Source organism: Megalobrama amblycephala, linkage group LG18 (genome assembly GCF_018812025.1).
Source record: "Megalobrama amblycephala isolate DHTTF-2021 linkage group LG18, ASM1881202v1, whole genome shotgun sequence".
Lineage (NCBI taxonomy): Eukaryota > Metazoa > Chordata > Actinopteri > Cypriniformes > Xenocyprididae > Megalobrama > Megalobrama amblycephala.
Genome location: NC_063061.1, coordinates 36,014,366 through 36,524,365, shown reverse-complemented (window position 1 = coordinate 36,524,365; position 510,000 = coordinate 36,014,366). Strand labels below are relative to the sequence as shown.

The following is a 510,000-nucleotide window of genomic DNA, read 5'->3' as shown; positions in this document are numbered from 1 at the left end:
GACGCTCAAAGTTCAATGCAAAGGGAGATATTTTCTTTTACAGAAATTACTTTATAAGGACGACAACAAACTGCTGGTAGAGACTACAACGAGCTTCTTCCCGGGTTAGTGACATCACAAACCCTAAAATTTACATAAACCCCGCCCCTGAGAACACACAACAAAGGGGGCGGGGCCATGTTGGGCTGCTTTAGAGAAGAGGAAGAGTTGTTGTAGTAGAGTGTTGTTGTCATGCCGTCATTTTACGCCGGACTGCTTCACAAACGAGGGTCAATTCAACACAAAAGATGAACATGACGGCACATGCTAGTCGATGAGTTGAATCAACTCCACAGCAACTACATCAATTTATCCACTAACCATTCAGAAATGTCTAAAAGTTGTAACTTCTTCCTGAGTCTCTCCATCAGTGTCGACTCCGGTTTGAACAATGTAAGGCTGAACACCGTTACTGACAATCCTCATTTTGGCTGCGTGAGATTCTCCAGCTTTGTTGTTGTTGAGCTGTTAAAGCTCCGCCCTTTTCTGGAAAGCGGCAGCTCATTTGCATTGAAAGGGACACACAAAAACGGCGTGTTTTTGCTCACACCCAAATTGGGGCAAATTTGACAAGCTATAATAAATGATCTGTGGGGTATTTTGAGCTGAAACTTCACAGACACATTCTAGGGACACCAGAGACTTATATTACATCTTGTAAAAGAGACATTACAGGTCCCCTATCATTAAAATAACATCACAGGTTTGAGTCAGGGCTGTACTAATGTCTTTTTTGAAGAGTTGAAAATGAACAACCCCATTCCTTTTTAAGCAATAATGCATGTCTTTGCATTAAAAGGAGCAAGAACTGATGTAAATCAGTCGACCTGTTGGCCTTAACAGGAAATCTGTTATACTGTATTTCCATATCAGAACACACAGTGACCCCAAAAAGTTTGGAGCCTTAAGCTGCACTGCATGGAGCACATATTGATTGCATAAATAACAAAATTCCAAATCAAGTGGCTGTATCAAATGCTGTGGAATCTTTTTACTTTGATTTCTTCATCATTTTTTCTCAATGTCTTTCAGGCAGCTGGTGTTTTGGTGATTTTTAGTGAATGTATGAAGTCAGTTCACACAGGTGTCCTATAGAAGAACTACAGGTGAAGTTCATCACATGAAATTATCAACTTGTTCCACTAACAACAAACAACCCAAAATGTCCAACATTGTATATAGCGTTTTATCATGTCAAACCCACAACCCTTTCTGTTGCTTGAACTTCTGCTATCTTTTTAAAAAAAAATAAAAGCCACTTGGTTTGATATTTTTATATATAATGCAGTGGCATCGACATGTTTCCTAAGTGTACGTTTTGGGGAACTGTAACTGTACAGTTACACACAGTATGTATTGGAAATTCAAACTCTGTGATCAATACAGCAAAGTTTCTTCAATAGTTCTTTGCAGCATTTTAGATACACTCTTAAAAAGAATGGTTCCAAAAGGGTATTTTTTGCAGCGATGCCACAGAATAACCATTTTTGGGTTTTCCAAAGATCATTTCTTAAAATAACTATTGTTTTCTTAGTGTAAAGAACATTTAAAAAATCTAAACATTCTTTTTTAAACTATAAAGAACCTTTTGTGGAATGGAAAGATTCCATTGATGTTAAAGGTTCTTAATGGAACCATCAATACCAATAAAGAACCTTCATTTTTAAAAGTGTTTAAAAAACACGTGACTATAAAGGGTATTTAAGTTTCTATGTGGTTCTTTGGAGAGATTTTTTTAAGTTGCTGTAACCTACCAACCCTGAGAAATAAACGGCAAATATTGCACTGAGTTGCTCTATCAGCATTTCTGAATGAAAGTCCAAGGAAAGATTATCCATTTAAAAAAAAAAGGATACAATTGTGAACTGTCAGAGGCTTCCCCAAGCAAGGAGGTCTGGAGTGTGTAAAAATGCCGATTCCCTTGTGCCTCAAGAGTGGGGCGGTTTAGTTTCAGCCCCTCAGAAGACAGTAGAACAGCCGGGCCAGCCTGACTCAAACCCGCAGATAGTGATTGAGAGTGATGGTTAAATGGATTAGAGAGAGAGGGAGGGAGAGGGAGAGAGAGGGGAGGGAGATTTGCCATGAAGCTTTCTGCCCTTGAACACACAGGGCAAATCTGATCCAGTAAAGTAGACAGCACGCGCACTACAAGTTCATATTCTCACTTTTGGATACTTCGCGCACACGCACACACACCCTCCTCCAGTAATTCAGCATCTCCTGCAGAAGTAGGGCACCGTCCTCCCGTGACGAACCGACAGAGTGTGCATTAAAAAAACTCTCCGGCAGGGAGGAATAATAATAATAAAAAAAAAAAAAACAAACACGGAAGAACCGCATCCTCGCTGCGGGAGGCGATGCCGTTTCGAGCGCTCGGTGAGTCCATCTCAACTACTTCAGCAACCCGGATGAACGCAGCTCCCGTTTCAGAAACGAGCCTGTCAGAGCGTCTCACTTTTGATTAATGTTTTGAAACCCCAAAAAGTTGTTTCTGCTCGAGTTTAAACGTAAAAGCAGCTCTCTTACCGAGTTGTACCGCGGAATGTGTTTTATCCGTCACGCAGTTCCTCATCTTTACAGGCGGGACGCGCGCACGACACACCCCGTGCGTTGCCGTCCGCTCTGCAGAGGGAAGACGATTTAAAACTGTTATCTGATGCTAAACTACCACAGTTATCAACTTTAGTCACGTTTTGTGTCACATTACGGATGTTGGATTACCTCCAGGGTGTGTACGAGGAATATCGATGCTTGTTTGAGATGTTTTACAGTACAGTATGGAGGAGTATTCCTGTTCTGTCAGCCAGTGGAACTTACGTGAGGCAAAACGAAAATATAATATCTAGCAGTTTTAATTACTTTTATATACAAAATTAAGCTCTGAAATGATCAGACTGCTGGTGAATGAAGAATTAAAAACAACAGGAATGAGATTTTGCCGTTACGCACTACTCTGCACTGTAAATATGTTAAATTTGAGGTAAAAACTGGTACTGTAGTTGTGGTTACCACGGTGACGATATTGCAATCATTACGGTAAGACTAAATATTGTGTATATATATATTTAATATTATATATATATATATATATATATACATTAGCATACAGTATTTGTAAAATACTAAATGAATCTAAAACATTAACTAGTCAACATTAAATAAAAACACATATAAACTTTTAAAATAAAACCTTAACAAATGTAATGCTTTGTGCAGGGAATTTATTTAAACAATATTTTACCTTAAAAAAATGCATTACGGAGTTGAATATAATATAAAAATATGAGATAAAAAACAAGTTTGCATGATTTGTCTGTTAAAATATGATGTTTTCTAGGCTCTGACTTAAAAATTGTATACTTGACAATATTTTACCTAAAAAAAAATACATGCATTACAGAGTTGAATATAATATAAAAATATGAAATATATAAAAAAGTTGTTTACAGTAAAATTGCATGAAATATCTGTTAAAATATGATGTTTTCTAGGATCTGACTTAAAAATGCCATAATGTAATCAGGTTGATTCAGTCTTATCAAATACTTTTTACTTTAATAAAACCAGTTTATTCAGTGGTTATATTGCCTGCATTGCATTTGCAAAATTTGAAACTGATCACTGTGTGCGTATCTGCACATGTGAGATCCTTCCTCACTCCTCCCTTTTCCCAATTGAAATGAAACGTGGATCATTCAGGAAACTATTTAACATACAATATCAGTATCTGCATGATATATCATGCACATCCACTTCTTTGCCGTTCCTTGAAGTCCTGCCTTATATAATTTCTGTCTGTTAAATGTGTGTGTGCATGTACCACGCATGTTCCTCACTCCAGACTCGTGTTGTATGCGAGATCAGCCATCTGTCCGGACTGGTGGCGGTTCACAGGATGACATGCAACGTCTGTTTAGGGGGAGGGTTGGCAAATTAGACCATCAGCAGAAAGCATTGCTAGAAAAAACAGGCTGACATCCAGTGCTTGTGTGCGAGTGAAGAAAACAGCAGTGAAGTAAAGCACTAAACTGTGTGGTGTTTGTTTTCAGGACCACGGACAGCAGCTGCTGAAGTCTGAAAGATGAGGTCGGGCGGATATTTCTGAGTTTGGAAAGGGGGATACACACACTTCATGTGTGGGACACGGACCTACAGCACACAAATATGCTCCGTGGTGACGCAGTCCAGGAGCTGCTATGGATGTAAGTCCAAGCATCAGCACCTTTGACCCAACACATCAGGACAGTGTCCAAACACACAGAAGTAAGACTTGTCCTCTCAGTGCAAACAACACACACACCAATAAACTTGCTTTCCGAGAATTTCCCTCAACCTCATAACAACAGAACGCTTTTTTTTTTTTCTATTGATCTGACTTTTTCCTCTTGGAGTAAATGAAAGCATGCCTGTGGCGAAGTTATGGGATGTTTTAACCTGACCACCGGTGCTGCTGTTTAATGTTAACACGTCCCACCTCTGAACCCACGGTGGTCCCTTTCCCATTTCTCCGGACCTTCGGAAATCCCCTCTCGGTCACGCGCCTGTCATGCGGGCACGCGCGGGACTCCTCTACCTGCTGGTGCACGTGCTGGCGAGAGCTCGAGGCCAGTACGACCTGTGCAAGTCCCTCGTGAGCACGGACGAAGGCGCCGTGTGGGAGCATTACGCGTGCCAACCCAAAGCCCAGTTCATGAAGGAGTACATGCGCATCCTCGTCGAGCCGCCGGGCATCACCTGTGGGAACCCGCCGGAGAGATTCTGCACTCTGGTGAGTCCTCACAAAATATAATGCTGTTAATAATGTGAAGTTAACTATGCTGAAAAATGTGTGAAGTTTCAGCTCAAAATCCCCCACAGATCATTTATTATAGCTTGTCAAATTTGCCCTTATTTGGGTGTGAGCAAAAACACGCCGTTTTTGTGTGTGTCCCTTTAAATGCAAATGAGCTGCTGTTCCCGCCCCCTTTCCAGAAGAGGGCGGAGCTTTAACAGCTCAACAACAACAAAGCTGGAGAATCTCACTCCCTTTGTTGTGTGTTCTCAGTCCTTAAAAAGCGATTTCTGTAAAAGAAAATATCTCCCTTTGCATTGAACTTTGAGCGTCGTAACTTTGCAGATGTTATTTATGCTCAAACAGCAACATTACACACTAACTAAAGTTAAAAAAGTGAAATCCCCTTTAAGAAAACAGCCCATACATTATATCAATATTACCCCCCAAAAATGTCAGATTCACATGTTGAAAACAACCACAAATAGTACACCGCCCGGGCAACTTTGGCCTGCTTTTGTCAACATGCCATGATCGTGGACATACTAATTCTAATCTTGCATACTATTTAGGACAGATAGTGTGTGAAATAGGGAAGTAGGGTGTGATATAAATATACAGGATGCTAATTCCTGCTTCTCACAACCAGAAGTTCAAAGTTTATGTGTGACGTGGTCAGCAGGCTTGACAGTGATGTGTTTCTTCCTGCTCATTAGCCTGACAAAGACAATTAAGTGACGTAACATTTTCCCAGTAGCCGTGAATGACTTTCCTTTAAGCTAGTAAGTGGGCACTCACCATGTTAAGATTACTGCTTACCAGTTGCACTGATTCATTTGATTAACTGCTAATGCATTGAGTTTGCATACACTTAAAAAAAAATGGTGTAAAAAAAAAAAATTCAATCAGAAATTGCTAAATTTCACTATTAATGACCAAGAAACTACAAGTAACTCATTGAATTAAACATGAACATTTGAAGTAGAAAGACTGAAATAGTATTTTCTTGTAAAACATACTCCAATAATCTGCTTTATTAACAAATTTGAAAAAACAAGTGTTGGCTTCTGCTTAGACTAAAATAAAACTCTTTAAATATAATGATTATTGCCCAGAAATTGTGTGGGGTTGACTAACTGATTACTAAATCTATACATAAAGAAGTAGTACACTAATCAAAGTGTCAATTAGGCCGCATGTACACCGCAGGTCTTGATACCCAATTCCCATTTGTTAACTATATCCAACCAGCTTACATCTTATATTAAAAGTGACCCATATCTGATATCTGCATTTACACTATACACTTGGCGAAACAAACCAAGGCAAACGTACTGACTCGGAAAAGCTTAGACCGAAAAGGAAGTAAAAATGGTGCGATTTGCAATGGGCACTATCAAAATGATAATACAAGCTTTTGCTTTACGCACCATCTTTAAAGGTCAGAAAAACATTGGTCTCTTAATGTGAAATAAGAAGACAGCCCTTGTTACAGCCTGGGCACTGAAAAGAGTCATGTGATCACGGTTGGAGTTGACGTCATTCACCATCGTCACTTTTTCAATGACATACGACTCACATTGACAGGCGAATATCCGATCTGTGTGCTTACATGCAGACGCAAATGCACGTATCCGATTCATATAAGATTTATTTCCACATACACTCTAAACAATGTTGGGTTAAAAATGGACAAACCCAGTGATTGGGTTGTTTTATTTAACTCAACTACTGTTTAACCCTCTGGTGCTCTTTGGTCATTTTTTGACCAAAAAATTTGACTTTTTTTTTTTTTACTTCATCAGAATGATATGAAACTTGGTAAAGGTTTTGGCACTTGCTGTGCGAAATTCATTCATTCATTGAAAATTAATGGGTGTCGAATTTCATCTAGTGGAAACTTTTGGTACTGCAGCCAAACAAAATCTTACTGAAAGCTAATTTTTTGAAATATCAAGCTCAAATTTGAAACACAACTTGTTTAGATTTATGGCTTTGATTTTCTTGCAGTTTTAGAGCAAAATGTGTTTTTGAAAATATATATTTCATCTAAAAATTGAAAATTGTATTTTTGTGCATTTTTCATAACAATAAACATAAAATTGTGTAACTTTTTTTAAGTTAACTTTTTTAGCCATGTGTTGTCTTTGAAAAGAGATCAGAATTAAGTCTGTGCTCTAAAGCATTCAAAATTTATGAGTTTAAGTTGGAAATTTCATTTTCAGGTCTATGCCCAAAAAGTTAATATATAGATTATAACTACAGCGTAAATTTAATTTAGTACTATAAATCTCCTAAAAATACAAAATATTAAATAAAAAACATTATCAAACTAAAATATAGTACATTCATTCAGTCAGTCATTTCATTGAAATTTTTGTTTTTGACCAACACACGAAGAGCAACAGAGATGAACCAAAATAGGCTAGAAATTAACATTTATTAATATGTTTACTAAATTAACATTTATTAATACGTATAATAGATAATAATTAAATAATAAACATTTATTAAATTGCTTAATAATAAATGTACACCTTTTGATTATTACTGTTGCCTCTAGTAATTATATGTCTGATTTTTAATTTCCAACCTATTTTGGGTTCATTTTAAGCCTGACATATACACATTTTTTATCAAAAGTTGAGGTGGTCAAACATTTAACCCAACCGCTGGGTTAAAACAACCCAATCACTTGGTTTGTCCATATTTAACCCAACTTGAGTTGTTTTTACACATTTACATGTGTTTTACACGTTTGTGGGTCACATCCGATCTGTGCCATATGGGAGGAAAAAATTGGCTGACTTTAACCATGTAATGTAAATGTGGCCTCAGTACCTGGGATGGGACGGACCTCAGGCAGATGTTTCCGGTTTGTTCCCCTATCCATTTTTGACCACCAGCCACGTGGCCCGTGCAGACTAAGCAGGGCTCGCAGAACGGTGCCAACCTGCGCCCATCATGGGGGCGGAGGTTTTGAAGCAGCGTTAATTTGAGCAGGATCTGCCATGCAGGTCACCGACCACAGCAGAAAAGAATGCAGCTGAGGTCAGCATGCGTGGAGAGCAGAAAGCCGAGGTGTTGTTTACCCACGTGGGTTAGTTGGCAGAGTTAGGCTCACAGGAACAGAAGACTGGGGGGGGTGTCGAATTTTCCTTCCCTAACAGCAGGGTCAGCAGGTTATTCTCAAGGGCAGAAGGTCACGTGGTGCACCTTGGGTAATATAAATTGAGATGATGATGAAAACATACAGAATCAAAAGATATTCCATCAGTCAATGAGTTCTTTTTTTGTAGAAGAAAATGTGATTGGTGTTTGCCTGTGCAGTGCTGTATATTACAGGTGGTTGCCAAGGTGTTGCTATGCAGTTGTTCTGGGTGGTTTCTAGTGCCAGATAGGAAGAAACAAGCATAAACAAATACTAGTGTCAAGGGAAAAGACGTAATACAACACTCATTAAATTATCCAGACACCGCAATGTCGTACACAGACACACAGACTTTGTTCACGACAGATGATTACAAAGAATTTGAGACTTTTCTGAATGAAGCTGCTGATGGGACTCAGAGTTATTGGTCTCGCATGAGAGCCGGAAATGGACGAAGCTCTCACACACTTAACAGTTAATGATCTGTTTAATGTTAGGTTAAAGGAGACCCATTTTCTCATACTGACTCTCTCACACACACACAACTTAAAGGAATAGTTCACTTAAAAATCACAATTCTGTCATCATTTACTCACCCTTGGAATATGGTGCTCAAATTGTATGAATGAAATTTTAGGGTGCTTTTTAAGTTTTTTTTTGGGTCATTTTTTAAAGCTTGACAGAATCTCTCTTTCATTGCATGGAGAAGAACAGTGTGAACATTTTGCAAAACATTTTGTGTAAATCATGACAGAATCATGATTTTTGGGTGAACTACCCCTTTAAACCCCCTAGATGAATTAGTTTGAATCTTGTGGCATGCAAGATGCATGGATTCTTACTTAAACCAGGACTGGAAAAGCTAAAACACACACTCACACATTTACACAAACACAAGTTAAAGGGATAGTTCACCCAAAAATCATAATTCTGTCATCATCTACTGACCCCCATACTGTTTGAAACTCGCATGAGTTGAAATCTGGTGCTCTAATTGTATGTATGACTACTTTTATGATGCTTTTTGTTAATAATAATAAAAAAAAAAAACTGATAGCATTTGTCCCAATTTACTGTCATTGCATGGAAAAGAACAGTGTAAACATTCTGCAAAACATCTTCTTTTGTGTTTTTGGTATGTAAATCATGACAGAATTATCATTTTTGGGTGAACTATCCCTTTAAACCCTAGATGGATTTTTTTTGTTTTGTTTTTTGTTTTTTTTAAATATTGTGATATGCAAACTTTGAAAATTTGGATTCTTACTTAAACCTGGGCTGAAAATGCTAACACACACACAGTCACACATACACAAACACAATTTAAAGGGATAGCCCATTTTGTCGTCATTTACTGACCATCATATTGTTCCAAATTTGCACGACTTGGAATAAAATGCTCAAACTCTTTTATGACTATGGACTAAGCTTGACATCATATGTCCACATTTACTGTCATTGCATGGAAAAGAACAGTGTGAACATTCTGGAAAACATCTCCTTTTGTGTTCTATTGTATGTAAATCATTACAGAATACTGTGGCATGCAAAGTTACTCTGAAAATTCAGATTCTTACTTAAACCTGGACTGGAAAAGCTAACACATACACTCTCACACATTTACACAAACCTCTGAGCCTCGAATTGTTGTGCTGGAGTGGTCCGTTAATGGACCGGCCTCTGGAATGTTCCTCGGGTCGTCCCAACCTCTTTAATATTGATGGAGGCCTTAATGGTCCCGCAAGCAGACATCCACAACGCGCCCGAACATTTTCCTTTTACATTCTAGACATGACGAGGTCGGGCAGGCTGGCACAGTCAGCACTTTACAACAGACGGGATCCTCCTTAGCATCTCTCCTTCCAAGAAAATGACAAACGCAGATAACAGAGAAAAGCGGGGTGGAAACTGTTAACCGACAGTCTGGTTAAAATTACTGCATTAAACTTTACAGTTTGTGTTATGAAACATACATTAAGTTTCAGCACTCACAACTTGTCCAGTCTAAAAAAAAAGCATCTTTTAAAACTAAAACTAAAAAAGTCTTGTTCTAAACTTTCAAAACTTTCTGACTTTCTGACATGACTGACTGTCCACGTTTGCATATTAACACCGTGTCACGCAATGCGACCATAGACTGTAAAAAATATGGATGTAGTGTCCATGACGTCACCTGTAGATTTCTGAAGAGCATTTTTGAAGCGAAAATGCGGCCGTTGCCATCTTGGCAGCGCGTCATCGTGCATCACTCCCGGATAACTGAAAATGGGCAAAGAGGTGGGATGTGGTTGGAACTGAGGTGCCTGGTTGCTGAAACCACGCCCACCTAGCTCGACATGATCATGTTAGCAGGCTAAGAAGATATCTATCTATCTATCTTAGACACTATCTAAAATATTAACAAAGATAACAAGTTATATCATTAGAAAGTGCTAAAGGTTACAGTGTCTGTTTTACGATATAGATGCTCCAGCACCAGTAATATTGTAATTTGTGTCAACATGCAAATTCAAAATGGGATTTCATACCTTAATAATGAAATGGCGATTGTGAGATGAATCCAATCTGTCGCACTTGGGTAAAATGTCTTTGAGCATCCACTGAAAAACAAACAACAAGCATTAAATCCATGAAATATTGATATATTATCCATTGTTTGCATCACATTTCTTCTGAATGATCTGCTCTCGATCATCGTTCTTCAAGAAATTATGCAATCTGAGCAGCGTTTATGTTGTAAAACTGTATATGATTGTATACATTGGATTCTCACAAACAAATGAGCCCACATTCAAAGTATAAATTTTCAAATTAGTGCAGCAGTTTTAGTTATAATATCCAAGCAGTGCTGTTGGAGTTTATGGTGTCTTGAGAGGCATATTCTCTATTGTCACTGTAATAAATCTGGTGGACAAAACTTTTAGCCAATGTCAAGACGATCCAACAAGTGTGTTCTGTTTATCTTCTGCATGCGTGCACATATACACAGACGCACATCTGTCTCGACCATAAGCACAGCAAGCCATATTATTTGATAATTGTATTAAATAATCCTGAAAAAACGCAGAAAACACGGCAGAGATGCCAAATTCAGCGGCTGGAATTAGCTGAGGTGACGGCTCACAGACAGCAGCGCGATCCACCTGTCACTCAAGTGACCACGCCCTTAATTACGCAGAACTTTAAGGCTTAATATAATTTAAACCGATGAAAAAAATTCACCCCCCTCAAGGCCTTTGCACACTGAGTCCGAAATTTTCGTATGCGTTTTTTTCGTATTCGTAATCCTAAAAATTCGTCATGCACAGAGACCTTGCACACTGAGTCCGATGCGTATTAATGAATGCAAAACGCAAAACAATACAAAATGAACTCTTCAAGCAGTGAGCACGATTTAGTTGTCCTCTCTCTCCTTAAAAAGAGGAAATATTGGGTCCACCCAATTTCGAGATTGCATAGAGAGAAAGGAGAATTCACCTCATCAAGGAGCTGCGGGATTATCCCGAGCGTTTCAAAGTTTACTTCAGGATGTCAGTGGCTCAGTTTGATGCTTTGCTACTGGCACAATCTGTCTTTATATTCGGTCTCTGTATTCCTCACGTTGTTTGTCATTCAGTGCTGCTGTTTTGTGCTGTAGAAGACGTGGATCAACTTGTCAGATGGCATTCGGGATTTTTGCGTTCGCGTACGGTGGCTCTGAATTGTCAAAACGTCTCTCAAAATGCGTGCCACGGATGCGAAAAACGCAGAAAATCGAACCTGATCCGAATATTTTTTTGACGGACGAAAGTTTCGGAGGCAGTGTGCAAACGTGATTGACATAACATGAGTTCGAATTTATTTTTTAACCTGCGAAAATTTCACATGCGAATTTCGGACTCAGTGTGCAAAGGCCTTCAGAGTTGTCATGAAGGGCAAAATTAGCTGTATAGACCAAAACCACAATTTGTACCAGCCTGTAAGCATGTTTTTTTTTCTGCTGTAAAGTTGAGCATTTTAACATGGGACTCAATGAGATTCTGCTCTCTTTTGGAGCCTGTCCCTAGCGGCCAGTCGATGAATTGCAGTTTAAGTCACTTCCGTATTGGCTTCAAGAGAAACTGGGTGAGGTTTCCGCTTGGATCAAAATTTTTTCCACGTTATGCCGCGGTCACACTATACTTTGAACATGAGAAATTTCATTGGATGTTGCAGCAGTCATGATATGATGTCACGGCGTCTACAGCGTCTTTTTTATAAACATGAATTCGACATATAACATATAGTAATACACTCAAAATGTAAAAATATGCAGCCTACTCGAATTTATTGCAAAAATATCATTCTTTTAATTCAGCCAAGAGGTCATGCCGTGACAAATCAATCTTCTACTAATCAGAGTTTTTGTCCGCGAGATGGTTCTATTTTAGCAACGGTTTCTATTTTTCTACGACGTCACTGCTGGAACAACAACACAAAGTATGGTAATGATAATCTCAGGTACTGTTTATGTGCTTTATTTATGTTAAAATCATTTAATTTCAGTTTGAATATCATTTTGTGTTCTCAGCTTTGTAGCCGTACTGAAAGTAGTTGTGGATAATTCACCTCAGATCGTGAAATTAAGTAAATGGGCACAAGGATGTTCAAACTGTTTGTGAATAAACAAGTGTATTCTATGACAAAGATTGTTTCAGTCACTCAGTATGTACTTTAAATAATGTTTAAATTGAGTAATATTTATGAATTTGATTATGTACTCATCCATTTCATTGTGATCGCAGCGTGCTTCCCAAGAGAACCTGCCCTTGCGCTCTTCTAATTGGCTGCGGTTTTTGATCGATTTGTGTTGCGTCTCATAGTCGCGTCGCGTCTGGTGTAGAATCTTATCACATCGCGTGTAGTTGACACGTATGAAGGCTATTTATTGTTCAGAGATCTGGCCCACACACCCACAAGGAGGATGTAGGACTATAAAAACACTATTATTAGAGTAAAATAAAGAAAAGTCATGAAAAGAGGGAGTGTAAAAATGTTGAGTGACCATCCATTTAGTTCCCATTGATTAGAAGTCCTGCCCTACATTTTTTCTCTTGACACAGCATATCCAGTTCACTCAGAAATATGTCAGATTACACAAATGAGTTGCAAATGTTATTTCATGCTGATTGCAATAATATTTCACATCTCACAACAGCTAATCTTTTTCTAGTCTGTGTGAGTTAGTGTGTGTTTTGTGTCCATTGCTGTGGTTGCATGCTTGATGTGTGTGTGTGTGTGAGAGAGAGAGAGAGAGAGAGAGTGAGTGTCCCAGTTTGTGCATTTTCTGACCAGGGTCCAAAATTAACACTCACTGAGCTGCATATGTGAGTAAAAATGTCCTTTTCAGGGTTTCTCCTCAGTTGACTGGTAACTTAAACTGCAATATAATGCACACAAATCAATCTGTCATGACTCAAAACACTTTTACCAGTGGAAATATAAATATATAAATCATATATTTTTTTATTTAGAACTCCATGTGGTGACAAATACATGAAGCCATCAAAATCAAAACAAGGGAAAAAATCAAAATGTCCCTTCATGTTAACGTGACATCTGGCTTGTTTTATAGAGTATATAATGCTGCAAATGAGATAATAACAATAATGCATGGAAAACAGCTAAATAAGTACATTGTCATAGGTACAGAATTGTATTATTTGTAATAAAATAATGCAAAATACAGTTTAATGGCAAGTAATACAAATTTATCGCTAAAAACTCTCAAATCACCCACCATTAACTGATGTGACAAAAGTTTAAATTTGGCCCCTGTGGCACAGATTGTTTTCAAGTGGTTTCTAAGTTGGTTCATATTATCTGGAAAGAAAAAAGGAGAGAGAGAGAACAAGAGAACAAGAGAGAAATCCCTAATGATGGGGGAATCACAGCTTAGTTCAGCGGAAAAAGGGAGCGCGCACACACGCACACACGCACACACACACACACACACACACACACACACACTAAATAAGCATGTGTTGTTCATGCATACACCTCTCTGAAAGTGCACAACCACAATGCACATGAAACAATGAGACGTGTTAATGTGCGAACATATGTTGTGTGTATGAAAGTAAAAAACCCTCGTGCTACCCAACAGCACTCTCTGATTTAGAGGCACAAATGAGCCAATGCTATAAATAGAAATAAGAGACAGACAGAGAAGCGGGAAGTGAAGAAGAAAGAGGGGGAGGAAACAGGAAGAAGGGAGAAGAGAAATGACAGAAAGTAGAAAACAATGAAACACTGCTTGTTTAGAATAGAATACTAATTTATTACTTTCTGAACATACTGTATACTGCCTACTTTTTAAAAATAGTAAATGAAACAGTATGCAATATCTCATTTCATGAAGTAGCATGCTTCACGTAATCTCACTGTTGCATGTTTAATTCAGTGTCCAGTTTTCAGCTATTTTCTACAATTAAATAATGTACAAAAAGTCATAGTCGAGCACATTGCATTATGCAATACACTATCGCTGAGTCCGAAATCAAATACTTCCCTATAGTATGCAAAAAACAGTACACCAAACAGAGCAGAATTTCCAAATACATAGTATTCAGTAGGTGAAAATGTAGCCGGATGACCTACTACTTCCGCCGAGATTTGCGCATTCAATGGATACTTTACTATCCCATAAAGCCACGGGAGAGTTAAAGGGGCTCTATGTAAGATTTTTACTTTAATAAAGCATAAAAATACCCCGATATTTTTGCAGATATTTAGGAAACATGCTAAGTTCACCTACTTGTTCCTCAGAAAATCAATGCTACAGCCAGATATTCTACTTTGAAAATGTGCGTTCCGTGTCGGAATGTCTGTCTTTGTTTTGGTCTGTGGCAAACCGTGTGCTGCCAGTTTATCCAATAGTATTTCGACATCACAGGTTGCCAGTTGGCGGAAAATGCAGCGTATTGCAGCCATGGAAACCAACAAACAAACTGGGTCAGAGAATCGCAGATTCTACTTGACCTAAAAAGCCTCTGAATCCATCTAAATATCTCTATGAACAACAGCATGTTAAAACAGATAAATCAACTCCTCAGCTTTCATTGTGAATTGCGCTCCCTATTGTTGCTGGCAACCCGCGTCTTTGAACGAGGGGACGGGCCAAACAATATTTTGAATTTGGACTGCAGTACCTATTTTGAACATTGGGTGTCATTCCTACATAGAGCCCCTTTAAGTAATGCAATTTATGCCGTAGGTCACATGACAGTAACAACATGGAATTTCATTCATACTATCATATTCATACTACACTGTAAAATCCAATTAGTTAGACTTACTTTTAAAAAAGCATTCAAACCGACTGCCTTAAAAAAACTAAATGGAATAACAATAGTATGTTGTACTGACAAATGCTTAGTTAGTATAGTTCACTTACACAAGAGTTCTAGTACCTAAAAAGAACTGTAGAGTGTACTTGATCATTTACTTTACATGTACTCTTGACTTAGTATAACTACCATTGTTGTTACCATTGTTGTGTTTTGCATGCTGAATGTTGATGTCTGTGTGTGACTCAAGCATTGTCAATTGCATGACATTGTCACAAATATAGAGGGATTATATCAAATCGATTAAAGGTTTCAAAAGATGTTTGACAAGTGTTAGCAGCAATTTTTTTAAAAGATCATTATTTGACATAGTTATATTATATAAAATTCATATACAAAATGTATACTTCCCTTCCTTTAAAATCAAATAACTGTGATTTCTTGTTGCATAGTTGAATCAATAGGAAGATAATTACAATGTATGAAGTTCCAAGTGCCCGACCAAAGGGAACACTGATCACCATAATGGTGAGTTAAAACAAAAACGTTTAGGAAAATCACTATCAATTTATTAAGGGAACACTGATCACCATAATGGTGAGTTAAAACAATTTTTTAGGAAAATCAGCATCAATTTATGAAGTCAGCTTATGTGATGTTCTCTTAAATTTTTCAGAGGTATTGACAATTGAACATTTAAGACGACTTTGGGAGATCAGTGAATGCAAACAGAGAAAGATAACTGCAGAATTGGAGGAAATTAGTAAAAAGTCTATTAAGAATTGCCCCAACTCAAAAACTTTTTTTTTGCTTGACAAAATGGTACTCAAACCAATTAATTGGTTAATTAATCAATTAATCTTAACTTGGGTTTTCTGAGTTAAAAAAGGTATAGTATGTGAATAGTACAGATTACTATTTTTTCAGTTAAGTACAATAGTACTTAAAGACATTAAGTAAAGTTAACTAAAAGTGTTAGTTAGAATCACTGTTAATTTTTACAGTGTATAGAACGTTTTTAACAGTCGTGAAGTAAGTTCAAATTTAAATGTAGTACCTACTCAGACAGTATGCAATTGCGGACACACCACATGTCACTCATAGAAAAAAAAGGTTCTATAGAACCTTAAAGGTTTCTTTCAGGCGCTTCATATAACCTTTTAGGGGTTCCCATCATGGGACCATTTTATGGATTTAGTTTCAATTTATTTACTTTTGTTTTTTAATTTTAATTAAATTGTATGAATTAAACAGCTCATTACATAATTTATCACTAGAAAAAGTCATTTATTCTTAATATAGAATCTTTTTGACATAAAGGGTTCTTAAAAATTGAGCCAAGAACCCCATTGAACCTTTTTTTCTAAGAGTGTATGCTGTTGTATACTGCATATTTGAGCAAAAGTAGTCATTTGGGTATTCTGTGCACATAGAAAATGTGCTTACTGTGCATAGTAAACATACTACATACTGTAGAAAGAGAGTAGTACAGAAACAAAGGGAAAGATAAAAAGAACTGAGTGAAAACAGCTTGAGATGGACAGAGAAAGACAATAGACAGCTGGCGACTGGTGTACTACTTTAATAGGATGAATCTGTCGCCTCAGCCTGATCTCACTGATGTCAGTGCACAGCCATAAACTTTGACCCAATATATCTTTCTAAAAACTAAACAAGAAAGCAAAGAGAACTTTTTTAAGAGTTCTGGAGATCTAGAAAAAAGAGACATTATTACATGCTTTCATAGAGAACTTGATATAGAAAATATGGAAATGTATTCTATGCAATACATTTTCCATATTCTTTGTTCTAAACTAATGCAGTTTAATGCAATAAGCAACTAAAAGGAAGCAATACAGAGATTTACCCCTTAACCATGGTAAATAAAAATCTATGCAACACACTGCCTCAACTGCAACATGATACAAACACCAATGTTCAATAAATAAATGTATTAAAAATAATCATCATAATAAACATTTAATTCATAGCATAAAACAGCTTTCTCTGGACTGCAGAAATGGTCCAATCACATATTCATCCCTGAATTTCATAATATCTATAACAAAAAAAAAAAAAAAGATTTATTACATGTTAGGTTGTACGAGAATACTAGTACTGTTCATCTTAATACCCACATAACTTGAAGAACTTATAAAGAAAGTTACCAAAGCTTTGACCTCATAGTTTTTCATTTTCGAGAAGACGAATGTGTTTGCAAGCCCTTTCCGACGCTCCAGAACTTTTATTAAAAAACAGCCTTTCTAGGTTTTGCCATCTTGTGGATTTTGTCATGAAATGTAGTTGCAGTGGATTTTCTTTTGGCTAAATTTACACTTAATCACGACACGCACCTGTGCCGAAACACCAGGTGAGGGCCGCTGTTAGCAGTTCTGTTTGCTTCTTCGTTACTTTTATTATTTGATGTGCTCTTTATTTAAATCAGATACCTGTACATATTTCTATACTTCATACAAAACAACACTGCAAAAATAATAGTCCTGCTTCACACTCACATCATCACATCAATAAAGAAATTAAATATAAAAATAATTTTTATATATATATATATATATATATATATATATATATATATATATATATATATATATATATATATTCAGCAACTTCTATGAGTCTGTGAGTCTTTATAAATGATTCATTAAAAGAATCAGCTCAAAAGAATCATTTGTTCATGAAGATAGAAAGACAATACAATGCTTTCAAACAGCACACTCACATTTAACTTGAGTATTTCTTTTTTAATAATTTTAATAATTGTGAAGATTCAGCAGTGCAGGAAACATTACACAAGTTTTAACATTACACACATCACCTTTAAGATTTGTTAGAAATCCTAGTGAGCTGCCTAACTAGACAACATTTTAAGAAATCATAACTGTGCTCTTAGCATACAGGTTGCTCTAAATATTAAGCAAAAAATGATTCTGCCTTCTAAGATACTGTTATGTGATATTTATGCAAGTTTACATCCCGCACCCCTTGCATATTTATTAAACATTTTGTCTAATGTAATAATTTCATTATGCTTTCAGCCATCAATAAGACTGCAGTGCTGTCAGCTCCATTTAACACATTTTATCTCCCCGAAAAGCACAGAAAATACAAAAAAAGTCCATCTGGGGATCTTATGACGTTCCAATTCAGTCAGGATGCTGCCTTAGAAGGAAGCTGCCTATGCTCACTATAGTCATGGAGAACAGACTAGGCTTCGGAACAGACGTACACTTCCGAGTGTATTCCTCAGAGTGTTGTATTCTTAGTGATGTTCTCGTAAACCAAATGGGGCTCACATTGTGTTCTCAGTTTCTTAAAGACCACTATAACTCACTCTCTCACACACACACACTTACAATAAGAAAGTCTAAAGGTATATAAATCCACAGAGACAACAAAGAGAGAGACAGATTAAGCGATTTTACAATACAGATGTTGCACTCTAACTGATTGCGTGCAATGTGTTTGGTGCTAGGTAAACTTCCAGTTTAACGGTGATGTAATGTCCCAGTTGGTTGGTTTAACAGGCTGCTATATGGACGCTGTGACAGGGATCTAGCTCCATGCTGATTGTTGTCGCAGCGACGGGATTCCAGCGCGGATAATTGCTCTAGGAGCTTAGTGATGTGGGCCACCTGCCGGAACAGTTGGCCGTGTATGTGTGTGTGTTTATATGGGGCAGGAGGATGGGATTGTCTGGAAAGCATATACATGCTAGTTTTGCATCTTTGCCACATGCATTATTGGGCCAAGGTCATGGCAAAGACATGGACAAAATTCATTAGTGAGAAAACCTGATCTTCTATTACAATATTAAAGCTGTGTCTCTTAAAAGTGTTTAGACGGCAGAAACATGCATGCATTCATGCACACATGCACATTTGCAAGCATGCAAATATACACGCACACACAAATGCAAATATACATATGCACGAAAGCACATGCATGCATACTGTACAGGCACACTCAAGCAATCAAAAACAACAATACAAGCATGTTAATACATGCACATATACACACAAGCATTGCCAATACATGCAGACAAGCATGCAAAAACCCAAACATGCACATACTGATAAAAAATATACATGCACGCACATGCATGCAAGCACACACTCACACATCATTTACTGTAATTTGCACTCAAACTATCCTTGTTCACATTACTTAAAAAACTTAATTTAACTGAGTTGTTTCTAAAATGAGTATTGTCAGCTTTACTTAATAATGGTTTGTACAGTCAACTTAATATTGAAACGCACAAATTAATGTTGACATAACCAACTGGGTAATGGATCCTTATTTCTCAGCACGCATTAGGAGAGTAAATTTAGGGATTAAAGTGTTATTTTATGTGTTTTTATGTTGTTCAATGATTCATTTTTTGATTGCATAGCAAATAGTCAATTTAATTAGGTAAATTAAGTCAATAAATGTGTTCGCCAAAAAATTAAGTACACTGCACATATAAATATAATGTAATGAATGATTTGTATTTACTCAAAGTCATTTTGTCAGCTCTACTTGAATTTTCTTTGTTCATACAACTAAATTGTTATATGTACAAAGCTGTGTGGAACCACTTGACACTGCTTTTTTATGCAAATCCTACAATTTCATAAAAATAGTACTAATGAAATATGAGCTAATGATATTTTTATACCCTACTCTAAACTAAACGTTCTACGTTTTTACATTTTCATTATTTAGCATGTTAATTAAGCCGTTTCCCTCATGGGAGCCGTTGGCTGATCCTCAGAATGTAGGTGATTTGGAGTTTTACTATCATTCTGGGGACATTTGGTCCCTACAATATAAACAAAAGCTGAGCCACACACACACACAGCAGATACACACATCATGCTGTCAGTCGCACAATACACACCGTAAGCCCGCTAACGCTCCACTAAGTGTGTCAGAGGGTTGGGTTTCAGTGGATTTGGGGGTTGAAGGTTTCTGTGTAACATTCTCTTCCTTAATCCAACTATAGTTTTAGCGTGTCAGGGGTCAGAATGTGTTTGCTTGCTTGAATGTGTGCATGCATGTGTGCAGATGTTGCAGTCAGGTCAGATGATGGTGTCTGATCCTGTCTGTCTCCAGAGGTTTTCGCTCTAATATCATTATCAGAGAAAAGAAGAGGAGAGAGAAGAACAATGGATTGAAGGGGAGATAGAGGGGTGCGTCTTGAGGAAATAGAATTATGTTGAGCAGAAATGAGTGGCAGTAAGAATAGAGGTGTAATGTGATCTTTGGGAAGAGGGTAACATTAAACCCCTTTACTGGAGGGAGCAAATAGAGCCAGACGATCCGTCAGAACGGAATTAGTGTACTGTAGAATGTGTGTCTGAAGGGATTAAGATGTGCAATTTGACCTGTACAAGTTCAGAGGAATAACTATTCACTGAATTTTCCAAACTGCACGAGGTCTGTGACATCAGTTTTGTTGTAGACACTAGCAACTTAATGGGATAATGCAATATACAGTAGCTGCAGAACTATACTCAGTGCCAAGCATTGCACATGACATTTTGGAACTGGTCAAGCAGAAGCTGCTAGACTGTAAATTCCAGACTCATGCGTGTTGCATGAAAAAGGGTAACAACAGTTCTGATTCAATTGGATGCTGCACAACTCCAAACGCACAGGTTTTTACCTGTCCAACAGGAAAGTTGAGGTACCAGGTTGCTAAAATGAGAGCTTTCGAGGAACTAGTCGTCACTGGACTTCCCAAAATTTACATAAAATCTTTGAAAAATATTCAAGAGGATATTAGCAGCAAGTCAATGAGATATCAGATAATAATAATAATAATATAAAAATTAATTTACTACCAGATAAATTGCAAAAAAAAGTTTGGGGTCGTGAGATTTTTGAAAGATGTCTCTTCTGCTCACCAAGGCTGCATTTATTTGATTAAAATACAGTAATATATTACAATTGAAATTTAATCTTTAATATGCTGATTTGGTAATCAAGAAACATTTCTTATTATTATTAATGTTGGAAACAGTTGTGCTGCCTAATATGTTTGATGTATACTAAGCTGAAAAGATTTTTTTTATTTCAGTATTTATTAGAAATATAAATCTTTTGTAACATTATGAATGTTTTTACTGTCACTTTTTATTAATTTGTGTCCTTGCTAAATAAAAATCAGAATTTCTTAAAAAAAAAAAAAAAAAAAAAGAAAACTTGACCTGGAACAGTATGACATAAATAATAAAATATTTATAATTATATGATTATTATAAATTGTGTAATTGTGAATAATATTGTGATTGTAATTTTGATAAATATTACATAATAATAATATTGTATCTATATCTATACAGTATATATATATATATATATATAAAGATATAGATAGCTTAACTATTATTATAATTTATTATGTTTATGTCATATTTGTGTAATCTTTTGCAAAGTTATTATTTATGCAACAGCATTTTGTTATAAATTAATAAACTCTCTAGTTAAGCTATATTGTATATTTCTTACTTGAGAACGAATGGCTGTTGTGTAAAAAGTTGAATAATTATCCAAACGATACATTAATCATCACTTTACCTGTGAATCCTGTTGTTGGTCCTGTTTTTTAGGGACCTTTTAAATGCTACCAATTATCTGCAAACTCAATATGAAAAGGATGAATAACAGTTAAAGTCCCCCTGTAGTCAATAATCTTAAAACTCATCTTTGATGACCAAAATGACATTTAAACAATTTTTCCTGTAAAAAAAAAAAAACAATTTCATGCCTGAAAATAGTTTGAATGTAACTTGTAAAACACCTTGAATGCACAACATTGCTTCGTTTAGAATACATGGATCTATATGCTAATTAGCCCCGCCTCCACTCAGTCTGGCGAGCTCAGAGATCCACTCGGTCAACTTACTGAGGTAAACGCTGCACAGTACTATCACTTTTTACAACATCGGACACATAAACATAATTAATATGATTAGCCTTTTGCATAAGTTTATAGTTTGCATATAGAAAAAGGCATATAGTTTATCATAACATTGTAATATAAATCATATACCCGCTATATTGCTAAATCTACAAGTGATTGGTTACAAGGTAGTTGTAGCGATTTCAAAGCGCGTTTTTGAGACTGTCCTTAGATCACTGCAGTTTTTAAAGACAAAATACTCAGCAATGACTTATGAATTTGCACATTAAAAACACCACATAGACATATAAACAACATTAAAACTTCACCACAGGGGGACTTTGAAAAAAAACATTAGTCAAACTGATTATCGGTCCATCTGCAATTCTAGTTTATACAGACAAACTGTGAGTTCGAGTAAACCTAGATTCAGAGACGCTTTATCATTTTACAGCCCCTCTTTATTCTCTCTCTGTCTTTCTCTTACATACACGCACTTTGTTTTATCTCCCCTTTAATTTATTTTTTATTCTCCGCGTGCCTGACTTCATAAATCAGATGATGTATTTCCCAAGATGCACTGCGCCGTACAAGCTTCTCTTATGAGCGTGTATTTCTCTGTCGAGGTGTGCTTGTGATATATCAACACACAGATCCTGAATACATGCTCAATAGACAGATTCAAAGCCATCATACCTGAACGCAGCTGTCTGAGCAGGCACTATAGTTAGATGATCATCTACTGTGTGATGCTATAAAGAAAGCTGATAGAAATGACCCAGATTTTTAATGATGTGCTTGTGTATGAGTGTGTACAGCAGGAGTTTGTGCTCACAGATCAACACTCCCTGCAGTCTTTGCTTTTAATAAAAGCCCACGAGTTCTTCACTGTAGTTTTACCATGACAAGTGTGTGTGTGAGTTTACAATCTGTCTCACTCACAATATCTACCACTCCCTTTTCTGTGTATCACACACACACACACACACACACACACACTTTTTACCCGTCTCTATCTCTTTGTGTCTATCAATCACTATCATACCTCCTTGATGAACAATCACTGTTTGCCTTTGTCAAAAATAAGTGTGCTTAAATGTACACTTGTAGTTTACTTAAAAACGTGTATATTTTTAAGAATCTGAACTTCTATAATATACATAAAATACAATACTAAAGCACATGTAAGGTACTTGAATATAATTTTAACTGTAGTGTGTTATTGCAATATTGCATCTTCAGAACACAAATTAAGATATTTTTGATGAAATCCGAGAGGTTTATGACTCATCCATGGACAGCAATTTAACCGACACTTTCAAGGCACTATTGCTCAAACACAAATTATTTTAAAAACATAAAAATGTCAAGAGCCCAACTAAAACAAACCCTGACCACCACAATGGTGGCATAATTTATTGACCAATAAAACACCAACATCTAAACCTATGTTAATTCTCAAAAAGAAATTATTTAGACATGTGACAGAAATAAAGTCAATATGGTTAGTAATAAGTAAATCATATCTTGAGAGATTTAATGTCTTTTACCTTCAGTTGATTTCAATTAAATGGTTTTGGCTGAAGTCACTTGTAGTTCTTGTGTTTCTCTTTCCTTCAGTTATTCTGCTTGTTAACAGCAGGTGTTCATCATTAATGTTCAATCATCCCTGAATTAATTGCTTAATTATCTCATTAACTTTAACTCTGCTTCAGTGTTATTTTAACACTATTCAGAGAGGGACCAAATGTTATCTGAGCAGAGTTGATTTAACTCTGTGGATTTTACTGTGAAGGTACTTAAGACATTGTTAAAACATGTTTTGCCCTCCAGGTGGGTGTTCCTATAAGGCAGTGGTTCCCAAACTGGGGTACGTGAGGTGACAAAAGGGGGTAATTGCATATTTCTCTATTGAATATTTTTTATTTAAAACATTATTTATTTTATAAAGTTATTCACAAAGGTTAAAATTTGCACTGGAAAATCAATTTAGGGGCAAATATTGTCCCTTAAAGGTAAAGGTGTGACTGCAGTCGAAGTGGAAGAGAGGGGGTATGCAGAAGGATGGTAATGCCTTCAGGGGGTACTCCACACTAAAAAGTTTGGGAACCACTGCTATAAGGGTATGACGTCACATGCAAATTAACTGCATTTGATATACATTTAACTATAATACATATTAATTTAATTGCAATTAGCATGCAATTAAGTGTACTCTGCGTTATTATGCAATTGACATATCAGTAAGATTTCAGTACAATAAACATTCAGATTTGAGTTTTTCTAAGAAAATGTTTGTTTGTTTATTTATCCATGTCTTTTTAGATAACTGGTATCAATCTCAGACAAAATAATTTGCCAGGTCTATGGAAACCCTACTTGTTCCACATTATTAAGCAAGTCACAGTTCTCATGCAATATGGAGAGGAAGAAAAATCTTTCTGAACATGAAAAGCACGAATTGGTGCAATGTTGTGCAAAAGGCATGAAAACAACTAATATTTTGTGAAAACTGAATGGAGATTATCAAATTATCATAAGATCTGTGAGTGATTAGAGCACAGCAGAACATAGCTGCCCTTTTAATACAATTAATTTTTTTGACAGGAACTTTCATTAAAAAGCCTTTATCTGACCGAGTTCTGCTGTGCCCTAATTCACTCACAAATCTTATGATAATTTAATAATCTCCATTCAGTTTCACAAAATATTAGTTGTTTTCATGACTTTTGCACAACATTGGACCATTTCATGCTTTTCATCTTCAGAAAGATCTTTCTTCCTCTCCATATTGCATGAGAACTGTGACTTGCTTAATAATGTGGAACAACCTCTAAGTAGGGTTTCCATAGACCTGGCAAATTATTTTGTCTGAGATTGATACCAGTTATCTAAAAAGACATGGATAAATAAACAAACATACATTTTCTTAGAAAAACTAAAATCTTAATGTTTATTCTACTGAAATCTTACTGATATGTCACTTGCATAATAATTTGGAAAGCGGTGTATGAACATATTACATTCATTTTGCACCTAAGTATGTCTTTCAAAGTTGATTATTTCCATTAAAAGCCTGCTAAAGTGTACTGACTGTTTCTGTGTCTCTCACTCTCGGTCTGCAGGAGAATCCATACCTCTGCAGTGATGAATGTGACGCGTCTAACCCTGACCTAGCTCACCCGCCGCAGCTGATGCAGGATCGAGAGCGCAGCGGCCTGATCACCTACTGGCAGACGGTCACATGGCGGCGGTATCCACAGCCTCTACAGGCCAACATCACCCTGTCCTGGAACAAGACCCTCGAACTCACGGACGACATTCAAATCACCTTCGAGTACGGCCGACCCACTATCATGGTGCTGGAGAAGTCAATGAATTTCGGCCGCACGTGGCAGCCCTACCAGTACTACGCCGACGACTGCATGGACACGTTCAACATGCCGCCGAGACGCGTGCGCGACCTGAACGCGGCCAACGCCACGCGCGTCATCTGCACGGAGCAGTACTCCCGCTGGGTCGGCTCGAAGAACGAGAAGGTGGTGCGGTTCGATGTGCGCTCGCGCTTCGCCATCTTCGCCGGCCCGAGGCTGCTGAACATGGAGGGCCTGTACACGCGGATGGAGAGCATGAAGGGTTTACGAGATTTCTTCACGTTCACCAATCTCAGGCTTCGTCTCCTCAAGCCCGCTCTCGGAGGAACCTACGTCCAGAGAGACAACCTGCTCAAATACTTCTACGCCATTTCTAACGTGGAGGTGCTAGCCAGGTAAGAACACACAAACTACAGCAGCAAACTACCAGTGTTATATATGGAGGCCCAAACCTTGACTCTTTGTGTCATTTGCGTGTTATTGAAGAGTCACAATTTTCTCCACGATTACAAAATAAACACAGGCATTAGATTAGAAACCTAGAAGTACATACTTCAATTACATACTTCACCTTTACATGAACATGTTACATTATTTGAAAAAGTAACCCAGTTTTTCTATACCTATTACATATCTAATGTATATAAAAATATATATTAAACAACCTGGACAATTCCGAACCATCACGGTACGGACGCCACGCTTCGTTTCATGCAGTCAGACGACGAATACAGTCAGTCACAGGTGACTCACACTCCAATCCAGAAGGGGGCGCACACGGTAATGCAACACTGTTTGCTACAACAGAAAAAAGTGCAGAAGAAGAAATGATTTATGCATAGATATGTTTACATGTAACCTCTTAACCAGTGTTTCAACCACAGAAAGGCATCACAGCTTGAGAATAACATCTCACATAGCATTACATTTACCTCATGCAAGTCATTTAGTGTCCACAGCGTGTGAACTCTAGAGGAGCATTTCTCTAAATATATGCACTATATTAGCTTATATATTCATTATATTTACTTTACCTGTTACTAATATCTTAATTAGTTAAATATGGTTAAATAAATTTGCCATGAAAAAAAAAAATATAATTAGATTTAGAATTTAATGCAAAACCTGCCTTATGTGCAATTTACATGGTTTTCTTTTTTGTTGTTGTTGTTTTGTTTTTTTTTTTGAAAAAGTGTTGATTATTATATCTAAAAAAAATAAATAGCAACTGAATTTAATAGTTTGGACTCTGTTGTTAATTGTAACCTTTAATATTATAGTAATGTGCAAGAAATGGCTCCCAATATATAGATAGGTTTTTTTTATATATCCTAAAGAAAATAATAATAATTGAATTTATTTAAAGATAGAGACACAATTTGTTCAATAAACCACTGTTTAATAAAAAAGAAGAAAAAGGAACTGTGATTTAAATACTGCGGCACATACCGAACCGTCATGTTTGTGTACCATTACACCTCTTATATATACTGTATACATTTTTTATTAAATAATTATATAATTATTATTCGAAATATCTTGATGCATCCCACTATCCCCAACAACTTTGCACAGAAATAATTGCTGTTTGTTCACTTACTCGGTATTAGATGATGGCTAATCTACCCCATGCTATCATTGTCAGTAAAGCGACTCTACTGAGTCAGGCCAATTATTATCCATAAACCATTTGGAGCAACTCATCTAATCAGATTGTGCTGTGTATAATTATAGAGGCAAACAGATGCTTGTTATCATAATGCACGTTATCATTACCAATAACTATTATAACTATCAGGAGGCGCGCAAATGATCTGCAATAATGCTCGAGTCATTACTTGTACAGATATTGACTGTCATAATGGAATAAATGAGACACTGGAGTCTATCACAGCTCTGGTCTATAACTGCAGTGACTGACAGCCTGTTAACAATAACCTTTTCTTTCCTAACCAATCATGACATGACAGCTACTGCGTTAAAGGAATAGTTCACCTCGAAAACATAAAATTCTGTCATCGTTTACTCAAAATAATTGCTTGTCTGCACAAAGATTTTTCAATAAATATATATACATATATTCATGAAATATTCGCCCACCACAACAGAGGTCATTATCTGAAGTTTTAAGGGCTGGAAAATGTTAATGCAAAACTAAATTATGATTGATTGCAAAAAGTCTCAACTAATTATAAGTGGACTTCAGGCCATAAAATGCTACAACAAAACTGTAGAAATACATCCCTTACGTCTGACGTATAAGATATGAAACTTCATCACAGACAGACAATAGTGAACATAATGACTGTAGAAAGTGAGCTGAAGAAAGGAGTGAAGCTTGAACGAGAACATGTGTCAGAGATCACAGAGGCACAGAGAGATGCCTATGGGCAGCCCAGATGGAAACCGCACGCTTTTTCGGTTTCCTGCACTGATGTTGGGGTAAAATCTGTGGATTGGGTTTAATTATGGTAAAAATGTATAAATCAGAACTGAGAGTACTGGCGCTTTCCGTTAATAGGGCACAACAGGGTGTCCTGTTACGCTTATAAAGCATGATTAGAGGCTCAATTCACACATCAAATCGAATTTTTGTTGTATTTGATATGTTTGTTAATTGCAACATAAATGTAACATACTGTAGGATGACAAATGACTCATTTTAAACACATATGTCTGTATCCCCTTGTCAGTGCAGATTGTGGCCTGTCCAACCATAATCATAATTTACATATTCTGTTGAACTGGTGTTCAGTTGACCGTTTTTAACCAATTTTAATTACCACAAAACACAACACTGACATAATGTGGACCCTTTCGTGACAGAAAAACAAATAATCTCATTTAATTTTTCTTTATTTTTATACAAACTGTTGACTGATTTAATCAGTCTTAGGCATTCAACCCTGTTACCCAAGTTTTTGTAAAAAAAAAAAAAAAAAAAGTTTAAAATAATAATAAAATGTATATGATTATATATTATAAGAATATTAATATAAATAATATTACATAATAATAATAGATATTATTATTAACCCTGTTACATGTATAAATAAATAAATAAGCTGAAAATGTATTCATATATTAGCCAAAATATTTCATAAATGAACATGTCAGAAGATGTAAAACTTTGTGCATGATTATTATTACATGTAAAATATGTTTATCATTAATTACCAGCAGAAAACAATACTCATACAGAATAATATGACCATTTTCTGAAACTTAAGCATCTCCTGTCAGTTATGATGTTGTTTTAAAGGAAAACTATCATAATTGTAACCTGTTCATTGTAGGTGCCAACATTAATCTCATTAGTAACTGAAAACATAAAATATTTAACATGAAAGCGTCCATGTGGGCCGTCTATATACGTCATTTTTATTATATTACAATCTCGGTATATATGATGAGTACATGAATACTGAGAGAACGTGTTTATTGTAAGATTTATGGATTGTCATTTACGCTCTGAGAGAGGATTTAGACATCTGTATTAAGATACACTTCAGTGCACTTTTACTCATATTATCAAGCGTGACCACGCACATACACACACTCATCGTCTGCTATGACGTACAGTACCTGTTTCTGTATGGACGGCTGCTGAGGTTGCAGTGCGCTGTGATTAATTTGACATACAGTTGCATTTAAAGACACACACATACAGCTGAATTTATAAAGTTTAATCCTGACATGTGCAGTTCTCGTGACAGTTATGATGACATGTATGTGTGTCATTTCCTGTAGTATTTAGTCATAAATAGCAGTGTTTAAACACACCGATATGCACACACACACACCCTTGGTAACACAATCTGATGATCAATAAGTTATTCTTAGGCTGAGACGGGGTAAGATACAGCTGATGGCTCTCGATCGATCACAACAAGTGTGTGTGAGTGTGTGTTGTGTTTCCTGAAGCAGACCACAGTGAATGTGTGTATAAGAGTGAGTGTATTTTGTGCTAGAGAGTAGATGTTATACACTGAAAAAAAAAATTGGTGTAGGAACAATTTTCTCTCAGAAATTGCTAGTAAATTTTACAAACAATTACGAAGAAACGGCAAGTAACACACTGTTGGAGCCAGGCTTTTCACACTTACTTGAGTGTAGGAGCCAGATTTGGATTTTTTTCCTCAGGGTTTTCCTGGTTTTCCATTTTGGTCTCATGCTGATTAAAGGAATAATTTACCCAGAAATTCAAATTCTGTCATCATTTACTCACCCTCATTTCGTTCCAAACCTGTATGATTTTTCCTTTCTTCTGAATGTTTGAAAAATATCCTGGTCTTTTCCACATACAGTATATAATGGAAGTGAATGAGGACAAATGTCAAAAATAAACTTCTGAAGGTATACAGTTACTTTATGTGAAGAGTTGAAACAGACTGAAATTGTTATTCACTGACGTCCTCCTACACTGAAAGCATTTAAAACAAATTTCACTCAGAAATTGCTAGTAAATTTCACAAATAATTACAAGCAACATATTCAACACACAATGATTGAACATTTTTTGGTCCCAAGACTTCCACAGAATATATATCTACCTTATTCCTACACCCCATGACACTTTGTGTGAATTATAACTTTGTTTAAGCTGTAAAAGACTCGCTCTATGAACGCAATGATAATTTTTTTTAAACTGGGCACATTGAGATGACATTATTCTACTCACCCTTCAACCATCAAACATTAAAAAGGCATTTAAAAGTGTAAAAGCATCAACAGGGTACTTTCAACAGTCCATGAATAACCCCAAAAGCACGATTCTTTCCACAGCAATAACGGACGGGTTAAATATCACTGTATATATATACAGTGGGTACAGAAAGTATTCAGACGCCCTTAAATTTTTCACTCTTTGTTATATTGCAGCCATTTGCTAAAATCATTTAAGTTCATTTTTTTTCCTCATTAATGTACACACAGCACCCCATATTGACAGAAAAACACAGAATTGTTGACATTTTTGCAGATTTATTAAAAAAGAAAAACTGAAATATCACATGGTCCTAAGTATTCAGACCCTTTGCTGTGACACTCATATATTTAACTCAGGTGCTGTCCGTTTCTTCTGATCATCCTTGAGATGGTTCTACACCTTCATTTGAGTCCAGCTGTGTTTGATTATACTGATTGGACTTGATTAGGAAAGCCACACACCTGTCTATATAAGACCTTATAGCTCACAGTGCATGTCAGAGCAAGTGAGAATCATGAGGTCAAAGGAACTGCCTGAAGAGCTCAGAGACAGAATTGTGGCAAGGCACAGATCTGGCCAAGGTTTCAAAAACATTTCTGCTGCACTTAAGGTTCCTAAGAGCACAGTGGCCTCCATAATCCTTAAATGGAAGACGTTTGGGATGACCAGAACCCTTCCTAGAGCTGGCCATCCGGCCAAACTGAGCTATCAGGGGAGAAGAGCCTTGGTGAGAGAGGTAAAGAAGAACCCAAAGATCACTGTGGCTGAGCTCCAGAGATGCAGTCGAGAGATGGGAGAAAGTTGTAGAAAGTCAACCATCACTGCAGCCCTCCACCAGTCGGGGCTTTATGGCAGAGTGGCCCGACGGAAGCCTCTCCTCAGTGCAAGACACATGAAAGCCCGCATGGAGTTTGCCAAGATGGTGAGAAATAAGATTCTCTGGTCTGATGAGACCAAGATAGAACTGTTTGGCCTTAATTCTAAGCGGTATGTGTGGAGAAAACCAGGCACTGCTCATCACCTGTCCAATACAGTCCCAACAGTGAAGCATGGTGGTGGCAGCATCATGCTGTGGGGGTGTTTTTCAGCTGCAGGGACAGGACGACTGGTTGCAATCGAGGGAATGATGAATGCGGCCAAGTACAGGGATATCCTGGATGAAAACCTTCTCCAGAGTGCTCAGGACCTCAGACTGGGCCGAAGGTTTACCTTCCAACAAGACAATGACCCTAAGCACACAGCTAAAATAATGAAGGAGTGGCTTCACAACAACTCTGTGACTGTTCTTGAATGGCCCAGCCAGAGCCCTGACTTAAACCCAATTGAGCATCTCTGGAGAGACCTAAAAATGGCTGTCCACCAACGTTTACCTTCCAACCGGACAGAACTGGAGAGGATCTGCAAGGAGGAATGGCAGAGGATCCCCAAATCCAGGTGTGAAAAACTTGTTGCATCTTTCCCAAAAAGACTCATGGCTGTATTAGATCAAAAGGGTGCTTCTACTAAATACTGAGCAAAGGGTCTGAATACTTAGGACCATGTGATATTTCAGTTTTTCTTTTTTAATAAATCTGCAAAAATGTCAACAATTCTGTGTTTTTCTGTCAATATGGGGTGCTGTGTGTACATTAATGAGGAAAAAAATGAACTTAAATGATTTTAGCAAATGGCTGCAATATAACAAAGAGTAAAAAATTTAAGGGGGTATGAATACTTTCCGTATTATGTAACATATGTTGCCTTAATCAAAAATGTTCATTCACTTCAGTATTGTGTGATACTATTTCAAAGTGATTTCCATCATTTTGACAGATAATAAATTGTATTTACCTGTGAAAAACAAACCTGGAAAGAGACATGAGGATTTGAGGAGAAAAACAAGAGATTTTTCGTGCATTTCAGTGAATTATTAATGGGATATATATCAGAATTTAAGAAGAACAGACCACAAATGTGCAGTATATGTTGTCCTTTTTCATACTATTACAGCGGAACGCAAAGGGAAGAATGCAGCGACTGAAAAGAGCTCTTGCCATAGATATTCTTGTTATAACATGTTACGTTAAAATACCAAGCGATATGTTATTCTCATGATGTCTGAAAATAAAACATGAAGGAAAATTAACAGTTCATTCAGTTAAACGGACATAAGCTTTATTTGTAGGGCAACCTTATTATTTGAAATGATTAATTTCAGTCTTTTTGAATGGAAGTTTCCCAAACCGGAAGTGCCTCCCATAATTCAAAACACAACTCGTCAGGAATAAGGTGGATACATTTTTAATATTTACACAACTTCTATTATTGATTGCTATGAGGATGTGAAGAGAGTTTCAACCAGTATAGCAAAAAGTGTTTATGAAAAACATCACCTACCCTAGCTTTAACTGTGTTTTTTGGGTTTTTGTGGTCATTTTGGAGCCTCAGCCCCCAATCATTTTATGAGAAAATAAGCAGTCAGGATTTTTTTAAAAAACAGGTTTTGTTTTACCGAAGAAATTCAAGCTGGTTTTGAACAACATGAGGGAGAATAAATGATGACAGAGTTTCCGTTGGGTGAGTTTTTGCTTTAAATTCAGAGTTTGTGTGTTTGACACCACAATTAAAGCTCTAGAGTAACAGACTGGATGAGATATGATCTCACACAGACAGAAATCCAGTAGGGATGCATGTGAATACAAAGATTTGTATTTGGCATTTGCGTTTTGATCTAGACATTTTAAGAGATTTTTAATCCCTTTTTTAATAATCTCAGACATCCTTTTTTGCTTCCTGAAACACATATTTATTAACATCTGGAAGAATGACCCTTTCATGACCATACAGTGTTATTATCGTTTACTAAAACTATATATAACAAAATAAAAGTTACAAGGTTTGTTAGATGGCTGCTTATCAAATAAATACAGATAAATGCACTTGAAATATTGATTTGAGTTTAAAAGATTTTATTATGCAAGATTAAAGAGTGGATGAAACAATAGAGATATGAAACTACCACAGCTGTGTAGGAAATCAGTTCAATTATACCGTTTAGCGTAAATTAACATTAACATTTGGCAGCAGAATGCTATGATTGGCCAATCAGAATTCCGTATTCCAGAGCTTTGTGTAATAAAAATCACAATAGCAAAAAAAAAATTACAACAATAACATATTTTTTTTAACGTAATTTTTCTACAGAGAACTGTCAGAAATTTGTGAATATCTGTAATGAGGAGGAGAGCAGAGGATTTAGATGAAGCTGCAGTGACCTTCAAACGCTTGTGATGGAATATAAGAGTGCAAATATTATCTTAAAGTGACATATCTTACACTTTTCCCTGAAATATTGTCTTACACAGCATTTTTGTCCCCTGAAGTCTACTTACTGTATGTCACTCAAAGTTTCTAGCACCAGAATCACATTTTAGTTTGTCATGATTTCCCTTTTACCCTTAGAATTAAACAGGCTATTTTGCTGCTGTACCTTTAAGACGTCTAACCTCTGCGTTACCAGTGTAGTTGACACAGTTAATCATCACAGTGAGTAAATTCAGAATGTAAATGTGAGATATTAATATGTTAATGGAGGTGGTCATATTGGGATGCCATAATTATGAAAATTTCAGAATGGGTTTAGCTTTAATAAATCATCTGGATGGACTATAGATGGAGTTTTTCACATAGCATGTCATATAGTGCATCAAACTTTTATTAAACAAAAATCAGAAATACTACATTTAAAATGCTAGTGATGCACCAAAACTAATCATGTTTTCTTGATTTTCCGTGAGTACCATGATTTAGCATGTCTCAGAGAAAACACTATTTTGTCAAGTGGCTAACAGCAGAATCAGATGCAGCTTTATTTAACAGTAATACAGCATTTTTTTCCAACATGTTCTCCAACCAATACGCCTATATAGGTCGGCTGTCACTTCCCTGAAATACGACCCATAGGAGCGTTTACTAAAGTTGTGCCCCTATCGACAACAGGACACTTTCATTTTAATTCAATGTTGCATTTTAATGCACTTTCATTTGAATGCATTTTAATGATTATCCGCGTCATATTTCGGGTTTCGTGTAGCTCAATTGGCAGAGCATTGCAATATCAATATGCAATCATGTGATTATGCGATCGTGGGTTCGATCCCAGGGAACGCATGTGCTCATAAACTGTATATGCACTATAAATCACTTAAGGGTAGGTTTAGAGAAGGGGTGGGTGTAGTCGTTAATAAAAACAATGCTAAATGGAAATAGGAGAAATGGTGTAAAAAGTCCACACATTGCATTTAAATGGACGGTCATACGTCATTTCATGACGACAGTGTCATTATTTTTACGCCAGCTAGAGGGCGCATGACTTTAAAATGTAAATACAGGTCGTAATAAGGTGCTTGAAAAATGACCTATAGGGTCGTTTTTTTGGAGTACAGTCTGATTTTTTTCTGTCATACAAAATGATTTCAAATTAATTGCATGCCATTTAGCAACACAAGCTCTCCAGTGTTTATTAATATGATATTCTAATAATGATTTAGCTTACTGCAGTGTGCAACAAGTGTCTCATAGCAGCCACCGAGTGAATGCACAGAGTAATATTATAATATCATTATATCTAATATAATAAACAGCGATGTGTTACCCAGAGGTCACGTTAGACTTTCACACTTTCACAATAGTAAAAATTTCGTCATAATCAGTTATTACCCGTCATTTTAATTTTTAGATATTAATGATAATAAGATGTTTAATAGTTTATTTTTTCGTCCACATTTTCATTTTTTTTTCACGAGCTATGGGCCTAGGCTATGCATTTATTTATATTATGAAAAGAAAGTTGAACAAAGACCGTACGTCACATTTCAGTTTTCATCTTGAACACTTGTTGAGGATCGTGAGTGAACACGATCATCCCTTCCTCTTTACTATTTTACAGAACGAAATAAACATGAATGAACATCAGAAAATGTGTTGCAACATACAGTAGCTTACCGAAATCTGCATCACGTCTCAATCAGTGTTAGAAACAATTTCACGTAACATTATACCTCAGAAAAGCCATTCGTTGACCATAAACTTGATAGTGAGCAAGAAAAATAACAAAACAAACTGGATTAGTAACTAAATGATGTAATTATAAGTAGGGTTGCAAAGGGCCAGAAAGTTTCCGGTAAATTTCCGGAAACTTTCCACGGGAACTTAACAGGAATTTACGGGAATTTATGGCAATTAATTGGAAATTTTGGGAAATTTATATAAATGTATAATATTTACATAAAAAGTATCATATAAAAACAAATATAAACATTTTCTTTGGTCATACCATAAAATAACAGTTATTTATTTTTCGCATTCAATTAATTCTAATTTAGAAAATATGTAAAATAAATATATTTTTATTGCAACAATTGTTATGTGTTATTTATTTCAGTGTCACATGATCATTCTAATATGCTGATTTGATACTTAGTTATTATCATTGTTGAAAACAGTTGTGCTGCTGAATATTTTTTGTAACTTGTAATACTATTTTCAGGATTCATTGATGAATAAAAAGTTAAAAAGATTAGAATTTATTCAAAATAGAAATCTTTTCTAACAATATCACTTTAATATCACATTTATTTAACAATTTCACACATCCTTGCTGAATAAAAATATTAATTTCTTTGAAAAAACAAAGAAAAAAAAATTACTGACCCCAAATTTTGAACGGTAGTGTATATTGTTACAAAAGATTTCTATTTTAAATAAATGATGTTCTTTAAATTTTTATGCACAACTGTTTCCAACATTGATAACGGAGTATCAAATTAGCATATTAGAATGATTTCTGAAGTATCAAGACTGGAAAAATGATGCTGAAAATTCAGCCTTGCATCACAGAAATAAATTATATTTTTATGTATATCAAAATAGAAAGCCGTTATTTTAAAAATTGTAGTAATGTTTCACAATATTACTGCTTTTTTCTGTATTTTTGATCAAATGTGCATGTTATGGACTGGGGGAGTGCACAGTTCATGCAGGGTGTGTGTCCTCAATATCCCTGCAGTAAGTGTGCTGTGTGAGTGTCAGGGTAAAAATTCAACTAAAATTGCATTAAATATGGTTGTTTTAACCAAAATTATACTGCAAGATGTTCTTTTCAACTACATTGAAGTACCCTGTCATAGGCTAACCTGTAATTTTGCAAATTCCCTGTTTATTCCCATTAATTCCCGTTAATTCCCATATATTCCCGTTAATTCCCATGAAAAGTTTCCAGCTTTGAAAATTGCCGGAATTTTGCAACCCTAATTATAAGTATTATAATATATAATAAAATGGACAAACTGTGTGCGTGTAATCAAACGCATGATTTTCATTTTACTCTGGAGACTGAACTCGCGCTCTGCAGACACACTGGAGCGCACTCACCACCTGCTGGACAGGGGTGGGAATTACAGTTACAAGTTACATCAGCCTCAGTGTAATCTGTCAAAATGACAGACGGCCTTCAGATTTTTCCGTCATTGCAAAAAAAATTCCATCAGTGACGGAAAATATTCGGTTAACACGACCTCTGGTGTTACCCCACATACGCTTGACCAGGAGAAGCATAAGCGGCGACTGCGGCATAATAAAAGCTCAGCTGCTCTAGAGACGTGTGTCGCACTCGTCTCTCATTAGCAATCGCTCCAGCTCCTCGTTCAGCTCCACAACACTTCATACTACAGTAACGTTAATAATCGCATCCATGAACATGAGTTGATCTCGGCGTCATCAAGCGACACCTTTGTTTTGAATAGGTGACCTCTAGTGGTGAAAAATTACATATTGTGACTTTAATCTAATTGAGAATTTCATACTCTCAAAAGGGAAACATCTGGACACATTAAGTTAGATTTCAGGGGAAATGTGTTTAATTAATAATTCCTAATTTTTTACCTGGATTTTGGAGTGAAGTTGACCTGGACATGCTGAAATGTGTCATGGTTGTTTGCCGCAGTCTTTGTAAAACTCTGTAAAGTCGTGATGTTTGAGTTTCCTTTACAACTCTATCAATCCCTGTCTATTGGAATCCGCAGTGGATCCTGAGAGAATTCTTAATACAGCCTCTCCAGGGGTCGACCACACACAGTTAACACAATCTCAACACGCTCCCTCTTCTCATGCCCTTCGGGGGGAGGAGGACACAGAGCTATAGTTATAACTCAGAGAGACAGACATCCTGGCTTTTCACAAAGTCACACCGCGTTACGCCTGTAGCAGCTTCAGTGTGTGTGTGTGTGTGTGTGTGTGAGATCTCTCATGTACTGACACCAGTCAGCCCTCCAGAGCTTTGAGAGTGCAGATTATTCATTGGCGACCTGTAGCTGTCACACTCCGCTCTTATATACATTGTAGTTGCGACTGCATCAAGTGTTGGGCCTTGAAATATTTAGCAGAACTTCTGCATTGTAAACTATAATTCAACTGGATCTTGAACTTTTTTGTCAGTTCACTTGAATCTCCATTTCAATCCTTTCACAAACTTTTCATTATTTACTGATGCACTGAAAAATATTCAGCCGAAAATGCATTTTCAGTTTTGGCTGAAACCGTTTTGGAGGGCTGAAATCATTGAGAGAAACGGTGATGTTTACTTAGCGCTTCTCCGATGCCGTGTTTTGACTGTGTCAGTGTCTGTTTCGTAAGATGTCAGCTATGTGGACGCTAGGGCTGGGCTATCGATTTCTCGTTTTTAAGTGATCTTTGTTTCGATGAACTGATCTTTCAGTCACTGCTGTATTCAGTTGACGTGTGAACAAAGCTTTACTAGCATTATAATCACAGTAATCTTTGTGCTTTATTACTTTTGAAATGAAACAAAGGTCTCAGATTTCATAATCTGTCTATAATGAAATTCAAACAATAGACGTCATTTTGACGCACTTTAAATGTGACGTCAGATCGATGAAGCCGTATCGTTACATTTACCTCAGGAAAGCCATAAACTCATTAGCCAAATAGAAAAATGATCAAAAGAGGAGCATTTTGATAAATAAATGCAGTGTATTACATATTCATTATAATTCTGCTTAACCTGTTGTGTTCTTTATTTAATGTATGTTTGAATAAATCTGCCTTGGAGACAATTTTATATTAAAACAAATTCATATATCATTAAAACGTTTTTCTCTGGATTTAATCTGGATTTCACAAGTCAACAAAATCTATCACTGTTCTAGTGTTTTTTTGTATATTTTAATCCAAGAATCTTACATATTGTGCCTTTAATAGATTTTTATTACTGCAGTAGAATTAATTCAAATTAAAATAGTATAATTAAAATATAATACAGTAATAGGAAATAATTAAATAAAATTATATAAAATATTCCAAATTAGTATATAATAGTAAAACATTATATATACAGTACAGTCCAAAAGTTTGGAACCACTAAGATTTTTAATGTTTTTAAAAGAAGTTTCGTCTGCTCACCAAGGCTACATTTATTTAATTAAAAATACAGTAAAAACAGTAATATTGTGAAATATTATTACAATTTAAAATAACTGTTTTCTATTTGAATATATTTGACAAAGTAATTTATTCCTGTGATCAAAGCTGAATTTTCAGCATCATTACTCCAGTCTTCAGTGTCACATGATCCTTCAGAAATCATTCTAATATGCTGATCTGCTGCTCAAGAAACATTTAATGTGTACAATTGTACAAAATATTTGTGTACAATATTTTTTTTCAGGATTATTTGATGAATAGAAAGTTCAAAAGAACAGTGTTTATCTGAAATCTAATCTTTTGTAACATTATAAATGTCTTTACTGCCACTTTTGATTGATTTAATGCATCCTTGCTGAATAAAAGTATTCATTTCTTTAATTTCTTTTCAAAAAAATAAAAATAAACTTACTTACTGACCCCAAACTTTTGAACGGTAGTGTATAATGCTACAGAAGCTTTGTATTTCAGATAAATGCTGTTCTTTTGAACTTTCTATTCATCAATGAATCCTGAAAAAAAAGTACACAACTGTTTTCAACATTGAAAATAATCCTAAATGTTTATTGAGCAGCAAATCAGCATATTAGAATGATTTCTGAAGGATCATGTGACACTGAAGACTGGAGTAATGATGCTGAAAATTCAGCTTTGCATCACAGGAATAAATTACTTTGTGAAATATATTTAAATAGTACACAGTTATTTTAAATTGTAATAATATTTCACAATATTACTGTTTTTTACTGTATTTTGAATTAAATAAATGTAGCCTTGGTGAGCAGACGAAACTTCTTTTAAAAACATTAAAAATCTTAGTGGTTCCAAACTTTTGGACTGTACTGTATATAAATATATATATATATATATATATATATATATATATATATATATATATAAAATACAAATAATAATAAAATATTTAAATGTAATGCTTATTACTGTAATGCGATTAAATGTATATATTATTGTATACATATATAAATAAAATATATATAGTAAAAACACATTACATTACAGTAATGAGAAATTGGGGTGGGGGGGTAAATATGCTTAATTGTCATGAAAATAATGTCAAAATACAAAAAAATTGATTAATTTTCTTTATGCAAATTTTAATTTTCTCAGACCCACATCTTTATAAGTTTAACATGTGTTTTGGTTTCATTTTCATTCTGTTCCCTATTCTGCTTTGCCTGACTTCTGTTCTCTAAGTCTCCATGGTTTTTGATTGAGTTTTGCACATGTTTATCTTTGCATATGTTAATTATCTGTGTGTATTTAAACCCTCTGTTCATTCAGTTTCTTCATCGTCCGGTATCATCAATGTTGTTCATCAATGCTTGTTCCCATTAAAGACTGTTTTTGTTTTTGTTCCCGTGACAATTATCAGCAGTTGCAGGATTGCTCTCACTCCTCTCATTCAAAATGTTCTGTGCCCTTGGCTTGCGAGTAACTTTTTCTGAGCATCTAGCTGTGCTATAGTTCCCGTCGGCTGCCCCATGCCACTTCTGCTATCTGTCAGATGATGCATGTCTTCATCTGCTACTGCTGTAAGTCACTGATACTGGAGGATAGATGTTATGTTAGCGGCATCATTCAGTACAGCTCAAGTGAGTAAAAAATCACAAAATAAGCACCGCTGCTTCATACTTTCCTGAACAAACAAAGTAAGCTCCCCTGAGCTGTGACTCCCCTGGGTCTCCGGGATTTTATTGCATGTCTTTTGCCTCGTAACCTTCCAAGTGTTTAGCAATCTTGAAGATTTTTTGCTGATTGTGTGTATTTAATTGTGCTGCATTTGTGATACAAAAATGACATAAGCATATTTCTGATTTATTAAAGTATACTGAATATAAAGCAGGTAATATTTTGCATTACTATATATGCATATATCAGGCATTCTGGGGTTATTATCATTTACTAAAACAAAACAATGGGTTACACTTTAATTATTATTCTTAACTAATTTATTTAATTTAGTAATGATTTTAGTAATTTTTGCAATAGTATATTATTATTTAAAAATAATTTTAAATAATAATTATATATATATATATATATATATATATATATATATATATATATATATATATAATTTTTATATTTATATAATCAATAAATATTTTATATTTTTTAATATTTAATTAATTTAATGTAATAATTAAATTAATTAAATGATTAAATTAATTTATATAACATTAATATTTATTGTTTTTTTAATTTAATTTAATTTAATTTACTAGTTATTTAAATAATCACACAATGCAAAAATTTAATTTTGATTACTGTAATTTGAAAAAATTAAAAATGCATATATTATTTTTAGCGCTGTCAAATGATTAATTGCATCCAAAATAAAAGTTTGTGATTATGTATGTGTGTGTACTGTGTACATTTATGTGTATGTAAGTACACACACATGCATGTATATATTTAACAAAAATACATTATATTTATATATAAAATATTTAAGTAATAATCTTATAATATATATATATATATATATATATATATATATATATATATATATATATATATATATATATTAAGGAAGTGTAATACATACATATATATAAATAAATAAATAAATATATATATATATATTACAGCTATCAGAATGAGATTTTTTCACATTACTTTAATATTTTTATTATTATTAATTATTATTATTATTATTATTATTTAATTACTATATATATATATATATATATATATATATATATAAACTAAAAATATAAAAGCTATATAAAAATATAAAAACATAATAAAAATGCAGCAATGCATTTTTTTAATTTTATTATTAAATAAAATAACAGCGATGCATACGCTGAAGTCCCTGGACTGTTTTTTACTCCCAGCCCATCGCTGGACTAGACCTTTTAATATCTAACAACTTCAGAGAGACTGCAGTGTGTTTAAATCAGTGATAATTCAGATAGAGCAGCACATCTTCACTTCTTCAAAGGTGCTTCAAAGGAGGAAAAAAGTGAGGAGAGAGGAGAGAGGTGTCAGTGCAGACGGAGTGATTTATGCTCCCACATAGACGGCTGATTTGATAATCAGTGTATTCTGCCTCCGCTGCCTCCAAACTCACTGTCAGCATTTTCCTCATCCTCCCTGTTTCTTTTTTTAATGCAGTTATTTTCCTGAGGAGAACTCCTTCAATGTTTAAATGAACAAACAAAGTAAAACAAACAAATGAGCTTTGAGTCTCATGTCTCATTTTCCATCTCTACATCTCTGCATGCCTCCTTCTCTTTAGCAATCCCCATATTTACTGTTTATTTCTCCAGAGAACCACTCAGAGAGAGTGAAAGAGAGAGGGAAGGAAGGTGTGAGGATGTCCTTGGAAAGAGTCTATTTTCACAGATGCTAAAACATTAGCATACTCAAAGCTTTCACACTCCTCAGCAGTGTATTTCTAAAGCGCTGGCACTATACAGCCTGTTACTATAAACACAGTTACTAAATATCACAAGGATGTGCAAATAATAGAATAACTGAACAGAAACAGAAAAATTGTATCATGTTCACCACAGAGGAAGTGTAATTTGAATTGGAATGGCATTGGAAAGACCTATCTGTCTGTCTGTCTATCTATCTATCTACACTGAAGGTATAGTACTATATATATATATATATATATATATATATATATATATATATATATATATATATATATATATATGTAACTAGAGTGAAATTACAGTCTTATATTTGAAGACAAAAAAATAATACATTTTAGCAAACAGAAAGCGGATGATAAAGAGAAATAAATGTTAGATGTAGGTATTGAATATTGAATTATTAGGTCTCTCCCTCTGAATTTAATGCCTGTGTACTTAAGCTGTAATATAAAAAGTGTGTATGTGTGTGTCCTAAATGTATGTATGAGTTACTTTTAATGCAATGACTGGGAAATAGACATAGTGAGGAAGAGTCCTGAATTTAATAATCTTTTATTGCATTGTATATGCTATGAAAAAAGCAGTAAACAGTGTGCATGTGTGAAAGAAATGAGAGAACTACTGAACAATGCTAAGATCTTCATCTTTATCAGCCCTAAACAATCAAGCCCAGTATCTATCCATCCATCCATCCATCTCTCTCTCTCTCTCTCTCTCTCTCTCTCTCTCTCTCTATTGATCATTAGATATGATGTTATAGTTCCTTAGAAAGGATGTTCACTCCAAAAATCAATATTCTGTCATCATTTACTCACCATCATATCGCTCTCATGTCGGTATTACATCTTTCTTCCGTGAAACACTCTTCAGGCAGAATGTCCAAGCTGCTCTTTTCCATTCAACAAAAGTAGATAGTGAGCTTCATAAAAGACAAAAAAGCACCATTAAAGTAGTCTATATTATATGGAAGCATTTTCCGCCATGAAATAAAAATAAATAAAAAAGGTAATTGTGACTTTTTATCTCACAATTCTGACTTTTTTCTCAGAATTGTGAGATTTAAACTCACAACTGTGAGTTATAAAGTCAGAAATGCGAGATATAAAGTCAGAATTGCAAAATATAAAGTCAGAACTGTTATAAAGTCAGAATTGAGTGATATAAAGTCAGAATTGCATTATAAAGTCAGAATTGCGAGATATAAAGTCAGAATTGTGAGATATAAAGTCAGAATTGTTATAAAGTCAGAATTGCAAGTTATAAAGTCAGAATTGCGTTATAAAGTCAGAATTGCGTTATAAAGTCAGAATTACGTAATAAAGTCAGAATTGAGTGATATAAAGTCAGAATTGTTATAAAGTCAGAATTGCGAGATATAAAGTCAGAATTGTTATTAAGTCAGAATTGCGAGATATAAAGTCATAATTGCGTTATAAAGTCAGAATTGCATTATAAAGTCAGAATTGCGAGTTATAAAGTCAGAATTACGTTATAAAGTCAGAATTGAGTAATATAAAGTCAGAATTGTTATAAAGTCAGAATTGCGAGTTATAAAGTCAGAATTGCGTTATAAAGTCAGAATTGCAAGTTATAAAGTCAGAATTACGTTATAAAGTCAGAATTGAGTGATATAAAGTCAGAATTGTTATAAAGTCAGAATTGCGAGTTATAAAGTCAGAATTGTTATAAAGTCAGAATTGCGAGATATAAAATCAGAATTGTTATAAAGTCAGAATTGCGAGATATAAAGTCAGAATTGCGTTATAAAGTCAGAATTGCGAGATATAAAGTGAGAATTGTTATAAAGTCCGAATTGCGTGATATAAAGTCAGAATTGTTATAAAGTCAGAATTGCGAGTTATAAAGTCAGAATTGCGTTATAAAGTCAGAATTGCGAGATATAAAGTGAGAATTGTTATACAGTCAGAATTGAGTGATATAAAGTCAGAGTTGCGAGATATAAAGTCAGAATTGTTATAAAGTCAGAATTACGTTATAAAGTCAGAATTGAGTGATATAAAGTCAGAATTGAGTGATATAAAGTCAGAATTGCGAGTTATAAAGTCAGAATTGCGAGTTATAAAGTCAGAATTGCGAGATATAAAGTCAGAATTGCGAGTTATAAAGTCAGAATTGCGTTATAAAGTCAGAATTGCGAGTTATAAAGTCAGAATTGCGTTATAAAGTCAGAATTGCGAGTTATAAAGTCAGAATTACGTTATAAAGTCAGAATTGAGTGATATAAAGTCAGAATTGTTATAAAGTCAGAATTGCGAGTTATAAAGTCAGAATTACGTTATAAAGTCAGAATTGAGTGATATAAAGTCAGAATTGTTATAAAGTCAGAATTGCGAGTTATAAAGTCAGAATTGTTATAAAGTCAGAATTGCGTTATAAAGTCAGAATTGAGTGATATAAAGTCAGAATTGTTATAAAGTGAGAATTGCGAGATATAAAGTCAGAATTGCGTTATAAAGTCGGAATTGCGAGATATAAAGTGAGAATTGTTATAAAGTCCGAATTGAGTGATATAAAGTCAGAGTTGCGAGATATAAAGTCAGAATTGTTATAAAGTCAGAATTACGTTATAAAGTCAGAATTGAGTGATATAAAGTCAGAATTGTTATAAAGTCAGAATTGCGAGTTATAAAGTCAGAATTGTTATAAAGTCAGAATTGCGAGTTATAAAGTCAGAATTGTTATAAAGTCAGAATTGCGAGATATAAAGTCAGAATTGCGTTATAAAGTCGGAATTGCGAGTTATAAAGTCAGAATTGTTATAAAGTCAGAATTGCGAGTTATAAAGTCAGAATTGTTATAAAGTCAGAATTGCGAGATATAAAGTCAGAATTGCGTTATAAAGTCGGAATTGCGAGATATAAAGTCAGAATTGCGTTATAAAGTCGGAATTGCGAGATATAAAGTGAGAATTGTTATAAAGTCCGAATTGAGTGATATAAAGTCAGAGTTGCGAGATATAAAGTCAGAATTGTTATAAAGTCAGAATTGAGAGAAAAAAAGTTTTTCTGACTTTATATCTCACAATTGCGAGTTTAAATCTCACCATTCTGAGAAAAAAAGTCAGAATTGTGAGATAAAAAGACACAAAAACCTTTCTTTTTTTTAATTTAGTGGTGGAAACAAGCTTCCATAATATTAAAAGTGTTCAATGTATTCTGACATAAATTATGGTGATAATATAAATGTAAAAGAAATTTAAGCCTGGTAGTTCACAAACCTTATTCGCACTTGTATTCCTTTTAAAAATGACATAATTGAAAGCAAATGGCATCGGTTCTCACATGTCATGTGACCAATTATTTAGCAAAATTTGACAATGTCATGAGTGTCTCAAAAGTGTCTCTCACAACAAGCTTTTGTATGTAAAATATTGCCTACAAGTTGTATGGACAGCTTTTTACAGCACTTTTTTTGTATGGAAAATACAAAATATAAATAATCCATCTGTGCTTATTGGAAGAAAGAAAATTATGTCACGAGAGTGAGGAAATAATCATATTTGTGTCATTTGTGAGTGAACACTTCCAAAGCAGTGGACAGCCAGAAATACTGAAGAAAGCATCACTTACTACACTCTTAAAAGGAAAGGTTTTCACAGCATAGAAGAACCACTTTTGGTTCCCCAAAGAAACGCTCAGTGAACAGTTCACTGAAAAAAAAAACTTTTTTCTTAGTGTGAAGAACATTTTATTCATCTAAAGAACCTTTTTCCACTATAAAGAACCTTCTGAGCAATGGAAAGATTCCACTGAACCATCAATGCCAATGAGGAGCCTTTATTTTTAAGAGTGTAAACTTCAGTCTGATCCCTGCATCTCCTGCTGCATTTCTCCCCTTCACCTCCCTCCATCTCGCTCTCAGTCTTTGCATGTTGAAGAAGCTTTGAGGAGACATTCTCTCTGTGTGTATGTGTGTGTGTACAAGGCTGTGTTTTCTCTGTTTGTAATCTATTTTCCTCTACACGCACTTAAAAACCTAGTCTCTGCACTGAATTCCTAGCTTGGATCTCTGGCGTACACAAACACACACAGATACACATGCTTTTTTGCTGCAGTCTACGTAAATTATTCACTTTCTGCTGTGCGGTGAGACGCCCCACAGAAACCACACACTGCGACATGCAGAACACATGCAGAAATACTACATATAGTATTCACAAATTCCCACTGCAGCCAATACATCATTACCGGTTACAGGTAAATATATATATAAAGATTAAAAAAAAGGAAAAAAAAGCAGAACACTTTTAACCTTTTAACACACATACACACACACTCAGTTGTGTTCAGTTGAAGGTCATCTCTAAAAGCTCTGTCTGAACTCCTCTGGGGTCTGAGCATGCCCAGTGACCCTGTGACCTTAATGCTTTTATCGTGTGGCATTATGGGTAATGACTGGGTCTTAGGTGGGGGTTAGTTTATATATACACACACACAAATACAGTAGTCAAGGGAAACTAGCTAGAAACTAGTCTGCTAAGCTACTCAAACTTGTAGTCATTGTTACATTACATTTAAGCCCTTTAGGTAGCCACAAATAAAAAGCAAACAGTAAAAAGTATGAAATGCTGTTTAAAGCACACTTTGATTTCAAAATATGACATTTTGGAGTTAAACAGGATATTTCAATAATACAATTTGGGTGAGACTGGATTTTGGGTGATGAAAAGTGGTCTCTGTATGATGTTAGTGAGAGGGGGTGTTATGTGACCTGGAAAAAGAAGAAAAATTGATTAAAATGTAATGAAAGTAAAAAAAATTCATGATGAAACCAGAAACGTTTATTTAAAATGTATATGTTTAATTTTGACTTCATTTTAAAATGCATATGTACACTATACTGTTCAAAAGTTTGGGGTCAGTCAGATTTTTGTTTTGACAGAAATGAATCCCTTTATTCAGCAATGATGCATGAAATTGATCAAAAGTGACAGTAAAAACATTAAAGATTTCTATTTCAAACAAATATTATTCTTTTGAACTTTCTATTCACGGTTTCCACAAAATTTTGAAGCAGCACAACTGTTTTCAACATTTATAATAATCAGAAATGTTTCTTGAGCATCAAATCATCATATTAGAATGATTTCTGAAGGATCATGTGACACTGAAGACTGGAGTAATGATGCTGAAAATTCAGCTTTGATCACTGGAATAAATTACTTTTTACAATATATTAAATTAGAAAATAGTTCTTTCACAATATTACTGTTTTTACTGTATTTTTGATCAAATAAATGATGAACAAAAAAGCATATATGAAAACCAGCAATGCAGTATTTTATTAGTCTCGAAACATATGCTGTGCACCATACGCTCTTTGAATGCAAATGCATCTTGCTAAACATGCTCGCTTTTGTGCGTTATTGCTTTCTGAAACACAACAAAAGCATTTGCATAAACTCTTTTACATTCTGTTTCTCTTTCAGTTCAACTACTCACAACTATTTGAGGAGAATCCACAATTAGTTACAGTCGACATGTTCATTGCAGTTAGCTGAAAAAGAACACATCCGGTTTAATAACGCAGGCATTTGAGAGACACTCAATCACCCCCTTGAGTACCGACTGTGTTAGCGCCACACTAACACAAGACCACGTGTCATGTGCTGAATACACACTACTGAAAAATGTACTCAAGTTAGTAACAGTGTGTAACTATGCTGAATGGGAAAAATGTGTGGATAGACAGATGGAAAGATGGGAATGAGTGTGGCTTGAGGAGGAGAAGAACGAGCCAGAGTTTGAATGAGTGGGAGTTGGAAGGAATCGCGGAGGGAATACCGCTCTCGCTGAAGCGTGACTGAAGAGCAAAGCAGATAGACCGACTGAGAGAGAGAAAGAGAGAGTTTAGAGTGTGAAAAGCAGTGCTAACACTGAGAATACTATTGATTTTTGTAGAATGAAACAAAAAGTAACGATTACATCAAAACGTGATTATGATGATTGAGATGAATGAATGTTTTAGTCTGTTAGTGAAACTAGTGTTGTTACTGTAATTTCAAACTAAAACTTAAATAAAAAGGTTATTGAAACACTGCTGAAAATAAAATACAAATATTAGATTAAATATGTAAACTAAAAAAAAAAAAAAGAAATACATGAATTAAGATTAATCTGAAGTACTAAAATGATGAAATGCTATATATAGAACGTAAATTCCAGCGGGAAGCCTCAGTTTAACGTTGAAAGAGAGTGAGGTAAGATAAATAGCGAAACATCTAACATGTCAACTGTTTTGCATAGAAATGTTAAACGACTGACAATAACATCCAGTAATGCAAACAATTTTTTTTGCAAATATGGCCATTTTGAATTGAAAATATGCATTTACGTGATTCATGTAATTCCTATGACGAGACCTTATTACCTCAAATCATTTAAGTAAACTAACTCATTTTTTAAAGCTGGTAGAACTTAAAATATTTGTGACAAGTGGGGCGGGGCTGAGAGCCATGGAAGCGGATCAAGGCCAGTGTGGTGCATCATATTAAGTTAAGCTTACTACAATGAAATTTTGAGTTCATGCAACTTTTTTCTATTAAGTACAATGAACTTTCATTATTATTTGAGTGAAACAAACTCATTTAATTTAATTAATTTCACTGTTCGGTTTTACAGTGTACATGTGTGCATATTCTAATGCAAATTAATGCAGCTATTATTTTCACATAGTTTAAAATGATTATTTCTCAACTAGATTTAGACCTAGAATTTCCTTCACTGTTCTGTCTTTATGATTTATAAAAAATGAAACAAGATTAAGTATGGAAGACTGAAGAGAAAGACACAGAAGAGCATGTGTAGGCTATTTAGTCAGTTTAGATAAATACATTTATAATACTCAAATTAAACTTAATCATGTCCAGTTATAGAAAACACAGATAGGATGTGACCCGTACACGTGCTGTACTAGTGTGAACATATCACAGACTATTATTTTGAAATAAAGCTAATTATATTTGCAATAAATGTCCTTGAACTCAAACCCTACCTCTAACAGAGAACTTGAAGAACACTGACATGATTTATGAATCATTTTTATCTTTGAAGACATCCCCAGAAAGGTTATGTGAGATTTAAAGCTTCAGCTTTAACCAGTGGGGGCAGAGCTTAGCAAAGAGTCAATTGAATCTAATAGAAATTTTTTGTAAAGCTAACGATGTGCTACACAACAATCACATACTGTAACAAACGAATGATTTTTTTATTATTATTTCTGAACAGAGCACAAGAAAAGGGTCAGTTTACTTTATTAGATTTCACCAACTGCTCTTTATATACCTTCTTCTCTTTCTGCTCTGGAGTGTCTCAGAGGGAATGAATCGCTCATAATAAATTGCAGGAAAAGTGTGCGAGTGAGAAACAGAGCGATCTGGTGGCACTCTGTCATCTAATGAACAGAGGAGGAAAAAGAAGAGACAGAAGACAGACACAGAAAATCAGAGAATGAGAGAGTTCCTGGCTTCTGCGGAGTCTCAGTGTGGATTCATGTTTGTTTTGTTTGTTTGATTTGCTCATCGTAAAACCGCTCACATAATCCATAACTCACAGAGAAAGACAGTCAGAGCGACAGTTCCGATTAGAATTCTGATTCCAATTAGATTCTAAAAGGCTTTTACGTTGTGATGTCATAGTAGAACCTTTTCAAATCTAAAAAGAACTTTTGATTCTCTAGCTCTTAAGAAAACCTAAATATACACTTGAAGAACCTATAAAGAAACTTCATGAACTTTTTTTTTTTTATCCAATTAACTGTATAGCAAGAATATATTATAATATATTATATACTATATGGCCAAAAATGTTTTTTTTTTTTTTAAGAATAATGTATCTGTTCTGTATGGAAGCTTGTTTCCGCCGTGAAATAAAAAGTAAAAAAGGTAATTGCGACTTTTTATCTCACAATTCTGAATTTTTCTCTCACAATTGCATGATATAAAGTCAGAATTGCATGATAAAAACTGCGAGAAAAATGTCAGAATTGTGACTTTATAACTCACAATTCTGACTTTATATCTCGCAATTCTGACTTTATATCTCACAATTCTGACTTTATATCTCAATTCTGACTTTATATCGCAATTCTGACTTTATAACTCACAATTCTGACTTTATATCTCGCAATTCTGACTTTATATCTCAATTCTGACTTTATATCTCGCAATTCTGACTTTATATCTCGCAATTCTGACTTTATATCTCGCAATTCTGACTTTATATCGCAATTCTGACTTTATATCTCGCAATTCTGACTTTATATCTCACAATTCTGACTTTATATCTCAATTCTGACTTTATATCTCACAATTCTGACTTTATATCGCAATTCTGACTTTATATCTCACAATTCTGACTTTATATCTCACAATTCTGACTTTATATCGCAATTCTGACTATATCTCAATTCTGACTTTATAACTCGCAATTCTGACTTTATATCGCAATTCTGACTATATCTCAATTCTGACTTTATAACTCGCAATTCTGACTTTATATCTCGCAATTCTGACTTTATATCGCAATTCTGACTTTATATCTCGCAATTCTGACTTTATATCTCGCAATTCTGACTTTATATCTCGCAATTCTGAATTTATATCTCGCAATTCTGACTTTATATCTCGCAATTCTGACTTTACATCTCGCAATTCTGACTTTATATCTAAATTCTGACTTTATATCTCAATTCTGACTTTATATCTCGCAATTCTGACTTTATATCTCTCAATTCTGACTTTATATCTCAATTCTGACTTTTTATCTCACAATTCTGAATTTTTCTCTCACAATTGCATGATATAAAGTCAGAATTGCATGATAAAAACTGCGAGAAAAATGTCAGAATTGTGACTTTATAACTCACAATTCTGACTTTATATCTCGCAATTCTGACTTTATATCTCGCAATTCTGACTTTATATCTCGCAATTCTGACTTTATATCTCGCAATTCTGACTTTATATCTCAATTCTGACTTTATATCTCGCAATTCTGACTTTATATCTCAATTCTGACTTTATATCTCGCAATTCTGACTTTATATCTCGCAATTCTGAATTTATATCTCGCAATTCTGACTTTATATCTCGCAATTCTGACTTTACATCTCGCAATTCTGACTTTATATCTAAATTCTGACTTTATATCTCAATTCTGACTTTATATCTCGCAATTCTGAATTTATATCTCGCAATTCTGACTTTATATCTCTCAATTCTGACTTTATATCTCGCAATTCTGACTTTATATCTCGCAATTCTGACTTTATATCTCGCAATTCTGAATTTATATCTCGCAATTCTGACTTTATATCTCGCAATTCTGACTTTACATCTCGCAATTCTGACTTTATATCTCAATTCTGACTTTATATCTCAATTCTGACTTTACATCTCGCAATTCTGACTTTATATCTCAATTCTGACTTTATATCTCAATTCTGACTTTATATCTCGCAATTCTGACTTTATATCGCAATACTGACTTTATAACTCGCAATACTGACTTTATAACTCACAAATTGGACTTTATAACTCGCAATTCTGACTTTATATCACAATTGTGAGTTTAAATTTCACAATGCTGAGAAAAAAAAAATTCAGAATTGTGAGAAAAAGTTGCAATGACCTTTTTTATTTGGCAGAAACAAGCTTCCATAGTTCTGAACTTAAGAACTAAGAAACTTTATTTTTCCAAACACAAGTCATTTTACAAAATATTAATTGAGAAAAATGTAATGGGGACTGTAAATGGGGACACCATGTGCAGAATAACTAGGCAAGTTGATTTTCTGATTATATTTTTTTTTCCAAGCACTTTTTACAAATTCCAAACCACATCAATCTTAATAAATACTTTTAATTTTGTATTTAATCATATATAAGTGATATATAATTGTTCATGAAGGCTGGAAATGAAAAACGCTTTATATTCAGGTGTGCAGAATTATTAGGTATGTTTTCTTTTACAGGTAAAATGAGATTTAACTCAGACTGAAAAGTCAAAATTATTAAATGCCCATGAAAAGAATACTAATGAAAAAAGTTAAGGCATGACCAGTGGACAGCAAAATGCTCGTTTGGTCAGCGGGGTCAGACAAAAACAGGTGGAGAAGAAAAGACTAGAGACCAGAAGAGAGTCGTACATGAATGCAGTTGATTGTAGGGAAGATGAAAACGTTGTCTAGGGAATCAGGCCATAATTAATTAACAGGGTTCTCATGGTCATGGAAAACAAAGAAATGCTAGGGAATTTTAATATTGCAATTTGCAGACCTGAAAAAAAATTTGTAAGAAATAATAAAATATTGAAAAGGCATGGGAATTTCTGTAGTGAATTTCAGTTTTTCTAGTTACACTCTGCTATAAAATATTCAGTTGGCTAGAAATGCTCTTTGTGAGTGCAATTTATTCTAAAAAAAAATACTTATCCTGTAATCACAAAGGACAAAAAACTTGGAAAAGTAATGGAATTTTAAAGGCGTGGGAAATCTGTGCTTGAGCTTGGAGCCAGGAAAGTGACCAAGTTGTGGAGACTGAAGGTCAAGTTCATCCTCCAGAGCATCTGCACGTATCCCAATGGAAACATTTTTACTTACTGTTATTGAAGGAACCATTCAATTAAATTACTGCATTAACTAGTGGCTACATTTCAAAAAGGCTGCATTTTATTTGAACAGTTTATTGAACCTTTAGACAAAATGTGTTTTTGTTGAGTATCATATTTGATACATCAAGGCTTTTATGGCTCATATAGTATTATATAGTGAGAGCTCATACTTGAGGAGGAAAAAAATATTTCAGTTTTATTTAGAGGCTGAGTAAAAATTTGCAATTTGATGCAGATGCTGATATTTATATGGTCAAAAGGTAAGATGAAATTCTGATGCTTGTAATGTAAATCACTGAGATCTTTATAACTGTATAACAGACTACTTGCGTAAAATGCATATAAATGTCAGTATTATATCATATTATACTAAAAGGCCTGTAGAAGGCATGTAGATTGTGTGCAACAGGAAGTTTGATCATTTAGTGGCCTTAGAAACTTGCTCATCAAGTATGATACAGTAGGCTTTATAGGGTTAAAGTGCACTGGAGTGTGTTTTGCATTCTGAGCTGATATGAACAAAAATCTGTGAATATGAGCGCAGCATTTGTATACATATGTGAGAGGTGAGGGGCAGCAGATGGTGGGAGTAATTCTGCTGTCCCAGCTGCTCGTACAGGGCACTTCAGAAGCATTCTTATCCCAGAAGGACCCCTGCGCTCAGGGGAACTGCCTCTCAGAGGAGACAACCGCACATTAGACCCACACACAACACACCAAACTCCTGGAGTTCACAGTGCAAATCCCAGGGAAACTCCTAGTTAGTTCAGAATGACTCTATTATGAAAGCTTGTTTCCGCTACTAAATAAAAAAATAAAAAAGGTAATTGTGATTTTTTTATCTCACAATTCTGACTTTTTCTTGCAATTAATGAGCTATAAAGTCAGAATTGCATGTTATAAAGATAGAGTTGCGATATAAACTCGCAATTCTGACTTTTTTTCAGAATTGTGATATGGGTAAGTGATGTGACTTGTAATTTTTTTTGTCCAAAGGCCTTAATAATAATAAAAAACAAAGATATGACATCCAAAGTATGTGAGGTAGTACAACTAGATTTCTTTCATTGAATCCAAAAGGTTTTAATTATATTTTGTATTATAATTTGTTATTATATTTAATTTATAAAAGGCCATTACAGCCATTTCATTTGTGATTAAAACATCTTAAAATGTAATAAATGTATTATATTTTTTATTTTGGAATGATTTTATAACATCATAAATCAACATAGTGCAAAACGGTATTAAAATTACGTGTAGAAGTCATTGCTTTGTTACGAGAAAGAATGTCCGGAAAAATGAATTTCATTGATGTCATTCTGAGTAACCGATATAGAGGTTCCATTCTGGATCAAGTCATGCGCTCAATATCATGTGACAGGATGCGACATCATTCAGACACCTGCAAAGGACCACATGGTCGTGAAGTAAAGTAACTAATGCTCTCTTAACTTTTTGAAAAATTCATGTTTTCACTCACTCATACGCATGTCCCGAAACATCACGTCATTCGGTACAACCGCTATAAAACATGGAAAATGTTGTAATATTTTAAAAACTTGTACTAAATATAAAATGTTTGATTGTCCTTTTGCCAGCTAGCCAGATATCAGCCTGTTAGCATTGTTTGAAAATATCGTTATTCGGTATGACCAAAAGTGTCATTCGGTAAAACCGAAATTTTGGTTAAACCGAATGACTTTTTTGGTGACAAATTTTGTCCATCTTGTAAAAAATGGCCAAAAGCAGCGTTAATTGATTATAAAAACTACATAATCTCATTGTTAACACTTAATAAAACTTCAAAATTAATTATATCTCCATTATGTTTTTTTACACTTATCCGTCAATGACCCAGATATAAATTCTGAGAAAAAGTGTCAGTATTTTTTTTCCCTCACAACTGCACATTATAAAATGTAATTGCAAGTTTATATCTCACAATTCTGACTTTATAACTAACAATTCTTTTTTATTTTTTATTTCATGGCGGAAAAAACAATCTTCTATACTCTCTAGATGCTTAAAGAGGTCATAACATGGACAATAGGATTGTTCTTGCTCATTAATAACTTGCTGAATTATTTATGACATCACAATCACATTAACATATGACCCGCCTACATTTACATATCACATATGTGCATTCATTTATCATTGTTTTGGTTTCTGGGTTCTTTAAAACATCCTAAAAAAGTCCTTTGTAAAGCTTTTGGAAGGTTCAAATGTATGGCATTAGACTATAAACCCCTTTTTTTTGGCTAAACACTAATTGGAGCTTTTATTTTTTTTAAAGTACACATTGACGCACACAGAAAGGTCTGATAAATCAAGTAACACTTCACACTACAGACCGCCAGACAGGTTCAGTCAGACCACTTCAGTACACACTAAACCGCATCTTGGAAGAGCAATGGTGTCAGAGAACGAGGTTAAAGGAGATGGAGGGAAGGAGAAAGAGGGGGAAAAAAATGTTCACAGGCAATGGAAAAGAAAAAGCAAGAAAAAAAGAGTGTGAGAGAGATAGATGAGGGTTGGCTCAAGGTACAGGATGATGTTGTGAATATTTGATGCTGATGGATCCTTGTTCACTCCAGCGGAACAAACTGGATTGAAGCTCAACACACACACACACACACACACACACACACTGTGCTGCTCAGGTGGAAAAGTCTCATTTAGGATCAGGGCCATTTGGTCTTACACAAACGCTCATTTCTGCTTTACTGGGCCCAATCTACAGCAGCACACCTGTGTTCATTCCTCTTGATGCATTTCCACCTGCCAACACACACTCACACCTGTAATTTATATCTCTGAAAGCACTCGGCCCTGCTTGAGTGCAACTTATAGAGGAGGTTTGAAATGCTTTACTGGCCTTCATACCATATTCATTCATTTATTTGGCACATTAAATCATTAAAAACCACAATGTCAAACTGTCTCAAAAACTTCTATCCAGCCTTTTTCCTTGAAAGAAAAAATGGTGTGGAAAAATAAGCTATTCAGAATCAAATTCAGATGCAAATTTAGATATAAAATTTCAGATATAAAAATTTACATTTATTGTATGTTCACATTCAAATTCAAAATTTTGACATTAGAATTTAAATCAATTTTCACATTAACATTAACCAGTGTCATTATTGTTAAATAAAACTAAAATATCATATATTGTTTACCCACAAACGAGGGTCAATTCAATGCTGGATTCAAGTCGATGAAAATAAATTTATCCACTAACCATTCAGAAACGTCCAGTTTCATTCTAAAAGTTGTAACTTCTTCCTGAGTCTCTCCATCAGTGTCGACTCCGGTTTGAACAATGTAAGGCTGAACACCGTTACTGACAATCCTCATTTTGTCTGCGTGAGATTCTCCAGCTTTGTTGTTGTTGAGCTGTTAAAGCTCCGCCCTCTTCTGGAAAGGGGGCGGGGAGCAGCAGCTCATTTGCATTTAAAGGGACACACACAAAAACAGTGTGTTTTTGCTCACACCCAAATAGGGGCAAATTTGACAAGCTATAATAAATGATCTGTGAGGTATTTTGAGCTGAAACTTCACAGACACATTCTGGAGACACCAGAGACTTATATTACATCTTGTAAAGGGGCATAATAGGTGCACTTTAAAATTTAAATTCACATTCAAATGCACATGAAATTCATCAGATTTGCTGTATTGGCAGTTCTGTAATGCAGTACAGCTAAAGCAATGGCATGTAAAAAGCACGAAAAAAATGCAATAAATGTCTAATAATGTCTATCCATCTTTCTGTCATTCAGGTGTAAGTGTAATCTCCACGCATCTCAGTGTGTATTTGTGGACGGCAACTTACAGTGTCAATGTGAACACAACACGACCGGACAGGACTGCCAGCGCTGCAAAAAAGGATACAAAGCCAAGACCTGGAAATCAGGATCTTATTTACCAACGCCGAACGGATCCCCCAACACGTGTGAGTAAAATACACACCCTGCCAAATGCAACAAAATATAGATACTGTTCCTAACCACAGAGACAAACTTACAATTAAAGACAAAACACTCGTTAAAGATTGTTCCTGGTTGCTAGTTTCTGTTGTGAATAAAAATTTCTTGAAAATCAATATCAGGCACTCACAATAATCAGATTTGAGCCAGATCAGTCCATTTTATAATATTCTATTCTACTATAAAAGGGAATTAATTATCTCCAAAATCATCCTACACCACAGGTCTCGCATATCTAAGCCCATCAAACTGAAATTTGCTCATTATTTTCTGGGTTCAGAATTCCTCGACCAGAATTCCTCTGAGCTTCAGAGATCTTTACACTCCGACACACACAGAGAAACCAGACGGACGGTTATCCACCGGCCTGGATCTGATTTATCCCAGAAAATGTGGACAAAACGATCAGTAGGGACTGAAATGAGAGATAAAACAAAAGCAAGAAAAAGAAAAAAGGAAAAAAAGGACACAGCGATAAGAGATAAAGCGAAAATTAACACAAATTTTATTTTTCCTCCCTCTGTACAGTATCCAAAGGGAGATCCTTTGAAACACAACATCCTTCCATTTTACCAGCAGCACGCATGATAAAATAATAATCTAGGGCATCGCACACACACACACACACACACACAGACACAGATGAATTCAGCAGACTGCAGATCTCAACTCACTTCCCTTACACACCCTAGCGCTGCAGAGCCTTTTAGACTTCACAGACCTGTCAGCTCACAGTAAGATCAAGACTGCTGGTGTGGCGGCCCAATTCCCAGAGAACAGAGAAGAGAAGAGCGCAGACGCACACCGCCATACTGCCTTCCCAGCCTACAAAATGTTCCCAAATGCGCTCCATGACAAACACACACGCACAGGTTCCTCTGTGGAGAAAGCGTCCCAAATCTGCACTAATCACCGTCTGAACAAGAAACACTAGCTCTGTTCCAAATCCTAGTGAGCTGCCTGCCTAGATAGTATTAAAGTCTTAATTATGCAGCATTTGTCCACATTTTTTGGTTGCACTTTTTTTTACAGTATGTGCACTTACGTGTACTTACAATGTACTTACCTAAGAAAGTACTGGGTAATATATGGTAACTACATGGGTACTTTACGCCATGAAATAAAATATAAAAAAGGTAACTGTGACTTTGTATCTCACAATTCTGACTTTTTTCTCGCAATTGCAAGATATAAACTCGCAATTACGAGTTATAAAGTCAGAATTGCGACTTAAAGTTATAATTGCGAGATATAAAGTCAGAATTGCAAGATATAAAGTCAGAATTGCGAGATATAAAGTCACAATTGCGAGATATAAAGTCAGAATTGCGTTATAAAGTCAGAAGTGGAAGTTATAAAGTCAGAATTGCGAGATATAAAGTCAGAATTGCGAGATATAAAGTCGGAATTTGCGAGATATAAAGTAAGAATGGCATTATAAAGTCAGAATTGTGTTATAAAGTCAGAATTGCGTGTTATAAAGTCAGAATTGCGAGATATAAAGCCAGAATTGCGTGTTATAAAGTCAGAATTGCGAGATATAAAGTCAGAATTGTGTGATATAAAGCCAGAATTGCGTTATAAAGCCAGAATTGCGTTATAAAGTCAGAATTGCGAGATATAAAGTCGGAATTGCATTATAAAGTCAGAATTGTGTGATATAAAGCCAGAATTGCGTTATAAAGTCAGAATTGTGAGATATAAAGTCAGAATTGCGTTATAAAGTCAGAATTGCGAGATATAAAGCCAGAATTGCATTATAAAGTCAGAATTGTGTTATAAAGTCAGAATTGCGAGATATAAAGCCAGAATTGCATTATAAAGTCAGAATTGTGTTATAAAGTCAGAATTGCGAGTTATAAAGTCAGAATTGCGAGATATAAAGCCAGAATGGCATTATAAAGTCAGAATTGTGTTATAAAGTCAGAATTGCGTGTTATAAAGTCAGAATTGCGAGATATAAAGTCAGAATTGCGAGATATAAAGCCAGAATTGCATTATAAAGTCAGAATTGTGTTATAAAGTCAGAATTGTGTGATATAAAGCCAGAATTGCATTATAAAGTCAGAATTGTGTTATAAAGTCAGAATTGCGAGATATAAAGCCAGAATTGCATTATAAAGTCAGAATTGTGTTATAAAGTCAGAATTGCGAGTTATAAAGTCAGAATTGCGAGATATAAAGCCAGAATGGCGTTATAAAGTCAGAATTGCGTTATAAAGTCAGAATTGCGAGATATAAAGTCGGAATTGCGAGATATAAAGTCAGAATTGCGAGATATAAAGCCAGAATTGCATTATAAAGTCAGAATTGTGTTATAAAGTCAGAATTGCGAGTTATAAAGCCAGAATTGCATTATAAAGTCAGAATTGTGTTATAAAGTCAGAATTGCGAATTATAAAGTCAGAATTGCGAGATATAAAGCCAGAATGGCATTATAAAGTCAGAATTGTGTTATAAAGTCAGAGTTGCGTGTTATAAAGTCAGAATTGCGAGATATAAAGTCAGAATTGCGAGATATAAAGCCAGAATTGCGTTATAAAGTCAGAATTGTGTTATAAAGTCAGAATTGCGAGATATAAAGTCGGAATTGCGAGATATAAAGTCGGAATTGCGAGATATAAAACCAGAATTGCATTATAAAGTCAGAATTGTGTTATAAAGTCAGAATTGCGAGATATAAAGTTGGAATTGCGAGATATAAAGTCAGAATTGCGAGATATAAAGTCAGAATTCCGAGATATAAAGCCAGAATTGCATTATAAAGTCAGAATTGTGTTATAAAGTCAGAATTGCGAGATATAAAGTCAGAATTGCATTATAAAGTCAGAATTGTGTGATATAAAGCCAGAATTGCATTATAAAGTCAGAATTGCGAGTTATAAAGTCAGAATTGCGAGATATAAAGTCAGAATTGCGAGATATAAAGCCAGAATGGCGCTATAAAGTCAGAATTGTGTTATAAAGTCAGAATTGCGTGTTATAAAGTCAGAATTGTGAGATATAAAGTCAGAATTGCGAGATATAAAGCCAGAATTGCGTTATAAAGTCAGAATTGCGTTATAAAGTCAGAATTGCGAGATATAAAGTCGGAATTGCGAGATATAAAGTCAGAATTGCGAGATATAAAGCCAGAATTGCATTATAAAGTCAGAATTGTGTTATAAAGTCAGAATTGCGAGATATAAAGTCGGACTTGCGTTATAAAGTCAGAATCGCGAGATATAAAGTCAGAATTGCGAGACATAAAGTCAGAATTGTGTGTTATAAAGCCAGAATTGCATTATAAAGTCAGAATTGCATTATAAAGTCAGAATTGCGAGACATAAAGTCGGAATTGTGAGATATAAAGTCAGAATTGTGAGTTATAAAGTCAGAATTGTATTATAAAGTCAGAATTGCGAATTATAAAGTCAGGACAAAATCATTCTGAAAGTGATTCCAGCGATATCGTTCCTCTGTGCCGTTATTGTTATAGTTGTGTTGTGGATTCTGCTATTCTTTTACATTTAGATAATAAACTAAGCTTGGAAGTTATTTACGTCTCACAGTGTCTCTGATGCAGAATGTTCCAAATCAGTCACTCATGATGTTCCATTTCAGTTCGGATGTTGTCTTAGAAGGCAGCTGTCTATGTAGAAAGCAACTCACTAGATTTTGGAACAAAGCTACTGACACACACTTTCTCTCTCTCTCTCTCTTTCAGGTTCTCAGGCTCTGGCTGGCTCTTCTTCTGGTTCCAGTAAGTACAGAACCCTCAAGAAATGAGGGGACGGGTCTTTCATCCTCTCTCTCTCTCTCTCTCTCTCTCTCTCTCTCTCTCTCTCTCTGTGATATGTCAGTCATCCCTCTCTCTCTCTTTCTTCATTGTCTCTGTGCTCCATCCCTCGTTATGTCTTCTTCATTTTTCATGGGCCGCCCATCCCGTGGCTTTCATCATCGTCAAACCACCGAATCTAGCCGCAATTCAGCCTAACATCAGAGAGCAGGAGAAAGAAAGATAAAGGGAGATGCAGAGGAAGGAACATAGGGAAGCAGGAAAGATGACGCGATTCCTTGAGGGTTCAAAGAGAATATGAGAAACTAAAGATTCACTCAGAGGACACGCCTACATCATAACATGAACTAAACACACACACACACCCACACACACACACACACACACACACACACACACACACACACACACTCAACTACAGAATCTCAGCCAACATCTAAAAAGGGATTTCCCAGAAAACAACAGTACAGCTGGTGGTTCGCTCCCAGACACACCCCTGCAGAAATTCACCATGGTAACCATAGTTCCCACCAAATCACCATAGTTACTGGAATTATTGTTACAACAATAAAGCTGTGGTAAGTTGGTGTTGTTGTAGTTAACTAAATCTATTAGTAAATCATCAATCAAAAAATAAATTGTTAACTGAAATAAAAATGAAATCAAATAAAAAATTAGTTGAAAAACTTCTGCTTACACTTTTTTTATTTCAGTTAAAAAAAAAAAAAAATAAAGCTAAACAGAAATAAATAAAACTAATAAAAATGACAAAAGCACAACAAAATTACTAAAACTAAAATCAGAATGAAAACTGAAAATATAAAAATAAAAGCTAATTCAAAATATTAAAAAAATACCATAAAATATATAAATAATTCTATAAAAACAGAAGAAAATCATATTATATTATAATAATTATCTATTATTTATATTCTATTAATTTTTAAAGCTTAATTATACATATTAACTATATTATAATAGTTTAATATTTAAAAGCTTAATGATAATTTTATTATATATATATATATATATATAATATATTCTTTACAGTAAAAAAAATAAGCACGAACAAGATTTTTGTCATGCATTAAGAGGTAAAAAAAAGGACATTTACAGAAAATTACAGAAAACAAAAAGAAAATGTGTTCATTTATAGTGGTTTTACAGTAGTAGCAATAACTATATTAAATATGATATTTTCACAGAAACTATGGTTACCATGGGAAATGTTTCTAAGGGATTCCTCTATAATTGATTTCCTCCATGAATTTAACATTTCAGCAGTTATCTTTTAGACTAGACAACCACTGTTATTTCACAAAAAAAGAGGTTAACGAACTATCCCTTTATCAGCCGAAGCAACTCATCCCATGCCAATCTTAAAAATAGTGATTAACTGGTCAGTTGCTCACTAAAGTCGCGTAACGAGTGTTAATTGTGGACCCTGGGTGTAGCTGCATGAAGGTGGAGGCAGATAAAGGTTTGTATGTGTGTGAAAGTATCTCTATGCACTTCTAACTGAAGGACAGTTTACAAAACACATGTGGTCAGAAACTTTTCTCAAACTCGCTTTACTTTATGCGTTGTGGCGGAGCATGTTTAAATGAATGCTGAGTAGATCCTGTCGCCACAGTCTAATTTTAAAACTGCCTGTGTTCCTGTGGGAAAGCACTTAGTGGAAGTGGAGCCCGGGACTCTGTGATGTCAGGAATTTAAGAGCAATTGTGTAACGTCGTAAAGCTTTAAACTGCCTTCCAGTGACACGGTGCTGGTGCATCTGAGCGGCCATTCAGGAAAATTAACTGTGGGAATCAACAGGAAATGATGTCACTGGAGTCACATTAGAATTTAGAATGCAGTCCTGACGTTTTTAAAGGGATAGTTCACCCAAAGCTTGAAAAAGCCAGGATATTTTTTAAATATAATTCTGATTGTGTTCATCTAAAAGATACTCATATACACCTAGGATGGTTTGAGGGTGAGTAAATCGTGGGATAATTTTCATTTTTGGGTGAACTATCCCTTTAAATTGACTGTGAAGTCACGGGAGTGTTTGTGTGTAAGGCAAACTACACATGGCTCTTTTTGGGGTTGTGTGTGTGTGTGTGTAGCATATGGTCTAGAGAAATCAAACTCATAGATCATGTCCGTGTTTTCTCTCCCCTGTAGTCTAAAGGTCTACAGGTCTCCCACACAGGGGGAACAACACACACACACAAGCACACAACATGCACACACCACACTAACACAAACACACACGCTCATATGTGCAAGAAGAGGGGAGATGACATGTAGGCCAGTGTGTGTGTGTGTGTTCATATTAATGTGTGTGGGATGAATGTCCTGCACACACACAGACAGGGATTATACGGTCAGTGTAAGTGTGTTCAGACAGGGATTACGAGGTCAGAGCGGCGAGTCTGATCCTCTGGGTGCTGGTTGGTCAGTTGAGCAAATAGCCACAAGAGGAAGAACAAACCAATACACACAAACACCACAGGATAAACATTCTCTTTCATTTAGGAAAATTAGCATAATTCAAATAAATGTTAATTTAAGTGAATGAAATGCATTAAGGAGTTAAAGTTCCAACATGACATCTTGGAAATAAATCGGTCAGTGTTTGTTTTGTATGCTATATTGTTCAAAGGTTTGGGGTCAGTATTATTTTTTCGAAAGAAATTAATACTTTAATTCAGCAAGGATGGATAAAATTAATCAAAAATGACATTTATAATGTTTCAAAATGTTTAAATAAATTTTAAATAAATATCTGCACTTTTAAACGTTGTATTCATCCTGAAAAATATGAAGCAGTTTTCAACATTGATAATAAGCAAATTGCATATCAGAATGATTTCTGAAGGATCATGTGACACTGAAGACTGGAGTAATGATGCTGAAAATTCAACTTTGATCACTTAAATAAATAAAATTTTTAAATGTATTCAAACAGAAAACAGTTCATTTAAATTGTAAAAATATTTCACACTCTTACTGTTTTTACTGTATTTTTGATCAAATAAATGCAACCTTAGTGAGCAGAAGAGACTTCAAAAACATAAAAAATCTTACCCACCCCAAACTTTTGAACAGTAGTGTATGTGATCGGAAGACAGAGATATCAAGAAGGAATAATCCACATTTGACTTTGAATGGAACGCAGCATAAACTCAGAGTCTGTCTGTGGTTCTCCTGTTGCTGTAGTTTCAGTTAAAGGCCTGCAGGTGTTGTTTTTAAGTGCTTATTAATTTGCTGTTGTTCATCTTTAATGCCAACAGTGACTGACACTTCAGCTGAAGATTTCACTACAGCTATAACAGAATTGCCAGATTTGAAAACAGGTGGGACAGAGTGACCCTCAAAGGCTCCCATAGTTATAGCAATACAGTAGTAACCTGGCTTAAAGGGGAAAAAAGCTAGAAATTATAAATCGGCAATAAATCGGCAATAGACTGTAGAGATTCAGATCTAGAAACCTGGTTATATAACCTGAGAGTACAAATAATAATTTTGCTAAAACATACTGATTAGGTGAACTTTACAGCTCAGCCACCTTGCCTTCATGTGCATATGTGCCATAACATTTAAAACACATTTAAAACAAATGCTTCTTCTACTTTTCACAGTGCAATGCAAATGACTCAATTATTACTCTAGATTGTTTTATGAAACATATATATGAGGTGGGAGATCTGATTAAAAAAAGGGGCTGCCTGGACACAGTAAGTCCTGAATATTACATATCTAGAGTAATATACATAGACTATACTAGTTGCTGCCTTACAAGCAGAGATTAATGATGATGTAATGCGCCTTAATCCAACAGAGCGCCATCTGCAACTCCATGAGCGCACACGCGCACAAACACACATGCACAAACACATGCATACTGACAATCTGCATTAAACCGCAGCTTCACAATCTAACAGCATCTCACTTAAGACCTTACTATTACAAACGTGCTCCAGTCAGATAAACTGATGACGCACTGGATTCGGCAGTATGCACAAGCAATATCAACCACAAGTTCATCTCTTTCTTGACTTGTTGCATTGGACTGGCAAATGTGAAGATATTTTTATCTGAAATAAATCACTGTATTTATTAGGGTTGGGGCAATAAATCCCACAATAAAGGACAATAAAGGTGCAAGTACATTCTCAGACTCAGCCGAATGCACGAGCGCTCGTCTTCTTGAGCATTTGAGTGTGCGGTTAAAAAATAGCCTAGACGTCATCTGCTGTTAAAAACTAAGCTCGACATCGATTCAAAAGAGAATCACAATGCATTTGTAAAATCTCAGAATCGATCCACAAATCGAGACTAATCTATTTATTGTCCCAGCCCTAGTATTTATGAGAATTAAATGGCAGGTGTTGATTCAACACAATAACAAATTGATTGTTTTAAAATTTTGTTACATACTGTATCACATTTAAACAAAAATTAGTTGGCAATATCAGGGTTGTGCGCCATTCAGGACTGAACTAAAAATTACTTTTAAATTCCAATTCAGTTCTTGAATTTGAATTGATGTAGCAAACAGAATGAATTGCAATTCAAATTTGAAATCAAAGACAAATTTGGAATGTTTTTAAAAAATGTTTAAAAGAGGTTAAAAAGGTTTATTTGCCTTATGGATTGACAGACAATAAATGTAAATGGAGCAAATGCACTTCATTTAGCAGATTGAACATGTCTTGAATTACTGTTAATGTAATGCAGTTTAGCTTCCTGTAGGGTGTGACCAATTCAACTGAAATCCATACACTGTTAAACCCAATAATTTACAGTAACTCAAACCATTTGAGGAAACTGATTGCCTTAAACCATTTAAAGGAGACCTACAGTATTATCCCCTTTTACAAGATTACATGTTTCTGGTCCCCTCAGAATGTGTCTGTGAAGTTTCAGCTCAAAATACTCCACAGATCATTTATTATAGCTTGTCAAATTTGCCCCTATTTGGGTTTGAGCAAAAACACACAGTTTTCGTGTGTGTCCCTTTAAATGCAAATGAGCTGCTGCTCCCGGCCCCCTTTCCAGAAGAGGGCGGAGCTTTAACAGCTCAACAACAACAAAGCTGGAGAATCTCACGCAGACAAAATGAGGATTGTCAGTAACGGTGTTCAGCCTTACATTGTTCAAACCGGAGTCGACACTGATGGAAAGAGTTACAACTTTTAAAATGCATCTGGAAGTTTCTGAATGGTTATTAGATAAATTGATGTAGTTGCTGTGGAGTTGATTCAACTCATCCACTAGCATGTGCCGTCATGTTAATCTTTTGTGCAAATCCAGCGTTGAGTTGACCCTCGTTTGTGAAGCAGTGGTAACAACACACAACAACAACTCTTCCTCTTCTCTAAAGCAGCCCAACATGGCCACACCCCCTTTTGCTCATTGTAGTCCCTCCCAGCTGTTTGTAAAAAGAGATTTGAAGTACTATAAACTCATATACATTAAGTTAAATTCACTTATATATTAGTGTTGGTTTAGTCAATCATTAGAGCAAACTCAATTTAAAGATTTTGTTTATTCCTCTCATTCAGTTTGTCTTAACTACTATAAAGCTACTTAAATGGTTTGAGGAAACCGACTGCCTTAAATGGTTTAAGTTCATCAAACTCAAAGTACTAAAGTTACATAAGACTAAGCAAAAAACAACACTGGTACAAAGCAATGATGACAGAACAGGAGCACTGTAAAACTCAATAAGCTTATAAAGTCAAATTGAGTTCACGCAACTTTTTTCTATTAAGTACAATTTGAGTGAAAGGAACTCATTTCATTTAATTAATTTCACTCTTTGGTTTTACAGTCGATTATTCAATTCTGAATTTTTGCACAACCCTGGTCAGTATACACTGCAGAGTAAGCAGTATACTATTTATTCCATTCTGAATATTTTAATACACAGATTGAACATGGAATGAATTCATAACTGCCTCTGCAGTGCAGAATGGGATTCCACTTGACACTAGCGCCCCCCATGTGCATTGAAAGCAACTGCAAGAACCAAACTACAAGATTTAAAATGCAAGAGGTTTTGTTAAGCTCAGCACTTTGTATTTGTGCGCATATTCCATGCTGACTCTGATTTCTCTAACCCGTTTCTATTACACTCCCCCTCAAATCTCATTAGATGCTCCTCCAGTGCACGTAGATACTGCAAACCACATCCCACCAGCTAAAATAGACCCTAATTCCCCCACAGAAGCCCTGCCCCCTGCCACACCACCCCCTTCTCATATTCTCACACAGGACACACCCCACAAAGCCACACCCCTGGAGGAGGGGCCTGTTCACAGACATATAGAGAGCAGAGGTAAGGGCACTAGTTTAGTGTGTGTGTGTGCTAGTGTTACTAGTATGCTATAGAAGCATCTTTCAAAGACTTGTTTTGGCAGTCAAAGCATTGTAGCCAAGCCAAGAGCTCAGTGACTTTGCTGCCAGTAAGTCATCTACTCAAACGTACCCCTAGAGGATTGTGGGTAACGGCTCCAAAGCATGTGCACTGTGGGAAATCAATGCTCAATTAGACAGTGTTTTCCTCTGTCAAAATATAGAGTGACTTTGCATCTTTCAGCACAAAGCGGATTAGGGCAGCCTGTGAATATATAAAACAAAGAACCACCGCACACATCCACACTCATTGATCGAAGCGCACATACGCACCCGAGGAATGAATACTGCATGACGTTTAACGAGTGAACGAGAACTCCAGCTTGAGCTCAGATCAGAAAACGTCAAGCTGGCATGAAAAAAGAGAGGGAAGAATAAACCGCTCAGCTGAGACGCGAGACGGAGCAGCTCCTCGGATGGATTTAATAAAGGTGGAGAACTTTGAGATTCCCAGTAGCATAACGCGTACGTGTGTGGATGAAATTACAGCATGGTCGTTGTGTACACGCAGGAGCGTTTGTGTACCTCAAACAACACCGATCTGTCGTTCGAGATTAATTGCAGTTTGGTTTGTCTGTTTAACGTCATATGCCACTTTTCATGTATTAAAGTAGTACACACACCCTTGCAACCACATAGCAAACCACATTGGGCAGTCACTTTAGTTCAACTACATTCAAATTAAGAATCACATCAATAAAGCTCAGACACAACAAGCAAAACCAATTGAACAGAAACTGTAGTTGCACTCCATTGCACAGCTGATTCATTCTATCATATGGTATCGGAATACGGTATTATCACGATATTGAAATAATTCGCCAAAAAAAGTGTTGTCATATTATAAAAGGTTTAATAACTGTTTTTTCATGTTAGCTCAGCTCCATTAAATAATACAGTTACAACTTTTGATCTTAATAATGTTAATGATTGATAAATGCTTTAGAAGTATTATTCATCGTCAGTTTTTGTTAACTATTGCATTAACTAATGTTAACTAATGAAGCTAGATTGTAAAGTGTAAATGAACAGAGTCAGAACATATGCAAACAAAACATAGGGCATGTTGTAGTCCAAGTTAAAATATAAAAATGTGTAAAGTTGAAAATAAATGTCCTTTAAATATTTGGTGCTGTGATGAACACCATTGCAAATACAAAAATCTGAATGGCTGTTTGAAACATTTAAAGCAGAACTAAGTAACTTTTTTTACCGTAAGTCCTTACGATGGTTAATTGACTTGTATTGGTGTGTTTGAGGCGTGCACTAACCCCCTCTGGCACGTCTACGCCAGAAAACAGCACTTGCAAGTTGAGCTGCGCCGACCCGACACAATCTCGCCTCATGTTCACGTTCACGCGAGAGTGACAAAATGCTTTACGGTAATTCAAAAACAATGTATATATTATGACTTTATAAGACAATTTCGAAAATTACCCACCTCCATCGAGATTTCTTGTACTGTATTTGCAAAACTACTGCGCTGGTGAGCGTTGTAGTTGTTGTAGTCCAGAGCTGCACTTGGAGTATTTACAACAGTGTGATTCACTGAAGGAACCTGTAGGGGGAGCTTCGCAAATCTTACTGAGTTCTGCTTTAAATACTAAAAGCTAAAAGGTAGTGCAGCTGCTTTGTTTACGGGTGTTACCGGGGTAACCGCTGCATTTCTGCTGTTCCATCAGCGCCCTCTGCTGTCAGAGAGTGAATATGCATTTATTCAATGCAGCACATCTCCTTCACTCGTTCCGTCATGCGCTGCTCATGCGTGTTGAGCTTGTTTACATATGAGTGCGTGTGTCCCTGTGACGCAGCATACAGTGGTTTTGTGCATTTTAAACGGTTGATGGGTAAAGTATTCTTAAAACGCATTCTAAAAATCTGAATAATTCATAATAAATAATTATTCACGGTAAGTGCCCAGGACAACAATATCGGGCATGTTCATTATCATGATATATCATATTACTGTATACCGGCACATGTCTAATGAATACATACAAAAAGAAGGTAATATGTAATTTAAATTATTTCATTGAGCTTAATATTTGCTATTGATTAATATTTTGTCATTCAGTGTTTTAGACATATTTTCAAAGCCCTGAAAGGCCAAAATGACATTTCCCTCTTTTTGATAAACTGCAGTATCTCACAGACATAATCCCCAAACCAAGCATCCAAGACAAAACATGATTCCTGTTGAAAAAGAGAGGACACACCACAGAGAAACTGAGAAAGAGATTGTGGAAGGTATTGTTAGGTGTCCAACAAGAGCTACAGTAGTATCATGGTAGATGTGGTTTTAGTGACATTTCCCTAATCTGTGGTTGACAGATGAAAAGTGTACCACAGAGGGGTTTGTGGTCTGTGGTCACTATAGATTGAATGTATAGTGTGAAACTCTTATGATTGATGTACAGGTTGTTATTTCTGGCTAGTGTGCAGGCCGTTCAGTGGCTGTTTATAGAGCACAACACGGTGTATGTGTTTGTGTGTATGAACCAACATTGTGATTATCCGAATGATTGCAACCAAGCAATCCCTACAGCACCACGAGTGGAGGATTCTGGGAAGGGTGAGGAGATTTCTGAGAAGAAAGAGAAGACTTCTGGGAAACATGAAGTAATTGAAGAAGAAGTAAAGAGAGTGGAAAGTGTTCTGGAGCATAGCAGACACAGAGAAGAAACTGGTATGAAGTGTCTCAATGTGTTTTTTATTCCACTGTTTATCTGCTGTATTTTTTAATCTCTGAATCATCTTATTAGTCACCAGTGCACCTGAACCTGCTGAATCAGAGCCAGAGTCTGTCGAGTCAATGCCGGAATCTGCAGAGTCAATTCCAGAGCCTGTCAAGCCAATATCGGAATTACATGAGCCAATGTATAAACCTCATGTTCATGAGTCAATGCCAGAATCTCATGAACCAATACAGAAATCACACGAGTCAATACAGGAAAATAAAGAGCCATTACCAGAATCTCATGAGCTAATAGTAAAACCTCATCAACCAATGCATAAACCTCATGGGCCAATAGTGAATCCTCACGAGTCAATGCATAAACCTCATGGGCCAATAGTGAATCTTCACGAGTCAATGCATAAACCTCATGAGCCAATAGTGAATCCTCATGAGTCAATGCATAAACCTCATGAGCCAATAGTGAATCCACATGAGCTAATAGTGAATCCTCACGAGTCAATGCATAAACCTCATGAGCCAATAGTGAATCCTCATGAGTCAATGCATAAACCTCATGAGCCAATAGTGAATCCACATGAGTCAATGCATAAACCTCATGAGCCAATAGTGAATCCTCATGAGTCAATGCATAAACCTCATCAGCCAGTAGTGAATCCACATGAGCCAATAGTGAATCCTCATGAGTCAATGCATAAACCTCATCAGCCAGTAGTGAATCCACATGAGCCAATAGTGAATCCTCATGAGTCAATGCATAAGCCTCATCAGCCAGTAGTGAATCCTCATGAGTTAATAGTGAATCCTCATGAGTCAATGCATAAACCTCATGAGCCAATAGTGAATCCTCACGAGTCAATGCATAAACCTCATGAGCCAATAGTGAATCCACATGAGCTAATAGTGAATCCTCATGAGTCAATGCATAAACCTCATGAGCCAATAGTGAATCCACATGAGCTAATAGTGAATCCTCATGAGTCAATGCATAAACCTCATGAGCCAATAGTGAATCCACATGAGCTAATAGTGAATCCTCATGAGTCAATGCATAAACCTCATGAGCCAATAGTGAATCCTCATGAGTCAATGCATAAACCTCATCAGCCAGTAGTGAATCCTCATGAGCTAATAGTGAATCCTCATGAGTCAATGCATAAACCTCATGAGGCAATAGTGAATCCTCATGAGTCAATGCATAAACCTCATGAGCCAGTAGTGATTCCACATGAGTCAATGCATAAACCTCATCAGCTGATAGTGAATCCTCATGAGTCAATGCATAATTCTCATGAGCCAATAGTGAATCCTCATGAGTCAATGCATAAACCTCATGAGCCAATAGTGAATCCTCATGAGTCAATGCATAAACCTCATGAGTCAGTAGCGAATCCTCATGAGTCAATGCATAAACCTCATCAGCCAATAGTGAATCCTCATGAGTCAATGCATAAACCTCATGAGCCAGTAGCGAATCCTCATGAGTCAATGCATAATCCTCATCAGCCAATAGTGAATCCTCATGAGTCAATGCATAAACCTCATGAGTCAGTAGCGAATCCTCATGAGTCAATGCATAAACCTCATCAGCCAATAGTGAATCCTCATGAGTCAATGCATAAACCTCATGAGCCAGTAGCGAATCCTCATGAGTCAATGCATAAACCTCATCAGCCAATAGTGAATCCTCATGAGTCAATGCATAAACCTCATGAGCCAATAGCGAATCCTCATGAGTCAATGCATAAACCTCATCAGCCAATAGTGAATCCTCATGAGTCAATGCATAATCCTCATCAGCCAATAGTGAATCCTCATGAGTCAATGCATAAACCTCATCAGCCAATAGTGAATCCTCATGAGTCAATGCATAAACCTCATCAGCCAATAGTGAATCCTCATGAGTCAATGCATAACCTCATCAGCCAATAGTGAATCCTCATGAGTCAATGCATAAACCTCATGAGCCAGTAGCGAATCCTCATGAGTCAATGCATAATCCTCATCAGCCAATAGTGAATCCTCATGAGTCAATGCATAAACCTCATCAGCCAATAGTGAATCCTCATGAGTCAATGCATAAACCTCATGAGCCAATAGTGAATCCTCATGAGTCAATGCATAAACCTCATGAGCCAATAGTGAATCCTCATGAGTCAATGCATAATCCTCATCAGCCAATAGTGAATCCTCATGAGTCAATGCATAAACCTCATGAGCCAATAGTGAATTCTCATGAGTCAATGCATAAACCTCATGAGCCAATAGTGAATCCTCATGAGTCAATGCATAATCCTCATCAGCCAATAGTGAATCCTCATGAGTCAATGCATAAACCTCATGAGCCAGTAGCGAATCCTCATGAGTCAATGCATAATCCTCATCAGCCAATAGTGAATCCTCATGAGTCAATGCATAAACCTCATGAGCCAATAGTGAATACTCACGAGTCAATGCATAATCCTCATCAGCCAATAGTGAATCCTCATGAGTCAATGCATAAACCTCATGAGCCAATAGTGAATCCTTATGAGTCAATGCATAGACCTCATGAGCCAGTAGTGAATCCACATGAGTCAATGCATAGACCTCATGAGCCAGTAGCGAATCCACATGAGTCAATGCATAGACCTCATGAGGCAATAGTGAATCCTCATGAGTCAATGCATAAACCTCATCAGCCAATAGTGAATCCTCATGAGTCAATGCATAATCCTCATCAGCCAATAGTGAATCCTCATGAGTCAATGCATAAACCTCATGAGCCAATAGTGAATACTCACGAGTCAATGCATAATCCTATTCAGCCAATAGTGAATCCTCATGAGTCAATGCATAAACCTCATGAGCCAATAGTGAATCCTCATGAGTCAATGCATAATCCTCATCAGCTAATAGTGAATCCTCATGAGTCAATGCATAAACCTCATGAGCCAATAGTGAATCCTCATGAGTCAATGCATAGACCTCATGAGCCAGTAGTGAATCCACATGAGTCAATGCATAGACCTCATGAGCCAGTAGCGAATCCACATGAGTCAATGCATAGACCTCATGAGGCAATAGTGAATCCTCATGAGTCAATGCATAAACCTCATGAGGCAATAGTAAGTCCACATGAGTCAATGCATAAACCTCATGAGCCAGTAGTGAATCCACATGAGTCAATGCATAAACCTCATCAGCCAATGGTGAATCCTCATGAGTCAATGCATAAACCTCATGAGCCAATAGCGAATCCTCATGAGTCAATGCATAAACCTCATCAGCCAATAGTGAATCCTCATGAGTCAATGCATAAACCTCATCAGCCAGTAGTGAATCCTCATGAGTCAATGCATAAACCTCATGAGCCAATAGTAAATCCACATAAGCCAATAGTGAATCCTCATGAGCCAGTAGTGAAACATCATGAGCCTATGCATAAACCTCATGGGCCAATAGTGAATCCTCATGAGTCAATACATAAACAACATCATGGACACATACCCACTGAGCCAAAAGTAGAGTCTCATGAGCCAATACCAGAGTCTGTTAAGACGACGCATGAATCTGTGCTGCCAAACCTAGAGTCTAAGCCAAAACCAGAATCTATCCCACCAATGCTGCACTCTGTCAGGATTTCATCAATACATGTGCCACATGAAGAGGAGGAGGAAGGGTCTCATAAACACACCAATGTTGAAGGTATGGCTCAGATGTTAGTCTCAAACAGCCTGTAGTATAAATGTAGAATTGATTTAGAACTCGCATCTGGTTGGAAATGGCAAGTGGTTTTTAGTCTCTTGAGTGATAAATTACATCTTTGACATTTGTAGACTTCATTAAAGCTCATTTCATTTTATACATTTTGTAGATGCCTATTACCAGTTTGACAAGTAAAAATGGCACTGTCTGATAAATTCATAAGTGGTCATTTTCTTCGTGGTGGCCTTGTGAGTGATTCAGACATTATTATTTGATCTGTGGATTGCTCAGTCCTTATCTTTGCTCATCTAGAGCCACACAAACACTCAAAAGAGGGTGAAGGAAAGCCCACCCATAAGTGGGAGAGAGAAGAAAAAATGGAGGACAAAGATGAAGAGAATAAAAAAGGTATCCTTATTGTGAGGTAGAGTAGGAGTGCACTGTAAGTAGTGAAGTCTATAACTCTGTATGCATAGTCATTAGAACCCACATTTACAATAAACTGCGTTAGCTTCTGTAGTCTGACACTTTTTAGGTTGTATATATTGTAGTACACATGCTTGGTAGAGAATCTTTGGGCCACAATGATTCGGTTCTGCATTAGACAAGCAACCCCTCCCGTAACCGGACTGATAGCTGCAGATTTGCTTGCCGTAGACTCGATCGCAGTGTTACTAGATGAACATGTAAAATAAGACTTTTCATTCTCCAAAGCTCTTCTGAAGTTCTTACTATCTGGAGGGAAACAGACCGTCCAGCTAAAAGGCATCATATATGACGATTTTCAAGGTGAGAATGTCACGATAGTGAGATGAGAAAATGAAAACAGAGATCTCAAAGTACAACATCACAGTATTTACAAGAATGAGGGAATGTTCTAAAACACATTACAGTGTTTATAAGTGGAAGGGAAGATTAAGGTTGAAGATTCTAGAACCTTCAGCTGTTCCCTTCTACTTATAAACACTAATGTGTTCTAGAACTCACAACTCATAAACACTGTAACATGTTCTAGATTCTAGAACCTCCAACTGTTCCCTTGTACTCAAACACTGAATCTAGAGTTGAAGAACACATGAGTGCTTTTGAACAGTCAGTGCCATATATCATTTTTGACAAGAATGAAAACACGGCTGTCATCGATAGAAGTACAGTGATTTAAGTTAATTGTACTGTTCTTCAACAGCATACCAATTGTTTAGCTGACCAAACATCTTTCCAAAAGCTCCCCACAGTTTGGAAACACATGTGATCTAGGACCTTTACAACACATGCCATTGTAAAGACATTTTCAATTGTGTAAAATTCAATATGGCGTCTACCCTGACTTGGGCTTTAGATCAATAGAGGCACAGGTAACTGTGAAGAGTTCTAGAACATGTTACAGTAGTGATGTGAATTAATGGCTAGTACTGTATAGAGTTCAAGAACACGCCACGTTGAGAGTTCAAAAGCTGAAGTCTTGCTAAGTTTGATGATGTTTCTCTACATGTCACTTCCTGTCTTCTTTCTAACTCTCATCAATCCCTTCATCCCTGCTTTTCTCTATTATTTGTGATATGTAAGGTAAGTGTGTTCTGTGTAATGTGTGACTCATTTATATTTAATTGATTTGCCTGTTCCTATGTGCTGAGACAGGCTCTGTACTGAGTTCTCGCTCTCTGTCCCTTTTAAAGTGTGCATAAATATTTGAAAGAAACTTCTGAGGTGAAATAAAAATTCTGTTTACTGTAGTTTACTATAATTACAGCTGTGCCTTTGAATCTACAAACAGACATATACAGCAGGTGCAACATTAGATTAAGCTATACAGTTCTAATTATTTGCCATGTTTAAATGTCTGACTATCATATTCATGATCCAAACACATTATAATCTTACTTAGATTCCTATTTGGAGTTGACAAAAGTTCTTTCACATGATTCACATCAGTGTTGCCCAATACACTAAACTCTGTGAAGCAAAGCATCAAGCTACAGCATTATCCCTAGCTCAAGCATTGTAATGCAACACTTATGCAAATTATTTGAACTTTCACATTGATTGCCACTCATCTTTAAAGTGTAGCCAATCGAAATCAAATCAAAAAACAAGATGGAAGAAATACTGACCCAGTAACATTGAAGATATAACCTGATATTCAAAAAAAATACTTTCTATGATATATAACCCTAATTACATAGTAAGTACATGTAGTTGATTACTATTACGCAGTACTTAATTGTATAATTACACTGTAACAAGGACACCTTAAAATAAAGTGTAACCGAAGTCTCTTCTGCTCACCAAGGCTGCATTTATCTGATCAAAAATACAGTAAAAACAGTAATACTGTGATTTTATTACAATTTAAAATAGCTGTTTTCTATGTGAACATACAGTAATTTGAAATGTAATTTATTCCTGTGATCAAAGCTGAATTTTCAGCATCATTACTCCAGTCTTCAGGGTCACATGATCCTTCAGAAATCATTCTGATATGCTGATTTGCTGCTCAATATATATTTATTATCAGTGTTGAAAACAGTTGTGCTGCTTTATATTCTTTTGGAAACAGTGATAGATTTTTTTCAGGATTCTTTGATGAATAGAAAGTTTAAAAGAACAGCATTTAATTGAAATAGAATCTTTTGTAACATTATGATTGTCTTTACTGTCACTTGTGATCAATTTGATGCATCCTTGCTGAATAAAAGTGTACACCACTATGCACTTTCTTTTTACCTAGAACCTCGTACCTGTCAGATGGAGGTCAAAGTGTTGCTTGTGTTTAGAGTACACTCTGATGCAAATCAAGTGAAAGGCACTGATTCAAGTTCCAAAAATGGGCGACACTAAACGTGGTTCATTAACGCAGTACACACTGATTCTCTGTGAGTGACAGCAAGAAACAGACCTGAGAGAGAGATACAGGACAGGTGTGAATGGGAACTGGGAAAAGCCCAGCAGTTTGAGAAAAAGATCTGCTTCAGAAGACGAAGAAACAGCTGTTTTAGAGAAAACATCTGTCATCAGATTTCCCAACATCCCTAGAGCACACACACACACACACTCTCTCAAACACCACACTCATGTGCATGAGGGGTGGGCAAGACTCCCGTAAGAGTGTGTGAGATATCGCCCTGTCAGCAACACACACACGCACACAAATCTTCATTTCAGCTGTCAGTACTGTGGGTGGGTGCAGCAGGAAAGACACAAAGTGACGCAAAAAAAAAAAAAAAAGAGTCAATAGCTCTTTATTGATACAGTTTGTAGACGTTCTTAGTCCACCCAGAACATTTATTTAAACTAAACTGCAAAAAATTGAAATAATTTTTGGAATCATCTTATGATGTCATGAGCTCATTAACATATAATCGCCCACATTTACATTTCAACACCTTGGACTTGAACAACATCAAAGACTTTTTATACGGAAAGATGGTACACTCGTATTTTTATGAATGGGAGAAAGTTCAACGCGCAACATGGCGGAATAAGTCCCGCCTTCTAAATAAAAGAGCCAATCGCAGATTGGTAAAGTCATTGCGTCACTGCACCTGCCGGTTTGGTGAGAAATCGAGTCCCCCCAGGATTAAACCAGTGATCCTATCGGTTTAATGGGAAGTCTTTTTAGCGCCTGATTATAGTTCCTGCAAAATCACGTGAATGAAAAAATCAAATGAGTTATAATGACCATTAATGTCTTTTAAATTACATGGTTCATATACTAGCATATAACTGAAGCTATAGGTTTTTTATTTAGTTACCCGATTAGCCTGCTAGCTTAGGTATGTTTTTTGCTTCCATTATCGGTTTCCAGTTTGTTTTATTATGCAATACATAGGCATTCATTTTATATTTCAAGCACATTTTTTGTGCATGTAATAAACATCATACAATAGTGAAATAGGTTATAATTAGTCAAGACCTCATGATAACAACTTTTGATCAGGCATTACCACCTGGTTCCTAAAGGAGACCCAATTCCTGGGGGGGGGGGCCCGATTTCTCATGACACTGTTACAAGCTCCGGTTCCTATAGAAACCGTCAGTATACTGAGACGCGCTTAGGACTGCGCATGTGCATTAGCTCGGTCCAGCCTGAAAAATGCGTTGTTGTTTTTTTGTTTTTTATGGTTTGAGCATTTAGAAGCTAAATTTATGAGACAGTTGTTGTCAGATGTCATTGGTAATTTTAAATATTTTATTTAATCGTAAGCTTGGCAAACAGTTTTGGAAAATTTGGTGTTTCCCCATTCAAAGAGATAGGAGCAGCATTTGCATGCCCAAGAGGCATTTCAAAGATGAGTTTGAATGAAATGACTTGTCTTAAAGGGACTTTGATGACATTCTGCATCCCATTCCATCACATACTGAAAAAAAAAATGTGTAGAAACAGTTTTCTACAATAAATTGCTAGTAAAATGACAAAGAAAATGACAGGTAACACATTTAATTAAATGTGAAATTGTGAAGTTCACAGCAAAATCACCAGAGAGTGGGCCCTCTCTAAATAGTGTTAAAATAACACTGAAGCAGAGTTAACGTTAATGAGATAATTAAGCGATGAATGAGCATTAGGTGATGAACATCTGCTGTTAACAAGCAGAATAACTGAAGAAAAGATAATCCTCTGCTGAGATCTTGAAAGATATAATGTCTTTTATCTTCAGGTGATTTCATCTAAGACTGTGGCTGAAGTCAGTTGTAGTTCTTGTTTCTCTTTTCTTCATTGATTCTGCTTGTTAACAGCAGGTGTTCATCACTAACGTTCAATCATCACTTAATCGCTTAATTATCTCATTAACTAACTCTGCTTCAGTGTTACTTTAACACTATTTAGAGAGGGACCATATGCACTCTGAGCAGAGGTGATTTAGTAATAGTAATAAAAATAGTGTTTTCTTGGAAAACGTAGCCTACTCCAGTACGGTTTTTTTTTTTTACAACTTTGAAAAATCACTTAATACACTTTTTACAGTGTATTATCTGTGATCTATCATTATCTTAAAAAGCAGGAACATCTTTCTTTACTCTTCTCTCTCTTTTAACCGCTGATTTTGCCTTTTTTTTCTCTCTCGCTCTCAGATTGTGAATGTAACGGACACTCGAATCGCTGCAGTTACATCGACTTCCTGAACATAGTCACGTGCGTGAGCTGCAAACACAACACGCGTGGTCAGAACTGCGAGCACTGCCGCATGGGCTTCTTCAAAAACACCTCTGCGGAGCCCGACGATGAGAATGTGTGTATCGGTGAGTAACAGTGCATGGTTTTTTATATCTTGAATACTATGCATGCATTTTGCCCAAGGCAAAATAGATGATTAGATGATGTCACTGGCTCAAACAGTAGAGCATGGCGCTGGCAACACCAAGGTCATGGGTTCGATTCCCAGAAAATGCATGAAATGATAAAATGTATATTTTGAATGCACTATATTTTTGTCTCAAATACACAAATCCTCAAACCAAAACACACACAATGGACAACCTGACAAAACCTGAGACGAGCATAATTGAATACACTTATATAACTTTTATATAAACTATATGATTTATACTTGACATCTCACCAATAATTGATGAATTTGAATTAAGCAACCCAGAAAGTGCAATTAATTAGATTTACATTAGCTGACTATAATAGGGTCCTGTGATTTTCACAATGCTGAAAATGTAGACGGAATCACGGCATCCAATCATAAAAATGGAATTATAAGGCGGAATGTCATGGAATTCAGCACATTTTGGATGAATAAATAAAGTGGGACTGTACAATTATCAAATCGCGACGTGGACTAGTGTCTGTTAATATTAAAGTGCAAAAAGAGCATGATTTCAATGAATTAGACATGCTTTTTGATTACTAAAATTTTATTTAACCATTTAAAAAAAAACATTAAAAAAAAAGAAGAAGAAGAAGTCTAGAAAAATTAAAACAGAATTTGGGAAAAATTTAACTGATTTCATTAGGCCCTGCTATAAGCTATAAACATCACCTTAATATACAGTAGTCAACATTTGAAGAGGATCAAATCCTTTCATCAAAGTTGTCCTTCTTCTTAGGACAACTTTGATTAACTTTTTTGATCCACTTCAAATGTTCACTACTGTATTTGCAATGCAGCAGTCATTGTCATCTACTGCGGAGTCAGCAAAAATGGAAGAAATTACAATATTTCCATTTGCAATGCACAAAATTACAATATTTATGACTCTGCTAAGGCTGTAAAACTGAGGAGGGCAGTCTTTGGTGTTTGACTAAGTTTTAGGGCCAGATTTACTAAAAGCTTGCGCCAGTGCTAACCCAGGATATACTAAAGGCACGCAGTGAAAAATTTGCACTGAAAAGGCGTAGACAGGGTTATTTTTGTGGCCGACCTTATTGCATATGCATTCGAAGGAGTTTCCCTTTCAGATGCAAAATTTATAAGAGGAGATTATTTAAATTAATCATGCAAGGTGATTTACCAAGGTTTGCGCTAGTCAATTTACTAGCATTTGCAGCATTATTTACCACCCAAAGAAGCATGTCTTAACCAGACGCTAATTTGCGCTCCTATTGGTAGATTGCGGATTTAAACTTTGTCAGCTGAAGACTCAAGTTTGGTTTGACGACAAAAGCATACCAAACACAATTTTCTCTCACCATTCCTAATATATAACACACACTCACAGCATTCGGCTTGGTCTTACGACTGTCAGAGCAGAAACGAAAGCTTTTCAGTCATCTCTGGTCATGTTCATATGTAAATTGCGCAAGCTTATTTCGTCCATTAGATTGAACGATCTGAAAAAAACATACATTTACACTCCCATAGACGCTCTCCTCCAAGAAATAAGGAAAGAAGAGGTTGAAAGTGGACAAAAGAGACGGATTAAAACACCAGGTGTAAAGGGGAATGTCTCCATCGTCTACTTGGGATCCGATCGACCAAAACGCATCTTAATATCAGGTGGAAACAGGACCTAGGAGTAAATCTTTTAAGAGTCCCAGCAGTGTGGACTTCACTTAAGTGTGCATCAGGGAAATCCAACAGTCAGGAATTTGCATCAAAAAATCTTCCAGCAAACAGAGCCAGGAAATCCTCATAATTGAAACCAAAATTATATTGTTGGAGAAAATACTATGATATTATCAGGAGAAATTAATAAAAAGACAATTGAATGAGGGAAGAAAGAAAGATAAACCCACAGTCAACAAAGTTAAACTGCAACATTATCTTCCTGGGAGCATCATATTAGAGATTCCCAGCGGTCCTCAAATAAACTTCCAGAAATAAACCCGGATGTCGCAGCTCTTAAATCAGCGGCTGCTTCCAACCCGACGCTGAGAGTACCAGGATGTAGAAGGGAGTCCATCTGCCGCACGAGGAGGCAGGGCGCGGGGTAAATGAAAGCGTGCTGTGAAGTCAGCACAAATAAGCTTGCCCTCATCAGGCATGTGCCAGGTGCCAACATGGCACAGGGTCAACACCAGGATCTCCATGAGGAGAACATTTACCTCATCCTGAGCTCACAATAGTCTATAGAGTCTATTTTCAGGATTTCTCACAGAAGTGCAGCAATTTGTTCTAATACAGTTGGCTGCAGCCCAATGCAATAAACTGATGTGTATAAATATATCAGAGGAGAGTTTCTAAAAATATTAAAGCAACTCTTTCAGTTTTTATTTAAAAAACATTTTCCCTGAAAGTTTGAGTTTGCAAGAGTGCGATTATAAACACAACAAGGCTGTGAAAGCATATTATAGTCAGCAGATGAGTTTACGTGATGATGTTTAATATCCGACAACCTCTAACGTCCCATTTAGACACTTGACAACAACCGCCTTTTTCAAGACAAGAAAAAGTTGATGTATTTTATGTATCAACATGAACATATCTTGAGCTTGTGTTCAAAAATACAGCATCCCTACAGCACTCTACCCTACAGCGCCAGTTATTGGAGATAACCAAAGAGAATGATGGGAAATGCAGTTTGATCAAGTCTGTCTCCTCATAAACCAGCTAAACGAGTGATTTCTTGCATACTTTGTCACTGTTAAATGTTCACAAAATGCATACAACCTAAACTGTACCATCAACAAAACTCAGAAGCAAATTGGTATTAATTGTTATAAGAAATTTCTTACTGGTAATTTTGACATTATGCGTCAATCACGTGTATTAAAATAACCAACAAATTCAATCTTATTGACATATTATTGCTCAAAAAACAATTACATGCTTATTCTTATTTCTAACTACAAAAAAACAAACAAAGCTTAAGTATGCACAAAGATTAGATTCTTATGAATGAATATAATAACCACAAAATGCATGCAAGATAATTTCATGTCATATGCATGAAAATATTTATGCAGAACAAACAAACTTGGGTGGTGAACTGAATTAAAACTGCCAATCAACTAGAAAAACTATCAAGCCATTTTGACACTCAACACTTAAATGTTCAGAAATAAGCTGTACAAGTTCAATCCTTTTCCTGTGACTAATTCTCTCTCTTTCTTTTCAGAGTGTAACTGTAATACGATGGGTTCGCTGCACGACCGCTGTAACGGTACCGGCTTCTGTCAGTGTAAAGAGGGCACAACCGGAGTCAAATGTGATGAATGTCTCCCCGGTTACTATTGGAAACAGGGCTGTTTCCGTAAGTACCTTCCCAATCAGACTTCATTCAACCCTCCCATCTAATTAACAAATCAATGTCAAAGTGTGCAGTCGCCTTTCCATGCTCCTCAGCCGATTTCAGGTTTAAATCAGATATTAATTGGCACAGACCTTTACAAGTCTTTAGTTTCCTGAAGCCATCAGAAATAAAAGTAACAGGGTAAGTAATTACTAGCTCTAGCTTGCAGTCATTCGTCTTCACACAGTGGAGTTAAAGCAGAGTTAATTCAACTTCTGAATGGCTGAGAAATGAGATGCTTTAATGGTGTAGTTAACGCCAACTACCAGCAGGGGTTAACCAGTCAAGCTACTAGTATTCACTGATGAGCCAAAACATTATGACCAATCACATGTGAAGCGAATATCGTTGATCATTTCCCTAACAAGGCCACATATTAAAGGGTTAGTTCACCCAAAATGAAAATTCTGTCATTAATCACTCACCCTCATGTCGTTTCACACCCCTAAGACCTTCGTTCATCTTCAGAACACAAATTAAGATATTTTTGATAAAATCCAATGGATCAATGAGGCCTCCATTGCCAGCAAGATAATTAACACTTCCAGATGCTCAGAAAGCTACTGAAGACATATTTAAATCAGTTCATGTGATTACAGTAGTTCAACCTTAATATTATAAAGCGACGGGAATACTTTTTGTGCGCCAAAAAAACAAAACAAAGTAGTGACTTTATTCCACAATATCTAGTGATGGGCGATTTCAAAACACTGCTTCATGAGGCTTCGAAGCTTTACGAATCTTTTGTTTCGAATCAGTGGTTTGGAGCGTGTATCAAACTTCCAACTGTCTTTAGTAGCTTTCCGGGCACTGAAAAGGGAAATGATCTTGCTGTCAATGGAGGCCTCACTGAGCCATCGGATTTTATAAAAAATATCTTAATTTGTGTTCTGAAGATGAATGAAGGTCTTACGGGTGTGGAACGACATGAGGGTGAGTAATTAATGACAGAAATTTCATTTTTGGGTGAACCAAAGCAAACAAGCAGTTCTTGTAATCAGCATGTTGGATGCTGCAGAAATGGGCTGGAATAAAGATCTGAGCAGCTTTGACAAGGACCAAATTGTTATGGCAAGGCGACTGGGTCAGAGTATCTCTGAAACGTTGCTCCCGGTCAGCAGTGGTGAGAATTAATCAACAGTGGTCTAAGGAGGGACAAACCAAAAATAGGCGACAGGGTGTTGGGCGCCCAAGGCTCATCGATGCACGAGGGCAATGAAGGCTATCCCGAGCCAAAAGAATGACTACTGTGGCGCAAGTCACACAAAATTTTAATGATGGTTATAGGAGAAAAGTGTCTCGACACACAGTGCACCACACTCTGCTGCGTATGGGGCTGCAGAACAATTAGAGTGTCTATGATGAACCCAGTCCACCATTGAAAGCGCCTACAGTGGGTACGTGAGTGTCAGAACTGGACCTTGGAGCAGTGGAAGAAGTTCACCTGGTCTGATGGACTCCGTGGATGGCCGTGTACATGTGCGCTGTTTACCTGGGGAACTGATGGCACAAGGAAACACTATGGGATGACAACAAGCCGGTGGAGGGAGTGTGATGCTCTGGGCAATGGTATACTGGGAAACCCTGGGTCCGGCCATTCATATGGACATAAATTTGACACATGCCACCTACCTGAAAATTGTTGCAGACCAGGACCAAGTGTCCTCTTTCATTCTTTCGCATCTTGCCACACTGCACACATTGTTCAGGAATGGATTTAGGAGCATGATGAAGAGCTCAAGGTGTCGCCCTGGCCTCCAAATTCCCCAGATCTCAATCCAGTTGAGCATATGTGGGATGTGCAGGACCAACATGTTCAATCCATGGTGGCTCCACCTAACAACCTGCAGGACTTGAAGGATGCACTGCTAATGTCTTGGTGCCAGATACCACAGGACACCTTCAGGGTTCTTGTAGAGGGTTTTCTCAGCAATGCCATAGAAGAACCATTTTGCTCCCCAAAGAACTTAGTGTGAAACACATTTTTTTCCCCAATATAAAGAGCCATTTTTGTGTAATAGAAAGGTTCCATGGATGTTAAAGATTCTTTGTGGTAACTTTGCAACTACAACTATGTTCTTGCAAAGTTATTTATAGTCAGTAGAATGTCTGTTAGGGAGCATCAGAAGCCGCAAATTATCTGGAACAATTTGTCCTTGGAACGTTTTTTTCCCCCAAGACCTGTTGATGTCTGCATTTCCATCGCGGTCTAAAGTACCATGAAGTTGAGTCCGGTGACGTAGGACTGCGTGTGACTTTCCAGTTCCCGCTGGATTTCATCCTCTGCATATGAGCTTAATAAAGGCCCTGATATACTTCAAGCGAAGTTCTTTTTCATTCTTCGTTTAGGGGTAAAACAAAGTTCGAAATACGTGAGCAGCGATATACTGTAGTCGAACATCTGATGCCGCCCACACTGCTGAGCCCCACGGTTAGAGGAATATGTAAAAATGTTGCGCGCTTTCCTCTCAGTAACAAAATAAACACAACAAATTTGAGAAACTAGCAAGGATTTTTTAATAAAGCATAAGAAAGGCATCTGATGGCAACGTGGATATGTTTGTTTGTATGAGCTCTGTAATTCGGCACTCTAGTAAAGTCACGTCGCGTTTATAATATTATAACACTTTATAAAATAGATTGCTGAAAATCAAGTAGCTTTACTGTATTAAACATGCAAAACCGTCAAAGTCTCTCACTTCATCAGAAGTACAACTTCGTTTTCTACTGTAAAGCAGCTCTCTAGTGTTTATGTTTTCACTCTCGGATGTCTGACTTCTACAGACTCGAGATGAGAAATGAACTGGAAAAGATTTTCCGAGTGAAAGAAGGCGGAGCCTCAGCGCACACCTACCTTATGAAATGGCCACGGACCAATGGTAGTCCGAAGGTGTTTACCAGCCGAAGCGAACTTTTCCTGAGAGTTCATTTTGGCAAGCTGTTTCGAACTTCCAAAACAAACTCCAAACAAACTTTGTTTCGGCCTGATTTTGTTCGAAATTACGTCACATCAGTTCGTTCTTTGATTTCGTTTGAAGTATATCGGGGCCTTAAAGCCTGAACCTCAGGCTTTAAGGCCCCAACAATGGAGTTTCGTTTGTAAACTCCATTGTTGATTTGAATAGCAAACAACTCTTACTGTATGCAATCCTACCCCTGAACTTTGAAAAAGTACTACCTCATGAGCAGGGACTTTCTGAGGGGGAAAATTTACCTGGAACTTTATTTAGACCCTGGTCCCTGCGGTCGAAACACACCGAGTACCACTCCAAAGTCCCTGACATGAAAAAGCGGTTAAAATAAAGTGTTAGCAGATATTAAGCAGACAGTCTACTAATACTCTGACTGGTAGTTTACATGTAGTTGCAAAGTTACTCATGATTAGTAGAATGTCTAGAGAGGACCATCGAAATAAAGTGTTATTATAAAGTGTATTTTTAAGAGTGTAGTGACAAAAAAGTTGTATGGCTTATGATTCAAACATTGGAATTGGTACCAAGTTGTGTTGCACAAAAAAGGGGTGTGGTCTCATAATGAAGAGGGCGGGATTCATTTCATTTGACAGCAGGCTGAGTCACAATGCATTAGACATCACCAGACATCAAAACAGCATATTACTGGTGTATAATGGCTTTGGCTTGTATTCCTGCTATCTGCACATTCTAAGCAGCCCTTGTTCATTGGAAACTGGTTTGTGGGGTAATGATCACATTTGTACCTGGATTCCCATGGTGATTTTAGAACCCCTGCGCACAGCGTTTTCCCTGTGATCCATCTTTAAGATGAAACAGGCCCACGGCCAGAACCGCCAGCTCTGCGAGGAGAGAGAACAGGGGAGAATCCATTAGGGACACACTTCCGGAGCTGGATTAGTCATTTTCTTGAAATAGATTTGTTTTGTTCTAGGGTTAAGTGGATCTGCACACAGCCAGTATTTATTGGTTCTAGTAAATGCACTGGATGAGCCGTTTGGTTAATGGTATAAGTTTTTTGTATTACATTTATAAAATATCATGCACTCCAAAAACTTATTTGTAAATAAAACAAAGGCTATTAGAGTATGATTTACAAGAAAATACTATTTCAGGTTTTCTACTTAAACATTTCATGTTGATTTCAATGCATTTCTTGCTGTTTTCTTTGTAATTAATAGTAAAATTTACTATCAATTTCTGAGTGGAAATTAATTCTACACCAAATTTTATTTAGTGTGACCGTTTCAGCATTGCAAAAAATTTTAACCCTTCACATATACAGTCTTTTTTATAGGATATGTTCAGAATGCATACTTGTGCCGTATACACTATACACTGCGTACTATTTCTTTAAAAACTGCGTGAAACAGAATGCATCATGTAATGACTTCAAGTAGTATAAATGCACTCTATCATTAGTGGCCTCCCACTTTTTCAGCGGCCTTGCATCCGGAAGTATTTTTCCCAATCATTTTTCCCATAGGATTTTTTAAAAAGTCTTCATTAGGGAGTTTTAAGCCATGAACCAAACCAACCAGCTACGAGGTGAATCATATCATTACAATTATTAAAAAGTATTTGAAATATACATGAAGCATTGTGAATTACATAAATTAAAAATAAAAACTTAAACTAATGATATCATCTCACATTATATATATATATATATATATATATACCTTGCAGTGCTTCATGGGAGTAGCCGTGTGCTTCTTTTTATGCAATTTGCTTGTTTTGATTGTCTGATTGGTGGAGATTTTTTTTTGTAGAATCATGGGTAATGTAGTTTTTCACCCGGAATTCCACTGTTAAACTAAACATGATTATTTAAAAAAAGCTCACAGTATGTTTGTCTTTAAAAGTGTATAAGGTATCATTCAGAATCAATTCCCCTGTGGAGAAAATGAATAGGATTTTTACTTCCAGAATCCAACTATTGTGCTCTATATTCTACATTGTTGTCACATGTCCTGATCACGTGCATGTTTAATTCCAAGTCATCTTTTTTTAAGTTTTTTTTTTTTATTTCATGCAAAATGAGTCTAGAGATAAAAACTACAACTGATATTACTCACCCTCAACTTAACCTTTCAATTCCAGTGTGACAAATTAATTGTGTTGCATTCTGGGAAACAGTGTAGTATGCTCTGGTCGTATTGTAGTAGTAGAATATATGGCATTAGGCTATTCTGAACATAGCAATAGTCATGCTCCTCTTTATCATTTTCTGTCCTTTCTTTCTCCCTTACACACACACACACTCATTGTTCACTGCAGAGACAGTTTGGGGTCAGGTGTGTAGCACCTGGTCTCATTAGTACCCAGACTCCTGTGACCCGCTGTGGCTTTTTAATGACACCAGACGCCCATGTTGAATATGACACAGATACAAGCCACCAAGCAAATGATCATGGCTGTGTGTGTGTGTGTGTGAGAGAGTTAGAGAAAGCAAAGGCTGCATTTATTTGATCAAAAATACAGTAAAAACAATTGTGAAATATTATTACAATTTCTATGTGAATATAAATTAAAATGTAATTTATTCTTGTGATCAAAGCTGAATTTTCAGCCTCATTCCTCCAGTCTTCAGTGTCACATGATCCTTCAGAAATCATTCTGAATGAATATTTTCGATTGTAATAATATTTTACAGTATTACTGTTTTTACAGTGTATATTTGCGTAATTATGTTAATATTTTTAAAGCAAAGATTGGCAAAATTGTACATTAACCTTTTCCCTGTGTTCTCCACAGCGAACGTGTGTGACGAGGAGTTACTCTTGTGCCAGAACGGGGGGACGTGCGTTCAGAATCAGCGCTGTAGCTGTCCGCCTGACTTTAAGGGTGTTTTGTGCCAACAGTCGCGCTGCGAAGGAGGCAAAAAGTGCAACCATGCCAGCGCGCTCACTCTGAGCCTGGCACTTCTGCTCTGCCCGCTCCTCGCCACCCTGCTGAGCTCCGCTGCCTCCTGAGATACTCCTGCTTCACCAGCAGCGGGCACCGAGAGGGCCAGATGCTCACCATCGCCCTCAGCAGGGTGCAGAACGTCGAGAACAAGAAGCAAAAAGACTCTGTTAGAGCTGGAAATCAATGGAACTCAAAATGTGCGCCTCACGTATACGCGGAGGACGAATAATACCAAAAACACACACACACACATACAAAATCAACAAGAAGTGAGTTTCTTGTGCAATAGCTGCGAAATTCAATACTGACCACACTTCCTTCACTCTGATTGGCTCAATGTAGGGGCGTGTCCTCACAGCGATCGGAGACCGTAGGTCGTTTTCACAGAAAGACAGGAAAGGCCCAGCTTCATGTTTTTTTACACTCCCTCGCTGCAGTTTTTAATATTCAGATGTATGTATCGAGCGCTCACTGTTATTCGCTAAAAGCAAAGAGTATGAATATTATTGTGATATTTGTTATATCATGACTATTAATATTTTAGGCACTGTACCGCTGGTTGTTATAGGAATGTTTGTCGCCACAGTTAGAGATCATTGATATTTACGAAGTATTCAGGACACAAACACGCTATCCAACTTGTAAGAGAAGATATCTAATCAAATGGAATTATTATAAACCCACACTATTTGACTATTTTTGGTAGAGAATATTTTTGTTTTGGATCTAGCCTACTGAAGAGGCAAAAAGGATTTATTACACTGTAAACTTTACAGCACACGAGCTATTATAGTACAAGAGGAATCTATAACGTAGAGTTTACACTGTACACTTTACAGTCAGGTATTACCGAGGATGAATTTACGCACTAAATGTACCAAGCAGAATTTATTAAATGGCAAACTGTACTGAAATGTATGGGATGGGCTTTATTTACAAAACTAAAAGAACTGAATGGAATTTTATGACACTGTAAACATTACAGTAAATGTGACTGTTACTTGGCCATGTTTGAGTTGTTTGTGTGTCGGTCATTTCTTCAGCACCACATAAAAATCACAATTTGTAATAATATCTTAAACACACACACACACACACTCCTTTTGAACTGTAACTGTTAAAACACAAATATGCTGGTGTTAAAGGGGACCTATAATTCCCCTTTCACAAGATGTAATAGTCTCTGGTGTTCCCAGAATGTGTCTGAAGTTTCAGCTCAAAATATCCCACAGATAATTTATTATAGCTTGTCAAATTTGCCCCTATTTGAGTGTGAGCAAAAACACGCCGTTTTTGTGTGTGTCCCTTTAAATGCAAATGAGCTGCTGCTCCCGCCCCCTTTCCAGAAGAGGGCGGAGCTTTAACAGCTCAACAACAACAAAGCTGGAGAATCTCACGCAGCCAAAATGAGGATTGTCAGTAACGGTGTTCAGCCTTACATTGTTCAAACCGGAGTCGACACTGATGGAGAGACTTTGGAGATGATGGAGAGAAGAAGTTACAACTTTTACAATGAAACTGGACGTTTCTGAATGGTTAGTGGATAAATTGACGTAGTTGCTGTGGAGTTGATTCAACTCATCCACTAGCATGTGCCGTCATGTTCATCTTTTGTGCAAATCCAGTGTTAAAGGTGCCCTAGAATTAAAAATTGAATTTATCTTGGCATAGTTGAATAACAAGAGTTCAGTACATGGAAATGACATACAGTGAGTCTCAAACACTGTTGTTTTCTCCTTCTTATATAAACCTCCAAAGAACAGGTGAATCTCAACATAACACAGACTGTTATGTAACAGTCGGGATCATTTATATGTACGGCCCCATTATTTGCATATGCCAGCCATGTTCAAGGCATTACACAAGGGCAGCCAGTATTAACGTCTGGATCTGTGCACAGCTGAATCATCAGACTAGGTAAGCAAGCAAGGACAATAGCGAAAAATGGCAGATGGAGCAATAATAACTGACATGATCCATGATATCATGATATTTTTAGTGATATTTGTGAATTGTCTTTCTAAATGTTTCGTTAGCATGTTGCTAATGTACTGTTAAATGTGGTTAAAGTTACCATCGTTTATTACTGTATTCACAGAGACAAGAGCCGTCGCTATTTTCATTATTAAACACTTGCAGTCTGTATAATTCATAAACACAACTTCATTCTTTATAAATCTCTCCAACAGTGTAGCATTAGCCGTTAGCCACGGAGCACTATCAAACTCATTCAGAATCAAATGTAAACATCCAAATAAATACCGTACTTACGTGATTAGACATGCTGCATGACGAACACTTTGTAAAGATCCATTTTGAGGGTTATATTAGCTGTGTAAACATTGTTTATGCTGTTTAAGGCAAGCACGAGCTCCGTGGGTGGGGAGAGTGAGCATTTAAAGGGGCCGCAGCCTGAATCGGCTCATATTTAATGATGCCCCAAAATAGGCAGTTAAAAAAATTTATTAAAAAAAAATCTACGGAGTATTTTGAGCTGAAACTTTACAGACACATTCAGGGGACACCTTAGACTTATATTACATCTTTTAAAAAGACATTCTACGGCACCTTTAAATTGGCCATCTTTGGTGAAGCAGTCCAGCGTAAAATGACCCCCTTTGTTGTGTGTTCTCAGGGGCGGGGTTTATGTAAATTTTAGGGTTTGTGGTGTCACCAACCCGGGAAGAATCTCGTTGTAGTCCCTACCAGCCGTTTGTTGTCGTCCTTAAAAAGTGATTTCTGTAAAAGAAAATATCTCCCTTTGCATTGAACTTTGAGCGTCGTAACTTTGCAGATGTTTATGATCAAACAGCAACATTACACACTAACTAAAGTTAAAAAAGTCAAATCATAATCAACCACCCCTATATAAATATTTCTATATAAAATATTTACTTTGGGTTTTTTTTCACTGTTCTTGACCAATGACCTCATTTACAGGTTTTTGCCACTTCATCTTCAAACAGTCAATGCAAAAACACACAGTTGGGTACCTTCCAACTCTTTAATTAGCTACAGTTTTTATCAAAACTTTTAGCTTCTCCCTAATAGTGGCATGGCCTGTTTGAAACATTTATCTAATGTTGAAGGCCAAAGAACAGATTACTATTATACAGGTTCAAGTTCAGCTAGGGTGAAGCCTACAGTGTTATAGAGCAGGCTTTGTTACCCTTATCTTGAAGGCCAAAAGAAGAGGTTACTATCATTATTGCAAGTGCAAGAGCATGTCAAGTTCAGGGAGACATATGGTGTAAATCACAGTGTAAATATATCTGAAATGTCTTATAAAAAAAATATACTAGAACATAACTTACATGACGGTGTAAGTAACTGAGTACACCTGAAAAAAGAAATTGGTGTAGAAACAATTTTCACTCAGAAATTGCTGGTAAATTTCAGTAAATAAATGATTACAAAGAATCAGTAAGTAGCATCATGAATTAAATGTTACATTTTGAAGTAGAAAGACTGAAATAGTCTGTTTTATTTCAGACTTGAAAAATATTTTTTTACAGTGTACAAATTTCTCTGATTTCATCAAATAGGATGTTTTAAAGTGAGCCAAACCAACTAATACCACAAAACACCAAAAGAATCCATCAAATCTATTATTAATACTGGTGTTTGCTCTGTAGTTTTCCCTCTAAAATGATGTCACTTCCTGTAGGATGTCATTTAGGAAATAGCATTTGCATAATAGTATTATGGAAAGTGATATTGAGGAAAAAGTAAACACCTATAACTCATTACAATTAAAACAACATTTTCAAGAAAATGTTTTGTTTGCATTGTAATAATTTGATTTAAAAAAGGAAGAAAAAAAAACCCCCAATATATCTTAATTGTCAGTTTATCATTTTACAGATTAGCGCTGCACCTGGGACATGACAAACATTTCAACATGCACTTAAACCAAAAAAATTAATGATTTAAAGTTCACTTCATTATAATAGTATGACTACATAAACTGTAGTATGTAATGATATTTTTAACTTTAAAAATTGTGAGTTTATTATTGCATCCAGTATATTAAGACATAATAACAGTGACCCAATCAAATCTTCTACTGAGTCTTATATAACAGTCGTACAGGAACCCAGAGAGTTTTTTATATTTGGTCTGTGCGGTCATCGGACTTTATGAAATATCTGAAAATGACACCCGAGCCAGTGAGACAACAAACAGGATGCTGCTCCAATAACGTAAAATTACAACAAAAGCAAGATTCCAGAGGCCCTGCTGACCCGGCATCTTTCTGATGAGCGAAAAGTGCTGCGTCACGTCACAGTAGCAAAGTGTCCTGCACCTGAGAGGATCCAGCTTTCACCTTAGTCAGCAAGCATTGATTACCTTCCTCAGAAGATCAATACGGCACACAGGAAGAACACGTCAAAATGGCTCCTTATGAATCCAAAGCTTCCTCCTTCAGGTAGAAACATGATTAAAAAGATGATGCACATACAAACAGGCGCACAAATAGGTGTTAAAGGGAATGAGCGTGGGTCATCTACAGGTTTGAGCTTTTCAGAATTGTTTGCAGTATAAGTCACATCATAAACCTCCAGCTATTCTAAACACAAGTGGTACTTTACAATGATTCAGGTTATCTTTGAACAATAGCAAATACATTTCTGTATCATGATTCCACCATAAAACACTAATGCAACAAAACTCCACAAGGCTGAACACAAATGAAGTGTTCTACAAAAGTTTGGGTTGTAAAATCTGCTGCAGAAATCTGTGAAGCTTTCTACTGAGGTTTATGAGCAGAGATTATGTGGGCCTGCACAGACCTTTAGAGAGTATAATGTTGCTTGGACTTAAAACTGGGGCATGACAAACTGGTATAAACCTAGAAGTCTTACGCCACCTAGTGGTGAAAGAGACACTCGCACGTTTTACCGCTGCCACCTTCAATTTAAAAATGTAAAAAAAAGTAGCTTTTTTTGTTCCACAGGGTTCAAATCTACGCAAGCTAAGAAATATTAGTATTTCAAAATGTAAAATATAAAACGTCTGCAAAAATAAAGGACATCTCATTGAGGAGCACATATGAAAAGCCTTTTACCATAGTAAAATAAAAGCATAGGCTCGAGCGGCTTATTGCTTCAGTAAAGCATAGGTTACATGGACAAACAAAATGCATATTAAGAGACCTGAGGGGAGGGAGAATGAGGTCGATATATTGATTGATCAACGTTCATATACACAAAAGTATTCATTCATTTCAGTGCATTTAAAAAAATATGGATTCCCAGTGGGAAAAATAGACTACCATGATATGATTTAGTGGATCACTCAAGATCACTAACATGAACAGTTGCACGGCTTCAAGAATCAATTGGTGCAGTGATTCTCATAATACAAAAGTAGAAAAAAAAAAAAAAAAAAGGGAAACTTTTTAATTTCCTGTCTACAAAAAGTGCATTGGTACAAAACAAAGGCTGTCGTACACTTTTGTAAAACTGGTCACACAAAAGATAAAACTCAAGAAAAACACCACAGTAGTCGATTTCTCAATCTCCAGGTGTCTGGCTGATATATGCTTCCACTGTACAAATGTTAAACTTAACTCTCATTTACAACTCAAACACATGACATCTTATGTTTGAAATTAAAATGTTAAGGAAGATTTCCCCTGGTTCCGTTCTTGGCCTTCTTCAACTCCTCCTGAATAATGGCTGTAATCAAAATTACCTGTACAATCTATTCTAACAGTTGGCTCAATCAAATATAAATCCAATTTAACAGAAAACACCTCATCACCACATCCTGTATGTTAAAAGTCAGTATAAAACAACCAAACACAAACGGCCCTGCATTCATGCACAACACACTCGCACAGCAAACCCTTCCCTGCAACAAACCTTAAAGCAAAGCGACATTCAAATAAGTGACAAACTATACAGACCAAAAATTGGATATTTTTGAACAAGTCCAACAGCTCAAGAAAGTGCAGTTATTGCATTAATACTTTTCCTTTTTTTCTTTTTTTTTGGGGGGGGGAGATGAGCACAAGGTCCAAAAAACTAAATCTGTTGCATCCCTCTTCATGAATAAAATAGTTATTCACTGCATGTTTAGCAGCAGAGGATGATTAGGAGGAAGCATTGCCATCAAACGAATTCATCAAGCTAATTGCCTTTGCCTGAGAAAGAGTTAATACAGACTCTTTGTGCATGGTGGGCTTTCAAAACAGAACATGACATGAGGAAGAAACATCTCTCTTAATGCATTGCCGTGAAGCTTTAATGACAAATAAAAACATGGATAATGAATTTATCTCCTGTGTCGTCTTGGCGGCGAGAAACCGCGGTGTTTTGAAGAGTATCTGGAAGATTGGCCGGTACTTTGAGAGTCAGCATCGTACGAATTAGCTCTGTGTGTTGGGAGGCGTGGCGCCGGTAAGCCCCGCCTGTCCTGTGCCTGTTCTCTGATTGGCCGCCGCTCTGTAAACCGTGGATCTGTGGGCCTGTCGCTGTTCCGTGGGTCTTTAGGGCATTCCAATGGTATCAGACGTGGCATAGGCTGCTGTGCCTGACCGCTGCTCATGTCACGGTGGGAGTGTGGCGCGGGGCCGGGCTCGATTTCCATAGGAGAATGCGGAACAGGTGCGGTCACGGTGCTTGATCTCGCAAGAGGGGGATGAGAGAGACTGCGAGTCGGCGGATCTCGTTTAAGAATCTTCTTGACGTTGCTTTCAAAATCTCTTTGCGTCGTTTTGATTATAGCTTCCCGTCTCCCAGCATCCTCAATCAACGCTCCCCAATCACTTTGTTCCTGCAGAAATGTGTCGATTTCATTAAAACAGCATTAAAAGCTCTTAAGCCCCGTTCACAAGAACGAGAACTATATTTGCGTCCACACCAACGAACGATAACGGTCTGTTTATTCTAAGCCCACTTGCTGTGTTTCAAAGGGTGTATAACAGGTTTTTGCAGTTCCTGTTGCATTTACACCAGCAGATGTCCTCAGCATGCTATGTCTTGAATGAATAGCTAGTGTAATCGATCTAATCTAACGGTGAATTTGGCTGACAAAGTCAATATAGTGCAATAATAACACCTAGGGCATATTCTTCGTACGTCGCTAACTCACTTAGCTGGATTTGACTGATGGCGATTTGGCATGATCTTGGATTGTTCGGTTCTTCGACGCTCATCCTGGACTTGCTGTCATAGCGACAGGTCCGTAAACTCAAACCTGCTCAGGAGCAGGCTTATTTCATGTAAACAGGATTAGATTGCATCTTTTTAAGCGGAGGTGATGCTTAAAGTCTGTCCCAACCACTGCTACTTTCCCACAAGAGTACCCTAATGTAAACCAGGGACAATAATAATGATTTAAAAACAAATTTGCAAATAATATTATAATGCCGTGTAGTGTCATAATATAGACACCGACAGTTTTACTCTTTGAGAGATTCATTCGTGAGGGAATAATTACGTAATTTTTATTGGAGTCTTACACTTATGATGTACAGATGTCTATGCCGTACATGCATTTGTGCATTTGAACCGCGACAGATATTATGGGAGTGGCTTGATGAAGCGCAGGAGATGCAGATAACTTGATCTTGACCCTTAAGAAACTTTAATTAATGCTGTCAAATATGCTTCAAAGGTTGATTAGTTACTAATTACAACATTGAAATAAAAAAAAATTGCCTGTACAAATACTAGAAATTGTGAATATAGCCTAAATAATTGGGTAATCATGTATAAAAAAAAAAAAAAAAAAAAAAAATATTGCACATTTCATTTATCTATTATAACATTTATGTCGTTCTTCTGTCATTTATTCGCATGGCTGTTTCCTTATAAATGTCTAGAAATTTGTCAAGTTTTTCGTCAGGTGTCTTTTCTCATTCTATGATGTCATTACGTTGCAGTCTTGACTCCAGCCAATCGCTGCATTGCTGATCGTGGTTTCGTGTATCGATACATCTGCCCTTTTCATGGAACACGAGAACATCTTAGACAACTTAATCCAGATATTTTAATCCAATCTGCAAATTCGTTTGAAGAACCAAATCAGCCAGAGTTCAGTTATCACGATTAGAAGATCTGGCATCTGTCAAATCATCTCAGATGTATTAAGCGAGGTATGAAGAATATGCCCCTAGTCTTTTTCAATGCAACTTCTAAGCATTCAATATATCCATTTTCTTTAAAGTATTTTTGAAAAGGGGGTTTGTTTTGTCAAACAGCGGTGGCTTTTTCTGGACCTCGGCGATTAACTTCTCTGCAATGTCATTTTAAATGCATGAGCCCTTAAATTAGAATGGATTCTGATTGGCTGTCAGTGTTTTATCATTCAACAGCTGGAAAGAAATCATTCTGAAAGTGATCCCAACAATATCGTTTCTCTATATCATTATAGCTGTGGTGTGGACAGTGCTGTTCTTTTATATTTAGAGCGATTTTTAAAACTATATCTTTATTGTTTTCGTTGAATGGGCCTTTAGAAGTATGCAACAGCACCTCTTCTGGTGGGTCAAGACAAGCGAGTGTATAAATCTGCACATTACCCTGAGTGTGCGTAGATGTCCCAGTATGAAGAGACTAAATCTGGCTCTGGTAATGGTTACATTCATCCTCTGCCGATTTCCAACAAACCTTAAAAAGAAAGAAATACTGTAATGTTTGAACCAGAAACATGAACATTTCATTAGGTCACAATGATGTTACACACACTTACCCAATGGAACCCATTTCACTGCTAGCTCTTACACAAGACACAATGATGCAGTCCATTTCTCTGCCCTGAAAGCCATCGACAGTATCTATTTCCACCCTAAAACACAGGTACACGTGTTATAATACAACTGCATTAAAATTAAAGTATATATTTTCAAGAGTGCATTTAAAACATTTTATTGTACAAAAATGCAAGACTATATTATTTATTGTGGCATGCTGCAGTAAAATGGGAGAAAGTTACACTTTGATGAAAGACTATGAAAAACTTTCTTTGTAAGAAAATCTGCACTCACTGAAGTTGTTTGTTGATGCCTGAACCCCTAATGGACTCCAGTATGAGTTGTTTCTGGGCATTGTAGGGTGTGATGACACCCACTCGCACTGACTGCTTCTCGCCCAGCAGTTTCAACAGCAGCAAGACCAAACTGACCTCTTTTGGGTTCACAAATGAACTGACCAATAGAGAAACACAATAAGTTAAGTGTTCAGACACAAGAGGCAGTAAAGTCCCACCCACAATCCTCCATTTCTTACTCTCTTTCCTTCATCTCTCTCCCATCCGTCACGTCAAACACTTTGTAAGGCTTGAAGGGCCAGGTGAAGGAACAGCGTTTCTGAGCGGTCTCACTGTTGGATAAAAGTACACAAATCAGAAGCCCTCATTTCTACTTGATGACCTTTGCGTGCAGACGTTACTTTTTGTCACACCTTGCAATGCAGATTAACTTTGGGGGAGGATGCAACTTGGGATTTAATAAAGAAATGGGTAAATAAATTCTACCCAGTAATGGCATTAAGATGTTTTTGGCACAACTAAAGTGTCCCTTTGTGATTGTAAATAATTAATATGGTTAATAAAGCTGCAAAAATTGTAAAATTCAAGGCCTTGTCACACTGAGATTTATGTGTGCATTAATTCCATTAATAGAAGATGCATTAATTCCAGGAATGAAAAGATAAACCTATTATTGACATTGTCAAACTGAATAATCCTATAATCACACCATCACTAAATAATAGTGGTAGGTTTCACCAGCAACTTCACAATATGGGTTGCATCACAATATCACAGTTCAATCGATATTGAAACTGTGTCAAATGTGCGAGAGACACACTACGCATCCACAAAATAGAGCGAGTCTACAGGATTGGTTTCAATTTTTGTGCCGCACACATCACCTTTGATAAAGCATGTGAATTATTGTATTGTATTCATGTGGCTCTTGGTAAAATAGACCTTTCTTCATTGTATTCTCGGTATGAATAGGCCTTCACAGCAAAGTGGGAGTAGAGCACAAATAAGTTGGCAACATCCATATCACTGGAACACGTCTTGAGGTCTGCAGTGTCCCGGTTTAGCGTGCAGTTAGCTGCTCATTGTGTTGAGCACTCACCACATGCACGGTCCTCTCAATGACCTTAGGAGTCTTAATTCAGACTTGGTTATAGTCCACTGCTCCTGATCATACTCCCTGCACTGCCCCTGCCTACACATCATAAACATGGTGAGTAGTCTGATTTCAAAGCATTCTCATCTCTCTCCCTCCCTACAATATGCTTTGAGGGTAAAATTCCCAGACAAAGACGTGTGTGCGTACCAGTCGTTCTGAAGAGCACTGTTGTAGATGTACTTTGAGGGGAATTCACAGATGTCCGGGTGCATGCGATACTGCACGCTGAGGAGGAGGATGGGCGAGAGTTGTGGGTTTGATGGATGAAGATTCTTGCATAACCTTGCCATAAGAGATTGGTCATAGCCAAACTCCTTTGCTTTCTGTTCAAACACACATACACATTGAAAAAAAAAAAAAAAAAAAAAAAAAAAACACATCACATTTTCATATCTTGCACAAAATAATACAGTAAATTAAATGTGCAGTAAAACTTTGTCATTTATATTTAATGTCATAATTTACAACAAGGCAAAGCAAAAAAGAATTTTACGAATAAATGTATGGGTTTATATGCTGGTAATTCAAATGCTTTATTGCTAATAATGGTGGGTTACCTGGGAGACAACGGTTGGTGGAAGCTGGTTGGGATCACCAACAAGGATTATGGAAGGACTTCTGTAAAGCATGGGAATCAGCGTCTCAGTTTCTTTGGCCTGACTAGCCTACAAATGTGCAAAGACAAAGTGGCTATTGGTTGGGAACATTAGTATGTTTAGAATGTTAATTTACCAAATATAATGGTTTATATCAATGCTAAATGTGCACTATGACAAAAGCCAAATAAAGTGTATGATATTATAAACAATTAGTCTTGATTGTGTTTTCTTAAAGGGTTAGTTCACCCAAAAATGAAAATTATGTCATTAATGACTCACCCTCATGTCGTTCCAAACCCGCAAGACCTCCGTTCATCTTCGAAACACAGTTTAAGATATTTTAGATTTAGTCTGAGAGCTTTCTGTCCCTCCATTGAAAACGTATGTATGGTATACTGTCCATGTCCAGAAAGGTAATAAAACATCATCAAAGTAGTCCATGTGACATCAGTGGGTTAGTTAGAAGTTTTTGAAGCAACGAAAATACATTTTGGTCCAAAAATAACAAAAACTACGACTTTATTCAGCATTGTATTCTCTTCCGGAATCCTTTCCATTGAATTGATTCCATTGAATTGATTCCCCTCAGACTGTAAACGAAGCTCGGGCGCACCAGATAACACGTCAGCAGCGTCTTGCATCAGCAGCGTCACTGCGGAGTCGTGAACCACACTCCAGAGCAGAAGGGGGCGGTAATGCACCAATAAGCTGGATGCCAACCACCGTAAAACAGGAAAGAAGAAGAGGCGGAGTCGTGAACGCGAATTGACAACAGACCCGGAAGAGAATACAATGCTGAATAAAGTCGTAGTTTTTGTTATTTTTGGACCAAAATGTATTTTCGATGCTTCAAAATGTCACGGATGTCCTAATCGCCAAAAACAACCACGGCGACGTAAAAGTGCATTACCAACGCCGACAGATGAAAGGATTCAATGGAATCAGTTCAATGGAATGGATTCCGGAAAAGAAGACAATGCTGAATAAAGTCGTAGTTTTTGTTATTTTTGGACCAAAATGTATTTTCGATGCTTCAACAAATTCTAACTGACCCTCTGATGTCACATGGACTACTTTGATGATGTTTTTATTACCTTTCTGGACATGGACAGTATACCGTACATAAATTTTCAATGGAGGGACAGAAAGCTCTCGGACTAAATCTAAAATATCTTCATTTGTGTTCCGAAGATTAACGAAGGTCTTACGAGTTTGGAACGACATGAGGGTGAGTCAATAATGCCAATTTTCATTTTTGGGTGAACTAACCCTTTAACTGTTGTACTAGCGGTAAGGGATTCACTTCATTGGAGATGTCAATAAATGGTAAGAGTATTTATAATCTTACTACTTTAGTATTTGTTTAAATAAAAAAAACAAACAAACAACAAATCAACAACTGGGGAAAAAAAACAAAACAAAAAAAAAACATTTAAATGGAACCACAACTAATAAAAGATTTTAGCACCTCATCGATGATAACACAGCTAAATGGTTCATGTCCCAGTCGACGGAATGCATTCTCGAGGACAATACTTCCACTGGTGCTGAGAGTGCAGCAGATCACATGGGCGTTCTGCAGCACAAATGCTTGACTCTCTTGACGCCTACTACGACACTAAGAAAAATACAAGATATATGCTTGTTTATAGCAAAATAATAAGTATTGTGGAACATGAATGTTAAATAACGTGCTTGTTTACCTCTTTACTCTGCCGACTCAGTCCTTCTCTCTCTTTCAGAAGCTCCCTCTTCTGCTCCATCAACCTCTTGAACTGTCATCCAACCCATGAGATTACAAAATTTAATACAACATTAAAATAATATAATTGTATATTAATAAATCACATTTATTGTTTAAGTAGTAGGATATATTCAGCATGTATGAATCAGTACACTAGCATTTCATTTGGAACATAGTCTTACATTCTTTGTCTTTTAGAAACTCTATAAATTGCTTTGTGGAGGATGCATTACATCAGTAGAATCCTTTGGTGTCTTTGCACATCGCTGGGAGATATTGTCAATATTCTGGTCCAGTTGCTCCTTCCGCCTTTGTACGTCAGCTTCTACAACTTGCTGGGCTCGCTCTATATAGAAACACACACACACACACAGAGCTTATACATTTACAAGTCATGAAATTATGCATATAGAGGTGGTGTTAATGCATGAATTTGTTTCTCACGTGCTCTAGCTTTAGTCTGCTGGTCGAGGCTGAAAAGTTTTAGCGATTTCGAGATGGTCCTTTCACTTCCCAGTCTTACCAAGTTTATGTCACCGCAGTTACCTGTACACAAAAGTGTTGTGTCAGGTGCTTTAATGTGACAATATATGGCAATATATTTTTCAGCTGTTAATGCATGTGCAAGCTTGGAAACCTTGAGGAGCGTTTCTGTTTTTGCATTTTTCTTTGAAAATCACAATGACTTTCTTCATCAGACTGTCAATGGCAGCGTTAGAGGGTGCACAGAGAAGAACGCGTGTCCTTCGAGTCTTGGAGTGAAGGTTCCCCGCAGAACCAGCACTGTTATTACCCTAAGCAGATCAACACACAAAACACACTCAGCAAAACTGGATCTTAAAAGTTCCAGTATGATAAATGTGTCCCTGTGAACATGCACAGTATCCAGGCATAAAGATAAATACCGAAGACAGTAGTTTGTACAACAGACCACCAATGGTTTTACTCTTCCCAGTTCCTGGAGGACCATGAATAAGGAGAAATTTTGGGGTCTTCTCCTTTCTCTGTATCATGGCAAGACCACAGGATATTGCTCTTGCCTGGTCCCTGTTGTACTCCTGGAATACGAAGAGAAAGAGAGAGCGAGATAAGTCAGAACCCATTATAAAAGGAATAATACAAAAGCAACAGATTAGATTTTACCTATTGAACATGCATCACTCTAAAGGTACTAAAGCTCAAACATAAATTGAACCCTAGACAACTGTTCTTGTTTTGGCCAAAGACACTCTAGGAGTATGAGAATTTGGAAGAAAATGCTTATAACTACTTTGAGACACCCAGGTCAGTTCATGATTTGAATCAGGTGTATTAAATGGAGACATACAAAATGTGCAATGCTGTAAGTCCTGGGATCAAGATTAGAAACCACTGTTTCAGATAAACCCAAACTCACTGGTACATCCAGATCCGGTGGGCTATGCAGATTGTGTGTGAAATAAGACACATGTGGAGCAAGAACAGGACGCAACATTGATCCATTTCGCAGCGAACACAGTGCACGGAACTCCCGGAATATGCTGATCAAAGATCCAATAACTTCACAGAGCACAGGTTGGGCATTCACCGAAGATACATTACCATGGGTCTGAATTGTCAAGTTTAGGGTTGACATGGAATCTGAGGAAAGATATAAGCAATGAGACTGTGCACATAAATGTGCTATATTATTAATTAGGACTGTGTACAAGTCACACACCTGGACCTCTGGAAACATTGGACCGGGATACATAACCAAAATGAGGATGTGCTTCATGGAAATTTGGTTCATCATGGGCATATGCCCCAGTGTTGTCTGGCAGCCAAAGCAGCACAAGGTCATCTTCTTTTGGGTACCGTTGCTTCATATCACTTTCCTGAGAAATGTTCGCTACAAACATAAGTACAACATTATGAAAATGTGTATACTTTCAAGTATCAAATCGCTAACTAACATTTAATTGACCTTGTATTAGAATACACTTTAACTGAACATCAGAAGATGATCTGCCCTACATAGCTGGACGTACCTGTGAAGCTGGCGCTAGCTGTGCGATTACTGTATTCTATTCCCTGGACCTTTAGGTTAAGCTTGACCCTGCCCTCTTTGAGCCATTCATTAGCCATCTATTGAAAACGGAATCGATTAACACCATTAACACTGACACATGGTCCAAATCTTATGCTTGGAATAGAATGCTATGCAGCAAACCATTACATCTAAAGATTTAGGCATTACAGAACTAGGATGTAGACCCACCTCTTCAAATGCATTATTTAGCAGCAGGGGGTACAAGGTGTTGAAGTACTCCAGGTAGCTAGGGAACTTAACTGGCACCTCCTTCAGCGGCAGCTGGCATAGATCATTTGGACTCCCAAATGATTTGTAATTGTCAAGCATTCCATAATCCCATTTAAGGATTGCTTGGGTCAAGATTGAAAGGTCAAACTTTGGACTTTGATCCATCGTGGGTGCTGGTTTATGAACTGGAGCCTCAGGTCTTTGGTATACCTTGTAAGATGGTGGCTCTGAAGTAGAGCTTATTTTAGTACTAGTGACCAACTTGGGGCCCAGAGGCAGAGGAGTTTGTTGTGAAGGAAATGGCTTTTGGAATTGTGGAGGAGGCACAGGCTTGAATGTTTTAGGGGGTGGCATAGCTGGGGGTGGTCGGGGAATCTTCGCTTTAGCAACATTAGCAGCAGGAGGAGGCTTAGCTCCTTTTTCCATTTCGAGGACTAGTGAGGCACTGCGGGAACTGGGGTTGTATATTTTTGTGGTAGAAGGTTTGGCCTTTTTCTGAGACATTGGTGGCATGCCAGGCTTCAAGAACAAATGATCAGCAACTTTTTCATCATTACACATGGTAATCGAAAGAGGGGCATGAGGAGGTTTATGCGTCAACACTGGTTGACCTGGGATATCCGACTCACTATCTGTATCAAGGTCCATGTCAACAGGATCTCTCTGGGTAAGAAAGAGTTCTTCATTGTCATCCTCAATCTGCTCCATTTGAGAACACATTTCCATGTCGGTGGGTTCCATCTGAGTGAGGAACATCCATTCGTCATCAACCTCCTCATTTGAAGCATGGGTGGCTTTTTCTTCTATGTTGACATCAGCAGGCTCACTGGCTTGAAAGTACTTGGATTCTATTATTGTCCTATTACTTCCAACCCCATCACCTCTAGAATTACTGGATTCTGATACGGTCTTTTCATTATCCTGCTGCTGGTCAGGATCTGGTTGAAAGCGAGTAAAGAGATCACCATCCCCATTGCATGCAACTGTAGGTTTTGATGAGGGTACTTCACCTGGCTGATTTGTCTTTGTTGGTTTGGGAGCTAATGTTGTGATCGCTCCTGTTGCTGGCCTCTGATGCTTCTCACGACTTTGCCTGAAAAACTGAATATCTTGAGATCCCAGAAGTTTCTTGTTGCCTTTTACTATACGTTTCTGTGGAGAGGTCTTAGTGGGTCGACACACTCGCTTTGCCTTCTGTTGTGGTTTCACCTGCACTTTCTGGCCATGGCACCTCAGTTTAGCCACACAATCCAGGGAACGCTGAGAAAGATCAAAGGCTTTTCTTTCCTTCTTTTTTAATCCCAAACGCTCTGCTGTTGATTCTGGCTCAGCAAGTTTACGCACCTTCTTTGGAGGAACAATGGCAGGGGTGCCACGTGAGGTGGAAGCAGAAAAATAAGGAGAGGAAACGGAGCTGGAGGATGGAGAGGAAGATTGCATATCAGATGAGGATGGAGTAGTTGACGAGGAAGGTTGTTCTATGTCCATAACTGTGGAGCTGCGTTTCCATGGGTTGCGCCTGACTTTTTGGGCAAGGGCATCAATTATCAATGGCTTTTTAGGCTGTAAAAGGTCTCTCTTCTCAGATGGAATTGTTTTTGTGCTTTTAACCTGCACAGGTTTTGGTTTGACAAATTTGTCCCAGCTTTCTGCAGTACTGGATTCTTTGGACAATGCACACGAATCTGCTGGCTCTTGTGGCTGCGGTCGTTGTCTGATCTTCTCTTCTGCTTGCCGACAGGCCCTCTCAATGTCCTCATCTGGAATCATTTCAGTATCTGAACTACCTGAGGGAGACGCTTCATGAGGAGCTTTTTCCACCTGTGGTTTGAGTGTTTGGTCTGATTTCTTTGATAAGACTGCTGCCTCAAATTCTGAATAATCCCAGGCAGATGCCACATATTGCTGGGTCTCAAACTCAAACACTTGTGATTCACTGAGATCATCATAATCACGCCCTGGACTCTCAGGCAAAACAGGATGTTCTAGAGATTTATTTTTCATTGTACATTCCTTGTCAATAGACCTCAGGATGTCATTTGGCCTTTCATCATTATCAGAATCTTCATCATCAGAGATAACAATGGTACTGGACTCTACATTTTCCTTAGAGTTGCCTGTGGACCTGGCATGCGTTTTTCCAACATCACTAGAGTCAACTTCAGAGTCACTAGATTCAATCTTGTAGCTAGAGGATTTCATCAATCGGGCTCGTCTGACATTGAGGGGTTCATCATCCTCATCATCATCATCCCCCTCAACAGCTCTAAAACCAAGATCCTCCTTAGCTGATGCCAAGTGAACAGGTTTTAAGGACTCACTCTGCCTTCTTTTGGTAATGGCTTCGATCTTTGACAAATTCTGGTTATTTAATTTGGATCGAATTTCCTGCAGCTTATCCAGATCTGGTTTAATTTGTGCCAACTCAACAGCCGGTCTCAGCTCTGAAATTAACATGGGGGCAGGAGGTTCCTTTTTAGCCTTCATGATGTTCTCAAGACCGCTGCATAACTCTTTATCAAAGAAGCAATTTTCATCATTCCAAAGTGGCTCCTCTTTAATAAAAGAGGAGCCACAGGCTCTGCTTGGACCTGCCTTCTGGTCCTCATGTTGTGGTTTCAGGGTTGGCATTGATTTTCTGGAAATAACTGTGTTTGTCGCTGCCTCTAATGATGATGTAGATGGGGATGGAACAACAGAGGATGCAGAAGCAGGTTTTTCTTGCATCGACCGGACTACACTTTTTAAACACCTTTGAAGCTCAATAGACTCAGAATGTGTTAGATTCCATCGTTTGTTTGTAGCTCCACGCAGCTGCTTGTTAAGCAAATTCAAAAAATGGGTAGCACGTGGGACAGATCCCGTCTTTATACCTTCTTTCAGCAGCAGTCGAATCAGTGTCATACAGCCTAGAATTATGGCACCAATACCACCTCCAGATGTAGGCAGTCTCCCTACTATCCCAAGATTGTATGAGGTTGAACTGACGCTGTGAATCCCACCCATCTTGTCTGGTGGTCCATGTGGTTCATCCGATAGGACGATGCACATGACAATCACTTCCACCCACTTGGGGGCACAGCGAGAAAGTATTCCCATCCGTCCTTCTGTAGAGTGTAGCTCAACAATTTGAATGAGGATACGGGTGAAGAACTCGGTCACTTTATCGCAAGCACTTGTCTGTCCAGTCAGTACGTGTCGATTAGCTAGTATCTTATCACATAGAAAGTGAATGACTTCACTAATATATGAGGCGTTGAGCTCTGGAAGTTCCATTATGGAACGCACAAATGGAATAAACCACAGAAAAGTGCTTCCATATACACGCATACTCCGGCCCATTTCAGAATCAAGCACTTTAACCAAGGACTGCATATCCTCATAGATCACATAGTTACTGCAAATACCACTGTTGGATGTTGAACCAGATGCCTACAGGACGAACAGAAGGAAAAAAAAAAGAATATTCCGATTTTTCCTATCAGCATTAAAGCAAAGACTACCGATAGTGTAGTAAAGGTTTGTTACATAAAGTAATTATGCTGTGGTGCAGAAGAGCAATAAAAGATAAATCTTACTTGGTTCGGTTTTTCTGAGGCATAACAGTCGTACACCATCTGACTGCAAGTCACCACATTGTCATCATATTCTGGCTCTTCTTTAACCATCCTGCGTTTAATTAAAAAAAATATTTAATAACCCAACGCTACTTTCTGCCAACAATGCTTCCACCAAACATGGCATTTCAAAAATAACCATTTACTGTGCAAAAGGCACTACTTGAACCATTTGCTTTATCAAATATTGGGCAGGTTCAGTAAAGCAGAAATTAAAGAGTACTGTTTTTAACAGTATCTGTTGATGTTCCCTGTTAACGTCTCACATTTAGCAGCAATTAATCATCTCATTTTGAAACCCTGGGGCAAGGCAATGGAGGAGAACTGATGCCACAATGAAATTGAATCATTACACTTATTTTTTTTAGTATGTTTTTGACTGGCAGATTTTTAATTTAAGATGCAAGAAATGCATTGCATTTAAAATGCTTACAATGCAATGACTGCATGAATTCTCTTCAATAGATGCCAGACTTTCTTACCCTATGGTTTTTTGCTGGATGCTTCTTATTTCTGCATCATAGCTGGCTGCTCCAGTGATAGTCTGGAAAGCCATACTAGGGTCAACCTGACCCCAGATCTTAGAACCAAGTCGGTCCAGAATTACCATAAAACAGTGGAGGGCTGGCCAGAATGGGTCAGAAGCTGGGTTATCCTCTGAAAAATAAAAAGACACCTTTTAAGTGGATCAGTTTTAATACAAGCCAAATCTACTGTATCCCATCACATTAAAAACATAGAAGAAAATAACATGACATACCATTTTTCAACCTATCCATTGTGTTGAGTATGCAAAGTGGGATGTTAAACTCTCCCATGAACAGAGAGTCCATTGCCTCAGCGCTGAGCTGCGTTAGCAACATACAGATGCCTATAGGGCACAAAAGAGAATGATTTCAAAGAGATGATATTACACTTACCAAGACATGAGCGATAAAAACCATTTGCCAATTCCAGGTCAACCTGACACCATGTCCTATTCAAGCACGACACATGAACGTGTATCTGGTTAGGACACGGTGCCACGCTTATTATACTGTAGGTACACAGTAGACACCAGAGAAATCCATCCCCTGAATTTTTGATCCCCACCCTTTTCTTCTAAAGATCCAGTTTCTATACTAACTACAGGATGGTGAAATCTTTGTCAAACTTAATTTTTTACTTAAATAATTTAACAAGTTTAGTAACAGAAGTAAGTAAGTATGGAAAGGACATTAAGAAAAGAAGATTTCTAGAAAACTAAAAAAAAAAAAAAAAAAAAAAAAAAAAACAGACCTAGCCAATAGTTCTTCTTATTTTGTGAATCATAGAGGTGAGACGGCAGCATTTTTACAGTGCCCCCTGCATAAGCCTCAGGATCCAAGTCTGGAAAATCCAAAGATATTCCAAGCTCAATGACATAAAACATGCAAGTGAAAATCTCTTGAAGGTCATAGAAGCTGTCCCTGTCCACACTCTTCAATGTCTTTGCAGCATCGATTGCCCAACGGCGCACCTGGAATGGAAAGTTGAGTAAGAACAAGGAAAACGATCAAAATGTAAAGAGCAGAGGACCGGAAGAGGACCAGTCTATTCTCTTACATGGCTTTTTGACTGAATTACCTGTTCGTTGGGATGAACAAGAAGCAGATATGTTCCTTGATACTTCTCAAACACAATTAAAGAGCTATTCAAATCCTGCAGCTTGCACAAGGCCTTTACCACCAAATCACCTGTAGAGAAAGAAGAGAATATGTTGAAAAGCGGCAAACACATTCCTTGCACATCAGATCAGCCATGCTTTTTTGTTTGATTTCTGGTTGTGATGACACATATCCAGTTATTAAAGTGCCCCATTCTGCTTTTTCAAATGTTACCTTTCATGCAGTGCATAATATAGCCGTTTGTGGATGTAAAACGTCTACAAAGTTTTAAAGATCTTAAATTCAGATATGGTAATAGGTGCTTCATTTTCGATACGCACTGCAAGCGATCGACCAAATCACAACAGACTGGGCAGTCTGACCAATCAGTAGAGTAGGCTCACAGAAAGGAAGGGATTAGGAAGACTGATCTTCAGATAAACTGTTTGTTTAAACCTGGTATTAAGATGTGTTTTGGTCAATCGGATCACAAGTGGATGAGGGAGAAGCATTCCCGTTTACACCTGGTGTTTCAATCCGTCTCTTTTGACCACTGTCAACCACTTCTGTCCTGATTTCTTTGGGCGGGTAAGTGCATTTTATTTTTATTTTTTCAGATCTTTTGATCTAATGGACAAAATTAAGCTCACGCAATTTACATATGAACGTGCCCGGAGACGGTGGAAAAACCTAAAGAGAGCAGCAGCTTTCGTTTCTGCTCTGACAGCCAAAAGACCACACCAAACATGGTGAGTGTGTGTTACACTAGTGATCCGATCGACCAAAACGCATCTTAATACCAGGTATAAGCAGTGCTTTGAGGTGATGTGCAACGCATATTATAAGAAAATTAAAGTGTTGTGTTTTTTTGTTTTTTTTGGATGCATGTCAACCTATTGTCCAACACAAAATTAGGGACCTTTAAAATAGCATAATGGGACATTTAGCATTGTAAATCACGCAATTTTTAAATTTTATACACTAGGAAAAGATCAAACCACATGGTTAGAATTGTGGGTAACCTGGTTTGCAGGAAATCACACCTGCAACCTTCCAGTTTTCAGTCCTTATTTTTAATCTCTACAAGGGATGATGTTGGTTATGGGAGTATGACTTACACAGATCACGGTAGCAAAGCAGGTACGGATACTTCAAAACTTCAAACAGTGGGCAGCGGAGACGGTCATGGAATTCCGCAGGAGAGATCATTGACACCGGCTTTTCGTGATCGTCTTCAATGATAAATAGATCATCTTCTTCAAGCTCCTTGTCCAGATAGTATCCCAAAATATGCAGGAGTCGAGCCTTTTCTTTTTCCCACAAATGCTGTAAGAGATTGAGAATTTGACTCTCTATGTGGACATGCAAGATGAAACGGTACAACGTGGCAGTAGCAACAGCATAGTTTTCAATAAAATCCTCAGGGACTGCATGAACTGTTAAAATGTACAGTATACCATGAATGAAATGCAAGTTGCTTTGGTAAATGCATAATGTGAGAGATGAGATTTCTAGGTGTTAAATGGATCGTAGTTGATCTATGATCAGTACAGACCAGTCCCCACGGTGATTTGCCGATTGCAAAGTTTAACCATCATAGAGTGAAATATTACCAATTTACACATTCAAGTGATTTTAAACCATTCCAGCACAAGAGGCGGCAAAAGAGAACTCAATTCAGTATTCGCACTGCACACATCCGTAGTGCGCGCAGACACGCACACAGGCGCGCGAACACTGAACTGATTCCTCTTTCGCATCTCCTTGCTCTTGAATGTACACATACACACAAAATTATGTCAAAATACCTGTCTTGGCAAGCACAGTCAGTTATGAACGTAACCAACAAGTGGTTTCGGTCTTCTACTCTGGACTATCCTATTCAATCTCTCTTGAATGTGTATCATGATTGTGCATGCAAATAAGAATAAGTTAAACAAATGGTCTTGGTTATATTGTATAGTATTGGGGATACTTTTTTGGAGAAACAGCTAGGAATCTAGTCATTCATGAAAACAAAGCAAACAGACAAATGCATTAATTCTTTGTAGAATTTATAAAAAATAACTGTTACATGAACAACTTTTTTTTTTTTCCCCCCTCGGTTTAGTCAAGGTTTAATTTAATTGGTTACACTCACTTAGGAAAATTTCTGATCACTTCCAAAAGTCTAGACTACTTAAAAATAGAGACAGAATTAGTTACAGCATGCACAATTTTCATTTCCTTCCATGGCTGTTGTTACTTGCACTTGTGACCTTCCTGGTGTATGCACTTTACACTTCTGCATTTTGATTAACAAAAAGACTTCAACATTTATTATATTATATTATATTATATTATATTATATTATATTATATTATATTATATTATATTATATTATATTATATTATATTATATTATATTATATTATATTATATTATATTATATTATATTATATTATATTATATTATATTATATTATACCACCTTTATTTAACCAGGAAATAAAACTTGAGATTTAAAATCTTTTACAAGAGGGTCCTGGCCAAGACAGGAAACACATTTAGTTGAACATATAACAAAATACATTAATTTACATCTACAGAAATAAAAACAATTGAAGTCAAATGACTCAGAAACTAGATCTTTTAAAATACCCTTAAAATCATTTAGTGATACCAACTCTTTAAATATAGAGTGCACCGTGCCTCACTTCAGTAGCTCTGAGCAAAACAACTAGCAGGCTGTACTGGTCACCAAATATTTGGTTCAACATCAAAAGCATTTCCTTATCATTGTGGTGTTTCATGTGCAAGTGTAGGAGTGTTCATGCAAAAAAAAAAAAAAGAAAAAAGATAAGCCCCAGCTATCTTTCTCTGCTTTAAGAGTGGATAACCCAACGAATGACCATTGGTTGAGCAAAGTGTAAATAAGTTGGAAGAGTGAGAACGGAAAATGGTTTGAGTTTCAGGGCTGTGAAAATATAGTAATGTAACCAGGGCCGTCCTTGGGGGTTGGGGGGGGTAGGTTGGCCCTTACTGGGAAGTAAACATTGTTAACCTCTCACCCCCTGATTTGTTTCTCCACTAAAAGTAAGTAATGTATGCACAATTTCATCCAGCCAATTTGTCATTTAGGGTATGCTCAAAGCATGCATCTTTTTAATCAACAGATACTTGATATCTGATTGGTGATATTAGTGAAGGTTTCATTCACTGTTAAAATTGACCATTTCTGATATCAGATGGCCACTTTGCATAACCAGGATGAAGTGTACTTGCTTGAAAGCAAGAAGTCTTTATCACCAATTTTCCGTGGGGGTAGTCATGGGCTAATGGTTAGCATGTCCAACAGGTAACCCAAAGGTTGTTGGTTCGATTCCAGCATGGGCAGGAAATAATTTAGGTTATTTACCAAAGCACCCAACCCCCAATCGCTCCCCAAGTGCCACAGCATAATGGATGCCTACTGCTCCTTGTGTGTGCGTGTGTTGTGTAGTCCACGGTTTGCAGCGAGTAGTGAACACACACACTGCAAACCTAAAGTGTGTGCACTAACTTGGATAGGTTAAATACAGAGGACAAATTCCAAGTATGAGTTACCATACTTGGCCTTCACAGGCCACTTTCCCCTTTCATTGTCAATGTTCTTCACCGAATGGGACAAATAAAAAAAAATTAAAAAAATTAAAAAAGGTATAGTGAAGCATGAAGCAGCATGCAGACCATTTCAGCACGCTGTGAAGAAGTTCGAAGTAGGAAAATGGGAGGCCTTGAAGAAATCAAGGGGCGAAGGAGTGAAACACACCAGAAAAACAAAGAAGAATGTTGGATGGATCATCATAAATATCTAGATCAGATCTCAATTTTGTTCTAATTTCACTTTAACAGTACAGTAATTTCAGAATTAATAAATTCAGAATGCACCTAAAATGCACTATAACCTTTAAAAGGTGAACTTAATTTGACCTAATGATGTCCAACTGTTCAATGTTTCAGTACTTTTTGCATAACATGCTGTTCTCCAACAAGGTGATTATCTGCAAAAATCACAACAAAATGTCTGATCAACCACTAAATGTTCTGGTTTTATGAAAATTTGCATTTAAACAGTTATCATCATGCTGCTGTTCACATTTTGACATCATTAGATCAAGATGACACCTAACAATTGATCAACAGTATCTGGCCATTGCGAGGCTTCAAGTGGGATGTTCTCAGAGGGAAGTTGCCCCTGAGCTTAGAGTGTCACAGAGTGTCATCAGCAGGTTGCAACAGAGACACAAAGAGACTAGAAGAGTCACATTAAGGTGTAGACGTGGGCGTCCTTTGGGAAAACCTACGGGATCAGTGGAGTTGTCGTGTAGAGGGTCATAACCCTGCACCCCAGAACCTCAATGACCTGAGGGCAGCTCTTCAAGACTGGAATGCCATGCCTCAGGAGTCAAGAAGTCAACTTGTGAACAGCATGAGATGTCGTCAAGCTGTAATTGATGCTCAAGGGCACATGACATATTATTGAGACATTGACATTTTTGGTTCTGGTATATCCACTACTGTTGTTAGCTTTTGTTTCAATAAATTGAGATGAAGAAATTACCATTGCATACTTCAAATTAAATGGCTTACTTTCATGGTATAATATTAACCAGTACTAGCCATTCGGCTTCTAAATTAATGTACAAATTGCTATTGTACGTATTGATGTAAATTCTACATTAAATTGTTACAGGGTTTCCAGCACAACACCAGTTTAATGTTTTAGAGCGCGCCTACATGCAAACAGTTATTAACAAAGAAAGCTTGTTCCTTGCAAATGGTTGAACTAGTTGTCATACGGACAAGCATATTATATTTTTTTTTTGTAAAAAAACAAAAATGTCCTGAATTGATTAATTTCTGAGGTGAATTTTGAATTCCACACACATAACATAACATAACATTCAAGTTGAGAATAGCCCTAATACCCTCAAGGAAGTGGCTTATTCACAAAGATAGTTTCACAGAGGCTGCAAGTTTCACAAAGGCTATTCATAGTTTTCAGTCACGTGACTATCACGGAGCCCTTAAGGGCAAAACAGCCATGTAACTGCAGCACAAGCCTGTCAATTTTCCCATCTTAAAAACAAAAATATGTTAACAAGATGCAAGTTTTGGGCACTTGCGATGCATATACAGTGATTTCAATCACTAAAAACAGCGGGACGATTTTTAAAAAAAGCTAACGTGAAAAACACTAAGGTGGGTTGCACCAATAAGGATTAAATTAAGCAAAGTTTATCACAAATCAAGGATTTGTTGATCTGAGTTTTATTTAAATCAAGTTGTGTTGCACCACTTACATTTTAAATAGATTAACTATGCAGAAAGACCGTTAGAATTAAAGGGCTGATCAAGCAGCAAAGGCGGAGTGTGAACCGACGCCAGGCTAAAAAAAAAAATCCTTAGTGCAACAAACTCTTAAAGTGCCTTAATGTATGAAAACAGTGATATTAAAAGATCAAATTCAGTTTAACCCTTTTTGATGATGCATACTATATACAGGTAAGCAGATGAGCCCAGAATATGAATGCAACGCTTTTTCATGGAAAAAACGAGAAACCTCATGTTGCATTAATATTCTGTGTTCATTTGTCTGCCTGTACAAAGTATGCATAATCAATAAGATGCATATTGAATTTGGTCTTTTAATATCACCGTCTTACTACAAACCTGGTAAAAATAACTGGCAGGCAATGGAGGAAAGCCTTGTTTTGCCCTCCAGGTGGGCGCTCCTTTAAGGGTGTGACGTCACGTGAAACTATGAATATTATCATTTTCATTTGAGAAATAGTACAATAGCCTGGAAGCATTATGAACAAAACCAGGGAATTTTGGGCATTTAGGCTTCTGCAGTCCTCAATTAGACTTTGTCCAAACATACTTTGTAGGAAAACAATTTTTGTTTCTCCATTTTGGCCTTCCATCCACACAGAGACGGCATTTTTGCCCTGTGAAAATGAAGCTTTTTAAAAACACCCTCCCAAGGGGATAAATTTGAAAACATTCACACTGTTGCTAAAGATGTGTTACTTTGTACACTCTTCATACCACAGTGGCGCAAAGATGAGAAAATGTACTCGCAATCACCGTTCTGCAACAAAACATGAGGGCAGTTGCGTTTTAAGCCAATTCTCACTGCACAAATGGCAACAACACCAACAAACATGTTGACTGTTGGATTTAGCACACACAAAAAAAAAGAAAAATATTGGATGATCAACTACTTCCAGCGAGATTCTGAAGTGAGCATTCCATGGATACTTCACTATCCCATGAGGCCACGGGGGAGAATTTATGAACGGCAGTGAAGAGATGCAACTGGCAAAGCCCACATTCTTAACTAAGCGGCTATGTTTTACAACTGACCCCAGAGTATACTCTTTTTTTTAGGGTCACATCTTATGACATCAATCCTTGTTTTGGTTTTTTTAGATGTCTGTGTTGCATTTAAACTCCAGTTGAACCACACCAGACACTGAGATCCCCTGAAAACAAATATGTCGGTCTGTTTATTTGGTGCACACCAGAGTTCAGATGGCAACGCGGATTCAAATGATACACACTAACAGAGCAATTGCACCTGAGTTCATTTTAATTTAACCAAATTTGCAAAGTCTAAGCATGCCATAAATTATGCCTGCGCTGACCCACCTCAGCTCCTAGTGTGAAAGTATAGAGTTCTAACTGCTGTGCAATTGCATTCATGCAAAGTGCAAATAAACAAGTAAATAAAATAAATACCTGTGCCACCTTTGCATTGTAAATTTGGTGTTATTTGCATACCTTGTGCAGTTCAGGGACCTTGTCTCTGGCTCGATGATACTCCATCACACACTCCATGCAGTAGTTGAGATCATCATTCAGAGAGGCCATCATCTCCTCAGACAGCTGCCCTGAACTGTAGCGATGCAAGATGGCAACGATCGCCACATCTCCCTCCGCCTTTAGGGCCTTGGTACACCACAGGCACTTATCCATGATCACCTGTGCATACACAGACACATCGATAGCTTAGTACGTTCTTGAAGTCTTCTCTGCGTGTTTTGATGTCAAAAGACAAACTTTATCATCAAAGTCAAGTTGATTCACGGAGAATCTCCAGTTACACCTCTAAAATCTCTTAATTACTTCCTCCCGAGTATCAGACTTCTCACCTACTACATCTGATCTTACTTCCATTAATAATTTGAAAATTGTGTACTCTTGCTTTGCACCAAACCATCAAATTTTAAAACTTTTAATTGCTTTTGAACGCTCAAATGTGTAACAGATCACTGCAACACTGATATATGTGCTACACAATACTAGAAATGCAATATAGCTAGTCTAAAAACTTGTATCCACTGTTTTCTGCTACTTCTGCACTGCTGCCGAGGGTTGTTTTTAAATGTCTGCAGGTTGAATCGACCCAAAATAACATGACTTTTAGTCCCTGGAATGCGAATTTTATCAGGGGAACCCTGCCAAAAATGCAAATTACACTCCCTGGGATGCAATTTTATCCCTGGGACCCTCCCTGAAGTGCCTTTGAGCTAGTTTTGAGGAGCAATTGGGCAGGTTATGTTGTGAAAACCTGGCAACCCTGCTTGTATCATCATTTTATATAGTCATATCTCCCAGCCCTATAGTAAAAACGCATTCTTCTCTCCCATTTCTCCAAAGCCCATCTTTTTAGCAACAGTATGAACATTATACAAGTTGATTACACAAACAGTCTTCATATCGGACTAATACATTCCTGACCATGGCCTTCAGAAATAACAGTGGATTAACCTTTTCGGTGATGACAGTACAATCATAACAGATGTGTTTTATCTGAACCAGTTAATTAATATCAGGTGAACCTTTCTGTACAACCATTTAAACTTTTTCTGCAACACCATTAATCCAATAGACACCGTTTCATGAGCAAAAACGGCACACAAACTAAGAGAAATCAGATTGTAAATATAATTTATCAAATCAAAAAGTTCTCAAATCACAAACAATGATGTAATGGCCGATAAAGTGTGAACAGACATAACATTCAGCAGATAAGATGAAACACTTGAGTGGACTAATATGTACACAAATCAAGGTTAACACACCCACTTCTGCAGCATCCATTTTATGTTGTACAATGATTGTAATCATACAATAAAATAAGGGTGTGTTAACTATGCAGCTGCAGGTACATTTTCTGTTCAATGCAAATATGTGAATATAGTTTCTAATTTAATCATTTATATTTCTGATGGTCAGATTAGTGGATATAAATGTCCTTATTTGAATTAACCTAAAATAAGGTAAACAAATTAGCAGATTATTAAGAAACGAAACTTATCAGACAGTGTGGGTGTTTCCTGCTTTGATTTAACGTTCACAAAAAAACAAAACCACCATTGAGTCAAGAGCCTGCAAACACTCAATGACCAACAATGGGGAGGAGAAAACAAAATATTTTGGATTAACACGAAGGTTTACAGTATCCACAAAAAGTAAGAGAAAGCATAAGCTAAACTTTTCTCAAATTTACACTAACAAAAGACGTGCTACAGTTGAATACACATAAAACGGAGCATTTACTTTTTAACATAAAGCATGTCAGAGGCATAAACCATGAGGTCTCTGCAGGAAAAAGACTAAATCACACTAAATCAAATGTAAACACGAGGAATAACGTTACATACAAAATCAGCTTACCCACAAAGCTCCAACGGAGGAAACTTTGAGTCTTTCAGGGTTGTTTCATCTCTTCCCCACACTGACACGGTTGTAAATACCTTATGTCCACTCAGTAGTATGTTTTACATGGTCTCTATTTTGCGCTCGATTTTGCTCTCCACTGAAAACACGCCTGCTGTAACAGAGTCGCGCTGCGGTGACGTAAGGGATCGGACTGTGAGGCCCATTGCGCCTGCGCAGCTCCATAACGCGCGCTTCGCGAATATAAAGGGCTTGTGTTATTGAAATGGCCTTCTGGACAATTAGTAAAACGCTTGATTAAAGTTGTGAAATAAACATGCACAAGGAAGATAATTATGTAAGAATTGTTCAAGGAGTAGGTTAGGTTTACATTATGATTGTTTTTTTGTGTAAAACTACTAAAAAATATTAAAATACTAATTTCAGTGTATACCGAAACTATAGTTTTATATTTAAAAATATATATTACATAGATTTGCTATAAATATATACAGCTAGTGAAATGTAAAAAATAATGCATAAATCAGAAGTTGATAATAACAAATTCATTAAGTAAAAATTATAGAGAAACAAATTAAGTAATTAATAGTTGATAATAAAATCTAGAGTATTGTATCTATTAGATGAAGATCAGAATGTAGAGAAAGAAGGAACAAAATTAAGACATTTGCAGAATGAAATGAGAAGTAGAAGAGAAGAAACAGAAGTAGAAGATGCAGAAGAGATGCGAGAAGCAAAATGAGCAAAGAAAAGCTAAACTATCAAAGATCCAGTCCGTTTTATACCATAAGCATAGGAAAACTTACATCCCACTCAAACTTATGTTTTGGTCTAATAAGAAAAGGTCAAACGGATTTATCCATTATGTCATAGTTGGTGTAACGGCTAGGTCAGAGTGACTGGTCAAATGTCAAAGATAGATGGAAATAGATACAAAAGGTGTTGTTTTGATTGAATTTGAATTTTGCAGATCTTGCATTATCACATGTCTGAAGAAATGGAAACATATTTTGATATAAAGGTACGTCAAGATCAAATGAGCAACTAATTCTGAAAACATCATCGCTTCTGCAGTAGGCAGGCGTCCAATATCTAACCACAAACGTGTCGACATGACCCGTCACTTGAAGAACAATTGAATATTGCAAGCAAGCATACTCTTAAAGATAAAAGAAGAATAACCATAAAGGAGTACATTAAAGAGTAAATACTTGAAAATATGATGAGGATTAATTTATGGAGTAAGAGTACATGAATATATGAAATCAAAAGTAATATTGATAAATCATAAGCCATAACTTATTAACATGAAATATGAATAAAATGCATGAATATGAATATTGACCATCATGGATCCACCAGAAGTGTACCTCTACTTTAATAATTTAAAAATATTAAAATATTAATTTCAATGTATACCAAAACTATAGTTTTGATTAGTTAATTAAAAAAACAGTACATAGATTTGCTAATAATTCAGTTAAACTGAAGCCTTGGAGTCAATCATGACACTGAATCAGCCATTTGGTCTGACAAACAAACACAGGTAAGTTAATACAATTCACCATTTGCAAAGACCCGCCCCCTTTAGTTACTGTTGCTACGTCCAACAAGCCATGCCGATCTCTCGCCACACATCATGTTCTCATGCCGTGAATAATACATTGCAGTGCAAAGAGGACTGAACTGACAACATGTCGACAGACTAGACAGAGCAGGTTACTTTTGATATGAAACAAATTTAAAATTTTGTCATTTTTAAAGAAATTTAAACAATAAATACCATTTTGTGGCTCTTTATTGTGTCGTGACAGATCACTGTAGCGCCTCAGTTCAAGCGGCTCGTGAACCGATCATCTATTCTTACTTGTTAATTTAAAGCATCAAATAAACATGAATGAACATCAGAAGGTATGTTGTTTCAATCGCAGAAAGACGTCAGTACACACAATTTTTCAAGTTCAAGTTCACCGATGTCAATCTGCTAACTCCCCTGACTGCTTTGTCGGACAAAATGGCAGATTCGCCATTATACTTGGTTAGATCGCCTGTCAATCAATCTCCTGGCGAAGGGTCGATTAACGTTGGTGGACTTGAACTTAAAACATGGTGTGTATTGATGTATTTCTGCAGTTGTAACAACATATAGTCTACCTTCTAATGTTAATTCATGTTTATTACTAGCAGGAAGAGATGATTCACATGCCGCTTGAACTGAGACATTACAGCGATTTGTCGTAACACATTAAAGAGCCACAAAACGGTTGAATATCTTTAAAAAAAGGCAAAATTTAAAAGACAGAATTACGATTCTGACTTTATATCACGCAATTCTAGGTTTATAACACACAATTCTGACTTTATAACAGGCAATTCTAGGTTTATAACACACAATTCTGACTTTATAACAGGCAATTGCAAGATATAAAGTTAGAATTGTGAAACGTAAACTCGCAACTCTGAGAAAAAAAAGTCAGTCGCTGCGTCCGAAATCGAATTAATTCTCTACTATATAGTACGCGAAAAATAGTATGCGAAAAGTACCCGGATGAATTATGATGGACACTTTACTATCCCATGTTGAAGGGACGTAACTGACGCTGGTAGGTCATGTGACAGTAACATGGTGGATGTAGTACATCCAAATTCATCCATACTACATGCTTTCATACTATATAGAATGTACTTTTTAAACGGTCGTTAAGTACATTTTAATTCAAATGTAGTATCTACTCAACAGTACGCGAATTCGGACGGAGTTAGTCTCTTTTAATCAGAATTGGACTTTATAACTTGCGAGTTTATATCTCACAGTTCTGAGAAAAGAAGTCAGAATTGCGAGATATAAACTCGCAATTGCGAAAAAAAACTAAACTAAGAATTGCGAGTTATATCTAGTTTATAACTTGCTACTCTGACTTTATTTCTCGCACTTGTGTTGTCTCGCAATTCTGACATTATAACTCGCAATGGCGTTTCTTCTCAGAATTGCGAGATAAAAGGTTGCAATCGTCTTTTTTTATTCAGCGTTGGAAACAAGCTTCCATAATCTTGTCTGTCGGGCCATCTATGGAAGCTTGTCTCCGTCACTTAATTAAAAAAAAGAAAGAAGGTAATTGAATTTAAATCTTGCAATTCTGAGAAAAAGTCAGAATTGTGAGATGCAAACTCGCACTTGTGAGAAAGTCTTTTTCCCCCCTCACAATTGGACATTATAACACGAGTAAAGTCAGAATTGCAAGATACAAACTCGCAATTCTGACTTTTTTTACTTGCAATTTTGAGTTTATATCTTTCAATTCTGAGAAAGAAGTCAGAATTGTGAGATAAAAAGTTGCAATTACCTTTTTTATTTTTTATTTCATGGAGGAAACAAGCTTCCATAGTTATCAGTGTCCTCTTTGCTCCACAACATATTTTTCACTCTGTGAGGGAGGGGTCTTTGCAAAGGGTCAAACGAATGCTGGAAATGAATGGGAATTATGATAAATAAATACTGAGAATGAATAAAGATTAAATCAGTTTCTCAACCAGGGGTCTGTGGACCCCTAGTGGTCCTTGACGAAATGCCAAAGCATCCTTATAAAATATCTGAATATGAATATTTGTATAGTTTGACATATGACATGTCCAATATTAAGTCCTATTATACATACATTATCATCTTTTATGGGAACAAGTCAACTAACATAGTAGTAAATTATACTTATTTGCATTTGTTTGTCACAAAGACATTAATGATACCAATGAGCCAGTATTATTCTGGGGTCCTTGAGAACGGTTCTAAATATGACAGGGGTCCATTACTCAAAAAAGGTTGAGATTCACTGGATTAAATAACTAGTATGCATGTTTGTAGACGTTAGGACCTTATGATACACATTAAATAAATAAATCTTTTGCTATTACACAAGAAATCAGCATGCACATTTGCTCAGACCAGCACTAATAACTGCAACAGTTCATACATAAACATATTTTGTTTTTTATTCAGCCTGATATGAATTACACATGATAAAAGAGAGGATCATCTTAGAGTTATGCAATAATAACCTCCCTTCCCTTTATATAAACACCCCGTCACAGACAGTTTCTACATCATCCTAAAAGAACAGAGGCCTCGGTACATGCTAGAGTTCACCTGAGGATTGGGTTCAGATTTTTATTATGTCCTTTTTCATATTTCCATTTGACATGTAATCTTTTCCTGTTGTAGCAGTTGCAAAGCCGTCCTTAAATACTCAAAAGTGGTATTATGGGAATGTTTTAAGCGGAAATTAGAGCAGAGATGTCAGGTGAGAAAATGGCCCACATCAGGGGAAAAATGGGTCAGAAATAGAAAAAAAAAAAAAAGTGTTAATATTAAAAAGCTGAGAATTATTTTCTGCACTGTCAAAATGCATCCTTTGAGATGTTCATTGCATTAATAAAAAAGGAATGACAATTCAAATATTATTAAATATTACTGCATATCATCTGCACACTGAAACAAACATGATGCAATGGAGCCATCTGCTGAATTAAGGCCCAATAAATCTGGAAAAGGCGATATGTGATGTTGCAGAATGAAACGCCTTTTGCAAGTACAACACAAGATAACGTGAATAGGGTTGAAACAGAAGTACTACATTATTCTGACCAAACACAGGCACTAATTTTGTTCCCATGACCTAATTTTGTTCCCAGCACCACTTGAAATAAATCTGGAACTAGTTGTAACATCTCCATGTTCTGAAATGCCTTTATGCACAAAACATTTAGCAAATCCTGCTCACGGACATCTGGAGGAAAAATCGAAAGCAAAAGGGCTGCTTGGGTGACCATCTGTCAGTGGACAAACTTTAAAACAAAAAGGACTGGCAAAGAGCAGAAATACAAGAATCCTTGCCTCTACAAAAAACTAGTGTTAATATGACTTTTTTTAAAGTCTTTCGAATTGACAAAGTGCAAATTATTTCAGTTTACATTACACTTTTTGACAGGAATCCAAGGTGAATTTCGCAAAGCCTGTCGAGAACGTGTTGCGTTTCACCCCAAAATCAAAAGAAAGAAATGTATTTTGCTTAAAGAAAACAAAGCCTGTTTTTGGACCATTATGACAACAATTTTCATGACAAGAAAGCACATTCTGTAATGCAATATGCAGTAAAAATAACAGTAATGAGAATAAAAAATGCAAAAAAATTATTTTGGGGTAAAACATGACCTTTATGCGATATTCACCTGGAAGATTTCTTTCTTTTAGGATATACAAACGAGCAAAAGCTATTTTCTTTCCCCCACCCCCCTCGTCTGTTTTCAATATGGCATTTGTTTCTGCATTCCTCCCCTCCTCCTCCTCTCCTGTTTTTACTACCCAGCCTTAAATTCTCACTTTCCTTTCCCTGGTCCTTTAACGTGTCGTTTAAATAAAAATAATGCCATGCTGATAGGTTTGCCACGTTGTAAAACTCTCTTTCACTCACTTCCACCTCACTCCACGTCACCGTTAAGATCGTCCCTGTGAACGTTAATGAATAAAATATATATTACATTTGTCATTAAATAGCTTTGTCTCTTGCACGGTCTGCATGCATTAGGAACGCAGGGGCAGCCTAAGGACGGGGGGAGGAGAAGGCCATGTTGTCGTGCGAACGGTTGGGTCATGTGATAATAACGGTCACGTCTGCGATTCAAACTCGCTCCTTTGGTCCACAAGTACACTGTTCTGCGCTTTCACATCAACAAGAACAGTCCAGACTATGAAACTCCAGTGTGTTTGAGAGTGTGTGTGTGTGTGTGCATGTGTGTGTATGGTCAGTTTTCACTGGGGTTTTGCAGCAAATCACTGAAGCTTCGTTCCCAGCTTTCGTTGTCTGTTTCTGTATGAGAAGACGACAAAATAAAAATATAAGTCAAAGGTTTATAAGGCACTTTCCACAAATAGTATAAAGTGATAAAGGCGTAAAACTACTAATGCAAGTTAGTTTTACACAACTCATTATAAATACTAAAATGTAAAATGTATCTATCTTACAAATGTTTCATGCAAACCTGTTAATAAAATCCCGCTAATAAAGAAATTGAACTTTCCGTTAAAATTGTGATACATAGGAAGTGACATCATTTGGACCTTTTCTGCAGTATAGCATGATAAGTAGCATCATCTCATTTTTTTTACACACATTGTAGTGTTGACTGCATTCATCAAGCTCAACCAGTCTGTTACCAAATTTATTTTGCAAAAATTATCCTATATTTCCTGACAATTTACTCACTCCCATGTCATCCAAGATGTTCATGTCTTTCTTTCTTCAGTAGAAAAGTAATGAAGGTTTTTGATGAAAACATTCCGGGATTTTTCTGCATATAGTGGACTTCACTGGGGTTCAACAGTTTGAAGGTCCAAATGTCAGTTTCAGTGCAGCTTCAAAGAGCTCTACATGATCCCAGACGAGGAATAAGAGTCTTATCTAGAGAAACCATCGCTCACTTTCTAAAAAAACAATGAAAATTATATAATTTTTATCCACAAATGCTCATCTTGCACTGCTCTGCGATGCGCCACACATTACGTAATCATATTGGAAAGGTCACGCGTGATTGTAGGCCTTAGTACTGCGGTTAACTTTTTTTGTAAAGGGTGTTTGACTTAGTCTTTGTATGTTCACTTTGTAAACATTTGCGGTCTTGGCCACTTGAGAGCGCGTGCACATGACAGGAAGTAAGTGCGCAAGACTGTCCCATGTTTTAAAAATGCCCAAGTGCAGTGCACTTAATGCACACTAAACCCACACTATCTTGAATAACGCTTTGGAACAGTATTCGAGGCTAAGCGTATCCCATCATGCATTCTGTTCAGGAACTCAAATGCCCTGAAATCACGAGATGTCAAGGAAAACATTTGACTAAGTTAAATTAATTATATATTACATATAATTTGGTAGTAAAATATAATGTGTTGCACATTTTATTGAATGAAAAGATGAGTAGACTATGTATTTTGTACATCATTTGCAACTGATTATCATCACTTAAAGAAACACCACAATTTTAAAATTGTGTCTTCTGTTAGTTACATAGCGACCACTGAACAGCCATTTAGAAGTGTATTTTAAAATGCATTTTTTGCAAGACTGTAAGTGCATCCCATTGGGCAATCAAAAGTTCTACACACAGTTGCAGTCTTCACGCCCACTTGAACACTTGGGCCAAATACAGAAAATACATCATGTAAGTAGACAAGTGGTCAAGTGCAAAGACCGCAAGTGTGGGTATTTGGACAGGGCACTGACCTTTCTAACTTGATTACATAATGCGTGACACACATGGTTTTTTTTTTTTTTTTTTTTTTAGAAAATGACCGATGGTTTCTCTAGATAAGACTCTTATTCCTCGTCTGGGATCATGTAGAGCTCTTTGAAGCTGCATTCAAACTGACATTTGGACCTTCAACCCGTTGAACCCCAGTGAAGTCCACTATATGGAGAAAAATCCTGGAATGTTTTCCTCAAAAACCTTCATTTCTTTTCAACTGAAGAAAGAAAGACAGAAACATCTTGAGTGACATGGGGGTGAGTAAATTATCAGCAAATTTTAATTATGAAGTCCCAAACTAGATAGACCCTATTAACATCACTTAAATTGGCATCTTAAATTGGCACCCAATTGTTACCCATTTTGCAGTTTTTTAAATTTTATTTTATAAATTACAATACTGTTTAAAAGATTTTTAATGAAGTCTCTTATGATCATTAAGGCTCTATTTATTTGATCAAAAATACAATAAAAACAGTAATGTTGTGAAATATTATTACAATTTAAAATAGCTGTTTTTATTTCATTATATTTTAAAATGTAATTTATTCCTGTAATCACATTACTCCAGTCTTCAGTGTCACATGATCCTTCAGAAATCATTCTAATATGCTGATTTGCAGCTCAAGAAACATTTCTGATTATCAATGTTAAAAACACTGAATTCATTTTTTTAGACTTTTAAGTCTTCGTTCATGCAAAAAGTGTCAGAAAGGCCCTTGATCTGATATTTGGTGGTGCTGCAGGTGAGTTTACCTGGCTTCTGATCTGGTTACTGTGTATTCAAACCACAGGATGTTGGGAATGAGACTTGTATCTCTCACCAGAAAAAACTCTGAGATGGGCCTGAGAAGAGAAAGAGAAACACATCATGATGGTGAAACAGAGCTCAGTGTGTATAAGTGGGTTTGATTTATTCAGGATAATGATTGGTGAACATCTGTGTGTGTGCCTGCATCATTACCAGGCTGCTATCTTGGGAAAGAGTGGCGTAAGCACCTCTTGGGTGATAAAAAACCAAACCACTCCCATCACCATACCAGCCACACCCCCATAAATCACCTGACTCCAGGTGTGGTACAGGAGGTAGACTCTATGAACAAACAGCACAACATTTGCAATGCATCAATAATAATCCAACACTATAAAGAATAATGATCCTGCACTCACTTTAAAAACAAACACACATTAGGCAAAGCAAGGCGAGTTTATTTATATAGCACATTTCACACACAGTGGTTATTCAAATGGCTTTACACAAAAGTCAGAAATACATAAGAATTAAAAGATTGATATAAAACACATTAAAACAGTTAAGTAGAGAATACAAATTGATATAAAATGTATTAAAACAGTTTACCTGCTGTATGAAACGGACAGAGCCACGGACAGTAGAATGATGGACAGTATATGCCGCCATAACAATTCAACACACCTGGCATTGTTCGTCTGATGCATTCTGGGAAAAAGACAAGCCAAACAAGACACATTCTTTTATTTTGATTTGATTACAATTTCAAGAGATTCAGCTGTGTGTTACACTGTGGTAAAATGCACATTAAAAAAAAAAAATACTGCTACCATCGTTGCAATCAAAAATATCTCAAAAATTTCACATGAAGCAAAAAAAAAAAATATCAAAAAAAATATCTCAAATTTTTTTTTTACTAGGAGCACCGTAGCCCCTTACTGAAAATTTTAGGAAAACCATAAATCGACCTGCAATTATTCACATTTAGAGCTCTGAAGCACTTGAAAGTCCTTAAAAAGTGCTTGAATTTCACTCTCAAAATGTATGAACTCACGAACATTCGACGACTATTGCCACAATACCATGATTACAGTTAGCATTACATTAAATCCATGGTGAATGTTGGTGATTTGTGGACTGAAAAGCCTTCTATAGCTTGTTCGTTCATGGCACAAGAGCTGTTTGATCTGATATGGTTTATAACAGAGAATTGTGTGTCGAATTTGAATGCTTCTCACTAGATCTCCCAACGCTTTATAGTAACAATGTCATGTGATCAAAGATCGGCCCGTGAGTAAACCTGTTCTGAGCTCGCACTGCACTGTCAATTATTGGTCTGAGCTGATAAACTTTCCGATTTTGATTTGTTTGCAATTTTTTTTATATGCAACAGAAATGCCAGCTCTAATCGGTTTGGCAATGTTAACAAAATTTAGTTGCACCGGCAGGAAAAAAAGGTCACAAAATGGGACCATTTGGTTGCAGTCTGGAGCCCTGCCATTTACAAGCAACACTCCCCAACACTGAGCTGAACAAAGAAAGTGTTCAGTGTGTTATCTTTGGTGCAAATTTTTCTTTAGTTATTCAAAGCTGGCTGCATATACTAATAACTTCAGATATACATACACATATACATACAATGATTTCTGAAGGATCATGTGACACTGAAGACTGGAGTAATGATGCTGAAAATTCAGCTTTGATCACAGGAATAAATTACATTTTACTATATATTCACATAGAAAACAGTTATTTTGAACCGCAATAATACTTCACAACATTACAGTTTTACTGTATTTTTGATCAAATAAATAAAGCCTTGAGGAGCAAAATGTTTTAGTAAAATGTTATGAATAAATAATTGAATTTCTTACCTTAAATAAAGAAAAAGAAAAAAGTATACAACAAAAAACCAGATGAACTGAGAGTGACTGGAAGGCATCCCATACTCTGTCGTGACTGAGCTGTGACCTCCTGTTAATAAGACAGGACAGAGAATTCAGTAACTCACAAAACATTGGGCATGTGCACAAGCAATCGACTAGCTGGGTACTAGTTATGTACCAACCTGTCAAGTAATGAAGACAAATAAGACAAAAATGAGAATAGCTATAAGAATCTCAGTCACAAACCAGGGTTAATATCATTAGCTAAGACTAAAACCATTAAAAATAAATGTTAATTGAAACAAAATGAACACTAACTGAAATATTAAAACATAGCATTCCACAGGAAAAGTGTTAAAAAGCAGTGCATTGACCACAAATATATTCTACTTAAATTCATAAATATTTCCTAGTGTTTGACTCCATTAATGGGAGTGAAATTTAGTATAAATGTGTATAAAATAGAAAACAGAGTTTAAAATCATTTTGTTTACGTCATTATTCACTCGCAACAGTGAACTTGGTGCATTTTAATGTCTATTTTGTGCGCACACAACGTTTACACATCAGGCCCCTCCACTGGTAACTAATAGGTTGCAGGTCAAACCCAAGGGTTGGCCCATGAACTACCCATTGCATCTTTGAGCACGCTCTCATATAATCTTATTTCAATTGGTATAAATTCTGGTCCAGTTTTTCAGACTATTCTGGCCAAGAACGCCTACTCAGACCGTCTGGCCGACATGTAAATCAATAAAGCACCGTTGGTTTTGTTTTTACATGCCGTTTTGTGGTGAAAAAACCCACATGGCAGTCTACATACAGAAAACACAGCCACAAACTAAACTCTTATTGGGTTTCAAAAAACTCCAGGTGGATTGTGACTGTTCTGCGGATAACTTTGCATTAAAATCACCAGATCTTTATATATATATTAAGTATTAACACTGTGTAAAGCCTGACATATAAAACAATAGTCAGAAAAATCTAATTTTTCACAAGTGGTACACTTTATTTAACCTTTTGACAAAATATGGAAAAATATGGTGTTTCTTGTTGAGCCATAAAAGCCTATTGATTAGTATATAGTAATATATATATATATATATATATATATATATATATATTATATATTCGTTTGACATTTGGGAATATAGCTATATCGAAGCGCAAAAAAAATGCAATTTGGTGCAGTTGCTGGCTAAAAAGATGAAATTCTGTTAGCTTGTAATGTAATCTTTATAAGCGTATAACAAACTACTTGCATAAAATGCATATAAATATCATTCGTCACGCTATATCTGCCAATAATACGTCTTAGTAAGATATTTAAATGCTTAGTTTTATGATCAAAGCTCTGTAGTTTAAAACATATAATGCAATGCAATACACTGATGATTGAAAGATGAACAAATAAACCTACCTCAAAAGCCTAATGATCATATTTGATGATCAAATTGGATTTTTATAATAAATGATTTATGGATATTCAAGTAAACCTAAGTTGCTTCAGTCCAGTAAATGTTCACCCTGAAATATTACTAACAATATAAAAGTTATTCTTAGGTTTACTTTATAAAAATCAGTAAAGATTTCACAGCAAAAAGACACATGTGAATCATCAGCTGAAGGTGGACGTTTTTACAATTATACTAAAAGGTATTTTACTTGTCTAAACTATCAGTCAGACAACAGAAGACATGTAGTAGATTGTGTGCAACATGTTTTTCAGCAAAGTTTTCATCATCTTGTTAATTTTTAGGCCTTAGAATCTTGCATATCAAAAATGATACAGCAGACTTTATAGGGTTAACATTCAGTTTTCATGGTACCAGATGCTAAGATCTAAGTGTCAAGTGATCGTGTTCTGTATGACCATTAACCTAAACAAACGACACACTGACATTACTCACCTCCACACGGTCGAGGCTCCTGTAGAATGTGTTTGAGAAGCCAGTTTAGCCCCTCATTCATGATCAAACCCCCAAAAAAAGAGATCTGAGAGAGAGAGAGAGAGAGAAAGACGCACAATGATGAAAAGTGTAATGGAGAAAACGGTGGTATTTGCCGTATTTTGGGATTTGACCCAATACCCTGCTGGTTTTTGACATCATGTGACTCACCGTATGTAGTTCTCTCTTAAAGACGATCAGAGTGACAAATCCGACGAGGATCGCTATGGGCAGCAGACTCATGCAGGCCAATACCTGCCCCGTCAGATCACCTGGACAAACAAAACAGATTTGCACACTGAGCCAGTCAAAACAAACTGTTCAGAATAGCGTACTGCCTTACTACTCTGTAGTATGCCCAAAGACGTATGACATCTCTATATAGGCACATTAAACGAAAGGTTAGACATACAAAAGTCAACATTTCTTCTTCTTAGGACAACTTTGAATAACTTTTTTTGATCCTCTTCAAATGTTGACTACTGTATTTACACCAACTTGAATTAAAATGTTTTTTCGAGATGATAAAATGAGAAATGGACACTACTCAATTGTAGTGTTGTCAAAAGTACCGACTTTGAATTATGTGACAATACCAGCATTTCCCCTTAGCCTTTTGAGGGGATTCTTAATCACCTCTGATTGGCCCTTGTGTTCACGCGCGCAACAGATCTGTCTGTGATTGGCTAAAATGTTCTCTAACTGAACTAAATGATTTTTATTACCATAAAAAAAAAATCAAAACGATGGTGGAAGCAGTGGACAAGTGATGTAATCGGTGTTGCGGCTGAACATTGCGTAACATCGACTATCACTGCAAGCCTACTACTCAATGAAACTAAAAACTTAACACTAAGTAGTTCATATCATTAGACTGCACATGATTTATGTGTTATAATAGCTGTAACACTATGAAAGTCGACATGAAATGAAATTTCACCCTACTAAATGCATGTGAACAATTCATCCATGCATATGTTTCTTTTCTTTTTTTCATTTTGACCTCAATGTATAAACAAAACATCATAACTGGATTTTCCCATGAAAACGACAGACTTCTTTCCAGTGACATATGCAGGACTTTTGTAATCTTTAGAGACTGGTCACGTCACAACTTTTGCACACTCAAGTTTGTTATTTTAAATGCAGATGCACAAGTGCGCTCACAATACAGGGTGACGCCGTCATTTTTTCCAGTCTGCACCGCAGATCATGTGACAAGAACCAACCAATCAGCTTCACCCTTTCCGTTACAACATTGAAATCTCAGCCAGCATTTTTTTTAATTCTCAATCACCATAAATAAATTTAGTAGCAGAGCTACTGCTAGGGATTTTTGGAGCTCCTGCATTCTTCAATACGCCAATCAGAAGTTACACTTCTGCCGTAACTCGAGGTGTACGACTGTTTGCTGGAAGCTAGTTATTATAGTTTATAAAGTTTTAAATATGGATATTTTTCTTACAATAAAAATGAATAGGGAAGGCGGTCTGGTGGAAGCTCGATATTCGACTTCATAACTTGTTTAAATATGGTTTTTTTTTTTTTACACAAACGCATCTTATTAATCCCTTGGAGCCGTGTGGAGTACGTTTATGATGGATGGATGTGGATGAAAGCACTGTTCTTCTCCGACACACAGTAGTCAACATTTGAAGTGGATCAAAACCTTTTTATCAAAGTTGTCCTAAAATGAAATTTTAAAAATGTGATGTTTTGAGCACTGTTGAGCAGATTGGTAAACACCATCTGACTGGCCATTGTGTTCACACGACATATATGTCTGTGATTGGCTACAATGAGCGTTTGAAAGCACACGGAAGTGTTTGAATTTGAAAAGTTTTGAAAGCTGCTTTCAAACGCACCCATGTGTATCTGTGTAAGCGCTCGGTGAAGAGCGTCATTGATGACTACGTACAACATGTTTTTGAAGCGTTGATCATTGAAGCCAATCACAGACATATCTGTTGAGCGCGTGAACACAGTGGCCAATCAGAAGTGTTTACAAATCCACTCAACAGCGCTCAAAGAGTCACATTTTTTACATTTCAGTACAGACTTGGTACCGAAGTCAGTGCTTTTGACAACTTTAGTTCACGTCACAACTTTTGACGCAACACGCAACAACACTTAAGTTCGTTATTTTAAATGCAGATGTGCAACAATTGCACTGGGCAAAGCCATAGTTTCATCAAAACGCCATTCGTTGCATTTTAAATATGGATATATTTCTTACAAAAACACATCGCTTCGCTTCAGAAGGCATTTATTAACCCCCTGGAGTTGTATGGATTATTTTATGATGGATGGATGTGCTTTTTTGGGCTCGTGAGTGCCATTCACTCCCATTATAAAGCTAGGAAGAACCAGGATATTTTTAAATATAACTCTGATTGTGTTCGTCTGAAAGAAGACATATACAGTCATATACACCTAGGATGGCTTGAGGGTGAGTAAATCATGGAAACATTTTAATTTTGGGGTGAACTATCCCTTTAAGAATTAATGGCTTAACATTTTAAATGTTAATGCATGACAAGTCAAAGCTCTGGGGGTTGTAATTAAGAGTTCAACGATGACGTGAATGCTTTTTAAAAGTTGGAATCTCATAATTACAGTAATCCCGACATGCCGTGAACTCATTCAAAAATTATTATGACATCGCAACCATGAGCTAATGGACATTTCTAATGACCTATACTAAAGATTATTCCATGCATGGCAAAGAATTAATATTTAAAAACAAATTCCTGTGCATAAAGCACTATAAGTGGGCAATTTCAAAACTGAGATAAAGCAAGCATAAATGTGCAGTTTGGCAAATGCAATGTTTTATATATATATATATATATATATATATATATATATATATATATCAATCATAGTATTTGCCAAATTGCACATTTATGCTTGCTTTATCTCAGTTTTGAAATTGCCCACTTATAGTGATGTAAAACGTGCAAACATAAGTATGTTTCACGAGATAAAGAAAGAGCAGTTTGGCAAATGCATATATATATATATATATATATATATATATATATATATATATATATATATATATATATATATATATATATATATATATATATATATATAAATCATATAAGTATTTGCCAAACTGTACTTTCAGTCTTGCTTTATCTCGTGCATACTTATGTTTGCACGTTTTACATCTCCTGATGCACCATGCATGACCATTTCATATGCAAACACATCAAACTATCTGACAGGAGTTTAAAACACGGAAGATGTTCGTGGTTTTCTTCATGTTCCGCATCATTTCTCTGTGTTTGGCATTAGCAATAGTACATTTTCGACTTGCTTTGACATGTTCCAGCGATTTTGGGTCAGTTGACATATTTCCAAACCCAGGGAGACCCTCACAAACGACAGGACCCAGAAAGGGTGTGATGCAACCGGGAATGAACTGGATTAACCCAACTGAGCCACGAGTCTTTCATGAAACTTACAGGAGCAGTTGGCTCTTATGTGCTTCCATTAGACGCAGCCTATAATGCTAGTATTGATCACTAAATTATCGATTCAATACTGAATTAGATGCATGTTTAACTAATAAGCCGTCAATATTGCTGAGAAACTGAATAAGGGTCTTCCAGTGTGGTGTACTAGTGAGCGTACAGCGCATGCGCACTAAACAAGCGCACTATTTGGCAGCAGGCGTTCCGTTCTCTGCGGAGCGAGCGCAGTATTTGGCAACCCAGCCCTGGCCGTGTCCATTCAGCTGCGCGATGTTTCACAGAAGCCGCTGCTCGAATAAAGTGGCGTATGATGATACGAACTGCTTTGCGGGGAAAACAAGAGTTTAAAAATGCTCTTACCAGCCGGATACTCTACGTGGGTTAAGGATATCGACCGCCATCGAGGTGGTGCCGAGCACTGCTCTTCCGACGCCATCTTACCCGGACACCGGGCATCAGTCGTCGACCAATCAGAATGAAACGCCCCGACGCGTTCGACCAATCAGATTCACCGGACGCTTCCACGACGCGCGGCCATTCACCAAGCGCGTTTTCAAAGGAAAAAAATCTGCACGGGAACAGCCGTCCAATCCGGCTGGACAAATGAAAATTGGATTTATTCAAATGAAAGAAGAAAAATTAAGTGAATGGGGAGATCCTCTTCAATTGATATCAACTATGTGAAGGCAACCAGCGCCACACACTCACTCTGGCCGAATGCATGTTGAAAAACTTCAAAAAAATATAATAAATGCATGAAAATTCTTCATTTTAACATGGAAATAAACTAAATTTGTTTAGTCAAGTCTCTGGTGTTTTTAATTAGAATATTGTTTTTGCATTTGAGTAATTACTTGAAGACACTTTCACATTTTATCCTAAATCAATGAAATTACACCTAGTCATAACTCAAATGTACATTTTTATACCACAAAGATGTGAATTTACCACATTCCAGTCCTTTCAGGCACAAATAATATAATTAAAGGTACTAAAATGGGTCAAAATAATCATATTCAGTAGGTTTCAGCGGTTCAATGGATAAATAGGATATGAATTGTCAATAATGACACGTTTTAAAGACAGATAGAAAAAAAGAAAGACTTTATGTTGGCTAGGGAAGGCAAAATGATTGTTTTGATTCGGTTATTATTAGGGTTGCAAAATTCCGGGAATTTTCAAAGCTGGAAACTTTCCATGGGAATTAACGGGAATTAATGGAACAGGGAATTTGCAAAATTGCAGGATAGCCTATAACAGGGTACTTAAATGTAGTAGAAAAAAACATTTTGCAGCATAATTTTTGTTAAAACAACCAGATTCAATGCAATTTCAGTTGATTTTTTGTTTCCTCAATCACATTCACACAGCACACTGCTTAATGCAGGGATATTGAGGACACACACCCTGCATGCACTGTGCATTCCCCCAGTCCATAACATGCACATTTGATCAAAAATACAGAAAAAACTGTAATATTGTGAAATATAACTACTACAATAATGTTTTTCTATTTTAATATACATTAAAATATAATTTATTTCTGTGATGCAAATTTTCAGCATCATTACTCCAGTCTTCAGTGTCACATGATCCTTCAGAAATCATTCTAATATGCTGATTTGATACTCAATTATCAATGTTGGAAACTGCTTAATAACCTGTGCTACTTTTTTCAGGATTCTTCGAGGAATAAAAAGTTAAAGAGCAGCATTTATTTAAAATAGAACACTTTGTAACAATATACCACCATTCAAAATTTCTTTTTTGAAAGAAATTAATACTTTTATTCAGTAAGGATGTGTGAAATTGATAAAAAGTGATATTAAAGTGATATTGTTAGAAAAGATTTATATTTTGAATAAATTCTGTTCTTTTTAACTTTTTATTTATCAATGAATCATAAAGTATTACAGGTTCCAAAAAATATTAAGCAGCAACATTGATAATAACTGAGTATCAAATCAGCATATTAGAATGAGAATCATGTGACACTGAAATAAATAACACATAACAATTGCTGCAATAAAAATATATTTATTTTACATATTTACTAAAATAGAATTAATTGAATGCGAAAAATAAACAACTGGAATTTCATGTTATGACCAAACAAATTGTTTATATTTATGTTCTTATGTGATATATTTTATATAAATATTGGAAATTTCACAACATTTCCAATTAATTCCCATAAATTCTCATAAATTCCCGTAAATTCCCATAAATTCCTGTTAAGTTTCCAAATTGGAATATTTCCAAAATTCCCCAGGTTAAGTTCCCGTCGAAAGTTTCCGGAAACTTTCCACCCCTTTGCAACCCTAATTACACCTAGTCATAACTCAAATGTACATTTTACCCATGTCACTCAAAATGTTCATGTCTTTCTTTCTTCAGTCGAAAAGAAATGAAGGTTTTTGAGGAAAACATTCCAGGATTTTTCTATAAGAATATAATTAAAGGTACTAAAATGGGTCAAAATAATCATATTCAGTAGGTTTCTTCTGTTCCAGAAGCGGTTCAATAGATAAATAGGATATGAATTGTCAATAATGACACGTTTTAAAGGCAGATAGAAAAAAAGAAAGACTTTATGTTGGCTAGGGAAGGCAAAATGACACAGTTTTCAATAATAAACAAATACAATGATTGAAACGTCATTAATTTGTAAGAACAAAAAGGCATTTGAAGAACACAAATACACACACCAAAAAGTTTCAAAGAAATAAAGACTTTCAAAGTTGTTTCCATCACGCCGGTTCGTCCTCTTTGGCCATCATTAGACACATTTCTAACATTTTAGACAGTGATTTATGTGGCTACAGCAGCTGTGGAGTGAAATAAACATTCCCATATAGACACCTTCATCTTTCTTCTACTTGGTGCTTTGTTTTGATTCGGTTATTATATGAGAAACGACACATCGATTAATATAAAAATCTGTTACTGTCAGTCAGTAACTCTTTTAGCACATTGGTGAATCTTTAATAATCACATCAAATATCAATAATCTTTAAAATGCTTCCAAAATAGGACACAGACATGAGTGACTGCTTCAGAGCTTTAACAAGTAAAAGAATAGCAGGTCAAAACATTATTTCATGATGTCTTCTCCCAAAGCTCATGCAGCAGATTAAACCGTGTGTTCGAAAGTTTATTCATTGAAACCCCTTGGAATGATATGAAATCAAACATTTATACCTTCAGTCTGGCCTGTCTATTTCAAACACTGAATATAAGAATTAATCTTCAGTTTTTGTAGAAAAACCAATTTAAGTAAAATTTCAGTGCACAATCTCAGTTATCCAATTAACAATAATTAAAGGGTTAGTTCACCCAAAAATGAAAATAATGTCATTTATTACTCACCCTCATGCCGTTCCACACCCGTAATACCTTCGTTAATCTTCAGAACACAAATTAAGATATTTTTGATGAAATCCGATGGCTTTGTGAGGCCTCCATAGGGAACAATGACATTTCCTCTCTCAAGATCCATTAATGTACTACAAACATATTTAAATCAGTTCATCTGAGTACAGTGGCTCAATATTAATATTATAAAGCAACGAGAATATTTTTGGTGCGCCAAAAAAACAAAATAACGACTTATTTAGTGATGGCCGATTTCAAAACACTGCTTCAGGAAGCTTCGGAGCATAAATGAATCAGCGTATCAAATCAGCTGTTCGGAGCGCCAAAGTCACGTGATTTCAGCCGTTGGCTGTTTGACATGTGATCCAAATCATAATTCAACACAAAAGATTCATAATGCTCCGAAGCTTCCTGAAGCAGTGTTTTGAAATCGGCCATCACTAAATAAGTTGTTATTTTGTTTTTTTGGCGCACCAAAAATATTCTCATCACTTTATAATATTAATATTGAGCCACTGTACTCACATGAACTGATTTAAATATGTTTTTAGTACCTTTATGGATCTTGAGAGAGGAAGTGTCATTGCTCCCTATGCAGGCCTCACGGAGCCATCGGATTTCATCAAAAATATCTTAATTTGTGTTCTGAAGATGAACGAAGGTCTTAAGGGTGTAAAATGACATGAGGGTGAGAAATAAATGACAGAATTTTCATTTTTGAGTGAACTAACCCTTTAATATCAATCAGAGGCATAAAAATGTGTTTGGCAAGTTTATTAAGAATTATATCTTTGCATCTAAGTTGGTGCAAATGGTTTTGGGTCACAAAAAAGTATGATTTTAATTTAAGCAGTGCAGAGATCTAAAAGTGTGTATTTCATAAAGACAAAGAAGAATATATAAATTAAAACACAGGCACAAGACAACACTCATAACCCTGATTCGGACTGTTGCTCAAGCTCAAGTATGTCATTCAATGTCTTCTTTTATACTATATAGAAACAAGGTCTTCTCCCACATTTTTAAATGAGAAAAACTCATTTCAGTTTTCATATAAATTATACATCTGTCCAACAAGATTAAATTCAATAGCAAAACAGAAAAAAACAAATTAAAAATTCACTACATATAAGGTAGTTAACCACTGTATATTTTGATAAAAATAGAGAAAATTAACATCTGTATCTCTCTTTTTTTTTAACAAATAAAGTGCAATACACCCAACACTGGCAGAGCCAGTTTTAAATAGTCAATACGAGGACAAAAGAAACACTATAAATGATTCTAATATCTAATTTCTCAAATGCCTCATGTGCACAATTAAAGCATTAGTTCACTTCAGAATTCAAATTTCCTGATAATTTACTCACCCCCATGTCATCCAAGATGTTCATGTCTTTCTTTCTTCAGTCGAAAAGAAATGAAGGTTTTTGAGGAAAACATTCCAGGATTTTTCTCCATATAGTGGAATTCACTGGGGTTCAACGGGTTGAAGGTTCAAATGTCAGTTTCAGTGCAGCTTCAAAGAGCCCTACATGATCCCAGACGAGGAATAAGAGTCTCATCTAGCGAAGCAATTGGTCATTTTCTAAAAAAGATAAAAATTTATATACTTTTTAACTACAAATGCTCGTCTTGCACTGCGCCACGCATTACGTAATCAGGTTGGAAAGGTCATGTGTGACGTAGTTGAAAGTTCCGATCCAAAGCGAACGTGCAAAGACTTAGTCAAACACCTTTTACAAAAAAAGGTAAAACAATGATATTGGACGATTTGGAAGTTGTTTTTCACCCTACTGCGGTACTTCCTCCTATGTCACACATGACCTTTCCAATGTGATTACGTAATGCGCGGCGCATCTCAGAGCAGTGCAAGACGAGCATTTGTAGTTAAAAAGACAAAATTTTATTTTTTATTAGAAAATGACCGATCATTTTTCTAGATAAGACCCTTATTCCTCGTCTGGGATCATGTAGGGCTCTTTGAAGCTGCACTGAAACTGACATTTGGACCTTCAACCCGTTGAACCCCAGTGAAGTCCACTATATGGAGAAAAATCCTGGAATGTTTTCCTCAAAAACCTTCATTTCTTTTCGACTGAAGAAAGAAAGACATGAACATCTTGAATGACATGGGGGTGAGTAAATTATCAGGAAATTTGAATTCTGAAATTAACTAATCCTTTAAGGAACATGGTCAAGTTTTGTCAAGGCTCAGTGACTTTGAGGATTGTTTTAGACATTTCATGAGCATTCTGTTTAAAATGACCAGAATTGGCCTTATTTTCTAAAATTATTAGAACTTTAATTAGCACGTTTTATACGTTATTGCAGGTAAAATTTATTACCATATGACAGACCAATCAAAAGACGCTAGCAAATGTGTTTTGTTGTTTGTTTTTGAACTAATCGACAGCATCTGTGCCATTGTTTATTATATATATATATCATAGTATATGTCCCTCAAAAACAAACAAAAAATCCACTTTAGCATATATTTCAACTGTAAACGCATCTTTTTGTTTGTATTCACAAAATCAAGTAGTCGCTGAAATTATCGTAATGGCACAGATGCAGTTCATAGTGTTTAAGATCCAGAGCTTGAAGGTTTGAACTCACTAAAATAAAGCACATTTATTTGCCACATATATGAAGCTGATCATTCCTACTCCTCTAATAGTGACGGCTCTACATATGTAACCCAATACCACTGATGTATTAAATTTATAATACATAATGAATATCTATATAATAGAATAGTAGATAATCAGCCATTTTAGTCCATGAGCAAGCCTGAATATTGATAAACAAAACAAGGTGTATAAATCAAGTATGACATATGATGACAGAAAATATAACGCACCGACAACTACATTTCGTTGACTTAAATATCCGAGGATTACGCTCTGATGAACACTGTGACTGATATATCGTGAGGGTGAGAATAAACCACAAGGGATACAGCAACTCTCAAAGGACACAATTGAGCTCAGCTAATGTGATCTGGACCGCTACATCCTGTTTTAATGACGCACTTCCTGTATGAGTCTCTCAAACTGCCTTGACATCTAAAACGTGCTGATAGATTTACACTAAAGTTCATAAATCTGTCTTGATTCTCCCTCTTCATTGTGTTCAGTGCAAGACTTTATTTGGCCATTGGCACAAAAATAAACGCTCAACAACACACTAACGGCCTGTAAAACAAACAAAAGCTAGTCTTTCGACGAAAGAGGCATGTGGGTTCGATTCAGAAGAGCTGCGACTCAAAACGAGGCTGAACGTTTGGCTAAAACCAAGTTTGGTTTTTATTCAGTTCCTTCAGATCGTGGCGAGTTCCTCAAAGTTTCAGAAAGAATCCATTTCCAAAGAATTCGTCAATCTGGGCGAATCCCGGTTCATAAAATTCAGGTGTCTAGATAGCAGCACTGGATTTTTTCGGGTGGCAAAGAAGCCGATCAAGAAAAGAGTCAGTCTCTCTAAATATCGGATGAAGTGGGACTGTAGCTGTAACGCCATTTAAGCGAATGCAGTTCTGTGAACTCTTTACAGTCATGCTGATTGGTCGGCGGTGACGAATAGCTAAATGAGGTCTGGGCTCTTTCAAAACTAGATAAGGTCATCAGGCATTCTGCACCTCAGTCTTGCTGTCCACTGACGTCCGGATGCCCACTGTTGTCTTGGCAAGGGCTCTTGGGTAGAGCTCCATTGGTCTCGGGTACACTGTCAATGCCCAGGTAACCCACTAGGATATCCGCCCGTCTGTGGGACAGACTGAGGATGTCTTCGGCCAGAGACGGGACGGACGTGAAACGCACCTTATCATGGTCAAACATGTCCTTCAGATACTGCACGATCTGTTGCTGTGGAGATCAAAGGAGAATGAATTTAGAAATAACTTGACCTCATCGTGTTTGAAGGGCCAGTGTGCATTAAATCGACTGGTGCTTTGGTGATTTTCAATGGATATATGAAGTCAGTTCTCCTCGAAGGTGTCCAGACTTCACTAATGACAAACAAACACATTACTGACTGTATTCATGTTCAAAACTAATGTTATAAAACAGTTAGTTCCTGTCCTTGATTCTGATTGGTCAATAGCTGTGTTTTATTCTCGATAATACACAGCACGATAAAACACTTTTAGCAACATAAACTTTATGTTCTCAATTGATATTGTTCATTGCATATTACCTGCATTCAGATTTAGCACTTTCCTTCAGGTCAGTCCTATGTTCATAATAAAAAATCAGTTTGAATTTACGCTGCGATCTTGTCCTTTTAAGAGTTAATGGGTTTTCCCGTGTCCTGCTGACACTGACAGCGCTAGTCAAAGCATTTGTCCTTTTGCATCTTGTTTAGCGACTGAGTGACTTGCTCATAAAGACTATCTTTGCCGCCATCTAATGGCGTAATAATGTAACTTCTGTTACTGTTCATGGTCAGGGACTATTTTTTCCAGCGGAAGGAAGGCTTTTAGTTATTTTACTTCATGAAAGATGCATTGATACATATTTTTTGGCTTTAATATTTGTATTGTGTGATAACTGTTTTATAAAAGCAATAAGCCCCGTGAAGCCGTGGTTTACAGTGAATTTATCACAGCTAAGGGGCATGTTAGGCATGGTGCAGAGCACTTATTGCTTTATTTTAACATTTCTAATCAGACATTTCTAACTTATTTTTGAGAAATGTTTTGCATGTAAGATGTGTTTGTGCATCTTTAGGTACAATAAATGACACTTGTTTTGATCATTTCTTATCTAATGCAGTTGTGTGAGATAGATATCGAGTGAGCGAGTGTATTACCTGCATTCAGATTTAGCACTTTCCTTCAGGTTAGTCCTATGTTCATAATAAAAAATCAGTTTGAATTTACGCTGCGATCTTGTCCTTTTAAGAGTTAATGGGTTTTCCCGTATCCTGCTGACACTGAAAGCGCTAGTTAAAGCATTTGTCCTTTTGCATCTTGTTTAGCGACTGATTGACTTGCTCATGAAGACAGTCTTTGCCGCCATCTAATGGCGTAATAATGTAACTTCTGTTGCTGTTCACGGTCGGGGACTATTTTTTCCGGCGGAAGGAAGGCTTTTAGTGAAAGTTTACTTCATGAAAGTTGCATTGATACATATTTTTTGGCTTTAATATTTGTATTGTGTGATAACTGTTTTATAAAAGCAATAAACCCTGTGAAGCCGTGGTTTACAGTGAATTTATCACAGCTAAGGGGCATGTTAGGCATGGTGCAGAGCGCTTATTGCTTTATTTTAACATTTCTAATCAGACATTTCTAACTTATTTTTGTGAATGTTTTGCATGTAAGATGTGTTTGTGCATCTTTATGTACAATAAATGACACTTGTTTTGATCATTTCTTATCTAATGCAATTGTGAGAGAGATATCAAGTTTCGAGATATCGAGTTTATTACCTGCATTAAGATTTAGCATTTTCCTTCAGGTCAGTCCTATGTTCATAATAAAAATCAGTTTGAATTTACACTGCGATCTTGTCATTTTAACATTTAAAGGTGCTAAAGAGGATCTTTTCGTCGACTGAGAAACCAAAGACTGTTAGTGAGTTTTTGAAATGAGCGCATGCGTAAGAACAACCCCCCCTCCTTCACAGCTCATTTTGAGTGAACGCCTCCCAAAACTCGTGCATGAGTATTGGAACACGAGTGTTTACCACCGGCATTAGCGTGTTAGTGGATTCATCATGTCGGACTCACCGCAGGTAACTCATAATCTGCAGTTGTTACTCCTGTCTCCTGACAAAAACATTGCATGCGGCGCCTGTGGAGTGTGGAAAGTTACTGGAGCGCGCAGCCGCGCACGTCTCGCACAAGGAACGTCACGGCAGTGATTGACAAGCCAGAGGGCCAATCGTTTACGCGATGATCGTGTAAACGATTGGCTGATGTTTTTAAGGCCCTACCTCATGCACAGATGATGTATATTAATATTATTACTTTCAGTGCACCCAATAAATAGTCTTTTATCAGTTAGTAAAGACAGTTTCAATTAATATTGCAAAAATGTATAAAACAAAACATCCTCTTTAGCACCTTTAATGGGTTTTCCCGTGTCCTGTTGACATTGACAGCGCTAGACAAAGCATTTGTCATTTGCGTCTTGCTCCGTGTTTACAACAAATTTCAATATAAAAGTCTTTGCGACTGAGTGACTCGCTCATAAAGGCAGTCTTTGCCACCATCTAATGGCGTAATAATGTAACTTCTGTTGCTGTTCACAGTCAGGGACTATTTTTTATTTTAACATTTCTAATCAGACATTTCTAACTTATTTTTGTCAAATGTTTTGCATGTAAGATGTGTTCCTTATGTACAATAAATGACACTTGTTTTGATCGTTTCTTATCTAATGCAATGACATTAGATTTTGTTTAAATTAACACAAAAAATTCTCTCTCTCTCTCTCTCTCATACACATGTACATATATATATATATATATATATATATATATATATATTTTTTTTTTTTTAGGAAATTAATACTTTTGTTCAGAGAGAGAAATATTATTTCTTATGTGTATTCAATCAATGTTGTAGCTTTTACATGATCAATTTTGTTAATCTTACTTTACATAGATTTCCTTATATAATATATAACATAATATATAATCTTTATATAATCTATAATATATAACATAACATAACATAAAAGTTAATCTACAGTTTCTGTGAAAAATGACTCTTTCTGCAGTCAAGCTCAGTTATCTGTGAAGAAGTTTAGGGAGTTAGATAAGATGTTTCCAATTAAAAATATTTACACACGTCAGGTGGGCACAACTATCATGGGATGTCGAATGAAATGGAAAATGTACTTATATGATAAAAGGAAGCAGGAGGCCTTATGAGAGTTAACTTTTGTTTATCCAATCGATTTTTAAAGTCTTTGTTTGCTGAAAAATTAATAGGTGTGATTTGACTGAATAAATACTCTGTTTTGTTTGGAGCTCACTTGGTAGCTCTCTGAGGTGTGTTTTGGTTGTAAGAGAGACTACCCTGATTTAAATATGATTTAATTAATTTTACTGTTAAACAAATATATATACACACACACACACAGACAGGGTTTATGATCTGATCGCAGACATCAGTGTGTCACAGAGATCAGATTAGCATCAGATTATGTGCTGATCTGGATTACACTTCCTTCTGGATTACTAGAAGGTTTGTCTCACGTGTGATGGAGGAGCGTGGAGAATACTGAGAACGTCTTACCTTGAATATGGTGCACACCTCACTGAGGTGCTGTCGGGGGCCCAGAAACCCAAAAGCCAAAACTGGACTCACATGTTCGGAGATGGCATAGAAATGGGCAATGAAACCGTCAGGAACCTGAGCAACAAACACAAAACAAGAGATACTATTACAATAAGAGTCGATGAAACACCTAACAAACGTAACTCATCCAACCCTCACCGTTTGTGCTACAGATATGATTCTTCAAATCAAGCAATGTAGATAAGATGTGTTTACAGATCTGAACACAGACCGGATGTTTTTCACACTCACCATTAGCAGTCTCCTTTTGGCTTTTAAGACAGACCAACAGGCTGTAGCCAATGCCTTATTTAAACAGAGAGAGACACAGAAAGATAAAACAAAAACAAAGACATAGATATGATAGAATTTATCAATATTTGATCTTCAAAATAAAGGCTTCTCATTGCTTCTTAGTTTTAGCAAATAACCCCTTTCTTATCGAGAACCAGTGTTTGACTTTTTAGGATTCTTGGGTTGCTATATGGTTCTTTTTAGGTTGTTCAGATCAGGGTTTTTTTGGGGGGGTTCTGCAAAACACCAGAACATAGATGGTTCCTGAAGAACTAGAAAAATAAATATTAAATAAAATATAATATAAATATTTTTTAACTAGAGAACACTCTCTGTGACACTTAAGAATTTATCCCACGCTCCTTTTTGGTTCTAAACGAAACCTTTATTTTCAATTGTGTAGATCCGATACATTTGGACTCAAGCACGTTTTATTACCGTCTCCTTGAAACTGTCCGAGAGCCATCGGTTCCTCAGAACCGCGACCACTGAAGACGGAGGACTTTCCAGATCTTCAAACGCATCCATCAGGATAAAGTCCAGCACAATGTCAAAGAAGTTCATACAGACCACCTATAGCACAATCAAAGGTCAAAAGGAAGTCATGTTTTTTTTTAATATTATTTATATACTATTGTAGTATTTATTAATATTCAGAATTAGCTTTTATTTTTATATTATAGTTTGTTTTGGTAATTTGATTAGTTAGTTTAGATATTTTATTTCATGTAATCTTTATTTAAATAATGAAAATGCTTTTTAATAGTTTTGGTTTTAGTTAAAGGTGCCGTAGAACGTTCTTTCACAAGATGTAATATAAGTCTAAGGTGTCCCCTGAATGTGTCTGTGAAGTTTCAGCTCAAAATACCCCATAGATTTTTATTAATTAATTTTTTAACTGCCTATTTTGGGGCATCATTAACTATGCACCGATTCAGGCTGCGGTCCCTTTAAATCGCGCACTCCCCGCCCCCGAGCTCTCGACTATAATACAGCGCATTTACAAAGTTCACACAGCTAATATAACCCTCAAAATGGATCTTTACAAGATGTTCGTCATGCATGCTACATGCATGTGTCGGATCATGTGAGTATAGTATTTATTTGGATGTTTACATTTGATTCTGAATGAGTTTGATAGTGTTCCGTGGCTAAAGCTAACATTACACACTGTTGGAGAGATTTATAAAGAATGAAGTTGTGTTTATGAATTATACAAACTGCAAGTGTTTAAAAATGAAAATAACGACGGCTCTTGTCTCCGTGAATACAGTAAGAAACGATGGTAACTTTAACCACATTTAACAGTACATTAGCAACATGCTAACGAAACATTTAGAAAGACAATTTACAAATATCACTAAAAATATCATGTAATCATGGATCATGTCAGTTATTATTGCTCCATCTGCCATTTTTCACTGTTTTACTTGCTTGCTTACCTAGTCTGATGATTCAGCTGTGCACATCCAGACGTGCTGCCCTTGTCTAATGCCTTGAACATGAGCTGGCATATGCAAATATTGGGGTCATACATATTAATGATCCCGACTGTTACGTAACGTGTTATGTTGAGATTCGCCTGTTTTTCAGAGGTCTTTTAAACAAATGAGATTTACACAAGAAGGAGGAAGCAATGGAGTTTGAGACTCACTGTATGTCATTTCCATGTACTGAACTCTTGTTATTCAACTATGCCAAGGTAAAATCAATTTTTGATTCTAGGGCACCTTTAACAATATCAACAATGGGACAGTCAAGAATAGCTGCTTGAAATCCAACGTGAACACAAAGAATATTGTTTAGGAACTAAAGAGACAGATAAATAGGACAAAATAGGACACACCCCTCGTCCTTCCAGCTCCATCTTGGTGACCGGCCACGTCTCTTCTCTCTTCGTGTACTGCAACATGTCATCATAACTCTCCAGAAACGCCTTTGGACTCTAAACATTCACACACACATTCAAAAACCATCAAAAAAATCCAGACATAAAATTTTAAAATGACTGTTTTTACTTTATTATTTACAGTCTCAGGTTTTATTAAGCACAATTCATTAATGCATGTTATTTTATGGGGAAAAAATATATATAATATAAATTTGTATATAATTTTTCATCAAAATGTAGCAACTTTCTCCACCTCTGAAACAACATTCCTTCCTGTTAAATGGTTAATAACAATAACACTCATCAATAATTCTCATGAATAATACAGTACTGCACACATTATTAACCACTGTATATTCAGAAATGTCACATTACACTTAAATAGGACCTGTTATGCCCTTTTACAGAGTCTTGATATTGTTTTTGGGTTGACAAGGACAGATTTTCATGCTTGATTGTTCAAAAATGCATTATTTTTCTCATATTTGTCATTGTTGCAGCTCCTCTCTTCCCAGTCTGTCAGTAACGCTCTGTTTAGTTCCTGTCTCTATGAAGCCCCTCCTTCTGAAAAGCACAATGTGCTCTGATTGGTCGGCTGGATCACTGTGTTGTGATTGGTCAACCGCTTCGAGCGTGTTTAGCCGCAAGTTTCAACAAACTAACTCAACTCAACCAGGCCCCGCCCCTTTATTTTACATATGCCTTGGGCGGGAATTATTTAAACGAGGAATATTGTGACGTGTTCAAGCAGAATAGGTCCTCTTTAAGTTAAGGAGTTGAATCTGTATTTGTAAATCATTTTTAAAGCACCTTGTTGGCTTTGGCCAGGAGTCCAGATATCATCCGCTTCCCTGTTTCCATGAAGAACATTCTGTGTCTCTCATCCAGCAGCAGCACCTACAGATACAACAAACACATACAGATTTTACCAACAGCCCTGTTCCCATGTGTGTGTGTGTGTAATCATGTGTGAGAGTGTGCTGACCTGGAAGGCCTGTCGAACGCAGTGCAGTTTGGCAAGGAAGTCCTGATCGCTGTAACACTCCAGGAGTTCAGTTCTGTAAAACAGAGGCACAAAAATGACACTGAGTGTGTGTTCCCATCAGCCCTTGCTCCCTGACCTAATATGGAAATCCTTAAATCCCAGAGGAGAATGCGTGAGGGGAACATCTGTACAGTATGTGCAGTCGTACACATGGTCTCATGTCATCTTAGAAACAGTGCTAATGGAGTGGAGTGTAGGGTTTATGATATTAATATTCATTGTTTTATTCATTCATTAGCATGTATTGTGTAGGACAGCAGTTCTCAAACTTTTTGACTCAAAGGCCCCTGTTACAGGCTGTTTCTGGTGCAATTTTCAATTTTTTTAATTAGAGGGATGCAAACAGGTACGGGGAGAAAAAAGGGTGAGAACATTGTGTATTATTTTTTTTAAAGATATTTGCTTTACATGCTCATTTGTAGTTACTTTAAGGGAATTTTTTATTATTATTATTACTACATTATATGTCCAAAACTGTAATGTTTCACAAAAAAAAAAAAAAAACAGCATTTTGTTGCAACAGTTTCAAGATTGAATACATTTGGTCAAAATCTCATGTTATGAAAGACGAAGTGCTATGCAAGCTATTTAAAACAATATTGGCCGATTAGATGGCAATACTGAGCTAAACTGCAAACTGTTTGCCCTCTCAACCTTCTCCGTTCCCACATCTCAGTCCTCACATACATAAAATATTACCCTTTTAAGACATAGTTTTTAAAGTAAAGAGTAAAGGAAGCATGTACAGTACTTTCTGAAACAAACAGTTCTTTACTTACTCTTGTAAGTTCACAAGTACTTAATCACTTCATAGCCTAAGCAGATTAAAGTTGGGCAATAATATAGTTTTGTGAGGATACAAGCAATTAAAATTTGATTTACAGTAAATATATATATATATATATATATATATATATTATATATTATATATATATATATATATATATATATATATATATATATATATATATATATATATATATATATATATATATATATATATATATATATTATATATATAAATATATATATATATATATATATAATATATATATATCTCGCTTTATGTGAGTATATTGTATGTATGCGGATAAATTTGAACATATATACAGCTATATAAAGAGCTGGCGATGACGCAGTTACATTTTGCAATAAAAGTCAAGCAGTTGATATTTGTTATATAGTTTATATCGCTTTACATAAAAAAGGTAACTGCAACTTTTTATCTAACAATTCTGACTTTTTTCTCAGAATTGCATGATATAAACTCGCAATTGCGTCTTATAAAGTCAGAATTGTGAGATATAAAGTCAGAATTAAAAAAAAAAGTCAGAATTTCAAGATATAAAGTCAGAATTGCGAGAAAAAGTCAGAATTTCGAGTTAAAGTCAGAATTTTGAAAAAAAAGGTCAGAATTGCAAGTTATAAAGTCAGAATTGCATAATATAAAGTCAGAATTGTCAGAATTGTGAGTTATAAAGTCAGAATTGCGAGAAAAAGTCAGAATTGTGTTATAAAGCCAGAATTGTGAGAAAAAGTCAGAATTGCATGACATAAAGTCAGAATTGCATGACATAAAGTCAGAATTGCATGATATAAAGTCAGAATTGCATGATATAAAGTCAGAATTGTGAGATATAAAGTTAGAATTGCGAGTTATAAAGTCAGAATTGCATGACAAAGTCAGAATTGTGAGATATAAAGTCAGAATTGCGAGTTATAAAGTCAGAACTGCATGATATAAAGTCAGAATTGCGAGTTATAAAGTCAGAATTGCATGACATAAAGTCAGAATTGCGAGTTATAAAGTCAGAATTGCATGACATAAAGTCAGAATTGCATGACAAAGTCAGAATTGCATGATATAAAGTCAGAATTGTGAGATATAAAGTCAGAATTGCGAGTTATAAAGTCAGAATTGCATGATATAAAGTCAGAATTGCGAGATATAAAGTCAGAATTGCGTGATATAAAGTCGGAATTGCGAGATATAAAGTCGGAATTGCGAGTTATAAAGTCAGAATTGCGAGTTATAAAGTCAGAATTGCGAGTTATAAAGTCAGAATTGCGAGATATAAAGTCAGAATTGCGTGATATAAAGTCAGAATTGCGAGTTATAAAGTCAGAATTGCGTGACAAAGTCAGAATTGCGAGTTATAAAGTCAGAATTGCGAGATATAAAGTCAGAATTGCGAGATATAAAGTCAGAATTGCGAGATATAAAGTCAGAATTGCGAGTTATAAAGTCAGAATTGCGAGATATAAAGTCAGAATTGAGAGATATAAAGTCAGAATTGCGAGTTATAAAGTCAGAATTGCGTGACAAAGTCAGAATTGCGAGTTATAAAGTCAGAATTGCGAGATATAAAGTCAGAATTGCGAGATATAAAGTCAGAATTGAGAGATATAAAGTCAGAATTGAGAGATATAAAGTCAGAATTAAGATATAAAAATTCGCAATTACCTTTTTTATTTTTTTATTTCATGGCGGAAACAAGCTTCCATAGTATGCAGATAAAGTGGGATATAATATTTATCCAAATGTATGTATTTTAGGGATAAGGGTCCCAGTATATAATACTTAGGGTGTCAGTATGCAGTGTGTAGTATTCACTACCTCAGTGATCTGCAGGCCACGTCTCCATCTCTCACTAAACTCAGGGCTTCTTCGTACAGAGCTGCCGGCTTCAGCGGATGATACGTGTCCTCTAGTGAGAACGTCTCAAACAACTATAGAGACAAAGTGGGAAGTGACATCATATATATGCAGGAGAAGTTGCACGTGTCTGTTGACACAATGTGTATGTGTGTGTGTGTGTCCTGACCTCAGCGGCGGAGAAAAACGAGTCGTCCGACGTGACTGTCGTGGCATCGTCGTCTTGGATCGGATGGGAGCTTCCCACTGTGGGCAGAATCAGCGTTCCTTCACTCTCTGCACACAAACTACTTCGTTAAGGAAGTTACAGACAACACACTGGTGACATAACTTTGGTTGCCTGGCTGGAGTGAGATTTTGATGCCTGAATTGATCACATTATGATCCAATAATTTAATTTTTAATTGGGGGATAAAAATATCTTAATTTGTGTTGATGAACTGAACGGTTGGTATGGCGCTTCATATGATTAAAAAATGTTTTAAACAAATCAAAAAAACAATTCTATTTTAAGCTGTCTTTTTATTTGGTGTAAGAGCATGAGACAGAGCCTCAAAAAACATTTGGCAACCCCGCATAAGCATGTGTTTGAGCGCATCTGACCCAGATCAGCGAGCAGGCTGTCAGGTGGGATGGTGCTGCCGAAGTCTTCCTGTAGATGGTAGGCTCGGTGCAGCAGAGATTCCAGCTTCTCCGCAAACTGATGATTCTGAAGTTCAGGCTGAAAATCACATTGCAGTTGAACAGAAATCACACAGAGAAAAAAGAGTGAGATGAACACATGACTGTTGGTATTTTTACTGTAGTGATGCTTACGAATAAGAGATATTTACCGAATGACGCTCAACGAGTTCTGATCCTTGCGGGGCGAGACTGCTAGAGCCGGATGCACCGGAGTGAGCTCGGTGTCTGATGTTTAAAGCCAGTTCCCACTTCCGAAGAGCTTCCTCAAAAAGCTCCATACCTGCAGGAGGAAAAGACCTCCATCAGCTGCACACACTTATGCTCACAAGGCTGCATTAATTTTATAAAAAATACAGTAATATTGTGAAATATTATTACAATTTAAAATAACTGTTTTCTATTGTAATATATGTGACCCGTGTCGGCATTACGAGCTACAGGCAAAACAAGTCAAAAATGTCAATCTGAGGTTTTCACAAAAATTTGTTCATTAAGCCTTCATCTAACGATCCAAATGCTTCAAATCGCAATTAAACATCTAAATATATCTGTTTGTATGCTTCCTGAGAGGAGTACCTTTCCTTTGTCCATGAAAAATGCCGTTTTTCTCTGCTTTTTAAAGCGCATAGTAAATTGTAGTATACTGTATATATTATAGTATTTACAACACTATGTTAATAAATGCTATACTGTATTGACTATAGTGAACTGATAAACTATAATGCTGTAGTATACTTTAGTTTTTACTACAGTAAACTGTATTGATTGTAGTGTATATAGCCTTTAGTTGTAGAAAACGTAGTACAGTATTGGGTAAAGTAATTTGTTTATATTACTAAAGTTGTTATATAACCAAAGCAACTATAGAATGACCACAACAAATTAACTGAAGTACTTTACTATAGTATTTTTGACTTTGCTGACTTCAAACAGGTGTCGTTTTTTGTTGGATTCCAACAAATCATTCATCATTTAATAGAGATTGTGAAAATAACAATATCGAATTTTTGACAATTTGCTCAGCACGGGTCACATATATTAAAATGTAATTTATTCCTGTGATCAAAGCTGAATTTTCAGCATCATTACTCCAGTCTTCAGTGTCACATGATCCTTCAGAAATCATTCTAATATGCTGATTTGCTGCTCAGAAAACATTTCTTATTATTATCAGTGTTGAAAACAGTTGTGCTGCGGGATATTTTTGTGCAAACCGTGAACAGAAAGTTCAAAAGAACAGCATTTATATGAAATAGAAATCTTTTGTAGTATTATAAATGTCTTTCCTTTCACTTTTGATCAATTTAATGCAAAAGTATTAATTTCTTTAAAAAAAAAAATCTTACTGACCCATGCAGGAGAAATATTATTTCTTATGTGTATTCAATCAGTTTTGTAGCTTTTACATGATCAATTTTGTTAATCTTATATGAGTTACACATATTTCCTTATATAATCCAACATAACTTTTAAATCATGAGAAAATGTCATTTGTTTTTTGACATCTAGATATATGTGTATGAACATTGCATGTATTGAAAATTGTTTAAATTGTTTAAGATATGTTGTTTCTGAAGAGTGCTGACCGTTTAAGAATGTAAGGGGACGAACCGAAGGTTTCTGAGGTTATGCTGAACATGTAAGGGTTAGATTTTGATTGATGAGATATACATAAATTAGCTTTTTATTTTCAGGTCTAAGCATTGAGTCACTTTTCTGTCATACATTTAGTGATATATTGTTTTTAATGTTTTTCTCTCTCTGATGTGTCAAAGCTAATCTACAGTTTCTGTGAAAAATGACTCTTTCTGCAGTCAAGCTCAGTTATCTGTGAAGAAGTTTAGGGAGTTAGATAAAATGTTTCCAATTAAAAATATTTACACACGTCAGGTGGGCACAACTATCATGGGATGTCGAATGAATCGGAAAATGTACTTATATGATAAAAGGAAGCAGGAGGCCTTATGAGAGTTAACTTTTGTTTATCCAATCGATTTTTAAAGTCTTTGTTTGCTGAAAAATTATGTATGATTTGACTGAATAAATACTCTGTTTTGTTTGGAGCTCTCTTGGTAGCTCTCTGAGGTGTGTTTTTGGTTGTAAGAGAGACTACCCTGATTATCAGAAATAAATATGTTTTAATAATTTTGCTGTTGAATGGCCTGACTTTAATCTCATAGATGAATGGCAGTATATTTATTAAACGTCTCTGAATGTCATTATATTAGATAAGAATGACAAGTGTCATTTATTGTAGAGAAAGATGCACAAACACATTTTACAAGCAAAACATTAACATAGTATTTTTGTGGAAACAAGATTTTTTGATGAATAAAAAAAGTTCAAAAGAACAGCGTTTATGTGAAAAATTATTTTTTGCATCCTTTTTTGCACCCTAAATCAAGCATTTAATGCATCCTTGCTGAATTTTTTTTACTTCAAACTGTTGAACAGTAGTGTAGCATGTAACAAAGTATGTAGTATGGAAGACAATACAAAAATCACATGACTAAACTACATTACCCATGAGATACAGGTTCTCAGCATTGGCATCCTCTCCGACTCCTGCCTCCTCCGCCACTGGCTCCGCCTCCCACGGCATCCCAGTGTTCACTGATTGGTTGGGAGAGGAGGGGACTCGCATCTGAGGCAGATCCAAACAAAACGGTTAAAAACTGCCAGTTAAACCTTTTTGTTACCAAATAAACAGGTAGACAATGTGAGATTTACGCACAGAGGCGATGCTGTGTGAAGAGCTGGAGTGTTTGCTTTGTGCGAGAGACGAGACGCCGCTGAGCGTGTCATTACTGCGGGTGCTGGGACTCATCATCTGCCGCCCTGGAACCGGACCTGAACGCAGACAAATGAACAAGCAAAGGGAAAATGAGATCCATGTTCTTTTGTATATAGCATTTACAGGTGACATATCATGAAAAACTGGATATATTTTTTTTTCTTATATATTCTATTACATGATGTGCCGATTAATTCATCGCAAATTAACTGCACATTAAATTTGGCTGAGAAATTACCCCCAAAAGTCATTATTGTGTTAAATGAGAAAGTTATGTTATAATATAAAATGATAAACATACAAAAAAATGTAAATACTATAAAATTGTATAACATGAAAGCAAAATACATGGACATCCTCACCTCTCTTGAGCGAAGCCGGCCGGCTGGTTCGGAGCAGCTGTTCTGGGATGCCCACAGGTTTCTGCGCTTCTTTACTGGCCACCTGCTTCCTCTTCCTGCCCCGCCTCTTTAACTGATGTGCGGTCAGTGCCAGAGCGACGCTGCCCAGTGCCGTGGCGAACAGCACCTTCTTCAGACTAGGACTCAACTTCAGCTGAGAGAATATAGACTGAGAGAGAAACAGAGAGATTGAGTCAGAAATGAGGGATGCCAGAAAGGAAATGCATTCATTATTACAAAAAAAAAAAAAAAAGCTAAACAAATTGCTGAAAACATCAACAAAATGCAAGAGTTTTATTTGCATCTAAATCAGATTAATGATTAATCCATTGAGTCCAGAAGTTTCTGAACAAAACGTATTATATATATATATATATATATATAAATGTTTTGATATATATATTTACATTGAAAATATATTTTAAAAATGGACAAAAAATTTGAGAGTAAATATAAGCAAGAAAACTAATTAAAACATTTTATATAAATATATTTTAACAACTATATTAGCATTTTTGTGTATTTGAAATATATATATTTTTGCTGGATGGAATTTCTGTATACATCTTAAAAATACATTTTTGGTGAATGAAAAAAAAATGTTCAAATATTTTGGGAAATATAAATATATTTACATTGAAAATATTTTTTTAAAAATTAGAAAAAATATATACTTATATTAGAGGGAATATAAGTAAAATTATTGAAACATTTTTATATACATTTTTATATTTTCCAATATTAAAATACAAATTAAAAAATAAATAAATAAATAGGGGGAAGGGAATGATAATCCAAGAATAATTGCAAAATTGCATAAATTCATCTTTTTATTTTTTAACAGTGTTAAAATGACAAAAGCACATAACACAAATGCTAAAAAGTAAACTAAAAAGAAAACTGAAAATATTATTAAAATTAAAAGATAATTCAAAATATTAACAAATAAATAATACTAAAAAAACACAATCAATCAGCAGCTGATTATTCAAAATGGAGATTTTTTTATTTTTAAAATGGTAGTTTCAATATTATTACGTTTTACATGCTTAATTTTATTCTTTATCAAAATTCATCAAAGCAGCAAAACTTTCATTTATAGTTGACAGCTCTGCGTAAAATATATATCAATTCTTTTTAGACCCTTCAAAATCTGATTTTTGGTCAAATTCTGTTAGAAAAAAATATAGTTAAATTTTTTTTGAAGAAGATAGCATTGTTACAACTATACCTGGGCTGTAGTAATGCCTTCGCAAACTCCCTCAGACATATTATCGTTTTTATTTGATAGCAGACAATGTAAAGTCCAAGACTACTCTGGTATATAGTAGTTGTGTATGTATCGAGCAGTTGTGTGGCGTATGATCAGATATAGACATGCGTACCTGTCCAAAGGTGGAATACAGGAACACAGGGATCTCAGCCACAGTCATGGCTAAGGCCTGCATGATGGACATGCCCTCTGCACTTCTGAATGACATCTCAGCTCCGCCCCTCCCTCCTGCAGATGCTTTCACATCCGAGTCGCTCCAAACGGATCCCGGAGCTCAGTTCTGGCCTCTAGGCTGGACGTGACACTGACTGGAGATCGGCAGGACTCATCCACAAACAGAGCTTCCAGGTCTCCGCATTTTCATTGCCTTGGAGGACAAAAAACATTTCATATCATTTTAGTGGTTTAGATTAGAAGCTTTGCTTATATAAACAGATTCAAACAGTCCATATTCAAAATATGTGTCACAATGACATGTAGTTAGATGGAAAACTCATAATCTCACGCAACAATAAAAGCTTAATTTGACCTAATATAATAATCCGCCTCTATATAATAGGGTGAATCTCACAAAACTATACACAAGGAAGGAATAAATTATATTTTGCATGAAGAAAATTAAGCCTATTTCTAATATTTAAATAAAATGGGGGGATAGATAGATTTAAGCAAATCACACGCCCCTTCTTCAGTCATATCTGACCGTTCAAGACATAATTTTATGAATTATAACATAATTGCACAGTAAAAGTGGTTCTTGAGGAGTCAATTTTCTCAGAAATATAAAGGTTTATGTTGAGAATTCATCATATTTACCTGCAGCTACATTATACATGAATATCAGAAGTCACTGGCAACTACAAAAATCATATTTATTTTATTATTACTTATAGTATTTATATTGATTCATAAATAAACTGAGCTTCCATGTGTCCATGCCCTTAGCTTAGCTCAACACACACACACCAGGCTTCAGGATAGAGTCCCAGTCATATAAACAGGAATATATGCTTAAAGCGGAGATCAGATCAGACACCAATAGCAGATTGAACTGCAATATTAAAAGTGAAATACTGAAAAGCAGCACACACTCACTTTCTCCTGGCTTGGAAGGACATTTTCATTCCGCATTCACACACTAACCTGTGATTTCCTGGTGGGCGGGGCAGAGTTTTGAGCGACAGGTGGAAAAACGTATAACGGCTTTAGATGGCTCGGCAGTAACCAATCGGGAAAGAGGAGGGAGATACGTAGAGTGTTGATTATCCAATGACATCAACAGTCGCGATGCGACTCTTGGCTCTCCATGAACTGACGTCTGACTGTATCGAGCACATAATAATAATAATAATAATAATAATAATAATAATAATAATAATAATAATTAATTATTATTATTAATATAATAATGATTACTTAATTATAATAAAAAAATATTGACTACATAAAAATATTACGATTGCGTTTAATGTACATTGTATGATAAAATATGAAAAACTTGGTCCACAGTCGTAAAAAGTGGAAATAACACAAAATAATAAAGCGATATTTTATTAATTTTAAAAATGCCCGTAGTAATATAGTATTTTTGCAGTTACCATGAAAAAAGGGGTATGATGATGATAAATTGATAACGGTGATTTTTTTAATCTCTAACATTTGAGATAGTTATTTAAAATTTTAAGATAAATTTAAAAAAATTAACGTTATTTAAACGTATTAATGTCTCGTTTCTATTCTCGTTAAAAAGTTTCTATATATATGTATAAGTTTCTATATTTATATATCTTTCAAATAAAGTGTAATTTTTCCCATTTTTCCCAAGTAATCTACGCTGTATTTATTTAATCTAAAATTTTAGATAGTTATTTCGAATTTTAAGATAAATTAAAAAAACATTTAAGTTATTTAAACGTATTAAAGGGTTAGTTCACCCCAAAAATTAAAATTCTGTCATTTATTACTCACCTTCATGCCGTTCCACACCCGTAAGTCCTTCGTTAATCTTCGGAATACAAATTAAGATATTTTTGTTGAAATCCGATGGCTCAGTGAGGCCTGCATAGCCAGCAATGACATTTCCTCTCTCAAGATCCATTAATGTACTAAAAACATATTTAAATCAGTTCATGTGAGTACAGTGGTTCGATATTAATATTATAAAGCGATGAGAATATTTTTGGTGCGCCAAAAATAAACAAAATAACGACTTATGTAGTGATGGCCGATTTCAAAACACTGCTTCAGGAAGATTCGGAGCGTTATGGATCTTTTGTGTCGAATCAGCAGTTCGGAGTGCCGAAGTCACATGATTTCAGCAGTTTGGCGGATTGACACGCAAGTGACGCAGTCCTAATCATGATTCGACACAAAAGATTCATAACGGTCTGATGCTTCCTGAAGCATCAGACCGTTTCCATCTCGAGAGAGGAAATGTCATTGCTCCCTATGCAGGTCTCACGAAGCCATCGGATTTCAACAAAAATATCTTAATTTGTGTTCCGAAGATGAACGAAGGTCTTACGGGTGTGGAATGACATGAGAGTGAGTAATTAATGACATTATTTCATTATTTTCATTTTTGGGTGAACTAATCCTTTAATGTCTCATTACTATTCTCGTTAAAAAGTTTATATATATAAACTTATATATATATATATATATATATATATCTTTCAAATAAAATGTATTCTAATCTTTTCCATTTTTCCCAAGTTAAGTAATCTACGCTTTATTTATTTATTCAGTCCTCCATATATAATATATTATTATTATTCCAGCGTCACGCTCAGAAGCGGAACTAAAGTTACAGCAGCGTTTCCCTGTCGGAACGTAAATATCAGCGTGCCAAGGAAAAATGTGAGAAGGCTAATCTTACAGCTAATTATGTGGTTATCTATTGTTTTTCACACTCTCCATATATTGATTACCGATTACATTTAAGGTAAATAAAATCAATATATAAAGGGCTGTATGTGATTATTGATGTTTATTGTCGTTCCGCTGTTATAAGTTTCTCATGGTGTCAGCAGGTTTCTTACAGTAGATAATAATAAACTGTTATTGATCTAATCAAGTTATTACAGTACAGAGTGTGTGTATATATATATATATATATATAAAGTATGTGCTAGTGTTTTTATTTGCACACTGTCATTGAATGATTGATTGAATTAGAGTATTTTTTCTTCCATATTTTCCCAGGAAAATGAGTGTTTCCTCCCCAGTTGAGCACCTGGGTTGGAGCTTCAGCCTCAATAGGACATGAAATCCCTGGTATTGCTTTCATATCCCATAGTATGACTGTGAAATGTGTCAGAAAATAGTGTATTATTGACTCTCTCATGTCCTTCATCCCTCAGAGTATTCACTGGATCTGCCTCCTCTTCCTCTCTGTGTGTCTGTTGCTATGGTACAATCATGTGATGAGGACTGGACTTGCCAGGAAAACAGGTCTCCATGGTTACGTGAGGGTTCATCCCAAGACTCGCTCAAGTTTGTATGTAAGTTGCATTCCACCTTTGAACCGAAATACAATTCAGTTTAAAACTGTGCACTCTTACTTTTGTTCATATAATGTATTTTATTTACACTTCAGTTGCTGGACGTCCGCTGCGGCCGCTGTGCCGTGGTGTCCAGTTCCGGGCAGATGCTGGGCGGTGGACGGGGTCACGAGATCGACCAGCAGGACTGTGTGATCCGGATGAACGCTGCGCCCACCGTGGGATACGAGGCTGATGTGGGGAACAGGACCAGCCTGCGTGTCGTCTCTCACACCAGCGTGCCACACCTGATACGCCAGCAGGAATACTTCTTCGGACGAGAGGCGGGAACTAGATATGTCGTTTGGGGCCCTGAGAAGAACATGAGGCAGGATGGAAAGGGGAAAATCTTCAATGCACTAGTGACGCTGGCCAAGAAGTACCCGCATACACACATCTACACCGTCACCAGAGAAAAGGTTCAGTACTGTGACAGTGTGTTTCAAAACGAAACAGGCAAAAACAGGTCATTTTTTTCTCTAGTACATCATGTAAAAAAATTAATTGGATTTTCAGATTATTAAATGACGGGATTTCTTTGTCTCTGTCAGGATGAAATCCGGGGCTTTTCTCAGTACAGGGTTTTTTACTATGATTTTGGCTCTGGAGTTGTGTGACAGTGTTCTGGTTTACGGAATGATTGACGGCTCTTACTGCAGGTGAGATCTCGTGAGTTTCATTGTAGGGAAATGCACAATTCATTCAAGATTATACATATATATATATATATATATATATATATATATATATATATATATATATATATATATATAAAATTGCATCTCACCTGTACAGAAACCAGTTTACAGAATTGCTGCACTGTAGAATTTTTAAACTAGTTTGCAGTTTTTTTTTTAATACTTGTGCATTTAAAGCTCAATATATTATGTAATCGATAGGTTTATAGTGAATATAAATTAAATTATGATATATATATATATATATATATATATATATATATATATATATATATAATGCACTGCAGTCCACTAAGTTCTCTGCTTTGGCTTGATTACAGTCTCTCTAACCACTCGTTCGTGCCGTACCACTACTACGAGCCGTCCCGTCTGGATGAGTGCCGGATGTACCGCGTTCATGAACACGCGAAGAGGGGCGGCCATCGCTTCATCACTGAGAAACTCATTTACAGCCGCTGGGCCTCTCAGGGGAAACTACGGTTTGTTTACCCACCCTGGTCACCATAGTAACATCAGCAGGTGTAGGTCGGTCTTCAGCAAACATCTCTCCTCGCAATGTACATACTCGTATCAAAAAACACTGTGGTGCTTTTAGTGTGTAAATCAGTTTGGCTTTTAAATCATGCTGCTTTTGTTTTTGTTTTATATGGTACTATTTTATTTCTTCTTATTTCATAGTATTCATAATGAGCCTTTTGCATTTTAATAATGTTTATCATTTTATTGAGACTGAGAGTGTCACAAATGTGAATGTCAGTTTGTCTTTTGTATGTTAGTCTGATCTTTGATAAACTGAACTAGCTAAACTCATCTGTGTGAGAGGATCTGGATTCATAGTGTGAATTCAGGATCAGGAATATTCATGATGGCAGTCAAATGACATTTAATTCACAGTTCACATAATACCTCTTCTATCAAACGTAAATAATCGAATTATTTCTACATTGCATTGATCATACATGCAGAATCATGTCTGAATGAATCCATGCATTGATCTGCTTGAACAAGAATACTAGGTAGACTACTGAAGCTCGGTTAACAGTAGTTAGGATAACTAAATCCTTCATGCTAGTCATTTATACATTTGTATTAAGTATTATTAAGTTATCTATTTATTAGTAAGAATCTTGCACAACACTGACACCAATGTTTTTGTCATTAACACTGTGATTTCCTAATATTTCAGTCCTTTTCAAATCAACCAAATTTCAGAAACTTCCCTAGCTCAAATTTTTGATGCTGTTCATATTTGTTCTGAAGAAAGAGTGATGAAAGGCAAAATTTTAAATGCCATGGATTAATATTTGTAATATGAGTAATCCGATATTTTGTGGAGGGGGGTCAAAATGACAATTTTCACCTGAGTTTTGGAGCCAAATTACAGGGGGGGAAAATTATTTTAGAGTGATGGCAGCATCATGATTTTATTTTTACACATAGATTGGAATTATTAGTAAAATCTGTTGTCTTTTATTTCATTTTATGAAAAAAGCAGTTTTTAATTTTTTTTTCTCAAGTTTGCATGCGTTTAACTCAAGAAGTTGGAATTGTGTGATATAAAGTCGGAATTGTGAGTTATAAAGTCAGAATTGTGAGTTATAAAGTCAGAATTGCGAGTTATAAAGTCGGAATTGTGAATTATAAAGTCGGAATTGTGAGATATAAAGTCGGAATTGCGAGTTATAAAGTCAGAATTGCGAGTTATAAAGTCGGAATTGCGAGTTATAAAGTCAGAATTGTGAGATATCAAGTCAAAATTGAGAGTTATAAAGTCAGAATTGCGAGTTATAAAGTCGGAATTGCGAGATATCAAGTCAAAATTGAGAGTTATAAAGTCAGAATTGTGAGTTATAAAGTCGGAATTGCGAGTTATAAAGTCGGAATTGTGAATTATAAAGTCGGAATTGTGAGTTATAAAGTCGGAATTGCCAGATATAAAGTCAGAATTGCATGTTATAAAGTCAGAATTGCGAGTTATAAAGTCGGAATTGCGAGTTATAAAGTCAGAATTGCGAGTTATAAAGTCAGAATTGCGAGTTATAAAGTCAGAATTGCGAGTTATAAAGTCAGAATTGCGAGTTATAAAGTCAGAATTGCGAGTTATAAAGTCGGAATTGCAAGATATAAAGTCAGAATTGAACTCCTTCTAAACTTGACATTCTGAGAAAAAACGTCAGTCTTTTTTCCCTCACAATTGGACACGAAATTGCGAATTTATATCTCACAATTCTGACTTTATAACTTACCATTGTGACTTCATATCGCAATTCTGAGAAGAAAAGTCAGAACTGTGTGATAAAAACTCATTACTGTGAGATAAAAAGTCGCAATTACCTTTTTTATTTTTTATTTTTTATTTCAAGGCGAAAACAAGGTAGGTTGGCACAGAAAACATAGGTTTAGGAGTAGGGTTAGTGTAAGGGAATAGAATATACAGTTTGTACAGAAAAACCATTATGCCTATGGAGTGTCCCCATAAACCACATATACAAGTGTGTGTGTGTGTGTGTGTGTGTGTGTGTGTGTTCATAGAGAATGTGCTTGTTCAGCCACTAATGTTGATTTTTCCTGAACATCAGCTGTTATGGCGACTGTATGTACAGATAGGTTCATCTCTGTGTGCATAAATACTGTCTGCAAGTCATTTCCACTGTTTTAGCATTTGCCACGATCACAACCCCAACCCAATTGTGTTTATCTCATTTTTTATTTGAGGATTTTTCTGTAAAGCTGAAAGAAAAGGTTACCATGCTTTTATGATTATATAAGTTTATTTTTGTATTTAGTCAAAGTTGAAAGGTGCAAAATGTTACTGCGGATCATATGGTACTATTTTCAGTATTCCAGTACTGCATGCATTCGTTCTCTGAAGACTGTCCTTAGTGCTTGTCTTATCAATGTTTATCTATTTCATGTATTAACCACAGAGAATGTAACTGTATGATTTGTAAATTATTATATAACAAGGTCATATTATGAATTAATATCATAAGATGATATTGAGTTTACTGTTTTTTTTTTTGTTTTTTTTACGTTTTGTCATATTTTTTCTACTTCTGTACTCTGTGTTTAATGCATAGCCTAATATGAGTTGTGCTTAAAGTGAACATCTAAAATGACTTAAAAATAATCAATTTGTTTTCAAAAAGTGTTTTTAAATTTAAGAGATTTTTGCTTCAGCTGTCTATATGTGATTCAGCTGAAGTCATTCTGTGATGAATCAGGCTAAAATTTAGGTTTGTCTTGATATATATCTGACATTTACATTTGCAGTTATTAAACTAAGCAGTATTGAGATCTAATGTGTATCTGGTTTGTATTGCCTTATATATTTTAATTGTTCAAGCCATTAATAGTATAAAAATATTAATAAATTAATGTATTATATCTATAATATTAGTGATGCACCGATATATCGGACAATAATCGGTATCGGACGATAAAAGCAAATTTTCACACTATCGGCCGATAGTTTAAAAACAGCCGATTGGGCCGATATATCCTGTCAATCAAAATGCACTGAATTTGTGCTTTGTGTAAAGAAAATGCTAAGAAACCAGTATGATGTTCAATATTAATAGTAATTATATGAATTAATAACATTCAGAAAGTCAAGAAATATTAATTTAATCTTCAGAATTTAGTTAACGTGTGTTAATATTAATTTGAGTAATGTGTTTATGAAATGGAGATAATAAAGTTTTTATATGCATTTCGTTCAAAATATAATAATTTAAAATATAATGATTAATTATAATGAAATTATCATTAATTGAAAAGAAGGTATAATAGGCAGAGCCCCCAAACTATCAGTATCAGCAGATATCACTCTGAATAATCAGTATCTGTGGAGATAATTAATTAATTTTATTTTAATTTATTAATTTTTCAAAATTTTTATTAAGTGTTAACAATGAGATTATGTGTTTTTTATAATCAATTAACACTGCTTTTGTCATTTTTTACAAGATGGACAAAATTTGTCTCCAAAAAAATCATTCAGTTTAACCAAAATTTCGGTTTTACCAAATGACACTTTTGGTTATACCGAATGATGATATTTTCAAACAATGCTAACAGGCTGATATCAAGCTATCTAGCAAAAGGACAATCAAACATTTTATATATAGTACAAGTTTTTAAAATATTACAACATTTTCCATGTTGTACCGAATGACGTGATGTTTCAGGACATGCATATGAAGAAGTGAAAACAGGAGAGTTAGTTACTTTGCTTCATGACCATGTGGTCCTTTGCAGGTGTCTGAATGATGTCACATCCTGTCACATGATATTAAGCGCATGACTTGATCCAGAATGATCCCTTTATATCAGTTACTCCAAATGACATCAATGAAATTACTTTTTCTGGACATTCTTTCTCATAACAAAGCAATGACTTCTACACATAATTGTAATACCGTTTGTTGATATATGATGTTATAAAATCATGGCAGAATAAAAAAAATATACATTTATTACATTTTAAGATGTTTTAATCACAAATGAAGTGGCTGTATTGGCCTTTGGACGGTTAAACCGAATGACCTTTTGACACTTCAAAATCTTTAAAATACCTTTATATGTAGCAAAATATAATTAAAACCTTTTAGATTCAATAAAAGAGATCTAGTTGCACTACATCACATACTTTGGATGTCATATCTTTGTTTTTTTATTATTATTAAGGCCTTTGGACAATAAAATGACCATTCACGTCATTGATCCTATTATAAATAGAATATATTTCTCACATAATACGGGAACACACAGTAGAAAACGCATTAACGCGTCTGTTTCTCATCGGTTTCACACTATGGTTTCACACAAGAGCATTTTCATTGGTGGATTTGATGCTGACGTTTGAGGGTTCTGGCTCGGGTGTGCGGCGCATGCGCACTAGCTCCTTCGGCGGAGATGAGCCTGAGCCAGCGGTAGGAATGATAATGATGGTGATGATGCTGCTGCGCGGATACAACAACATCCAGAATAAACCCCTGACGCATCGGTAAGAATCGCGTTCAAACATCATCGCCGAGTCTCTATAAGCGCACAGGTGTGACGAGCCGTGAATCGGTTTATTCTGCAGATCAGACGCTTTATCCTGATGGTCAAATCAGATTATACAGGGGCTCGTGCGGTGGAAACACACGGCTTTCATCAATGCATGAACATCATCTTGATAATAATACTGTAATTGTGTAGTGTTTATTTCTGCTAAATGGCTATTACGGGTTTATAGAGGACCTTGGAGGTATGACAGATTTTAAAATTTGATTGCATAATAATATTCAGAACAAAATTAGATTTTTGCTCTTATACTATTATAGTCTTATCCATATATTTAAATTAACAGGTAAAGGATAATGCAATTTAATGAGTGTGTCTCCTGTCAGATTAAATCATCATGGCTTGTGTCTTTCTCTGTTTTTATTATAGGAAATGTGTTATGAAAATACCTCTGCATCAGCAGTGCATGTTATTTCTGTACATACTTTTGAATTGAATTGGCATTTGTTTACACACAGGCTTGGTGGTGTATAATATGTCAGGGCACAAGAAACTGATTTTTCTGATTTCACATTTCTCTCTCTCTCTCTCTCTCTCTCTCTCTCTAGGCATGATAACTGAAACCTAATAGAAGGGAAGCAGGAGAATGAGGCCTGTAGATAAAGTGAGTAGAAAAACCCTTAAAAGTTCAGAGATGTAGTGATTTTAGTGAGGGGAAGGGCATACTGGTTATTGCATTGTCAAGAGAAAACAATATGATAAAGATTTAAATCATGAGGAAAGATAAAACAAAAAAGCAGAAAATTGTTTATCTTGGAAAATCTATAGGTTGAAGTTTACATAAGGTGATATACTGTAATCACACACACACATGCTGTGCACGCAATACCACATCCTGTTAAGATGGCAGTCTTTGCATTATTTGGGGACAAGACAGGAAATAAATGTCTAGCAAGTTAGAAATCTGAAAAAATGTACAATAAAAAATGTGTGTATTGCTAAAGCCATTGATGCAAACGTAATGTAAATGTATTGATGCAAGTAAATAAGATGATAGACGCAAGTAACATAGCAATCGATGCATGCAGGTAATATGTTAACGCAAGTACACCGTAAAAAAGAATTGTTGGTTTAACTTAAAAAAGTAAGTTAACTTGCCTTAAAATTTTGAGTCCATTGGAATTAAAAATGAAGGCGATCAGCAGAAACTCAAAATATTGTGTTATCTGAACCACATTGATTAAGTTGAAAGGTCAGACAGTCATACAGAGTGTAAGACAAAGAATGAAAGCTTCCCCTCACTTTTACATCTCTAACCTCCAAGGCTGAAGCCTCTGTCCCTTTACCGTGTTTACCACTTCAGTGTTTTTCCACTTGTCACCCAAAGAATGCATACTTGTGCACTTCTGACAAAAACAAAATCATTTAACCATAAGCATATGGAAATTATACAGAAACTCAAATATTCTTCCACAAGAGATAATGTGTGTCAAAAGTGAATATAAAAACTGGGGCTCTGTGGTGAAGGGTCTCTTTTGGAGCATACAAGCAGAGAACATATACTGAGTAGAGAAGGGGGTACGCTTTGTAGGAACCGTGGATGAACCAGACAAATCCCACTAAACATTGGACGTCGGATAGACGTGCAGATCATGTCTATATTAGGACCGTCGGTCCATGACCATTTCTGAACATCTGACGTCATCTTGACGTTCAACATTTGACCTTGAACTGGGTAATTTTTTTGGACGTCTATAACAGGTGCAGGAAATTTACATGATTAATATGTAATATTTGTTTTATAGGGCCTATCAACATGATTAAAGGTGCCCAAGAACGCTTTTTCACAAGATGTAATATAAGTCTAAGGTGTCCCCTGAATGTGTCTGTGAAGTTTCAGCTCAAAATACCCCATAGATTTTTTTTTATTAATTTTTTAACTGCCTATTTTGGGGCATCATTAACTATGCACCGATTTTTTTCAGCGCGCCGCCCCTTTAATTCGCCTGCTCCCTGCCACACGAGCTCTCGATTATATTACAGCACATTTACAAAGTTCACACAGCTTATATAACCCTCAAATGGATCTTTACAAGATGCTCGTCATGCATGCTGTATGCATGCTTCGAATTATGTGAGTAAAGTATTTATTTTGATGTTTATATTTGATTCTCTATGAGTTTGAGGCTGTGCTCCGTGGCTAACGGCTAATGCTACACTGTTGGAGAGATTTATAAAGAATGAAATTGTGTTTATGAATTATACAGACTGCAAGTGTTTAAAAATGAAAATAGCAACGGCTCTTGTCTCCGTGAATACAGTAAGAAACGATGGTAACTTTAACCACATTTAACAGTACATTAGCAACATGCTAACGAAACATTTAGAAAGACAATTTACAAATATCACTAAAAATATCATGCTATCATGTCAGTTATTATTGCTCCATCTGCCATTTTCGCTGTTGTTCTTGCTTGCTTACCTAGTCTGATGATTCAGCTGTGCACAGATCCAGACGTTAATACTGGCTGCCCTTGTCTAATGCCTTTCATAATGTTGGGAACATGGGCTGGCATATGCAAATATTGGGGGCGTACATATTAATGATCCCGACTGTTACGTAACAGTCGGTGTTATGTTGAGATTCGCCTGTTCTTCGGAGGTCTTTTAAACAAATGAGATTTATATAAGAAGGAGGAAACAATGGAGTTTGAGACTCACTGTATGTCATTTCCATGTACTGAAATCTTGTTATTCAACTATGCCAAGATAAATTCAATTTTTGAATCTAGGGCACCTTTAATACATGAAGAGTTCAGATGCAAAAGCCTCTAAGTGCCATCTGAAATTTTCTTCTAGAATGATCTTTTTTATCAAGCTTGTATATTTAAGTTCAATAATTTCACTTAAATGGCAATGCAAATTACCTATTAATTGTCATTTAAGTGAAAGTACTTAACTATACAAAAATGATCATTCTAGAAGAATTTCAGATGGCACTTAGAGGCTTTTGCGTCTGAACTCTTCACACACAGATTATTTAGAAACAAACATGATTTATTATGTGAATGCCTATTTATTTATTCAGGCCATGTTTTTTCTTTAACTGGTTTATTTAAAGTAGCCTAATCAAGTTATTTCTTTATGCATACATGTATTTTTGCACGTATCTGTTTATTTATTTGGAAATGCAATTTGTGGGAAATTATAGTTCAGAAAATAATTTCATGGTAGCATATATTAGGCCTATCCTCCTTATTTCTAATTTAAAAAGAACCAACGGCAGCTAAAGGACAGGTGAGGGCTTTGGACTTCAACCAAAGAGACAAAAACCAGTCAACATCACTCTGATTGGTCGAGGCAGCACATCATCATAACCCAACCAGTAAACGCCACTCTGATTGGCCGAGGCAACACGACAGGCATTTCGCGCGAGTGTTCAACCATTGCAAAATGACGGCACAGCTTTTCAGCCTGCATCGCTGGCATCGCTGCATTTATTTTTGAATAAAGATGAAAATGGTGATATTGAATTGTGATTTATTTGTATAACTGTAGTGTTGTATGTAGTCCCATGTTTCCAGAGGGTGGAGGACATGTTTTCTGTGCCAGTTAATCTTCCTCTAGCTTTGTTTGGCTCAACAGCTAGATTCAACAGGAAGAGAGATGCATACCAAGGTGTAATGCATTTCCTGTTGAAACTAGAAGTTGAGCCAAACAAAGCTAGAGGAAAATTAACTGGCACAGAAAGCATGTCCTCCACCCTCTGGAAACATGGGACCACAGTTATAGAAGTTATAAAAACGACGTCCAAAATAAGTCTAAATTTGATGTTGAAAAGACGTCCACAAACGACCACATTTGGACTATAAATAGCCCTTACACGGAGGTCCCACGGACGTTAACATTAGACGTGAAGGAAGACGTCGAAAAAAGACGTCGCCTGGCGTTACAAAACAACCCCTTCAATGGACTGAATTTGGACGTCCAAAAATGACATGAATAAGACGTCACTCCGACGTCACATTGCGCAGTGGGATGAATCATTCAGATGATTCTTTCAAAACATAATTCCAGAAACCCAAGCTCAGAGAACCTAATTTTCGGCTCCAGTCTGTCTACAGAATAACCCTTTTATGGCACCCATGCTTCCTGACTGAAGGAGACGTGACAAACTTAAGCTATTTGTAGCAACCAAATGGTCACCAGAAGATAAAGAGTGTTTGATCTCCAGATCAAAAGAGACAGAGAAACAATGCAGGCCTCTGAGTGACCTAACTTTACAGAAAAAACAACTAAAACAAAGTTTCCACAACTAAAACTGTTCCAAACCATTTGAAATGGACTGATCAAACATCTTTCAACTGCATCAATTTTATATCATGTCCACACATACTACCTGTAACCAGTTATGCTTTCCCAGGTAAAAAAAAAAAAAAAAAAAAGTACATTTCTATAATGTACTTCAAGTGCTCTATTTTCATGCACTAATTTTGTACTTAATATACTAAAAATTCTTCTTTAGTACTTCTTAAGATAATCTTAAGAACATCTACAACTGTGCTATCTTGAGACACCATGAAATATGAACTAAAATGTGCTTTTAATATACTATCTCTATATTTAAAAAATGTATTTAGATGCCACTTATAGTACATTTGAACCCATAGTGTACTACAAGTGGTAACTAAATATATTTTTTAAATATAGAGATAGTGTATTAAAAGCACATTTTAGTTCATATTTCATGGTGTCTCAAGATAGCACAGTTGAGTACACTTAGATGTTCGTAAGATGATCTTAAGAAGTACTAAATAAGAATTTTTAGTATATTAAGTACAAAATTAGTGTTCGAAAATAAAGCACTTTAAAGGGTTAGTTCACCCAGATATGAAAATTATGTCATTAATGACTCACCCTCATGTCGTTCCAAACCCGTAAGACCTCCGTTCATCTTCGGAACACAGTTTAAGATATTTTAGATTTAGTCCGAGAACTTTCTGTCCCTCCATTGAAAATGTATGTACGGTAGACTGTCCATGTCCAGAAAGGTAATAAAAACATCATCAAAGTAGTCCATGTGACATCAGAGGGTCAGTTAGAATTTGTTGAAGCATCGAAAATACATTTTGGTCCAAAAATAACAAAAACTACGACTTTATTCAGCATTGTCTTCTCTTCCGGAATCCTTTCCATTGAATCGATTCCATTGAATTGATTCCATTGAATCCTTTCATCTGTCGGTGTTGGTAATGCACTTTTACGTTGTTGTTTTTGGCGATTAGGACATCCGTGACATGCACACTTATGCACCATTTTAAAAAATATAGCAATACCAAAATACAATGTAGAATAGCTTGAATACAGCGTGCGTCTCCCTCAGACTGTCATCGAAGCTCGGGCGCACCAGATAGCGTCACTGCGGAGTCATGAACCACACTCCAGAGCAGAAGGGGGCGGTAATGCACCAATAAGCTGGATGCCAGCTGCCGTAAAACAGGAAAGCAGAAGAAGCGGAGTCGTGAACGTGAATTGACAACAGACCCGGAAGAGAAGACAATGCTGAATAAAGTCGTAGTTTTTGTTATTTTTGGACCAAAATGTATTTTCGATGCTTCAAAATGCCGCGGATGTCCTAATCGCCAAAAACAACCACGGCGACGTAAAAGTGCATTACCAACACCGACAGATGAAAAGATTCAATGGAAACAATTCAATGGAATCAATTCAAGGGAATCAGTTCAATGGAAAGGATTCCGGAAGAGAAGACAATGCTGAATAAAGTCGTAGTTTTTGTTATTTTTGGACCAAAATGTATTTTCGATGCTTCAACAAATTCTAACTAACCCTCTGATGTCACATGGACTACTTTGATGATGTTTTATTACCTTTCTGGACATGGACAGTCTACCGTACGTACATTTTCAATGGAGGGACAGAAAGTTCTCGGACTAAATCTAAAATATCTTAAACTTTGTTCCAAAGATGAACGGAGGTCTTACGGGTTTGGAACGACATGAGGGTGAGTCATTAATGACAGAATTTTCATTTTTGGGTGAACTAACCCTTTAAGTACATTATTGAAATGTACTTTTTTTCACCTGGGTTAGAACACCCACAATTCATGTAAATGTGATAACTTTTGAATTGTTGAATGAAGGTATTTTGTGTTTGGAATGCATTTAAATCTCTAATTTATGTCTAAATAATGGCTTGAATGAAATCTGTGTAAAATGTATCATATTCCATTTAATAGAAATTGTCTAAATGGTACTCTCTGCCAAAGCTGGCAATTCCAGAGACCGGAGATAACGCTTATTTTATGATTGGGGCAGAGAAAAGCCACCTTTTGAAACAAGACGATATCTGATTGACTATTGCTAAGAAAATATTCCATTTTTACTTCGTGAAATAGCCGACTTGGTTAAATATTCACATTCTTCATTTCTTCATTCTTTCGTTTGCCGGGAAGAGAAGATATTTTGTCCCATTGCATGATCATTTGGTGTTTTCACTCAAGTTTTGAAGAATTCCATTCACAATGTTGATCTGGTTAATGTCTTTTTAAATATTCACTTTCCCATATGGCCAAGGAGGAGAATTGGTGGCTCACATTCAGCGGACGGACACGATACACTGTATTTTTTGTATTTATTTCAACATTTAACAATTAGGAGATCCAAGGTCAGGTGATTACATTTATTTTTATTGCTTGTCAAAATATAATCAGAAAATAAATGATAAACAAATGAATTTGGAATTATAAAAATGTAAATTTAAAAAATGAAATTGATCATGACAGAATAATACAAAGAGTTATCAATCAACTTCCAATATTATCAAAGAAAAATGTTAGTAAGATCTTAACCCAATCTAAATATAATCTTAATCAAAAATCTAAGTATAATCTATAAGTCTGAGTGAAATGATCTTGCCTATGAAGAATAAAGTTTGACGAGATCTCGTTGGTGCAAAGAGCAAGAAATTGAGTCACGACTGAGAAGATGTCAGAACGAGACTAAGACATACACGAGAAAAGAGACCTTCTTATACCTTAAAGCTAGACATCAGCGAGTTCCTCTTTTGGGCGTAACCAACACCAGTAAACCACTGGTAAAGAGCCATTAAAGCGAATCAAAAATAATACACTTGAATGAGTCACAGCAGGTCCAAAGTAGAGTCTGACAGTGGTACTAGACATGAGATGGACAAATAAGGTATTGGTTCCCCTTATCGTGGAAATAAGATACATCTGTGAAAACAAAGACCTATAATGTACTCTTTGACCCATGCACACGTCTACTTCTGCAGACAAGGCCTTTTAAAAATATATGCACTTTATCACCCTTGTATGTACATATGCCAATGGAAACTTAAGACACTGTGCATATGCGGCTGCAGAAAAACACACTGGAACCCTTAAAAGGCTTTTCATGAGAGAGACAGTGTACATTTGCCATAAAAACATAAAACAATAAATGATTAAAATATAACTGATTAAATGATTGATTATAATCAAGAAAAACATCTGCATTTTCAATCTTCACTCAAAAGTATATGATTTCTATAAAAATATAATTAAGAAGTTAAAGGTGCAATATGTAAAATGTTTGCAGTTTTGTTCACTTGAGTACTTACAATATCCCAAATGTTTGCAACTATTTGTAAATCGTGAGAAAATTGCAATTTTAACCAAGGCTCCGGGACGTGTGAGGAGTCGCCTGTCAATCGCGTCATACCCGTTTTACCCTCGGTTTCCGGTTTGATTTTGTAGAAACCACGGAAACACCAAAGACGCTTTAATATTTACATGTTTAATATTTACAACGAATTGTTGTATAGTTTAACACGTTTAGTCTTAAAGGTGCTAAAGAGGATCTTTTCGTCGACTGAGAATCCAAAGACTGTTAGTGAGTTTTTGAAATGAGCGCATGCGTAAGAATTTCGAGGGAACGGCTCGCACGTCTCTCACAAGGAACGTCACGGCAGTGATTGACAAGCCAGAGGGCCAATCGTTTACGCAATGATCGCGTAAACAATTGGCTGATGTTTTTAAGGCCCTACCTCGTGCACAGATGATGTATATTAATATTATTCCTTTCAGTGCACCTAATAAATAGTCTTTTATCAGTTAGTAAAGACAGTTTCAAGTAATATTGCAAAAATGTATAAAACAAAACATCCTCTTTAGCACCTTTAAATCAATTTTTTTTTTCGTGAGTACCATGCTTTACCATGCCTCAGAGAAAAACACTATTTTGTGAAGTAGCTAACATAGCATCATCAGATGCAGCTTTATTTTTAGTAACAGTAATACAGCATTTTCTCCATCATATAATACGTTTTAAAATTAATTGCCATTTATCAACACAAGCCATCCAGCATTTAATATGATATTCTAAAATCGATCTAGCTTAATGCATTGTGCAACAAGTGTCTCACAGCAGCCGCCGAGCGAGTGTTTGAGAGAACAGCCTAGGGCAGTGTTTCTCAACCCTGGTCCTGGAGGACCCCCAACACTGCACATTTTGAAAGTCTCCTCTGTCTGACATCTTCTAATGAGCTGATGAGTTGAATCAGGTGTGTTTAATTAGGGAGAATGACAAAACCTGCAGTGTTGGGGGTCCTTCAGGACCAGGGTTGAGAAACACTGGCCTAGGGGATGGATGCCTAAGTTGTTCTCCCGCTGTAGAAATGCAACCGCCATGCGACCACAAAGGGCACTTTCACTTTCGCGTTCAAAGGTGCAGGGGCTCAAGCCCCAACGCCCACCCAACACTGCAAAAAGAGATTACTGTCAAGCTGTTATATATTTATTGTCCAACATTCCCAATTTTTCTGATGCATCCTGACTGGGTTTCTAGAGAGCAAAGTTTTTATGAAAAAAAGTGGAAGACTTAAACACAAAGTCTAAAATAAACTGTTAAAAGGATTTGATGATCACTAGTGATTGTATGTTATTCTGTGTTCTGATAATTCAGGTTGGATTTCAGCTTTAATGTACGTTTTTTTTAACAAAGCAGCTGCTATTGCCATAGAAACTAGCGGACTGCCGAGTCACTTTCACCCCAAAATGGCGGAAATGCAGGGCCGCGCCGGTGTTTCTATGGAACTTTCTATTGAGTTTCACTTCTTGTCAGTATTTGTTCTTTGCAAATACTCATGACCAGAAGAAGCAGAAGCGGCGACTGAGGCATAATAAAAGTTCGTCTCAGCTCCACAACACTCGGTCCTGCTCTGCTCCATACTACAGTAATGTTAACAATCGCATCCATGAACATGATTTCTTCCCGAGTCCTATCCCAATTTATTCCACCGGCTGTGAGGTGAAGACCACATGTCCCAAGATTCCGCTCTCAAACTTGGCGTCATCAAGCTACGCCTTTGTTTTGAATAGGCGCCCCCTAGCGGATGGAAAAACTACATAGTGCACTGTGACGAGCAGGGCGGGCGAGAGCCGTGAGGGAACGGAGCGAGGCCGGTGACGCGAGTGATAATGAGCGTCACCTGCGAGGCGTGCCGGCCTCGAGTCTCTCACGGAGGAGCTCCGGAGGCATAAAAGGAGGAGCGACATCAGCGAAGGACGAGAGAGGACCAGGCCTGGACTTTATGTTATGTTTTATTATGTTTGTGTGGCCGGCAGACGTCCGCGAGGGTCTGCCGGCATTACTTTCATTTTGTTCTTTGTTTATTTCTAATTAAAGTTTTGTTGAATGTTCGCCGGTTCCCGCCTCCTTCTTCCCGTATTGACGAACTTCGTTACATGCACCTTTAAAACATAAACATTAATCTTCTCTTCACCTTCATCATTCAACAAATGACAACCAAAATCAAACCCATAGAAGCTCGTGAACAGTTTTAAAGTGGCTACGTGCAAGTTATACACATTCACAAGCCGAGTGAGAGTCATACTCGCAAATGCAATGTTAATTATTAAACCAAACAAAATACAAAACTTTCAAAAACACTTAGCAATGAGAATATTTCATTGAGTGATAGGCAGTGGTTCAGTCAGTTGTATTAAACCGTCCAGTTTTTTCCCTGAACACTGATGTGAGTTCCTATTGCAGTTCTCGATTCAGACCTACAATGGTGACATTTTTCACAATCATGACAACAAAATACTGCCCTGAACTCATTTGCAGAAAGGAAGCACGATATAAACAAACCAGACTGGAACTCAACCAAAGACTACAGAATAACACGTCACTCGTATTGTTTGGAATGGGAAAAAGTGCAACAGGCAATAGGTTGTTTGAAATCACGTGGTTCTGGTGACGCGCGAAATACCGGTGGAGAGCAAGCAGTGAAAATTAGAATGGAAGAGATGGAGAAAAGTATTTTCTGTGCTGGTTTAGAAAGGTATAAACAGAAAATCACAACATATGTTGGACGTGATCTTTATGTTATGAAGATGAGTGACTTGAAATTGAAAGACTTTCCTGCCATCAAGGAGGTAGATATAGAGAATGTAAGCTGCGGTCACGCCACGTTCAGTTCTAGTCTGGGTTTGTTTTCATTGTGCTGTCTTTCTACTAGTTAAGTTAGGACAGTAGAAAAGGTTAAAATTGTATTACACTGTCCAGTTTTTTCTTTGAACGATGACGTGAGCTCCTGTTGCAATTCTCGATTCAGCATAAATGACCTACAATGGCGACATTTTTCACAATCGCGACAGAAAATCAAAAATGTCACTGATTTAACCCACTCCCTATCACTCAATAAAATAATCACATTTTGAAAGTGTTGTCTTTGTTGTTGAATCGACTTCTGTCAGCTCGTTAAACATTTATTTATTTGGACATTTTCTACCATATGACGGCTGAAGCAGCAGCGCGTGACACTGTTCTCATGGTAACCAGATCAACATTGTGAAGGGAATACTACAAAACTGAAGTGAAAACACCAAATTATCATTCAATGGGATAAAATATCTTCTCTTCCCTGCAAACGATACCATGAAGAATGTGAATATTTAACCAAGTCAAAAACAAATAAGGTAAGCAGGTAACCATATTCATTTCAGTATCAGCAGACGCAAAACACTATTAAAGGCGACAACTTTTAAAGTTAAAAAACGATATAAGTTATAAAAAACGGTATAAGATATGTAAACGATATAAACACCTTCTGGGTTCTCGATTTTAACGATTTGAGCAACCATAAACGACGCAAAACATACGAATTTTGAGTTTTTGATAGGATCATATTAATGTTGTCTTACTTTTTAGTGCTCGCGCTAGCTAAAAATCAGCTCTGTGGGTTATTTACCTCAACGAAACCATCTTTATGAGAATAATCAGATATAGCTACTTAATAAAATTATTCAAGTTTTACCTGCACAAAATGACGCGAATGCACAAGTGAAGTTTGAACAAGTTATGTAATCAATGTTTAACTCAGTCGACGCGCTCTTACCACAACAACACGTGAAACAACAACACAGAGAATTCACAACATTTTATTAAGTCGTGTTTTCAACAAGTCCCGCCTTCTATATAAGAGCCAATCGCTGATCGGTAAAGTCATCGCGTCGCTGCAGCGGCCGTTAGAAGCTCCGGTTCCTATAGAAGCAGTCAGAGATAGGAGCTGAACTTGAATGCCCGAGAGGCATTTCAAAGATGGCCGCCAAGTAGGCATGTGACGGTATCAAATTTTCATGTTGCGATAATTGCTTAAGCTTTTATCACGGTATTATCACGGTATTGACATAAGTTGCAAAAAAGTGTTGTCATAGTATAACAGGTTTAAGAACTTTTTTTCTTTTACATTTAAATACATTAACGCAGTACACAAATTATAAAGTAAAATGTTTCAAACAGATTAAAGTGCAAAAGAATTATAAAGGACAACAGGTAACACTGTATAAGGTCTCATTATTTAACGTTAGTTAATGCATTAACTAAGATTAAGAATGAGCAATAGCTACATTTGTTACAGAAGGTAATTTTTTGTTGTTAATATTAGTTAAAAATTATAACTGATCATTGTTAGTTTTAGGTCAATTAAGTAATAATTACAACTTTTGACTTTAGTAATGTTAATAAACATTAACTAGAAATGAACTAAAATTAATAAATGCTATTACATGCTAATAAATGCTATAATAAAAGTATTTTTTCATTGTCAGTTTGGTAATAATGAATTAACATGTTAACTAACGAAGCCTTAAGTCATCAAGTGTTACTGAACAATAACAAATAATCAGAACATTGGCATGTTGTAGTCCATATTAAAATATAAAAATGTTTAAGTTTGAAAATAAATAGCCTATTAAGTCTTTAAATATTAAAGGTCCTGTTTTTCGTGGTTTTTTGAAGCTTTGATTGTGTTTATAGTGTGCAATATAACATGTGTTCATGTTTCGCGTGTAAAAAAACACAGTATTTTTCACATAATTTACTTATCTGTATACCGCTGTTTCCACTGTCATAAAAACGGGCTGATGACTTCCTTGTTCTATGAAGTCCCTCCTTCAGAAATACGTAACGAGTTCTGATTGTGCCAGCGGTTCCTGTGTTGTGATTTGACAGCAGCTCTGAGCGCATCTTGCCCGGAAAGGTCACGCCTCTTACCATAACGTGGAGATGCACGCGCTCAGTGTTATTGTAAACATGTCTTTAATTTTACCCTATCAATTTGAGCCGGAATCAGACCCGGTGATTGGACTGCGGGATGAAAATAACAGCGTTTCGACGACATGGCGACAAACACACTCTACAAACGCAACTCTTGTGTATTCCTGTGGGCAGAGGTTAGTCAAAAAACTGTTTTAGTGACGTCATTAAAGAAGGAAGTAGAGGGATGTAGTCCAAACTGGCCGTTCGATGTAGGCGACTTCTGTTAAATAAAATATCTCGCTTGGCATTGAACTTTGAGCTTTAAAATTTTACAGATTTTATTTATACTCTAACAACAACATTACACACTAACTAAAGTTTGAAACATGGGATCACGAAGAACGGGACCTTTAAGTATTTGGTGCTGTGACGAACAACATTGCGAATACAAAAAAAAAAAAAAAGAATGGCTGTTTGAAGCATTTTAAATACTGTAGTACCGCAGCTTTGTTAATGGGGTTTCCGGGGTAACCGCTGCACTTCTGCTGTTCCATCAGTGCCCTCTGCTGTCAGAGAGTGAACGTGCACTTTCATTCAGCGCATCTTCACTCGTTCTGGGTTTGTTTACATAGTGTGCGTGCCTCTTTGACGCCACATACAGCGGTGTTGTGGATTTTATACGGTATTCTTAAAATGTAATATAAAAATTAGAATAATTCATAACAAATAATTATTCACTGTATTTTGAGGTGCCCACGGTAACAGTATTGTGTATATTCGTTATTGTGATATATCGTATTACCGAATATCGCCATATGTCTACCGCCGAGTGAAATGACTTGTCTTAAAGGAATTTTGTGCATCATCAGAACCACGTTATTGCAAACAAGCTATTGTTTATTCTGGCCCATGGAGTGGTGTATTTAGCTTTTGCCTTTACAAGAAGTAATAAAATGAGAATGAGAGAAACTGAGAATATTGTCTGTCTGTTTATTGCTGTAGAGTGAGAATCCATTTGCGGTATCAGAAGTTTGTCTGAAAAAGATAGATTTTTAGAAAGATATCCCAACAGACGCAAACAGAGCGGGCCGTGGGAGTGCATAAGCAGAGCGAAGAGCCAGCTGTGGTGCACTGAAGGGAAGTGGCTCGTTGTGACCAAGATTAGGGCTCTCAAGTTTAATCAACAGTTTGGAGTGAGATTACATCTGTTAGGGGAGGAGCCACTCAAATATTTGCAGCAGCAGCCCCTCGGCCCCACCCAATTCTCTCAAGCTTTTGCTAGCAGTTCAATTTTACCTATTGTTCATAATTGACCAGCACAAATAGAAATGATGCTGCTTGTTGACTGAAGTGCATGTTCTTTGGCCTGATGCCACATCTGAGTCCTCCTGTTTGCAAACTGAATACCAGTAGTAGGAGCTGGTGGTGCCTATGGTAATGAATGGCCATTTGGTTGACCACTCACTTTTAAAAGTACACCTGGTGGCTGCTTCACTGAATGCTTTCTTCTTCTTCTTCTTCTTCCCTGTCTTGTCCACTGTCTCCTCTATGTTCTCTTCTACTTTCTCCCCAACTGTCTCCCTTACTGTCTTCTCCACCGTCTCCTCCTCTGATCTGGCAACCTTTTTAGGGGATTGACCCTTTGGTGCCCAGAATGAAATAATACTCTTTTGCTTTTTCCCTGACATAAACAAATGCAATGATTAATGTATGCATTGCCAGGATAACAATCTCTAGTACTTTCCTCAGTTTCAGGTAGCCAAACTAAGCTAAAGCAGTTAGGAGAGTTTTTGACTGCATCAATGATAATTTAGCATGAATTTGGCTATGTTCCCCAACATCAGCTCTCACTATCTTTGATCACAGGCAAGTGATTTCGTGCAGGAATCATAAAATCAGAATGCTAAAAAAAATTAAAAAGGGTTGGGTGTAGATTTGGGGTCACAGGACATGCTCCCTCATGAGATTCATTTGTGCGCAAAATGGTCTTTTGTGGTTTCATTCACATGCAAAGTTGGTTAATAACATAACTGCCTGTATTTTATATTATTATAGCATCTAAAATCTTGAAAATCTTTGACAGAATTTTACTTAATATTACTTCAATAGAATATTACTTAAACTGTTCTCATATTGAAAATGTTAATTTCCTGTCATCTGCTAGGTTTTTCCCTAATATCTTTCATTATTAGCAGAACACATTATACACATGGAGAAAACCAATTGTTTAGTCAATAGTTCAAGAAGGTTCAGACTTTAAAGCTCTTGTCTTGATTCTAACCTGTCTTGTGATATATTTATAGCATTTGTTACAATAAGGATATAATTACAGGTAATAGCACCCTACATGCCACATTTGTAATATAAATCTTTAGTGGAAAAACTGTTCCCTTAACAGATAATCTATTATAAATTCTACAAGTTAGTCAATTTACCACAGTAAATCCAATAGAGTGTGATAAATTGTAGAAAAGGAGGTCTTTCTAATTTCTATTGGTGCAGGAGGATGTTTTCTCAGCGCCGCGACAGGAACAGCTCGCACAAATCTTATCAAGGAGTGGCGTGTGAGTGTGTGAACTGGTTGAAATGCGTGTCTCACGGTGAATGCATGAGACTCGAGAGTCCTGCAAGATAGTGTTAGGTGGTCGTGGTAGAAACCACTCAGGGTGACGTGGTGCAGCGTGTAGTCATGTAATCATTATGAAACATTCAATGGTATAGTTGGAGTTCAGAGAACTTTACATGCATACATATACATATGGAAAATTCTATAATAATGTCGAGTTTGTATGTCTGTGTTTTATTCAGCAATGGCAGCAGGGGCAGCGGATGGTGATTTACGGGACGATCTTCCTCATCATGACCCTCCTCATCCTCTACAGCTCGAACAGCTCAGCTGATATTTACAGCTCCTTTAAAGTCAGTGAGTTTCATCACACGGTCAAAAACACCAACCTCAAGAAATGGGCTGGGAAGGAGGGATATCTTCCTGTTTACGGCAACAAGGTGTGAAATTCCTGTTTATATGGCATAAAATTGTGTGTTTTTCAGGCTAAAATAAATGTATGCTGAAAAAGAAATTGGTGTAGCGAGAATTTTCACTCAGAAATTGCTAGAAAATTTTGACAAACAATTACAAAGAAACTGCAATTTACATTGTATTTATGAAGTAGAAGAACTGAAATCATAAACCTTTAAAAAACTTAAATCTTCAAGTGCCAAAATATGCTGCGAAAAGATAAGAAAATACATTTCTAATCTTAAAATACATTTGCATTTTATATATATGCAAATGTATTTTAAGATACATTTGCATATATATAAAGTATATATTTATTATATACTTATATAAAATATATATAAATATATATTTATATATAAATATATAATATATTATATTATATATTTATAATATAATATATTATATTATATAAATATATATAAATATATTATATTATATATTTAATATAAAATATATATAATGCAAATATATATATTTTATATTAAATAAATAAAATATATTTTGGAGAAAATAAATATATTTACAATGAAAGTATAAAAAAACGGCCAAAAATATGTGAGTAAATATAAGCAAGTAAACTAATTAAAACATTTTATATAAATATATTTTACATCTATATTAGCATTTTTGTATATTTTGAAATTTATATTTTTTGTTGGATGGACTTTTTGTAGCATTTTTGTATATATCTTAAGATACATTTTGGATGAATGAAAAATGTATTTATTTTTTTCAAATATTTTAGACAATATAAATATTTACATCAAAAATATATGAAAAATTTAAGAAAATATATGAGGGAATATAAGGGAATATACATTTTTATATAAATATATTTGACCATGTATATTAGCATGTTTTATATTTTCAAATGTTAAAATACAATGAATATATATATATATATATATATATATATATATATATATATATATATATATATATATATATATATATATATAATTTTTTTTTTTTTTTTTTGCTGGATGGAATTTTAGTTGCATTTTTATATATTTTCACCATTTTGGGTGAATGCAAAATGTATTTTATATATATATAAAAATATAAATATATTTACATTGAAAATATATATAAAAAATGGACAAAACATATATGAGAAAATGCGTAAATAAATAAGTAAATAAATAAATAAACAAAGAATAAAATAAATAAATAAGTAAACTTATAACACTTTTGTATGAAATATGTTTTAACATCTATATCAGCATTTTATATATTTTGAAATATATTTATTTTTTGCTGGATGAAAAAGAAATGCACTAGAATTCTTGCTGAAATAAATGAGTTGTTCAGTGTGGTGAATTGTTGTTTCAGAGCATGAACCTGCACTGCCATCAGTGTGCATTAGTGACCAGCTCTAGTCACGTGTTGGGGACTCACGCCGGAGACGAGATCGACCGTACGGAGTGCGTCATCCGCATGAACGACGCTCCGACCTCTGGGTACGCATCAGACGTGGGGAACCGGACCAGCGTGCGCGTCGTGGCTCATTCCAGCATATTCCGGGTCGTCCGCAAACCTGCGGAGTTCCTCAATCGCTCGGACATCTCCGCCATCATATTCTGGGGCCCGTCGTCAAAGATCGGACGCGACTCGAAGGGAACTCTGTACCGGCTGATCCAGAGAGTCAGTATGACCTACACTAACCTGTCCTTCTTCGTCATCGCGCCCAGCAAAATGCAGAAGTTTGACACACTCTTTCAGAAAGAGACCGGCAGAGACAGGTGAACACCTTCACTTCCAGATATGTACTGCACTTTAACATGCTTTTTTCAGTGTTTTAATGTAACTGTTACAAAAATTATATATTATGTAAAATATTAAATATTATATTATTTTTTTCCATATATTTTGTTTTCAAAATTTACCACAATATTCCTTTCACACCCTTTACATTAAATGGGGAGGATTTTATTTTTACATTTTCTTGTTCTCATTATAATTTTAAAGTTTTAGTAATTTTGTTGTGTTTTTGTCATTTTTACTATTATTATTTTAAAGGTGCTAAAGAGGATGTTTTTTTTAATACATTTTTGCAATATTACTTGAAACTGTCTTTACTAACTGATAAAAGACTATTTATTAGGTGCACTGAAAGTAATAATATTAATATACATCATCTGTGCACGAGGTAGGGCCTTAAAAACATCAGCCAATCGTTTACGTTTACTATTTAATCGTTTATACTATTATTAAGAGGATGTTTTTTTTAATACATTTTTGCAATATTACTTGAAACTGTCTTTACTAACTGATAAAAGACTATTTATTAGGTGCACTGAAAGTAATAATATTAATATACATCATCTGTGCACGAGGTAGGGCCTTAAAAACATCAGCCAATCGTTTACACGATCATCGCGTAAACGATTGGCCCTCTGGCTTGTCAATCACTGCCGTGACGTTCCTTGTGCGAGACGTGCGCGGCTGCGCGCTCCAGTAACTTTCCACACTTCACAGGCGCCGCATGCAATGTTTTTGTCAGGAGACAGGAGTAACAACTGCAGATTATGAGTTACCTGCGGTGAGTCCGACATAATGAATCCACTAACACAACACAGCGAATGCCGGTGGTAAACACTCGTGTTCCAATACTCGTGCACGGGTTTTGGGAGGCGTTCCCTCGAAATTCTTACGCATGCGCTCATTTCAAAAACTCACTAACAGTCTTTGGTTTCTCAGTCGACGAAAAGATCCTCTTTAGCACCTTTAATATGTCTATATAGTTTTTGTTTTTAGTTTATTATAGTTTTAGTTATGTTAGTACTTCATAGACTAAAGCAAGAACACCATGGCAACCGCCTAGAAACCACAAAAATCACCCTGGCAACATCCTAGCAACCAGCCCGAGTACCCTAGCAACCACCCAGAAATCCTTAGCAACTGCATAGCAACACCTTAGCAACCACCCAGAGTACCCTAGCAACCACATAGCAATCACCCTGAGTACCCTAGCAACCGCATAGCAACACCTTAGCAACCACCCCAAGTACCCTAGCAACACCCTAGCAACCACCCAGAATACCTTAGCAACCACCCAGAATACCTCAAGCAACCACATAGCAACACCTTAGCAAACACCCCAAGTACCCTAGCAACCACCCAGAATACCTCAAGCAACCACCTGAGTACCCTAGCAACACCTTAGCAACCATCCAGAGTACCATAGCAACCGCATAGCAACATCTTAGCAACCACCCCGGGTAAACTAGCAACCGTATAGCACCGCCCTAGCAATCACCCCGAGCACCCTAGCAACTGCATAGCAACACTTTAGCAACCACCCCAAGTACCTTAGCAACTGCATAGAAAAACCCTAGCAACTACATAAAACCCTTGCAACCACTCAGAGTACCCTAGCAACCACATAACATCAACCTAGCAACCACCTTGATTACCCTGACTCACTCTATCTATCTATCTATCTATCTATCTATCTATCTATCTATCTATCTATCTATCTATCTATCTATCTGCGTTGGCTGAACATTGTTTTGATTGTCGTTTCCTGTTTTCACAGAAAAAAGTCTCAGTCCTGGTTAAGCACGGGCTGGTTTACCATGGTGATTGCCATAGAGATGTGTGATAGCATCAAGGTTTATGGGATGGTGCCGCCAAACCATTGTGGGTAAGATGAAAGTTTCACTCCAGTGTTGAGTTGGGCAAGAGCAAATTTCATTGTATCACTGGGGAAAATATTTATTATTAAAAAAAACGTAACGTAAAATAATTGTGTTTAACAGCAGAATCTGTGGTGAAAAACTACATTACCCACGATGCTGTACAGAAAATTCCACCGGTCAGAGAGCCATGAAAGTAATCAGTTACAAAAAAAAAATTTCCAAAAAAATCAAAGCTTGTAATGTGATTCACCTCGTAGCTGATTGGCCTGCTTCATGGCTTATGAAAAAGTGGGTGGGCACTGTTGCTCTCTATAAAGGCAAAAACAATAATAAATGTTAATCTAAGAATACTAAATCAATAAAATCTATTTTCCTGAATTGTTTTTCCTCTAGGAAACGCCCTCAGCCCAAACGAATGCCCTATCACTATTACAAACCCAGAGGTCCAGACGAGTGTGTAACGTACCTGCAGAACGAGAGGGGGCGCTGGGGATCACACCATCGCTTCATCACTGAGAAACAGGTGTTCGCGCACTGGGCCAAGCAGTACAACATCAGCTACGCCCACCCAACGTGGTGAACAACACGTGAGAAAACGATCCAACACATCCAGCCTGGTGAGTTGGATCCAACATGGTGACCTTCTGATCCAAAATGGCTACCATTTCAAACACATTGCCTGCTCAGAAACATTATCCAGTATGGCTGCTGGTTTCTCTTTAATCTGGAATAGAAACTGAGCCAAAATGGAGGCTATTCAGGGATCCAAGAACAAGGAAGGGATCTTTGTTTTCCTTTGGAAAATGAACAGATGGAACTTTAATTGTCTTGAGCATGACATCTACCTATTACTGCCATAAAGTACACCACCTCTTACACCCATAATCCATCATTTCTCAGAGAATGGATGCCTTTTGGAATGAGAAATGCTTTGTATCAGTTGCCAAGTGAAAGATTCAGTTACATCTTGTGGTACAATCAGCACATCTGAGTGTTAGTCATGTGAAAATATCAGAGTATCCGAATGAGAACTGAAACAACTTTACAAGATTGTTTTATTTTGTAAATAAGAACTATGTAAATTATTCCAAAACAAACAGAACATATTTTTACAACTTTATATGGTTTTAAAATGCCCTAAACCAAACAATATTACAATAAACTATTAAAAACACTTTTTAAACAACCAAGTAAAAGGTTATTTTAAATCATAGTGTTTTTGGGAAGCTGTTGGAATGGAGTTGTTTATGCCTTTATTATCTAAAAACAATAAATATAGTAATGATAATAATTAAAACATCCACTACAAAGACATGTCCGGGTCATTTTTCACCACAAAATTAAAAGAAAAAATAAGAAAATCTATTAATCCCGGGTGTACAGGATCTAGAAGCATTCATGTTTTGCATTATGATAATTTTAATGATCCAGTTCTCAATACTGAAATGTTGAAATTGATTTCAATTGTACAGTATGTGTACATGTTGTAAAGTATTGTCATATTTGTTGCACTGAATGTAATATATGCTGATTTAAAAAACATTGTGTCCATATATTATGATTTTCATTACTGTATTATTATACTGGAGTGTTAATATCAACTAAAACTATTAAAAATTATCATTAATTGAAATAAAGCTGAAATAAAATAAAAGTATTAAAGTATTAAATGAGATCTGTAGATTAAAAAATAAAATAAGCTGAAGTACTAAAATGACTAAAACTGAAATAAACTAAACCCAAATAATTTAAAAAAACAATAATATTGACAAAAGCACATATTGACAATATTGAATACATTGTCATATTTGTTGCGCTGAATGTAATATATGCTGATTTAAAAAAAAAAAACATTGGTGTCCATATATTATGATTTTAACTAAAACTATTAAAAATCATTTTCATTGATTGAAATAAAGCTGAAATAAAATAAAAGTATTAAATGAGAAATGTAGATTTAAAAAAATAAATAAAATAAAAAAATAAGTTGAAGTACTAAAATTACTAAAACTAAAATAAATTAAACCCAAATTATTTTTTTAAACTAAAATTGAGTCACATAAAATTATTAAAACAAAAAGTTACTAAAACTAAATTAAATTAAACCCAAAGATTTTTTAAACTAAAATTGACAAAATCACACAAAATTACTAAAACAAATATATATATAAAAATATACATCATTGTCATTTCCATTAATTGAAATAAAGCTGAAATAAAAGTATTAATAAAATAATAAAATATTATTTATAAATAAAATAAGTTGAAGTACTAAAATTAATAAAACTAAAACTAAACCCAAATAATTTTTAAAATAAAATTGACAAAAGCACATACATAAAATTACTAAAAAAAAAAAAAAAGAATACATTGTCATATTTGTTGCATTGAATGTAATATATGCTGATTAAAAAAAAACATTGGTGTTCATATATTATGATTTTCATTACTGTATTATTATGCTGGAGTGATATCAACTAAAACTATTAAAAGTCATTTCCATTAATTGAAATAAAGCTGAAATAAAAGTACTAGATGAAATGTTAATTTAAAAAATAAATAAATAAATAAAATAAAGTTGATGTATTAAAATTACTAAAACTAAAATAATATTAAACTAAAATTATTTATATTTAAAATTTTAAATATTTAAACTAAAATTGACAAAAGCACATAACATTAATAAAACAAAATCTTAAACTGAAAATATAAAAATATAAGCTAATTTGGAATACTATAATAGTATATAAATAATACTAAAATAACAATGTTGGGATTTTTTTGCAATGCAAATGACATAATTACGTACATATTTTAATTTTAAATGTGTCAAAAAACATCTTACTGGACCTAAAACTCATGTAAAATATAATTTCATTTTTTCTTTTGATTGTGGGTGAAATATGACCTGGACATATCTTTGTGAAGTTCAACCAACAAGAAGAAAAATATATACTCATCAACACCAACAATCACAAACATACTGTGTCGCGTTTAAAGTGATGTCAGCGGTGTGTAGAGGCCTTTCGGTTTATGACGACCTTTTTAACAAGTAGTTCTGATGTTATTGATCAGTTGTACAGTTTGAATTTTTCTGGCTACAGCTGTTAGTGTAAAAACACACACGCGTTTAAAATATCACGCTGAATCGCTTCTATTTCTAAATGAGTATTTTCATATGACTGTTGTAAATGCTCTGCTCTCATTGGACGATGCCTTTTCTGGCACTGCGCTTTCATTGGAGAACTCAAGTTGTTGTTGGTAACAGGTAGTTTCGTGCTGCTTTGAATGTCTTGCCTTTGGTTTGTACAAGAACCACAAATAACAGCTGATCAGCTGACAAATCTGCTCGGGTTCATACAGAATCCAGTTGATCTTGAAAATAATCAACAAGCATGAGAAGAACGGAATGACAAATTTCACTGTAAACATCTGAAACATTACATTTTTAAATTTAATTTTCAAGTCCTGCTCGAAATGACCTCAGTTATCACCCTTAATGTTGAATCAACCATCTGCCCAAGCACAAGAGCAGAGGGATTGTGGGTAATGGGCATTGTATTGAGATGAACTGATCTGGACAGGGTTTCAGACTGAAATCAGTATGTACCTTTATGATAATGATGATTATTACTCATGGTTGCAGTATTCTGACAGTATATGAGCGGACTGTTTTGCTCATTATGAATGTTCTTTACATGCCTGTCTTGAAAAAATAAATGTATATGTTTGAAAACAGAGTTTCATGATTTGTTCGTTTATGGTTCTAACTTTGACAGTTCACTGATACAAAGTAATATTTCAATAAAGAGTCAATACAAAATGATTCACAAAATGTACATTGATAAAGAATGCAAAAGTTGTATACACTTTAAATTCATAAGGTCAAGGCTTTTGATTTTACAGATATGAGTGGACACGGTCAGCTCATCCAGTTGCTGCACTTCCTGCTGCAGACAGTTATAGTCCTTTAAATGCACTTCCTGTGGTCATCCTTTGGACAGGTCAGGAAATACAGCTGCGATTTTCTGCCTGAGTCCTGATAAACTGATCAGTATGGCCTCCTGCATGAAAGATAAAAACATTTAATGAACTGCAACAGTTAAACAAGAACATGAACTTTGCTCAAAACACTTTTTTATGGGGAAAAAATATTATTTTCTAGGGCTGGGTTCATTTGGATATATCTGGTCAGTAAACTATACAGGAAACCCTGTTAGTTGGTACATTACTGTAATATTAAAGGTTAAAATTAACAGTTGATTTGTATAAAAACATTTAAATTGCACATAAGGCAGTTTTTATAATAACTGCTTCTACTCCATTTAAGGATTTATTCAAACATACATTAAATATTGAAGAACAGATTGTTCTCCATATAGTGGACTTCACTGGGGTTCAACGGGTTCAGTGCAGCTTCAAAGAGCTCTACATGATCCCAGACGAGGAATAAGAGTCTCATCTAGAGAAACCATCGGTCATTTTCTAAAAAAATATGCTTTTTAACCCCAAATGCTCGTCTTGCACTGCTCTGTGATGCGCCACGCATCACGTTGGAAAGGTCATGTAGGTGGAAGTACCGCGGTAGGGCGAAAAACTTTAACTTCAAAAACGGTCCAACTTTTACCTTTTTTTTAAGTGCTTTTGACTTAATCTTTGCACATTCGCTTTGTAAACACTTGCTCGGTACTTCCTCCTACGTCACGCATGACCTTTCCAATGTGACTACGTCACATGTGGCACATCACAGAGCAGTGCAAGATGAGCATTTGTGGTTAAAATGTATATAAATTTTATTTTTTTTAGAAAATGGCCGATGGTTTCTCTAGATGAGACTCTTATTCCTCGTCTGGGATCATGTAGAGCTCTTTGAAGCTGCACTGAAACTGACATTTGGACCTTCAACCCAATGAACCCCAGTGAAGTCCACTATATGGAGAAAAATCCTGGAATGTTTTCCTCAAAAACCTTCATTTTTTTCGACTCAAGAAAGAAAGACATGAACATCTTGGATGTCGTGGTGAGTAAATTATCAGAAAATTTTAATCTCCCCTATGGAGCCCTTTACAAAAATGCATGTTCTCTCTCACCTCGGTGCGGATGGTGCGACTGCCCTGCCCAGGGCAGGTGTTGAGGTAAAGGTCAAAGAGCACGCTGGGTTCAGTGATGTTCAGATTCTCATCGGCATCAACACTGGCCTCCAGCCCCTGAAGACCACCAAACACCACCAGCATGTGCCTGACAGAGAACGAAGTTGAGTTTTATTTCTCAGAAAATCAAAACATCATATTTAAAACGTGTAAACTGTCAGTTCAACATTTTTAACCTTTTATCCAACTTAAATTGCCATAATTACAGATGCAAGTTTAGTCTCTTTTGAAAGCAGACACATAGCAGATTATAAGTGATTATAGTTATTAAAGTATATATTTTATAAAACATGTTTTATGCTAAAACTGCTAGAAAATCTAAGCCATAAATCTAAACAAGCTGTTCCAAATTTGAGGTTGATATCTCAAAAAATGAGCTTTTAGTAAGATTTAGTTTGGGCGCAGTACCAAACATTCCCAGTAGTTGACCTCCAAGCAATCTTTTGGACACTTGGCATGAAAACTTGCACATGACATGTGGACAAAAATATAAATATCATGGTCACAAATTAAGAAATTGTTCCCTCGTTTTAATAAACTGTGGCCATGATTACTAATTTGTTCCCTATTTTTAGTAAAATCGAGGCCACTTATTAATTCATTTGTTAATTGTGGCCATGTTGTACTAATTCATTAGCTCGTTTTGATTTAGTAAAACAAGGAACAAATTCTTAATTCATGGCCACCATTTCCTAATTCATTCACTTGTTTGAGTTAAACCATGAATTAAAAATTCATTCCCTTGAAACGAATTAATAAAAATGAGGGAGCTAATTCTTAATTCATGGCCCAATATATGTATATTTTTTCCTGCATGTCATGTGCGGGGCTTGGTAAAACTTAACCATGATTTTACATGTACATCGCTATTTCAAAATAAAGGTCTGAACTCGACTCAAGACTGTGATGAGTTATCTTGTCTCAAATTAATCATTTAAAATTAAAAAACTAGCTTTCAAATGATATATAGTTTGTCAAGATTACTTTAGTTTTAGAATAGGATATTATTTTTAAAAATACGTCCCAGTGGGACAGTGACATCTCTGAATACATGTATCATCAGCCATAAAATAAGACAGTGGCAGAAACCCATGAGAAACTCACTTGAATGGAGATAAAGTGACGTGATCTGCGTTCTTTCCCTTCTCTGATGTGCCAATGGTCAGATCATACCCGCCTTTATACGGACACTCTGTGAACACGGCGCCTACAGAAACACACATAAGAGGAACTCAGTTTCAGTGCTACTAGCTTCTGGGGAATAAAGGATGAAATAGATGAATAAATGGGAAGAACTCACTGAGACAGGAAGCCAGTCGGACGCTGTAGCCCCAGTACAGCCCACCTTCTGTCCTCGGGACGTGAGGAGCCACAACTGCACCTTTATACACTCTACCCTCTGAAACACAGGGTTCAAATCAATGTCACAGATTTACAATCTATGTTAGCTCTATCCACCTTATTTTTCAACACAGAACTTAAAGGGATAGTTCACCCAAAGATGAAAATGATCCCATGATTCACTCACCGTCAAGCCATCATAGGTGTATATGACTATCTTCTTTCAGTTAAACACAATCGGAGTTATATTAAAAAATATCCTGGTTCTTCCAAGCTTTATAATGGGAGTGAATAGTAACTGAGAATTTGAAGCCCAAAAAAGCACATCAATCCATCATAAAAGTAATCCATACGACTCCAGGGGCCTTCTGAAGCAAAGCAATGTGTTTTTGTAAGAAAAATATCCATATTAAAAACTTTCATAAACTGTAATCACTAACTTCCAGTAACGTCTGTCCGCGTGTTCACGAGAGAGTTGAGCTGCGGCATATGATTCAGGATGTAGGAGTATCGTAAGCTTAAAGGCCTCTCATGGTTCAAACTAATTCTGTGCAACACACTCAAGCTTCACTTCTCTTATTGAAATCATCCAACATTTCTATTTAAAAATTCTCATTTTAGACTTTTAATTCATGACCGGTGTTTTGTTTTGGTCTATCCTCTGTGCTTCAGCATTTGTCAATAGATCATGCGTCGGGTCAGAGGTCACTCTTCTGCCAGAATCGAGTGATTCTAGTATATAAGATATAATTATAGATATTTTTTCTTACAAGAACACATCACTTCGCTTCAGAAGGTCTTTATTAACCCCCTGAAGTCGTATGGATTATTTTATGATGGATGGATGCACTTTTTTTGGGCTTCAAAATCACAACCATTATAAAGACTTAAAGCTTTAATATTACTCAGATTGTGTTCATCTGATAGAAGATAGTTATATACACCTAGGATGGTTTGAGGGTGAGTAAAACCATAATATCATTTATTTTTGGGTGAACTATCCCTTTAACAGCTTTAGTGAGGGAAAGAACTACAATCCGCATTGCGACCAGCATAATCGAATTAAAATTGATGGAGAAATATATATATATATATATATATATTTGTGTAGTATTTTAAGAGTGTAGAGAGATTAACTCAATAACATCATTCGCAGTGCTTCATGGTAGTAGGCGGAGCTAAAGAGAACTTTTGGAGCGTTTTGCTTGTTTTGACTTTGTAAAGTAAAGACTTTGTTTGTAAAGCATATACAGATGTATATTTTTTGAAAATGACCGATCGTTTCACTAGATAAGACTCTTATTCTTCGTCTGGTATCGTTTAAAGCCCTTTGAAGCTGCACTGAAACTGTAATTTGGACCTTCAACCTGCTGGTAGACGTTGAAGTCCACTATATGGAGAAAAATCCTAAAATGTTTTCCTCAAAAAAATTAATTTCTTTTCGACTGACGAAAGAAAGACATGAACATCTTGGATGACATGGGTGTGAGTAAATTATCAGGAAAAGTTTATTTAAAAGTGGACTAATCCTTTAATGGTGATCCACCTGGTGATCAATTTTAAAAAATAAAAATTTTACCTCTACCCAACAGGGAAAACCTTCAACTAGTGTTGTCAAAAGTACCGGTACTTTGGTACCAAGTCGGTACGGAAATTTTGAAAATGTGACGATACCAGCATTTCTGTAGTACTGGTAGTACCGAGAATCCGGGTATATTCGGTACCCACTGATAGGACTGTGCCAGTATTTACGTGAATATGACACGAGTGAAGCACAAAGCTTTGTTTACAGAAGAAATAATAGGTTAGCAATTAAATGTGACATCGCAGCCATGGAAACATTTTGGTTAATGCCGAATAAGAGAGGTGCGTGAGTCCATACATTTAAGCTTTGTATTCTGTTTTCCGAATCGCGATCTGGTCACCTGATTAGCAGAGAATTTAACAATATTCCATTAGTTATTCCACTGAACATGGAATCTGATCCTTTTTCCAAATCTTCACTCACGCAGGGGATTATAACGTTTCTTTCGTTCGCATTTAGGCCTATTATAGGCTATTCGCATTATTTACTGTGGTAAAGTAGAAGAAACACCGTAGGACAGAAACCTTTTTGCTTGCACGTCAGTTTCTATTTAACAGTTTGTGCTCGTTATTAGACTTTAAGGCGCGTCAAGTTTATTTGTATAGCGCGTTTCACACACCAGTGATTTTTACTTTCGTTTTCTCTGGCAGCGCTAAATCAAACATAGCCTGAATGTCTTGCCCCTGCGGAGGATAAAACTTGCTCTTCAGACCTTTTACAACAAGTGTCAGTTGTTTGTAACATCAGGAGATAACGAAGATATTATTAAAGAGAAATGGTCTCTTTCCTGCTCGTGTCCCACATCCCTCTCAAAGCGCAAAGCGGCTATATCAAAGTAATAACGGGACTTTGGCTATATATGACGCGTCTTTGTGTGGAAATAAAAAACGAATGCTTTTTGAAATGATATTTAACTTTCTTATTATTTAGGTTACCATTATTTACTGATATTTATTTCATAGTTTTACAGGCTGTAGTGTGTTGTTTCTCTGACGGAATAGCTAAAATAAACACGCACGTCTGTTACCCCTGTTGAAAAAACGAGCATATGCTGGTAAAGTAGGTTTTGAAGCTGGTATGCTGGTTTGAGCTGGTTTATGCTGGTCCAGGACCAGCTTAGGACTAGTATGGACCAGCAGGACCAGTTTAGGACCAGCATTTGACCAGCATACAGCTTCAAAACCTACCTTACCAGCATATGCTGGTTTTTCTCAACAGTACACAATGGATGTTTGAGCATTTAATTATTTATTTATTTATTTTTATATTTCAAAATTTATTTCATTGAGGTAGCCTATATATACACACACAAACACACACACTCCAAATCATATTAATGTTTTTAAAATAGGCTATATAAAATAGTAAAATAATTCCAATAGATTTTACTGTGGTACCGAAATTGGTACCGAGAACCATAAAATTTTCATGGTATCGGTACCGAATACTGGAATTTTGGTACCGTGACAACACTACCATCAACAATCAAGAATGCATGATTATATGGCGTCATGGCTTTGCAATCAAAAAATGTCGTTATAATGGAAGTCAATGGGGCAAAAACAGCCACGAACAGTAAATGAGGGAGAAAAAATTTAAATCTGATGCTGCACAAAAACTAACAATGCATCAAAACCAATGTTGTTACTAATCTTTGACATGTCCAAGACTGTGATAAAAGGTAAAAAATATCCAGTCCACAGTCACTTTTTATATTGAAAATAAGCCATTTTTTGTGGGGGTTTCAGTGACATCATTTATGAACTTGGCAATTAAAGGATTTTTTTTAAACATTTAGTAGTTTTGATCAGGACTGAGGTTGATTAACAGATTTATGCAAAAGTAGTTTAATTTACTGGATGTTTTCATTTCAAAAAATAAATAATATATGAACTAAAAGTATAAAAAAGCTTGAACTAAATGAAAATTTGGAAACTAAATTAAATGAGTTTAAGTACTTAAGTACTAAAATTACTAACTGAAATAAAACTAAAACAAACGCTATCTCGCGGAAATTCGTACATATTTTACAACGTGGCTAATTTGTACAAATTCGTAAGACCTCACTGGTACAAATTCGTACAATTTGTCTAAAACCCAGTGATGGGTAGGTTTGGGGCGGGGTTAGGGATAGGTCATTCATACAAATTTATACGAATTTGGCAACTCGTAAAATATGTACGATTTAGTAAAAATCATACGAATGAGGTCATACGAATTAGCCAACTTATAAAATATGTACGAATTGCAGTAAGATACTAGTCAACTGAAAGTCATTTACTATTTAGCCTTTTATACAATACAGATGGTTTCAAAGCAGTTTTACTGAAATAAACAGGAAAATAACTGTGCTAATGTTGCAAAATTCATATTGATAAGATAAGCAGCTCTACAGAAGACAACAGTGTCATTATTCAGCTCAAATCAGTTCAATATTGATTCAATTAATTTCAATAACTGTCAATGTTGCAAAGTTCATCAATATAATAAAAGTAAAATTAAAATGAAACTGAAAAATAAAAAATATAAGCCATTTCAAAATATGAATAGTGTGAGCAGTGTGTTTACCTTTGTTTTGGTTCTTGTTAAGCTGTACAGTCACTCTCAGTCCCGTTTTTAGCTGTTTATCGATCTGAACTTCCTGTAGACAGAATAAACAGTCTGAGGTCATTTCCTGTTCAATGAAAGATCACTCTGCATGTCTTCAAACACTCACCTTCCTCATCCCGCAGTTGACGAAGGACCCTTTCCCCGGTTTGCTGGGCCGGTCGAGCACGACCCCCTCTCGAAACTCCGCCTCCTCATCCATGCGCATGTGATGCGGGCTGTCCAGAGGATTCAACAGACCTGAAACACATTGAAACTGCTTAAGCAAACATTCAGATCTAAAACAGGGTCAGTATTAGATTATGTGAAACTCACCAGCAAACTGCAGGTCTGGATGCCTCGGGAAGAAAGATTTCCGCAGATATCTGCACGCAACACAGATATGATGCCTCAACGTCTACATGCACATTCATATGACATAAATCTGACTGCGACAGCACTCACTGTGGACACTCGAGGTATTGCAAGATGCGTGCGAGCTGGACGCAGGCCTGGCCTTTCTTTCCAATGCCTCTGAACTCTCCCTCAACGCTCCTGAAATATTAAGAGAACATTTTGAAGCTTGGACTATGCATTCAAAAAGCAAAACTGCATATCTATGCATTTAAATTGTCAGCACTGCATCATACATAATGATATCCAATACTTGTTTGTAACTAATTTTGGGGTGCTGATTCCAAAAATAGAGCCTGTTTTGCTGTAGCACATCACATTTTATCACAAAAAATGGTGTGCAGTTCATAGCATTTTTGCTGTTGACGATTATTTGTAAGGTGAAGAAGTCTCATATTCTCAGCAGAAAACTGCCACAATCACATGATTCCTCTCTTCCTCTAAACCAGGTTACAACCATTTGCTCAATTTTTGCTCATACATTACATTATAATCCATAATTTTAAGGTTAGAATTATATGCCAGTGACAGAAGAAAATGCAAACATGACCCAGATGTTTTTGGCTGCATCTGTTGGGGTTTTAGAATGAAACTGGACGTTTCTGAATGGTTAGTGGATAAATTTATGTAGTTGTCCAGTGTTCTGCTGAATAACGCTACCTATCAGATTGTGCTACCAACACCATACTTGCATTGTGTGCTACCTACTGTTTTAATGGGAGGTAGCAAAATCTGAGCAGGTAGCACAAATCGTCACACCGGTGTAAAATGATTTGCGCAAATATATAACACTTTACAGACTTTCTTAGGCACATTTCATTTATAAATGAAATTCAACCATGGTGTCCTCAGCGACTCAGATGCAGAGAGTCTGTATGCACTGTATGTAATGACTTTTGTTGATATTTTTGGACTCAGCATCATCAAATTAGGTACATTTAGGCCAAATCACAGAATTTGTTGTCTGGATGTAGTGCTATGTAATCAATGACAAAAAAAAAAAAAAAAAAAAAAATCAAAGTAGCGACTCACTTCGCGTTCTCGCCCAGCTCGTCAAATATGACCACCTCATCCACGCAGAACACACCACACGCCCGGGCGATCTGACCCGCCAGGTACGTCCGCAGCTCTGGTGACTGAGCGTTATCCATCACTGAGCCTGGCAGAGCCACGCTCAAAGTATACGCACGACCTGACAAGACAAATAAGGACGGTTTTACTCTGGTATAGTACTATATAGTACACGGGTTTTCAAACTGGGGTCAGGGAAAAGTTTAGAGCAAAACAGTGAAAAAAAGAACAAATACTGTAAATAAATAATCAAAAATAAGATAAATAAAATTGAAATAAATAAACAAACAGTGCATTTTATAGTACTATAGTAAATAGAGATCGACCGATATATCAATTTACTGATATTTTCCCCGATATTTAAGCATTTTACTATAATCGGATATCGGTTTTGTAATATCGGATTTACAGATAATGCCGCCATCTTGTGGGTGTTTTGAGATTTGTGCGCATGATCGCCATTACAGCGCATCTGAGGGGAAACGAGGCAACGGCATGCACATGTAAAGTATACCTTACCTGCTTCGCTGTAGTAAACTTTATTTAATATAACAGCTATTAATGCACAAATTAGATGTGTTACATAAATGCCTGTAATGTAGCTAGTTTATGCAGCTTGTCTCTAAGAAATAGAGACAAGCTCACGGAGTCACGTAAAATAACCCGTCATGTCCTGTCCAAATAAAGATGTAACTTTGCATGAATTAAATAATACAGCCATGAAGGAGCACATGTTGGAAATAAAAGCGTTGAATTTTATCTCTGCGACCGATCTCAGTTTGAGTATAGTTCTGTGTAAATGCATAGATAAACAGCGCTTTGTCAGCAGATATTTCATAATCTAGAATGACAAAAGCATTATTAATAATTCTGATATAACATTACCATTTGAGAAATGCAATAAAATACGATGTTTTATTTGTTATATTCCAATATTCCAGAGATTATTATTCAGTTACTTAACATTATCCAGCGAAATCTTCTTCACTCTTTAGCCTATTAAACAGCTTATAAATCTACTGTAGTTTAAAATGAAGTATTACATTTCTGCAAAGTTGATATGACTCCTGTCTTTAATTTATTTTCTCCTTTTGAAAACATCAGACATTCTACAATTATTTTGCTTATTGTTCACATTAGTGTTGCTGCTGATGCATTTTATAAATACAATTATTTTTGTAATATGAAGATTAAAATTAACACGAAAGACTACTAATTTTAGTAACAGTGCACTTTTTCATTTTTTGCACTTTCATTTATTAGTGTTTAAATAAGATTTGTCTTGTTTTCTATGCAAAGAAGGAGTGATTGTTATAAATGAAAAGGTTTATTCAGATCAGTGGTGTTGTAATCGTGTCAAAAACAGAAGTATAACAGTAAATAAATATCGGTTCTGCATATCGGTTATCGGGCACATAAACGCACAAATTATCGGTATCAGTATCGGTTCTAAAAAAATCAATATCGGTCGATCACTAATTACAACAGAAACTAAATCATTTCCAAATATTATTTAGACATTTATTATTCATTCAAAGTTTAAAGCTGCTATTTAAATTTTAGCGCGGGGTCCTTTGCACGAGGATGATCATGTCTGAGAGTCAGTATGGCATCTAAAAGATTGAATATCCCTGGTTTAGTACACATTATAGTGGGATGTACACAATGTAGTAGTGGTAGTATGCAATTTCTAACATACCAAAGCTCTGCAGTGTTGCTCACCTTTACTTTCCTTCTCTTCCTGCTGAACCTGCTGCTTGTTTTCCTCCTCTTTCTTCTGCTTCTGCTCCTGTTTCTCCAGCTGCTGGATGAGTTTGCTCTCTTTCCTCCGTCTCTTCTCCTCTTTCTCTGGGGATGAAGACAGATTCAGCACACATCATGTGTAATATGATCGTGAGAGTTCAAGGTGAACACTGTTGAAATATGATCATCAGGCTTATTTGTTAATCTCTCAGTCATCATTGTTTTGCATTGCTTTATATGTTTTAAAACAGCAGAGCTTTGATCATAAAACTAACAATTAAATATAATCTTACTAAGACATATTATTGGCAGATATGGAGTGATGACTGATATTTATATGCATTTTATGTATGTTATAAAGATCTCATTGAATTACATAGAATTTCATCTTATTTTTTGTAAATATAAATATCAGCAACTGCAACAAATTGATTTTTTTTTTGCTCAACTGTGTTTTATTCCTCCTTGAATATGAGTTCCATATTCTCACTATATCGTACACATATGCAAACATTTTTAGATTTTCTTTTATATTTAGTCTAAAGGTTTGATAAACAGATTTATTTAAAAAAAATAGTTTTTTTCTGACTATTATTAATGCGTCTAGCGCTTTTTTATACGAAATATAAATCCCAGCTTTGAGCTTGATGTCAAAAACTGTTTTTTAAATGTAGAATATTTTCAAGCTTTCACTTACTTTGTTCTTTCCGTTTCCTCCAGTTTATTCTCTCTTCACCCTACAAATGGAAATATAAATATTATAAACACGTGACATTAAACTGACATAAACCGAGTATTTGCTAGTTTTCAATAATTAAATGTGACACAAAACATCATGATAATGAACTTCATTTTTATAGCTTCAAATATATAACGAGCACTATAATGTTAAAAAAACAAATTAAGTTTAAACCTCTTCATTTGAGGGTTTATTTTGTTTAATTTTCTTCTCTGGAGGTTCATCAGCCATGCTGTCCTGTGTGTGTTACATCTACAATGATCCTCGAGAGAACAAATACTCAAATATTTGGTTCCTAACGTTTCTTAAGTATTTTTTTAGCACCACGGATATTAACTGAAACATATATTTAATATATCTCTTTTCAAAATATATATTAAGAATGGTTAATACTCAAAACAGGCGTAGGTTTGCAGACATTATTAGAGTGTTGTGACCGGAAGCTTTTTACAGACGCGCTTCCTCTACAGAACAGACTCTTGAGTGAAGAACATCGCGAACTCGAGTCTTAAATAAAACCATCAAAATATCAGAGATAGACACCAAACAGCGGATTAAACAACGCCTGACAGCTCTATAAACACTTCAACAGCACAGATCACATCATGGTGAGAAGAAAAACTCTGTCAGTGTCGTGTAAATGTGTTTGTTTAGTGCGAGTCTGGCTGACATGTGGCTGTGTGTGTGTTTATGTTTAGTATGAGTCGTTTCTGTGAGTAATATTTAACATTTATATTTTTTATACGTAACTACATACTATACAAACTACATAACAGCATATTGTTATTAACCTTTATGTTATGTTGGGGATGTTTCAGCAAATGGAATGATTTTTGGTGACAAATCTTATTTTGATACATATTTTGGGGAAATTTTAAAAAAACTCAACAATACACTGTGGGCAAATTCACTACTCTTTCGTTATGTTCGGAATGTAAACATCCACTAAATTAAACTGCTGTAAAAATGTATCAGATAAATATATATATATATATATATATATATATATATATATATATATATAATGTATATAATTTTTTTTGCATTAATCTATTAATCAACCTCAGTCCTGATCAAAACTACTAAATGTTTTTTTAAAAATCCAGGATTTTTACTCCTTAATTGCGAAGTTCATATTTTGCATATTTTGATTTTCTCAGATAAATCATGGTAAGTTGGCGTAAGGTCTCTCTCACACACACACACACACACACACTATAATATGCTGTTATACTCCATATAACTCGATATAAATGTCAGAAACTACGCTTTTTTTGCACAGGCCTATCTTAAGGGTTAAAGGATTAGTCTACTTTTGAATAAACTTTTCCTGATATTTTACTCACCCCCATGTCATCCAAGATGTTCATGTCTTTCTTTCATCAGTCGAAAAGAAATTAAGGTTTTTGAGGAAAACATTCCAGGATTTTTCTCCTTATAGTGGACTTCAATGGCTACCAACAGGTTGAAGGTCCAAATTACAGTTTCAGTGCAGCTTCAAATGGCTTTAAACAATACCAGACGAGGAATAAGGGTCTTATCTAGCGAAACGATTGGTCATTTTCGGAAAAAATACAACCGTTTATGTTTTCTAAACACAAAATATCGCCTTGAACGTACTTCCCGTTTCCGCATTCTTCAAAACGCTTACGCTGTATGTCCTACGCCTTCCCTATTCTACTTACGGAACGAATGCGGCGCCAGTTTCGTTTTTTCCATAGGTTGAATAGGGAAGGCGTAGGACATTCAGCCTAAGTGTTTGTCCTAAAGCATAAATGGTTGTATTTTTTTCGAAAATGACTGATCGTTTTGCTAGATAAGCCCTTTCCTCAAAAACCTTAATTTCTTTTCGACTGACGAAAGAAAGACATGAACATCTTGGATGACATGAGGGTGAGTAAATTATCAGGAAAAGTTCATTTAAAAGTGAATTAATCCTTTAATGGTGCCACCTGGTGATCAACTGTAAAAAAAATACAAATTTTACCTCTACCCAACAGGGAAAACCATCAACAATCAAGAATGCATGATTATATGCCGTCAATGCTTTGCAATCAAAAAATGTTGTTATAATGGAAGTCAATGGGGCAAAAACAGCCACGAACAGTAAATGAGGGAGAAAAAAATTAAAATCTGATGCTGCACAAAAACTAACAATGCATCAAAACCAATGTTGTTACTAATCTTTCACATGTCCAAGACTGTGATAAAAGGTAAAAAATATCCAGTCCACAATCACTTTTTATATTGAAAATAAGCCATTTTTTGTGTTTCTTTTCCCAAATCAGTGACATCATTTATGAACTTGGCAATTAAAAAGTAAAAATTCTGGATTTTCTTTAAACATTTAGTAGTTTTGATCAGGACTGAGGTTGATTAACAGATTTATGCAAAAAAAAATTGCAAAAAATATTTATCTGATACATTTTTAAAGCAGTTTAATTTAGTGGATGTTTTCATCCCGAACATAACGAAAGGGTAGTGAATTTGAACAATACACAAGAGTTAAAAATATGGGTTTTTTTTTCGCTATATGTGATTAGGGCTGGGCGATATATCGCATGCAATTGTCACGCGCATTTCGTCAGTAAAGCCGGTTCCCTGATTACCGCTAAATCGCCATCACCTGCTTTCAAACGGAGCGGCATTTAATAAACAGAGCCGTAGTTCACTGATAAGCTACGCAATATCGCGTTCATTATCGCAGATGAATCGCCTTTGATAATGAACGCGATATTGTGTAGCTTATCAGTGAACTACGGCTCTGTTTATTAAATGCCGCTCCATTTGAAAGCAGGTGATGGCAATTTAGCGGTAATCAGGGTAACGTTACCGGCTTTACTGATGAAATGCGCGTGACAATCGCATGCGATATATCGCCCAGCCCTATATGTGATTGCATTTTTATATATATATATATATATATATATATATATATATATATATATATATATATATATATATATATATATATATATATATATATATATATATATATATATATATTATATAGCAAAATCCATAAATTGTTATATGGTCTAGCTATTTTTCCCTCTGTTTATATGATAATACCATAGTACTTTACATTATGCAAGATATTGCATTGAAATTGTTATTACAACCCCCAGTGAGTCACGGCATTGAACAGCTCAGTTGATTTGTATCATGTTATCTTTGTGTTTATATCTGTCTGTTTGCTTGCACTTTGATTTGTGATGCGTAATACTTGTCACATACAGTCATAAATTTACCTGTATATTCAATATGGATGGAGAAAAGTGGAATCAGTAAGTTATGATCACATGGATGTAGATTAATATTTGGGAAAACATTTAATAGTCAGTGTTATAACCCTACAGACAAAATGTAGTTGAACTCCCTGTGTTTGTCTACAGCCGCAGAACGAGCACATTGAGTTACATCGCAAGCGTCATGGCTACCGCCTGGACCACCATGAGAGGAAGAGGAAGAAGGAAAGCCGTGAGGCGCACGAGCGCTCACACAAAGCCAGAAAGATGATCGGCCTCAAAGCCAAACTCTACCACAAACAGAGACACGCTGAGAAGATCCAGATGAAGAAGACGTAAGCTTTACTTGCCATCAGATATAGATATAGGCTAAATATCAAGGAGTTTTGATGACCTGTGGCATGTTTATTTGCATTACAGCATTAAGATGCACGAGCAGAGGAAGAGCAAACAGAAGGATGATGACAAGACACCAGAAGGGGCGGTGCCAGCTTACCTGCTGGACAGAGAGGGCCAATCACGTGCCAAAGTTCTCTCAAATATGATCAAACAGAAGAGGAAAGAGAAGGCTGTAAGTATCCAATCAGACATTGCTGAGTATTTTCTCCTTAAAACTTCAGTGAGAGTCTAAAAAAACGTGGTTTGAAAACCATACCTTTTTTCTGCCGTCACAAACATGTTGTAACCAATCCTGTCACAAGCGGGGCGGAGCTTTTCTTCACTTACTTTCTATGATGTTCAAAGAGTTTCTAAGGATGCTGATTTTCAGAAGGCAGCTGTCATGGTTTGTGTGACATTAGCAACACATTATTAGCTGTTTGATAACATAGTCAAGCCAAAAGCTAATCATGTGAATTGACGTTATGTGTCCAGCGTTGTAGAGAGCGATACATAAAACACATTACCATTCTGATACATCGACTTGTAGATGAGCCTGTATAATTCACTCTTCCTATTCTTCTTCTGAATCAGCTTATGGTTCAAACATATATGGCTGAATTAAACCAACATTTCCACTTGCTATTGTGCAGCGTTTATACAGTTGACAGAGTGGATCAGGTATTCTGAGCTTGTGCTTTATACTAAATGAAGCAAGGGTGTAGAGTTACATTCAAGCTGTTAAAAGGCATGAATAAATTATTTTCACTGGAAAAAAACATTTAAATATGCCATTTTGATTATTAAATTTGGGTTTTAAGGGATAAAATTATTGACTGCTGGGGGCTTTAAAAGTTGGTCCTGTTGTACCCAGTGTTATTTTAGTTTTTATTTTAGATTTATTCCAGTTTTATTAATATTTTGAATTATCTTTTATTTTTAGATTTTTAGTTTCATGTTAATTTTTTTTTTTTTTTTTTTTTTTTTTATATTGCTAATTAGTTTTAATTCAGTTTTAGTTATAGTTTTATTTATTTCCAGTTAATTTTTTGCCAAGGCAACATATATTTATATTTTATTTAATTTATAGTTTATAGTTTATTTATAGTTTTATTTCAATTAACAGAAATGTTGTTAATAGTTTTAGTTAACAATAATAACCAACTTGCACCTGAGCAAAAAGCTTTGGAGCAAATATATGAAACTATTAAGTGAAAGCTAGAAGGTTCTGCTTTATCTTTTGATGATGTTCAAAGGAACTTGCAAGAGAAAAATATAAATTAAAATAGACATAAGTTTAGACCAATCCAGTCAGTTGTAAGTCATGTCCTTCATTTTTTTTCTCTCTCCTTTTACATCCTGGTTTGTTTAGAAGTGTGTCATATCACAGAAGTTTAACTGCCATTTCATGTTTTTTTTCCCTTTCTGTGAGGTGTCCATGCTAAGTATAAGGTTTGTTTGATGTGTTTCTTTAGGGAAAGTGGGAGGTTCCTTTACCGAAGGTCCGAGCCCAGGGTGAAACCGAGGTTCTGAAAGTCATCCGCACAGGAAAAAGACAGAAAAAGGCCTGGAAGAGAATGGTGACCAAAGTCTGTTTCGTAGGAGACGGTTTCACACGAAAACCACCCAAATATGAGCGCTTCATCAGACCTATGGTAAAATATCACACATGCAAAATATATATATATATATATATATATATATATATATATATATATATATATATATATATATATATTTATTAATACATTATTTATTAATCTTTAACATTAGTTATTAAAATACATATGTTCAGTGTTTCCTCACATCCATTAAATATTAACAGATGCAACATTTGATTTGAAGTAAATGTTGAATTAAACTAAGACTATTAAACACATCAGAACAAATGGAACCTTATTGTAAAGTTTTAAAGTTTATGTAAATATTTTGTGAATTGTAAATGTCTCCAGGGTCTGAGGTTTAAGAAGGCACACGTCACTCATCCCGAACTGAAGGCCACGTTCTGTTTGCCCATCCTGGGGGTGAAGAAGAACCCTTCCTCCTCCCTGTACACTACGCTGGGCGTCATCACCAAGGGAACGGTCATTGAGGTCAATGTCAGTGAGCTCGGATTGGTCACGCAGGGCGGGAAGGTCATCTGGGGTCAGTCTGATTGGCTCTTTACTTTTTGGCTATGCAATACTTAAAAATGTTTCACAGAATGATAAATGAACTGTGATGTTGTGTTTCAGGTAAATTCGCCCAGGTGACGAATAACCCAGAAAATGATGGCTGTATTAATGCCGTGTTGCTCGTATAATGGAAACCTGAAGCGTTTAACATGGACCTGTGACTCTGAGCCGGGAACGGCTCTTGCGTGGATACTGTTGTCATTGCCAGCGTACCGGAGATCTTGAAATCACAAGACAGGATGATTTGCAGACAGTTGGATTTTGTCTTCTCATATGGACCCAATGCTCACAAAAACACGTGGATCAGAAATAAAGTGCTGTTCATTTTCAAATAAAATTTTCAGCTGTTTCTCTTTGCATTTATTATTTTTTCATGAAAGTTTCTTCATTCTGTGTTAAGAGAGCAGATATTTAATTGTGTTATATTTTATTATGGTGGTACCATGAAACTGATGTAATCAGACAGTAATACAGCTGTATTCATGTGGATTCCTGGAGCACTTCTCACCTGCCATTTAGATCATTCACCTGCCATAAACATATTAAGAAGCGAAGTAATCATTTACAGACCTGTGGCATTTAAGAGAGGGGGAGGGAGAAAAATTGGTTCTTAAAGGGATAGTTCACCCAAAAATTCATGAGTTTATTTGTTCTTTTGAACACAAAGAAGATATTTTAAAGAATGTTGGCAATCAAACAGCTGACGGTACCATTGACTTCCATAGTAGGGAAAAAAAATACTATGGAAGTCATTGGCTAATGTCTGGTTACCAACAATCTTTGTCAACTTATACAGATTTGGAACAACATGAGGGTGAGTAAATGATGACAGAATTTTCATTTTGGGTGAATTAACACTTTAAGGCCTTGTGCATGTGTGAGTTTTGACAGTTAAAGGCACAATATGTAAGTTTTCACCGCTAGAGGTCGCTTATTCAAAACAAAGGCGAAAATCCCGCTGGATTTAGAGATGATTGTGCAAAATCAAGGCACCATCGAGCTAATCATCTCTATATCCAGCGGGATTGAAATATTACACCATGATCACACAGATCTGCTGAGTTTGGTGGAGATGCACGAAACGAGTCATTGCTAGAAAAAGTTTTCGCACCCTGAATGTAAGTATTTTGTAGTTTAGACCTGTCACTGCCAAGTTTGGTGGTTGTAGCTTGAAAGCTCTATGAAGAGTTACATTGAGAAGATGTTCAGAACGATTAGTTTAAATAGTATGTTGGCCTTCTCAAACCAACATAATTACACATCAGATTGTGGAAACCGGGTTAATTGTACATATATCATCTTTTATAGCTTTGATCTCTAAGGATTTTATTGGCTTTTGGCATTCAAGTATTTATTTATTTTTGTTTGCATTTTTCATGTGCAGACGACATTATCAAATGATCTACGAAAATTATTAAAAATGCTGTATTATGCATGTCAGGGGCATCGCCGTTTTCACGAATTCCCGTTTTTGTAGTTTACATGGAGACAATAACTATCGTTTTCAAAAACGTACACTTTGGGTACGTTTACACAACAATTATGTACTAAAAATGGAACCGTTTTTTCTTTCTAGGCCCTACATATGACAACGTTATCAAAACTATCCCGTTCACACGGATCCGCCAAAATGAAAACGCTGCATTACGCATGCCAGACAATTAGTTGGCGCTGTCACTTTGTAAAGAAAGACTATGCGGTTGCGCACAACATACACATTCTTTTACAGAATACTAGCACCAAACGCGCATGCCACCTTATTTTTACAGTTTACTGCACTTTGATATTCCTCTCCTTATTTTCCTATAGCGGCTAATAAATAGGAAGTCTCGCACATTCACAGAAAACACGTTGAAAAATAAGGTGGACAGACTAACAACGAAATACGCATGTGCATAACGTAACCGTTTTCACAGATTTGCGTTTTTGCAGTTTGCACGGAGATGACAATGGTATTGTTTTCAAAAACTTTGAAACCCGTTTTCAGGCCACCAAAATGCTGTTGTCGTGTAAATGAACGGCCAAAACGAATAAAAAAGCTTTGTTTGGCCTTCTGTGGAAACCCTGTTAATTTGACAAATATCAGGGAATTTTGAAATTGTGATTTTTATAAATACATTTTTATAGCTTTGATCTGCTCTAATTACTTTATTGGCAGGAATTTGTAGTGAAAACGTAGGGTAACGTACGTTTAAGTATTTTCTTTTGCATTTTTCGCGTGCAGACAACAACGTTATCAAAACGATCCCCGTTCACACGTCAAAAACGTACACTTTTATACTCGTTTTCAAATGTTTGTATTTCCAGGCCCCCAAAATGCTGCTGTCGAGTAAATGAACGGCCAAAACGCATCAAGTTTTTCGTTTTTAGTTGAAAATGGCCCCTTAGAGCAGGGTTGCAAAGTTTTCACAACAAAACCCGCCCAATTGCTTCTCAAAACTAGCCAAAAACTAGCCCAATCGTGTTTCAGGGGAGTCCCACGGTAAAAATCGCGTTCCCGGGGGTAAAATCCACATTTTTTTGCGGGGTTCCTTGGTAAAATGCACATTCCAGGAGCTAAATATCATGTTATTTGGGGTCGCTTCAACCCGCGGATATTAAAAGCAACCCGCGAATCTTATTAGAGTCTAGTTTCCTGGAGACGTTGTTTCACTCCGTTCATTTCCAGGATTGTGATTATCTGATCCATAAAAATTAAATCCCAGCAATGCCTGCGACTGTGTAATGATGTTAAAACTTATTATCCAGTTATCATGGACCACAGAGAGACTCAATAAAAAAGTAATAGAAATTAACTTACCAACATGCACAGAAATAAAATTCTCAAGACCAGTCGAGTAAGTTTGGGTCATAAAGCTTTATCAAAATCAATATGTAGATTGAATCTTTCAAGTATTTTTCCCTATTTTATCTTGGTGCATCTCAAAAATAAATTTCATAGTCAAATTATGTTCAAACCAGATAATCAAATAATGACCAGTGCCTATAATAGATAAAATAATAATAATAACTGTATTCTTGTAAAATAAACAGGCACTGTGATTTACTCAACAAAACCTTCAATCAGAACCAATGGCATTAGAGACTTTGTGACATTGCAAGTTAAAATCGACAACACAAATCTGAATCCTGACAATGACAAATTGGAAAAGCAAATGATCATTAAGTTTCAAAGGCCAAAATGAGATTTGGGTTAAGCTACACATATCTCCTAGCTAAAGATCGTCTTCATCCCAAACATTTCAACCCATTGTTTATATTATAAAATGGCATTAATAAACGTGTGTGATATTTCAAGATAAAGGCAATTTTTTTCTCTCATGATAACAATTAATACAGATCAACACATAAAATCGCCGACAGCCAGTGTTTTCTTTTTTTGTAGCTCCACAATGTGCAAAGTCTTTTAAAAAAGTTCCTCTGCTACTTCATTTCAACAGAAACGCCCTTGAAAACAAGGACTTAAAGCAGCTGCTCCGACAACAATAAAAGTCCATTAGTGTATAAAACACTTGTGACTGAATAAAAAACATCCCTCTTTAGAGAGAGCATGGCATCATGTAATGTCTGAGGAGCAATTCTGCTCCAGTTCTTTCTCTCGCAGAAGAACAGAAGGGATTTCTGTGAAAAAAGCACACAGACGATAACCAGTTTGCTGTTTTTGAGTCTCTTTGTTCCCTCTCGTTCAAACATAGAAGTCCAGCCTGCTGGGGATGACCTTGCAGCCCTGCATGGAGAAGACGCGCTCCTCTTTAGGGAAGTAGTTCAGTTCGCGGGCCATCTCTTCAACCACTTCTTTATCTGGGGCATGACCCTTGGTGACCATCTCGGCCAAACCGCATTGAATGATGTGCTTGTACTCCAGAGGAAGGAACGGCACGAAGAAATCCACCAGGTTCTTATCGATTAAACTAGTATGCCAGAACCCACCTGCGGATGGAGAGAAGAAAAACAAATGTTTAAAGTGCCCCATTGTGCTATTTTAAAGGTTCCTAATATTGTTTTGGAGTCTCCTACAGTAGATTTACATGCATTCAAGGTCAAAAAACACTTGAATTTTCTCATAATACACATTGTAGCATCAGCTCTTTTCTCAAAGAGTCTGAAAATGGTTCGTTCAAATATTCAATCTCTATAAACCCCTCCTTTCTGAGAACCTACTCTGCTCTGATTGGTCACACGGCCCAGTCTGTTGTGATTGGTCTACCACTTACAGCGCATGTTGGAAACAAAACCACAGTTAGCATATCTGAATTTCAGCTCCAGATCATCTTCAGCTCTTTTTTCCGTATCAATCTCATCCTTTAGAAATGCATCAAAGTGGATTCGCATCGCTGAAAACCGTCTTCTCAACATGTCGACACAACACCAACCAAACTCTTCCAGGCTTCAACTACAACTGCAGTGTTTGAGGGCGGGGCAAAGTAGATGCTGTTCGCTGGCAGCCAATGAAGACCATAGGTGGGAATTATGCAAATGTGTTACATTGTTATGTAGATTTGAAACAGGAAGTGAGAATGGAATTGCTGGCGACTCATTTCAGCTGTTCAGAATCTATTCTTTCTTTTAGGAGACAATATGTTTATTTGTCGTTTTATATTCATAAACAGTATTCGAAAAAAGCATAATGGAGGCAATTAATGAAAATGAGATCTTCATTACATTGGAAACCGTAAAACTACAGTGAAACTAATTAACAAAATGACTTAAATGATTAGTCCACTTTCAAATCAAATTTTCCTCAATTTGCTCACCTCCATGTCATTCAAGATGTTTATGTCTTTCTTTCTTCAGTCGAAAAGAAATCAAGGTTGAGGAAAACATTCCAGGATTTTTCTCCTTATAGTGGACTTCACTGGAGCCCAGATGGTTGAAGGTCCAAATGTCAGTTTCAGTGCAGCTTCAAAGGGCTTTAAACGATACCAGACGAGGAATAACAGTCTTATCTAAAGAAACCATCACTCATTTTCTACAAAAATACAACTGTATATGCTTTATAAACACAAAATATCACCTTGCACATGCTTCCGCTTTCCGTATTCTTCAAAACGCTTACGCTGTATGTCCTATTCTATTTACGGAAAAAATGGAACTGACGCTGCGTTTGTTCCGTAAGTAGAATAGGGAAGGTGTAGGACATACAGCCTAAGCTTTTTGAAGAATACGGAAAGTGGAAGCACTTGGAAGGTGATCATTTGTTTATATAAAGCATACACATTTGTATTTTTTTTTTTCGAAAATGACCGATCATTTCTCTAGATAAGACTCTTATTTCTCGTCTGGTATCGTTTAAAGCCCTTGAAGCTGCACTGAAACTGTAATTTTGACCTTCAACCGTCTGGAGGCCATTGAAGTCCACTATAAGGAGAATAATCCTGGAATGTTTTCATCAAAAACCTTAATTTCTTTTCGACTGACGAAAGAAAGACATGAACATCTTGGATGACATGGGGGTGACTAAATTAATCAGGAGAAGTTTATTTAAAACTGGACTAATCCTTTAAAATGCACTCTGTTTAATGCAAATGATCCATAAAGACTTTCTGCTCCATATTTTAGCAGATGTGAAAAAGATAAGAGGCATGTGACGTACTGTTTTTGTTGTTGAAGACGGACAGTGACAGTGCCGTCTCTAGATCCTTCAGCTGGATCTCCTCTCGTTCTCTGCCGTCCTTCCAGAAATCCAGAGCGACCTGAACGATGTTCTCGCCGCCGGCATTACTATAAAAACAGAAACAACTGGGTATAAAAGGGTCCTCTGATTCAAAAAAAAAAAAAAGAGGCCTTTATGCCATTTCAGAGCAACTACATACCGGTCAAAAGTTTGGAATAATTGCTTTTTTAAATGTCTCTTCTACTCACCAATGCTGCTTTTATTTGATCAGAAATACTTGAAAATATTATTATAATTTTGTTTCTATTTAAATATATTGTATAAAATGTAATTTCTTCCTGTGATCAAAGCTGAATTTTCAGCATCATTACTCCAGTCTTCAGTGTCACATGATCCTTCAGAAATCATTCTAATGTGATGATGTGCTCAATTATTATTGGTGCTCATTATTAATAATGGTTCTTATTATCATCATCAATGTTGAAAACAGTTTTTCTGCTTAAAACTGATAGAGAACAGTTCTTATAACTGATAATATTCCTGTTTTTACTGTATTTTTGATCAAATAATTACATATCTATATAAATATAATAGTTTTTTTTGTCCGTTTAGTGTGCTTGATGGGCAGTACAATGATGAATAGTGACCAACTGCATTAAAGGATTAGTTCACTTCTGAATTAAACTTTCCTGATAATTTACTCACCTCCATGTCATCCAACATGTTCATGTCTTTCTTTCTTCAGTCAAAAAGTAATGAAGGTTTTTGAGGAAAACATTCCAGGATTTTTCTCCATATAATGGACTTCACTGGGGTTCAACGGGTTGAAGGTCCAAATGTCAGTTTGAATGCAGCTTCAAAGAGCTCTACATGATCCCAGATGAGGAATAAGAGTCTTATCTAGAGAAATGATCGGTCATTTTCTAAAAAAATAAATAAAAATTATATTCTTTTTAACCACAAATGCTCATCTTGCACTGCGCCACGCATTACGTAATCATGTTGGAAAGGTCTCGCATGACGTAGGAGGAAGTACCGCAGATTTAATTTCCTCCTCCAACTTCAAAATCATCCAATATCGTCGTTTAACCTTTCTTTGTAAAGGGCGTTTAGTCTGTGCACGTTCGCTTTTTAAACACTGGATTGGTATTTCCACCTACGTCACACGTGACTTTTCCAACGTGATTACTAGGGCTGGGTAAACAATATCGATTTCTCGATTTTAATCGATTCTCATTTTTACGAACCGATATCGATTCTTAAGTCCCAAGAATCGATTAGTCTAGTCTGTTTTCAGTTGATGAATAAGCAGAATATGTAGCACCTCCCATCCAATAAATCGCAATAATCTTTGTGCTTTGTTAGTTCTGATAAGAAGAAAAGTCTCAGATTTCAAATGACGTTCATCTTATTATGAGATTCAAAAAATAATACAGTTTTGGCGCCGTTTAATGTGGCGTGACAGATCGCTGTAGCCAGCCCTAATGATTATGCAATGTGTGGCGCATCTCAGAGCAGTGCAAGATGAGCATTTGTGGTTAAAAAGTATATAATATTTTTTTTTTTTTTAGAAAATGACCGATGGTTTCTCTAGATAAGACTCTCATTCCTCGTCTGGGATCATGTAGAGCTCTTTGAAGCTGCACTGAAACTGACATTTGGACCTTCAACCCGTTGAACCCCATTGAAGTCCACTATATGGAGAAAAATCCTGGAATGTTTTCCTCAAAAACCTTCATTTCTTTTCGACTGAAGAAAGAAAGACATGAACATGTTGGATGACATGGGAGTGAGTAAATTATCATTCAGAAGTGAACTAATCTTTCAATTACTGATTTACAGATTGAAATTTTCTGTGTTTACTTAAGTACGTGATAACACTGACCTGAGGAAAATGAAGATGGCCTGTCTGTACGACACTCCGTTCAGATTGTCATAGAAGTCCAGGTAAGGTTTTATACTGTCGATCAGCCCCGGATGCATTTTATCCATTTCATCAAAGATGAACATGGAACGTGGGCAGTTGGAAACATTCCCCCTCACCCACTCCTGTAACTGGGACTAAACAATTGCAAACATACAATTTGTACAGATGTGCCATTTTGTTGGTGAAGTAAACACATAATATAATTTCCATGCATTTGCATATATAAACAAACACATTACCTTGTATGTGTCAATGTGAATCTCGTGAGGAAAGTGTGCCGTTGCTGTAAACAGATGAACAAAACTGCTCGACATTCCTTTCACGTATATATTTTCAGCTATGAGCTGACTCACGAAGTTCTTCCCAGTCCCGGTCCAGCCATGGAGGGACAGAACCAGCGGTTTCTTTGGGTTTTCATTTTTCATGAAGCCCGTGACGGCTTTCAGGATGACCTGAGCAGCAACGTGCTGACCGTACAGCTTGGTGTCGAGGTCATACTTCAGACCTAAGGGCGAGAGGACAGATTCACAGTCAACTATAGCAAGCCGTTTTGACTTTTATTCATTCTCAGGATATGAATTCGTGATATCAACAATTCAGTTTTTGATATCAACAATTAAATTCTTGATATCAGGAATTACATTTCCATTAGTAACAATGGCAATTCTTGATATCAACAATTAAATTTTCACTAGCTAAAACTAGAATTCTTGATATCTGTAGGCCTAATTGTTTTTTCACTAGCGAAATGTCACCATAGGCTGCCATTCAAATTCAATTGTTGATATCAAGAATTGATTTCTTACTAAATTCCAATTTCACATATCAGAAATGCAATTCTTACTAGTAAAAATCATAATTTTTGATATCATTAATTGCTAGTGTTACTAGTGCAAAATATCTATTCTTGATATCAACAATTGAATTGCTACTAGTAACAATGATAATTTTTGATATTAATAATTCGATTGTCACTAGTGACATTAAGTTTCTGATATCATGCATATGATTGTTACTAGTAAGAAAGCCATTTTAGACATCTAAAATTATATTGATATCAAAAATACATGTTCAGATATCAAAAATGAACATTTTTACTATTAACAATGCAATTATTGATATCAAAAATGAGCATTTTAACTAGTGAAAACTGACTTGTTGGTTTCAAGAATTAATGTTGTTACTAGTGAAAACTGAATTGTTATCAAAACGGCTTGCCATAGTCACCATATGCTTCATATGCGACATCTGCAACATGCATCCAGTTTCTATGTTTACAATGATAGTTTAAAAATAAACATACAATTTAGCTGCAATATTTTAAAAACAATAATTATTCGTAGCATTCAAAAAAAAAACATTATAATAGAATCATAATAAACGAGATAAGTGGCTTTTTTAGTGTTTTTACGAGACACAATGAACTAAACCATGATCAAATCAAACCATAATACACATTTTGATCACATTTTCACCTGTTGCATTAAAGTTGACCCAGTTCTCATGACAGGTTTCATACACATAGCGATAGAGTTTTCTGCCCAGATAAGCAGCTCCTGTCCCGACCAGCAGTGAGGTGGACACGGGCTCGATGGCCTCCACGATCAGCCCTGAGATCAGGATGCAGTGCAATAAGGTTGTCCATGCGCGAGGCGGCCGAGCTTTCATTTTACTACATCAATCATCGATGCTTTTAATTGGAAACGGGGGAAAAAACAAAACGAAGGCTCCAACTCACTCACAGCCCGCACTTCCTACTTGGGAAAAGTGACGCCGATTGCGTGCGACGAATCGCGCATGCGCGCAGCGTCCGGTTCGATAATACACATTCTGCGTGTTCTGGCTGCTTATTTGTTTTGCATTCAAGCGCTGGGAATTGATTAATGTAAATAAAAATAAATGTTGATTTAATTCATTTTAATATAATGTGGGTTTATAGGTTACCATATGACTAGCATGCGCACTAGCAGTGAAGACAAAGCTTCCCGTACACACCTGTTTTGTTGTAAGAGATCCACTCCGGTCTGCAGCACTCGTGAAAGTAATAGAGCACGTTCTGATAACTGGCCAGAAACCCGGTGAGAGCCGCGGCCATCCCGACCGCGATGCTGGTGCTGATCGGCTCTATCGCCGCCGTGATCGAGACACAGCCAGCGAACACAGCCAACATGTCAACCGCATTCTGCAGTGTGACACTGGAGAGGAGCAGTCGATCTAAATCAACAGCAGATCGATATATGGTCCTAATGCGGTTTAGTAAATAATGTGAGCAGCTTCCGTGTCAAGAGTCAAAGCAGTCCGATGAGATCAAGCTCGCGCTGGAGGAGTTCCACACTGTGGCGTCACTGTATCCAGATGAAGGCTGATTATGATACAAAACTATTACGTTTGAAATATAAGAAAGCTAATAGGTTATTTACACATCTGTATTTTGGTTGCGCTATATTTCAGTTACACACTCTTTCAGTTTGAAATACATTATTTTTTATTATTAATTAGCTAAATAGAGAGTGTGTGTGTGTGTGTATATATATATATATATATATATATATATATATATATATATATATATATATACTTGAAGTTTTGTCTGCTCACCAAGGCTTATTTTATTTAATTAAAAATACAGTAAAAACAGTAATATTGTGAAAAATTATTACAATTTAAAATAACTGTTTTCTATTTGAATATATTTTACGAAGTAATTTATTCTCGTGTTGGCAAAGCTGAATTTTCAGCATCGTTACTCCAGTCTTCAGTGTCACATGATCCTTCAGAAATCATTCTAATATGCTGATTGCTGCTCAAGAAATATTTGTTATTATAATCAATGTTGAAAACAGTTGTGTACTTTTTTTCAGGATTCCTTGATGAATAGAAAGTTCAAAAGAACAGCATTTATCTGAAATACAAAGCTTTTGTAACATTTTACACTACCGTTCAAAAGTTTGGGGTCAGTAAAGAATTTTTATTTTTATTTTTTTGAAAAGAAATTAAAGAAATGAATACTTTTATTCAGCAAGGATGCATTAAATCAATCAAAAGTGACAGTAAAGACATTTATAATGTTACAAAAGATTATATTTCAAATAAACACTGTTCTTTTGAACTTTCTATTCATCAAAGAATCCTAAAAAAATATTGTACACAAATATTTTGTACAATTGTAAACAATAAATGTTTCTTGAGCAGCAAATTGACATATTAGAATGATTTCTGAAGGATCATGTGACACTGAAGACTGGAGTAATGATGCTGAAAATTCAGCTTTGCATCACAGGAATAAATTACTTTGTGAAATATATTCAAATAGAAAACAGTCATTTTAAATTGTAATAATATTTCACAATATTAGTGTTTTTACTGTATTTTTAATTAAGTAGGCTAAATGCACCCTTGGTGAGCAGACGAAACTTCTTTTAGAAACATTAAAAATCTTACCGATCCCAAACTTTTGAGCGTTAGTATATATATATATATATATATACATACACTACACTTACACTCTAAAAAATGCTGGGTTAAAAACAACCCATGTTGGGTTGAAAATGGACAAACCCAGCAATTGGGTTGTTTTAACCCAGCGGTTGGGTTAAATGTTTGCCCAACCTGCTGAGTAGTTTTATTTAACTCAACTATTGTTTAAAAATTACTGTATTGCTTAATTAAAATTAACCCAAAGTATGTTGGAAATGAACATTTATTAATGTTCAATGAATAATTATTAAACAATAAACATTTATTAAATTGCTTATTAATAAATTTATATTAATAAACTATTAAACTATTACATTTATATTAATAAAATATTAAAGATTATTAATAAACATTCACCTTTTGTCTATTATTGTTGCCTCTAATTGCATCTGGTTTTTAATTTCCCAACTATTTTGGGTTCATTTTAAGCTAGCCATATAGCAATTTTTAAACAATAGTTGGTTTAAATAAAACTACCCAGCAGGTTGGGCAAACATTTAACCCAACCGCTGGGTTTGTCCATTTTCCACCCAACTTGGGTTGTTTTTAACCCAGCATTTTTTAGAGTGTACCAGTCAAAAGTTTGGAAGCATTACTATTTTTAATGTTTTTGAATGAAGTCTCTTATGCTCATTAAGGCTGCATTTATTTCATAATAAATACAGAAAAAAAAAACAATATTGTGAAATATTATTACAATTTAAAATTATGGTTTTCTATTTTAATATACTTTAAAATGTAATTTATTCCTGTGGTCAAAGCTGAATTTTCAGCATAGATAATCCAGTGTTCAATGATCCTTCAGAAATCATTCTAATATAATAATCATGTGACACTGACTGGAGTAATGATGCTGAAAATTCAGCTTTGATCACAGGAATAAATTACATTTTAAAGTATATTAAAATAGAAAACCATCATTTTAAACTAATAATATTTCACAATTTTACTGTTTTTTTCTGAATTTATTATGAAATAAATGCAGCCTTAATGAGCATAAGAGACTTTGTTCAAAAACATTAGAAATGTTTCCAAACTTTTGACCAGTAGTATATATATATATATATATATATATATATATATATATATATATATATATATATATATATATAAGTTTGCAAATGCCTATTCCATCCTATCCCCAAGAAGAAAAAAACAAAACAAGATTTCTTAAATATTATGACAAAAAATAGGCTATTTAAAGAAAATCCATGTATTTAGAAGCTTTTATAGTGTATCAGTGTCTTTGTATGTTGTTGTATTAATACAATTGTAGCGTCTGTGTTCATGTCATTTCGCAACTTATGTTTTGGTTATATTTTATAGCTTTTAGATTTTTATTTTTTATTTATTTTTTTATTAAATTTTAATTATTTTCGATTTGTTGTAAGATGTGTGTGTGGGTATTAATTATGTAGAATTAATTAATTAATTTATTTATTGTCAATGTTATGTTATTGTTATTCAAGCATTAATTAAAAAAAAAAAATCAAACCAAAAAAAAGTTTTTCAGTTAAAAAACGTTGTTTACATTTATTTTTAAAATATTTGTTTTTATATAACTTTTTATGTTTATTTCTCTCATTTGATTTAATTTATTATTATTATTATTTATCCGAATGTATTCCCTGTCTGTGTTTGTAAATCTTTAAAACAAAAATACTATTATGATAATAGGCTAAATTAAAAATAATCCATGTGTAGTAGAAAAATATCCAGTACTCAGTCTCAAAGAAATAGTTTATTATAATAACACTCAATATACTTACACTTAATATAAATATCTTGTCAAATAAATGTTTGTATATTTTCCACTACCATTAAATAATTAAAATAATTAAAATGTCATCATGAGACCTATAAAGGGGGAAAACAAACAAACAACAACAACAAAAAACGGTTTTGGCATTTATATCATGTTTGGTGCATAAGAAGCATATTACAAGTTTATTTTGATTATTTATGAAAAATATTTTAGTTATATTTTATCATTACATCATGTCAAATTAAGATTATTATATTATTATAGGCCTATACTTATTTTGTATTACAGAAACACCCAAAGGTATCCAAAATATCCACAATTTTTCTTAAAAACTAGTAGTTTAAAAGATTTAAAAGGCATGTATTCGGCATAAATAATCACCATTATTTGTGCGGTCCTTTCTTTAATGCCATATATGAAAGATTAAATTGACATCTATACTGAAAATATATCACCAGACAGCAACTGGATTTCATCAATAGTTGCACAATCATTCAGAAGACAGGAACACCCATGGGACCCTGAAGGCCGAGACAGATTCAATTATGTCTAAAAATAAAGATATTTTTGATGCTAACTATTGTTGACACCTGTCACTCAAACACCTGCTACTCTGACTGATACTGGAGTCTGACAGATACAGCTGTGTTTAGCAGATGTGCCAAAATATCAATATCCTTAAGAATTTAACTGAGAGTCCCAGATAATATTTTACATCTTATATTTTGATAGGTAAATCAAATCGGATTTCAACAAAAATATATTAATTTGTGTTCCGGAGATTAACGAAGGTTTTACGGGTGTGGAACGGCATGAGGGTGAGTAATAAATTATATTATTTTCATTTTTGGGTGAACTAACCCTTTAAGAATGGATGGATGAATAGATGTAATGATTATGTATGCACTCTAGGTGGCAGAAATGTCAATCTATTGTGAAATGAACGTCTGTTCTGCATTTTTGACTATCCGATGACTTGAAAAAAGATATATAATAAGATAAAGGTGTACAACTACAACATGACGAAAGAGATATTAATAATAATAATAATAATAATAATACGGAAACAAATTATATGAAGGGTAATTAAGATTTAATTTATGTAATAAAGTAAAGTAAAGCAATACAATAATTATAAAAGCTTAAAATAATATTGAAAATAATTTTAATCATGTGTTTAATCACACTGAATTATGAGACATGCCGCTGACACGTGACGTCATTTCCGGTTCTGCCATTTTGCGGTTGCGGATCAGTCTTGAGCTGCTGGTGCGTTTCTTACCGAATACCGTTAATTTACTCTAACATTACAGCCCAAATCAACCGGAAAAATGTCAGATTTTGACAGCAACCCCTTCGCGGACCCGGACTTCAGCAACCCGTTTCAGGTAACATCACAACACTGCTGCTTTTATTATTGTGATTCGGTGTCCAGGTTTTTACATATAAAGTCAATACATTTTCGAGACATTTCGATTACCTTTATGCAAAATAAAGTAATTTAATCCTTATATCTTCGGTGGAAAGACCGAACCTGTTGTTCAGCAGTCGGTTGTGTAAAAATATGCCATTATTGGCGTCTTTGGTTTTGTTTTTTAGCTTTTATTATTATCAAAGTACCTTTGTTATTATTACTAACGTTACCGGGTTTCTGATTCGGATTATGAGCTCAATTCAGTCCAAAACAAGCCGTTAATAAACTCTGAATTACATTTAACTATATCAGCATTTCATCGCTTACGGCTTTATTTTTATTATTAATATATTAAGATGACAGAAGCTAGGTTTAGTTTCTAACCTGGGCTTTATTTGGCATGTTTTGGGCTTTCTGTTATATTTTGTAGTGTCTGTTTACTAGTGAATGATCTGTTGTTATTGAAGCTGTCAGTGTCTGAAATGAATATGGTCCCTTTAAAGTCTGTAAATGGTTGTGAATAATGATGTTTAGGGTCAATAAAGGATGATGTGTGTGTGTTTGCGCTGCTGGGATAGATGGATGGATGTAGGCCGCCCTGTTTTGATCAGTGATATGACTGTGTGTTTGCGGCTCTGGTCAGCTGAGGGAATTAGATCCCTGCAGCCTGTTTTATTTTTCATTTTGTGCAGCTGCATTGATCCAAACATGGAAGCATTTGTCGTCTCTGCACCTTACTGCATCAAAGCTGGTGAATTTTGTAGAAATAACAGTACTTTCTAAAATTTGTTAACCCTATCAAGCCTGCTGTGACACATTAATTTCTACATTATTGCATATTAACATGATCAAAAGTTTGCTGAAAAACCTGTTGCACACAATCTATGACATGCCTTCAGTCCTCTGATTGATAGTTTACACCTTTTTTTTTTGGCAAGTAAAAGCCTTTTAGTGTAGTTGTAAAAATGTCCACCCTCAGGTTATGGTTTACATGTCTATTTACTGTGAAATCTTTACTGATTTTGATGAAGTAAATGTAAGAATAACTTAGTATATTTTAATATGAACACTTATTGTACTGAAGCAACTTAGGTTTCATGTTGAAAAATGTATCAAATATGATCATCAGGCTTTTGAGGAAGGTTTAGTTGTTATCTCTCAATCATCCATTGTATTGCGTTATATGTTTTAAAACTATTAAAACTAAGCATTAAATATCATCTTACTAAAACATTATTGGCATATATAGAGTGGCTACTGATATTTATATGCATTTTATGTAAGTATCTGCTATAATGTTATAAAGATCTCATTGATTTACATTATAAGCATCAAAATTTCATCTTAATTTTTGTACATATAAATTTCAACATCTGCACCAAATTGTATATTTTTGCTCAGTTTGGACCTTTTGGTATGATATTCTCACTATATGAACCATAAAATTGATCAAATATTAATCAATTAAAAAAACGAACAAAAAAAAAACACACACGCATGTTACCCTGGACAACAAAACCAGTCATAAGTTGCACAGGTTTATTTGTAGCAATAGCCAACAATACATTGTATTGGTCAAAGTTATCAATTTTTCTTTTATGCCAAAAATCATTAGGATATTAGGTAAAGATCATGTTCCATGAAGATATTTTGTAAATTTCCTACAATAAATATATCAAAAATGTATTTTTGTGAATGGATATGCATTGCTAAGGACTTCATTTGGACATCTTTAAAGGTGATTTTCTCAATATTTCGATTTTTTTGCACCCTCAGATTTTCTAATAGTTGTATTTCAGCCAAATATTGTCCTATCTTAACAAACCATACATCAATAGAAAGATTATTTATTCAGCTTTTAGATGATGTCTAAATCTCTAATCTACCCTTATGACTGTCTTTGTGGTCCAGGGTCACTTATGCAAACTTTAAGATTTTCTTTTACATTTTGTCTGAAGGTTCAATAGATTGTTTCATTTAAAGAAATTAGACTATTATTTCATATGCCAGGCTTTTATACACATTTTATACCATCTGTCTGGAGTTTGTCCTCCGTTGTTTTCCTTTCCCTTGTAGTCTCCGGGGAGAATCTGTATGTTTGACATTACAGGTGTTATAGACTCACAGGTGGGATCGGACCTGTCCTGGAGGTGCATGGGGACAAATGCAAATTCATGCACAGCAGATTGTGGCTTTTGTTCGGCCGGATAGGACATGATCATTTAGACCTCTTTTGGTCACCCAGGTCTCTCTCTTTCTCATTTCTGATACCAAACCACCCACACAAACGTTTGCACACACACACACACACCAGTAGCAGCAGCAGTTTTGCCTCCTCAGAAGTGTTTCTATTAAAGCATACCTCTTAAGTCGTCATTAAACTCAGCTGGTCAGACGTGATATTTCGTTAAGTGATCAGCAGTAATGGTATGCAGTCTGTCATGGGGTTGCCGTGGTAACTCAACACCAGTAGTCGACTGACTGTAGCGGCACATGTCTGAATAATTCATGCGTCTTTCTGATTGCATTGTGTTTCTGACTCACGTCTTCAGTGCATATAGACTGTCTTGCTAGAAATGAGCTTGTAGATTTTGATTAATTTGCTGGTTTTTGCTTCGAGAACTCATGTTTAATTGACAGGAAACCTATTGGATGTTTGCTCCATCTCAGCCAATCATCATGCAGATAGTGGAACCTTCATTTAAGTATAGAACAAAGTCCCTTTAAGACAAGTCATTTCACTCGGCGGCCATCTTTGAAACACCTCTCGGGCATTCAAGTGCAGCTCCTATCTCTTTGAATGGGGAAACATCAAATTCTCTAGATCTGTTTGCCACGTTTTCGATTAAATTTCCTATTTGAAATCACCAATGAAATATAACAACAACTGTCTCATAAATTTTGTTTCTAAACACTCAAATCATGACAAAAAATGCTATTTTTCAGGCTGGATCAAGCTAATGCGCATGCGCAGTCCTGAATGCGCGTCTTTTGCCTCATTTCGGAGGCGCGCGTCTGACTGTTTCTATAGGAACCGGAGCTTCTAACGGCCGCTGCAGTGATGCGATGACTTTACCAATCGGCGATTGACTCTTATTTAGAAGGCGGGACTTATTCCGCCATGTTACACGTTGCACTTTCTTCCATTCAAATCAATACGAGTGACGCAGCTTGTGTTATTCTACAGTCTTTGGTATAGAAGCTTGGTTGAATCCTGCTGTGATGATACCAGATGTTGGTGGAATTAGTTCAGAACATTTATGTGCAGCTTCTGTCTGTATGAATGTTCATGTGTCACAATGCATCAGCGCAGTAGCTCAATATGATACACATCCGATGGTCTAAAATCGCCTAAATGTCCAAACTGGCAAGCCTTAAAATACCTACAACTGACAAAGTTTAGTTAAGATGCAAGTGAAAGTGATCTCACTTTGGGGCTCGCCACTCGTGCGCTGTCTGTGTGTGTTGATTCGCCTTTTGAGTTCACCGTTGTGTTGCTTCCATGCCGCTGACTGGACAGGGTGGAGTCACGCGACTACACACACATTAGTATGTTTAAGGGGAAAGTATTAGATTAAAAAGCCGAAATAATCGACTTGGGAAAATTACGTAGGTTAGAGGTTCTGTATTTCAGTTCCGATTACTTTTCTATTAAACGTCCAGCCCTAACGTGAGGTACGCCCACTTTCTTCTTACAGCCAAACACAATCAGAGTTATATATTAAAAAATATCCTGGCTCGTTCAAGCTTTATAATGGGAGTGATTGGAGGATGAGTCCAAAAAAGTGCATTGAACATAAAATGTACTCCACGCGGCTACGGGGGGTTAATAAAGGCCTTCTGAAGCGAATTGATGCATTTGTGTGAGACAAATAAACTTATTTAAAGATGCCATAAAAAGGTGCTTTTTACAAGATGTAATATAAGTCTAAGGTGTCCCCTGAATGTGTCTGTGAAGTTTCAGCTCAAAATACCCCATAGGTTTTTTTAAATAAATTTTTTAACTGCCTATTTTGGGGCATAATTAGAAATGCACCGATTCAGGCTGCGGCCCCTTTAATTCCTCACGCTCTCTCCGCCCCAGGAGCTCGCGCTTGCCTTAAACAGCATAAACAAAGTTCACACAGCTAATATCACCCTCAAAATGGATCTTTACAAAGTGTTCGTCATGCATACTGCATGCATACATCAGATCATGTGAGTATAGTATTTATTTGGATGTTTATATTTGATTCTGAACTAGTTTGATAGTGCTCCGTGGCTAATGGGCTAAAGCTAACATTACACATTGTTGGAGAGATTTATAAAGAATGAAGTTGTGTTTATGAATTATACAGACTGCAAGTGTTTAAAAATGAAAATAACGACGGCTCTTGTCTCCGCGAATACAGTAATAAACGATGGTAACTTTAACCACATTTAACAGTACATTAGCAACATGCTAACGAAACATTTAGAAAGACAATTTACAAATATCACTAAAAATATCATGATATCATGGATCATGTCAGTTATTATCGCTCCATCTGCCATTTTTTGCTGTTGTTCTTGCTTGCTTACCTAGTCTGATGATTCAGCTGTGCACAGATCCAGACGTTAATACTGGCTGCCCTTGTCTAATGCCTTGAACATGAGCTGGCATATGCAAATATTGGGGTCATACATATTAATGATATATGATGTTACGTAACAGTCGGTGTTATGTTGAGATTCGCCTGTTCTTCGGAGGTCTTTTAAACAAATGAGATTTATATAAGAAGGAGGAAACAATGGAGTTTGAGACTCACTGTATGTCATTTCCATGTACTGAACTCTTGTTATTCAACTATGCCAAGATAAATTCAATTTTTAATTCTAGGGCACCTTTAAAATTTTATAAAGTAAAATAATGAGCTACCGGTGTGACAGCCATACGCATTAATCGACGTACGTCCAAAATTGTTAACTTCCATGATGTAGTACACAATGACATGACGTACTACGCGTTATAACGTAGGACATTGCGTAGTATGTCATGGCATTGTGCACTAGATCTCGGCCTCGACAGCAAACGTACTGCTGTTCTTTCTTTACTAATGTAGCATCTAGTCAACAAATTAATTACTATAATGATATGTAATGTAGTGTACTGTATATACACTCCGTTTCATTGTCTGTTTTAAATCCGTATCTGAATTGTCCTGCTCTGTGCAGCGTACAGTCTCCCGTGTCAAAACAAACTCCACGAGGCGTCAGTTGTTTCACATCTAGAGGCCGATCTCGTACTGTGACAGTGGACCTTTCTTATCCACTCCAACAATGGACGCAACCCGGAAAAACTATAAGTATCGATTTTTGCCGATAACCAAGTGTTATCGGTGCTGATTAATCAGCAAAACCGATCAATCGGTCGACCTCTACTGAAAATTACCCAACACTACTGCACAAGCACCATGATATCATAAAGTAATGATTTTGTAATACAACAGCTTTGTGTGAGAAACACAATTTAATTTAATCAAAACATGCACCTTAGCTCTCCTCTGCATGCAAATGAAGACAGTTTTTATTTGTTCTTCAGAAAACACAAACTCTTTGGAGGATGAAGCATTCTTCACCAGAGTTTGCTGTTTGGTAACCATTAAGTTAAACATTTGTGACTATGAAGGCAATTTAAATTAAACCACAGAGTAAATAGTCTTTATCCTGGATGAGATCCTTGTAGAAACAAGTCTCACTTCATGCCTAAACAGTCTGAAATGATGCAGCCTCAACAAGTAGGCGTGCTGCAGGATGTTGCAGAACTGGTGCACGGGGTGTGTGCTTGAGACAAACTGAACACATGCATGCATGTGGCTCTGACGGAGCAGATTTTACCTTATTATAGTGGTTTCATAATGCAGCAACTGTCAGACTCGTAAAATGAGTCAGCTGTGTGTGTACAGTGCCACTATGGTAAGGATGTAGACTATCCGAATGAGGTCCGTCTGATTCTGTCCGTCACTCAGTGGTCGTAATGAGAACACGAGAAGAGAGAGAGAAAACTCTAATGATCTGATTAGATGGATGTTTCTGGAGATCTGGGCCGCTCTGCAGATGCAGGGGAACCTATTACAGTGAGCCACTGTCACTGTGTGTGTGTGTGTGTGTGTGTGTGTGTGTGTGTGTGTGTGTGTGTGTGTGTTTGCCTTCATTCACAGTGTTTGCTGAGGGAGTGGTGACTAAGAAGTCGTTTTATTTTAGTTTCTTAGTCACTCACGTCATCACTGGTGGAATGTTATTGTCACGGGACACAGAGGTGGTTTCACTGAATGAGAGTTTCAGAGCTTATATTTATATAATAGATGCAGGTTTACATAATGCCTCATGTTGTTCAGGACAGGTAAGCAGCTCACTAAGTTTCGGTCAGGAGCCCTTGTGTCTCAGCATCAAGATGTCTTGTCACTTTCTTGTCCGATAGAGTGGGCGGATGGATTTGTCTCTGCAATTTGCTTTCAGCGATACTTGGACACAGGTTTTCTGAAATATATTTTACTAAACCATAACCTGTGAGATAGATAGGAGAACAAGAATACGGCATACTAATCTGTAGGGCTGGGTATTGACACAATTTTCACGATTCAATTCGATTTCTATTCACATGCTTTCGATTCCGATTTCAATTCGATTCAGTATTGATACTGGTTGGTACTACTATAATAATATTAAAGGTTAAAATTAACTTATTTATATACAAACACTTAAATTACATGATGTTTTTAAAATAAATAAAATCAATTTTTTAAATATAAACATTTAAATTGCGGCTATCATAACTGATTTATTCAAACATGCATTAAATATTGAAGAACATTACAAATTATAATGAATATGTAACGGTGCATATATTTATCAGAATGCTGCTCTCAAGAGTTCATTTTTCTAGCTGACTAACGAGTTTATGGTCACTGAATATAGTTTTTCTGAGGAAATGTGACGTTACGTGACATTGTTTACAAGCTGTTTTATTGACATCTTTCCGAGGTTGAAACACTGATTAAGCGATTACAAGAGACATGATACGGATTTCGGTAAGATATACTGTATCTTTTAACATACCTTCAGATGTTCATGCATGTTTATTTTGCGCTGTAACTGCTATTAAAGCGGAGGAGAGGATGATCACATGCTTCTCTTTAACTGAGGCGCTAAAGCGATCTGTCACGCCACATTAAACAGCGCCAAAACTGTATTTATTTTTTGAATCTCATAATAAGATGGACGTCATTTGAAATCTGAGACTTTTCTTCATATCAAAAGTAACAAAGCACAAAGATTATTGCGATTTATTGGATGGGAGGCGCTACATATTCTGTAGCACATCTGCTCATTCATCAACTAAAAACAGACTAGACTGATGATTCTTGGGATTTAAGAATCAATATTGGTTTGTAAAAATGAGAATCGATTAAAATCGAGAAATTGATATTTTTACCCAGCCCTCATGGTTCATGGTTATTACTTAGTCATTTTTTAAAAATTTTATACTACAGTTTATATATTGTTTGTTTTGTTTGTTTGTTTTTTTTGTAAATCACATTGTCACATTATTTTCACGTACTTGCGGTTTTGTAGCTTTTACTTGTGCAAATCCGTAAGGTGACATTTCACATGTCTTATAACCCACGCAAGCCTGCTTTCTTTTGTCTGTCCTTTCCAAAACAACATTTGACCTTAAGAGTGAACATCCTCAATACAGTCAGTGCTCAGATGGCCTTTACAACACAAATAAATTCTTGTTTAGACAATCTTCTCCACAGAAACCACAGTTGTGTCAAACCAGCCTAACACCTTGGGTTTGTTCTGCATCTGCTCAGGAAAGTTTGCAGCAGTTATGTTTGCATTAATCTGATTTGCACCATTTTCATCTCGGCTATATTCAACACTAATCTTGTTACTGTCTAAAATAAGCTTTCATTTGTGTGAATACTTGATTGCTTTGCGTGTCGAGCCCCCGCATACATCCTGAAATCATCTGTAGTCCTGAAAGAACGCAGCACTGAAGGAGGTCAAACCCAAACGCACTGCTGGGGTTGAGTTTCCCGCTTTAGAATCGGGTTGGTGATTGTGAGCAGCCGCATATTGAGTGATGCGACATAAACGTTCAGTTTCAATAGTTTATCTTCACAGTTTGGGGTACAGGTTAAAGTGCATCATCAAAAGATTAATGTGTTATACAATCAGGTAAACAAAACAAGTGGCTCAAACTTAACTTTGGCTCCGTCCCAATTTACCTACTTTTGTGATGCACTAAAAGTATGTGCTTCGCTAGTGATGGTGAAAGTGTATACGTTAGACTACACCATGCATACATCATAAAATTGATAAATGACACCACAGACCCCTTTGACGTCAACATGAGCTTAATTGATTACCAAAAAATCTTTTCTGTTAGGTCCATATATTTAAAAGACATTTTTATTCAACATTTTATTGCCTACTATTTATAGTTTTGTGTTATATTTTATTTTAATATTATATACTGCATCTTGAGTATGCAAAGCATTAGTGTGTTGCTTATCTAGATAGTATTCCTGTGTGCGTCTGAATGTTCAGACACACTTAAAACGCTATCTAGGTAGGCAGCTCACTAGGTTTTGAGAGACAGCCACAGAGGGGGAACATGCCAGATTCATGTCAGGTGATCGTGTTTCCCATACATTGACTAGACTGTGGCGGCCCGCCACGTTCTAATTTGTCCCGCCACAGTCTCAAAATGAAACGGAAATTAGGTTTGTCGCGATATTTAAATAAGCGTCTGATAATTGCGCTCTTTTTGGCAAAAGTGGGAGTCATAGAGCAAAATAAGTAGATTAGCACCAATTAAGTTTTCGTGCACTATATTCAAAGCCATCTGAAGCCATTCCATAGCCTCATGCGAGGGATAGAAGAATATATGCATCGTTAACTTTAAGTTCACGGTCAGAAACTCGTCTTCCCTCCGCTCCAGCTGTCAATCATTCACTGTTCATCAGCACTCAAACAGCGCGTCACGTTCGGTAACGACAGTCAGCACGGTAAAACTCTTCAATATGATATATTCCGATTATAATACTTGATATGTAGTCGATAAAGGGCTGTGGATTTGCATAAAATGACTTTATCTTGCTGGAGTTTATTGCTGTTTCTGAACGATGTCACCATCATACTGGATACGGGATGTCTGTTAGATCGCACAACACAAGGACTATGAATTTGCGTCATACGCACAATATCTGGAATTTAAAAAAGTGAGAAGAAACATGATTAATAAAGTTGCAGATATACCGTGAACTTTTCAACGCGCTGCGCAACTGCGCTGTGACTCCATATTGTTTCAAGCGCATCATTCTGCACCCGGGATGCGCATAAGCGGTTTGTGCTGCTGTTTTGAAGCGTTTCATATTATCATGGTTTTGCACACTGAAAGATTATCAATAGCCTATTTTGTTCTGTCGTATCTATCATATCTTGTTGCCCCATTAAAAAGCTGCACAATACATTTAAAATAAGCGTCTTTTAATTACATTTTAATTACATTTATACAATTACATTAATATAAATGCATATAATTATTTACATATAAATCTAATATAAATCGTTTTTTTTTTTCATTTCATAAGAATACAAATAGTAATTTTAAACTTTTTATTAACATTTGGATTGATAAAATTACTGCGCAAAGTTTTTTTTTTTTTTTCTTCAAGAATTAGGCTAGAATACTTGTTGCTGCTGAATTATATAGGCTACTCACCTACTTTACTTATTTATTGGTCAGCTAATAATTATATATTTTTATTCATTTGTTATTTTTCTCTATAATGAAATAGTGTGTTTAGTGCATTCTGGATTGTTTAACAAATCAAAGAGTGACCATTAGTTCCATAAATACAGATGTATAGATACAGGCTCTCACTAATAAATTAATTCAACAAAGGTAACCTCATTTGCTACATTTTAAATGGTTTAAATGTATACCTACATGTTTGACCACTTATGAACTATCATTTAGCCTACTATATGTTGTGTACGTGACTAATGTGCCCAACCATCACCAATAAATCAATTACTTTTAGAGCACAAATTGTTTACAAGAGAACAAATTTCTTCATCGATCTAGTCACTTAATTTTGCTCTCAGAATGCACCAGATGTATGCATTTAAATTTAAAATGTAAAAAATTTTCCTCCGGGGGGGCATGCCCCCGGACCCCCCTAGAGTGACCGGTGTCCACCCACCACAGTCTTACAAAATCCTGTGGGAAACACTGAAGAGTGTGACATCACTGTCTCACAGTGTGTGTGTGTATGATAGATTACTGAAGAGACAGATACAGTGTTATCCTGCTACTACAAATGTGTATTTGTGTGCATGACTATCCCATTAAACATTTATCATTAAACAGACTGAAATATTCATGGCTCTGGAGTCCTGACAGTTCACCAGCCGTATGAAACGGATCCGCCTCAGGACCTGAGCGCTGCATACTGGGGCTGCTATGGAAACAAGGGGCTGTTTTAGTGTGTGTGTGTGTGGTATTGTAGTTAACGCTCTTTGGACCTTGTGCTTTAAATGAATCTCTGGTTTAGTTAGTGGGGAAATAGTGAACTCTTTATAGAGAAACACAGGAGTTTAATAAGGTCTCTTCTCTGCTGTGTTTGGAATTAAAGGGTTAGTTCACCCAAATATGAAATTTCTGTCATTAAATACTCACCCTCTTGTCGTCCCAAACCCGTAAGACCTTCGTTTATCTTTGGAACACAAATTAAGATATTTTTGATGAAATCCAAGTGTTTCTGAACCACACATAGGCAGCATGTGCTTTTGGATGAACTGCCAAACCACATAGAGAAAGCTACGGTTTTGAAAATACCCATGTTCTACGTCATCTACGTCAGAAGGCCAACTGAGTATTGGCCAATGCTGTACACGCGAGCAGCACGATGCATGTGATGCTGACGCAGGAGCTGGCCATTCATGAGTGCATCAGGGAGCTTGCATTTTACTTTGGCTTTTAAATTCACGATCGCACTTACTCTGTGTATAGAGAGCGGCAGTGCTGAGCATGCATTTTACAAGATAAGACATCAGACGCTTAGGCGAATTCTCCGGCATGGTCTTGTCAGTCATCTCGCCTTACTCTCATTACGCTGCATTCACACGGGGCACCGGCGTTAACGCTTCTCATTTACTTTCAATGGGTGATGTCATGCATTGCCGAACTGAATTGTGGGTGCCGACTAGGGCTGCACGATATATCGCAGGATATGAAAAATAACATTGAACTTGAATGCAATTATCGCTTAAACACAATTCTTAGTGCGATTATGAAATCGCAAAGGCTGCGATTACTTTTTTTATGCGCAGCTTGTCAATGAAGTATGGCTCCAAATGCTAATCCATCTGAAAGCTGAGTCGCTTATAATGTACATTTGAAAAAGCAACACGCGTCAAACTTCTTTTCAGACACGAGAAGCATTTATTAACATCTTGTGCAACAAAAGACAACATTTAATAACATGTTTTTACTCCAAACTCACTTCATAAAGACAGTTGAGCGTCCTTCTGTGAGATGATGTGGCTTCTTACACGGAATAAGGCAGTCGTGTGTTTATTAGTCATGTTTAATCAAAGTGTTTCAATCTTCTGTTTATTCAGCTACAGCGATATGATGCGTGTTATCTTCTGCTGCAGGGCAAATTTTGAGTTTCTGCGCTAGATCGCCCTCTGGCTTTCAGATGGAGAAGCATTTACTACTGATCACAGAGCCGTAAAGCTCTGACAAGCCGCGCATTAAATAATCCCAGCCTTTGCCATATCGCGTGCGATTTTATCGCGATAAATCGTGCAGCCCTAGTGCTGACGCATCACTGCCGTCGCGTTGCAAGCGGCAGTAGTTGAAGATTTCTCAACTTTTCAAGCACCAACGCAGGCGTCAGCCAATCAGATCGCTTTATGCAAACACCCTAGAGCAGTCGCTAGCCAATTTCCTTCGAGCAACACTGAAAAGTAATGCGATTGGCTGTTATCATTATAACAGTCACGTCAACACAAGCTTCAGACACGCCCTCTGTCAAGCGTTAACGCCGAAGCCCCGTGTGAATGCAGCGTTATGTGATCCGTGAACTGTGATTCCTGCTGCACTGTGTGCGCGACTCTGCAGCTCATGCTGGATGAGCAGAGCAGATGTTTAGAATAGTTTACAATTGAAGCGACCGTAATGCAATTGAATTAAATGTTTATTTCTATAAAAAAAAAGCAAAACGACAGTGGAGGCGGTGCCGCGGTGGACACGGTAATGTAATGTGATTGTAGCGGTGGCATATTCTATACTAATTTTACCTTCACACTCATGATGGCAATATTGCGAGACAGCTTTTCACTCAACGAGAAATCTCATCACATTTTAATATTGCGACAAGACCCCCTAGTTGTCAGATATTTAAAAATAATTGGTATCGTATCGGTCATAGAGAAGCAATATTGGTTGATCTCTCGTAATCTTTGCTCTGAACCAGGGTTGGTCTCTCCCACTCATCTATTTATAGCTTTTTGCTCTGTGTAAATTACTGGAATCAGGCAGGAGAAAATTACAGGTTCCGTCTGATATTCCTGATGTTCTGGGCTGTGGAAACGGAGGACAGAATGTGTAGTATTTCCTCTGTGAAGCGTGACATAATGAGTTTCTCAGCTCATGTGTTTGCTTTCTCTCTGTTGTTCTGTGCTTTAATCTGATGCAGACTCAGCACTGGGTGTCAGGATTAGTTTGGCTCGCTCTGGAGTTCTCCGAGGTTCTCCAACATCTGTGTGATATTAGTCAAGATAATCGTGCCCTTATCAGCATCACGTGATGGCAAAGTTTGAGTTTGTGTAGTGCCAGTTATTTAGATCTAAGTTTTATGGTTGTTTTACAGCAGCAGTTAAGCTGTTTGTTGTAGAACCTTGTTGCAAAGTTGAATAGTGTTTATGTAGGTGGTCATATGTTGTGAAGTCATAATCATAATGGTTTCTGAAAGAGTTGGCCTTGCTTTGAAGTTCTTTTACCCTGCAGCTGATGTGTGTAAATAAGATGAGCCAAACAACCGTACAGCTACCATGGAATTTTATCTACTGTAACACACTGTTCAGTTTTGTAAAGCCAAACCAAATATCAGAAAGTGCTTTATTTGCTAAATGCGATCTCACACACAAAGAATTTGTTTTGGTTTACAGGAGCTCTGAGCACTTGCATAAATATGCAGGAAGATGCATAACAAGTAGTCTCACAAAGCCTCGTCTGAGCCTCAGACGGCAAACCCATGGACCGCCCACAGTCTGTGCACTAAACATCTGATGCATTTTGCATGCAGAACAGGAGAGTGCTTTCTCAATCTAGTAAGCGCTGATCTGATTGGCCGAATTTACTCAGGTTTATTTTATCAGTCCGTTTGGAAACAAAGTCATGTTTACAAAGTACCAGGCTGATGAGCGGTCCTGAGGAAGAAACTATCATCAGAGCTGGTCAGGTTTCTGTTTAGAAAAAGGAAGATGCATATAGTCAGACAATCAGATTTAAAGGTTACTAGTAAATCAACAAGAATTAACAAAAACCTTTACAAGTGTGTGCATATCAGTTTAAAATAATGTTACTTGAAGTAATCCGATTACATAACTCAAGTTACTTGTAATGCGTTACCCCCAACACTGGTGCATATTGATTAAAAAATAATATCCTAGTAAAAATTTCTTCTTTTTGTACAGACAAATACTTAAAGGCTGTTTCCTCTTTGTTTTCTTCAGGATCCATCGGTGACACAAGTAACGCGGACTGCCCCACCTGGCTTGGAGGAGTATAACCCTTTCACAGACTCGAAGCCGGTGAGATGCCCAGTACACAGACAAACTGACACTTATGAGATGCTGTAAATTTTGTCTTCAGATTATTGTGTGCAAGTTTCCTAAGGACAGTAATAATTAGAACAGGTCGAAAATCCCATCTGCCAATGCACTCTGGCTCGCCATCTGCATCTGTGTTTAGAAGTGTTTGTTTTGTACATACTGCACAGTATATACTACTTCTTTTTTTCTTTTTTTTTTGAAAATAGTGTGTGAAAGTCTGCATAATGCAGCGATAAAGATTTCAAACCGTATAATGCTTATTGTAGCCAATCACAGACATATCTGATGAGCATGTGAACACAATGACCAATCAGAGGTGTTTACGAATCCGCTCAACAGCGCTCAAAGCGTCACGTTTAAAATTTCAGTACTGACTTTGTATCGCTGTCAGTACTTTTGACAAAACTAGTACAGATAATGTGGCTGATGTTCATTTCTTTCATCATGCTGGTAATGGAAGGTCAGTTCAAACACATTGCATTGTGGGATATAGTATTCCATGCGGTGTGCTCGGTTTTATAAGTGTTGTAGGTCATCCAAATGTGTGTATATGGTGTGCTTTGTACATATTGCGTATTTCAAAATTAGTATGATATTAGTATATAGTAGTGTATTTTTTCTGAACATAGCCAGAAACAAAAAGAGAGAGATGCAGACAAGGAAACAAACAAGCATACATACAGTACCAACAATAAACATCATTCACAGTGTGGTATAACTAGTGAAGCTGTACCAGTGTAGGGCTCGCTGCCCAGAACAGCCCACACTCACACAAACCCGTCAGTCGACTGAAGGTATTTATATTACATTTTCTTTCTCTTTCCTTAATTGTGCACAGAAATTGCTTCATTTCTGAATGATCCAGAACATTCAAAACGCCGGCAAACACATTCAGTCAGTCCGGATTTATGAATGAAAGGAAATGTTAAGTTGAAAGGATGTTAAGTTGTTATTGTGTGTGTTGTGATTGAGTTGAAATTGTGTGGTGTTTTGTAAGACGTTTTGTGTCTCACATTTTATTTTGTGGCATTGTAGGTCCCGCCAGGCTCCGCCCCTAAATCAGTCCCGCCCACAGCCAACACACAGCCGGCCATCATGAAACCCACTGAAGAACCGCCAGCTTACACTCAACCTCAGCAGACACAGGTACATGCAACTCATTTTATTTTCTATTTCATTAACTTAACACACTCAAAATGGAAGTGTAGCAGCTAAGAGGGTGTAAAAGTAGAAATGTGAAGTTTAAATCATTCGTTTGAGATGGCACTAATGTCCTCGGGGGATGAACAGTGCTTTATAGAAAGTTGCATCATGTCCCTTCCTGATATTGCTATTTTAAGGCTGTATGATTTGGGGGAAAATCTAATTGTGATTTTAAATGTATTTTTTTCCTGGTTTGCACTGCTTGTTTTGCTCATTATAAGCAACTCAAATGCAGAGATTGTTGCATATATTGAAAATCAGGCCACTGTGGAAGACTGAGCAGCTTGCGTGTAAAAGAACACGCTTCACTTTGAAACATGCAGTGCATGTGTTTAATTAAATCACAATCTTTGTGATTTCATGATCTCACTAAGCCATTTTGCAGCTTATTTCCATTGATCATGCAGCCCTAGTTGTAGGGCTGGGTAAAAATATAGATTTCCCATCCAAATAAATCGCAATAATCTTTGCGCTTTGTTACTTTTGAAATGAAACAATGTCTCAGATTTCAAATTATGCCAGTTTTATTACGAAATTCAAAAAATAAAGTTTTGCCGCTGTTTAATGTGGCGTGAAAGATCGCTGTAGCACCTCAGTTCAAAAGAAGTGGCACTTGAACTGATTATCTTCTGCTTTACTAGTTACAACACAAAATAAACATGAATGAACATCAGAAGGTATGTTAAAAGATAGAGTACAACTTACCGAAATCAGTATCGTCTCATGTCATCGTTCAAAGACATCAATAAAACAGCTTGTAAACAATGTCACGTAATGTCACATTTACATGAAAATGGAAACAGACCATCTTCAGACTAAAACTTATGGAATTCAAGTCGATTCGTCATACCATTCTTTAATAACGGGGGAATTCATTTTACGCTTTGCAAAAATAGATGTAAGGCTGTATCTCCGCAATGCTTTATCATATTCAGACTAAACTTGGTCCATGTCATCATAAGCATGACCTGAGGTTACATGCTGCGTTTCGGCGCAGCACTACTGGTCTGGAGATATGAAAAATGGCTATTTTTGCTTCTGAACTTCTGAACGATTTGGCCAAAAATCACAAAACTGGTCTCTTTAGATTCGGTGCAGCATGCCGAGTCAAACAATTCCCAATTTTCCGATATCAGCCATTTTGAATTTGGTTGTGAAATGCTATATTTTACGAACACATTGGTGTATCATTATTATGGCATATCATGTTGGCATGACTTATCGTGCCTTCTATGTGCTTGGCCCCTTAATGGCTGCTTGCAGCTATATTTTTATACTGTAATTGACTGCATAAAGTTGAGTATTCCTTCAGCATTGTCTTAGAGCAGTGGTTCTCAACCTTTATTCCCAGTGGGCCACACTGTGCAAAATCAACAAATACTACAAGAAATTCTTCTTTGTTTCACAGTGTGTTTTTGTTTCACAGTGTGTTGAAATGGCTGGCAGTGTGACTTCTTCATATCAAAATGAAACTCTTGTTCAGTAAACTCACGTTACACAATCCCCTGATGTACAGTGTGTCACAGAAAATGAGAACAATGTATTCCACCAAATAAAAACTAATTTACTGACATTAGCATTACAGTAATCAGATAATAATGCTCAATGAACATACACAAAATAAATACAAGCACTTTACTATTTAACTCTGGATGTAAATTCTCTTCAGCAGCATCTTAACAGTCACCAAACAATGACAGAATGTTTTATTGGCCACAGACGAACCTAATAAGCAAATGTTACTCAACTTTTTTTTACAAACAAAGTTGAGTGCATTGTAATTACAATCTCTGACGATATCAAGCATTCTGTCACGTCGGAATCCCTCGCGCAGCAGCCGTGGGTGAGTCAATGCGGTTATTTTATCAATTTAAAATACAAGTACATCAAACAAACACATCGAATTCACATGTCTTTTGACATTGTAGGTTTTGCATATGCCAAGTACTTTACTACAGAGCAAACAAAGGCTGCCCATCTCGCTCATTGACAACAAACTGATTCTTCCATTCTTCTTACTTTCGCTGCTGATGCTACGACTCTTCTTGTTTGCAATGTGTTCCTTCATTGGTATGTTCCTCATTTCGTTTTTCTACTCTAATAGCAAATTTGTCCATTTTGATCCCTAAATTTGCAAAAATAATGGCTACTATTGGAATTCTGCCAAATCAAGCGCTTGCAAGTGTTTGTTCATCAGTATATACACTGCGTTCCAAATTATTATGCAATTGACATATCAGTAAGATTTCAGTACAATAAACATTCAGATTTGAGTTTTTCTAAGAAAATGTTTGTTTGTTTATTTATCCATGTCTTTTTAGATAACTGGTATCAATCTCAGACAAAATAATTTGCCAGATCTATGGAAACCCTACTTAGAGGCTTTTCCACATTATTAAGCAAGTCACAGTTCTCATGCAATATGGAGAGGAAGAAAGATCTTTCTGAAGATGAAAAGCATGAAATGGTGCAATGTTGTGCAAAAGGCATGAAAACAATTAATATTGTGTGAAACTGAATGGAGATTATCAAATTATCATAAGATTTGTGAGTGATTCAGAGCACAGCAGAACTCGGTCAGATAAAGGCTTATTAATGAAAGTTCTGTCAAAAAAAAAAAATTGTATTAAAAGGGCAGCTATAAAAAAAAGCCAGCGTTGAGCAGCAAACAGGTATTTGAAGCTGCTGGTGTCTCTGGAGTCTTGAGAACCTCACCATGCAGGCTGGCAGTTGTGCGTAAAGATGCATTTTAGACACCACTAACCAAACCTAACAAAGAGAAACATTTACAGTGGGTGTAGAAATACATTTTCAAACAGTTTTATTGCTGTGGTGTTTTTTTGCAGCATGGGATAGTGCATAGTGCATTGTACAAAAGTGCATTGTACTATGCGCTATCCTCCTTTTTATACCATAGCTGAAAATGGCCAGTTATGAACTCCACATATCTTGCAAAAGTCATTTAAATACTCTCCATCTCACTTCCCAATAATCCAGCCCAAATCATCACCCGCCAGCTCCTTGCTGACGTCACAGTCTTGTTGGAACATGGTGGCCATTCACCAACCATCCAGAAATCCATCCATTTAGACCATCCATTGTAGTACGGCATTACTCAGTGAATAAATCTATTTAAAAATGAGTCTTCATGTATTTCTAAACCCACTGTAAATGTTTCTCTTTGTGAGGTTTGGTTTGGAGTGGCTAAAATGCATCTTTACACACAACTGCCAGCCTGAATGGAGAGCTTATTGAGACTCCAGAGACACCAGCAGCTTCAAATACCTGTTTGCTGCTCAACACTGGCTTTTTTTTATAGCTGCCCTTTTAATGCAGTTAATTTTTTATTAGTCAATTTTATTAGTCAATAAGACTTTATCTGACTGAGTTCTGCTGTGCTCTAAATCACTCACAAATCTTATGATAATTCGATAATCTCCATTCAGTTTCACACAATATTAGTTGTTTTCATGCCTTTTGCACAACATTGCACCATTTCATGCTTTTCATCTTCAGAAAGATCTTTTTCCTCCCATATTGCATGAGAACTGTGACTTGCTTAATAATGTGGAAAAGCCTCTAAGTAGGGTTTCCATAGATCTGGCAAATTATTTTGTCTGAGATTGATACCAGTTATCTAAAAAGACATGGATAAATAAACAAACAAACATTTTCTTAGAAAAACAAAAATCTGTATGTTTATTGTACAGAAATCTTACTGATTTGTCTCTTGCATAATAATTTGGAATGCAGTGTATTAGGTCTGCGCATGTCTGAAAATAATATATGATCACCAAAATGATTTTATATGACAAAAAAACATTATAGTTCAAACAAATATTAATTTACTCCATTTTAATTTAATTTAAAAACAAAAATAAATTGTAAAACTGGAATTTATTTTTTAAATGTGGTCGGCATATTGTGGGCCGCATTTGAGTTTGGGTCCATATGAAGCAGAACCCCTGATGCAAACATCGCTGTCAGAGGGTATTCACCATTGAAAATCCTTCATGATTTTTACAAATTTTGACTCAAATGCTCAGTAGGACAACAGAAGCTTCCAGCAGGCAAGAGCTCGGAGCCGGTCTGCTCACGAGTGCAGTCATGCTGTATAATTCAGCACGCCTGAGGGAGAGGGAATGCCACGCTCCAGACATATGGACGCACAGACACAGTTTGGGTGTGCATCAGATGACTCACTTGCTCCTGCTCTGTGTGGTGACGTCACATGCTTCGAGTTAGGAAACATCAAGGTGATCCAGAAGGCGAATCAGAACCTGCTGTTATTGGGCTCAGTGTCTGTCACTGTAGTTTTTAGTGTGCAGTACGCAGCAAAGACGAGTTCAGCCTCAGGGTGACAACAGAAGGCTTGTTAAAGAACTTGTTGCCCACTGGCTTGATTAAGCCATGCGTGTCACGTGATGCTGCCTTCAGGGAGAGCTGGGGATTTCTGAGCCCTTAAAATGACCCAGAAACAAGGACAGTATGCATCAACAGATTGGCTTAGAGTGATTCTTAAAATTATAATCTGGGACGCTGCTGTAATGAGTGCAGAGTGTGTTGCCGCTACAAGGCCCATGTGTGGTTGGGTCTCTGTTTTTGGTTAAAACATACCTGACTGTCTCAGTCATTTCAGCACAAACTTTACATGCCGAATGTTTTGGGATTTTAAAAACGGTCTGTTAATAAAAAAGAACAATTTCCAAAGTCTACAGTGTGTACTTGGTAAACAGTATAAAGTGCAAACAAAAACTCTCACACCCCATGTAATATTTAGCCTACACCACAACCACCTCCGTTTACGGAAGTAGAAGTTTTGACATTTTCAGTCAGGCTTCATATTCATATTTATAACCAGCCAGAAGTCACGTAGATCTCACCAGCGGTGTCGTTACCTGTCCTAATTCGACTCTACAGTAACCCTTAAGGTGAGTGGCTGATCATAACATTTCGATTTCATCGCTTTGATTGGCTGCTTCTGATGCTGGGTGGTTTTATATTGTGACTCACTGGTGGTTTTATTTGGTAATCTGATGTACTGTTTCTGATGATGATAATAGTGATTGTGATCTTGTATTGTGTTACTGTATTGACAAGATATGCATTAAATACCTGTATTAATATTACATTAATTTGTTTATTTTATATTAATATTTAATACTTTGTAAAGATTAAAATAAACTAAACTAAACTAAAACAATGGCATGAAGCTTTTAAGTATCTCACAATTAAGCAAACATTGCATTTAAGTAATTATTAATAGCATATAAAGTAAGTAATAAAGAGCTTTTTCCCGAAACTTTCATCGTCTGCATGCTTGAGTACAATATTGTTAGTAAGATTCTTTTTTTTTTTTTTTTTTTTTTTTATCAAAAGTGACAGTAAAGACAATTATAAAGTTACAAAAGATTTCTATTTCAAATAATTGCTGTTTTTTTTTTTCATTTTCTATTCACAGAATCCTTTAAATGATCAGTTTCCACACAAATATTGTGCAGCGCAACTGTTTTCAACACTGATAATAATCAGAAATGTTTCTTGAGCATCAAATCAGCATATTAGAATGATTTCTGAAGGATCATGTGACACTGAAGACTGGAGTAATGATGCTGAAAATTCAGCTTTGATCACAGGAATAAATTACATTTTAACCTATATTTAAATGAAACAATTATTTTAAATTGTAATTATGTCATAATATTACTGTTCGTACTGTATTTTTATCATATAAATGTAGCCTTGGTGAACACTATAGACTTTCAGAAACATTCAAAAGTCTTACCAGCCCCAGACTTTTGAACGGTGTTATAGCTTTACACACTTTGCTTGAGGTCAGATGTCCTGGCGTAATCAGTTACGATATGGGTTGACATATTCAAATTTACAGTGTGTTACAACTCATCAGATAAGATATACCATAGACTTGCATTGTCAGACAGACACGGGCCCTCACGGTTTGTGATGGCTTCTGGCAGCTGTGTCTTCTGTAAACAGTCTGAGAAAATGCCTTTGGAATCAGTTGTGTTTTGTGATGTTAACTGAAGTTATGTTCTGCTGCGCCTATAAGCAGTATTTGTGTTCATAACCGCCTTTTGTCTGTGTGCATGTAGGATCAGGCACGAGCCCAGGCAGAGTTATTGAGGAGACAGGAGGAGCTGGAGAGAAAAGCCGCCGAGCTGGACCGCAGGGAGAGAGAGATGCAGTCTCTCAGCGCATCAGGAGGTGAGTTTTTGGCCTTGTGTCAAGCCTGGTCCATGCTGTACAGCTTATTCTGCTCAGAAACTGCTCACACAGGAAGCTACTGACTTAGAAACCTTACAAATACCACACTGACCAACCGTCACATCTCTTCGTGCAAATCTAGTGCCAGTCCAGAGCAAGTACGTTACATTGTGTCAACAAACAAACTATTTGCAAAATCAGATACTACAATGCTGGGTTAAAAACAACCCAGCGCTGGGTCAAAATTGGACAAACCCAGCGTTGGGTTGTTTTTACCTGGCTGGTTGGGTTAAATATTTGACCCAGCATGCTGGATTGCTTTATTAAACTCAACTATTGATTTAAAATCACTATATTAAAATCACAAAATAATGTGTACATGTGTATGTGAGTGAAAATGTGCAGAAAAGAATGACAACTCAATTATACAGCTTATACCACTGGATGAAATTGCTTTTTAAAAGTTAAATATTTAATAACAAATTTGACCATATTTCACTTATTTTTTCTCACGTCAACGAACAAAAAGCACAAAGTCCAAAACTCGCTACAGCCAAAAAAAGTTCTCTTTCCTCTCTGCTTCGATTAGTTTCCTTCTGTTTTTCACATATATTAGAGTACAGAGTTCTAAAAACATCTTTTAACATCCAAATTAATAATATTCAGTATTATAATGAATAAAAATCAGTTTATTTATGCGAGATATGCTGACTGACATCTCATCTCTGTATATTGCATTAAATAAAATGATTTACAACACTGTAAAGACTTTACAGACAAAATAAAATGTATATAAACACTTTTTAACAAAGTAAAGCACCAATTCGGTGGCATTGAGATCTGCTCTCTCTTGACGAGGATGCAAAACCTCTGCGCTCTGTGTAACCTATCAGCTGGGTTGCTGTAGTAAACTAAATTCCCCGATATACTTAAAACGAAATTGAAGAACGAAACTGATGTGACATCATTTCGAACAAAATCAGGCCGAAACTAAACTCAGTTGGAGTTTGTTTTGGAAGTTCGAAACAGCTTGCTAAAGTGAACTTTCTGGAAAAGTTGGCTGGTCCTTTAACCGTCACTCTCAGCAGTGTGGGCGGCGACAGATGTTCAACTACAGTATATCGCTGCTCGCGTATTTCGAACTTCGTTTTACCCCTAAAAGAAGAACGAAAAAGAACTTCGCTTCAAGTATATCGGGGCCTTAAGCCACTGCTGGGTTGTTGCATCGGACAGCGCGTGGAGGAGGGGTGTATTGTTCAGTGAGATTGACCAGCATCTAACCCAGTGGCTGAGTTACACAAAAACTACCCAACCATGGGAAAAATAACCCAACAAAATGACCCAACAGGCTCAACGCAGCAACTGGGTGGAAAAAACAACCCAGTGTCTATTAGAATGTAGTAACCAGGGTTGCCAGGTTTTCACAACAAAACCCGCCGAATTGTCCCTTCGCCTGCAGTTTGATTGACAGGCGATCTAACCAATCATAACGCCGAATCTGCCATTTTGTCCGACAGAGCCGTCAGGGGAGTTAGTAGATCAATGTTGGTGGATTTGAACTTGAAAAATGATGTGTACTAATGTCTTTCTGTGGTTGAAATGTGGTTCATTCATGTTATTTGATGATATAAATGAACTAGTAAGAAGAGATGATCGGTTCATGAGCCGCTTGAACTGAGGCACTACAGCGATCTGTCCTGACACATTAAAGAGCCACAAAACGGTATTTATTGTTTAAATTTCTTTAAAAATTACAAAATTTGAGGTTTGAGACTTTAATTTCAAAAGTAACCTGCTCTGTCTTGTCTGTCGATACGTTTTCAGTGTCCTCTTTGCTCCGTGTATTTTTTACTGTGTAAGAACTTGATTTGTGGCGTGAGAGCGGCATGGCTTGTCGGACATAGCAACAGTAACTAAAGGAGGCGGGTCTTTGCGAATGGTCAATTGCTTCTCAAAAATAGCCCAAAACTACCCCAATCGTGTTTCAGGGGGGTAAAATCTGCGTAAAAATTCGCAGGTGCTAAATATCATGTTATTTTGGGTCACTTCAACCCGTGGACATGAAAAACAGCCTGCGGCAACAGTGTTAAAGTAGCCCAATTCTGTGGGAAAACGCGGGAAAACTTGGTTGTAGCAGTTCCATAGATATTCTGTATCATCATAGCACATATAGCGTCTGAACTGAAGCGCTCTCAAGTGCCCACGCTACTGTTCAAAAGTTTGAAGTTTTTGTCTTTAATTGATCAAAAGTGACAGTAAAGACATTTATAATATTACAAAAGATTTTTTTTTCAAATTAATGCTGTTCTTTTGAACTTCATATTCTTCAAAGAATCCTTAAAAACAAAAATATGAAACGGCACATCTGTTTTCAACACTGATAATAATAAGAAAAGTTTCTTGAGCAGCAAATCAGCTGAAAATTCAGCTTTGCCAGCACAGTTATTTTTACACAACATATGGGGCAGGTTAGATTTATATATCCACAATTCAGCATAAAATCTGATTGAGGATGTGTTCAGGTTTGGTTCGGGTCAAACGAACTCTGGTGCATTTGCTTTTTTAATGTGGTTCATTTGAATACGTGTAAACACTGCCATCTGAACCCTGGTGTGCACCAAACAAGCGGACCGAGACCCCTGAAAAGGTGGGTCTCGATCCACTTCCAAACGAAATCTGGTGCGGTTCGACTGAAATAATAATGCAGCATGGAACAAAGACATCTAAACGAACCTAAAACAGGATGTGATGTCACACGATGCAACCACTAACAAGCACAGAATACTCAAGCATATCTGGTGATTTAGATTCGGTCTTAAACTGGCAGTGTGAATGCCAAGCTAACCAGGACTAAATTTATCTTTTCTTTTTGGTTCAGAACTAAAGAACCAAGAGAACCGAACTGCAAGTTTGCGGCTTATTCTAACCAAAAATTGCATGAAAGTCGCCATGAGTTACAAGTTACATTATCATTCTGTTGCAGTTGTACCCCAGTTAACCACCTCTTTTCATTGTGCTCATGTTGCATCATCCTCCTCTTTCTTTCTATTTTTAATTCTTTTTTTCCTGTTTGGTTCCCGTTTCTAAGGCAGGAAAAACAACTGGCCGCCTCTTCCAGAGAAGTTTCCGGTGGGTCCGTGTTTCTATCATGACATATCGGTGGACATACCTGTGGAGTTCCAGAAAACCGTCAAGATCATGTACTATCTCTGGATGTGTGAGTGTCCCTCGACCAATCCCATAATGCCAGCAGTCCAAAAAAAGCTGCCAAACTGAAACCAAACATTAAGCCTATGAAGGCCGGACAACAGAGGCCATTTACTTATACAGTAGGAGTCTTAATGGTACAGTAACATAAACTAGGAACATATTTATTAGGAGCTTTGAGTAGCATTATTTTTTTTTAAAGATGATTTTAAAGGATTAGTTCATTTCAGAATTCAAATTTCCTGATAATTTACTCACCCCCATGTCATTTAAGATGTTTTTGTCTTTATTTCTTCAGTCAAAAAGAAATGAAGGTTTTTGAGGAAAACATTCCAGGATTTTTCTCCATATAGTGGACTTCACTGGGGTTCAACGGGTTGAAGGTCCAAATGTCAGTTTCAGTGCAGCTTCAAAGAGCTCTACATGATCCCAGACGAGGAATAAGAGTCTTATCTAGAGAAATCATCTGTCATTTTATAATAAAAATGAAAAATGTATATACTTTAACCATAAATGTACGTCTTGCTCTGCCACGCATTACGTAATCATGTTGGAAAGGTCACGTGGAAGAAACTCATTTTCTCCATTTACTCATTTTTCTTGACTTAGTCTTCACACATTTGCTTTTTAGACACTGGATCGGTACTTCCGCCTCATCACGCGTGACCTTTCCAACGTGATTATGTAATGCGTGGCACATCACAGAGCAGTGCAAGACGTACATTTGTGGTTAAAGAGTACATAATTTTACTTTTTTTTTTCCTTAGAAAATGAACAATCATTTCTCTAGATACAACCCTTATTCCTCGTCTGGGATCATGTAGAGCTCTTTGAAGCTGCTCTGAAACTGACATTTGGACCTTCAACCCGTTGAACCCCAGTGAAGTCCACTATATGGAGAAAAATCCTGGAATGTTTTCCTCAAAAACCTTCATTTCTTTTCAACTGAAGAAAGAAAGACATGAACATCTTTTATGACATGGGGGTGAGTAAATTATCAGGAAATTTGAATACTGAAGTGAACTAATGCTTTAACTGGCTGTTAATTCAGAGGGTGTGCATTAGTGTTTACTCACATGATGAGTTGTGCTGATGAGTTTTATCCGTGTCTGTTTGGGAAGGTTTTTGGTATGAATAATATGGTAATATGGTAATAATAGTGTTAAGACTTCTGGGAAATGAAATGAACTTAATAGACTTCAGGATTGTTTGTGCCTCCCAGAGAATCTGACTTCTATTTGATGAGTTTCATACTGGAGGAGATCAGTCACATGGTATTAGACAAGCAAGGGAGGGGCGGGGCCACCATGCATCATGTGATTTGAGGTATCATGTGACTGGTATCATCAGACTAGACTTTAAGTTTGGCCTGACCTTGTTGTGTAGGAATTTGGGAGGGAATTGGGCAGAGACAGAGAGGGACCGGAGTTATTTGTGCAGTAAATGTGGTGAAAGAACCGTAAGGTATTTTCTCTCTCTGGTATGACACTGCCAAATTCCACACCAAAACTGCAGTTGACTCTGAGACTGAAAGCATTTTCCATGAATAGGGTGCAACTTGAGCTCCGCATCATGTTCTTTACCAATAATCCCATTATTTTTTTTTATTTGCAAACCTCATACAAAAGAAATACAAAATAAAATAGTTTAGATAAATGTTTAGTTTGACCCCCCCCCCCCCCCCCGAGGTTTACAGTCCGTATTTTCTGAAGGTTATACTTCACAAAAAAACAAAACGAATGGTATTGGTGGAAAATGCTTAGATGTGCAATTTGATTCCAGCAGGAGGATTCCCTGTGAATGATGGGTGGTGAATACACTGTGGCTCTGCTTTAGATTATATAAATGATTGAACAGTCTGGTTTTGAGCTCAACTATTAATGGAGCAACTTCTGAGTGACTCTGAAGAGGTTTTGAAATGATTCTGTTAATATAACAGAGATGGTGGATGTTTAGACCACTTGAATTATTAACAGGTTCTTGGATAAAACATTCATAAAAATTATAAATGAATTGAGCAGTTAAAGGGTTAGTTCACCCAAAAATGAAAATAATGTCATTAATTACTCGCCCTCATGTTGTTCCACACCTGTAAGACCTTCGTTCATCTTCAGAACACAAATTAAAGGTGCCCTAGAATTAAAAATTGAATTTACCTTGGCATAGTTGAATAACAAGAATTCAGTACATGTAAATGACATACAGTGAGTCTCAAACACCATTGTTTCCTCCTTCTTGTGTAAATCTCATTTGTTTAAAAGACCTCCAAAGAACAGGTGGATCTCAACATAACACCGACTGTTACGTAACTGTCGGGATCATTAATATGTACGCCCCCATTATTTCCATATTCCAGCCCATGTTCAAGGCATTAGACAAGGGCAGCCAGTATTAACGTCTGGATCTGTGCACAGGTGAATCATCAGACTAGGTAAGCAAGCAAGGACAATAGCGAAAAATAGCAGATGGACCAATAATAACTGACATGATCCATGATATCATGATATTTTTAGTGATGTTTGTAAATTGTCTTTCTAAATGTTTCGTTAACATGTTGCTAATGTACTGTTAAATGTGGTTAAAGTTACCATCGTTTATTACTGTATTCACGGTCAAAATAGAGTCGTCGCTATTTTCATTTTTAAACACTTGCAGTCTGTATAATGCATAAACACAACTTCATTCTTTATAAATCTCTTCAACAGTGTGTAATGTTAGCTTTAGCCACAGAGCACTATCAAACTCGTTCAGAATCAAATATAAACATCCAAATAAATACCATACTTACGTGATTAGACATGCTGCATGACAAACACTTTGTAAAGATCCATTTGGAGGGTTATATTAGCTGTGTGAACTGTGTTTATGCTGTTTAAGGCAAGCGCGAGCTCCGGGGGCGGCGAGCACGATAATTTAAAGGGGCCGCAGCCTGAATCGGCGCATATTTAATGATGCCCCAAAATAGGCAGTTAAAAAAATGAATTAAAAAAAATCTATGGGGTATTTTGAGCTGAAACTTCACAGACACATTCAGGGGACACCTTAGACTTATATTACATCTTTTGAAAACACGTTCTACGGCACCTTTAAGATATTTTGATGAAATCTGAGAGATTTCTGTCCCTCCAGTGACCGCTATTCGACTACCACTCTGACGCTTCAAAGAGTTGATAAGGAGAGCGTAAAACTAATCCATGTGAATCAAGCGGTTTAGTCCAAATTTTCTGAAGAGACTCGATCACTTTATATGATAAACAGATTGAATTTAGACTTCCACTCCCCTCATTTGTGAAGGCTGATTATGGAGGGACAGAAATATATCAGATTTCATCAAAAATATCTTAATTTGTGTTTTCAAGATGAACGAATCTCTTACGGGCATGAGGGTGAGCAATAAATGACAGAATTTTAATTTTTGGGTGAACTAACACTTTAATTTTTTTCACTCTAGTTTGTTTATTTTATTTTAAACATTGTTTAAGGTTGCTAAATTGTCATTATGTTTTTTAGAATTTATTTTTTTATCAATTTAGTCAGTTTTAATCACTTTTTTATTTTTATTTTTTTTAAACAAGAAACAAAACAGAGCTTTATAGTGAGTTTTTTTTTTTCTCCTACACTATGGGTGATGTTTCCTTCATGGTCTCTTCTCTCATGTTACTCTCTTCCAGTCCACACGGGGACGCTGTTTGCAAATATATTCGGCTGTTTGTCGTGGTTCTGTGTGGATGCATCGAGGGGAGTGGATTTTGGTCTGGCTATGCTCTGGTTTATGCTGTTTACACCCTGTTCATTTGTCTGCTGGTACAGACCCCTGTATGGAGCATTCAGGTACACACACACACACACACACACACACACACACTGTACCTTTTTACGGAGAATTCAGATTGTAACCGTTTTCTCTTTCTCCCTCTGAAGGAGTGACAGCTCTTTTAGGTTCTTTGTGTTCTTCTTCGTCTATATCTGCCAGTTTGGTGTCCATGTGCTGCAAGCCATTGGCATTGCAGGCTGGGGAGCCAGGTGAGAAAACACATTAGACTGCAAATAGATTCCAGTCTATTTTTTAAATGCTTTCTAAACCCCCAAAATTAACAATTTTAAAACTTCTAACAGTGAATACATAAAAACCTACTGTGACCACAGACTGTATAGAGCTATTTCTTCAAACATAGTGACTGAATCGGATTGTTTACAGCTACACTTGAATTTATACTTGGTCATAATTCTTCACTTGATAATTTGTCATTTACTTTGTTCAGATGACATGCGTGACATAAATGGATGACATGCCGATTTTAATGAAAAAAAAAAAAAATCCCCCATAAATGGGAAAAATGCCTTTGAAAATATGCAAATGTTTATCGTTACTAAAAAAAATGTTAATTTCAGACACAGGCACTTTCTTTATATGGTTTCATCATAGACTATGTGATATAATGACTGATTCTTTGTGTGTGTGTGTGTAGTGGCTGGATCTCTGCGCTGACCGGGCTGAACACGAGTATTCCCGTCGGCATCATCATGATCCTGATCGCTGCCCTCTTCACCGCGTCGGCTGTCATGTCTCTCATCATGTTTAAAAAGGTGATTCACCTTAAACACAAAATTCATGTCATATAAATATATTTGCTTCACCTCAAATGCACCCATTAACAGTGTTGTTATTGTTCACTAAGTTTATACTTAAACTTACACAAAAATAAACTAAAATAATATAAAATAAGTTGAAGTACCAAAAGTGAGACTGAAATTAAATTAAATAAGTTTAATTGAAATTAAAAAACCAATATAAAATCACAAACTTAAACTAAATGGAAATAAAATTAATAAATAAAATTAAGATATATAAAAATAAAAGCTGAATATATAAAAATAAAACATTTAAAAATGTTAAATTAAAATGAAAACTGTAAATGATAAATAAAAGCTAATACAAAATGTTAAAATAAAATGCAAATTAAAATGAAAACTAAACATATAAAAATAAAATCTAATTCAAAATGTTAGTTAAATAGAAATTAAACCAATATAAAATCTCTAAAACTAAACTAAATGGAGATTAAATGAATGCATAAATAAAATTAATAAAAAAAAAACTAATTCAAAATGTTAAATCAAAATGAAAAATGAAAATAATGAATAAAAGCTAATTCAAAATGTTAAAATAAAATGCTAATTAAAATGAGAACTTAAGTTAAATAGAAATTAAACCAATATAAAATCACAAAAACTAAATTGAAATAAAATGAATAAATAAATGAATGAATAAAATGAAGATATAAAAAATGAAAGCTGAAAATACAAAATAAAACTAATTCAAAATGTTAAATCAAAATGAAAACTGAAAATAATAAAAAGCAAAATGTTAATAAAATGCAAAATAAAAATGAACTTAAGTTAAATAGAAATTAAACCAATATAATATCACTAAAACTAAACTAAATTGAAATAAAATTAATAAATAAAATAAAGATATAAAAATTCAAAAATGTTAAATTAAAATGAAAACTGAAAATAATAAATAAAATCTAATTCAAAATGTTAAAATAAAATGCAAATTAAAATAAAACTGAACGTATAAAAATGAAATCTAATTCAAAAAGTTAAATTAAAATGAAAACAAAAAAATAACTATAAAATCTAATTCAAAATGTTAAAATAAAATGAAAACAAAAAATATATAAATAAAATCTAATTCAAAATGTTAATAAATAGAATAATAACACAACCATAACCAAAGTGAACATCAGTCAAATTGTAGGAGTTGTTATTGGTTTTCCAGTTCAGTCCTTCATTTCTCTTCATTTTTAGCCAGGTTAGTTGTTTCAAGTATAATATAGACGTATATAGATACAACTGTATATATATTATAAGTATACAGACGTTATTTCCAGTAGAATCAAACGTCTGTGTGTTTATTTGCAGGTCCATGCGCTGTACCGAACCACCGGCGCCAGTTTCGAGAAGGCGCAGCAGGAGTTCGCCACCGGCGTCATGGCCAACAAGACAGTTCAGACCGCCGCCGCTAACGCCGCCTCCACTGCTGCCCGGGGAGCCTTCAAAGAGCAGATCTGATTGGTTCAGAGAACTTCAAGTCCACCCACGCTACTCCGACCCCGCCCTCCTCATTCCTCCTAATGTCCTTACAGCCATTCGTCAGCGCTGACTGGCTGTTCAAGACCACACCCACTCTCATTGACTTAATGCACTCCTGTGACTGACTGAGACCCCGCCCACAGCTCCTCCCCTCCTGTCAATCGGCAGGTGTGCTGACCTGTTCTTTAGTTGGAGTGTGTGTGTGGAGCGCCTGTGTGTGTTAAACAGCCTAAAGAGTCACTTTATATGTTCACATCACTGTTGGGTGTTTGTCCTTGTTAAACAACAGGAAGTGATGTCATCAAATGTCCTTTTATGGGATCCAAGGAAAAAAGAATGGTTATGCCCTCACAGGTCTGTCTTACCGATCATCTCCGCTTAAACAAACACTCGTAAGATGAGCGATCTCACACAGTTACGCAAGTCCAGGTCACATTTAATCTCAAATTCAAAATTCACTCCATTTTGGTGACAATTAAGCATTTAAATCCATTTCTTCGCATTACTGAAACTGGATTTTGGGGTATAATATGACCTTTTCTTAGCGAGATTCACCCAACTATCCTGCAAATGAGCCATCAGTACATGAAGACGCCCATCAGATGTGACCGTAAACGCTCCACACGCAACTCAGAGGGTCTCTTCACCTGTAAATATATAAATATATATATACAAACCTGTATGATGACATAAAGTATTGACTGATTTTAAACATATGAATGATTCTGAGGCTTTCTGGTTTCTTTTGTCTTTCTAATAGAGTTGTTTTGGAATGGAAACTAATTCTTAAAAGTGTGAACCACTCAGGATACGTTCCTGCACATGCATGGGAAGCTTGCCGGGCCGTGGATCATCATCTCTCCCAGTCTAAACTGGAAAACACTTTTAAAATCACAATTAAAATCTTTGCATCACGCCCCAAAACCGCATATCGCTAACGACAAGTCTAATTTATCCTGCGGATGTGTGTAAGACTGTGCCGTGCTGGGCCGTCCCGAGGTTGGATCCTTAATCGTGTTCTGAATCATTGTCTGTGTAGTTTGTTTTCCTCTATTTTTATTGACTGGAGCAGAGAACCTTGTAGCCTTGGTTACTGTCGCCAAGAGACAGCCAAGTTTTGCGATTATGGGATATGTATCAAGATGCAAATTGATCTTGATCTTAACCTTTCAGCAACACTCTCGGTGTGTGTGTGTATGTGTGTGAGAACAAACTGTGTGTTCATCACCTGTTTTCAGTATTGAGTTTGCATCAGCTTTGGTTTGAAGTCCGACACATTTTGCTTTAAAGGAATAGTCCAACAAAAATGATTCTTAGGTGAGCTATTCCTTTTATTTCAATATGTTCCTTATTAGTGTTGTCAATTTTAAAGGATTAGTCCACTTTTAAATAAACTTTTCCTTATAATTTACTCACCCCCATGTCATCCAAGATATTAATCTCTCTTTTTTTCGTCAGTTGAAAAGAAATTAAGGTTTTTGATGAAAACATTCCAGGATTTTTCTCCTTATAGTGGACTTCAATGGACTCCAAACGGTCAAAAATACAGTTTCAGTGCAGCTTCAAAGGGCTTTAAACGATACCAGACGAGGAATAAGAGTCTAATCTAGCGAAACGATCGGTCATTTTCGAAAAAAATACAACTGTATATACTTTATGAACACAAAATATCGCCTTGAACGTACTTCCGGTTTCTGCATTCTTCAAAACGCTTATGCTTAATGTTCTTCCCTATTTAACTTACGGAAAAAAACTAAACTGGTGCCGCATTCGTTCCATAAGTAGAATAGGGAAGGCATAGGACATACAGCGTAAGCTTTTTGAAGAATGCGGAAACCGGAAGTACGTTCAAGGCGATATTTTGTGTTTGTAAAGCATATACAGTTTTATTTTCTTTCGAAAATGGCTGATGGTTTCTCTAGATAAGACCCTTATTTCTCGTCTGGTATCGTTTAAAGCCCTTTGAAGCTGCACTGAAACTGTAATTTGGACTTTCAACTGTCTGGAGTCCATTGAAGTCCACTATATGGAGAAAAATCCTGGAATGTTTTCATCAAAAACCTTAATTTCTTTTCGACTGATGAAAGAAAGACATGAACATCTTGGATGACATGGGGGTGAGTAAATTATCAGGAAACGTTTTTTTTTTTAAAAGTGGACTAATCCTTTAAAAAATATGACGGTTTGAGGGCTTCTGAGCTGATTCATAAACACCTTTGATTGGCCATTTTGTTCACGCGCTCATCTGGTATGTCTGTGATTGGCTACAATGATCAACGCTTCACAAATATGTTGTAAATAGTCATCAGTGACGCTCTTCACGGAGCGCTTGGACCGATATACACGGAAGCGTTTGAAAGCGAGCTTCTCTCAGCGGACCGTTACTGCTTTCAAATTCAAACGATCCCGCTTTCTAAACGCTTTCAAATTCAAACGCTCCCGCGCGTTGATCATTGTAGCCAATCACAGATATACTTGATGAGCGCGTGAATACAAAGGCCAATCAGAGGTGTTTACGAATCAGCTCAACAACAGCACTCAAACCGTCAATTTTCAGTATCTACTTGTTATCGCGGTCGGTACTTTTGACAACACTATTCCTTATTTTGTTTAAAATCTTATGGAGTGTCATTTTCATTCATGTACGGTTCTCTGAATGTGTGTGAGTTACAGCAAGTCGTTCTTCCTTTTATAAATAAATTTCAACAAATGGCACCTGAATGTTCCTCTATTTTGTTTTTGAAATGCTTTCATTTAAAACCGAAAAAAAAACCCCACAAGAATCTGTTGGGAGCGCGAGACGACAGATACTGACGTGACCTCTTGTGTGTGATGCAATGGATCGTGGCTTTAAGCTGTCTTTTTTAAATTAGTGATGTTAGCTAACTTAGTTGAAACACTGATACGTGAGAAATGAATTGAAGAAAATCCATCACTGGTTGTACTACTACTACTCTGACATTATTTAAAACAGACTCGAGGGATGTTTGTATATTTTGTATAACTAAAGGAACGGTGGCCTGTCGTCCTGAATTTCATTGTACTGTACAAATGCACTCCTGTCTCGCTCCTTTAGTCGCATGTTGAGTAGTTTGAGTTTTGTATATTTATTGTATTAACACAAAAATAAAATAAAAAAACTACATAACCCATGTGTCTCATTTATTATGTATTAGTTTTCATTTCTGTTGCATGGCTGGTGCTCTTGGATGTCTTCAGTAATACTTTTGTATATCTGAAACAATGGAAGGAGGTTGATTATTCATTAAAGAGCGCTGATTTATGACCTGGAGAAAAAATTAAATGATACATAAATCTTTCAGTTTGTAACTTTAGCTTTAAATGATTGTTAATAATAATACTAATAGTAATGGTATTAAAATACATATTTTTTCAGATGATTAGGCAGGTTATACACATCAATAGACATTTTTATTTAGGCTATCCATTTAACTCAATCACATACTAAACTATGAATTGTTAAGTCATAAAAAAAATGTGATCTGTTAAAAGGGTCCTTGATCCCTTTTTTAACTTTAGTTAGTGTGTAATGTTGCTGTTTGATCATAAACAACATCTGCAAAGTTATGACGCTCAAAGTTCAATGCAAAGAGAGATATTTTCTTTTACAGAAATCACTTTTTAAGGACGACAACAAATGGCTGGTAGGGATTACAACAAGCTTCTTCCAAACTTATCCACTAACCATTCAGAAACGTCCAGTTTTATTCTAAAAGTTGTAACTTCTTCCTCTCCATCAGTGTCGACTCCGGTTTGAACAATGTAAGGCTGAACACCGTTACTGACAATCCTCATTTTGTCTGCCTGAGACTCTCCAGCTTTGTTGTTGTTGAGCAACCGAAGCGCGAGCTGTTAAAGCTCCGCCCTCTTCTGGAAAGGGGGTGGGAGCAGCAGCTCATTTGCATTTAAAGGGACACACACAAAAACGGTGTGTTTTTGTTCACACCCAAATAGGGGCAAATTTGACAAGCTATAATAATTGATCTGTGGGGGATTTTGAGCTGAAACTTCACAGACACATTCTGGAGACACCAGAGACTTATCTTGTAAAAGGGGCATTATAGGTCCCCTTTATCATTAGAAAAAGAGCATATTTGCAATTTAAAATGCATCTCCTTAGCTTTTGGAACTTGTTGACCTCACATTTCTCTTGAATAAATGGATGTTAATCAATAATAATCTTTCAATGACCCCTGCCCATCCTGAACAATCAATCTAAAGCTATACCTTATATTGTTCTTGCAGTATTCATGCAATACACTCAAAAACTACAGCAAATGTGATCATAAAAACTAAAGACCTGATTTAATATTAGGCAAAGCTTCAAAATCTTCTTTGAGGAGTACAGAAACAAGCATATTTATATTCAAAATATTAGAAATGCTGTTGCACAATCATCTAATTTTGAATGTTTCCTACTTGTTTTTTTATATTGGAATTTTATATAAACACCGTAAAGATTAAAATTCAGTAAAAAAAAAAAAAAAAAAAAAATCAGATAAACTGAGGTTAAAAAAACATTACATGGTCCCTAACTTATCACCGGTTTCGTCCTCCAGAGGGCGCGCGCTCGATGGCTCAGAAAGCAGACGTTTTCTTTGTCTTATTGCAGACATTTGTACACTATAAAGTAGAATCGTTTAGATCTATTAACTCAAAATATTAAAATATCAAAAAGATGTTATAAGTTAAAGTATTCAGTATATGAAAGATATGACTGCACACTCACTTGCAAAAAGTTTTATTCACCAACGTTTCGGCACAAAGCCTTTGTCAAGGTATAATTTCGCTCAGAATCAAGAGAGCATAAATAGCATAAACAATCATTAACAGGTGCATACAATTAATCCCAATTAAATATACAATCAATCAATTAAACATTCTAAAAAAACGTTGTCAAATATACATGACAAGAATAAATACATAACATCATTCAACATTTGTCATATACATAACATCATTCAACGACAGTAGTTCATAAAGCAACGAGAATATTTTTGGTGTGCCAAAAAAAAACAAAATAACGACTTATTTAGTGATGGCCGATTTCAAAACACTGATTCAGGAAGCATCGGAGCACAAATGAATCAGTGTATCGAATCATAATTCGGATCGCGTATCAAATCACGTGACTTTGGCGCTCTGAACAGCTGATTCAACACGCTGATTCATAAATCTTCCTGAAGCAGTTTTTTGAAATTGGCCATCACTATATAAGTCGTTATTTTATTTTTTATTTTTTTTGGCGCACCAAAAAATATTCTCGTCGCTTAATAATATTAATACTGAACCACTGTACTCACATGAACTGATTTAAATATGTTTTAGTACATTAATGGATCTTGAGAGAGGAAATGTCATTGCTCCATATGCAGGCCTCACCGAGCCATCGGATTTCAACAAAAATATCTAAATTTGCGTTCCAAAGATTAATGAAGGTCTTACGGGTGTAGAACGACATGAGGGTGAGTAATTAATGACAGAATTTTAATTTTTGGGTGAACTAACCCTTTAAAATATGTCATTGTTTTGTCTCAAGATGCACACCATGTTTTTTTCTAAGGCATGTTTAGCTACTTAAATTTAATTTAAGACCTAATCCTGGATTAATCTAAACCCTGACAGTGAAACCAGGCCTGAGAAATGTTAATAACCACCGACTTGAAAAATACACAAAGATTATTTAGACATAGGCTATCATAAGTGACCGCTAATACATCAGGACTAAAACAAATACCCCTTTCTCTCAGTAGAGGGCGATACTTCACCAGTATTCAGAATTCAAGAGTATTTAGATCGAAAAAGCTTAATTTTACATTTATATTTACATTTATTCAAATTTTTACACACTCCCAAAGCTGAGAAAAGACATTTTAAAAACTGATTAGAACTTTATTTTTCATATGTATAAGTGTATGTAGACCAAAACAGCCTCATTTTACATTTACATTAAATTTGATCTATTCAGGTTTTACACCCACCCAAAGTTGAGTAGGCCTAAAGCTGAACTAAGAAATTATATTATTAAAATAATTATTATGTTGTATTTTTTAAAAAATGACTTGCTTAGGCATTGAAATGATTCTATTATTATTTAAGTAAACCCCCTCTATATCGATACTAGGACACAGAAATAAAAACAGCAAAAGGGAAAAGTTTTCCCGCAGAATTTGACTGTAAAATGAGTCACACCTTTCTTACCTGCGCGATCACGTGATCGCTGAGGAATGAGTTGCAGTCTTGGAGTGTGTCGGTTCAAAAAGGAAAGGAAGAAAAAAAAAGAAAAGAAAGAAAGAAAGCCTCCATCCCCGTGTGTGTATAATGGGTCTGTAGGAGTAAAGCTTCTCCTCGCCCGACCTGTTTTTCCAGTTTGATTGAGGACACTCACACAGAAGAGCTCTTCCACACTGACACGGAGCGAACATGGAGCAATAAAACACACCAAACACCTTCAGAGGATCCACACAAGTCCATTTGAGATCGGTAAGTCATGTTTGAGTGTTTAAACACGCTTTTAAGGGGTTTGTGTTCTTGTAAACGGTGTTGTTGAAGGTGTGTCACACCTGAGTTCCTCTACCTGTGTGTTTGGATGCACAACAGCAGAGAAACTCATCCTCATATGCCTGTTTGTAAAGATTTATCGGTAGAACACGTGTTTAAACTGTTTAAAGTGTCTTCGATGATTCTTAGGTTTAATAAAGAAGACCTTTGGCTGTAGTTGCGGTAAAGTTTCATTATATGATCGAGGTCAGCATTGGCATCATATGAAGGAGTGAAGTATAGGTTGGTAATATTTTTCTTCTGCATATGAGAATGATTATAAACAAAATGTCGGATTTTGTGTGACATTTGTGCACTAAAAGTACAGTTTGTTTACAATTTACTGTGATTGCTCCATCGATTATGCACTTATCAAACATACTTGTACATACATGTTTAGTCTAAGTGTGAAAGCAATTCATTTTTACATGTTTATTGTACACATTTAAATCTAAACCTAAAAGGCGCCCGCTTACTTTTGTTTGTGTTGGGCTCTGTTGGACCCCAAATGTAAAGAATATGAAGTGAATTTCAGCCTCTGGGAGTAATAACACCCCAAACTGTCCTGTAGTCAGAAATCAGATCTCTTGTTTTTCTCGAAAGGTCTGTGTCTTTCATGGTAGAAGATTTAATTTCATGTGTTTCTGTAAGTCAATTTTTCCGTCATGTCAAGTCAGATGAGCAGGTATCATAGTGTAGATTCGACTGATATGTGTCGATACTGATTTATTGCGGATCAAGTAGACCGATAACCGATATTTTGAACCTATATATATATAATATGTCTGGTGTAAAAATGAAAATTAATTTCAAAATTAAGAATAACAAGGGCTCTGACAAAAACTTTCATTTAAACATATCTTTAAATTTGAGAACTGTTAATAATAACATTAATATTATTAATAATAAGAGCACCCAACAGCATTTCTAAATATTTTGTAAACAACAAGAAGCAACAAATGATTTTTGTCAGAGGCGGCTGCATCAGAGCCAAAAAGCGCATTTCAAAATTGAATTATTTTATCGGCAAACCGGTTTTGAAAGTGACCGATACCGATAACCATAAAAATGCTTAATAGAGGCGCCGATAATCGGTTTACCCCTAGACTAGAGCACAACTAAAATTGGTAAATTAGTGTCGTTTAAAACAATATAATGAGTCCAAATTGACTTTATAATTAAAAAAAAAAAATGGTACATGTGAAATTGTTACATTTTGCGGTAATATTACTGCGCTGCAAAAAATTATTTTCATTATTTGTTATCACAACATTTTTTATTTGTCAAATCAACTTCAATAATTAATCTGGTTCAGAAAACAACATAATATTTTGAGTTTCTGTTGATTAAACCAATCGCCTTCATTGTATTAACTCAAATTTTTAATTTAAATTAATTTAAACTCAATTTTAAGGCAACCAGGAAACTTACTTTCTTTTTTAAGTTAAACCAACAATTCTTTTTTACAGAGGAGTTTGCTGATTATTATACACTATAAAAATGCTGGGTTAAAAAACAACCCAAGTTGGGTTGAAAATGGTGAAACCCAGCGACTGAGTTGTTTTAACCCAGCGGTTGGGTTAAATGTTTGCCCAACCTGCTGGGTAGTTTTATTTAACTCATCTATTGTTTAAAAATGACTGTATTTCTTGCTTAAAATGAATCCAAAATATGTTGGAAATTAACAAGTTAAAAGAATAATAATTAAACAATAAACATTTATTAAATTTCTTATTAATAAATCTTCACCTTTTGATTATTATTGTTGCCTCCAGTAATTATGTGTATGATTTTGGGTTCATTTTAAGCCAGCAATACAGTAATTTTTAAACAATAGATGAGTTAAATAAAACTGCCCAGCACGTTGAGCAAACATTTAACCCAACCGCTGGGTTTGTCCATTTTCAACCCAAATTGGGTTGTTTTTAACCCAGCATTTTTTAGAGTGTAATAATCAGTATTTTCACCATCTTGGATTTCCAGGCCTTAAAAATTCACGTTCAATGCATACAATCTTAATTCATATTTCTCCATATAGCTTATTATGAATGCAGTCTCTCTACAATGTCATTACAAAAGTCTGGCAAAGGTGAGGACATTCATTGGTAAATTCATATTAATGAGAAAGCGCTCATATGTTGTGAACCCAGCAGACAGTAAGTTTGTGGTCCTGAATGAACGGTGGGTGTGAAGCATCACTGGGGGGTTGCAGTGGGTTTCTCTCTCTCTCTCTCTGATGAATGAATGAATCTCCTTTGAGAAAGTCTGGACATGTTTCGACTTGATTGCTGTTCTTTTGAAATGTCTATTATTCTGCTGTATGTGGGTTAAATTTATGTGCCTCATTGCTGTAAAGAGCTGTGTTACTCACAGAACTGGTTTATTCTGTGTCCAGAAGGACTGGAAACACTGAGTGGGTGCGGTTTCTGTTCAATTACAATAACAATATGAACCTTTATTGCGTGCTAGTTTTGGAGATGTAGCAGATAAACGCATAAAAGCAGATTTTTTTGTCATTTTATATGTCAGAATAATAGATATATTAGTAGGTAAACTGTTTTCACATGCATCAAACTATTTATTAAAGGGATAGTTCACCCAAAAATGAAAATTCTGTCATCATTTACTCACCCTCAAGTTGTTCCAAACCTGTATACATTTCTTTATGTTGAACACAAAGGAAGATATTTTGAAGAATGTGGGAAACTGAACTGTTCTGGGGCACCATTGACTTCCATAGTATTTTTTTTTCTACTATGGAAGTCTAAAGCAGCCTGGATACAAACTTTCTTCTAAATATCTTCATTTGTGTTCAACAGAACAAAGAAATTTATACAGGTTTAGAACAGTTTGAGCAAATGATGACACGATTTTCATTTTTGGGTGAACTATCCCTTTAAGTTTTTTTCCCCTGTATGTTGACTCTTAAAGGTCCCGTTCTTTGTGATCCCATGTTTCAAACTTTAGTTAGTGTGTAATGTTGTTGTTAGAGTATAAATAAAATCTGTAAAATTTTAAAGCTCAAAGTTCAATGCCAAGCGAGATATTTTATTTAACAGAAGTCGCCTACATCGAACGGCCAGTTTGGACTACATCCCTCTACTTCCTTCTTTAATGACGTCACTAAACAGTTTTTTGACTAACCTCCGCCCACAGGAATACACAAGAGTTGCGTTTGTAGAGTGTGTTTGTCGCCATGTCGTCGAAACGCTGTTATTTTCATCCCGCAGTCCAATCACCGGGTCTGATTCCGGCTCAAATTGATAGGGTAAAATTAAAGACATGTTTACAATAACACTGAGCGCGTGCATCTCCACGTTATGGTAAGAGGCGTGACCTTTCCGGGCAAGATGCGCTAAGCTGCTGTCGAATCACAACACAGGAACCGCTGGCACAATCAGAACTCGTTATGTATTTCTGAAGGAGGGACTTCATAGAACAAGGAAGTCATCAGCCCGTTTTTATGACAGTGGAAACAGCGGTATACAGATAAGTAAATTATGTGAAAAATACTGTGTTTTTTACACGCGAAACATGAACACATGTTATATTGCACACTATAAACACAATCAAAGCTTCAAAAAACCACGAAAAACGGGACCTTTAAAATAATGATGATGATACTAGAGATGCACGGATTTTGCTGATCATGCAATAATTTTATGGCTGATAACTAGTATGATGCTGATATTATTACAGCATGAAATAGGCTTACTTTAATGTTATTGTATTATATAAATGTTATTTTAGATTTAGCATTAGAATTTAGCATCATTAAATTATAGTTAATTGTTACATTAGCCCATATAATGGTGTATAACAAGTATGTACTACAGTATATCTTTTTACAGTATAATTCTGATCTAATTTTACATGCATCAAGTAAAATCTAGTTTCAAAAACATTAATATATGGTAGAAAAGATGCATAACTCAATATGTTTTATTTTAGTATCATTGATATACTATTATAGTTTTTATTGATATTTTGAATTAGTTTTTATTTTTTCAGTAATTTTCAGTAATTTTGTTGTTTTTGTATTTTTTTATAGTTTTTATTAATTTGTATTTTAGTTTATTTTAGTACGTCAAGTTAAATAAAAATGAGAAGTAGAAGTGTAGCTGAAATAAAATAAGTTAGTTTTTATATTTTATTTAATTTCTTTTAATGTTTTTATATTATATCAACAACTGAAAATGATTATTTAGTTTTAGCTAACTTAAAAAAAGATTTACATAGAACACATGATGGTTAGTTGTGGCATTCTGTGATTTAAATATTTTTGTATAATGATTTCTAAACTTAATTGTGTGTTCATCTTGATGGATTGTTTTGTGTTGTAATGGACTACTTTTCCTAGCAGATGCTTTAAGCTAATCTATCTGTAAGATAATAAACTCAGATCAATATTTATGTGCATTTATATGAGTATTTGGTAATTAGTTGTTTAATAAGTAGGATAATACACAGTTATCCAGTCATTATTGTAAAAAAATCCTTCAGGGTGATATCATGGGCATTAAAGGGATAGTTCACCCAAAAATGAAAATTCTGTCATCATTTACTCACCCTCATGTTGTTCAAATCTGTATAATTTTCTTTGTTCTGTTGAACACAAATGAAGATATTTTGAAGAATGTGGGAAACTGAACAGTTTTGGGGCACCATTGACTTCCATAGTAGTTTTTTCCTAGTATGGAAGTCAATGGTGCCCCAAAGTGGCCTGGATACAAACTTTTTTCAAATTCATATCTTCCTTTGTGTTCAGCAGAACAAAGAAAATTATACATATTTTGAACATGAGGGTGAGTAAATGATTTTTGGGTGAACTATCCCTTTAATGTTTGAAGCTGGTGTCATAACAGATGTCAGTAGACTGGGAAGTTATTAAAATGAGTGGTTCATTCATAAATCCTTAAAATCTTACCTTCATGCTGTGGAAATACAAACGGAAGACAGAATACAATGAGTGCAGCGCTGAAAAGGGGTGGGGCTACATAAGGCCTATATAGAGTGCAACAGTTCCTGACCCCCCTTTTTTAATCATTTTACATTAATTTTCCCCATAGGGATTTTTAAAAAGTCTTTGTTAAAGCATTATAAGCCATGAGCCAAGCCAATCAGATACACAGCACTACAAACTTTGATTTGAAGCAACAAAAAAAAAAAATCAAAAATTGGACTACAAGACTGTGAACTTAACGGTTTTAGTGATGGAAAGAACTACAATCCCATGAAGCATTGCAAGTTAGTGTTCGAAATCAATTTCCAATGGAGAAGTTTTTACTTCTAGAACCCGGCTGCTGAACTCTAGACCCGTGCAGCGCTAAATTAGATCATCAGGCGTGATTCTTGAATTCCGTGTAGTTAATTTGTAGGTTAAATGCATCATTGAAACCACTTCACACAAGTTTAGTTAGTTGTGACTCAAACATCAAGTGCATGGTTTATGCATGCGGCATCTGTCCCGGAAGACCCCCATCCTCACACATCTCCTGTTTCTGTACTCCTCTAGTCTTTCTCTAATGGAGGATACTGTTACCCATACTGCTTTAGCAGGTATGAGAGGCCAAACACATGTAGTGGAGTGTAACATGACTCAATTGTGTTTCTGTAGGAAGACGTGGGAAAAGTTCACAGTTCTCTGTAAAGTGTTGGTAAACAGTGTTCTTTAGCGTTGAAGACTTCATATATATATATATATATATATATATGGAATCAGATTTTACTCTTAATGCATTTTCCGGATCATATTTTCACAAAGAAACAAAAGGTTGTGTTAGTAATTTTCAAGTCAATTTCTGATTGATAACATCAAGTCCCATGCACTGTTTAAAAAAAAAAAAATAAATAAAAGTCCACCTATTTCAACTTAAAAACTTTAGTTTTAAAAAGTTTAGTTACTGCCTCAATTTTTTAACTATCAAATTGGCTTAAATTAAATTTAAAATCGAACTGAATCTCATAGAACTTATAAAAAAAGTTGAAATTGCCTGAATTATTATGAGTTAAAATAATGTAAAAGCATACGTTGCTATGACTTATTTTTCTCTTTCTCCTGAGGGCGTCTGATATCTAATTTGATATGGATTTTTAAATGTTACGCTAATATCAATATCAAGCAACACTGTAAAAAAAATGGCTGTTGCAAATGGTTATCACAACTTAAATTTCAGTATTAGAATAAATAATAATGTGTTGCTTTAACTTAAAGTAAGTGTTTGTGCTGCCTTAAAATTTTATGTTTAGTCAACTTGGATATTTGAGTTATCTCAACAAAAAATGCAAAATTTTTTTTACAGTGAAACAAGCTGAATGATTAGAGTTGCAAAATTCCTAAAAGTAGCTATTTATTTTGCATGCTTTTTCACTCAAAAATGTGGTATATTATATCGATATTGCCGTTGGTAAATGTTTCAGAACTGACCAAATAAAGAGCTCAGTGATCTGATGATGTTAAATACGTCCAGAGAGTAAATAATCATAGTCATATCTACTAATTTAAGACCACTAAATATAGACATTTAGGGCTTAAATCAAAAAAAAATTTTATGTTATGGCCTATAATTGATATGATAGCCAATAAAATATGTTTTATCTCCAAAAACCTCAGGTCTTGTACCTGCTACAAATGAAAGCAGCCATCAAAATGTTGCAACAATCAGCAGAAATTTTGAATAACTAGAAATTGAAAATGAATATTATGGCATATAAAGAGCGAATCCCTGATGATATGCTTCCAGTATCTATTGATTAATGTCTTGTATTTCTGCTCACCTCCTTATGTCGCTTCTTTTCTGAGCGCACATATTTTTACTTTTTTTTACTTTTGTCAAAGTATTTTTTAGTGGACAGTTATTTAAAGAACGACCGCAACTGTCTTAATCTTAATCAAATCAAGTGTCACGTTTCCCCGTTAAGTCACTCAACAGTATAAATTCAGTTTAGTGCATAATAAGGGCTAATATTTGTCTAAGAAAGTAGCAGAGAGTTGTAAACATGCCAAGGGCTCGAACTGATTCAAGATGTTTCCATTGGACTTTCTTGTGGCCACTCTAGTGAAAGGGCTGATGGGTATACTGACAGGATGATGTACTTTAAAAAAATAAAGTTTGTAAGATGCATTGGTGCATGCATGAACCACAATGCAAAGATGTGAGGAGGTTTTGGTGGTGTGTGTTGGACTCCGTCAGGGTGAAATTTATGCTTTAGAAAAGAAATCTTACAAATCAGATCTCTTTAATATTTCCATTGCTTCTTCCAGATTAGTAAATGTTTTAAATTAGCCTCAGATGTTCCTCCCGAGAAAGCTTAATGTGCCTAATAAAAGTCAATCAGACATTTCTAACCAAATTCTCATTTATTTTGGTGAATTCAGCATCTGTTGTGTATTATAATGCACATGATGACACGTTCAGGTTTTTGAGAGTCTCAATCATGTTTCTGTTTAGCTTGTTCTAGTAAAATCGTCTTTCCTCCAACACAACACAAGCAAATCGCTCACCAGAAATGAATGGCCATGACTCCAGGATTTGAATTATCTGACTTGTAAAGCAAATGGGTGAGAATTTGAATCTAGTGAATTGCAAAACTGATTTGCACAAGGCATCTTGGGAAAGTTTCCCTGAGTCACTCTTTCTTAGATCCATGCAGTGTGTGAAATGCTCATTCGAAAGCGTATTAAACAATTATTTACACACATTAATTAACACGGAAATCTATTTCATAACACACAGTCTATAAAACTAAGATCTTTGCTTGGAATATATTCAGGAAGTATTTGCATATTCTGCTGTTTATCAGCATGTTTTTTTTTTTTTTTGTCTTTTAATTAAGTTTTTGTGTGCTTCCTATTGTAACTTCTGCTGTTAAAGTTGTTTGTTGCAAGAAATAAGTTCTAGCAGGTTGGCAAAGAAACCATTGTGATGCTTAAACCTCAATTGAAACTAATTTTTGTGTAAGTAGTTGGTATAATAATTGTTAGTCACATTAAATTCAGTGTGCCTATTTATGTAAGAATGGGTTTTTATCAAATTCCCTTTCAGGAAAGTCGTTTCAATTGGCGGCCACCTTGATAAAACCTCAGGGAAGCTATTTTCTATAATCTACTTAAATACAGAACAAAATCTCCAAAATGTTCAGTATTACATTTAAAGAACATTTTGCATTTTAAAATCCCCAATAAAATCTGCTAACATTAGCTATATGTGCAATTTTGGGATTTTTGCATAAAAATGTTGGAAACTAGGGATGTCAATTTACATAAATTTTTGTTTAAATTAGCGATCAATTAATAGATTAATCTTTAACCTTAAAGGGTTAGTTCACCCAAAAATGAAAATTACTCGCCCTCATGTCGTTCCACACCCGTAAGATCTTCATTCATCTTCAGAACGCAAATTAAGATATTTTTGATGAAATCCGAGAGGTTTATGACTCCATAGACGGCAATATAACCAACACTTTCAAGGTCCAAGAAAGACATCGTTAAAACATCATGTGACTGCAGTGGTTCAACCTTAATGTTATGAAGTGACGAGAATACTTTCTGTGCGCAAAAACAAACCAAAAATAGCGACTTTATTCAACAATCTCTTCTCTTTCCTGTCATTATCCTTGCGCGGGTGACGCAGTGAAGCCTTCCGTGTTTACGTCCGAATACCGGCTCAGTATTGGCCAAAGCTGGTCATGTGACCAGCACGACGCATGCTTGTGATGCTGACGCAGGAGACGGCCAATAATGAGTCGGCGGTCTGACACAGAACCTGGAAGATCTGGATGTAAACAACATATGAGAATGACAGAAGAGAGGATATTGTTGAATAAAGTCATTATTTTTGTTTTGTTTTTGTGCACAGAATGTATTCTCGTCTCTTCATAACATTAAGGTTGAACCACTGCAGTCACATGATGTTTTAACGATGTCTTTCTGGCCCTTGGAAGTGTTGGTTATATTGCTGTCTATAGACTCATATACCTCTCAGATTTCATCAAAAATATCTTAATTTGGGTTATAAAGATGAACGAAGGTCTTGCGGGTTTGAAAAACATGAGGGTGAGTAATTATTAATTACAGAAATTTCATTTTTGGGTGAACTAACCCTTTAACCTCTTAAATCCAAAGTGTGTGTGTGTGTGTGTGTGTGTGTTGGGGTTGCTACTAAGTTATCATGTTACTTAACCACTTGCTTAACTAATGTATGTAAACGCATTGTTTTAGAGGATTATTACAGAAATCTCACTTGTTTAATTTATGTGTGACTGACATTACATTATTAGTTTTCTATGTAAAAGCTGTATAATCCAAATGGCTGGAAATGTTATATGTGATTTCCATCTTCAATGATGTCAGGCATTTAAGTTCACAAATGCATAAATTCAAAATTTAGGCCTAAATATTTTCTGAAATCGGTCCTGATGGCAGTGAGATGTCGGCAGAAGCCGCTTTATCTCTCCTCTCAGCTTGCACAACAGCAGGTGATCGTGATCTCAAAGGGATCCCTGTGTTTTCTCCTTCCCTTTATTTCTCGAGCCCATCCCCCATGTGAAAGAGTTACCATAGCGCGGCCCTGGGCGAGACTTTCAAAACTGTTTCCCGAGACCAGAAGCACCTGGTCGCTCATATATTCACATTACTGCAGACCTACAGAAGGTCTTTGTGGGCGTGGGTGGCGGTTTTGTCTCTTGAATGGGAATCTTTGTTCTCATCATCACGGGATTGTGAGTATGTGATGACGTGTAATCATTCGCGTCGGAGATCAGGATAGTCGTTTTGTCTCATTCACGGAAAAGGAAAGAGTTGTGGATGGAAATAAGGCTCTGGTGAATTTTTTTTTTCTGCAAAATGCAAAACCCTCAACAAACAAACTCATAGATACAAATATTAGATGGTTTCCATATGAAAAACATACCTTTTAAAAGCCAAAAGTCTCTTATTAAAACATTCCAGAGCTACTTGACATTGAAACGTTGGCATGCATTGAGAACTGACATCAGCTATTGTTAACAGAAAAAAACACATTTTTGAAGTGGATGATATAAATAGTCAGGCAGACGGCTGAGGACTTGATTGTGTGTAAGTGGATATCATCTCACTCACCTAACGTGTTGTTCAGGTATTGTCAGACTGAAGGTATGTTAAACAGTGTGCATGCTGCAGCTAATTTACTCTACATGAAGAGTTTTAATGGTTATACACGTCATCTCTAAATCTGTAAGTTCTAGTTTAACTACGGAGCCCCTCGCATGACAAAAATAGTAAATCATGCATATGATTTAGCAAATCGAGGGAACTAAATAGTGGGGCTGGGTACAAAAAATATCAATTTCTCGATTTTAATCGATTCTCATTTTTACGAACCGATATCGATTCTTAAATCCCAAGAATCGATTAGTCTAGTCTGTTTTCAGTTGATGAATGAGCAGAATATGTAGCGCCTCCCATCCAATAAATCGCAATAAACTTTGTGCTTTGTTACTTTTGATATGAAGCAAAGTCTCAGATTTCAAATGACGTCCATCTTATTATGAGATTCAAAAAATGTTTAATGTGGCGTGACAGATCGCTTTAGCGCCTCAGTTCAAGAGAAGCATGTGATCATCCTCTCCTCCGCTTTAATACCAGTTACAGCGCTAAATAAACATGCATGAACATCTGAAGGTATGTTAAAATATACAGTACATCTTACGGAATCCGTATCGTGTCTCGTGTAATCGCTCAATCAGTGTTTCAACCTCAGAAAGACGTCAGTAAAACAGCTTGTAAACAATGTCACGTCACATTTACCTCAGAAAAACATATTCAGTGACCATAAACTCATTAGTCAGCTAGAAAAGTGAACTCTAGAGAGCAAATATAGATATGCACCGTTACATGTTCATTATAATTTTTTATGTTCTTCAATATTTAATGCATTTTTGAATAAATCAGTTGTGACAGCTGCGATTTAAATGTTTATATTTAAAAAAAAAAAAAAAACTAATTGGAGTAGAAATATGATTTAGGGCTGTCAAACGATTAATCGCATACAAAATAAAAGTTTGAGTTTGCCTAATATATGTGGGTGTACTGCACATAATTATTATGTATATTTAAATACAAACACATTCATGTATATATTTGAGAAATATGTACAAATATATGTATTTTTTTTATATTTTATATAATTTTATATTATATATAAATAAAAAATATTTTGTACATTACATATTTCTCTTAAATATATACATTAATTTGTGTGTATTTATATATACATATTCAGGGCTTGACATTAACTTTTTTGCTCACCAGCCACTGTGGCTAGTGGTTTTCCAAAGTTACTAGCCACTCAGCATTTTCACTGGTCACAATTTTGCTGTTGGGAAATTACATTTTATATGATTAAAGTTGACTTTGGCATGCTTAAATTACTAGATTTTGAGTCATTTTACTTGATTTACAAGATTTAAAACCCTTTCAAACTTACAAATGCAGATTGACTACCCAAATCAAGACTATACATTGTATATATCAGGTATGTATAGTTATTTTTGTTAGGCTATATAAAAAGAACAAAGAATGCAAAATTACAAATAGTAATTAAAAAAAAAAAATCTTTTTTCAGATATGTTTATTTAGCATGTATACATTTAAAAAATTTTGATGTTTGATTAACATTAATGACATGCAGGTATTTATTTGGGTGCTGCTGAATGCATGGACGTCATACACATCCAGTTTTTACCCACCTGTTTACGTCCACTTAAGCCATAGCCGACTGTATTCATGCGAGATAGGCTACTTCACACGATGCATTTTGACATCTGTGTGTGCGTGTATTCAGGCGCAATGAGAACTGATCGCGCGCGACATAGAGAACGCGCACGCGAGCGCTTCTGTTGTGTCATTCAGCGTGATTCCGCCTATCCCGCCTTCACTAACTGCAAGTTAATTGATGAACTCTGAGTGAATTGTAATTTTGTGATACGACGAGCTTGGCTACCTTTCATTTGGCTGTAGGCTGAAATTATATTCAACCTGCCAAAGTGGCTAATGGGAGTGGCTGTCTTACCCGCCACAGCGGAAATCTACCCGCATTTGGCGGGTTGGCGGGTGTTAATGTCAAGCCCTGTACATATTAATTACACACTGTACTCGCACATATATCATGCAAACTCAAACTTTTATTTTGTATGTGATTAATCGCGATTAATCGTTTGACAGCCCTAATATGATTATGTAATTCTAAAACTTATTTATAATAAAAACATAATTTTTGTGTTTGTATATAGATATATAAGTTAATTTAACTTTAAATATTATTATAGTAGTACCAACTGACTCCCATGAGTAATTTACAGCATTCTTTGAGAAATTTTGTTTTCCTCTAGAAAATTTGCCATGTACTGAAACTGAAATACTACATCCAAAATAATCGATATCAAATCAAAATTGTAATCGAATGGAATCGAAAGCATGTGAAAAGTAATCGAATCGAATCGTGAAAATTGTCAATACCCTGCCCTACTAAATAGTAAATCGTGCGCATGGTTTAGCAAATCGAGGGAGCGAAATAGTAAATCATGCGCAGAATTTAGCAAATCGAGGGAACGTAAAAGTAAGTTGTGCACACGATTTAGCAAATCAAGGGAACAAAATAGTAAGTCACGCTCAAATTTAAGAAAGCAAATCAAGGGAACGAATTGGTAAATTGTGCACATGATTTATAAATCAAGGGAATTAATTAGTAAATCATGTGCACAATTTAGTGAATCGAGGGAAGGAAATAGCAAATCAAGGAAGATTTTGATACAGTTGATACAGAATTTCTCATATTCTATATTGAAATAATGCGAGTTATTCATTGTTTAGACTGTTGTAACTGAGCAGGATTGGAAATGTGGCAAAACAGACACAGTTATCCGGTGATTCTGATAATCTCAACATGTCATTGTTTTCAATATGTTATTAGGTACATAATGTGTATTTAATGTGACATCAAGATACTTTTATTTTCCATATAGCATCTCCAAAACCTGAAACAACCACAAATGGTTATTGAAGAGGGTTTTGTCAAATTTAGAGCTTAACACCAAATGTAAGATGTGGCTTGTTAAAAAAAACCTTAATGAAATCCTCCTATTCATCCACTTGAATCTTAGAAGGTTTGTTTCTCTCAGACCTCAGCTTTTCATAGCTAAAAATGTCACCTACTATGGCATTGCATCACATACGCAAAGCACGTCGTGGATAAACATGGGTGTGTGTTTTGCATGATGTGTTTCTTTCTCTTTCCGGGTGTGTGCTCTGTTACGCTCTTTACACAGGTTTGCGGCCGCATCCTGGTGGGTTGTGTGTTTACTTCAGCATTGGTATTAATAGCAGTTCTGTTTTATTAGTTCAACTTTATCTCAGACTTTAGGGTTATTTTTATCTAAAATTACATTCACACATCCAGTTTATCGGCACTTCCTGCTATTTTTGTTGTTGGTAAATGTGTTAAACAATACTTCAGTCATCACTCATTCATGTGATGAAAAGAAGGACAGTCAATAAATATTTAAAGAGGGATGCTTCACTGCTGAATTTTTCCAAATTAATCCCTTATCAAAGATTAACCTTAGATGGCTGGCATCATTGAAGATACTTTAGAGATGCTTGAGCGCTCAGCTGGATCGAGAACACCTCATGTTTCCATAAGACCAGAGGAGGATCATCCTGTGATTGTGGCGCCATTTGCATCTGAGAAATGAAACTCATCAGTCATTAAAGTTATCCCTCTGACTATTTACATTCTTAAACCATGTTCCTGGCCTTATTATGCATTACTCATCAATGCATGCTATTATATATTGCGATATGAAAAAATGACCTGAATAGCTCTATTTGGAAAGAATTAATCATTCTAGGATGATTGGGGTGATTTTGTAGACGAGTGAATACGCATAGAAGATAATGAACAAATTACAAACACAGATAAATATAATAGAAATAAATAGTGCTTTATATTTTTCAGGTAAGACTAACAGTATTCAGGTACAGAAATTAAATTTTCAAATGTAAAATAACACTGCATAGTCTTCACTGTATAAATTAAATATAATTAATCTATGTAAAAACTACAAAAGTGATTTGTCTTTTGCTGTTTGATAAACATTCATGACATAGAAAGCAGCAGGAATATTAGGCTGTTGTCACTTTAAGACCAAAAGTGTGGATCCAAAGTACTGTTAAAGGTGCAATATGTAAAATTTGGGAGGATCTACTGATGGAAATGCAATATAATATACATAACTATGTTTTCAGTGGTAAATAAAGACCTTACATAATGAACTGTTATGTTTTTAGTTCCTTAGATTGAGCCATTTCTATCTACATACACCGCGGGTTCCCTTACATGTCAAATCGTCATTTTTGCGCCGCCATGTTTCTACAGCAGCTCTAAATGGACAAACACTCTACAGAGCGCGTTTAGTCACAATGTTGTTCTTCTAAATCGTTCGTGTTTTTAGAGGCAGTTTGCATCGTCGCTATGTTGAATACGCACAAAGTAGTAGTAGTAGTCGTCTGGTTTATTAGAAGCAGAGACCGTTCTTTGTTAGAAGTAAGAAGAAACCTCATTGCTTAATTGGCTACTCTCTTCTGTCTCGGACGACGACATGTTGGCCAGACGGGCACCGATTTTTACGTCACGCGGACCCTAAGGCTTAACCAAGGCTTTACACATCCGGTTTTCTTTCTCGATTGTTTAGTTCACCTAAGCCATTAGCAACTGTGTTTACGAGGATACTCGATGTTTTACTTGCATTTTTTTTTTTTTTTTTTTTACATGTAGGCCTATGTGTCCGTTCAGGCACAAATAGACATGGAAAAGAACAGCATTCAGGTGTTCACATGCGTCTGCGCGGCTCTGTGTGTGCACGCGCATAGAAAACAGCGTGTTCAGAATTGAGTGTCTGTCATGGATGTGCACATTGTTATTACAATGCTAAAGTGATATATCGTGTAGCCCTTCTTGCTTGCATCATGTATGATTGTTTATTAATGAATTACTTATTGATATTTTTTTAACTGCCTATTTTGGGGCATAATTAGAAATGCGCCGATTCATGCTGCGGCCCCTTTAAATCTTGCGCTCTCTGCCCCTGGAGCTCGCGCTTGCCTTAAACAGCATAAACAAAGTTCACACAACTAATATAACCCTCAAAATGGATCTTTACAAAGTGTTCGTCATGCATACTGCATGCATACGTCGGATTATGTGAGTATTGTATTTATTTGGATGTTTACATTTGATGTTTACATCTGAATGAGTTTGATAGTGCTCCGTGGCTAAAGCTAACATTACACACTGTTGGAGAGATTTATAAAGAATGAAGTTGTGTTTATGAATTATACAGACTGCAGGTGTTTAAAAATGAAAATAGCGACGGCTCTTGTCTCCGTGAATACAGTAAGAAACAATGGTAACTTTAACCACATTTAACAGTACATTAGCAACATGCTAACGAAACATTTAGAAAGACAATTTACAAATATCACTAAAAATATCTTGATATCATGGATCATGTCAGTTATTATTGCTCCATCTGCCATTTTTCGCTATTGTTCTTGCTTGCTTACCTAGTCTGATGATTCAGCTGTGCACAGATCCAGAAGTTAATACTGGCTGCCCTTGTCTAATGCCTTGAACATGGGCTGGCATATGCAAATATTGGGGGTGTACATATTAATGATCCCGACTGTTACGTAACAGTCAGTGTTATTTTGAGATTCGCCTGTTTTTTCAAAGGTCTTTTAAACAAATGAGATTTACACAAGAAGGAGGAAACAATGGTGTTTGAGACTCACTGTATGTCATTTCCATGTACTGAGCTCTTGTTATTCAACTATGCCGAGGTAAATTCAATTTTTAATTCTAGGGCACCTTTAAATAAACCTGACACACTGAAATTAAAGGGTTAGTTCACCCAAAAATGAAATTTCTGTCATTAATTACTCACCCTCATGTCGTTCCACACCTGTAAGACCTTCGTTCATCTTCAGAACACAAATTAAGATATTTTTGATGAAATCCGAGAGGTTTATGACTCCATAGACAGCAATATAATCATCACTTTCAAGGTCCAGAAACGTAGTAAAGACATCGTTAAAATATTCAGCAATATCTTCTCTTCTGTGTCATTCTCATACATTGTTTACATCCAGCGCTTCCAGGTTCTACGTCAGAACAGCTCCTGTGTCATCATCACACGCATGCATCATGCTGGTCACGTGATCAGCTTTGGCCAATACTAAGCCGGCATTCGGACGTAAACCCGGAAGCCTTCAATGTGCTTACTGTGTCATCTGCGTAAGGATAATGACACAGAAGAGAAGAGATTGTTGAATAAAGTCGTTATTTTTCACACAAAAAGTATTCTCGTCTCTTCATAACATTAAAGGTCCCGTTCTTCGTGATCCCATGTTTCAAACTTTAGTTAGTGTGTAATGTTGTTGTTAGAGTATAAATAAAATCTGTAAAATTTTAAAGCTCAAAGTTCAATGCCAAGCGAGATATTTTATTTAACAGAAGTCGCCTACATCGAACGGCCAGTTTGGACTACATCCCTCTACTTCCTTCTTTAATGACGTCACTAAAACAGTTTTTTGACTGACCTCCGCCCACAGGAATACACAAGAGTTGCGTTTGTAGAGTGTGTTTGTCGCCATGTCATCGAAACGCTGTTATTTTCATCCCGCAGTCCAATCACCGGGTCTGATTCCGGCTCAAATTGATAGGGTAAAATTAAAGACATGTTTACAATAACACTGAGCGCGTGCATCTCCACGTTATGGTAAGAGGCGTGACCTTTCCGGGCAAGATGCGCTAAGCTGCTGTCAAATCACAACACAGGAACCGCTGGCACAATCAGAACTCGTTACGTATTTCTGAAGGAGGGACTTCATAGAACAAGGAAGTCATCAGCCCGTTTTTATGACAGTGGAAACAGCGGTATACAGATAAGTAAATTATGTGAAAAATACTGTGTTTTTTTTACACGCGAAACATGAACACATGTTATATTGCACACTATAAACACAATCAAAGCTTCAAAAAACCACGAAAAACGGGACCTTTAAGGTTGAACCACTGCAGTCACATCGACTGTTTTAATGATGTCTTTAGTACCTTTCTGGACCTTGAAAGTGTTGATTATATTGCTGTCTATGGAGTCATAAACCTTTCGGATTTCATCAAAAATATCTTAATTTGTGTTCTGAAGATGAATGAAGATCTTACGGATGTGGAACAACATGAGGGTGAGTAATAAATGATAGAATTTTCATTTTTGGGTGAACTAACCCTTTAAAATGGGCAGTTTCTGCGGTTTGGCTATATTTATTAATTTTATAATTTTTTTTATTTTTTGTTGGATACTGTCGATATTGAAATAAAATGAAAGCATGTGAAAGATTGGTGCACAAACAGTAGCTCAAGTAGGTCAAAAAACGCATGAGCAGAAGAGTTAGTATAATACAATATCAGCAATCACAGACATTCGCATTTGGATGGGATTAGATTACGTTTGCCGAAAAACAGTAGGTAATTTGCTCTGGAATTTTTACTGAGGTTGTGTGAGAAAAACACATGGCAGATTCGGACAGGGTTGAACAAAGTACACCTGTGAAACACAAATTTCTCTAAGGTCTTCCATGGAAACTAGTCCAGTCCGAATAGAGCTTATAGAAGCTTTTCACCACCCAAATAATTCCCCATGGATGAAATTATTTTGCCCAACAATTTATTTTGTTCTCTTTCTTGTTTCACTCTCAAATGCTCTCAAAATGGGTTGCTGTGAGCGCTGTGGACTTTGAGTTTGTTCCATAAAAGTCATTCTGTGTTTTATATTGTGTATTTATAGGCATTTCTGGAGCTCAAACAGTAGAGCATGAAACTGGCAACACAAACGTCATGGTTTTGATCGTCAGAGAATGCATAAAACACTGACAAAACATCTTGAAAATATGTAAAAATGTAAATGTACCACAGTAACACCAGTCAAAATGAGTGCTATTTTTTTTTTTTTAAAGTAAATTATAAAATAATATTATAGTAAGTTAACTTTATATAAAAATTTTACTTTCTTTTACTACTTTTTTTTTTTAAACTGGAAAAACAAATTTGTTTTATAGGAGCTGTGTATATTACATTTTGCCTTATGAAAATGAGTGACATCATCTGACCCACAACCTGACAAAACTGAAATGATATAGTGTGTTTTACTGTCTGTATGGATGCGTGTATAGATGTGGTTTTGTGTGTTTTGTGACTGCTGGTGTAGAATGATGGACAGGGATTATGTGGTGTGCGTGGCGTTTCCTGTAAGTCGAGGGTGGAGCCGCATGTAACGTCAGCTGTTTGTTTTTTTTGACAGAAAGGTTTTTATATTGTATCAGATCAAACATGATGATTATCAGTAAAATATTTTTTCACCAGCAGCACATCGTGTCCTGTAAAGCGTCTCTGTTTCAAAGGCCGACTATGTTTCGTACTCGGTTTTTGTGTACTTCATTTTGTAATTTTCATTGTCATTATGAACACTAGACTTTCTGCAGGATTGAGTAACATGTGAAAACCTGCTGATCACATGGAGAACTAGGAATCCTACTTAGAATGAAAGAGTCGATTAATATTATTATTAATGTATTATTTAACAATATAATTAATAATCATGGAAAAATTAAAACCTTTTCGAGTTTTTCGAGTGAAATATGGAATAGTTTTGTTCAGTTAAAATATTTTATCATCATATTATCATAGTTCACTCTGTTGTTTTCAAAATAGCCTTTATGTATAGTTGAGATCATAAGTTTATGTACACCTTGCTGAATCTGCAAAAAAAAAATAGGGATTGCATTTAGCTTTTTATGTAGTACTGCCATGAATAAGCTATTTTATGTAGTCCACAAGACAAAATAATAGCTGAATTTACACAACTGAAATGGTTCAGAAGTTAACAACCTTGATTCTTGATTCATAGATGCAAACTCCTCACCTTTCAATGAGAACTCGCCTTTTTGAGATCAAAATAGGTCACCAATGGGATTTGCATAGATCCAATGAGAAAGTGTTTTTATGGGGGTACTTGTGAACTTACAAGGGTAAATAAAGAGCTGGTTGTTTCAGTAAGTACTGTACAGTGTTTCCTTTACTCTTTACTTTAAAATTACTATGCCTATTATGGGTAATATTTTATGTATTTGAGGTCTGAGATGTGGCAAACAGTATTGCCATCTAATCAGCCAATATTGTCTTAAATATCCTGCATAGCACTTCGTCTTTTATGACATGACATTTTAACCAAATGTTGATTTTGGTAAAATGTTGCAACAATATGTTAATTTTTTTTTTCATGAAAAATTACAGTTTTGGACATATAGGGTAATAAAAAAAAAACTGCAAATGAGCATGTAAAGCAAATAACTTAAAAAAAAAAAAAAAAAAAAATTTGTGCCCTGCCCCATGCAATGTTCTCACCCTTTTTCCCCTTTTTTACCTGTTTGCATCCCTGTAATACTTTGTCATTTCCTGGATGATCAACAACGGTTTGTGTGTTTTGTTCATTAGTTCCTTGTTTGTCCTGAGCAGTTAAACTGTCTACTGTTCTTGAAACTGGGTCATTTGTGTAAAGTCAGTTATTATTTTGTCTTGTGGTCTATGTAAATATCTGTTACGTGAAAAAGCTTATTTTAAAAGGGTCCTTGATTATGATTTCACTTTTTTAACTTTAGTTAGTGTGTAATGTTGCTGTTTGATCATAAACAACATCTGCAAAGTTACGACGCTCAAAGTTCAATGCAAAGGAGATATTTTCTTTAACAGAAAATAAATCACTTTTTAAGGATTACAACAAACGGCTGGTAGAGACTACAACTAGTCTCTTCCAAATTTATCCACTAACCATTCAGAAACGTCCAGTTTCATTCTAAAAGTTGTAACTTCTTCCTGAGTCTCTCCATCAGTGTCGACTCCAGTTTGAACAATGTAAGGATGAACACTTTCGTCATTTTGGCTGCGTGGAATTCTCCAGCTTTGTTGTTGTTGAGCAACTGAAGGGTGAGCTATTAAAGCTCCGCCCTCTTCTGGAAAGTGAGCAGCTCATTTGCATTTAAAGGGACACACACAAAAACGGTGTGTTTTTGCTCACACTCAAATAGGGGCAAATTTGACAAGCTATAATAAATGATCTGTGGGGGATTTTGAACTGAAACTTCACAGACACATTCTGGGGACACCAGAGACTTATATTACATCTTGTGAAAAGGGGCATTATAGGGCATAATTTGACATGTTGCTGTACGACACGCAAATCTATCGATTATTTGGTCTCTTTGCTGTTTATGTAGCTGTTCAAAAGGGATAGTTCACCCAAAAATGAAAACTCTGTCATCATTTACTCACCCTCAAGTTGTTTCAAACCTGTTTGAACTTCTTTGTTCTGCTGAACACAAAAGAAGACATTTTGAATGAATGTTGGTAACCAAACAGTTTCTGGTCCCCACTGACTTCACAAAAATACTATACAGAATTTTTAATGTAATATTTTTGTCTGTCTGCAGTGGGACTCTCAAGATGAGCGCTCGACAGCGAGGAGGTTCCCAGGGTTCCCTGGATGAGCCGGATGATGAGGTGATGCCCTACAGTGACGATGAGACGGACGAAGAGTTACAGTCAGAAGATGAACTGGAACGTATAGACCAGCTACCAGAACCGGAAACCAGACCCGCACCTGTTGCCGGTGAGTTTGAAGATTGATCTGCGTGGTGTAAAACTCTCCTGTTAGTGCTTGTTTCGTGTTCTTATTTTGTTTTGTCGTTTCTTTTCCTCTCAGAGGCCAATTGGAGCATCCGCGCAAATGACAGGGAATACTGCAAGCGACCCGAGTTTCAGAAAAAGGTCTTTCTGTGCATCAAGAAAAGCAGATACTCTGTAAGTGAAACCTGTAGTGTTCAAAAGTTTCAAATGTTTTTGAAAGAAGTCTCTTCTGCTCACCAAGGCTGGATTTATTAGATCAAAATTACAATAAAACCATAATACTGTGAAATATTATTACAATTTAAAAGAGCTGCTTTCTATGTGAATATGTTAAAATGTAATAAGGGGTTTCAATGGTACGCTCGCTGAAACCCTATTGTAATTGTTAAAATTTCCAAGGATCAGCATTCTCCGCTAAAAGTAATCGGGCAGACCAAAGCGTAAGTCATAGAGACTTGAAACTTTGAGTGTTGGTAGTACTCACACCGTCTACAATGTCACCAAAGCTCGCCCTGATCAACCTGAAGGGGGCGCTACTGTGGTCAAAAGTATGGATTTGCTCGTCGTTCTGGTGAAATTTCTTGGGATTTTGGATTTTTTTTAATCTTTTGTGCACTAGTCCTAGGTTTTTGACCCGATAGGAACCAAACTAGTGCAGTGAGATTCTCTGGAGTCTGGTTGTCAATAATTATTAAAAAAAGTTGAATTTTTGATTCACGGTCACTAAGGGCCGCCAAAACGTGCAAAGTGGGCGGAGCCACTTTTACTAAAATGACTTTAATTTGTGAGCGGAATGAGATATTTTCACCAAACTTGGCACACCTATGTAAGAGCTCATTCTGTGGTCACGTGAAAAAGGACATGATCACTGGCCACTTGGTGGCGCTATAACAGCAAAAAACATGAAAATGGCTGTAACTACTTCACCGTTAGTCCGATTGACTTGAAAATTGGCATGCAGTGTCTTTGTCCAAGGTGCCATGATGGTCTGTGAGGACATTGATGCATCTCAAAAAACATGTCCACCATCGGCCAATGAATTTTGAGCAGCTATCAGACAAGGTTAACGGATGCCGATCGGAATGAAACTCACTGCGTCTGTTTGACTCACGGCCCTAGAGGCCTGTGAGAAATTCAAAATAAATCGGCCACTGGGGGCGCCTTCGCATTTTTCACATGCGTTAAGGATTGTGTAGCGCATAATTTTTCACACACGGCCACGACATTCGTACCACATGATAGAACTCATTCTGAGCAACTTTGCCTCTAGGACCGCCTCTGTCCATCAAAGCGTTCGTTAAATATTGGAGATTATTTTCTCCCAAGGTTTTTTTCTCCATTTAACACCTATTTGCCTTCTATTTGCCACCTGATGTCACCTGTTGGAGTTTGGGTTCCTTGCCGCTGTCGCCTTTGGCTTGCTTAGTTGGGGACACTTGATATTTGACTTGACATTTGATATTCAACAGTATTCTTGACATTTATTCAACAGTGCTTTGATCTGCCTGCATTGACACTATTCTTTAAGAGCTGCTGTGCAGCCAAATTATATACCAGTTATCAATGTAAAGCTGCTTTGACACAATCTGCATTGTAAAAAGCGCTATATAAATAAAGGTGACTTGATTATTTCGAAAAACCAACTTTGGGGAACTAGTCCTAGATTTTTGGCTCAACCTTGATAACTGTTAAAAAGCTTTAAAAAAAATTTATATTTCCTATTGTAAATTGCCTGTATTTGCTGTAAATGGTCTTTTCCATCTATAATTGACTGTTTTGTTGTAGTATATTGATTTAAAAAAAAAAAAGTAGCCTTTCTGAGTAGGAGAGACTTCCTTCAAAAACATTGTAATTATTACAAACATTTGACTGGTACTGTATATGGTAAAGAAGTTTGCTTAAGGGTGCTTAAAGTAAGCTTATAAGAAAGTTTGGTCCCTAAAAGCCTTTGTTCAAGACACTAACCTCTAGAGATTGTCCTGTAAATACTGTAAGTGTTCTCTGCATCTCATAATGATTTCCCACTCCTTACTAACGCTAAATGCCTCACATGCTGGATTTTCCGCCGTTGAGACAACAAACAGTGAGTGTTTTGTGCGGGCAGATGTTTTCATCTTAAACTGCAGAACCATGAAAGTGAATCTATACTTTTTTTTCTATACTTTGACTTTCTTCAAAGGAAGATTAATGTTTAGTTTTCTGGGAAGGATCTCTGTTTAATGTTAATGTCGAACTACATCATTTTTCTTTGACAAATGTTTAATTTTTTTGTCAGATAAATCATGAATCACCTTTGAATTGATGTGAAAAACAACAGCGACAACATCACATAGTTTAGCTTGCTTATTGATTATACTCATAGTTCATAGTTATACTCATAGTGACTTAGCAAACATTGCAAATGGTAAAAAATTTATGTCACTCTCAGTATTACAGTATTACAGTAACGCCACCAGGAAACATCCTGAGAAAAAAAAAAGTGACACGTCATGCATTTAATTCGTAATTCGTCATCGTGCTCTTATCTCTTATGGTGTGTTAAACAACCCTAAAATCCTTCACATGGGCAGATGTGGCTTGGCCTTTATTATGGTCTAAACTGAGAGATTTTATGCTCATATTCTTACATAATTTACTCTTTAAACTCCTCCACTTTGAATGGAGTTGTTGCTTGTTTAAGTTCTGTGGTATGACAATTATCTTAGACTGGAAAAACTAGTCCTTTGGTGTCAAATTGCCTGAGGTTTGCTGTCTGTCGTGAGATCTAAGCAGCGATGTCTGGATTTGTCTTGAGGTTGAAATGTTACCCTACGAGAGCATCCACAGTCAGATTTAGATGTGTTTTGATTTGCATGTATGGAAATCAGTTGGGTTGGGTAACGCTGAGATATTGAGTGAATGGGACTAAAATAGAGAAAGAGTGGAAAAAAAAAAAAAATTGTGACAGAAAAACAGACAAATTAAGTTGAGATGCAGAGACGCATTGAATCAGACTTGAATCTGTAACAGTGCTGCTAGTTGAACCTTATGATTTTTTTTTTTGTTTTTTTAGGGTTTCAAATGTTTTCTTTACCATTCCAGCCTCATATTTCAGAAACCTCATGAGAAAGTGTGCATTATTACACAACTGACAAACTTATTAAAGAGCTTTGGGTTAAATTAGATGGTATTTTTCTTTACAAAGTCTTAAAGTTGGCATTAAAGGGACGTTGCGATCATCTTTTCTTCCCTATTTTGATGTACAGCGCTTCACTTTTTCCACATTTTGTTATGTTACAGCCTTATTCCAAAAAGGATTAAAGTCTTGTCAAAATTTTACAAACAATTTGATTGTAGAAGGCGCCCTTGTCAACGTTGTCGGCATCTTCGATGGGGGCGTAGGCTTGGATGACGTGATCTTGGATAATCGTGGTTGGAATCGGGCAGTAATGATTCGATCGCTGGTGGGCTTCCACCCGACGAGCGCTTCAGCCGCCCTTTTGGACATGACGATGCCGACTCCTCGTGCGTGCTCCGCGTCATGGCCAGAGTAAATGATGGTTTTGCCGTCGTTGACCAACCGGCCACTGCCCGTCCATCTCATTTCGCTTATCCCAAGGATGTCCATTCGGTATACCACCACGGCCGACCGAGCCTGTTGGAGAAGTCTTGCCGCCCAATGTGCCCTATGACGCAGGAGGATCTAAGTTTATTTTATTATTTATGTTTATTTTATAGCAAATTTATTTAAAAAAAAAAAAAAGGAAAAAAAAAAAAATCACACACAGTATTCACAGCCTTTGCTCAATAGTTTGTTGAAGCACCTTTGGCACCAATTACACCCTCAAGTCTTTTTGAGTATTATGCTACAAACCTGGCACACCTATTTTTGGGCAGTTTCTCCTATTCTTTGCAGAACCTCTCAAGCTCCATCAGGTTGGATGGGGAGTGTCGGTGCACAGCCATGTTCAGATCTCTCCTGAGATCGGGTTCAAGTCTGGGTCACTCGAGGACATTCACAGAGTTGTCCTGTAGACGCTCCTTTGTTATCTTGGCTGTGTGCTTAGGGTTGTTTTCCTGTTAGAAGATGAACCTTCACCCCAGTCTGAGGAGCGCTCTGGAGCAGGTTTTCATCAAAGATGTCCTGTACATTGCTGCATTCATCTTTCCCTCGATCCTGACTAGTCTCCTAGTCTCCCAGTTCCTGCCACTGAAAAACATCCCCACAGTATGATGCTGCCACCACCATGCTTCACTGTAGGGCTGGTATTGGCCAGCTGATTGGCCTGGTTTCCTCCAGACATGACGCTTGCTATTCAGGCCAAAGAGTTCAATCTTTGTTTCATCAGACCAGAGAATTTTGTTTGTCATGGTCTGAGAGTCCTCCAGGCTGTCATGTGACTTTTACTGAGGAGTGGCTTCCTTCTGGCCATTCTACCATAGAGTAATCAGGCCTGATTGGTGGAGTGCTGCAGAGATGGTTGTTCTTCTGGAAGGTTCTCCTCTTTCCACAGAGAAACGCTGGAGCTCTGTCAGAGTGACCATTGGGTTCTTGGTCACCTCCCTGACTAAGGGCCTTCTCCCCCGATTGCTCACTCTACGAAGAGTCCTGGTGGATCCAAACTTTTTCCATTTACGGATGATGGAGGCCACTGTGCTCATTGGGACCTTCAATGCTGCAGAAATTTTTCTATACCCTTCGCCAGATCTGTGCCTTGATACAATCCTGTCTCGGAGGTCTGCAGACAATTCCTTGGACTTCATGGCTTGGTTTGTGCTCTGACATGCACCGTTAACTGTGGGACCTTATATAGACAGGTGTGTGCCTTTCCAAATCACGTCCAATCAACTGAATTTACCACAGATGGACTCCAATCAAGTTGGAGAAACATCTCAAGGATGATCAGTGGAAAAAGGATGCACCTGAGCTCAATTTTGTATGTCATGGCAAAGGCTGTGAATGCTTATGAACATGTGATTTATTATATTTATTTATTTATTTTATTTTTTTCCCCGTTTATTTGTAATAAATTTGCAAAGATTTCAAACAAACTTCTTTCACATTGTCATTATGGGGTATTGTTTGAAGAATTTTGAGGGAAATAATCCCTTTTGGAATAATCCTGTAACAACAAAATGTGGAAAAAGTGAAGCGCTGTGAATACTTTCCTGATGCACTGTATATCCGAGTGAAATGGCTTCTCAAACAAGAACAAATGTAGGGCGGGGCTTGAGTTTGTCTGTAGGGTGTTGATTGGATGGTTTTGGTTTGCTATTGGTGGATCTCCTGTGATTGACAGGTTGCCCCGCCATGGCACCAGTAAACATGTCATCAGAGAAGAGATGTTATGTTATTTTGATTAAAGATTGTGAGGGCGCATGAATTAACCTTTTAAACCCGAAGTGTACCTCCGGCGGTACACCACCCCCTGTGAAAAAAAATTCATAATCAAATTACTAAGCAATCACTGACAGGAATAACACAAAACAGTTATAATTTTAAAGCTTAGACACTCATTTTTTTTATGCATTAACTCTTAATGAGTACTGAGCAGTCCCTCTTAACAGGGTGTACCGCTCACAGGCGCCACCTAGCTGCGAAAAAAATATTCATATTTTTCAAAACTACTGCCTTGATAAACACAAAATAGGTGTTATTTGAAAGCTTACAGTCTGAACTTTACTAAGAACCAATTTGATTAACTCCTTAATCAAAGGAGTTATTTGATGATTAAAAAAATGTTTTCATAATTTATGAAATACTGTTTTTGTACTGTGTACTGCAATGAGTCAAAAACATCATACTGCTCAGATAGTCATGTGTCATATGTCATTTGAAAGGTCTCATGGAGTAGAATACAAGAAGCATAATTATTTCAGGCTTTGAATAAACTTGAGCGAGTTTTTGTATGTGAAGTCCCTCAAGACCCATATATTAATCATATATGGATGCAGCATTTACGTCACGTTTTCGCTCGTAACTTCATGAAACATGCTCCAATTATGGAAAATGGAGCATCATTAATTCTCACGATTAAAAAGAGTCCAATGTGTCGATCACGAGATATTCTTCATGGAGGAACTGTTTTTAAAATGCCCATTAGGGGGGTGTCAAGGGCTAAACAAAAAGGCGACAGAGCAAAAATGCCTTCAGGGCTTAAAGGGTTAAAAAAAAATAATGATGTGCACGGAAAAATATTTTATAATAAATACTGCAATATTCCATTAAAAACAAGAACTGTCTGTTTTGATTTCATGGTGACTTTAAAGTTTTGTTTATGTTATTCTACATTCTGCAGGAAATGTTTTATATAAAGTGATTTTAGTACTGGGACCTACATCTGACGTTAAGTGTCTCAAAAGTGATGGTTCACCAATCAGTCCTTGTGGGGTGAGAACCTGCCAATTGTAAGACTTTGAATTTCTTTTAAGGGCAATGCGATCAAGACATACAAATACAACGCCTTGACCTTTCTGCCGCTGAACCTGTACGAGCAGTTTAAGAGGGCGGCCAATCTCTACTTCCTGTGTCTACTTATACTGCAGGTATGGACCAACAAAACACTCTAATAGTTTACCTCACATTTATCACTAATTTTACTACAGGGATGTTGAATGCATGAATCTGATTGGTTGATGAAAGTTCTAAGGTGTGCAATTATTTTCAGGAAAACTTTGCATTTAAAGTGACACACAAAAACGGGGTGTTTTTGCTCACACACAAATAGGGACAAATTTGACAAGCTATAATAAATGATCTGTGGGGTATTTTGAGCTGAAACTTCACAGACACATTCTGGGGACACCAGAGACTTATATCTTGTGAAAGGGGCATTATAGGTCCCCTTTTAGGAAAATTGAAACAACAGGCTCAATCTTGATTTTATGTTGTCAATTTAGGAATATTATAAACTTGTGATATGAATTTCGTCTGTTTTAATGTGTCAGATCATTCCTCAAATCTCTACTCTGCCGTGGTACACCACCCTGGTCCCGTTAGTGTTGGTGTTGGGCATCACTGCCATTAAAGACCTGGTGGACGACCTGGTGAGTCCCTGCACGTGTTTTGTGATGTCACGGTCTGTTGAAAGGCAGACATTAATTGACGGGACGTGATAATGGTTTCTGTCATTTGATATGTCTCTCTCGTTGAAAGGCGCGACACAGGATGGACAAAGAAATCAACAACAGAAAATGTGACGTGCTGCTCAATGGCAGGTGAACACAAAACTTTAATCTGCTATTGAAGTGCTTGAGAATAGTGTTGATGTTTGTCAGTGAAAAGTTTACATAAACATAACATTTTGGCATTAATGCTCAGAGAAAAATTCTCATTTGTCAGATTTGTAGAGACCAGATGGATGAACCTACAAGTTGGTGACGTGGTCAGACTAAAGAAAAATGATTTTATCCCGGTAAGTCCTTGTCACCCATTTTATTTTATTTTATTTTATTTTATTTTATTTTATTTTATTTTATTTTATTTTATTTTATTTTATTTTATTTTATTTTATTTTATTTTATTTTATTTTATTTTATTTTATTATTTTGTTTTATTTTATTTTATTTTATTTTATCTTGCCCAAATGTTTTGCCAAAATCTCAAGAGAGATTCTTATCTGTTGTACAGCTATTAAAAAAAAAAAAAAAAAAAATAAAATAAAATAAAATATAATATATATATATATATATATATATATATATATATATATATATATATATATATATATATATATATATATATATATATATATATATATATATATATATATATATATGTATGTATATATATATATATATATATGTATATATATATATATATATATATATATATATATATATATATATATATATATATATATATATATATATATATATATATATATATATATATATATATATATATATATATATATATGTATATATATATATGTATATATATATATATATATATATGTATATATATATATATATGTGTATATATATATGTGTGTGTGTGTGTGTGTGTGTGTATTAATGTTTTAATTTTAATTCAGATTTTTTTTTAATGCTGATAGTATTATAATATTAGTGAAATGTCCACAGCAATACTCCAGGACTTTTTCCTGTTTTTATGGATCCTAATTATTAAACATTTGATTGTCATTACACACACACCTTGAGTATTCCTTTTCTGTCATGTCAAATTTAAGCTAGCATTTCCTCCATTTTACATTTTTTCAGTTTCTTCATCCCTCCAGTCTCTTCATTCATTCGTCTAAGGTCATTTTTAAGTTCATTTCTCATTTTCACTTGTGTTTTGACCTCATGTAGGCCGATATTCTGTTGTTGTCCAGTTCAAATCCCAACAGTCTGTGTTATGTAGAGACGGCTGAGCTTGACGGGTAAGAAGAAACACCACAGAAACCTCACATTACACAACCATACAGTGATTGTTAGATCAGTTTATTGGATGAATCACGCTATTGCCTGTTTACATGACAGTTTTCCACCTTCAACCCTTTTGTAGTCGTAACTGAGTTGTCCTGGCCATAACCATACAAACATTTCTATGACTTTTTTTTATAACATCAATCCAGTGATTGTTTGAGTTTCATTGATGTGTTTGCTCATTGAGTCATAACAGAAATTGTGTAATGGAGATGTTCTTTACAGTTCAGTCCATTTCAGTTTAGGCTTTCACATTCAATATACTCATAAATCTGTTCCTGGGTTTGTCTGTCTGTGCACTTCTTCATTGTGTGCACATGTTTCTTAAAGGAGGATGAGATGAGATGTTGTCAAATGGCTTTTATTAGTTTAGTTAATTAATCGTTGTTTGATTTTTGTTTTGTTTGCCTAGAGAGACGAATCTGAAGTTTAAGATGGGTCTCAAGGTGACAGACGAACTACTTCAGGAGGAGAATCAGTTGGCTGGATTTAATGGTACGTATGAGAATGTCTGTTTGACAGTGTTTGACAGACTTTGAGACTAAAAACAGATGATTTGTGCACAAATAGTTTCAGGATTGTGAATGCGGGCTCTCGTGTTCACATGTGTTGGTCTTAAACCGTGTCCTAATCCAGCATCAGATCATTTTTCTGTCCTGGTGATAATGTTATTGCTTCTGAATTTACAGTATATTTGTTTTGTGTTTCTCTCAGCGATGATTATGTGCGAGGAGCCCAACAACCGGCTGGATAAGTTTATGGGAACGATGATCTGGGACGCTCAGAGTTACGCGCTCGACCTCGACAACATGCTGCTCAGAGGATGCAAGATCCGCAACACAGACGTGTGCCACGGGCTGGTCATATTCGCAGGTCAGAGGTCGACATGCACACACGTTCACGGTTCACTGGTGTTTTGATGTTCTTAAAAGCCTCTCTTCTTTCTTCAGGTAATGACACTAAAATCATGAGGAACGGAGGGAAGACCAGGTTCAAACGCACCCGAATAGACATTCTCATGAACTACATGGTCTACTCGGTGAGTTAACTTGTGCAGTTCAATGACATTTGATTCACTCACCTTTAGGCAGTGTTATTTTCCTTATGACAATTTTAAGTCATTTTTATTTTTATTTACATTTTATTTATTTATAGTGTTTTTGTAGTTTTATTTATCAACTTTAATTTTATTTAGAAAGTGTATTTTAGAGGTTTATTTTTTATTTATAGAGAGTGCATGTGTAAAAATTATTTATTTTTATTTATTGAGAGTGCATTTATAATGGTTATTTAAAGAGAGTGCATTCATAGTTTTATTTATTTATTAACTTTATATTAATACTTTTTATTGAGTTTTGTTTTATTTATAGAGTGCATGCATAGTTTTATTTGTTTTACCTATTATTTTTTTTGTTTGTTTGTTTTTTATTTATTTGTAGACTGCATTTCTAGATATTATGTTTTTATTTATAGTTAGTGCATTCATGGTTTTATTTATATTTTGTTATTTGTTTTTTAATGTTTTCTTTGTTTTTTTACTTTTAATTATAGACTGCTTTTTTAGATTTTATATCTTTTATTTATATTTAGTGCATTGATAAGGTTATATTTATTTTATCTATTATTTTTATGTTTTTAAATGTTTTTTACTTTTATTTATAGACTGTTTCTAGATTTTTATATTTTTATTTATAATTAGTGCAATCATGAAGTTGGATGTATTTTATCTATTATTTTTGTTTTTTAATTTTTTGTTTGTTTTTTAGTTTTAATTATAGACTGCTTTTTTAGATTTTATATATTTTATTTATATTTAGTGCATTCATAAGGTTGTATTTTTTATGTTTTTAATGCTTTTTTTGTTTGTTTTTTACTTTTATTTATATTCACTTTTATTTATAGACTGTTTCTAGATTTTAATATTTTTATTTATAATTAGTGCATTCATGAAATTGGATGAATTTGATCTTTTTTTGTTTTTTGTTTTTGTTTTTTACTTTATTTATAGACTGTTTCAAATTTTTTTTTTTTATATATTTGCATTCATGACGTTTTATTTATTTTATTTATAAAGAGTGCATTTTTAGTGTTATTTATTTTATCATAGGTTATTGTTTTATTTATTTGTTTGTTTTTTACTTTCATTTATAGTCTGCATTTCTAGAGTTTTCTTTATTTATTAATCTTATATAGAGAGACTGCATTTATAATGTTTTGTTCATTTGTTTTTATTTATTGAGAGCACATTTATAGAGAAATATTATAAGGTAAATTTATTATCATTAATATTTTCATCACTCTCCCTGGTAGATCTTTGCGTTGTTGGTGTTGTTGTGTGCTGGTCTGGCCATCGGACACACGTACTGGTACGAGAGCATCGGCACTAAGGCCTGGTATCTTTCCGACGGCCTGGACCAAACGTCATCTTACCGAGGCTTCCTCAGTTTCTGGGGCTACATCATCATCCTCAACACCATGGTGCCCATCTCTCTTTATGTGAGGTACAATATCAATGCTCCAACATCCACACACAACAATCGCTGAGCGCACAGATTGTCAGATCATTCATTCGTTTTTGTTCTCTCCTTGTCCTTCAGTGTGGAGGTGATCCGTCTGGGTCAGAGTAAGTTCATTAACTGGGATCTGCAGATGTATTACGCTGAGAAGGACACGCCAGCCAAAGCCAGAACCACCACCCTGAACGAGCAGCTGGGTCAGATCGAGTACATCTTCTCCGATAAAACCGGCACACTCACTCAGAATATCATGGCCTTCAAGAAGTGCACCATCTCAGGACGTACTTACGGTGAGGGCTTCGACAAACTGCTAACCTTGTAAAAAGTGTTGTTTTTAGAGGGCAGATGGGAACAATATAAATCCTGAAATGCTTCTTGAGGAAGTTAAACCTATAAAGCCCAAATTTCTAAGGCCTCTAAATGATCAAACTTTGCTGAAAAAGCTGTTGCACACAATATACTACAGTCCTTCTGTCATCTTACTGACAGTTTAGACTTTTTTTTAGCAAGTAAAATTGCATTGAATTGCATTGAATACATTTTTTTGCTCCCACAATAAAATCTACTACAGCTTTGATCATAAAACTAATAATTTAAATATAATCTTACTGAGACATATTATTGGCAGATATAGAGTGATGACTGATATTTATATGCATTTTATGTAAGTAGACTGCATTACTGCAACAAAGATCACATTGATTTACACAAGCATTTCATATTACTTTTTGTCCATATAAATATCAGCATCTGCACCAAATTGTAGATTTTTGCTCAGTTTGGGCCTCTGAATAAAATTGAGCTGTTTTTTCTCCGAGTTTGAGCACCATATTCTATATATACCATAAAAACCTGAAGGATCAAATATGATGCTTGAACAAAAAAAGTTCAATAAAAAAATCTGCCTGTTTAATATATATATGACATTTAACCACTAGGTTCTGCTATAATTGACATTTTATTTGTCAAACCATTAGATGCGTTCAAATCAAGTGTGAAAAGAGCTGATACAAGTGTTTAACCCTCTGGTCCTCTTCGTTGAGGGGTCACACTTGGCTCCTTCCTGGTCAAAAGTGACTGAAAGCTTGAAATGTAACTTTTTTTTTCAGGGAAACCAATGTAATATATTTTTGTTCAATAATATTTAAAATTTTGAGGGTATTTTATGATGCTATGGAATATTTATACAATTTTTATTATCTATTTTTCCCCATTGAAAATAATAAACTTTTTTTCTAATATATTTTTCAATTAAATCAGTTAAAATAGAGACAAGGAGTTTAAAATCAGATTTTTTGAAGGTAGATTAGTGCCATCTGGTGGGAGTAAAAAAGACTTTAGACTTTTTTTTTTGAAATGTTGATTTGAAGTGTCAGTTTTTGCATAAATTTTACTACAGTCAAACCTACGGAAGAGGATTAGGGCCAAGCAATAATAAAAAAATAAAACCATCTCGAGATTAAAGTTGTTAAATTTCGAGAAAAAAGTCGAGATAAAATGTTGAGAATAAACTCGTTAAATTATGAGAAAAAAGTTGTTAAATTACGAGAAAAAAACTCGTTAAATTTCCAGAAAAAAGTCGAGATAAAATGTTGAGAATAAACTCGTTAAATTACGAGAAAAAAACTCGTTAAATTTAGAGAAAATGTTGAGATAAAATGTTGAGAATAAACTCATTAAATTACGAGAAAAAAACTTGTTAAATTTCGAGAAAGTCGAGATAAAATGTTGAGAATAAACACGTTAAATTATGAGAAAAAACTCATTAAATTTCGAGAAAAAAGTCGAGATAAAATGTTGAGAATAAAGTCATTAAATTACGAGAAAAAAGTCATTAAATTACGAGAACAAATTCGTTAAATTATGAGAAAAATGTCGTTAAATTTCGAGAAAGTCGAGATAAAATGTTGAGAATAAACTCGTTAAATTACGAGAAAAAAACTCGTTAAATTTAGAGAAAATGTTGAGAATAAACTCGTTAAATTACGAGAAAAAGTCGTTAAATTACAAGAACAAATTCGTTAAATTTCGAGAAAGTCGAGATAAAATGTTGAGAATAAACTCATTAAATTACGAGGAAAAAACTCGTTAAATTTCGAGAAAAAAGTCGAGATAAAATGTTGAGAATAAACTCATTAAATTATGAGAAAAAGTCGTTAAATTACGAGAACAAATTCGTTAAATTACGAATTTGTTCTCATAATTTAACGACTTTTTTCTTGAAATTTAACGACATTTTTCTCATAATTTAACAAATTTGTTCTCGTAATTTAACGACTTTATTCTCAACATTTTATCTCGACTTTTTTCTCGAAATTTAACAAGTTTTTTCTCAAAATTTAACGTTTTTTCTCAAAATTTAACAAGTTTTTTCTCGAAATTTAATAACTTTAATCTCGAGATGGTTTTATTTTTTTATTATTGTTTGGCCCTAATCCTAATCCGTACAAACCTGAACACAGAGGAGGACATTTTGTTACACATAACATCAAAATTCAATAAAAATGTAACGAGTATGTTTTATCACAGCGTAATAAATCTGTCTCTGATCGGGTTTCAACCTCTTATTTGAGTGTTTTGGCTCAATTTTACCATATTATTACAGCCACACCAGCTCATTTGTGTGTATAATAGTGTGTTGTGTGTGTCTCTGCACATGTTTGAGTGTGTGTGTGTCTGTTTTGTACTCACTCCTTCATTGCTGTGCTTTTTTTTTCAGCACAGTGGCTGATTTGTAGTTTGTACCACCAAAAGTTTCTCTGAGTTTTCATATTTTTTTGTATTTCCCATTCATTTCCTATGTCGGTAATTTTTCGAAGAGGAAAAGAGGGTTAAGTGTTAAAAATGCAATCGGATGAGTGTCAAAGGCTGGACCGATGCCGTGTCATGTGTCTGATCAGATATAATCCTTCATGGTTGACCTCTGACCTCCTGTTTGTGTTTTTGGCTCCTGTGATTCCGGAGACGTGTCTAAATGTGCGTGTGGTGTTGTTGTGCTGTTGTCTCGTGTGTGACACTGTGTGACTGTGGGAGAGATTTGAGGCTTTAGTTTCACAGAGGTCAGGTTTCTGTGGTTGGGTACAGTGGATGAGATTAAAACACGCTGACACCTTTGACCTTTCCATAAAGTAGTTTAATAATAGCACTCCTTTTCTGTAATCACATCTCATTATTAGAGGTTTTATTAAAGCAATTACTTATAAATCCCTAACAGTAAGTGTTAAATGTGAAAAGGTATCTTGCGGCCTCTGGTTCTGTGGCGTCTGCACTCAGAAGAGGCGTTGCCTGTGGTATCATCTAGCGCTATTTTTTATGTATTATTGTTTTAAATAATTCAGTGGCCTAAATTAGTGTGAAAATTGACAATGCTCTGTGATCGTCTACAGGTGATCCCGCCAGTGCAGATCGTGGAAAGGTACGTATGCAAAGTGCATTTATATAATTTTATGTGTTACCTTATTATTTTTTATTTATAAAGTGCATTTATGGAGTTTTTATTTATTAATTTTATATAGAGAGAGAATGCATAGTTTTCTTTTTTATTAATTCACAAAGATGGGTTTTATAGTAATATTTTTTATTTATCATTTTTTATAGAGACTGCATTTATAGTGTATATTATTTGTTTTTTATTTATAGAGTACATTTTCAGTTTTATTTGCATTGCATTAATGGAGTTTTTATTTGTTAGATTTATAGTTTTGTTATTTATTTATTAATTCCTAAAGTGGGCATTTGTAGTTTTATTTTTATATATAGAGAGTGAATTTATAATTTTATTTATTGATTTTTATCATTTTATTTATTAAGGGTACATTTATAGATTTTTATTTATTTAGACTGCATTCACATAATTTGTTTTATTACCTTATTATTATTATTTTTTTATAGAAAGTGCATTTATAGTTTTTATTTATTTATTTATTTTTATTTATTAAGAGTGCACTTATAATTGTTATTTATTGATTAATTCATAGAGAGGGCATTTATAGTTTTTTTTTTTTTTTTTTTTTTTTTACAATTTTTTTTTAATAGAAAGCGCATTTGCAAGGTATTTATTTGTATTTTTTATTTATAGGGAGTATATTTATTTATTGATTGATTAATTCCACTTATTATTTTTATTTATAGAAAGTACATTTATAGTTTTATTTTTTTATTTACTTATAGAGAGTACATTTATAGTTTTGTTTATTGATCAATTCATTTATTTTATTATTTTTATTTTAGTGCATTATTATTTATTTTTTATTTGTTGAGTGCATTTATAGAATTTATTTATATTTCTGTAGAGTCAGTGCACTTATAGTTTTGTTTTAATTTGATTGATTTTTTTAGCATTAGCATTTATAGTTTTATATTTATGATTTTTTATAGCGTGCATTTATAGAGTATTAACAATTATTTTTATTTAGAGAAAGTACATTTATAGTTTTATTTATTGATTGATTTCAAATATAATTTTATTTATAGGGTGCATTTATGGATGTTTTTTTATTTGTTATATAGAGTTCATTTATAGCTTTATTATTTATTTTTATAGAGAGTGAATTTATAGTTTTACTTATTGATTGATTGATTGATTGATTTTATTATTTTGTTTATTGAGAGTGTATTTATAGAGTATTTATTTATATGATTTATTTTTTATTTATAGAGAGTAGATTTACAGTTTTATTTATTTAAGAGAGAGTACATTATTTATGATGTGAACATATGTGATTTAATATAGTTTTAGCTAGCTTCCTCACAGCTGGGGCTTTTAGTCAAAAATGTTTAGTTTGCTGCTTATTTGTAACATTGTAATTTCACTTTCTCTCTGATTATTTATTTATTTATTTATTTATTTTTTGTCAGCTTGTGGATTTTAGCTGGAATAAACACGCCGACAAGAAATTCGAGTTTAATGACCAAACCCTCATTTCCTGCATCCGTTCGAAGAAGGACGCGCAAGTACTGGAGTTCTTCAAACTCTTGTCCCTGTGTCACACCGTCATGGTTGAGCAGAAAGAGGGTGAGGAGAACAAAACATCTGATCAAATAAATCAAAAGTAAAAATAAAATGCAGCTTATATTACTTAAAGTTAATTTGTGTACTGCACATTTTGGCACTTTCAGATGAGTTGGTGTACCAGGCCGCATCTCCTGATGAGGGCGCTCTGGTCACGGCCGCACGCAACTTTGGGTTTGTGTTCCTGGCCCGGACGCAGGACACCATCACCATCATGGAGATGGACCAGGAGGTGACCTACACGATGCTCGCTCTGCTCGACTTCAACAGCGACCGCAAACGCATGTCCATCATCTGTGAGTCCTCTTTCTCTTCTTCAGGTCCTGTCTGTCGATCACTGTCATCCGTTTCTCACTCTTTTGTGTGTTTTTGTGCAGTGAAATTTCCAAATGGTCGTATCCGTCTGTACTGTAAGGGCGCAGACACTGTGATCTACCAGAGACTTGCTCCAAATAGCAAACATAAGGAAACGACACAAGAAGCTCTGGATGTGAGTACCAACACATTTATTAACTTCATTAGCAAATGCAAGTTTCTGTAATGTTGACCTTTTTTATGTAACACAAAAGGAGAATTTTTAAATCTCTCAAGCTCCAAAACATGCAAAAAGCACCATAAAAATATCATAAAAGCACTCCATATAACTTGTGCTCGATATTCAAAGTCTTCATTTGACATTTCAATTGCTTTTCATGAAGAACAGACTGAAAAAGTTCATGTACCATGTTGAGTAATATATATATATATATATATATATATATATAAAATCAAATTTAATAGCTTTAAGTCTGAAGGTTTTAAGTTTTAAATAATTTTGAGTTTGTTTAGTAGCTTCGAAAGCTTTTTTTTTTTTTGATGGATGGATGGATGGATGGATGGATGGATGGAGGGATAGATGGATGATGACGGATGGAAGGATGGATGATGGATGGATGGATTGATGGACAGATAGATGGATGGATGATGACGGATGGATAGATAGATGGACGGATGGATGGATGGATGGATGGATGGATGGATGGATGATGGACGGATAGATGGACGGATGATGACGGATGGATAGATGGACGGATGGATAGATGGACGGATGATGACAGATGTATAGATGGATGGATGGATGGATGGATGGACGGATGGATGGATGGACGGATAGATGGACGGATGATGACGGATGGATAGATGGACAGATGGATGGATGGATGGATGATGGACGGATGGATGGACGGATGGATGGACGGATGGATGGATGATTGACGGATAGATGGATGGATGATGACGGATGGATAGATGGATGATAGATGGACGATAGATGGATGATAGATGGATGGATGGATGGTTTGATGGATGATGATGGATGGATGATGGACAGATAGATGGATGGATGGATGGATGATGACGGATGGATGGATGATTGACGGATAGATGGATGGATGATGACGGATGGATAGATGGACGATGGATGGATGGATGATGATGGATGGATGGATGATGGACAGATAGATGGATGGATGGATGGATGGATGATGACGGATGGATAGATGGATGGATGGATGGATTGATGGATGATGGATGGATGGATGGATGGATGGATGATGGATGGATGGATGGATGGATGGATGAATCGATGGGTGGATGGATGGATGGATTGATGGACGAATGAATGAGTGAACGGATAGATGGATGAATGGATGAATGAATGAATGGATTGATGGACAATGGATGGATGGATGGATGGATTGATGGACGAATGAATGAATGGACGGATAGATGGACGGATGATGACGGATGGATAGATGGACAGATGGATGGATGGACGGATGGATGGACGGATGGATGGACGGATGGATGGACGGATGGATGGATGGATGATTGACGGATAGATGGATGGATGATGACGGATGGATAGATGGATGATAGATGGACGATAGATGGATAGATGGACGATGGATGGATGGATGATGATGGATGGATGATGGACAGATAGATGGATGGATGGATGGATGATGACGGATGGACGGATGGATGGATGATTGACGGATAGATGGACGGATGATGACGGATGGATAGATGGACAGATGGATGGATGGACGGATGGATGGACGGATGGATGGACGGATGGATGGATGGATGATTGACGGATAGATGGATGGATGATGACGGATGGATAGATGGATGATAGATGGACGATAGATGGATAGATGGACGATGGATGGATGGATGATGATGGATGGATGATGGACAGATAGATGGATGGATGGATGGATGATGACGGATGGACGGATGGATGGATGATTGACGGATAGATGGATGGATGATGACGGATGGATAGATGGACGATGGATGGATGGATGATGATGGATGGATGGATGATGGACAGATAGATGGATGGATAGATGGATGAATGGATGAATGAATGTATGAATGGATGGATGGATGATGACGGACGGATAGATGGATGGATGGATGGATGAATGAATGAATGAATGAATGAATGGATGGATGAATGGATGAATGAATGAATGGATGGATGGATGGATGGATGGATGGATGGATGGATGGATGGATGGATGGATTGATGGATGGATGGGAAGATTGATTGATAGACAGACGGATAGAACGATGGATGGATGGATGGACAGATGGATAGATAGAAAGAGATTTAGTTTGATGGACATAGATAGATAGATAGATAGATAGATAGATAGATAGATAGATAGATAAACAATTGAAATTGAAATCTACAGACACAGAGGTAAAGTGTAATAAAATAAACACTTTGAAGTGTATTTGGGATGGTTTTTTCCCACAAACAACATGTTATGAAAAGCCAAAATAACCCAAACTCTCAAAAGTGACCAGAGCATGTAAAACAAACAATGTTTTTGCCTGTAGTGTCTTGCCTTTATGCAGAATATCATGCGTTTAAATGAAAGTTTTAGGTTTTTTATGCTGAACAGTTTGTTTTCTCTCTTAGATCTTTGCGAACGAGACCCTGCGAACTCTGTGTCTCTGCTACAAGGACATCAGTCAGGAGGAGTACGACACCTGGGCTCAGAAACACCAGACCGCCAGCGTCTCAATGGGGAACCGCGAGGAGGCTCTGGATGAGGTGTACGAAGAGATCGAGAAAAACCTCATGGTATGGAAATAAGAATGGAAAATCATTCGTTTAGAGATTTTTATTTAGCATTTATTTATTTAGAATGCATTTATAGGCTTTTATTTGTTTACTTATTTATTTTATTTATAGAGTTATTATATATTTATAGTAAGTGCATTTATAGTTTTGTTTTTATGCATTTATTCATTCATTCATTCATAGAGATGTATAATTGATAAATGTGTCATTTTTGCTCATTTATTCAGCTGATTGGAGCGACAGCCATTGAGGACAAACTTCAGGACGGCGTTCCGGAGACCATCGCAAAACTGGCCAAAGCTGACATCAAGATCTGGGTTTTGACCGGAGACAAGAAAGGTAAGCAATGAATGTGAAATATTTGTTATATATGTTATTTTACGGGAGATTGGTTTGATTATTAATATATTTTGTTTGTCACATGCTCAGAGACCGCTGAGAACATCGGCTACTCCTGCGAACTGCTAACAGACGACATGAAGATTCACTACGGAGAGGATGTGAAGTATGTTTAAGCGCCTAATGATTACATCAGTTCAGCAGAAATCCCGCCCTTGAGCCGATTCTAAACATTTCATTAGCCATGTCAATCACAGTAACGATTGCCTACACCCTACACTGATCCCTAAACCTGCCCGTCACTATAACCTCAGCTAAAAGGATGGGATTTCCGCTGAACTGTTAGGGAAAAAAATCACACTTAAGAGATCGACCATTTGGTTTCTAAAGTCTAGACTCTGCCGTTCTTTCTCTCTCAGTGTACAGCTGAGGAACAGACAGACCCAAAGGCGAAACGACCCTCAAGGACGCATTAAGAAGCTGAAGGAGCCATTTTTCCCAGAGTCGGGCAAGAACGCCCTCATCATCACCGGAGGCTGGCTGGTACGATCCTCATTCACTAATTGGCTCTCAGATTATGTTTTAAGACTCTCTAAACAGAAAACAGTAGGGCTGGGACAATACATCGATTCTCGATACAATGATTCTGGATCAATTCTGATATTTTCTCTCTCGAATCGATTCTGAGCTTAGTTTTTAACAGCAGATGGCGCTCTAGGCTGGTTTTAACCACACATTCAAATGCTCACGAAGAAGAGTGCTGAAGAGCGCTCGTGTGAGTCACGTAAGTGGTTAAATAAACTTGCATCTCGGCTCAGAATGCTTTTATGACGCAAGATTAATGTAAACACAGCACATTGTGAACACTCTTGTAGTTAATTTCAACCTTTTCGAACTTTATGAATGATTATTTTAGGTTTAAGCTGTGTGTGTAAAGGAACCGGAAGCGAGCAGAGTACTGGTGTTTCTAAAACACGTAGTGCCATCTGCTGTTAAAAACTAAACTCAGAATCGATTCGAGAGAGAATCACGATACATCGGAAAATATCAGAATCGCTCCAGATTCTTTGTGAATCGAGAATTGATGTATTGTCCCAGCCCTACAAAACAGTTTTTCCCATTAATCTGTGCTGCCACAGTTTCATAATGAGTCGTAAAAGCATAAAAGATCTCTAACATTGTTTTGCGTCATTGCTTAGGCAAAGTATCTGTCAAACGAACGAAAATCTAATTTCGATTTTTTTTTATAGTGACTCACCAGGTTGATTAGGACAACAGGAAGTAAATAAAAGATGTTACAAACTTATATGAATTTAAAATCACTTTCTCCTTTCCGTGCAGAATGAGATACTGTACGAGAAGAAAAAGAAGCGCCGTCGCTTGCGTCTGAAAAATCTCAGGAAACGACACACCAACTCCACCAACCCTTCGGACAGCAACCAACCCATCGACGATTGGGAGAAGGAGAAGAGACAGGAAGACTTCGTTGACATGGCGTGTGAATGTGGCGCGGTGATCTGCTGTCGAGTGACGCCCAAACAGAAGGCCAACGTGGTCAGTCTGGTGAAGCGTTACAAGAAGGCTGTGACCCTGTCCATCGGGGATGGAGCCAATGATGTCAACATGATCAAGAGTGAGTGGAGAATTGAACCTGATTACTATTATTTTAGTGTCATTAGCTATGTTTCTATCCAAAGCTGCTAATTCAACTTATGTGCAAAATTGGAATTTAATTTATGTGCAAAATTGGAATATCGCATAAAGCCTTGGCAAATGAAGCAGTGCTTCCATCCCACGTGTTCAAGAGAACAAAATTGTCACTTCCTAGGAAATTAGCGCAAAATATCTAATAAAAATGGAAGTTGCTGCAATCAGGGATCCACTGTGTCGCTTTTTACGTACATCATAAATGACTTGCGCCTCAGAGCGGCAGACGAAACACAATAAACGCTGTCATGTTATCTTGCGTTCGGATGCTGGTGTTTGGGAATGCAGTCGTGCGACGCTTATCATTCTGATGACAGACTTTGGCTCTGGCATTTCAGAACGACAAAACAAACATTTGGGATGCTGTAATGTGATTGGTCCGCTAGTTATCCAATCACGTCCTCCGTTGAGGCGAAGTCACGTAAGTTTTTTTTTTTTTGTGCGTCAAGGGATTTATTCAGTAAATGTGTTTCCGTCATAGTTTATGCTCATGTCTTCTTATCGGATAAACAAATTATCCAACTCAATTGAGCACATATGTTTTTTATGTACATTTTCAGAATTTATGCATATCTTGGTGTTTCCAACCAGCATTTTTATTATTATTATTTTTTTTAATGCAAGATCCAACCCAAAACTCACATAGAAATAGGTGAATGCATACATTGCTAGTGATATATTATTATACTTTTTATCAATATTTTGAATTAGGTTTTTTATTATATTTAAATTGTAATGTTTTAGTATTTTGTTGTGTGAAAAAATTGTAAATATAAAAATGGCAAAACATTTTTTTATTTTCCCTTTATATATATAGCTATGGAAAAAATTAAGAGACCACTTAACATTGATTTCTGAACTTGGAGTGGTCTCTTAATTTTTTCCATAGCTGTATATAATTTCAATATAATATATAGTTTTATTTTTTATTTCTATTTCTGTTTTAGTTATTTTGGTACTTCAAGTTAATCTAAAAAAATGATGCATTTGCATCTGGATGAAATAAAATAAGTGTATTTGTTTACATACAAGTGTATGTATTTTATTTAAAGCAAAATGGCTCGTTTTAGTTAGGATAATAATGCTGATCCAGTCTTTTTATTCAAAATATTAATTCATAGTAAATGTTTAAAAAGAGAGCCAACTTTTCCTTCCCATGTTCCTTTGCAGCTGCGGACATCGGTGTGGGTATCAGCGGTCAGGAGGGGATGCAGGCTGTCATGTCCAGCGATTACGCCTTCGCTCAGTTCCGTTTCCTTCAGCGCCTCCTGCTGGTCCACGGACGCTGGTCCTACATCCGAATGTGCAAATTCCTGCGTTACTTCTTCTACAAAAACTTCGCCTTCACCCTGGTGCACTTCTGGTTCTCCTTCTTCAACGGATTTTCCTCACAGGTAAGAGCAAGTTTTAAAGTGATTTCAGTCAACAAAGAGACCTGATTCATGTTTTTAAAGAAATGAATGTTGACATGTTGTTTGTGTTGTGTAGACGGCTTATGAAGACTGGTTCATCACCCTCTACAACGTTTGCTACAGCAGTTTGCCTGTTCTCCTCGTAGGCCTTCTGGATCAGGTAAAATAATGGCCAAGAGAAGCTAGGCTTATCACAGAACTCAAGAATATTGATGGTTATTTTGCAGTCATGTAAAATGCAGTCAAACTAACTGATCAAAAATGCATAATTAACTATCTATTATCTGCATTTAAAAGATATCTAAACTTCTTTTAAATTGAGCAAATGCACTGGATTTCATTTTGAAGCTTCCCATCATGTTTCGTAGCATAATGCCCGTGTTATTATCATTAACTAGAACTATTAAACCAGTTTGTTTTTAATTGAAATAAAGATGAAATAAAATTATATATTAGATGAAAAAGTAAGTTTAATTTGAAGCACTAAAATTACTAACTAGAAATGAATAAAAACTAAATCTAAATAGAAATATTTGGAAAAAAAGTTGAAAAACGAACTAATTAGTTTCTGTTGCCTTGGTAACTAACTGAAGTAAGTTTAAGATTCATTTCTGTCATTTCTGTGAGCTTTAAACTATGGAAGTTTGTTTTCGCCACTAAATAAAAAAATAAAAAAGGTAATTGCGACTTTTAATCTCATAATTCTGACTTTTTTTCTCAGAACTGTGAGATTTAAACTCACAATTTCATCTTATAAAGTCAGAATTGCGAGATATAAACTGTTAATATCTCAATTCTGACTTTATAACATGCAATTGCGAGTTTATATCTCACAATTCTGTTTTTTTCCCCTCAGAATTGTGAGAAATAAACACAATTGCGAGTTATAAAGTTATAAAGTTGAGATATTAACTTGCAATTCTGAGAAAAAATTGCCAAATGGACATTATAACACGCAATTGCGAGTTTATAGTTTACAATTTTGACTTAATAACTCGCAATTGTGAGTTTATATCTTGCAATTGCTAGAAAAAAAAGTCAGAATTGTGAGATAAAAAGTTGCAATTACCTTTTTTATTTTATATTTCTTGACAGAAACAAGCTTCCATATTAAACTGTATGAAAATCAACATGAAAATTAGAAAATGTACTTCCTTAAAGGTGCAGTAAGCGATTTTTGAGAAACACTGTTGATATTTGAAATCGACACCCAAGCAAACACACCCCTTCCTTCATTGCTCCGCCCCCAAAATAACAATACGTTATGCAACACTGGCAACGACTAACAGCTGGCACATCAGACAGCTTGCGCGAGTATGGATGAATCAGCTGTGGTTCAACAACAACAACAACATATTTTGGTTCTGTGAAACATAGCAAAACCAACGTTAGTCACATATGGAGCAGATACAACACAACCTTGGCGTCCGTTTTTAGGCTTTCCCGCTCTCTAATGTCTCTCCAGCGCTGGAAAGCTTTTCCAGTATTTCCGTGGGTCGTCTGGTCTGATCGTAACCCTATTTACACAGTCAGAACTATGTACAAACACAATATTTTTTCAGCGCACACATCACAGAAAATCATCTGGCAAATATTGTTTGTTTGGGTGTCGATTTCAATTTTCAACAGTGTTTCTCAGAAATTGCTTACTGCTCCTTTAAAACATGCTTCCAGCCTTTAAACCACCTCTTTTTCTTCCCTGTGTAGGATGTGAATGACAAACTGAGTTTACGGTTCCCGAAGCTGTATCTTCCTGGCCAGCAAGGATCGTTGTTCAACTACAGGAACTTCTTCATCAGTTTGTTCCACGGTATCTTCACCTCCCTCATAATCTTCTTCATCCCGTACGGCGCGTTCCTGCAGACCATGGGACAGGATGGGGAGGCTCCGTCCGATTACCAGTCATTCGCTGTGGTGGCAGCCTCATCGCTCATCATCACCGTCAACCTGCAGGTACCTGATTCGTCGATCTTGATCATGTGACAACATTTCATTGGGTTTTATATTGAATAACAAACTTTTCAGTTTCCAAATAAAGAGACGTACATTTTTGTGTCTAGCTCTTTTCTTACATGGATTGTAGTGCAGATCTTTATAGAAAGTTCTAGATGCTTTCTATATGATTTCTAATGTCGTAATTTTTCTTGTCTTCCCCAGATCTCATTAAACACCTCCTACTGGACGTTCGTGAACTGTTTTGCGGTGCTCGGCAGTATAGCCCTTTACTTCGGAGTCATGTTTGACATCCACAGTGCAGGAATCCACGTCATTTTCCCAACGACCTTCACTTTCACGGGTGGGCAATAAAGTCAAAGTCAATGTCTACTGGTATAGTTTGCATACTGCAACTGAAGCATTAAAAAAAAAAAGACACCCAAAGCAAAAATAAAATGAGTACATGCAACTTTTGCACTAAATTCCAGGTGTTGTGAAGCCATACTGTACATGTGAGCTTTATATCAGCAGAATTTCCTTGACATGCTATGATCTGAGATCAGCGATAGGGATGGGTGATATGAGCAAAAAGTTGAATCACAATTTTCTGATTATTGAGATTTAAAATTATATATATATTGCATGATGATGTTTTTATAGAATTGTGATTCAAAGGCTACAGAATTAAATAATCACAGGTTTTTTTTAACATAAAATAATGGCCAAGCGAAGGTATGCTTTATTACAGCGTTGAAGAATATTGATGATTATTTATTATTTTATTTAATCGCCATGTAAATTACTGTCAAACTAATTCAATAAATTAGTAATCTAAGCTTCTTTTAAATTGAATATATGAATTTGATGTAATTTTGAAGCTTCACTTCATATATTTTGTAGCAAAATGCAGGGTTATTATTAACTAACACTAAAAAAATTAATTGAAATAAAGCTGAATTAAAATAAAATATAAAATATTAGATGATAATTTTAAATGAAAGTTAGAAATATTACTAACTGCAATAAGTTTAAGTTGTAGCACTAAAATTACTAACTGGAAATAATAAAATTAAACCTAAATTAAACATAAATAGTAATTTAAAAAAAAAAAAAAAAAACTAAAAGACTAATACAAATGATAAAAGCACATAACAAAATTACTAAAAATTATACTAAATCTTAAAGCTGAAAATATAAAGCTGGAATAAAATAAAAATCAATATTAATAAAAAATAACGAAAAATAACAAAATAAAAAATTAATACAAATTTAAATTATAAATCTAAGTAATCTAAGCTTCTTTTAAATTGAATATATGAATTTGATGTGATTTTGAAGCTTCACTTCATATATTTTGTAGCATAATGCAAGGTTATTATTAACTAACAACTAACAATTTCAAAATTAATTGAAATAAAGCTGAATTAAAATAAAATATAAAATATTAGATGATAATTTTAAATGAAAGTTAGAAATATTACTAACCGCAATAATAAGTTAAAGTTGAAGCACTAAAATTACTAACTGGAAATAATAAAATAAAAACTAAATTAAACCTAAATAGTAATCTTTAAAAAAAATAAAAAATACAAAAAATAACTAATACAAATGATAAAAGTACATGACAAAATTACAAAAAAAAATTATGCTAAATCTTAAAACTGAAAATATAAAGCTGGAATAAAATAAAAATTAATATTATAATTAATAGATGAAAATTTTAAATTAAATGAAAATAAAAAATGTTGCTGGAAAATGTATAAACAACTAAAACTGAAATAAAAATAAATTAAACCTAAATAGTAATATAAAAAATTAATACTAGTTAAAGACTAAAATTAATAATAGTAAAATTAAAATGATAATATATAAATAACACATTTTGGCTGTAAGCTTCAATGGCATACAGGTACTTTACTGCACTGTTATTTACGCTTTTCATTCTCAGACACCATGCCATGATCTGGTGTGTAATCTCGTGTTGTTTGGCTCTTAGGTGCCGCGTCTAACGCTCTGAGACAGCCGTACCTGTGGCTGACCATCATTCTGACCGTGGCAGTCTGTCTGCTTCCTGTCATCTGCATCCAGTTCCTCCATCAAACCATCTGGCCCTCTGTTGGAGACAAGGTGAGCTCAGTGGCGTCATTTAAGAGGACCCATAATGCTTTTTTACATGTTCAACTTTCTTTAGTGTGTAATGTTGCTGTTTGAGCATGAAAAAGGTCTCGAAAGTCCCAAAGGGGAAAGGGGGCGGGAGCAGCAGCTCATTTGCATTTAAAGGGACACACACAAAAACGGCGTGTTTTTGCTCACACCCAAATAGGAGCAAATTTGACAAGCTATAATAAATGATCTGTGGGGGATTTTGAGCTGAAACTTCACAGACACTTTCTGGACACCAGAGACTTATATTACATCTTATATTACATAAGGTTTTATTGTTTAATATTCACTCTCATGTTCTTCTCCAGGTCCAGAGGAACAGGAAGAAATATGAGCTTGAGGATGAAGAAGAGGAGAGGAGGAAGAAGAAGCCAGCATTCGTGCGTGGCGGGCGGTCTCGTCGCTCCGCCTACGCCTTCTCGCACTCCCGCGGCTACGCCGACCTCATTGCATCGGGGCGCAGCATACGCCAGCGGCCGCGCGTTCGACCTGAACTCAGAGACAGCATACGAGAGGTTCCTCAGGCTGAAAACATCTGAGACACTCTCCACCTGCTTAGTAGTGCACACTAAATGTGCCTTTACCCTGTCATATCTGAGCTGCCCACTGGAACGGGCCAATAGGAAGAGGCTAAGTGTCATTTAAGGGGCGGGACAAATGAAAGAGCCAATGGGAAACGGGGGAAGAAGGGCTTTAAAGGGAAAGTACAAGTAAACACTCACCGATGACCTGTACAGGTTTTAACGTTGTGCACTGCGCACAACAAATTGTTCGTCTCAGGTTTTTATTTTGTGTTTTTTTTTATTTTGGAGTCACAGTTTTGTCAATTTTTTTGCACAAGTACAATTAAGGGTCCTGCCCTTCAAAAAAGAGAGAAAGTGTGTGTGTGTGTGTGTGTGTGTGTGTGTGTATGTTTCTAATCTCACCAACGATTAAAATGTTTTTGTCTTGATACACTGCAAAAAATAATTTTCTAACAGTATTTTTTCTATTAAAAATAACAAAACTTTCTCTATATATATTTAGTTGATAAGCAAAATGGTTTAAGATATATATTTTTACATATATATATATTTACAGAGAATATATTTTATTTCTCACCCCCTTGACAAGTACTTTTTTTTTCTTGCTTTAAGCATAAAGCTAAAATTCTTAAATTTTAAGACAAAAATAGTTGCCAATGAATTTTAAAAAATTAAATATTATGCAATTTTGCTTCTCAAGTAAGTTCATCTTGTTTAAGGATCTTGTTTACATATTTTTACTGAAAAACAAGACAAAACTACTGATTAAGAAAATGATTTTTTGCAGTGTAGTAAAGGGTGTTGATTAGATTTTTGTTCCTCTTTAGGACGTTTTGAAGACGTTTATATTGAAATGTGAACTTGGTAAGGAATTATCATCCATAATATTTTTCAACCCTTTTGCAGAACGTCCAAGCAAAGGGCCGAATCCCACAAACCTCACAATGAAATTCCCTCACGGTCTAATCTTCAGGGTGTCGGTGTTTTGTTCTAGATGATGTTCCTAATGAACCTTGAAAGAGTGAATGAATTTCCGAGTCATGTTTACATAAACACTCATCTGTTCCTCAAGGCCTCCATCGTCAGTGGAAACCGCTCAGTTTTTCAACATATGTCCCGTAAAATCTGCCTAGAGGGTCATAGGTCATTTTTCATGCACTCATTGTGGTGTCTTCTCTGATTTAATGTTTCATTGTTGTTCTGTGAGTTCTTTTTAAATGGGTCGCTGACAGAAATATCTGTCTCCGCAGAATGAAGCCTTAATGACACTGAATTTCGTTTTCTTATATCATGGAATCGACTTTGCACTTTGGTACAGGGATCTGGGAGGCGGACATATCTTTCTCATTTTAACTCTAGTTACATGAAAACTGTTACAAAATTTTAAATAATCAACCACATGATAATATCATTTATGAGAAAACACTATATTTATTAGGCTGGTTGTTGTAAATGTGCATATTGAACCGAAAAGGCTTTACGAAGCCATATCAGTCTGGCAGATCTGCTTTTACACAGCTCTGTGGATTGTCTGTCTGTAATGTACTGTAATATACTTTGCACAAATGTCTATAAATAAAGAAAAATATATAGAACTGTTTGCTTTGAGATGTTGTTAATGGTGAAAACTGTTTATTATTACTGTATGTAAGACTATAAATCACAAGTATGAAATCTGATTTACTTTTTTTTAATGTATATTTTAGTAATAACATTACTGTTCAAAAGTTTCTTTTGCTCACCAAGGCTGCTTTTATTTGATGAATACAGTAAAAGGGTCAAAAGTGTAAAAAAACATAATGGAGACTTTGAAGTTTTATTAAGTGTTAACAATAAGATTATGTGGTTTTTATGATCAATTATCACTGACTTTGTCATTTTTTACAAGATGGACGAACTTTGTCACCAAAAAAATTTAAGCAAAATTTCGGTTTTACCGAATGATACTTTTGGTTATACCGAATGACGATATTTTTAAACTAGCTATCTAAGGACATTCAAATATTTTATATTTAATACAAGTTTTTAAAATATTATAACATTTTCCATGTTTTATAGTGGTTGTACCGAATGACGTGATGTTTCGGGACATGCATATGATCAAGTGAAATCATGAATTTTTCAAATAGTTTAAAGAGAGTTAGTTACTTTGCTTCACGACCATGTGGTCCTTTGCAGGTGTCTGAATGATGTCACATCCTGTCACATGATATTGAGCGCATGACTTGATCCAGAATGGTCTCTTTATATCGGTTACTCCAAATGACATCAATGCAATTCATTTTTCCGGACATTCTTTCTCATAACAAAGCAACGACTTCTACACATAATTTTAATGCCGTTTGTTGATTTATGATGTTATAAAATCATGGCAGAATAAAAAATATATACATTTATTATATTTTAAGATGTTTTAATCACAAATGGCTGTATTGGCCTTTGGACAGTTAAACCGAATGACCTTTTGACACTTCAAAATCTTTAAAATACCTTGATATGTGCAAAATATAATTAAAACCTTTTGGATTCAATAAAAGAGATCTAGTTGTACTACCTTACATACTTTAGATGTCATATCTTTGTTTTTTTATTATTATTACGGCCTTTGAGCAAAAAAATGACTTGTTACATCATTGACCCAAAACAGTAATATTGTGAAATATTATCTAAATTCAAAAGATATATAACTGTCATTTATTCCTGTGATGGCAAAGCTGAATTTTCAGCATCATTACTCCAGTCTTCAGTGTCACATGATCCTTCAGAAATCATTCTAATATGCTGATTTGCTGCTCAAGAAACATTTCTGATTATTATCGATGTTGAAAACAGTTCTGTTTCATAATTTTGTGGAAACTGTAATGCATTATAATATACTTTTTGAAGAATTTATTTTTAATATGTAAAACAAAAAAAATATAAAACGTTTTCCTTCGTTTTCATTGGCTAATGTACTGAATATTAATACAATCGTGCTTACGTTACCCGCAGAACCTGGTTACCCGCAGCATTCTAATTAATATTCATGAGCCAGGTTCTCCGCCTCTAGGATTGGAGCGTTATTCTGCGCGTGCTCGGGATGTCACGAGCGTCAGTGGCGACGTGGAGACGCAGAGCTAATAGAGTCAATACAGCACAAACTTGCACTGTGAATCACTCTTTACTGGACATTTACTTTTACTAGATTACAACTCATTTACTTTTATTCTTCCGAAAATACATAGGCGCTTGTCTTAAGAATCTCAAGTGGCTTTTCTGAGGCGCTGTCAGTTCTGATATTCATCAGGTAAGTTATTCTTGCCGTTAGCCTGCTAGCATGTTAGCATTGAAGCTAACGGGTTTATAATGGATTTCTCCATTCACTCGAGTCTGCAAGCTAATTGTTGCTAAGTGTATAGCCATCTGGACACTTATTAACTTCTACCCAGACAATTGCTTACAGAGATATAGTCATATAAAATGAATATTTAACTGCATTCTAGTTGTTTGGTCTGCTGTGGATATGGAAGCTGTGAAGTGAATTATTTGACAGCTTTCTGAGGAAAGTAAAATGAATTCTTTATTTACAGGAAGTTTTGAATGACATATTATTAATCAGTCTTCACCATCCTTATGTGAAATCATAATTAGTCTATGTATATATAAGACATATTGTGTATATATACAATGCAGTATTTGTGTTTATTATTGTATTACTGTTGTACTTGTTTATTGTTGTATTACTTGGAGCTCCTAAAGTCCTGCAGGTGTTTGATCTGTCCTAGTCTGTAAATGTTTACCTTTATTTTGTGGGTCATTCATGAGGAACTTGCCTGTAGTCTGTTTTTGCATGTAATGTTGATAGCAGTTCTTTATTGCATTGAATTAATTATTGATTTCAGTAATTGGCAAGATGTTTTGCACAATTGCATCATGATTTTTTGTACCTTTAAGTATCTTTGAGTGGATCTGTCAAGAATTAGTTTGAGTCATATGTCTTCCTAAACTAGATAGAACAAAATAGAATTAAGACAATTTATTTGCATAAATAAAATTAAGATTGTGGCTTTTTTCATGGCTTTAAATTTTATTTGAATATATTCAAAATGTAATTTATTCCTGTGAATTTATTTCAGCAGCCATTACAATTATATAAAGTGTATAAATGAGTCATATTTTATCCTAAAACAGGAATAATTCTCACTGTAATGTGTAAAAATTATATATTATTTTAAAATGGTTAATTAGTGTATATCTTGGAAGTATTCAGTATGCTGCTTTTAACAAAAAGACTTTTTATATTACAGTAATACTCACTTTTTTAGAATACCTGGATGCATTACATTAATAAGAATTGGAGTAAAAATGTGCTTAATTGCCATGAAATTAACGTCACAATACAAATGTGTTGTTCATTTTCTTCATCCAAAATGTAGTAATTTTATTTTTCAGATTTTGGGTTGACATATGACATTCGACTTGTTTATGTGAGATTTACCCCTTTGATGTATAAATGTAAATTTTAAAAATGTTATTACTGGCTAGTTGTAAAACGTTGAATGGATCTACATCAGTGCTTTCTTCAGGTTTGTGAGACACAAAATAAACGAGTTTCCTTGTTAGTCAAGAAGAGAGGTCACGCCATCATCTCTGATCTTAAATTTAATATTAACCAGGATGTTTAACGAAAACCAGCTTCTGAAGAGTTTCACAATCCAATCACATCAGGGAATGTGAACCATTGGCACGTCAACAATGTGTGTGTAAAGGGTGTGTGCTTAACAAAGAGGTGTGTGTTTGTGTGTAGGGCTCTGTGTCTACCCATCAAACCCGTTTCATGTGTGTTGACTCCTGCTTAAGTATTTAGTTTCCTGTCTAGTGTGATTCCTCTTAAGTCACTGAAAAACACGCCTCATTTGTCGAACTAATTCCTTTACTCAGTGAAATGATTTCTCCCATGATCCTCCAGGTTTTGCTTGGCTGGAGATGAGGCTCTGAGGCAGTCTCTCGTGGTTTCCGGGGGTGATGGGTGCAAACACCAGTCAGGTGAGCGACCTGTCAGAGAGCCAGAGCATCCGCACTCTGATTGGTCCAGATGCCATATCAGAGAATGAGCCCTTCTGGAACCAGCTGATCTCCTTCACCTTCACCAGCCCCACCAGCAGGTGAGACGCTCCTCTGACCCCATCACTGATGTCCTGTACACTTATCTTTAAAGGGTTAGTTCACCCAAAAATGAAAATTCATTAATTACTCACCCTCATGTCGTTCCACACCCATAAGACATTCGTTCATCTTCAGAACACAAATTAAGATATTTTTGATGAAATCCGATGGCTCAGTGAGGCCTGCATGGACAGCAATGGTACTTCTTCTCTCAAGATCCATTAATGTACTAAAAACATATTTAAATCAGTTCATGCGAGTTCAGTCGTTCGAATATTTTTTGTGCGCCAAAACCCCCCCCAAAAAATGACTTTTTAACAATATTTAGTGATGGCCGATTTTAAAACACTAGGCGTTTCTCAATGTCAAGGATACTTCCTTGGCAGGACTGGTCCTTCCAAGTCACTTCCTTCAGAGGCTAGGCGAGGCTCCTCTTTAGCATTCGGAGAACACGTAAATGGAACAGACTAGCAAGTGCACGTCATTATGTCAGTGAAAAGGTAAAAGAAATGCCAGTGACGGCAACCAAGCTAACAATTGTTAAATGACGGTCCGGTTCAGTTAGCCATCAATAACGTAATTTGTATTTGTATCATTTATAATATCAATACGGTAGTAATTTGTACTGGCATTTAAACGTTAAACTTTATTTATCTGACATATTTACTACAGTTAGAACAAATGTTTGGTAACATAAATATACTTACATTTGAAAGCATATTGCCCGCTAACGTCCGTGAACAAGGATCGCAAAGCTGCACGCATAGGATTGTGGGTGATTTTAGAGCGCAAAGAGCGCGAAGGCTACACATATGCATCCTTTCCTGTATATGGGATATTTTTTCGAACAAAGGACTCAGTCCTCCGAGGATCCTCAACATTGGAACAGTCCTTCGACGGATGTCGATGACGTAGCATCCTCGAAATTCTGGCTTCCGAGGATCCTTCCTTGACATTGAGAAACGCCTACTGCTTCAGAACGGTATGAATCTTTTGAGTCGAATCAATGATTCGGATCGCGTATCAAACCACCAAACTGCTGAAATCACGTGACTTTGGCTCTCCGATCCACTGATTTGATTCGTAAAGCTCCGAAGCTTCATGAAGCAGTGTTTTGAAATCAGCCATCACTAGATATTGTTAAAAAATTATTATTATTATTATTTTTTTGGCGCACAAAAAATATTCTTGTCACTTTATTAATATTAAGGTAGAATGACTGAACTCACATGAACTGATTTAAATATGTTTTTAGTACATTAATGGATCTTGAGAGAGGAAATGTCATTGCTGGCTATGCAGGCCTCACTGAGCCATCGGATTTCATCAAAAATATCTTAATTTGTGTTCTGAAGATGAACGAAGGTCTTACAGGTGTAGAACGACATGAGGGTGAGTAATTAATTACATTATTTTCGTTTTTGGGTGAACTAACCCTTTAAGTGAAAATCACCTTTCTGAATCTAAAATAGGTTGTTTGTGTGATTGTGTAGATCTGATCCAACTCGACTGCACAAACTGTTTGGGTCGCTTATAATGTGCATTTGAATATGCAACACAATACATCTTCCCAAATTTGTAAAGAGAATCTATAAATCTGTCCCTGAGGTTTTCCACCACAATAAAATATGTTTTACTGTTTGAAAGCAATGACATTAATACAGACATACATTTTAGTATTGTAATTTTATTGTTCTGTAAAATAAATGTACTGTAATTATAATTAAATGTTATTACATTAATTTACTTTTTAATTACCGTTATGTGTCTGGTGTTGTAAAAAGCGATACCATTGTGCTGTGTTCACCTCAGTAAGTTCACCGAGTGGATCTCTGAGCTGGTGGGAGTGAGTGAAGGCGGGGCTAATTAGAATATTCATAGATCCCCGTATACAAAACAAAGCAAGGGTGTAGAGTTACATTCAAGCTATTTTAAGGCATTAAGAATTTTATGTAAATGTTATTTTGGTGATCAAATATGAGTTTTAAGGGATAAAATTGACTACAAGGGGACTTTAATATTATATTAATAATAATAATTTAAAGTCCCCCTGTAGTCAATAATTCTATCCCTTAAAACTCATCTTTGATCACCAAATTACATATTTAAAGTTTTTTTTTATTTTTTTTATTCAGTTTTCCTGTCAAAAAAATCATGTCTTAAAATAGCTTGAATGTAATTACACCCTTGCTTCATTTAGTATACGCGGATCTATGAATATGCTAATTAGCCCCGCCTCCACTCAGTCTCATGAGCTCAGAGATCCACTCTGTCAACTTACTGAGGTGAATGCTGCAAAATGGTATCGTTTTTTACAACATCGGACACATAACAGTAATTAATATGATTAGCCTTCTGCTTGACTGTTATCAAACAGCTGCTAATGTCACACAAACCATGTTCCCGTTCACGAGTCAGACGGCTGCCTTCTGAAAATCAGCATCCTTAGAAACGCTTTGAACAACAGTGCAGAAAATTCATCATAACATCGAAATATACATCATACACCCGCTATATTGCTAAATCTACCCGATTTTTCATATCAGAAGAAAAATATACTGGGATAACCTGGCTTCTCTTGAGACTCGCCTGCTTCAGACTCAGAGCGGTCATAGTTAATGATATGCTAAAGCCCATTGACGTGATTGGTTAGGAGGTTGTGATGTCAGAAACACCAGCGATTTTAAAGGTGCCATCGAATGGCATGTAATATAAGTCTAAGGTGTCCCCTGAATGTGTCTGTGAAGTTTCAGCTCAAAATACCCCATAGATTTTTTTTTTTATAAATTTTTTTTAACTGCCTATTTTGGGGCATCATTAAATATGCACCGATTCAGGCTGCGGCCCCTTTAAATTCTCGTGATCCCCGCCCCCGGAGCTCGCGCTTGCCTTAAACAGTGCCTAAACAAAGTTCACACAGCTAATATAACCCTCAAATTGATCTTTACAAAATGTTCGTCATGCATGCGTCGGATTATGTGAGTATTGCATACTGTTATATTGTTTACATTTGATTCTGAATGAATTTGAGGCTGTGATCTGTGGCTAACGGCTAATGCTACACTGTTGGAGAGATTTATAAAGAATTTGTGAAGTTGTGTTTATGAATTATACAGACTGCAAGTGTTTAAAAATGAAAATAACGATGGCTCTTGTCTCCGTGAATATAGTAAGAAACGATGGTAACTTTAACCACATTTAACAGTACATTAGCAACATGCTAATGAAACATTTAGAAAGACAATTTACAAACATCACTAAAAATATCATGATATCATGGATCATGTCAGTTATTATTGCTCCATCTGCCATTTTTCGCTATTGTTCTTGCTTGCTTACCTAGTCTGATGATTCAGCTGTGCACAGATCCAGACGTTAATACTGGCTGCCCTTGTCTAATGCCTTGAACATGGGCTGGCATATGCAAATATTGGGGGCGTACATATTAATGATCCCGACTGTTACGTAACAGTCGGTGTTATGTTGAGATTCGCCTGTTCTTCGGAGGTCTTTTAAACAAATGAGATTTACACAAGGAGGAGGAAACAATGGAGTTTGAGACTCACTGTATGTCATTTCCATGTACTGAACTCTTGTTATTCAACTATGCCAAGGTAAATTCAATTTTTAATTCGAGGGCACCTTTAAACCATGTTTTTGAAATCGTCTTTAGATCACTGCAGTTTTAAAGAGAAAATACTCAGCAATGGTGATGACTTACGAATTTGCACATGGCATGTTAAAAACACCACATAGACATAAACAACATTAAAACTTGATTTTCACCACAGGGGGACTTTAAATAATTTTAAGTTATCCTGTTGCCCCATTGGAAGTTTACTGAGGCCCCCTTAGTTGAGAAGATATGCGTTCTTCTATTGATTAAATTCAAAAACTTCAAAAGAGCAAGAAAAATTGTGTTTCTTTATATGACCGCTTTAAACAAACACACTCCCAGGGCACTTGAAATTTCTTTAACAAAACAGAAGCAAACTCGCACCAGCGCTGTATTGTGAGCTGAAAAACAAGACAAACACAGCTGTTCAATACTAGCTGACCGAAGATGATGTTTCTGCTGTTTATCTGAAAGTTAATATAGTTGTCGAGTGATGACTGAGTAGTTGTTTTCTAAATCTGTTATATGCTGTGTTATGTCTTTTCCATTATATTTGGTGTTTTTCCTGTTATAGTTAACTGCTAATGTCCAGTAATTGATTACACTTGTTTCTGAGCTCAGGTGCATGTAGGTTAGTTCATCTTTTGCTCTCTCATTTTGGAGGTTATATGAGGGATGGACACCAGAGGGAGCCAGAGAATCTCACATCACAAACACTATTTCAGCATCTCTTTCTCTCATGTTCATTATGATAGACATGTCATTGAAGTTGTTCTGCATTATTTAGATAATATGATTAAAGGCACTTTGCATGTTTCATGTCGTAAGACACAAATCCCAAGTTTTTGTTGTGAGGACTATTAGATGTATAATGTTGTTGTCATTAGGTTATTATTAGGGATGGAATATATCGGTCTCCATATCAGTATTAGCCGATATATGTTCATTTTTAATGTTGTCGTTATCAGCCTGATAAGAAAATTTGGCCGATGTATTAAAGCCGATAAATAATGGATTATTTCCTTCAGCTGAGACACTTCAGATGCGCACTGTCCACCATGATGGTTTTGAATTGCTTGAAATATGATTGAAAATAACTTCAAAAAGTCAAATACAGTCAAGTTCAACATGTGCAGCACAAGTCTGTCATATAAGCTTCATAATATTATAATAATTCTGTGTTTGGGACATGGCTTTTGTAATCAGGCTCTAAAAAATTAAATCTAATTCCAAATTTTTATATATCGTCCAAAATATATTGATTATCGGATTTCAAATAATTATCGATTAAAAATAAAGAATTATCATAAAGAAATTTTCATATCGGTGCATCCCTATTTGTTATATTTAACACATTTAACACAGTAACTAGGTCATTTTAAATGTCTGCATCTTAAAATGGTGATTTCTGACATCTTTTCAGCTGTATCCATCCATGTCAGACATAATCCGTTGAACTTTTATTCACTTCATTACAGTATTTACTTACATATTGCTGTAAGTGAACAGTATTAACTGCATTTATTGTCCAACAATATAAAATGTATCTCTGCCCTACATTTTGCATGCATGTAATCTACAGCTTTTAGTTAGATGATTGTTTGTAATATTATTATTTATTGAACATTGATTTACTTTATCATTGCTTTCCCTTTATGATATACTGTAACATCTCTATCAACATCTCCATGTGACCATGTTAAATTCATTGTAAAACACTAGTTTGAGTTGCTCATTGATATTTCTCTCGTATGATGGTGATCTCTCTCTGTATTTGCAGTGCTGATGCTAAACTCCTGGAGGAGGCTGTCATCCCGTTGGCCAAGACTCTGAGTATGTGTGTTTGTATGAATAATTTACTGCCGTTTCATTACAGCCGTCTGTACAAAGAGACCCACACTGATTTTAAACCCACTGTCCTGTGAAATAAAGCTCTGTAATTTCGGTCTGTGTGCGCATAAAGCCACACCATTCAAATGATTACCGATCCCAAGTCAGCTCCGCTTTTATGATGTACTGTAATTTAAAATGTAATTTATTGAGTTTGACTCGTTTGTTTTTTACCACTAAATCACAAGGATCCTTAATGCATTCTGTTGATCTGGTTTAGTAGCACTTATCATGAACAACCTACAGATGGGAAATGATGTTTTGTGTTTTTGATCATCTGTCTCGATCCTTTATAGTTCAGAACAACCCCAGGTCTGGGAACTTCGGGGCGTTGGTGAGAGTCTTTCTCAGCAGAACCAAAGAACTGAAGATTTCCACAGAATGCCAAGAGTAAGTGAGATACATCTTCACTAATGTGTGCATATAAGAGTTGAATGTGGTTTTAAATATACATAAACAATGAATAATATGAAGACACACAGTATTCAAAACCCATTGCATGTAAACTGAAGTACTGATGTGTCGTTTCCTCTAGAAAACATCAATACTGGTTCTCATTTACTAATAATCGTGTACAAGTTTCGAAAAATATTATATTTTAAATTGCAGCTCATTACGTTTATTTATTTGCACATTCCATATGTATGCAGAAACAAATTGTGTGTTTGGTATTTTTTCAAAAATATTATCATAATTAATAAATAAAAAAAAAAAAAATCTTTGGGATAAGTATCTGTAACGAGGTCAGATGTGGGAAGAAGGAGGCGGGAACCGGCGAACGTTCAACAAAAGTTTAATCTCCAAAATAAACAAACAAAACGAAAGTAATGCCGGCAGACCCTCGCGGACGTCTGCCGGCCACACAAACATAATAAAACATAACATAAAGTCCAGGCCTGGTCCTCTCTCGTCCTTCACTGTAGTCGCTCCTCCTTTTATGCTCCCGGAGCTCCTCCGTGAGGGACTCAAGGCCGGTGCGCCTCCCAGGTGAAGCTCATTAACACTCGCGCCACCGGCCTCGCGCCGTTCCCTCACGGCTCTCGCCCGCCCTGGTCGCCACATACCCCCATCGCCCCTCGCAGGCCGGGGGTACTCCCGAGACTGCGCTCTACTCCCCCCCGGGGCCTGTCTCGGCGGCCGCAGCACCTGGGGGAAAAAAAAATTCTGGGTCCGGTTCCAGACACACTGCCGCTCGGTCCTCAGCCTGCCGAGAGGCTTTTCCTCGCGGTGCCACATGCGATGGCACTGGACGCTTGGTGGACGGCCCGATCCTCGACCGCCTCCTGGCGGCCGGCGATGGCTCCTCCGACTGAGGGCAGCCGGCAGCGAGTCCCCCGTCCCTGCTCCTCCCCTTAATGGCGGACGGCAGCAGGCTCCGGCCCACGGCGAACGGCGGCGACTCCTCCGCTCCCTCCTGGACGGCAGCCACCCCACCTCGTCCCAGGAGCACGGCATCCGGGTCTCCGTCCCACCTTTCACTAGGCTCCAGCACCACCGCCTCGGGCAGCCTCTCGCGGTCTACACACACTCCCGCGCTGCCCGAACTCCGCAGCACCGCGATCCCCCTCAGCAGCGAGGGCTCTTCGACAGCATGTCCCTCCTTCCTCCCGGGTTTCGGCACCAATGTAACGAGGTCAGATGTGGAAGAAGGAGGCGGGAACCGGCGAACGTTCAACAAAAGTTTAATCTCCAAAATAAACAAACAAAACGAAAGTAATGCCGGCAGACCCTCGCGGACGTCTGCCGGCCACACAAACATAATAAAACATAACATAAAGTCCAGGCCTGGTCCTCTCTCGTCCTTCACTGTAGTCGCTCCTCCTTTTATGCTCCCGGATCTTGAGGGACTCAAGGCCGGTGGATAAGTATCTTTTTCTTTTTCTTTTTCTTTTTTTTTTTTAAAGTTATGATCCTTCCAAAATCATTCTAATATGCTGATTTGAATAATATTATTCATTATTGGTGCTCAATAGTTAACAGTAGTTCTTATAAATGTTGAAAACATTTATATTTTGCTGCTTAATATTTTTGTAGATTTTTTTTCCTTTGAACAGAAAGTTCAAATATAAATATAATATATATAATATATATATATAAAAAAGTATATATAGTATATAGGCAAGGCAATTTTATTCATACACAATGGAAATTCAAAGTGCTTTACATAAAGAGGAATAATAAAAATAGAACATAAGGAATAGAAATAACAGTAAAAACAGAATTTTTCTATCTGGATGGAAGAGCTAGGAAGTCTTAGGGAGTTTTTTGTTGTTGTTGTCCATCAGAGCAGATCTAAATGGATCTTCCTCACTTCCTCACAGTTTGTTCCTTCAAACTGATAAACAAAGTTTCAATCTCCCCTTTTGCCAAGACACCTCAAACTGCGCCACACAGCCCTAATCCCCCTTCCGGAGATATCTTATCTATGCAACGCAGTTCAAATTTCCCCTTTGGAAATTTCCCCCTTTGGAAAATGTCCTGACTGTAATCCAAAGATATCTTAACCATGCACCACAGCTCAAATTTCCCCATGGTTTGTCCCCTTATCCAAATTTACCAAATTTTAACCTGATCACAAATGCTTTCTTTCTAATTCTCCCAGCTCTTTCAACCAGACAGCAATATTTAAAATGCATTAAAAGTCAGAATAACAAGATGATACATAAAAGATAGAAAATACATTAAAAATGAAATAAAAACAGGAAAAGGAATTAAAAGAATAAAAAGATAATGCGTATAAAATAAAATGCAAACACTTCGGACATATATATGTTTATATATATGAATATATATATATATATAATGTCTTTTCCCACACTCGCTTTTCTGCGACATTTAGGGCGCGTTAACCAATAACTAATCACTCGGGATTGTACCGTTAAGATGTTTTTGATATGATTTTCCCATGGGAATAACAGCGGCGCAGCCCACAGGATCATACACACACACACCAGAGCCGATGTTTGTGCTCACAGTGTTGCTGCAGCATAAATCCAGAGCAGGGAGTGACCCAGCGCTCCTACAGCGCGTGCATGTGAACTGTCACACGGTGATCCTCTGAGAGAATATTTATGATGTGCTCTGATCTGAACTATGCAGAGATCAAACCCTCAGTCACACATTTGATCCAGGGTCAGCTGATGTGATAGCTGCACATGTGAGCTGTTTCTCAGTGTATGAACTCGTAATGATATAGTAACTACTGACAGCCTGTGTGTGTGTGTTGGTTTAGTCAAGGATGATCCAAAACCACTGACAGGGTCAAGCCACATTTCACAGGCTGCTGTAGGTCAATAATTATCTCTCTCTCTTTCTCTCTCTCTAGTCAGTTGTTCATCTGGCAGGCCCATAATGCTTTGTTTCTGGTGCGCTGTTTGCTGAAGGTCTTCATCAGGGAGATGAGCGAAGAAGAGCTGCACTTACAGTTCTCCTACCAGGAGAGGGCGCCGGGAACCTACGGTATCTTACAGACGCACACATTTTTGATGTGTTTAATTATATTTGACCCTCACAAATACAGTCAAACCAGTACACACAGATAGATTTTTACTTGGTTACTGTACCTAAATGAGAACATGCCTTAGATTCCTGTTGATTGTTGTTGGTGACACTTTACAACAAAGTCTCATTTTAGTTATTGCATTAGCTAACAATAAGTATTAGATATTATTTTACATCATGTGTAAATCTTTGTTAATGAACACGCAATAATTCATGTTGAAATTAACATGAACTAACATTAATAAATGCTAGTTTGATTGCATTTACTATTTTTCGTTGTTTGTTCATGATAACTAATATAGTTAATGTTAACAAATGAGACGGTGTAAAGTATTACTATTGTTTTTATGTAAAGCTAACCCTGCACCTAAACGAAAACTTACCTTTTTTAATAAAAATGTATTTATTTATTTATTTATCATTTTTTATATTTGTAAGTGTTCCAAGATGAAAGAGACGGTGTCCAGAAAGTATAGCTGAATATATTGATCTGTTTTTAGATTAAGCTAGCTATAAATTCTCCAGACTAGCACTAACTGGAACTGGTTTCCTCATTAATATTATTTTGTGTGAATATTTGATGTCCTTTAAGAAACACATCCGTGTTATTTTAGTATTATTTATATACTATTACAGTTTTTATTAATATTTCAAATTACCTTTTATTTTATATTTTCAGTTTTCATGTTAATTTTTTAATTTTTAGTAATTTTATTATGTGCTTTTGTCACTTATTAGTTTTTATATTAATCTTACTATTTAGGATTAATAGTTTTTTATCATTATTAAGTTTTAGTTCAGTTTTAAAGGTGCAGTGTGTAAATTTTAGCGCCATCTAACAGTGGGCTGCGAATTGACCCTTTGCAGGGAGTTTGATTGACAAGCGATCTAACCAATCAGAACGCCGAATCTGCCATTTTGTCCGACAAAGCAGTCAGGAGTTAGAAGATTAACCTCGGTGGAGTTAAACTTGAAAAATGTTGTATATTGACGTCTTTCCGCGTTTGAAACAACATTCATTCTCATGTTCATTCATGTTTATTTGACGTTATAAATGGACTAGTAGGAAGAGATGATCGGTTCACGAGCCGCTTGAGCTGACCACGACCATGGTCACGACACATTAAAGAGCCACAAAACGGTTTTTATTGTTTGAATTTCTTAAAAAAAACTACACAGTTTGAAAGCTGGGACTTTGTTTAATCTCTAAGTAACCTGCTCTGTCTTGTCTGTCGACGTGTTGTCAGTGTCCTCTTTGCTCCGCGATATATTTTTCACTGCGTGTGGCGTGACAGCGCCACGGCTTGTCGGACAAAGCAACAGTAACTAAGGGGGGCGGGTCTTTGCGAAGGGTCAATTGCAGCATAAAGAAGCTATGGTGGCCAACACAGGACAAATATTTAGTTATCTGAGGCAGCAGAGAGTAGCTAGTCAATCAAACGCACTCTGTAGAGCAGCTTGTCCATTTAGGGCTGCTGTAGAAACCGTGGTGTATGTAGATAGAAATTACTCATTCTAAGGTAATAAAAACATATCGGTTCATTATGTAAGGTCTTTATACGCCACTGAACACATAGTTATGTATATTATATTGCTTTTCTCCCAATAGATCCTCCTAAAATTTACACATTGCACATTTAATTTATTTATCTCTAGTTAATCATTTTAGTACTTAGTTAGTTTCCAAGACAGCATTTCTCATTTTCTAATGATCTAATATTTTTATTTAATTTTTATTTTAATTTCTTTAAAAGAACAAAACTGTTTTTAATAGTTTTAGTTTTTGTTAATAACCCTGACAGACATTTCCCATGTTTGACTTCACAAAAGAAGATAAAGTTAGTGTTTTGAAAGAAAGAAAGAGCTGTGAAGCTCATGTGTGTCATGTAAGTTTGAGACTGGCTCGGGTCATTTCCTGATCCTGTTCCCTCTTCTTTTCCTGCACATTTCCTGTCTGCTCTCCAGTGTACTTTTCAATAATAATGGCCAAAAGGCAAAATAAAAGAGCTTTTTCAGCACTAGAGCATTTAAGGTAAACACCAGGAGGACTGTATCTGTCTGTCCATCCTGACAGCTTCTCTGTTGTTTGATGTGTCACAACCCTCAGCCAAATGCTGCCACATCTGAGCATAAGTGTCATCTCTGACCAATCAGAATGAGCATCATACAGAACCAGTGACCTAAAGAAACTTTTCAGAGACTACTTTTACTTTGCTGATGTGTCAGCGTTCCAGTCTCTGACCTGATCGTGATGTGTGTGTGTGTGTGTGTGTGTGTGTTAACAGACTCCATCTGTGAGGATCTTCTGGAGGAGCTGGTCTGTAATTTGGTGCATCTCATCGTTGAAGTGCCGCTTCTGTGAGTACCCAAGAAGAACTTTGTGTGTTTGTTTTGTTCTGGATTTCTCTGTCTTGCAAATACTAAGTGATAAAGTATGTCTCAGCGTGAGAGTGTGTTATTGTCGTGATATATGACGGGTCTCTCACGTACAGTGTGTGAAGGTCAACTCTGACTCAAACAATGAGGTGTCACTGTCATTATTTATACACACAAATATATTTTCAACCATTTTTTTTCACAAAGTTTTCATGAAGTCAAAGCTGTCAAGCATATTAGCACAATTAATCATGCCACCTGATGCATTTTCAAAGTCAAGTCACCTTTATTTATATCGCGCTTTATACAGTACAGAATTGTTTCAAAGCAGCTCCCAGTAATAAACAGGAAAATAACAGAATCAATGAAGCAAACTTCATCATTTATGAGACAAAATTATCTCTCCGGAAGACAATAGTGTCATTATTCAGCTTGAGTCAGTTCATTTGTTTATTCAGTCGAGTTTTCATTGTTGCAAACGTATGAAACAAAGTCATTTAGCAAGGTTGATCAGCAAGGGTAGCATGCACAAAGTTGAACTACTTTTAACTTGATACCGCTTCTTACAAACATGACATTTTGCTCCGGGCACAAACATTTTTTCCATGCTCCCTTTCCATGTTTTTCCACGATCCCTGAGCGCCCGTGTGTCTCATCAGACCTCTGTGTGACCCGCTGTCATTTACACACCTGAGTGGAGGACACCTTCATGCATGAAACCATGATTTATTGAGTGACGCCCTTCACACACACCTCTGTAACTCTCTGCAGAGTCTACACGCAGATAAACACACTGGCACTGCGTCATTTGGCTCTCCTCCTGCATGTTTCCAGTGTTTGTGTGTGCTTTTATGCATTTAAAGGACAGATAGATTTATCCGCTCTGAATGTAAATCTGTTTGTCATGTTCTAGAGTGTTCTTGTGCTCCACCCAGTCTATAATGAGAGCCATATTAAAGCCAGATAAGTTTTGCGATGCTGATCATGATGATGGGTGTGTGTGAGTGTGTATCTCACTGTTCAGTCCTTAAAATGCCCCTCATTTATTTTAATAAAACACATTTGTGATCTTATTAAAGGAGACCTTTTATGACCTTTTAAGTCTTGATTGTGTTTTTGGGCTCTACTAGAACAGGTTTTCATGCTTGAATGTTCATTGTTTTTCTCATATTTGTCATTGTTGCAGCTCCTCTCTTCCCAGTCTGTCAGTAACGCTCTGTTTAGTTCCTCACACCAAGTGTACCAAATAAGGAGGTCTCGGTACGCTTTCAAACGAACTCTGGAACGGTTCACTTGAGACAGTTACAAATAAAGGCACAATAGTTCATAGAGCGAACTTGTCAGTCGTTTTGATGAGTGACGCGGAGAAAACTCTGACCAATAAGAGGACAGTTGTACTCTTACGTGATTTGCTTAAAGGTGCCATAGAATGTAAAATTGAATTTACCTTGGCATAGTTAAATAACAAGAGTTCAGTACATGGTGAGTCTCAAACTCCATTGTTTCCTCCTCCTTGTGTAAATCTCATTTGTTTAAAAGACCTCTGAAGAACAGGCGAATCTCAACATAACACCGACTGTTACCTAACAGTCGGGATCATTATGTACGCCCCCAATATTTGCATATGCCAGCCCATGTTCAAGGCATTACACAAGCCAGTATTAACGTCTGGATGTGCACAGCTGAATCATCAGACTAGGTAAGCAAGCAAGAACAACAGCGAAAAATGGCAGATGGAGCGATAATAACTGACATGATCCATGATATCATGATATTTTTAGTGATATTTGTAAATTGCCTTTCTAAATGTTTCGTTAGCATGTTGCTAATGTACTGTTAAATGTGGTTAAAGTTACCATCGTTTCTTACTGTATTCACGGAGACAAGAGCCGTCGCTATTTTCATTTTTAAACACTTGCAGTTTGTATAATTCATAAACACAACTTCATTCTTTATAAATCTCTCCAACAGTGTGTAATGTTAGCTTTAGCCACGGAGCACAGCCTTAAACTCATTCAGAATCAAATGTAAACATCCAAATAAATACTATACTCACATGATCCGATGCATGCATGCAGCATGCATGACTAACATCTTGTAAAGATCCATTTTGAGGGTTATATTAGCTGTGTGAACTTTGTTTATGCGATGTATTTATAGAGTTGCGAGCTTGGGGGGCGGGGAGCGCGAGAATTTAAAGGGGGCGCAGCCTGAATCGGTGCATATTTAATTATGCCCCAAAATATGCAGTTAAAAAATTGAATAATAAAAAATCTATGGGGTATTTTGAACTGAAACTTCACAGACACATTCATTGGACACCTTAGACTTATATTACATCTTGTGAAAATGCGTTCTAGGGCACCTTTAAACACATTTTGGTACACTTTGAAATGTTGCTGTGTGAAAGCGAACCGAACCAAGAAGAAAATGCAACATTGTAACAAATTTAGTCCCTGTTTTGGAACAAAACAAACAATCCATAGGTGTGAAAACACCCATAGAGAATAACTCCTGGTGGAGGGACTTTGTAGACCTTTTTCATACTCAAACAACAACAAAACACACTAAAGAAAGCATAACAGGACCCCTTTGCACATGATTCATCAGTGCACATTATACTAAAGAACAAGACTCCTCATTAAGACTTTATTAAATCAATCATCGAGTCAGAGTCCTGGACTAGCTGTTAGTGCACTCGCTCCAAATCATAACGGCACACAAAGTATATCCTGATCTCATACCCCATGTCTCTTCCCAGTAATTTTCCATCTCTACACTGTTTCTTTCAAATAAAAGTTTGAAATAAAGCGTGTTATTTTTGCTGGCTCACATGTGTAAGTGGATTGCGTAGTTGTTGTATTGTAACAGATTTCAGTCTGCTGTTGTTGTCCCGTGTCTGTTTTTGTTGCCGTTTGTCTCGTTTCCTTGCTACGTGCTGACCAAGAGAAGTCAGGCGCGGGTCACATTCAGATCCCCGACTTGCTGGTTCCTACGTGTTTTTGAGCGGTTCTGTAGCCGGAGACAGGATTCTTATCACGCTGTTGTGAAGGATATTGTGAATTGTAGCTCAAATTACCACACAGATCAAAACAAGAAATAACACAAAAACATCAGTGTTTATTCTGTGTAAGATGACGATGAATAGTTCACCCGAAAATCATTTATATTATATTATTATATAATATCATTCCAAGCCCATTTTTGCTGTGAAAAATGAAAGATAATGTTTAGCACGATCTTTAGCTGCTCTTTTTCATACAATGAAAACGTATAGTGAAAAAGAGCTGTCCAGAAAGGACATAAATGCACCATAAACTGACTTCAGAAGACAAGAGAAGAGACAGACTGAAATTTAAGACTGTTATTCGCAATTTTGCATATCTGATGGAAAAATGCATTTCTTCTACTTTTGTGTCTTTTTGACTCTGTTCCATAAATGGAACAGATTTGTGATAATATAATTATATTTATGGTGCTAAAGATGAATAATCATGTTGTTTTGTAAGATTGTGAGGGAGTTTTTCCATGCTCTTGAAAAATGAATTTTTGTTATCGGACATTGACAATATTTAAACTCTACAAAACATGTAAAAGGCAAGGCTATTAATAATAATTGTGCAAATTTCTGTGGTTTATTTTTTAATGGTAAGTATTTTTTTTTTTTTTTAAAGTAACAAAAGGTTTATCAGCCCAACGTGGAACCTGCGTCCACAGATTCACGTCCTTCATCCCAATTACATTTATTTTAGTAAAGTCATCTCAATTTAGTACATTTGAGGTTGTTTTCGTTTTGTCCTCAAAATTCTGCAGATTTTCTTTCAAAGTCTTAATTTTCAACATTGCAACTAGATATCTCCATCTCAAAATGACCTGAAATACGATTATAACGATTATAAAGTCGTTAATAGATGATTATATACGATATATTTTTGTAGTGTACTACAATTGCAAAATGAATTTGTGTGATATGTTTTTTTTTTTCTATAATAAGTTGTATTTTAATAACCAAAACAATTCAAAGCACTAAAATAATATTAGAAAAATTGTAATTTGATTTAATATGTTGTTAAGCCTAGTTTGTGAGGTTTGGTTGGTCTCCATTGCAAAAACAGAATCCTATAGGAAACTCTGCATTTGTTATTGTGAATGTAAACTTGCAGTCGTGTGTGTGTTTGTTTGAGAAAGTGAAAGGGAATCATGCCAAGTGACTTCACAGCACTGGGAAGTGGAAGTGAAGTGAGACCTCTGGAGGAAGGAAACAAGGGACAATAGAAAGAAATAGATTGTTCTATTGATGTTGAGTAAGTGTGTGTGTTTGGAAAATGAGAGGTGGCAATGAGTTCAAATTTGCAGTAGGATTTCACTATTTTGGTGATTTTGAATTATAATGTGATCAGTTTGTCTGTTTCATATTTCACCATTTTTCATTTCATTTTGAAAATGTCAGTGCAAAATATTTTAATTTTATGCATTATATAATGCCTTTCCTTTCCTTTCCTTTCCTTTCCTTTCCTTTCCTTTCCTTTCCTTTCCTCTCCTCTCCTCTCCTCTCCTTTCATTTTTCCTTTCCTTTCTTCTCTTCTCTTCTCTTCTCTTCTCTTCTCTTCTCTTCTCTTCTCTTCTCTTCTCTTCTCTTCTCTTCTCTTCTCTTCTCCTTTCCTTTCCTTTCCTTTCCTTTCCTTTCCTTTCCTTTCCTTTCCTTTCCTTTCCTTTCCTTTCCTTTCCTTTCCTTTCCTTTCCTTTCCTTTCCTTTCCTTTCCTTTCCTTTCCTCTCCTCTCCTCTCCTCTCCTCTCCTCTCCTCTCCTCTCCTCTCCTTTCCTTTCCTTTCCTCTCCTCTCCTCTCCTCTCCTCTCCTCTCCTCTCCTCTCCTCTCCTCTCCTCTCCTTTCCTTTCCTTTCCTTTCCTTTCCTTTCCTCTCCTCTCCTCTCCTCTCCTCTCCTCTCCTCTCCTCTCCTCTCCTCTCCTTTCCTTTCCTTTCCTTTCCTTTCCTTTCCTTTCCTCTCCTCTCCTCTCCTCTCCTCTCCTCTCCTCTCCTCTCCTTTCATTTTTCCTTTCCTTTCCTTTCCTTTCCTTTCCTCTCCTCTCCTCTCCTCTCCTCTCCTCTCCTCTCCTCTCCTTTCCTCTCCTCTCCTCTCCTCTCCTTTCATTTTTCCTTTCCTTTCCTCTCTTCTCTTCTCTTCTCTTCTCTTCTCTTCTCTTCTCTTCTCTTCTCTTCTCTTCTCTTCTCTTCTCTTCTCTTTTCCTTTCCTTTCCTTTCCTTTCCTCTCCTCTCCTCTCCTCTCCTCTCCTCTCCTCTCCTCTCCTCTCTCTCTCTTCTCTTCTCTTCTCTTCTCTTCTCTTCTCTTCTCTTCTCTTCTCTTCTCTTCTCTTCTCTTTTCCTTTCCTTTCCTTTCCTTTCCTTTCCTTTCCTTTCCTTTCCTTTCCTTTCCTTTCCTTTCCTTTCCTTTCCTTTCCTTTCCTTTCCTTTCCTTTCCTTTCCTTTCCTTTCCTCTCTCTCCTCTCCTCTCCTCTCCTCTCCTCTCCTCTCCTCTCCTCTCCTCTCCTCTCCTCTCCTCTTCTCTTCTCTTCTCTTCTCTCCTTTCCTCCTCTTCTTTCCTTTCATTTTTCCTTTCCTCTCCTTTCATTTTTCCTCTCCTCTCCTTTCATTTTTCCTCTCCTCTCCTCTCCTCTCCTCTCCTCTCCTTTCTCATTTTCTTTTTCTTTCCCATTTTCTTTTTCTTTCCCTTCTTCTTTTTCTTTCCCTTCCTTTCATGATATTCACACAAATATAAATATTTACAACAACATTTGCATACAGATGATCTTGATGAATAAAAAGATTTACACAAATATAATTTGTTTCTTTTACAATCTTACTGTTTCCATTGTTTTAGAAAAGTGATTTCAACTCAATTAAATCCCTCTTGACCATGGTAAAATCACCATAAATCACAGCAGCGACTGATTTATAGATAAGATAAATGTATGTATTAATGTTTATCCTGTCTCTGTTTCTATAGCGACATCACCTACAACATCCTGTTTGAATCTGTGACCACCCTTCTGGTGCTGTTGTCCTATCAGCTCTTTCACAAGGAGATTCTGAGGGAGGGGCTTATTTATGGCTATCTGACCAAAGGACGATGGTGAGAAAGAAGGATTAACCCATGTTGGGTTTGAACCTACACCCCCATGTCTTTTAACCTCTACATGTACACTGTAAAAACGATTTTTCAAACTTGTAAGTAAAACAAAGATTATTGGAGTCCTTTTTACAAGACAATACTGTTTCAGTTTCTTCTGTTTCTTTCTACTTCCAAATTTCATGTTAAATTCAAAGTGTTATTTGGTGTTTCTATAATTGTGAAATTTACTAGCAATTTCTGATTGAAAATTGTTTCTATACCAGAATTTTTCCAGTGTACATGTAATTTGAGGTACCTTTGTGTATTATACGGTTGACAATATAAATAGACTAGTAATGAAACTAGAATGGTAAGGCACAGACACTCTACACACCTGAATTGACTCGTCTAATTGATCCAGAGTTCCAGCGATGCTTCATAAACTTCTTAACTCGAGAACCAGAGCCAATACAAGTAAAAAGTTGTTGCCTACCGCAGTGTTTTATTCTTACAAAGTTTGTCTCAGTGTGATAATGTGGCCCCCTGACCGGCATTAACAGAAGGACGACTGTCAAGCGCTGCCATTTCATATGCAAATGAGGGTGTTCATTAATTCGCCAGATGCTCTCGTCTGGAGCTTTGCTTGAGTTCACCCGGAGGGCTCGTTTGCATCGCACCAGTGATACTGAGCTTTTAAAGTTCCCTCGTTAGCTCTTCAGCACTGCAGCTGAGCTTGCATGTCTGAGGTCATTAACGAACACTCGTCAAACCTCACGAGTGTCTTTAGGACTGAGACGTACTCTATGCAAGTGCATGAAAGCAAAGACATCCAGCTATACAAGCTACATACTCTCACTTCACAATGCAAATGAGCATTGAAAATACCACCAGTTTCCAGAAACCATTTCCATGCTTCTTTAATTCTGATGTTTTGTCTTGACATTCTTTATGTTCCCAGAGATCACAATGCTAATGTACCAAAAATGATAGTAATTTTGTAAAATGCCCTATAATTTTCTTTTCAAATGGTTTTTCTATGTTCCTGTGATCAAATAAAAACCAACCACGGTCAGCTGTTTTAAATGTCAGAAGTGCTGCTTAAAATGTTCTTATCCATCCATCCTTCTGTTCAACCATCCATCCTTCCATCCAACCAACCATCCATCCATCCAGCTGTCCTTCTGTCCAACCGTCCCTCTGTCCAACCGTCCATCCAGCTGTCCAACTGTTCATCCGTCCTTCTGTCCGTCCATCCATCCGTCCATCCATCCATCCATCCATCCATCCATCCATCCATCTGTCCAACCATTCATCCATCCGTCCTTTTGTCCAACCATCCATCCAGCTCTCCAGCTGTTCATCCGTCCTTCTGTCCGTCCATCATCCATCCATCCATCCATCATTCATTCGTCCTTCTGTCCAACTGTCCTTCTGTCCAACCGTCCATCCAGCTGTCCTTCTGTCCATCCATCCATCCATCCATCCATCCATCCATCCATCCATCCATCCATCCATTTATCTGTCATCCAGCTGTCCTTCTGTCCAACTGTCCATCCGTCCGTCCTTCTGTCCAACTGTCCGTCCTTCTGTCCAACTGTCCATCGTCCGTCCTTCTGTCCAACCGTCCGTCCTTCTGTCCAACCGTCCATCCGTCCGTCCTTCTGTCCAACCGCCCATCCGTCCGGCCTCCTGTCCATCCGTCCGTCCAACTGGCCTCCTGTCCAACCGTCCATCCGTCCCTCTGTCCAACCGTCCATCCAGCTGTCCAACTGTTCATCCGTCCTTCTGTCCGTCCAACTGTTCATCCGTCCTTCTGTCCGTCCAACCATCCATCCATCTGTCCAACCATTCATCCATCCGTCCTTTTGTCCAACCATCCATCCAGCTGTCCAGCTGTTCATCCGTCCTTCTGTCCGTCCAACCATCCATCATCCATCATCCATCCATCCTTCTGTCCAACCATCCGTCCAACCATCCATCCAACCATCCATCCTTCCGTCCAACCATCCATCATTCATTCGTCCTTCTGTCCGTCCATCCATCCATCTGTCCAACCATCCATCCAGCTGTCCTTCTGTCTAACTGTCCATCCGTCCTTCTGTCCAACCATCCATCATCCATCCATCCATCATCCATCCATCCATCCAGCTGTCCTTCTGTCCAACTATCATCCATCCGTCCATCTATCCTTCTGTCCATCTATCTGTCCAACCATCCGTCCATCCATCTGTCCAACCATCCATCAGTCCGTCTATCTGTCCAACCATCCTTCCGTCCAACCATCCGTCCATCCATCCATCCTTACATCCGTCTGTCCATCCATTGTCAAAAATACAGATATTTTGATATGTATTCTAACTGAATGGCACCAATACTAATTTCCGCAGAATCGATACACCAATACCAATAACATGTTTTTGCACTGAATTTTAACTTGTTGCACAAGTTATTTTAGATATTTGTTATTTAGTTGTTACTTTTATGGTATCTATTAATATTTTGAATTAACTTTTTATTTTTATTTTTTCAGTTTTCATTTCAATTTAAGTTTAATTTTGTTATGTGCTTTTGTCATTTGTATTATTTTTTTAACATTTCTATTTAGCTTTAAAGCTAATTTTCCCAAAAATTATACGTTTTCATTTAATATTTATATTTTATTTCAGCTTTATTTCAATTACATAAAACATTTGTAATTGTATCGTTTTAGTTAACAATAACAAGTATGGTAGGTTTGCTAAATCTCTCTCTATTTGTCTCTCTCTGTAGTCTGTCTCTGACGAGTCGTCTGGTGAAGACGCTGCTGTATAACTTCATCAGACAGGAGAAATGTCCGCCCGCCACGCACGTGTTGCAGACGCAGTCAGACGGAGGAGGGCTGCTGTACGGACTCGCATCAGGAGTCGCCAGTGAGTACAAACACACACTGTCCCGATCACCCACACATACTGGTCCTGTTTGCCATCCCTCAAAGACGTCTTAAGCTGTTTACCAGATTTATGAACAAATCATTCAGTCAATCAGCTGATTCATTAAATTATTCCTTCAATAGTGTATATAAACATTCAACTTCACACGGGTGACAGTAGCAATGTTTCCACCCAAGGTTGCGCATTTAACTTATGCTCAAAATTGAAATATCACAAAAAACTTTCTGAATGAAGCACTGTTTCCATCTCATGTATTCAAGAGAACAAAAATCATAATTTCCTGCAAAATTGGCACAAAATATCTATAATAAAAATAGAAGTTGCGCCTCAGAGCGGCAGACGAAACACAATAAATGCTGTCGTGTTATCTTGCGTTCGCATGCTGGTGTTTGGGAACGCAGTCGTGATATCATTTTGATGACAGGCTTTGACTCAGGCATTTCAGAACGACCAAACCAACATTCGAGATGCTGCGATGCGATTTGGTCCACTGTTTAGTCCAATCACATCCTCTGTTGAGGCAAAGTCACATGAGGTTTTTTTGTTTGTGCGTCGAGGGATTTATTCGGTTTCCATCGTAGTTTATGCACGTCATCTTATCGGATAAACAAATTATCCGCCTCAATTGTGCGCATATGTTTTTTATGCACATTTTTAAATTTATGTGCATCTTGGGGTTTCCATCCAGTGTTTTTTATGCAATATCCCGAAATTCGCATAAAAATAGGTGGATGAAAACATAGCTAGTGTTGATGTGTGTTTGTTTGTTATGGCTCAGCAGCATCATTTGCGTAAATGATGCCAGTGTTGTAAGATGAATGTCCGGGTCCATCGAGGTTGAGCAGGGTCTGATTACTCTTTCAGATAATAATATTTGTTTTGGTTGTAAATAAACCCTTCAGTCCTTGAATTTGCATGTGAAAAGTTCCCACATACACCTGATTCTCACGCTCCTCTGTTCAGCTTTGTCTGACTCTAATAAAGTTGTTCTGTTTGTTTGAACAGGCTCTTGTTTGACAAGCCTGTCAAAAACTAAATCCAGAGCACAGGTTCTGTGTGTGTTATTGACAGTTGCGTCTGTCTGTCTGTCTGGTGTCTGGCTCGCTCTGACGTGTCAACGGCAGGACACACACACACACACACACTTTTCATTGTGTGAACTGGACTCTTGTCTTGATCATTTACTTAATATTGAGTTACACACATCCTCATTGTGTGGACTGAATTCAGACCAGTGTCCATCACACACACACACACACACACACACACACACACACACACACACACACAGACTGACTGTCACCAAAACGTACGCAGACACACATTCATGTCTGTCTCACTCTGAGCATCAGACAGAGCTGTGACACACTAACCTATAAACACACACACTTTAATTTATACTTTTTTGGGACTCATTCGTGAAACATAAGCACTATATATACAAATAATGTACAGAGCATTTTGTTTTGATCGTGTTGCATGAGTAAGCATATACTAAACTACTGATGAATGAAAATAATCTAAATAATCGGAAAAACTGAAATGAAATGAAACCAAAAGCAGTGGTTAAAAAGCTAAATTAACTGTGTAATAATAAAATATAAAATGAATAGTTGTTTATGTATTCACTGAGCTATCCAGTTATTTTTGCTTTGAGTTTTTATTTGAGTAATCTTTTTTTTGTTTCATTTTCAGTTTTTCGTTCTGATTTAGTTATGTTTTATGTCTTCTTGCTGTGCTTTTCTTTTTTTAGTTTCAGTTTAGTTATAGTTTTGATTTCATTTCAGTGTAGTAAAATGTTTTTATAATTATTATTTTTAATTTTAGTTTTATAATATTTAATATTCTTGGACATGATGCGGTGATTACGATGTGCAGGTGGTGAAAACTAGCATTGAAACAAAAAAAGATTTTATAAGGTATTATAATATTTATACTTGTGTTATGTTTATTTATGATGAATCACATCTAAAATAAAATGTTTACATAATATATATGTGTACTGTGTATAATTATGTATATTTAAATACACACATGCATGTGTAAATGAGAAAAAAAAATTATATTTATATATAAAACATTTGTGTGTGTATATATATATATATATATATATATATATATATATATATATATATATATATATATATATATATATATATATATTTATATATATTTATATATTTATATATAATGTATGCATATGTGTGTGTGTGTGTGTATACGTATTATTAAAATTTGATATAAAAATGATATTAAATCCAATTTGAAATATATAAAATATTTTGTATTTTTTTGTTACAGTTTAAGTTTTCACTTAAAATTAAATGTTTATGAAATAAAAAGCAAACTGAAACGATCACCACCACTGCTGAATGAAATGAAAACTAACCTGAAGTCTAGTGAATTTGAAAAATGAAATTCCAATCTGAAAGTGCTCTTTTCTGTCTTTTTGTTGCTTCTCTTTCACTATGACAGACACTGTTAGTCAGAAGTGCGATTAATGTCTAGAACTACATGTATCATCGACTGACACTCAGTGGCCAAAAGATACAAAATGAGCTTGTTAACAGCTGTGAGTCAGTGCCAAGATGACGTGCGAATGTGTGTGGAATCCAGACAGTGTGTCTTCATTGTCTGACGGGTAAATCAGGCCAGCTAAATGGAGACACAAGCTCTGTGTGTCAGTCCTGTCACCCACAGTAGGAATTCTGGGCCTGATCCTGTTTCCGCTGCTGCGGGTTGGAAAGATTCAGGCAGGATTAGATGGCCAAAATTCGTCACTCTGGAATTACACGTGCTGGAAAGCCTTCTGGATCATATTAATGCTAGCTTTGACTTAAACGTTTACGGTACTTTCAACGGCTCTATGTCTTCCACCGCCTGATGGTTAATTCGCTCGCAGTAATGAACATTCCGCTGTTGCCTGAGAAACGACTAAAGCTGCCCTAGAAACAGGAATTTGATGGATGACCTAGACATTTATATTTTGTCTATATATATTAAATCAGAACATATATATTACTTCCCAATTTTTTTTTTGTTGCCATAGGTAAAGGTTAAGCATTCAGTCGAGCTTTATTATACTTGGGTGGAAAAGAATCTGTGGAGTTTTTTGGCTTGTGGTCTGTGTCTGTTAGCTCAAACTTCCTGTCTTAATAGGAAATTTGTCAACACAGGAAAGAATATTGTGCTTGACATCATTTAATCAGTTCAAATGTTTTTAATAGATAAAACAGAGCAGATTCATAATGTTGGACACTATATTGAAACAAGAGGAATGTCACACCAAATTATGGAAGCCTGTTTCTGCCACAGAATTAAAAAAAAAAGTTAATTGCGACTTATCTCAAAATTCTGAATTTTACCTGCAATTGCATAGAAACTCCTTGCATTCACATAGCAACTCCCTAGAAACCACTCAACACAGAAACCACATAGCAACCCCCAAGAATCCATTCAGAAAAAAAAGGTAATTGCGACTTTTGCAAGTTTATATCTCAATTCTGAAAAAAAGATTTGAGTCAGAATTGTGAGTTATAAACTCAAAATTGTGAGAAAGTCAGAGTTGCAAGAATATAACAACAGAAAAGAATAGAGATTAAAAAACCTTATTTTTTTTATTTCTGTAATTGTAATTCAGACTTTTTTTCCTCAGAATTGAGATATAAACTTCCAATTGCGAGATATAGTCAATCAATATAAAGCAATTCAGTGAAAAAAGTCCAAATTGTGAGATAAAATTACCTTTTTTTTAACCCTTAAATGCATGACTGTTTCGCCAATCATTCTTACATATTTGGGTCTTTATCGACCCGGATCTATATCTAACACGGAAGGATCTCTACCTGTTGCGATAATATAAAACTCCTCTGATATTAGAGTAACAATTACAGAAGAATAAAAGAAATCATATTTTGTTACCTTTTGGAGCTTGAAAGGGCTCAGTTTGAGCAGATGTTTTATGCCATCCTCACTGTCCTCGTCAGAGCTCATTTCCTAGTAAATTCAGCAAATAATGGGCTCGTTTTATGTTTTTAGGTCACGAATATGAGCCCATTCGCGATCTCAAACGTATTCTCAAAACTATATAATTTTCAGCATCTTCAAAATCAATATTTCGCTCACTAACAGCTTCACCAGATCCATCCAGTAACAGTTACAGTCATATTTGATTGCGTTCAGTACTTGCTCTGCAGTAAATCACTGAGCCATTTCATGTTTCTCTTATTATTTCGTTTTCTGTCTGAATGAATCGTCACTTCAGCATTGTGTATCAGACATTGCCACCTTGTGGAATAAAGGTGAATTACACTTATTCCGTTATCTAAGATTCAATTATTGTTGTGCAGAAAAAATATACTTACACTCATACACACCTCGGGTCGTTAGCGACCCTATACAATTTTTACAAAAAATAAATACAATAATAGGCATTCTTTTATAATTTTATGATTTTTTTTCTTGTTATATTCTTTATAATGAATTGATTGAGGAATACCAAGAAGGTTGATGTCTGACTTTAAAAAATGAATGAGGAGGAGGGTAGTGAATGACGTCCCGGGTCACTAAAGACCCGAGGTATGCATTTAAGGGTTAATTGTGCATTTATATCTCAACAACAAGAACAACTTTTTTCTTGCAATTCCCAGTTTATATCTCACAATTCGGAGGAAAAAAGTAAGAATTATAAACTCAGAATTGCGAGAAGTCGTAACTGAAGAGTCAAAGTTTTTATCTCTCAATTGTGAGAAAAAGGTCAGAACTGTGAGATGTAAAAGTCGCAATTACCGTTTTTTTGGTTCCAAAGCAGAAACAAGCTTCCATAACTGATATGTGTGATTATCCACCCAAAAAAGGGATGAATGATGTACTTAAAGCGATGCTCTCTGGGAAACACTTGTGCTTCATAAATCAGGGTGGTGATCTGTGTGAAGATGGCGTGTTGATGTTTCCCTGAGCTACGATAGGAGATCCCTGAGTCTGTGTGTGTGTGTTTCCTAGGGCAGGGCTACTGAATGTGTGTTATGATCGTCTGTAATCATTCAGTTGTCTTATTTCTGCTCTCTGAGACAGTCCAAATACGGTGTATCTCACAAAAACATGTTCAGGTCCCATTTCACACCACAATCAACAGAAAAGGGGCTACAAAATTACTGTTTGCATAAGAAAATAAAGTCTTTAAGGACCATTAAGACCATATTGTTTCTTTGCATTGTGACATTATTTTCATGACCAGCAATTCTCAATATGTCAGTTTACCACACCTTTTCTCAGTTCTCAGATTCTCATTATTATAATGCATTTTTTTATTATTCATATTTATTATTTTTACAATTATTTAATTAATAAAAGGCAACAAATCCTACTATGATGTATAAATGATGCTGTTTTATATGTATTTTTAAACATAAATGTTTATTTTTGTGCTGTCAAATCGATTAATCGTGGTTAATTACATCTAACAAAAGTGTGTGTGTGTATGTATGTATGTGTATGTATATATATGGGTCATTCTACAGAAACGTCCACTTTTGGTATGACAAAATGTCTTAAAATGTATTTCTTTTTTTAACATTTAAACTTAGACCACATTATTATTTTACACTTGGACTTTATGAATACACATAAATGACAGCTTAATGATTTTTTATTTTTTTTGTACATTTATTTAAATACTGCATGTCCCCTCTTTTTGTCACTGGTGTTACCTTACTTCTCTGGCATTTTTAAACATTTTTATGAAATATTATTTCTCATTTTTTTTCAGCACATGCAGTCAGAGTTACAGAATAATAATGATAATGCAAAAAATAAGGAGATTGTGTGTTATTTATTTTAATCAGGTTTGTTAAAAGTGTGATTGAATGATGTTAATTCAATTGCGCAACCATGTATTTGCTATAACAATAAAAAATATTTGAAAAACAATAATAAACAAGTAATGATACAATCCTTTACATCTTAATTCTTGAGTGTAGCAGAATTCAATGAATATAAAATTATTATCATGTCACATATGACATTTTATTTAATGTGACAGACAAAAAACAGTAACACCAGTGACACAATGAATCACCAGTGACATATACATAAGACCAAAGATCCTTAATTTTTCAACTATAATTAAGTAGTTTGGACTAAATTTTTACATTTGGTGTACAATAAAAGACTGTCATTGACACTTAGTGAAAGCAGTCAGTAAAAGATTATAAACAACATTTTAAAACTGTCTGTAAAGTCGCTGCACTGAATTTAGCCAAATCCCCTTAATTTAGCCATATCTGACCAAAGGAGGATTAACAATGAGATAGAAAAGTTAGAATCATGTAATCTTAGTGCTTTTTTTATGCAAAATAACTAAATGAATAGCTTTAAATAAAGTTTATCTATAAACGGGTAACACCAGTGACGGTACCACCAGTGATATTTTCATAAAAAGGTAACACCAGTGACAGTAACACCAGTGACATTTTTCATAAAAAATGCATTTTACAAAATGGCTGCTGCAAGGTGTCAACCCACATGTTGTCAATCATGATATATTCACTAAATCAAGTAATTTAATCCATTTGTATTCTAGTTTTTTAAAATTCCCTAGCAATAAAGTAGGTCACACCAGTGACTTCAACTAAAAGCTTCATATGAAAATATGATTTTATAATTAAAATATCTGATAACTGAAAAGAGATAGTGGACTTTCCATTGGCCTTTCTTCATTGATCTTCAGGAAACAGGTAGAAGGAAGTCAAGTGATGTCATCAGTGTGATTTTTTCTTTCAAAATAAGAGATTTTTGTTAAAGGTAACACCAGTGACACAACACCAGGGGACCACTACATTCATTATATATTTTATAATATTTATTTAGCATTTGTTTTTTTTATGTCATTTACATTATATATTTGATAGTTATGTATACATTATTGTATTTGAAATGGTAGAAAAACCTGTTTGTGAGCTCAAAATAAAGCACTTTCCCTCTGTACATGACTGTGGGGACGAGCACTTCTGTGGCGCTTGGAATTTTTATAATTAATTAAAAAACAAATATTGCCACATTGATGGCTCAACAAGGTTTCATTGTTCAAATAACATATTGTTTCATATTAAAATATAAAAAAATTGTAATCCTAAAGTGTTTTTCAAGTGTAATATTTCTGTAAAGTCTAGGGACAGAAAAGTGGACGTTTCTGTAGAATGACCCATATATATATATATATATATATATATATATATATATATATATATATATATATATATATATATATATATATATATATATATATATATGAGCAATATCACACGAGTAGCCGTGCGATATGGCTGTATATCAGCACGCTGTGATTCGTCCGTAGGCACGAGGCCGCAAGCCGAGTGCCGTAGGTAATCACAGCGTGCTGATATACAGCCATATCGCATGGCTACGAGTGTGATATTGCGTTTATACAACAGTTTGACGGCACGAGTGTGTAAATAAATAAGAACAACAACGGAGTGTCTTTAAAACCCTCTTTTGTGCAGCACTACTTCCTTCCGCCACGGATTCAAATCTCAGGTTGTCAGTTGGACCAAGCCTCCGTTACTAATTCTAAAACGTCACTTTAGAACTAGTAACGAAGGAACGTTGAGTCGCTTCATTGAAACACATTGAATTTTGTACAGTATTAGAGGGAGAGAGAGAGAGTAGGCTATTACCTGTGTCTGATATACTGCATTACATTCATTCTTCAAGTCGATGTCCATAATATTATATCCTTTATACAAGTCCGTTTGAATGTCCGCTGAGGAAAGCGATCTTTGTCTTTTTTACAGCTTTGGGAATTTTCCATAGCATCCATTACACCACAGCGCTAAAACAACTTCCTTTTGCAAAAGTTCCTTTCAATTTAAAAGTCTCTTGTGCTTCACTGTCTCATTCTCCTGTAAAGTGTTGACGCCATCTAATGGCGTATTAATGTAATGTTCACTCAATCCATATTACTTAATGGACATATTTATATAAAATAATTTTTATTGAACAACAAATAAGCACAATTGTACAGTTCAGTCAAACATAAAGCACTATTTAAAAAAAAAAAAAAAAAAAAAGGTCACCATTTACGCTTGTATGTGGGTTTTACAAATATTTAACGAATGAAAAGGATTTTAAAGAGCTTGTGACAAAACCTCCTAACTCCATTGGATCCTCAAACTGTCAATCAAACCTCATTAATCTGCCTCACCTCCTGAATAAAGTGCGCACGCAGTTTGGACATCTCCTCTGTGCAATGCAAAGGTAAATAAAGATCTGATGTTTGAAAAAAAAATTGTAAAGCGTTTTCTTTACTCAAAAATACATATGTTTATAAAGTTTAATGTTTTACGTATTTAAAGAGCGGAGAAGAGTCTGATATGTCCCGCCTAGTTGTAGCCAATATGCTATATAAGGATGTAACGTAACGTTTATTATTATCAAATTTAATATAGCACAATTCGACTTGCTCTGGAACAAATAATAGATTAATAAGACCAAAGATTGCCCGTTCTATGTACTCAAATTGAATTATGTCTCGTGTTTAACCACTATAAGAGCCAGCGGCAAATCCCAGAGGCACTGGCCGAGATGAAGCTTTTCTCGGCGGTTACAGAAGCACTGAACGGCCGCTGACGAACTCGAGATCGCATCTCCGAAAACGTCAAAACAAATTGTAAAATAGGCGCTGTTATTAAATATGAGTCACATATTTCAGGTCTAAACAACTACATTCTCGCCTAAAAAACTATTAAAACTACAGTTTGTGGTACAAGAAGTAGTATTTGTAAAAATTACGGTTGATTTGATCGGCCGCCATGACGGTCACTTCAAGCGGAGTGATACAAACGGTGAAAAGGCAGTAGGAGTGCTGTTATCACTGAAATATCGCATGGCTATCAGCCAATCAGATTCGAGAACCAGACAGAACTGTTGTATAAATATATATATATATATATATATATATATATATATATATATATATGAAGAGTTTAGTTGCAAAACGAGATAACTCAGTTTTTTTATTTTTTCAAAAATCTTGTTTTTTGGTTGTGCATTCCAATTAATATCAATTCAACTGCAGTTGGTTTGTTTTGATTTAAACCTTCATAACTTAAAAAATACAGCTAAGTAGCACCATAAAACAAAATAATAACATGATAACATAATAATAAACATGTTTTGACAAAAATTTTAAAAACGGAGTTATCTCGTTTTGCAACGAAACTATATACACACACACACACACACACACACACACACACACACACACATATATATATATATATATATATATATATATATATATATATATATATATATATATATATATATATATATATATATATATATATATATATATATATATATATATAATATGTGTGCACAAACTTTTATGTTAGATGCAATTAATCGATTTAACAGCACAAATTTATTTTATTTTCATTATAGTAATTTGCATTGGTGGAGAAAAAATGCCTAATTATATTACTTTATTAATATCACATTATTAAAAAAAGAACTTCTCTCTTCATGCAAAATATAACCAATTATATTTAATATATTTAGTTTATAAATATAAATTACTTAATCACATTTATATAATAATAAATATTAATATTAATAGTTTAATATGATTTTGGGGTGAAATGTAAGGCATGTTATTGACAGCTTTTATGAGATTCCTAATTGATTCCTGCTTTGATACCGTGGTATATCTGAAGCGTTCTGATGTTTTTGTTTTATATGTTTAATCTGTGTGAACTCTTGATCTTAGCGCACCTCTATTTGCAACAATAACAGTTCCTTTAGCCATCCGTGCTTAACTATTAAATGAATGCAGTGCTGAAGTGTTATCGAACTTGTGTCTGGCTTTAACAAAATCCTGCTATTGTGTGTATGTGCTGCGTAAGTCTCAAGGCCGTCGCTGTGTCTGCGTTCAGGATTAGTGCCGTCTCCCCCTTCGCCGGCTCAAACTGCAACGAGAGAGAGGAAAAATTATGAACATTATGAGGGAGGAAAAGCGTGCTTTCTGGGTTAATATTACCCATTAACCCTTGAATAATGAATTTTAAGTTACATTGACTTGGAGTAATCTTTGAAAAACTCCCTTGAATCCACTCAGAACACCTTAGCAACCTTATAGTGATGCTATTACAGCATCATAATGGTGAGATGTACACAGGCAAACACCATGCACATTTCCTGCTGAAACCACAGCGACAGGAAGTAATGGTGGGCAGACAGGAAGTGGTTTATTAGTCTAGTCAGACGTGACGCGCACCTGTGTCTTTTTTCCTAGGGGCCAATGTTAGGATGTTGCAGATGACTTTCAGAGAATCCTGACAATGTTGATGTATACATTGTGTGCCACATATACTCTCCCTAGAGAGATCATGACAGTGCTGCGGATGTATTTCTTCTGACACACACGCACACATGATGTTCTGTCTGCCAGATGGCATTGCATTAATAAACTCTTCTTCCTCTCCACTTGTCTACAGGCTGGCCTTTATGTCAACAACTGCTTTTCTAGGAAAATGTCAGTTTTCTGTAAAATTTTCAATCCAAAGTTTCTTAGATGCTCAGTTCAAGTGATTCTGTAGGCATAAAAATTGTTCAGAGCCCTGTGAATTCACCAAGAATTTGTCAAAATATTTTAAGAAACTCTTCAAAAGCATAAACCATCACTTAAAGGCGCAATATGTAAGATTTTTGGATTGAAATATCCAAAAACCATGTGCACTTACATTATCCCAGATGTTTCCAAGAATGTTTAAGTCCAGAGAAATAAGCAATTTTAACCAGGACACGGACTGTGTCTGTGCGTCGCATATTATTTTGTAGAAACCATGGAAACGTCAAAGATGCTTTAATATATTACATGGTTTAATAGACAAGGGAACAACTGTTTGGATACATTTATAGACAGAAAACGAATCATTGTTATATAGCTCAACACGTTTAGTCTTAATGTTTGAATCTTGTTTTCTTGATTTTCCATGAGTACCATGCTTTACCATGCCTCAGAGAAAAACACTATTTTGTCAAGTGGCTAACATAGCATAATCAGATGCATCTTTATTTTTAGTAACAGTAATATAGCATTTTTTGTCATGCAATATGTTTTAAAATTAATTGCATGCCATTTAGTAACACAAGCCATCCAGCATTTATTAATATGATATTCTAACATCGATCTATCTTACTGCATTGCTCAACAAGTGTCTCATAACAGCCGCCGAGCGAACGCTCATTATAACATCACTTTCAACACTCAAATGTATCTAATATGATAAACAGTGCTGCTTTCCCCACATACACTTAACTGGAAGAAGCGGAAGAATAATAAAAGTTCCTCTGCTTTCATGTGTCGCGCTCGTCTCTCATTAGCAATCTCTCCCTGCTCTGCTTCATACTAGAGTAACGTTAATAATCTCATCCATGAACATGATTTCTGCTCGAGTCCCATCAAATTATTTTCCTCCGGCTGTGAGGTGAAGACGACACCTCCCATGATTCATGAGCACTCAATCTCGGCGTCATCAAGCTACGCCTTTGTTTTGAATAGGCGACCTCTAGTGGCGAAAAATCACATATTGTGCCTTTAATAACCCTCGTGTTGTTATCGCTGAAGAATTTGCTCTATGTGGCATTCTTACTTCCATAATGGACACAAGGAATTAAATTGTGCGTCTCTTAAAGACGAGACACTTCCATGATCTTTGCTGTCTGAATCAGACTTTTATTCTGGATCTGGTGTTTCCCTCAGACTTTATAATGAGTAATATATCAGACGCTGTTGTTAGCCATGTGAGTTTTGAAATTACATTCTCGGAGAAAGATCCACAGGGACTTTTACAGGAAGAGCACTATGAAAGGAGGACATAGACGTTTATGTGTGTGTGGAAGTTAGCAGCAACATTTGTCACCCTCAGCCGCCTGTTTATGTACAGACAGCATTAGTGGCATGGAAAACCCCTGTGTGTGTGTGTGTGTGTGTGTGTGTGTGTGTGTGTGTGTGTGTGTGTGTGTGTGTGTGTGTGTGTGTGTGTGTGTTCATTCTCAGCTCTGCTGGATGGCAGCCATGATGTCTTCATTTATCTGCAGTGCTGTTAACACAGCCCACAATAACAACCCCAGGACACACACTGCCTGTGTGTGTGTGATCACTGTATGTTCCCCTCACAAACACACACGCGCACACACACACACAAACCCCCAGAGCATCTCCAGTGAAGAAACATAAGAGAGTTAAGACACATCGCACACACTTCTGCACACAACAGACACTGAATGCTTTTATAGTGTGCTACTTTTGCTGCTTGTTCTTTCTTTGCTTTGTATTTACTTTCCTTTGTAAATACATTTTTTTTCCCATCCAGAGCATTTATTGAAATGGAACTGCATAAATGTCAGGCCCTATGAAATCCGCTTTACTTTTTCCCCAAATTCTGTTTTATTTTTTTTTCCTAATTCTTTTTTTTTTTTTTTTTCATTTTAATTTTTCTGGATTCCATTTTTTTTTTTTTTTTTTTCTGTTTTCATTGATTTTTTTTGACTCCATTTTAATGGTTAAATTAAATTTTAGTAATCAAAAAGCATGTCTAATTAATTAAAATCATGAAACGTATACAATTTTAACAATAATTTATTAAAAGTTCAACAGAAATTACATTTAAAGCCCTATTAAATGCATTTTTCTCAAATCCCGTTTTATTTTTTACCAAATTCTGTGTTTTCAGTTTTAAGTTTTCTGGATTCCATTTTAGTGGTTTAATTAAATTTTAATAATCAAAAGCATGTCTAATTAATTTAATTTATTAAAACAAAATTTATTATTTTTTTTAAAACTCATTTCTATTTTTTTTTTTTTTTTTTTTTTCCAGAATTTCTGTATATTTTAAATTTGCTGGTAATCAAATGAAGGCATAAAACAATTTAACTTTAAATTAAATTAAATTAAACAAACATTTTTTGTCAAAGAAAGTGGTGCACAACAGAGCTTTAATAATAATAATTTATTATTAATATTATTATTATTACACTGAGACGTAGCTGAATTCTACTGTACAACAGTAACATATTTCTGTCTCAATTTCTTCAAGTTAAACCAAACCGAAATGAAACCACGCGTCTGCGCTATTCATTCACACAGACACGCAGAACATGCAGGATTCATATTTCAATAGTCTTTTTGAGGTTTAATTTTCACAGACACTAGTCTATATTGCGATTTGAATTAAGTGTACTGACCTACTTTTTATTTATTCATCAAAAATTTGACAAATTCCGTGACATTCCGCGTTGTAGAGTAAATTCCGTTTTTATGACTGGATTCCGCGATTCCGTCCGTTTTCTGCATCGCAGAAATTATGGGGCCCTATAAATGTGTCATACTCTAGATATTTTATTTATGTATATTTGTATTTATATTTAAATATTTATATTTGATTTTGTTGTTTTGATATCTTAGAATGGATAATGCATCTGTTTTTTCCATCGTTTAGTATGACTAATTATGACTAACATTTATAAGTAGACTTCAGCAGAGGAAAAATGGTACAAAAGGTGTACAACATGACCCCTTTATGAGTCTGAATGTCTTTCTCTCCTTTGCAATATTATATTTTAGCGTTATGCTGTGAACTAAGAGACATTTGAGTGTGTTTAATGTGTGCTAATCAAAGGGGTGTTTTCTTCATCCATCATTTTTCCCCATCATAAAAGTGTATCTGAGAGTGATTACAGGTCTGCGCTCACTCTCATTGGTCAACTGGGGTCGCCATGTCGTCTCTTGTGACCTCATCGAAGTTCCAGCATGATCTCAGTGCCTTTGGAACATGATGATGTCATATGGAACCTGAAGGATAGATGCAGCCAATCATATCAGTCCAATGACCTTTAATGTTTCAGTGTCTTAATAGCATCTGGCGTTTAGGAGGGTGGAGGGCAGATTTCATTGCTCTGTGACTTTTTCCTGCCAGTGTTGATGTTTTTATTTGTGGTGGATGTTTGTTAACATCCTGGCTCTAGATTAGACTGCTTCAGTCTGTTCGCGGGGCCGCGATGTCCAGCCACAAGTGATTAGACATGGAGACAGGCATCTTATTTCCATTTCAAGTTCTCTCTCGCTCTTTTCCGACCTACACGATACAATGCCTGAATGATTAGTCTGTTTAAAATCAATTACTATTCATCGACAGTGTTTAAGTCAACATGACGTCCAAATCGACATTCTTATTATGTGATCCTGGTCTTGTGATGCATGATTCTTTGCACAAATTGTCATTCTAAAGAAACATTTATTGGCTGATATCATCAAGTCACTTTCCCTTACTAACCCTAACACTAACCCTTTCCCTCATATGTCGAATGTAACGGCCATTTTTCCTGATATAATAGAATTCCCAATGGATAAAAAAGTAGGGATGCATGATATATCGGCCACCATATCGTTATTGGCCGATATTTTAAAGCTGATAATGGATTATTTCCTTCAGCTGAGACACTTCAGATGTGCACTGTTCACCATGATGGTTTTGAATTGCTTGAAATATGATTGAAATCACTTCAAAAAGGAAAAATACAGTTAAGTGCAACATGTGGAGCGCAAGTCTGTCATATAAGCTTCATAATATTATAATGAGAACATCATAATTGTGCACTTGGGACATGACTTTTAATGTTGAAACTTTTGTTTTTGTAATCAGGCTCTCAAAAAGTATTTAAAAAAATTTAGATTTAAATTTATCGGTCAATATATCGGTTATCGGTTATATAAAGAATTATCGGTTATCGGTATCAGCCAAAATTTTCAGTGCATCCCTACAAAAAAGTTCCACCCTACCAGATTTTGTTTAGAATCCTCAACCATAAAATCGTGAGCTTGTGTGAGTTCTGTTTGGCTCTGCGTATTCCTGTAAGACATACTTATTTTCAAATAGACAGAGTCAAACAGAACAAAAGAGTGACTGTGATGCTGTAAAGAGTGCTGTGGACTCTCTAAAATACATCTGAAGCTCTTGAGGCAGAAGAGCCTGTCTTTTTTTGAGCCATTAGCATGTCCGTTTCTCTACTGCACTTCCTGGAGATTCTATAAATGATCTTTTGCTTCAATTATTCTGTTTCTGGCCTGAAGCAACTTTTAAGTGCGTCACCATTGCTAGCCATGTTTTAAGCGCGTCATATTCTGCTTATTTTAGCATTTTCTTCCATCCTCTTAAAGTTTTTTGCAGCAAAGACAGTTGTAATTTACTTGTTCATGTCAATTTTCCATTTATTTTTAAGTGTATTAATTAATTAATTGAAATAAAGCTGAAATAAAATAAAATATAAATGTCAGATGAAAAACCTAGCTTGAAAAATACATTATTAATGTTGCCTTGTCAACTAACTGAAGTAAAATAATAAAATTACTTTAAATATTTAATTAAAAAAATATATATATACATTTAAAATTACTAAAACTTAAAAAAAAAATATGAATAGAAATATTAAAAAACAACAAAACTTAAAAATTAAAATTGAAAATATAAAAATAAAAGCTAATTTAAAATGGTATATAAATAATACTAAAATAACACTGATAAATTTTATCATGCATACATTTTAGGATTATTAAATAAGATCATTAAGTTTTAGTCTGTAGGATTTTCCTGCTTATTTTATCGTCTGTCAGATAAAAATCATGAAAATCACTCAAAAATGAACAGCAGCAAGCCTCACGCTTTGAAGTGTCATTCATATTTGTGTTTGAAATAGTGCAGGAATTAATGTCAATGATAATGTTAAAAGACCCGTAAATGTCTTCATGCTTGAGGTCACCATTAATTAAGAGAGCATTATGTAACCGGTTTCTGTGTTATTCAGGTGGGTTGTGGAGCGTGTTCACGTTAGGAGGAGTCGGCAGCAGACCAGGGGCGGAGCAAGAGCAGAACCCTCTCCCACTGTCCAATCAGAGTCTGCTCTTACTGCTGGTTCTGGCTAATCTGACAGATGGACCGGACTGTCCGAACCCCTACCGCCAGGCTGTTACTTGCTTCAAAAACACTCAAGGTAAACTAGAACAGCTTTGTTTGTTTTATTTTAATTAAGGGCTTGACAATTAGGACTGGCCAATGGCTCGGGACAGTTGACAGAACTGTCACTTGCTCGATCGGGCCAGTGCTGCATCATCACAGAAGTTGATAATTTGAGTGTTTTTTAACCTTGCCAACTTAAATATTAAAGCACAAGTAAACATGAAAGTGTCTCAATTCGGCATTCGTGCCCAGAATACTGCGTTCACACAAAATTATTTCAGAATGCCTGTCTTGTCGAGTATCCTTGTAAACATAGTCGGTTATGTCTTAACAGAACGTAAATGTGAGAAATAAAATGTACGTGTAGCAGTATATTGGATCTGTGCAGCTCTTAAAGTGACAGCAGCCTAATATTCTTGTCTGTTAAAATGTTAACCGAACAACAAAGGAGAAGAAGAAAAAAAATGGCTCACTGCTCTTGAAAAAATAACTTTAAAAAAAAGTTAATCTATATTTTTATAGTGACTGTGCAGTGAAATTTTACATTTGATTACTATTTCTGTACCTGAAAATCTAGTTAAGACGTACATGAAAAACCTGAAAAGAACCATTAATTTAATTTATGTGTTTGTTCTGTTGTATTTATTTGTGGTATTGCTCATAATTTGATTGTTTTCTTATTTTATTACTGTCTGTCTTTAACAATATTTAAAATGTATGAGTTCGAGTTAGTGTTCAACTAACTATGAGTTAGTGGTTTTTGGTGTCATAACTTTATTTATTAAGGTTACGTGGATCAAAAATAACGACAACAGTAGCTAGGCCTTTTATTTTATTTTTTATTATTTTATTTTATTTTATTTTATTTTTTTATTTATTTATTTTTTTTTATGGTGGTGGGGCCAGTGAAAATTTTGCAGGTCAAGTAAAAATTTGAACCACTGTAGAAAAAATCCTTAGCGTTTCACAGAAAGTGCTAATGAAAGTCTCTCTTGTGTGTGTTTCAGATACCTCCTCCATCCCGTCTCCTCAGCCTCACACGTTTCAGATCAACTTTAACAGTCTGTACACAGCACTGTGCGAGCAGCAGAAATCAGACCAGGTGACGTTACTGCTCTACACGCTACTGCACCAGAACAGCAACATGAGGACATACATACTGTCCCGCACTGACATGGAGAACCTGGTGAGCACACGCATGTTCAGCACCTAGTATGCATATGCATTTCATAGTGCTTGCAGAATATATGCATTAATTAAAATGCATTTACAAATTCCTGACTCCTGTCAATCATTCACTGTGGATGGGACTTTTTGGACAGGGATGTGTTTTTGTTTAGTGGTTGACCAATATATTGGCCCAGTATTTGATTACAGAATCTAGAAGTTGACATCTAAATTGTAAATCTGATTATTTTACAGATTTAAAAAAAATTTGAATTCAGCTCAAATAATGATTTTTCATATAATTAATTTTCAAGTTATTAATTTCTAATTTAGTATATATTATGTAAAATATAAATGTAATTTTAGCAATTGTTATGCATGTGTTTTTACTTATCTGTTTTCTTTAATAAATCCGACAGATATGATATCTGTGATATCATATCTGTCAGATTTATATCTGCCTTCGGCCACCCTGCCCATTAAGATCATCAATATCGGTCGACCACAATTTATTTATTTTTTTTTTTACCATAATAATAAAATATTTTCTCTTTCTGTCTCTGTAGGTGTTGCCGATTCTTGAGATCTTGTATCATGTCGAGGAGAGAAACTCTCATCATGTGTACATGGCCCTCATCATCCTCCTCATCCTCACGGAGGACGACACCTTCAACCGCTCCATACATGAAGTGGTGAGGTCACACACATAATAACTAATACAGGACAGATTGTATTTAGGGCTGGTTTTCCAATGAGCTTATGTTTATAGATGTGTATGCAAATAACGCATGTATGTGTAATAATAATAATGCATGTATGTGTGTTTGCGCTTTTATTTGTCGTTTGTTTTCTTTGAATGCAGCAGTTGTTCTTGTGTTTTTCCTCGCACTGTTAATTCAGTATATGCACCAACATTTGTTTAGAGGCTGTGGTTTGCAAACAATTACAGCAGTGCATTTCAACACTTTTCTTTATGTCTTCGTGTGTAATGCATAATAAAGGTGTTCATAATGTAGGTGAGTTCACTTAATAGATAAGTATTATATAACTGGGGTTCCAATTATTCATGAAACCACACAATGCATTATAAGGTGCATTACAAGGCATGATTAATGCATTAAATATCAAGGCTTTTAGTAAAGTGTTACCAAAATATGTTTAAGTAGATTTTATCTTAGTTTTAGTTTTGGCATGCAATAAAACCCCCGCATCACCCTTTAAATAGAGGACAACTTGAGTTTATTATTATTTATTTTTGCTTTCTTTGTTCCCTCTCTCTCAGGTGTTGAAGAACATCTCGTGGTATACTGAGCGTGTTCTAACAGAGATCTCTCTAGGCAGTCTGTTGATCCTGGTTGTGATTCGAACCATCCAGTTCAACATGACGCGGACCAGGGTGAGACCAAAACCAATGACAAAAACAAACATTTAAAAGTGAAGCTCCATAAATATCCAGATCTTTGGCCGTGGGCACATGCAAATTTATTATGTAACAGTGAGACTCACAGCAGCCAGCTCATGAAATTTACAAGATTGCTGAAATTTTATATTAGATCTGTGAACGCATTCAGTCCAGGGAGTCCGATGAATAGAGCAGGTTTTTTTATTCAAAGTATAATGGAGTCATTTCATTCTGTTTTGCCCTGCGAGAAGAAACAACACAGATTATTTATGCATGGTTTTATTGATTTCCCCTCCTTCAGGATAAATACCTCCACACGAACTGCCTGGCTGCCCTAGCTAACATGTCGGCCCAGTTTCGTAACCTACACCAGTACGCCGCCCAACGAATTATAAGGTAAGTCATCCAACAGCTAACTAACAATTGGATATTTTATATTTATATATAAATTTATATATTATATACATATATATATAATATATAAAACATGAAGATCTCAGAGTTAAACTGTGTCAGAAAAAAAATATCTTAATCATGTCAGATAACACTTAAGCAAAACATGGTCAGATCAAAGTGTCTGAAAAATTTTTGGTTCCAAATTTTTATCAATTTTACTGGTAGTCCACTGTATGAAGAATTTTTGGGTATAATATGTCACAGTTTATTTTATTTTGCTATCCTCACTTACATAAATGAACTATAGTGTCCTGCACCCACTAGTAAAAATATCAAAAATGTCTGAATAATTTTTGGTTTGAGTATCTATCTATCTATCTATCTATCTATCTATCTATATATATATATATATATATATATATATATATATATATATAGAATAGAAATTTCAAAAGAATCAGGAAAAAAACAGTATCACAGTTTTTACAAAAATATAAAGTAGCACAACTGTTTTCAACATTAATAATCAGAAATGTTTCTTGAGCAGCAAATCATCATATTAGAATGATTTCTGAAGGATCATGTGACTAAATACAGGCATAATGGTGCTAAAAATTCAGTTTTGATAACAGGAATAAATTAAATTTTACAAAATATTCAAAGAGAAAAGAGACTTTTTTCAAAAACATTAAAAATCTAACCAGCCCCAAACTTTTGAACAGGAGTGGAAATTTATGTAGTAATACTTAATATATAACATTACATCTAAACGTGTTCCTTTTTAGCTTTAATAAAAAGAAATTGACTTGGTAATTATGAAAGTGTGTCATTTATGTGTGAGTGTGTGTGTGTGTTAGACACTGCTGCCGTTATCAGGTGAGTCCGTTTGTGTTCATGTTCAGTAAATGTGCAGTCAGGCCGCGGTCCAGCATCACAGATGGGCTTATTTGCATCGGTCCAGAAACTGGATCTTGTTTGAGATCAGAAAGGTGAGCAACTGTTATATAACAAACAAGCGCTTTCTAACACTTCCATTTAGCCAACGTTGAACACAAACAGATCGCGTTTCATGGCATGATGTTTGTGATACACACTCTGAATTAAAGTGAAAGAAATGTTTGTTGACTTTGGTAGCAAAACACCCGGTCACCTCAGATGCACTGAAACTGAGACGCACAGGCTGTTTTCAAGGCTGTTGACATTCAACAGTTTGATTGGTTGGAAATTTGCAAGGCTTTTGTTTCCTGAATAATATCGCACATCCGTCGTGCCACATTGTAAACAACAGTGTAAAAGAGCATGTCCTCTGGCAGAGTCAGTGGCTTTAGTTGAATGAAATGATGTGTTTTGATACATTGCCTTTTTATTGTCCTGACATTGTGAAATGCACGTTACCATGTTTATATTTGGTTTTTTTGTTGCCCCGATTTTTGCCATGACTTCATCTGGAACAGAGCAAACGAAGCTCAGAGGAGGTTTAGCATGCGAGCACTAACAGATCGTTCCTTAATGTTTTAATTCATTAAGGTTTCTTAAAGGGTTAGTTCACCCAAAAATGAAAATGTTGTCATTAATTACTCACCTTCATGTCGTTCTACACCTGTAAGACTTTCGTTCATCTTCAGAACACAAACGAAGATCTTTTTAATGACACAATTCTGTCAGATTTCCGTCCATTGACTGCCTTTGTAACTACCGCTTTGACTCTTCAAAAACTTCATAAAGAGATCGGAAAACGAATCCATATGAATCGAGCGGTGAATCCATCCAGATTTTCTGAAGAGACTCGATCACTTGCTATGATGAAAAAAATTTAAAGGCACAATATGTAATATTTTTATATTAAAATATCCAAAAACCACTTGCACAGTGTTATATATTTCATGTATATTTCTGTATAGTTACATTACCCTAAATGATTCCAAGATTTTGTAAATTAAGATAAATTCAATATTCAAAATATTGCCCAGCCCTCCCTTGCCGCCTGTCAATGACGTAATACCTGCGTTATCCCTGGTTTCCTTGTACTGCGTAGTAACCATGGCAATAGACGCGGACAGCTGCAGTCTAGCACGCTGTTGTTTCGTTCAAACATTATGGACCATGGCAAGCAAACTTTGGGACAAAAGGAGAAATAAAACAAGGATCAGTATCGGCGTTGTGTTTCCGAGATGGTGAGAGCTTGACATCGCTCGGCTTGCATGCACGGCTCGCTTGCTTTCGGTTTGCTTTTCCACTGCAGTTTAGTACCGCTTCAAAGTGGGTGGGATTATAGACTGATCGTTACATTTGCGCCGCCTTTACTGCCGTGGATCCGGTCCTCGGCTACCATCGAGTCTGCACCTCATCTACTGACCACGAAACAGCCATACGGTCATTTAGTTTAAAAAAAGTTGCACAAACAAATGATACTGCGGTGGCTGTTACTGACTGTTTAAATCTAGCGGGTTTGGTGTCTCGTGTTTCAAATCTAATGACGCCGGTAGTGACAATTCTCTCTGACCAATCAGTGATATGCAGTGTTTACACGTCACATTTAGTATCGGTTCGGCACGCTTGGAACCTCAACCGAGGTGGTACTGTTTAAGCGAGCTATACCGAGCCGTCCCATGCAGTGGAAAAGTGCCAAAAAGTGATCCGTACCGAGCCATACCGAACTGTACCATGCAGTGGAAAAGCGACAGTGCTGCGTTACCTCACAATTTTAATTTGTCAAATAAACTGACCTGTATTAGTTGTATTTCAGCTTTGTGAGTAGTTCGGTAGAATGAAATGTCCACTTTCCTTTATATCCCCTGGGACTTGTGTGTGGCACTGATATCTGTCTCTCATTAGCATATGCGTTTGAGCTTCCTTAAGAACCAATGAGGTTCATTCTTGTGTTACGCAGCACGCTTGAGCTTCAGCAAGAACCAATGAGGTTCATTCTCGTGTTACGCAGCACGCTTGAGCTTCAGCAAGAACCAATGAGGTTCATTCTCGTGTTACGCAGCACGTTTGAGCTTCAGCAAGAACCAATGAGGTTCATTCTCGTGTTACGCAGCACGATTGAGCTTCAGCAAGAACCAATGAGGTTCATTCTCGTGTTACGCAGCACGTTTGAGCTTCCTCAAGAACCAATGAAGTTCATTCTCGTGTTACGCAGCACGATTGAGCTTCAGCAAGAACCAATGAGGTTCATTCTCGTGTTACGCAGCACGTTTGAGCTTCCTCAAGAACAAATGAGGTTCATTCTCGTGTTACGCAGCACGTTTGAGCTTCAGCAAGAACCAATGAGGTTCATTCTCGTGTTACGCAGCACGTTTGAGCTTCAGCAAGAACCAATGAGGTTCATTCTCGTGTTACGCAGCACGTTTGAGCTTCAGCAAGAACCAATGAGGTTCATTCTCGTGTTACGCAGCACGTTTGAGCTTCCTCAAGAACCAATGAGGTTCATTCTCGTGTTACGCAGCACGTTTGAGCTTCCTCAAGAACAAATGAGGTTCATTCTCGTGTTACGCAGCACGTTTGAGCTTCCTCAAGAACAAATGAGGTTCATTCTCGTGTTACGCAGCACTTTTGAGCTTCCTCAAGAACAAATGAGGTTCATTCTCGTGTTACGCAGCACGATTGAGCTTCAGCAAGAACCAATGAGTTTCATACTCGTGTTACGCATACGTTTGAGCTTCAGCAAGAACCAATGAGGTTCATTCTCGTGTTACGCAGCACGTTTGAGCTTCCTCAAGAACGAATGAGGTTCATTCTCGTGTTACGCAGCACGTTTGAGCTTCCTCAAGAACAAATGAGGTTCATTCTCGTGTTACGCAGCACTTTTGAGCTTCAGCAAGAACCAATGAGTTTCATACTCGTGTTACGCATACGTTTGAGCTTCAGCAAGAACCAATGAGGTTCATTCTCGTGTTACGCAGCACGTTTGAGCTTCCTCAAGAACAAATGAGGTTCATTCTCGTGTTACGCAGCACGTTTGAGCTTCCTCAAGAACAAATGAGGTTCATTCTCGTGTTACGCAGCACTTTTGAGCTTCAGCAAGAACCAATGAGTTTCATACTCGTGTTACGCATACGTTTGAGCTTCAGCAAGAACCAATGAGGTTCATTCTCGTGTTACGCAGCACGTTTGAGCTTCCTCAAGAACCAATGAGGTTCATTCTCGTGTTACGCAGCACGTTTGAGCTTCCTCAAGAACAAATGAGGTTCATTCTCGTGTTACGCAGCACGTTTGAGCTTCAGCAAGAACCAATGAGGTTCATTCTCGTGTTACGCAGCACGTTTGAGCTTCCTCAAGAACAAATGAGGTTCATTCTCGTGTTACGCAGCACGTTTGAGCTTCCTCAAGAACCAATGAGGTTCATTCTCGTGTTACGCAGCACGTTTGAGCTTCAGCAAGAACCAATGAGGTTCATTCTCGTGTTACGCAGCACGTTTGAGCTTCAGCAAGAACCAATGAGGTTCATTCTCGTGTTACGCAGCACTTTTGAGCTTCCTCAAGAACAAATGAGGTTCATTCTCGTGTTACGCAGCACGTTTGAGCTTCCTCAAGAACAAATGAGGTTCATTCTCGTGTTACGCAGCACTTTTGAGCTTCAGCAAGAACCAATGAGTTTCATACTCGTGTTTCGCATACGTTTGAGCTTCAGCAAGAACCAATGAGGTTCATTCTCGTGTTACGCAGCACGTTTGAGCTTCCTCAAGAACCAATGAGGTTCATTCTCGTGTTACGCAGCACGTTTGAGCTTCAGCAAGAACCAATGAGGTTCATTTTCGTGTTACGCAGCACGTTTGAGCTTCAGCAAGAACCAATGAGGTTCATTTTCGTGTTACGCAGCACGTTTGAGCTTCAGCAAGAACCAATGAGGTTCATTCTCGTGTTACGCAGCACATTTGAGCTTCCGGAAGAGGTTTAATTAAACAACCTCTGCATCAGCCAATCACATATTCAAGTAGAAAACAGTTATTTTAAATTGTAAAAATATTTCGCAATATTACTGTATTTTGGATCAAATAAATGAAGCCTTGGTGGGCAGTAAAGACTTTTAAAAACATTAAAAAATCTTACCACTCAAAAACTGTTCGGTAGTATATTAAGCCTATTTTAGATGTGAGAATTAAGTACTTTCAACTCCTGTAATATAAATAAATAAATAAATAAATAAATAGTAAAATGCAAATAATGCAAAAAATACAGTAATGCAAATCTAAAGAGAATCACATCTAGACAGCTAGTTTTTATTACCAAAATGTGAAAAAGTGTGTGTGTGTGTGTGTGTGTGTGTGTGTGTGTGTGTGTGTGTGTGTATAAACACTAAAAAAACACCCCAAAATAAACACTATTTCCCCCTTAAAATATTTAGCATAAAATGCATGCTGATTTAAATAAAAATTACTGTAATATTAACAACAATTTAATATGTAAATTATTATTTAAAATATTAGTATTATATTTTTAAAAATGTATTGCAGGTAATGCAAATATATAGAGAATTGCCTTTGAGAATAAAGAGAATTATTGAGAGAGAAAAAAAACTCTGGACAACAACAGAATTTAAATTTAATCACAATTTGAGGGAAAAATTGTTTTCTTATCTTAAAGCTACTAAAATTAACCTTTTTAATTTTTAATATTTAAAAACAAAAAACAGAAAGTGAAAAGAAAGCTCTATTTAAAAAGAGTGCCGAGAATGCATAATGAAAAGATTTACTTTGTTTAGGTGAACCTCCTTTAAAGAGAATGCAATATATTCATAGCAAAGTGAGAATGTAAAAACAGAGTTGAAGAAAACACTACGCTGAAGGTTCTTGTTAAAACTAACAGACCCATCAAACACCTTTGAAGTGCTTAATTTGACAGGTTTAAGATCAAAACAATCAATGCCGCTTTCAAAATAACAATCCGAATCCATCTTCATTCCAATTAGTGCTTCTGATCTCTACCGGTCCACTGAGATCCTTACAGGCGTCACACAATAAATCCATAGCAGTTACAGACCTGCACGAATCTTCCCCTGAACATGCTAACAGGACTCATGGGGTTAACATGGAGAGTTTCTGCATCAGTCAATCACGGCTCTTTATCGAATAACACTTCCTCAAACCTGAGGTTATTTGCAGATCAGACTGAGGGGACAAATTACACCCTTCCACACAAAAAGTAAATTCAGACCTGTTACCACAACTCAAATAAATGCTTGGTTGCAAGTTAAAAATTCTAATTTATTGTTTTAATTAAACCTTTTAAGTTGCAAACATTACTTTGTAGTGTTATATTGACATAATAATCTTAATCATAACATCAACTAAATATATCTATAATTTAAACTCAAAATTCTGCGTTAATTGGCTTTTTTTCTTTTTTTTTTTTAAATTAGGTTGTAGTAACTTATTGAAATTATCTTGATAACGTCAGAAAATATGCAGAAGATTTCTAGTTCCCAGCATGCTTCGCATAGGACTGGATAAGGAAAATAAATGTTGAAATTAAGAGTTAATTCATTTGTTTTTAGTGAAGGGAAAGACCCGTTAGTGTTTAATGCTGTTATGTTTGACATTTAAAAGAGTTTTTGTGGTTATCATTGTGCTGAAGAGCAGATACATGAAGATAAACACTACACTAATGCCAGTGACAAGTAATATCTAACCTGTTCATTAAATATGCATGATAAATAAGTTATGATAGCTGTGGATTTGAACTGAAATAGGTAAGATTAATTGGTTCCAGGGCTACAACTCTGGTAGTTGGACTTAAACTTAAACTTAAAAATTTGTTTATGCTACAAATTAAGTTCCTCGAACTCAATGTAGCTTGTTGCTTAAACATAAATTCACTCAAAGTTGTCATAACTTAAAAAAAAAAGGATGCAAACTGTTGCATTATTTTTTTGTTGTTGTTGAGCCAACATAAAGTATGCATTACATTTTATTATTTTTTTCTATTCTTGTATATATATAATACAAGATATAGAATAGAAAAATGAATTTATTGTTTTATTAGTGCATTAGTGCAATTCTAAACATTAACAAGTTAAAATCAGTATTAATGGCTTTTCAACACTACTTTCTGCTTAGCTTACCAATTAAAATGCTTCTTATTGGATCAATTAAGGATGACATCACACTCATTACATTTTATGGAGAATTTGTAATTTTCTACAAAATGACAAAAAACTAAATTTTGAGACTAAAAATATCATATAATATAATTAAATAATTAATTGAATTAAAATTACTTAATTACTTTAATTACATATAATGAAAATATAAATGTAATTAAATATAATTAAACTATCAATATTAGGTTTTCGTTGTTGAAAAACATTTTTAATACTGCAAAATTTGTTTAGGTGTCCAAACTTTGTGTATCCAAACTTAAAAAAGTCAGAGAATGACAACTTTTTGGCATCATAAGGATCTCTAAACTTTCCAGTCTGTGTGTGTGTGTTTCTCATCTCATCCTGTGGTTTTGGTCTTTTATGGGCAACGGTCATTCCAGCATCAACATCCCATGACACACAATGAACAAGAAATACAACCCCACACACACACACACACACACACACACACACACTGCTTCTGATCTGTGTGGTCCGCATCCAACTCATCTAATGCAGAACTGGCCTCATAACTCTAAATACTTCCTGTCCGCACAGGAAGCAGAATCCTCCAGGCAGCCTGGAGCTATTAAAGTCTTTCAGTACCAAACTTTTACAGACACAGAGGCTTCAAAGAGAAACACACAGTGTTCTTACTCATTTGTGAAGCAGCTGGGTGCTATCTACACCCACCACAGGAAACGCATAAACATTAGACGGAAAAACAATATCCTTAAGACCGGTCTCAATGGAACGGAGACGGCAGACTGCGGTAATACCGGCAACTTGTTAATTTTAGGACAAAACAGGGATTCGTACTTTTTCAGTGAGCAAAGAAGAACTTCTGCAATAAAATGTGATGTATATGTTTGTGAGAAAGAGGGAGAAAGAAAAAAAAATCATAAAAACTGACAGGTCTGGTTTAAAATAAGTCCATCATAACACCATAATGAACTGGTCACTTTAACACATGATGGTAACAAAGAAGTGCTCAAAAACAAAACGCAACTAATCAATGAAAAATAATAGATACTAAAAAGAAGAGACTTTAAAAATTAAACTTTCTTTTTGGGCATAATGGGCTGAACAGAATAAGCTATTTAATACAGGTATTCATAATAATAGAATACAAAATAATTCATAATACATACTATAATACATTTTATCTTTTCAAAAATAATTTGTTTGCTAAATTTTAAAAAAATTCTAAAGAACTTTTTCCAGTATAAAGAACCTTTTGTGCATTTGAAATGTTTCATGGATGTCTTCGTTCATCTTCGGAACACAAATTAAGATATTTTTGATAAAATCCGATTGTTTAGTGAGGACTGCATTGACAGCAAGATAATTAACACTTTCAATGCCCAGAAAGCTACTAAAGATGTATTTTAAACAGTTCATGTGACTACAGTGGTTCAACCTTAATGTTATGAAGCGACAGGAATACTTTGTGCGCTCCAAAAAAAACAAAATAACGACTTTATTCAACAATATCTTGTGATGGGCGATTTCAAAACACCGCTTCATGAAGGTTCGAAGCTTTACGAAACTTTTGTTTTGAATCAGTGGTTCGGAGCGTGTATCAAACTGCCAAAGTCACGCCCCCCAGTGGTGAACCATTGAAATTTCAAAACACTGTTTGATGCATGCTCCGCAATAGAGGCCTCACTGAGCCATCGGATTTCATCAAAAATATCTTAATTTGTGTTCTGAAGATGAACAAAGGTCTTACGGGTGTAGAACGACATGAGGGTGAGTAATTAATGACAGAATTTAATTTTTGGGAGAACTAACCCTTTAAGAGTGTAGTTTCTATGATGAGTATAAGGCATTATAATTGATTGCATAATACAATGCAATTTGGTGTTGTTTAATGTATCATACATTCAAATATATCCATTATGGACATCAAGAACATAAAAACAGACTAATAATGTGTATTATAATGTTTTGTGAACACTATAGGGTTATTATCTTTAACTAAAACTATTAAAAACCTTTTTGTTAATTGAAATAAAGCTGAAATTAAATAAAATCTAACTAAATATCACAACTTAAAGTAAATAAACAGTGAAATAAGTTTAAGCTGGAACTGAAATACAAATAAATATTTAAAATAAGTAAATTAATATTTAAATAATAATAATAATAATGACAAAAACACATAAAATTACTAAAATTAAACTTAACAAACAAACTGAAAATACAAAAAGCTAATTTAAAATATTAAAAAAAAACTATAACAGTATATATAATACTAAAACAACTGTGTGTTTTGTGTGAATTAACAACAACCCCGACCACTGAACATCACATTTACATGATCATCAGCATCTGGTTTGCTTTAAAAGCGTATAAGGTCATAGGAAATAAAGCCTGATGATTGACATTAGCACTTGTACCCGAACTGCAACTCCACCCTTAAATAAAATCTGAGAAAACAGCGTAATTATTCAATTTAGCCACCATAAACACTGACCTTTGCTTACTTGCACATAACCAAAAACTGTCGCTTGGCACGCACAGCTATGCTAACTTATGAGCTAACCGCTAACACCGCCAGTGCGCCACAACTCTACAAAACAGCTTTAAAAGGAAGTTCTGCGCCGCCACTATAATGTACAATTAGTGAGCTTGGCCCTGCGTTCCCCCGTCATTAGCAGAGTTGCTACGGGCATTTATGTAAACTGTACGTGTTGCTACCGCGGGTGAGCATTATCTCCAGCCGCCAGGAACGACTGTGCCAACAGCACACGAGCGCTGCCTGCCAATACCTCTGCCCTCCGCACACTGCAGTGAAGGAACAAATAAAATTAAATGCTGACATTGCTGGAGAAAAAATGGCTGACATTTCAGAAGAACGTGCCATAATGCCGTTTTAGTGCTACATTTTTCTTTTGGCAGGATCACACACTTCCTAATGAGGTAAAATGAAGAGAGAGAGTTTAGTGTGACTGAGGAGAATTTTTGACTGGGTATGTTTGCTGATCAATCTTTTGTAACATTATCCCTACCGTTTGGGGTCAGTAAGAGTTTTTTTTTTTTTTTGGAAAGAAATGAATACTTTTATTCAGCAAGGACGCATTAAATTGATCAAAAGTGACATTTATAATGTTGCAAAAGCTTTGTTTCAGATAAATGCTGTTCTTTTGAACTTTCTATTCAGCAAAGAATCCTGGAAAAAAATTGTGCACAACTGTTTTCAACATTGATAATAATAATAAATGTTTCTTGAGCAGCAAATCAGAATGATTTCTGGAGGATCATGTGACACTGAAGACTGGAGTAATGATGCTGAAAATTCAGCTTTGATCACAGAAATAAATTGCATTTTAAAATATATTCAAATAGAAAACAGTTATTTTAAATTGTAAAAATATTTTACAATATTACTGTTTTTGCTGTATTTTTGATCAAATAAATGAAGCCTTGATGAGCAGAAGAGACTTCTTTTAAAAACGTTAAAAATCTTACTGTTCAAAAACTTTTGACCGTGACCGATAGTGTAAATAAATACAAAATATGATTTCTTTATTTCTTTCTTTTGATTTCAGGGTAAAATATGTTCCTGCATGTACTTGGCAAGTTTTGTGAGATTATTGTGTCATATTAAAGGATTAGTCCACTTTTAAATAAACTTTTCCTGATAATTTACTCACCCCCATGTCATCCAAGATGTCCATGTCTGTCTTTCTTCATTCGAAAAGAAATTAAAGTTTTTGATGAAAACATTCCAGGATTTTTTTTCCATATAGTGGACTTCAATGGGCACCAAACAGTTGAAGGTCATAATTCGTTTCACTGCAGCTTCAAATTGTTCTACACGATCCCAGATGAGAAATAAGGGTCTTATCTAGTGAAACCATCACTCATTTTCTGAAAAAAAATTGAAAATTATATAAGTTTTAACCAGAAATGCTCATCTTGAACTAGCTCTCTTCTTCTTCTCTATTAGAATTCTGGCAGTATAGACACTGCTAAGCATAATACTGCCCTCCACAGGTCAAAGTTTGAACTAATTGTTATATACTATTGAACTAGCATATTGCATATAAAAATTAGTTCAAACTTTGACCTGTGGAGGGCAGTAATACACAATATTTCTTATCTGGGATCATGTTGAACAATTTGAAGCTGCAGTGAAACGAATTATGACCTTCAACTGTTTGGTGCCCATTGAAGTCCACTATATGGAAAAAAATCCAAAAACTTTAATTTCTTTTTGAATGAAGAAAGAAAGACATGGATATCTTGGATGACATGGGGGTGAGTAAATTATCAGGAAAAGTTTACTTAAAAGTGAACTAATCCTTTAAATCAGGGGTTCCCAAACTTTTCAGCCCACGACCCCCAAAATAACGATGCCAGTGACTCGCGACCCCCACTATCCTCGGAGGTGGTTAACGAGTTGTGCACAAAGGCGAACACGCACTAACGCATGTTTCACACATACTCTGCAGTGCGCATTTTTTTCTGTGCCCATATTAACGGATTTCACACTGCACGCGGATGCGGTCCGGCAGTGCGTTCCAGGAGCGGTGCGTCTGCAGCAGTGCAGCGATCATTTACGCGCCGAGTCTATTTTTGCTGTGCTGCACAGCGCTGAATTAAAACGACAGCGCACTGTTCGCATTAAAATAAACATGTATTGACGCGAAAAAACTAGTAATTTCATCATAGATTCATATAGTTCAAAGTCTCTGTTACACAGTTTAAACACGGCTGCCTCGGGTAAAGCAAGGAAAATAACACCTTACCAGGCATTTAGGTGAACAAGGAGACATAAACAATAGCACTCGCCTCTGAAGGTGGAAAAACAGTTCTTTATGACCTGAGGGATTTATTGTAAAAAGATTTAAAAGGAAAGAAAAGACGAGAGTCGCCTGTTTTTGTCTATTTTAAGTTTTTTTTTTTTTTTTTTAAAACGTTTTTGATTTTAACATAAAGCTTACGTTTAAATGTTTTGCCACTTGCGTGAGCAATATATAAATCTAAAGTATTACTTCAGATAAATATAAAGTAATGAAATGAATAAAACGTTTAAATATAGTGCGTTTAAACGTGAAATCTATGAAATATAGTGTAGGCCTATACAAAGAGAATCGCTGTGCTGACAAGCCATATTCAGTAACAACTTTTGGATTTGAAATAAAAATAAGTAAATGTTGTGTTTGTGATACACAGCCATGGATCAGTTGCGCACTGCAAACGCGGCACATGTGAAGCGCGTGCTTCTCCGCTCTCCTCCGCTGCCTCCCTGCGTTTTCTTTTTTGATCGATATTAACCAACGTTTCATTTTGACAAAAATAATATCCAAAGCTTAAAGCCTAAAGAATTACGTGCACATGTCTTAATGTTTAACATGTTGCAGTAAACTGACCTGCTGCAGCTGATGCTGTTGATACTATGTCATTAATCTGTCGTAATCACCTCAGGAGTCACGGCCAAGCGAAAGGAAAATCGAAAGGTTGATGGCTTTTTTTTATTTGCATGGTTTTTGTTTTTAATTTAACTACTATTTTTAGTATTTTGTGACAATTATTGATAGAATATACTATTTCTAATCGTTTAATTATTTTTTATTTTATTATTATTATTATTATTTTTTTTTTTTTTTGATTTCTGGAAATCATCTCGCGACCCCTTCCTCACTGTCTCGCGACCCACCGGGGGGTCGCGACCCCGACTTTGGGAACCACTGCTTTAAATGGTGAAGCGTCTAACCTGTGTTAGGCAGACGGTCATTACTGGAAGCTAGTGATTATAGTCAAGTTATATACATGGATATTTTACTAACAAAAAGCTTCGCTTCACTTCAGAAGGTCTTTATTAACCTTCTGGAGCCGTATGGATTACTTTTATGATGGATGGATGCACATTTTTGGGCTTCAAAATCTTGCCCCCCATTCACTCCCATTATAAAGCTTGGAAGAAACAGAATATTTTTAATATAACTCTGATTGTGTCTGACTGAAAGAAGGTGTCATATACACCTAGGATGGCTTGAGGGTGAGTAAATCATGGGATCATTTTCATTTTTGGGTGAACTAACCCTTTAAGGACTGAACCTGAATTGCATTCAGTCTGTGTGTGTCTTTGGCTCTTTCCACAGGTGTTTTGTGTGCAGAACAACAGAACCTCATGAGTTAAACCCAAAAACACTCTCAATCACACACACCTGATCTGATAGACCTGCTAATCTAAAACACAGACTTGCATATATTAGCAGCTGAAGTGTGTGTGTGTGTGTGTGTGTGTGTGTGTGTGTGTGTGTGTGTGTGTGTGTGTGTGTGTGTGTGTGTGTGTTAAAAGCCCAGGTGAACTGAAGGACCCCCGTTAAACGAGACAGGCGGGGTATTTTTAGCTCAAGAGTGGCTTTAAGTGTCGACAAAGTGCAGCCTGCTGCTTCGTGTGCCATTAGCACAGTGAGAATGCCACCTGCTCCAGACAGAGACTTGAAAATCGACAGACACCAAACGAAGCACTTCAGTTGTCTAAGAACAGACAGACCATGACAGACGCACAGATTTAGCTAGACTGAACGTTCCAGACAGTGTGTGTGTATCAGACAGATCAAAACCCAGACCAGACGGACAGATAGTTCTGTGTGTGTGCCAGCGGGCATTTAATGTGCTCTGACTCTCTCAGTAGGTCACAGTGACATGGTGTTTCATATAAACACTCTCAACTCTGCTGTCTGCCCTTCCTGCTAGATTTGATCCCCAAAATAAATGCAAATCAAACTATAATCTCAGACCGAACGAGTCATGAGCAGCATAACATTTCAAAATAATCATCGACTGATGTTTGAGTTCTCGTCGGCATGGACTTTCTTGTTTTTGCTTGTGGGCTGCTGTTGTTTGCTTTAGAGGAAACAGTTGATAATAAGACCAGAAGGGGATGATAATATTTATGTTCCGATTTATTTTCCTGTTTGCGTGGTGTTTGCTAAGTCAAGCACTGTTGCATATACTTTAAATTTCAGTTTGTGCCGACCTTGATTCCTCAAATCTTGTGTGTTGTTGAGAGGGTGTGTTGTTGCTTTACTAAATGATCAGATGCATGATTTATCCTGGATGAGGAAGCTCTTTTGGGTCAGTATATCCCAGAATGCCCTAGCAACCACTTAGCAACACCCTGGCAACACACTAGAACAGTCTAGCATCATGGTGGTGAGTTTTGTTCCAGGGTTATTATCATTAACTAAAACAAAAAACAAACTTAAAACAACATAAAAATGTCAATACTTGAAATAAACATTAAATGGAATAAAATATAAAACCCTTAAACTTATTTTATTTCAGCTAGTTGCCAAGGCAAAATGTATCATATTCATTTAGTAGTACTAAAATAATTAAATCTAAATAAACCAATAAAAATGACAAAATGACACTATAAAATTACTAAAATTTAAATTTAAAATGAAACCAGAAAATATAAAAATAGACTTTAATTCAAAATATTAACACAAACTGTAGTAGTATATCAGCGATGATAATAAAGCACTGTTTTGTACCAGCAAACACCACCCAGATTTTCCTGTGGAAATGTGACGGTGTATTTTGGAGGATATTGTTTCACAGCAGATGGTGGCGGATGAGTTGATCCGACTCTAATTTGACACAAACTATAATGACATGTTGTTGTTTTTCTCCATGATGCAAGATGTTTTTAGCTGTCAGAATAAAAATCCATGACTGAAAATTATAGCAGCAGCCATCACAGTCAGATTTTTGATGAACATCAATGCAGCATATAGACACAACACACATGATCACATGCACAGGTAATAAAATATGTAATCCTACAGAATATTAGCTAACTGCATACTGTACAATATGTGTTTATATATATATAATATAATATATATGGGTTATTGACGAATAAGGTTTTTAAAAGTGTAAAAAAACAATGGAGATATAATCAGTTTTGAAGTTTTAAGTGTTAACAATGAGATTATGTGGTTTTATAATCAATTAACACTGCTTTTGTCATTTTTTTACAAGTTGGACAAAATTTGTCACCAAAAAAGTCATTCGGTTTAATCATAATTTTGACAATTTATATTTAGTACAAGTTTTTTAAATATTACAACATTTTCCATGTTTTATAGCGGTTGTACCGAATGACGTGATGTTTTGGGACATGCGTATGAGTGAGTGAAAACATGAATTTATCAAATAGTTAAGAGAGAGTTAGTTACTTTGCTTCATGATCATGTGGTCCTTTGCAGGTGTCTGAATGATGTCACATCCTGTCACATGATATTGAGCGCATGACTTGATCCAGAATGATCCCTTTATATTGGTTACTCCGAATGACATCAATGAAGTTCATTTTTCCGGACATTCTTTCTCATAACAAAACAACGACTTCTACACATAATTTTAATACCGTTTTGCACTATGTTGATATATGATGTTATAAAATCATGCCGGAATAAAAAATATATACATTTATTACATTTTAAGATGTTTTAATCACAAATGGCTGTATTGGCCTTTGGACGGTTAAACCGAATGACCTTTTGACACTTCAAAATCTTTAAAATACCTTTATATGTAGCAAAATATAATCAATAAAAGAGATCTAGTTGTACTACCTTACATACTTTGGATGTTATATTTTAATTTTTTATTATTTATTAAGGCCTTTGGACAAAAAAATGACCCGTCAAGTCATAGACCCATATATATATATATATATATATATATATATATATATATATATATATATATATATATATATATATATATATAATTAATATTAGCAATCAACTAAACATGCAAAATATGTTAGAACACTAAATTGAACTACTACTGAGTGTTTATTGTTGAAACTTGCTGTTTCACGGACTACGTTTTCATGCACGGACGTCACGGTTTCAGTTAATGCAGTCAGACAACGAATACAGTCAGTCACGGGCGATCCAAACTCCAATCCAGAAGGGGGCGTGCATTGTAATGCAACGCTGTTTGCTAACCGCCACAACAGGAAAAAGAGCAGAAGAATTTGCGCATGCGACTCAGCGCTTGAACACAAAGTCCACTAGATGGTGCATACGCGTCTAATGTGTCTTTCTGCGCTCACAGACAAAGGATTATACTTTGAAAGGCTCACACTCTCAGCTGTGTGGGGAAAATTAAGTATTGGAGGATTAGGCTTAAGCTTTGAATGTTTAAATATAGTTTTAAGTGGAGCAAATTGTAACACTCCTAATGCACAAGTTTTATTTTTCATTCTGTTTATTTTGCACTTTCATAACACAAGATGCTTTTCAGCTTTTGTAGCTGATTGTGGTCAAATACCTTTTGTTTTTATCAGCCCTGTTTACTGCTTAGTGCTCAATACACTATAGGAGGCTGTACTGACCAACTAGGGGACTAAATATTGCTAGGTGGAACAAACTGTGATTTGCACTACTGTCTGTTCAAAATAAATGAAAGGAAACCTTGCATTGTGGATTTGTTCCTTTGTCCTGCAACACTTTAGTTTAGGTTTCAGTTCTCACTATTAACTAGTTGCTTATTAGCATGCATATTAGCAAGATATTCGCTGTTTATTAGTACTTATAAAGCAGATATTAATGCCTTATTCTGCATGACCATATTCCACATCTCTTAATCCTACCCAAAAATTAAACTTAACAACTACCTTACTATTAGCAAGCAGTAATTAGGTGTTTATTGAGGCAAAATTCGTAGTTAATAGTGAGAATTGGACCCTAAACTAAAGTGTGACCATGTTTCCTATTCTACCAAAATCGTACTGAACCGTGACACCAAAACTGAGGTACGTACCGGACTGTGACTTCTGTGTACCGTTACACCCCTAATATAAATATATACAGTATATTCATAAATTATTCATTACTTAGCTCAATAATATATTAATAATGTAACTGCAATTACTTTATGGTTTATTCATTTTGCAGAACATTTGCATAATTCTCATTCTGCAATTCTAGTAAGAGCAGTACGATAGTATGCAGTTCTAAACATGCTCAAGGATTGTAAGAGTATGTTTTGTATGACTGCTTCATATGGTTAGAGCTCAAGGCATGTGCCGTCCTTTAGTGATTGATGAGGTCATCATTATGAGACGCATTAATCCTTCCCATCATGCCTGCTGCTCTCCATCACCCCACATGCACAGCACTTCCATTGTCTTTCACCTACGTACTTACACACGCTCCGGCAGACAAGAAGGATTTGAAGGTCATCACATAGTGAGGGAACTCATTACCCATGATTCATGTTTAATTCTGCCTTTAACATACAAAGATTGGCTCATCTCAGGCTGGCTATTATTACACACACTTACTAGGAGGAGTCCAGGTCACAAAGGTGTTAATGTGGGTATATGTATGCATGTGAGAATGATTTTTGACTTAAAACATGATGACATAGTAAACTGCCTACCTAGACAGCATCTGACAATCCCAGAATGCACTGCAACAAGCTCAGTGGGAAAGAGAAGTGATGCTTGTATTTGCTTCAATAATAGAAATTATCGATGCAAATAGTTCTAGTAGTATTTATTAATATTTTGAATTGACTTTTATTCATTTTTTTCAGTTTTAATTTTAAGTTTTAGTAATGTTTATGTGCTTTTTGTCATTTTTAGTTTTTATATTTCTATTTAACTTTAATTTATTTTAGTTTAGTTTTACTAATTTTAGTACTACAAGGTTTTTTTTTTAAGTTTTTCATTTAATATTTGTTTTATTTGTATTTAAGCTTGTTTCCGCCACTAAATAAAACGGGTAATGGTGACTTTTTATCTTATAATTCTGACTTTTTTCTCGCAATTGCGAGTTTGCATCACCATTCTGACGTTATTTCTCAGAATTGTGAGATTTAAACTCTCAATTTCAAGTTATAAAGTCAGAATTGCGAGTTATAAAGTCAGAATTGCGTTATAAAGTCAGAATTGTGAGTTATAAAGTCAGAATTGCGAGTTATAAAGTCAGAATTGCGAGATATAAAGTCAGAATTGCGTTATAAAGTCAGAATTGCGAGATATACAGGTGCTGGTCATATAATTAGAATATCATCAAAAAGTTGATTTATTTCACTAATTCCATTCAAAAAGTGAAACTTGTATATTATATTCATTCATTACACACAGACTGATATATTTCAAATGTTTATTTCTTTTAATTTTGATGATTATAACTGACAACTAAGGAAAATCCCAAATTCAGTATCTCAGAAAATTAGAATATTGTGAAAAGGTTCAATATTGAAGACAACTGGTGCCACACTCTAATCAGCTAATTAACTCAACACACCTGCAAAGGCCTTTAAATGGTCTCTCAGTCTAGTTCTGTAGGCTACACAATCATGGGGAAGACTGCTGACTTGACAGTTGTCCAAAAGATGACCGTTGACACCTTGCACAAGGAGGGCAAGACACAAAAGGTCATTGCAAAAGAGGCTGGCTGTTCACAGAGCTCTGTGTCCAAGCACATTAATAGAGAGGCGAAGGGAAGGAAAAGATGTGGTAGAAAAAAGTGTACAAGCAATAGGGATAACCGCACACTGGAGAGGATTGTGAAACAAAACCCATTCAAAAATGTGGGGGAGATTCACAAAGAGTGGACTGCCGCTGGAGTCAGTGCTTCAAGAGCCACTACGCACAGACATACGCAAGACGTGTTTCAGCTGTCGCATTCCTTGTGTCAAGCCACTCTTGAACAACACAGTGTCAGAAGCGTCTAAAGACAAAAAGGACTGGACTGCAGCTGAGTGGTCCAAAGTTATGTTCTCTGATGAAAATAAATTTTGCATTTCCTTTGGAAATTAGGGTCCCAGAGTCTGGAGGAAGAGAGGAGAGGCACACAATCCACGTTGCTTGAGGTCCAGTGTAAAGTTTCCTCAGTCAGTGATGGTTTGGGGTGCCATGTCATCTGCTGGTGTTGGTCCACTGTGTTTTCTGAGGTCCAAGGTCAACGCAGCCGTATACCAGGAAGTTTTAGAGCACTTCATGCTTCCTGCTGCTGACCAACTTTATGGAGATGCAGATTTCATTTTCCAACAGGACTTGGCACCTGCACACAGTGCCAAAGCTACCAGTACCTGGTTTAAGGACCATGGTATCCCTGTTCTTAATTGGCCAGCAAACTCGCCTCACCTTAACCCCATAGAAAATCGATGGGGTATTGTGAAGAGGAAGATGCGATATGCCAGACCCAACAATGCAGAAGAGCTGAAGGCCACTATCAGAGCAACATGGGCTCTCGTAACACCTGAGCAGTGCCACAGACTGATCGACTCCATGCCACGCCGCATTGCTGCAGTAATTCAGGCAAAAGGAGCCCCAACTAAGTATTGAGTGCTGTACATGCTCATACTTTTCATGTTCATACTTTTCAGTTGGCCAAGATTTCTAAAAATCCTTTCTTTGTATTGGTCTTAAGTAATATTCTAATTTTCTGAGATACTGAATTTGGGATTTTCCTTAGTTGTCAGTTATAATCATCAAAATTAAAAGAAATAAACATTTGAAATATATCAGTCTATGTGTAATGAATGAATATAATATACAAGTTTCACTTTTTGAATGTAATTAGTGAAATAAATCAACTTTTTGATGATATTCTAATTATATGACCAGCACCTGTAAAGTCAGAATTGCGAGTTATAAAGTCAGAATTGCGAGATATAAAGTCAGAATTGTGAGATATAAAGTCAGAATTGCGAGATATAAAGTCAGAATTGCGAGTTATAAAGTCAGAATTGCGAGTTATAAAGTCAGAATTGCGAGATATAAAGTCAGAATTGCGAGTTATAAAGTCAGAATTGCGAGATATAAAGTCAGAATTGCGAGTTATAAAGTCAGAATTGCGTGATATGAAGTCAGAATTGCGAGTTATAAAGTCAAAATTGTGTGATATAAAGTCAGAATTGTGTGACAAAGTCAGAATTGCAAGATATAAAGTCACAATTTTGACTTAAAAAACTTTAAAAAACATCAGTCTTTTTTCCCTCACAATTGCACATTATAACACGCTTTTGTGACTTTATATCTCACAATTCAGACTTTGTAACTCGCAATTCTGACTTTATATCTCGCAATTCTGACTTTATAACTCACAATTCTGAGGGAAAAAAGTCAGAATTGTGGGATATTAACTCGCAATTACCCTTTTTATTTTTTATTTATATTTACATGGCAAAGATTGTGACTGAGGCTTTTGTAAAAAAAAAAAAAAAATCATACAAATACAATATAAGTTGTTGGAAACTTTTAGCCTGGTTTCTATCATTTTAACTCTCAGAGCGAGGTAGAAATTCTTCAGAAGATCATGCTGTCCTGTAGGCTTTTGTCTCCCTGAGTCTAAAATGTGACCCATTTTTCTGTCGAGCTGGATTTGAGAAACTCAAGTCTGGAGGTTTTTCTGATCCAGCCCTCGTGCCCAGACCTGAGAGAAAACTCTGACCCAAATTACACACTGTACAAACTTAAGCTTCATTAAAAGAGCTCTGAAACCAGAGCACAGTCCCAAAGCCTAGTGAGCTGCTTAGAACTTTTATAGCTGTCATGGAACCTGACTGTGAAGTGACTGACGCAGGCAGCAACTCGACTTGCTATTGGCTTCAATTTAAAGCATTTTTATTCATTGAAATAAAGCAGAAATAAAATATATATAATTTCTGTCATTAATTACTCACCCTCATGTTGTTCCAAACTTGTAAAACATTTGTTTCATGGCCCAGAGAGGTATTAAAGACAGTGTTAAAATATAATCCATGTGACTGCAGTGGTTCAACCTTTAAGTTTCAAAGCGATGAGAATACTTTTTATGCGCCAAAAAAGCAAAACAAAAATAATTTATTAAACAAATTCTTCCCTGTCAGTCTCCTACACAGTTGACGTAGTGAACGCAGTTCTGCGCTTCTGTGTTTATGTCCGAACGCCGGCTCAGTATTGGCTGACACTGTTCATGTGAGCAATGTGACTGGCCAATACTGAGTCTGCATTCTATCGTAGAACATGGGAATGTGTTCACTACATAGGAGACTACAAAAATAATGTGTTTTTAAACACACAAAACCTTTTTATAGATCATTTTTAGTGTTGAATGAGATGCAAGCATATTTATAATCAGCATTTCTCTTGCTTTGCCTGCCATCTTTCTCTGAGCTCAGTACATTGCTTTGTGGGATTGCCTCCAGGAAGAATAGAGGGTATGCATTGACATCACTTTCCCGCGGGAACACACTCCCTCAGCTGGACTAAGTGGCAAAAGAACCTGCTGCATGACTGGATTTTAGATTGTCAATACAATATATAACAATACAATATATAGGGTATGACTTTACCCCAAAATCCAACGATTTGACACAAAATGATAACTGCAAATCCACGTTTCTCTGCCTGGAGTCCAGTTGTTTCTGTGAATTGCAGCGATTCCTTTGCTTCTCTTTTCTGTAGCTTTCGGCAGTCTGTAAAAATATACCTCAGATTTCTTGTCAAATCTATTTGTACAGTCAATCGCAAAGCTCTTTCCCGTTTTAGATGTGTTTTGTGTGTTTTTCGTGGCATTCACGCTGAAAACAAATGCTGCCACTCAGTCTTTTGCCACTCAGTGGGCGTAACCGCAGTTATACGGTTGGCCAACGGTGACGTCACATGCATACCCTCTATACATTATTTTTTTCCAAAGCAAGGTATCATCGAAGGCAGCATATTTAAGTTGCCTACCTTTATGAACAGTCTTTGCATGGGCAGCATCGCCTAAGATGCAATTTCTCATCTCATAGGCAGATGAGGAGATTATGATCTTGTACGTCAGAAAATCTGGTAGGCAAAGCAAACGCAGCACTGCTACGAGAGTGTCGTTCATCACCGTGACATGCTGTTTTGATTTTCTGCTGATAGTGTGACAGATGAGACAAATACAATCTTGTGAATTGATTTCAAGCAAGATTTTGTGGTTCTAACTCTCCCTTTCTCTCTCTCGCTTTTTCTCTCAGTTTGTTTGCTCTGCTGTCAAAGAAGCACAATAAAGTTTTGGAGCAGGCGACCCAGTCCTTGCGTGGGCCTCTGGGAGCAGACGACAGGACCGTCCTGCCTGACTATGTGAGTCAATACCTCAATTCGCTGATTCACATTTACCGATCAGGGCTTGAGCATTTCATGCATTTATGACTAAAAATAGATGTGTGTGAACTGCATTAAGGACTGCATAAATATACATAAATAAAAAGTAGGTCTCTGTGGCTTCTTAAAAAGTCATATTTCATATTTAAGGTCATTAAAAGTCTTAAATGGAGTAACAAAAGTCTTAATTATCTTTTTAAGTGGTCTTAAATTTGGGGCCGTAAAACAGGAATCGTGATTTGGCTTAAGGTGATTATTAAACTTCAAAAGGCTATAATATGAGTGCTGCACATTTAAAAGTAAAAACGCGGTGCTGTTGCTGCTTCAGGGACATGCCAATTAATTACTTATGATTTACTGTTGATGAATTATGACAACATTTAATGTTTATATTTAAATGGTTTTAAAAGAGCATATTTTGTCTCTCCCCATCGGTTTAAATGAGCATATGGAAGTAGTGAATACATTTCAAAATAAGAGTCCCCTTGCATTTCTGCTTGTTTATAAATCCCGCATTATGCAAAACATATTTTTTCTGGTTTTTATTGGTATTTAATGGCACAACAAGCTTCTTCCTGGGTTGGTGACATCACTAACCCTAAAATTTACATAAACCCCGCCCCCAGGAACACGCATCAAAGGGGGTGGGGCCATCTTAATCAGCTTTAGAGAAGAGGAAGAGTTTCAGTCTTCAATGAGGGTCAATTAAACGCTGGATTTGCACAAAAGATTAACATGACGGCACATGCTAGTGGATGAGTTGAATCAACTCCACAGCAACTACATCAATTTATCCACTAACCATTCAGAAACGTCTAAAAGTTGTAACTTCTTCCTGAGTCTCTCCATCAGTGTCGACTCCGGTTTGAACAATGTAAGGCTGAACACCGTTAATGACAATCCTCATTTCGGCTGCGTGAGATTCTCCAGCTTTGTTGTTGTTGAGCTGTTAAAGCTCCGCCCTCTTCTGGAAAGGGGGCGGGAGCAGCAGCATATTTGCATTTAAAGGGACACACACAAAAACGGCGTGTTTTCACTCACACCCAAATAGGGGCAAAGTTGACAAGCTAATAAATGATCTGTGGGGTATTTTGAGCTGAAACTTCACAGACACATTCTGGACACCAGAGACTTATATGACTTCTTGTGAAAAGGGGCATAAAGGTCCCCTTTAAATAAAACTATTTTTCTTGTGAATGTTTCCTTGTATCCTTTCTTAAGAAAAAAACTAATTATTTGATCATTGCGCTCCTAAACTGTTTTTAATTTTCAAATTAGAAGCACATGTGCTCCTTGGGAAAAATAAACATCAAGCCCTGCCTATACACATTTGCTTTGGCTTCAGCTTGTGATTTGATGTTAAAATGAGGTGTAAACAGCAACCTTGACATGATCTTAGAGCATCATTAGTCCTCTATCTCCATATGACATGTGTCAGTGTGTGTGTGTGTGTGTGTGTGTGTGTGTCTCCAGACAGCAGACAGTCCTTCTGGCTAGACATAAAGACACATAGTAGACATAAAGGGAGGGCGGAGCTTGGGAGGAAAGTGGGAGGGGCTGTTTCAGGAGGTCATTTAGGTCAGTGGATTCGACCCTAGAGGGCAGCAGCCAACCTGCTCTGCCGCCCCCTAGAGAGGGGGCAGGGTGTCTGGGACAATAGGGATGTAAATGGAGTGTGTTTGAGATGATGGGAGTCTTCAGTGTGTGTGTGTGTGTGTGTGTGTGTTTGTTCCACAAACAGCCTGAGGCCGGAGCCTTGCAGATGTCTGCTATGTGTCTGGGTGGGTCAGACTGCTGTCTGCTGTCCTGATTAAGCCCCACACCCCTGCTTTGTGTCTCTTACTTCTTCTATTCACATCTATTCCTCTTCATCTGTCCATCTGTCTCTCTCTGTCTATCTGAATATCTTCACTCACACTCCCTTTTCCATCAGTTTCCACACAGTTCCACTGAATGATGACATCACTTGCTATGTTACTACATAACCTGCCCACAAAAAAACAAACATGTGCATTGCAGTCTTCATTTATGACACACTCCAAGTTTTGGAGAGCATATTTTAACACCCAAAGTCATTTAATTTAGCATCTTTATTCCATCATAATCTCTGATGAATCATTCAGAAGTTATAACAATGTTTAACAAATAAAATTCATAGTAATCCATTATAAATAAATAAGATATGTGAAAATTATTATTATTTATATATTGTTTTTTATTTTTCTTAATATAAAAAGAAATATAATAAAATAAGTGTTTAGAAGTTCATACCAATCAATTATTATAAATTGCAACAAAAAAAATATTTTTATTATTTAAATAATAATAGTTATAATAATAATAATAATAATTTTGATGATTAAAAATAATAATTATTAATTACTCCTATTAATTGATTATCAGTAATAATAGTAAAAATTCCATTATGAGCTCTGATGATGCATTCAGAAGGTTTTTGTAAATAAAAAAACAGTAGTTATTTCAGTTATTATTAATTATAAAAGATTAATTAAAATATAAAAATATAATTATTGTTTTTAATATTATACATTATTAAATAATAATGATAATTATTATAATATAATATAATTATTATTATTTTTATTAATATAATAAGAAATAAGCATTTAGAAGTTTTTAAATTAGTAAAATTCATACCAATTAATTTAATTGTAAAAATATATATATATAAAATCATTATCATTATTTATATTATTTAAATAATATTAGTAATAATAATTATTATTATTATGATGATGATTAAAAATAATAATTATTATTATTCTCCATTAAATATAATTTATTATCAGTAATAATAGTAAAAATGCAATCATGAGCTCTGATGAAGCGTTCTGAAGGTATTTAAGTAAAAAAAACAGTAGTTATTTAAATTAGTAATCAATTATTATTCATTATTAAAGATGAATAAAAATATAATTATTGTTTTGAATATTATGTATAATTTAATAATAATGATAATATGTATTTATTTATTGTTTTATTTGAGATGGACAGAAAACTGAGATGTACTAATAAAATTATTAAATAGCTGTACAGCATGATTTAAGCGATTAAATAGCTGTGAAGCTTGATAATTAGAGTTATACAATTAGAGTATTCGTCCCAAGTGTCATTATTACAGAAGTGATTTAGGTTTGTTTTGTTGTTGTTGTTTTGAAAACTTGAACATTGTTTAAAAACCAATGCTGAGTCACTTTTCCCAGAACCTCCTTTTCTTCAGTAGAATCTGGCTCTGTGTTCCGGCTCTGTCTGTTTCTCAGAGGAGTTTTATGGGAAGGATGTCCTAAACGGGAGTTATCAAGCACGAGTTTAGACTACATTAGATTTTGCAATCCTTTTCTTTGTCATATCTTATAAGACAAACAACATTCACACACACACACACACTGTTTTTGTCTGCTGTCACTGTTATCGCCATGGGATTTCCTTCAATCTATGGGAACAGATGCAGTTTGTGATGTTAAGACTGTGTGTCTGTACATACAGAGCTTTTAAAACCTCTTATGAAATGGATATCGCCAGCTATCTCAAATCTGACTGAATGGGATGCTTTCCAAGACGTAAAGCAGCTGATATGCATATGAAAATGAGAAAATTCAGCTAATGCTTATTTTATTTGAAGTAATAAAAGCTATTTTATGGTTTAAGCTGTAGTTAACTATGATAACCCTGATCTGTGCAAAAAGAGAGACAGACTTCAGTGCGACGATTATGTCTCAGTGTCTTAATACAGGTCAGAAAATGACCCATTTTCCATCTCCCTAAAGACACCTGTCTCTTCTTCTGCCCTTCTTTTCCTCCCTCGTCTCCTCACGATTGTGTGATTCTCTTCTCATCTCTGCCATTTAAAGGCTCTTTTGATTGTCGCAGCAGCAGCTGAAGCGTTTACAGTTTTCCTGAACCCCTCCAAAAGCCGATATGTAGTCCAGCGCTCAGTTTCTGATCAGAATGTGTCAAAACCGGTGTTCAAATCTCAGTGAAGCAAAGCATCTGATTTACCTTAAAGATGAACATCCATTTGTTCCGTCTCACTTCCGTGACTTACCTGACTGTTGCCATGGCAACAGTCGTCTACTTCTTGGCATCGCTGACCTGACCTTTGACCCCTGACCTCTGCTTGAGAGCAAAGGGGCTTGTAACCATGGAGACAGGAGTTTGCCTCTTACTGGCTTAGATGGTATTGACATCACAGTCATTAGCTGATCATTAGACCACACACACACACACACGCGCGCTCATGCACGTATGCACACAGACAGATGACTAATGACTGTCTGGCACTGGATGCATGTGCACTTCCTGTTCTTTTCTGTCTACTTCTGAATTACATACACGCAATTTGATTTTCAGTAACATCATTCTCTGTCTCTCTCTAGGTTTATGAGTCATATTGGCTGACGGTTAGTGTTGTAAACAAACCCCTTACCATAAGTATTAAACTTTGGTGCATATCCCACACTGTTCGGATTTCTCCAGCAACCACATAGTGACGCCCTTGCAACCTCCCGGAATCCGGCAACCGCATTGATCAGGCTGATTCGAATAAACGCAGTTTAATGTTTTTACATGCGTCAATTGAAACAGGCATCAATTTATTATAGTGTACAGTGGGGTTTGCACAGTCGAAACTTTAATTCTTTGCCATGATGCTTTTTCATGAATTGAGAAATCAACTTTTCCTTGAGCTTTTGATATATGAGAGGTCATCGTACTATAAGAATATCCTGTAAGTTTCAGAACTGAAAACTCCCTTGTTATAAAAGCTTTTATTGACACCAGGCCCAGCGAACGACTCGTCCTGGAACGTGCCAATAGTAAAACGCCGCTTCCGCAGAAGAAATGAACACCTACTTCATCATTGCATCATTAGCCCCGTCCACTTAGTGAGATGTTAATGAGATGAGGAGGAGAGAAGAGCGATACATTACCTTTCAAAGGATCCTAATGCTAGGAATATGGTGAGTTATTTTCAACAAAGTGAATGTCTCAGTTGAGCTTTATTTATTTGTATTCGGTAAATTTCACTGTGGATTCTTTGGTAAATCAATCGCATTTCGGCGCAGGCTTTGCAAACGGACTTTTTACAAAATGGACTCGACAGTAATGCAACAACATGTCAGTAACTGTGTTAATTCTAATGCCTGATCTGATATTAATGATTCATGTACAGTCAGATGTTCTTTGTCTGTGTGTCAGTAAATCAAACCAGTGACTAAATGCTCAACTTCATGTTAATTCTCTTAGTAGGATGAAAATAATCTGTTATTTAAACATTGGTTAAATTACATACGGAAAGCGATCAAAGAACGCTCCCTTTACAATCGCTGGAGCTGTCAATCAAACAGCGCGAGTTTATCAGTGACTGAGTTCTGGACTCGCGCCAAAACTCCCGTTTTATTCAACGAATCTCTTAGTTACATCACATTTGCACTGTTAGTTATGATGAAAGCATTCGTTAGTGTGCAGAAATCGAGTTGCAATGATGAGATCACTGCTTTCAACTGCTCAGCAACATGTCTGTGATTGACTACAATGTTCATCACTGCAACCTTTCATGCCACGATCTAAATATAATTAACCTTGAGAGCTGTAATAACAAAAAACATGCTAAAAGTTTTCAAAAGAGTAATACTTAACTATTTTATATGCAAAGATGTTAGCCAATCACAGCAGTGGGCTTTACACTGAAGTCTTACAGCAGACACGCCCCTTAAAACAGTGTTCAAATAAGTTAAAATCAGGGTAGGAAAAATGCCTTTTATTTCTAAATTATGACCATTTTTGATGTAAAAAGCATACTAACATTATAAGTGCACTCCAGGAAACATTATTAAACAATAAAACAATGCATCTCATGACCCCTTTAAGTTTAAGCTTGATATCGACTAGTCACTGGTCATGGCCTATAGAGGGCGCAACAGGATAAGAAATCCACTTTTACGCTCTGTTTCCAACAGTTAAAATGACAAACAAATGCGTACTCCGAGAGCGCTCCACAAGATATGTTCAATCATACCGTCTGGATGCTCAATATTGATCAGGTTCGAAACAGCTTAGGGCTCTTTCACACAGAACGTGTCTAAAGACGCCACGCCAACTTGCTACTGTAAACAGAACACTTGCCCCACCTCCAAGTTCTTCTGATTGGTCCACTGTTTTGGAACTGACATTGATGAGCGGCACTGCCTGTAAAAGTTGAAATTCTTTTAACTTAACACGACATCTTAACACGAGTCGCTTCTAAAGAAGTGAGACGCAAGTGTAACAGTCATACACGTCCATGTGGGCAGCACTTGAAATAGAAATCTTTTGGAACATTATAAATGTCTATACTGTCACTTTTATCAATTTAATGCCACCTTGCTGAATTAAAAGTATAGAGATAAAAGTAAATCTGACCCCTAACTTGTGAACAATAGTGTATATATATGTACATTCACAATGACTCTTCTGATGAATGTTACGGTGATGAATAATCAGACCGATGTTAACTGATGAAAAATACTGATGATGCTCAGCATAACTTCTGTGTGTATGATTAATCTGGATGATTAGAATTATCTACAGCAGTGTTTTGATCGTGTGTGTGTATGATTTGTTCTACACACTCAGGTTGTGTTCACACATTAACATCTGACCTGATTTTCTCTGTGTGTGTGTGTGTGTGTGTGTGTGTGTGTGTGTGTATATAATCTCATTAGTCTGTACTGTAGAGCAGATCGCTCTCTTCCCTAATTCACTCCTACGTTCTTCTCGTCTAATTATCACTCCCTGTTTCTGTCTAGACACCTCCAGCTTTTTTCTAGGTTGTAGTTTGATCTGGTTTCCCGGCATCCTTCTCAACTGCTTTTTACTTCGAACATCAAGTACCAGTATTGTTTACCAGTTTGAACGGACATGTGACCTATTTGTTGAGAACTGCAGGTCTAGACGAGTGTTTCCAGGTTTGGTCTAATTCCGTCCTGCACATTTGTTTCATAAGTATCTACTTAAATTTGGTTAATAACAGTGGCGACAGTCTCCCACCCCGTTAATATTCCCGACTGCTGCGTCCGCAGATCTTTTCCGACGTGTAGGGGGTCGTCATGGGAACGGAGGGCAGGAATTTCCTCTGTCTGGTGGAAGGGGAAGGTGTGAGGAACGCGACCCAGAGCGGAGGGCTTCGGCTGGGCTTAATTCATCAGTGCGACTGCTGCAAACTCAACATCTGGGCTGTAGAAATAAACCTGAATTAGATTGGTAAAATGGTAGTTCACACAAAAATGAAAATTCTGTCATCATTTACTCATCTCATGTCATCTCAATCCTGGCAACACAAATTAAGAAATGTTAATTAAACCTGAGAGATTTCTGTCCCTCCATTGGAAGTCCAGATATCCAAAACTTTGAATGTCCAAAAGATCATAAAAGCATCATAAAACCAATCTATATGAATCAAGCTGTGAAATTCAGGTCTTGTGAAGAGAGATAAACTCACAATTCTGACTTTATATTTCTCGCAATTCTGACTTTTATCGCAATTGCGACTTTATATCTCACGCAATTCTGACTTTATATTTCTCGCAATTCTGACTTTATATCTCGCAATTCTGACTTTATATTTCTCGCAATTATGACTTTATATCTCGCAATTCTGACTATATCACGCAATTCTGACTTTATATCTCAGAATTCTGACTTTTCTCGCAATTGCGACTTTATATCTCAGAATTCTGACTTTATATCACGCAATTGCTGACTTTATATCACGCAATTCTGACTTTATATCTCGCAATTCTGACTTTATATCATTGCGACTTTATATCTCAATTCTGACAGAATTTATATCACGCAATTGCGACTTTATATCTCAGAATATCACGCAATTGCGACTTTATTTCAGAATTCTGACACGCAATTGCGACTTTATATCTCAGAATTCTGACTTTATATCTCGCAATTCTGACTTTATATCTCAGAATTCAATTGACTTTATATTTCTCGCAATTCTGACTTTATATCTCAGAATTCTGACTTTTTATCACGCAATTGCGACTTTATATCTCAGAATTCAATTGACTCAGAATTTGACACTCGCAATTGCGACTTTATATCTCAGAATTCTGACTTTTATCACGCAATTGCGACTTTATATCTCAGAATTCTGACTTTATCACGCAATTGCGACTTTATATCTCAGAATTCAATTGCGACTTTTATCTCAGAATCTCGCAATTGCGACTTTATATCTCAGAATTCTGACTTTTTATCACGCAATTGCGACTTTATATCTCAGAATTCTGACTTTATATGCGACAATTGCGACTTTATATCTCTGATTCTGATATCGCAATTGCGACTTTATATCTCAGAATTCTGACTTTATCTCAGAATTCTGACTCGCAATTGCGACTTTATATCTCAGAATTCTGATTCGCAATTGCGACTTTTATCTCAGAATTCTGACTTTTTATCACGCAATTGCGACTTTATATCTCAGAATTCTGACTTTTTATCACGCAATTGCGACTTTATATCTCAGAATTCAATTGCGACTTTTTATCACGCAATTGCGACTTTATATCTCAGAATTCTGACTTTTATCACGCAATTGCGACTTTATATCTCAGAATTCTGACTTTATTTATCACGCAATTGCGACTTTATATCTCAGAATTCTGACTTTATATTCTGACTCGCAATTGCGACTTTATATCTCAGAATTCTGACTTTTTATCACGCAATTGCGACTTTATATCTCAGAATTCTGACTTTATATCGCAATTGCGACTTTATATCTCAGAATTCTGACTTTATAACGCAATTGCGACTTTATTTATATCTCAGAATTCTGACTTTTTATCACGCAATTGCGACTTTATATCTCAGAATTCTGACTTTATAACAATTCGACTTTATATCTCAGAATTCTGACTTTGTATCTCGCAATTGCGACTTTATATCTCAGAATTCTGACTTTTATCACGCAATTGCGACTTTATATCTCAGAATTCTGACTTTATATCACGCAATTGCAATTGCGACTTTATATCTCAGAATTCTGACTTTTAACTCGCAATTGCGACTTTATATCTCAGAATTCTGACTTTTTATCACGCAATTGCGACTTTATATCTCAGAATTCTGACTTTATATCACGCAATTGCGACTTTATATCTCAGAATTCTGACTTTATATCGCAATTGCGACTTTATATCTCAGAATTCTGACTTTATAACAATTCGACTTTATATCTCAGAATTCTGACTTTGTAACTCGCAATTGCGACTTTATATCTCAGAATTCTGACTTTTATATCACGCAATTGCGACTTTATATCTCAGAATTCTGACTTTTAACTCGCAATTGCGACTTTATATCTCAGAATTCTGACTTTTATCACGCAATTGCGACTTTATATCTCAGAATTCTGACTTTATATCGCAATTGCGACTTTATATCTCAGAATTCTGACTTTTATCACGCAATTGCGACTTTATATCTCAGAATTCTGACTTTTTATCACGCAATTGCGACTTTATATCTCAGAATTCTGACTTTTATCGCAATTGCGACTTTATATCTCAGAATTCTGACTTTTGCAATTGCGACTTTATATCTCGCAATTGCAATTGCGACTTTATATCTCAGAATTCTGACTTTTTATCACGCAATTGCGACTTTATATCTCAGAATTCTGACTTTTATCACGCAATTGCGACTTTATATCTCAGAATTCTGACTTTATATCGCAATTGCGACTTTATATCTCAGAATTCTGACTTTATATCACGCAATTGCTGACTTTATATCTCGCAATTATGACTTTGTAACTCGCAATTCTGACTTTGTATCTCGCAATTATGACTTTGTAACTCGCAATTGCGACTTTATATCTCAGAATTCTGACTTTATATCACGCAATTGCTGACTTTATATCTCAGCAATTCTGACTTTGTAACTCGCAATTGCTGACTTTATATCTCGCAGAATTCTGACTTTATATTTCTCGCAATTGCGACTTTATATCTCAGAATTCTGACTTTATAACTCGCAATTGCGACTTTATATCTCAGAATTCTGACTTTTATCACGCAATTGCGACTTTATATCTCAGAATTCTGACTTTTATATCTCGCAATTGCGACTTTATATCTCAGAATTCTGACTTTATATCACGCAATTGCGACTTCTATTCTGACTTTATTCTGATCTATTTGACTCGCAATTGCGACTTTATATCTCAGAATTCTGACTTTTATCACGCAATTGCGACTTTATATCTCAGAATTCTGACTTTTTATCACGCAATTGCGACTTTATATCTCAGAATTCTGACTTTATATCGCAATTGCGACTTTATATCTCAGAATTCTGACTTTTTAACTCGCAATTGCGACTTTATATCTCAGAATTCTGACTTTATATCGCAATTGCGACTTTATATCTCAGAATTCTGACTTTATATTTCTCGCAATTGCGACTTTATATCTCAGAATTCAATTGACTTTATATTTCTCGCAATTGCGACTTTATATCTCAGAATTCTGACTTTTTATCACGCAATTGCGACTTTATATCTCAGCATTCTGATTCACGCAATTGCGACTTTATATCAATTCAGAATTCTGATTATCACGCAATTGCGACTTTATATCTCAGAATTCTGACTTTATATTCTGACTTTATCGCAATTGCGACTTTATATCTCAGAATTCTGATTCACGCAATTGCGACTTTTATCTCAGAATTCTGACTTTTATCACGCAATTGCGACTTTATATCTCAGATTCTGATTCAATTGCGACTTTTTATCACGCAATTGCGACTTTATATCTCAGAATTCTGACTTTTTATCACGCAATTGCGACTTTATATCTCAGAATTCTGACTTTTATCACGCAATTGCGACTTTATATCTCAGAATTCTGACTTTTATCGCAATTGCGACTTTATATCTCAGAATTCTGACTTTATATTTCTCGCAATTGCGACTTTATATCTCAGCAATTCTGACTTTATATCATTGCGACTTTATATCTCAATTCAATTGCGACTTTTATCTATCACGCAATTGCGACTTTATATCTCAGAATTCTGACTTTATAACTCGCAATTGCGACTTTATATCTCAGAATTCTGACTTTATAGTTCTCGCAATTGCGACTTTATATCTCAGAATTCTGACTTTTATCACGCAATTGCGACTTTATATCTCAGAATTCTGACTTTTTATTCACGCAATTGCGACTTTATATCTCAGAATTCTGATTCTGATATCGCAATTGCGACTTTATATCTCAGAATTCTGACTTTATAACTCGCAATTGCGACTTTATATCTCAGAATTCTGACACGCAATTGCGACTTTATATCTCAGCATTCTGATTCACGCAATTGCGACTTTATATCTCAGAATTTATATCACGCAATTGCGACTTTATATCTCAGAATTCTGACTTTTATCACGCAATTGCGACTTTATATCTCAGAATTCTGACTTTTTATCACGCAATTGCGACTTTATATCTCAGAATTCTGACTTTATATTTCTCGCAATTGCGACTTTATATCTCAGAATTCTGACTTTATATCACGCAATTGCGACTTTATATCTCAGAATTCTGACTTTATATCACGCAATTGCGACTTTATATCTCGCAATTATGACTTTGTAACTCGCAATTCTGACTTTGTATCTCGCAATTATGACTTTATAACTCGCAATTCGCAATTGCGACTTTATATCTCAGAATTCTGACTTTATATCACGCAATTGCTGACTTTATATCTCAGAATTCTGACTTTGTAACTCGCAATTGCGACTTTATATCTCGCAGAATTCTGACTTTATATTTCTCGCAATTGCGACTTTATATCTCAGAATTCTGACTTTATAACTCGCAATTGCGACTTTATATTATATATCTCATATCTCAGAATTCTGACTTTTATCACGCAATTGCGACTTTATATCTCAGAATTCTGACTTTATTATCTCGCAATTGCGACTTTATATCTCAGAATTCTGACTTTTATATCGCAATTGCGACTTTATATCTCAGAATTCTGACTTTATTATCTCGCAATTGCGACTTTATATCTCAGAATTCTGACTTTTTATCACGCAATTGCGACTTTATATCTCAGAATTCTGACTTTATATCTCTCGCAATTCGCAATTGCGACTTTATATCTCAGAATTCTGACTTTTTAACTCGCAATTGCGACTTTATATCTCAGAATTCTGACTTTATATCACGCAATTGCGACTTTATATCTCAGAATTCTGACTTTATACTTTATATCTCGCAATTGCTGACTTTATATCTCAGAATTCTGACTTTATAACGCAATTGCGACTTTATATCTCAGAATTCTGACTTTATAACTCGCAATTCTGACTTTATAACAATTCGCAATTCTGATTATCACGCAATTGCGACTTTATATCTCAGAATTCTGACTTTATATCACGCAATTGCGACTTTATATCTCAGAATTCTGACTTTATGCGACTTTATATCTCGCAATTCTGACTTTATATCTCGCAATTCTGACTTTATATCTCGCAATTCTGACTTTATATTTCTCGCAATTCTGACTTTATATCTCAGAATTCTGACTTCGCAATCACGCAATTGCGACTTTATATCTCAGAATTCTGACTTTATATCGCAATTGCGACTTTATATCTCAGAATTCTGACTTTTAACTCGCAATTGCGACTTTATATCTCAGAATTCTGACTTTTTATCACGCAATTGCGACTTTATATCTCAGAATTCTGACTTTTTCGCAATTCTGACTTTATATCTCGCAATTCTGACTTTATATCACGCAATTCTGACTTTATAACTAATATCGCAATTCTGACTTTATATCTCAGAATTCTGACTTTTTATCACGCAATTGCGACTTTATATCTCAGAATTCTGACTTTATACGCAATTGCGACTTTATATCTCAGAATTCTGACTTTATATCGCAATTGCGACTTTATATCTCAGAATTCTGACTTTATATCACGCAATTCTGACTTTATAACTCGCAATTCTGACTTTATATTTCTCGCAATTCTGACTTTATATCACGCAATTCTGACTTTATAACTCGCAATTCTGACTTTATATTTCGCAATTTTGACTATAACTCGCAATTCTGACTTTATATCTTGCAATTCTGACTTTATATCACGCAATTCTGACTTTATATCACGCAATTCTGACTTTATATCTCACAAATTCTGACTTTATATTTCTCGCAATTCTGACTTTATCACGCAATTCTGACTTTCTAACTCGCAATTCTGACTTTATATTTCTCGCAATTCTGACTTTATATCTCGCAATTCTGACTTTATATCACGCAATTCTGACTTTATAACTTGCAATTCTGACTTTATATCTCGCAATTCTGACTTTATATCTCGCAATTCTGTGTTTATATCACCCATTTCCAACTTTATAAAACCAAAGTCTTACGGGTTTGAAATGACAATAAGGTGAGTAAATAATGACAGAATTTTCATTTTTGAGTGAACTATCCCTTTAAATTTTCATTTATTTATTTATCAGTGCTTTTATTCAAAGTGAGGAATACAAGTGATTCATCTTCAGGAGGCAATAACACAAGAAGTGCTTGGAATACAAAAGATCAAACATTGTCTAAAATCATACAAGCTAGAACAGGGAGGGATATAAGAAATAGTGAAAGCATAGAAGTAGATTTTGTTAAAATATTTAATATGAAATATTCGGCTGTCCAGATAGGGTTAAGCTTCAACCGTCGTTTAAGCGTGGTTTTTTTCAATTTATGTTTTTTAATTTTGTTATTTTGGTTGGTGAACTTTTATTTATTTTAGGTTCAGAAGTATTGCAAATGCTCTGCAAGCTTTTCATGAAAACCTGTTTAAAATCAGTCATTATTTGTGCAGTTCTGTTTGCTGCCACTAGAGGCACCTGAATGACACATATCAGCTTTAATGCAGCAACATTGGGGTCAGAGTTTGCATGTGTTTAGATCTTTTCAGGGTCTTGCATCATGCATCAGATGTTGCCTTTATAAGTGACCTGACATCAAGTATGATGTTTTTTCTGTCGCCACGGTTCAGGTATTAACAGATGGTACCGTATGGGGACACTGAAGGCGGCTGCACGTGTGTTTGTGTGTGCGCGTTTGCAGAGGAATTTATTAGCGCGAGTCTCGAGCAGAACAGAAACTGCAGTAATCACAAAGCAGGTTTGAAAAGCCTTGCCAAAACCTGGTGTCTTTCCAGTAAAGCCGTCGTTCTTCTGGCAGGGGTGCCACTGTGAGAGTGATTCATTCTGAGGTCAGCAGGACTGAGCGCTTTACACATGTATGTCTCTGGCTCTTTGAGTGTTTAACATGGGACATCTTTTCATGCTTTTAGTGGAGTCAGTAAAAAATCGCATGCTGCCTGGATAGGTACTACATTTACATTTGAATTTACTTTGCAACCATTAAAAAAGTATGTTCTATATAGTATGAGTGTGTGTAGTATGAATGAAATTCGGACCTACTACATCCGTCATGTTGTACATCCGTACACACGTGACCTACCAGCATCAGTTGTGTCGTTTCACCTCCATTCATAAATCCTCTTCCATGGAATAGTAAAGTGCCCATCGAAAGCACACTTCAGAATCTCACCGGAAGTAGTAGGTCATCCGGGTACTTTTCGCCTGCTGTTTTTCGAATACTATGCATTCTGACATTCTACTCTTTTAGCGTACTGTTTTTCACACACTATATAGTAGGGAAGTATTCAATTTCAGATGCAACGAATGTAAAATCTGATCAGTTGAAACTGTCTTTTCTTGCCTTATTTTTTTATTTTCCTTTTTTATCTTATTTTCTTTTTTCTGTTTTCCTCTTACTTTTTTCTTTTCTGTTTTTTATTTTATATTTCTTTTATATCCTTTTTTCTTTTCCTTTTTTTCTATTTTATTTTATTTTAATTTTATTTATCTTATTTTCTTTTTCTTTTTTCCTCTTATCCCTTTTTCTGTTTCTCTTTTTATTTTTTCTATTTTATTTGTATTTTATTTATTTTCATTTATCTTATTTTCTTTTCTTTTACTCTTTTTCTTTTTTCTTTTCTTCTATTTTCTTTTGTTTTATATTCCTTTCATTCTTTCTTTCTTTCATTTTATTTATTATTTCTTTTCTTCTGTTTTATTATTTTTTATTTTCCTTTCTTTCTTTTCTTCTATTTTATTTTGTTTTTTATTTTTATTTTCTTTCTTTCTTTTTCTTTCTATTTTTTATTTTACTCTATTTTACTCTTCTCTTTTCTCTTCTTTTTATTTATCTTATTTTCTTTTTTCTGTTTTCCTCTTACTTTATTTTATTTTTTTCTTTTATATTTCTTTTATATCCTTTTTTCTATTTTATTTTATTTTAATTTTATTTATCTTATTTTCTTCTTTATTTTTCTTTTTTCCTCTTATCCCTTTTCTGTTTCTCTTTTTATTTTTTTCTATTTTATTTTTATTTTATTTTATTTTTCTTACTCTTTTCTCTCTTCTCTCTTTTCGTCTGTTTTATTTTCTTTATTTTACTTTACTTTCTTTCTTTTTTCTTTTCTTTTTCTCTTTTTCTTTTTTCTTTTCTTCTATTTTCTTTTGTTTTATATTCCTTTCTTTCTTTCATTTTATTTATTTTTTTTTTTTCTTCTATTATTTTTTATTTTATTTTACTTTCTATTTTATTTTATTTTACTCTTCTCTTTTCTCTTCATTTTATTTATCATATTTTCTTTCTTTTTTTCTATTTCTCTTTTTCTTCTATTTTATTTTTTATTTTCCTTTCTTTCTTTCTTTCTTTCTTTCTTTTTTCTTTTATTCAATTTTTTTTTTTCTCTCTCTCTCTCTCTCGCTCCTCCAGGAGTTAAATTATGTTTTCGGTGTTTTAAACGATGCTGCAGTTGTTTTGAAGTCATTGAAGCTAATTCCATAAAATTGTGTGTTTTTGTACATTCCCGGGCTTTTATGTTTCACTACACACACTCTGAGCTTTCCCGAGCTGTCATCTCCTAAAATCACTTATGTTAGCTTCCACACAAAGAGCGTTTGATGTGGTATTTCTGTGTGTGTGTGTGTGTTGTGCGTGTGTCTATGTGTGTTCCTATGGAAACCGGATTTGCACATTCTGTTCCATTGACTTGCTTTTGTCCAGAGAGATTTGTGGCTCAGAAACTGACATCAGTCTAGAGAATAACCAATAGATGAATAACATAAAGAGGAGGCCAAGATGGCTGCAGGCAGAGGGAAGGACAGTGGGAGAAAAGGAAATGAGAAGGTCAAAGGTCAGAGATTGAAGGCTCTTCAGAGACATGACATGCTTCAGTACATGGAAGTCTTTATTTCTGGGCTTCTTTTTTTCTTTCTATTTCAAATGCATTGTGTTACTGAAGAGAAGAATCTTTTGGCAACAGTTTATGTGAAGATATTCTCAAAAACAACAGCTACTGCAGTTATAATACATTATACCAGTTCACGCTCTGATGTTTAAACAGTATAACGGCACGTTATGTAGTGCATTTTATAATGAATTGCACTCTTTGAAGCAGTCGCTTAGTATTATAATTCTTATAATTATTTATTCAAGATATAATGGTCACAATTAAACCTGTCTTAGCATCTTTTTAACCCCTGGTTAAGGCCAGAGGGCCGGTATCTGTATGTTTGTGAGTATTTCTAGGTTTGCATTGAACAAAATGCTGATGTAAATGTGTCACACACAATCTATATATTCAGCGTTGGCGTCAAACATGCTTAAATTTGATGCATTAAATATATATGATGCGGCTGCCGAGAGATGAAGAGGCAGAAAGAGAGAGAAGATGCATTTGTCTTGCCCCTGCTGTATGTGTGTGTGTGACCCAGAAAAAGTGTGACGGCCCAGACTGCAGCAGAGCACAGGGAAATGATAACCCATTTAACCCACACACACAGTGTGCTGTTCTCTGCACTGCTGGCTGCCTTCCTAGACAGCATGTTTGTCCATCAGAGGTGCGTTTGAACCAGGGATGCAAAGTTTTGGAGACAGATAGTGTTATTTGCCTCAATGTTACTGATCAAACCATTTAAGAGTTTATGGTTGGTGAGATTTTAAGTCTCTTTTTGAACAAAAGTACAGTAAAAATTTTATATTAAAATGTAATTTATTCCTGTGATCAAAGCTGAATTTTCAGCATCATTACTCCAGTCTTCAGTGTCACATGATCCTTCAGAAATCATTCTGATATGCTGATTTGATTCTCAAGAAACATTTCTGATGATTATCAATGTTGAAAACAGTTGCGCTGATTCATATTTTTGTGGAAACTGAAACATTTTTTCAAGGTTCTTTGATGAATAGAAAGTTCAAAAGAACAGCATTTATTTGAACTAGAATATACTAGTGCCACTGTCACTTTTGATCAATTTAATGCATCCTTGCTGAATACAATCTTGCTGACCCTAAACCTTTTAATGGTAGTGTGTGGTTAGTGATTTGAACAAATCTGTAACTCAAAGTATTAAACACTGACTTGCAGCTTTTTAAAGTGGACCTATAATGTCTCTTTTACAAGATGTAATATAAGTCTCTGGTGTCCCCAGAATGTGTCTGTGAAGTTTCAGCTCAAAATCCCCCACGGATCATTTATTATAGCTTGTCAAATTTGCCCCTCTTTGGGTGTGAGAAAAAACACACAGTTTTTGTGTGTGTCCCTTTAAATGCAAATGAGCTGCTGCTCCCGGCCCCCTTTCCAGAAGAGGGCGGAGCTTTAACAGCTCAACAACAACAAAGCTGGAGAATCTCACGCAGCCAAAATGAGGATTGTCAGTAACGGTGTTCAGCCTTACATTGTTCAAACCGGAGTCGACACTGATGGAGAGACTCAGGAAGAAGTTACAACTTCTAGAATGAAACTGGACATTTCTGAATGGTTAGTGGATAAATTGATGTAGTTGCTGTGGAGTTGATTCAACTCATCCACTAGCATGTGCCGTCATGTTAAATCTTTTGTGTTGAATTGACCCTCGTTTGTGAAGCAGTCCGGCGTAAAATGACGGCATGACAACAACACTCTACTACAACAACTCTTCCTCTTCTCTAAAGCAGCCCAACATGGCCCCGCCCCCTTTGTTGTGTGTTCTCAGGGGCGGGGTTTATGTAAATTTTAAGGTTTGTGATGTCACCAACCCTGGAAGAAGCTTGTTGTAGTCTCTACCAGCCATTTGTTGTAGTCCTTAAAAAGTGATTTCTGTAAAAGAAAATATCTCTTTGCATTGAACTTTGAGCGTCGTCACTTTACAGATGTTGTTTATGCTCAAACAGCAACATTACACACTAACTAAAGTAAAAAAAAAAAGTGAAATCATAATCAACCACCCCTTTAATAAGCAGAAAAGAATGAGTATCGTTTAGTACTTTTGAAACCAGGCATAATAAAGTAATTTACTATTGGAAAATGAAAAAAATATGTCTGATATTATGTGCTTCCAAAATCAAACCCATATGGTCACCAAGATAAAGTGCATTTCCAGTTTCAACGTTCCTGTGATGCCCAAGGAAATGCTGACTAGGTAAAAAAAGTATTCTTTGTGTCTTTACACTTTCTCTTTTTTTCCCTCAGGCTCAGGATCTGAACGTCATCGAGGAGGTGATCAGAATGATGTTGGAGATTATAAACTCCTGTTTGAGTAATTCCCTCCATCACAACCCAAACCTGCTATACGCGCTGCTCTACAAGCGAGAACTCTTCGAACAGTTCCGATCACATCCGTCTTTCCAGGATATCATGCAGAACCTCGACACGGTGAGACACTGACTGTATGTTCCAGCTCTGTTCCAAACCCTAGTGAGCAATCGAGTGTATACATAGACAGCTATCTTCTAAGGGAGCATCCTAACTGAAAATGAACATCATAAGTGACTGATCTGAAACACTCTTTATGGGCAGCAATTCACACAGTTGCTGTTGATACCAGTAGAGTCTGACATTGACATGTTGTGAAGGTACTTAGATAAATAAAAAAAATATGTAAATAATGTACAGTACAGTCCAAAAGTTTGGAACCACTAAGATTTTTAATGTTTTTAAAAGAAGTTTCGTCTGCTCACCAAGGCTACATTTATTTAATTAAAAATACAGTAAAAAACAGTAATATTGTGAAATATTATTACAATTTAAAATAACTGTGTACTATTTGAATATATTTGACAAAGTAATTTATTCCTGTGATGCAAAGCTGAATTTTCAGCACCATTACTCCAGTCTTCAGTGTCACATGATCCTTCAGAAATCATTCTAATATGCTAATTTGCTGCTCAAGAAACATTTATGATTATTTTCAATGTTGAAAACAGTTGTGTACTTTTTTTTTTTTTCAGGATTCCTTGATGAATAGAAAGTTCAAAAGAACAGCATTTATCTGAAATACAAAGCTTCTGTAGCATTATACACTACCGTTCAAAAGTTTGGGGTCAGTAAGAATTTTTATTTTTATTTTTTTGAAAAGAAATTAAAGAAATGATTACTTTTATTCAGCAAGGATGCATTAAATCAATCAAAAGTGGCAGTAAAGACATTTATAATGTTACAAAAGATTAGATTTCAGATGAACACTGTTCTTTTGAACTTTCTATTCATCAAATAATCATTCATCAAATACAAATATTTTGTACAATTGTACACATTAAATGTTTCTTGAGCAGCAGATCAGCATATTAGAATGATTTCTGAAGGATCATGTGACACTGAAGACTGGAGTAATGATGCTGAAAATTCAGCTTTGCATCACAGGAATAAATTACTTTGTGAAATATATTCAAATAGAAAACAGTTATTTTAAATTGTAATAATATTTCACAATATTACTGTTTTTTACTGTATTTTTAATTAAATAAATGTAGCCTTGGTGAGCAGACGAAACTTCTTTTAAAAACATTAAAAATCTTAGTGGTTCCAAACTTTTGGACTGTACTGTATATATATAATATAATATAAATATTTTTTTAAAACTAAATGTATGTTTAATTATGTAGTATAAAAATATTTTATACATACATTAGAAATTGTAATTTGACATGTTTTTTATATAAAATATACATTTTATACATAAGGTTTTATTTATATATATATATATAATACATTTTATATGTAAAATTGATATTTTAATGAACACATGGTACATACAATTAGTACACAAAATTATTGGCTGATATAGTTACATTTTTATAAGATAGAACTAATTTTATCCATTCTTTTCATAAAATATAATTGCATTCTGGGATTGTGTGTAATCTGGTTACTTACAGTGCATGCATTGAGTTTGGTCAAAACTAAATAACTTTTAACAACAACAAACACCTGCAAAAGTACCGTGCCTTTAATGCCTAAATATGTTGCCTAGGTAGGCAGCTCACTAGATTTTGGAACAGAGCTTCTGTAGCTGTCTGTATCTCTAGAGGTGAGCACATGGTTCAAGTTCGAAACAAAATCCTCAGTGCAAACATTCATATAGATCAAGAGAGATTTACACTAGACAAACTGCATTTATATCGTGCCGTAGAAGCCCAGGGGGCTTCTGGGTAACCTACAGAAGGAATTAAATTCCCTCTTTAAAACACGCACACTCACACTGGTGCATTAATGCTGCATGACTCCCTCCAGCCTTAAACACCACGCAGAATAAACCTGCTTTCATCCGAAACTAAATGAATGGAATACTAGTATACTACATAATGCACTGAATATACTGCATGATAAAAATAGAATTTGAAATTTTGAAAATTCAGAAATAAGAAGTGAGTCGTTCTAACAGTGGTATATTACGCTGGTGTCACTGGCAATTAACTGTCATTCCAGAATTTTTTTTATTTATTTTTTTTTTTTTTGTACAAATGTCTGCAAATCAGTTTGACTGATTATAATGGGTTCTATTTGCTTTTGTTGTATAGACATCGTTTTAGCCTTTTAAAGGGTTAGTTCACCCAAAAATAAAAATTCAGTCATTAATTACATACCCTCATGCCGTTCCACACCCGTAAGACCTTCGTTCATCTTCAGAACACAAATTAAGATATTTTGGATAAAATCCGATGGCTCAGTAAGGCCTGAATTGAATTGCAGTGGTTCGGAGCACCAAAATCACGTGATTTCAGTAAACGAGGCTTCGTTACGTCATAGGTGTTTCGAAACTTCAATAGTTCACGTGACTTTGGCAGTTTGATACGCGCTCCGAACCACTGATTCGAAACAAAAGATTCGTAAAGCTTCAAAGCTTCATGAAGCTTGTTGAATAAAGTGAGTATTCTCGTCGCTTCATAATATTAAGGTTGAACTACTGTACACACATGAACTGTCTTTAGTAGCTTTCTGGGCATTGAAAAAGGAAATGATCTTGCAGGCAATTCAGGTCTTACTGAGCCATCGGATTTTATCAAAAATATCTTAATTTGTGTTCTGAAGATGAACGAAGGTCTTACGGGTGTGGAACGACATGAGGGTGAGTAATCAATTACATAATAATTTTCATTTTTGGATGAACTAACCCTTTAATTTTATTTATTTAACCAGGAAGGTCCCACTGAGATACTATCTCTTCTACTAGGGAGTCCTTTTGACACTCTGATGAGTAATGAAGATGTTAAAACACATCTGTTTATATATTCTTTTGATTCATTCATCATTATATTGCATTCTGGGACATCATATCTCACACACTGTGCAAACATCATAATTTACAGCATTGCACTGATGTTTTGACTTTAGCTATGTTTACATCTACCTATTTTTATGCGAATATTGGGATATTGCATCTAAAATGCTGGATGGATATTCCACGATGTGCATCATTTCTAAAAATATGCATAAAAAACGCTCAATTGAGGCAATTTTTTTTTTTTTATCTGATAAGAAAACATGAGCATAAACAATGATGGAATGAATGGATTTACTCAATAAATCCCTCGATGAGCAACAAAAAAAACATGACTTTAATTCAACAGAGGATGTGATTGGATAACTGGACTAACCAGCTGACCAGTTGTATCGCAGCATCTCAGATGTTGGTTTGGTCTTTCTGAAATGCCTGAGCCAAAGTCTGTCTTCAAAATAAGCATCTCACATGATTGCGTTCCCAAGCGCCAGCATCCGAACGCAAGAGAACATTTATTGTGTTTCGTCTGCCATTTTGGTTATCTTGAACACATGGGGTGGAAACGCTGCTTCATTCAGAAATGTTTTATGCGATATTTCAATGTTGTGCGCAAGTTAAATTCGCAACTTGGGATGAAAATATAGCTATTGACTGTGTGTGTGTGTGTGTGTGGCAGGTGATTGGATTCTTCAGCCAGCGACTGGAGCAGGCAGGAAGTGACCTATCAGTGGAGAGAGTTCAAGAGGTCATCAAGAAAGGTGCTGTGGCCCTCCCTAATGACCGTCTGAAGGTAAGCACACAGATATCTGTGATGATTCACATTGTCATGATGCTTGACTTTAGTCACACATTCACAAAAATTCACATAAACTCTCTGTTTGGCGTCATCGGCCTCGTCAGTCCCTTTCCACCTCTCCACCCATCTGACCTCTTCACTCTGATATTTGTTCCATTTTCAAAACAAAATATCTAGCTCTATCTAAATATAGAACGGTGACATTTCACTTCCTCCTAGAGACAGGAAAACAAATTCTTTCAAGACACACTGGATTAAGAATTAATAATTCACCATCTGACTGTATCACACAACTGCCATCTGTGCACACACGCACATCAGATGTTACCATGGTAAAAGGTATTAATTTCATAAATACATAATCATCCAAATAAATAATATTTCTAAACAACCATGTGTTTCGCAGTATTTTATTGAAAAAAACAAACACTTCAAACACTTTTTGCATTTTCAGTCCTGTTAAAAAATGTTAAAAACTTTATATATAATTTGTAATTTTTTTATTTAAATATATATTTTTTAATTAAATTCTAATAATTAAGTATATTTACTTATATTTTTTTATATATAAGTACAGTTGTGGCCAGAATTATTGGCACCCTTGGTAAATATGATCAAAGATGACTGTAAAAATAAATCTGCATTGTTTATCCTTTTGATCTTTAATTCATAAAATTAGCAAAAATCTAACCTTTCATTGAAGAAAAAGAATTGAAAGTGGGGGAAACTCACATTATGAAATAAATGTTTTTCTCCAAAACACATTGGCCACAATTATTGGCACCCTTTTATGCAATACTTTTTGCAACCTGCTTTTCCCAAGATAACAGCTCTGAGTCTTCTCCTATAATGCCTGATGAGTTTGGAGAACACCTGACAAGAGATCAGAGACCATTCCTTCATACAGAATCTCTCCAGATCCTTCAGATTCCCAGCTCCATGTTGGTGCTTCTTCTCTACAGTTCACTTCACTCATTTTCTTTAGGGTTCAGGTCAGGGGACTGGGACGACCATGGCAGAAACTTCATTTTGTGCTCAGTGACCCATTTTTGTGTTGGTTTTGATGTTTGTTTTGGATCATTGTCCTGATGGAAGATCCAACCACGGCCCATTATTGGATTTCTAGCAGAATCAGTCAGGTTTTGATTTTTTATCTGTTGGTGTTTGATAGAATCCATGATGCCATGTATCTGAACAAGATGTCCAGGACCTCCAGCAAAAAATTAGGCCCACAACTTTATAGATCCAGCAGTATATTTAACCGTGGACATGGGGTACTTTTTATCCATGTGTGCACCAAACCCATCTGGTGGGTTTGCTGCCAAAAAGCTCTTCTTTAGTTTCATCTGACCATAGAAGCTGGTCCCATTTGAAGTTCCAGTCTTGTCTGACAACTGAATATGCTGGAGATTGTTTCTGGATGAGAGCAGAGGATTTTTCTTGAAACCCTCCCGAACATCTTGTGGGGATGTAGGTGCTTTTGATAATTTTTTTTAGGCTTTCTGAGACTCAAGACTCAACTAATCTCTGCAATTCTCCAGCTGTGATCCTTGGAGAGTCTTTGTCCACTCAAACTTTCCTTCTCACCGCGCATTAGGATGATTTAGACACACGTCCTCTTCCAGGCAGATTTTTAACATCTTTAGTTGATTGAAACTTCTCAATTATTGCCCTGATGCAGACCTGCCAACATGTACGCATTTTGCGTACCAGGTACGCATTTTGACCTCAAAGTACGCTGGTACGATTTGTCATTCTATACTACGCAAAAACCCGGTGACTCCTCTGTGCACGCCTAGTACTCAAATCCAGCAAAAGAGTTCGACCAATCTGAGCGCTGGGTTCATTTCCCTAAATAGCAAGAGGGGATGATTGACAAATGCGTACAGCCTATCAATAAAAAGAGACTGCAAATCGACAGCAATACAAAATCCCGCTCGATCCCTCCTTCCACTCCCGCCGTCTGTGACTGAATTCTCAAGCGAGGACAATACAGCAGTCATGGTACTTCTGACACCTTAAGGTAAACGAGTATAAAATGTACAAGTAATGTTGAACAACAAATCTAAATAAAATTGAAATCGCTGATTATGAAAATGTTGTGATGTGTGACTGACTGACAAGCGCGAGTCTGGAGAAACAGGCGTTTGTTTATTTATTTATTCTCAGTGTTGAGAAACATATATAGCCTACATGTGTTGCGTTATTATGTTAATACTAACTAAAGTAACTAATTATGTTACATAGCCTACTTATTTTGTATGAAAACTAGCACATTAGTTACTTATGCATTTAACATGACCGTTGTCTCAATGCTGCGCAAGCCCTCTCTCATAAACACAAACGCGTGCGCGCACAGAGAGGTAAAATGAAAATTGCCGTGTTTGGTTTAAAATTTATTCTTGCTTGTGTTATTTTTTTTTTGTCAGAAAAGATTTTTAACTATCCACCCGTGTTTTTAAGATTCGGTAAATGACGGACGCTTTAGTTAACACAACCCCTCGTTATATGACTAACTTCTTGATATTCTTGAATACTCTTATTGGTCCTTTCTATTCATTGTCAACTGTTTTCTATAAATATGTTTGTATTGGCTAACCTTTTATTCAGCGAATGTTTGTCTTGTTTATAATTCAAAGACAGCACGCTACAAATAGAAACCCTTTTTTCTGTGGGATTTAGTATCATATTTTGATATTGAAATAATAAATTAAGTATTTTAAATGAATCACATGTAAACTCAATGTTTACTATTTTCTAAGGGTTTCTTAATTGTAGACTAGTTTTCATTACAAAACCTGTATGAACGACTCAACTGTCAGGTTAGTTGTATGTAAATATAGCCTTCTTGAAATTGCAAACAAAAATTTTTTTCCATATTAAATATATGAATGTGATTTACTTGTGGTTTGTATAAGCACACATTATGCAATGCAAGAATAATCATGAATTAAAAAAATGCTTTTGAGCAGGTGTAGTAACATTTTTAATTGTGTCAAATAAAAAAAAAACTTTAACAGTCAAAATTAGATTAAAGAAGATGGGTTTGTGTGCTTTGTGTATTGTATTATCAAAAATGTAAAACATTTTCGAAAACATTTTCCAAGGTTGGCAGGTCTGCTGATGGTGGAAATGGAGATTTTCAATGCTTTAGCTATTTTCTTACAGCCACTTTCTATTTTGTGAAGCTCAACAATCTTTTTCTGCACATCAGAACTATATTACTTGGTTTTACTCATTGTGATGAATGATTACGGGAATTTGGCCTTTGTGTTTCCTCATGTTTATACTCCTGTGGAACAGGAAGTCATGGCTGCACAATTTCATGCTCCTAGTCACCCTGGTGTGCTAAAAAATGTAAATATGGATGTTAATATACTTCAGAGATATTTTACTCATAAGAATTTCTAGGGGTGCCAATAATTGTGGCCAACGTGTTTTGGAGAAAAACATTTATTTCATAATGTGAGTTTCCCCCCACTTTCAATTCTTTTTCTTATATGAAAGGTTAGATTTTTGCTCATTTTATGAATTAAAGATCAAAAGGATAAACAATGCAGATTTATTTTTACAGTCATCTTTGATCATATTTACTAAGGGTGCCAATAATTCTGGCCACAACTGTGTGTATATATATATATATATATATAATAACTCTAGCTGAATTTCTTTGGCAAACTTTACACTAAAGTTTTTTCTTCTTTGACTTTTGGCGACTGATAATTTTGTACTCTGCATGTAGGTAAGCTGTGCTTGATCTGATATGCAGTGAGAATGAGAGCGTGCGGCGGGTGTCTGAACACACGAGCAATCGTGTTTGAGAGCGGGTCAGGCCTCATCTTCATTATCGCAAACGACTCCTCCGGGGCCATTCATTACGCTTTATAACACATGCGGGTAATGACATCTCCAGAAGAACAGGAAATCACACATATCTGTCTCTGATATACGGGCTAAAAGACTGGAATAAATCTCCGCCACGTGTCTCGTTACCTTTCTATCCTTACCCACAATCCCCTCTGATCCCCCTAAATCAGTGAAAATGTGGCCGTTCGTCCGCTGTTTAATTGCGTGTTCTATCGCATGTTCAGTGTTTCAGATATCACAGACAGCATCCATCATGTTAATGACCAGACGAATGAGAACGAGGACGATAGAAATCGGACAGCATCCTGCTGCTTCTGAGAAACGCCCACAGACCTTCATGGATGGGCTGATGTATATTGTCTGATCATTGCAAATCCTTCTCCGTGTGAACACCATTATGAGGAACATGATGTTCTTGTCACTGAATCTTTGAACGTTTGAGACGTTAGCAACAAGTAGGGCTAGCTGTTGTTGTGATGATATACACCATGCAACTTACAGTAAGCTGCATTGTAAACCAGACAGATCAGATTTGTTGTCCAATAGCAATTTAGTGACATTGACTAATTTATCTAGATTAATTTTTTTTAGTTTTGATATTTAGCAACAGTTTGCAGTCTGCTTAGAAACATTACCTCTTTGAATTCATCTCCTTTCAGACCCATTCAGATGGGTGGCTTTGGCCTTTTTTTGAGCATTGAGTGTTGTGTTTTTAAGACAACACAACAAATAATCCAACTTTTAAAAACATGTTTCGAGACCCCTGTAGTCTTTCCATGTTTTAATCTGTTATTAAACACAAGAATGTGTGTAAATAGCCACCAAAACATGCCTGATTAGGGCATAAGGACTTTGTACATCCATACATATTTATACATATAGAGATATATATGTATATACACCGATCAGGCATAACCTTATGACCACCTTCTTAATATTGTGTTGGTGCCACTTTTTCTGCCCAAACAGCCCTGAACTATCAAGGCATGGACTCCTCTAGACCCCTGAAGGTGTGCTGTGGTATCTGCACCAAGATGTTAGCAGCAGATCCTTTAAGTCCTGTAAGTTGTGAGGTGGATCCTCCATGGATCGGACTTGTTTGTTCAGCACATCCCACAGATGCTCGATTGGATTGAGATCTGGAGAATTTGGAGGACAAGTCAACACCTCAAACTCGTTGTTGTGCTCCTCAAACCATTCCTGAACCACTTTTGCTTTGTGTCAGGAGCATTATCCTGCTGAAAGAGGCCACAGCCACCAGAGAATACTGTTTCCATGAAAGGGTGTACATGATCTGCAACAATGCTTAGGTAGGTGGTACGTGTCAAAGTAACATCCACATGGATGGCAGGACTCAAGGTTTCCCAGCAGAACATTGTCCAAAGCATCACACTGCCTCCGCCCGCTCGCCTTCTTCCCATAGTGCATCCTGATGAGATGACAGGTAAGAGACGCACTTGCACCCGGCCATCCACGTGATGTAAAAGAAAACATGATTCTTCAGACCAGGCCACCTTCTTCCATTGCTCTGTGGTCCAGTTCTGATGCTCACGTGTCCACTGTTGGCTCTTTCGGCGGTGGACAGGGGTCAGCATGGTCACCCTGACTGGTCTGCAGCTATGCAGCTCCATACACAACAAACTGATGCACTGTGTATTCTGACTCCTTTCTATCAGAACCAGCATTAACTTCTTGAGCAATTTGAGCTCACAGTAGCTAGTCTGTTGGATCGGACCACACGGGCCAGCCTTCAATGAGCCTCGGCCGCCCATGACCCTGTCGCCGGTTCACCACTGTTCCTTCCTTGGAGCACTTTTGATAGATACTGACCACTGCAGACCGGGAACACCCCACAAGAGCTGCAGTTTTGGAGATGCTCTGACCCAGTCGTCTAGCCATCACAGTTTGGTCCTTGTCAAACTCGCTCAAATCCTTACGCTTGCCCATTTTTCCTGCTTCTAACACATCAACTTTGAGGACAAAATGTTCACTTGCTGCCTAATATATCCACCCACTAACAGGTGCCGTGATGAAGAGATGATCAGTGTTATTCACTTCACCTGTCAGTGCTCATAATGTTATGCCTGATCGGTGTGTATATATACATATATATACAAATATATCGAGCAAGTTTCTTTATGCAAGCCACTGCCTAGTGATTTTAAAATTGCATAGTCTTGCATCTCTGTAGTTTTCTCTAGTGGTTTATTGGCGTGCTTGTGCATTTCTGTTCATACGTTCTCCATGTGTGTGTGTGTGTGTTTGTGGGATTGTGTTTGTGTCCTGGGCGTCCCCAGGACTGGGAATGAAAAATTCTCGTCTAGACATTCAGACTCGTAGAGACACACACACACTCAAGCATGCAGTGGGCAACACTTATCAGAATCAGAGTCCCAAGAGAGCAACTGTGTGCTTGAGGGATGTTCCGTACCCTCGGCCCTGGTACAGACAGCCCTTATTCCATCACAAACACACACACAAAGGAAGCGTGAAGGGCCAGACTGCCTGTCTGCCCAGAGCTCTACCTCTTTCTGTCTCTCTCTGCTCAATGTTGAATAGGAGCAGCGACAGCCGTGTGTGACGTGGACAGAGTGACAGAGGCGGTGGAATTTGTTGTTTGGCCAGTGCGCTGGTGTGTGTGTTGCGTGGTGATAAGACAGAGACACCGTGGCTCCTGTGAGGGAGGGCGTCATCAGAGTAACACACACACACACGCGCGCTTTCATAAAGGCTTTTGGATGCATTTTGAAATACTTAGATATGACAATTAACTTGTCATGAAAAAGACTGCTTTCTCAATTAGGTTTTTGCAGATTTTCCTAATGCATTTAAAAGCTGAACTGACTTTGACATCCTCAGTTGTGCAGCTTCATAATTTTATGAAAACTCTGATAAAACATTTTTTCTGAATTTTTGATGAATAGAAAGTTCAAAAGAACAGCATTTATTTAAAATAGTAATCGTTTGTAACATTATGAATGTCTCTTTGGATCAGTTTAATGCATCCTTGCTAAATAAAAGCATTAATTTCTTTAAAACTTTTATATAAAACTTATATAATAAATTGCCTCTGAAACAACTTTCTTTTTTTCAGCTGACGTCATTACGGCCTTTATTTTGACTCCATTATGGATATGTAATGTTCACTTGTCACAGTATATTCTTATCAGTGTATGTCTTGAATCAGACACAAGTCTCTAACTTTCTCGGTTTGTGTGCATTTAATATAGGTATGTTTGATTTTGCCCCATTCTTGCGTAAAATCATCTGCGTCCATTTCCCCTGTGTGTGTGAGTTGACCGATCCGTGTGTGTGTGTTAGTGAACCGTCTCTGCTCCGAGGCTCCGACTGCTGCAAACAGGGCCAAGCCGACTGGCGACCTTGGAGCGCAGCCAACCATGAGCCAATTCTGCCTGGGCACTGTCTGGCCGTTCTCTTCCCAGGAAACACTGGGGCCCCGCAGGGGGGTGTATGTCTCTCTCTCTCTCTCTCTCTGCGTGTGTGTGTGTTTCAGAACTGAGAAGAGAACAGTTTGACGCAAGACTTGAGTTCAGAGAACATCTGAGAGTTTAAATAGCTCTGGGTTTTCATCTGCCCTCCCTGGGACTCATATGTACTCTGACATGAGTTGTTGTTGTTTTTTTTTATGAATGTTTTGATTCATTTGAGTCACTTCATGATGAGGACGTTTTGTTTGTAAGTCATCAACACGTTTAAATTCTGTAATGTGCTGTAATTCAAAGAGAAACAAGCAGAAATAAGCCTTATTAATGTTATAATGTTATAATTTGAATGTTAGCCTTAAATAATATTATTGCATTTTGAGATTTCAATGATATTTTGTTAGGTTACAAAAGTTGCATTATATTTTATTGTTAATCATAATTTGTATTATTATATTATATTATATTATATTATATTATATTATATTATATTATATTATATTATATTATATTATATTATATTATATTATATTATATTGCTTTTGTGACAATTCTCATTGATTTTTTTTTTTTACATTTATAAACTGTTATCAATAATATTTATTAAAGGTGCTGTAGAATTGAAAATTGAATTTACCTTGGCATAGTTGAATAACAAGAGTTCAGTACATGGAAAAGACATACATTGAGTCTCAAACCCCATTGTTTCCTCCTTCTTATATAAATCTCATTTATTTAAAAGACATCCGAAGAACAGGCGAATCTCAACATAACAACGACTGTTATGTAACAGTCGGGATCATTAATATGTACGCCCCCAATATTTGCATATGCCAGCTCATGTTCAAGGCATTACACAAGGGCAGCCAGTATTAACGTCTGGATCTGTGCACAGCTGAATCATCAGACTAGGTAAGCAAGCAAGGACAACAGTGAAAAATGGCAGATGGAGCAATAATAACTGACATGATCCATGATATCATGATATTTTTAGTGATATTTGTAAATTGTCTTTCTAAATGTTTTGTTAGCATGTTGCTAATGTACTGTTAAATGTGGTTAAAGTTACCATCGTTTCTTACTGTATTCACGGAGACAAGAGAGCCGTCGCTATTTTCATTTTTAAACACTTGCAGTCTGTATAATTCATAAACACAACTTAATTCTTTATAAATCTCTCCAACAGTATGTAATGTTAGCTTTAGCCACAGAGCACTATCAAACTCATTCAGAATCAAATGTAAACATCCAACTAAATACTATACTCACATGATCTGATGTATGCATGCAGTATGCATGACGGACATTTTGTAAAGATCCATTTTGAGGGTTATGTTAGCTGTGTGAACTTTGTTTATGCACTGTATTATAGTCGAGAGCTCGGGGGGCAGGGAGCGCTCGATTTAAAGGGGCCGCAGCCTGAATCGGCGCATTTATAATGATGCCCTAAAATAGGCAGTTAAAAAAATTTATTTAAAAAAATCTATGGGGTATTTTGAGCTGAAACTTCACAGACACATTCAGGGGACACCTTAGACTTATATTACATTTTGTGAAATTGGAAATATTGTCACAACATTAAAATTGTTTTATTTTCATCATGAAAAATATTATTTCTTAATTCTTTCTTTAGATTTTAGGGACAAATATAACAAAAGACAAAAGTTCTTGACATGTTCTTGACACATTGACCCGTAGAGTTTTGAAAACAACAAAGAATGAACTAATCGTCCCTTGTGTTCTGCCATCAGCCATTCTGAAAGTCGTTGACCTTTTGACCTGGAGTCCCTCATCACGCGAGTCGCTTCATGTCCTCCCACGCGTGACAGACCGGGCCTGTGTGCTGTATGGCGTCTGAAAGGAACAGACAGACTTTGACCGGCCATGAATAGAGTCGCAGTGTAGCCGAGCCAGCAGACCCGGAGTCAGTGAGTCCAGCCAAGTTCTGAGCCCTTTCTGTGGAGTCAGATATGAAAGCGCTTCAATACGGCCTCTGTCTTTCACAATGAGAGCGCTGGGGAATATGATAGGATGCTGATGCATTATTAACGCCGATGGGCAGCTTACCTGCTGTCGATTGGCCTGCGACTCACCTGAGCGCTGGTGTGGGTCGGCTCAGGTTGATTAGGGTTGGGTCAGATCGCTGTTGATGGTTCCCGCCACCTCACAGCTGCTGGTTTTGGCCGGGATGGCCCATCTCCAGGTGTTTCCTGCATATTTTATGTAGGATATTGTAAGCGTTTGCTTGAGCTGGATTGTGCTGCTTGGGTTGTGTTGGCTTGTCAAGTCACAGCTCGATTCCTGTAGCTGCTGTTCAAATCGGCAGCTGTCTGCAAAAGAAAAAGGAAATAAATATATGTATTCTATAAGTATATATCTATTGATATGATATTGAAATGTTTCAGAATGATTGCGTAGGATCATACCACCTAAATTTGCATTTTAAAGAAGAAAATGTTGTATCATTTAGACTTTTAGGGCCCACATTACAGATTTATACCAGATTTTTTTTTTTCAGTTCAACACAATGCACAAATACATGAATCAGATCAATATTGTCCTTTCTTTGGTATCAGTTCATACATGCATGTCCAATTCTGAATTCTAAGTCTTGTCATTTGCAATGTCAGTGCCCTGTATTTTGAGCATATAAGGAGGCATGATTCAAAGCTCATATGAAGTTAAATCCACATAGAACTCACAAGACACACTGTTTTGTTTGTTTGAAAGGATGCGTTTGCATGTGCTGTCAAGTTTGCATGTTTCTTTAGTCTGAAACAAAGCTCTGAATATCTTTCTAAGTTTCACTGCCAAGAACCCAAATTTCAGTGACAACGAACGATTTCCACAGAGTTGAAAAGCAGCATTTCACCAGCCTCCTCTTTTTTGCACTCGTGGGAAATGACAGCATTTGTTTGCAGAATCGCTCCAGGGGAACTGTAAAGTTCCAGTGAAAGGAGTTCCTTCAAGTCTTATGGGCTTCTTTTCCTCCATAGCCTCTAAAAAGAGCGGAAGGAGGATTTCTGTGGTACTGCAAATTAAGCCAAGAGTGAACGCTGTTACTCAGAACCACAGACAGACAGCTTCCTGTTTCTGAATGTCCTCTTCCCTAAACCCTAAACCCAGACTATATGTTTGAGAGATTCCTGTAGTCAAGGATTAGCCGTTGTATTTGTTTAGAGATGGCTCAGAGGTCATTGATACCTAACAGAAACAGTGGCCATAGTTAGCATGACGACATGACGATAGTTAGCAGTGGCCATAGTCCCAGCATATATATATATATATATATGCTGGGAAAATTATTAATCATGATTAATCACATCCAAAATAAAAGTTTGCTGATGAATGGACAGAAGGATGGATGGCTGGACAGAGTGATGATGGACAGAAGGATGGTTGGATAGAATAATGGACAGAAGGATAGTGGATGGTTGGATAGAATGATGGATGGATGGTTGGACAGAAGGATGATGGATGGTTGGACAGAAGGATGGTGGATGGATGGATGTATGGATGGATGGATGGATGGATGGATGGATGGCAGAAGGATGGTTGGATGGAAGGTTGGTGGAAGTATGGATGGTTAGCAGAAGGATGGTTGGATGGAAGAAGGATGAATGGTTGTATGGATGGATGGATGGATGGATGGATGGATGGATGGAAGGAGGATGAATGGTTGTATGGATGGATGGCAGAAGGATGGATGGATGGAAGAAGGATGAATGGATGGATGGATGGATGGATGGATGGATGGATGGATGGATGGATGGATGGCAGAAGGATGGTTGGATGGAAGAAGGATGAATGGTTGTATGGATGGATGGATGGATGGAAGGAGGATGAATGGTTGTATGGATGGATGGCAGAAGGATGATGGATGGATGGATGGATGGCAGAAGGATGGTTGGATGGAAGAAGGATGAATGGTTGTATGGATGGATGGATGGATGGAAGGAGGATGAATGGTTGTATGGATGGATGGCAGAAGGATGAATGGTTGGTTGGATGGATGGATGGATGGAAGAAGGATGAATGGATGGAAGAAGGATGAATGGTTGGTTGGATGGATGGATGGATGGATGGATGGAAGAAGGATGAATGGTTGGATGGATGGATGGATGGATGGAAGAAGGATGAATGGTTGTATGGATGGATGGATGGCAGAAGGGTGAATGGTTGTATGGATGATGGCAGAAGGATGGATGGTTGGATGGATGGATGGATGGATGGATGGAAGAAGGATGAATGGTTGTATGGATGGATGGATGGCAGAAGGGTGAATGGTTGTATGGATGATGGCAGAAGGATGGATGGATGGATGGATGGAAGGATGAATGGATGGATGGATGGATGGATGGATGGATGGATGGATGGAAGAAGGATGAATGGTTGTATGGATGGATGGCAGAAGGATGGATGGTTGGATGGATGGATGGATGGATGGATGGCAGAAGGATGAATGGTTGGTTGTATGGATGGATGGATGGATGGATGGCAGAAGGATGAATGGTTGGATGGATGGATGGTAGAAGGATGGATGGATGGAAGAAGGATGAATGGTTGGTTGGTTGGATGGATGGATGGATGGATGGATGGATGGATGGATGGAAGAAGGATGAATGGTTGGATGGATGGATGGATGGATGGATGGAAGAAGGATGAATGGTTGGTTGGATGGATGGATGGATGGATGGCAGAAGGATGAATGGTTGGATGGATGGATGGATGGATGGTAGAAGGATGGATGGATGCAAGAAGGATGAATGGTTGGATGGATGGATGGATGGCAGAAGGATGAATGGTTGGATGGATGGCAGAAGGATGAATGGATGGATGGATGGATGGATGGATGGATGGAAGAAGGATGAATGGTTGTATGGATGGATGGATGGATGGCAGAAGGATGGATGGATGGATGGATGGATGGCAGAAGGATGAATGGTTGTATGGATGGAAGGATGGATGGATGGATGGATGGCAGAAGGATGAATGGTTGTATGGATGGAAGGATGGATGGATGGATGGCAGAAGGATGGATGGATGGATGGAAGAAGGATGAATGGTTGTATGGATGGAAGGATGGATGGATGGCAGAAGGATGGATGGATGGCAGAAGGGTGAATGGTTGTATGGATGATGGCAGAAGGATGGATGGAAGAAGGATGAATGGATGGAAGAAGGATGAATGGTTGTATGGATGGATGGCAGAAGGATGGATGGATGGATGGATGGCAGAAGGATGGTTGGATGGAAGAAGGATGAATGGTTGTATGGATGGATGGATGGATGGAAGGAGGATGAATGGTTGGATGGATGGATGGATGGATGGCAGAAGGATGAATGGTTGGATGGATGGATGGATGGATGGAAGAAGGATGAATGGTTGGATGGATGGATGGATGGCAGAAGGATGAATGGTTGGATGGATGGATGGATGGCAGAAGGATGAATGGTTGGATGGATGGATGGATGGATGGATGGATGGATGGAAGAAGGATGAATGGTTGTATGGATGGATGGATGGATGGCAGAAGGATGAATGGATGGATGGATGGATGGTAGAAGGATGGATGGATGGAAGGAGGATGAATGGTTGGATGAATGGAAGAAGGATGAATGGTTGTATGGATGGAAGGATGGATGGATGGATGGCAGAAGGATGGATGGATGGATGGAAGAAGGATGAATGGTTGTATGGATGGAAGGATGGATGGATGGATGGCAGAAGGATGGATGGATGGCAGAAGGGTGAATGGTTGTATGGATGATGGCAGAAGGATGGATGGAAGAAGGATGAATGGATGGAAGAAGGATGAATGGTTGTATGGATGGATGGATGGATGGCAGAAGGGTGAATGGCTGTATGGATGGATGGATGGATGGATGGATGGCAGAAGGATGAATGGTTGTATGGATGGATGGATGGATGGCAGAAGGATGGATGGCAGAAGGGTGAATGGTTGTATGGATGATGGCAGAAGGATGGATGGAAGAAGGATGAATGGATGGAAGAAGGATGAATGGTTGTATTGATGGATGGATGGATGGATGGCAGAAGGATGGATGGCAGAAGGGTGAATGGTTGTATGGATGATGGCAGAAGGATGGATGGAAGAAGGATGAATGGATGGAAGAAGGATGAATGGTTGTATTGATGGATGGATGGATGGATGGCAGAAGGGTGAATGGTTGTATGGATGGATGGATGGATGGCAGAAGGATGAATGGTTGTATGGATGGATGGATGGAAGAAGGGTGAATGGTTGTATGGATGGATGGATGGATGGATGGATGGATGGATGGCAGAAGGATGAATGGTTGTATGGATGGAAGGATGGATGGATGGATGGATGGCAGAAGGATGGATGGATGGATGGATGGATGGCAGAAGGATGGATGGCAGAAGGGTGAATGGTTGTATGGATGATGGCAGAAGGATGGATGGAAGAAGGATGAATGGATGGAAGAAGGATGAATGGTTGTATTGATGGATGGATGGATGGATGGCAGAAGGATGGATGGCAGAAGGGTGAATGGTTGTATGGATGATGGCAGAAGGATGGATGGAAGAAGGATGAATGGATGGAAGAAGGATGAATGGTTGTATTGATGGATGGATGGATGGATGGCAGAAGGGTGAATGGTTGTATGGATGGATGGATGGATGGCAGAAGGATGAATGGTTGTATGGATGGATGGATGGAAGAAGGGTGAATGGTTGTATGGATGGATGGATGGATGGATGGATGGATGGATGGCAGAAGGATGAATGGTTGTATGGATGGAAGGATGGATGGATGGATGGATGGCAGAAGGATGAATGGTTGTATGGATGGAAGGATGGATGGATGGATGGATGGATGGCAGAAGGATGAATGGTTGTATGGATGGAAGGATGGATGGATGGATGGCAGAAGGATGGATGGATGGCAGAAGGATGAATGGTTGTATGGATGGAAGGATGGATGGATGGATGGATGGATGGCAGAAGGATGGATGGATGGATGGAAGAAGGATGAATGGTTGTATGGATGGAAGGATGGATGGATGGATGGATGGATGGCAGAAGGATGGATGGATGGCAGAAGGATGAATGGTTGTATGGATGGAAGGATGGATGGATGGATGGATGGATGGCAGAAGGATGGATGGATGGATGGCAGAAGGATGGATGGATGGATGGAAGAAGGATGAATGGTTGTATGGATGGAAGGATGGATGGATGGATGGATGGATGGCAGAAGGATGGATGGATGGATGGCAGAAGGATGGATGGATGGATGGAAGAAGGATGAATGGTTGTATGGATGGAAGGATGGATGGATGGATGGATGGATGGCAGAAGGATGGATGGATGGCAGAAGGATGAATGGTTGTATGGATGGAAGGATGGATGGATGGATGGATGGATGGCAGAAGGATGGATGGATGGATGGCAGAAGGATGGATGGATGGATGGAAGAAGGATGAATGGTTGTATGGATGGAAGGATGGATGGATGGATGGATGGATGGCAGAAGGATGGATGGATGGATGGCAGAAGGATGGATGGATGGATGGAAGAAGGATGAATGGTTGTATGGATGGATGGATGGATGGATGGACGAATAGGTTACAACGTTCAATTTTATTTATATTGTAATTTAATTTTTTAATGAATTTTATACATTTTATAGATTTTATTTAATTTTATTGGGACGCACCTCCTGACTGATTCAAGTGACATCATTCCCAGTGCATTATGGGTAATACACACTCTTAATACACAAAGCACGATAACTATAACGATGAAGATATCGTTCTAAAAATGGTTCTAAATGTAAAAGAATAGCAGAGTCCACAACACAACTATAATGATAATAGCACAGAGGAATCACTTTCAGAACGTTATTTTTCAGCTGTTGAACAATAAAAACATTGACAGCCAATCAGAATCCATCCTGCGTTAAAGAGCTTGAGCATTTAAAGCGACAGACAACAAAACAGCAGCGCATGCTTAGAATAAACAGAACGATGTCGTAAATTGGTGTAGATGCTATTATAGTTTGTTTTCATGTTGTGCTTCATCTCGTAGCTTGTTGGTTTGGATCAAGCCTGAGAATAATTGAAAATAAAAGGAATGAATGGGAAAATCTTCCCAGGCCGAGGCGGCTGTAAACGTAGACGCTCACTGTTGTGCTGTGGGTGTGGGGAACTCAAACCCTCCGGCTCAGGCTCCGGTTAGCAAACACGCCACCTCCTCACCCTGATCAGCACACAGGAGACGGCCGGGAGCGTCTCAGGTAGTAGCGCTGCGGATCGCTTTACCAGAGGTTAAGAGGGTTGTATTTAAACATGAAAAGCAGCGTCTGAGGTGTTCCCGTCTGTCATATAATCAATCAAACTCAAGTGTATTTACCTCACAGGTGGATGGAATTACACCTGCGTCAAAACTGCAGCCGCTTCGCCTGAAATCAGATAACGCACGCTGACAGGTTACGCGGATCTGTGTTCAAGACACGACTCCACTCTTTATGGATGCTTATTTACACTCTTCATTTGCACTCGGGCCTTTTTTGAAACTTTTTACATATACAGGAAGAACCAAAACTGTTAAGACTTCACAACATGAAGAGAAAAAACATCTGTCCATGTGTCACATTAAATAAAGATCGACTTGATTCTTGGTCATAATGTGAACGATGCTTCAAAAGAACAATTATTTGTTTTCATAATCTTTCATCAAAATGAGATTTTGCATAAGTTAAATATGTAAACTCTTCTATCTCAGAGTTGATCTTTGTGTCTTCAGGGCCATATTTCTGAACATCTCATCCAATAATTCAGTTTTAAGGCTTATTGAGGTCTTATTTTGATTGAAAGCCATGCAGGAAAGTAGTGCCAGACACCAGCAAAAACATGCATTAACTGTGAAGTTTATTTTTCTGACCTCATTGACAGATGTTTGTTCTTGTTTTAAGCATAAATAAGGCTTCATTTTGATACTTTTTCAGAAAACAAGACTTAATATCTTCTCCAGTAAATGTATCTTGATTTAAGAATGTTTAGATATTTGTGCTGGAAAACAAGACAAAAATATGGAGGAAGAAAATCATTTTTTGCAGTTTTTAAGCAGTTCTTTTTTAGTTGTTTTCCCATTAAAATGTCTAAAATTGAAAATATTAAAAATCACCTTTTTAATTGAAATAAAGCTGAAATAAAATGCTAGAAAATATAAAAAAAAAACATTACTAATACTAAAATGGAAATAAAAATAAATTAATTAATTAAAATAATATTTAAAAAAAATAATAAAAAAATACAAAGGCACAACAATCACTAAAATTAAAATGTATAATATATAAAATATATATAAATAATATTAAAATAAAATTGTGCAGTCTTGTATCCAATCCATTCTTTAATTGTAGTTAAGTTGTATTTATAAAAATATTTTATTGAAAATACTTAAAAAGACTTTTTTGTCTTGTATTATTCAGCTTCTTTTGAAGGCAAGATTTGAAATCATTTAATGCACTTTGTCAGCAGTTCCTGAAAATAATAATAAATAATGTAATATAGTACATAAATATTACTAAAACAGCACTGAGCTTTTGGACTTTTTTTATGAAGCCCATTCAGTGGATGAATCTTAAACATGAACAAATATTATGTCTTAAAGGATTAGTTCACTTTCAAATGAAAATTAGCCCAAGCTTTACTCACCCTCAAGCCATCGTAGGTGTATATGACTTTCTTCTTTCTGATGAACACAGTCAGAGTTATGTTAATAAATATCCTGACGCATCCGAGCTTTATAATAGCAGTGAAGCGGGATCAATGAGTATGAGCTGAAGAAAGTGCCTTCATCCACATCCATCCATCATAAACATACTCCACACGGCTCTGAGGGGTTAAAAAAGACCTTCTGAAGTGAAGCGATGTGTTTGTGTAAGAAAAATGATCCATATTTAACAAGTTATGAAGTAAAATATCTAGCTTCTTCCAGACTGCCTTCCGTATTCAATGTAAAAAAGAAAGTGTTAAACTCTCTACGCTACGTCTTACTCATTACTCATTGATCCCGCTTCACTGCTATTATAAAGTTCGAATGTGTCAGGATATTTATTAATATAACTCTGATTATGTTCATCAGAAAGAAGAAAGTCATATACAGGATGGCTTGAGGGTGAGTAAAGCTTGTGCTAATTTTCATTTGAAAGTGAACTAATCCTTTAATGGCTGCTGAAGCTTTCACTGACTGAACAACAAAGAAAATCAACCTTTTGGCTGCTTGATGTTTCCTGTAGGGATGCATTGTTTTCTTTTAACATTTTAGCATCAGTTTGTAACTCAATGGATGTGTGTGATCCTCATGCAGAAATTTCCGGAGCTGAAGTTTAAATACGTGGAGGAAGAGCAGCCTGAGGATTTCTTCATCCCGTACGCCTGGTCTCTGGTCTTTAACTCCGGAGTGGGTCTGCACTGGAACTCTCAGGGCATCGAGCTGTTCAGCATGGACTCGCCCTGATGGAGGACGCGGGACGTCTGTTCAGGTGTCTGTCTGTGTGTGTGTGTGTGTGTGAGCTCAAGTGCCTACGTACGGCTCGCGACGTCGTCATATCGAACCCCTGAGCTTCCGTCCTCGTCACACCATTCAAAGGGCAAACGAACACAGACACTCACCGCCGGATGCACTGGATTCTGGGAATGGTACAAGTTGGGGTGTCAGTCACAGGTCTGATGTAGCTAAAAGAGTTCAGCTGATGGTGATAATCATTTGCTTTGTTTGCTTGTTTCTGTTTAGATCTGTGGATTTGGTCAATGTGGGGAAAATGAGTGAAACCAAAACATTTCTTGACTCAAGGTGAACGTTAATAACATTTTGTGAAGATACTTTGACCCCATTAGGAATTATTATTAATGAGCTGATCATTATGCACAGCTTCATCACATATCACTATATAAAGTAAGTTACAAATAAATAATATTTGACCATTTCTGGCTTGTTTTATACGTAGGATGCTTTGCTGTTTTATATTAATTTATTTATTGACACTAAAATTTGTTCATCGTACCTATATACTGCCCTTATATAATCTACATCTGAGCGTCTGCACAAAGAAAAACCAAAACCTTATATATATATATATATATATATACACATATATATATATATATATATATATACAGTACAGTCCAAAAGTTTGGAACCACTAAGATTTTTAACGTTTTTAAAAGAAGTTTCGTCTGCTCACCAAGGCTACATTTATTTAATTAAAAATACAGTAAAAACAGTAATATTGTGAAATATTATTACAATTTAAAATAACTGTTTTCTATTTGAATATATTTGACAGAGTAATTTATTCCTGTGATGCAAAGCTGAATTTTCAGCATCGTTACTCCAGTCTTCAGTGTCACATGATCCTTCAGAAATCATTCTAATATGCTGATTTGCTGCTCAAGAAACATTTAATGTGTACAATTGTACAAAATATTTGTGTACAATATTTTTTTTCAGGATTATTTGATGAATAGAAAGTTCAAAAGAACAGTGTTTATCTGAAATCTAATCTTTTGTAACATTATAAATGTCTTTACTGCCACTTTTGATTGATTTAATGCATCCTTGCTGAATAAAAGTAATCATTTCTTTCATTTCTTTTCAAAAAAATAAAAATAAAAATTCTTACTGACCCCAAACTTTTGAACGGTAGTGTATAATGCTACAGAAGCTTTGTATTTCAGATAAATGCTGTTCTTTTGAACTTTCTATTCATCAAGGAATCCTGAAAAAAAAAAAAGTACACAACTGTTTTCAACATTGAAAATAATCATAAATGTTTATTGAGCAGCAAATCAGCATATTAGAATGATTTCTGAAGGATCATGTGACACTGAAGACTGGAGTAACGATGCTGAAAATTCAGCTTTGCATCACAGGAATAAATTACTTTGTCAAATATATTTAAATAGTACACAGTTATTTTAAATTTCACAATATTACGGTTTTTTACTGTATTTTTAATTAAATAAATGTAGCCTTGGTGAGCAGACGAAACTTCTTTTAAAAACATTAAAAATCTTAGTGGTTCCAAACTTTTGGACTGTACTTATATATTATTCCAATCTGAGAAAGCATATTGCATTTAAGTGCTTTTCTAAGCATAATAATAATACATATTTAGATACTTGCATAATAAAATACACAACTTTCCCATGTAAATGCAGTTTAGTGTATGATTTATGTATATTATAGATTCAGATAATTGCATGTACATTATTGTATAGACAAATACACACTGCATTTGTTGCATTGCTGTTTATTTCCCCAGTTTTTGTTTTCATATATTTTTAGGTACAGAGATGAAAAATCTTTCCTGTTGGATGATATAATTAATTTCCCAGCGCCCCGTTACTGGAGATCATTTTAGGTCTTATTACTTCCCTGTTACATTACGCCACAAATGTAAAGCTTAAAGAGCCCATATTTAAGTTTATGCTGTTTTTCTTAATTTGTGTAGTTCTCTTTGCAGATCTCAATAGGAACAATTTTTGTGTTGTTGGGTGATTTTTTTTTTTTTTTTTTAATTTACATTGAATTTTATATTTAATGTTTAATATGTATGATTAGTTCCCCCTGTATCTTGCATAGCATCTGTTTATTTTTTTTTTGTGGGTTTTTTTTTACATTAACATATTTATGTAAAAGTATGAGAAAGACTATTAAAAAACAAAGAAAGAATATAAAATTTTGATTTGAATACAAGTGAGTGTTTACACTTGTAATGAAACTGGATCTGGACTCACTTCTGTTTCCGATCCACTGATAATTTAAAACAACAGCTTGGTTTGACTGCATCTTTGAGGATTTTTGTTTGCATTAGTTATGATTGTTTCAGATTCAGTCTTTCTACAATGTGAAAAACCACCAATAAAAAAACAACAAAACTCCAGATATCATCTTGGACATTCCTGTGATTCTTTAAAGCACACGTGATTCATACGAGAGCTCGTTTGTTTGCTTGAAAGCCAGAAACTGTTTATTGAAGAATATTTTAAAGTGTCTTTGGGGAAAATGATTGTGAAAAAAACTCTTCTGCTGAAAAAGAGGTTAGTCACTCTTGTGTGCTTTTCATTACAGAATAAATGAATCATGGGAGTCAAACACGCCTGTGAATGGAACATTTCTACAATGCCATCAATAACGGGAAACTTTTCTGTGATGCTTCATCCAGAAATGTGGGTATAATTGTAGACAGGACGGGTCAGTGCAACATGAACAAAACATTACTTGACTAATACATTTTAAAGTGCCTCATTATGCTTTTTTGAATATTAACTTTCATATAGTGTGTAGCTGTTTGTGAATGTAAAAGGTTTGCAAAGTTGTGTCTCCTAAAAAAAGAATAGATTCTGAACTGCTGAAACGAGTCGTCATTAATTCCAGTCTTACTTCCTGTTTCAAATATTCTAACAATGTAACAAATTTGCATAATGCCCACCTATGGTCTTCATTGGCTGCTTGTGAACATTGTCTACTTTGCCCCGCCCACAAACACTGCAGTTGTAGCTGAGACTGGAAGAGTTTGGTTGGTGTTGTCGACATGTTGAGAAGATGCTATTTTCAGTGATGCGAATCCACTTTGATGCACTTCTAATGGTGCGTTCACACCAGATGCGAATGAAGCGCTAAGCGCGAGTGATTTACATGTTAAGTCAATGCAAAGATGCGAATAAACGCGATTGAAGCGATTCGCGCGAATGGTGCTGCGCGACTTGAGCGTTTCGAGCAAAACGCGCAAGTTGAAAAATCTGAACTTTGCCGAAAATTCACGCCGCGTTAACCAATCAGGAGCTTGCTCTAGTAGTGACGTGACGTAGCGAGCTGAGATAGAAATCCGAAACAACAATGGAGGACAAAATCATCGCCGCTGTACATCTTCATACTTTTATAGAAACAGGAATAAAAAGGATCTTGCTTGAAAGAAAGTGAGTGAGGAGGTCAGACAATCTGGCAAGTTGTAAAAAACGGTCTTTGAGCTATATAAATATACATATTGAGACTACAAGCTAGCTAAAGCCGACCAATTGAGCTTATTCGCTGTAATTTACAACTATTTCCCCGCTGACAAGTTGTGTTTACAGAGGAAGTGTGCAGAAAGCAGTGGGAGAGTCTGGGACACATAAAGGAGCGGGAGAGCCCCTCTCATGACGCGAATTCGCGTCTGTTGTGAAGTGAATTTCACGCGCGAATGAAGCGAGTAAACTCAAAATGTCCAACTACGCCCGAATAGTGCGATTTATTCGCGCAAGTCGCGTCTGGTGTGAACGCACCATAAAGGATGAGATTGATACGGAAAAAAACAACATCTTGTGTATCAAGAGCTGAGAAAGATCCAGAGCTGAAATTCAGATGTGCAAATGGGAGTTTTGTTTCTGACATGTGCTGTCAGTGGTAGACCAATCACAACAGACTGAGCCATCTGACCAATCAGAGCATAGTAGGTTCTCAGAAAGGAGGGGTTTAGAGAGTCTGAATCTTCGAACAAACCCTTTTTCAGACTCTTTGACAAATGAGGTGATGTGTAACGTATATTATGAGAAAATAAAAGTGTTTTTTGACCTGAGATTCCAAACCAAAATTAGTAACATTTAAGATAGCATAATAGGGGCACTTTAAAGTAAAAAAAAAAGCTTATTTGTGAGAGTTTTAAAGCAAATTTTGTTTGTATAAATACTCTATCTAATCTAAAATGACAGTGAATGAATGAAAGTCTTAAAGGTTTTTTTTTTTTTTTCATTCTAACTGCCTGTTGCCGTTGAAATGAGTGGTTTAGGAGATAAAAGCTGACAGGCGTTTTGGCCGTGCTGGTTGTGTGTTGTTCTGCAGGAATGCACAGGAAGACGCCGTTTACTGTAATTACAGCTCACAGAGAAAGAGAATTTCCATCAGAAACACTGTGTGTTTGTCAAAGCACACCATTCATACAGTCCGGAGGAGCGCTCGGTTACACTTTATTTCCTTACCACACTATAGGTAACTTTGCAACTACACGTCAACTAACTCTCATTAGAGTATTAGTACTGTTAGGGTTCAGGTTAGTAGAATAAGTTGACATGAATGTGTTACACCATTACTAGTGCTAAATGTAAACATCTAAATGTTTATTGTAGTCATTTTATGTCATGTGGTTTAACGGCTCACAGTGAGTGTTCCTCTTTCGCTGTGGCGTTAATAGAATTCAACACATTCAGCATTAAACTGAAGCATGTATTTGAGATCTGTATGCCGTGCATCTCTTTCAGCACAAACAGCAGATGGCGGAGGTTTTGCCGCAGTGCCTTTCTTGTTACCTGTGAGGTCACCTTCTCTATTCCTGGCTCTGTCTTTCAGGTGGCCGCAGCAGATGAAAGCAATATTATATTTCCAGCAGACAGTGGCTGAATGGTCTTTATCAGACACTGAAGTGTGTCCTCACAGTCTTTTGTGCCCTGGTTGTGTGTGTGTGTGTTACATGTAGAGATGTGCAAATAAGATTCTTCAAAATGTCTCCTTTGATGTTCTGTGAAAAACAGCAACATCACAGAGAGTGAGTAAATAATGGCCCTGTCCCAAATGGAGCACTAAGCCCTTGCGATCTTCCTCCGAGTCCACACTTTCGTGACGCAATGCCACTCTGACTCTCGGGTAGAAGTCTGCTACTGAGCTCGGCAAAAGTGTTCATCGAGGGCGCGTATTGACTGCAAAAAGGGGGCGCTCACGAGCACCCTTCTGAAATCTAACATGACACCCTACGGTCTTGTGGACTTAACAGACATGCATATGCGGTAAGTCCATAAAAACCGCAAGTGCACATGAAGTGTGCCATATGGGACCAAATATGTGTTTTTTATTTGTTTTGTAATGCATTACTCACCTCGGTTTTAATTTTATTTCATTTACTAATTTTAGCACTTAAACTTTTCATTTCAAAATGTTCATTTAATTGAAGTTTTTAATTTAATATTTATATTTAAAGGGGTGGGGGGTATCACACAGCTTCTGTCAGTCTCATGTTAATCTTGAGTACATATTGCATCCTTCATATCTCTGAAAAGTGTTTAGTTTTATCATATTTATAAAAGATAGATGCGCTGTACCGAGTCTTTCCGAAATAAGCCAAGCTCCTGGAGGCGTGCCGTGGGCAGAGCTAAAGAGTCACGAGCGCGCGCAGCTTTTGCGTTGCTTTTTAAACTGCGATTCATCGACTGGCCGCTAGGGACAGGCTCCAAAAGAGAGCAGAATCTCATTGAGTCCCATGTTAAAATGCCCAACTTTACAGCAGAAAAAAAAATGTTTACAGGCTGGTACAAATTGTGGTTTTGGTCTATACAGCTAATTTTGCCCTTCATAACAACTCTGAGGGGGGTGAATTTTTTTCATCCGTTTAAATTATATTAATCCTTAAAGTTCTGCATAATTAAGGGCGTGGTCACTTGAGTGACAGGTGGATTGCGCTGCTGTCTGTGAGCCGTCACCTCAGCTAATTCCAGCTGCTAAATTTGGCATCTCTGCCGTGTTTGTGCTTTTTTCAGAATTATTTTATACAATTATAAAATGATAATATATACAATTATAAAATAATATGGCTTGCTGTGTTAATGGCCGAGACTCCAGACAGATTTGCGTCTGTGTAGAACACGTGGCATTGGCTAAAATTTTTGTTCCTGAGATTTACTACAATGACAATGGCGGGAGGATATAAAACTGCTGCATTTTGAAAAATTATACTTTGGATGTGGGCTCATTTGTTTGTGAGAATCCAATGTGTACAATCATATACAGTTTTACAACATAAACGCTGCTCAGATTGCATAATTTCTTGAAGAACGATGATTGAGAGCAGATCATTCAGAAGAAATGTGATGCAAACAATGGATAATATATCAATATTTCATGGATTTAACGCTTTTGTGGACAAAAGTTTTCACAATCGCTATTTCATTATAAAGGTATGAAGTCCCATTTGATTTTTCATGTTGTTATTTGCACACCCTACACAAATTACAATATTACTGTTGCTGGAGCGTCTATATCATAAAAAAGACACCGTAGATCAACAGTAAACATTTCGAACTTTCAAATTATATCTTTGTTAATATTTTAGATAGAAAGATAGATAACTCCTTAGCCTGCTAACATAATCATGTCGAGCTAGGTGGGCGTGGTTTCAGCAACCAGGCACCTCAGTTCCAACCACGTCCCGCCTCTTTGCCCATTTTCAGTTATCCGGGAGTGCTGCCAATATGGCAGCGGCCGCATTTTCGCTTCAAAAATGCTCTTCAGAAATCTACAGGTGACGTCACGGACACTACGTCCATATTTTTTTTTAGTCTATGGTTTCTGTTTTAGTACATCGTTGACTTGTAAACGTACCCTTCGTTTTTTCAGATAGAATTTTTTGTACTTAAACATATTTCAGTTAGTTGCAAAGGCAACATTTAAAAAAATTTCATTTAGTTTAAAATTTGAATCTAATATTTATATATTTTTTCAGTCAACAAAAATGCTTTTTATTATTAATTTACTTTTAGTTAACTATAACAACACTAGTCTGCCATTTAAAATAATTTTTTGCTATTTTTAAATTTTTTTTTTTTTTTTTATATATATGTAGATATGTTTCATAATGCGTTACCCACATCAGTGCACAAATGTCAGCATGTCTGGGTATTTCCCGGTACGTGTGACAGAGATGGCAGACAGCATGTCAAATGTCTGGGTCAATCTCCAGATCCCGCCCACTCCACCAGAGTCACCATGACGACTGTAATGCTATTGGCATTAGAAATGCTATTGAAGGTACATTGACATATATCTTGATAGCAGATCATACAGACACCCATCAAACAGAGCTGTGTGGCATTCGGCGTGACAGCTTCGGTGTCGTAAGCGTGGGGTGTGCAGGTTGCATTTCTTTCTAAAGCACTCGAGTGGACGGCCCAAAGTTTTACAGAGCAATTCAATGTCATATAAGACTCGTAAAACTGAGGTCTAGAGTTCAACTGACTGTCATAAAGCAGTTCGAGCTTTTACAATAGCATCCATTGAGAGATGCAGGCATATGGCATCCCATCTGGGGTGAAGAGAGGGGGCTCGATTCTTTCACTGGAGCCGGTTTGTGCCGAACTCTAGACAAGACGCCACCGACCGTGTGCACTTCCCTGCTGTTGCGTTTCCTTCCACGGTAACTGCATGTCAGTCCGTCCGTCAAACCTCTCGACTGCTAACGACGTGATTTTTCTGCTCTCATTTCATCCGTTTGGCTTTGAAACCAAGTAAACATCCTCCTCTCCCTCTCTAAATCTGTCTTTTCTGTAGGTATAGGGGCCGTGTTGGCCCTTATAGCGGCTCCATTAGCTGTATTTTCATGTAGCTTGTGTTCTTCTAAAGCTTCTATACGGCAGGGTAATTATATGAGGTAATTACATACATTCTCAGAGCCTGAACACATGAAAGTGCTGTTGTGATGTTGAAGAGAGGCCCTGTCTTTAACATGCATTTACAGCACTGATAGTGCTGAACCCTGAGTCTGAGCCAGGGTTGTTTCAATAGCTTTCATCCATTTATCTACTATTATTGTATTTACTATTTTGAAATTTCAGTTTTTTGGAGGGGTTTCATTTTCACACACACACACACACACACACACACACACACACACACACACACACACACACACACACACACACATGCTTATTATATATTGCTTATTAGCATGCATATTTACTAGAATATTGGCTGTTTATTTGTACATAATAATAAAATTTAAGCAGATATTAATGCCTTATTCTGCATTCTTAATCCTACCTAATACCTAAACTTAACAACTACCTTACTAACTATTAAGAAGTAGATAGATAGATAGATAGATAGATAGATAGATAGATAGATAGATAGATAGATAGATAGATAGATAGATAGATAGATAGATAGATAGATAGTCTCATTCTCTCTCTGTATGGTCTGCTTTGGTTCGGCTCTCAGCGTGACCTTTGACCTCATCAATAGGTCATCTTCCTGTGGTCTGTTGTTTGTGTGGATCAGCTTCAGTGAAGAGGCAGGAACTCTCTGAACGTCTGACGAATGTGATCATGAACTACAGAACTTCACTTCAACTCTTCCTCTTCATGAAGGGGTTTGATCAGAGCATGAGCTCATGAAGCCTGTTTCCTGCATTCATTACTGAGCTTGAGTTCCTGTCATCGGATCAGTCACCTGATCTCAGGTTCAGGAGTTTCTTCAGGACCAGCAGAAGAAGAGACGAGCAGCAGCGAGTCCATGTGTCAGGAATAAACAGATGTTTTGTCACGTGTCATAACTGTCATCCCCAAACTAAAAATACACATAAGCTTCTGTTTCTGTGTTATTGATCAAATTCATGTTTTTAAATAACCGTAAATTAAGGAACACATAATTATTTGGAATAATAAACATTATTTATTTATTAATAATAGAAAAGTCCTGAAATAAACAGACAAAGAAAAATAATGAAGTTATTTATTATTAATAATTATTTAAATAAAACAATAGCGGCATATTATCATCATCATGTGAAGTCTGACGCGGTTTATATCACTTCATTTGCGACTTTAAATCGCCGGTTATTTGTTCAGTCATTATTTGGAGCGGTGGCGGACTCGCGCTCAGATATGCCGACGTCATAAGCGCTCGTGGGGGCCACACAGATCCGCGCGCCACTGATTGCGTCATGCGGCCAGACAGTGTCCGCGCGCAGCCCGTCTGTCACCTGTGGTCACCCGGCGCGCGCCATTGAGTCCTTCATTGATCAGAGGGCGTGACCTCATTCATTCCGCTGAAAATCCCGCGAAATGGTTTGGCGTTTGAAACAAGCGTCCGGTTAATGACGGAGAACATTAATGAAAGCTGTGAGAACAGTGACTCACGTGATGCAGCAAAACTCACTGCACACCCTCAAATACATCCTTTACTGGCATTACTGTCTCTTACTGTCTGTCTGCGTGTGTGTGTGTTGTTGTTGAAATTGTGAAATATTTCTCACCAGTAGGCGGCAGCAGTTCTTGTGTCCTCATTTACAGACAGGAACATGTTCACCCATTCACAAACACAGCCAATATTATGTAGCCTGTTATATATAATTTTATATTATAAATACATTATTTATTATTTAATAACAACGATAATAAGAATTATATTATTGAATTAAATAATAAATAATAATTATTTACTATATATAATTTTATATTATAAATAAATTATTTATTATTTAATAATAACTATAATAACAATTATATTGTATTAAATAAAAATAAATTATTTGCTTATAATATAAAAGAATTATATAGATTATATAGCAAATAATTAATTTAGATAATTTAGATTTAAATAATTAAATATTTGTTATTTTATATAATTATATATAAAATTATTTATTATTTAATAATAACGATAATAACAATTATATTAAATTAAATAATAATAAATAATTAGCTTATGATATAAAAGTATTACATAGCAAATAATTTAGATACTTTTGATTTAAATAATTAATAATTATTTACTATATATAATTTTATATTATAAATAAATTACTTATTTAATAATAACGATAATAATTATATTATTAAATTAAATAAAAATAGATAATTTGCTTATAATATAAAAGTATATATAGTAAACAATTAATTTGGATAATTTAGAGTTAAATAATTAATTTCTCTATATAATTTATATTATAAATAAATTATTTATTATTTAATAACTTTAATATTATATATAAAATAAATTAATAGTATAAATTATATATAGTTATATATAAAATAGATTAATATTAAATAAAATAATAAAAATCAATATAATTGTATAAAATAATAAAAGAATATATTTATTATTATTATTTTGTTCCAACTTCTAAATAATGTATCACATTATATATATAGTGCATATTTCACAACTAAAGAAATGTTTCCATCTAAACATGTCATGATTGCATCATAAATATTTGTTGTGTGTGTGTGTGTATGGTTCATTCTTAATGTGAACTTACCTGTGCGCCTGGCGCCAGTGTGTGTGTGTGTGTGTGTGTGTATGTGTGTGTGTGTGTGTGTGTGTGTGTGTGTTCCCAAGCCTCAAATTAAACTTGATCGCACTACAAAACAAAGCAGGACGAACACAAGATTCCGATTCCATCTGCTACACTGTAACTTCATAAACTCAGTGTGCGATGTGTCTGTCTGATGGTACATGTTACTTTGTTTTATGTTTGCGCAACCCAATCACTTTTTCCTGCCTGTTCTTTTTTTTTTTTTTAAAGCGACAGGGTGTCTAGACAATCACGTGACCCTCGGCGCGCCAATGAGAGACACGGAGAAAAGACTCACACACACACACACACGCCGAGCGAGCGAGCGAGAGAGAGAGAGAGAGAGAGAGAGAGAGAGAGACACAGGCGTCTGATCTTCATCTCGCTCTCAGTCCTTTAGTTCTTCATCGACTCGCTCGCGTCTCGGACTCGGAAACTTCCCGCATTTATGATCTTGGGATCATCTGGAGACGGATATTTGTGGATATTTCGAGCGTTATAATATTGGACTTCGCGAATCATCGTCGAGAGATCTTCTTCGGCTGGGTCTGATGTGGATTTACAGGCTGGTGTCAGTTTGATCCGAGCTGCAGATTTGATGTCAAACGAAGAAAACAGATTATTCATCCCGAAGATGAGCTCCTGAACGCGCGCCGTGTGGATTAAGACTTCTCTCTCATGCGTCCGTTCTGATTAAGATCGAGATCTGAGATCGTTTCCAGCAGTTCAGACAGTCGTTTCAGCTTCTCTCTTCTTTCTGGATTCTGCGTCGGTACGTCTGGTGAAATATTAAAGTCTGGCGTATGAAACAGATCGCGTGCGCTTCTCCTGCTCGCCGTTTCTCCGCCGTCTGCTCTGCGCCTGTGGATTCGGACCTCCGGATCTTCATGACTTGCGGACAAAATGGCCGTTTTGTAGCCGGGGAACCCTCTTGTCGTCCCGCATGTTCAGGACCAAACGATCGGGGCTCGTCCGGCGACTCTGGAGGAGCCGCGCGCCCGTGGAGGGTGACGGGGACGCGGACACCGGTACGCGCGGTGGCGGCACCGCGGGCTGCTGCCTCGGGAAACCGGGCGCCAGTAAGCCGAACCCCGGCACCGAGGCCGAACTGAAAGCGCTGACGTACTCGATCCTGAAGAAGATCAAGGAGAAGCAGCTGGAGGTGCTCTTACAGGCGGTCGAGTCCCGGGGGGGCGCGCGGAGCCCCTGCCTCCTCCTCCCCGGGAAAGTGGACGCCAGGCTGGGTCAACAGTCGTACCCGCTGCCGCTGCTGCTCTACAAGGTGTTCCGGTGGCCGGACCTCCGGCATTCCTCGGAATTAAAGAGACTTTCGTGCTGTGAATCTTATGGGAAAATCAACCCGGAGCTCGTGTGCTGCAACCCGCATCATATGAGCAGACTGTGCGAGCTCGGTAGGAACATCTCTCCAATATCTACTGTTGTTTTCATAAATAACATTAGAATAATGTGCGAAATCTGTCATATACGTGTGTTCTTTTAGAGGGCTGTTTTGGCTCTTCAGTACAGAAGATCAAGTATATAGTGCTTATGTACTACTATAATAACATTCATATAACAGTAGGGTTTGTGGTGTGTAATTACAGTTTAGTTAGAATCCGAATAGAATAGAATAGAATATAGGGTATCTGGCTGTTGTAAATGTTGCATATAGTGCTTATGCTGTACTATAATGACACTCAGTAGATTGTTTATATATATATAAAATAATATATTAGGTTTCATATAAACATTATTTTGGCTCTTATGTGCAGAAGATCGTGTAAAAACTGTATTTTTGCTTTGATATGTCTAATATACTGCTAATTTAGTACTATAAAATACTCTTATAGTAAAACAGTGAGACTGCAGTATAGTTCAGGCTTATGTATAAAGATGAACCTTGATTTAAGAATATAAGAAATATATTTGACATATAATTTTGTAATGCATTCTTGCATTCATGTCATGTTTTTCACTGTTTCTCATCACTTAAGCGTATCAATAATGAGCTACTGATTATAATTATGATTCTTATATAGTGATGAATGTTGTTTTTCCATGTGGATAAATGCAACTGACTTTTCAGCTGGACCTCCAGTCTGTGGTTGTTCATGTGAAACCCGCCGGAGGCCCCAGTGTTCAGTGAAGTTAGTTTGCAGTGATCAGTGTGTGTGTGCGTGTGTGTGTGTGTGTGTGTGTGTGTGTGTGTGTGTGTGTGTGTGTGTGTGTGTGTGGAGTCTGGCGCCAGGCGGCCGTGTGTTTATCAGAGCTGTCCTGCCTCTAACCCTCAGCACTACACAAACACTTTTCCCAGAGAATGCCAGGCCTTATCATCAGCCCACATCTCCACTCACGGCCTCTCTCTCTCTCTCTTTCTTCTACAGAATCCCCCCCACCCCCGTACTCAAGATATCCCACCGATTTTCTTAAACCACCTGGTAAGTTGAAGTTTCATCTTAAATTCAAGCAGATGTGGAGTTAGTTTGAGTTGAAAATTAGTTTTTTAGACATTTCTAATGGCGTTCCTTTCTATGTAAATACAATCCCACAGATTTCTTAAACCATCCTGTAAATTGAAGTTTTCAAGCTTTTTTACAAAGTTTAGTTGGAGTTGAAAATCACTTGCAGTTGAGGTTTTTGGACATTTGCAATGGTGTTCTTACCATGTAAATACATGAATGCTTTATGTAAAGATAATGAAATGAGACTCTTTTGCAAATACTAGTTTGTTAGACATGGTAATAATGTGGTATATGAAGATAGTAATCTTTTTGCGGCATATTTATATGTATATGTATACTTAAGCATGGTACTGAATGATTACCACATTCAAATACCATTTAGATGTTTCATTTAACTCCTGAAAATAAGAATTGTTGGTTTAATTAAAAAAAAAAAAAGTAAGTTGCCTTAATATTGAGTTCATTGAAATTAAAAGTTTGAGTTAGTACAATGAAAGCGATTGGTTTGATCAACAGAAACTCAAAATGTTATGTTATCTGAACCACATTAATTATTGAAGTTGATTTGACCAACAAGACATTTCGAAGCATTTAAATATATGAATATGGTAATGATTCAGACATTATGATGTCGTTTGGAGGAGTTCGGAAACGTGGATCACATAAAGGAAAAGCTGAGAGCTGATTTATCTGCCGAATTAATCTGAGGTTTTGGGAGTGTCGCTTTGCGTCTTTCCTCTGAGCGTCTACCCATAATGCTGCATGGCTCATAAGTACGTCCTGTATATTGGCTTCAGATAAGTGTGTTGTGTTTGGCAGCGCCCCGGATGAGGTTTCCTGCCGGTCGCCCTCGTAAAGATCCTTCTCTATCCCTGCCAAAACTGCTCATGCCGTTCGAGTTAAACAGTATCGCTTACGCAGAACACACTTGAGAAATTCAGCCCGCTTCGAGTGCCTGTTTCCAAACCATGTTTCTGCGACAAATTTGTGCGTCTCAATGTTTATAGTACGAATAACAAAGAAGATGTTACGTGTGTGCGTGTGGGAACGGTTGTACGCTGACTGACATTGGCTCTCGTTCTTTGAGTCATTCTTGTTTTATGAATCAGTTTGGGGTTTCGGAGAGACTGAGAGAGAGAAAGCGAGAATGTGAACGAGAAAAGGCGCCGCGGTGGAGGACAGGAAAGCCAGTTTGGGGAGGACATTTCCTGTGAGGACACATTAGCTCTTGGACGAGAGACAGAGAACAATGGAAGACGGGTGATTTTCTCTGACTGAAAGAGAGAGTGGCACTGAACGCTGGGAGGAAGTTATTCGTCGCTTGTTGGAGGATGATAACGTCAGGATGAGGGAGACGCTCTGTCAGTCGCGGTGGTAACTGTCACACGTTCACGCGCTGTTGACGAGGAGGTGCGACGAAACGGCCGTTGATGCAAGCGAATTTGCATATCAATTGTTTTAAGCTCTTAATCACGGAGACACAAAGGAGAAAAAGAAACATTCAGGCTTATAATGACAAAGACAGCAAAGTTTCGTCAAGAACTATTGAAGTGTCGTTAGCTTAGGGTTCGGTTGACGCGTGAATGTTTTTGTGTGCTTGTCATTTCAGGCCGGGAGCCATTTAAATACGTTTTGAATCTGTGACCTCAAAAGGTTTTAATGTGATTGTTTTGTGAAAGATCAGATTCTGATGGGGTGAATGCATTGCAAAGCTTCTGTCTTGTTGTTTTGCTCCCTGGAAAACCATAACATGTTGGATTCTGCTGCTTGATTCCACAACTTTTCTCTCTCTCTCTCTCTCTCTCTCTCTCTCTCTTTGCGGTCAGGTTCAGGTTTGACCATGTGTCTCATTAGACTGACCACAGCTCAGGGAAAGTGTCCAACTCCGAAAGTTGCTTCCGAAAGTGACACTATTTCATACTTTACTCTCACAGTTGGCATTTTAAACTTAAAAAGTCATTATCCTTACAAGTGGTGCTAAATGATTACCATATTCATTTACTATGGATACCAGTGGTACATTTAAACTCATGGTAAAACAATGATATGTCTCATATGTCAAAGGAAAATAACCCTAGAGCAAGGATTCCCAGACCTTTTTGTCAGCTGAACCCTGTCCTTTGAAAATGTACTTAAATCCCCCCTGAGATTTTAAGTTTAAATTTATTTACGCTTCTCTGTTGTCGGTTAATGGTCACATGAAGGTAAACAAATACATATTAATTTAGCAAAGCTAATTTGATGAGAAGACTTGTTAAATATGGCAATTCAGGCTAGTTAAAAAGCACGTTAGCATTTTTTTTAGCTATTTAAATGTAAAGTTTCTGAGGGTTTTTATCTTACCAAACGGTTCCTGTTGTGTTTCCACTGGAGCCTGGTACGGCACGGCACGATTACTAACCGTTCTCGGCCCGGAATTCTCGGCACGGTTGTCTGACGGTTGCTGAATCGTGCTGGTAGTATCCGTGAATTGACGCCGGCACACAGGATATGTCTTGTCTGTTGCCTGACTACCAGTTTCTCCGTAGCTGGTTACGCGCTCTATTTGAACGCCGTAAACACAAATTAATAGTACAATATTAATAAGAAGAAATTAATATCTGATCATCCTCCATAACGCGGTCGTTATTTACCTCTAATATCATCAGTAAACCGTTGCGTTACCAAGGCAACAACTGACGCTTTTGTATTACATTCAAAAGAGCGGCCGTTATAAACCCCACAGTGGAAAATTTAAAATGAAACCGTAACGGTTACGCAACGAGAACCGTTCGGCCCGACTGTGGAAAAGCGGCTGTTACCATAAACAGGGTGTTAGCTAAACTGCTCCAAATCAGATTTATGATTCTCTTTACCATAAAACATCATTTAATACTTAGTTCTTGAACGATCTGCGATGGGAAACGTTTTCATTGTGTCTGACGCACTAGTTAATGTAAAGACACTGAACTGAATGGATTATTTACTTGAAAATGATTCAAATTCAGTCAGTCCTTTAGCAAAACCTAGCATAAGCATTTAACAATATGTCCCATTTAATCATGGGATTTTGAAAAGTACCTCACAAGTTAACATCAGCATTAGCCTGTGTTTTTAGCTATTTAAATATAAATTTCCTGACATTTTATCTTTATTAGCATAAACTGAGTGCTAGCTAAACTGCTCCGAATGAGTTTTATGATTATCTTTACCTTAAAACACCATTTTATATTTAGAACGATCTGCGATGGGAAACGTTTTTATTGTGTCTGACGCGCTAGTTCATGTAAAGACACTGAACTGAATGGATTATTTACTTGAAAATTATTCATCTTTAGTCCCAAATTCAGTCAGTCCCTTTCGCAAAACTGAGCTAATTAAGTTTGAAGTCTTGTTAAAGATGCTAATGCTAACTTGTAAGGTGCTTTTTAAAATCCCAATTTACATGCTTGTAATTCTAACTTCACAAGTTAGCATTTGCCTGTTCTTTTAGCTTTTTAAAGACTTTGTTAGATCTTTGACACGCTAGTTCATGTAAAGACACTGAACTGAATGGAAATGATCCATGTTCAGTCTCAAATTCCCTTTAGCAAACCTAGAGAAAACATTTAAGCTAATTAAGTAAGTTTGAAGTAAAGATGTTAAGACAGGCTAAAGCTAGTGCTAACTTGTGAGGTGCTTTTTAAATTCCAAATCTACATGCTAGTAATTCTAACCTCACAAGTTAGCATTAGCCTGTTCTTTTAGCTTTTTAAAGTTTCTGACTTTGTTAGATCTTTGGTGACATGCTAGTTCATGTAAAGATATTGAACTGGATGGATTATTTACTAGAAGTCAGTGCTTTTAGCAAAACCTAGTAAGCGTTTAGCATTTAAAGTCCCATGGGATTTTAAAAAGCACCTCACAAGTTAACATTAACATTAGCCTTTTTTTTTAGCTATGTAAACCTAAAGTGTCTTTGTTGACATAAACCAGGTGCTAGCTAAACTGCTCCCAATCAGATCTCTGATTATCTTTACCATGGTGGTTCTTGAATGATCTGCATTGGGAGGCGTTCATATGGAGACAATATTCCAGGCTCGTTTTATTAAAGGGTTAACGTGAAAGAGGGTGTTTTTCCTGTCTCCTAGCATGGCAATTAGAAAATTTACTGTACACAGTTTTCAAGGCTGCAGCTATTTCCTGACTAGCTCGTTGTTTTGGACTTGATGGAGTATATCCTGCTAAACGGTGTATTCCTATTAAAGCGCTCCCGCTCTCGCTAGCTTTCTTGGCAAAGACTTTAGACTCTGAAACACTTTATTTATTTTGCATGACAGCAAAGTAGAAGGAAAAGGAAACAAATGCCTGATGGTTTAAAAGGATTTTACCCACTCTGTTTTTGTCATAATAAGCCTTTTAACCCTGTGATTGACAGCTGTTACTCTGTTTCTCCACAGATTCTCCAGGTTCTGTGCCTGCTTCCACTGAAACTGGGGGAACGGCGTATTCGGCCCCTATGGGGTTCTCAGGTAAGAGCTCAAGACCATCCTTATCTGTCTTCTGTCCTTGATGTGATTTGTTTAATCCAACGGAGAGCTGAAAATGAGGAAGAGAGAGAGCTGGAGATTTGTTTTGATTGTTTTATTGTCTTCTGAAGGTAGTATACAACACAGAAATGTGATATGAAGTCAGCATGAAATCAAAATTGACCATATTTACTTCCTTAATGCACATTCCTTGTCTTAGTGTGCACATTATTCTTTTGACTTTCTAATCTTTCATCAAAATGGTGCAACTTCCCCTGCATCTAAAAATACTTTCCTGATCAACTGATGTCTCCAAGTCTATTGTATGATGTTAACATAAGAATTGTTTACCAACCAAAATCCATCAAATCTGTTTGATCAGAAAAACATCACAGGGCAGATGTGAAATAAAGTTACATGCAGGGTTTTATATATATAATTATATGAATTATTTGAATTATATCAATTAATTATTTATTAATTAATTATAACTTATTTCATTTATTAATATATATAATTATTTATTATTTATTTATTTTATTATTTATTATTTTTGAATTGGCCTTTATTTCTATATTTTCTATTTTCATTTACATTTTAGTTTAATTTTGTTATGTGCTTTTGTAATTTTTATTAATTTTTAAAAAAAAAATTGTAATGTAAGTACTTCAACTTATTTTAGTTTTGGTTAGTTTCATTTAAGTTTTTAAAGTTTAATTTTTATTTGTCTAATATTTATGTTTTATTTTATTTCAGTTTTATGTCAATTAACAAAATGATTTTTAATAGTTTTAGTTTATAATATCAACACTGGCTTCATGTTGGCTTTATTTCAGTTAGTTGCCAAGGAAAAATTTCTAGTTTTTGGTTACGTTTTTTAAGTTTAAATTTTTCATCTAATATTTATATTCTATTTTACACCGGCTTTATTTCAATTAATTCCAATTTTTTTATTTTTTAATAGCTTTAATTAACAAGAACAACACTGGTTTCATGTTGACTTCAAAACTTAAACAAGGGTACAGTGTGTGTGTGAGAGAGAGTTTTGTTTTGCTCTCCTTTAGTTGACCAAACCTGTTCGATTGTCCCGTCCTGAGCTCTGAATACACACAAACAGCGGCGATTGTGTTTACGAGAGACCCTGAGAGAGCGAGAGAAGGATTAGTTTGGTCTAGGCCGGGTTCCTGCGTACAGATGTTTCTCATTACAGCGACTTTAAAGAGTTTTTATGATGGTGTTTAATTCAGCACTGGGCGGAGTGTGTGTTTGTGTGTGAAGGGTCTTTAGATGGGTTTTCAGATAAGAACAGCTAAAAGATGGAAGCTTTACATAAACACATGTTAAAAGTACAGCACTCAGAGCGGTGTGTGTGCCATGAGTGTGTGTGTGTGAGCTGCTCCCTTTCTCTGGCCTCCAGTGTGAAGGTGCCCCGGCATTTGTTTTATGTTTCTTGTTTGTGTGTGTGTGTGGGATGAAAGACCGGCTTCTTCTATCCCGAACAAACACCTCCTCCCGACTCCATTTACATTTTTGACGGTGATTCTGCCCTGCTTTCGTTCATCCTCTGGCTGAGGTGTGTTTTTCCTGCTGAAATGAGTGAATGGAGCTCAGAGAGGGAAGGAGGGACGAGGGGGGAGGAGGAAGAAAAGTTTCAGGCAGCGGAAGAAAAGCCCGACACACAGGAAACACGCTCTCCAATGAAAGCGTCTCTCTGACCTTCTAATTCACTCGCTCTGCCCTTTTCATCTGCTGCTGCAGACACGAGACGGACAGAGAGAGAGACAGGTAGAGAGATTTGGAGACGCTACGTAACATGCTTGAACTTAAATGTTGCATGTGAGTCTGTGTGTGTTCAGGATTATTGGATGAGAGTCTGAGCGTTGTTTGTCTGGGTTAGTCTGAAGTTATTAAGAGTTAACCTTAATATGACAACCACAACAGACAGACTTCCTGTACAGACAGACAGATCAAGCTTTTCGTAACTCATTTGCTGGGATTAGTTTACATGAACTAACAATGAGTAATATATTTTTATAGCAGTCATTAATATTTATTAATGTTAATAAAAATACATAAAATGACAGTTATCAAATGAGACTTAAGTGTTAGTTTTTCTGTTTGTATTTATTGCGATCATTTTTTTACATATGTGTGTATATACACTTTACACAGACATTTATATATAATATATATAAATACAATATATAGATATTCACATCTAACATATTTTTTTTTACATAATATGTGTGTAATCACGATTAATCGCATCTAAAAAATGTTTGTTTACATAGTGTGTGTGTGTGTGTGTATATATATATATATATATATATATATATATATATATATATATATATATATATATACTTGACACACAGACATTTATATATAATATATATAAGTAAAGTTATATATAGACACACACATATTATGTAAACAAACTTTTATAGTAGATGCGATTAATCGCAATTAATCATTTTTGAGTCAATTTTGCATAAAAGATGTTTATTTAAGGTGTACATCTCTTTTAAGGTGTAACATTAAATTATTATCTAAAATATTGTCCAAAAATTTGCATAATATCGGACATTAGCCACTATTTTCATGTGAATGTTGTTCAGCTACTATTCCTGAGTTTTTTTTTGCCTATTTTTCAAACAGATAAAGTTTAATGCGAAATTAATTTCATCAAATCAACTGAACCTCGTGTTAACTTGCATATTAAACCTTTTTGCTTCCGATGACTTTATTTTTGGACGTGTATTGCACCTCATCCGGTTCAGCTGTTCTCGAAACATTTCTGCCAGATCCACAATCAGGCCTTTATAAAGGTCCCGTGAATGTCTGTAGGGCCCTCGGCAACTCTAAATCCTCCCTTAAGGGGCCTACAGGCAGCCTTGTTACCGTGACAACCTCCCGCCTCATTCCAGGGTTGTTTGGGTTAGCCAAGGAGGAAAGGGCAGCACAGGAAATGACATCATGCCTCGGAGGAAAAAGCCTTGAGTCTCGGGTAGGGCCTCCCGGGCGCCTCCGCCAAGCGGAAAGAAAACATTTCGAGAAAATGACACAAAGCAGCTCCTTGAACGTCCAGAGCGACTCCGTTTGACGACGTGTTTTGAACTGTGAACGCTTTGTTGTATATTTCGCTCGTTACCAACCACTTCCTCGATCTGGACATTTGGCTTAATTTGACTTAAGCTTTTCATTCATTTCTGGCTCAAAGAGAGGAACATAGAAGACAAAAGTCAGCACAAATGCCCTCAGGATCCAGACACCTCAGCCACAAACATTTTCTTAAACCGCAATCTAATCGCTTAACCAAACACACAGACAGACGGCCCGCTTTCTCACGCACACACACGATCCGTTCATTCAGAAACTCTTTCGGCGTCTCCGGTCTGACTGGCTCTCAATTGCAACGAACAATTGAAAAGCACATTATAATTATTTACCGTCTAAACAGGAAAGCACATCATCGCAGGCGTCTCTACTCAACAGGCTCGACCAGTGTTGGAATAATATTGCAAAATACTGTTTTAGACAAATAACATAACATAACATTTTTTCACAGTATAAATTTAGTTAAGACCATCGTGACTTTTTATTGGTGGAGAGCGTTACACAGCTGACCTTTAACCTCATAATCAAGCTGATGTCATAAACTGTTTCCTTTGCCCCGACACTCCCACAGCAGGCATACAGTATACGACCTGTGCGTCATAAAATCTGAGTGCTCTGATCCACGTATTAGTGCACAATGGAGGACAACGTGAAGTATTTCCTGTGCGTTGCAGGTTTTCCTGACTCTGTGTGTGTGTGTGTGTGTGTGTGTGTGAGTGTGTGTGTGTGTTATGTAATGGCTCTCCATCTAATTGCCAGTTTCCTTTATTGACTTCCAAACAAAGAAGCTGCCAAACATTTCTGTCTGTCCGTCCGTCTGCGTGTCTCTCGGTCGAGCGTGTGTGAGATTGTTGCTATAATAGCGACGCCCGAGGAAAAAGATAATATTTATAGAGCTGTAACTGACACACACACACACACACACACACACACATCAAAGGAGTTGCCTCCGGGTTTGTTTGTTTAGTTGGTATTATTTTGCATGATGAATCCCAAACGTCTGCCAGTTGTGTGCAATCATTTTTTAGGGCCTGACACGAACTCTGCACAAGTGCTTGAATGCAAACGCGTCTGGCTACGCAAGCTCCAATGCGTGTTGCGTTTGTGGTTACCAGAGGAGGCGCTATAGTGTAAACGGTCTTCTTCTGTGGTTAGTTGTAAGTACATAAATGTTAAATATTATTATAAACAAATTATAAATAATATATATGAATAAGTATTTTACGTTTACAGTTGTACTGTTTTATTTAATATTTTGATTTAGTAATAATAATAATCGTAATAACAATAATTTTTTCTTAAATACTAATTTTTTTACTTTACAGTGAAATATTACAATAGTAATGTTTCTTATTTTGTTTTATATTTTATTTAGTAGTAATAATAATAATAATAATCGTAATAATAATAAAAATAGTAGTTACCACAGGAGGCGCTATAGTGTAAACGGTCTTCTATGGTTAGTTGTAGGTTTGCAAGTAAATGAATGTTAAATATTATATATATATAAGTATTTTACGTTTACAGTTGTACTGTTTTAATATTTTTATTTACTAATAATAATATCAATAACAATATTTTTCTTAAATACTCATTTTTTATTTGACAGTGAAATATTACAATAGTAATGTTTCGTATTTTGTTTATTTTATTTAGTAATAATGATAATTGTTATAATAAAAATATCTATCTACAATTGATTATATTTATTTCTTGTATTTATTAATAATTGTAATAACATTAATAATAATATTTTTAACTGTAAAATAGTAGTTTAATTTTGTTTAATATTTTTAATAATAATAATAATAAAACATTATTATTATTATTAATAATATAATATTAATAATATTCATTGTAAATATAATATATTAATTATTATTATTATTATTATTTTATAGTCATATTGACAAACCTGGCACTTATTTTAAATCACAATCACATTTTTTTAGCAGAAGAGTTGCTTTTTTTGGTCACACTTGCAATATGTCATTTTTTTTGCTTCTGTGTACTTACATTCTTGTGATTCTGGCATCTGAAGGGTTAGCATAACCCATGGTAAATGTCATTGTGTGTTGTCGTCATCTTTGATTTAGCTTTAGAAGCGGCCCCTGACCTCTGACCCCTGACCTCACGGCATCTCCTCCAGCAGGCATGCGGCTCGCTTAATCCACGTCCTCGTGCGTCGTCAGTGGATAAGAGTGCTGACTGGTCATAAAAGAGGCCGTCGCCTCCCGTGAACCTCAGCCAGACGAGAGGCGATCAATAAAAACACCGACTTCCCTCTAGTGTGTGTGTGTGTGTGTGTGGAGACAGACAGAAATAATCATTAACTTCTCCAGACTGCTGAGTGACTCGCGTCTGCATGTGTGAGTGATTCCATTAGACGGCCAGACACTTCTGCTGTTTTTTTGTTCATTTCATGTACAAAGTGACTGTTTAAAAAGCTGAGTATCCTTAAATGGAAAAACTTTGCCCCAACATACACCGAAAACACCACTGTCTCTGTGTATGTGTGTGTGTGTGTGTGTGTGTGTGTGTGTGTGTGTGTGTGTGTGTGTGTGTGTGTGTGTGTGTGTGTGTGTATTTGAGCGCTCAGACCAAAGGGAGCCATGTGGACAGAGGAAGGATGGTTTGTTACCTGAGGCAGTAAAGCTTTAAATGGAGATTTGACTTCAGTTCAACCACAAACAAAGACCCTGTGTGTGTGTGTGTGTGTGAGAGCCTTTTTGTCCCCTCTAGGAGAGAGAAAGACAGAACAAATCTCCTTGGGGGATGGGAGACAGAGACAGGTTTAGTAGGGTCCTGTGAAATCAGTTTTATTTTCCCAAATTCTTTTTTTATTTTTGTTTATTTATTTATTGCAAACAAATTAAATGTTTTCTGGATTCCATGTTAATGGTTTAATTTTTTTTGTTATTAAATACCATGACAAATCAACAGATTTCATAGAAATGTAATCAATCCTTTTTTTAATGTAAATAAAAATATATCAATAAAACACAAAATACACTGTAATTTACAGTATAAATTAAAACTTGAAAGTAAAAATCTCTTAATTATGATCAAAATTGAACAATAATAATCTAAAAATTATTATTATTATTGAAAACTTACTTTTAATAATATAATGTAAAATAGTAATATATTTGTATCATAATTTCTTCAAGTTAACCGGACTTTTTTCTTTTAGTGGACATTAGTCCATATCATAATTTGAATTTGATCGATTTTGCAGCCCTATTAATCCAAAATTCCATGACATTCCATGCTATACAGAACCTTATATTTTTATGACTGGATTCCAGGATTCATAAGAAATCACATCATAAGAAGGCACTTGTTGAGAGCGTTTGGTTTAATAGAGTTCTTGATGTCAACTGAACGCTTGAGGCTGCAGAAGGTGTGTGTGTGTGTGTGTGTGTGTGTTTGTGTGTGTCATGTTGCACACTCTATTTCAGGACACTCTCTGCGTCTGGCTGTCACCATGTCATTCGGGGTGACACTGTGGTCATCCAACCGACCGACACTGAGACGCCACACACACACGCCAGTAAATTCATAACCTATACACACACCTAAATTCTCTCTCTCTCACACACACACACACACACGTACCTGTGCAGTTGTGTGTCTCTATTTGAACACATTTTGTTGTCTGAACACACACTTACACATTCAGAGATCTGTTAGGTGTATGATTGTGTGTGTGTGTGTGTGTGTGTGTGTGTGTGTGTGTGTGTGTGTTACTCAGGTTTGCTTGCTGTTCATGGTGTCGTCAGAGAGACTACTCAACTATCCAGACTAAAATAGCATCAGTCTGACACATAGCAACCATGCACACAATATTGATATATACCATTTTATTACCTTGGTTTCTTAAAAGAAAAAAAGGCTTAAAAACTACCATGGTATTTTTGGAGTACAACTATATACTATAGTTTATGGATTTCAGTAATTACCACGTGATACCATCACTGCACCATGGTACTGCCACAGTATATTTAAAGCATATTCTTTTTTTTTGTTTGTTTTTTTTTGTTTTTTTTTTCATGGTACAAAAAGTACCATGGTTCAGTAATACTATGTTATTTCGATATACCATGCTACTTAAATGGCACTGTAAGCTCTTCGAAGTGTATAATTGGTATTACCTTGGTTACATATCCAAACATGCATGTTTGTAAGGGTTGTAATGAAGGCTCTACCTACTCTAGTCATCAAGTTAGTCTGGGCTGGTGCGTAATTAACTACACTGCTAAATTACGGCCTACTCGCCCCATCTGAGATTAAAGAGAGACTGTCCTCACTGCAGACAGACAAAGAGTCCAGATGACTAAAGAACGGTTTTACTTTAACATTGTGTACTTTCCAGATGTCAGGTCATTTTTCTGTCCTCACTGAAAGCAAAACCGTTGCACAAAGAATCAAAATGAGATTTTTAATGTATAGGGAAGGATATGGACCAAAGCGATTTCCTGTAGGCGGGGCTAAGTTTTCATTGCATTATGACATCACATGTAGCCGTTAGTTGGTGAGGGCGAGCACAATTGCAGATTTATTGTCGCATTGACGTCAGAACATTGTTCGGGGTGGCGTTCGGAACAGAGGCGGCCCAGACGAATGATAAGCAGCACTGCTAATGTAAACAAGCGCTGGAGGCCAGTGGCGCTGCTCCGCGCGGGGCGGCAGATTCCTCACATTCCGCCATCTGAAATTAAGGATGCAAGATATGTTTGGCAGAGCTCAGGACAGTTTTCCTGGATAGAAGGCATGCAATGTTGTGTGAGTGTGTGTGTGTGTGTTTAACTTTTTCTACTAGTTCTAGTCTAATCTAGTCATTTTATCTCCTCTGCTCTCTTGTTTTGTCCTCGACACTCTGTTGGAAACTCTAGTAAAGCCAGTTTCTGATGGTTCTTATTGGTTCAAGTTGGTCATAATCTAGTCTAGATGGTTAATCAGTTGGCCCACCCATTAGTTGTGTTGGTTTCAGGCTGGTAGACCATCTTGGACCAGCAAGTACCAGTTTGACCACCTTACTCTTGTAACTTTTGATGTTTTGACATTAAGGTTAATGATCATAATCCAGTTTAGATGGTTGACCTTCAGCCTGGTAGACATCTTGATCAGACTGACTAGAGCTTGTAGACCACTTTGGACTACTTTGACCATCATACTCTGGTCTGTCATGGTATTTCAATGAAGTTAATTTGATGAAGTTTAATTGGCACAATTATTCCTCAGTAAATCACTTTTACTCTGTTGGAAACTCTAGTAAAGCCCATTTCTGATGGTTCATATTGGTTCAAGTTGGTCATATTCTTGTTTAGATGGTTAATCAGTTGGCCTACCCATTGGTGGTCTTGGTTTCAGCCTGGTAGAACATCTTGTTCAGGCTGGCTAGACCTTGTAGTCCACTTTGGACCAGCAACTATCAGATTGACCACCTTAATCTGGGATGCCCTGGTTTTCCAGCAGGGATTCAAAGATGTTCATCTGAAGTTAAATTGGCATAATTAATAACCGTGTCCTTCTTGTCTCTCCATAGATTCCCTGGCTCTTCAGGAGCGTGGTGAACAGCCTCACTGGTGTGTGGTGGCGTACTGGGAGGAAAAGACCCGCGTTGGGCGCCTCTACTCCGTCCAGGAGCCATCTCTGGACATCTTCTATGACCTACCTCAGGGCACAGGCTTTTGCTTGGGCCAGCTCTCCTCCGACAACAAAAGTCAACTGGTGCAAATGGTTCGGGCCAAGATCGGCTACGGCATCCAGCTCAGCCGCGAATCCGACGGCGTGTGGGTGTATAACCGGAGTTGCTACCCCATATTCATCAAGTCAGCCACACTGGACAACCCCGACTCCCGTACGCTGCTCGTGCATAAAGTATTCCCCGGGTTTTCCATCAAGGCCTTCGACTTTGAGAAGGCGGGAAGCCTGCAGCGGCCCAACGACCACGAGTTCAGCCAGCAGCCGCGGACGGGCTTCACCGTCCAGATCAGTTTTGTGAAGGGCTGGGGGCAGTGCTACACCAGACAGTTCATCAGCAGCTGCCCCTGCTGGCTGGAGGTCATATTTAATAACCGATAACAGCGAGCCCCGCCCCCTCACCACACCCCCATTCCTTCACCGCTATGGAGATGGACGAGCCCTTACCTTTTATGGACTATGTTGTTTTTCTGTTTTGTTCTTGCGAGAAGCGGAGGATGTTTTATGAGAGAAATGGAAAACGAAAACTCACTTTGACTTTAATAAATGACTAAGATTTAATTAAGTGAAATAAAAGCTAAAATGTATTTTATGTTAAATATAAATATATTATTACCTGTAAATATGAAGTTTTATATGCATTGTTATTTATGTATTGTGCAATGTGTTGATGAGAAAAAGAGATGCACTTTGCTTAATATAAATGCAAACAAAGAAATGCCAAAATAAAACAAAAAATACCGAAAATATCTCTGAATTTGTGTTTGTGTTGCTAGTATGCTGGGTTTTTTAATACTTATTATTCTTGTCCAAAATTTAGACATTTTAGCAGATTTCCAGGAGTCATCAAAAACATGGAAATGTTAAGATTTTGTAGGCATACGCATACATTTCTATTGGTTTTATTTATATTTTCTTATTCTCGGCTATATTTCTCCAAACAATTGAGTGCAAGTGTTAAATTTGATTTAAAAATAGTAATCATGACTAACTAAAAATCATTGTCAAAAGTGGTTTATTTAGACAGAAAATCTCTTTAATGACCCACATTGCTCTTTACTTTCAGAATCACATTTTATTTCCATCTGTGCCGAGTTTCAATATTTAATGGCGCTTCATAGACAATGTGAATGAGTTTCTGTGAGAACATTCCCTCAGTGTAACTCGAATGCCCCGTGGGCCGGTAGTGTGCCAGGAACAGCAGGTCTCTGGGGGAGGGGAACCGTCTACGGCCCGTCTAGACGAGCGAGCGCCACACCTCCTACTGCCGCTCCTGATATGGACGTCTGCTGGGGGGATTACGGCCGTAAGCCTGCTCTGACCCGACTGGCCCTGAGAGACCTAAATTCACCAGCCCCAGATTCCCATGCAGACCTGAGATAGACAGAAGTTGAGCCATTATTTCATGATGAAAACATAAGAGTAAAAAATGTAGTTTTATCCCTTTTCTTCTTTCCTCTGTCTAACTGTCTTGGGTCGGTTCAGAGCACGTTGGTGTCTGAAGTGTATTCCTGGGTATTAGTGTCATGGTGGTGTCCTGGTCTCTGTAATCCAAACTCTCCTAATGCATCTAAAGCTTGTGCTGGCCAGGAAACCGGACAGATGCCTCGACCCGACACCAATACGAAGAGCTTATTAACTCCCCTTCTGATGAACTCCACAAAGACACTGAACTGTGAACACAAAACCTGCTAATTAAGCAAGGACAAATGGATTAGTAAATAGATTTTACAATTAATACATTAAAAATACGTTTCCGTTTTTGTTAAAGGAGTAGTTCGCCTAAAAATGAAGAATAGGTCATTTACTTCATGTCATTCCACTAACTCAAATATATATAAAACTTGCTGGATCATGACTGGGGTAAGCAGATCGTTGTCTATGGAAGCACAGGACGGTTCATCCACAAACACAAAGGAGAAGCTCTCAGCGCTGCCGGCTCGTCTCTGCCCTGAGGGACGGGCCATTTGTCCCGGCAGCAGCCATCTTGATAACTCAAGTATCAGTACAAACAAGTCTGCTTCTAAAACAGACACACATAGAGGCTTGTTTTGTTGAAATCAGCAGTTTAATAGTTCAACACTTTGTAAAACCATTTAAAAAAGCATCAGATCATAGATGGTTTTAGAACTAGAGAACACAAGGTTCTTTGTGCGGATTAGAATGTTTCTCCTGTGACATCACAATGGAACGTCTGTTTAGTTCTAATCAGAATCTTTACATTTTACAGTCATTATCGATTGTTTTTTTATAGTTATCCAGCAATTTATTGTCACTTTAACATGTGCACAAGTGTGATGAGGAGTGAAAAACTCCAAAAATCTGCAGCCGTGTACATATTGAAGACTATACACACACATTTGCAGAATAATATATGCTAAAAAAGCAAATTGTGCATTATGAATAATAAAAAAAGCACTTTTTACACAGTATACACAATATGACAAAACATGAACGTATGTAATGGGTGGACAGACGTGTTTTGAGTGAATTTTATGAAAATCTTAAGAAACGTTTAGGTCATATTTGAAAAATATTGACATAAATATGTATTATAAACAATAAACAATATATAAATAAACAAAATAAACATTAAAATGCATTTAATAATAACAGCACTAATATAATAAATGTATATATATATATATATATATATATATATTACATTTATTATATTAATGCTGTCAAATTGATTAATCATGATTAATTGCATCTAAAAGTTTGTAAATTAGATGCGATTAATCGCGATTAATCAATTTGACAGCATTAATATACATATATATATATAATATTTATATTTATATTAAATTTAATATATATATATATATATATATATATATATATATATATATATATATATATTAAAAAAAAAAAAATTCATTAGTACATTTCAAAGTACAGTTATACTTGTTCATTGTACTGAATTTAAAACTTTTTTTTAGTACAAATAAAAAGGTGTCCGCACTGACATTACAGAAAGGTTGGATGGAAATGATAACTACAAAGAAATACTTTTCTTTATGCAAAATATTTTTTCGATTTATATTTTGCATAAGTGAATGTGCGTAAGTGCATGAGGTCACCTGACAGATACACCGTTCACAAGCCAATACCTGCTTCTCGAGAAAACCCACAAAGTCAGATGCTTTATCTGATTTCATTTTATTTTCCTCTTTCCCATCAATCAGATAACGGCATGCCCTCATACGCCCGAGCGCTTTCCGTTCGCTCTTCACACGCTACGACCAGCCGGCTGAAAACCGCTACTGACTCCGACATGGAGGCAAAGCGCCTGTGGCCTCGGTCAAACACCACCACACTGTTTGATCTTCCTCTTCTGTCCCTCTCTGTCAGAGCTAAAGGGATAGTTCACCCAGTAATGAAGTGTCTGCCATCATTTACTCACCCTCATGTTGTTACAAACCAGTTCTGAAGAAGCTGTCATGGTCCCCAAAAAAAGACAAAAGTCTCGTAACTGTCGTCCATATGACTCAGACGATGTATTCCAAGTCTTCTATTGTCATGCAACAGTGGGATAGTTCACCCAAAAATGTCAAAAATTATCCTATGATTTACTGTGTACGGTTGTCAGCTGAAAGCTAGTTATTTGCATTTATAAAGTTGTAAATATGGATATTTTTCTTACAAAAACACATTGCTTCACTTCAGAAGGCCTTTGTTAACCCCCTGGAGTCGTATGGATTATTTTTACGATAGATGGATGCATTATTTTTGGCTTCAAAACAAAGCCCCCCATTCTACTACTATAAACCTTGAAGGACTAAGGATATTTTTAAATATATCTCCAATTGTGTTTGACTGAAAGAAGATAGTCATATACACCTAGGATGGCTTGAGGGTGAGTAAATCATGGGATTAATTTCATTTTTGCGTGAACTATCCTTTTAATGTAATTTTTCTTTCATTTTCCTGTGCACTGAAGCTCTGAAATCCACATTCATATATAATATCTAAATAGTTTTCATTAATTTTTAAGTAGTAAGAATTGTCATGTATTAATTGTTTTTATTGCCAATGTGTGAACAGCGTGTAAGGAAACTTTAAAAAACAAGATTCTTGCAATCTCGCAATTCTGACTTTTTAACGCAATTCTGACTTTATAACTCGCAATTTTGACTTTATATCTCACAATTCTGACTTTACAACTTGCAATTCTGACTTTATTTCACGCAATTCTGACTTTACAACTTGCAATTCTGACTTTATATCTCACAATTCTGACTTTACAACTTGCAATTCTGACTTTATAACTCGCAATTCTGACTTTATATCACAAAATTGTGACTTTAAATCTTGCAATTCTGACTTTATAACTCGCAATTCTGACTTTACAACTTGCAATTCTGACTTTATAACTTGCAATTCTGACTTTATAACTTGCAAATCTGACTTTATAACTTGCAATTCTGACTTTATTTCACGCAATTCTGACTTTACAACTTGCAATTCTGACTTTATTTCACGCAATTCTGACTTTACAACTTGCAATTCTGACTTTATAACTTGCAATTCTGACTTTATAACTTGCAAATCTGACTTTATAACTTGCAATTCTGACTTTATTTCACGCAATTCTGACTTTATAACTTGCAATTCTGACTTTATTTCACGCAATTCTGACTTTACAACTTGCAATTCTGACTTTATATCTCACAATTCTGACTTTACAACTTGCAATTCTGACTTTATAACTCGCAATTCTGACTTTACAACTTTACTTTATAACTTGCAATTCTGACTTTATAACTTGCAATTCTGACTTTATAACTTGCAATTCTGACTTTATTTCACGCAATTCTGACGTTACAACTTGCAATTCTGACTTTATAACTGCAATTCTGACTTTATTTCACGCAATTCTGACTTTACAACTTGCAATTCTGACTTTATATCTCGCAATTCTGACTTTATATCACAAAATTGTGACTTTAAATCTTGCAATTCTGACTTTATAACTCGCAATTCTGACTTTACAACTTGCAATTCTGACTTTATATCTCACAATTCTGACTTTACAACTTGCAATTCTGACTTTATAACTCGCAATTCTGACTTTACAACCTGCAATTCTGACTTTATAACTTGCAATTCTGACTTTATAACTTGCAATTCTGACTTTATATCACGCAATTCTGACTTTACAACTTGCAATTCTGACTTTATAACTCGCAATTCTGACTTTATATCTCACAATTCTGACTTTACAACTTGCAATTCTGACTTTATAACTTGCAATTCTGACTTTATAACTCGCAATTCTGACTTTATAACTCGCAATTCTGACTTTATATCACAAAATTGTGACTTTAAATCTTGCAATTCTGACTTTATAACGCAATTCTGACTTTACAACTTGCAATTCTGACTTTATATCACGCAATTCTGACTTTACAACTTGCAATTCTGACTTTATATCACAAAATTGTGACTTTAAATCTTGCAATTCTGACTTTACAACTTGCAATTCTGACTTTATATCACGCAATTCTGACTTTATAACTTACAATTCTGACTTTATAACTCGCAATTCTGACTTTATAACTCGCAATTTTGACTTTATATCTCACAATTCTGACTTTACAACTTGCAATTCTGACTTTATAACTCGCAATTCTGACTTTATATCACAAAATTGTGACTTTAAATCTTGCAATTCTGACTTTATAACTCGCAATTCTGACTTTACAACTTGCAATTCTGACTTTATAACTCGCAATTCTGACTTTATAACTCGCAATTCTGACTTTATATCACAAAATTGTGACTTTAAATCTTGCAATTCTGACTTTATAACTCGCAATTCTGACTTTATATCACAAAACTGTGACTTTAAATCTTGCAATTCTGACTTTATAACGCAATTCTGATTTTACAACTTGCAATTCTGACTTTATATCACGCAATTCTGACTTTACAACTTGCAATTCTGACTTTATATCACACAATTCTGACTTTATATCTCACAATTCTGACTTTACAACTTGCAATTCTGACTTTATAACTCGCAATTCTGACTTTACAACATGCAATTCTGACTTTATAACTTGCAATTCTGACTTTATATCACGCAATTCTGACTTTACAACTTGCAATTCTGACTTTACAACTCGCAATTCTGACTTTATATCACAAAATTGTGACTTTAAATCTTGCAATTCTGACTTTATAACTTGCAATTCTGACTTTATATCACGCAATTCTGACTTTACAACTTGCAATTCTGACTTTATATCTCACAATTCTGACTTTACAACTTGCAATTCTGACTTTACAACTTGCAATTCTGACTTTATAACTCGCAATTCTGACTTTATATCACAAAATTGTGACTTTAAATCTTGCAATTCTGACTTTATAACTCGCAATTCTGACTTTATATCACAAAATTGTGACTTTAAATCTTGCAATTCTGACTTTATAACTTGCAATTCTGACTTTATATCACGCAATTCTGACTTTACAACTTGCAATTCTGACTTTATATCTCACAATTCTGACTTTACAACTTGCAATTCTGACTTTATAACTCGCAATTCTGACTTTACAACATGCAATTCTGACTTTATAACTTGCAATTCTGACTTTATATCACGCAATTCTGACTTTACAACTTGCAATTCTGACTTTATATCTCACAATTCTGACTTTACAACTTGCAATTCTGACTTTACAACTTGCAATTCTGACTTTATAACTCGCAATTCTGACTTTATATCACAAAATTGTGACTTTAAATCTTGCAATTCTGACTTTATAACTCGGAATTCTGACTTTACAACATGCAATTCTGACTTTATAACTTGCAATTCTGACTTTATATCACGCAATTCTGACTCTACAACTTGCAATTCTGACTTTATATCACGCAATTCTGACTTTACAACTTGCAATTCTGACTTTATATCTCACAATTCTGACTTTACAACTTGCAATTCTGACTTCACAACTTGCAATTTTGACTTTATAACTCGCAATTCTGACTTTACAACATGCAATTCTGACTTTATATCACAAAATTGTCTTTAAATCTTGCAATTCTGACTTTATAACTCGCAATTCTGACTTTACAACATGCAATTCTGACTTTATATCACAAAATTGTGACTTTAAATCTTGCAATTCTGACTTTATAACTCGGAATTCTGACTTTACAACATGCAATTCTGACTTTATAACTTGCAATTCTGACTTTATATCACGCAATTCTGACTTTACAACTTGCAATTCTGACTTTATATCACGCAATTCTGACTTTACAACTTGCAATTCTGACTTTATATCTCACAATTCTGACTTTACAACTTGCAATTCTGACTTTACAACTTGCAATTCTGACTTTATAACTCACAATTCTGACTTTACAACATGCAATTCTGACTTTATATCACAAAATTGTCTTTAAATCTTGCAATTCTGACTTTATAACTCGCAATTCTGACTTTACAACATGCAATTCTGACTTTATATCATGAAATTCTGATTTCATATCACGAAATTATGACTTTATATCATGAAATTCTGATTTTATATCATGAAATTCTGACTTTATATCATGAAATTCTGACTTTATATCATGAAATTCTGATTTTATATCATGAAATTCTGACTTTATATCACGAAATTCTGACTTTATAACTCACAATTCTGACTTTATATCATGAAATTCTGACTTTATATCACGAAATTCTGACTTTATACCTCACAATTGCGAGAATAAAGGTCAGAATTGTGAGATAAAAAGTCGCAATTACATTTAAGTTAAACTAAATGAAAAAGATAAACGTTGCTTTGGCAACTAACTGAAATAAAATACGTTTTTTATATATTTAATTTTATTTCATATTTTAAACATATTTTGTATAATTTTAGTTAACTGTAATAACCCTGGTTTCAGCTTCATCAAAGGTGATCAGTGAATTATGAATTAAAATTAATCCCAAAAAGCTGTCAAAAGACTCAAAACAAAACAGCAATACAGTTTATCCAGTAAGGTGCGCTAACATGTCACTGTAATGTTTTGTTGCATTCAGTGGTCTTTTACAATGCATCTAAATGAGGCCACATGACACACTTCTGTTGTTTTTATATGAAGCTAATTATAATTATGACAGACAAACCCAAACCCTACCCTAAACCAAACCCTTATGAATCATTTTTTTACCTTTGAGGTCATCCACAAAGGAAGGTTTTGTCAGACGAGGCTCCTTCCTGAGAAAATGTTGTCTCCAATACATAATCACATACCGTCAGAAGAAGGGAAATAAAATGTGGTTACAGTAACACACTATGATCAGGAAGTAAACATTAAAATATTAAAATACACCCTGTTTTCAAAAGTAAAACCACAAGACTTAAACATCAGATGTGTTGGCAAGAGACTAGTGCAATAGAATCACTAACTAACTTTGTTTGTGTAGTTTATTTCCAATCTTTGAACCTTCAAAGAAACATTTCTTATTATCAATGTTGAAAACAGTTCTTTTTTCAATCTTTCTGACCTCAAACTTTTACTGTAGTATAGGTTTGGGTGTCTGTTAAAATCACTTATCTTAACAAGCATCACTAAATGTTTTGAGGATCATCACATTTCACTCAGTTACCTGCGTACAAACTCTTAGATAGTCCTAAATCACCAGATAAACACATCAATATGCAACATTCTCAATATGAAAACAGGAGCATTCAGGAAGTGAACAGACCCCTGAGCTCACAGGACTTATAAACGCTCTGTGTGTGTGTGTGTGTGCGTGTGTGAAACTACTGCAGCAATGAGACGGAGCCCAGAAATCTGAGAGACAGAGAGAGAGAGAGAGAGAGAGAGAGAGAGAGAGAGAGTTGTGTTCTCTGGCTGTTGTTGGGGAAAAGCTGAGTTGTGTGAATTCCTATGTGGATTGCCATAAATTACAGTGAGGAAACACACAAACACACATGCAGACGAACACCACCTATTGTGTAGATCTTGTTCTCTCTCACACACTCAAACCAAGAAAATAACATCAAACTCACAAACTTCTGTCTCCATAGAAACAGACGACTGCGGTCGCTGAACGGTGAACACAAGAGCATGGAATGCTTGATCAGAAAATACAACTATACTTGTTTATGTCCTTGATAGCATTCACGATTGAAAAAAAAAAACATATATATACACACACACATACACACACAAAACTGTTAGAAAATTTAAAGTGAAATGCTAAATTTATAAAGATACTGTTTTATGGAAACCTATTTCAAAGCATATTAAAGGGGTGGTTGATTATGATTTCACTTTTTTAACTTTAGTTAGTGTGTAATGTTGCTGTTTGATCATAAACAACATCTGTAAAGTTACGACACTCAAAGTTCAATGCAAAGGAGATATTTTCTTTTACAGAAATCTCTTTTTAAGGACTACAACAAACGGCTGGTAGGGACTACAACGAGCTTCTTCCTGGGTTGGTGACATCACAAACCTTAAAATTTACATAAACCCCGCCCCCGAGAACACACAACAAAGGGGGCGGGGCCATGTTGAGCTGCTTTAGAGAAGAGGAAGAGTTGTTGTAGTAGAGTGTTGTTGACGTTTTACGTCGGACTGCTTCACAAACGAGGGTCAATTCAAAACAAAAGATGAACATGACGGCACATGCTAGTGGATGAGTTGAATCAACTACACAGCAACTACATAAATTTATCCACTAACCATTCAGAAACGTCCAGTTTCACTCTAAAAGTTGTAACTTCTTCCTGAGTGTCTCCATCAGTGTCGACTCCGGTTTGAACATTGTAAGGCTGAACACCGTTACTTTTGGCTGCGTGAGATTCTCCAGCTTTGTTGTTGTGAGCAACTGTTAAAGCTCTGCCCTCTTCTGGAAAGGGGGCGGGAGCAGCAGCTCATTTGCATTTAAAGGGACACACACAAAAACGGCGTGTTTTTGCTCACACCCAAATAGGGGCAAATTTGACAAGCTATAATAAATGATCTGTGGGGATTTTGAGCAGAAACTTCACAGACACATTCTGGAGACACCTTAGACTTATATTACATTTTGTGAAAAGGGCATAATAGGTCCACTTTAAGAAATGTTCTTCAAAGTTCTTGAAATGCACTTGACACATTTAATTGTACTAATATTTAATCTCTGAGTGTTTATGAGTCATTTTAGCTTTATTGTTTTCAATTATCCCACAGAATACAACAAACCAATATCCCTGATGTTCTCAATATAAATTTGATAATCCAACAACCGGCGCTGCAACCAGAAAACAAACAAATAAATGCTGTGGTTCAATAAACAGTTCAGACAAACAGCAATAAATGTGTGTGAGCACAGATGCTAAACAGAAGGACAGATTTAGTCTACATCAGAGCTCATGTGGAACATGTAACCTCTGCGCCAAAACATATTGAAATGCCTCAGTGTCTACATAGGGAGCTGCCTTCTAAGGCGACATACTAACTAAAACAAAGCCTCATAAGAGACAAATCTGAAACACTTTATATATGCATCGACTCTGTTAACTGTCACAAGAAATTGAATAAGCACACAGAAGATTTTCTGAGCTAATGGCCATGCAACAGCAAATATTAGTTGAAATCACCCATTTAATAGAATGGAACAATTTTTTTATCAGTGATTACCAGTTTACCAATGAACTGTATATTTATGATAGACGCTTAATTCTATCCAATGCTAAAATTTTAGGCAGTTCACTAAATATTGAAACAAAGTGATAGAATCTGTTTGGAATTTCCTGTCTTGCACTTAAAAGCCAATTTTAAAAGTCATGTTTATATTTTAATTAGCTTGTGTATGTACAAAGAGAACACACATAGACAACATTTAGTAAAGTTTTTGCCAATCTTGACTTTTTTTTCAGTAAATCAGAAAGTGTGTGTAAGAGTAAGAATTCTTCACAAACTACATTTTGCATTGAAAACAATGCATTTCTTTGGACTTGTTCACACAAGGGATGAAAACATCAGAACATTTCATTCATTTTCTTCTTTGTTCAGAAAGATAAAAAACCTGAACTGGCCTTTCATTTGCATTTGTTTGCATTATTTCTGTGAATGGTCCGTAAATGCAGTTTAGTTGTTAACTAACATTATTTATTTATTTATTGGTAATTGAAATAAAGTTAAGCTAAATAAGATAAAATATAAACAGATGAAAAACCCTAAAATTAAAAATTAAATTAATTATAAAATGACTAAAACTAAAGCAAATAAAAATTAATTTAAGCTAGGAAATAATAATAAAAAATGGCAAAAGCACATAATAAAACTGACAAAATAAAAAAGCTAACTAGAAATGTTAATAAAAATTGTGATACTAAAATAACAATTAATAACACTCATTACATGCAAAGTAATTTCTAAACTAAATTTCTAAACTAAAAAAAGTAATTAAGGTTTCCTAAACCCTCCCCCTGTCTACCATTGGTCGCTCATACAGATAGTCCCACCCCAAAAAAGTGTATTATTGCTTCTGCATATTCATATAAAATAAAAGAAGTATTTTAATATTGAAAGATAAGTGCATTCAGCTCTGGTCTGTATCTGTCTTTAGTGTGTGTGTCTGTATTTGTGACAGCAGGCTGGGGTTTGGTTCTCCATCAGTGGGGGTGGAGGACGGCTGTCTCCCCCACCTGCGGAGCTCCTGACTGGGCAGCACTGTCTGCTAATGCCCCATAAATCAGCTCACCACCGCACTGGAGGGAAGTTTGCATTAAGGAACTGCCTTTAATCCAGGCGCCTTTTATCTAATTAAAGTGTCTGAAAGAGGAACTACAGGGAGTCCTCAACACCCCCATTACTACACACACACACACACACACACACACACATGGCAGAAGCAGAAACAGAAACACATGTGCCATAAACAAGCACACGTACATAAACATAAAGCATGTCATCTGGCCGTGTACATAACTAGATCACTATACAACCTTATTTATGGGTCTTTGGAAAAACAAACACACACAGCAAACACTATGACACACACACACACACACACACACACACATAATACAAACACTTACACAAATCCTGATGTCAGCGCATTAAACTCCCCTGCATAAACACATGTATACATATGTAAGACTATGCATGTATGAAACCTGTCATGAACATGTCCAGGTTATATTTTTTGGGGATAATAACATTTTGGCATCGAACCAGAAAAATTATTAGTAATTATATTATGGATGCACCGATATGAAAATACCGATAACCGATATTTGAAAGCCGATATATTGGTCGATAAATCTAAAAAAATTTTTTAAATCATTTTTGAGAGCCTGATTACAAAATCTAAAGTTTCACCATTAAAAGTCATGTCCCAAAAACACAATTATGATGTTCTCATTATAATATTATGTTGCTTATATGACAGAATTGTGCTGCACATGTTGCACTTTAACTGTATTTTCCTTTTTGAAGTGATTTCAATCATATTTCAAGCAATTCAAAACCATCATGGTGAACAGTGCACATCTGAAGTGTCTCAGCTGAAGGAAATAATCCATTATTTATCAGCTTTAATATATCGGCCAAATTTTCTTACCTCGCTGATAACGATAACATTAAAAATCAACGTATATAGGCCAATACCGATATCGTGCATCCCTAAATTATATGTTATATAAGTACATACACATATAATCAGTATAAAGTACAACAAATACCACCATATATATTTAATTATTATTTAAATTTTAATTTGGATTAAATATAACCCAGACATTTTGTTGAGTTTTTCATGTGTACTTTGTTCTCATGCCTAAGTACTCATAATAGATTTATAAAATTCTCAGAATTAAACTTTCGCTGTTACCATAACGGCCTACAACCAGAAAACATTGATTGGTCAATTCCACTCCAGAAACAAAAGACATCTGTTAAAGAATGCATCATGTGGACAAAATGTCTAATTTATGTACATCTGATAAACATTTTTTAATGATCCACTGCAAATCACTGCAGCATCTTGGCTTCTTTCAGACAGTTTTAGTCTCTTTGAATGTGTTTGGCATGATTGATGTTCTGAACACACCAGGGTTGAATGCATCTCTATACTGCACATCAACACATCACCACGGTAAAGAACAGGCGGGATTATGGGATGTTATGAGAACACAAACACGAACAATATTGATGTTATTCTGTCACACTGATTGATGACAGCAACCATGAACAGAAAGAGTCGCACCTACGGACACACAAACGGAATCCAGATTCACACCCAAATGATCCAGAATCTCATTGATATGAACAATACCTTTATGATTCTCAAACACTTACATTAAAAAAGGGACTTGAATCATATAGAGAACCAGAAGATCACAGAGCAACTAGAATCGTGGAGTTGACGGGTGAAATAGCGTCAGCACATGCCTAAATATGCCATATATCGACATATACAGTAAATATTGAGAAATATTCCAACGACAGTGCTGTGCATCTTTTATAGAGCCATGCTTTGAATTGCCACAATTAGTGACCAGTAAAACCACAATGAGATGTAGTTGCCAAGCAACGATGCATCTTGAAATAGAGATGATGTGCAAGTGTTATTTTTGACAGTAAAGGTGATGAAGTGTAACCCGAGAACTTCTGATGTGTTCACCGCAATACTAAAGGTATGGTGATTTATAATACTCACATACTGATATATGGCTTGACACAGTATCAAAATGAGCTTGACAAGTCAATCCAGCCATATTATATTGAACAATAGTGATTAGACAGAGATTTCACTGTTCGCTAACAAAACTAAACCAGTTCTCCATGTCTAAGGTCGGGTGAGGAGAATAGAAAGCTTTCACGGTCTGTGCAAATAAATGCATTTTTGCAATGACAAGCATTGTAAAACCATCAACATCACGATGAATATTCAGCTTAGGAGCAATAAATATTTACCTGATGTGATGGACGATAAAACAGGTGTAAAAATCCCACAGACACACACTATTACAGCCATATTACAGACCAGAAGATTACAGAGATGTGAGCAGTGTTGGGGAAAGTTACTTTCAAAAGTAATGCATTATTATATTGTGTTACTCACTAAAAAAGTAACTAATTGGATTACTTAGTTACTTTTTATGGAAAGTAACAAGTTACGTTACTTTTGCATTACTTTGTCCTCATCTGGGCTGGGCTGTTTGTTTGTTTGTTTGTTCTGTTTTTGGCAAATGTAAAGGACCTTTCACACCAAAAGTTGAAGGAAATGCAAATTCACGCCTGTACAGTAGAGGGCGCAGTTCAAATAAACAAGCCTTTGTAGAAGAAAATATTAATAAGGAGAAGTAAATGAGTAACTAGAACTAGTTTAGAATAACCATCATGTGCACACGACGCCTCTGCACTTAAGGTCTTTGCACACTGAGTCCAAAATTTTTGTATGCGTTTTTGTCGTATTCGTCGTTCTAAAAATTCTTCCCACACAGAAACCTTGCACATCGAGTCCGATGCGTATTAATTAATCAATCCGTTGCGAAACAATTCGCAAAACAACACAAAATGGAGTCTTCAAGCAGTGAGGATGATTTTGTTGTCATTTCGCTTCTTAAAAAGAGAAAAGAAAGAGAAAATATTGGGTCCATTCCATAAAATCAGTACCTACCATCCTGTTTTCCAAGCTGTTCCGCAATCATCATCTTTATATTCCGTCTCTTTGTATTCTGTACTTTGTTTGTCATACAGTGTTTTATCAGACGCCATTCTGGATTTTAGCGTTCGCTTGTACAGTGGCTCTGAATTGTCAAAAAACCTCTCAAAATGCTCTCAAAAACTGAACCCTATCCGAACTTTTGACAGATGAAAGTTTCGGAGGTGTAAACTTCAATGACAACGTGAAGTCGTATTTATTTTTTAACGTGTGAAAATTTTGGACAAGATTTTCAGAATCGTTTTTTAAGGACCTTTACGCACAAATTCTCTTTGGAAAAGCAACTCAGATATTTTGTTGAAAGTAATGCGTTACTTTACAAGTTACTTGAAAAAAAGTAAACTTGTGTTACTTGTAATGTGCAACACTGGATGTAAGCAAAAATAGCCTAAAAAACACCTAGCAATGCCCTGGCAACACATTTGCTGTTGCTACTTAAAGTAAGCCACTTATTGTTCACAAAAGATTGTCATCTGTAAAAAAATTTTTGAGAAATTAATTATTTTATTCAACAAGGGTGCATTAAATTGATCAAAAGTGACAGTAAAGACATTTACAATGTTAAAAGATGTCTTTTTTCAAATAAATGCTGTTCTTTCTATTTATCAAAGGCCCTGTTTCCACCTTGTATTAAGATGCATTTTGGTCGATCGGATCACAAGTGGACGACACTAAATACAGGTGTAAATAGGGTATAAAACATTTTGAGCTTGTCCACTTTCGACCACTTCCAGAGGTAGTCGAAAACGCACTCGGATTGTTTTCATAGTGTAAATGCTCATGTGGTTGAATGTGTTTGAACAGACACAAAAGACCCTCTACTCTCCTCCTACTGATCTAATGCGTAAACATTATATGATACGCTCAAGTCAGACTGGATTTAAACTGTCGACTAAAGACCCAAGTTTGGTTTGAAGATGAAAAACGTACAAAGCACAATGTTCTCTCACCATTCCTGATTTCTAACACACACTCACAGCGTTCACCTCTTAACCATGATCAAATCACTGGCCTCAAATGGTTTATAGGTTTATAATAGAAATGGGGCAAAAGTTAAATATAGAGCTGAGAAGTCTAGGTTTCAAAGATGAACAGCTTGAACAGAAAGTTAAGCATATTCCAGATGCCAAGCACATTATTTCAAGTTTGTAAGTTTTACCCAAAAAGTTCTGAACTCTTAACTGCATTTTTGGGTGGTTTCTAAGAAAAAAAAAAAAAACTTGGTCTGCTCTTTGATTACAGCACAAAACATCAAGCAGAAGGAATTCATTGTGTGACTTCAAATTCACAGAAATTACAGCACAGAAAGTTTCCGTTACAAATGATCTGATGATAACATGTGCGGTGCTGAGCCAGTGTGTTCATGCAGCACACACACACACACACACACACACACACATGCTGTGAAACATCAGTGACCTTATCCTGACTCTAACAGACAGACATCACACATGTGCTAGTGCATGGTGCACAAGCAGACATACTGCTGAAATAAGTATGCTTAGAATTAAATGAATAAACCATTTCTCATTTAATTTTTCTGGATAAAGAAACATGCCACACACACATTGTAAAACTTGGTAAAGTAAAAGTAATCTGGTGCTTTAAAATTTTTAATTCATTGAGAGATCTTAGATAGGCCTTCCCGGTCCCTTTATACCATGGTCTGTTTGAACACTCAATTCTGATTGGCTGGAAGCTGTGCAATAAAACCATTTAACGCACAGGTAGTTTAATCAAAAGCAAAGTCCCTTTCAAGGAAAGTCTGTTCACTAGGCGGCCATATTTGCAACGCCTCCAGGCAGCTATTTTGGGCATTCAAGACGAAGTCCTATCTATTTGAATGGGGGAATCCTTAAATCTCAAAAACTGCTTGGCGCAAACTCACAATTAAATAACAAATTTAAATCGGGCACTGATGTCACTGCCATTACACAATAAGCTGAGAGGTGCCGCACATGATTAAGTTAGCTGTTATGCTTTCTCCAATGGTAAGAGATACAGACCCTCTCATCTCTTATAATATATAATCTCGTCACTTTCCTTCCAGAACAGGCTCCCTTGGCTAGACTGAGTGGCAAAAGAGCTGCATGACTGGATTTAATAGGGTAAACTGCGAAAACGTGAGTAAAACAAACAATTACACTGAAGGTTGGGCTTTAAAGTGTTCCTTATAGCATGTCAAAGAAACGTAATCCATGGATATTGAGATGCAGCCAGGAATCGTGTTTCCTGACATTTATATGTGCCTGATTTCGACGCCGGGGAAATACATAAAGCAAATCTGCCTGCGAATGCTTTATATAAATATAATATATAGGTGTTAGGCTATATCATTGTTATATCATCATATCGTCCAGCCCTAAAACTTGTGTAGTTTTTGTCAGTGTTTATTTAAAACACCAGATTATGCACAATATAAGATGGTAAATATTTAATTGATGAGTTGTCAACACAATATATAACAATACAGGGTATGATTTTACCCCGAAATCCAACATTTTGACACAAAATGATAACTGCAAAACATGTTAGTCCATTGAGTCCAGTTGTTTCTGTGAATTGCAGTGATTCATTTGCTTTTTGCTTTTTTTTTTTTTGTAGCTTTTGGCATTCTGTAAAAATAAACCTCAGATTTCTTGTCAAATTTATCTGTACAGTCAATTGCAAAGCTCTTTCTCGTTTTGGATGTGTTTTGTGTTTTTTTTACGGCATTCACACTGAAAACCAATGCTGCTGCTCAGTCGTTTTTCCACTCAGTGGGTGTAATTGCAGTCATAACTGCCGACTGTGACGTCACGTGCATATCCTCTATCAAAGACCACAGAATAACACAAGATGCGTCACTCATATTGTTTTGAATGGGAGAAAGTGCAACGCGCAATATGGCGGAATAAGTCCCGCCTTCTAAATAAGAGCCAATCGGGATTGGTAAAGTCATCGCATCACTGCAGTGGCCGTTAGAAGCTCCGGTTTCTATAGAAACAGTTAGACGCGCGCCTCCGAAATGAGACACAAGAGATGCGCATTTAGGACTGCGCATGCGCATTAGCTTGATCCAGCCTGAAAAATACCGTTTTTTGTCATGATTTGAGCGTTTAGAAACAAAATTTATGAGACAGTTGTTGTCAGATTTCATTGGTGATTTCAAATATGAAATTTAATCGAAAGCTTGGCAAACAGCTTTGGAGAATTTGATGTTTTTCAAAGATGGCTGCCGAGTGATACGACTTGTCTTAAAGGGACTTTGTGGAATAAGTCCCGCCTCCTAAGTAAAAGAGCCAATCGCTGATTGATCAAGTCATTGCATCACTGCAGCTGCCGATAGAAGGAAGAAACCTGAGACTCGCGCTTAGCTGAGACGCACATTGGTTCGTCTAGCCTGAAAAATAAGCTTTTTAACGCTACTTGAGCATACGAAACAACATTTATGGGACAGTTCATGTCAAATTTTGTTGCTGATTTGAAATATGTTATTTAATTGTGAGTTTGCAAAGCAGTTTTTGAGATTTCAGGATTCCCAATTCAAATAGCTTCGTTGAGAGAGACGCAGGTAATTCAGATTTCACACACGCCTCTCTCATCTCTCTCTTTCGAGAATTAATTAAAATAAATGCAATCATTAATTAATTCAAATAAATGTAATCTTACGCACTACTTTATCTCTGCGTCTGATTTAAAGAGGGCAGAATTTTAGATCTAACGAACCTTATAACCAAAGTGGCACCTTCATTTAACTATAGAACAAAGTCCCTTTAAGACAAGTCATTTCTCTCGGCGGCCATTTTTGAAACGCCTCCCAGGCATTCAAGTGCAGCTCCTATCTCTTTGAATGGGGAAACATCAAATTCTCTAAAGCTGTTTGCCAAGCTTTCGATTAAATTTCATATTTGAAATCACCAATGAAATCTGACAACAACTGTCTCATAAATTTGTTTCTAAACGCTCGAATCATGACAAAAAAACGGTATTTTTCAGGCTGGCTCAACCTAATGCACATGCGCAGTACTAAATGCTCGTCTCTTGTGTCTCATTTTGGAGGCGCGCGTCTGTTTCTATAGAAACCGGAGCTTCTAACGGCCGCTGCAGTGACGCGATGACTTTACCAATCGCCGATTGGCTCTTATTTAGGAGGCGGGACTTATTCCGCCATATTGCGCGTTCCACTTTGTCCCATTCAAAAACAATACGAGTGACGCGTCTTGTGTTGTCTTTGATATAACTGACGAAACCGTCATTTTTAAACTTCCGGTGAAATATTGCGCTGCTAACATTAGTAAACGATTTGAATTCAAAAGGTACACCTTTGAACCTTATTTAGCCTTATTTATTTGAAAGTGACAGCTTTTGTACCTTTTTTCTGAGAGTGTTCTGATGTATTAAAATAGCGGGTGGTATCTTGATGAAGATGATGAAGGTGTGTTAGTAGAAGCAGGATGTCGTGATTTCTGAGAACCGCTCAAAAATCTATTTTCACGTTCACAGATCTAAAGCGAGCTGGTGAGAGACAGTGACACAGAGAGAGGGAGACGGGATGAGGTGCGAAGCGAGGGGTGTCTGTCTGTCTCCCGTCAGGAAGCAGCACATCTCATGTCGTGTCGCGCTCGCTGCCTCCGAGGGCGACGGTTGCCGTACCGACAGGAAACCACAGTGATGTCACTCGTGTGAGGTTATTCTCTAGCTACAGCAGACAGATCATGATAGCAAACAAAACACCTCTATTGATTAATGAAACCTAAAGTAGGTTAAATTCACCACATAATGATATTTCAACCTGTCTTAAAGGGTTAGTTAACCCAAAAATGAGATTTCTGTCATTAATTACTCACCCTCATGTCGTTCCACACCCGTAAGGCCTTTGTTCATCTTCTGAACACAAATTAAGATATTTTTGATGAAATCCGATGGCTCAGTGAGGCTTCTATTGCCAGCAAGATAATTAACTCTTTCAGATGCCTACTTAAAACATATTTAAATCAGTTCATGTGGTTCAACCTTATATTATAAAGTGACGAGAATACCTTTTGTGCACCAAAAAACTAAATAATGACTTTTCAACAATATCTAGTGATGGCAGATTTCAAAACACTGCTTCGAATCTTTATGAATCTTTTGTTTCGAATCAGTGGTTCGGAACGCAAATCAAACTGCCAAAGTCACATGAACTGTTGAAATTTCAAAACAGTTATGATGTAATGAAGACTCGTTTACTAAAATTACGTGACTTTGGCACTCTGAACCACTGATTCGAAACAAAAGATTCATAAAGCTTCGACGCAGTGTTTTGATATCGGCCATCACTAGATATTGTTGAATATAGTTGTTATTTTGTTTTTTTGGAGCACAAAAAGTATTCTCGTCGCTTTATAACATTAAGATTGAACCACTGTAGTCATATGAACTGTTTTAAATATGTTTATAGTACCTTTCTGTGCATCTGAAAGAGTTTGATGTGTTGAATAGTAAGATTTTAAAGCTGCAGTCCGTGATTTTTCCTCTTTGTCGCCATCTCTGTTTGAAACCTGCAATTGCAGTCATATACGGAACAGTTATCTGTACGTGCGTTGTGTCTCGGCACAGCTCGTCAGCACGGATGAATCTAATGCTTGCTGTCAGTCACCGCACTGGTACTGAACTTCAGAATCACAGATTCTACGTCTTGAAAGTATGACCAATATAAGAATTTTCACTGGAAAATATCATCTGAACAAGTAAGTAACACTTCTGCCCCTTTTGTTCTGACCAACTGAGGAAAAAAGCTTTAGGCCTACAATAAATCGCGCTGCCAATGATGATTAAATCTAATGATTGCTTAGCTCTGATCACGCCAAACCGTGCAAATTATTATTACTGTTATATTGTTCTCAAATTATTATTGTTAACAACATCAGCATTGCGTGACTGTGTATTTAGTGTATATTAGTGTTACCTGTAGATTTCAATTACTGTAGCCACTCCACAGTCCAAAGTCTTTTGCTTTTTTACTACGAGTGAATCTCCAGTTGTCACTGATGATTGTCATTTGGACCTTTCTGGATTACAATCCGCCATCAAAATGATAAGTTTAATTATTTCAGCTGCTGTGAGAAAAGGCTATAAATGTGCCGCTACTGGCAGCATCCTCACATTATATAACTGACTAGCCTCTCGACGGGACTCCTCCTTTCTGTTTACGGACGTGACGTAATGACGCAAAGACGAACTGCTGCATGCTCGAATTTCCTGCGGAAATCCACCATGTCGCTCTTATTATAAAACATTATTACAAGCTTACCGTTGTGAATCGAGACAAGATAAGGAGATAGATTTGAACACTGGCTGGTTATGTACTTGCTCAAAAATTTATTTTGGATAATTTTTAACCAAAAAAAGTTACGGACTGCAGCTTTAAGATTTTTTTTTTAAGAATGAAAGAATATAAATTAATACTTTTATTCAGCAGCGATGCATTACATTGTTCAAAAGGGACAGTAAAGACATTAATAAAGACCTTATAGGCTATTTCAAATAAATGCTGTTCCTCTGAACTTTATATTGAACACAGGAATAAATTACATTTTTAAATATATTCAGATAAAAACAATTACTTTAAATTGTAATAATATTTCACAATATTACTGTTTTACTGTATTTTTTAATCAAATAAATGCAGCCATATCTATATCTATATCTATATCTATCTATCTATCTATCTATCTATCTATCTATCTATCTATATATATATATATATATATATATATATATATATTAATTTGTAATGATTATTAATCCATATTTATCTATATTAAATTAAAATTAAATCCATTCACAAAACACTAAACTATAAAAGCTATATTGTTCGCAACAAACAATGTGTAATGCATTTTAATGCAATAAAAAAAAATTACATACATTAAATTTAAGTAAAATTGTAGGATATGCATTTTACATGCAGATCAGGTCATGATACTTTTGGCGCAGTCTATTTTCAGCTCCTTAAAATAGCAATGCGCCGGCAATGCACCTGAACACACCTCTTTTTTAGACCAGCACGCCCATGGGCGCACTAACTGGCGCAAATGCATTTACTAATTTAAGGACATGGCGCTGAACGGGAAAACGCGAACGGCGCCGGACGCAAACTAGCAAACACACTTGCGCTGCGCATTGCGTTGCATTGCGCCGGGTGTATATAGGGCCCAATATGTGTAACCCAACTGTTGGGTTTAAAAAAAAAAAAAAACAACCAACCCAATGTTTTTACTGTGTATACACACACACACACACACACATTGGATTTCCATGTTTTATTGGGAAATTCCATAGACATGATGATTTTTATACTGTACAAACTGTATATTCTCTCCCCTAAACTTTTTGCATTTTTATATTTTGTCCCAAAAATGTCAAGGATTTTTGATATTGCCATCTTTGTGAGGACATTTTGTCCCCATAACGTTTACCTGAACTACACACACACACACACTTCATAGTCTCCATATGTATTAAAAACATACATCACTGAAACGTAGTGATATGATCATCTGGTCCTCGGTGCGCCTGACAATAACTGAAATGCAATATTATACGGCAGAACTGCAGCATTCATCATGAATATTGCATGCAGCTCTGTAGGTTTTTGTGGGCTGTTTGATTGCAGCTGACTGATTAAAACAATAAAAACAGCAGCTTCTGAGGTGTCAGAGATACGAGAGACATCTCAAATGCACCACAACAGTCTCAGATACAGCATGTATGTGTGCATATAGAACGTGTAAAACGTGCGTTCGTGTCTGCTGGTGTGTTAAATGTGAAGTGGCCCCTGCTGTACGTCTGTTTGGACTCTTGATCACATTACCGTGTTCTGTTGCTCTTGATGAATATTAATCTGCAGAGATAAGCTGCAGTTATCTGATGCAGTGTGTGATGGGCGACCATCTGCAGCTCTCTTGGGACTGTTGGGGGCTGGTAATGAATCTATGTGTCGTGGGGGTTTCCTATTGTGCAACAATAAAGGTCTGTCACTCGAGCTAAAGGAAAGATTGATGTGTGTGAGTGTGTCTGCTGATGTCTGAGGATCAGCTGTCTAAGGAATGAAGAGAAAAGGCTTGCTCACATCAAATTTGATGCAACTGAATGACAAAAATATAAAATATTAATTTCATGTCAAACTTTAGTTTTGTCTGACAATTTGTCTGACAAAAACAATTTGGCTAAACAACAAAAAAATCATAAATATTGGCAAAATCTTTGGAACACTAAAAATGTTCTCACTGTTCTTTGAAAAAAATGTGGATACCATATGAACTGTTTAGCATTCAAACTAATACTCTTTAAAAAAATAGGTTTAAAAAACAATGACTAAATGACACAAAAATCTAAAATTAATTTAATATTGTCATTTTCTAAAAAAAAAACCCTAAATTAATGGAGGAATCAATCATAAATAAATAAATAACATATACTTTTTTAAAAAAAGCAATTTGGCTAAATAACAAAAAGAAATATTTTCACAATAAAAATGTTCACACTGTTCTCTGAAAAACTTGGATTGTTCAGCATTCAAACAATTTTTTATTTAAAATACCCTTTTAAAAAGTAGGTTTAAAAAACACCTAAAACCCATGACACAAAAATCTAAAATATTTGTAAAAATTGCTCTTAAAATACCTGAATCAAATTTTCAGCATTCAAAGAATTAAAAAATAGTTAATTACAAAAATAATAAAATAAAATAACCCAGTATGTTATTTCTCAGTGATGTTAGAGATGCATTGCTGTCATGCATGTTTTTCATGTTAAAAAAATGACTGTAAACTGTTGGACTGTAACACTTTTTCTTTCAAGTTCACAGAACTGATATATTTTGAGTAAACTGAACTGTTTCACTGTTTTAAGTTTTAAGAACTTATTTCTTTTAATTTAGACGAACTTAAGCTTAACTTAAACTGGGCTGAGATTTCTATTTTCCAGCATGCTTTGCCCATGGCACTTTAAAGGGAGAGTAAATGCTAAAATTAAGTGTTATATAATTTTTTTTTTTTTTTTTTTGTGCAAGATTAATAAGTGGGAGATTTGGTAGTGATTAATGTTTTGTTATGCTAATTTAGAAGAGTTTCTGTTAATGTGGGTTTTTGGAGAGTTTCCATCATGGTGACAGTGGTGCATGCTGCTTGGTTTGAGAGCAAGTATGTTAAATGCTTTATATTGCTGTACTCATTCACTATATGCTATACTATGCTACTGTTAACATGTTAGCAAATTAGCAAGTTAGCATTTTCTGAATTAGCTTGTTATAGCTAGCTAAGTTTACACTAATAAAAATATTTAAATTGAGGTTACATGATAATTTTAAGTTAAATATATGAATTAGTGTACAAAGTACATATAAGTAAATACAAAGTACAAAATAAAATGCCAGTTCTACTTACTTTAAAGGGTTAGTTCACCCAAAAATGAAATTTCTGTCATTAATTACTCACCCTCATGTCGTTCCACACCCGTAAGACCTTTGTTCATCTTCAGAACACAAATTAAGATATTTTTGGTGAAATATCAATATCTATCATAACTTTGAATTTCTTAGGCAACTGTTTGCTTCAAATTTTTTATTTATTTTTTATTTTTTGAGTTTTGCCAACTTATTCGGTTATACAGTGTGTGAATATGCCAGAAAGACATGAAGTCATGAAAGAGAAGAATACTTTAGTTCAGAGCTAAAAATATATCACTGAATGCATGAAAATAATCATTAATAATCATGACAAACAATTCACTTTTGCTGCGATTCCAAATTGTCGATGACAAAATCAGCCCAAACTTTCAGATGATTTGCCCTTGACAGCAGAGAATCTCTGCTCTGACAGGCTCTGGGTTACTGTGCTCTATTCAGAAGAGCATGTGTTTAAACCTGACTGGATCTCCTGAAAGTCACGTCTGCACCTCTGAACAATAACGCAGAGGGTGTGTGTGTGTGTGCGCCAAACATACTGAAGCCTGTAGTTTCTCCCACATGTCTTTGATCGTTTGTTGCTACCATGCAGCGTTAATACAGGCTTGACATTTTCCCCAGGTCAATTAGAGATAATTAGTCTGAGAACCCATGAACACACACACACACACGGCGTCTGAGCTGATGTCGTTAGTTTTTGTTCATGTTTGACGAGGACAGGGAAGATTAGCTGGAGACAAACAACATTTAACCTCTGATTGGTCGATGCTAGGGAGGTTCGAGTGACTGTTAAGATGTGTGATAGACTCTATGTCAGCTCATTGTGCATCATGTAAAATGAATGTGGTACAAAAGTTGTCAGACAGACTATCTGAGGCCTCATTAACTAATTCTTAGGAGTTATTACGGTTTCCCTCCATCTTTTATAATTAAACACACACTTCTTATACTGAAATACTATTTAAACATTTTTATTATTATTAAATGATGATTAAAACAAAATAGACATATATTGACAATGTTCAAATGATTTATCTATCTAAGCTAACGTGCTAATTTATGCTAGAAAATATGCTAACAATGTGCTAAATCATGCATAAATGCTGGGAAGCTCGGGGATAATTTGGGCGGGCCATAAACTTTAAACATGGCGGAGAGGAGAACGATTGCTGTGACTGCTATTCTTTTTTAGTTTTTTCTTGCCTTGTTGTTAAAGTAGTGCATATTTACATATGAATAATCATTTGAAGTGTATTTTTTGTTTTTATACACAGTGAAAATAGCCTGAATTTGACCACAAATTCCAGAATTGTCAGCAAGCTGACTATCTAGACAGCGCGATTAATGTTTATATCAGGGTTGCCAACTTTTGAGTTGGCTTTTTGCATCACAATAAGTGTATTGTGATTATCAAAACATTTGGTAACTAAACAATTTCATTGAGTTTAGTGATAACATGCTACAATGTTTACATGGTGCAATAACTGGTAGCATATTGTTATTATTAGTGCTTAACACAAATGTCACAGTTTAAAGCTTGCCATGTGATTCCGATTTTGATTCAGTATCGATTCATTTGTATAACCAGTACAGTAGCTACATGTTCATTTTTCACAAACAAACAAACAAAATCTCTCAAATAATGCTGCAAACATACAGGGAGCACTTTCAGCTGATATAATTATTAAAGGTTAAAATTAATAGCTCAAATTAATAATAGTTATCAGACGTGTAAATCTGCTTTGTGCACACAAACACTACCGTTTTACAACATCTTCAATACGTATCAAATAAGTTTTTTTGTATTTTATTTTATTTTAGCTGATGTTTATAACATTTTTTTAATGGGTTTAGTAATGATAATTACTCTATTTCCTGGAATAAAGAAAGTTATACAGGTTTGTAACGACATGAGGATGAGTAAATGATGACAAGACATTCAATTGTGGGTGTGCTATTGCTTTAAATATGCACAAACTGTCGGTAAAGCTTCTAGTTTATTCTATACATTATATAATCCATATAATGTCTCTCTTATATAATCCATCTGCAGTCCAACACTAAAACCGTTTAATATTGCGTGTAAATGTCACACCGGGAAACATCACACGCAGATCATTATATCTTTTTAATTAGCTTTAATTATAACTTTAAAACAGCATTACAGGCATTTACATGATGCGTTACACACGATTACAGTCATGTAAGCATCCAGGACAATGACTCTGAATAGGTGAATGAATGTGGGTGTGTGTCAGATGGTGCATCTGTACGTGTGCGTGCCTGTACTGTCCTCAAACGGAGGGCATTTCCCACAGACAGGCCAAAGAGGTTGACTGAAAGGTTAGAATCTCCTGCGGTCAAAGCTATCAAACATACAGAAATGTGACAGGATGAGACGAGACTCAAGTGAACGCAAAGAGACAATAAGATCTTGACGTTACTCTCTAAAAAAAAAAGTTGGTTCTTTAAATGTTCCTATTTAGAACCATACTGTCGTGAAGAACCGTTTTATGCTAAAATGGTTCTGTAACTGTCAAAAAATCCTTTCAAAGCACCTTATTGAGTTTTTGGAGTCAAACATCAAACTGCACAGATTGTTAAAATGTTAGACATTCTTAAAATGTCTATAAACTTTAGCTTTCAAATTGTCACTGGTTTCCTGTCAACTATGTTGTTGTTTTTTTGGTAACACTTTAATTTAGAATCCAATTCTCACTATTTGATTATTAGCATGCATATTACTAGGACATTGGCTGTATATTAGTACTTATAAAGCACATATTAATACCTCATTCTGCATGACCATATTCTACATCCCTTAATCTTATATAATCCCTAATAATAATTGAGGCAAAAGTTGCAGTTAATAGTTAACAGTGAGAATTGGACCCATATATATATATATATATATATATATATATATATATATGGGTCATTGATGAATAAGGTTTTTTAAAAGTGTAAAAGAAATTAATTAATTTTTATAACATGTTAAGAATGAAATTATGTGGTTTTTATAATCAGTTAACGCTGCTTTTGCCATTTTTTACAAGATGGACAAAATTTGCTACCCAAAAAGTCATTTGGTTTATCCAAAATTTCGGTTTTACAAAATGACTCTTTAGGTTATACCGAATGACGATATTTTCAAACAATGCTAACAGGCTTATATCTAGCTAGCTAGCAAAAGGACAATCAAACATTTTGAATTTAGTACAAGTTTTTAAAGTATTATAACATTTTCCATGTTTTATAGCGGTTGCACCGAATGACGTGATGTTTCGGGACATGTGTATGATCAAGTGAAAACATTAATTTTTCAATTAGTTAAGAGAGAGTTAGTTACTTTGCTTCACGATCATGTGGTCCTTTGCAGGTGTCTGAATGATGTCACATCCTGTCACATGATATTGAGCGCACGACTTGATCCAAAATGATCCCTTTATATTGGTTACTCCGAATGACATCAATGAAATTCATTTTTCCGGACATTCTTTCTCATAAAAAAACAACGACTTCTACACATAATTTTAATACCGTTTTTCACTATGTTGATATATGATGTTATAAAATCATTCCAGAATAAAAAAATATATACATTTATTACATTTTAAGATATTTTAATCACAAATTAAATGGCTGCATTGGCCTTTGGTTAAACAGAATGACCTTATGACACTTCAAAATATTTAAAATACCTTTATTTATATGTAGCAAAATATAATTTAAACCTTTTGGATTCAGTAAAAGAGATCTAGTTGTACTACCTTACATGCTTTGTAAAAAGGGTTCTATTTAGAACTTTAGCACTTATCTTCTGCTACACTCTTAAAAATAAAGGTTCCAAAAAGGAGTTTTCACAGAAGAACCATTTCTGTGCCAGTGAAGAACCTTTCAATGAACAGTTCTCACTGCGTTTTTTTAGTGTGAAAAGCATTTTAATAAGCTAAAGAACCCTTTCCATTACAAAGAACCTTTTGTGGAATAGAAAAATGTTGATGGATCTATTAAGAATGCCAATTAAGACCGTTTGTATCATTACAAGCTGAAGTTTTGAACCATTTTTCCTAAGAGTGTAATAGTAGACATTATGACATTCATTATGATTCATCACAGGGATCTGTTGATCATAATGGTGTCATGTTATTTTATGTTAATGCTTGCAGTGTAGACAATATCCCTGGATTAGCATGGGACTGTTTTAGTGTTGTTGTGTCACATAGCTTGTTGCAGATGTAGTATGCACACACAGAATGGGTTTGTGTGTGTTCAGCTGAAGGTTTGCTCCGTCGCTAAACTGCTGGTAATAATTTGACATGCCAGATGCCATTTAGCAGAAAGAAACACAAGACAAATGCAGAGTGTGGTAAAGGGGAATGTATGGAGAACAGGATGAAGAGAGAGAGAAAGAGATCAGGAAAGGAATGAAGAACATAAAGAAAGGCCAGAGAGATGAAAAGAGCAAAGGAATGAGTGAGGCGGATCAGACGAATAACGAAGCTCTAATCAAAGCCCTGCTCTCTCTCTCTCTCTCTGGTCTAGAGTAATTGTTTATACACTGTAATTTCTCAGTGGTTTTCATTACTCTTGATGGGGCCACTCATGTTATGCAGTGATTTTAATATTTCAGGTGTTTCTTCATTGTTTACTAATATTATAATATAAATATAATATTAAAAATATAGCTGTGAGCAGCAATTAATAGTGTTCAAGTGCTTTAAGGCCTTTAAGCACATGCATAAAAAGGTATTATGTTTTATTTAGCAAGCCTGTAACCATGTAGATCAGAGATGGAAAAAGACGACCAATACAGGTCATTTCTAAGGAAAAGCATTTTAAAGCTTTTTAAGTGTTATAGTGGCCTGATGATGATCTCCATAAAAGTCTGTATGCTTCTTTAGAATCATATCTCGCATATGCTCACCTAATGTTTTCCTTCAGGAATGATAGGCCTTTGGATTTTCTAAATGACCAAATTTCAGCATTTTTTATTGTATTGACCTAGACTAAAGAGTCCAGAGAACTGTGCTGCAATGGTTTTTTTGAGGTTGAGTGAAAAACTAGTTTGTGAAAGTAGGTTTTTCAAATAATCTCCAATATTTAAAGGTGCAATGTGTAAAATGTAGGAGGATCTATTGACAGAAATGCAATGTAATATACATAACTATGTTTTCAGTGGTGTATAAAGACCTTACATAATGTTTTTATTACCTTAGAATAAGCCACGAGTGCCCTTACATGTCAAGTTGTCATTTTGTGCTGGCATGTTCGTAAGCCTAAACGGACAAACTGCAGAGCGTGTTTTGTCTCTATGTTCGTTGGTGTTTTTAGAGGCCTCTTGCATCAAGTAGTAGTAGTAGTCGTCTGGTTTATTAAAAGCAGAGACTGTTCTTTGTTAGAAATGAGAAGAAACCTCATTGCTTGCCTGGCTATCTGCTGTCTCAGACAACGACATCTTTGTCTTTGTGTCGGCCACCGTAGCTTCTCTAAAAGTGCTTTGAAAGGGAGGGGTGAGCACGGTGCTGAGGCGCTGGTTGCAGTTCGCAACCTCACCGCTAGCTGCGGCTAAAATGTACACACTGCACCTTTAACGAACGTTTCGATTGACAGCAGTGGTCCCAGAGGCAGAGTTGTTCAGAATGAGGAGTTCTGTCACATGGTATGAATATCTTATGATTATCATTTACGCATCTGAAAACATGGCGCCCTGCGGTGGCTGATTTCTTTCAGATTTCTCACAGGCCATGAGTCAAACAGGCCCAGTGAGTTTCGTTCTGATTGGCCTCTATTAACCTTGTCTGATAGCTGCTCAAACTTCATTGGCCGATGGCGGCCATGTTTTTCAAGATACGTGAAGGTCCTCATAGACCATGACGTCACTTTGGACAAAAACACTACATGCCAGTTTTCTAGTCAAATGGACTAGCGGTTGCATCGTTATAGCCATTTTTGTGTCTTTTTAATTTCATAGCGCCACCTAGTGGGCAGTCGCCACATGCTTTTTCATGTGACCACAGACTGACCCCATGCATAGGTGTATCAAATTTGATCATCTCATTCTGTTCAAGAGTTATATTTTAGTAAAAGTGGCCACGCCCACTTCAAGTGTTTTGGCATCCAGTCATGGACGTGAATAGAAATTTCGATTTTTTTTCTATGATTATTGACAATCAGACTCTTGAGAATCTTGCAGCTCTATTTTGGTTCCGATTGGATGAGAAACCTAAGGCTAGTTCGCAAAAAGTATGTTTTTCAAAATATCCAAAATTCCGTACTTTTGATAGCTGTAGCGCCACCATCAGGCCATTTGCGACGAGCAAATTTTGGTGATGTTGTAGATGGGATGGGCACTACCATCCTTCAAAGCTTCAAGACTCTACGACTTAAGGCAAAACCAAAAGTTTGGGGTAAGTAACTTTTTGTTGCGGTAAGTAAGATTATTCACCATCCACCAGGAAATGACATTGTTTTGTAGGAAAAATGGCAGCACAAACATCATATTAGTTAACGGAGCAAACATCTTATGGTCAAATGTTTTGTTTGAAAAGTATGTTAGTGCTATATTACATTACAATAAATGACATTTGATTTAATACAGTTATATTCATATATTTATTAGTGTGATTGAAGTTTTCGGGGTGCTGCAGCTCACTGGCGCTCCTGGTTTGATGAATATTACGCTGCCATGGTGACGGCCAACATAACATTAGCTACTGATGCTTCACAGTTAGAAACACTTCACAGCAGTGGTGTGAGTGTGTGTGAGAGAGACGTTGGAACAGAAGGAAATGAGGAATGAGACCACAGACCCCCTCAAACCAGGCAGTGGGGTGGTCTTTCTGGAATCTCTCTCTCTCTCTCTCTCTTACTAATAAAATCTAAAACCAGAGTAGAAGACAGAGGGAAACTCACACATACATTTACCTTTAATGTCTTTGCTGTAAAGTTGAAGTGTGTAATCTTTACATCACTTAAGGATCACACCTCCTGTCATTGGTCGGTCAAACAGATAGCCCCGCCCCCAAACTCACACCATTGGTTGAGTCACTGTTACTGTGATGAGCTGGTTGGATCCTGAAACAAACAGATCAATGAATGTTACGCTTTTAGGTGTATTTATAGTGGTCCCTGCATATTAAGCTGAAAATAATTTGAACATCTAAAAGATCCCACACTTAACCATTCATCTATATGAGATCCCAGGTAACAAGGAACATTCTCAGAACTTTAGCTAACATTGTGGCAAGGTTCTCTCAAAGTTATGATCAAACATTCTTCCAGTAATGTTAATAATATGTTCGTTCAGAGTGTTCTAATAATGTTCTCAAAACGCTGGCAAAAAACAAATCAAATCACTTTATTGTCAGAATGTTATTTGTACACCATTCATGGAACGTTTTACTTCTGAAATGTTTTAGTTGGGCAGTCATCTAACATTTTTGAAATGTTACTTGATTCAGAATGTTCAGAGAACATTCAAAAGTAACGTTCCCATAAATGTTGCAAAATGATAAAATGGAATGTTCCATTAACATTCACATAACTAAATAAAAAACATTTAAAAAACTGGACGTTTTGAATGTTCAGAGAACATAACTTTTCATAACTTAAAGAGTATGTTAGAAAAACTTTCTTAGAACATATTTTGTTAACTGGGATGCTAATGAATGTTCACATTCATTCTTAAAAATAAACATTCTATTTAGAACCAAAAAGCCTTTTACAGTCTGATGTCATAGAAGAACCTTTTAAGTTCCACATGGAACATTTTATCCTCTAGTTCTTTAGAAAATCATTTATGTACTGGTTAAATGGGTCATATATCTCACATATTTTATAATGTTTTTATTCTTTGAGGTTGTTTTTCAGGACCACTTTGATCTTTAGAAATACTTTTTTTTTTGCTGCTGTGCCTTTAAGAGCTCTATCTAAACTGCTTTACAGCAAGGCCTTTTGACCCTATTTGCTACAGAAATTATATTTTTAGTTCAGTATTACATGGTTATTTCAGGTTATTTCAATGCAAACTTGCACTCTTGAGTTTACGTGTGCTTCAGAGCTCTCAAACATCAGTTCTCACTAATACTGCTATACTGTGTGTTCAAGATTTCACACTTTCTTATTTAGTTTGGCCTTCACAAGCCGTTCAGCAGGCGAGAGGCAGATAAATTCAATCTGTGAACTGCACAGCGGTTCATGTATACACTGCGCAAGGTGAGAAAATAAGACAAAATCCTTTCGTGCTTTTCTGATGTGAGGTGTGATTTTATATGACCTGACTCAGGCAAACGTTTCAAAATGATTTTAGTGAACAATGACTAGAAAAGACATTTCGCAATAAATTCATGTCAAGCAACACATATGTCACTCTAAAGAGATGAAAATGAAAACTCACCCTCATGTCACTCCAAACTCATTTTCTTTCTTCTGTGGAACAAAAAAGATGTTCATGCTGCACTTTTCAGTACAATGACAGTCAATGAGGACAGATTTGGATTTGTCTGAAATCAGAATAAAATGATCATAAAAGTGCACATCATATATTAAAATGTTGCCTGGAACTATATTATTATAAGAATTTTTAAAAAAATATATGGTATTGTAGTTTTTGATAAACGCTGCCACAAATTTAAAACTGGGTTTAAAAGACAATTATTTTCTTTCATTGTCTTTTAAATACAATATTAAGGAATATTTCTTTTTATATAATATTAATAATAATATAAATAAAAATATGTAGCCTATATAACAAAATTATATAATATTAAAATATTAATATAATATTTAGAATTTTTAATATAATATTAGCAATATAATTGTTTTGACTACACTGACACCTTTAGTTGAACTGAATTGAGCTGAATAATGACACTACTGACTATTAATTACTATACTAAGTGTTGCTTTAAAAGTTTAATTGAATTCGTTTCATAATTGATTTATATTGCAACAGTGACACAGTTATTGAACTGAATTGAATCAACAGTGGCTGTCGAGCTGAAAAACAACATTATTGTCTTCAGTAGATCTGGGTTTAACTGAAATTGCTAAATTTTGCAACATTGACACTGTTATTTTCCTAAATTATTCTAAACAATCTGTGTTTGATACAGCGCTATATAATTAAATAAAAATGATTTGACAAATTGAGTCATTTTGGGCCACAATAATCAGAATACATTGTGCAAGATTCTACTGGCACAGGCTACTGAAAGCATTTAACAAATGCAAGGAATTTTAGGATCTCTCTCTCTCTCTCACACACACACACACACACACACACACACACACACACACACACACACACACTCACTGTAGGGGACTGAAAAGATTGTTCTGCCAGAGATGAGAGTGGAAGACTTTGCCCATGCCAGCAATGTCAGCCAGAATATCAGTGAGAGAAAGAGAGAGAGAGAGAGAGAGAGAGAGAGCATGATGGAAAGACTGTATAAACGAGAACAAGGATGTGCATGTCAAAAGAGGAGAGCAAGAGATTAGGTGGGTGGGTGTGTGTGTCAGCGCGCCATGATGAATGCGTCTTTGTCTGGCTCACGTGGCGGGGCAGATTCGCTCGACCCGGGTGACCCCTGACCCTCAGCGATGGGGAAGAGAACACTTGACTGCAGGATACAATGCAGATGAGCTGCGTTTAGCAGATGGAGAGAGAGAGAGAGAGAGAGAGAGATGAATTATCATACCAATTACATCTAACGTCATATCAGTGACGCCTGCTGTCAATCAAACACAGTCTAATGAGTGTCTGAATTGAGCCAAAACACATCAGTTAATTAACACAGTAATCATAATCATCTAATCAATAGCATGATCACAAGCATTGTGTACTGTACTCAGGCTGTCAGTGATCTATTTCATCATAATGACCTTTTCACTTGGAAACTTTATTTAAAGGTGCAGTAAGTGATTTCTGAGAAATACTGTTTAAAGCGGATCGGACTCCAAGCACCAAAACACACTTGTAGCCAATTATCAGTAAGGGGCGTATACATTCATGATGGGGGAGGTGCCTGTGTGGCATAGCATGTTTGTGACCCTTTTGGGTTGGGTGGGTCATGTTTGTTTTGATGATTTCAAATATCAATAGCGTTTCTCAGAAATCGCTTACTGCACCTTTAAAAAATGGTGTAAATTTGACTGGAAAAATCAATCCATTTTACTATGCTAATCCTTATTGACAGTAAAATCACCAAACTCACTTTTGCTAAAATACTAATGTTTAATAAATGATTATATTTCTGAGTGTTTGGCATGGTAATGGATATGACATTGTTGATATGTTTGGTCTTGGCGTAATAGATACGCTATGCTGCTGCTGCTGCTGGTTATTGCTGCTGCTGTTGGTTATTGTTGCTGGTGCTGTTATTGCTGCTGCTGGTGCTGTTTTTGCTGCTTCTGCCGTTATTGCTGCTGCTGTTGGTTATTGCTGCTGCTGGTGCTGTTATTTCTGCTGCTGCTGTTATTGCTGCTGCTGCTGCTGCTGCTGTTATTGCTGCTGCTGCTGCTGTTATTGCTGCTGCTGCTGCTGTTATTGCTGCTGCTGATGCTGTTATTGCTGCTTCTGCCGTTATTGCTGCTGCTGTTGGTTATTGCTGCTGCTGGTGCTGTTATTTCTGCTGCTGCTGTTATTGCTGCTGCTGCTGCTGCTGCTGCTGCTGCTGCTGTTATTGCTGCTGCTGATGCTGTTATTGCTGCTTCTGCCGTTATTGCTTCTGCTGTTGGTTATTGTTGCTGCTGGTGCTGTTATTTCTGCTGCTGCGGTTATTGCTGCTGCTGGTGCTGCTGCTGTTATTGCTGCTGCTGCTGCTGTTATTGCTGCTTCTGATGCTGTTTTTGCTGCTTCTGCCGTTATTGCTGCTGCTGTTGGTTATTGCTGCTGCTGGTGCTGTTATTTCTGCTGCTGCTGTTATTGCTGCTGCTGCTGCTGCTGCTGTTATTGCTGCTGCTGCTGCTGTTATTGCTGCTGCTGATGCTGTTATTGCTGCTTCTGCCGTTATTGCTTCTGCTGTTGGTTATTGTTGCTGCTGGTGCTGTTATTTCTGCTGCTGCGGTTATTGCTGCTGCTGGTGCTGTTATTGCTGCTTGTGCTGTTATTGCTGCTTCTGCCGTTATTGCCGCTGCTGTTGGTTATTGTTGCTGTTATTGCTGCTGCTGTTGGTTATTGTTGCTGCTGGTGCTGTTATTTCTTCTGCTACCGTTATTGCTGCTGCTGGTGCTGTTATTGCCGCTGCTGTTGGTTATTGTTGCTGTTATTACTGCTGCTGTTGGTTATTGTTGCTGCTGGTGCTGTTATTGCTGCTTCTGCCGTTATTGCTGCTGCTGCCGTTATTGCTGTTGCTGGTGCTGTTATTGCTGCTGCTGCTGCTGTTATTGCTGTTGTTGCTGATGCTATTATTGCTGCTGCTGCTTCTGCTGTTATTGCTGCTTCTGCCAATATTGCTGCTGCTGCCGCCGTTATTTCTGGTGTTGTTATTGCTGCTGTTGCTGGTGCTATTATTGCTGCTGCTGGTGCTGTTATTGCTGCTGCTGTTGGTTATTGTTGCTGCTGCTGCCGTCATTGCTGCTGATGGTGCTGTTATTGCTGCTGGTGCTATTATTGCTGCTGCTGGTGCTGTTATTGCTGCTGTTGCTGGTGCTATTATTGCTGCTGCTGCTGTTATTGCTGCTGCTGCTGTTATTGCTGCTGTTGCTGGTGCTATTATTTCTGCTGCTGCTGGTGCTGTTATTGCTGCTGCTGTTATTGCTGCTGCTGCTGCTGTTATTGCTACTGCTGGTGCTGTTATTGCTGCTACTGCTGCTGTTGTTGTTATTGCAACAAGCTCATTGGCTACTGATACAGCAGGAACCAATCAGCTGTGCCTTACATAGAATGATGTGAGTTAAGGACTTATCCTGCACCATCCAGAGTTTCATGACAGAGCTTTGTATTTATTAGTCACAAATATTGATCATTTCATTATTTGAATTGTTTAATTATTTGAATTATTATAATACTTGTTTAAAATGATTTTAAATATTTAAAATGATTATTTTTAGCACAGAATGTTGTGATTAACCAATCAGTATTCCAGACAGGAGTCTGTCTAACCACCACCAAATGACAATTTACACATTCACACCATCAGACACAAAAGTACAGAAATAGAGGAGGTTTATATGACCAGAACTGATCCTGAAGAAATACAACAATGTATGGCAGCTGAAAAGAGAGAGAGAGAGAGAGAGAGAGAGAGAGAGAGAGAGAGAGTGAGTGATGATAATAGTGACCACACAAAGGAATGCTGTGGGTAAGTGGACGGAGAAATGAAATATCTGCTCATGTAAACGGTCGTTTTCTACGTCTGTCTGTCTGTTCAAGCAGTGACGGCGTCAGTCCTGAGCCTGTTTGTGTCTCACATTCTCAATAGTGTATTGTGGCAGACGCTTGTCCTTGGTGCCCGGGCTCCAGTGCTGGTGGGTGGGAGAGACAGAGAGGAGGTTCTGGCTCCAGTCAGCCTTCATTCACAATTAAACACACACACACACACACACACACTGAACAATCTGCTGTGAGCCAGGAGCATACTCCACAAAATATGCAGACAGATCCAAATGCCGCTTATCCAATCAGATTTCAGAGCAGGAAATGTTTGTTTTATGAAGAATGTTTTGGAACACAGACTGTATCCCACAATGCAATGCGATCAAATCAGCCTCTCATTTCCATGTGATGCAAGAGCTAGAAGTATTTCTGATTAAAGTTCAGACATTTTAAACATACTTTTATAACAAATTATGCAAAAAAATTAAACATTTCATAGAGATTTAATTAAGCAAGTGGCTTCAATTTTTAATCTCAGATTTAAATAATTGAAGTATGTTATTTATTAAATTAATATAAAATAAAATGACAATAAAATAAAAATATTTGAAGCATTTTTATTTTATTCTATAATAATAATTTAAACAGTAATAATTATTGTGATTATTATTATAACAAAATAATTATAAAATAAAGTTGTTTTATTGATTTATGTTTAATTCAGAAAGTGGCTTCAATTTATAATGAGATTTAACAAGTAAACAATTATAATAAATAAAATAATAAATTAAAAATAATAATAAAATAATAATACTTCTATATTTAAAATGTGTTTTATATCAAATCAATAAAAAAAACAAAAAAAAAAAACAGAAAAATGTCAGCACACCAAAGCTCCAAAAATAAGTTTATATTTCTTTGAGCATATTTTTGCCCGTGATGTGCGTGCTTTTGTCTTAATTTTGCTGATATGAAATAAATAATAATTTATTTTAATATAAACTAAAAAAATAAAAATATTAAATATTTGAATATTTAAATCCGAGAAAATAACTCGAAGCCACTTGCTGATTTGAACATGCATCATGATGAGGTCATATGGCAACATTACAGTGAAATACTGCTTGAAATTTTTGCATGCTGATATCTTTTCACATAGTAAAAATATGTAAGAGAAAAAATAGTCAGTTTACAGTATATATTGTGATGTACTGTTCCTGTAAATAGGTGATGAGCTGCATTTTGAAAGGATAAAAAAAAACTTCGAGACAGTTTAAGTTAAAGTGATGTTGAAGGCTGATGCTGTTTCCTCATCTCAGTATGTCAGACAGAACACACACACACACACACACACACACACACACACACACACACACACACACACACACTGAGTGGGAAATGTGAACAGCGGCATGCTGACAGCGCTCACCGCCACTGTTTCCAGGAGACAGGAAGCTGTTATTCACAGCATGTCAATTCATGCGGTCGCGCTCCTGCCCGCATCACATTCACACAGCATGAGTGTGTGTGTGTATAAAGGAGCCAGACAGAAATGATTATTCTGGATTTTTTCCCACTCATTATCATATCATCTATAATTGAGAGTTTAAATAAAAAAGTTAAGATAAGGAGAAACTATTAATTCTGCCATCGTTTACTCATGCTCACTGTCTTTCAGCAGGATGTTCACAGCTCACAATGAAAGCATATAGTGACCGTAGCCTGCCAAACTCCAAGAAAGAACAAAACAACATCATAAACTTCAGGAACATGATGAAATGTATTAGTTATTTGTTGAAAATCTCAAAGGAGTAGCAGTAAAACAGCAGTACTTAACTAAATATTTCTCTACACATAAAAATAACACATTAAAAAAAAGAATAATACATTAATAAATGAACAAAATTTAAAAATGTTTTTTTTTTTTTTTGTTACTAGGTTAATAGAAAAGAACCATCCAAACAAATGGATTCACTAAAACATGACAGAATTTTCATTTTGTGCGTGTGTGTTTGTGTGTGTGTGTGTGTGTGTGTGTGTGTGTGTGTGTGTGTGTGAACTGTCCCTTTAACACCAGAATTGCAGTGGTCAGTTTCTCTTTTTATACCACAGAACAGAAGGCCAGTGTCCATCTCATTCTCAAAGTTATTGTTAACTATACTAAAATAACTATAACTAAAATAAGTTTACTAACATTACTGAAACTAAAACTGAAATAAATATAAATTAAAGCTAAATAGAAATACACAACATAACTACTAATGCCGCGCACACATGATTATGAATGTAAATTGATACTTATGACTGATCGCGTTCAAACGCGTCCAGTCAGAGCCAGTTGTGTTCAGTCTGCGATTACAGTCGGTGTTCAAATTCCATGTGTAAGTATTTAAATCGGCTTCAGTCGCAAGAAACAATTGGTATATGTGTTCAGTTCAGTCTTAGAATGTTTCAGCTAATCGTTAGGTGTGTCCCCGGCTTAACTCTAAACCTCATTCAAAAATTCTAAATATTCAAAAATTCTATTTTTTTACAGGAAGTGACATAGACGTTCGCATCACATTGGTTCCCTCGACAAAAAAACAATAGGATTTTTCCAGACTTTTGAATTATCACAAAAAATAAGCTATGTGATCAACAAAAGTTTATGATATTTGCACGTTTTGTCCATCAAGATAATTTTCACAAATGACAATGACCAACTTGGATTTTGAAGCCTTGATGCAATCGGCAGAAATAAAAAGCTAACCTGCAAATTAACTACATTACAGTCCATGACTTCAGCGTCACACCACAAAGCTTTCGATAACTCTTTCAGTCTTTATTTAACACAAAAAACCCCTGAAAGTCTGAGTTAGAATAGTTTGCAAGAGCATGATTATAAACACAACAAGGCTGTGAAAGTGAACTAGTGAGTAGATGATTTTGTGATGACATTTAACCCTCTGGAGTCTGAGGCTGATTTGGGGCTTGGAGAAGTTTTGACATGCCCTGACATTTGTGCTTTTTTCAGTTGTTCATAAACATATAAATGACAAAAGTGTCATTACACTGTATTCAGCACAAACTAGGCTACAATAATATGTGAGGAACATGTATGTACATGTTTGTATTTTTGAAGGAATAATGTTTATGCGTGGTTATTGAAAAAACAAAAACTTAAGTCACTGAAATAAGGCCAAAAAAAGTATATTAAATCTGTGTTCACAAGACTTTTGGGTATTGGAGGTTGTAGACTAGAGTTTTTGCTTCAGAATTATGTAAAAATTATGCTGCCTACTCCTTCATATAAAACAATATATTGATTTAGTTTTTGTAAGACAGTTTATGTCAAGACACACAGTATGCGTGGAGGCGTGAATCTGCATGAATAATGGGCCATTTACACCTGAGAAGACAAAAGAATCACATAATAATGACCTGAAATGACTTGCATATTAATGAGGCTTTTCAGTCAGGTAGGCTGTGAAAAAAAACCCTCTGTAATAATGTCTCAGCTCATCATAAACAGCTATACTGTGAAATATTATTACAATTTAAAATAATGGTATTCTATTATATTCTTTAAAATATAATGTATTTCTGTGGTGCAAAGTGTCTGAACAATTATGTTACCTCTATGGCATTTCATATAGGCTTTTAGCTTAAAAGCATGCACATTTGGAGAAATATTGATGGATTCTTATATATTTATGTCAATTTTCTATACTGAGAAGTAATATTTATTGTCATCACTATGAGTGCTGGATACTGTTTTTTCAATTCATACTTGCAGCCGGAGGGCGCTCTCTGTACACCTTTAGGCCACAAATTCATATAAAGAAGAAAAGGAACTAGGAACTAATGGCATGTCTTCTAGAGATCGCTAACCATTGCTTTAACATCCAAATAAACACTTTTCAAGACAATAAATACACGATTGAGACGATGAATGCATGTATTGCCTCTGAATTTGCGTCTGAATAGCGCTGGCTCCGTGGGCGTGGCCGCATTAGCGGATAATGAGCTGAATCACAGACTTCTGACATGGCTCTCTTTTCATACAGATTACATAAACACAGAATGTTTGTTTTCGATTTGACTTGCATGATTTAAAACCTGACATTTCAACGTTTCTTTAGACGTAAGTGTAATTTTTTTTGTCATTAGTATTCATAAGTTACAGTTCATTTTCTGAGAACTATCAGATTGGACTTCGTTCAGAGGGAGAGGAGAGATCACGCATCATGTTAGTTTTCTTTATTTTACAAAAAGCACAACATTGTGTTTTTACTCTGAGTGTACACAAATAAAAGAAGATATTCTATAGTTTCAATTGATATATTACTTATGTCTCTATGACAAGAAATGACGGAGTATTTTAAGTCTGTTTTGCTGCAATGTGAAAAAAATCCTGCAAAACGCGCCAGCGCGTTTTCAGACCTCAGAGAGTTAACTGGCTTTTTCTGGCTTTCCATGTTTTACAGTTATACGGTAGGGGGCGCTATTATGCATTTTCTGAAAGAGTATTGGATTAAAACACAGGCGAAAAAAGAGCAGAAACAATTGATAAAAGCATTGCTTATGAAGAAAAAGTAAATGTTGATGAAAAAAGAATGAAGCTAGAACAAAACGGTCTTCTGTTTAAAAGCAGAGGCTCTATTCTTTCTTTTAATATATTGCACGTTCATATATTAATACAACAAAATATTCTATGGGCCATGAAAGTTTAAAAAATGCTAGCATGCTAGCAAGAGTTAATGTCCCCCACAACCTCGGTATTTCCATTTTAGCCACTCATAAGCAACCATCTTTTTCAAGACACGTAAAAGCTTTAAATAATCACGAGTGGCGTATTACTGGTGTGTTTTATGTCGTAGAATAAAACGTGAAAATATATTGATATATCACCACAGACCTCATTTTTTAGGCTTTTAACCAAAATCCCATTCAAAAAACCCACTGACTTCGGGACGATGGAACCAGAAGAGCCTAATTGCAAACTCGCTTGCGGGTTTCGGCCTACAAAAATACGTCATCCCTGCAGCTCTTTTGGAATCTTCACAGTCTCTCTCTGCGGGTGTCTCTTTTTGTCTCCTGACGAATGTGCGAGACAGACACGAACATATTTTAACAGTCTGTTAGTGAGCAACATCAGAGGTGTGAAAACCTCGGATGAAGCAATGTCTGATTCTGCAGTAAAAAAAAAGAAAGAAGAAAAACTGTGAGTTATCAGCGGCACCATCCGAGTTAGATGTGTCCAGAAGTGGAAAGAGTACCTAAAAACCATACTTGAGTAAAAGTACAGATAGCTTACAGCGAAAATTACTCCATTACAAGTCACCAATTATAATATGACTTGAGTAAGTCTTAGAGTATCTGATTTTAACAGTACTTAAGTATTTTACTCATGCTGAATGTAGGCTCAGCGATGCACTAGTCCTCGACACCTAAGAGACATGCCAGAAACAATTGATTTGTAAGATCAAAATAAAACTGAAACCTTCAATGCCCTTAGATGGCAATATCACTTCTTTATAGCAGAAATAAACTGCTGCAGAAAAAGTTAGGTGCCATGCAAAATGTAATGTGTAATTGCATTACTCATCACAAATGTATTGGAGTAAAAAGTAAATTTACTTGTTCAAAAATGTAGTCAAGTAGAGAGTAAAAGTTGCTAATATCTCAGTACAACTACAAAGTAGCCAAAAAGATGCTAAAGTACAGTAACTAATTACATTTATTCATACATTTACACCAATGGATGTGTCCCGATCACCATCGCTGTGTCTGAAATCGAATACTTCCCTACTATGTAGAACGCGAAAAACAGAGTAGTATGTCAGAACACATAGTGTATTCGAAAAACAGCATGCGAAAAGTCCCCGGATGGCCCACTACTTTTGTCGAGATTCTGAAGTGTGCATTTGATAGACGCATTACTATCCCATGAGAATTTATGAATGGCAGTGAAGTGAAGCAACTGACGATTGTAGGTCACATGACAGTAACAACATGGTGGATGTAGTACGTCTGAATTTCATTCATACTACACAAACTTCAAATTCAAATGTAGCATCTATTCATACAGTGGGTCAGAAAAACAAACTTAATTAAAAGGGAAAACAGGATTGTTTTAAGGTCCAGCTGGTAAAATCGTGCATCTGATCACTTGAGGTAACAGCTCACATCTGCTCAAATCCTGCAGGACGACGCACACACTGAACGTTAGAGATTAATCAATAAGACGAAATATGAGCAACAGTAATATTTGTTCTCAACTTAGCAAACATCTCTAATTAATGTCACCTTGTAGCAGATCTCCGCTTAAGATTTGTAAGCTAATAATGTCACTTATTTTGCTCAAAATCCTGATAAAATCCCCCATCAAAGGCTGAAAACTCGGACAGAAACCACAGTGACGGCGGAGGCAAATAATCCTGCCGTTCACACAAACACACACCTGTGTGTGTAATAACTGACAGCCGGCCAAATCAAACCTGCTCTCGAACAAGGGGGTTCGTTGTAGAACTGATCATGTGACTGCGGTGTTGGGTTCAAACTTTCATGTGGAACTGCTTTAAACATGCACACACACACACATGCAAACACACACGTTCACTCATCGAGACATATGCCACCTCGCAAATCAATGACCTTTATGTATGTGTGTGTAGCTGGAGATGTTTTGAGAACCTCCTGACCGGCATGAAAACTTGCGAGCTCGGCCGAAGGGACGCGGCTGCCAGCGAGCGTGTGCAAATGAGAGCTCGGGTCAGCCAACAGAGAACTTAAAGAAATATACTGGATTACTTTCAACTTCATTTTTTATGCACTGCATCTGTGGCATACTGTCAATGACCAAAAATCATATTTCTCATACATTTTTGCATTTATGCATGTGGCACATGCATTTATTCAAAGTGACTTGCATTGCAGATAGATAGATAGATAGATAGATAGATAGATAGATAGATAGATAGATAGATAGAAACAGACAGACAGATCCATAACCTTGGCATTGCCAGTGCCATGCTCTACTGTTTGAGACAAGAATTTTAAATGTTCATTCATCCACATTGTAATTAAACTTACAACAACAACAAAACGTACCTCAAGTTGAAGTGAGAGAGCTGTGCCTCAGAGCTGTGTTTCCAGAAGAGAACGACACGCTGCTTCTGTCACTGTAGAGCAAAGCAGGGGTCAAACTGTCAGCCTGTCACCATAGTTCATGTTTCCTAGCAACAGGGGCACACTCCCAGGATAGTTTCCGCGGTGATGGTTGCTAGACAGGAGCAGGAGCTTAGCAACAAAGACATCAGGTGCTACTGCCTGCTGCTCATGAGCTGACACCTAAACCACACGCAGACACACACTGTGGAGTAAGAGTGTGTGTAACAAACACAAAACTGAAGAGACAAACACATTCTCTTGCAGAGAAAAACAGACAGAGATAGATAGGAAGATGGATGGACGGACGGACGGACGGACGGATGATATATAGATAGATAGATAGATAGATAGACAGACATACATGATGGATAGACAGACATGATGGATGGATGGATGATAGACATGATAGATAGATAGATAGATAGATAGATAGATAGATAGATAGATAGATAGATAGATAGATAGACATGATGGATGGATGGATGGACAATGATAGATTAGATAGATAGATAGATAGATAGATATGATGGATAGACATGATAGATAGATAGATAGATAGATAGATAGATAGATAGATAGATGATAGACAATGATAGATAGATAGATGGATAGATCGATAGATATGATGGATAGATAGATAGATAGATAGATAGATAGATAGATAGATAGATAGATAGATAGATAGACGATGGATGGATGGATGGGTTGATGATAGACAATGATAGATAGATAGATGGATAGATAGATCGATAGATATGATGGATAGACATGATAAATAGATAGATAGATAGATAGATAGATAGATAGATGATAGACATGATGAGATAGATAGATAGATGATAGACATGATAGATAGATAGATAGATAGATAGATAGATAGACATGATGGATGGATGGATGGGTTGATGATAGACAATGATAGATAGATAGATAGATAGATAGATAGATAGATGATAGACATGATGGTTAGATAGATAGATAGATAGATAGATAGATAGATAGATGATAGATAGATAGATAGATAGATAGATAGATAGATAGATAGATAGATAGATAGATAGATAGATGACGGACGGACAGATAGACATGATGGATGGATGGATAGATGATAAACAATGATAGATAGAAAGATAGATAGATAGATAGATAGATAGATGATAGACATGATTGTTAGATAGATAGATAGATAGATAGATGATAGACATGATTGATAGATAGATAGATAGATAGATAGATAGATAGATAGATAGATGATAGACATGATTGTTAGATAGATAGATAGATAGATAGATAGATAGATAGATAGATAGATAGATAGATAGATAGATAGAAACAGACAGACAGATCCATAACCTTGGCATTGCCAGTGCCATGCTCTACTGTTTGAGACAAGAATTTTAAATGTTCATTCATCCACATTGTAATTAAACTTACAACAACAACAAAACGTACCTCAAGTTGAAGTGAGAGAGCTGTGCCTCAGAGCTGTGTTTCCAGAAGAGAACGACACGCTGCTTCTGTCACTGTAGAGCAAAGCAGGGGTCAAACTGTCAGCCTGTCACCATAGTTCATGTTTCCTAGCAACAGGGGCACACTCCCAGGATAGTTTCCGCGGTGATGGTTGCTAGACAGGAGCAGGAGCTTAGCAACAAAGACATCAGGTGCTACTGCCTGCTGCTCATGAGCTGACACCTAAACCACACGCAGACACACACTGTGGAGTAAGAGTGTGTGTAACAAACACAAAACTGAAGAGACAAACACATTCTCTTGCAGAGAAAAACAGACAGAGATAGATAGGAAGATGGATGGACGGACGGACGGATGATATATAGATAGATAGATAGATAGATAGATAGATAGATAGATAGATAGATAGATAGATAGATAGATAGATAGATAGATAGACAGACATACATGATGGATAGACAGACATGATGGATGGATGGATGATAGACATGATAGATAGACAGATAGATAGATAGATAGATAGATAGATAGATAGATAGATAGATAGACAGACATGATGGATGGATGGATGGATGGACAATGATAGATTAGATAGATAGATAGATAGATAGATAGATAGATAGATAGATAGATAGATAGATAGATAGATAGATAGATAGATATGATGGATAGACATGATAGATAGATAGATAGATAGATGATAGACAATGATAGATAGATAGATGGATAGATCGATAGATATGATGGATAGATAGATAGATAAATAGATAGGTGATAGACATGATGAGATAGATAGATGATAGACATGATAGATAGATAGATAGACGATGGATGGGTTGATGATAGACAATGATAGATAGATAGATGGATAGATAGATCGATAGATATGATGGATAGACATGATAAATAGATAGATAGATAGATAGATGATAGACATGATGAGATAGATAGATAGATGATAGACATGATAGATAGATAGATAGATAGATAGATAGATAGATAGATAGATAGATAGATAGATAGATAGATAGATAGATAGATAGATAGATAGACATGATGGATGGATGGATGGGTTGATGATAGACAATGATAGATAGATAGATAGATAGATAGATAGATAGATAGATAGATGATAGACATGATAGATAGATAGATAGATAGATAGATAGATAGATAGATGATAGACATGATGGTTAGATAGATAGATAGATAGATAGATAGATGATAGACATGATGTTAGATAGATAGATAGATAGATGATAGATATGATAGATAGATAGATAGATAGATAGATAGATAGATAGATAGATAGATAGATGACGGACGGACAGATAGACATGATGGATGGATGATAGACATGATGGTTAGATAGATAGATAGACAGATAGATAGACATGATGGATGGATGGATGGATAGATGATAAACAATGATAGATAGATAGATAGATAGATAGATAGATAGATAGATAGATGATAGACATGATTGTTAGATAGATAGATAGATAGATAGATAGATAGATAGATAGATAGATAGATAGATAGATAGATCAGAAGACTTGCAGTAAAGCACACATGTCATACAGAAGACTTTTGTGGTGTTTTTAGTTCTTTTTGAAGCTTTTACAGATCACTACACGCTTTCATTGAATGGAAAATGAACATCTTTTGTATTCTATGAAAAACAGAAAGTCAGATTTGGAAGAACATGAGGGAGAGTAAATGATGTTTTGGGTGAACTACAAACATTTTTCTCTCTGTCTCTCTATCCGCTCAGATTAACCCATATAGCAAACGCTCTTATGCGAGTCTTCCCTCTGCAGGCTGAAGAAAAACCCCTCTTTGAGTTCCTCCCTGGTGAAAATCGCTCCACCGCCTCCTCTGCGCTCCGAGCGGCCGGGCTGTTGCTGTTGGCAGGCAGGCCAGGGAGGATTTGGAAGCGGATCAGGCTTGGCTGGAAATGAAGAGAGGTTTGGGTTTTCAACAAGAAGCCATAGCGGAGACGAGGGGCGGGGGGGCTCAAAAGACAAGATGAAAGTGGGAAAAATGGAGCAGAAGAGAGAGAGGGATTGAACAAGGGCGAGAGAGAGAATTCCAGGCTCCAACAGCAATACGTTATGTGGCAGAAAAACAGAACCATTAAACAGTTCATTCAGGAAGTGAACAGGTCATGACATCATTTCCTCGCTGGCAGGGGCAGGATGTGGGCCGATGGTTGTACAGTTCCTCCAGAGAGAGAGAGGGAGAGAAAGAAAGAAATATAAATGACAAACAGAACAGATTTGAGTTGCATATTTGAACACTGAGTATTAAAGCGGAGTTTGTGCTCCAGAGATTCTCAGATCGTGTGTGTTGTGTGAGGTGTGCTGATCATCAGATGCACGTTCTTAGACTGCCGGACCAGAAAACAGGTGAAAAAATCCCACAGATGCACACTGAAGGATTCAAGCCTTATCTACAGATTTGAGCCTCTATTCACACCAGAGCGGAAGAAAACACCTAGAAACCACACAGTGATGCATTCAAAACATTTGAGCAATTGCAACACAATAAAAACATTCAGAACACCTTTGCATCTGTATTGCAACACCCTTCGGGCATCATCACTCACAAATGCTAGCACTGTGGTGGCTTCATTTTAAACAGCTTGAGATTAAATATGACACTTGCGGAGAAAAATCTAACAACATAAGAAAAGGTTCCGTCAGGTGCTTCACACTCTTAAAAATAAAGGTTCTTTTTGATTCTATGAACATCCATGGAATCTTTCCGTCGCACAAAAGATTCTTTATAGTGGGAAAAGGTTATTTAAACTATTAAAAAGTTCTTCACACTAAGAAAAAAAAAGTGGTTCTTCTATGGCATCGCTGTTAAAGCCCCCTTTCAGAAGACTTATTTTAAGAGTGCATATAGAACCTTTTAGGTGTTCCTATCATAGGACCTTTTTATGAATTTAGTTTTAATTAGTTCATTTTGGTTTAATTTTAATTATATTTTATGAATTAAACAGCTCAAAAACATACTTTATCACTAGATAAGATCTGAAATAAGCTCTTAAAAATGAAAGTATTATGCAATCACATTTGGACGTTTCTCCTTATACCTTTTTGGCATCAAGTGTTCTTTAAATTTGAGTTAAGAATCCTATAGGGTTCTATAAAGAACCCCATTAAAGAGTGTAAAGGCCCGTTCACACCAAGGACGATAACCGTAATGATAAAGATACAGTTCTAAAAATCGTTCACACCACAGCTATAACGATAACAGCACAGAGAAACGATATCATTGGAATCAATGGACTTCAATGAATCCATCCTGCTTTAAAGAGCTCGAGCATTTAAAGAGGCAGATGACAAAACTAGAACAGAACAATGTGGACACTAATAGAGTTGCAGAACAAAAACATGCAAAAGTGTGAAAATGACCGATGGTTTCTCTAGATCAGACCCTTATTCCTCGTCTGGGATCATGTAGAGCTCTTTGAAGCTGCAATGAAACTGACATTTGGACCTTTGGTAACTGATGAAGTCCACTATATGGAGAAAAATCCTGGAATTTCTTTTCGACTGAAGAAAGAAAGACATAAACATCTTGGATGACATGAGGATGAGTAAATTATCAGGAAATTTGAATTCTGAAATGAACTAATCCTTTAAGAGATGTGATGAAATGACACTTGTTTGAAGGGAGTCCAAATTGGAGTTGAACTGTCCCTTTAAGAACCTGGAGTCATGCACTGCCAGGCATCTCCACATGCAAACAATGGAGTTTGACTGTCACTCACACACACACTTTCTCTCTGCAGGTAGCTGATGTCTGGCGTCCTGCACAGCTGTCAGATTGCTGCGTTTGAATCCATGTGGCAGCTGCAGCAAGCGCCCAGCTGTGTGTGCGTGTGCGTGTGTGTGTGTGTGTGAGTAGAGCCAAATGCTCCTTTGTCATCTCTAAACAATAGAAACAATCGGGCAGCACACTCACCCCGGACATGGCAATTAATCACACAAACAGAGCAGGGGGTGTTATGGAGATGATGATGTAGAAGAGGGGGTGCAGAAGAAAACAAAATGGCTGCTGAGCATTTTCCAGTCAGGATATGCTTCTGATAACTTCTATTTTTATATTTTTGACTTTAATTTTAGTCATTTTTATTAGTAATTTCATGAAGTAATGTTCACAGTCACGTCTAGAGGTGTTGACATGCATGCGCAGGAGGGGCACGCTGCCTCCCTATCCATACTAAATGATATGCGATGCAAATAGTGTGCAAGAAGAGTCTGGATAGTGTACTATTCCTAGCTGATTATTAAAGTGTGCATTCATGTTTTTAGATGTTATATTACCCACAATTCTTGGCAATACAGATAATTTGAAGTTGCGTCCTAAATGACACACTATGCACTGTGTACTGAACTGTGTAGTGTATGAAATTTATAAGGTTATTTTATCATTCAACATTGCCCCTCTCCCTCCTCTGTGTAATTAAATCTGCAACAGTTAAAGTTTCCAACATTCCACACAGTGGCTGCGTCTGAAATCGCATACTCTCATGTAGGTACCTATTTTGAATAATTACTTCATGACCGCTAAATGTACATTCTATATAGTATGAATGCAATCTGGGGGTACTACATTCGCCATGTTGTCATTATCATGTGACCAATAAAGCATCAGTTTCATTGCCATTCACAAATCTTCTCCCGTGGCCTCATGGGAATAGTAAAGTGTCCATCGTATGCACACTTCAGAATCTCGCCGGTAGTCATCCAGGGAATTTTTGCCTACTCTTTTAAGGATATTTTTTAAGGTTGCATCCCAAATGACCCACTATACACTATGCACTTATACCTATGCACTATGTACTCATCCGTGTAGTGTGTGAATTTTATAATGTTACTTTGTCATTTAACATAGGAGTCTGATGCCCCTCCCCCTCCACTACGTAACTAAAGCTGCGACAGTTAAATGCATGAAGTGTCCAACATTCCACACTTTTTTCCGTTAATTTAGTGCATCATCCGGGTATTTAAAGTGTAGTTTTTCTTTTTGGAATTTTCTTTTTGGAATCACTATTTATACTTAAAAACATCATAGAATAGTGCATAAGTTACGGAAGAGGATTAGGGCCAAGCAATAATAAAAAAATAAAACCATCTCGAGATTAAAGTTCGAGAAAAAAGTTGAAATAAAATGTTTAATTTAACGAATTTGTTCTCGTAATTTAACAACTTTTTTCTCATAATTTAATGAGTTTATTCTCAACATTTTATTTCGACTTTTTTCTCTAAATGTAACGACATTTTTCTCATAATTTAACGAATTTGTTCTTGTAATTTAACAACTTTTTTCTCGTAATTTAATGACTTTATTCTCAACATTTTATCTTGACTTTTTTCTCAAAATTTAACGACATTTTTCTTACAATTTAACGAATTTGTTCTCGTAATTTAACAACTTTTTTCTCGTAATTTAATGACATTATTCTCAACATTTTATCTTGACTTTTTTCTCAAAATTTAACGACATTTTTCTTAAAATTTAACGAATTTGTTCTCGTAATTTAACGACTTTTTTCTCATAATTTAATGAGTTTATTCTCAACATTTTATTTAGACTTTTTTCTCTAAATGTAACGACATTTTTCTCATAATTTAACGAATTTGTTCTCGTAATTTAACGACTTTTTTCTCGTAATTTAATGACTTAATTCTCAACATTTTATCTTGACTTTTTTCCTCAAAATTTAACGAAATTTTTCTTACAATTTAACGAATTTGTTCTCGTAATTTAACAACTTTTTTCTCGTAATTTAATGACATTATTCTCAACATTTTATCTTGACTTTTTTCTCAAAATTTAACGACATTTTTCTTATAATTTAACGAATTTGTTCTTGTAATTTAACAACTTTTTTCTCGTAATTTAATGACTTTATTCTCAACATTTTATCTCAACCTTTTTCTCGAAATTTAACGAGTTTTTTCTCGTAATTTAACGAGTTTATTCTCAACATTTTATTCAGACTTTTTTCTCAAAATTTAACGAGTTTAATCTCGAGATGGTTTTATTTTTTTTATTATTGCTTGGCCCTAATCCTCTTCCGTAATAAGTACACGAATTAGGACGCACCAACTGTTTTCGCCTACTATATAGTAGGGAAGTATGCGATTTTGAATGAAGCCTTTTTTTCAGTTAATTAAGCGTATCATCCGGGTATTTAAAGTGCAATTCTTCTTTTTGTAATTTTCATTGTGAACACACTACATACTAAACATACTACAAAACAGCATAGAATAGTGCACACGTAAGTGAACTAGGATGCATCTTTGGTGCCAAGGCATCTTAAGGCCGCAACATTCTCAAAACATTACAAGTGCAACATAAAAAGAACATTCTTGTAAATGTGTATTCTTTTTATACTTTTTATAATATTTGCAATAATTAAAGGGGTGGTTGATTATGATTTGACTTTTTTAACTTTAGTTAGTGTATAATGTTGCTGTTTGATCATAAACAACATCTGCAAAGTAAATCACTTTTTAAGGATTACAACAAAGGCTGGTAGAGACTACAAGGAGCTTCTTCCTGGCTTAGTGACATCACAAACCCTAAAATTTACATAAACCCCGCCCCTGAGAACACGCAACAAAGGGGGTGAGGCTGCTTTAGAGAAGAGGAAGAGTTGTTGACTTATAGGCAGAATAAGTCCTGCCTTCTAAATAAAAAAGCCAATCACCAGTTGGTGAAGTCATTGAAGCTCCGGTTGCAATAGAAACGGTCAGTGCTCTAATTCAAAATATGAATAAATACAAATATACAGTAGTACTGAATTAAATGGATAAATCAAATGGGCCGCACACATAATTTTGCATAATGACTTTAAAAAAAAAAGAAGGACAAACACTCTATTTTACACCCCTTCTCAGTTTATTTTCAGTTGCATAAAAAGAAAACAATCGATGACATCTTTGAGTGAGCCCAGATCTACAGTTTGGTCAGCTGACAAGGTTGCCACATCTGCTTTGCATGTCAATAAGATGCAAATGAAGATGATCTGCATTCAATAGTCTGGTGGGTCGCAACACTGAAGAAGTCAAAGGTCACATGATGCCTGCTGCTTGAATGGGGCGGAGCCTAACGCAAACCCTGACAATGCACGACTGCTGAGAGGTGCAACTAGGAGCAAATCAAAAGAAACTCTAAATACAAAAAAAACAACAAATGAAATCATGTTTGAAAGACAAACACACACTCGCAGAGATGCTTTCATGAGCACTACATGCATGTATGTCCATAAAATCACTCTATGAGGGAGAATCTCACAAACTCTGACAAGATATGCCACAGGAAAAACAAAATCAGACTAAATCATACAGTATTTTGCATGAAGAAAACCTTAACTTTCTTCATGCAAAATATGAGCCAGACTCGTCTTCATGAGATTCAACCCTCACGTGTGTGTTTGTCTTTTCATTTGGATTCTTGATGCAAGACAGAAAATACACAAACCCCAAACCTGCCGGCAAACCATGAGGTTCTGCGTGTGTTTCCTCCCCTAAATAACGCAGGAGGCCACCGACTATTCACGGAAAATAGTTCAAAAACACTTCCTATGCTTCCCCTCGTCGTCTAAAATTCATTTTCATATGCCGTTTACAAGATTACATGTAGCTTATTCATAACTAGATGACTGGCTTGTGTTAAATCAATATCAATGCACACAGTCGTCAAAGCCAGAGAAATTGACACGTAATAGCTAGATATACCGTTAAAAGATTTGACCACCATCCTCGGCAAACAAATTTGTTAAAAGTAAATAGTTTTAAATAGAACGACTTGCAAAAAACGACCACGGCAAAACGGCCTATATACTTGATAGCCATTGTTGCTTAAATTTCATTTCGACTCATGCTTGATTTTTTAGGTTTTTCAACATCTCACATTGTCTATTTAGGAAGCTGAACGTTGCAGGGCAATAATAAAAATCCTCTTCGCTGCACAGGCCTTTCTATCAGCAGCTCACCAACTAAAGATTAGTCGTAAAACTCGCAGGGGTTTCGAAGGCCACTATTTTCTCCCAAAACCTACGTTTCGTTCTAGCAAAAAGTGTTTGACTAACATTCGAAATCCTCCACAACCACTTTTTACATACACGTTTATCTTTTTCTTAATGTTTTTTTTTTTAAAGCAATTGCCTTAAAACAGTGCAAAACGAAAGTAATCCTGTGCAACAGATCTACTTCTAAAAACAAAAACCGCGTTCGTGAAAAACGAGTAGATGAATCGTTCAGAAAACGTCCTTACAAACGCGACGCAACATTTGTTTGGAAACACTTTACTTAAAGCCTGTAGTGCTGTCAAATCGATTAATGCATCTAACAACATTTTGTGTGTGTGCATTTTATATATATGCACACTTACATACTTTTATGTTAGATGCGATTAATCGATTTGACAGCACTAATATAATGCATTATAAAAGTGTTTTTAATGCATTATTATGGTCTCATGAATAATTGTACTTCAGTTATAATACATATCTATACCTTGTTACACCTTTAGAAAGCATTAATGCATTAAAACATGACAAACAACCAATATTAGATGTAACGAGGAATCTGCAGATATTTGAGTGCTGTCAAACGATTAATCGCATCCAAAATAAACGTTTGTCTTAAAGTATATGTGTATGGTGTATTTTTATTACACGCACACACACGCACACGTGCATATTTATTAAATGTATACACATGTATGTATATCAATTTTTATATACATAATAAATATACACAGTACATATACGTATATTACGTTAAGAGAAAACTTTTATTTTGGATGCGATTAATCGTGATTAATCATTTGACAGCCCTAATTATAATGCATTTTAACTTTGGTTACAATTATTTATGAAGAAATATATTATATTATAACATATGATAATATATTCACATTATAAATATCTTTATAATGCATTATAGAAAGGCTTTAAGTGAAGTGTTACCATTTGTTTTTTTCTGAATGATTAGCGATCTGCTTGCATTTCACAAACAAAGCCTATTACACGTACATTTATACGTTGTTTGTAAAAAATGCGACTCCAAGAGAAAAAGAAAGTAATAATAATAATAATAATAATAACAATAATGCATAATATTAAGGACACTATAACACATTATAAACAGGGACGCAGCCCGAGACGGAACAGGAAGAGGAAACTCAAGAGATCTGAACGATCTTCATGAGGAACCTGACCACTTCATGTTGAATGTGTCCTCACACACACACATACACAAGTGTGCCCGGGCTTCCCGCAGCCATCTGCTGCGTGTGTGTGTTTATGACAAAAGCAAGCCTTGCTCCTTTGGAGTCAGCGTGACCCCAGCTGGACGCCCATGTCGGTCGACGGCGTGCTCCTGACGCCCGGGGGGCCGAAATGGGACGGATGGATGAAGCACTGCCTCCAGGCCAAAGAAAAGACACCCTCTGGGGTTCACAATTCATCCCGTGAACGCGTCCAGGGATATTTAACAACAAAATCAAAAGAAAGAAATATAAGGATTTTGATTTTGCTTAAAGAAAATGAAGCCTATTTTTAAGACCATTAAGACTTTGTGCACTGGCATTATTTTCATGAATATTAAGCACAGTTGTAACCACAATAACAGACACACACCCAAAAAATATTTAATAAAAAAAAAAAAAAAAAAAAGAATTCTTAAAAAATAATCATCTATTAGTTAAATTCATGACAGTTAAGTTTTTACGCATTATGCAATTTTTCCGTTAATCAACTATCATGAAAATAATGAATGAAAAAATAATAATAATAAAAAATAAATAAAATTAAGAAGGCTTCATGTTTTAAAATTTTTATTTTTTTCTTAATAAAATGAAGCCTATTATTAGGAACAATAAGATTTTGCTGCACCATGATATAATTATAAAATTATCATCACTCTAATGCAAAAAATAATGACGTATTAATTAAATTGCAAAGTATTTAATCATCATGATAAATATTTTGGGGGAAATGTGCTTAACTGTGATGACAATGCAACAAAAAAATAAATAAATAAAATAAAAAATAGAAAATTAAATAAAAAAAATAATAGAAATGATCTTATTCTCAAAATTACCATCACTCTAATGCAAAAAAAAAAAAAATGCATTAATTAAATTATAAAGCATTTATGAAAATGTGCTTAACTGTCATGAAAATAATGATGGTGCAAAAAAAAAAAAAGGCTTCCTTTTTTTTTTTTTTTTTTTAAACTTCATTGATTTTCCTTTTGATTTCTCTTCCTGTTGACACTGTCTAGAAAGAATGACAGACAGTCTGCACGTGCGCGTCTAATGACTGTCTGGTTTTGCATCTGTACGTCTGGGTCAGCTCATGAATATGCAGATGTGAAGAGTGAACATATACATATTCATTCCAATCTGCATATTTTACACTCTGACCTCTGACCCTCATCCATCCACGCCGATTCTATCTTCCTATCGCAGAATGCTTGTGTGTGTTGTAGTGTGTCCGTGGCCTCTAGTGGTTAGTTTGACGAGTTTCTGGATGTTTGTGTAGTGGTGCGCAGTGGTCAGGGCCTCCGGCGGTTCCTCGCGCTGCGCGTGCGTCACGCGGTGAGCTTCTGGATGGTTCTGTTGTAGTAGGCGGTGGTCAGCGCCTCCAGCGGGGTCCAGTGGTGAGCGTGGAGCTCGATGACCTCCATCAGGAGCGAGCGTGTCAGCTGGGACTCAGACGGACACAGCATCTTATCCCGCACGGCGGCCAGCAGCTCCGTCATCATTTCGGGAAGCTGCTCCTCCAACAACCGGCCGGTGCTCTGGAGCTGCAAGAAGAACCAGAGGAAAATAAGCAATGAGAGAAACAGACGGATGAATCTTCTCCCAACATTCCCCGTTCTCGTACGGAATGATTATCTCGGTGCGACCATCAAATAAAGATCAACATTTATTTAAAAATATCCTGTAATATATGGGTAGAGAGAGACACAGAGGGGGCAGGAATCACAGAGTGGTTTTTAAGAGGAAATAAGATGTTCAAAGGGAGACAGACACACTCAGGCTCAAGGAAGGGTCAGAGGTCAACTCTACAGGGGGTACAGAGAAACAGATGCTAGTCTGAGAGAGAGAGAGAAAGACAGACAGACAGAGACAAAGAGAGAGAGCAGAGACTGGACGGAAGCAGTCGGATGTCCAGACAAACTGTCTCCTGATGATCCGGTTTGTGGGCAGATGGGACACCATCTATCCTCTGGACACAGCCACACTGAACATCCTATTGGTTTGTTTTTGCAGTTTTATGTATGGGCCGTTCTACAGAATTGGTTGGAAATGTCTTGAAAAAAATGTGACTTTTTTGTATGTATACAAATTGTATAATATCCAAGCTACACATTTCTAGTAATTGTGCAGTTAATTTTCATTTTGTATTATCAGAAAGTTTTGAAATATTTTTCCTCTCCCCAAATTTGTCACTACCGAAATATATTAATAAATAATTTAATAAGAAGGCTTACATTGACCTATTAAGATTTAGTTTACATCTACCTTGTAAATATATTTTTTGCTATTTAAAAAAAAAAAAGGTTTTTACAGGTATATCAATAATTAAAATTTTAACAATATTTCAAGTGTAAATATAGCTGCGAGCAGCGATGGCGGGCCCAAGTCGGTGGCTTCAGGGCAACTGTGCACAGCGGGCAATAGGCAGTTAAAACGGTTAAACATCAAAGGACTATGACAAATTCACTCTACATTTACTGTACTATAAGGTGGCGCTATAGAGCCCCTCCTCCCTGCCCGTTTCTAAGGCTTTGCCCATGTCTACTGGCTAACAATCCTGACGTGTGTGTCGAGTTTCAAACAATTTGAAGCATGCTAAGAGTCTCAAAAGCATCCAAAATGAATATTAAAGTTTGATGCGTTGCCAAGGCAACTGTATTTGAGATATCACAATTCAAGGTCTACATCTTTTGATATTATTCGAATTAAGTTTGAAGCAAATCGGATAAAAATAAGAGGGTGATCTCAAAGCATGCTGAAAGTGACACACCTCTTGCTGCCAGTTGGTGGCGCTATAACTTTGACTCATAATAGTACATCTATGTGATCAGCCTTGTACAACGAACACACAGCCAAAGATTCATCAAAATTAATTAATGTATGCAGAAGTTATAACACTTTGTTTCCCTTTTCTCGCCATAAATTCGTTGCCTCGCCACAGCCAAACGGTTTGAGATATCCAACATCCCTTTGGCCTGAATCGAATAAACCCCCTAGAGGTAGTAGTTTAAAATTCAGAGCCTGTTTATTCAAAAAATCCACATTCAAACCAAAATATCTGACTTCCTGTTGGTCAGAGCTAATGACTGTACATTAGAAAGTTGTCCGGCTTAATGAGAACAATATGTGTACCGAGTTTGGTGACTGTAGGAAAAACTAACCCCCCCACTTTTGTCAAAAAGTGGCGCTGTAGAGCCCCTGCTCCCCGCCCGTTTCTAAGGCTTTGCCCATGTCTACTGTATGACAATATTGATGTGTGTGTCGAGTTTCATCCAATTTGAAGCATGTTAAGAGCCTCAAAAACACTCAAGAATATTATTAAAGTTTGACGTGTTGCCATGGCAACAATATTTAAAATATCAAAAATCCTGTCACAGGTCTACATCTGCTTTGTATTGACATTACACTGATGAAGTTTGAAGCAAATCAGGTAAAATTAACAGAGTGACGCTATAACTTTGACTCACAATAGTCACATCCATATGATCGGCTTCCTACAATGAGCACACAGCTGAAGTTTCATAAAAATCAATCAATGTATGCAGAGGTTATAACACACTTCCTGTTTCTCTTTTCTCGCCAGAAATTCATTGCTTTGCCACGGCCAAACCGTTCGAGATATCAAAAATCCGCTGGCAATTTTACATCCTCAATGTCTTGACTTCATTCTGACTGAGTTTGGTGGCGATCGGAATAATTGCCTAGGAGGAATATATCAAAATCCAGAGCATGTGTTTTTCAAACAATCTGTAATAGCTGACTTCCTGTTGAGCTGGCGTTTAACTTAGAGCATGAAAGTTGTTCGGCCCGATGAGGTTTATATGAGTACAGAGTTTCATACTAATACATGCAAGCGTGTTTGATATATGGGCCAAGTTTTCGGACACCATTCAAGGGGGCGCTGTCGAGCCCCCCTGCCACGCCCGGGTCCCATCCTTTGTGGCATCCTAATGGCCGCAGATTCCAATGTGTGTGCCAATTTTCAAGAGTTTTTGAACACGTTAAGGCCCCCAAAAAGCCCCGGATGATGGAAAAAATATAATTCTCCTTAGAAAAACAAAAGGGCCATGCGCCTGAGTGGCTTGGGCCCTAATTTATGAGATTTCTTGTATTTTGTATCCATTCTTTCTTTGTAAAAGTCATAAAGTTAATCATACTGATTTCAATGTTATGGATTCATTAGTTTGAATATACATTGAACCAAACACTATAATAACATCTTAGTTAATTCAATATACTTTATCTTTGACAAAACATCCATGTTTCGGTCGTGACTGCACATTTTCGGTAGTGACAGTAATGTGTTGGTAGCGACCACATCAATTACAGAATTTTAACTCAATTACTAAAACACTAATGATTTGCATAACTGTACTAAAATTTAGTTTATTTCCCCCAATAAACGATTATATGTTCCCTTTTGTCAGTATCAAAACAATGATCGACCAAAACGTGGCGAAGTTTCGGTAGTGACAATTTTTGATACTTTTGAGCCTAGGTCAAAGATGCTAATCAGCACATGGTTAGCTAGCACAGTTCTGAAGAGTTTTACACACAAAAACTAAATTTTATGGAATAACACCCCAAAAAAAGTTTGCTTAATTGCAGAAAAAAGGTGTTTGGTAGTGACGTTCCTTAAAGTTACACACAGATTTTCAGATTTTGAACACATTTAACTCAAAATGACGGTACCCATCTACTATGAAAGAGCGGCTATGAGAGGGGGGGGACACAGGAATATTTCCTGATCAAAAATGTAGAAGTGTGGTTAAAATCAGTCTCAGCCAATGGATAAAACATACACTGTCTTGGTGGTGAAAATGTGGGACAGTCTTTTTTTTTTTTACATAAAGTTTCATGATTTAAAAATAGAAATATAAAATAAATATATATTTTAATGCCACTTTAAAAAAATTAAATAAAATATATTTTTAAAAACAACAATGGAAAAAAATAAAAAAAATATTTAAATATTTTCACAAGTTGAAATGTAGGGGTTATGGTTCAGGACAGCTTTCTACCAATTGAAAGTATCCAATAAATGATGATTTTATATATATATTAAGCTTACTGATATTTTAAATATTGTTGTGGGATTCAATAGATAATAGAAGGATTTAGTAAATATCTAAAATTTGAATACTAAAATGATTTTAAATGTATTTTTTGGTTGTGGGACAGCAGTTTGCACCAATTCTGAAGAATGACCATTGGCTTGGTGTATCCCGGTCTTTATCCATCCATCGGTCTTCATTCTCTCTCCCTCTGATCTTGATAATTATGAATGTGTTACAGAAGTTTTCACCATCTCAGAGATGCCGTTAAACTCACCTCCATAGAACAGCACAGAACAGCGTCTTCCTTCACCTCAGGTGACTCCAGGAGCTAAAACACACAGAAAACACTCCTTAGTCCAGAGGGTTTAAAAGTGTGAGGTGCAGCATTCCATTCATAAACATAACTTTTCATAAAAAATAAAACATCTTTAGTACATTTACATTTATGCATTTGAGAGACGTTTTTATCCATTGCATCAAAGACATACATTTGAGGCAAGACATTACAGGTGAATAGGGTAAAATATTAACTAATCAATATCACAGCAGATTAATCACAGTTGACATTAGTGTTGTATAGCAAATGTACTGAAATGTTGTTTAAATATGCAAATGGTACATGATCTTATTATATATGCACTAATTTGCATACATATATAAAAATTGCCAGTGGATAAAATTCTTGTTTCATTTTGTTGACATATTAAAAGGGGTCATATAAAGCTTTTTAATGTTTTCCTTTTCCATTAGCGTGTGATGTATCTGTTTGCAGATGTATATGATCTGCTAAATTACAAAGCTCATCGTGTCCTATAAGGGATTTAACACTGATCCAGACCTGCCTAAAACACCTCGATCCAAGTCTAGCCATTACTTCCTCAAACGTCTACATCACAATGTGAAATATTAGCTTAATGCAAAGTTGGTTCCGATCGACCGGCTCATCCGCATTTTCAGAACCCGACTCAAACTGATACGGTAAAACTGACGACATTATTAACTGTGTTTATAATTGCTTAATGCCTTAAGGGCCATTACATTTTTGACACAGGCTGGTAAAGTGTTTGGCCAATCACAACACACTGGGTCAGTTGGCCAATCAGAGCACTCTGAGCTTTTCGAAAGGAGGGGCTTTGTAGAAATCAGAGCGTTACTGCTGCAACACTGGTGTCTGGTGTGTGAAAAGCTAATTTCTGACTCACGGCCTTTAAAGTTATGTATTGTAATTGAAATCTACAGATGCAAATAAATGAAGTGCATTAAAAGTGTATTTTGGATGTTTTTTTTTCTCTAGTCTAGTATGGCAGCAAAATAGCCCAAAATCTCAAAATTGATCAATGCCTGAATAAACAATCCGCCTGTAGTGTCTTCCCTTAATGAAGTTCATGCATTCCCTGGGGAATTAACATCGCCAGTGTCATGCTTTACTGTTACTGCTACTAGAGCATGCATCTTTAATTTGCATTGTTAAACAGACTTCAGCTTTCGGGAGGTCACTGCTGGTAATCCAGACGTATATATAGACCACACATCACTGCACGAATCATCTTTCACTTCCTCTTTCACTGTTCCTCAAAAACCACCAGCCGACAGACGCCAGCGAGACCAATATCAGCCGAGTCCGAGTCTCAACCCCAGACGACTGTTGTGACAGACAGAAATGTGCTCCGTCTGACCACAAAAACAGAAGTGCAACTCACTAAACAGGACAAATACACATTATTATTCAGCAACTGAGCCTGATGCAAGATGTATTTCTCTGTTTCAAAGGAAATGTTAAACTGAAAACAGAACAGCAGAACTTTTTTGCATGAATGCAATAAGAAAGAACAAAAGAAATCTTAAACAAGCTAACAAATGTATACATTCTATATTCTAATCCTGCCGTGTGGTTTCCCTTATGTTTGACTGTCTTTTCCTGTAAACAGACACGATTATGTCATTTGACGTTATGTAAGAATGTTCTTTTCATCTTGGCCAACATGTTTGTGCAATGGAAAATTGCTGATATGACCCAGTCACACATGAACTGTGTTCAAATCGCCACAACTCATTAATGACTCAATGATTCATTGATAAATTCCTGCTGTGCTGAAAGCCTGACACTCTTCTTTTGACATTTGCATTTCTATAATGTTCTCATTTGAATGACACAGCACTAAAAACACACTGAACACAAATCAAAACTAGACTGGCCACTTTGGTGGGTTGAATTTCATATATAATATATACAGGTCATTGACGAATAAGGTTTTTAAAAGTGTAAAAAAGTTTTATTAAGTGTTAACAATGAAATTATGTTGTATTTAAAATCAATTTTCACTGCTTTCACTATTTTTTACAAGCTGGACAAAATTTGTTACCAAAAAAGTCATTCGGTTTAACCAAAATTTATTTTTTTCCGAATGACACTTTTGGTTATACCGAATGACAATATTTTCGAACAATGCTAACAGGCTGCTATCTAGCTAGTTAGTTAGTTAGCTTGCTATCTAGCTGGCAAAAGGACAATCAAACATTTTATATTTAGTACAAGTTTTTAAAGTATTATAACATTTTCCATGTTTTATAGCGGTTGTACCGAATGACCTGATGTTTGGGGACATGCGTATGAGTGAGTGAAAACATGAATTTTTCAAATAGTTAAGAGAGAGTTAGTTACTTTGCTTCATGACCATGTGGTCCTTTGCAGGTGTCTGAATGATGTCACATCCTGTCACATGATATTGAGCGCATCCAGAATGGTCTCTTTATATTGGTTACTCCAAATGACATCAATGAAATTCATTTTTCCAGACATTCTTTCTCATAACAAAACAACGGGTTCTACACATAATTTTAATACCATTTTGCGCTATGTTGATATATGATGTTATAAAATCATGCCAAAATAAAAAATATATACATTTATTATATTTTAAGATATTTTAATCACAAATTAAATGGCTGTATTGGCCTTTGGACGGTTAAACCGAATGACACTTCAAAATCGTTAAAATACATTTATATGTAGCAAAATATAATTAAAACCTTTTGTATTCAATAAAAGAGATCTAGTTGTACTACCTCACATACTTTGGATGTCATATCTTTGTTTTTTTATTATTATTAAGGCCTTTGGACAAAAAAATTACCCATTACGTCATTGACCCGTACATGTTTCAATTGTAGTCTTTCAAAAAGGCACCTGAAATAATAAGAGCAATGTAGTGTTGACAAAAAGATTCATTTTTCGATACATATCGATAGTGAAATTGCACTTCCAATACTCATTTTCCGAAGAATAGATAGGCTTGACAGTGAGTCGACATACAAACCCCTCCTCCCCTCACTCACTCATTTCATTTGCTCAGGATGAATATTCTTGATAGGGTCACAGGGCTTGAATTTTGGTGTGGGATTGCGTGTATTGCGCAAAACTTAACACATTCCCACAGATTTTGTGCTCACACTCAAAGTGCGTGCGCATAAAGCCGCCTCTCAGTACTAAATTGAGTTCTTTTTCACTTTTGCTTATTGAACTTAAAGAGTCAAAAACACACAAAATAATGTCAAAATGCCAGTCTTGGCGACTATTCATGTAAACACAGTCAGTTGTGTTTTAAGTGAACATAAACGGTTGAGAAAGAAAACACATGTGTAAAGCCCCGGGTATACTTCACTTTCCGCGCCTGGACGCATTGCGCAAAACTTTCGAAGTATACTACAAAACGGATGCGCGCGGATGACCACGTTCGACACATGCGCAGTACAGTTTTTTTCTATGCTCTACCAGACATCGGAGGGCAGCACTAGTCGTGTCATCAACGGGACATTCGCATGATCGGAGAAGGAAAGTAGTGCATCCTTTCCCATATTTTTACTTATCCATGAATTTGCCGCCCTAAACATGTCTTTGTACTCTTTCAAACATGAATTGTACAAATGTGGGTACTTTCTAACCTCTTCGCTCAAACGCTTGTCAACGTTCGCCGTCCATTGTCATGTTTTCAGTTTTTTCAAGCGTGTTGTTTTTTCACACTCTTCTTCGACGGCTGAACACTGTGCTCAATACTGTTCGTATTGCCACCTAGTGGACTCTTCTATACTGCTTGCGCATGCGCTGTTGCACGCGGACTGTCCGCGTGGTCTCGAAATTTGGGCTGCACACGGCCAGGGCCTCCGCATGACGAAAATTACGGTGCACGAACGCGGACGGCCGAAGTATACCCGGGGATTAACAGTATAATGGATCCGTGCATCAGGTCTTAAAGTGACAGCAGCCAAATATACCTGCTGCCAAATTATGAGATAATGTTAAAAATATCTATATGGCAGTTTTCCCCCATGATATCAATGTCAATATTGTGGAAAGTTAAAATGCTGAGTGGTTAGAAACTTTGGAAAACCACTAGCCACAGTGACTGGTGAGCAAAACAGTTAAATGTCAAGCCCTGATAATCAGAATAACAATCAATACAAATTTGTTATTATTATTAATAAAAATATATTGGTTGTATGATATTGCTCAATAATAATAATAGTATTAATTTATTATGAATATTATTATTATTAAAATTATATTTGTTGTATGATATTCCTTATGCTACTACTACTACTACTAATACTTTTTTAACATTTTATTATTATTGCTGTTAACAATAATAATAATTATTGTTAATATGTATGAAAATATGTATAACATACATAAGTATTATATGTATTAGTATTCTAATAAATACTATTATTAAAAATATTAAATTTATAAATATATAAATATAAAATTTATTTAAAATACTATTTTACGAAATATCATACAAAAAATATATTTTTATTTTATAAAACGTACAAGGTTTTGTTGTAAATTAACTGTTATTGTGTATTTTCCTTTGATAACACTTTAAAAGTTTGATTAAATTGTTAAAGTTTTATGAATTTCTGATGATAAATTGTTTAAAATCATAAAATGCTGGAAAAACAAAACAAAAAAAAACAAGATTTTATCCTAAATTAAAAGGTAGCTTATTCTGCAATTATGTTTACATTAATTTTTTAGAACACATTTCATTCCCAATACTGATATAAAATGAATATTGTGATAAATATTGATATAGAATGATATGCAAATAAATAATAATAATAAAAAATAAATAAAAATAAAAATACTGTGTAATATTTTGGCCACATTGCCCAGCTCAGCTGCTAGTGGTGGTAAAGTCAAGCATCACTATTACTATACCTCAAACTTTACAAGACTTAAAACACCCGAGGCTGAGAATTAAAGGTGTATTTTAAAACGTGTACAGCTTTCATATGACTTCAGAAGAAGTTTGGACTACTATAATGATGTTCACGGTGATTTTAGACCTTTATGGAGCTTGTGCCTTTCAGGCCGTTCTGGTGGATCTGTGTGTATATATATGTGTCTGAAGAGATCTACTGAGACGACTAGCAGAACGCTAGGCGGGAAAAGCACTCAGGCAGTGACACAGGCAGCCCTTTGTGAGGCAGGGGGCCTGCAGGGGCCGGGCGGACCACACTGATCAAAGCTGGCGCGAGCGGGTCTGGATACCGTCTCACAAAACAGCTGACAACCTCCCACACAAACCCCCAAAACCAAGAATTTCATTCAAACAGACTCGCTCTGAAAATATACCTCACGGGTTACCACAACAACAGCATCCAAAACATTACAGCAGAGATTTATACAGATCATCTACTTTAAGGGACTTACACCTATAATGTTACTGTATCTTTAAGACTTTATATGTAACTGACCTATTATGGCTGGCTAATCTAGATCAACATCTGTAAGCGGCCTGCAGTATGTACTGAATAACAGCTGCATGTTTATGTTGTGAATATTACAGTATTTCTACATACTACATCACTCTTTGGTTACAATACGACCCTTTTGCTTTTGGTCCTGGCTCTCTATAAAATTAAAGAAAACGTGATAAGTAGTGATTCTTCAGAGAAAAATGAAAAAAGGAAGAAGGGGCTTTACTAACATGAGCAAACGTCAATTAGCTGGATGTTAACCAGACGGCAGCGCCTGCGCAGTACTTTCTGCTGTTTAAAACAGATTTTAGCATGGATAATAACCAGAAATGTTTCTTGAGCATCAAATCAGCATATTAGAATGATTTCTGAAGGATCATGTGACACTGAAGACTGGAGTAATGATGCTGAAAATTCAGCTTTGATCACAGGAATAAATTATTTTTTAACATATATTCACGCAGAAAACCGATATTTTAAATAGCAATAATATTTCACAATTTTACTGTATTTTTCATCTAATAAAGGCAGCCTTTGTAAGCATAAAAGAATAAAAAAAAATCGTATGGACCCCAAACACTTCCATGACTTTTCAGAGGAATTCAAATTCCCTAATATTTCCAGGTTTTCCACTCTTTAATGAGATTTCACCTGAAGGACCCTTGAATAACAGCATATTTTAATAGAAAACCAAGTCAGAAATTGTCTAAAATATCATTTCCAGAAAGAATGTGTCTCTGAATCTATGATAAGATATACCAGACCTGAACCCATGGCCCGCGGCGTTCACAGGAGTGAACATTTATATTGGTGTCTAGAGGTTTCTAGTCCTGGTGGTCTTGGGTAATTACTGATGGGGTCTCCTTATGCAGGTCTCCAGGGAAACCGCTGAGTTATATAGTCCATAATGACGTCCCCAGAGAGCAGGAGCAGAGCTCGTGTTACAGAAAACACCTCAAACTAACCTCACACACCTCCACATCAGAATCAGCATAATGAAGAACATAAAGACAAACTGTCATTATCTCTCTGAAGACCTCAAAAATTAACATGATCTTACATGGTCAAACTCATCACTAGGTTGAAACACCATTAATAAGAAATTTTTCGAGTTGGCAAACATTTTTCTTTGCTCCTTAACATTCATACAGTGAAAAAAAAGTTAGTGTAAAAACAATTTTCATTCATAAATAGCTAGTAAATTTCATAAATAATTACAAAGAAATGGCAATAACACATTGAATTAAACATTAAATTTTTAAGTAGAAAGACCAATTTGTTTGCAGTGTCTGTCTGCCTACGTACTGAACTGCTCACACTGTCTGCTGTAATAACTGTTCTCCTGTGTTGACTGAGGTCACTACCCAAAATGCATTGCTTTTCCATTTAATAGACATCAGTAATAAAATGCAGGATCTCTGCAGCAGATGATATGTAAACAACATGTATAATATAACATGCATACACAGTAAACGTTCATGAGGTCGCCAGTTACTAGTAATGACTTTGTAAAATAACGGTATTTATTATCTCCCAAAAGAAAGAACCAATTCTGAACTGCCTGAAATCTGATGGCTCAGTGAGGCCTCCATTGACAGCAAGATAATTAACACTTTCAATGCCCAGAAAGCTACTGAAGATGTATTTAAAACAGTTCATGTGACTACAGTGGTTCAACCTCAATGTAATAAAGCGACAAGAATACTTTTTGTGCACCAAAAAAACAAAATAATGACTTTATTCAACAATATCTAGTGATGGGCGATTTCAAAACACTGCTTCATGAAGCTTTACGAATCATTTGTTTTGAATCAGTGGTTCGAAGCATGTATCAAACTGCCAAAGTCACGCCCCCCAGTGGTGAACCATTAAAATTTCGAAACACTTATGACGTAACGAAGCCTCGTTTACTGAAATCACGTGACTTTGGCAGTTTGTCGTGCTCCGAACGTGCTGATTCAAAACAAAAGTTTCGTAAAGCTTCAAAGCTTCATGAAGCAGTGTTTTGAAATCGCCCATCACTAGATATTGTTGAATAAAGTAGCTATTTTGTTTTTTGGCCAGACCAATCAAAGACCAATCAAAACAGACTGGGCCATCTGACCAATCAGAGCAGAGCAGGCTCTCAGAAAGGCGGGGTTTTGAGAGACCGAATCCTTGATCGAACCATTTCAGACACTGAGAAAAGTGTTTTTGACCTTGAAAGCATGTTAAAGGTGCCCTAGAACTTTTTTTAAAAAAGATGTAATACAAGTCTAAGGTGTCCCCTGAATGTGTCTGTAAAGTTTCAGCTCAAAATACCCCATAGATTTTTTTTAATTCATTTTTTTAACTGCCTATTTTGGGGCATCATTATAAATGAGCTGATTCTGGGCTGCTGGCCTTTTAATTCTCGTGCTCCACGCCCACGGAGCTCGCGCTTGCCTTAAACAGCATAAAAAAAGTTCACACAGCTAATATAACCCTCAAAATGGATCTTTACAAAGTGTTCGTCATGCAGCATGTCTAATCGCGAAAGTACAGTGTTTATTTGGATGTTTACATTTGATTCTGAATGAGTTTGATAGTGCTCCATGGCTAAAGCTAACATTACACACTGTTGGAGAGATTTATAAAGAATGAAGTTGTGTTTATGAATTATACAGACTGCAAGTGTTTAAAAATGAAAATAGCGACAGCTCTAGTCTCCGTGAATACAGTAAGAAACGATGGTAACTTTAACCACATTTAACAGTACATTAGCAACATGCTAACGAAACACTTAGAAAGACAATTTACAAATATCACTAAAAATATCATGTTATCATGGATCATGTCAGTTATTATTGCTCCATCTGCCATTTTTCGCTGTTGTTCTTGCTTGCTTACCTAGTCTGATGATTCAGCTGTGCACAGATCCAGACGTTAATACTGGCTGCCCTTGTGTAATGCCTTGAACATGAGCTGGCATATGCAAATATTGAGGTCATACATATTAATCATCCTGACTGTTACGTAACAGTCGATGTTATGTTGAGATTCGCCTGTTCTTTGGAGGTCTTTTAAACAGATGAGATTTACACAAGGAGGAGGAAACAATGGTGTTTGAAACTCAATGTATGTCTTTTCCATGTACTGAACTCTTGTTATTCAACTATGCCAAGGTAAATTCAATTTTTTAATCAAGGGCACCTTTAATCTGTTGTAGGATACTCCAAAACCAAAATTAGGAACCTTTAAAATAGCAAAATAGGGGCACTTTAACATGCAAATATTGTTTATATAATCACAAAAAATATATCACAAACACAAACTTCAGCTTTCATCTTGCATTTACATCAAGCTTTCTCCTCGAATCTTTGATTATTACAGGACATGTGATAAATTTCATATATATATATATATATATATATATATATATATATATATATATATATATATATATATATATATATATATACACACATACATACATACATATATATATATATATATACATACATATATATGTATCTTTATAAGCTTATTTTTAAGACAAGAGAAGTTTTAAAACTAGAATAAATTCCAAAAACTTCCAAATCTATCAGTGAATGGTGTAGAATGTGATTGCAGGTTCTCAAATAAGAAAAAAAGTGCATACAAAGTCCTTTTACAGGATATTTTTTTCATATATTTGAACTGTATGTAAAAGTGCTGAAAATGCACAAAAGAATCCAACAAAAGGGTTTGAGAAGATCAGAGATGCGTCCAACCCTTCAGCTCAAGCAGCTTTCAAATGAACAACAGACGGTCTCTTTTCTCCCTCCCTCCATTCATCCTGTCTTTTATTTTCTCCCACACCCTCAGCGCTCCAAATACACCTGTCAGTTCCAAACTACAGCGGGATCACCTGTAATTAACCAACCTGCTCTGCCGGTCCGCAGGCGCACACAACACACACTTCACACCTGGCTGAGACGTAATCGTAATCACACACCGACACAAAGTGCCTGTTCAGACTCCCAGACGATCGTGTCGGGACGTGCCGATATGAGAGCCGAACGGGATGTTAATCCGGCTGCGATCTTGAATAGCGGCATTCATATGGCACAAACACACACTGAACTCTCACCCAAATAACGTCTCTTTGATGTCGAGCTGCTGAAGAATCAAACTTTGGCTTTTGATGGATCATGTCTGTCATCACCTGAACAACTGACAGGATTCAGCCCAGACAGGGAAGCCCTATTCACGAGCGATCGGAGCATTTCACAAGACAAACAATCTTTAAAGGATTAGTTCACTTCAGAATTCAAATTTCCTGATAATTTACTCACCCCCATGTCATCCCAGATGTTCATTTCTTCCTTTCTTCAGTCGAAATTATGGTTGAGGAAAACATTCCAGGATTTTTCTCCATATAGTGGACTTCACTGGGGTTCAACGGGTTGAAGGTCCAAATGTCAGTTTCAGTGCAGCTTCAAAGAGCCCTACATGATCCCAGATGAGAAATAAGAGTCTTATCTAGAGAAATCATCGGCCATTTTCTAATAAAAATAAAAATGTATATCTTTTTAACCACAAATGTTCATCTTGCAAACTTCATCTTGCATGAAGTCAAACGCCCTTTATAAAAAAAAGAAGGTAAAACAACGATGTCGGATGATTTTGAAGTTGGAGGAGAAAATGAGATGGAGTTTCGGTACTTCCAAGACGAGCATTTGTGTTTAAAAAGTATATAAATTTTATTTTTTATTATAAAATGACCGATGGTTTCTCTAGATGAGACTCTTATTCCTCGTCTGGGATCATGTAGAGCTCTTTGAAGCAGCACTGAAACTGACATTTGAACCTTCAACCCGTTGGTAACTGTTGAAGTCCACTATATGGAGAAAAATCCTGGAATGTTTTCCTCAAAAATCTTAATTTCTTTTCGACTGAAGAAAGAAAGACATGAACATCTTGGATGACATGGGGGTGAGTAAATCATCAGGAAATTTTCATTCAGAAGTGAACTGATCCTTTAAATTTATCTCAATTTAACACATTTTTTTAAATCAGAAAAACGGCAATTAGACTTTCTCCCAACTGTCTACTTTTGAGTTAATAAAATTCAGCTGCAAAATATCTAAAATTCTTTACCATCATCAGATAAATACATTTGAATGCACAACCATTCACATTTACATGTCAACAACACCTATTCAGTGTTCAGTAACATGTTCAGTTATGGTGAGTTAATCTAAAGGAAACAAACACTATCATTGCTAAACAGCAGAAGGGATCCTATTCTGCTTTTTTCCCAAGTTCAACATTCTTTAGTGTGTAATGTTGCTGTTTGAGCATGAAAAAGGTCTCCAAAGTTACAAAATAAAGGGGCGGGGCCTGGTTGAGTTAGTTAGTGTGCTGAAACTGGCGGTTATGGTAGGGGGCGGGACATTTCCCAAACACGCTCGAAACAGCAGAAGGAGGGGCTTCACAGAGACGGGAACTAAACAGAGCGTTACTGACAGACTGGGAAGAGAGGAGCTGCAACAATGACAAATATGAGAAAAATAATGAACATTCAAGCATGAAAACCTGTTCTAGTAGAGCCCAAAAACACAATCAAGACTTTCTAAAAGGGCATAATAGGTCTCCTTTAATGATAAGAGTAAAATGTGTAGGAATTTTTTTTTATTTTAATCTCTGACTGTTGTGCATGAGTTAATGTGTCATTTCAATCTCACATCTGAAACAACACACAGTCAGGTAACAGTATTCTGCATACAGCACTTCCATTGGCAGGTTTGTAGTGTGTAGTTCATGTGTTGCGTGTACCTCTCTTAAGCAGGAGTAGATGGGGCACACCAGCACTCTGAACGGCTCTCCAGCGCTGCTCCTCATGGTGCCGAACACTTCACACAGAAACGTGATGAAGCCCAACCAGCACTCCACATCCGTCTGCTGCAGCTCCTCACGCCGCTTGAAGTCCCTCTGGAGAGAGACAGACCGCTCATGATGTGCACATGAACACACAAGACTTCTGGAATAATTAAGATTTATGTTTTTAAAGAAGACTATTATTAAGCTCATTGCTTCTACCTTCAATTAAACTGCTAACAGTGATTGTAAATTAAGTGCCTAAATTATTACATTATTAGCTAACTGCATTCTCTAAATTGTAATGTTGACATGCATTCTCTGTAAAGCTTTTGAAATTTTTGAAATAAATGATGATGATTATCACACTTCTATGACAAAAATGCTGGAGAGTCTGAAGTTTCTGTAAAGTTTTAGCTTTTACTTCAAATGACAACCAGGAATATAAAACTGGGTTTATGTATAAAACATAAGCATTTTAATTCTGAATGGACCTTCTCTCTCTCACACACACACACACACACACACACACACACACACACTCGCAGCTCGTCTCTGTTCTGCGATAAGCCGGCTGTGTGTTTGTGGCAGATTGCTAAATGAGTCGGAGCAGACATGTCCTTTCACTGGGGTCAGAGACGCTTGCATCTGTGTATATCTGTTACATAATCCCGTCAGAACAAAAGCGTCTGCTTGAGCGTCAGATGGGTGAAGAGCGCCGGTTTATGCGAGGACAAACCGGATGATTCATCCACCTCAATACACACTCAAAACTTAAAGGGGCGACTTGACAAAGGCAAAATAAAAAAAGCATATCAGAATGATTTCTGAAGGATCATGTGACACTGAAGACTGGAGTAATGATGCTGAAAATTCAGCTTTGACCACAGGAAGAAATTACATTTTACTATATATTCACATAGAAAACAGTTATTTTAAATTGTAATAATATTTCACAATTTGATCAAATAAGTGAGTGTAAGAGGCTTAATTTAAAAACAAACTTGTTTTAATGTAATCAACAAGTCAGTGGTTTCATGCATGTGAATGAATGAGCTGTTTACTCGGTTTTAACATAACAGCCCATAAAATTAAGTGAAAATTAAACTAATATGAAACAAGCAATATTATATCTACTAAATGAGTATGCATGAGTAAAAAAATTTGCCTTTTACAGATATTAAATAATGCTAATGTAACAGATTATATAAAATCGCTAAATTAAATGCTATACATTATTATTTTGTATGTTTTTTAAAGTCTGATTGTAATCGATGGCTTTAGTACTTTTGCTTCATGATCCTGTTATTGACATCTGCAGGATGGTGTTTGTTTGCGATGGCGTGTTTGTTGGTCTGTGCGTGTGTGTGTGTAGAGCAGGATGTGTGTTTTGGCCGCACCAGCAGCAGGTCAGAGTTCTAGTGTCACATCACTATGAGAAATGAGTCTAACAGTCAGTTCCCAAAAACAAATGACAAAATACTTAGAGCTTTACCACCAAAACCAACGTACAGACAGACTGACCCCAAACAACAAGAGACAGAGACACGGCGTTAACACATCTACAGTACAATACGTCTCCCTCCAGCTTTAATACTGCACAAATACATTAAAAGGGTCATATTTTACACTTTGAGCATTTTCTGTTTTTCCACCCAGAACTGGAAGCTAATATAATACATTTGTAAAACTGAAATAAATAAATAAATGACTATATATATATATATATATATATATATATATATATATATATATATATATATATATATATATATATAAAAACGGTTAGTTCCTGTCCTTGATTCTGATTCTGTTTTATTCACTTAGCAACCACTCTTATCAACGTAAAATGTTTGTTCTCAATTGATATTGTTATGTATTATGTATTTATGTATTGGAGAGTGTTGTGAGAAAGAGATCGAGTGAGCGAGTTTATTACCTGCATTCAGATTTAGCACTTTCCTTCAGGTCAGTCCTATGTTCATAATAAAAAATCTGTTTAAATGTCTGATGTTTTATCTTGTCCTTTTAACTTTTAATGGGTTTTCCCTTGACTGACAGCACTAGTCAAAGCATTTGTCAGTTGCGTCTCGTTCCGTGTTCACAACAATCCAGTCTTTTCAATATAAAAGTCTTCGCTACTGACTGACACACTCATAAACACAGTCTTTGCCGCCATCTAATGGCGTAATAATGTAACTTCTGTTGCTGTTCACAATCAGGGACTATTTTTTCTGGCGGAAGGAAGGCTTTTAGTGAAAGTTTACTTCATGAAAGTTACATTGATACATATTTTTGGCTTTAATATTTGTATTGTGTGGTAACCGTTTTATAAAAGCAATAAGGTACGAGAGGCTGTGCTGTATCGTGAATAAGTCACGGCAGTAACAATGTAACAACGGCCTTCAGCCATGACTTATTCACGATACAGCACAGCCTCTCGTACCTTATTGCTTACATATATTTATTTATTTATACAGTTCATTCTGGTTCTCGAATCTGATTGGCTGAGAGGTCTTTCCAGCCCTGCGATATTCTACCAGTATCGTCACAGGAACCGCTTCACCATTTGAATCAATCCACTGTCAACATTCTCACAATGAGTGTCATGGTGGGTTTACTCGTCCGCCATATTTTTATTGGTACTACTGTTATTTTGTTTTAGATGTTTTTTAGGCAAGAATGTAGTCGTTTAGACCTCAAATATGTGATTTATATGTAAACATGTAGCACCTATTTGAAAATTTGTTTTGACGCTTTCGGAGATGTGAGCTCCAGGCCGTCAGCGGCTGTTCAGAGCTCGTGTACCCGCAGAGAACAGCTTCATCTCTGCCAGTCCTTCAGGAATTTGCTGCAGGTTCTTATGTAGATGGTGTTTAAACATGAGGTATAATTCATTTTGAGTGTATCAAACGGCAATCTTTGGTCTTATTAATATATTACTTGTTCCAGAGCTAATAGATTTGGCTTGAGGGCTATATTAAAGTTCATAACTTTATATTTACATTGAAATGAAATCCTATACTATCTAGAGTGCTGCTTTTGTACGTTTGACTGAACTGCTTGCTTGTGTTTATTTCCTATTTTACTTCTTATACTGTTATAATGGCTATTGTTGTTAATTTAAATATTTTTGTTCAATAAATCATATTTTATATTTATAACATGCCATATTTTTTGGTATTGAGAGAGTCCATTAGAGATTTCGACTTTAAGGAATTGAATAATTGTTAATTGTTAATTGAATAACATTTTTAGCTTTATATTTTGTAGCTCTATATTTTAATCTAAATGATGCATTGAAGGATATGTCCTACCAGTTAGAGCATATATATATATATATAAAACTACAATGAATACTCAAAATATAAAAAAGGCTAATTCAAAATATTAATAAATCTATAACAGTAAATAATATTAAAATAACACTGGCCCACATATAACCAGTAATGTTAGTCAAATTAGTTGTAATTATTTTTTATGATATTTAGACTTTTTTTTTTTTTTTTGTTAGAACAAAACATAAATTGTATGCGCCACTTTTATGGTGTTTTTGTCATTTTGAAGTTGATTTTACGGAAAAGAGCGGTCAGGATTTCCATTCCACAGAAATGAGTGTGAGTAAATGATGACAATTTGATTTTAAACTATTTCCTCACAGAACATTCATCAGCTTTCAGAAAGATTGGGCAAACTCTTAATTTTTAAAAACGAGGTGAAA

The 510,000-nt window shown here is 36.1% G+C and overlaps 14 protein-coding genes and 2 long non-coding RNA genes across 30 annotated transcripts in view; 9 read left to right on the top strand and 7 right to left on the bottom strand.

Moving 5' to 3' along the window:
• The first annotated feature begins 1,945 nt into the window (after nucleotides 1–1,945).
• Nucleotides 1,946–88,909, top strand: ntng2b (netrin g2b). Of its 4 annotated transcripts, none has more exons than XM_048166548.1 (8): nucleotides 1,946–2,415; nucleotides 4,089–4,807; nucleotides 25,304–25,947; nucleotides 56,568–56,740; nucleotides 60,481–60,516; nucleotides 78,416–78,583; nucleotides 81,848–81,982; nucleotides 87,751–88,909. In XM_048166548.1, exons 2-8 carry the CDS (start codon nucleotides 4,586–4,588, stop codon nucleotides 87,966–87,968), a joined length of 1,596 nt encoding a protein of 531 aa, XP_048022505.1. In that variant the 5' UTR covers nucleotides 1,946–2,415; nucleotides 4,089–4,585; the 3' UTR covers nucleotides 87,969–88,909. The 4 variants fall into 4 exon arrangements, with proteins under 4 accessions (XP_048022505.1, XP_048022507.1, XP_048022506.1 ...); XM_048166550.1 differs by lacking the exon at nucleotides 1,946–2,415 and adding an exon at nucleotides 2,648–2,767; XM_048166549.1 differs by lacking the exon at nucleotides 1,946–2,415 and adding an exon at nucleotides 2,781–3,075.
• A 4,156-nt stretch (nucleotides 88,910–93,065) lies between these two features.
• setx (senataxin) lies at nucleotides 93,066–116,853 on the bottom strand. Of its 3 annotated transcripts, XM_048165262.1 has the most exons (26): nucleotides 116,627–116,853; nucleotides 114,728–114,928; nucleotides 109,041–109,248; nucleotides 107,903–108,012; nucleotides 107,576–107,795; nucleotides 107,058–107,168; nucleotides 106,780–106,954; nucleotides 106,259–106,349; nucleotides 102,639–106,112; nucleotides 102,409–102,505; nucleotides 102,099–102,269; nucleotides 101,796–102,019; nucleotides 101,305–101,457; nucleotides 101,037–101,193; nucleotides 100,844–100,945; nucleotides 100,633–100,745; nucleotides 100,359–100,430; nucleotides 100,124–100,273; nucleotides 98,614–98,721; nucleotides 98,204–98,379; nucleotides 98,000–98,092; nucleotides 97,140–97,232; nucleotides 96,899–97,057; nucleotides 96,604–96,699; nucleotides 96,434–96,521; nucleotides 93,066–94,683 (listed from the first exon to the last, which is right to left on the bottom strand). In XM_048165262.1, the coding sequence occupies exons 2-26, from the start codon at nucleotides 114,920–114,922 to the stop codon at nucleotides 94,183–94,185; spliced, it is 7,137 nt and encodes a 2,378-aa protein (XP_048021219.1). In that variant the 5' UTR covers nucleotides 114,923–114,928; nucleotides 116,627–116,853; the 3' UTR covers nucleotides 93,066–94,182. The 3 variants fall into 3 exon arrangements, with proteins under 3 accessions (XP_048021219.1, XP_048021220.1, XP_048021221.1); XM_048165263.1 differs by lacking the exon at nucleotides 98,000–98,092; XM_048165264.1 differs by lacking the exons at nucleotides 114,728–114,928; nucleotides 116,627–116,853 and adding an exon at nucleotides 112,246–113,420.
• Nucleotides 116,854–120,594: 3,741 nt separating this feature from the next.
• On the bottom strand, nucleotides 120,595–132,678 carry dolpp1 (dolichyldiphosphatase 1). The gene is made up of 8 exons (XM_048166301.1): nucleotides 132,357–132,678; nucleotides 128,686–128,786; nucleotides 128,476–128,560; nucleotides 126,551–126,650; nucleotides 125,286–125,384; nucleotides 124,890–125,018; nucleotides 124,682–124,771; nucleotides 120,595–122,490 (listed from the first exon to the last, which is right to left on the bottom strand). The coding sequence occupies exons 1-8, from the start codon at nucleotides 132,430–132,432 to the stop codon at nucleotides 122,454–122,456; spliced, it is 717 nt and encodes a 238-aa protein (XP_048022258.1). The 5' UTR covers nucleotides 132,433–132,678; the 3' UTR covers nucleotides 120,595–122,453.
• Nucleotides 132,679–138,496: 5,818 nt separating this feature from the next.
• Nucleotides 138,497–154,947, bottom strand: miga2 (mitoguardin 2). Of its 3 annotated transcripts, none has more exons than XM_048166421.1 (16): nucleotides 154,840–154,947; nucleotides 153,809–154,063; nucleotides 152,385–152,592; nucleotides 151,963–152,078; nucleotides 151,752–151,872; nucleotides 149,378–149,508; nucleotides 149,148–149,265; nucleotides 148,714–148,820; nucleotides 148,506–148,618; nucleotides 145,829–145,901; nucleotides 145,654–145,740; nucleotides 144,799–144,897; nucleotides 143,391–143,525; nucleotides 142,911–142,964; nucleotides 142,617–142,733; nucleotides 138,497–139,234 (listed from the first exon to the last, which is right to left on the bottom strand). In XM_048166421.1, exons 2-16 carry the CDS (start codon nucleotides 153,902–153,904, stop codon nucleotides 139,010–139,012), a joined length of 1,800 nt encoding a protein of 599 aa, XP_048022378.1. In that variant the 5' UTR covers nucleotides 153,905–154,063; nucleotides 154,840–154,947; the 3' UTR covers nucleotides 138,497–139,009. The 3 variants fall into 3 exon arrangements, with proteins under 3 accessions (XP_048022378.1, XP_048022377.1, XP_048022379.1); XM_048166420.1 differs by having other exon boundaries at nucleotides 154,792–154,867; XM_048166422.1 differs by having other exon boundaries at nucleotides 148,714–148,790; nucleotides 154,792–154,867.
• A 1,543-nt stretch (nucleotides 154,948–156,490) lies between these two features.
• On the top strand, nucleotides 156,491–159,606 carry st6galnac4 (ST6 (alpha-N-acetyl-neuraminyl-2,3-beta-galactosyl-1,3)-N-acetylgalactosaminide alpha-2,6-sialyltransferase 4). 2 transcript variants are annotated; one of them, XM_048167240.1, is made up of 6 exons: nucleotides 156,491–156,555; nucleotides 156,901–156,972; nucleotides 157,059–157,199; nucleotides 157,295–157,704; nucleotides 157,790–157,897; nucleotides 158,257–159,606. In XM_048167240.1, the coding sequence occupies exons 2-6, from the start codon at nucleotides 156,961–156,963 to the stop codon at nucleotides 158,441–158,443; spliced, it is 858 nt and encodes a 285-aa protein (XP_048023197.1). In that variant the 5' UTR covers nucleotides 156,491–156,555; nucleotides 156,901–156,960; the 3' UTR covers nucleotides 158,444–159,606. The 2 variants fall into 2 exon arrangements, with proteins under 2 accessions (XP_048023197.1, XP_048023196.1); XM_048167239.1 differs by having other exon boundaries at nucleotides 156,497–156,640.
• Nucleotides 159,607–162,764: 3,158 nt separating this feature from the next.
• st6galnac6 (ST6 (alpha-N-acetyl-neuraminyl-2,3-beta-galactosyl-1,3)-N-acetylgalactosaminide alpha-2,6-sialyltransferase 6) lies at nucleotides 162,765–184,115 on the top strand. 2 transcript variants are annotated; one of them, XM_048167091.1, is made up of 6 exons: nucleotides 162,765–162,944; nucleotides 163,555–163,610; nucleotides 178,315–178,512; nucleotides 179,861–180,270; nucleotides 182,067–182,174; nucleotides 182,563–184,115. In XM_048167091.1, exons 2-6 carry the CDS (start codon nucleotides 163,593–163,595, stop codon nucleotides 182,747–182,749), a joined length of 921 nt encoding a protein of 306 aa, XP_048023048.1. In that variant the 5' UTR covers nucleotides 162,765–162,944; nucleotides 163,555–163,592; the 3' UTR covers nucleotides 182,750–184,115. The 2 variants fall into 2 exon arrangements, with proteins under 2 accessions (XP_048023048.1, XP_048023049.1); XM_048167092.1 differs by lacking the exons at nucleotides 162,765–162,944; nucleotides 163,555–163,610 and adding an exon at nucleotides 178,082–178,221.
• A 1,451-nt stretch (nucleotides 184,116–185,566) lies between these two features.
• On the bottom strand, nucleotides 185,567–197,114 carry spout1 (SPOUT domain containing methyltransferase 1). Its single transcript, XM_048165764.1, has 12 exons — nucleotides 196,973–197,114; nucleotides 196,757–196,796; nucleotides 196,039–196,164; nucleotides 194,278–194,437; nucleotides 193,297–193,386; nucleotides 193,168–193,217; nucleotides 192,962–193,092; nucleotides 192,814–192,886; nucleotides 188,620–188,718; nucleotides 188,424–188,526; nucleotides 187,260–187,407; nucleotides 185,567–186,233 (listed from the first exon to the last, which is right to left on the bottom strand). The coding sequence occupies exons 1-12, from the start codon at nucleotides 197,027–197,029 to the stop codon at nucleotides 186,159–186,161; spliced, it is 1,152 nt and encodes a 383-aa protein (XP_048021721.1). The 5' UTR covers nucleotides 197,030–197,114; the 3' UTR covers nucleotides 185,567–186,158.
• Nucleotides 197,115–197,247: 133 nt separating this feature from the next.
• On the top strand, nucleotides 197,248–202,947 carry nsa2 (NSA2 ribosome biogenesis homolog (S. cerevisiae)). The gene is made up of 6 exons (XM_048165767.1): nucleotides 197,248–197,406; nucleotides 200,194–200,381; nucleotides 200,467–200,617; nucleotides 201,900–202,079; nucleotides 202,377–202,569; nucleotides 202,659–202,947. Exons 1-6 carry the CDS (start codon nucleotides 197,404–197,406, stop codon nucleotides 202,724–202,726), a joined length of 783 nt encoding a protein of 260 aa, XP_048021724.1. The 5' UTR covers nucleotides 197,248–197,403; the 3' UTR covers nucleotides 202,727–202,947.
• Nucleotides 202,948–205,436: 2,489 nt separating this feature from the next.
• On the bottom strand, nucleotides 205,437–212,472 carry tor1 (torsin family 1). 2 transcript variants are annotated; one of them, XM_048165766.1, is made up of 5 exons: nucleotides 212,135–212,472; nucleotides 210,379–210,644; nucleotides 210,098–210,273; nucleotides 208,192–208,319; nucleotides 205,437–206,528 (listed from the first exon to the last, which is right to left on the bottom strand). In XM_048165766.1, the coding sequence occupies exons 1-5, from the start codon at nucleotides 212,307–212,309 to the stop codon at nucleotides 206,284–206,286; spliced, it is 990 nt and encodes a 329-aa protein (XP_048021723.1). In that variant the 5' UTR covers nucleotides 212,310–212,472; the 3' UTR covers nucleotides 205,437–206,283. The 2 variants fall into 2 exon arrangements, with proteins under 2 accessions (XP_048021723.1, XP_048021722.1); XM_048165765.1 differs by lacking the exon at nucleotides 212,135–212,472 and adding an exon at nucleotides 211,615–212,080.
• Nucleotides 212,473–216,584: 4,112 nt separating this feature from the next.
• scamp1 (secretory carrier membrane protein 1) lies at nucleotides 216,585–248,120 on the top strand. Its single transcript, XM_048165797.1, has 9 exons — nucleotides 216,585–216,769; nucleotides 230,572–230,649; nucleotides 231,706–231,816; nucleotides 237,987–238,098; nucleotides 241,187–241,315; nucleotides 244,977–245,136; nucleotides 245,227–245,328; nucleotides 245,775–245,892; nucleotides 247,234–248,120. The coding sequence occupies exons 1-9, from the start codon at nucleotides 216,713–216,715 to the stop codon at nucleotides 247,381–247,383; spliced, it is 1,017 nt and encodes a 338-aa protein (XP_048021754.1). The 5' UTR covers nucleotides 216,585–216,712; the 3' UTR covers nucleotides 247,384–248,120.
• Nucleotides 248,121–253,606: 5,486 nt separating this feature from the next.
• Nucleotides 253,607–303,492, top strand: atp8b1 (ATPase phospholipid transporting 8B1). Its single transcript, XM_048166075.1, has 28 exons — nucleotides 253,607–253,908; nucleotides 274,547–274,725; nucleotides 274,819–274,916; nucleotides 281,154–281,267; nucleotides 281,670–281,768; nucleotides 281,878–281,939; nucleotides 282,064–282,136; nucleotides 283,035–283,105; nucleotides 283,564–283,646; nucleotides 283,866–284,024; nucleotides 284,102–284,190; nucleotides 285,462–285,652; nucleotides 285,749–285,957; nucleotides 289,054–289,082; nucleotides 290,525–290,681; nucleotides 290,786–290,974; nucleotides 291,056–291,168; nucleotides 293,653–293,817; nucleotides 294,045–294,156; nucleotides 294,247–294,322; nucleotides 294,576–294,699; nucleotides 295,498–295,789; nucleotides 297,034–297,257; nucleotides 297,352–297,435; nucleotides 298,983–299,228; nucleotides 299,433–299,571; nucleotides 301,207–301,337; nucleotides 301,682–303,492. Exons 2-28 carry the CDS (start codon nucleotides 274,560–274,562, stop codon nucleotides 301,910–301,912), a joined length of 3,726 nt encoding a protein of 1,241 aa, XP_048022032.1. The 5' UTR covers nucleotides 253,607–253,908; nucleotides 274,547–274,559; the 3' UTR covers nucleotides 301,913–303,492.
• A 1,475-nt stretch (nucleotides 303,493–304,967) lies between these two features.
• On the top strand, nucleotides 304,968–409,555 carry dym (dymeclin). 2 transcript variants are annotated; one of them, XM_048166416.1, is made up of 17 exons: nucleotides 304,968–305,183; nucleotides 306,846–307,041; nucleotides 312,439–312,491; nucleotides 312,845–312,938; nucleotides 315,874–316,007; nucleotides 318,335–318,407; nucleotides 324,429–324,554; nucleotides 327,303–327,442; nucleotides 343,346–343,531; nucleotides 344,505–344,683; nucleotides 345,231–345,356; nucleotides 345,947–346,060; nucleotides 346,368–346,462; nucleotides 368,529–368,634; nucleotides 387,302–387,484; nucleotides 391,006–391,119; nucleotides 408,799–409,555. In XM_048166416.1, the coding sequence occupies exons 2-17, from the start codon at nucleotides 306,902–306,904 to the stop codon at nucleotides 408,946–408,948; spliced, it is 2,013 nt and encodes a 670-aa protein (XP_048022373.1). In that variant the 5' UTR covers nucleotides 304,968–305,183; nucleotides 306,846–306,901; the 3' UTR covers nucleotides 408,949–409,555. The 2 variants fall into 2 exon arrangements, with proteins under 2 accessions (XP_048022373.1, XP_048022375.1); XM_048166418.1 differs by lacking the exon at nucleotides 408,799–409,555 and adding an exon at nucleotides 391,345–391,509.
• LOC125252828 lies at nucleotides 400,187–424,745 on the bottom strand. 3 transcript variants are annotated; one of them, XR_007181287.1, is made up of 6 exons: nucleotides 424,623–424,745; nucleotides 424,333–424,530; nucleotides 409,022–409,121; nucleotides 406,837–406,885; nucleotides 400,503–400,765; nucleotides 400,187–400,391 (listed from the first exon to the last, which is right to left on the bottom strand). It is a non-coding gene; the product is annotated as an uncharacterized LOC125252828 (long non-coding RNA). The 3 variants fall into 3 exon arrangements; XR_007181288.1 differs by having other exon boundaries at nucleotides 400,529–400,765; XR_007181289.1 differs by lacking the exon at nucleotides 406,837–406,885.
• Nucleotides 419,866–436,048, top strand: smad7 (SMAD family member 7). Its single transcript, XM_048166419.1, has 4 exons — nucleotides 419,866–420,939; nucleotides 421,912–421,965; nucleotides 426,408–426,479; nucleotides 435,142–436,048. The coding sequence occupies exons 1-4, from the start codon at nucleotides 420,471–420,473 to the stop codon at nucleotides 435,678–435,680; spliced, it is 1,134 nt and encodes a 377-aa protein (XP_048022376.1). The 5' UTR covers nucleotides 419,866–420,470; the 3' UTR covers nucleotides 435,681–436,048.
• Nucleotides 436,049–453,980: 17,932 nt separating this feature from the next.
• On the top strand, nucleotides 453,981–485,293 carry LOC125252829. The gene is made up of 3 exons (XR_007181290.1): nucleotides 453,981–454,275; nucleotides 454,463–454,641; nucleotides 484,151–485,293. It is a non-coding gene; the product is annotated as an uncharacterized LOC125252829 (long non-coding RNA).
• Nucleotides 485,294–487,250: 1,957 nt separating this feature from the next.
• Nucleotides 487,251–510,000, bottom strand: part of ctif (CBP80/20-dependent translation initiation factor) — a 90,307-nt gene continuing 67,557 nt past the window's right edge. For both annotated transcript variants that reach the window (XM_048165284.1, XM_048165285.1), the window contains 3 exons: nucleotides 506,238–506,393; nucleotides 494,974–495,027; nucleotides 487,251–491,186 (listed from right to left, as the gene is read on the bottom strand). In XM_048165284.1, the coding sequence (XP_048021241.1) occupies nucleotides 490,971–491,186; nucleotides 494,974–495,027; nucleotides 506,238–506,393 (426 nt within the window). In that variant the 3' untranslated portion in view covers nucleotides 487,251–490,970. The remainder of the gene's footprint in view (nucleotides 491,187–494,973; nucleotides 495,028–506,237; nucleotides 506,394–510,000) is intronic.

Coding starts and splice junctions, on each gene's coding strand:
- ntng2b (XM_048166547.1), top strand. CDS start 71,605: ATGCATAAACCTCATGAGCCAGTAGCGAATCCTCATGAGTCAATGCAT. Junction 73,343..73,654: donor TAAACACACCAATGTTGAAG/GTATGGCTCAGA, acceptor TTGCTCATCTAG/AGCCACACAAACACTCAAAA. Junction 81,983..87,750: donor TTGGAAACAGGGCTGTTTCC/GTAAGTACCTTC, acceptor TGTTCTCCACAG/CGAACGTGTGTGACGAGGAG.
- setx (XM_048165262.1), bottom strand. CDS start 114,922: ATGGATAAGTGCCTGTGGTGTACCAAGGCCCTAAAGGCGGAGGGAGAT. Junction 102,020..102,098: donor CAATGTTTCCAGAGGTCCAG/GTGTGTGACTTG, acceptor ATCTTTCCTCAG/ATTCCATGTCAACCCTAAAC. Junction 98,380..98,613: donor CACCAACCGTTGTCTCCCAG/GTAACCCACCAT, acceptor GTGTTTGAACAG/AAAGCAAAGGAGTTTGGCTA.
- dolpp1 (XM_048166301.1), bottom strand. CDS start 132,432: ATGGCGTCGGAAGAGCAGTGCTCGGCACCACCTCGATGGCGGTCGATA. Junction 128,787..132,356: donor CCACGTAGAGTATCCGGCTG/GTAAGAGCATTT, acceptor TTGTTTGTCCAG/GTGATCTGACGGGGCAGGTA. Junction 126,651..128,475: donor GGAGCCTCGACCGTGTGGAG/GTGAGTAATGTC, acceptor TCTTATTAACAG/GAGGTCACAGCTCAGTCACG.
- miga2 (XM_048166421.1), bottom strand. CDS start 153,904: ATGTCATTCAGAAGTGCAGAGGGCATGTCCATCATGCAGGCCTTAGCC. Junction 149,266..149,377: donor AACTCGTTGAGCGTCATTCG/GTAAATATCTCT, acceptor TGTGATTTTCAG/CCTGAACTTCAGAATCATCA. Junction 145,902..148,505: donor GTGGCCTGCAGATCACTGAG/GTAGTGAATACT, acceptor TCTGTTTTACAG/AACTGAACTCCTGGAGTGTT.
- st6galnac4 (XM_048167240.1), top strand. Junction 157,200..157,294: donor AGACTCGCTCAAGTTTGTAT/GTAAGTTGCATT, acceptor TTTACACTTCAG/TTGCTGGACGTCCGCTGCGG. Junction 157,898..158,256: donor ATTGACGGCTCTTACTGCAG/GTGAGATCTCGT, acceptor GCTTGATTACAG/TCTCTCTAACCACTCGTTCG.
- st6galnac6 (XM_048167091.1), top strand. Junction 178,513..179,860: donor TTCCTGTTTACGGCAACAAG/GTGTGAAATTCC, acceptor TTGTTGTTTCAG/AGCATGAACCTGCACTGCCA. Junction 180,271..182,066: donor AAAGAGACCGGCAGAGACAG/GTGAACACCTTC, acceptor CTGTTTTCACAG/AAAAAAGTCTCAGTCCTGGT.
- spout1 (XM_048165764.1), bottom strand. CDS start 197,029: ATGGCTGATGAACCTCCAGAGAAGAAAATTAAACAAAATAAACCCTCA. Junction 193,093..193,167: donor TCCAGACCTGCAGTTTGCTG/GTGAGTTTCACA, acceptor AATGTGTTTCAG/GTCTGTTGAATCCTCTGGAC. Junction 188,527..188,619: donor CCGACTGGCTTCCTGTCTCA/GTGAGTTCTTCC, acceptor GTGTTTCTGTAG/GCGCCGTGTTCACAGAGTGT.
- nsa2 (XM_048165767.1), top strand. Junction 200,382..200,466: donor AAGATCCAGATGAAGAAGAC/GTAAGCTTTACT, acceptor TTTGCATTACAG/CATTAAGATGCACGAGCAGA. Junction 202,570..202,658: donor GGGCGGGAAGGTCATCTGGG/GTCAGTCTGATT, acceptor GTTGTGTTTCAG/GTAAATTCGCCCAGGTGACG.
- tor1 (XM_048165765.1), bottom strand. CDS start 211,807: ATGAAAGCTCGGCCGCCTCGCGCATGGACAACCTTATTGCACTGCATC. Junction 208,320..210,097: donor GCCATCTTCATTTTCCTCAG/GTCAGTGTTATC, acceptor CTGTTTTTATAG/TAATGCCGGCGGCGAGAACA. Junction 206,529..208,191: donor CGTCTTCAACAACAAAAACA/GTACGTCACATG, acceptor CTCCATCCGCAG/GTGGGTTCTGGCATACTAGT.
- scamp1 (XM_048165797.1), top strand. CDS start 216,713: ATGTCAGATTTTGACAGCAACCCCTTCGCGGACCCGGACTTCAGCAAC. Junction 230,650..231,705: donor CTTTCACAGACTCGAAGCCG/GTGAGATGCCCA, acceptor GTGGCATTGTAG/GTCCCGCCAGGCTCCGCCCC. Junction 231,817..237,986: donor CTCAACCTCAGCAGACACAG/GTACATGCAACT, acceptor GTGTGCATGTAG/GATCAGGCACGAGCCCAGGC.
- atp8b1 (XM_048166075.1), top strand. CDS start 274,560: ATGAGCGCTCGACAGCGAGGAGGTTCCCAGGGTTCCCTGGATGAGCCG. Junction 281,940..282,063: donor GACGTGCTGCTCAATGGCAG/GTGAACACAAAA, acceptor CTCATTTGTCAG/ATTTGTAGAGACCAGATGGA. Junction 290,975..291,055: donor CAAACGCATGTCCATCATCT/GTGAGTCCTCTT, acceptor GTTTTTGTGCAG/TGAAATTTCCAAATGGTCGT.
- dym (XM_048166416.1), top strand. CDS start 306,902: ATGGGTGCAAACACCAGTCAGGTGAGCGACCTGTCAGAGAGCCAGAGC. Junction 344,684..345,230: donor GCACTGACATGGAGAACCTG/GTGAGCACACGC, acceptor CTGTCTCTGTAG/GTGTTGCCGATTCTTGAGAT. Junction 345,357..345,946: donor ACCGCTCCATACATGAAGTG/GTGAGGTCACAC, acceptor CCTCTCTCTCAG/GTGTTGAAGAACATCTCGTG.
- smad7 (XM_048166419.1), top strand. CDS start 420,471: ATGTTCAGGACCAAACGATCGGGGCTCGTCCGGCGACTCTGGAGGAGC. Junction 420,940..421,911: donor GAGCAGACTGTGCGAGCTCG/GTAGGAACATCT, acceptor TTTCTTCTACAG/AATCCCCCCCACCCCCGTAC. Junction 421,966..426,407: donor CGATTTTCTTAAACCACCTG/GTAAGTTGAAGT, acceptor GTTTCTCCACAG/ATTCTCCAGGTTCTGTGCCT.